This window comes from Bos indicus, chromosome 18, assembly GCF_029378745.1.
Source record: "Bos indicus isolate NIAB-ARS_2022 breed Sahiwal x Tharparkar chromosome 18, NIAB-ARS_B.indTharparkar_mat_pri_1.0, whole genome shotgun sequence".
Taxonomy (NCBI): Eukaryota; Metazoa; Chordata; class Mammalia; order Artiodactyla; family Bovidae; genus Bos; species Bos indicus.
The window spans coordinates 64513653-65074328 of record NC_091777.1 but is presented as its reverse complement, the minus strand read 5'-3'; the positions used below and the strand labels follow the sequence as shown (position 1 = coordinate 65074328).

General features: G+C 47.5%; 34 protein-coding genes, 3 long non-coding RNA genes and 8 pseudogenes across 66 annotated transcripts in view; 21 read left to right on the top strand and 24 right to left on the bottom strand.

The window, feature by feature from the left end:
* Positions 1–5651, top strand: part of LOC139177014 (collagen alpha-2(I) chain-like) — a 15037-nt gene extending 9386 nt beyond the window's left edge. The window contains exons 4-6 of the mRNA XM_070770273.1: positions 121–210; positions 1938–2029; positions 5340–5651. Coding sequence (XP_070626374.1) covers positions 121–210; positions 1938–2029; positions 5340–5522 — 365 coding nt within the window. The 3' untranslated portion in view covers positions 5523–5651. The remainder of the gene's footprint in view (positions 1–120; positions 211–1937; positions 2030–5339) is intronic.
* Positions 5652–10892: 5241 nt separating this feature from the next.
* LOC109571876 (uncharacterized) lies at positions 10893–23275 on the top strand. Its single transcript, XM_070771874.1, has 7 exons — positions 10893–11046; positions 13305–13394; positions 14143–14234; positions 16201–16306; positions 18566–18655; positions 20703–20794; positions 22969–23275. The coding sequence occupies exons 2-7, from the start codon at positions 13322–13324 to the stop codon at positions 23149–23151; spliced, it is 636 nt and encodes a 211-aa protein (XP_070627975.1). The 5' UTR covers positions 10893–11046; positions 13305–13321; the 3' UTR covers positions 23152–23275.
* Positions 23276–28680: 5405 nt separating this feature from the next.
* Positions 28681–37664, top strand: LOC109571996 (uncharacterized). 2 transcript variants are annotated; one of them, XM_070771873.1, is made up of 7 exons: positions 28681–28836; positions 31131–31220; positions 31804–31895; positions 33140–33290; positions 35533–35622; positions 36081–36172; positions 37328–37664. In XM_070771873.1, the coding sequence occupies exons 2-7, from the start codon at positions 31151–31153 to the stop codon at positions 37538–37540; spliced, it is 708 nt and encodes a 235-aa protein (XP_070627974.1). In that variant the 5' UTR covers positions 28681–28836; positions 31131–31150; the 3' UTR covers positions 37541–37664. The 2 variants fall into 2 exon arrangements, with proteins under 2 accessions (XP_070627974.1, XP_070627973.1); XM_070771872.1 differs by lacking the exon at positions 28681–28836 and adding an exon at positions 29013–29307.
* Positions 37665–49750: 12086 nt separating this feature from the next.
* On the top strand, positions 49751–66897 carry ZIM2 (zinc finger imprinted 2). Its single transcript, XM_070772356.1, has 7 exons — positions 49751–49817; positions 52113–52576; positions 54343–54446; positions 55049–55096; positions 58170–58296; positions 58498–58590; positions 60012–66897. Exons 2-7 carry the CDS (start codon positions 52195–52197, stop codon positions 60956–60958), a joined length of 1701 nt encoding a protein of 566 aa, XP_070628457.1. The 5' UTR covers positions 49751–49817; positions 52113–52194; the 3' UTR covers positions 60959–66897.
* Positions 66898–101392: 34495 nt separating this feature from the next.
* LOC109571875 (olfactory receptor 6Z7-like) lies at positions 101393–102702 on the top strand. The gene has a single exon (XM_019978391.2). The coding sequence runs from the start codon at positions 101393–101395 to the stop codon at positions 102329–102331; it is 939 nt and encodes a 312-aa protein (XP_019833950.2). The 3' UTR covers positions 102332–102702.
* Positions 102703–107202: 4500 nt separating this feature from the next.
* On the bottom strand, positions 107203–108177 carry LOC109571874 (olfactory receptor 6Z7-like). Its single transcript, XM_019978390.2, has one exon. The coding sequence runs from the start codon at positions 108175–108177 to the stop codon at positions 107203–107205; it is 975 nt and encodes a 324-aa protein (XP_019833949.2).
* An 11688-nt stretch (positions 108178–119865) lies between these two features.
* LOC109572441 (olfactory receptor 6Z7-like) lies at positions 119866–121683 on the bottom strand. The gene has a single exon (XM_019979220.2). It carries the CDS (start codon positions 121281–121283, stop codon positions 120318–120320), a length of 966 nt encoding a protein of 321 aa, XP_019834779.2. The 5' UTR covers positions 121284–121683; the 3' UTR covers positions 119866–120317.
* A 19140-nt stretch (positions 121684–140823) lies between these two features.
* Positions 140824–163507, top strand: ZNF835 (zinc finger protein 835). The gene is made up of 10 exons (XM_070770272.1): positions 140824–140838; positions 142005–142373; positions 143756–143904; positions 145842–146130; positions 146280–146687; positions 150345–150395; positions 156015–156215; positions 157785–158060; positions 159181–159275; positions 160444–163507. The coding sequence occupies exons 1-10, from the start codon at positions 140824–140826 to the stop codon at positions 162065–162067; spliced, it is 3477 nt and encodes a 1158-aa protein (XP_070626373.1). The 3' UTR covers positions 162068–163507.
* A 599-nt stretch (positions 163508–164106) lies between these two features.
* ZFP28 (ZFP28 zinc finger protein) lies at positions 164107–190321 on the top strand. 8 transcript variants are annotated; one of them, XM_070772346.1, is made up of 9 exons: positions 164310–164532; positions 164953–165044; positions 169693–169819; positions 169905–170000; positions 171938–172089; positions 172783–172894; positions 173233–173328; positions 186341–186577; positions 186689–190321. In XM_070772346.1, the coding sequence occupies exons 1-9, from the start codon at positions 164325–164327 to the stop codon at positions 188044–188046; spliced, it is 2478 nt and encodes an 825-aa protein (XP_070628447.1). In that variant the 5' UTR covers positions 164310–164324; the 3' UTR covers positions 188047–190321. The 8 variants fall into 8 exon arrangements, with proteins under 8 accessions (XP_070628448.1, XP_070628447.1, XP_070628446.1 ...); XM_070772350.1 differs by adding an exon at positions 165123–165446 and having other exon boundaries at positions 164477–164573; positions 186341–190321; XM_070772351.1 differs by adding an exon at positions 165123–165446 and having other exon boundaries at positions 164514–164532; positions 186341–190321.
* A 1339-nt stretch (positions 190322–191660) lies between these two features.
* On the top strand, positions 191661–223310 carry LOC139177336 (zinc finger protein 470-like). Its single transcript, XM_070772397.1, is given in 8 exon segments — positions 191661–192192; positions 192320–192561; positions 195892–195976; positions 197351–197439; positions 199756–199882; positions 200045–200140; positions 204230–205970; positions 222086–223310. Coding segments are annotated over 7 exon segments (3249 nt in total). The 5' UTR covers positions 191661–192192; positions 192320–192537; the 3' UTR covers positions 223173–223310.
* LOC139177338 (uncharacterized) lies at positions 211074–221765 on the top strand. The gene is made up of 3 exons (XR_011561806.1): positions 211074–211159; positions 213011–213082; positions 217124–221765. It is a non-coding gene; the product is annotated as an uncharacterized lncRNA (long non-coding RNA).
* Positions 223068–241845, top strand: SMIM17 (small integral membrane protein 17). 2 transcript variants are annotated; one of them, XM_070772388.1, is made up of 4 exons: positions 223068–223202; positions 234637–234897; positions 236544–236620; positions 239000–241845. In XM_070772388.1, the coding sequence occupies exons 2-4, from the start codon at positions 234735–234737 to the stop codon at positions 239108–239110; spliced, it is 351 nt and encodes a 116-aa protein (XP_070628489.1). In that variant the 5' UTR covers positions 223068–223202; positions 234637–234734; the 3' UTR covers positions 239111–241845. The 2 variants fall into 2 exon arrangements, with proteins under 2 accessions (XP_070628489.1, XP_070628490.1); XM_070772389.1 differs by lacking the exon at positions 223068–223202 and adding an exon at positions 229713–231229.
* A 5531-nt stretch (positions 241846–247376) lies between these two features.
* On the bottom strand, positions 247377–271271 carry LOC109571873 (zinc finger protein 420-like). The gene is given in 8 exon segments (XM_070772396.1): positions 247377–249671; positions 249673–250661; positions 250740–251173; positions 265096–266152; positions 268516–268611; positions 268908–269034; positions 270239–270340; positions 271028–271271. Coding segments are annotated over 8 exon segments (3174 nt in total). The 5' UTR covers positions 271196–271271; the 3' UTR covers positions 247377–249470.
* On the bottom strand, positions 251431–261573 carry LOC139177331 (zinc finger protein 471-like). The gene is made up of 5 exons (XM_070772387.1): positions 260716–261573; positions 259954–260045; positions 257136–257262; positions 255485–255580; positions 251431–253979 (listed from the first exon to the last, which is right to left on the bottom strand). The coding sequence occupies exons 1-5, from the start codon at positions 260780–260782 to the stop codon at positions 253963–253965; spliced, it is 399 nt and encodes a 132-aa protein (XP_070628488.1). The 5' UTR covers positions 260783–261573; the 3' UTR covers positions 251431–253962.
* Positions 271272–281447: 10176 nt separating the features above from the next.
* ZNF582 (zinc finger protein 582) lies at positions 281448–295946 on the bottom strand. 10 transcript variants are annotated; one of them, XM_070772364.1, is made up of 6 exons: positions 295618–295691; positions 294060–294208; positions 293609–293698; positions 292042–292168; positions 291710–291805; positions 281448–284788 (listed from the first exon to the last, which is right to left on the bottom strand). In XM_070772364.1, the coding sequence occupies exons 3-6, from the start codon at positions 293615–293617 to the stop codon at positions 283467–283469; spliced, it is 1554 nt and encodes a 517-aa protein (XP_070628465.1). In that variant the 5' UTR covers positions 293618–293698; positions 294060–294208; positions 295618–295691; the 3' UTR covers positions 281448–283466. The 10 variants fall into 10 exon arrangements, with proteins under 10 accessions (XP_070628465.1, XP_070628468.1, XP_070628463.1 ...); XM_070772367.1 differs by lacking the exon at positions 295618–295691 and adding an exon at positions 295329–295611 and having other exon boundaries at positions 293592–293698; XM_070772362.1 differs by lacking the exon at positions 295618–295691 and adding an exon at positions 295329–295611.
* Positions 295947–303943: 7997 nt separating this feature from the next.
* ZNF583 (zinc finger protein 583) lies at positions 303944–318347 on the top strand. 4 transcript variants are annotated; one of them, XM_070772358.1, is made up of 6 exons: positions 303944–304106; positions 305301–305480; positions 305644–305729; positions 310851–310977; positions 311245–311340; positions 316047–318347. In XM_070772358.1, exons 3-6 carry the CDS (start codon positions 305721–305723, stop codon positions 317504–317506), a joined length of 1692 nt encoding a protein of 563 aa, XP_070628459.1. In that variant the 5' UTR covers positions 303944–304106; positions 305301–305480; positions 305644–305720; the 3' UTR covers positions 317507–318347. The 4 variants fall into 4 exon arrangements, with proteins under 4 accessions (XP_070628459.1, XP_070628460.1, XP_070628458.1 ...); XM_070772359.1 differs by lacking the exon at positions 305301–305480 and having other exon boundaries at positions 310851–310967; XM_070772357.1 differs by lacking the exon at positions 305301–305480.
* On the bottom strand, positions 312756–325431 carry LOC139177337 (uncharacterized). Its single transcript, XR_011561805.1, has 2 exons — positions 318673–325431; positions 312756–313371 (listed from the first exon to the last, which is right to left on the bottom strand). It is a non-coding gene; the product is annotated as an uncharacterized lncRNA (long non-coding RNA).
* Positions 325432–327237: 1806 nt separating this feature from the next.
* On the bottom strand, positions 327238–350794 carry ZNF667 (zinc finger protein 667). 5 transcript variants are annotated; one of them, XM_019979211.2, is made up of 6 exons: positions 350558–350794; positions 342082–342245; positions 337862–337952; positions 336257–336383; positions 334521–334613; positions 327238–330042 (listed from the first exon to the last, which is right to left on the bottom strand). In XM_019979211.2, exons 3-6 carry the CDS (start codon positions 337892–337894, stop codon positions 328463–328465), a joined length of 1833 nt encoding a protein of 610 aa, XP_019834770.2. In that variant the 5' UTR covers positions 337895–337952; positions 342082–342245; positions 350558–350794; the 3' UTR covers positions 327238–328462. The 5 variants fall into 5 exon arrangements, with proteins under 5 accessions (XP_019834770.2, XP_019834772.2, XP_019834771.2 ...); XM_019979213.2 differs by lacking the exon at positions 350558–350794 and adding an exon at positions 350474–350541; XM_019979212.2 differs by lacking the exon at positions 350558–350794 and adding an exon at positions 350362–350501.
* Positions 350795–354975: 4181 nt separating this feature from the next.
* Positions 354976–373688, bottom strand: LOC139177012 (epididymal protein 13-like). Its single transcript, XM_070770271.1, has 7 exons — positions 373434–373688; positions 371503–371520; positions 360238–360306; positions 359435–359461; positions 357485–357609; positions 356684–356721; positions 354976–355279 (listed from the first exon to the last, which is right to left on the bottom strand). Exons 1-7 carry the CDS (start codon positions 373621–373623, stop codon positions 355255–355257), a joined length of 492 nt encoding a protein of 163 aa, XP_070626372.1. The 5' UTR covers positions 373624–373688; the 3' UTR covers positions 354976–355254.
* Positions 360238–370305, bottom strand: LOC139177334 (epididymal protein 13-like). Of its 2 annotated transcripts, XM_070772393.1 has the most exons (6): positions 369389–370305; positions 368302–368437; positions 367869–367895; positions 364389–364442; positions 364009–364026; positions 360238–362654 (listed from the first exon to the last, which is right to left on the bottom strand). In XM_070772393.1, exons 2-6 carry the CDS (start codon positions 368399–368401, stop codon positions 362599–362601), a joined length of 255 nt encoding a protein of 84 aa, XP_070628494.1. In that variant the 5' UTR covers positions 368402–368437; positions 369389–370305; the 3' UTR covers positions 360238–362598. The 2 variants fall into 2 exon arrangements, with proteins under 2 accessions (XP_070628494.1, XP_070628492.1); XM_070772391.1 differs by having other exon boundaries at positions 368302–370305.
* An 11007-nt stretch (positions 373689–384695) lies between the features above and the next one.
* Positions 384696–388925, bottom strand: LOC109572440 (zinc finger and SCAN domain-containing protein 5B-like). 2 transcript variants are annotated; one of them, XM_070772384.1, is made up of 5 exons: positions 388598–388925; positions 387655–388127; positions 387161–387367; positions 386091–386244; positions 384696–385719 (listed from the first exon to the last, which is right to left on the bottom strand). In XM_070772384.1, the coding sequence occupies exons 2-5, from the start codon at positions 388030–388032 to the stop codon at positions 385103–385105; spliced, it is 1356 nt and encodes a 451-aa protein (XP_070628485.1). In that variant the 5' UTR covers positions 388033–388127; positions 388598–388925; the 3' UTR covers positions 384696–385102. The 2 variants fall into 2 exon arrangements, with proteins under 2 accessions (XP_070628485.1, XP_019834778.2); XM_019979219.2 differs by having other exon boundaries at positions 387655–388925.
* Positions 388926–390390: 1465 nt separating this feature from the next.
* On the bottom strand, positions 390391–390727 carry LOC109572160 (protein FAM32A-like; annotated as a pseudogene).
* Positions 390728–397542: 6815 nt separating this feature from the next.
* LOC139177335 (zinc finger and SCAN domain-containing protein 5B-like) lies at positions 397543–401555 on the bottom strand. The gene is made up of 4 exons (XM_070772394.1): positions 400707–401555; positions 400221–400427; positions 398936–399086; positions 397543–398573 (listed from the first exon to the last, which is right to left on the bottom strand). Exons 1-4 carry the CDS (start codon positions 401088–401090, stop codon positions 397927–397929), a joined length of 1389 nt encoding a protein of 462 aa, XP_070628495.1. The 5' UTR covers positions 401091–401555; the 3' UTR covers positions 397543–397926.
* A 1227-nt stretch (positions 401556–402782) lies between these two features.
* On the bottom strand, positions 402783–407556 carry LOC139177330 (zinc finger and SCAN domain-containing protein 5B-like). The gene is made up of 4 exons (XM_070772386.1): positions 406338–407556; positions 405841–406047; positions 404751–404904; positions 402783–404381 (listed from the first exon to the last, which is right to left on the bottom strand). Exons 1-4 carry the CDS (start codon positions 406473–406475, stop codon positions 404347–404349), a joined length of 534 nt encoding a protein of 177 aa, XP_070628487.1. The 5' UTR covers positions 406476–407556; the 3' UTR covers positions 402783–404346.
* A 1464-nt stretch (positions 407557–409020) lies between these two features.
* On the bottom strand, positions 409021–409359 carry LOC109572443 (protein FAM32A-like). Its single transcript, XM_019979223.2, has one exon. It carries the CDS (start codon positions 409357–409359, stop codon positions 409021–409023), a length of 339 nt encoding a protein of 112 aa, XP_019834782.2.
* Positions 409360–413341: 3982 nt separating this feature from the next.
* Positions 413342–414242, top strand: LOC139177333 (protein FAM32A-like). The gene has a single exon (XM_070772390.1). The coding sequence runs from the start codon at positions 413596–413598 to the stop codon at positions 413941–413943; it is 348 nt and encodes a 115-aa protein (XP_070628491.1). The 5' UTR covers positions 413342–413595; the 3' UTR covers positions 413944–414242.
* A 1567-nt stretch (positions 414243–415809) lies between these two features.
* LOC109572275 (zinc finger and SCAN domain-containing protein 5B-like) lies at positions 415810–419749 on the top strand. The gene is made up of 4 exons (XM_070772395.1): positions 415810–416666; positions 416956–417162; positions 418098–418251; positions 418624–419749. The coding sequence occupies exons 1-4, from the start codon at positions 416082–416084 to the stop codon at positions 419268–419270; spliced, it is 1593 nt and encodes a 530-aa protein (XP_070628496.1). The 5' UTR covers positions 415810–416081; the 3' UTR covers positions 419271–419749.
* LOC139177011 (zinc finger and SCAN domain-containing protein 5B-like) lies at positions 419592–424596 on the top strand (annotated as a pseudogene).
* Positions 424597–429002: 4406 nt separating this feature from the next.
* On the bottom strand, positions 429003–433457 carry LOC139177382 (zinc finger and SCAN domain-containing protein 5B-like; annotated as a pseudogene).
* A 938-nt stretch (positions 433458–434395) lies between these two features.
* On the bottom strand, positions 434396–435070 carry LOC139177381 (protein FAM32A-like; annotated as a pseudogene).
* A 7255-nt stretch (positions 435071–442325) lies between these two features.
* On the top strand, positions 442326–442664 carry LOC139177380 (protein FAM32A-like). The gene has a single exon (XM_070772465.1). The coding sequence runs from the start codon at positions 442326–442328 to the stop codon at positions 442662–442664; it is 339 nt and encodes a 112-aa protein (XP_070628566.1).
* Positions 442665–444999: 2335 nt separating this feature from the next.
* On the top strand, positions 445000–447979 carry LOC109572439 (zinc finger and SCAN domain-containing protein 5B-like; annotated as a pseudogene).
* A 3891-nt stretch (positions 447980–451870) lies between these two features.
* On the top strand, positions 451871–455034 carry LOC109572442 (zinc finger and SCAN domain-containing protein 5B-like). The gene is made up of 4 exons (XM_019979221.2): positions 451871–452254; positions 452535–452741; positions 453865–454015; positions 454377–455034. Exons 1-4 carry the CDS (start codon positions 451871–451873, stop codon positions 455021–455023), a joined length of 1389 nt encoding a protein of 462 aa, XP_019834780.2. The 3' UTR covers positions 455024–455034.
* Positions 455035–459659: 4625 nt separating this feature from the next.
* LOC109572254 (zinc finger and SCAN domain-containing protein 5B-like) lies at positions 459660–463116 on the bottom strand (annotated as a pseudogene).
* A 1595-nt stretch (positions 463117–464711) lies between these two features.
* On the bottom strand, positions 464712–468762 carry LOC139177379 (zinc finger and SCAN domain-containing protein 5B-like). Its single transcript, XM_070772464.1, has 4 exons — positions 467694–468762; positions 467198–467404; positions 466109–466262; positions 464712–465736 (listed from the first exon to the last, which is right to left on the bottom strand). Exons 1-4 carry the CDS (start codon positions 467829–467831, stop codon positions 465090–465092), a joined length of 1146 nt encoding a protein of 381 aa, XP_070628565.1. The 5' UTR covers positions 467832–468762; the 3' UTR covers positions 464712–465089.
* Positions 468763–470415: 1653 nt separating this feature from the next.
* LOC109572444 (protein FAM32A-like) lies at positions 470416–470773 on the bottom strand. Its single transcript, XM_070772463.1, has one exon. It carries the CDS (start codon positions 470761–470763, stop codon positions 470416–470418), a length of 348 nt encoding a protein of 115 aa, XP_070628564.1. The 5' UTR covers positions 470764–470773.
* A 7238-nt stretch (positions 470774–478011) lies between these two features.
* Positions 478012–478771, top strand: LOC139177377 (protein FAM32A-like). Its single transcript, XM_070772462.1, has one exon. The coding sequence runs from the start codon at positions 478012–478014 to the stop codon at positions 478348–478350; it is 339 nt and encodes a 112-aa protein (XP_070628563.1). The 3' UTR covers positions 478351–478771.
* A 1548-nt stretch (positions 478772–480319) lies between these two features.
* Positions 480320–484400, top strand: LOC139177376 (zinc finger and SCAN domain-containing protein 5B-like). Its single transcript, XM_070772461.1, has 4 exons — positions 480320–481068; positions 481358–481564; positions 482497–482650; positions 483022–484400. The coding sequence occupies exons 1-4, from the start codon at positions 480691–480693 to the stop codon at positions 483666–483668; spliced, it is 1386 nt and encodes a 461-aa protein (XP_070628562.1). The 5' UTR covers positions 480320–480690; the 3' UTR covers positions 483669–484400.
* An 848-nt stretch (positions 484401–485248) lies between these two features.
* On the top strand, positions 485249–491047 carry LOC139177010 (zinc finger and SCAN domain-containing protein 5B-like). Its single transcript, XM_070770270.1, has 5 exons — positions 485249–485290; positions 487496–487921; positions 488202–488408; positions 489534–489684; positions 490047–491047. Exons 1-5 carry the CDS (start codon positions 485249–485251, stop codon positions 490691–490693), a joined length of 1473 nt encoding a protein of 490 aa, XP_070626371.1. The 3' UTR covers positions 490694–491047.
* Positions 491048–495226: 4179 nt separating this feature from the next.
* Positions 495227–498656, bottom strand: LOC139177375 (zinc finger and SCAN domain-containing protein 5B-like; annotated as a pseudogene).
* A 1594-nt stretch (positions 498657–500250) lies between these two features.
* On the bottom strand, positions 500251–504582 carry LOC139177374 (zinc finger and SCAN domain-containing protein 5B-like). The gene is made up of 4 exons (XM_070772460.1): positions 503797–504582; positions 503302–503508; positions 502211–502364; positions 500251–501836 (listed from the first exon to the last, which is right to left on the bottom strand). The coding sequence occupies exons 1-4, from the start codon at positions 504172–504174 to the stop codon at positions 501190–501192; spliced, it is 1386 nt and encodes a 461-aa protein (XP_070628561.1). The 5' UTR covers positions 504175–504582; the 3' UTR covers positions 500251–501189.
* A 1922-nt stretch (positions 504583–506504) lies between these two features.
* On the bottom strand, positions 506505–508321 carry LOC139177373 (protein FAM32A-like; annotated as a pseudogene).
* Positions 508322–510144: 1823 nt separating this feature from the next.
* LOC139177372 (zinc finger and SCAN domain-containing protein 5B-like) lies at positions 510145–514246 on the top strand. Its single transcript, XM_070772459.1, has 4 exons — positions 510145–511168; positions 511454–511660; positions 512596–512749; positions 513123–514246. Exons 1-4 carry the CDS (start codon positions 510791–510793, stop codon positions 513767–513769), a joined length of 1386 nt encoding a protein of 461 aa, XP_070628560.1. The 5' UTR covers positions 510145–510790; the 3' UTR covers positions 513770–514246.
* Positions 514247–519553: 5307 nt separating this feature from the next.
* On the bottom strand, positions 519554–525927 carry LOC139177371 (uncharacterized). The gene is made up of 7 exons (XR_011561828.1): positions 525812–525927; positions 525068–525242; positions 524860–524908; positions 523778–523858; positions 522040–522114; positions 520446–520530; positions 519554–519923 (listed from the first exon to the last, which is right to left on the bottom strand). It is a non-coding gene; the product is annotated as an uncharacterized lncRNA (long non-coding RNA).
* Positions 525928–538495: 12568 nt separating this feature from the next.
* ZNF444 (zinc finger protein 444) lies at positions 538496–547215 on the bottom strand. Of its 3 annotated transcripts, none has more exons than XM_070771871.1 (4): positions 547115–547215; positions 542262–542598; positions 540277–540361; positions 538496–539550 (listed from the first exon to the last, which is right to left on the bottom strand). In XM_070771871.1, the coding sequence occupies exons 2-4, from the start codon at positions 542571–542573 to the stop codon at positions 538979–538981; spliced, it is 969 nt and encodes a 322-aa protein (XP_070627972.1). In that variant the 5' UTR covers positions 542574–542598; positions 547115–547215; the 3' UTR covers positions 538496–538978. The 3 variants fall into 3 exon arrangements, with proteins under 3 accessions (XP_070627972.1, XP_070627970.1, XP_070627971.1); XM_070771869.1 differs by lacking the exon at positions 547115–547215 and adding an exon at positions 546939–547048; XM_070771870.1 differs by lacking the exon at positions 547115–547215 and adding an exon at positions 545364–546254.
* Between the last annotated feature and the right edge of the window lie 13461 nt (positions 547216–560676).

The window sequence follows — 560676 nt, the reverse complement described above, 5'->3', positions numbered from 1 at the left end:
GATGCTGGGGACCCGGAGACGTGGGAGGGGATGGAGCTGTCTGAGTCCACCCGAGCTCTGAGAGCCACACCCAGGCCCCCCGGCTCCACCGCCCAGGCACTAACTGTCTCCTGTCCGCAGGGAGCACCTGTGGTGCCATGATGCTGCCTCTGAGCACCATCGGGGGCCAGGGAAGGGAGGAGGTGCAGACCAGACCTCCGCAGAGAAGAGGTGAGACCCACGTGGGGCGGAATCTGTGGTCAGGCGGGAGTGGGGAGGTCTCCAGGGCACAGGCGATGGGGAAGCAATGACCCTGAAGACTGGCCCCAAGCCCGAGTGTCTGCCGCTGCTCTCTGAAGGAGGGGGCCCTGAGGGGCGCCCAGCTGTTGTAGCTGACGTGACGATGGTACAACAGATACTGGTCCAGTCCACCGTGTCTTCCCCCACGTATTTTATCAAATCTGTAGCAGCTTATAACCATCACACAAAACACAGACATGCCTCTCCGTCGCTCAGCTTTGTAGTTCCTTCCCCAGACAGCTACTTCCCAGCTCCTTGTCCAGTCTTCCAGAATGTTCTATGCTCACTCATGGAGACAAGGATGTGCATGTATCTGTTACTGTGTATTTATGTCTGATATACGGGTGTGTACTGCACATGCAACTTCCTTCAGTGTTTGGTTTCATTTATTTCTGCTCTGACACAGAATCTTCCAGTCACAGTCCCAAGGCTTTCCACACATCCAGTCACGCATGCTTCACAATGAGGGAGGGACAGGAATTACCTCGTTTTCCAGATGGGAAATCTGACGGGTGAAAGTGAATAAACAGCTCACGGTGGGATCTGAATCCCTCTGGCCTGGGGGTCTTTGACCTTAAGCACCGTGCCCCCTGTCCATCTCTAGGACCCTCCCCCACAAGACGCCCAGTTTGTGTTCCAGCTGCCTGGGATTCCACATCTCTCTGTGCTATATGTGTGCTAAGTTGCTTCGGTCGTGTCTGACTCTTTGCGACCCTACAGATTGTAACCCTGCCTGGCTCTTCTGTCCATGGAATTTTCCAGGCCAGAATACTGGAGTGGGTTGCCATTTCCTTCTCCAGGGGATCTTCCCGACTCAGGGATTGAACCCAGGTCTCCTGTGTCTCTTGCACTGGCAGGTGGATTCTTTACCACTGAGCCTTCAGGGAAGCTTGACCAGGTTCCTGCAGGTGGCCATTTGGGTTATTCCCAGTCTTTGACGATGACAATAAATGCAGATGGAAATAGGACTATACTTGGGTCACATTGCACCAGGGGAGTGGATCCAGGACTACATGTTTAAAAAGGGAGGTGGCAGCGTCCGAGGGGACGTTTGCACAGGTGGCCTGGATGGTCCTCCAGAGAGGCCGGCTTCCATTCTCAGGAGTGGAGGAGTCTGTAAGCAAATAGATGGATTTGTGGGCAGCTTTCAAATAGCAGGGACTTTCACTCCAAATCGACATGTCTGTCTTCTTCAGGGAATCCCAAGTGTTTTCTGGAGAGACGTGCCCACTGGCACCTGCGTATCAGCTGTGCCTTCCTCCTGGGCACGGGTGCCCCAGGGCGTCATATCTCCAGAGCCCCCGTTGTCTAACTCCAGCCTCTCCACTCACTGACATTCCCTGTCTGTTCCTGTGGACCTTCAGGATGCAACTCCATGCATCTCTGCAGGGACTGCTGTGCAACCTCCCGCAAGTGTCCTAACCTCTCCGTTTCCTTCTCTCTAAAGTTGGATGAATATAGTGCCCATCTCAGAGAGTTATCATGAACAACCAAACAAGCTAATACCTGCAAAATACTTAAAATTGTGCCTGACACACAGCAGGTCCTCCACATGTATTAGCCATCGTCACTGGTTTCATGATGAACATTTTATTATTATCGAGTTTCACAAGCCTCAGCAGGCGAGAGGGCCTCATGCCTCTTTCTTCCTCGCTCAGCCCTGCCTTTTGAGAGAACCACCGGTCAGCGAAGGGAGCCCGCCAGAAAGAATGCAAGAGTGTCAGCCAAACAGGTGCCGACATGTCCCATGGTGAGTCTGCTTGTTTTCTCCTTTGACCAGAGAACCCTGGGCCTGAGAGGTCAGGCTCATCGCCCACCCTCTCCGCCCAGCAGAGACCCTTGGGTGCCCGGGTGCCCCTTGCCCCTCCCTTGTCCCAGATGTGGCCCCATCCTGTGAAGGGGATGGTTTTCCTTGAGGGTCCTGCCCTCTTTCCTGCCTCCTTCTCTTTGCTAATTCCAACCTCTGCTCCAATGTCACCTCCTTCATGAAGCCTCCCTTGACACTGCATGCCCAACCCCTTGCCTTGCTGAATTTCTTCAGCTTTATTATTGCTGCTTGAGATTATACCATTTATCTATTTGTTCCTAATCTGTCCCCCTTAAGAGAGTAGTTCAGGGGGAGGATGGCAGCGGGAAGCCCCGTGTTGTTCAGTGACATGTCCCCTGTCTAGATCAGATGTTACCCGTGTCCGGCGCTGTATACACTCGGGCTGATTAAATGAAGGAATGAATTAGGGAACGGTCCCTCCTGCGGAGGCAGCTGTGGCCTTGTCCACCTGGGTACCAGTCCTCCTTCTCCTGCTAACCCCCTTGACTTTTCTGGGGGACCACCGGTCTCCACCCACTTTGGGTGGATCTGATCCCATCCTCTGACTAGCTCCAGGTACGCCCCTGACCAATCAGAGCCGGCAGTGCCAAGGTTCCCGGTGATTGGCCCTGGGCTGGCACGTGACTCGCCCTTGGCCAATGAGGCGTCGGCTCTATCTCTGGGCTTCTTAACAGGCACGAGGGGAGGCTGGAGGGACCCTGGTGAGAGGGGTCAGGGGAGGCCCTGGGTCAGATGCCTTCGAGAACGTCTTTCCTACTAGTGCCTGCAACAGTCGTGGGAGGACTCTTTAGAAATTATATTAGAAAAGAAAATGAGTCACAGACGGTATAAAGATCATCCAAATTCGCCAGTTGCTAACATTTTTTCTATTTACATATTTTCTTTAATAAAAGAAATAATATATATGTATTTATAATATATATGTATATATTATGCATATATGTGTATATTTGTTACAGTATATATACACATAACATACCTAAGTGTGCATCGCCTTAGATACAATATTCTATTATACAGGGTGGGGTTATTGTCACCTTCCTGCATTCAACCCTGATACACGCTGCATCTTATCCCTGTGCTGGTTTTGATATTAACAATATGCTACATACTGTCCATCTGGCATTCTCCCTCCAACACAAGGCCTAGTCTAGGGCAGAGATTGTACTTAGTAACGTATCTGTAGTTTTCTTTAAGCTAGACAGTCTCCTAAGCCTTGTTTGCTTTTTATGGCCCTGACCATTTTGAAGTCCAGAGTCACACCCATCCCATATGTGGTTTATTGGGTATATTTTTTACCATCTCCCTGTGAATGAGACTCAGGATAAGCTATGATCTCTGGAGCACCACCTGTGATGCCGTGTCCTTCTCAGAACATCACATTTCGATGCACATGAGGTCTGTGCGCTATCACTGGTGATGCGAATTTTGATCCATTGGGCCAAGATGCTTGTTCCATTTCTCCACTGAATAATATCTGACTTTCCCATTTCTAATAGGAACTCATTGGAGAGACACTTGAAGCACTAAATAACTTAGAAGCAGAGAGAATCTTATTGGTCCTTCCAGGTCCTTTGCTCACCACTGAACCAATCATCAGCTAACCTAGAAGCAGAGAGCCTTTTGATTGGTCCTTCCAGGTCCTGTGTCTCTCCACTGAACCAATCATCAGCTAATCCAGAAGCAGAGAGCATTCTGATTGGTCCTTACAGGTCCTTTGCTCACCACGGAACCAATCATCAGCTAACCTAGAAGCAGAGAGCATTCTGATTGGTCTTTCCAGGTCCTGTGTCCTCCACGGAACCAATCAGCTGAGGTGACGCAGGACCCTAATGGCCTCAGGCCGGGTCACCTGACCATAGTAATGCGAAGGAAATCAGATCCCTCCCTTTCCCCATACCTGGAGAACACAAGGAAGGGATGAGGCGGTGATTCTCAGCCAGAGGCAGTTTGTCCCTCAGGGGTCGCCTTCAATGTCTGGAAACATTTTTGTTTGTCACAATTGAAGGGGTCGTGCTAATGGCATCCGGTGGCCAGGAATGCTGCTTAGCATTTCTGCAATACTCAGGAGCCCCTGCCCCACCCACCGCAAGAAGGATCTGGACCCCAAATGTCACAAGTGGGAAGGGCTGGTAACCTGGGAATAGGAGAAGGACGGTTCTGCAGAGGTGAGGGCACCGTGTGGGGGGAACACCATCCTGCCCACCCCAAGCTTCCCAGCTGGCATCCCAGCCCTCTGAGGCTAAGGGCCCAAACTCCAGACTCTCAGCGCTGGGTTCAAACCCGGCGTCAGCCACTACCAGCTGTGGGACCCGGGACCAGTTCTTGAACTCCTCTGTGGCTCAGTTTCCCCATCTGTGAAACAGGGTGGTAGGAACCGCACATGGGGTTGGTTACTAGGAGGAAGAAGTGGGTTCACATCTGTGCTGCGCCTACCTGGGAAAATGGGCTTCCCAGGTGGTGCTGGTGGTAAAGAACTCACCTGTCAGTACAGGAGACACAGGTTTGATCCCTGGGTTGGGAAGATCCCCTGAAGGAGGAGGGCATGGCAACCCACTCCGGTATTCTTGCCTGGAGAATCAAGGTTATGTACTCACTTCTAATCCTGAGTGCTGCATGTTCCCCACCTATACGTCTGATCAAATGCCAGAGTGGGAAAGCTTACCAGTGCCTCCCTACCCCCATTTCCTCATCTGCAGGATGGAAAAATAAGATCAGAGGCCACCTCGTGAGGATTAAATGGGACCTGATATGTCATTCACGCTAAAGCGTCCTAAATGCTCAAAAACCATTGGATAGAAATAGTAGTCCTCTCAGAAATCACTACAGCTTCAATACTGCCAGCACCGTGGGTGATGCTTTCTATTGGGAAGAAGTGTTTAATTTTTTAGGAAAGCAGATGGTTTTAAGAAAACCAGCAAAGCAAACATTGTCACAGCTGACGGGTTTCCAGCTCTCACAAAGCGGCAAACATTGTTACATTTAATGATCCTTTTTTTGGATTACCTTGTTCAGTCCTTACACGCCTCTGTGAGGGAGCAGTTACTTATAGTCCATTATACAGAAATGTAAACTGAGGCCAGGGAAGGGCAGGTTATCTGCCTCAGGATCCCCAGCTGTACTGGGCGAAGAAGGAATTCAACCCTAGGTGGGTCGCCCCTGAAATCCTTGCTCAGCCCCTCCCCCCAGGGCACTAAAGTTCTCCTCTCTTCTCCCTGTTCTTTCCTTCCAGCCGGGTTTTTGCTTCGCTTTCTACATGGATTCGAAAGACTCCGAGTTTGATTCGCAACCTTCTCCTGGAAGTTCGAGAGGTGGCTCCAAGTATACCTCCCCTGCGAAGCCTCGTGCAAAGTATAAGGAGATCCAGGCCTGGGAGTGTCCCCTGTGCTGCCTCAGCGTCCTCTACATCTCCTGAATCCTGAGGACACCCCCGGCCTCCCGCTCCAGGCCACCCGCGCGCCCCCCAAACATGCATGCTGGGCTTCTGTGATGTGAAACCCCCAATATGGCGGCTTCAATAAACCCAACTTGCTGTCTCTCTCAAGGCTGTGGTCTGTGTGTGAAACTCCCAGGACCGGGGCAGTGCAGCTCCGTGCAGTTGGGCAGCCAGGGTCCTTTGACCTCGGAGCTCTGTGCCACGTGGCTGGAGAGGGCTCACCCCCCACACCCAATCCACATTCTGGTTCGGGGCAAGTTGGGGGATGAGAAGGGAAGACACGTTTCAGTCCTTCGAAGGGCGACTTCTACAAGAAGCCCAAATAACTTTTCCTCACAGCTCATTGGCCAGAGCAGGTCACATGGTGACATCTAGTTGCAAGGGATGCTGGGAAGTGTAGTCCCTAGCCGGGCAAGCCTGTGTCACGTAATAGCTGCCATCATTAGAGCAAAGTTGTGTAGTACTTAGTGCAACTCCGCGACCCCGTGGACTGTAGCCCGCCAGGCTCCTCTGTCCATGGGTTTTTCCAGGCAACACTAGTGGAGTGGGTTGCCATTCCCTTCTCCAGGGGATATTCCCGACCCAGGGATTGGACCTGCATCTCCTGTGTCTCCTGCATTAAAGGCAGATCCTTTACTCACTGAGCCATCAGGGAAGCCCTTTTATAGCAAAGGAGAGTGGCTATTGTTTCCATCACTGACGAGATCTTTTATGTTCATTTATCCCCAGCAGCAGGCTGTGGTGATTACACGAGTGAATAAACTTATTCTTCAGTTCTGTATCTCTCTCCCACTGACTAGGCTCTCCTCCCTTTTTACACAAATATTTAGAATGATGAACATTTTAGAGCACCGTCCATGTGGGAGGCACTGAGCTAATGTCTTTACACATTTTGATTCCCTTAATTGCGTTCTATTATTATCCCTCTTTCTGAGATAAGAGAACAGAGAGTCCACATCACTTGCTTCAGGTCACACAGATCAGAAGGAGCCAAGCCAGCATTCAAACCCAGGCAGGCTGGCTCCAGAGTCTACGCCCTTAGCCATCATGGTATCCACCTCACAGAGGTGGACACGGGGAGATTCCCAGACGGCCACACAATTGTGAGTCAAAGAGCCTCTTTCAACACTCAGACCTTCCAACATTCCCTTCACACAACTCTTCAGATGCTGCAGAAATACTTGGAATATGTGTGTAGCATGTATCTATAGCCACAATAGTGCCAGTTAACAACCACCACCACAAAATCCATAGAGGGTGTTCACTGAGGTGAAAACACACAACGTGAGAGCTGTGAGTTTTCATTTTATCTGGGGATTTAGTGGGGATTATAGCCCAGGAGACAGCCTCTTGGAGAGCTGTGAGTGACTGCTCCAAACAGGTAGGTGAGAGGTCAGTTTACATGGGATTTTTGGAAAAGGGGTCCACGCAATCACGTGCACCCCTCATTACAAGGTTCATGTTGGTTATGATGCATGGACATTTCCATTAAAGAATTAAAGACTGTAGTTCTTTTCTAAGTAAAAGGTGCAGGTTGGGCAGAAATGTGAACAGACATGCTTTTTTAAAAAAATAGTTTATGAAAATTTAAATCCTGTGAAGTAAAATATAAAAATAGTAATATATTCTTGACATATGTGCAAAATTTGAAACAACCACCTTTAAAAACAGCTTTCATGAGCCTAGGTATCTTTCCTATAAATTAGGGGTCATTTTCTTTCCTATTTTATAGGACTCTGGTGAAGGTTACTTGAGCTCATCTATGTAAAGTTCTCAGTACCACACCTGACAGATGGAAAGTGCCCAGGAAACCAGTCATGACACAGACCCTTCAGTGACCATGGAATTGCATTTGAGAGGGATCCGGGTTTAATTTTCTTGCCTCCAGCACAATCACTTCATGTGGATCCTTCAATGTAACGGAATCCAGGACATTTCAGGGGCCCAACATGGCCAGTAGCTACTGCACTGGACGCCACAGATACAGAACGTTTCCATGGTCACCGAAGGATCTGTGTCGGGACTGGCTTAGATTTCTTGTGCTGTGCTGAGTGCTCAGTCCTGTCCAACTCTTTGCCACCCCATAGACTGTAGCCCACCAGGCTCCTCTGTCCATGGAATTTTCCAGGCAAGAATACTGGAGTGGGTTGCCATTTCCTTCCCCAGAGGATCTTCCTGATCCAGGGATTGAACCCGCAACTCCTGCATCTCCTGCACTGCAGGCAGATTCTTCACCAACGAGCCACCAGGGAAACGCTTTAGATCTCTTAGATTATCAGAATGATCATACACTGCAGCCTTCAGAAGTGAGGCTGTGGGCTCGCTGCTGTGAGAGCCTGAAAGAGCACAGTCTCATGGAGCAATCTCATCAGTGGATCTTGGGGACTCTTGGCTCTGTGCAGCGTCCTCTGGGCACTTTGAATCTCAGGGTGCCCAGTGCCCTGTCCACAGGACACCTCCCCTGCCTGGGCCAGATTAACCGATCGGTTACTGCTGATGTTAGATAAATGGTGACATTTCCCAGTCGCCTCCGCCTGTCACTCATGGTGCTGAGCACTTTACGTAGATGAGCTCATGTAACTGTCACCAGAGCCCTAGGAAATAGGAGCTAATATGATCCCCAATTTATTGGAGAGAAAAGCATGGCTCAGAGGAGCTTTTTAAAAACACCACCATTTTAAATTTTCTGCCAAATTCCACACTATGCCTATTTGTATGCTCAGTTCAGTTCAGTCGCTCAGTCGTGTCCGACTCTTTGCGATCCCATGGACTGCAGCACACCAGGCCTCCCTGTCCATCACCAACTCCCAGAGTTCACTCAAACTCACATCCATCGAGTCTGTGATGCTGTCCAGCCATGTCATCCTCTGTCGTCCCCTTCTCCTCCTGCCCCCAGTCCCTCCCAGCATCAGAGTCTTTTCCAATGAGTCAACTCTTCACATCAGGTGGCCAAAGGATTAGAGTTTCAGCTTCATCAGTCATTCCAATGAACACCCAGGACTGATTTCCTTTAGGATGGACTGGTTGGATCTCCTTGCAGTCCAAGGGACTCTCAAGATTCTTCTCCAACACCACAGTTCAAAAGCAATAATTCTTCAGCACTCAGCCTTCTTCACAGTCCAACTCTCACATCCATACATGACCACAGGAAAAACCATAGCCTTGACTAGACATTCAAATTTTCATAAAATATTTCTTTCTTTAAAGCAGTTTATCTGTTCACTTTTCTTCGCAAACTGCCCTTTTGTGAGAGAGCAGCTTGACTTTATGTACTGCAGGAGCTGGTACAGAAAATTCTCCAGGTCAGAGGTGGGCAGACTATGGCCATCCAGCCCCGAGCCTGTTTGTGTAAATAAGGGTGTGCTGATACAGCCACAGTCATCCTTAGGTACCGTCTGGGATGCTTTCATGCAAAAGAGGAGCAGCTGCGACACAGACCTGATGGCCCAGGATTCTAAAATACCTGCCACACACCCTCTGGCCAAGAAAGGTGACTGACCCAGAACTGATGAGGCCAAACTGAAATCAGTACGGGTGAGGGTGTGAGAATGGTTAGAAAAGGAGGGAAACCCGGAACTACCGTGAATTCGATGCACACTGTAAGAGATATTCTGTGTTTGAGCCCAATACACATGCTATTAACACATACATGCGTTTCTACCTGTGTAGCATCTCTTCCTACTCTAAGCACAAGTTTAGAACCACTACTTACTCTTACTGAGCTGTTACAAATCCTAAAAGATGATGCTGTGAAAGTGCTGCACTCAATATGACAGCAAATTTGGGAAACTCAGCAGTGGCCACAGGACTGCAAAAGGTCAGTTTCCATTCTAATCCCAAAGGAAGCCAAAGTCAAAGAATGTTCAAACTACCACACAATTGCACTCAACTCACACACTAGCAAAGTAATGCTCAAAATTCCCCAAGCTAGGCTTCAACAGTACATGAACTGAGAACTTCCAGATATTCAAGCTGGATTCAGAAAAGGCCAAGGAACCAGAGACCAAATTGCTGACATCTGTTGGATCATAAAAAAAGCAAGAGAATTCCAGAAAAATATCAACTTCTGCTTCATTGACTAGGCTAAAGCCTTTGACTGTGTGGATCACAACAAACTGTGGAAAATTCTTCAAGAGATGGGAATACCAGACCACCTGACATGCCTCCTGAGAAATCTGTATGCAGGTCAAGAAGCAACAGAATCAGATATGGGAAAACGAACTGGTTCAAAACTGGGAAAGAAGTACGTCAAGGCTGTATATTGCCACTCTGCTTCATTAACTTATATGCAGAGTATATCATGTGAAATGCCAGGCTGGATGAAGCACAAGCTGAAATCAAGATTGCTGGGAGAAATATCAGTAACCTCAGATATGCGGATAACACCATCCTTATGGCAGAAAGCGAAGAGGAAGTACAGAGCCTCTTGATGAAAGTGGAAGAAGAGAGTGAAGAAGTTGGCTTAAAACTCAACATTCAGAAAACTAAGATCATGGCATCCAGTCCGATCACTTCATGCAAATAGATGGGGAAACAGTGGAAACAGTGACAGACTTTGCTTTCTTGGGCTCTAAAATCACTGCAGATGGTGACTGCAGCCATGAAATTAAAAGATGCTTACTCCTTGAATGAAAAGCTATGACCAACGTAGACAGCATACTAAAGCAGAGACATTACTTTGCCGACAAAGGTCCATTTAGTCAAAGTTATGGCTTTTCCAGTAGTCATGTATGGATGTGAGAGTTGGACTATAAAGAAAGCTGAGCACCGAAGAATTGATGCTTTTGAACTGCGGTGTTAGAGAAGACTCTTGAGAGTCCCTTGGACTGCAAGGAGATCCAACTAGTTCATCCTGAAGGAGATCAGCCCTGAATATTCATTGGAAGGACTGATGTTGAAGCTGAAGCTCCAATACTTTGGCCACCTGATGCAAAGAGCCGGCTCATTGGAAAGGTGCTGGGAAAGATTGAAGGCAGGAGGAGAAGGGAGCGACAGAGGATGAGATGACTGGATGGCATCACCGACTTGATGGACATGGGTTTGAGCAAGTTCCAGGAGTTGGTGATGGATAGGGAGGCCTGGCGTGCTGCAGTGCACGGGGTCTCAAAGCGTTGGAGACGACTGAGTGACTTAACTGACTTACTCTTATGACCTGCACAAGGTCATTCTCGTCCCCTTAAGACCTGCCCATCACGACCTCCTATGTCGGTTTCACTACCGAACTGAGACACAGAGGCCCCCGACCCTCCCCGCTAATAACCAAGTTGCCGCGAACCTCTGACGCCTGTGCTGGTCTCAGAGGCGGTTTGAACCACCTGACTCGGCCTTGGGGGCGGGCTTGGGGCTTGTGCGTGACGCCGAGCCGCTCAGCGCTGTTCGTTCGCGCGCGTTTGTCCACCGCGTCCCCGAGCGCCTCCGGAGCCGGCTCTGCTCAGGCGCCAAGGACGCGCGCGGAGCCAGCCCGCCTGCCCTGCCCAGCCGCCCAGACCGAAGCGGTCCCGAGGTCAGTCCCGCGGCCGCCGCTCCGCGGGGTCTGCGCCCGCAGGGCGGGGGCGCGGGCGGGGGGTCCCCGCGAGCAGGGCGGAGGCGCCCCGGGAGGAGGTGCGGGAGCGGGGGCTGCCGCCTGGGGGCCCCGAGACCCCGGGGCCCGCGTGGTGGGGGCCCTGGCGGAACCCGAGTCTCCCCTGAGGGCGATCGAGACCCTCGAATCCTCTGAGCCCCTGGGCAACTCCGGGCCCCAGGATTTCTGAGGCCACTGGGAGGAGCGAATCCTGGAGGGGACAGAGGAGTGCCCCCCTCCCGGAGTAGGGTGTCCGGAGGCGGGGATGGCGGGGACCCCCTGCAGGACAGGCCGGGCGGGGGGGCCGGGGCCGGGTCCCCAGGTTTTGGGGGCGGGAGAGGCGGACCCGGGGACTTTGCGGTTTGATGGGGGAGGCGGAGGTCCGGGGGCTGCTCCCAACCTGGGAAGCCAGCGGGGTGTCAGGGGTCAGCGAGCAAATGGGCGAAGCAGAACACGGGAAGTGATGCCATGGGGCTGTTCTGGGGAGTGCGGGGGTTACTTTGAGGGGTAGGGAGCAGGGGCGACCCTCTGGACGTGTTTGCAGGTGCGCTGAGACGCATCAGAGGCTCGCAGATGAGGAGTGCGCGTGGAAAACAGCTTTTGCGCCTCCAGTGGTTCTGTGCGCCTGCGTGGCTGCGGGTGGGGGCTGGGAGCACGTTTGGGGCGCGCGGTTTTGAGGGGCAGCCTCTGGGGGAGGGGCCGGGCGAGGCTGAGGGTGGGCCTGGGGGTCCCCCAGAGGGAAAGTGTGCTGGGGAGGGTGGGGGGGTCGCTCCAGCCTGGGGGTCTGCCTCTGTGCCTGTCTGGAGGGTGTGTGTGTGGGTATGTGTGTGTGAGTGTGTGAGCAGGACTGCCTGTGAGGAGTGTGCTCAGCACTGAGCAGCAGCGTGGTGGGGTCTCTGAATTTCCCTGGGCTCGTCTGCAGGTGTGTTTGTGTCCTTAGGCCCTGGTTCCCGCAGTCTGCATCTCAAAGTGTGCGTTACTAACGATCCTGTGTTTGTGTGAACTGGTCGAGTGTTCCCACTGTTTGACGCACCTTGTATTTGCACGATTAATGTGTGAGGGTCTGTGGTGGGTCAAAGGATTCTTAAAAAGGGTTAAAGGAAGAGGTTTGACTCTAAGTTACCAGAGTGTTCTGAGTATGTGTGTGTAGTTAATTGCATTTAATTTTCATGTTTAATCATTTATAGTCCTCATTTTCATGAGGGGAAAGCTGACAGCCCAAGAGGTTAAATAACCCCTGAATCAGGAGCTGCAGGTAGAATGCAGTGCACATGTTTAAACATGAATGTCAGATAAATAATGAATTATCTTTTGGTATAAGTACACTCCAAATATACCGTGGGACTTGCATATACTTAAACATGATTTAGCCAAATAAATAAAAACTTAGTTTTTAGTAGACATGCCCATATAGTGTTTGGATATGGCTTATACTAAAAAAAAAAAATGATCTGTGAGTCTAAAACGCAAATCTCAGGGTTCTGTGTTTTTCTTGCTGCTGTTGTTAAATCTTGAGATCCCCCAGCTAGTGACTGTAGGAGTGGAAGCCCCCAGTTCTCACCCCCAGACACACTGGCCCACGTCCTGCCCAGGGTGATGCTGGGGCTGGTGAGGAGCCCCCTCCCTGCAGGGCTGGCCCCGCCCCAGGGCTGTGCTGGCGGGTCTGGGGCCCAGCCCCATCCCCTCACCCCGCTCCTGAGGGCGGGACTAAAGCCTCCTGTACCTGGAGGGGCCCAGGACAGGAGGGGAGGGCCTGTCTGAACCCCTTGGGCAGGCTGCCTGGGAGCCCTGGGACGGAGCTGAAACATGGTGATGGTAATGCTGACCTTGAGATGCACTTACTGAGTGCCTGCTGTATGCCAGCCTCCAGAGGCCCTTTGGATACCCAGTTAGCCGAGCTGCAGCTTCCTGGTCCCAGCACTTCGTGCCACAGTTGTTCTAGTTTTAAAGGGGGTGAGCCCCAGGTACCACGAGCCCTGCCCTTGTCCTTGCCAGGCGCCATGACAACCGCTCTCCCCAGATCACACCCTGGGCCTTGGAGGAAACCAGCAGGAGCCGTTGCCAGCACGTCCCCTTGGATGCTGGGGACCCGGAGACGTGGGAGGGGATGGAGCGTCTGAGTCCACCCGAGCTCTGAGAGCCACACCCGGGCCCCCCGGCTCCACCGCCCAGGCACTAACTGCTGTGTGTCCTGTCCGCAGGGAGCACCTGTGGTGCCATGATGCTGCCTCTGAGCACCATCGAGGGCCAGGAGACTGAGGAGGTGCAGACCAGGCCTCCGGAGAAAGGAGGTGAGACCCGTGTGGGGCGGAAACTGTGGCAGGGGGGAGTGGGGAGGTGTCCAGGCGATGGGGAAGCATGGACCCTGAAGACTGGCCCCATCACCAAATGTCTCCACTGGCTCTTCTGGGCAGGGACACCCAGGATGCGGCCTCCCTGACATCACCTCCCGTCAGCGGGTCCCGTCACGGCCCCGCTCAGAGCCTGCAGGGAGCTCCTTGGAGCTGAGCCCGTTTGGGCCCCTTTTTGTGGCCTGGACACCCCTGTTTTCTTACCCCAGCCCTTCCCCTCCCTCACACTTCCTGTCTGTTCCCTGGGGGCCTTTGGGATACAATTGAATGCAGGTTTCACTCATTCCTGGGTGACCTCCAACAAGTGTCCCTACCTCTCTGTACCTCAGTTCGCTCATCTCTAAAGTGGGTTGATGATGATACCCATCTCAGAGAGTTATTGATTTCCCTGGTGGATCAGTCAGTAAAGAGTCCGCCCTCAACATGGCAGACCAGGGTTTGATCCCTGGGTCGGGAAGATCCCCTGGAGAAGGAAATGGCAACGCACTTCAGTATTCTTGAGAGTTATTATGAAGAGAGAGTTATTATGAAGAACCACATAAACGAATACGTGTATAATACTTAAAAGCATGTCTGGAACAGACTTCAACGTATTAGCTCCTGTTACCGGTTTTGTGATGAAGACTATTATTACCGAGTTTCTCAAGTCTCAGGGTCAGATGGTTTCATGACTCTCCTCTTCCCTCAGTCCTGCTTTCTGTGAAGGCTGATGTTCCACGAAAGAAGTCCAAGAGAATGAAGGGAACAGTGTCCTTCCGAGTCCTGCCGTTCTGCCCCGTGGTAAGCCTGCTTGCTCCCTCCCTTTTCACCGGAGGCCCCTGGGCTGAGTGATCACGTGGATTGGCCACCCTCTCTGCCCACCAGAGACCCTTGGGTGCCCGGGTGCCCCTTGCCGCTGCCTTGTCCCGGACGTGGCCCCATCCTGTGGGGGCTAGTCTTCCTTGAAGATTTTGCCCGCCTTTCTGCCTCCTTCTGTTTGCTAATTCCAACCTCTGTTCCTGTGTCACCTCCTCCATGAAGCCTCCCTTGCTCACATTCATTCCGTTTCTCGCCAATTCACTGCCTCACTGAACTTTTTTTCACAGTAGTTATTGCTACTTGACAGCATACCTTCTGTCTGTGTGTTCATCATCTATCTCCCCTACCAGAGTAGTTCTGTGAGGGCAGGGCCCTCCTCTGTTTTTCAATGACTCATTCCGTGCCTAGCACAGATGTAACCAGCGTCCGGCACTGTATACCCTCGGGCTGATTAAATGAAGGAATGAATTAGGGAACAGTCCCTCCTGCCAAGGCAGCTGTGGCCTTGTCCTGGGTACCTGGGTACCAGTCCTCCTTCTCCTACTAACCCCCTTGACTTTTCTGGGGGGACCACCTGTCTGCATGCACTTTGGATGGCTCTGATCCCATCCTCAGACCAGCTGAGGATTGGTCCCCTGACCAATCAGAGCCGGCAGTGCCAAGGTTCCCGGTGATTGATCCTGGTCTGGCACATGACTCGCACTTGGCCAGTGAGACGTCTGCTTTGTCTCTGGGCTTCTTAACAGGCAGGAGGGGAGGCTGGAGGGACCCTGGTGAGAACCAGGGGGGCCGTGGGGAGAGGTCAGGGGAGGCCCTGCGTCAGATGCCTGCGAGAAGGTCTTCCTGTTAGTGCCTGCAGCAATCCTGGGGAGGACGCATTAGAAAATCTTATTAGAAAAGAACACGAGAGTCACAGGTTTACAAAGTATTTCCTGGGCAGCTTCGACCTGTCAGGCGTGGTGTGAGCACTTTACATAGATGAGCTCATGTAACCACACCGAGTCCTATGAAACACGGATTAATATGATCCCTAATACAGGAGAGACACCTGTGTCATGAGTGCTGTTTTTAAAGGTTATTTCAAGTTTGTACATAGTGAAGACCCAATGGCTCCTTTCATATCAGACTCTCAATTCTCAGGATTCGTATCTTCATAAAGTATTTCTTATTTTTAAAGAAAATCCACAAAGTGTACCCTTTCACATTGCTGCCCTAACTGCCCGTTCACCAGAGAGCACCTTGGCATTGTGTACTCCAGGAACTGGCACAGAAGATTCTCTAGGTCAAGGGGGAGCCGATTAAGGCCACCCAGTCCATGGCCTGTTGAGTAAATAAGAGCTTGTTGACACACTACACCCACGTCTTAGGGAGAGTCTGCGATGCCTTCATGCCAAGTCCAGTGGTTCTGACACAGAGTGGATGCTTCAGGAAGACTAGGCAATTTGCCATGACACCTTTGACCGCCAAAGTGACCGATCTTGCTTGGAATAGATGCAAACTGAAATTAATGCCGGTGAAGGTGTGAAAATGGTTAGAAAAAGGAGGGAAATCTTGAACTACTGTGAGTGTGAAGCCGGGTGTAAAAGGTATTTTGTGTTTGGGTCCAGTGCATATGCTACACACACGTGTTTCTAGGTGTGTGGGGTGGGTGTTGCCTTATATTCGAGAAAGGCGTTTAAAACCACTCCTTTCCCTTGCTGCCTGCACTGCTGAGTCTCCTCCGCCTCAAAGCCGCCCAGGGCCACCTCTGTATCAGTTTCTCTAAGCAGTGAGGAGGACGAGGCCTGGGACCCTCCCCACAACCCTAGAAGTGAAGCGAACACGCCGTGCTGGCGGCAGGCACCCTGTTGACCTCCTGCTCGTGTTGGGGGGACCAAGGCTGGGGGTGCAGGATTGTGCCTGTCACGGAGCCGCTCGGCGCTCTTCATTCCTGCGAGTTCACCCGCAGGTCCCCTGGACTTCTTCGGAGCCAGCCCTGCCCGCGCCGCCAGGACACGCGGTGAGCAAGCCGGCGCGCTCCAGCCCGGACGCCCAGACCGAGCCCGGGGCCGGAGGTCAGTTCCGCGGCCGCAGCTCCGAGGGCTCTGCGCCAGCAGGGCGAGGGGCGCGGGAGGGCGCTGCGGGGTCCCGCGGGGAGCGCGGGAGCGCCCCGGGAGGAGGTGCGGGCGCGCTCTGGGCTGCTGCCTGGGGGCCCCGAGACCCCAGGGCGCGCGCGGTGCGGGCCCTGCAGGAACCCCGGCTCCCCTGAGGGCGGGGGGCGTCCTCAGACCCTCGTGAGCCGCGGGGCGGCTCGAGTCCGAGGGAGGAGGGGAGCCTGGAGGGGACACAGGAGGCTGGGGTGTCCGGAGGCGGGGGTCCCCTCCAGGGCAGGCAGGGGGGGAGCCCGGGTCCTGGTCCCCAGGTTTTGGGGCGCGGGAGGGGCGGACCCGGGACTTCGCAGTTTGCTGGAGGAGGCGGGAGGCGCAGGTTTGCTCTGCACACCAGAAAGGGCAGTCGGTATCCGGCTCAGGTAAGGAACTGGCCACACAGAAGATGGGAACATGACTCTGGGGAAGTCCAGAGGGCGGTGTGACGAGTGGGGAGCCGAGGAGACCCTCTGGGTGTGTCTGGGGTTCACTAAGGGCGCAGAGCAAGGTTCACAGATGAGAAGTGCGCGTGGAAAACAGCTTTTGCGCCTCCAGTGGTTCTGTGCGCCTGCGTGGCTGCGGGTGAGGGCTGGGAGCACGTTTGGGGCGCGCGGTTTTGAGGGGCAGCCTCTGGGGGAGGGGCCGGGGGAGGCTGAGGGTGGGCCTGGGGCTCCCCCAGAGGGAAAGTGTACTGGGGAGGGTGAGGTGTATTGATAATTTCAGCTGATGCGTCTGCAGTTGTGTGTGTGGGGGGGGGGGGGGCGCGGGGGTGTGCATGACCAGGACTGCCTGTGAGGCCCGTCCTTCAGTTCTGAGAAGCAGGCCTGCCCACCTGAGTCATGGGGGTCATGGGGGTCTCTGGGTTTCCTTGCAGTGTGTCTGCGGGTGTGTTTGTGTCGGTAAGCCCTGCTTTCCACAGTGATCAACAGTTGTGTGTGTTGTAACAATTGTGTGTGTTAGTATATCTGGCCACGTGTTCCCGCTATTTGACGCACTTGTATCTGCACGATTATGTGTCAGGATCTCTGATGGGTCTTAAGCATCTTACGAAGGCTTCGAAGAAGAGGTTTGACTCTAAGTTACCAGATAGTATGTTCTGAGTGTGTGTGTGTTTAATCATATTTAATCCTCATGTTTAATCATTTATCTTCCTCATTTTCATGGACGGGAAAGCTGACAGCACAAGAGGTTAAAAAACCCCTGAATCGGGGCTTGCCAGGTAAAATACAGGATGCTTACTTCAATTTGAATTTAAGACAAATAGTGAATTCCCTTTTAGTATAAGTATGTTCCAAATATTTCATGGGGCTTGCCTATACTTAAACATCATTTAGCAAAATAAATTTAAAAATGAGTTTTTATGTAGACCTGACCCGTATGGTGTTTCAATATGACTTACAGTAAAAACTGATTTCTGTGTCTGAAATTCAGGTCTCGGTTTGCTCTGAATTTGTTGTAATATCATTTTGGGAAATCTGGCAAACTTCATCCTTGAGATCTCCCTGCTAGTGACTGGCAGGCTGGAATCCATCTAATCCACAGTCCCCAGACACACTGACCAGGGCTCTGCCCAGGAAGGGCTAGGGTCAGCCTGTGCCCAGCCCCCTCCCTGCAGGGCTGGCCCCGCCCCAGGGCTGTGCTGGCGGGTCTGGGGCCCAGCCCCTCCCCTCACCCCGCTCTTGAGGGCGGGACTGATGCCTCCTGTACCTGGAGGGGCCCAGGACAGGAGGGGAGGGCCTGTCTGAACCCCTTGGGCAGGCTGCCTGGGAGCCCTGGGACGGAGCTGAAACATGGTGATGGTAATGCTGACCTTGAGATGCACTTACTGAGTGCCTGCTGTATGCCAGCCTCCAGAGGCCCTTCGGATACCCAGTTAGCCGAGCTGCAGCTTCCTGGTCCCAGCACTTCGTGCCACAGTTGTTCTAGTTTTAAAGGGGGGTGAGCCCCAGGTACCACGAGCCCTGCCCTTGTTCTTGCCAGGCGCCATGACAACCGCTCTCCCCAGATCACACCCTGGGCCTTGGAGGAAACCAGCAGGAGCCGTTGCCAGCACGTCCCCTTGGATGCTGGGGACCCGGAGACGTGGGAGGGGATGGAGCTGTCTGAGTCCACCCGAGCTCTGAGAGCCACACCCGGGCCCCCCGGCTCCACCGCCCAGGCACTAACTGCTGTGTGTCCTGTCCGCAGGGAGCACCTGTGGTGCCATGATGCTGCCTCTGAGCACCATCGAGGGCCAGGAGACCGAGGAGGTGCAGACCAGGCCTCCGGAGAAAGGAGGTGAGACCCACATGGGGCAGGGGGGAGTGGGGAGGTCTCCAGGCTGATGGGGAAGCATGGACCCTGAAGACTGGCCCCAACCTCGCATGTCTGCTGCTGGCTCCTCTTAAGGAGGGAGGGCCCTGAGGGGCGCCTGGAATGGAACCTCCCCAACATCACCCCGTGTCCGTGGGTACATTACTCCCCTGCTCAGAGCCCGCAGGGCTGCATCCTGGGAGCTGGAATCAGTCTGGGCTGCTTTGTATCATGTGGCCACCTGCATGGGCCAGCTGACCCTCCACTCAGTTGCCAGGTCAAGGGGCTGTAGGGTCATTCATCTGAGACGCGATGGAGGCCTGAACCAAGGACTTAGCAGTGGGAAGGAGTGCGGTGGGGGCTTCCCAGGTGGCGCTCGTGGTAAAGAACCCACCTGCCAATGCAGGAGTCACACGTTTCCCTGGGTGGGGAAGATCCCCTGCAGAAGGAAATGGCAACCCGCTCCAGTGTTCTTGCCCAGAGAATCCCATGGACAGAGGAGCCTGGCGGGCTACAGTCCATGGAGTCCCAAAGAGTCGGACACGATTTAGTGACTGAGCACAGAGCTCCTTGCTGGTCCTGTTGGTGGTCTGGCCTCATGAGGGAGGGCTCTTGGGTTTGCTGTGACACTCCCTTTTTTAAAAACTTTTACTTTGTAATAATTTTATATTCACAAGACATTGCCATCATAATTCATCGAAATTCCATGGACCCTTTATCCCATTTCCCCCAGCCATTTGATCTTATTGGATGATAGTCCAGCGTGAAAACTGGCCCGCTGATCCTGGCACAGTCCCATGCGTGTTTTTGCTTCTATTTCCACACATCTGTAGCTACATGTAGCCATCATACAAAATAAGATGCAAGCCCCTTCCTTAGCTACCTACTTTCTTGCCCGAGGTAGGTGCTTCCCAGCTTCTCATCCAGTCTTCCAGAATGTTCTGCGCTCACTCGGACAGACAAGGATGTGCGTGTATCTGCACTGTGCATTTATGTCTGATATGCAGTGTGTACTGTGTATCTCACTTCCGTTTCCTATTTCGTCTTATTTCACTTCATTCTCATCTGGCATGTCGTGCCAGGCCCGGTCCCAGTGCTTCCCCTGCGTCCAGTCACCCACACTCCACAACAGCCCTGTGAGATGGTGACACCAATGACCTCATGTTGCAGGTGGGAAATCTGAAGGGTGACAGGTGCGAATCATCAGCTCACGGTGGGATCTGAGCCCGTCTCGCCTGGGGGTCTTTGACCTTAAGCACTGTGTCCCCTGTCCGTCTCGAGGACCCACCCCCACAAGACGCCCGGTGTGTGTTCCAGCTGCCTGGCTGTGCGCGCTAAGGCGCTCAGTTGTGTCCGACTCTGCCACCCCGTGGACTGCAGCACGCCAAGCCTCCCTGTCCATCACCAACTCCCAGAGCTTGCTCAAACTCATGTCCATCGGGTTGGTGATGCCATCCAACCATCTCATCCTCTGTCGTCCCCTTCTCCTCCTGCCTTCAGCCTCCCCCAGCATCAGGGTCTTTTCCAATGAGGTAGCTCTTCTCATCAGGTGGCCAAAGTATTGTCTTCCTTGGGGAAACCTTCTTTGGGGAAACCTTTGGGGAAACCTAAGTATTTTCTGGAGAGATATGCCTCAGTGGTACCTGTGTATCAGCTGTGCCCCCCTCCTGCACACGGGCACCCCAGGGCGTCACATCTCCACAGCCCCCTGTTGTCTGACTCCAGCCCCTTCGGTCACTGACATTCTGTCTGTTCCCTGGATGCAATTTAATGTGTGATTGCAGGCATTGCTGTGCAACCTCCTGCAAGTGTCCTAACCTCTCTGGGCCTCAGTTTCTTCATCCGTAAAGTTGGATGAAGATAATAACCAAATCAGATATTACAGTATAATGTATGCAAGAGTGCCTGGCTCAGGGCACGCACTCAACACGTTAGTTTTTGTCACTGGTTTCCTGATGGAGATCTTATTATTACTGAGTTTCTCAAACCTCAGAGGGCACGATTGCCTCATGCCTCTTTCCTCCTTCCCCAGCCCTGCTTTCTGAGAACCCTGATGAGCCTCGAAAGAAGCCCAGAGGAATGAAGGGAAGACTGTCTTTCAATGTCCTGCCGTTCTGTCCCATGGTAAGCCTGCTTGTTTCCTCCCTTTGACCAGAGATCCCCTAGGTTATGAGAGGTCAGGCACCTCCACCATCCTCTCTGGCCAGGAGAGACCCTTGGGTGGCTGGGTGTCCCTTGTCCCCCACCCCAGGATGTGCCCCCATCCTCTTGGGGGTGCTGCCCTCTTTCCTGCCTCCTCTCTTTCCTAATTCCAACTTCCAGTATCACCTCCTCCATGAAGCCTCCCTTGCTCACTTTTGCCCCATTTCCCTCAGACCTCTTGCCTTCCTGAATTTTCTTCAGCGTTATTATTGCTACCTGAGAGCATATCTGGCAGCTATCTTTTTAATCATTTGTCTCCCCTACTAGAGTAGTTTTGTGAGAGCCTCCTCTTGTGCAATGACATATCCCCTGTCTAGATCAGATGTAACCTGTGTCCGACACTATATACCCTCGGGCTGATTAAATGAAGGAATGAATTAGGGAACGGTCCCTCCTGCCAAGGCAGCTGTGGCCTTGTCCACCTGGGTACCAGTCCTCCTTCTCCTACTAACCCCCTTGACTTTTCTGGGGACCACCTGTCTGCACGCACTTTGGATGGATCTGATCCATCCTCAGACCAGCTCCAGGTACGCCCCTGACCAATCAGAGCTGGCAGTGCCAACGTTCCTGGTGATTGGCCCTGGGCTGGCACGTGACTCACACTTTGCCAGTGAGGTGTCTGCTCTGTCTCTGGGCTTCTTGACCTGCAAAGCGGGAGGCTGGAGGGACCCTGGTGAGAAGCAGGGGGCCCGTGGGGAGGGGTCAGGGGAGGCAGAGGGTCAGACGCCTGTGAGAACGTCTTTCCTATTAGTGCCTGCAGCAGTCCCGGGGAGGATTCTTTAGAAAATCTTGTTAAGAAATAATGTAATCAAAGATTTTACAAAAACAGTACAAAGATCATCCGAGTTTGCCAGTTGTTACCATTTTTTTCTATTTGCATGTTTCTCATATATGGACTATGTATATATGCTCCTATTCCTCCGTGTGTTTCACTTTAGAAGAAGAATATTCTCTTATATAACTGTGGGCCTGTTGTGACCTTTGAGGTCTTAACCGTGATATGCACTTCCATCTCACCTGCTGTCCATATTCTTGGTTTCTTCACTCACTACATGCAGTCTGTTTGGTGTTCTTTTCCCTCCTACCTGGGGGAAAACTGGGGCCAGCTATTGCACTTGGTGCCACCTGGGAATCCCTGGTTGTAAAGAACCCGCCTGCCAGTGCAGGAGATGTAAGAGACATGGGTTCAGTTCCTGGGCTGGGAAGATCCCCTGGAGGAGGAAATGGCAACCCACTCCAGTCTTCTTGCCTGGAGAATCCCATGGACAGAGGCGCCTGCGGGGCTACAGCCCATGGGGTCGCAAAGGGGTGGACAGAACTGAAGCAACTGAGCATGCACACAATATATCTTTAGTTCTCTTTGAGCTAGACAATCTCCTCAGTATTCCTTTGCCTCTTATGACAGACGATTTTGAACATCCGAGTCACACCTCGCACAATATTGATTGCTTTTTCTGTTTTGTTTCATTTCTACACTTGTTTGATTTTTATGCTATCCCCCTAATGAGATTCAGGGTAAGCTATGATCTTTGGAGCACCACCTAAGTGATGCCGTGTCCTAAATGCACTTGAATTTAGATCCACTCAGTCAAGATGTTTATCACATTTCTCCACGGAATACTTACTGATTTTTCTTTTCTCTATGCAACTAACTAATAAGAAATCAGTGGGGAGATGCTTGGAGATGAGTCAAATAGTCTAGAAAGAGAGCTTTCTGACCAGTTCAGTTTGGGTCCTGTGCCCACCACGGAACCAACCGTCAGCTCATGAGATGAGAACCCTACATCTTGTATCCATGGGCGTGTATGGGGCAGACGGTCCCTGCCTTTCCCTAACCGCTGTAAGGATGGGACGAAGCAGTGATTCTCAACCAGAGGCAATTCACCCCCCAGGGGACACCTTCAGTGTTGGGACACGTTTCTTCTTTGTCACAAGTAAAGGGAGCAAGCTACTAGCGCCTGGTGGGTAGAGGGCAGTGATGGTGTTTAACATCCTGCAATGCACAAGAGGCCCCCCAAACACTCACACTGCACAGAAGGGCCTGAGAGTGCGACACCACCATTCTTGCCCTGCGTCTCTGTTCTCTTTCCTTCCAGCCGAGCGTCTGCTTCACCTATTACGTGGAGCCCGATGACCCTGAGCCCGAGCCCCAGGCGGCTCCTGACGGTTCGAAATCGGACCCGAATTGCACCTTCGTCCCCCTGCCTGTGCTGGAGTTCCGCGAGGTCAAGGTGTGCGAGTGCCCCCTGTGCTGCCTCAGCTTCGTCACTGCTTCCTAAACGCTGAGGGCCCTCCGCTTCCCGCTCCTGACCGCGCGCCCCCGAATCATGCATGCTGGGCTATCGTGATGTGAAATCCCCCAATACAGCGGCTTCAATAAACCCAACTTGCTGTCTCTCTCAAGGCTGTGGTCTGTGTGTGAAACTCCCAGGACCGGGGCGGTGCAGCTCCGTGGAGTTGGGCAGCCAGGGTCCTTTGACCTCGGTGCTCTGTGCCACGTGGCTGGAGAGGGCTCACCCCGACACCCAGTCCACATTCTGGTTCGGGGCAAGTGCGGGGATGAGAGGGGAAGACAAGCTTCAGTCCTTCAAAGGGCGACTCCTACAAGAAGCCCAGATCACTTTTCCTCACAGCTCATTGGCCAGAGACGGTCACATGGTGACATCTAGATGCAAGGGATGCTGGGAACTGTAGTCCTTAGCTGGACAATCCCGTGTCATCTAATATCTTCTGTTATTATAGCAAAGGAGAATGGATAATGTGTCCACCTCGGATCAAGTCTATTATGTTAATTTATCCCCAGCACATGTTGTGATGAACACATGAGTGAATAAATATATTCTTCAGTTTTGTATCTCTCTCCCATTGACTAGGATCCCCTCCGTTTTTAGCAGGATAAATGTTTTTGAGCACTGACCCTGTGTTAGGCACTGAGCTAATGTCTTTACATATTTTGAGCTGCTTAATTTTCACAACCTGTGGCTGGTTCTATTATCCCTCTTTCTGAGATAAGAGAACAAGACACAGAGAGTCCACATCACTTGCTTCAGGCCACACAGATCAGAAGGAGCCAAGCCAACATTCAAGCCCAGGCAGGCTGGCTCCAGAGTCTACGCCCTTAACCATCATGGTATCCGCCTCACAGAGGTGGAGACAGGGAGATTCCCAGATGGCCACACACCTGTGAGTCAAAGAGCCTCTTTCAACACTCAGACCTTCCAATTCCCTTCACATAACTCTTCAGATGCTGCAGAAATACTTGGAATATGTGTGTAGCACGTATCTGTAGCCACAATAGTGCCAGTTAACAACCACCACCACAAAATCCATAGAAGGTGTTCACTGAGGTGAAAATGCACAATGTGAGAGTTTCTGTTTTATCTGGGGGTTTAGTGGGGACTATAGCCCAGGAGACAGTCTCTCGGAGAGCTGTGAGGAGCTGCTCCAAACAGGTGAGAGGTCAGTTTGCATGTGATTTTGGAAAGGGGGGTCCATGCAATGAAGTACATAACTCAGTACACGGTTCATGTTGGTCATGATACATGGACATCTCAGTTAATGTGATTAGTGCTTTTCTAAGTAAGGAAGAATCTAAGGCTCTTGCGTCCTATTATTTTCTCCTGAACATATCTAGCATCTGAGGTGTAACTGAGCCCAAGTTTGGCCACCTGGGACTCACAAGTCAATCATTCAAGAGGCAGGTGTCAGCAGATAGGAAAGGTGCTTTTATCAGAAAAGATGACACCTGGGAAGATGGTGGGCTTGTGTCCAGGGACCAACTCAAGACATTCTTCTCAGCCTTTTGTTTTTTCAATTGCTAAATGGTGTCCAACTCTGTGACCCCATGGACTGCAGCACACCAGACTTCCTTATTCTTCACTGTCTCCCAGAGTTTGCTCAAACTCATGCCCATTGAGTTGGTGATGCCATCCAACCATCTCATCCTCTGTTGTCCCCTTCTCCTCCTGCCTTCAATCTTTCCCAGCATCAGGGGCTTTTCAAATGAGTCAGTTCTTCCCATCAGGTGCCCAAAGTATTGGAGCTTCAGCTTCAGCATCAGTCCTTCCAATGAATATTCAGGGTTTATTTCCTTTAAGCTTGACTGGTTTGATCTCCTTGCTGTCCAAGGGATTCTGAAGAGTCTTCTATAGCACTGCAGTTTGAAAGCATCACTTCTTCGGTGCTCAGCCTTCTTTATGGTCCAACTCTCACATTCGTACGTGACTACTGGAAAAACCATAGCTTTGATTATACAGACCTTTGGGAAAATGGAGGAATCTCTGTGAATCGTCAAGGCAGGAGGTTGGGTTCTACACCATTCTCCATTGTATGCAGAACTGGCTGAGGTCTCTTCAGATGTTAGCTTGCCCATTCAATCTGCCTTCTGGATGCTTAGGGGCACTTTGGAGGAAGAGAGCTAGTCACGTTTCTATTTATCCAGGAAAAGTATCAACAGGTTAGACAAGGCATTCAGGAGAGGATATTAGTTCAGTTCAGTCGCTCAGTCGTGTCCGACTCCATGCGACCCCATGGACTGCAGCACACCAAGCTTCCCTGTCCATCACCAACTCCCGGAGCTTACTCAAACTCATGTCCATCGAGTTGGTGATGCCATCCAACCATCTCATCCTCTGTCGTCCCCTTCTCCTCCTGCCTTCAATCTTTCCCAGCATCAGGGTCTTTTCCAATGAGTTTGTTCTCATCAGGTGGCCGAAGTGTTGGAGTTTCAGCTTCAGCATCAGTCCTTCCAATGAATATTCAGGATTGATTTCCTTTATGATGGACTGGTTTGATTTCCTTGCAGTCCAAGGGGCTCTCAAGATTCTTCTCCAACACCACAGTTCAAAAGTGTCAATTCTTCATAAGTCAGGAGTTAATTTCAATTACTTAGTGATCTCATTCCTATGATTAGTTTATTTTAGAGGTGGGACATAATTGAGCAGACAGGAAACGGACAAAGGACTTGCTTTCAGAGGATTCTTTCTGCCACTTCTCCCAGAACATAAGTGCCTCACCCAGATCTTCACTCTGAATTCCTTTCAGGGTGAACTGTAGGTGGTGGTGTGTGGTGGGGAACATCCTTTAGTTGGCAAACTTCAGGGACAAGACATATGAGGTCAGGGAGGAGGCTGTGGTGCCATTTCTGAGCTCCTCCGGCGCCTGGTGGACACTGGTCCTCAGCTCTCCTAGGCTGGCCTCTCCTGGGGGACTGGGGAGACCTGGCCCTGCTCTCAATGTCTTTTCTCCTCCAACAGGCTGGCTTGGGCAGGTTCATCCTCATGGCACTGGTAGAGGTGCAGGGGAGAAACAAATGTCATTTCACAAGCACTTTTCAACCTTCTGCTGGATCATATTTTGCCAGCCTCCTCTGCCGAGAGCACGTTCCATGGCCAAATGCAAATTCAGAACAAGGGGGCATTGCACACTTAAAGCACAAAGGGGATAGAAAGAAGGCAGGGTGGAAAACAGGCCATGTGTGCAGTCTACTTCAATGCAGAGTTGTGACTACATCCCCAACGTCCATGGGCTTCCACCTGTCACAACACAAGAGGGTTCCCCAGCCTGGCACCTGGGAGGGAAGCCAGGAATGGGGGAGAGCCTTCAGCAGCCAGGTGACCCTTCTCAAGCATCAGAAGAGCCTCTGGGAGGATGCAGGTATCAGTGTGAGAGATGAGGAGGAAAGACTTTCTGTGTAAGTCAAATGTCCAGAGACCTCAGAGCCTGCATGCCACAGAGAAGCCCACAGGAGTCCTGAGTGTGGGGAAGCTTTCACAGAGGGCTCACCCCTTACTCGTCACGGCAAAACCCACACCTCGGGGAAGTTGTGACGATGCACCGAGGATGGGGGGTGGGGGTGGGCTTCGGGCAGGTCTCCTCCCTGCTGCTCCACCAGAGAGTTCAAGCTGGAAAAGACAGTAAACTTTCTGAGTGTGGAAAAAACCTATAACTGAAACGCACATGAAAACCATGGAGAACCTCTGGGAATAGAGATTTCTTTCATTTCACCGCCAACATCTTTGGGTAGACCAGAAGTTCTCATGTGGGGTGATACTTCAGCGCCCCCTCCTGGAACTTGTCTGCAATGTTGGCACTATTTCAGGTTGTCCCAAATTGGTGCCCCTCTACTAGGCTCTGATGAAGAAGCAAATGGCAACCCACTCCAGGGTCCTAGCCTGGAGAATCCCATGGACAGAGGAGCCTGGTGGGCTACAGTCCACGGGGTCGCAAGAAGTCAGAGATGACTGAGCAACTAACACACTAGACTCTAGTGGATAGAGACCATTCTAAACACGGTGCGGTGGACCAGGAAGACCCCCTGAACAAAGAACGTTCAGGTCGCAAATGTCAGTGACACTCTGGGGGATGCATTTCAGAAGGAATTAGGTACAATTTTCTGGCTCTCCAACACAGTAATCACTAAGTAACCACATGAAGCTAATCGATGTAAACAAATCAATCTTAAGTAAAATTCAAAACAGAGTTTCTTGGCAGCTCAGGGTAGGATTCAGCCGCCGAATGTGGCCAGAGGCTACCGCCCTGGACGCTGCAGATACACAACATTTCCGTGGTCACTGAAGGGTCTGCGTCAGGACTGGTTTAGATCCCTTAGGTTATCACTTACCGTGGCCCCCAGAAAGCGAGGGTGTGGGCTTGCAGCTATGAGAACGTGAAGGAGCACAGTCTCCTGAAAAAACCTTATCAGTGCATCTTGGGGACTCTTGGCTCCTTGCACGGTCCTCTGGGCACTTTGAGTCTCAGAGTGGCCAGTGCCTGCCCCAAAGGGCACCCCCTCTCCTGGGAGAGATTAACCAAGTGGTTACTGATAGTGTTAGATAAACTCTAACACTTCGCCGGCACTTTCCATCTGTCAGGTCCGGTGCTGAGCACTTTCCACAGATGAGCTCATGTAACCTTCACCAGAATCCTATGAAATAGGAACTAAAATGATCCCCAACGTATAGGGAAGTCACCCAGGCTCACCAGAGCTGTTTTTAAAGGTGGTTGTTTCAAATTTTGCACATATACCAAGACTATATTACTATTTTTATAGTATACTTTACAGGATTTAAATTTCCATAAACTATATATATATATATATATTAAAAACACATATCTGTTCACCTTTCTGTTCAAACTGCACTTTTCACAGCAACTTTTTGGTTTATCTACTCCAGGAGCTGGCACAAAAAAATTCTTTAGGACAAGCATGGGCAGATGATGACCATCCAGCCCACAGACTGTAAATAAGGGCATGTTGACATAACTCCATCCATCCTTAGGACTGTCTAGGACGGGTTCATGCAAAGAGGAGCAGCTGCGACACAGACCTGATGGCTCAGGAGTCTAAAGTACCTGCCACACACCCTGGCCAAGAAAGGTGACTGACCCGGACTTGAATAGCCGCAAACTGCGATCCACACGGGTGAACGTGTGAGAATGATCAGCAAAAGGAGGGAAACTCTTGAACTTCCCGTGCCCGTGATGCCCAACGTTAAAAGATATTTTGTGTTTGAGTCCAGGACACATGCTATTAACACATACGTGTGTTTCGACCTGTGTGGCATCTCTTCTTACTGTAAGCACAAGTTTAGAACCACTGACTTACTCTTAGGACCTGCACAAGGTCATTCTCGTCCCCTTAAGACCTGCCCATCATGACCTCCTATATCGGTTTCTCGAAGCAACGAAAACAAGAGGCCCCCGACCCTCCCCCCTGATAACCAAGTTGCCGCGAACCTCTGACGCCTGCGCTGGTGTCAGAGGCGGTTTGAACCACCTGACTCGGCCTTGGGGGCGGGCTTGGGGGTTGCGCGAGTCGCCGAGCGGCTCAGCCTGTACATAAGCGCGCGTTTGTCCACCGCGTCCCCGAGCGCCTCCGGAGCCGGCTCTGCTCAGGCACCAAGGACGCTCGCGGAACCAGCCCGCCTGCCCTGCCCAGCCGCCCAGACCGAAGCGGTCCCGAGGTCAGTCCCGCGGCCGCCGCTCCGCGGGGTCTGCGCCCGCAGGGCGGGGGCGCGGGCCGGGGGTCCCCGCGAGCAGGGCGGGGGCGCCCCGGGAGGAGGTGCGGGAGCGGGGGCTGCCGCCTGGGGGCCCCGAGACCCCAGGGCGCGGGCGGTGGGGGCCCTGGAGAAATCCAAGTTTTCCCCTGGAGGCGATGGAGACCCTCGGATCCCTTCCACCTCGGGGAGACTCCAGGTCTAAAGATTTCACTGGTCACTGGGAGAAACGAAAACTGAAGGCGACAGAGGAGGCTGGGGTGTCCGGAGGCGGGGATGGCAGGGGTCCCCTCCAGGGCAGGCGGCGGGGAGCCCGGGTCCTGGTCCCCAGGTTTTGGGGGGCGGGAGGGCGGACCCGGGACTTCGCAGTTTGCTGGAGGAGGCGGGAGGCACAGGTTTGCTCTGCACACCAGAGAGGGCAGTCGGTATCGGGCTCAGGTAAGGAACTGGCCACACAGAAGATGGGAACATGATTCTGGGGGGATCCAGAGGGCGGTGTGATGGGTGGGGAGCCGGGGAGACCCTCTGGGTGAGTTTGGGGTTCACTAAGGGCGCAGAGCAAGGTTCACAGATGAGGAGTGCGCGTGGAAAACAGCTTTTGCGCCTCCAGTGGTTCTGTGCGCCTGCGTGGCTGCGGGTGGGGGCTGGGAGCACGTTTGGGGCGCGCGGTTTTGAGGGGCAGCCTCTGGGGGAGGGGCCGGGGGAGGCTGAGGGTGGGTCTGGGGTCCCCCAGAGGGAAAGTGTACTGGGGAGGGTGGGGGGTCACTCCAGCCTGTGGGTCTGCCTCTGTGCCTGTCTGGAGGGGGTGTGTGTGTGTGTGTGTGTGTGTGTGTGAGAGTGTGTGAGAGAGATCAGGACTGCCTGTGAGGAGGGTGCTCAGCACTGAGCGGCAGGCCTGCCCGCCTGCGTGGTGGGGTCTCTGAATTTCCCTGGGCTTGTCTGCAGGTGTGTTTGCGTCATTAGGCCCTGGTTCCCGCAGTCTGCATCTGAAAACGTGTGTTTCCACTGACTGTGTGTGTGTGAGCGTGTGCGTATCTGGCCTGCGGGTCCCGCGCTGTTTGACGCACCCTGTATTTGCAGGATTATGCGTGAGGGTCTGCGATGGGTCTCATGCCTCTTCGAAAAAGGCTTAGAGGAAGAGGTTTGACGCTAGGTTACCAGATAATGTGTGCTCAGTATGTTTTTAAGCATATTTGATCCTCATGTTTAATCATTTATAGTCTTAATTTTCATGGAGGGGAAAGCTGACAGCCCAAGAGGTTAAAAAACCCAGAATCCGGGCCTGCCAGGTTAAAATGCAGGCTGCTTTCTTAAATTCAAACTTCAGACAGATACTGAATTACATTTTAGTATAAATGTGTCACAAATATTTCCTGGGAGCCCATCTGTAAAGATAATCTAATACATTTTTAATAATTTTTTTTAAATGTAGATATGACCCACACAGTGTTTAAAGACTACTTAAACTAAAACTTGATTCGTGTATCTGAAATTCAAATCTCCATTTACTGTGTATTTATTATAACATTGCTGTTGTTAAAACGTGGCCAACTTGATCGTTGAGATCCCCAGCTAGTGACTGGCAGGCTGGAATCCCCCAGTTCTCACCCAAGACACACTGGCCACGTCCTGCCCAGGGTGATGCTGGGGCGGAGGTGAGGAGCCCACACTGAGCCTGTGCCGAGCCCCCTCCCTGTAGGCCTGGCCCCACCCCAGGGCTGTGCTGGGGGGTCTGCGGCCGGCCCCTCCCCTCACCGCCGACCTGAGGGTGAGACTGAAGCCTCGTGTACCTGGAGGGGCCGAGGACAGGAGAGGGGGGGCCTGTCTGAACCCCTTGGGCAGGCTGCCTGGGAGCCCTGGGACGGAGCTGAAAGACAGCCCTGGGACTGCTCCACGGGTGCGCTTACTGAGTGCCTGCTGTATGCCAGCCTCCAGAGGCCCTTTCTGTACTAGTTTGCTGAGCTGCACATCCAGGGTCCTGGCACTTCGTGTCATATTTCTTGTGTTTCTTAAAGGATCATAAACCCACGGACCCTGCCCTTTCCCTTGCCAGACACCATGCCACACACTCCCCAAATCACACACTGGACCTTGAAGCAACTCTATGCGGGTGGCATTGCCAACATGTCCGTTCAGCTGTTGGGGACCTGAGGACTTGGGGAGGGGATGGAGCTGTCTGAGTCCACCTGACCTCTGAGAGCCACACCCGGGCCCCCCGGCTCCACCGCCCAGGCACTAACTGCTCTGTCTCCGGTCCGTAGGGAGCACCTGTGGAGTCACCATGCTGCCTCTGAGCACCATCGAGAGCCAGGAGACCGAGCCGGTGAAGACCAAGCCGCCGAAGAAAGGAGGTGAGACCCGGAAAACTGTGGGCAGGCGGGAGTGGGGAGGTCTCCAGGGCAAAGCAATGATCCTGAAGATTGGCCCTGTCACCAAATGTCTCCACTGGCTCTTCCGGGCAGGGACACCCAGGATACAACCTCCCTGACATCACCTCCCGTCAGCGGGTCCCATCACGGCCCGCTGGGAGCTCCTGGGAGCTGAGCCCGTTTGGGCCCCTTTTTGTGGCCTGGACACCCCTGTTTTCTTACCCCAGACCCTTCCCTCCCTGACACTTCCTGTCTGTTCCCTGGGGGCCTTTGGGTTACAACTGAATGAAGGTCTCACTCACTCCTAGGTGACCTCCAACAAGTGTCCCTACCTCTCTGTACCTCAGTCCGCTCATCTCTAAAGTGGGTTGATGATAATACCCATCTCAGAGAGTTATTATGAAGAACCACATAAACGAATGCGTGTACAATACTTAAAAGCACGTTTGGAACACACTCCACACGTATTAGCTCCGTTACGGGTTTCATGATGAAGACTATTATCACCAAGTTTCTCAAGCCTCAGAGGGTCAGATGGTCTCATGACTCTTTCCTCCTCCCTCAGGCTTCTTTTCTAAGAAGCCTGATGTTCTGCCGAAGAAGTCCAAGAAAATGAAGGGAACGGTGTCCTTCAGAGTCCTGCCGTTCTGCCCGGCGGTAAGCCTGTTTGCTCCCTCCCTTTTCACCGGAGGCCCCTGGCTGAGCGATCACGCAGATTTGCCACCCTCTCTGCTCACCAGAGACCCTTGGGTGCCCAGGTGGCCCTTGCCCCTGCCTTGTCCTGGATGTGGCCCCAGCCTGTGGGGCGGGATGGTTTTCCTTGAGGGTGCTGCCCTCTTTCCTGCCTCCTCCTTGCTAATTCCAACTTCTGCTCCAATGTCACCTCCTCCATGAGGCCTCCCTTTCTCCCTTTCACCCCGTTCCTCTCCAGCCCCTTGCCTTCCTGAATTTTCTTCAGAGTAATTATTGACAGCATACCTTGTACCTATTTTTCAACCATCTCTCTCCCCTACTAGAGTAGTTTTGTGGGGTCAAGAGCCTCTTCTGTTGTTCAATGACATATCCCCTCTGCCTAGCACAGATGTAACCAGCGCCAGGCACGCAATCTCTCGGGCTGATTAAATGAGGGAATAAGTCAGGGAACGGTCCCTCCTGCGAAGGCAGCTGTGGTCTTGTCCACCTGGCTACCAGTCCTCCTTCTACAACACCCTTGTTTTTCCAGCAGGAGCTAGCACAAAAATTTCCCTAGGTCAACGGTGGGCAGACTACGGTCATTCAGCCCACAGCTTGTTTGTGTGAATAAGGGTTTCTTGGCACATCCACCCCCAACCTTAGGTAGAGTCAGGGCTGTTTTCATGTAAAATCCAGTAGCTGAGACGCAGACTGGATGATCCAGAAAGGCTATGCAATTTGCCATGACACTTTCCACGACAGTGGTGAATGACGGTGCTTCGAATAGATGCAGGCTGGCATCAGTTCAGGAGAAGGTGTGAGAATGCTTAGAAAAAGGAGGGAAACTCTTAAACTCTTGTGACTCTGATGCACGGGGTGGATACTTGCTGTTTGGGTCCAGCACATATGAGACATACATGTTTCTACGTGTGGGGCCTGTGTTTCTTCGTATCTGAGTAACAAGTTGAAGAGCCACTGCTTACCTTGCTACCTGCACAACTGAGTCTCCTCCACCTAAAGCCGCCCAAGGCCACCCTCTGTATCAGTTTCTCTAAGCGGTGAGGAGGAGGAGGCCCGGGACCCTCCCCCCAAAATAAAAGTGAAGCCAGCACGCCCGTGCTGGCGGCAGGCACGCTGTTAACCACCCGCTTGTGTTGGGGGTGGAGGTGGGGCGTCGTGAGTGATGCGGAGCCGCTCGGCGCTCTTCATTCCTGCGAGTTCGCCCGCAGGTGCCCTGGACTTCGGATCCAGCCCTGCCCGCGCCCCCAGGACAAGCGGTGAGCAAGCCGGCGCGCTCCAGCCCGGACATCGAGACCGAGCCCGAGGCCGGGGCCGCAGGTCGCTCCCGCGGCCGCAGCTCCGAAGGGTCCGGCCATCAAGGTTGGAGCAGTTCGGGGCGGGGGGCGGCGGGAGGGCGGAGGGGGATCTCCGCGGGGAGCGCGCGGTGGGGGCTCCCCGAGGGCGGCGGGAGGCCTCGGACCCTTCCGAGCCGCGCGGGGACTCCGGGCCCCAGGATTTCTGGGGCCACTGTGGGGAGCGAATCCTGGAGGGGACAGAGGAGTGGGTGCCCCGCGGAGTTGGGTGTCCGGAGGCGGGGATGGCGGGGACCCCCTCCAGGACAGGCGGAGGGGGGCCCGGGTCCTAGTTCCCAGCTTTTGGGGGCGGGAGGGGCGGACCCGGGGACTTTGCCGTTTGATGGGGGAGGCGGAGGTCCGGGGGCTGCTCCCAACCTGGGAGGCCCGCGGGGTGTCAGGGGTCAGCTAGCGAGTGCAGAATGAAACATAGGCTAACGACTTTATGGGGAGTCCAGAGGGCAGTTTGCAGGAGGCAGGAGGCCCTATGGATGTGTTTGGGGTTTCACGGAAGACGCATGAGAAGTTCGCTGATGAGAAGGGCGCGTGGAAAACAGCTTTTGCGCCTCCAGTGGTTCTGTGCGCCTGTGTGGCTGTGGGTGGGGGCTGGGAGCACGTTTGGGGCGCGAGATTTTGAGGGTCAGCCTCTGGGGGAGGGGCCCGGGCGAAGCTGAGGGTGGGCCTGGGAGTCCGCCAGAGAGAGTTCCCCGAAACTGATGCATCTTTTCTTTGCGGGATTATATGTGAGGGTCTCTGATTGCATCTTATGTTTCTTTAAAATGTTTAAAGAAGGTTTAAAGAAGGCAGAGGTGTTGATTTTGTTTCCAGATAATGTGTTCTGACTATGTGTCAATTTAACCATATTTAAGCTTCATGTTTAATAATTAATTTTACTCATTTTTTTCTGGAAGGGAGAATTGACATAACAAGAGTTAATAACCCCTGAATTAGAGCTTATCAGGTAAAACGCAGGATCAGTTTAGTTCAGCTGCTCAGTCCTGTCCGACTCTTTGCAACCCCAAGGACTGCAGCACGCCAGGCCTCCCTGTCCATCACCAACTCCTGGAGCTTGCTCAAAACTCATGTCCATCCAGTGGGTGATGCCATCCAACCATCTCATCCTCTGTCGTCCCCTTCCTTTCCTACTTTCAGTCTTTCCCAGCATCAGGGTCTTTTCTAATGAGTCAGTTCTTCTCATCAGGTGGCCAAATATTGGAGCTTCAGCTTCAGCATCAATCCTTCCAATGAATATTCAGGATTGATTTCCTTTAAGATTGATTGGTTTGATCTCCGTGCCATCCAAAATGTAGGAGGGTTACTTACATTTGAATTTCAGGCAAATAATGAATTACCTTTGGACATAAGTATGTCCCAAGTATTTCCAGGGATATATACGTAAACATAGGTTAGTATATTAAATAAATGATTTTTAGGTAGACACTTACCATGCAGTGTTTGGGACTTGTTATCGTGCAATATGACCCGTGTATATGAAATTCACATCTCAGTTTGCTGTGTATTTGTTGTGATGTAGTTGTTAAATCTGGCAAACTTGATCCTTGAGATCCCCAGTTAGTGACTAGCAGGCTGGAATTCCCCCAAGTCCACTCCCCAGACACACAGCCTAAGTCCTGCCCAGGGTGATGCTGGGGCAGAGGTGGGGTCCCCACACTGAGCCTGTGCCAAGCCCCCTTCCTGCAGGGCTGGCCCCGCCCCAGGGCTGTGCTGGGAGGTCTAGGGCCCGGCCCCTCCCCTCACCATGGTCCTGAGAGCAGGACTGATGCCTCCTGTACCTGGAGGGGCCCAGGACAGGAGGGGAGGGCCTGTTTGAACCCCTTGGGCAGGCTGCCTGGTAGCCCTGGGACGGAGCTGAAAGACAGCACTGAGACTGCTCCACGAGTGCACTTACTGAGTGCCTGCTGTATGCCAGCCTCCAGAGGCCCTTTGGATACCCAGTTAGCCGAGCTGCAGCTTCCCGGTCCCAGCACTTGGTGCCACAGTTGTTCTAGTTTTAAAGGGGGGTGAGCCCCAGGTACCACGAGCCCTGCCCTTGTCCTTGCCAGGCGCCATGACAACCGCTCTCCCCAGATCACACCCTGGGCCTTGGAGGAAACCAGCAGGAGCCGTTGCCAGCCCGTCCCCTTGGATGCTGGGGACCTGGAGACCTGGGAAGGGATGGAGCTGTCTGAGTCCACCCGAGCTCTGAGAGCCACACCCAGGCCCCCCGGCTCCACCGCCCAGGCGTTAACTGCTCTGTCTCCTGTCTCTAGGGAGGGCCTGCCGCGTCATGATGCTGCCTCTGAGCACCATCGAGGACAAGGAAGCCGAGGAGGTGCAGACCAAGCCTCCGGAGAAAGGAGGTGAGACCCACGTGGGGTGGAAAGTATAGGCAGGTAGGAATGGGAGGGTCTAGGGCAAGGTGATGAGGAGGGGTTGACTCTGGAGACTGGCTCAGTCCCACGCAGGCGTCTCCCCCTGTGGAGGGGGCCCTGAGGACACACAGGATGAAGTCACTGACATCACCTCGTGTCAGGCTGTCTGTCACTCCTCTGCTCAGAGTCTGCAGCCTGCAGCAGGGTCCTCACCTCTCTGCCTCAGTTTCCTCATCTCTAAAGCGGGACAATGATAGTGTCCGTCTCAGAGAGTCATTATGAGCAATCAGTTAAGCTAATACATGTAAAGTACATGAGCGCCTGGACATGGCAAGCACTCAGTACGTGTTAGCTTTTGTCACTGGTTTCATGATGATGAAGATACTGAGTTTCTCAAGCCCCAGCAGGCAAGATGGTCTCACACCTCTTTCCTCCCCCCCACACAGCTCTGCTTTCTGAGAACCCTGATGAGCCTAAGAAGAAGCCCAGAGGAATGAAGGGAAGACTGTCTTTCAAGGTCCTGCCGTTCTGTCCCATAGTAAGCCTGCTTGTTTCCTTTCTTTGACCTGAGATCCCCTAGGTTATGAGAGGTCAGGCACATCTACCACTTCCTCTGTGCAGCAGAGACCCTTGGGTGGCTGGGTGCCCCTTGTCCATGCCCCGCCCCCCCCCCCCCCCCCAGGATATGGCCACCATCCTCTGGGGGGTGTTGCCCTCTTTCCTGCCTTCCTTCTGTTTCCTAAATTCCAATCTCGGCTCCAATGCCACCTCCTCCACGAAGCCTCCCTTGCTCACTTTTGCACCATTTCTCTCTAACCCCCTGCCATGCTGAATTTTCATCAGATAATTATTGCTACCTAAGAACATACCTTGAATCTGTGTGTTCATCATCTGTCTCCCCTCCTAGAGAAGTTGTTCAGTGACATATCCCCTGTCTAGATCAGATGTAACCAGTGTCAGCCACTGTATACACTCGGGCTGATTAAATGAAGAAATGAATTAGGGAACGGTCCTTCCTGCGGAGGCAAGCATGGCCTTGTCTACCTGGGTACCAGTCCTCCTTCTCCTACTAACCCCCTTGACTTTTCTGGGGGGCGCTCCTGTCCCCACGCACTTTGGATGGATTTGATCCCATCCTCAGACCAGCTCCAGGTACGTCCCTAACCAATCAGAGCCTACGTCCCTGACCAATCAGAGCCGGCAGTGCCAAGATTCCCAGTGATTGGGCCTGGGCTGGGCACGTGACTCACCCTTGGCCAATGAGGCGTCTGCTCTGTCTCTGGGTCTTCTTAACAGGCAGGAGGGGAGGCTGGAGAGACCCTGGTGAGAACCAGGAGGCCCTTGGGGAGAGGTCAGGGGAGGCCCTGGGTCAGATTGCCTGCGAGAATGTCTTACCTACTAGTGCGACTAGTACTACTCTTAAAGAAGTTTTCGTATTAGGAATTAATGTGAGAATCCAAGATTTTTTAAAAAACAGTACAAAGATTATCAAAATTCACCGAGTGTTGCCACATATTCTATTTGCATGTTTTTTAAAATATATATTTAGATATAATATTGATGGTACTCAAGATTCTGCAAAGCACAGGATGCCCCCCCACACACACACTCTGCAAGGAATGACAAGACCCCAAAATGTCACTAGTGTGACACTGACATTCCCCTCTTGTTTCTTTGTTCTCTTTCCTTCCAGCCGAGTGTCTGCTTCAGCTACTACCTGGAACCGGATGACGCTGAGCCTGAGCCCGAGCCCGAGCCGGAGCCCGAGCCCGAGCCCCAGGCGGCTCCTGACGGTTCGAAATCGGACCCGAATTGCACCGTCGTTCCTATGCCTGTGCTGGAGTTCCGCGAGGTCAAGGTGTGCGAGTGCCCCCTGTGCTGCCTCAGCTTCGTCACTGCTTCCTAAACGCTGAGGGCCCTCCGCTTTCCGCTCCTGACCGCGCGCCCCCGAATCATGCATGCTGGGCTACCGTAGTGTAAAATCCCCCAATACAGCGGCTTCAATAAACCCAACTTGCTGTCTCTCTCAAGGCTGTGTGTGGTCTGTGTGTGAAACTCCCAGGACCGGGGCGGTGCAGCTCTGTGGAGTTGGGCAGCCAGGGTCCTTTGACCTCGGAGCTCTGTGCCACGTGGCTGGAGAGGGCTCACCCCGACACCCAGTCCACATTCTGGTTCGGGGCAAGTAGGGGGATGAGGAGAGAGGAAGACATGCTTCAGTCCTTCAAAGGGTGACTCCTACAAGAAGCCCAGATCACTTTTCCTCACAGCTCATTGGCCAGAGACGGTCACATGGTGACATCTAGTTGCAAGGGATGCCGGGAACTGTAGTCCTTAGCCGGGCAATCATGTGCCATCCAATAGCTTCTATCACTATAGCAAAGGAGAATGGATAATGTGTTCACCTCCGACTGGGTGTGTTATGTTAATTTATCCCCAGCACGTGTTGTGATGAACACCCAAGTGAATAAATGTATTCTTCAATTCTGTATCTCTCCTCCATTGACCAGAATCTCCTCCCTTTTTATGCAGATAATTAGAATGAGGAACTTTTCTTGGGCATTGACCATGCGGTAGGCCGCAAGCCAGTGTCTTTACACATTTTGATCCCCTTAATGCTCACGACCATGTGGCCAGTTCTGTTATTCTGTCTCTTTCTGAGATAAGAGAACAGAGGCACAGAGTGCCCGTCACTTGCTTCAGGTCACACAGATCATCCAAGCCAGGATTCAAATCCAGGGAGGCTGACTCCAGAGTCTGTGTCAACAGGACTCAGCAGCTAAACAACAACAACCATCCTTTGTATCAGACTCCTTCGGTGGCAAGCAACAAAAACCCTGACTCCGGGCCTTTGCCCTGGCTGTTTACTCCCCTGCAGTGCGCTTCTTCCAGGGCTTTTCTGTTGTTGACTCAATACGAATCTTTTCCAGTTCCTCATTCTATGCAGGTATTGGTGACTTTACGGCTTATGAGATATTTATGACAGTTCTTTGGTGCTGGCTCGTTTTAAGATTATCACCAGTTTCCAGCCCTCTGTTATATAGGAAAGTACCCACTCATTTCTGAGAAGTAAAATGATCACCCGTGAGCTTCAGCACCTCAACAATTTAGAAGACTATAGAGTGAGTTTTCTCTGTAAGATAATACATGCATTTCACAAGAATCCCAAGTCATAACAAGGTGGATTCATTAAAACAAAAAAAGTCTCTCTCTCTTTCTCTATCTTCTATTTTTTGCAGTTTTAATTTTGCTGATATTTATAATCTATTCAGCTTGAGAAATTTCTTTCAAAAGTTTTGCTTTCAAAAACCAGATTTCAGGGGTACAAGCACATATCCCTCAGACTGACTAAAGGAAAAACATGAGGGTTGGTGAGGCAGTGAAACTCCTAGAACTCTCACACATTGTTGCGGAAGTGTAGATTGGTGCTGCTCTTTAGAAGAGAAAACTGGTGGCCGGCATAACTGCACATATGCATGTCCGACCCCAACAACCCCGTTCTTGGGTATATTCCCAATAGAAATGCATATTAAGCTAACAGAGGGTGTGTACAAAAATGTTTCATGGCACCTCCTACACTATTGGTGGGAATATAAACTGGTGCAGCCACTCTAGAGAACAGTGTGGAGGTTCCTTACAAACTAAAAATAAAGCTATCATATGATCCAGCAATCTCACTCCCAGGCATATATCTGAAGAAAACACTACTTGGAAAAGATACATGCACCCCTATGTTCAGAGCAGCACTGTTTACAATAGCAAGACATAGAAGCAACTGAAGTGCCCATCAGCAGATGAATGGATGAAGAAGATGCGGTGCATACATACAACAGAATATTACTCAGCCATCAAAAAGAATGAAATTATGCCATTTGCAGCCACATGGATGGATCTAGAGATGATCATATTGAGTGAAGTCAGAGAAAGACAAATACCTTATGATATAACTTATAGATGGAATTTCATACAAATGAACTTAGGAAACAGAAACAGATGCACAGACATAGAAAACAAACTTATAATTACCAAAAGGGAAAGGGGTTGGGGAAGGGATAAATTAAGCATTCTGTATTAGGAGATACAAACTGCTATATACAAAAATACATAAGGTCCTGTGGCATAGCCCAGGGAGCTCTATCTAATATCCTGTAATGAAAAATCATATATATTTCTATCTGAATCACTTTGCTGTGCACCAGAAACTAATACATCATAAATCCACTATACTTCCATAAAACAAAAACAAAAATTAACTCATATATATGTGTGCTGCTGCTTCAGTAGTGTCTGCTCTTTGCGACCCTATGGACTGCAGCCTGCCAGTATATATAGGCTTCCCTTGTGTTTCAGACAGTAAAGAATTTGCCTGCAAAAATAGAGGTTAACTCATATATATATATCAGTTCAGTTCAGTTCAGTTCAGTCGCGTCTGACTCTTCGCGACCCTACGGACTGCAGCACACCGGGCTTCCCTGTCCACCACCAACTCCCAGAGTTTACTCAAACTCATGTCCATGGAGTCGGTCCATCCAACCATCTCATCCTCTGTCATCCCCTTCTCCTACCGCCTTCAATCTTTCCCGGCATCAGAGTCTTTTCAAATGAGTCAGTTCTTCATATCAGGGGGCCAAAGTATTGGACTTTCAGCTTCAGCATCAGTGTTTCCAATGAATCATATATATACATATATGTATGTATATATAAACTTTACATACATACATGCATGTGTATAAAGAATGTTCATAACAGGCCCATTCATAATAGTCCCAAAGTGCCAGCTACCCAAATGCTTACATTATTTCTCATCTTTTGTGCTGGGAGTCCATTTAATTAAGGTCTGACCAGAGACCATCCTTAAGGGTAAGGACCATGCTTAACAGACAGGCCAGGCGGGGTGTGTTTCGACAACTGTGTGCCCATCTCAAGAGCGTCTCAGTTGCCACCATCTTGGGGGTTTGAGAGTAGGCCATTGTGAGCAGCAGTGAGTGTGTGGGTATTTGGGAGAGGGGTCACCGCGTGCCTGGGGGGTCTCTGTGTATCTGAAGATTGTGCGGGGTGGGCCCCCAGACCCCAGTGCCACCCCCGCCCCGGGCATCCAGGCCCCTGGGTCTTCGTGGCTCTGAAATATAACTCGGTTCTTCCCTGTGAACCCCACTTGCCATCTCCTGGAAGACCTGGGCCCGGGGCGGGGCGGTGGGCCAGATGGGGAAAGGGCACTGGCGGGGCCCAGGTGGAACCCCCGCCAGGGAAACAGTGATGCCGGAAGGCTGGCTCACAAAGTGGGTGTGAGGCCAGAATTTCCAGTCCTCCAACCCTGAGAACAACAAATTTGTTTCAGCCACTGTTTTAACCGCTCGATCCGAGTACCCGTGTGGACCCGGGTTGGGTGCGGGGGTCGTGAGCCGCTCCTTCTGCGCTTTTGTCCTGGTGGTCCCCAGGCACGTTTTTAGGACCCCCGCCCCACGCGGGATGCCAGGGCCAGCACTGCGCCAACCGCCCCCCCTCCCCGACTCCGTGCCCCTGGGCACCAGCGCCGGGTTTCAGCCGGGTTGGGGGGGCGGGGTCAGTCCCCCGCTGCGGTTCTGAAGGGTGGGGGGCGGAGGGGGCCGGGGCTGCAGGGGGTGGCGCTGCAGGCGCAGAGGGAAGGCGAGGGGGCGCCCTGGGAGCGGGTGTGCGGGTGCGGGGTGGTCTCGAGGGGGCGCTGCCCGGGAGCCTGGGAGGGGCCGACCGGCTGGGCGGGCGCGCGGGGTGGTCTCCCGGGAAGGCCCGCGGTTCTCGGCCGGGCCGGGCGCACGGGCGGCCTGGGCTCCCGCGGAGGCCTGCTGCCACCTAGCGGGCCGGCGCCGAGGGGCCCTCGCGGCTGCGTCTTCCCGGCTGGCGGGCAGCGCGGGGCTCACGGCCGGGGCCACAGCAGGGGATCTGAGACCCCCTCCCGCCCCCGGAGAGCGGGTGGCGGGAGAGGTCTTCTGACCCTCACCGGCTAAGAACAATAAAATTGTCGTTTAGTCGCTCAGTCCTGTCCCACTCTGTGCGACCCCGTGGACAGTAGCCCGCCAGGCTCCTCTGTCCGTGGGATTCTCCAGGCACGAATACTGGAGCGGGTTGCCACGCCCGCCTCCAGGGGATCTCCCCCACCCGGGGATCGAACCCGCGTCTCCTGCAATAGCGAGCATATTTACCCCTGCGCCACAGGCGAAGCCCGAGTGACACGTACGCAGTAAGAATTTTTCACTTTTGCAAGTATGTATAAAAGAAGCAGAGGCTCCTCTGACATGCCCCCGGGGGCTTGCAGCGGGGGGTGGGGGAGAGGTGCAGGTGTGTGTGTGCAGCTCCCCGCTGTTTCTGTTCCCAAGCCGGGAAGGGGCAGGAAAGGGATTGAAGGGGAAGGAACTGAGGCTGGTTTCTAACTCCTGCTGGAGATTTTCCAGTTGCAGTCACCCAAAGCGAGACCCTGAATCCTTGAGCTGAACCCCCTGAGGGGCAGAGAACAGGATGGGGGAGGGGAAGGGGTGCAAACCCTCCATCAGGCATCGGCTGCCAAGTGTGTATTTTTAAAATAATAAACGTGGACTTCTGGTTTCAGAAATGCCATCCGGTACACAGTGGTACTCAGTCCAGGGTTTAAAGTCACCTAGAGGCACGGCCTCCTGAGATGAATGTAAAGTCACGACTGGGGAAATCCTCGAGGGCTTTTGGAAATGATGTCGCTCTGCTTTCGGGAGTAATGAGGCGAGAAGGGGAGATGAGCGCCGTGCTCGAAGGTCTCCATCCTGCCGGACCTGCCCGGCTCCTCTCCCCCGGGGGGCCGGGAAGTGACTCCTTTCACAGCCCCCTGGGAACCTGTGTTTGCTGTGTCCCCGTGAGGGAAAAATGAACTCATGTTTGCCACCTTTTTGCCAGGTATCAAAATGGCCTTTCTGAGAGCGGATTCGTATATCTGTCTGACTGAGTCCCTTCGCTGTACACCTGAAGCTGATACACAGCACAGACCTGTGCAACAGTCTCCAGCCTCCCCAGCCAGCGGGAGAGATTCTTTAATGTCTCAGCCAGCAGAAAGCCCACAAGTTAGGTACGTAGACTGCAAATTCTGACCCCTCTTTGAGTCACTCATCTCTGGGTGCTTCCGTGTGTCTCACACTCTACAAGACACATGCTAATAAGTCTTTGTGGGTTTCGCTCTCATTCACCTGCCTTGTCCCAGTTTCTGTCACAGAATTTGGGGTCTATATACCTAACTTGGTGGGGGGTACACAAGACTGCCCTCTCTTTAGACACCAGACAAGTGTTCTGCGGGTTCCCAGGCTGCCCACTCTTCTGATCATTTGGCCACAAATTTGGGATTCCTCAATTCCCTCGAGTTCTGTTATTCACTAGAGGGGCTCACAGAATTCAGGAAAGCGCCGTGCTCACAGTGTGATGTTATATATGTGGATATATACATTAATAGCTATTTTTATTCATTTAGCTGTGCCTGGCCTAAGTTGCAGCAGGCAAACTCTTAGTTGCAGCATGTGGGATCTAGTTCCTTGACCGGGGATGGAACCGGGGCCCCCTGCACTGGGAGCGGGGAGGCCCAGCCCTGGCACCACCAGGGAAGTCGCTGTGATGCTCAAATGCAGAGATGCACTGGGCTTTGGGGTCCTCGGGGCGCCTCCCCTTCCTGCACATCCAGGAGTGTCCCCAGGGAGGCTCATTCAAGCATTGAGGGTCCCAGGTCTTTGTTAGTGTTTCATCATGGGGGTCCCGGGTCTTTGTTAGCGTTCCATCATGCAGGCTGGGTTGATTTCATCATTTGCCACATGATTGAATTCCATCTCCTGTGCCTCCTCCTCCCTGGAGGTCAGGGTGATGTTTATCGTCCGCTCAACATTCTCCATCACTCGGCTCACGGCCCTTCAGATGTGGTGCATGTTTGCGTCTGTGCTCGGGCTCATAAATGTTCAAAGATATGCAGGAGATAGATCACACTGTACAAAAACACATTCTTCACATCACTCTGGCCACTGTTTCTCATCTGGGAGTGGTTGCCTGTCCCCAGAGGGTGCCTGGCAGCATTTTATCACAGTTTGAGGACAGGGGATTAGTGGGTAGAGGCGGAAGACGCTGCTTCCAACAGCCTGTGATGCACAGGATGGCCCCCCAGTCATCCAGGCTCTAGTGAGCAATGCTCTGAGGTTAAGGAGCCCTGAATGTTGTAGGCTGAATGTTATAAAATTCACTTGAACTTTCAGCTTTTTTATGGATGTGGGTATTTATTAGATCTTTAGTTCAGTTCAGTTGCTCAGCCGTGTCTGACTCTTTGTGACGTCATGAGCCACAGCACGCCAGGCCTCCCTGTCCATCACCAACTCCCAGAGTTTACCCAAACTCATGTCCATTGAGTCGGTGATGCCATCCAACCATCTCACCCTCTGTCGTCCCCTTCTCCTCCCGCCTTCAGTCTTTCCCAGCATCAGGGTCTTTTCAAATAAGTCAGCTCTTCACATCAGGTGGCCAAAGGATTGGAGTTTCAGCTTCATCAGTCCTTCCAATGAACACCCAGGAATGATTTCCTTTAGGATGGACTGGTTGGACCTCCTTGCAGTCCAGGGGACTCTCAAGAGTCTTCAAGACCACAATTCATAAGAATCAATTTTTCAGCACTCAGCCTTCTTTATAGTCCAACTCTCACATCCATACATGAGTACTGGAAAAACCATAGCCTTGACTAGACGGACCTTTGTTGGCAAAATAATGTCTCTGCTTTTTAATATGCTGTCTAGGTTGGGTGTAACTTTTCTTCCAAAGAGTAGGCATCTTTTAATTTCATGGCTGCAGTCACCATCTGCAGTGATTCTGGAGCCCCAAAAATAAAGTCAGCCACTGTTTCCACTGTTTCTCCATCTATTTGCCATGAAGTGATGGGACCGGATGCCATGATCTTTGTTTTCTGAACGTTGAGCTTTAAGCCAACTTTTTACTCTCCTCTTTCACTTTCATCAAGAGGCTCTTTAGTTCTTCTTCACTTTCTGCCATAAGGGTGGTGTCATCTGAGGTTATTGATATTTCTCCCAGCAATCTTGATTCCAGCTTGTGCTTCATCTGGCCCGGCATTTCTCATGATGTACTCTTATTAGATCTTAGGGATACTCATTTTAAAGAGACAACATAGTAAGTTATGTAAAGTGTAAAATATATACATACAATAAGAGTTGTACACAGCACAATGGAATGTTAGCCGTTAAAGAGAATGAAATACTGCAATTTGCAGCAACATGGATGGAGCTAGAGATCGTCATACTGAGCAAAGGAAATCAGACAGAGAAGGAGAAACGTCATATGGCATCCCTCACATGTGGAGCCTAAAATGAAATGATATAAATGAAGTTACGTCACAGACTCTCAGACTTAGAGAACAAACTTATGGTTTGTTCTTATGGTTAAACTTATGGATAACCAACAAAGTCCTACTGTATAGCACAGGAAGCTTTGCTCAATGTCACGTGGCAGCCTGGATGGGTGGGGTCTTTGAGGGAGAATGGGTAAATATATATATGGCTGAGTCCCTTCACTGTTTACCTGAAACTATCACAGCATTGTTAACTGGTTATACCTCAATACAAAACAAAAAGTTTTTTTTTTTTTTTAAGTTGTATAAAGATACGATGACTAAATAAAGTATTTGCATGGCAGCAAGAACCACGGGGGTAATATCATGTTCAGGGGGGATGATTTTTCCTTTTTGTCTTAATAATATTCTCTTTCAGCAAATAAAAATCAAGAGTAAAATGTGCATACATTGTTTTTAGGTGATTCCATATTGTGACATCTTAAATATGTATGAACACATATCCTTGTATCCACTCTTGCTGCTCTGATTTTAACATAAGGAGTTAGAAAACCATTAAGGACAGTGTAACCTCCTAGTTATGATCTTTTAAGAGGTGCTGCTAATATATTGAACACAAACTTTTTAACTTTTTATTTTATATTGGAGTATAGCCAATTAACAATGCTGAGATAGTTTCAGGTGGACAGCAAAGGGACTCAGCCATAGATACACATTTTTCCGTTCTCCCCGAAACTCCCCTCGCATCCAGGCTGCCACTTACCACTGGGCAGAATTCCTCATGCTTACAGTAGGTCCTTGTTCGTTCTCCATTTTAAATACAGCAGTGTGCACATGTCTGTCCCAAACTCCCTAACCATCCCTTTCCCCCATCCTTCCCCTCAGCAACCGTAAGTTGAACATACAGCTTTTTAACGCTGATTCTGTGTCGTGCCCCTGGCAGGCACCCTGGACAAGACCCCCATGCATAAGAAAATGTTCGTGAGTTACCTTCAGCCTAGAAAATAAGAAAAAGTGAGAAAAACAAGATCCAGAACAAGATACGAACTTCCAAGAAGTTGACGTGCACTTAAGACAAGTGTGTGACTTAGAAGTGGGAGTCTCCTGACCTCTGGATGTTTCATGTGGCTGCTGCTGCTGCTAAGTCGCTTCAGTCGTGTCCGACTCTGTGCGACCCCATAGACGGCAGCCCACCAGGCTCCCTCGTCCCTGGGATTCTCCAGGCAGGAACACTGGAGTGAGTTGCCATTTCCTTCTCCAGTGCATGAAAGTGAAAAGTGAAAGCGAAGTCACTCAGTCATGTCCAACTCTTAGCGACCCCATGGACTGCAGCCTACCAGGCTCCTCCGTCCATGGGATTTTCCAGGCGAGAGTACTGGAATGGGTTGCCATTGCCTTCTCTGGTTTCAAGTGGATTCTGAGAAAAATGTCTGCTTCTTTAATTAGATGGAAATGTACACAACAGAGAGCTTTGCATCAGGTCTGGCATTTAGTGCATGACTCCCGGGGACATTCCAAGCTGGGTTGTTGACCTATTTTTCCTCTGGACCCCAAGCTGTGTTAACTCTTTGATGACTTCTAATCAGGAATCAACGATCCCTGTTAGAAATGCCCATCTTGCTGCCCCCTTATCTCCCTTCCTTCCTCAACCACTGTTATTTCTTACTTTTTGTGTTGCTGTTATTGTTCCGTCACTAAGTCATGTCCGATTCTTTGAGACCCCATGGACCGCAGCACGCCGGGCTTCCCTCTCCTTCATCATCTCCCAAAGTTTGCTCAAACCCTTGTCCATTGAGTCAGTGATGCCATCCAACCGTCTCATCCTCTGTCATCCCCTTCTCCTGCCTTCAGTCTTTCCCAGCATCAGGGTCTTTCCCAAGGAGTCGACTCTTCGCGTCAGGTGGCCAAAGTATCGGAGCTTCAGCTTCAATGTCAGTCCCTCCGATGAAGGATTGACTGGTTTGATCTTGCAGTCTAAGGGACTCTCAAGAGTCTTCTAATAAAATTGTAGTCAACATATAAACTGCCTGTATAGATCTCAGACACCACTTTAATCATTTGACATATGATGGGGTTCAGAATACCTCACCCCAAAATATGACACCTGGCATATTGAAGGTGAAGCAGTTTGAGAAAACAGCAGAAGCAGGAAGTTCACTCTCACTTCCCCTTCCCCCTTCTTCCGTAAAGCAAGTCATAATTCCCTAATGGGAGAGGTACCCTCCCTATACCAGGAGCAAAGGAGCATTCTTATCTGTAAAGGCTGAGGAACACTTCCAAGAAGAAGACTAACACACGGGCCTTGCTAAGTTTCTGCCAGCTTATTACACTTAGCTCTTATTCCTTAATCTATCATATTCTTCCACAACTGTCCATGCCTCATCAAACCTAGTTTGAAATACTCAAGTCGGTTTCTTTAGGTCTTCATTTCCTTAGGAAGGCTCCTGTGTCAGTTAAAACATATCAAAATAAGTTGTAAGCTTTTTCCCTGTTAATCTGTCTTTGTTGGTTAATTTTCAGACCCACCCAGCGACCCTCAGCAGATGGAAGAAAAGATTTTCCACCTCTACGAATTTTAATCCTTACATTTACTTGCTGTCCTTTTATTTTAGAAGGACAAAATGAGGCTCAGAGAGCTTAAATGACCTCCAAATTGTAGGTTTTCAGATAAAATACATAGGAGAGCCCTTCTGGGGAATCCCCCACACCAGGGGTTTGTGAACTGCATGTGTATACCTAAAAAGTCATCACCAAATCTCAGGTTATAGGTTTTCTCTTATGTTCTCTTCCTGGAGTTTTCTAGTTTTGGTTTTACATTTGGGTGTGTGATCCATTTTGAGTTAATTTTTGTCACAGGTATAAGGTCAGTGATAAGAATATTAACCATTATGTCATCATCATCATAATCAACATCACAATGCATAAAATAATTATTGCACGTTTCACTGTACTTTCCCTACATATCTTGAGGCCCTGATAAATGTTCTTTAGTTAAATACAAATGGCTCCTCAACACAGAAAAATATTCTACCTTGCTCATGAAAAATTTCTCAACCCTAGTTTTGGAAAAACTGAAAAAGCATCCTATTATCCTGAGAATGCAGGTTTGCTCACACAGGCTGGTGGGGGTCTGAGATGCAAGTGTCTATGGAAGGCAGCTTAGAAATCTCTATCAAAATGACACACACATTTGCACCGTGGCTCAGCAATTCCACTCCAGGGAATTTAATCTTCCCAGAAGGTGTACACACCAGCAGAACTGCTGAAGCTCATAGTTTTCCATAAATACTGGTAGCAAAGGGATGAAAACAACTCAACCACCCAGTAGTCAGGAACGGGTTAAATAAATCAAGTCACAACAACAGGACAACAGAATTCAAACAGCTGTTCAAAAACAGTAGGCAAATTCTCTTTGTACTGATGTAAAAAGCTCTCCGAGATAAGAAAAGAATTAAGGCATAGAACAATGTGTACAGTCTGCCACCTTTTGTATAAAACAGGTAGGAAATGAGACTATGAGTATTTTTGCAAACATAAAAATATATGTATTATATTTGTACAAATATATAATTATATATAATATGAATCTGTGTGTCATCATGATATATTTATTATAGTCGGTCAGTCGTATCTGGCTCTTTGAGACCCCATGGACTCTACAGTCCATGACATTCTCCAGGCGAGAATACTGGGTAGCCATTAGCCAATGCTGAATAGTAAGTGGGTAGCCGTTCCCTTCTCCAGGGGATCTTCCCAACCCAGGGATTGAACCCAGGGCTCCTTCACTGCCGGCGGATTCTTTACCAGCTGAGCTACAAGGGAAGCCCAAGAATACTGGAGAGGGTAGCCTATCCCTTCTCCAGCGGATCTTCCTGACTCAGGAATCGAACCAGCGTTTCCTGCATTGCAGGAGGATTCTTTACCAACTGAGCTTCCAGGGAAGCCTTATATTACTGTCAAGGAAGTACTTATATGACTTAAGTATAAATTTTAAGCTACAGTATATAGCACATTGTGTCACATTATAGATTGTGTTATATCGTCACATTTCTTATTTAGAAAATATATTTTATATTTTAAAATATTTATATCTATTACAGATATATATGTGCCGAGTTTATAGTATATATATTTATATCAATAATAATCACATGTATGTGTGTATAATGCACATATGTATATACATATATCTCTATTTACATATAAACAAAGACACTGTGGAAGGACACTGAAAACATGTTCAAGCTTTCATAATTATTCAATATAATTATTCATAAATATTCAAATAATTACACCTGTCACCTGAGTGTTACGTTGTTTATAGCATGAAAATTTGGTCGGTGGCACACTTTCACTTTTCACTTTCATGCACTGGAGAAGGAAATGGCAACCCACTCCAGCGTTCTTGCCTGGAGAATCCCAGGGACGGGGGAGACTGGTGGGCTGCCGTCTATGAGACATGACTGAAGCCACTTAGCAGCAACAGCAGCAGCGGGGTTGCACAGAGTCGGACACGACTGAAGCGACTTAGCAGCAACAGCAGCAGCACACCCACAGTGAGAAGGCTTTTCACTGCATACTGTTTATTTAAAAAAATTTTTAAAGCACGTGCTAACTACTGAAAAAATTAGTAAAGCACCTAAAAGAAGTAGTTCCCCGGCCCCTCCCAGCGCTCTCTGTGCAGCGCGGTCCTCGTGGGCCCCCCGGCGGAGCTGGCCGGAAGCTGCCCGCGTTTTCCGAGCGGCGCTGCGGCCGTCCCGCCGTGCACACGCGCAGACCGCGCTGCGCATGCGTCGCGGGTTTGCGCGGCAAGTCTGAGGTGGCGAGGTTCGGTCAGGCGAGGGTGTCCGTGTGCGAGGTGAGCGCGCGGCGACCCGGGCCCGGACGCGACGGAGGGGACCTGGGGGCGAGCGGCCGGCTCGCGGGCAGGGAGGCGCGGGCGTCCCTGAGAGGACGCCGGGGCAGACGCGCCCCTTCGCGGGGAAGTCGATGGGGAGGGAGGCGCGAAGTCGCGGCCCTGCGGGGAAGGGGTGCGGGAGGCCGCGCGGGCGAAGTCGGCTCTGAGGAGGACGCGGCGGCCTCCCTGCCGCTCACGCCCTCTCTCCAATGCTGCCTCGGCCTGAAGGCCTTCCGGAAGGAGGGGTACGTCCGTCCTCGTCCTCCCACGTCGAGCACCTTGCTCCCCACAGCCAGGACCCCGCAGACCCCCCCTTTTCAGGGCCCCTCCGCTCTCCCCTCCAAGAACGCGCTCCTTGGTCCTTGAGGACCCTCCCCGAGGACCCCACGGGCCTTCCCCTTCAGAGACACCTGTTGGCCTCCTCAAGGACGCCTGCCCTAGAAAACCCTCCTTCCCCCTTGAGGACTCCGCCCTTCCCTTCCCCCCCGCCCCCGTTTCGAAGATCCCCCCAGTTTTCCCCCTCAGAGACCCCCTGCCTTCCCCTCAGGACACCCTCCTCCTTGAGGACCTCCGCCCTCCGTTTCGAGGGTGCCTCTCAGCCCTCTCTCTAGGACCCCACTCTCGCTCTCCCCGACCAGAAGCACCCGTGTTCCTCTCCAAACCCCCTGTCCCTTTCCCGCAGCCTCCCCCACATTCAGACCCCCCCCCCTTTTCCTTAGGCTCTCCCTTCAAGATGGTGCCCTCAGCCTTGGCCCGGCCTTCCTCCCTCCCCTCTGTCCTGCTCCTGCCTCTCTCCAGGCTCCCGTTTATCTACCTCAGAGGCTCTCCTTCATTCAGCTCCCGCTTTACCTCCTGTCCCACCCTCATCTGCGTTTTCCTCTGGCCCACCTCTGCTCTCCCAGCCCTTACCTCCTCTCAGCCTTCCTGCTGGCCCCTACTTCCGCCTGGGCCCTGGTCCGTCCTTCCCGCTCCTTCCTGTGCCTCTTCGCTCAGCCCTCCTCCTCCACCTCTCGCACCTCTCCTCTCTATATTCTTTCCCTCAGTCCTGACCCCCTTCCTCTCCTTAGTTCTGCCTCTCCTTTCTGCTCCTCCTCTACCTCAGCCCCACCCCTTCTCTCTGGGTGCCTACTCCCTGGACACCTCTCCTAGCCCAGATTGGTTCTTCCTATTTACCTTGCCCCCTCCTCCTCCTCTGCTCCAGCTCTGCATTCTGCCTGGCCTTGCTTTACTCCTTCCTCCATACCTCAGCACTTCTCTTTTGGTGGCTGCCTTCAGTCCCTGCTTCTTCCTGCCACAGCCTCTGCCCACCTGGAATCTCTTGGTCTTCATTCCCTTCTCCCAACTCTCGTCCCCTTTTCTCTGCAATTTCTTCCTTACTCTGAAATCAAGGAACCTACCACCACTCATATGTTTTTTAGGGACTCTCTGGCTTTTTTTTTTTTTTTTTTCCCCCCCAAGTATTTAACATTAGCTGCTTTTATCCCTACTTTTCCCTCTCTGGGTGAGGAGAAAGGATTGTGACTCTTGCTGTAGCTTGGGACCTGGCTAGCCTAGGGAGGCAGGCTGCCAAGATTTCACAGTCATTTCTGCTACTCCTTTCTCAGAATCTTATACTGCAGCCTGTAGAGATAGAAATTCAGTTCAGTGGGGGTATCATACATCCAAAAAAAGGAAGTAATAACAAATTTAAAATTGATGGTAGGCAGAAAAGTATTTAGAAAAAATTACAGTCCTGTCATATGTTATCCCACACTAACTTCTAGCTAAAGAATTAAAATGTGTAAAGAAAATATATTTCAATATTTAACTGATTGCTGCCTTTTTCTTACAGATTTGTATGATTTCTTTATATGTTTTGCATAGGAATCCAGTCCTTTGTAGGATGAATGTAACGATCTTTCCTCATTTTGTATTAACTCATTTTTAAAATGATATTCTTACGTGGTTCATCAGTTAGTTCAGTTCATTGTGGTTTGGAGTTCAAATCTGTTCTCTTCAGTGCCATTTCTGAGATTTTTCTAGCCCGTGTCTGTGGATCTTCTAGACCTGATATTGTGACTGAGGCAACAACCTGTCTGTAGATGTACAAATCTGTGAATATTCATTTAGGCATTTGTGTGAAACGAGGTAACTTCCTTTGATTCACATAACCTCTACTGTCCAGTTAAACTGTGCAAACCATTTGTGAGTCTCTCTGTGTAATTTCTGCAGATCCTAAGGTTTCTGACTCTTTTCTTCATCTTCCACATCTTCCAGCCCACCATCTTCCACAACAGTGTGCTTTGAAGCAGCCTGCCTTTTAGAGTATCTCCATCCTTTGAAGGGTCAAGCTGTAAAAATGCTCCACATGAAAGAGGTTTTGGATGACATCTTGAGGAATCCCCAGCTCATTCATCTACATGATCAAGAAGAAAATCCAGAAACCACCCCCATAAGAAACCCAGAGGTTCTGAGAGTTTCTCATCAGAACTTTAGGTATTTTCAATCCCTGTCGGTGACAGGGCCTCACCAAGCTGTGAGCCAAATCCAGGAGCTCTGCTGGCGGTGGCTGCAGCCAGAGATCCACACCAAGGAGCAGATTATGGAGCAGCTGGTGCTGGAGCAGTTTCTGAACATCTTGCCAGAGAAAGTTCAGATATGGGTGAGGTCAAAACAGCCCAAGAGCAGCAAGGAAGCAGGAGACCTGGTGGCAGACTTGATCCAAGTATGTGAGGAGGAAGGTGAGAGGAGGGACTTTCTGAACATTTGCTGTATGCCTGGCATGTAAGAGGGAGCTAAATAAAAACTTGTTAAATGAATGAATGAATGAATTTTATAATCTCCAGTCTAATCTGCCTAATCTTACGTGAAATGAAAGAAACTTGAAGTTTGGTTTTTGCTTTTAATGCTATTTTCTGAGAGTATGCCTTCTCTCTGCTTTGTTCCCTGCCCTTCCACATTTCATTTTGAGCCTAAACTTTAGTGTCAACACAAAACAATACACAGTGGAAAAAAAAAAAAAAAGAGGGCATGCAATGTGGGAGATATGAGGCCTGAAATTTAAATTCTGTCAAAATTTGACTGGTCTCTTAGAAACTCAGAGTTACTAGACTGGAACTAAGGGCATTTCAATGATGATAGAAGAAAGCCATTCACTCCTAATAGCCCTTTGAATGAGATTGATACTAAAAACAAAGCTTAATGAAATCGATACTAAAAACAAAGCATTGTTTATATATATATATATATATATATATATATATATATAGACAAGGAGAGAAAGGCAAGGGAAAAAGACTGGGATGTGCACCATTGGGATGGGTTGATTACATTGAAAAATATAAACAAGTAAATTTGAAATAAACATGAGGGTCATGTATGGCTGAATGTTGATGTATCAAGGATTATGATTAGTCCAATTGTGTGCACCTGCATTCATTAAAAGAATTGTGAAGATGCTAATAGTAAACATATTGGACACTTAAAATGTACTACATTCTAAATATTTTATAATAGTGCTTTACTTCTCTTAATAGTTCTTGAGATAGGTATTACCCTTCTTCCACAAATGAGAAGACAGGCACAGGGAGGTTGAACAACTTACCTGTGAAAGTGTTAGTCGTTCAGTTGTGTCTGACTTTTTGACCCCATAGCCTGCCAGGCTCCTCGCCAATGGAATTCTCCATGCAAAAAGACTGGAGTGGGTTGTCATTTCTTTTTCCAAGGGATTACGTCTGAGCCACCAGGGAAGCCCAACTTGCCTGTGGTCCACAATTATTAATAGTAATTGGCAGTCAGGATTCAGACCTGTGGCTGCCTCCAGTCTGTCCTCTTGTTAATCATGGCTGTTATACTGCCTCCAGTGGACATAGGGCATATTGTCCCACAGAATTTTTAAACTTGGTCAAAGGCACCACCTTTGATGGAGCTGGAATTCAAGGGAAGGGAAAGAGCTTGCTAGGGTATGAGAAAGAAACTATAGAATAGTGAAAGATACTCTTGGAAAGAGGCCACAAGCAAGAAAGGACTTCAGGTTTCGTAAGGGAAGGTGGTGGTCGTCTTCTAGATCCCTGAGTGAAAAAGATGTAATAAGAGTTGTTGTGGGTTTGTTTTTTTTTTTTAATGCCTGTTTTGTGCTTCACATATGTAATGTTTAATCCTTACAGGAGCCCATAGAATTAGAGATATTATCGTAATTTTCATGTTACAATTGAGAAACTGAGGTTCCCTGGTGACTAAATGGATGGTGAAGCTAGGACCGTTGATACGAATAAAGAGGGAACTTCTGTTTTATTTGGAAGGCGCTGAAAATCAATGGAAGCATTTAGGGGTGGGAGATAACCAAACCTCTTCTCTGGAATTGCCACACTGAGCTGAGAAATGTTTTTTCGGTCTTGTCATAGGAAGTGCTGCTTCCGCCCATGGCAGGTGAGGGATTGGCAGGCTACTCTCTCTGTGGGTGCTGCCAGACTGGACTCAATGCTATGGTCATTCCTTTCCCTTCTAGGTTTCTCTCTTCAGAACTTTGTTCTTGCCGAAAAGAGAAACACCAATGAACACCAAAAGGAGGACACAGAGATGTCTGACAGTAAACCATTTGTTACATCTCAGGTGAGTCAGGTTTTCTTCTGACTTAGTTCTCCAGTATGAGGAGCTCCCCCTTCTGATTTCCAGACCTCCCCTATCTAATTAAACTTCCTCATTTCCTTAAAGTCTTTATATAAACTTTACCTAACTGAGCCTTTCCCTGGTTTCTGTATCAGAATTTTCTTCTGACTCTTTGTATTTGCTTTCCTGCTTTATCTCACACTTACTGCCACCCCTACATACCATATCTTTAATGTTTTCTCTCTTTTCTTATCTCAGGAATAAATTTTTCATTGTTTATTATTCCATTTTATCTCCACTTTTGACTTAATCAAAGCAACCCTCGTGTGATTTGTACTATTATTATGCTCCTTTTTATATATGAAATAACTGTTGTGAATTTTTTAAAATTTGCTCCTTAATGTTCTTGTTAAATCATGTTTTGAAACCTAGAAGAAGCTAACATGTTGTGCTTCCTTTAGAAAAAAATTGATGTGTGGGGGAAGGCGTTTGACAATTAGGAAAACAAAGTGTTTAAATATGCTCCTTGAGGGAGAGATAAGGGGAAAAGGATTGAGAAATGTTCTAGATGATCTGTTCCTGAGAATAGCCCTCTGTCCCTACAGTGTTCATGTCAAGGATCCCAAGTGAAGATGCCCACAGAGACTGCTGAGGTAATATAAAAGAGCTTGTAAGTGGGTGGATTATGACAAACTGGGAGGCACCTGCCCCATCAAAGGGGCAGCTGTGACTCAGCTTCAGCTAATGGTGCCATGTGAGAATGTGAACCCAGATCTCTAGATCTTCTGATTTTTTAAAAAGAAGTAAAAATATCCAAATAATATGAATTACACCAATATTTTGGTGTTGGCAAATTTTGAAGAAAGAATAAAAAACACATGTGAGCCAAATAAACCCCTCTATAGAAGCTGGGCAGTCAGTACATGCTCTCTAGTTCATTGATCTGCATAATGTTTCCATGAAAACACAAAATATGTATATTAGTGAAATGGGTATCATAGTCTTATGTAGTCTTCCAATACCTGCTTTTTACATTCACCCTTCTGTTACCAAGAATGTTGCATGTAATTGTAATTAGTTTGTTATTACTGGATGATTATTATTATTCTGTGGTGTGATTATATGTGTGTTAGTCACTCAGTGATGATGGCATCTGGTCCCATCACTTCATGGCAAATAGATGGGGAAACAGTGGAAACAGTGGCTGACTTTATTTTTTTGGGCTCCAAAATCACTGCAGATGGTGACTACAGCCATGAAATTAAAAGACGCTTACTCCTTAGAAGAAAAGCCAAATAAATAAATTTTAAAAAAAAGAAAGAAATAGGGTTTTCACCAGCCCACCCTGTTTACCCGTTGTTCAACTGACTGCAAAAACAACCCTCACTATTGTTCCTTCTCTAAGAAAAATCTGGCCAAATCACCATCTGCTGGGTTTGGGTAAACTCCAGGAGCTGGTGATGGACAGGGAGGCCTGGCGTGCTGTGGTTCACGGGGTCGCAAAGAGTCAGACATGACTGAGTGTCTGAACTGAACGCTCAGTTGTGTCTGACTCTTTGCAACTGCAGGGACTGTAGCCTGCCAGTCTCCTCTGTCCATGGAATTCTCCAGGCAAGAATACTAGAGTGGGTTGCCATTCCTTTCTCCAGGGGATCTTCTCGGCTCAGGAATTGAACCCGGGTCTCCTGTGTTACAGGCAGATTCTTTACCATCTGAGCCACTGGGGAGCCCCAAAATCATAATACATTTATCTCTTCTACCGTAAATGAATGTTTGGGTCTGTCTTAGATTTTGGAGGTTATAAGGCAGTACACACGAGCAGATGTACCTAGGAATAGGTATATTTCTGGACCCAAAGTGGTTTACCAATTTATATTTCCCTGGTGGCTCAGACATAAAGCATCTGCCTGCAATGTGGGAGAACTGGGTTCAATCCCTGAATCGAGAAGATCCCCTGGAGAACGAAATGGCAACCCTCTCCGGTACTTTTGTCTGGAAAATTCCATGGATGGAGGAGCCTGGTAGGCTACAGTCCACAGGATCACAAAGAGTCACACACAACTGAGCAGCTTCACTTTTAGCATCTTTTAAGAGGTCTCAAAAGTCCACATTCTAAGATTTTCCTTGGTGGCTCAGTCAGTAAAGAATCTGCCTGCAATGCAGGAGTTGGAGGTTTAATCCTTGGTCAGAAAGATTCCCTGGAAAAGAAATGGGAACCCGCTCTCTAGTATTCTTGCCTTGGAAATCCCATGGACAAAAGAGCTTGCCTACAGTGGATGGGTCTCAAAGAGTCAGACATGACTGAGCAACTACACCACCACCACCAAGAGTCCACATTCTAGACAGTATTTGGTATTGTCGGACTTCTTAATTTTTGTCAGTTGAATGGGTATAAAGTCATACTTTGTCATTTTGAAATGCATTTTCTTGTTATAATAAGATTGGCTATCTCTTCATATTTATGAGCTGTTTGTGTTTTATGGATGAGTCACTGAGGCTTAACCTATCCACACTCACAGAACTTAAACCCAGAACTTAAACTCAATTGTCTCTTAGACAATTGTCTCTTAAACTTAGAGCCAGAACTTTAACCCAGTTGTCTCTTTTTCCTGAAATTGAGGTATACTGCTCAGCTTTTATTTGCATTTTCTCTCTTTATAAAGGAACTTAAAAGGATCTTTCTCCTCCAACACAAATCTCTAAAAATTAGCAGCAGGAGCTCTCTCAGAAATGCTCCTACTTCTCTCAGACTTCAAGACCAAATAAAGATATACTTCTTTTTTCTCTTTCTTTTTTTATGTTTTAAATTATGAAAGTATGATAACACATTTACAGGAGTCTTGGAGAGTCCAGAACAAAGTTACATATAGTTCCACTATGTGGTGGTTGGTGGTTTAGTCGCTAAGTCGTGTCCAATTCTTGTGACCGCATGGACACATGGCCTGCCAGGGTACTCTGTCCATGGGATTCTCCAGGCAAGAATACTGGAGTAGGTTGCCATTTCCTTCTCCAGGGGTCTTCCTGACCCAGGAATCAAACCCAAGTCGCCTGCATTGCAGGCAGATTCTTTACCAACTGAGCTATGAGGGAAGTTCCACTATAAATTACAATTATTTTTAAGTAGATAAATTAAGATTTTTAGTTGGACTTTCAATATCAAACTCAAAATTAATAGAATGAATAAAAGTAGGAGGATATAGTAGATCTGAAGAGCACTGTGAACCAGTTCAACAGAATTCAGATTTATGTAGTTTTCACACAACAAGAGAATTCAAATTCTATTCAAGTTCCCATAGACTATAAACTAGGAGACACTAGAACATATCCAGGGACATAAAACAAAGTGCAAAAATTTCATGGTCTGAAGGTATTGAAATCATAGACAGTCTGTTCTCTTATCACTGTGGAATTATGTTAGAAATTAATACCAAAAGATATTGGAAAAAGTGTGACATTTCCCAAGGGAGATCCTTGACTTAGCCATTGAAAGTCTCTATAAAGTTAGAAGACTGAAAAAAAAACAGAGGATGATTGCAGAGAAGAAAGCATTTTAATGAGAAAGACTTAAAGGAAAGATACACTTCTAAGTCCCTGAAACCTTTGGATTAGAGTCTTTCTGCTTGTCTGAATGTCTGCTTCATGGTCAGTCCCCTCTTATCAGGCACTTTTCCCCTCTTTGGGATAATTCCGGATTTCAATCATTTAGGAGTATGTCTGGCATTTCAGGAGTTGGTGACTTTCGAGGATGTGGCTGTGCACTTCAGTCCAGAGGAATTACCCTATCTCAGTGCTTCTCAGAGGAACCTCTACCGGGACGTGATGCTGGAAAATTACAGGAACCTGGTCTCCCTCGGTAAGCTGTGATGACCAGAATTGTTTCCAGACATTGGCATATGTCCCTAGTGGCCAAAATCTTTGGAAACAGGCTTTATTGTTCTTGTGTGTAAATTTGCACTTTCCCTATTATCTCAGAGTCTTTAGAAACCAGGCTGGGAGTGGAGTTCCTGGGGGTACAGGACAGAACCCCCAAGTTATAAGTCTCCTTCTTCAACAGGGTACCAGTTCCCTAAACCTGACATTATCTCACAGCTGGAAGAGGAGGAGTCACATGCTAGGGAGGAAGACGGGAGTACAGTGACATGTCAAGGTGAGCAGTGAGACCGGAATCTTGGGGAGACAACCCTGCTCAGTGAGCAGGGGCTGGGAGCTGGTCCTCAAAGCCCACTCAGCTTAGAGAGAAGGCTGGTAGGTGCTTTTATGTGAGGGGCACATGTGGCCTCACCGCATCATTCTCACTCAGTACTTCTTTTATCTCCTCTCCGCAGCTCATCTCTTCTCTCCTGCTCAGTTCCAGGGAGGCCAGTTTCCCTATCCTCTAGTGTTCAAGCCCCCACATTCATTTGTGCCTTTCCCCTGACAGCTAGAAATCAGAGGTCTTTCGTCTCTCACTGAGACAAGCAAAAACCTTGGTGTGATACCACTGCTCTTTCCAGCCCCACTCAGGGAGTTGACTTTATAAAGCACAAACTTTGGATCAGGTTCTTAACCACTCTCAAAAGAAAATCCAGACTTCTAGCAAAACATTTAAGTCCGTCCCAGTCTGGCCTAAAAGTCACATCCAGCTTCATCTCTCATAGATACTCCTAACAGAACCCTGTATTACTGCTCCCCAGGACTCAACTTTTCATAGTTCAGTGTCTGCTCAGAATAAGCTTGCCACCCACTTAACTGCTTGCTGAGCCCTAATGCCTTCCCCTCCCTGATCTATTTCTGTTCCCAAAAGAAATTAATTCCCCAAACTCTCCTTTTGTACATTTATAGCCTGATTAGAGTCTTTATACAGACTTAGGAACATCCATTTGGATAACACTTTGCTCAAAATCGACGTTTAATAAATGTTAAGTTGAATGGGTAAAACGAGAGATTGAGAGCCAAGAAAAGAGTTGGAATTCTCTTGCTTTATTCTGAGTGAGAGATTGTTGACCGGTGTACTCCACTGTTTCTTCAGTAGTCCTACAGAATTATGATAATAGGGGTTCTTTAAAAAAAAAAAAAGAAAAAAGTGTTCCCTAACAAGATTAATTAGAGAAATGCTACCTCTTATATCTCCCCTTTTGAGATCTGAGACGCTGGTTAAGGGATCTGAAGAGTCCTACAGGAGTGAAAGCTGACTTGCATCATACAGTATTGCCCAGATTGACCTGACAATAGAATCCCTTTATGGCCACAGTTATATTAGTTCCTCCAAAGAGTAGTGGTGTACCAAGCATGGTCTGGAAGTTTCAGCCAAGCCCCAGTCCCACCTCTTCTCTGGTTTCCTTCTCATTCTCCTGTCGGTGACTCTGGCATCTTCGTCAGTGTTCAGTCCTCCTAGGTGGTCTCTTCTGCCTCACCCTCACCTGTCCTTACTTACTCTCTTCTCCATCCTTCTCCCACTCTCTCCTTAGGTTCCCAGAAAACTCAAACCTCTGTACTCTTCTGTAATTTTTGGTCTTTTTCTTCTGTTTCTACTATAATGATGTTTCTCTCTGAGTAAAAATAGTAGAGGGCCTTTTACATTTCTTTTAGATTGGGAGGAGCAATCAGAAACCAAAGATCTAACTCCAGAGCAAAGCCTGCCTGTAGAAAAATCATCTTCGGGGGCAGGAATAGAGGATTTGGAGGCAGGTGATTCCTGGTATACCCACACAGGAGAGTCTTCTGATGATCCCCTGGAGTCGCAACAGGTCAAGCCAGCGGAAGTTTTGAGTCCCACAGAAATGAGTGACCCGAAGACCCTTAATCAGGAAGGAAGCCACGAGGGTGATCAACTAGAGAAAAGCTTGGAACTTAAACCATCGGAGAGTCTTCCTGGAAAGGATCCCCAGGAGCGCACTACTCCTGAAGTCTGCACCAGGTCCCAGCTGGCCCACAACTTATTTTTCCTCCAAGAGAACAAACACTACAGATGTGAATTTTTCGACAGAAATTTTAGTACCCGACCAGGCCGGGAGAAACACCAGCAGATCCATACGGGGAAGAAGCCGTTTGTATGTAAACAGTGTGGGGAAGCCTTCTACCTCATGCTACACCTCACCAGACATCAGAAGACTCACTCAGATGGGAAGTCCTTGACCCAGCGTGCAGATGTCTACGGCCGCGTGAGAATTCAGAGTCAGGACTACCACGAGTGTTTCCAGTGCGGCAAGGCTTTTATCCAGGCTGTGCATCTTTTCCAGCATCTCAAAGCCCACGAAGTAGCAGTGGCCCTGCCACTTGAGTTGCCCCGAAACAAGATGTATTTGATTCGATATAAGCGACAGCACGACTACATTGGAGAAAGAGCCTATCAGTGTTGCGACTGCGGCAGAAGGTTCCGTCAGAGTTCACACCTCATCCAGCACTACAGGATTCACGCTCAGGAGAGGCCTTACCAGTGCCAGCTGTGTGGGAAGTGTTTCAGCCAACCATCCTACCTCACTCAACATTACCAGCTCCATTCCCAAGAGAAGCCCCTTGAGTGCCGTCACTGTTGAAAACCCTCCCGTCAGAACATTTCTCAGCATCTTAGGCTTTCTCCTGGAGAGAGACCCCTCAAGTGCTCTGAATGTAAGAGGGTCTTCCACCAGCCCGCCCACCTTGTTAACAACTTGAAAATGTGTCACGGTGTAGTCAGAACACAGCAAGAGGTTGCAAGGGGATAGGACAATCTTTTTGCAGACGGACAGCACATGTGTCAGTCACTGAGGCAGAAAACCTTACAGAGTACTTTTGTTGCATGGGAAAGAAGCCGATAGGTTTTACCCTTCTCTGGTGGTGTCCACAGAATGGAGAACCTCGATTTTGACATCCTGGCAAAAAATTTGTGACTGGCAGGTGGGCTCCAGACAGGAACTCTGTTGCCTGAATTTTTACAGGAGTGCTCACATACAATATCTTTACCACATGGGATGTATCAGCAGAGGGCATCGTAAAAAGGTTTTTGAGGTGTACCTATAGTGATCAATCCACAAAGCTGAAGCAATCGGTAATGTGTTTACATAGTAGTTCATAATTTTGAAAACATTGTCATATGTATTATTTGATCTTTTAAGGAGTGCTGCACTGCACCTAGTTTGACGATACTTATTTCATATTTACAGATGGAGCAAACTTGAAACTCCAGGTTGTCATTTGATTTGACCTGGGTTTTAAGTGATGAGACAAGAACTGAACCCCAGCTTGGTTTGGTTCAATTATTTGGTTTTTGAGAGTCCATGAGATACTTATTTTAAATCTTGATGCTCAACCCAGGTTTGTTTTATTCCTGCCACATCCTCTCTGAGGAAAAGTAACAGCTGTACTGACTGAAGCCACCTTCCTTTTTAGTAATTTCAGTGTTATTTCATGTTAAATCAGATGGGAACACTTGTAGTATTAGGGGATCAAAAAGATTTTTAAAGTGAAGTTCTGATAGCCATTGCTTTTACAATTTAGGATTAGATGAATTTTGGGGACACTGATCAGTGAAGTATATTTTTGCTAAACACTTTCTTATAATTGGTCTTGTAGATCGTAAATCTGCTTCTGATCAAATAGAATTTTTTGTAATTTTATATTTGAGGGTTTGGGGTTTTGTATTTTTGAAAAAGGAAGGAGTACTTGAAAGCTGTTTCTGTTCTTGGACTCTGGCATCGTCAGCACAGCCAGCTTCACATAAAGTCCTATTTCTACGCTGGGCATACTTCACTCAAAAGTATGAGCCACGGATTGCACTAAAAATCCCTCTCATACCATACTGTTCTAATGTAAAGGTTTTGCATCACCGACTTGAATGATGGTCAGACGCAAAGACACGGGAACCAAGTGGACCTGGTGTCTCAGAATCTGACTCCTTGCCTGGCAGGGTGGGTTGTGTCTATCGTTATTCACTGCCTTACTTTTTCTCATCCTGACATTTCTGATCTATGATGTGTGGCTCCAGAGTCATGAAATTAAAAACAAACATGACTCATTAGGACCTGCACCAGCCAAATGAGCACTTGCTCCACATGGGCGCTCACTCACGGCCCCTCTTCCTTGTTTCCCAAGTCCCTGATGAGACAGCCCTCACTGACTGGCCCTGTTTCCTCCCAGGGACCACCCTCCCACCCACTGTATATTTGTTTCTGATCCTGCCACCACTACCTCAAAGGAACATAATGTCAGTGTGGCTTATTGTTGATGTTGTTAATTAACCTATATTTGTTTCTGTTTGTAATTTATAAATATCTCTCAGGAGAAACTTTGAGGAGAGCTTCCAATTTCTCCTGAAACTTTTACCTACTGAATTCTAGCATCTAGCAAGTGGATTTTACCTACAGCCATTTTTACTCTGTCATACTATAATGGTGATTTTTTAATTTTCCTCATCCCTTCTACATTTAGTAGTTAGAATTCTGTGAGGAAAAGTTGCTTCCCTATATTTTTATTCAGTAATTTATTTTATCAGGATGGATTTGTGGCATGGGCTATAATTCAACACGACCATTACTTATTTTAGAATTGTTCCAGCTCTGGCCACTGGGAGTCCTTTCATGTTGGTTCCTGTGCCTTTTCAACCAGACCCCATCCTTTTCTGAACAGTTGTAATTTTTCCTTAATCTCTCCTTTCAACTCCAGGAAAACCCTGTAATTTCTTCATGATAATTTCTACCTCACCACACTACCTTGTGAAATCTTCTTTCCCCGGGATCATAGCTTTACTCACGCCCTTGTCAGTCTGCGTTTCATTTCTTCCTTCACCATTTTTGCTAAATCTCCATACTACTTCAATTATTATTTAACACACTTTCTTTCAATTGTGTCATCTCTGTTTTTTTAAACTTCAGTATATCTACCTAAAAAGGAAAATTTTAGATCAACTCAAAGTGTCTTACCCACACCGTAATCAGATTTTCCTAGTCATTTCTGAGATGTCCTTTTATAGCTGACTTGTTTGAATCTGGATCCAAATGTGCTCCATTGATTGCATTTGGTTGTCTGATTTCAAGTTTCTCTTAATCTAAAGCAATCTCCTCTCAGTTTTTCTTAATGCCTTATGTGACCCCAAGAATAATGTAGAAATATATTTCCCCCCTCTCTCCACCCAATTCCTAATATAGCTAACAGTTTTTATATTCTTTATATTAAGGTTTAACTTTTTAAATTTAGAAGCACTCATTTTTTAATTTATTTTTAATTCTGATAAATCCATGACAAAATTAAGTGGAGTCACATTATTGTGCAGTGGATACTCAGGACTTTTTCATCTTGAAAAACTCAAATTCTGTATCCATTAAACAATAACTCCCCATTTCCCCCTCCCTCCAGCCATGGCAACCATCATTCTAGCTCTCTTTTTTTTTTTTTAAGCTTTGTGTGATTATGCAAGTAGTATTGGCAGAAACAAGGTCAGTTGTCCTGTGGAATGTCCCCCCTTCTAAATGTGTCCGTTTGCTTCCTGTGGTATCCTTAATTTGTCCCTCTCTCTGTATTTTCTCTAAGTGGAAGTTAACGCTAAACTCTGGAGAATTTAATTTGATTCATCTTCAGCTGCTTTGGCAAGTATACCTCGTAGGTGGTTTTGTGTACTTTATATCATATCCCATCAAGCTTTTTGCCCTTCCCAAAGGTCTAGGCTCTTGAAGTCATTCTCCAAGCCACTGCACCATTCACAGGCAGAAAGGTTTCAGAGTTTTCACCATCTGTGGACTCTTCATGATCCATCTGCATGTTCCTTCTTTATCACCTCTTCTAGACTTTTCTTTATGTGCCTCCCTCCATTACTCCATCCTGATCTTTAGATATTTGGATTAAGAGGTGATGGAGACTCCTTGAGGGGGTCTGCTGTGGGCCATTTGTCGAGGGCCCTGGCCAAGGCTTCTTAAGAGGCCTTAACTCCAGAAAGCCAGGGAACATCAGACTTGACTCTCTTCCGATGCTTCTTTCATACCACAGATGGCAGCGGCGACAGCATGGATAGTTAACTCTGCCGGTCATCCCTGGACTAGTGGGAATTTATGGAATAAGCACAAGCCACTGCCTCCATACTTTACAAGCTGAACTCGAGCTGCCTGTGGTGGCAGGTGCCTCAGCCTGTTCTCTCTCACCTTGCTGCTTTTCTTCCTGCCGTTCTAGTGGGCCCCCAAGACAATGCTATTCTTCCTGGCTTTTCCCAACCAGTTCCTAGTACATCAGGCAGTTTGGGCACTGCTCTTACACTCAGGTTAATATTTTTTAAATTTAGAAACACTCATGTTTTAAGCTTTCTTTGATTATGCAAGTAATACATATCTGTTCAAGACAATTAGAAAATACTATCATCTTTGAGGTTTTGGATTTTTGTTTTTTAATACTTGTATTTTCCTGTCTTAGATATACTTGCTGCTGAAAGAGGTATACACCGTTCAGACATTTTTTCCTGTGTGTAGGTTTATATAGATTTTTAAATAAAATACATACTATTTTAAAAGTTGAAATTTTTCTTCTAATATATCATGAACATCTTCTTACATATATTCCCCAGTTTCATCTTTCAGGACTGCCTGATACTTGATTGCATAGATGTGGCCTAGTTTATTTCACTAGACTTCTAGGGTTGGAAACTGGGGATACTGTTCTTTATCTCTCTTTTTTTTATTCCATCGTGAACCTTTTAAAAATTTGTTTTTATTTAGTTATAATTAACATACTGTATTATATGAGGATGGGGGGATAGACCAGAAAGTTGCAGGGGATTAAGAAGTACAAACTTGCAGCTATAAAAGAAGTCACAGGAATGTAATGTACAAATAGGGAATATAGTCAGTAATATTGTGACAGCTCTGTGGTGGCAGATGGTAACTGGGCTCATTGTGGCGATTGTTTGGTAATGTATGAGAATACTCACTCCCTGTGTTGTACACCTGACACTCACCTCTTACGTGTGCACTGCTTCCGCTTTACCTCCTGAGTCTTGGAATCTCACAGCAACTGGCTGTGATGTCTTTGCACGTGGTTGTGTTCCCCACGGAGAAGTTCCCAGCAAGGCTTTGGAAGCACTTGAAGGCTTTGGAAGCATTCCTGGCCTTCTCTGCTCAATGTCTAAAAGATTTTTAGATTTTTTTTTCTCTTGGGAGCAACTGAACTACTTAACTCTCCCCTATACTCACTTTCTCCAAGAAGAATTTGCACTCTTAACCCCCCTTAGGGAATAAGAGGCCTGATGTCAGGCCTAGAAAGATCCACAGATGAAGTAGTTTGTTCAGACCCTCGTTTAACCAGTTGTGTTAGGTTTACTTTCCTCATTAAATAGTATTAAGCATATTAAATAAAATTTGAGAAGCACAGCAGGCTAATAAACTACCCCAGGGTGCTCTCATCAGAGCACACAGCCAGGACCATGCCTGTGTTCACTGGCTGAGGACCCCTTGGCAGGGCAGGGAGAGCATGGGCTTTGGAACCAGGCAGACCTGAAGCCAGAGCCAGCCCCCTCCTCAGAAGCTGATTAACCTCGCTTTCTTAAGAATTGCGGTGATGGTGCCTCCCGCTGGGGCTCTTGAAAAGCCTGGAGCTCCTCTGTGCAACAGAGCCTAACAGTGCCTGGTACATAGTAGGCACTCAGGGGGTGCTTTTCTCTTAGTGATTGCTGATAAACCACAGCCATACATCAGACACAGCCACATCTTATCATAGTTTAGTATTCACTGTACTTAAAATTTTTTTTTCCTTTGAGTAAATATTTTTCATATAATTACAGATTTAAAGTTCTCTTTTTCTTACTAATTTGTAATGACAATTTAAAAATGACAGTGATGAAAAGGTTCGATTAACAGATCATAGAGCATTGTATTTGTAGTTGCTTGCTTAAGATAGATTTCCAAAAAGTGATATTACCAGATGAGACGTGAAGAGCATTTCTGTGGTTCTCAAAAGATAGCGCAGAATTTGTTTCCCGAGGGGCAGCACTCACAGCCGCCAGCTAAGGGCACGGTGGGAGGAGGGTGGGCAGGGATGTGCATAGCTAATCAGTCACACTGGCCCTGAACTTGAAGACTGGCCCACACCTTTCTCAGCATTTGCAAAGAAATGTCTTTGCCACGCCTGGTATAAATAAGGATGTGAACAACTTTGCCAGCACTGGATATTTATTACTTAAACCAACAAAATGTTTGCTTGTCTGATAAGCCAAAAAAGTGATTCTTGCTAATTCATGGATTCCTTCCCGCCTGTGTATGCTTTTAAACTTCTCTCTGTATAATCTCGGCCTTTGGCCCATTTTACTATTGTGTCTTTGTGCCTTTTTTTTTTTTTTTTTTTTTTACTGATTTGCAAGAACTGCTTTTTCCTTTTTTTCAAGTATGCATTTCTGAAGGATTCCTGCTGTTCATTTGAGAGCAGTACTTGACTCATTAAAAACAATTTCAATTTTATGAAAAGGTAGATCTCTCTCTCTGCCTTGCCGTCCCCGCCCCGCCCCCCCCCCCCCCCCCCCCCACTCCAATGCACCATAAACACCATTAACATTTTGGTCATTTTGGTTTGTTTTCTCATATTTTTTTTTTTTTGGCTGCATATACTGCATGCGGGATCTTAGTTTCCCAAACAGGGATTGAACTTGAGCCCCCCTGTGTTGGGAAGCACAGGGTCTTAACCACTGGACCGCCAGGGAAGTCCTCTGTTTTCTTATAATTTAAAAATAATTACCAGACTACGGAGGTGCTTGCCTCTAGGGAGTAGTGGGGAGGAACTCTGGTTTCCTTGGTACCTCTCTTCTATCTCACCTACTCACACATGTGGCCGTTTTACTATTTTAAGATGGTCATAGCTTTCATTGAGCTGTGCTCATCCCATGTGTGCATGGTGTGTTTTTTCCATGTAATTGTACACCTCACACACTGCCCTGTCACCCTGGTCAGCCATTTTCCCCTTGTTCACAGCTGCACAGTATGCCCAGAGATTTATCTGTGTGTGTCCCTCCCTCTGTTTGAATGTTTAACTTAGTTCTGTTTTTTCACAATTGTAAAGAATACTGTGATGAACATTTTGGTCCTTAAAATATTTTTCTAAACTTAGGATTCTTTAAGATTTTGCCAAAGGGGAATTCCTGTATCGGAAGGGGAATGATTGTATTGGAAGGGGAATACTTGTTTAAGGTTCCTAATACACATCTAAGTTTTCCTTCGAAAACATAGCAATTTGCACTGCCACCATTAACTCATGACTATGTTTTCCACACATTCTCGCTAGCATTATGTATTAAGAGTACTTTTCACCTTTGCTAATTTAACAAGGGAAAGGACGTTAATTTTAATTGTATTTATTTAGTTTTTAAGGACACTGAATATTTTCCTCTGAGCTTCTTAAGCAGTTAAATTTCTTCTCTTTGCATTCATTGTCTGTGTGGCTTTAATATCTTCCAATCAATTTGAGCAGTCTCTTTATTAAAGGATATTATCTGTCTTCATTTTGGCCATAAACATTTTCCTGTTTGTTTGGATAATTTTTTTGACAAGGTTTCAGTTTTTATATAGCTCAATTCTTCCGATATCTTTTCTAAACCTAAAAATCTAACCTTCTCTAAAGATTAATGTTTTATTCTGCAGTTTTTATTATATAAAATATACTTTAACTATTACTGAATTTACTTTGAATGTATAATGTGAAAATAAAAACGGTCTCCCGTTAACTGCCCCGACATCAATTTTAGTAAATGACACATCAAGTCATAATATGTTATTTTATAATACAGTTCTATATCTGTATCATCCAAATTGTTTTGTCACCCTTTACATATCCTAGATCTATATTTTTAACTTGCGTATAGCCTTATGAGTTTTCTGTCATTGCGCCTTTAAAAAGTACATTTATGTGTATGTGTATTTATATGAGAAAGATACGATTGTTACTCTTCTGAATAAAAAATTTGTTTACCAGTTAAAAACAGCTGTTTGATGATTATTGAAGTGAACTTACAAATCAGTTAGGAAGAATTGACCTTGTTACATTTATTGGCATCCAGGAATATGATGTTCTTTTATATATTCAGGCATTCTTATCAACTGGTAAAGCTTTGTGGGTTTTTGTTTTTCTCATAAGTTTTCCTTAGTTATTCCCACATACTGTTGCCATCCTAGGCTCCGTTGTGTAGGCTTTTTCTTGTTTATTATAATTCCTCCAAAAGCCAGCATCCTAGGAATGGGGTTACTATTCCTAGTGTTGCCCCACTGCATGCACTCAAGCTAGCCAAACCCTATGCTTCCAGAAGCAGGTGGGAAGCAGAGATTATCCGAAGGAAAATGCAGGAAAAGCATCGCATTAAGTATGTGAGCACACGTACACACACACATAACTTATAAATACCACCCCCATATCCCGCCCCCAGCCTCAGTTTTGAATCTCTCACTCTGGGTCCAGGGCTGGGGCCCAGGCCATCTGATTATCAGGTCTCCTCTAGGGGGGACCCTGAAAGAGCGAGGAAGTACAGGACCCATTGCCATGATACCTGGCCCACTTCAGCCTTTCAGATAAAAGCCTGGTTTGGATTAGCTGACCATAGGTTTCGTCGTTTGTTTTCTTGGGCTTTGGTTTTTCTTGTGGGGTGGGGCAGGATTGGCCATACCGCATGATTTACGGGATCTTAGTTCTCCCTACCAATTGTAGGAGCCAGCCAGAGCTCCAAAGGGTGGCACCTGAATGGGAAGCACTGTCTCCTGCTTTCTTTTAGTTTCGTTCTATTATAGAATGCAAATCAAAAATTAAGTTTCCAGTTTTAACCACATTTCCATCCTAAAGGAAATCAACCCTCAATATTCATTGGAAGGACTGATGCTGAAGCTACAATACTTTGGCCACCTGATGTGAAGAACAGACTGTCTGGAAAAGACCCTCATGCTGGGAAAGATTGCGGGCAGGAGGAGAAGGGGACAACAGACGATGAGATGGTTGGATGGCATCACCAACTCGATGGACATGAGTTTAGGCAAACTCAGGGAGATAGTGGACAGGGGAGCCTAGCGTGCTGCAGTCCATGATGTCACAATGAGCCAGACATACCTTAGCCGCTAAAAAACAACAGAACAAAAACATTAAGTTGGGGATTCTATTTCTTCAGTGTTAAAAGAGAGACCGGCACATACATATCAACTCAGTGTGGACTTGGCACCTGGGAAGGGGGTCTTACTATCAAAGAAGGACAAGCCCTGGCAACCCAGAAGGAGGGACTTTTAACCTTTATTTTTAACATGGACATTATTTCTGGTCAAGGTGCCCTTTTTCCTAAATAATTGAAGCAGATGTACAATGCATATATGTTAGGCCAAAAAGATGCTATTTTAGTTAGCATGGAATTCAGGTTAACCCATGTATGAGCCGGAATGGCTTTCCCTATGTCTCAATACGTGAAAACTTCTTTTTTTCAACGGCCACAAGGAAAATGTGGGGCCTGTGAGGCTGAGTTTCTGGATACCTCCCCTGTCCTGGGGCTTCCCATGTGGCCCAGTGGTAAACAATCTGCCTGCCAGTGCAGGAGATGCAGGTTTGATGCCTGGGTCGGGAAGAATCCTGGAGGAGGAAATGGCAACCCATTCCAGTCTTCTTGCCTGGAGAATCCCATGGACAGAGAAGCCTGGTTGCTACAGTCCAGGAGGTCTCAAAAAGTCGGAGGCCACTGAGCATGCCCTCACACACAGGAAGGAAACAGAAATCAACCATCCTCTGTAACGTAGACAGGACTGAATTACAGATTGCTATGGCTAGGCTCCTAAAAACCAAACGAAAACAGACAGACAAAGCCGCACATGCATGATTTGTTCTCCCTGGAGGTCTGAACGTCTAATATCTGCAGAGGCTGGGCAAACACACCCAGTGAATTATTTAGTGAATTAGTGAGTCCAGCCAATTGATAGAATAGGGGGTGACCGGGGCTCTGGAGAAATGGGATCTGTTGGAATGAGGCGGCCGCTCCAAGCTCTTGCCAGCTGGTGGTGGTGGACCAAGCATCGCCAGATTCCCTGATACTTTTCAGGCGAACCCGAATTCCAGGTGGTGGTGGTTTTAATTTCTTGACTTGGCAGTTAATTCAAATATAAAGGGCTTCTCAGCTGGTGCTAGCGGTAAAGAACCTGCCCGCCAGTGCAGGAAGACAAGAGAGACTTGGGTTCAATCCCTGGGTTGGGAAGGTCCTAACCAACCAGAGGGAGGAAGAAACGGAAATGGCACTGTGCATGTCAAATGCCCCCCTCCAAGGTTCAATCCTAGCCCAGCCATGCACCCATGCACCACCTGTGTGACGTTAGGCAAGTTGCTTGACCTCTCTGTGCTTTGGTTTCTTTATCTGAAACATGTAGGAATAACAATGTCCCCTCACCCACCATAGAATCATCGTGAGGATTAAGTAAAGTTAGTACAGGTGTGACTGTGGGTAGTGCCTGGTATGTGAAACACTGTGTCTCTATTGTTTTCTCCAAATGGGTGCGTCTGTGTTTCTCAGAACTGCTTGGTAAGGCCTCTGCATGGATATAAATAACAATACCACAAACATCATAATCGGGGACTTCCCTGGGGTCCAGTGGTTAAGAATCCGCCTGCCAATGCAGGGGACCCGGGTTCGATCCCTGGTCTGGGAAGATTCCACATGCTGCGGGGCAGCTGAGCCTGCGCGCTGTAAACTGAAGCCTGTGCGCCCTGGAGCCCGTGCTCTGCAACAAGAGTGAGTTGAGTGTGAGTGAAGTCACTCAGTCGTGTCCGACTCTTTATGACCCCATGGACTGTAGCCTACCATGCTCGTCCGTCCATGGGATTTTCCAGACGAGTACTGGAGTGGGTTGCCATTTCCTTCTCCACTGCCACAAGAGAAACTACCGCCATGAGAATGCTATGTATTGCAACCCTAGAGTAGCCCCCATTTGCTGCAACTGAAGAAGGCCTGTGTGCAGCAAGGAAGACCCAGTGCAGCCAAAAGTAAATAAATAACTTAAGAAACGTCATGATCTGAAGCAGTGGAGGGGAGCAGACACCCTGGATTTGAGCGATTGGCCAATGCGAGACATCAGCATGGCTGCTGAGTGGCACGAAAGCATCGCTTCAGGGGTAGGGTGAGATTTTTTTAGGAACTGCCTCTCCACGAGTGCCACCCACAGTATTTCCACCCCACCAGCTCATAGCTCTGGCTTACATGCCTCCACTCACGGTGGCCTCACTTAGAGCAGCGGTTCTCAGACAAGGATGACCATGCCCCCCACAAAAGGGATCTGTGGCACCATCTGGGGACATTTTTGAGTAGAGACGGGATGTTGGTCAGCATCCTGCAATGCACAGGACCACCACCACAGCAAAGACGGATCCGGCTCCCTAGCAACAGCGGCTTGACCAAGCCTTCCACTTTGACTACTCAGTCTTGAATCCCTGATACTACATCAGCAGAATGATAACCAGGATTTATATATCGTTTCCCAAGACTTCCCCTTCCAATGCAGGGGTTGCAGGTTCGATCCCTGGTTGGGGAGATAAAATCCCACATGCCTTGTGGCCAAAAAAACCCCCATAAAACAGAACCAATATTGTAAAAAAAAATTCAATAAAAACTTTTAAAATGGTCCATATTTTTTAAAGACTTTTTAAAAAGTTTTTTAAAATATAAATTTATTTATTTTAATTGGAGGCTAATTACTTTATTGTATTGGTTTTCCCATACATTGACTGCATCCGCGACGGGTGTACATGTGTCCCCCATCCTGAACCTCCCTCCCCATCCCATCCCTCTGGGTCATCCCAGTGCACCAGCCCCCTGTCTCATGCATCAAACCTGGACTGGTGATTTGTTTCACATAAGATAATAACATGTTTCAATGCCATTCTCCCAAACCATCCCACCCTCACCCTCTCTCACAGAGTCTAAAAGACTGTTTTATACATCTGTGTCTCTTTTGCTGTCTCACATACAGGGTTACCATTACCATCTTTCTAAATTCCATATATATGTGTTAGTATACTGTATTGGTATTTTTCTTTCTGGCTTCACTCTGTATAACAGGCTCCAGTTTCATCCACCTCATTAGAACAGATTCAAATGTATTCTTTTTAATAGCTGAGTAATATTCCATTGTGTATATGTACCACAGCTTTCTTATCCATTTGTCTGCTGACGGACATCTAGGTTGCTTCCATGTCCTGGCTATTATAAACAGTGCTGCGATGAACATTGGGGTACACGTGTCTCTTTCCCTTCTGGTTTCCTCAGTGTGTATGACCAGCAGTGGGATTGCTGGATCATAAGGCAGTTCTATTTCCAGTTTTTTAAGGAATCTCTCGCTGTTCTCCATAGTGGCTATACTAGTTTGCATTCCCACCAACAGTGTAAGAGGGTTCCCTTTTCTCCACACTCTCTCCAGCATTTATTGCTTGTAGACTTTTGGATCGCAGCCATTCTGACTGGCATGAAATGGTACCTCATTATGGTTTTGATTTGCATTTCTCTAATAGTGAGTGATGTTGAGCATCTTTTCATGTGTTTGTTAGCCATCTGTATGTCTTCTTTGGAGAAATGTCTGTTTAGTTCTTTGGCCCATTTTTTGACTGGGTCGTTTATTTTTCTGGAATTGAGCTGCATGAGCTGTTTGTATATTTTTGAGATTAATTCTTTGTCAGTTGCTTCATTTGCTATTATTTTCTCCCATTCTGAAGGCTGTCTTTTCACCTTGCTTATAGTTTCCTTTGTTGTGCAAAAGCTTTTAAGTTTAAGTAGGTCTCATTTGTTTATTTTTGCTTTTATTTCCAATATTCTGGGAGGTGGGTCATAGAGGATCCTGCTGTGATTTATGTTGGAGAGTGTTTTGCCTATGTTTTCCTCTAGGAGTTTTATAGTTTCTGATCTTACGTTTAGATCTTTAATCCATTTTTAGTTTATTTTTGTGTATGGTGTTAGGAAGAGTTCTAGTTTCATTCTTTCACAAGTGGTTTGACACTTTTCCCAGCACCACTTGTTAAAGAGATTGTCTTTTCTCCATTGTATATTCTCGCCTCCTTTGTCAAAGATAAGGTGTCCATATGTGCATGGATTTATCTCTGGGCTTTCTATTTTGTTCCATTGATCTATACTTCTGTCTTTGTGCCAGTACCATACTGTCTTGATGACTGTAGCTTTGTAGTAGAGTCTGAAGTCAGGCAGGTTGATTCCTCCATTTCCCGACTCGTTGGAAAAGCCCCAATCCTGGGAAGGATTGAGGGCAGGAGGAGAAAGGGATGACAGAGGATGAGATGGTTGGATGGCATCACTGACTCACTAGACATGAGTTTGAACAAGCTCAGGGAGTTGGTGATGGACAGGGAGGCCTGGTGTGCTGCAGTCCATGGGGTCACAAAGAATCGGACACGACTCAGCAACCGAACAACAGTGTAGATAGTAAGTGGCAGTGATGGGGTTCGAACCAGCTGACTATCCCTTATAACCACAGGTTCTACTCATTCTGCTGCCTCTAGTCACCCCAGGTATGAGATGCAACCCACTCAGAAACTTGGAGCAGCCTGACCTACCTAGCTGGGTGTCCTGACGGCTCCCTCCTGGGCATCAGGTGAGGCCAAGCCTCTTCTGGGTGCGGAGCTGGGCTGCTGGGAGGCCAGTTCTTCCAAGGGGATGAGGTGATAGAGAGGCAAGACGCATCCTGGCTCTGGGGTGGAGCCTGCGTTACGAGCTGCGGGCACGGAAGGCAGGGGGTGGGCCAGTGTTGCAGACGTCTGTCGGCGTGTGCCCTGGGACACAGCACCTCCTGTTGCCTATTTCCCATTCGTCTTGGGAATTCATCCAGCGCCACCTCTGGGGACTTTCTGCCCCACAGTGGATGAGAATGAGGCTCTTTGACAAGTAGGGCATCAGTCATGCCTCCTGGTTACAAACCTTTCTAGAATGTTCTGGTAATATCAAAACCCATGATAGTTAATGTTACTGAACATTATTAATACTGGTTATTATCAAGCATAATTTTTCTTCAATGTGCCTTTTTTTTTTTTTGCTTATCATGCTTTGGAGATATTCTCATTAAATAAACATGGATCACACAAAAATACATCTTTCTTTTTGACTGCTGCATAGTACCCCCTACTATGAATGAAAAGTCAATGTAGTCATCCCTATGTTGGTGGATTTTTAGGTTGTTTTCAACACTTTTTTTTTTTCCCCAAGATGAGCAACACTGCTGTTAGCATTCTTATACTTCTCTAAGACATCTTATGTTTTTCAGAAAATCTTTTTTTAAAATTTTTAAAACCTTTTCATTTTATATTGGCATATAGTCAAATGACAACGCTGTGACAGTTTTAGGTGAACAGCGAAGGGACTCAGTGATGAATATATATGTGTATCCGTTCTCCTCCAAAACCCTGCACCCATTCAGGCTGACACATAACACTGAGCAGAATTCCCTGTGCTATACCGTAGGTCCTTGTTGGTTATTCACTTTAAATATAACCGTGTGTACATGTCCATCCCAAATTCCCAATCTGTCCTTCCCCCCACACTCAGTAACCGTAAGTTCGTTCTCTACGTCTGTGAGTCTCTTTCTGTTTTGCAAGTAACTTCATTTGTATAATTTCTTTTTAGATTCCACATAGAAGGGATATCATATGAGATCTCTGTTTCTCTGTTTGACTTATTTCACTCAATATGATCATCTCTAGGTCCAACCATGTAGCTGCAAATGGCACTGTTTCATTCTTTTTAGTGGCTGAGTAATATTCCATTGTATGTATGTACCACATCTTTTTTATCCATTCCTCTGTCAGTGAGCATTCAGGTTGCTTCCATGTCTTGGCTGTTGTAAAAATTGCTGCAGTGAACATTGGGGTGCACGTGTCTTTTTGGACCATGTTTTTCTCCAGATATATACCCAGGAGTGGGATTGCAGGGTCATATTAAGTCTTTTAAAGTGATTTTCTTCATGAAGGTTTCTAAGTTCTCACCAAACACAGAAAAATATAATTGTGAGAGATGATGGAGGTGTTAACTGACCTTATTGTTATCACTTTGCAATACATGTGTATATACCTGATACACCTGTATCACGTATGCACATATATGTACCAAATTACTACATTGTATACCTTTACATAGTGTTATATGTCAATTATATTGCACTGTGTAGACATATATCTGGAGAAGGAAATGGCAACCCACTCCAGTGTTCTTGCCTGGAGAATCCCAGGGACGGGGGAGCCTGGTGGGCTGCCGTCTATGGGGTCGCACAGAGTAGGGCGTGACTGAAGCGACTTAGCAGCAGCAGCAGCAGACATGCATCTAAATCTCTCTCTATGGAAGTTTGTGGGAAGCTCCATTACAACAGAAAAACTTTGTCCCCTTTGTACAAGGCTCAGTGATGCAGTGTCATCCTAAAACGAATGTCTCTGATTTCAGCCTGCTTCCTGCATCAGAATCTTCGGTAACAAAGTACCTGTGAAGCACAACTGTTCACTCACACATTCTCATGGACAAGTGGAGAGTGGTATGTGTCTCTTTTGAAAACCAGCTTTCTTAGCTTTAAAAAACATAGTTAACTCCCCTATCAATGTATTAAATTCCTCAGCTATAAAAAGGAACACATTTGAATCAGTTATAATGAGGTGGATGAACCTAGAGCCTATTATACAGAGTGAAGTAAGTCAGAAAGAGAAAAACAAATATATATATATATGGGTCAGGCTTACCTGGTTCAGACGGTAAAGAGTCTGCCAGTAATGCAGGAGACCCGGGTTCGATCCTTGGGTGGGGAAGATCCCCTGGAGAAAGAGAATGGCAACCCACTCCAGTATTCTTGCCTGGAAAATCCCATGGACGGAGGAACCTGGCGGGCTACAGTCCATGGGGTCACAAAGAGTCAGACATGACTGACTAACACTGGCTCACCTGAGGCGGAGGCATGTTTGGTCATATATATATATAGAGAGAGAGAGAGAGAGCGAGCCCGTGCACGCGCGAGAGTCGAGAAAGATGGTACTGATGAACGTGTTTGCAGGGCAACAAAGGAGGCACAGACATGGTGAACAGACTCGTGGATGCAGTGGGGAAAGGAGAGGGTGGGACGGCTTGAGAGAGGAGCACTGAAACTTGTACACTACATAAGTAGATAGCCAGTGAGAATTAGCTGTATGAAGCAGGGAGCTCAACCCAGTGCTCTGTGATGACCTAGAGCGGTGGGATGTGCTGGGACGTGGGAGGGAGGTTCAAGGGGGAAGGGATATGTGTGTGTGTGTATGTGTGTTTGTGTGTACATATATTTGATTTGTGTTAACGTATGACAGAAACCAACACAACACTATAAAGCAATTATCCTCCAAGTAAAACTTTAAAAAATATTAAATTAGATAGAGGTGATCTTATGACATCCGTTAGACATGCAAGTGGACAGCCTGAGTCGGAGAGGGCTACGTGGCACTGGGAGTTAGAGGGGAGGCCCTGGCTTGAGGTATACATTCTAGGGAGCTGTCAACATCTGAATGTCAATTAAAGCCATGGGTCTGGGTGTTCTCACTCGGGAATCCATTTCTATTAGAGAGTGCACACTCTCTTCAGCATTGCTGTTTGAGCTGATATTAAGTTCAGTGTCTACAGAGAGGTGATGTCACTTGGTTAAGAACACACGATAGAGGCTGATTCCAATGGAACTCAACCAACCTCCCTCTGCACATCCTGGTGTCCAGTGAGACTGCACTCGCTCGCTAACATGAGTTGTAAATTCCATCCGCCCAAGTCAATTTAGCTCATCATAACCACCTATCATTTTACTGCTAAGAAAAGCCTCACATAGTTTAAACCAGTGGCTCCCCAAGGACGAGAACTCTGCTCACAAGCCCAGCGCTGGGAGAGATCCCTCCACCCAGCCATGCAGGGCTGTGTCTACAGCAGGAAGAGCCAGATGGGACTGGTGTAATTGGCCTCTGTTTCACCTCTGATGGCCGCTGAGGACCAGGGCCTCTGAGCTCGTTAGGAACAGGCGAGCAGAGAATGGCCTGGGAGTTGCGAAGAAACTTTTTGATTTGTTGAGCTTGTTAGCGGAGAAGCCAAGGACTTGGCAGGCACTTCTTCCCCAGGGGCAGCAGCTCTGTCTTTGTGTGAGAAAACACATCTCAGAGTTCATAGACAGGAAGAGATTTCCCCCCACATGGCCCAGTGCTGTGGCTTTTTAATCAGAGATATTTAGTCTTTACAAGAAGTAGTTTCCTTTGTAAAATGGACCCACGGGTGAAGATGGAGCCTTGACTGTCTGGTTCCCTATTTGCATCTTTCGCCACACACCTGATGAAAACTTGTTGAATGACAGTGCCTGAAATGCAGAACTTATTTCTTTTAACTTTTTTTATGGCACAAACTCATTTATTTCTATAATATCCTAGAAATATTTTGTAATATCTGCATAGATATAGTTTTCAGTATTTCATGACAAATTACATTATTACAATTGTCTATATGTTTTGGTTCGATGTAGAAGCTTTATGTATAGTTTTTTTAACTGTTTATTTTATATTGGAGTACAGCTGATGAACAGTGTTGTGACAGTTTCAGGTGAAGAGCGAAGGGACTCAGCTGTACATATACATGTGTCCATTCTTCCCCAAACTCCCCTCCCATTCAGGCTCCTGCATAACACTGAGCAGAGTTCCCTGTGCTCTACAGTGGGCCCTTGTTGGTTAGCATTCTGAATATAGCCATGTGTACATGTCCATCCCAAGCTCCCTAACTATCCTTCCCCCCATCCTTGTGCCCTGGAAACTGTAAGTTTGTCCTCTAAGTCTGTGAGTCTGCTTCTGTTTTGTAATTAAGTTTCTGGAATGGTCTTACTTGTTGCTTTGCTGCAGCAGTTCTCAGTGAGGGGTGCCTGTCTTCCCCAGAGAACTTGGCAATGTCTAGAGATGTTCTTTGTTGCCACAGCTGGAAAGAGGGGTTGCTCCTGACCTCTAACGGGCAGAGACCAGGGCGGCTGCTCAGCATCCTGCAATGCACAGGACAGCCCCACCACAACAAAAAATGACCCCACTGAGGATTTCACTAATGCTGCAGCTGAGAAACTCCTGTTTACGTGTCAACATGCACCTCCCTCCATCAGAGAGTAAGGTCCAGGAGTTTTGGCTGAGTTGTTCACTGATGCAGCTCCAGCAAGTAGAACCTTGTCTGAGATGGCAGCAGATGAGCCACTAACATGTACTGAATGGAATGAGTGATAATAACCTCTACCCACCCGCTTCATGGTTTCGCCCCTGCTTCTCCGCCTTTGAGACCTTCGCTGAGCGTTTACCCGAAGCAGGCCCTGGCAACACACTGGGCATCTCTGGTGAGCTCACCGTGGCCCCCGCCCCTAAGAAGTCCGCTTTCTGGCGGGAGAGACCTGACCCCACCCACCCCACACGAGCTCTTTATTTGTAACAAGTGGCATATCTCCTTTCAGAGAAGTGGAACTGGAGACACATCCTGTGTCTCCAGGCATGATGTACCAAACGTGCAGTATTGTTGTCAAAAATATATAACCCGAATCTGACAAAATTGATGAAATTCTTCAAAAAACAGACTAAATTCTTTAAAAACTAAATATTGCAATCATGTTGTTGTACAGCAGAAACCAACACAACATTATAAAGCAATTACCCTTCACTTAAAAATACATTTTAATGTTATGTGCCAGCCTGGACGGGGAGGGGAGTCTGGGGGAGAATGGGTACATGTATATGTACGGCTGAGTCCCTTCACTGTTCCCTAAACTATCACAACACTGTTAATCACCTACACCCCCACACAAAATAAAAAGTTTAAAGTTTGAAAATATATATATATATTAAAAAAACATTATTTCCGTATTCACTCAACCAACAATATGTAAAACTACCTCGTAACTTTAAAAAAAATTACAAAACAAAAGCCTTCCTGGATTAAAAGAAACCAAATTAACATGACAGTTGAATGTGACATGGATCCTTGATCCTATTCTGGGTATTTCATTTTAAAAAATAGGTACAAAAACGTGGGAACAACCAAAGAAATTTTAACATGGTATTAAAATAGTACCACATTAGATGGTTGAACTGTGTAAATGTCAAGAAAGACGAGTGTGGTTATGAAAGAGAACGCGCTTGTTCTTGGGAGATCCCGCTGAAGTGTTTAAGAGTGAAAAGTCATGACACCTGCCACACATTTTCAGTTGGCACCAAAAGGGGATTGTACATGAGAGTGGAGTTTCTCAATCACGGCCCCTCTGACGTTTGGACTGGGACGATTCTTGTCGCAGGGACTGTCTGTGCGTCGTAGGATGTCCGGCTGTATCCCTGGCCTCCACCCACTAGAAGCAGGTCACACACTCCCCAGCTTGTGAAGATAAAAACTGTTTCTTAAAGTTGTCAAATGCCCTCCTGCATGGTGGAGGGGACCCCATAGGGAGCAACCTCAGCCAATCAGAATCAGAGAGACGTCGCTTCAGGCCGGAGTCAACTGAGGACCAGTGCTGTGAAAGAAGATAAAGAAGACGCAGAAAAGTGTTAACAACGGCAAACCGGTGAGAGGCACACGGGTGTTTGCTGAACTATTGTTGCGATGTGTTTGCAAGTTCAAAATTTTTAAATAGCTAAAGCATTGGTTAAGAAGTCTTGGCTGAGGGTCAGTCCCTGATATTGGTTACCATCCTGAGGCAAATTTTTATTACAACACTCCCATTTGATCATGACACACTTCCACTCTCTTCTGCCTTAGGGATGATGTTTAAACTTGGACTCAGGCCTCCCAGGCCCACATTGCTGGGTCCTATTTATCACCCACTTCAGCCCTATCTTCCTTCCTGAAACTGTTCTGCTCCTCTCTGGCAAATTGTCATTTAAAACCCAATCCCTTATGACCCAGCAATCCCACTACTGGGCATACACACCAAGGAAACCAGAATTGAAACAGACACATGTACCCCAATGTTCATCGCAGCACTGTTTATAATAGCCAGGACATGGAAGCAACCTAGATGTCCATCAGCAGACAAATGGATAAGAAAGCTGTGGTACATATACACAATGGAGTATTACTCAGCCATTAAAAAGAATATATTTGAATCGGTTCTAATGAGGTGGATGAAACTGGAGCCTATTATACAGAGTGAAGTAAGCCAGAAACAAAAACACCAATACAGTATACTAACGCATATCTATGGAATTTAGAAAGATGGTAATGATAACCCTGTATGCGAGACAGCAAAAGAGACACAGATGTATAGAACAGTCTTTTACACTCTGTGGGAGAGGGCGAGGGTGGGATGACTTGGGAGAATGGCATTGAAACATGTAGAATATCATATATGAAACGAGTAGCCAGTCCAGGTTCGATGCAGGATACAGGATGCTTGGGGCTGGTGCACTGGGACGACCCAGAGGGATAGTATGGGGAGGGAGGTGGGAGGGGGGTTCAGGATGGGGAATATGTGTACACCCGTGGTGGATTCATGCTGATGTGTGGCAAAACCAATACAATATTGTAAAGTAATTAGCCTCCAATTAAAATAAATAAATTTATATTTTTAAAAAGAATAAATAAATAAAACCCAATCCAACTGAGATATCCTCTGGAGGACAATACGCAAGTTTCCCAAGATGAATCATTAATGAAACCTTCTCGAGGCCCCCACTCCACCCCTCCCTGTGCCGTTTGATTCATGTTGTACAGTAGATGGCTCATCTTACCCTCCTGGGGCTCTGCATACAAAGATTTCTCTTCTGCTGTTCACGGCTCTTCTGAAGGGGGCGACAGAGGATGAGGTGGTTGGATGGCCTCATTGACTCAGTGCATATGAGTTTGAGCGAACTCTGAGACAGTGAGGGACAGGGAAGCCTGGCGTGCTGCAATCCATGGGGTCGCAGAGTCAGACACAACTTAGCGACTACATAACAACAACAACACAAACTTCTGGCAAAAAAAACACCTGGGGTCCTCAGTTTGCCTGCCCACAAGGAACTGAATTTCTACCAACTGTTTCACCTTCCCCAAGGGCTGATCAGATCAGATCAGTCGCTCAGTCATGTCCTACTCTTTGTGACCCCATGAATCGCAGCACGCCAGGCCTCCCTGTCCATCACCAACCCCCGGAGTTCACTGAGACTCATGTCCATCGAGTCAGTGATGCCATCCAGCCATCTCATCCTCTGTCGTCCCCTTCTCCTCCTGCCCCCAATCCCTCCCAGCATCAGAGTCTTTTCCAATGAGTCAACTCTTCGCATGAACTGGCCAAAGTACTGGAGTTTCAGCTTTAGCATCATTCCTTCCAAAGAAATCCCAGGGTTGATCTCCTTCAGAATGGACTGGTTGGATTTCCTTGCAGTCCAAGGGACTCTCAAGAGTCTTCTCCAACACCACAGTTCAAAAGCATCAATTCTTTGGTGCTCAGCCTTCTTCACAGTCCAACTCTCACATCCATACATGACTACTGGAAAAACCATAGCCTTGACTAGATGGACCTTTGTTGGCAAAGTAATGTCTCTGCTTTTGAATATCCTATCTAGGTTGGTCATAACTTTCCTTCCAAGGAGTAAGCGTCTTTTAATTTCATGGCTACAGTCACCATCTGCAGTGATTTTGGAGCCCCCCAAAATAAAGTCTGACACTGTTTCCACTGTTTCCCCATCTATTTGCCATGAAGTGATGGGACCAGATGCCATGATCTTCGTTTTCTGAATGTTGAGCTTTAAGCCAACTTTTTCACTCTCCTCTTTCACTTTCATCAAGAGGCTTTTTAGTTCCTCTTCACTTTCTGCCATAAGGGTGGTGTCATCTGCATATCTGAGGTTATTGCTATTTCACCTGGCAATCTTGATTCCAGCTTGTGTTTCTTCCAGTCCAGCATTTCTCATGATGTACTCTGCATAGAAGTTAAATAAGCAGGGTGACAATATCCAGCCTTGACGTACTTCTTTTCCTATTTTGAACCAGTCTGTTGTTCCATGTCCAATTCTAACTGTTGCTTCCTGACCTGCATACAGATTTCTCAAGAGATAGGTCAGGTGGTCTGGTATTCCCATCTCTTTCAGAATTTTCCACAGTTTATGGTGATCCACACAGTCAAAGGCTTTGGCATAGTCAATAAAGCAGAAATAGATGTTTTTCTGGAACTCTTGCTTTTTCCATGATCCAGCAGATGTTGGCAATTTGATCTCTGGTTCCTCTGCCTTTTCTAAAACCAGCTTGAACATCAGGAAGTTCACGGTTCACATATTGCTGAAGCCTGGCTTGGAGAATTTTGAACATTACTTTACTAGCGTGTGAGATGAGTGCAATTGTGCGGTAGTTTGAGCATTCTTTGGCATTGCCTTTCTTTGGGATTGGAATGAAAACTGACCTTTTCCAGTCCTGTGGCCACTGCTGACTTTTCCAAATTTGCTGGCATATTGAGTGCAGCACTTTCACAGCATCATCTTTCAGGATTTGGAATAGCTCAACTGGAATTCCATCACCTCCACTAGCTTTGTTCGTAGTGATGCTCTCTAATGTCCACTTGACTTCACATTCCAGGATGTCTGGCTCTAAGTCAGTGATCACACCATCATGATTATCTGGGTCATGAAGATCTTTTTTGTACAGTTCTTCTGTGTATTCTTGCCATCTCTTTAATATCTTCTGCTTCTGTTAGGTCCATACCATTTCTGCCCTTTATCAAGCCCATCTTTGCATGAAATGTTCCTTTGGTATCTCTGACCACTTCAGTATTCTTGCCTTGAGAACCCCATGAACAGTATGAAAAGGCAAATGATAGGATACTGAAAGAGAAACTCCCCAGGTCAGTAGGTGCCCAAAATGCTACTGGAGATCAGTGGAGAAATAACTCCAGAAAGAATGAAGGGATGGAGCCAAAGCAAAAACAATACCCAGCTGTGGATGTGACTGCTGATAGAAGCAAGGTCCGATGCTGTAAAGAGCAATATTGCATAGGAACCTGGAATGTCAGGTCCATGAATCAAGGCAAATTGGAGGTGGTCAAACAAGAGATGGCCAGAGTGAATGTCGACATTCTAGGAATCAGCGAACCAAAGTGGACTGGAATGGGTGAATTTAACTCAGATGACCATTATATCTACTACTGTGGGCAGGAATCCCTCAGAAGAAATGGAGTAGGCATCATGGTCAAGAAAAGAGTCCAAAATGCAGTACTTGGATGCAATCTCAAAAATGACAGAATGATCTCTGTTCGTTTCCAAGGCAATCCATTCAATATCACAGTAATCCAAGTCTATGCCCCAACCAGTAATGCTGAAGAAGCTGAAGTTGAACGGTTCTATGAAGACCTAAAAGACCTTTTAGAACTAACACCCCAAAAAGATGTCCTTTTCATTATAGGGGACTGGAATGCAAAAGTAGGAAGTCAAGAAACACCTGGCTGCTTCTGCTGCTAAGTCGCTTCAGTCGTGTCCGACTCTGCGACCCCATAGACGGCAGCCCACCAGGCTCCGCCCTCCCTGGGATTCTCCAGGCAAGAACACTGGAGTGGGGTGCCATTGCCTTCTCCAAAGAAACACCTGGAGTAACAGGCAAATTTTGCCTTGAAACACGAAATGAAGCAGGGCAAAGACTAATAGAGTTTTGCCAAGAGAATGCACTGGTCATAACAAACACCCTCTTCCAACAACACAAGAGAAGACTCTATACACGGACATCACCAGGTGGTCAACACCGAAATCAGATTGATTATATTCTTTGCAGCCAAAGATGGAGAAGCTCTATACAGTCAGCAAAAACAAGACCAGGAGCTGACTGTGGCTCAGACCATGAACTCCTTATTGGCAAATTCAGACTTAAACTGAAGAAAGTAGGGAAAACCACTAGACCATTCAGGTATGACCTAAATCAAATCCCTTATGATTATACAGTAAAAGTGAGAAATAGATTTAAGGGCCTAGATCTGATAGATAGAGTGCCTGATGAACTATGGAATGAGGTTCATGACATTGTACAGGAGACAGGGATCAAGACCATCCCCATGAAAAAGAAATGCAAAAAAGCAAAATGGCTGTCTGGGGAGGCCTTACAAATAGCTGTGAAAAAAAGAGAAGTGAAAAGCAAAGGAGAAAAGGAAAGATATAAACATCTGAATGCAGAGTTCCAAAGAATAGCAAGAAGAGATAAGAAAGCCTTCCTCAGTGATCAATGCAAAGAAATAGAGGAAAACAACAGAATGGGAAAGACTAGAGATCTCTTCAAGAAAATCAGAGATACCAAGGGCTGATAGTTGTCTGTTGTCTTTTAGGTCTCAGGCTTGGGGAACAAAACCAGTGACCCTACATTTTCTGGCTTTCACAGGTGGTCATTACAAGAAGTACATTGGCATACTTATGGCATGTAAAGGGCTTCCCAGGTGGCACTAGCAGCAAAGAACCTGCCTGCCAATGCAGGAGACATAAGAGACGTGGTTCAATCCCTGGGTCAGGAAGATCCCCTGCAGGAGGGCATGGCAACCCACTCCAGTTTTTTTTTTTTTTTTCTTTTTTACTGAGAAGATATACCTCTTTTCTGGCTATTTTGAATCTTTGCTGCTGTGTAGGGAATTCTCTCCAGCTGCGGTGTGCAGGCCCCTCGTTGCAGCGGCCTCCTCAGCTGTGGGGCACAGAGTCCAGGCACATGGGTTCAGCAGGTGTGGCTCAAGGGCCCCAGAGGGCAGGCTCTGTGGCTATGGCACACGGGCACAGCCGCTTCGCAGCACGTGGGACCCTCCTGGACCGGGGATAGAGCCAGCGTCCCCTGCAGTGCAAGGCGGACTCCCAACCACTGGACCCCCAAGGAAATCCCCTACTCCGGTACTCCTGCCTGGAGAATCCCATGGACAGGGGTGCCTGGTGGGCTATGGCCCATAGGGTCACAAAGAATCAGACACGACTGAAGTGACATGGCAAGGACGCAGGCATGGCCTGTAAAGTGTGCCCACATACAAACCATTTAGGTTCTGATTATCAGTTTATCCATTCACCTACTGTTGCTGCTGTTCTGAATTTGTGTCATTCTAACAGATGTGTGTCTTGTTTTAATATGTATTTCCTTAAGACACAGGATGTGGAGGATATTTTCATATGCTTATTTGGCATCTGTATGCCTTTGGTGAGATGTCTATTAAGTTCTTTTGCCTAGTTTTAAAGTTGGGTGATTGTTTTCCTTATTGAGTATGAAGCATTCTTTGTGTATTTTGGATAGCAGTCCGGTATCAGTGGTGTCTTTTGAGGTATTCCCTTTCAGTCTGTGACTTTTCTTATTCTATGACTCAGGCCACTTTAAAAAAAAATTATTTATTTGGCTGTGATAGGTCTTAGTTGAAGCATTCGAGACCTTTAGTTCTCTGACCAGGAATCAAACCCGGGCGCCCTGCATTGCGAGTGAGTAGTCACAGCCACTGGACCACCAGGGAAGCCCCCAACTTACACTACTTTTAGAGACAGCTGACTTCTAGCTGAATGCATTCTTACAGAGACAAGGAAGTATTCTACGTAGGCAAGATATCCAACCGTGGCACCCTGTCCTCCTTTGGCCAAGGGGTGGCCAATTCCTTGTTCCTTCTTCTGCCTCAAGGATGCAAAATGTTTGAATCCAAGTCATTAGAAACATTCCTGAAGAGAGTCATTCAGTCTTGGGGTCCTTGGAGTTGCCGCCATTCTGTGTTGTCTGAGATATAATGATTTGGCTTCTCCATAGATTCGACCAGGCACCTCATAGACTTCCAATAGATTCAATACTTTTGCTGAAGTTAGATTAAGCAATTTACTAACTCGATCAACAACTCTTACTCTAGTGCCTACTATGTGCTAGCCACCATTCTAAGCATGTTGGTATGGACCTAACAGAAGCAGAAGATATTAAGAAGAGGTGGCAAGAATACACAGAACTGTACAAAAAAGATCTTCATGACCAAAATAATCACAATGTTGTGATCACTCATCTAGAGCCAGACATCCTGGAATGTGAAGTCAAGCGGGCCTTAGAAAGCATCACTATGAACAAAGCTAGTGGAGGTGATGGAATTCCAGTTGAGCTATTCCAAATCCTGAAAGATGATGCTGTGAAAGTGCTGCACTCAATATGCCAGCAAATTTGGAAAAGTCAGCAGTGGCCACAGGACTGGAAAAGGTCAGTTTTCATTCCAATCCCAAAGAAAGGCAATGCCAAAGAATGCTCAAACTACTGCACAATTGCACTCATCTCACACGCTAGTAAAGTAATGCTCAAAATTCTCCAAGCCAGGCTTCAGCAATACGTGAACTGTGAACTTCCAGATATTCAAGCTGGTTTTAGAAAAGGCAGAGGAACCAGAGATCAAATTGCCAACATCCGCTGGATCATGGAAAAAGCAAGAGAGTTCTAGAAAAACATCTATTTCTGCTTTATTGACTATGCCAAAGCCTTTGACTGTGTGGATCACAATAAACTGTGGAAAATTCTGAAAGAGATGGGAATACCAGACCACCTGACCTGTCTCTTGAGAAACCTGTATGCAGGTCAGGGAGCAACAGTTAGAACTGGACATGGAACAACAGACTGGTTCCAAATAGGAAAAGAAGTACGTCAAGGCTGGATATTGTCACCCTGCTTATTTAACTTCTATGCAGAGTACATCATGAGAAATGCTGGACTGGAAGAAGCACAAGCTGGAATCAAGATTGCTGGGTGAAATATCAATAACCTCAGATATGCAGATGACACCACCCTTATGGTAGAAAGTGAAGAGGAACTAAAAAGCCTCTTGATGAAAGTGAAAGAGGAGAGTGAAAAAGTTGGCTTAAAGCTCAACATTCAGAAAACGAAGATCATGGCATCTGGTCCCATCACTTCATGGCAAATAGATGGGGAAACAGTGGAAACAGTGTCAGACTTTATTTTTTGGGGGCTCCAAAATCACTGCAGACGGTGACTGTAGCCATGAAATTAAAAGACGCTTACTCCTTGGAAGGAAAGTTATGACCAACCTAGATAGCATATTCAAAAGCAGAGACATTACTTTGCCAACAAAGGTCCGTCTAGTCAAGGCTTTGGTTTTTCCAGTAGTCACGTATGGATGTGAGAGTTGGACTGTGAAGAAGGCTGAGCCCTGAAGAATTGATGCTTTTGAACTGTGGTGTTGGAGAAGACTCTTGAGAGTCCCTTGGACTGCAAGGAGATCCAACCAGTCCATTCTGAAGGAGATCAGTCTTGGGTGTCCTTTGGAAGGAATGATGCTGAAGCTGAAACTCCAGTACTTCGGCCACTTCATGTGAAGAGTTGACTCATTGGAAAAGTCTCTGATGCTGGGAGGGATTGGGGTCAGGAGGAGAAGGGGACAACAGAGGATGAGATGGCTGGATGGCATCACCGATTTGATGGACGTGAGTTTGAGTGAACTCCAGGAGTTGATGATGGACAGGGAGGCCTGGCGTGCTGCTATTCATGGGGTCGCAAAGAGCTGGACACAACTGAGTGACTGAACTGAACTATGTGCTAGGCACTGTTCTAAGCACTGGGGATACAATAATGAACTACATAAAACAAGGCCCTGTGGTCACAGAGCTTATTACGCTATGGTGGAAAAGTCAGACAATAAGGAAGTTGCATGAAGTACGTGGCATGTTCAGTGGTGTTCAGTGCAATAGAGGATGTGGTTGGCTTCAGGCATAGCTGGATCCAGCAGCTGCAACAATACTAGACTCTAAAACCTGTCAAGGGGATAGGGAATGCCTGGGTGTTTTGCCTGTTAGCCATGAAATTAAAAGATGCTTGCTCCTTGGAAGAAAATTTATGGCAAACCTAGACAGTGTATTCAAAAGCAAAGATATCACTTTGCCAACAAAGGTCCGATAGTCAAAGCAATGGTTTTTCTGGTAGTCTTATATAGATGTGAGAACAAGACCACAAAGAAAGCTGAGCGCCAAAGAATTGATGCTTTTGAACTATGGTGTTGGAGAAGACTCTTGAGAGTCCCTTGGACTGCAAGGACATCCAACCAGTCCATCCTAAAGGAGATCCGTCCCGGGTGTTCATTGGAAGAACTGATGCTGACGCTGAAGCTCCAATGTTTTGGCCACCTGATGCAAAGAGCCAACTCATTGGAAAAGACCCTGATGCTGGGAAAGATTGAGGGCAGGAGGAGAAGCGGCAGCAGAGGATGAGATGGCTGGATGGCATCACCGACTCAATGGACATGAGGTTGAGCAAGCTCCAGGAAACAGTGAAGGAGGGGAGCCTGGCATGCTGCTGTCCATGGGGTCACAAAGAGTCAGACACAACTGAGCGACTGAACAGCAACAACAAGAACCACAGGTTGGTGAAGGGTTTAGAGTCCAAAGAATGCAGGATGACCCAAGGGACCTGACTTTATATGCTGAGTGGCAAAGGACCCAAGGAGTTGAGTCCTGATAGTTTCCACACAGAAAGCAATGGTAAGGTTGAGAGTGTTGGGGTGAGAAGAAAAGGGGGAGGACTTGGAAGGAGTACGTAGAGTTCAGGGGCCCCTCCAGACTTCTGCCAATTGAGATGTGGCAGCCTGGGCTTCCTTTGCTCCTGATAGAGTCGATTTCTGTTTCTTACAATCAAAGACTTCTAACTCACAAACACACTCACACACCCCTGTGCTGTGCCAGGTTCTGCTAGACACTGAGAACACAGGGAAAAATTAGACACAGACCAGTTCCCAGAAAACTGCCGGCCTGTAGGGGCAGCTAGACAGTAAGAAGTCCCCTGCAGGTTACAGGGCACCCACTGGCATCCCAGGTGATGCAGTGGTAAGGGATCTGCCTGCATGCAGGAGACTCGGGTTCCATCCCTGGGTTGGGAAGATCCCCGGAGGAGGGCATGGCAACCCACTCCAGTCTTCTTCTTGCCTGCAGAATCCTACGGACAGAGGAGCCTAGCGGGCTACAGTCCATGGGGTCATGGAGAGTCGGACACAACTGAGGGACTAACACTTTCACTTCACTGTCAGGGAAGGTAAAGTTTTTATTTTTTCAGTTCAGTTCAGTCACTCAGTCGTGTCCGATTCTTTGCAACACCATTGCCTGCAGCACACCAGGCCTCCCTGTCCATCACCAACTCCCAGAGTTTACCCACACCCATGTCCGTTGAGTCGGTGATGCCATCCAACCACCTCATCCTGTCATCCCCTTCTCCTCTTGCCCTCAATCTTTCCCAGCATCAGGGTATTTTCAAATGAGTCAGCTCTTCGCATCAGGTGGCCAAAGTATTGGAGTTTCAGCTTCAACATCAGTCCTTCCAATGAATATTCAGGACTGATCTCCTTTAGGATGGACTGGTTGGATCTCCTTGCAGTCCAAGGAACTCTCAAGAGTCTTCTCCAGCACCATAGTTCAAAAGCATCAATTCTTCCACACTCAGCTTTCTTTATAGTCCAATTCTCACATCCATACAGTTCACTTCAGTTCAGTTGCTCAGTCATGTCCAACTCTTTGCGACCCCATGAATTGCAGCACGCCAGGCCTCCCTGTCCATCACCAACTCCCAGAGTTTACCCAAACCCATGTCTGTTGAGTCAGTGATGACATCCAACCACCTCATCCTGTCATCCCCTTCTCCTCCTGCCCCCAATCCCTCCCAGCATCAGAGACTTTTCCAATGAGTCAACTCTTCACATGAAGTGGCCAAAGTACTGGAGTTTGAGCTTTAAGCATCATTCCTTCCAAAGGACACCCAAGACTGATCTCCTTTACAATGGACTGGTTGGATCTCCTTGCAGTCCAAGGGACTCTCAAGAGTCTTCTCCAACACCACAGTTCAAAAGCATCAATTCTTCAGGGCTCAGCCTTCTTCACAGTCCAACTCTCACATCCATACATGACTACTGGAAAAACCATAGCCTTGACTAGACGAACCTTTGTTGGCAAAGTAATGTCTCTGCTTTTGAATATGCTATCTAGGTTGGTCATAACTTTCCTTCCAAGGAGTAAGCGTCTTTTAATTTCATGGCTACAGTCACCATCTGCAGTGATTTTGGAGCCCCCCCAAAAAAGTCTGACATGGTTTCCACTGTTTCCGCATCTATTTGCCATGAAATGATGGGACCAGATGCCATGATCTTCGTTTTCTGAATGTTGAGCTTTAAGCCAACTTTTTCACTCTCCTCTTTCACTTTCATCAAGATGCTTTTTAGTTCCTCTTCACTTTCTGCCATAAGGGTGGTGTCATCTGCATATCTGAGGTTATTGATATTTCACCCAGCAATCTTGATTCCAGCTTGTGCTTCTTCCAGTCCAGCATTTCTCATGATGTACTCTGCATAGAAGTTAAATAAGCAGGGTGACAATATCCAGCCTTGATGTACTCCTTTTCCTATTTGGAACCAGTCTGTTGTTCCATGTCCAGTTCTAACTGTTGCTCCCTGACCTGCATACAGGTTTCTCAAGAGACAGGTCAGGTGGTCTGGTATTCCCATCTCTTTCAGAATTTTCCACAGTTTATTGTCATCCACACAGTCAAAGGCTTTGGCATAGTCAATAAAGCAGAAATAGATGTTTTTCTATAACTCTCTTGCTTTTTCCATGATCCAGCGGATGTTGGCAATTTGATCTCTGGTTCCTCTGCCTTTTCTAAAACCAGCTTGAACATCAGGAAGTTCACGGTTCACATATTGCTGAAGCCTGGCTTGGAGAATTTTGAGCATTACTTTACTAGTGTGTGAGATGAGTGCGATTGTGCGGTAGTTTGAGCATTCTTTGGCATTGCCTTTCTTTGGGATTGGAATGAAAACTGACCTTTTCCAGTCCTGTGGCCACTGCTGACTTTTCCAAATTTGCTGGCATATTGAGTGCAGCACTTTCACAGCATCATCTTTCAGGATTTGGAATAGCTCAACTGGAATTCCATCACCTCCACTAGCTTTGTTTTTAATGATGCTTTCTAAAGCCCACTTGACTTCACATTCCAGGATGTCTGGCTGTAGGTCAGTGATCACACCATCGTGATTATCTTGGTCGTGAAGATCATTTTTGTAAAGTTCTTCTGTGTATTCTTGCCACCACTTCTTAATATCTTCTGCTTCTATTAGGTCCATACAATTTCTGTCCTTTATCGAGCCCATCTTTGCATGAAATGTTCCCTTAATAACTCTAATTTTCTTGAAGAGATCTCTAGTCTTTCCCATTCTGTTGTTTTCCTCTATTTCTTTGCATTGATCACTGAGGAAGGCTTTCTTATCTCTCCTTGCTATTCTTCGGAACTCTGCATTCAGATACTTATATCTTTCCTTTTCTCCTTTGCTTTTCACTTCTCTTCTTTTCACAGCTATTTGTAAGGCCTCCCCAGACAGCCATTTTGCTTTTTTGCATTTCTTTTCCATGGGAATGGTCTTGATCCCTGTCTCCTGTACAATGTCACAAACCTCCATCCATAGTTCATCAGGCACTCTATCTATCAGATCTAGTCCCTTAAATCTATTTCTCACTTTTACTGTATAATCATAAGGGATTTGATTTAGATCATACCTGAATGGTCTAGTGGTTTTCCCCACTTTCTCAATTTCAGTCTGAATTTGCCAATAAGGAGTTCATGGTCTGAGCCAGTTAGCTCCTGGTCTTGTTTTTGCTGACTATATAGAGCTTCTCCATCTTTGGCTGCAAAGAATATAATCAATCTGATTTCGGTGTTGACCATCTGGTGATGTCCATGTGTAGAGTCTTCTCTTGTGTTGTTGGAAGAGGGTGTTTGTTATGACCAGTGCATTCTCTTGGCAAAACTCTATTAGTCTTTGCCCTGCTTCATTCTGTATTCCAAGGCCAAATTTGCCTGTTACTCCAGGTGTTTCTTGACTTCCTACTTTTGCATTCCAGTCCCCTATAATGAAAAGGACATCTTTTTTGGGTGTTAGTTCTAAAAGGTCTTTTAGGTCTTCATAGAACCGTTCAACTTCAGCTTCTTCAGCTTTACTGGTTGGGGCATAGACTTGGATTACTGTGATATTGAATGGTTTGCCTTGGAAACGAACAGAGATCATTCTGTCGTTTTGAGATTGCATCCAAGTACTGCATTTTGGACTCTTTTGTTGACCATGATGGCTACTCCATTTCTTCTAAGGGATTCCTTCCCATAGTAGTATATATAATGGTCATCTGAGTTAAATTCACCCATTCCAGTCCATTTTAATTTGCTGATTCCTAGAATGTCGACATTCATTCTTGCCATCTGCTGTTTGACCACCTCCAATTTGCCTTGATTCATGAACCTGACTGCCGGGGTCCAGCCCTGGCTGATCCAGGGTATTCGAAGGAGAGACGGCGTCGGCGGCCTATTTATTTAAATATTCATCAAAGATATAAAGAGTAATAGCATGAGGATAGCTCAGTAGGACAATTCAGTGAAGAAAAGAGGCTGAATAAAATTCCAAAGCAGGGAATTTACATCACCTACAAAGGCCACAGGTGTCCTCCCGTTCTCCCAAAGGAGAGGAGACACTAAGGCCTCCCTGGTCAGATCTTAGAAGCCCAGGCAAAATTAGTAAGCTTGATGAGCTTCCCCGCCTCAGAGGAAAAATTCAGCCAGAAGGTGAAAGAAAGAATGACATGGGGAGACCAAGTTTCGGTGAACAAGGCCGGCACTTTATTTTCCAAAGTAGTTTTTATACCTTAAGTTATGCATAGAGGATAATGGGGGAAGAGGTAGAGTCATGCAGTAAGCCAGGCTTTCTTCCTGAAAACTTATCATATGCAAAAGTTTAGGTGATTTGCATCATCTTCTGGCCTGGAGGCCTGTTAACATTTTAAGACCCTTTCTTCAGAAAACTTATTTTTCTCTAAAGGTGATTAGTCAGGTGCCACCCTCCAAAAGCATTAAAGTTGCATTCCTATAGGGCAAAGGTGTGGTGGGCTGTAACAAGAAACAGAATTAACTCAAGGGTCCAAGGTTACAAACATTAAAGCTGCTACTTACACCAATTATATTAATCAATACACTGCCAAGGACACAGCAGGTAAGGGATATGGAAACTTAGCAGCAAACATTGGCCCAACAAGTGAAAAACCCTTCACCAATACAATTTCTAATCAATCTTTTAACTACTCAAAGGAATCTGTGTTTAGACAGTTTAGAACATCTCCTGCCTCTCACAGTTGGGGGGTTCTGAACAGTCACATGTGGCCGGAAAAACCTATTCAGGCAGGCTAGAGGACTTCCAAAGGAGTTTGTAGGTTGAAACACTGTCACACCCAGGAATTATTAACTGGAGCTGTAAGCTAACTCTTTTTTCAGAGAGAGGTAGTGGGGGACAGCCCCCCGTAAAGTCAGAGGTGTAGGTGAAAGCACAAAGCAGAAAGTAGGCAGATTCTGGTTTTGGGGGTAGATGCTCGAGAATTTCCAGGGGGACTCCTGAGGCTCGATCCCGCCTTTGTGTATGCCGGGCCTCCTTCCTCATGACCTTGGCCACGGGCGGAGCTCGCTCCCAGCACCTGACATTCCAGGTTCCTATGCAATATTGCTGTTTACAGCATCGGACCTTGCTTCTATCACCAGTCACATCCACAACTGGGTATTGTTTTTGCTTTGGCGCCATCCCTTCATTCTTTCTGGAGTTATTTCTCCACTGATCTCCAGTAGCATATTGGGCACCTACTGACCTGGGGAGTTTCTCTTTCAGTATCCTATCATTTTGCCTTTTCATACTGTTCATGGGATTCTCAAGGCAAGAATACTGAAGTGGTTTGCCATTCCCTTCTCCAGTGGACCACATTCTGTCAGATCTCTCCACCATGACCCGCCCGTCTTGGGTTGCCCCATGGGCATGGCTTAGTTTCATTGAGTTAGACAAGGCTGTGGTCCTAGTGTGATTAGATTGACTAGTTTTCTGTGAGTATGGTTTCAGTGTCTGCCGTCTGATGCCCTCTTGCAACACCTACCGTCTTACTTGGGTTTCTCTTACCTTGGGCGTGGGGTATCTCTTCACAGCTGCTCCAGCAAAGTGCAGCCATTGCTCCTTACCTTGGACGAGGGGTATCTCCTCACCACTGCCCCTCCTGACCTTGAACGTGGAGTAGCTCCTCTTGGCCCTCATGCACCCGTGCAGCCACCACTCCTTGGATGCTCCACCACATCCATGCATGACTACTGGAAAAACCATAGCCTTGATTAGATGGACCTTTGTTGAGCAAAGTAATGTCTCTGCTTTTGAATATGCTGTCTAGATTGGTCATAACTTTCCTTCCAAGGATTAAGCGTCTTTTAATTTCATGACTGCAATCACCATCTGCAGTGATTTTGGAGCCCAAAAACATAAAGTCAGCCACTGTTTCCCCATCTATTTGCCATGAAGTGACAGGACCAGATGCCATGATCTTAGTTTTCTGAATGTTGAGCTTGAAGCCAACTTTGTCACTTTCCTCTTTCACTTTCGTCAAGAGGCTCTTTAGTTCCTCTTCACTTTCTGCCATATGGTTTCATAAGATTCAAACTTCTTATAAAAAGAAAATATTGGAAACTCCCTGGCAGTCCAGTGGTTAGGACTTGGCACTCTCATTGCCTTGGGCCTGGGTTCAATCCCTGGTCAGAGAGCTAAGATTTTATAAGCTGTGGGCACAGCCCCCGCCCCCCCCCCCCCCCAAATTGCTTCGTAATTGCAAGAATTAAAAGTTTCCAGTGTTTTTTATACTTCTCCAACCTTTGTATACTGGTAGGAACTTCATACCAAGCCCTCAACTGTTAAAGCACCAGGCTATCTCCTAGGCCTTCCCAGGCGGTGCTAGTGGTAAAGAACCCACCTGCCAGTGCAGCAGATGTAAGAGACACGGGTGTGATCCCTGGGTCAGGAAGATCCCCTAGAGGAGGGAAACCCACTCCTGTATTGTCACCTGGAGAATCCCATGGACAGAGGAGCCTGGTGGGCTACAGTCCATGGGGTCTAAGAATCAGACGTGAGAGTCAGACATGACTTAGCGACTAAACCACTACCACCACCAATGTCACTGAACTGTATGCTTATAACCTGGCTCAAATGGTAAATGTTGTTAGGCATATTTTGCCAATTGAAATTCCATTAAGAAAAGAAAAGGGATGATTGGGGTCGGTGATAAAGGAGGCTAGTGGTAGCTTTCCCAAATAATTCAGCCTCAAAAGGTGACTCAGAGGACGTCCCTGGTTCTCCAGTGGTTGAGAACCCACGCTTTCATTGCAGAGGGTGCCGGTTCAACCCCTAGTTGGGAAGCTAAGCTCCTGCATGCCGCATAGTGTGGCCAGACCAAAGCAAAGTGAACAGACCAAAAAGAGAAGACTCGTATTTCTGCAGGAGGAAAGGAAACAGGGGAGAATATTCCAAGTAAATGGATCAGAATAAGCCAAGATAGCATTATGAAAGGAAACTAGGTGTTCCAGGCCTGGGAAGGCGTCCAAGACTGGGCAAAGAGGTGTATCTAGTTACGGGGACTTATGCAAGGTCATAGCTTGGGTACATATAATGTAAGCTAAAATATCATGCTGAGAAATTCTAAGTTCATACAGAAAACAAAGAGGAGAGTGCTTAAAAGAATCTTACATGTGACCTACTGTATGCCTGCCTTGCATACAAAGTGTCTCTTGACTTGTGCCGAGTGAAGGCAATCTTAGAAGTCTTTCTCAACCTTTAATTCAGTTACTACATTTTCTAAAAAATCTGCTATAGTTTTTTTTAAGTGTTAGTCTCTCAATCATGTCTGACTCTTTGTGACACCAAAGACTGTAGCCCACCAGGCTCATCTGTCCATGGACTTCTCCAGACAAAAATACAGGAGTGGGTTGCCATTTCCTTCTCCAGGGGATCCCCCTGACCTGGGAATTGAACCTGGTTCTCCTGCATTGGCAGGCAGATTCTTTACCTTCTGAGCCACCAAGGAAGCCAGAAGTCTCCTATAAGTCCCCATAACTAGCCGAGTCTCCTTCCTCTCCACTTTGCCGACTTCTGGTCCTCATCTAATCCATGTCCACCGCTACTACAGACTTTCAACAGAAGTGAAATCTGTTAGTTTTCATGTTCCCAGCATACAGACCACGTTCTAGCACACAGTAGGCTATCAACGAATGTTTACTGATATGGCCTAAAGACAGATTGCAAATTAGGGGTGCTTTTGCCTACTTATCTCAAGTCCAATTGAAATTTAGAGGAAAAAAAAAAACTTTCCCATCAGTTCTGTAATTCCACAGAGATCAGGGAAGGGAGGTGTCAGAGAGCCTCAGCTTTGGTTTAAGATGTTTTCCCTGCTGGTCGGCAGGGAGGACAAAGGCACCCTGGCGGTGTCCAGACACACGCAGTTTGGAGGATGTGGTGGGTTATGGTGTGCGGTGGGTCTGCTGGGAACTCCTGCTCAGGACCGAGGTCAGCTCCCTGCACGTTGGCATTAATTCAAGGAGATACCCTTGTCTTCCGATTGCTGAACCCTCTGGCCCCTTCCTGAAAATTCTTTCCCTGAGTGGATGCTCTGGCCGTCTCATCACTGAGGCAGAGACATCAAGGAAGGGAGGAGACTTAACTGTATCCATTCTGATAGACTCATCTTACTCGAGATTTTCAGGTAAGGATACCGGGTATTTCATTTGCTGGGGAACAAAGTGAAGGAAATGTAGAGAAGGTAAGACAGGAAATGGTACATACAGACAACTACTCTATGTCAGGTGCTTTGCTGAGTGGCTCCCCTGAATTATCTCCATAAATTCTCTAAATAATCTGATGATATACTTATAAAGAAGAATAAAGAGGCTCTTGATGAGGGTGAAAGAGGAGAGTGAAAAAGCTGGCTTAAAACTCAACATTCAAAAAACTAAGATCATGGCATCTGGTCCCATCACTTCATTGCAAGGATATGGGGGAAAAGTGGAAACGGTGACAGACTGTTTTCTTGGGCTCCAAAAATCACTGCAGATGGTGACTGCAGCCGTGAAATTAAAATATGCTAGCTCCTTTGAAGGAAAGCTATGACCAACCTAGATAGCATATTAAAAAGCAGAAACATTACTTTGCCAACAAAGGTCTGTCTAGTCAAAGCAATGGTGTTTCCAGTGGTCACGTATGGACGTGAGAGTTGGACCATAAAGAAGGTTGTGTGTGTTAGTCATTCAGTCATGTCCAACTCTTTGTGACCCAACGGGCTGTAGCCCACCAGGCTTCCCTGTCCATGGGATTTTCCAGGCAAGAATCCGAGAGTGGGTATCCCTTTCCTCCTCCAGAGGAGTCTTCCTGACCCAGGGATTGAAACTGGGTTTCCTGCATCGCAGGTGGAGCTTTATCACCTGAACTACTGAGCACCAAAAAATTGATGCTTTTGAACTGTGCTGTTGGAGAAGTCCCTTGAGAGTCCCTTGGACTGCAAGGAGGTCAAACCAGTTCATCCTAAAGGAGATCAGTCCTGAATGTTCATTGGAAGGACTGATGCTGAAGCTGAATCTCCAGTACTTCGGCCACCTATGTGAAGAGCCAGCTCATTTGAAAAGACCCTGATGCTGGGAAAGATTGAAGGCAAAAGGAGAAAGTGGGTGACAGAGGATGAGATGGTTGGATGGCATCACCGACTCAATGGACATGAGTTTGAGCAGCTCTGGGAGATAGTGAATGACAGAGGAGCCTGGAGCGCTGCAGTCCATGAGGTTGCAAGGAGGCAGACATAACTTAGCAACTGAACAACAACAAACTTATAATAAATATGGTTCCTGTTTTATGAACGGAGAAACTGAAGTTGCATAAGTAAAAATGCTTGATGTGATCCCAGTAAGTGTAGAGAATTTGGAGTTGGACCTCAGGTCCACGTGATTCTGAAGCCTGAAGTCTTTCTGTTGTACCAAGATGTCACTCAGGCATGCTGGAAAAGGAACAGCTGGGCCGGGAGCTGAGAATCAGGGCTGACGTCCCACAAAGCTGAGTGACTTGGGTCCACGTCTGGTCACAGCTTTATGTCTCTGCTGGAGCTGTTCCTTCTCCCTGGGTTGCCCATCACTGTATCTGTTTTCTAACTTTCAGAATTCTAACTTTCAGAACCCTTCAAGGCTCAGTTAAAATGTCAGAGGTTTCCCCCAGCCCTTGCTTGTGCAAATAGATACCCGTTCATCAAATTTCTGCCCTCTCTTGCTGTGTGCATGGGTGCTTCCTCTGTGAGAATGGGTTACGTGACTAAGCCAGGACTGAAATCCAGTTTGGAGGTCAGAGCATAGAACAACTTCATGGTTCAGGTTCAAGCACATGCGAGTCATTTCACACGGAGAAGCGGCAGAGTCTAGAGGAATGATCTCTGGCTTCAGGACTAGAGAGACCCAGGTGTGACCCTGAGCAAGTCTCTTCACCTCTCCAAGCTTTAGTTCCCGATCTGCAAAACACAGCACGTAACACTTCACTCACAGAATGGTCGCAGCCTGTGTTGGTGAAGTAACGTATATCTATTGAGATTGTTAATTAATAATTATCAATTATTATTTTAATTCATTTATTCACTCAATTATTATTCATTAGTAATAATTAATGAGAGATGATACCTATATTTGGATGGCATACTATTTATTTAGTTTTAATTTTTTGGGGGGGCCACACTGTATGCAGGATTTTAGTTCCCTGACCAGGGGTCAAAGCCATACCCCCTTGCAGTGGAAGCATGCATGAAGCCATAACCACTGGACCACCAAGAAAGCCCCTGGCATACTATTTAATATTAACAGATAGCATCGGTTGTGTGCCCTGTGTCAGAAACCTGATACACGGCAACCCTATGAGTACTCTGTAAGTACTAAAATTATCCCCAACTTGCTAATGAGGTTTTACAAGAACCTGTAGCTTGTCTAAATCTCACGGCTAGTCAGTCATTGTCATTCAGTTGCTAAGTCGTGTCCAACTCTTTGCGACCCCATGGACACAGCTATTTGGTGGAAGATTGAATGTTCAGATCCAGGTCTATCTGACTTTATTTAATGATGCAGATATTAGATCATCTGAGATGAAGCTAATTAAATGTATCTTCTTTTTTTCCCTTGAAAGTCTATTGAGGGTAGGACAGGTTAGGTAACTCGCCCAAGTTTAGCCAATAAGGGATACTTAGCTAGAAAGCCGGGCTTCCTTGGTGGCTTAGTGGGAAAGAATCTGCCTGCAGTGCAGGAGACCTGGGTTCGAACCCTGGGTCGGGAAGATCCCCTGCAGAAGGAAAAGGGCAATCCACTCCAGTATTCTGGGAAATCCTACAGACAGAGGGGCCTGGCGGGTATAGTCCGTGGGATCACAAAGAGCTGGACACGCTGAGTGACTAACACACGCACACACTCATAGCAGAGAGAAGTGCTATTGGACAGCCGCGTCTGTTTGTCTTCGTGCCCACTCTGTACTGGGCAGAGTATATGTCGACGCTCCCGAGATGTTTCTGGGATGACATGAGCAGACAAGACAGGAGTCCTGCCTCAAGGTGTGTATTCTTCCGCCCACACTGTGTCAGCTCCCTTCCATCAACAAACACCAGAACCCGAAGACACACCACCAAGGCCGAGATCAGGTGCGCTCGGCCAACACCCCCATCCTGGGGTTCTACACCTCCCAGAAGATGTGGTGCCCTTAAACCCACCCTTGATCCATCACACATTAAATAAACGTGTACTGAGTACCTGTAACGTACCGGGCAACGTGCTCTTTTGCCAGGCCTCCAGGGTAGAGTTCTGAGTGAGAGAGACCCAGCTCCTTCCCCCAGGCTTACAACCCAGTTGGAGACACACTGAATAACTGAACAAACACACAAGTAATTCAAAATGATAACAGTTGGTTTGTAATACATGGATAGAAAATAAAGGCACACGGTTTGATAGAGAATTTTTTAAGGAAGGCTTATCTGAAGACAAGACATTGAAAAATTATGCCAAAGATGTCTAGGATTCCCAGAAATGGGAAAAGCAGGAAGGGGGAGAAAGTGTTCCAGACAAAAGGGACTACATGTAGGAATTCTTTAAGGCTGGCGGGACCTTGCAACATTTGAGGAAATGGAAGCGTCCCTGTAGGGCTTTGATGGATGGAAGAAGAGGAACCATGACGTGAGTTAAAACTGATACAGCCACTGAGAAAACAGTATGGTGGTTCCTTAAAAAACTAAAAATAGAGCCACCGTATGACCCAGCAATCCCACTCCTGGGCATATACCCAGAGAAAAACAATTCAAAATACATGTGCACCCCCCATTGTTCACTGTAGCAACAGGCGCTACATGGAAGCTACAAGTGTCTGTCCACAGAGGAATGGATAAGGAAGATGTGGTGCACGCACACAGATGGACTGGTACTCGGTCATAAAAAGGAATGAAAGAGGGTCATTTGTAGAGATGGGGCTGAACCTAGAGACTGTTACACAGGGTAAAGCAAGCCAGAAAGAGAACAAATATCATATATTAACACAAGTACATGGAATACAGGGGAATGGGACAGATGATCTTATTTGCAAAGCAGAAGTAGAGACAGACATGGATAACAAATGTGGATACCAAAGGGGCGTGTGGAGTGGTGGGGTAGGAGGAGCTGGGAGACTGGGAATGACACATATCCACTATTGATACTGTGCGTAAAGAGATGAGTGACGAGAACCCACTGTATAGCGCGGGGAACTCTACTCAGTGCTCTGTGGAGACCTGACTGGGAAGCACGTCCAAGCGGCAGGGAGTGTCTGTACACGCATGGCTGATTCACTTTGTTGTACGGTAGAAAATAACACAGCACTGTAAGGCGAGTCTACTCCAAAACAAAATTAATTTTGAAAAAGCCCTCTCCACCGCCCCCCCCCCAAAAGACCTGAAGCAACTGGCAAAGTTTGATGCGGAACATGAGGTTTATTCTAAGAATAACTGGGGAGAGATTAAAAGCTTTAACCAGAGGAGTGACCCTAGAGGACGGTGCTTTTCAAAGGCTCCATTAGCTACTTCTTGGAGCATTGTAGCAGCAAGAATGGAATCAGGGAGGCCAGAGAAGAGGGTGTCTCATTTACCCAAGCGGCATGATGGCTTGCATCTGGGTGAGGCAAGGTGTACAGAGACAGCTTTGTGAACTACTTCGCAGTGTGTTTTGTGCTTAGATGGAGAGGTCCCTAGAGTCGGGCAACGTGACGAGGGTCCAGGAATTCGTCTTGCTGGGCTTGTCCACGAGCCCAGAAACAAGGGAAGTCCTGTTTGCCGTCTTCCTGCCCCTCTACCTGCTGACCCTCCTGGAGAACGCCCTCATCGTCTTCCTCGTCTGCAGCCACACCGAGCTCCACAAGCCCATGTACTTCTTCCTGGGCAACCTCAGCTGCCTGGAGATGTGCTACGTGTCGGTGACCATGCCCAGCCTGCTCGCGGGGCTGTGGATGGGACCCTACCACGTGCCCTTCCCAGCCTGCATGACCCAACTCTTCTTCTTCATCGCTCTCATCTGCACAGAGTGCACCCTCCTGGCCTCCATGGCCTATGACCGCTACGTGGCCATCTGCCGCCCACTGCACTACCCGCTGCTCATGCGGCCCCAGGTCTGCCTGGGCTTGGCCAGGACTTCGTGGCTTGGTGGGCTGCTGGTCTCGGTGGCCAAGACAGCGTGCATCGCCAGCCTGTCCTACTGCGGCCCCAACGTCCTCAACCACTTCTTCTGTGACGTCTCCCCGCTGCTCAACCTGTCCTGCACCCACGTGGCCCTGACCGAGCTGGTGGACTTCCTCTCGGCCATCATCATCCTCTGGGGCTCCCTCCTGGTGGCCATAGCCTCCTATGTGGCCATTGGCAGGGCCGTGCTCCACATGCCATCAGCAGCTGCCCGGTGCAAGGCCTTCTCCACCTGCGCCTCCCACCTGCTGGTGGTGGGCATCTTCTACTCGGCAGCCCTCTTCATCTACGCTCGCCCCAGCCGCATAGAGGCCATGGACCTCAACAAGATGCTGTCGGTCGTCTACACGGTGGCCACGCCCATGTGCAATCCAGTCATCTACTGCCTGCGGAACAGGGAGGTCCAGGCAGCTTTCCGTAGAGCTCTGCGTGGGTCCTGAGGCTGACCAGCTAAGGCATGGTGGAGAACTCAAGTTGTCGATACTTGATATTTACACAGCACGCACTTCTTCCTTTGAAAATGTATGATTCAGTGGCTATTTATCACATTCACAATGTTGTGCAACCCATACCATTATCTGACTCCAGGACATTTTCATCACCACCAAGATGAACGGATAAAGAAGATGTGGTACAGATGTGCAATGGAATATTACTCAGCCATGAAAAGGAATGAAATCAGGTCATTTGTCGTGATCTGGATAAACCGAGAGTCTGTCATACAGAGTGAAGTAAATCAGAAAAAGAAAAACAGATATTGTACCTTCATGCATACATATGGAATCTAGAAAAATGGTGCAGATGAGACTATTTCCAGAGGAGGAATAGAGATGCAGATGTAGAGGATGGACTTGTGGGCACAGAGGGGCAAAGGGGAGGGTGGGATGAATGGAGAGAGTAGCACTGACATATGAAAAGCATCCTGAGTAAGACGGGTGGCTGGTGGGAAGGTGCTGTGTGGCACAGGGAGCTCAGCTAAGTGCTCTGGGATGACCTGGTGGAGTGGGGTGCGAGGTGAGAGGTTCAAGAGGGAGCGGATATATGTATACATATGGCTGATCCACGCTGCTGGACAGCAGAAACTAACACAGCTTTGTAAAGCGATTATATTCCAACTTTTTAAACAAGGAATCTGTACACACCAGAAGTCACTCCCAATCCCCTATTCCACCCCCCAGCCCTAAGAAATCATTCATCTTTCTCTCTAATGTGTCTCTAAAATGTGTAATGCCTGATTAGACATTTTGCATAATTGAAATCAGATAATACGTGGACTTTTAATTGTGGCTTCTTTCATTTAGCATATTTTCAAGATGTGTGCGTATTGCAGCATGCTTCCGTACTTTATTCCTTTTTATGGTTTCATAATATTCCATTATATTTAGTTTGCTCATTCCTCAGTTGAAAGACACTTGAGTTGTTTTCACTTTTTAGCTGTTAGGGATGGTGCTGCTGTAAACATTTTTATACCACCCTTTCTGTGGAAACACATTTTCTTTTCTCTTGGGTATATGCCTAGGAGTGGAATTGCCAGGTTGTATACTAATGCTAGGGGCTTCCCAGCTGGTGCAAATGGCAAAGAACCTGCCTGCCAATGCAGGAAACATAAGAGATGTGGGTTCGATCCCTGGGGCAAGAAGATCTCCTAGAGAAGGAAATGGCAACCCACTCCAGTATTCTTGCCTGGGAAATCCCATGGACAGAGGAGCCTGGTGGGCTACAGTCTATAGGATCACAAAGATTCGAACACAAATGAAGTGACTTAGCACGCAGCACACACGCTAATGCTATATTTAACTTTTTAAAGAACTGTCAAGCTCTTTCAAAGTGACCGATGTTCTACTTTCAGAATACCTGTATGTCAGGGTAAGCAGGGCAATTATAAATGGCAATTTATAGATTAGATCATGCAAATGACCAATGAATCTAATAAATATCCTTAATACTCAGCAAACATGCTAGTTATGATGTTTACCATCACTGTATCAGATCAGGAAAGATTCAAGAGACTGTTAAGACCTAAAGCTGAGTTGAGGTTGGGGTGTCCCTGGTGGCTCAGACAGTAAAGGATCTGCCTGCAGTGCAAGGGTTCGATCTCTGGGTTGGAAAAATCCCCTGGAGAAGGGAATGACAACCCAATACAGTATTCTAACTTGGAGAATTCCATGGGATTCCAGAGGAGCCTGGGAGCCATGGGGGATCACAGAGTCAGACACGACTGAGCAACTAACAGCTGAGCTGGCTTTGAGACGCGCTAATTCCCTCTCATAGACTGCTGGTGGAGGCATAAATTGCTGAAACCCTCTTGGAGAACAAACTGGTATTTGAATTTTGCCTTTGACACTTTGACGCTGAATCTCCACTTCTGCAGATTTCTCACAGGAAGAGTAAAACACTGACCTATAAAAATACACGTATGAGAATGATTCTGGTAGCATTCCAGGTTAACGTGCCAGGGATTAAGTGATTTGGTCTAGGACTGGCCACTCACATCATCCCACCCAGGCAGAAAGAGCCTAGAGGACAGAGGGCTGGAAATTTTGGCAAACAGAATCCAAGGCTATTCAAAATCTAGAGCATGAAGATAAAAACGGTAACAGCCATGTCAAAGTGCATGTGCATTCAAAATTTGATAAATATTAGCAAATTGCTTTCCAGAAACAAGGCCTCAATCTACATGCCCACAGCTGTCTGGGAGGGTAACTTGCCCCCACGTCCAACCAACACTGCGTTTTCTCAGAGAATTTCCTTTTAAGGTGCTGTGAGCATATTAAAAGATGTTCCGCTACCAGCTTTCATTCCACTACATTGGGTTTCATTTCTTTAGTAGAGGCGGAGGTGGAACATTATTCCACAGTTTATTGGCCATTTCTGTTGCCTTTTGGGGGATGGACTATTGGGTAGTAGGCTGCAGTCCATGGGGTCGCTAAGAGTCAGACACAACTGAGCAACTTCACTTTCATGCACTAGAGAAGGAAATGGCAACCCACTCCAGTGTTCTTGCCTGGAGAATCCCAGGGACGGGGAGGCCTGGTGGGCTGCCGTCTATGGGGTTGCACAGGGTCGGACATGACTGAAGCGACTTAGCAGCAGCAGCATTGGGTTATTTGTGCACAAACAGTCTAGAATGGGTGACAGTGTAGGTCAACTTTTCAAACATGTTTTCTTTAATGGCTGCACCAGGTCTTGGCTGCAGCATGTGGGAGCTAGTTGCCTGACCAGGGTTTGAACCCACGCCGCCTACATCGGGAACATTGAGTCTTATCCACTGGAACACCAGAGAAGGCCCTGTAATAGGTCAATTTCACCCATATCTTTCCCTTTCTTCTCCAGGATAAATTCCCAAAGTAGAATTAATGAATGCAAGGCCATGCAGACTCTCAAGACTTTTTGTTATTTATTAGTAAACTGCCCTTCTAAAACTCACCGACATTAACTCTCACAAACCGCACAAGAACATGGTCAGTTCTCTTGAGGCTCTGTCAGCATGAATTTTTATTACTTAAAAATAAAAATATGCTAGTATGATGAGTAGGTCATTCTACAGAAGTTCATTCTTGGAATTTCTGTTTTCTCTCATAATATGCTTATTTTTTCAATTATAAAGGTAATCCTAGAAAATTGCAAAATATTCAAATGTATAAGATAGAAAATACAAGTCCTCTGAGGCCTCTCGCCTAAAAACACGGCTAATAACTGATATACACCTTTTCGGATCCCTTTCTAGATATCCTCTAAGACCCTGTGTGAGTATTCAGTTGTGTCTGACTCTTTTGCAACCCCATGGACTGTAGCCCACCAGGCTCCTCTGTCCATGGGATTTCCCAGGCAAGAAAACTGGAGTTGGTTTCCAGTTCCTTCTGCAAGGGATCTTCCCAATCCAGGGATTGAACTCCCATCTCCTGTGCCTTCTGCATTGGTCGTCAGGTTCTTTACCACTGAGGCACTTGGAAAGCCCTTTTTCTAGGCATTGTTGTTTTGTTCAGTTAAATCGTATCTGACTCTGTGACCCCAGGGACTGCAGCACACCAGGCTTCTCTGTCCTTCACCATGTCCCAGAGTTTGCTCAAACTCATGTCCACTGAGTCAGTGATGCCATTCAGCCATCTCACCCTCTGCCACCCCCTTCTCCTCCTGCCTTCACTCTTTCCCCACACCAGGGTCTTTTCCAGTGAGTCCACACTTCGCATCAGGTGGCCAAAGTATTGGAGTTTCAGCTTCAGCATCAGTCCTTCCAATGAATATTCAGGACTGATCTCCTTTAGGATGGACTAGTTGGATCTCCTTGCAGTCCAAGGGACTCTCAGAGTCTTCTCCAACACCACAGTTCAAAAGCATCAATTCTTTCGCACTCAGCCTTCTTTATGGTCCAACTTTCTAGGCAAATATTAACTTAAATAACTACTACAATTAGTCTATTTATTATTATTGTTTTACAAATCTTTGACATACTTTTATATTGCTTCTTTCATGTTTAACTCAACAACATATCATCTCCCCATGACAGTATCTGGTTTAATCTCTTTAATGAATGCATGTGATTTCACACTGTATATATAACATAATGGGCTTCCATGGTAGCTCAGCTGGTAAAGAATCTGCCTGCAATGCAGAAGACCCCGGTTCGATTCCTGGGTCAGGAAGATCCCCTGGAGAAGGGATAGGCTACCCACTCCAGTATTCATGGGCTTTCCTGGGGGCTCAAATGGTAAAGAATCTACCTACAATGTGGGAGACTTGGGTTCGATCCCTAGATTGGGAAGATCCCCTGGAGGCATGGCAACCTGCTCCAGTATTACTGTCTGAAGAAGTCCCATGGACAGAGGAGCCTGGCAGGCTACAGTCCATGCGATCACAAAGAGTTGGACATGAATGAGCGACTAAACACGGCACAGCACAGCATATAACGTAACATTTAAATAATTTCATGTTGGTGGGCATTTGCATTATTTGCAAAAATTTTCAATAAAATAATGTTTATTCCAAATTTCACAATGTAACAATAAAAACTTGTACTTAAGTTTAAATATTACATAATCTTTTTTCAGTGGCAAGGAATAAATTTCCATTTCTTGGATTACTGGAGAGGATGCACATTTGGGGGGTAGGTTATCAGCCACCTACGTGTTTCCTTCAAGAATCTGCTTGTTCATGACGATTTTCATTTTGTTTTTCTCTCGAGTCTTCATATGTTTCTCCTTTATTTAAAGAATCCTTTGTATGCTATATTGCAAATATTTCCCTCTGGGTTTCTATTTGGCTTTGGAAGTTGCATGTGTGTGTGTCTGTTTTGGCCGTGAAAGTTTTAAAGTCAGGAGCAGGAGATGTCAGTTCTCACTGAGGAGCCCTTTTGGGGGTGGAGGGTTCTCCGCAGGGCTGCGTGGACCTCCCTGTTCCTCAGGCAGTAGACCACTGGGCTGCAGGCAGGTGTGACCACCGTGTAGATGACCGACAGCAGCTTGTGGAGGTCAGTGGACTCGACGCGGCTGGGGCAGGAATACATGAAGAGGGCTACTGAGTAGAAGATGCCCACCACCACCAGGTGGGAGGCGCAGGTGGAGAAGGCCTTGCGCCGGGCGGTGGCCGAAGGCATGCGGAGCACCGCCACCCCGATGGCCGAGTAGGAGGCCAGGGCGACCAGCAGGGTCCCACAGAAGGTGACGATGGCCGAGAGGAAGTCCACCAGCTCGGTCAGGGCCACGTGGGTGCAGGACAGGTTGAGCAGCGGGGAGACGTCACAGAAGAAGTGGTTGAGGACGTTGGGGCCGCAGTAGGACAGGCTGGCGATGCATGCTGTCTTGGCCACCGAGACCAGCAGCCCACCAAGCCATGAAGTCCCGGCCAAGCCCAGGCAGACCTGGGGCTGCATGAGCAGCGGGTAGCGCAGTGGGCGACAGATGGCCACGTAGCGGTCACAGGCCATGGAGGCCAGGAGGGTACACTTGGTGCTAATGAGGGAGATGAATAAAAAAAGCTGAATCAGGCAGGCTGTGAAGGGCACGTGGTAGGGTCCTGTCCACAGCCCCGCGAGCAGGCTGGGCATGGTCACTGACACGTAGCACATCTCCAGGCAGCTCAGATTGCCCAGGAAGAAGTACATGGGCTTGTGGAGCTCGGTGTGGCTGCAGACGAGGAAGATGATGAGGGCGTTCTCCAGGAGGGTCAGCAGGTAGAGGGGCAGGAAGACGGCAAGCACCACAACCCTCACGCCTTGCCTGGCAGACAGACCCAGCAGGATAAACTCTTGCACTCCAGACATATTGCCCAAGTACAGAGCCCTCTCCATCTAAGTAAGGAAGAAACAGGCTTTTAGAGGCCATAATCCATCAGAAATAAATTGGCCAGCAAGGAAGAGCACATGCAGTTAGGGGCTGTTGAGACAAAGCTGCTTTGCTGTAGCCTGACCGTCGTCAGGAGCACAGCAAGGAGCAATTGGGAAATCACAAAACTGGAAACAGGAAGCTTAACACTGTACTTGCTACATCTGTAATCATAGAGAAGACACTCATCCTGAATGAGCCTGTATTATGGCATCTGTAAAGTGGAGGTCAAAGCTATGGGACCCACAAAATCTTTGGTCCTTACAGATATTAAACATGAAAATAGATGAGAAAGTGCTTTTTAAAGCAAGGCACAATTATTCCTTTACATTTGATGACCTTAAGTGGTGTTTTCTGGAATGGATTTCTTTCTTTTTGTTTTGAAAAATGTGCTGGGACCCCAGAAGTTGTCTGCGCTGTTTTCAGTAAAGGAAAACTCACAGTTCCTTAATGTGAGACACTTCCTTCTCTAAACTGGGTTGGATTTCTAGAGGAAATTTGCCACTGTTTATTAGAGAGAAGGCCCAGCAGTAATGGTTTCTTTTTTAAAAAAAGGACCCATGAGATCGACTTCCCTGGTGGGGGAGTGGTTAATACGCCTGCCGATGCAGGCGGGTTTGATCCCTGGTCTGGGAAGATTCCACACGCCCCCAGGCACCTAAGCCCACTGGCTGCAACCTGAAGCCTGCATGCCCTAGAGCGTGTGCGCTGCAACTCGAGAAACCACCGCAATGAGAAGCCCGTGCCCTGCAACTAGAGCGTGGCTCGCCACAACTAGAGAAAAGCCCGCGGAGCAACAGAGAAAGACTCAGAGCAGCCAAACATGAATTAAAAAAAAAAAAAACAATGATAAGTTTTTTCCCTGAATACTTCTAAAGATGATCCCTTCCAGAAAGAGAGTGTCTTTTTTTCTAAGGAAAGAAGCTAAATACGTATGCTGAGAATCTCTTAGGCACTCCTGCACTGTGTGGCATTTCTTTGAACACATGGAGCTCAATGGACTTTCATGACCCTTCAAACACAGGCATCATTCTACCAATTCATGTACGTAACTGAAAGTCATAGGCAGTAAGTAACTTGCGCAAGAGGATGGAGTTATAGAAATAAGGGATCTTTGCCTCTACCATTAATGTTAGGAATTCACTTGGAGTTTTAGGTGACTGAGATATAGAGACGGTGTTATTTGGACTCATTTCTGACTTATCACTTATCATACATTTGAAAAAAGTGTGAAAGTGTTAGTCACTCAGTTGTGTCTGACTCTTTGCTGCTGCATGGACTGCAGCCCGCCAGCCTCCTCTGTCAATGGAATTTTCCAGGCAAGAATACTGGAGGGGGTGCCATTCCCTCTGCCAGGGGATTTTCCTGACCCAGGAATCGAACCCAGGTCTCCTGCATTGCAGGCGGATTCTTTACCATCTGAGCCACCAGGGAAGCCCTAGTCTATGTATTCAGGAGCAAATATTTATTAAGTGTATACTACACATGAGGTGCATGAAATCAACCAGCGAGTGTGTTCAAATTCTCATCCTAGGCAGTGAGGAATAGAGGAGGCCGACAGAAGACAAATACAGAGTTTCAGCAGGTCAGTGCTAAGAAGAAAGCAAAGCAGGACGGTCCGCAAGCTCTGAAGGAGGTTATTTTAGGACAGGCAGTCGGAGAAAACTTCTTTGAGGTGGGTAGAGACGTTTGAGCTTGTTTTTGACTAATGGGAAAGGATGAGTGAGCACTGAGCTGGCAGAAGAGTATTCTAAGTGGAACGAGAAAAGGCAATTGCCAAAAACTTAAGTCAGGAAGGAGTTTAGTGTCTTCAAGGAAAAAAAGAAAAGCCAGTGTAGCTGAAAGATAAAGTAAGAGGAAGGGGAGGAAATCAGATTTCTTCCATCTATATGAGCAAAACCTACTTCTCTGTAGTTTCATCTCTCACCAACACTTTCTAAGCGACTCGTAGTGTTCCCATGTCTGTGTTAAACGCTCCCAGTGAGGGACTTCCCTGGTGGTCCAGTGGTTAAGGCGTCTCCTTCCAATGCAAGGGAAGTGGGTTCGATCACTGGTCGGGGAGGTAAGATTCCACACGCCTCACAGCCAAAAAAAAACAAAACCTGAAACAGAAGCAGTATTGTAACACATTCCATAAAGGCTTTAAAATGGTCCCCATCAAAAAAACAAAAAACAAAAAAAACCTTTAAAAAATTCCCAGTGAAAATTTTTTCCGAGGTAATCAGAATAGTAGACTGGAATAAAACCCCGAAACACACCAAACATACATATAAACTTGATTGATGACATAACTTTATTGAAGATAAGTGAGGAAAAGGATGTACGTGGCAAGAAATGGCTCTCAAACAATTAGTGTACCCATGGAAACTCAACTGGCTCTGTGTGACAGCCTGGGGGTGGGATGGGCTGGGAGGAAGGTTCGGGAGGAAGGGGGCAAATGTGTACGCATGGCTGATTGGTGCTGCTGAGCAGTAGAAACCAACGCAGCACTGTAAGCAATTCACCTTCAATTAAAATAAACACGTTTTTAAAAAAAGAAAAATAAAGAGATGGGAACCCTGCATCACACAATACGCGTAGATAATCAGTTTCAGGTGAGCTAAAAAGCACACATGTGAAGTGCAAGCCTCTGAGATCTTAGAAGACAATGCAGAAGCTTGCCTTTATGACATTGTGTGATAGTCACTCAGTCGTGTCCAACTCTTTGCGACCCCATGAACTGTAACCCACCAGGCTCCTCTGTCCATGGGATTCTCCAGGCAAGAATACTGGAGTGGGTTGCCATTCCCTTCTCCAGGGGATCTTCCCGACCCAGGGATCAAACCCTGGTCTCCTGCATCACAGGTAGAGTCTTTACCGTTTGAGCTACAAGGAGATCTCTTTTATGACACTGGGGGTTTAGACACAATAAGAAGACAGGAAAAAACCTCACACTTTAAAATTTTTAAAATTAGCAGCATTGAAAAATTCTGAACACCACAGATCATTAGAGGAAAATTCACATGCTGGAAAAAACATACTTGCAGTGTACGTAAGTGAGAAGGAAATGCCAGCTCACTCCAGTGTTCCTGCCTGGAGAATCCCACGGACAGAGAAGCCTGGTGGGCTACAGTCCATGGGTTGCAAAAAGTTGGACACGACTGAGTGACTGATACCTTCACCTTCATGTAAAAGTTAGGAGGGATTCTTGTGTAGAGTATACAGAGAAATTGGTCAGTTAATATGCAAAAAAGTTTTTTAGCAGAAAATTGGGCAAAAGTTCTGAATGTATACCTCACCAAAAAATATTAGTCACTCAAAACCTGATTAGGAACCAAAGACACAGAAATTAAAACCAAAATTATGTACCACTTCATACCTGTGGAATTGGGAAAACTATAAACTTCTGAAAATATTAACAATGAAAACTTTCATACACTGCCTCTGGGAGTCTGAATTGGTTTGATAACTTCAGAAAACAATTTGTCATTATCAAGTAGGTGTTAAGACATGACTATGCCCCAGAAATTGTTTCCAAGCATATATATATTTCCAGAGTAATGTTCATAGCAACACAATTTTACTAGCAAAAAAGAGAATGTAAGCATTCCAAGTATCCAATAATAGAACTGAAAAGTGAATTGTGATCTGTTTCTATAAAGGAGTGCATGCGTGCTAAGTCACTTCAGTCGTGTCTGACTCTTTGCGACCCCGTGGACTGTACCCTGCCAGGCTCCTCTGTCCATGGGATTTTCCAGGCAAGGTCAGTGGAGTGGGTTGCCCTCCTCCAGGGGATCTTCCCGGCCCAGGGCTTGAACCCGTATCTCTTTATGCCTCTTGCATTGGCAGGCAGGTTCTTTACCACTAGCGTCACCTGGGAAGCCCCTGTAAAGGAGCATGATGTTAGATGTGCTTCTGATTCACTGAGTACAAGGGACTCACTGCTTTGTTATTTTTATACTGTACTCCTGGGTTGCGTATTTTCTTTTGCATCTACTCACTATTTATACAAAAGTCATGCATAAAAAAGACCTTCTACATGTGTTAAAATTCATGTAACTATACACCAAAATATCAGTTTTATGTATGTTAATTTTTTATTGGAGCATAATGGCTTTACAATGTTGTGTTAGTTTCTGCTGTACCACAGTGTGAATCAGTGGTAAGTGTACACATATCCCTCCCTCCTGAGCCTCCCTCCCCACCCCCGTCCCACCCACCTCCCTGTCATACAGCGACTGCCCCCAGCTACCTATTTTACAGCGCCTTCAGTGCTCCTCTCAGTTCTTCCCACCCTCTCCTTGCCCGGCTATGTCCACAAATCTGCTCTCTATGTCTGTGTGTCCATTGCTGCCTACAGATAGGTTCATCAGCCTTCTTTCTAGATTCCATATATACGCCTTAATATACGATATTTGTCTTTCTAATTTTGACTAACTGTAAGGTTCTTAATCTCTCCAAGCCTCATTTACCTATTGCTACTGCTGTTCAGTTGCTCAGGCGTGTCCGACTCTTTTGACCCCATGGACTGTAGCCGGCCAGGCTCCTCTGTCCATGGATTTCTCAAACAAGAATACTGGAGTGGGTTGCCATTCCCTTCTCCAGGGGAGCCTCCCGACCCAGGAACTGAACCCAGGTCTCCTGCATGGCAGGTGGATTCTTTACCACTGAGCCACCTGGGAAGCCCCCAACTTATCTATTACTTAGGATAATAATACTTGCATCAGGAATAAAAAAGATAGTGTATGATGATAGCTTTCATTTATTACCTATCTTTGCATGAAGGAATTTAGGTGCAGCATAATCTAGTGTTTTTACCATGGCCCACAATAAGAAATACATTTCACATTGTGAAACTCAAGTCAAAATCACAAACACAGACAGAAAGAAAGGGAGGGAAATTTAACAACAAACACTTACCCTTACTCTGAGTCCTCTAAAGATTTTCTCTTGTGTTCTGTGCCGTGTGATTTTTATTGCTAATGTCAACCTAATACACTTACTTTATGAGCCTCAGTAAATATACTGTTGTTCAGGTTAACAGAAGGGCTTTGGAATTAGAATCCGGGTGTAGCCCGGGCTCTCTCTGACTTAAGCTCTCTCTGACAAAAGCTCTGAGCCTCACGTCTTTATCTTCAGTATGGGGTAATAACCCTGACTCCTTCAGGTTGCCGTGAGGATTAAGTCCAAAATAGTCTCTGAGGCACCCAGCCAGTGTCTTGCACCCCAAAGAAATCTTGTGAAGAGGAAAGACTTTTTTTTCTGGTAGCAGGTTACCCTCCATGGGACCTCAAAGAGTTGGACACAACTTGGCCGCTGCTGTTGCTGTTATTGTTGTTGAGTCACGAGGTCATGTCCCACTCTTTGTGACCCCCTGGACTGTAGCCCCCCAGGCTCCTTGGTCCATGGGACTTCCTAGGCAAGGATGCTGGAGTGGGTTGCCATTTCTTTCTCCAGGGGATCTTCCCAACCCTGGGATCCAACCACGTCTCCTGCACTGGCAGGCAGATTCTTTACCTCTGAGCCACCTGGGAAGCCTCTATGCCTTTGACTCCTTGCCAAGTAGGTCTACTATCCATCCTGGAATGAAGGGTGCATATTTGGAGGAAGTACTATCAATTTATTGGTTTTTTTATTATTTTTATTTTCCCCTTTTCTGCAATCAAATAAAATAGACTCAGAAGTAGTGTGTTCATAATTCTAGCAGAGCATTTTTTCATGAGTGGTAAGACCATCAGTCCACATTATGCTGCAGTCGATAAGCAAGAATTGCTTTTATTAGAGGATAATTGCTTTACAGTGTTGCAGTGGTCTTGCAGGACATCACCCAGAATCAGTCACAATTTTATATATATATATATATATATATATATATATATATATATATATATATCCTCTCCCTCTAAGCCTCTCTATTGCCCAAGAAATATTTTTGACAGGACTTCCCTGGTCCAGTGACTAAGACTCCAAGCTCCCAACAAAGGGGGCAGGGGTTTGTTCCCCAGTTTGGGAACTAACATGCATTGCAGCCAAGAAAACCCAAATCATAAAACAGAAGCAATATTGCATCAGATTCAATAAACACTTTAAAATGGTCCACATTAAAAAATCTTTAAATAAATATTTGTATAGTTTCCAGTTGCTGCGGGTACAAACCCTGTGGTCTGAAGAAGTCATATACAAACAAGTGTATACTCTGGACTCCATTTATTTTTTTACTTAAAAAATTACTTATTTTAATTGAAGGTTAATTACTTACCTCCAGTGGTTTTGCCATACATTGACATGAACCAGCCACAGGTGTACATGTGTCCCCCATCATGAACCCCCCTCCCACCTCCTTCCCTATCTCATCCCTCAGGGTCATCCCAGTGCACCAGCCCTGAGCACCCTGTCTCATGCATCGAACTTGGTGATCTATTTCAAATATGGTAATATACATGTTTCAATGCTATTCTCTCAAATCATCCCACCCTCGCCTTCTCCCAGAGTCCAAAAGTCTGTTCTTTACATCTATGTCTCTTTTGCTATCTCGCATATAGGGTCATCAATGCCATCTTTCTAAATTCTATATATATGCATTAGTATACTGTATTGGTGTTTTTCTTTCTGACTTACTTCACTCTGTATAATAGGCTCCAATTTCATCCACCTCATTAAAACTGATTCAAATGCATTCTTTTTAATAGCTGAGTAATATTCCATTGTGTATATGTACTACAGCTTTCTCATCCATTCGTCTGCCAGTGGACATCTAGGTTGCTTCCATGTCCTAGCTATTGTAAACAGCACTGCAATGAACACTGGGGTACACGTGTCTCTTTCAATTCTGCTTTGCTTGGTGTGTATGCCCAGCAGTGGGATTGCTGGGTCATAAGGCAGTTCTATTTCCAGTTTTTAAAGGAATCTCCACACTGTTCTCCATAGTGGCTATACTAGTTTGCATTCCCACCAACAGTGTAAGAGGGTTCCATTTTCTCCACTCCATCTTCAGCATTTATTGTTTGTAGACTCTTTGATAGCAGACATTCTGACCAGCATGACATGGTACCTCACTGTGGTTTTAATTTGCATTTCTCTGATAATGAATGATGTTGAGCATCTTTTCATGTGTTTGTTAGCCATCTGTATGTCTTCTTTGGAGAAATGTCTGTTTAGTTCTTTGGCCCATTTTTTGATTGGGTCATTTATTTTTCTGGAATTGAGCTGCATGAGCTGCTTGTATATTTTTGAGATTAATTCTTTGTCAGTTGCTTTGTTTGCTGTTATTTTCTCCCATTCTGAAGGCTGTCTTTTCACCTTGATTATAGTTTCCTTTGTTGTGCAAAAGCTTTTACGTTTAAGTAGGTCCCATGTATTTTTGCTTTTATTTCCATTACTCTGGGAGGTGGGCATAGAGGATCCTGCTGTGATTTATGTCGGAGAGGGTTTTGCCTGTGTTTTCCTCTAGGAGTTTTACAGTTTCTTGTCTTACATTTAGATCTTTAATCCATTTTGAGTTTACTTTTGTGTATGGTGTTAGAAAGAGTTCTAGTTTCATTCTTTCACAAGTGGTTGACCACTTTTCCCAGCACCACTTGTTAAAGAGATTGTCTTTTCTCCATTGTATATTCTCACCACCTTTGTCAAAGATAAGGTGTCCATAGGTGCATGGATTTATCTCTGGACTTTCTATTTTGTTCCATTGATCTATATTTTTGTCTTTGTGCCAGTACCATACTGTCTTGATGACTGTAGCTTTGTAGTATAGTCTGAAGTCAGGCAGGTTGATTCCTCCAGTTGCATTCTTCTTTCTCAAGATTACTTTGGCTATTCAAGGTTTTTTGTATTTCCACACAAATTGTGAAATTATTTGTTATAGTTCTCTGAAAAATACCATTGGTGGCTTGATAGGGAGTGCATTGAATCTATAGATTGCTTGGGGTAGTATACTCATTTTCACTATATTGAATCTTCTGATTCATGAACACAGTATATTTCTCCATTTATTTCTGTCATCTTTGATTTCTTTCACCAGTGTTTTATAATTTTCTATATATAGGTCTTTTGTTTTTTCAGGTAGATTTATTCCTAAGTATTTTATACTTTTTGTCACAATGGAGAATGAAATTGTTTCCTTAATTTCTCTGTTTTCTCGTTGTTAGCATATAGGAATGCAAGGGATTTCTGTGTGTTAGTTTTATATCCTGCAAGTTTACTATATTCATTGATTAGCTCCAGTAATTTTCTGGTGGAGTCTTTAGGGTTTTCTATGCAGAGGATCATGTCATCTGCAAACAGTGAGTTTTACTTCTTTTCCAATCTGGATTCCTTTTATTTCTTTTTCTTCTCTGATTGCTGTGGCTAAAACTTCCAAAGCTATGTTGAATAGTAGTGGTGAGAATGGGCACCCTTGTGTTGTTCCTGACTTTAGGGGAAATGCTTTCAGTTTTTCACCATTGAGGATAATGTTTGCTGTGGGTTTATCATATATGGCTTTTATTATGTTGAGGTATGTTCCTTCTATGCCTGCTTTCTGGAGGGTTTTTTTTTTTTATCATAAATGGATGTTGAATTTTGTCAAAGGCTTTCTCTGCATCTATTGAGATAATCATATGGTTTTTATCTTTCAATTTGTTAATGTGGTGTATCACATTGATTGATTTGTGAATACTGAAGAATCCTTGCATCCCTGGGATAAAGCCCACTTGGTCATGGTGTATGATCTTTTTAATATGTTGTTGGATTCTGTTTGCTAGAATTTTGTTAAGGATTTTTGCATCTATGTTCATCAGTGATATTGGCCTATAGTTTTCCCTTTTTGTGGCATCTTTGTCTGGTTTTGGTATTAAGGTGTTGGTGGCCTCATAGAATGAGTTTGGGAGTTTACCTTCCTCTGCAATTTTCTGGAAGAGTTTGAGTAGGATAGGTGTTAGCTCTTCTCTAAATTTTTGGTAGAATTCACCTGTGAAGCCATCTGGTCCTGGGCTTTTGTTTGTTGGAAGATTTTTGATTACAGTTTAAATTTCCATGCTCATGATGGGTCTGTTAAGATTTTCTATTTCTTCCTGGTTCAGTTTTGGAAGGTAATACTTTTGTAAGAATTCGTCCATTTCTTCCAAGTTGTCCATTTTATTGGCATATAGTTGCTGATAGTAGTCTCTTATGATCCTTTGTTATTTCTGTGTTGTCTGTTGTGATTTCTCCATTTTCATTTCTAATTTTGTTGATTTGATTCTTCTCCTTTTTTCTTGATGAGTCTGCCTAATGGTTTGTCTATTTTATTTATCTTCTCAAAGAACCAGCTTTTAGTTTTGTTGCTTTTTGCTATAGTTTCCTTTATTTCTTTTTCATTTATTTCTGCCCTAATTTTTATGACTTCTTTCCTTCTGCTAACCCTGGGGTTCTTCATTTCTTCTTTTTGTAGTTTCTTTAGGTGTAAAGTTAGGTTATGTATTTTATTTTTCTCTTATTTCTTGAGGTAAGCTTGTATTGCTATAAACCTTCCCCTTAGCACTGCTTTTACTGAATCCCATAGGTTTTGGGTTGTTGTGTTTTCATTTTAATTTGTTTCTATGCATATTTTTATTTCATTTTTTATTTCTTCTGTGATTTGTTGGTTATTCAGAAGCATGTTGTTTAGCCTCCATATGTTTGTATTTTTAATAATCTTTTTCCTGTAACTGATATCTAATCTTACCCATTGTGATCAGAAAAGATGCTTGAAGTGATTTCAACTTTTTTGAATTTACCAAGGTTTTAAAATTTTATTCATTTATTTTAATGGAGGCTAATTACTTTACAATATTGTAGTGGTTTTTGCCATACATTGACATGAATCAGCCATGGGTGTACATGTGTCCCCCATCCTGAACCCCCCTCCCACCTCCCTCCTCATCCCATCCCTCAGGGTCATCCCAGTGCACCAGCCCTGAGCACCCTGTCTCATGCATCAAACCTTCATATTTCACATATGGTAATATACATGTTTCAATGCTATTCTCTCAATAGCATTGAGAGAATCTATTTCACATATGGTAATATACATGTTTCAATGCTATTCTCTCCAATCATCCCACCCTCGCCTTCTTCCACAGAGTCCAAAAGTCTGTTCTTTACATCTGTGTCTTTTCTGCTGTCTCGTATATAGGGTCACCATTACCATCTTTCTAAATTCCATATATATGTGTTAATATACTGTATTGGTGTTTTTCTTTCTGACTTACTTCACTCTGTATAATAGGCTCCAGTTTCATCCACCTCATTAGAACTGATTCAAATGTATTCTTTTTAATAGCTGAGTAATATTCCATTGTGTATATGTACCACAGCTTTCTCATCCATTCATCTGCCAATGGACATCTAGGTTGCTTCCATGTCAAGACTCCATTTATACGAAATTCTAGCACAGGTAAAAACTGATTGATGATTAAAAAAAAAAAAAAGCCAAAGTGATTACCTCTGACAGAACTAACAGAAAAGGGGCACAAGGGAACTCTGGGGGCAAAAAATGCCCTTTATATTGATGGAGGTGGTGATATACACATTTGTCAAAAAAAATATTGACTTGAACATTTAATATTTGTGCATATCACTGTACATAAATTTTATATACAGACAGCTGAAAACAAATATTAAGCACTAGTTAGTAGAGTTGATTTTCAAAGAGGCATAGGTTAGAAGTCAGTTAATTCCTCTGCTCCAAACTGCAAAATAATATCCTTGTTCTTAGGAAATAAACACTAAAGCGTATATGAGTAAAAAGGCACAATGTCTCTAAACCACGTTCAAATCATTTTGAAAGAAATAAATGGAGGTGATGGGGAGAAAAAGGGGGTAAGCAAATGGAGGAATATACAATTTGTGACAGCACCACATCAAATATATTAGAGTGTTGAGCACCCTTGCAACTTTTCTGTAAGTCTGAAATTATATCAAAATAATGGTCAACAAAGAAAGAATGAAACTAACAAAACCCATAGTTGTTTGTCATGATTTTTATTTAGCATATGTATCTCAGCCATATTTGCACATCAAACATAAAAATCTACCTCCTGGGACTCCCTGGTAGTCCAGAGGTTAAGACTCTGTCTTCCAATGCAGTGGCCACAGGTTGGATCCCTGGTGAGGGGACTAAGGTCCCACCTACTGCAGAGTGTGGTCAAAAAAATTTTTTGAGAGAATATTAAAAATCTGTTTCTATTCATTTTATAGCCCAGTGTTCACTTCAGATGAATGTAGTATAATGTATTTTATCCATTCACTTTTGATGGACACTTAGGTTGTTTCTGTTTTTTTATTACAAAGATGTAAAGAATATCATTGTATGTATTATCTATTTCTACATGTTGGAACATACAGAAAGACTGGGGAGATATTTATCAGTTTTCTAGGAATAAACTGATGGGGTTGTTAAACCTGCATTTCTCCCTTTACTAGTAAATTTAAGCATCTAGTCATGTGAGTTGCCAGTCAATTACAGCTCATCTTTGATGACCTGCTTTCTTGTGGACATTGCTCACTTTTCAAAGGGTAATTCAGAGTTTGCTATTGATTGCTATAATAATCAATCAATAGCAATCAGTATATATTGATTGCTAATGTCTACTATGGGAAATCTATTTCTCCAGCATTTTACTTGCCTTTGATATTATGGCATTTGGAATCATGAAACATTTAAATTAAAACATGTTGTTGTTCAGTCCCTAGATTTGTTGGAGTCTCTGAGACCCCATGGACTATAGCCCCCCGGGTTCCTCTATCCTCCACTATCTTCCAGAGCTTGCTCAAATTCATGTACATTGAGTGGGTGATGCTAGCTATCCATCTCATCCTCTGGAGCCCCCTTCTCCTTTTGCCTGCAATCTTTCCCAGCATCAGGGTCTTTTCCAGTGAGTCCACACTTTGCATCAGATGGCCAAAGTATTGGCGCTTCAGCATCAGTCCTTCCAATGAATATTCAGGATTGATTTCCTTTAGGATGGACTGGTTGGATCTCCTTGCAGTCCAAGGGACTCTCAGATGATACCACTCTAAGGGCAGAAAGTGAGGAGGAACTAAAGAGCCTCTTGATGAGGGTGATAGAGGAGAGTGAAAAAGTTGCCTTCATTCGGGACGTGAGGAGGGGTCTAACTTCCCAAGGCCAGGATCAAGTCCAGCGGAGAGTTCTGAGCAGGGCCGCGTGGACCTCCCTGTTCCGCAGGCAGTAGATGACTGGATTGCACATGGGTGGGGCCACCGTGTAGATGACCGACAGCAGCTTGTTGAGGTCCATGGATCTGATGCGGCTGGGGCGGCAGTAGATGAAGAGGGCTGCCGAGTAGAAGATGCCCACCACCACCAGGTGGGAGGCGCAGGTGGAGAAGGCCTTGTGCCGGGCGGCGGCCGAAGGCATGCGGAGCACTGTCACCCCGATGGCCGAGTAGGAGGCCAGGGAGACAAGCAGCGTCCCGCAGAAGATGACGATGGCCGAGAGGAAGTCCACCAGCTCGGTTAGGGCCACGTGGGTGCAGGACAGGTTGAGCAGCGGGGAGACGTCACAGAAGAAGTGGTTGAGGACGTTGGGGCCGTAGTAGGACAGGCTGGCGATGCACGCTGTCTTGGCCACCGAGACCAGCAGCCCACCAAGCCACGAAGTCCCGGCCAAGCCCAGGCAGACCTGGGGCCGCATGAGCAGCGGGTAGTGCAGTGGGCGGCAGATGGCCACGTAGCGGTCACAGGCCATGGAGGCCAGGAGGGTGCACTCTGTGCAGATGAGGACGATGAAGAAGAAGAGTTGGGTCATGCAGGCTGTGAAGGGCACGTGGTAGGGTCCCGTCCACAGCCCCACGAGCAGGCTGGGCATGGTCACCGACACGTAGCACATCTCCAGGCAGCTGAGGTTGCCCAGGAAGAAGTACATGGGCTTGTGGAGCTCGGTGTGGCTGCAGACGAGGAAGACGATGAGGGCGTTCTCCAGGAGGGTCAGCAGGTAGAGGGTCAGGAAGACGGCAAACAGGACTTCCCTTGTTTCTGGGCTCGTGGACAAGCCCAGCAAGACGAATTCCTGGACCCTCGTCATGTTGCCCAACTCCAGGGACCTCTCCATCTGCAGAGAGACAAAGTTTATCGACATCCTGATTCCTGCAAAGACACATAGTATACAATATTGGGAATATGTTCACAGTGTATTGGGAACTCAGACACTGGCAAACCCAAATTCTCTTGGAAATGGGCTGTTATGAAGAGAGATGCTGTAGATTTGTGAGCCAGAAAGCAGGCATAGAAGGAACATACCTCAACATAATAAAAGCCATATATGATAAACCCACAGCAAACATTATCCTCAATGGTGAAAAACTGAAAGCATTTCCCCTAAAGTCAGGAACAACACAAGGGTGCCCATTCTCACCACTACTATTCAACATAGTTTTGGAAGTTTTAGCCACAGCAATCAGAGAAGAAAAAGAAATGAATCCAGATTGGAAAAGAAGAAGTAAAACTCACTGTTTGCAGATGACATGATCCTCTGCATAGAAAACCCTAAAGACTCCATCAGAAAATTACTGGAGCTAATCAATGAATATAGTAAACTTGCAGGATATAAAATTAATACACAGAAATCCCTTGCATTCCTATACACTAACAATGAGAAAACAGAAAGAGAAATTAAGGAAATAATTCCACTCACCATTGCTACAAAAAGAATAAAATACTTAGGAATAAATGTACATAAAGAAACGAAAGACCTATGTATAGAAAAGTATAAAACACTGGTGGAAGACTCAAAGAGGACACAAATGATGGAGGAATATGAAAATGAGTAAACTACCCAAAGCAATCTATAGATTCAGTGCAATCCCTATCAAGCTACCAATGGTATTTTTCACAGAACCAGAACAAATAATTTCACAATTTGTGTGGAAATACAAAAAAACCCTCAAATAGCCAAAGTAATCTTGAGAAAGAAGAATGGAACTGGAGGAATCAACCTGCCTGACTTCAGACTATACTACAAAGCTACAGTCATCAAGACAGTATGGTACTGGCACAAAGACAAAAATATAGATCAATGGAACAAAATAGAAAGCCCAGAGATAAATCCAGGCACCTATGGACACCTTATCTTTGACAAAGGAGGTGAGAATATACAATGGAGAAAAGACAATCTCTTTAACAAGTGGTGCTGGGAAAACTGGTCAACCACTGTAAAAGAATGAAACTAGAGCACCTTCTAACACCATACACAAAAATAAACTCAAAATGGATTAAAGATCTAAACCTAAGACCAGAAACTATAAAACTCCTAGAGGAGAATATAGGCAAAACCCTCTCTGACATAAATCTATGACCCACCTCCCAGAGTAATGGAAATAAAAGCAAAAATAAACAAATGGGACCTAATTAAACTTAAAAGCTTTTGCACAACAAAGGAAACCATAATCAAGGTGAAAAGACAGCCTTCAGAATGGGAGAAAATAATAGCAAATGAAGCAGCTGACAAAGAATTAATCTCAAAAATATACAAGCAGCTCACAGTTCAATACCAGAAAAATAAATGACCCAATCAAAAAATGGGCCAAAGAACTAAACAGACATTTCTCCAAAGAAGACATACAGATTGCTAACAAATACATGAAAAGATGTTCAACATCACTCACTATCAGAGAAATGCAAATCAAAACCACAAAGATGTAACATCTCACACTGGTCAGAATGGCTGCTATCAAAGAGTCTACAAACAATAAATACTGGAGAGGGTGTGGAGAAAAGGGAACCCTCTTACACTGTTGGTGGGAATGCAAACTAGTATAGCCACTATGTAGAACAGTGTGGAGATTCCTTAAAAAACTGGAACTAGAACTACCATACGACCCAGCAATCCCACTGCTGAGCATACACACCAAAGAAAACAGAATTGAAAGAGACACGTGTACCCCAATGTTCATTGCAGCACTGTTTATAATAGCCAGGACATGGAAGCAACCTAGATGTCCATTGGCAGACGAATGGATGAGAAAGCTGTAGTACATATACACAATGGAATATTACTCAGCTATTAAAAAGAACACATTTGAATCAGTTCTAATGAGGTGGATGGGACTGGAACCTATTATACAGAGTGAAGTAAGTCAGAAAGACAAATACCAATACAGTATACTAAAGCATATATATGGAATTTAGAAAGATGGTAACTATGACCCTATATGCAAGATAGCAAAAGAGATACAGATGTGAAGAACAGACTTTTGGACTCTGTGGGAGAAGGTGAGGGTGGGATTATCTGAGAGAGTAGCATTAAAACATGTATATTATCATATGTGAAATAGATTGCCAGTCCAGGTTCGATGCATGAGACAGGGTGCTCAGGGCTGGTGCACTGGGATGACCCTGGGGGATGGGATGGGGAGGGAGGTGGGAGGGGCGTTCAGGATGGGGAACACATGTACACCCATGGCTGATTCATGTCAAAATATGGCAAAAAACCACTACAATGTTGTAAAGTAATTAGCCTCCAATTAAAATAAATAAATCAATTTAGAAAATAAAATACTCTTTCCACCTTAAAAAAAAACTCTGCCAACAGTAAATGGTGGAGAGGTTTTGGGGGAAAATGAATTCTATATTGATGCTGGCAATGTAAATTAACAGCCAGAACAGAGGACAGCATGGAGATTTCTTAAACAAGGGGAAAGTGAATAAAATTACATCTCTCCCTAACCATATACGGAAAAGAAACTCCAAATATATTAAAGAGCTAAATGGAGGGATGGATACTCTAAACTTCTTGAGGAAAATATGGGCAGAACAGGTTTTAAAATCAATCACATCAACTTCTTGGTTTCACTCTTAGAAAAATGAAAAATAACAAAACTCAATAAAAGTAACCTCAAAAGCTTTTCCACAGCAAGGGAAACTCTAAATGAAAGAAAAAGACAACCCTCAAATGGGGGAAAATGGTTATGACAAAATTTAAGAACAATTTATTCATCTCGAAACAAACAAATAGTTCATTCAGCTTAGTATCATAAAACAGTCAACTCAATAGAAAAACAGGCCAGAGGTATAAATAGACCTTTGTCTTAAAAAGGCATCCAAATGGCCATAAAGCCCATGAGAGATGCTCAGTGTCACTGTTAGAGAAATGGCAATCAAAACCACAGCAATGTTTCAACTTACACTGTTCAGAATGGCCATCCTCCGAAAGATCTGCAAAGATTCAGTGCTGCCGAGGGTGAGGGGAACAGGGAGCCTGCCTACGGTGCGGGCACGGAGGGAAATGGGTGGGTGCAGCCAGGAAGGAAAACTGTGTGGAGATTCCTTAAAACAGTAAATATAGAACCACCACACGATCTGGCAAGCCCACCCCTTGCCTTAGATCCAGAGAAAATCATAATGTAAATGATACTTGCAACTCTATTTTCAAGGCAGCACTACTGACAATATTTAATAGACTGCTGCTAAGTCACTTCAGTCGTGTCCGACTCTGTGCGACCCCATAGACAGCAGCCCACCAGGCTCCTCTGTCCCTGGGATTCTCCAGGCAAGAACACTGGAGTGGGTTGCCATTTCCTTCTCCAATGCATGAAAGGGAAAAGTGAAAGTGAAGTCGCTCAGTCGTGCCCGACAGCGACCCCATGGACTGCAGCCTACCAAGCTCCTCCATCCATGGGATTTTCCAGGCAAGAGTACTGGAGTGGGGTGCCATTGCCTTTTCCAAATTAATAGACAGCATCAACCAAAATGTCTATCAATAGAAAAATGAAGAGTAACCGGTCTGTCTACAAATGGACTTAGAAAACCCATTTATGATAATTAAAATAAAAGGTAGAGGAAGGGAGACATTAAGAGGTTGGGATTAACACATACACACTATCTATTATCAAAGATAATCCAGAAGGACCTACTGACTAGCAGGAGGAAGTCTACTGAACACACTGAGAGAACCTATATGGGAAAAGACCCCAAAAAAGAACAGAGTAGATATACATCTGTGAGAACTGAATCAAGTTCCTGTAAACCCAAAACAAACAGAACAACAGAAATGAAATTTAGATACAATTATGTAAAGTTTAAAAAAAAAAAAAGAAATGAAATTTACTCCAAAGGGGGAAAAAAAACTAAATTACTAAAAAAAAACACACCAAAAAACCATGTGGCACAAGAATTTAAAACATCTCTTAACTGGGCTCTTCATATTCACCAGCCAGGAGGGCAAAGGGAGAAAACAGTTGTCCTCAAAAAAGATGGAGAAAGATTCAAAACAGGGCAGATGGTAAAAGGCCACTCTGGAGAGGTCAGTTTTACTCAACTGCTTAAAAAAAAAATTAGTGGAAAAATTTCACCTCCTGAAATCATATAGAAATGCAAACCAAAATTATAATGAGGTTTCACCTCTCTCCGACCACCGACCAGAAACGCTAAATACAGAGCCACTACCTGTCCAACCAGCCCACTCCTTGCCTTAGATCCCAGGAAAAATCATAATTTTAAATGATATTTGCACCCCTATTTTCAGGGCAGCACTACTGACAATGTCGAGTCTCAACCTATTTCAGCTGAAAATGACACCTAAAAGTTGAAGCATCAAAACCTCTGTCTCCAGACTGAGCACTCCCCATGGCTTGGTTTTCTAAATTTAACTGGTTCCTTAGTCTCCCTGCTGGCTCAGATGGTGAAGAATCTGCCTGCAATGCAGGAGACCCAGGTTCGATCCCTGGGTCAGGAAGATCCCCTGGAGGAGGAAATGGCAACCCACTCCAGGATTCTTGCCTGGAGAATTCCATGGACAGGGAAGCCTGGCAGACTACAGTCCATGGGGGTCATCAAAAGTCAAACATGACTGAGCAGCTAACACTTTCAAGAATACATGATGAAGAAGAAAGATACAGTCTGTATCTGCAGGGTGCTGACATGTGAGAAAAATAGATGAAGAAAAAAGCCAATAAAAGGCAAGGCCATTTTAAGGGATTAAGGTTGTGGTGAAGTGCATGAAGGGCCCTGAGATAAGGCATTGGGGATTACAAAAGCTAAAATGGCCGACGGTGTAACGCATGAGCTGAGAGAGCCCCACATGGGGAAAGGTAGGGATGGCATTCTGAGCAAAGGAATCACAATTGCAAATGTGAAGTGTCTCACGTCCTTCAACCACTTGCCGTGGACCCAGCCTTCCCAGCCCTTCTCCATGGCGACCACTGTTTTGCACAACACTAAGTGATCCTGTCAACAGAAGACGGTGTGCAGGGAGCCACTTGGCCATTCTCTCTCCGACCAACACCAGCCAGATGATGCTCAAAATTGCAGCTGCCATATTCGGTCCCAAGACATTATGTGGCCTGACAACCATCACTTCAGTGTTCTTACCTGTGATCAGAGGCAGTCTCTCTCCCTCCTTTCTCATTAGTGATAAGCATTGTGTTTTACCACTTACTCTTATAATACATCTCATGGTTAAAAAAAATCAAGTCACTCTAACTGCTGACACCTTGTCCTTAGACCTTCTTTAGAGGCAACCACCTGACCAGGCTCTTGGGGGATCCCCAAGAAATAGAGCTTGGTTCTGTTTTTGCTTTCTTTGTTTGGCTGTGCTAGGTCCTTGCTGTGGCATCCAGGCTTCTCTTGCTGTGGAGCTTGGGCTTCCTGGCCCCAAGTCATGTGAGCTCAGTTCCCCGACCAGGAATCGAACCCATGTCCCCTACATTGGAAAGCAGATTCTTTACCACTGGACCACAGGAGAGGTCCCAAGAAATAGATCTTGTCATCACCATCGTTTGTAGGTGTGTGGCCCCGATAAACATGAAGAGCAACATACTAGACATACATTCTGCATCCTGAATGTTCACTAATAGCATGTCTTGAAGCTGATTCTGTATCAGCCTGGAGCTGACCTCATCCCTTTAAAAGCTGCAGGATAGTTTCTGGTGTGGCGGCGTCGTAACCACCAATTCCACAGGAGGTATCTCCCAAGTTGTCCCAAGACATCGTGAAGATCCTGGTGTGAGCAGGTCTGATCTGTCTGTTCAGCCCTCAGATCCCAGCACAGCGTCTGGGGGTGACGACTGTGGTGTGATGAAGGTGAGTGAACCAACAGGGAGCGCTAACAGGTAGCTTGAGTGCAAAGACGACAGAGCACTTGGGCTTCACCCTCTAGGTGACGTGCATGCAGGGAGAAGAAACCTCTGGTGGAGGTTTTGGATTTATTTAACAAACACTGGGGCTTCCCTGGTGGCACGGCAGTAAAGACTCTGCCTGCCGATGAAGGAGACACGTGTTCAATCCCTGGTCTGGGAAGACCCCACCTGCCACAGAGTAACTAAGCCCCCGTGGCCCAGTAATGGAACCTGTGCTCTAGAGCCCAGGAACTGCAAACTACCAAAGCCCCAGCACCTGCGAGCCCATGCTCTGCAACAGGAGAAGCCCCTGCAGTGAGAAGCCGTGCACCACACCCGAGAGTAGCCCCTGCTCGTCGCAACTACAGAAAGTCCGAGCACAGCAACAAAGAGCCAGCACAGCCGAAAATAAAGGAAGAACTGTTCAAGAAACACCGATGCTGATGAACACGGTCCCACGGTTATTGAGTGCTTCCTGTACGCCAGCTCCAGCAGCAGGAACGTCCGTGTGTTAACTCGTGTATTCTTCACAAAACCCCATAGGATTGAGAACTTCTAACAGTAGCTGTTGGGAAAAGATTGCATCGGGCCCTTGAAGGGAATGTGTCCATTTCAGTGGGCTTCAGAGTTATAGGTGGAAACAGACTTTACTAAACAAAGTCTGAATTCCAAGATAACTTCCGAGAATTTGATGGGGGGTGGGTAATCTGGCTACGTTAGTTCTGACCATGAGGGACGTGACCCTAGAAGACGCTGTTTGAACAGAGACGTAGAGGGTGTGAGGGTCCATATGTGCACAGAGCTGAGGGGAGCAGCCCCGCGGGCAGAAAGGACAGCGAGTGCCAAGAGCCTAGGATGAGAGATGGCAGTTACCATGGGTCCTCAGGAGGTTTTGAAGCTGGGCTCAGTGGGCAAATATTCTACAGGGATGTAAGATACAGAGCCCAAAGTTTCACACGTATGCAGACCTAATTTAGACGTCGGGTACGTCTGGCAATTGTAGAGGCTGGACAAGGATTCAGTAGCCATCATGAAGATTACAATTAGCTGGGCTGCGGTGTTCTCGACTACAGATGTATCATGCCCATTTATTCACACTTCCCGGAGCTCTTATGTTTATGCTCAACAAATGTTTTTGTTTAGTTGCTCAGTCATATCCAACTGTTTTGGGACCCCATGGGCTGTAGCCCCCCAGGCTCCTCTGTCCATGGGATTCTCCAGGCAAGAATCCTGGAGTGGGTCGCCATTCTCTTCTCCAGGCGATCTTCCTGACCCAGGGATCAAACCCATGTCTCCTACACTGTAGGCAGATTCTTTACCACTGAGCCACCTGGGAAGCCCACGCTCAATGAATAGCACTGTTTATAATTGTTCATAGAGCCGTTAGGCTTTGTAAATTGTTCATGCATGTGCAAGCTGTTTGTCTAGGAAAAACACATTGAAATATGACTGGAAGCACGTTTGAGGCCGTTTGCATTAACTCTCTTTAAGAAGAGTTTAGAGTATATTGAGACACTGACATCTAGAATGCATGAACTTCCCTATAAGAAGCTTCATCTTTGTCTCCTGGGGCTTCTGTTTATCTCTGAAGAAAACAGAAATGTTCCATCTGCTAATCATATCTACTGAAGGAATATCACATCTTCAGGGTAACTCAGAAATTGTGGCAATTATTAACAAAATAAATGAATCCACTTTAGACCACAACAGAGAGGAGCAGAAGATGAGGATGGAGAGGTAGGGGAGGAGCAGTCAGCACGAGACCTTGGGAAATCAGGCTTTTACAGTCGTCTGTCGTGAGTAGCAATGCAGCAGTGGTCAGAGCCACCCTCCCTAACTTAGGACTTCAGGTTAACCAAAATGCCCACAGGTAATTTACAGAAAAACTAGAAACACGCCCAACAAAGCCTCACGTTAGTATCCTGAATCCCGGAACTAGTATTCAGAGAGTATTCCATCCCCCCAAATGTTTTTATTCATGGATTGTTTTTAACATCTATGCTAGTTTGGAAGGAAACATAATGTTTAATAAGAACTCACTCTCAGAAGAATTCAGGCCACAGTGTTTTCTGCCTCCGTTGCCTCCTTGCATATTCTACTTAACATCTTCAAGCCTGTTTTGTTCCTCAAATTAAAAGTAATTATTGACCCCTTGACCAATACAATGTCTATGCTGTAGAAAAAGGGGCAGTAGTGTGTGGCAGTTAAGCTTGGCCTCAGAGTTTAAACGCAGAACTGGTTTCAAATTCTATTGTCCCGAATGAAACTTGGACTTTCTGTCACTGGAAAGCTCTTTTTTCTTTTTCTACCTTTTTAGCCATGCCACATGGCACGTGGGATCTTAGTTCCCCCACCAGGGATCAGACCCACGCCCCCTGCAGTGGAAGCGCGTTGTCTTAACCACTGGGCCACCAAGGACGTCACAGAAAGCTGACTCCCGCCTGGTAGAAATCTTTGATAGTATTTTGTTTTGTTTTTTTTTGCTTTTTACCTTGTATTGGGGTATAGTCGATTAACAGTGCTGTTGTTTCAGGTGAACAGCAGAGACTCGACCATACATATATATGTATCGATTCTCCCCCCAGAAAGCCCCTTCCCTCTTGAACATTTATGAAGTAAGGGCTTTGTGCAAAGAAGCAGTGCAGCACGCATGGTAGATGTAAGGACACGGATGAACCTGGGTTTTAGCCTCAAAGCACTCGAGAAATTTCCATCGTGTAACTCTAGAAATGTTACTTAATCCATTAACACCGCCTCTGTACTTTGGGAGCTATGGTCTTTCCCTCATCACTAATAAATTATATATACTAGCAGACACCACATGCAAGACCTCTGGGGATGGCAGGACATGGTGGTCCGGAGCAAGGACTTTGAAGTCAGACCAACACGACTAACGAGATATCTCTTGGTCTCTCCTGGTGGCTCAGTGATAAAGAATCCACCTGTCAGTGCAGGAGACAGGGGTTCGATTCCCGGTCCAGGAGGCTCCCACGTGCTAAGCCCATGAGCCATAGCTACTGAGCCTGTGCTCAGCGCCCAGGATCCGCAAAGAGAGAAGCCCAGGCACCGTGACTAGAGGATGGCCCCCACTCACCACAGCCAGAGGAAAAGCCCTCGAAGCAGTGGAGACCCAGCATGGCCAAAAAGAGGGGGAGAAACCCAAGACATCTCTCTATACTAATGGTCTCGTCTTCAAGAAGCCAGTGGACCCATCTGTGCCTTGTGAATTAATATGCAATATGGAGCTAACCCCTGAGTGAGGGTTAGATCAGTTAACACATCTGAAGTATCTCAAGTCAGTACCTGGTACAGCTTGGGTGTTCTATAAGAGAAAGTTTCTTTCTGGGGTCTCTTCTCCTCACCCCCAAAGGATTGCGTAGGGTCTCTTCATTTGATGGCTGAAGGATAAAGAGGTCCAGATTCCTTCTTGCTGTTGGTGAACCTGGAGGAGGCTCTGGTTCCAGGTGGACCGGGCTCCTGCCCAGAGGAGGAGATGCCAAGGACTGGAGGAAGTGCCACTCAAGCCATAACAGGAGGACCTGGTCCTGAGCAAGGCGCCCACCGCTTCTGCCCTTGCTTGTGTTTGGAGGTCTGGCTGCTCTGAGTTGCTGGCACAGTGAGAAGGAGGCAGGCTTAACCTGGAGCTCCAGACCACAGAGACCTTCCACTGTCTCTGTGGATTTGGAGGACACACAGAGTGGAGAACGCTTTTTACAGACGCTCTGAGAGGCCTGAAGGGAGGAGGAGCAAAGGAGAGTCAGCCTCAGAGCGTCCCTTAGTCCAGGCTGTCGGGCGCAGGCTGACGTGTTCCCAGATCACAGGCTCTTCGCTTAGATCCTGGAGCACAGAGATGAATGAGAAACTCTTCCTTCTATAAAACTAGAGCCCATCAATGTTCGTCTGTGAGCTGAAAACTTCTCTGATACGTCTATTTATATTTTTAAAAATCCCTTTTTAACTGATACTTTAGTTTTCATTTATTTATTTTGGTCACACCGAAAAGCATGAGGGATCTTAGTTCCCAGACCAGGGATCAAATCCAGTCCCGGGACCACCAGTCCCGGGTGGTGGGAGCAAGGAGTCCTAACCACTGGACTTCCAGCAAGTTCCCCATATTTTAATAAAATTCTTAATGAGCTTGAGAGAAGAAATAAAGTAACTTACATGCCACATTAGTTATTGGAAATGAAATCAGTAAATAAGGTCACTAAAAGAGACCAAACATCAACCCAAAGTGGGTTCAGTGAAAAGAGAATTTATTGGTTCACGTAAGAGGAATTCCCAAGGGTGGAACAGCCTCTAGGCATGCCTGGACCCCGAAACTCAACAAAGTCATTAGCTCCACGTCTTTCTCCTCCCTGCCATGGATTCTGACTTTCTTTGCATTGAGTTCATCATCAAGCAGGGACTCGCCCATTAAAGAGTAGGTAGTTGCTGACACCTTCAAGCTTACATCTTTCTGAAAATGTTTTGTTGATGTATTTAATACTTTTTTAAAATTAATTTCTTTTAATTGGAGGATGATTACTTGGCAATATTCTGACAGTTTTCGCCACACATCCACGTGGCTTGGCCATAGGCATGCATGTGTCCCCTCCCTCCTGAGCCCCCTCCCACCGCCCTCCCCACCCCATCTCTCCAGCCTGTCACAGAGCGCTGGCTTTGGGTTCCCTGCATCATACCTCAAACTCCCCCTGGCTGTCTGTCTTCCCTATAGTCATGTATATGTGTCAGTGCTATCCTCTCGAATCATCCCACCCTCTCCTCCCGCTGTGTCCAAAAGCCTGATCTTTATGTCTGTGTCCCCTTTGCTGCCCTGCAGGTAGGATCATTGGTAATTCTTAAAAAAAGAAAAATTATAGGGGGGTGTGTGTGTGCACTTGGGCTTCCCACATGGTGCTGGTGATAAAGAACTCACCTGCCAATGCAGGAGACACAGGAGACTCGGATTCAATGCCTGGGTCCAGAAGATTCCCTGGAGGAGGGCATGGCAACCCAGTCCAGTGTTCTTGCCTGGAGAATCTTATGGAAAGAGACACCTGGCGGGATACAGTCCATAGGGTGGCAAAGAGCTGGACGCGACTAAAGCCACTTAGCACACACGCACGAGTGTGTGCTCAGTCATGTCCAACTCTGTCATAACTCGACCCCTTGGACTGTAGCCCACCAGGCTCCTGTATCCATGGGATTCTCCAGGCAAGAATACTGGGGTGGGTTGCCATTTCCTTCTCCAGGGGATCTTCCTGACCTAGGGAATGAATCCTCATCTCTTGCATTGGCAGGTGGATTCCTTACTGGGGTAGAGCTGATGTACTGTGTTGGTAATTCTGTGTTAGTTGCAGGTGTACAGCCAAGGGAATCAATTATACATATACATACATCCGCTCTTGCATAGATTCTTTTCCCATCTAGGCCATTAGAGTATTGAGTAGAGTTCCCTGTGCTCCACAGTGGGAAGGAACTTATTGGTTCTTATTAGTTATACAAACTTACATCTTCACCCTCCATGTCTCTGAGTAAAGAGAAGTTTCAGTAAAAGTCTCAGTGTCGGGCTCTCCTGTACAAAGTCACGAACCTCCATCCATAGTTCATCAGTCACTCTATCAGATCTAGTCCCTTAAATCTATTTCTCACTTCCACTGTGTAATCATAAGGGATTTGATTTAGGTCATACCTGAATGGTCTAGTGGTTTTCCCTACTTTCTTCAATTTAAATCTGAATTTGGCAATAAGGAGTTCATGATCTGAGCCACAGTCAGCTCCCAGTCTTGTTTTTGCTGACTGTATAGAGCTTCTCCACCTTTAGCTGCAAAGACTATAATCAAAGAATATAAGAAGTGAAGCAAAAAGCAAAGGAGAAAAGGAAAGATATACCCATCTGAATGCAAAGTTCCAAAGAATAGCAAGGAGAGATAAGAAAGCCTTCCTCAGTGATCAGTGAAAAGAAAGAGGAAAACAATAGAATGGGAAAGACTACAGATCTCTTCAAGCAATTAAGAGATACCAAGGGAACATTTCATGCAAAGATGGGCTCAATAAAGGACAGAAATGGGATGGACCTGACAGAAGCGGAAGATATTAAGAAGAGGTGGCAAGAATACATAGAAGAACCGTACAAAAAAAATCTTCACGACCCAGACAATCACGATAGTGTGATCATACACCTAGAGCCAGACATCCTGGAATGTGAAGTCAAGTGGGCCTTAAGAAGCATCACTATGAACAAAGCCAGTGGAGGTGATGGAATTCCAGTTGAGCTATTCCAAATCCTGAAAGATGATGCTGTGAAAGTGCTGCACTCAATATGCCAGCAAATTTGGAAAAGTCAGCAGTGGCCACAGGACTGGAAAAGGTCAGTTTTCATTCCAATCCCAAAGAAAGGCAATGCCAAAGAATGCTCAAACTACCGCATAATTGCACTCATCTCACACGCTAGTAAAGTAATGCTCAAAATTCTCCAAGCCAGGCTTCAGCAATACGTGAACCGTGAACTTCCTGATGTTCAAGCTGGTTTTAGAAAAGGCAGAGGAACCAGAGATCAAATTGCCAACATCCACTGGATCTTTGAAAAAGCAAGAGTTCCAGAAAAACATCGAATTCTGCTTTATTGACTATGCCAAAGACTGACTGTGTGGATCACCATAAACTGTGGAAAATTCTTCAAGAGATGGGAATACCAGACCATCTGACCTGCCTCTTGAGAAATCCGTATGCAGGTCAGGAAGCAACAGTTAGAACTGGACGTGGAACAACAGACTGGTTCCAAATCAGGAAAGGAGTACGTCAAGGCTGTATATTGTCACCCTGCTTATTTAACTTACATGCAGAGTACATCATGCAAAATGCTGGGCTGGATGAAGCACAAGCTGGAATCAAGATTGCCGGGTGAAATATCAATAACCTCAGATAATCTCAGATATCTGAGATATCTCAGATAACCTCAATAACCTCAAAAATATCAATAACCTCAGCCAAAGGTGGAGAAGCTCTATACAGATGACAGATGACACCACCCTTATGGCAGAAAGTGAAGAGGAACTAAAAAGCCTCGTGATGAAAGTGAAAGAGGAGAGTGAAAAAGTTGGCTTAAAGCTCAACATTCATAAAACTAAGATCATGGCATCCAGTCCCATCACTTCATGGTAAATAGATGGGGAAACAGTGGAAACAGTGACAGACTTTATTTTGGGGGCTCCAAAATTACTGCAGATGGTGACTGCAGCCATGAAATTAAAAGATGCTTACTCCTTGGAAGAAAAGTTATGACCAACCTAGACAGCATACTAAAAAGCAGAGACATTACTTTGCCAACAAAAGTCCATCTAGTTAAGGCTATGGTTTTTCCTGTGGTCATGTATGGATGTGAGAGTTGAACTGTGAAGAAGGCTGAGTGCTGAAGAATTGATGCTTTTGAACTGTGGTGTTGGAGAAGACTCTTGAGAGTCCCTTGGACTGCAAGGAGATCCAACCAGTCCATCCTAAAGGAGATCAGCCCTGGGTGTTCATTGGAAGGACTGATCCTGAAGCTGAAACTCCAGTACTTTGGCCACCTGATGCAAAGAGCTGACTCATTGGAAAAGACTGATGCTGGGAGGGATTGTGTGCAGGAGGAGAAGGAGACGACAGAGGATGAGATGGCTGGATGGCATCACCAACTCAATGGGCATGAGTTTGAGTGAACTCCAGGAGTTGGTGATGGACAGGGAGGCCTGGCGTGCTACAGTCCATGGGGCTGCAAAGAGTCGGACTTGACTGAACAACTGAACTGAACTGTAGGGCTCTCTGAAGTAGATTCTAATGCTCCCAGTTCCTCACTCGTCCCTATTTCGAGGTTATTTGTCAGGTAACTTCACTGTTACTCCCCCAGATAGTATGTACTTCCTTTCCCCATGAATCTGACTTTGGCCATGGGACCTGCAAGGAGATCACACAAGTCCATCCTAAAGGAAATCAACCCTGACTATTCATTAGAAGGAGTGATGCTGAAGCTGAAGCTCCAATACTTTGGCCACCTGATGCAAAGAACTGACTCACTGGAGAAGACCCTGATGCTGGGAAATATTGAAGGCAGGGGGAGAAGAGGCTGACAGAGGACGAGATGATTGGATGGCATCATCAACTCGCTGGACACGAATCTGAGCAAATCCTGGGAGACAGTGGAGGACAGAGGAGCCTGGCATGCTCCGGTCCATGGGATCACAGAGAGTAGGACGCAACTTAGCAACTGCACAACAATGTGACCTTACCAAAGCTTTGAAACTCCATCCCCCAGTTGGGACCTTCTCACTCAGCTACTGAAATGAGCAAACTCGTGCTTGAGCTAGTCCTCTGGTCCTAGAATATGGATGGAAAGTGTAAAGCAGAGTGTCTCTAACAAGCCACACCCATGTCAATCAGCACTCATTCGTTCGCACAAGCAAGCCTAACCAAGACCAGAAGAACCATTCAAATGACCCCACAAGACATTAGCTAACCCCCCAGCTGACTGAAGACACTTGAGGACAAATGACTGGTTTAAGACACTACATTTTTAGGGTGGTCTGTCACACAGCAGTTTTGTGCCAGTCACTGACTGATACACTCTAGTTGACCCAAGTTAGTTTCATTTGCCCACCACTACCAAATATCGTGAGCACTCGGTCATGTTCCTTTTCTTGGACCGAAAGGTGAAATCAGCACCGTTATGACTTTGAGGAAAAGTCACACTCCCCCCCACCAAAAAAAAATTAGTGTGCATCACATATCTGTACACAGATCGTCAGCAAAGTCAGAAATCGACAATTCCTGACTCTGAAATGTGGTCCTGAAAAGGTCATTCCTGGAATCCAGACCCCTGGTAAGGACAGCACACTCGCCCCAGGGCAGCCTTCACCTCCTTGTTCCGAAGGCTGTAGATGAGGAAATGAGGTCACCAGGGTGGAGGAACGGGACACCACTTGCTCTCTGGGGAGCAGCTGGCCCTGGGTCGTGGGTGGATGACCCCTGTTGTGCCATAAAACAGAACTACTGCAACGAGGTGGGAGGCACATGTGGACAGGGCCACTGGCCTTGGAGCACAGTGGCCAGAATCTTGGTGTAGGATGTGTCTGTCAGAAAGAGGGGAACTGTGATGACCAGCACTGTGGCCACCAGTGCATCGTCCTGGAAGACTCTGGCGTCTGCACACACGGGCTCAGCAGACGGGCAGTGTGGCAGCAGTAGTGCACATGGGGCCACTGAAGGGGAAGCGACAGCCAGATGGGGAGGACCAGTGATGCGGGGACTCCGGCCAGCCGGCAGGCAGAGCCATGGGCTGGCGATGGCCCAGAGTGCAGATGCCTGCAGACAGCCGCGCAGCACCTGCAGGCCACGGTCAGGGGTCAGGAGGTCCTCGCCAAGACAGGACAGCACTGGAGCGGCTGCAGGGCACTGGAGCGGCTGCAGGGCACCGCCATAGGGGACACGCCGCCCCGGGCTGCAGCAGGGCCGGCAGCAGCCGGGGAGTCACGTCCAGCAGAGGCAGGTCTCCAGCAGGGCCAGCTGGTGCAGCAAGAAGGACCAGGGTGCCCGCAGGGCAGGGAGCACAGGTGCCCAGCGGTGTGAGCAGGGATGCAGGTGGGGAGAGCGCAGCGAGCAGCGGGGCCAGCGTGGGCACACAAACAGAGCCCGGCAGGGTGATGTCGCTGGCACAGCCCTGGTTGGCACGGTGTTCGTGGGGTGGGGGTGGGGGGGGGAGCCCAGGCCACCGGCACGGACCCAGGGTAATGAAGGGGCCTGGGGGGAGCAGAAGAGGTGAGGAAAACTGTAGTCCCTTCAGTTGTGTCCAACTCTCTGCGACCCAGTGGACTGGAGCCCGCCAGGCTCCTCTGTCCATGGGATTCTCCAGGCAAGAATACTGCAGTGGGTTGCCATTTCCACCTCCAGGGGATCTTCCCCACCCAGGGATCGAACCTGCATCTCTTAGAGAGGGTGTTACTAAAGGGGAAATCTAATTAGACAGGTTAGTAGACAAAACAGGGTTGCTTTTTTTGTTGTTATTGTTTGAGATTTAATCCTTTTGTTTTAATAACAAGATTCCTACCTCTTTTATATTAGCTTTTTAAAGATAATATAATGGATCAAACTTCTAAACTTTTGGTACATTTGAACCAAACTGAAATTTTTATTTAAGGTGACAGTAAATTTTATTATTCTCTATGAGCTGACATTTTGGTTGTTGTTAGAATTTCAAAGCATTCTGCGACTTCAAAGAGGTCAGATTGGTAAATTGGATGCTTGCACTCCCACAGGCAGGACCCGCCTTGCAGGCTCGGTGAATGTGGGGTGAGACCCAAGGGCCTTACCGAGGCCAGGCGGCCCTGGCTGGCCTGGGTCCACACCTCTCAGACTCTGCAGCCCTGAGCTCCACCCTCAGTGCCTGGCTGGGCTTCAGGGCCTTTGCACTGCTGTCCTGACAATGAGACACCTTCCCCTGGTGTATGCACCGTGCGTGCATGCTAAGTCCTTTCAGTCGTGTCCAACTCTGCGACCCCACGGGCTGTAGCCCGCAGGCTCCTCTGTCCATGGGCGTCTCCAGGCAAGAATACTAGAGTGGGTTGCCATGCCCTCCTCCAGGGGATCTTTCCCACCCAGGGACAGAACCCGCCGCCTCTCTCCTCTCCTGCATTGGCAGAGGGGTTCTTTACCGCGAGCGCCCCCTGGTGTTTGCACCACTGCCTCCCTTTTACAGGGTCCTTGTGGACGGGTTCATGGCCACCTCTCCAGCACCACCTCCCTCTGGTCTTGCTCTCTAAGGCCAGCTTCAGCGTCTTCATGACCCAGGAACTTGCCTTTCCTGCTCACCTCAGGGCCTTTGCACTTGCTCTTCCCTCCGTTTGAGGCAGTGCTCCCCTTTTTTGTTATTTGTTTTTACTTTGTTTTGTTTTCCGCGCTGCACAGCCAGGCAAGATCTTAGTTCCCCAACCAGGGATCGAACCTGTGCAGAAGCTGGGAGTCCTAACCACTGGATGGCCGTGGAAGTCCCTGGGTCAGTCTTTTATCCTATGGATCAGCGAACTGTGGCCCTTTGCCCATTGTCTACAGTCCTCAAGCCAAAAAAAAAAAAAAAAAAAAAAAATCTTCACATTATTAAGTGATTGGAAACAAAATTAGAAGAGTAATAGTTTGTGAATGGTGAGCATTTATATAAAATTCATATAAAATTTATATAAAATTCAAATTTCGACATCGGCAATGGCACCCCACTCTAGTACTCTTGCCTGGAAAATCCCATGGACAGAGGGGCCTGGTAGGCTGCAGTCCATGGGGTTGCGAAGAGTCGGACACGACTGAGTGACTTCACTTTGACTTTTCACTTTCATGCATCGGAGGAGGAAATGGCAACCCACTCCAGTGTTCTTGCCTGGAGAGTCCCATGGACAGAGAAGCCTGGTGGGCTGCCGTCTATGGGGTCGCACAGAGTCGGACACGACTGAAGCGACTTAGCAGCAGCAGCAGCAAAGAGCTTTTAAGGGGGCAACAGAAGATGAGATGGTTGGATGGCATCACTGACTCGATGGACATGAGTTTGAGCAAACTCTGGGAGACGGTGAGGAACACGGAAGCCTGGTGCTGCAGTCCATGGGGTCGCAAAGAGTCGGACGACCTAGCGACTGAATAACAGCAGAAAGTTTTTGGCGAACACAGTCCTACTCATCCGTGGATCGTCTGTGGCTTCCAGGCAGTGATGGCAGAGTTGAGCAGTAGCAACAGAGAACAGATAGCTGGCAAGGCTGAAAATATTTCCTCTCTGGCCCTCTATAGAAATGTTGGTCGGCCTCTGACCTGTGCCCAGCGGGGTCCCTCGAGGCTGAACGCACCAAAATGCGCAGAGATTAGGAGGGACGGAGTGGGGACGCGCAAGATCACAGAGCCTCGCGTCGGAGCCAGGAGGGGCTCCCGGCTCAGTGTCCGCGTGTCCCCGGGGTCAGCCCCGCGCAGTGATTGACCCCCGGAGCCCGGCCAGGGCAGAGCGGGCCGCCGCGTGGACCTCGCGGCTCCGAAGGCTGTCGATGAGCTGGTTCAGGACGGGCGTCACGACGAGACAGAGAACAGCCACCCGCTCGGGGCGCTCGGCGGGGCGCGCGGGAGCCCTGGGGCGCGAGGCCACGGCGGTCCCTGCGCGCGACCAGGTGGGAACCGCAGGGGGACAACGCCTCGAGGCGGCTCTGGACGGAGGGCAGGAGGCGAGGACGGAGGCCAAAGGGCCCGCGAGGACGGGCGCGCGCAGGCCGGAGACCAGCGTGCGGTCGGCCGCGGTGTCGGCGCCTGCGGTCCTCGGCGCGGCGGGCAGCTGGCAGAAGAAGCGGCCAACCGGGGGCCGCCCGGGGCAGAAGCGCCATCCCGGCCGAGGAGGGCCTCGCAGCGGCCCGGGGAGAGGCCCACGCGGAGCTGCGGCCCGCGGCGCGCGGGGACAGGGCGGCCCGGCCGGCCCGCACGTGCGCCGGAGCCGGCGGGAGCGGGGCGCTCACCCAGGCCGCCGCCGGCGGCGCCAGGTGGGCGGGCGGGCGGTACACGGGCCGGTGCGGCCGCTGGTCCGGGGCGATGAGCCCCAGCAGGGCGCGGGCGCTCACCGCCGCGGCCAAACAGGCCGCCAGGAGTGCCGTCCGCAGCAAGCGCCGCGGCGGGGAGTCCGAGCCCCCGCCTGGTTCCCAGCAGCCGGGCGCGTCCCGGGGGAGACCCGGACCGTGAGGCTCCCCCGCGGCCCCGGGAGGGGCTGAGGGGCTGGGCGCCGGGCCTTTCCCTGGGCCTCTCTGCTCCGCACTCCTCTCCCGCCCCGTCCGCTCCCCTGCTCTTTCTGGTGCCGTCTCCCCACCGCATCTCCCGCTGCGGATCCTCTCCCGAATCGCTGACTTCCCCTCTCGCTCTCTCCTCTTCCTTCCCGCCTTGATTTCTCTCGTTTCTCTCCCCTCCCTTGTCTTCCGGTTCCCTGGCTTTATTCATCTCTCTGCCTCTCTCCTTCTGCGCAAGCCGTGTAAGAATGAGGGTGATGCGCACGTTTAAGAAGGTGACACACGCGTGTCGCCCCTCCTGCCCCCCTCTCTCTCCCGCACTCACAGTCGCCGCACTTCTCGACTTCCTTCTCTCCTTGTGGGCCTCTCCTCTCCTGGGCTCTTCCTGCACCCTGTTATCCCTTCCCCTCCGTCTCCCTGGGTTTCTCTCCTCTTCCTCGCTCTTCATCCTTCCAGACTTTTCCTCTGGCTCCGCCCTCCTCTGCAGGAGCAGCTGAGGTGCCGCCATGGTGGGGACAACCAAGCCCGGGACTCTGTTCCTCCTCCCCCAGCACCAGGGTAGGGAATGGTCGAGCAGATAGTGAGCAGAGGAGACACCTGGCCCGTCTCTCCTGCAGGACGTCTGCAACTCTTACGCCCTGCAGAGGAGGCGGATCCTTGTCCTAACTATCTGGGCACTGAGCGTTGGAGGCAGAGAACACAGCAAGTGCCAAGCTCCCGAGGCAGGAATGCACTTGGTGGCCTGCTTGGTGGGCGGAACAGACAGGATACCGGTGGCTGAGTGTTGTCAGTAGAGGGAAGGGCGACGTGAACCCAGATGAAGGTGGACCCGGTAAGGATGAGCAGACCATGCACAGAGGCGACCAGAGCACACAAGACCAATCTGCAAGACCTAAGGCAGCTGGAGAAGAGTTGCGGGTTCTAGTCTTGCAGTGAGTAGGGGTCTTATGCATGCACTACATACGTGCTTACAGCTGGGCCACTGTAATGAACCTGAAATTAAGAATGCTTGTCCTCCAGATGTTTGGACACAGTGGGGGAAGGAGAGGGTGGCACAAACTGAAAGAGTAGCATTGACATATGTGCAGTGTGTGTGTGTGCGCGCTCAGTCGTGTGTGGTCTTTGCAACCCCGTGGACTGCAGCCCGCCAGGCTCCTCTGTCCATGGGATTTCCCAGGCAAGAGTACGGAGTGGGCTGCCATCGACTACCATGTGTCAAATAGACAGCTAGTGGGATGTTGCTGTACAGCACAGGGGGCTCAGCTCGGTGCTCTGTGATGACTTAGAGGCGTGGGAGGAGGTTCAAGGGGGAGGGGACATATGTATACCTATGGCTGCTTTGAAACTAATGCAGCATTGTAAAGCAATTATGTGTGCTTAGTTGCTCAGTCCTGTCTGACTCTGTGCCACCTCATGGACTGCATCGCGCCAGGCTCCTCTGTCTGTGGGATTCTCCAGGCAAGAAGACTGAGTGGGTTGTCGTTTCCTCCTCCAGGGGATCTTTACCATCTGAGCCACCAGGGAAGCCCAAAGCCATTATGCTCCAATTCAAAAAAAAGAAAAACGAACCCTGTTCTCCAAGCAGTCCCAAATTTTGGAAGGGAACTTGATATTTTAGACTTACTGTGTTTTTAGGGGTCTGGGAGTCAAAAAAAAAAAAAGAGTGTCTCAAACAGACAGTTGTATACCTGATTCTGGAGTTTGGGAAAGTTATTAGTGGAGACGGAGGTTCGAGATGATCAGACACCCTCACATCTGAAGACCTGCTGAAGCCGTGGGTGCGGTGAGTCCTGGCAGGAGAGGTGCGAGCCGGCACGTGTGCCTTCGGTGTCATGAAAGTCTTCAAAGAGGGGACACTGTGCCCACCAACGCTGCCCTCCTGCACACACTCACACAGATTTGTGTATCGGGGTCTCTGGAGCACAAAACCCCATGCTGCCTACCTGTGAGTCCCCCCAGATTCCACAGCCTCCCACACACCACCTCCTTCCTCCTAAGGCAGCATCGAAGCTGCAAGTCCCCACCGCAGGGCAGGCCTCCGGTTCCCAGGACCAAGGATGGCCCGTGTGTCTGGGTTCCTGGTGCCCGAGCTCAGACGCTGAGGAAGGTGGCCAGACATCCAGACCGGACTCCTCGTGGGAAGAATTAAAGCGTGCTATCTGGCTCCTCGGGGAACCTGGTCGCCTGGGATGGGGGAAGCACAGACTCGCCTCGCCCAGCCGCCAGTCAGGGCTCCGGGCAGCGCCCTTGACCCCCACAGGCCCCCTCGGTTCTGGGCCCTCGCTCCCAACGCTTCCGGGGGAGACCTCGGCACAGGAGCACCGGCTCCCCTGGGCCCTGCGGGGACCCTGCCTGCCCTCCCTGGAGGTGAGAACGGAAGGCAAACGGGGGTGCGGAGGAGCTGTGCTGATTTCTTTGTCTTTTGTAATCCTGCCCCCTCGCTCAGCTCTCTCAGTATCTCTCAGGCCATTTCTGCGGATGTCCCCTCCCCCCTCCCCCTGGGCCCCGATCAGTTCAGTTTCTCACCCTCCTCTGTCTCTGTATCTGTGCCTTTTTCACTGCATCTTTCTCTCTTGCCATCTCTGCAAAGTCTCTACCGGTCTCCCCGCCACTTCCTTCCTGTCTTTAGCTCCCTTTCATCTCTTGTCGTCTCTCTGACGCACGTGGTCAATACCTGCATCCCAGTGGGTGTCTTCTACCCCGCGGCTCTCTCCAGCATCCTCCGTGTGCCTGTCCCTTTCTCTCCTAGAATCTCCTTCCTTCTGGACGTGCTGGCCTTCCGTTCTTTGACCTCCTCTCCCACCGTATCTTCTCTTTCTCCCGTGTCATCCTCTTTTTTCCTTTTCCCAGCCTTCAAAATAATATGATATTTTCTCAGGGTTGCCAAAGCCAATTTTGTAGGCATGCTTTGCATCCAGGAGCTGTTCTAAATTGGGGAGACAAGCACGTGAATGCTGTAAAAAGTCACCGACGTACCCACAGACACACCCTAAACACACCATAACAAATTGTGAATTCAGGAATCATAGATGTTGGGTTTGGGGAGGAAATGAGGAATTGTAGCTGCGTTATCTCTGCTCTGTTGCTCCAGAACCAGCTCGGGTCCTGTCACGTGGCCTGTGCTTAGTGACTGTTGAGGCTGGAATAAGGCCATAAGTGGACTTCACGAGTGGCTAAAGTCACAGCATGTCCCCAGTTGGGCTGTTATCTCTTCTTTATAAAAACAATGGGTCCTGACTTCACTTTATTCCATAAATATGTTTCAAGGTCACCTTGGCACAAGTTGGTTCGTATCGCCCGCCTCCCTTAGCTGTCATAGAATCCACAATCTCAATGTTGTTTCCGCACCAGGGACGGATTTTAGTCAATGGCGGGGCTGGGCAGATAACGGGAAGAGATTTGACCAGAGAAATATTTGCCTGCGTTACGGGTGTGATGTATTAATCTTTACTACAGAGTTTATAACTTACGGATAAAGAAACAAACCAGAGTAACTTGGAGACTTAGAGACACAACAGTAGTTAACTATGCCAGCTATGATTATGAACTTCACAGTCCTTTACAAAATGGGGGAAATGATGCCTCCGGCCTAGGGGACGAGTCGGACTAGCCAGGTCAGGATGGAAGGAGACCACAGCCAGCGGGCGACTGGCCGCCCCGCCTTTTCCTTGCATTGCGCAGCCGTGCTGTGGCTGCAGGGGGTCACATCAGGGGTGCTGCTCTCCATCTTGCTGGTACCCCGTACTTAGTGCTGGTCTCAGGTCTTGGGTCTCGGGGCTAGTCGCTGTCAAATTTCCACTTTTACTAAATGGGGCCACAAGAGCGAGGACGAGAGAGGAAAGGGCGATGCTGGGAAAACCTCTGCTGGGTCCTGGCTGTTGGTGCCCATTCTTACTGGGTAGGCCAGGACAGCGAGCTGACTTCTCCCTCCCCGGGTCACTTCTCAGGGATGTTTGTGCAAGGAGAAAGCTGGCAGAAGCAGAAGAACGTCTCCTACACACGGAGCAAACTTCTTCCGTTGACCAGAAAAGCAGCAGATGCTTGCAGCTCAATGTTCCCCTCCTGCTTTACAACCCACCGCACGCGCAGGTTTCCCTAATGAGCTCTTTGTGGCCGTCTCTCTGACACTCAGGGCGTGGATAACCGAGGCACACAAACACGAAGCGTTTGGGTCTGCTTCAGCCGTGAGTGACAAAGTCCTCTGTCCCTGACTCAGAACCTGATGTCTTTTGAGGGGGAGGCCCTGCCGCACCGCACGTGGGAGCTCTGTTCCGCAGACCAGGGACTGAACCGCTTCCCCCTGCATTGGAAGCATGGAGTCTCAACCACTCCTGGACACCTGAGAAGTCCCACCTTATGCTTGTTTTCCAGCATCCATTCAGTAGACTAGTTTGTAAGTAGGTAAAATCCAAATCTTTCACACTTCCTTTTTTTAAAAAAAAATTTATTGGCATATAGTTGATTTAAAATGTTGTGGTAGTTTCAGGTGTACAGCAAAGTGATTCAGTGTTTCATACACATATTTCCATTCGTTTTCAGGCTCTTTTCTCATATAGGTTATCACAGAATGTTGGTAGAGGGCCCTGTGCTCTGTGGTGGGTCCTTGCTGGTCATCTGTCTCATATATAGTGGTGTGTGTATGTGAACCCCACATTCCTGATTGATCCCTGCCCTTCCCACACTGTTCTTGACAGAGACAGTGTCCAGGCTGTACAAGCGGGCAGGGACCACGAGGGCGGCAGCCCCAGTGCCTCTGAAATACACACGTCACTTTCAGCTTCTGGAGGGAGGCGCTGAGGCGGCTGATGGGGCTGGGGTCAGTCTTGATGGGGGCGGGCCGCTGGGTCCTGAAACCAGCCGTGGGGGTAGGTCAGCACGGGACGAGACCACCCGTTCACCTCTCCTCCCTCCAGCCGCTCAGAATTTCTGGGACAGTCCCTTTCTCATCCACACCACACACACACACACACACTCGCACACACGGAACCTAGGCTCTAGCCTTTGTACTGCTTAACTGGGTCTTGAGTTCCCTGGTAACTCAGTGGGAAACAATCTTCCTGCCGGTGCAGGAGGCTTGGGTTCTACCCATGGGTGGGTGGGTCGGGAAGATCCCCTGGAGAAGGGCATGGCAACCCACTCCAGTGTTCCTGCCTGGAGAATCCCACAGACAGAGGAGCCTGGCAGGCTGCAGTCCATGGGGTCGCAGAGTCGGGCATGACTTAAGGATTAAACAGTTGCCTCCTGCTTCACTTCCTCAGAGGAGATAGTATGTGATTGCTTTTTAAAAATAAGTTTGGTGTGTTTGAGTTTGTGTGTATGTCTGTGTGTGTAACACATCATCCATAGAATTATTGCAAGACAGAGTGCACAGCCTAGATTAAGCAATCCACAGCCAGAGAGGCGACCCAGCCTTGTGAACAAACACAGTCCAGTTGTGCAGTAGTTACCCCCAGACCCTCAGTTTTGTACAAAAGCAGAGCAGTGGCGCCCCACTCCAGTGCTCTTGCCTGGAAAATCCCATGGACGGAGGACCCTGGTAGGCTGCAGTCCATGGGGTCGAGAAGAGTCGGACACGACTGAGCGACTTCACTTTCACTTTTCACTTTTATGCATTGGAGAAGGAAATGGCAACCCACTCCAGTGTTCTTGCCTGGAGAATCCCAGGGATGGTGGAGCCTGGTGGGCTGCTGTCTATGGGGTCGCACACAGTCGGACATGACTGAAGCGACTTAGCAGCAGTATTAATTTATTTCTTCTCCCTTCGACGCCGCATCTCAGAGGTCAGGCCTTTCCCCCAGACTGTCCTGAAGGCCCCTTCACGTCCTTGTTTCACAGGCTGCAGATGACGGGCCTCACCGTGGGGATGAGGACGCCATGGGCCACGGAGATGACCTGGTCTCAGTCGTGGATTGTCTTGGCTTGGGGCATCACGTCCATGGAGATGGCCGTGCCAGGGAGCAGAGCCACCACCGTGAGGTGTGATCCACCCGTGGGGAACACCTTGCCTCGGGCCTCCGTGGACCGCGTCTGCAGCACAGCCACGGGGATTGTCCCAGAGGAGGCCATGACAGGCAGAAGGAGCCCGCAGGGTCAGGCACTGGCGCCCGGCACAGGGGACTCGTTGGTCAGAGCAGGCAGGCTTGGGCAGGGCCAGAAGCTCACATGAGAAGCCACGCGATGACTCCAAGGGCGGGGTCATCATGGGGACCACGGTCCACAGGAAGGCTGCGGTCCACAAGGTCCCGGCCAACAGGGTGACACCCACGGCCACAGCGCAGTCACCGACCACGGCAGCCAGCAGGAGACACGCCACAAGCCCCAGGCACAACCCCGCAGCCACCTGGCCAAGCGCTGTCCTGGAGAGGTGATGGGGATGGCCACCCAGCGCCTGGCCAGACCCGGGGCACTCTGGACGTGGAGGCACACGTGTCCAGGAAGGACAGGTTGCTGAGGAAGAAGCACATGGGCGTGTGGATAAGAATGGTAGCCAACCAGCATAGGGCGAGGCTGTCCCCGAGGAGGGTGATCACGCAGGTCCAGAGGAGCGGGTGGTGGGAGACGGTCTGCATCCGTGGGCACCGGGACAGCCCAAGCAGGCCGAAGAGGACCTCGTCCGTGCTGTTCTGGATGTCCGTGCTCCTTCTGAAACCCCGGGTGGGTGGGAAAGTGTGGGTCATCTTGGTGAGTCATTCAGACACTGACAGCTTCCTATAAATATGGCTTGACTCTTTCAAGGCACCAGCTCTAGGGGTTCCTTGGCACCGCTGCTCAGATGACTATTCCTATACCCCTGGGTTGCTAAATGCTGCTTAATATAATAGATGAGGGGAAATGGAAACACAGACAGACTTTATTTTTGGGGGCTCCAAAATCACTGCAGGTGGTGATTGCAGCCACAAAATTAAAAGACATTTACTCCTTGAAAGGAAAGCTATGACCAACCTAGACAGCATGTTAAAAAGTAGAGACGTCACTAGACAAAGACCTGTCTAGTCAAAGCTATGATTTTTCCAGTAGTCATGTATGGATGTGGGAGTTGGACCATAAAGAAGGCTGAGTGCTGAAAAATTGATTCTTGTGAATTGTGGTCTTGAAGACTCTTGAGAGTCCCCGGGACTGCAAGGAGATCCAACCAGTCCATCCTAAAGGAAATCAGTCCTGAATAGTCATTGGAAGGGCAGATGCTGAAACTGAAACTTCAATACTTTGGCCACCTGATGCAAAAAGCTAACTCATTTGAAAAGACCCCAGTGCTGGGAAAGATTGAAGGTGGGAGGAAAAGGGGACGACAGAGGATGAGATGGTTGGATGGCATCCTTTACCCAAGGGACATGAGTTTGAGCAAGCTCCAGGAGTTGGTGATGGACAGGGAGGCCTGGCGTGCTGCAGTCCATGGGGTCCCAAAGAGTCGGACACGACCGAGTGACTGGAAAACAACAAGGTTTGTCATAGCTTTTCTTCCAAGGAGCAAGCGTCTGTTAATTTCACGGCTGCAGTCATATTCGTCTATACTTTGTGCCATCCCAGTGAAAATCCCAAGAGGGTGTGCGTGTGTGTGCAACTAGACAAGCCAAATCTAAAAGTTATGTCGGAAGATAAAGGACCTGCTTATCTCGAAGCTACAGAAATTAAATTAAAATTAAAGTGTCAATTAAACATTTTTAATTTCAATTAAATTAAAACTTAAAATTAAACTGTTAATTAAATGAAAACTTCAATTAAAATTAAAATGTCAATTAAACTAAAATTAAGGCAATCTGGCCGATGAGCTAGCAGAGATAGCAAAGAACTGAGCCAACACACAAATGTTTATTTAATTTATAGGAAAAAACAGCATCGCAGGGAAGTGAAGAAGTACAGGCATTTCAATAAATGGCCTTAGACTGATTCTCCACTATTCGGAGAGAATGTGAAATTTTCTCAAGCCCAAATAATTCTTAAAATTATGTTCCCTCTGTATATAAACAAAATCTAAACTAACACAACATAGTAAATCAACTATACGCCAAGAAAGTTTAAAAGGTAAAAGACAAAAAGAAGGAAAAGTAAATTCAAAATCAATAAAACTCATAGAAGATAGTAGGAGACACACTGCTTTGAGATCTGTTTAGACTGTTAAACCAGAGCAATTGTTTTGACTACATTAAAACTAAGCACTCTGTTAATCAAGCACACACACAGTGAAAGGAATGAAAAATCAAGCTATAATGTGGGAAATTACCTACAACACCTATCTTTGAACATATGTTCGTGTCTTAAACACGGAAATAACTTCTACAAAGCTGAAAGAAGAGGAAAAAACTTCAGAAGAAAACATTGGGGAAGAAACTTAAACTAGCCTATCAGAAAGAAGAATATTGATGAAAATGAGTCCACCAACTGGTTAGCAATCAGGAAAATGCAAAAGAGAAACATAGTGAGCTAGGACTGCAAACCCTCATACACGGCCGGCAGCAGACAGAGCTCACTGCCAAGCTTTACAATGGAAGACACATGAGAACACTCATCCACTGTTAGGCCCTCACAATAAACCGGGCAAAATCTACTAAAGTTGCACACACGCAAATTTATGACAAAGCAGCCCCACTCTTGCATGCGTATTTGATGGTGATGCATTGAGCACCCAGACATGTATAAGACTCTCTGGCAGTGTCAGACCAGAAACCACACGAATGCCCATTAACATCAAAATATAGGGAAAACTGAAGCCCCGCAAAAAAAAAGTGAAAAAAGAAAAATATAACATTCTGGAGATAAAATTTCACTGTAAACAAAATGGACCTAAATTACAAAAAAAAAAAAAAAAAAAAACTATTAAAATGACCAAATGAGAACTTCCCTGGTGATCCAGTGGCTAAGACTGAGCTCCCAATGCAGGGGGGGCGCCGGTTCGATCCCCAGTCAGGGACCTAGACCCCACATGCCACAACTTAAGGTCCTGCGTGTCACCACAACACTCCTGTGCAGCCAAATAAGTAAATAAATACTTTGTAAAATGACACCTACATGCAACAACATAGTTCAGGCTCACAAATGTGTTCATCAAGATGCATGCGTGTGTGCTAAATCCCTTCAGTCGCATCTGCCCCTTTGGGACCCCATGGACTGTAGCCCACCAGGCTCGTCCGTCCATGGGATTCTCCAGGCAAGAGCACTGGAGCGGGTTACTGTGGCCTCCTCCAGGGGATCTTCCTGACCCGGGGGTGGAACCCATGTCTCTTACGTCTCCGTATTGGCAGGTGGGTTCTTTACCACTGGGAAGCACCACACGGGAAGTCCCTTTGAACATGATTTCCAGGACCATTATAGCACATGAATTAACGTATGTGAAGTCCAACCACAGCCAAAAGAAAATGATACTGTCAGACACCAGTACTGTATCAACACGCCTGTCTGGAGGCAGGCCAGAGGGTAGTGAGGAAAGGAAACAAGGAAAAAAATCATCGGGAATAAGAAAAGTTACGGTTTTACTAAGAAAGGGGTATGGTTATCTGTGATTACTGTTGAATTTTACGGCATTGTAAAATCTTGGCCTGTGTACTGTTCTACATGCATTATGTTTCACAATAGGGGGAAAAAATTGTTTTTCCTGAAAAAAGACCTAACTTTTTCACGATACAAGGGCACCATCTAGTGGTCACAGAGGTACTTTATGAACTCAGTGAGTGGGTTGCTCAGTCATGTCCGCCTCTTTGGGACCCCACGGACTGTAGCCAGGCTCCTCTGTCCATGGAATTCTCCAGGCCAGGATACTGGAGTGGGCTGCCATTTCCTCCTCCAGGGGATCTTCCCAACCCAGGGGTTTCACCCGGGTCTCCTGCATGCAGGCAGATTCTTTACTGTCTGAGCCACCGTCCCAGCCTTCATGAACTCAGAGGCATTCCCTTAAATCGAAACAGAAAATAAGTGAGATACTTTTGTTCCTGAGTATTGTCCAGTTTAAAAAAAAATGCACAACATGAAAGTCTCAAATTAATTTTTATTTGGGTTAAAATGAGGACTGCAACCCAGGAGACAGCACCTCAGGTAGCCCTGAGAAACTGCTCAGAGGTGGGGGTAAGGTCAGTATAGATGTGGTTTTGGTGAAAGGGGAATACATGCAATCAAGCAGACATTTTCCCAGAAGGCTTCTGCTAGTCTGATGAGGCTTTCTGCTAGTTACGAGAAGCAGGCATCACCATGAAGGAGTTTAGTGCTTCTCTAGATATGAGGAGATACAAGAATTGGACTCATAAACTCAGCCCCTGAGTGTATCTAACTATCTGAAGGCCTGTCCGGCCAGTTTTTCCCAGGGCGCAGAGTGCCTCGTTTCTGCTCCTCACCCTGCACTCCTTTCAGGAGGTGCTGAAGGTCGGCAGCTCAGCAGCACCCGATTCAATCCTTGCGGAGGTGGGTGGCAAGCGCCCATGGCAAGTGCTGATCTGTATTGACAGCTGACATTGGAAAACCACAAGACGCCTGTGCGTGGAGATTACGTCTAACATAAATAAAGAGAGCTTGTTCTGTGCAGGCTCGGGCAGCAGTGGCCACCCCAGGAATCAGTGTGGAGGGGGCCCTGGGGAGATGCCTGTAGGGAATTTCACCTCGAAACTCACCCCAGCTACAGAGGAGGGTTAGGAATCCCTGACCTGAGGGCTTCCCAGGTGGTGCTCATGGTAAAGAACCTGCCTGGCAATGCAGGAGACGCAAGAGATGCAGGTTCGATCCCTTGGTCGGGAAGATCCCCTGGAGAAGGACATGGAAACCCTCTCCAGTATTCTTGTCTGGAGAATCCCATGGACAGAGGAGCCTGGTGGGCTACAGTCCGTAAGGTCGCAGAGAGTTGGACACGCCTGAAGCGACATAGCATGACGTGAGCTCCAGGAGAGGGGACTGATCTAACTACGCCCCCCCGCCCCCGCCATGACCACCACCAAAAAATAAATCACTGTGTACATCCTTTCTCTTGATTTCTGAATTCTTTTCTCTGATTGAGTGGCACTTCCTGCTGCAGGTTACTATGGCAACCAGGACATTCCATCCTCTTAAACATGTCTCTGATCCACTTGTCTGATAGCCTGGGCAAGGCAAAATTATAGAGACGGCAACCAGATTGGTTGTTGACAGGGGCTGGGGGACGAGGCAGGAGGTGATTATAAAAGCGGGAAACAGAGGAGGGTTTGAGGGTAGTGGAAACATTCTGCATCTTGATTGTGGTGGTGATGGTGGTATTGAATGAACCTATGTGGGTGTTAAATACAGTAACAGCAAACAAAGTCAACATTTTTAGAACGTGCTGGCCCCAAAACTGGCAGCCATTTAAATACATTGCAGGAAAAAAAAAAGTCTTAATGACAAGAAAAAATAGTTCTTGCTATGTGTTGTTAAAGGATAAAAAGCACGATTACCAAGTCTTATACACCATATAATAATCTCTTTGCATGCGTGCTAAGTCACTTCATTTGTGTCCGACTCTTCACAACACCACGGACTGTACCCGCCAGGCTGCTCTGTCCATGGGATTTCCCAGGCAAGATTACTGGAGTGGGTCGCCATTCCCTTCTCCATATAATCTCTTTACCTGCCAAGAACACACGTTTGGAGGGGAATATACCAACGGTTCCCAAACTGTGCACCGAGGCACCTGGCTTTTTCATTTTATTTTGTAATTAATTTTTATTGGAATATAGTTGCTTTATGGTGTTGTGGTCATTTCTGCGATACAACAAAGTGAACCAGCCATACACAGACACAGAGGCACCTCCTCTCCCTTTAGGACTTCCTTCCCATTTAGATCACCACAGCGCATTAAGCCGAGGGCTGGACAGTAGGTCCTCATTAGTTTCCGGTTTTATACACATGGTGCATGTACGTCAATTCCAATCTCCCAGTTCATCCCACCCCGCCTTCCCCGCTTGGTATCCATTCTCTATGCCTGTGTCTCTACTTCTGCTTTGCCAAAAGGATTATCTTTATCATTTTTCATCTGGATATTTTAAATCCGAGAGACATACAGCAATATTCAACATCTGTCTGACACCCCAGGAGCTACCAGTTCCAGCGGATCACATTTTCAACATTAGCTCTCTCTACATTCCCTTCTCTGACAGAAGATCTTTGTGAAGCTGTGTTGTCAGTAATTGCTGTAAAAAAGCAAGTGGCCTGTAAAAATCACCTTGGAGCAGGAAATTCGGGAGGTGGGGAGACGGTTCAGTCTGACTCCCAGGTCTGAGAACTTGTGCAGTGCCCAACATGCACACACAGCCCATTACTAAGTAACTGTCATGGTTGCAGGATGAAGGAAATCTCCTTGACCTTTGCAGGGTCTGATCTCCCCACAGCGATCTCGTCCTGCAAAGGACCTCAGCTGCTTGTGCTCAGGTCACCTCCTAGACCTTGACGAGCCCCTGTCGCCACAACTTGAGCCCCCAGACCTTTGCCCCCACCTGCGCCCCAGCTGCATTGGTCCTTCCACTGTTTAAAAGAGTTTTATTGAAGTACAGTTGCTTTACAATGCTGGGTTAATTTCTGCAGTACAACAGCATGTTCACCTGAAACGATCACAGCACAGTTTGTTAAGCAACTATACCCTGATACAAAACAAAAAGTTTTAAAATAAAAAAGCCTAGGAAAGGTTTGGGATGAAGAAAAACCCCAGTTTCTGTTCTGTATTTTTTTATAATTATAGTGTGTTTATAATGTGATATGAATATATATGGGCTTCCCAAGGGGCACAGTGGTAGAGAATATGCCTGCCAATGTGTGAGATGCAAGAGCGGCAGGTTCGACCCCTGGGTCGGGAAGATCCCCCGGAGGAGGAAGTGGCACCCCACCCCAGCATTCTTGCCTAGAGAATCCCATGGACAGAGGAACCTGGCGGGCTACAGCTCACGTATGGGTCACAAAGAGTCAGACTTCGGGAGTAAACAACAATAACCTGGTAAATTAAGATTGTCACTTCTCTGTTACACTAATATCTTAGGAGGAGTAAGTACTTAAGACATCCAGCCTTTTCTCCCCAAGTCAGAAATTTAATTCATTTGCTCCTTTCCACAAGCTAATTTGCCCATTCCACACACGAGGCACAGTTCAGCTCAGTTCAGTGGCTCAGTCGTGCCCGACTCCTTGCGACCCCAGGGACTGCAGCACGCCAGGCCTCCTTGTCCATCACCAACTCCCAGAGCTTGCTCAAACTCACGTCCTTCGAGTCGCTGATGCCATCCAGCCATCTCATCCTCTGTCGTCCCCTTCTCCTGCCTTCAGTCTCTCACAGCATCAGGTCCAATGAGCCAGTTCTTAGTTTCAGGTGGCCAAAGTATTGAAGTTTCAGCTTCAGCATCAGCCCTTCCAATGAATAGTCAGGACTGATTTCTTTTAGGATGGACTGGTTGATCTCCTTGCAGTCCAAGGGATGCTCAAGAGTCTTCTCTAACACCACAGTTCAAAAGCATCCATTCTTCAGCACTCAGCTTTCTTTATAGTCCAACTCTCACATCCATACATGACCACTGGAAAAACCATAACTTTGACTAGACGGACCTTTGTTGGCAAAGTAATGTCTATACTTTTTAATATGCTGTCTAGGTTGGTCATAGCTTTCCTTCCAAGGAGCAAGCGTCTTTTAATTTCATGGCTGCAGTCACCCTGTGTGATCCTAGGCACAAGGAGGTTAAATAACCTGCCCCAGGACGTTCAGCTAGGAGACAGTGGAATCAGGATTTGAACCCGGGTCCCACCCAAGGCAAGTGCGTGGATTCCTAACCACCAGGCGCCGCGGCAGCTTCACCATCACCTAGTCAGCCCTGCGCTGCGAGGGTTAGAGACAACATCGCGTCAGTACCCGTCCCACCGTCGTCATGACAACCTTTATCTCCTCTCCCACCCCACGCGCTTGGACCCAGGCCCTGGGGAGGAGGGGGGACAGCAACGTGGTGATTTTTGAAGATCGTATCCCTTTTCTTACAAGTTTGAGTTCGGGAAAACGTGCCCATTTCCAGTGTATTCCTTGCTCTTCCAGGAGCCCCCTTTGCAAGGATTATTCCTTTGCAAAGGGAATGTGCCTAGTATTCCCGGGGAGAGGGGGTTGCTAACATCGCATTTCTTGGCCTAAAGGGGCAGAGGACACCAGTCCAGCTTAAAGTGACTTCTTTGCCTCTCCTCCCCTAGCCCTTGACCTCAGAGCCTTCCACGGAAATCTCTTTTTATCCTTCGTAATTCTGGGGAAAAAAGAAAACAGTTTAGCTTGAGCGGATTTAGTTTTCTTTCTGTGGAGCCACAGCGCCCTCAAGTGTTCACTAAGGCTCGGCGCCACCTCGTTTGAGAAACGCATGTGGGTGTGTCTCAGTAGTGTCTGCAGGGCCTGGAGAACAAACTGTATTTACCCTGGCTTCAGTTCAGTTCAGTCGCTCAGTTGTGTCCGACTCTTTGCGACCCCATGAATCGCAGCATGCCAGGCCTCCCTGTTCATCACCAACTCCCGGAGTTCACTCAGACTCACGTCCATCGAGTCAGTGATGCCATCCAGCCATCTCATCCTCTGTCGTCCCCTTCTCCTCCTGCCCCCAATCCCTCCCAGCATCAGAGTCTTTTCCAATGAGTCAACTCTTCGCATGAGGTGGCCAAAGTACTGGAGTTTCAGCTTCAGCATCATTCCCTCCAAAGAAATCCCAGGGCTGATCTCTTTCAGAATGGACTGGTTGGATCTCCTTGCAGTCCAAGGGACTCTCGAGAGTCTTCTCCAACACCACAGTTCAAAAGCATCAATTCTTCGGTGCTCAGCCTTCTTCACAGTCCAACTCTCACATCCATACATGACCACAGGAAAAACCATAGCCTTGACTAGACGGACCTTTGTTGGTAAAGTAATGTCTCTGCTTTTGAATATGCTATCTAGGTTGGTCATAACTTTCCTTCCAAGAAGTAAGCGTCTTTTAATTTCATGGCTGCAGTCACCATCTACAGTGATTTTGGAGCCCAAAAAAATAAAGTCTGACACTGTTTCCACTGTTTCCCCATCTATTTCCCATGAAGTGATGGGACTGGATGCCATGATCTTCGTTTTCTGAATGTTGAGCTTTAAGCCAACTTTTTCACTCTCCTCTTTCACTTTCATCAAGAGGCTTTTTAGTTCCTCTTCACTTTCTGCCATAAGGGTGGTGTCATCTGCATATCTGAGGTTATTGATATTTCTCCCTAGCTTACGTTTGGCTAATTTCTTTCTTTCTTTTTTTTAAGGCTTATTGGTGACTTTTCTAACTATCCTGAGGGCTGACTTTGATCTCATCTCTCTTTCTCCGTCAGTTCTCTGCACACTCTCTCCCCACCCGCTTTCCCCAGGAGGATTCCTGTGATGGTTAGTTTCACGTGTCACCTTGGCCAGGCTCTGGTACCCAGCGACTGGATCAGACTCAGATGTTTCTGTGAAGTTATTCTGTAGATGTGGTCAACAGCTAACGTCAGTTTTTTCCCCCGCCATCCTACACAACTTGTGGGATCTTAGTTCCACCACCAGGGCTCGAATCTGTGCCCCCTTGCAGTGGAAGTGCTGAGCCTTAACCACTGGCCCTCCAGGGAAGCCCCTCAGGGAAAGCTCTTCAGGCCAGCAGCACCCTGAATTACCTGGCCTACCCCTTCGGCCTCGTCTCTGGGCCCTGCCTCTGTCTCCGTCAGCTTATTGCCAATAAACTGCTGTGTATAATAACGAGTCACTCCTCCACTGAGGGACTTTGTTGTTGTTCAATCACTCAGTCATGTCTGCCCCTTTGTGACCCCATGAACTGCAGCACGCCAGGTTTCTCTGCCCTTCACCATCTCCCAGATTTGCTCGGACTCATGTCCATCGAGTCAGTGATGCCATCCAACCATCTCATCCTCTGTCGTCCCCCTCTCCTCCTGCCTTCAGTCTTTCCCAGCATCAGGGTCTTTTCCAGTGAGTCAGTTCTTCACATCAGTGGCTTGCTCCTGGTTTATTCAATTCCTATTGAAGCCCTAAAGCACACCATATAAGAAACGCTACTGTTCTGGGTCCAGCATGCTGTGAGGAGGCCCAAGCGGGCCACATGGAGGTGTCGGACCAGTCCCAACAGTCACTACGTGGAGAAGAGCCAGGCTCCAGACGTCTGGGCCAACCGAGTCAGCCCCAGCCGCCCAGCCCTTCACACGTGCCCCCTCCATGCATCCACGGGGTCGGAGAGGCTGCCCTCCCTTCGTGGCCTGCCCCACTCTCTACTCGTAGGCTGATTTCTCTGACAAGCACGGAATAATGAGCATAAGAAAATGTTTTTTTCATGATACTTCCACACCATAGAATAGAAAGGTCTTTTCTTGTATTGGATTAATTCCCACTTTTTTTTTTTTAACAGGGAGTGGGGGGGAAGCTTTTTGGCAATTAGAAAAAAAAATGCTTGTCTTCTGAGCTCCCTCCCATAAATCTGTATGGTTTATGGAATGTGTAAGAGGTGTTTTTTAAATCTTCAAATGTAAAATTAAACCAGAAAAAAAAAAAAGACTTGGTGGCTTAAGAGAACAATCCTTTAATCTCATGCTCCTGGGTCTGTAGGCTGGAGGGAGGTTCTGCTCCTTGAGGCCCAGGCTGGGAGGGGCACTGGGCATATTCTTACCATACAGAGCTAGAAGCTTCCAGAAGGACAGGGGAAACCCACAATGCCTGTGGAGGTCTACATACGAAATAAAAAATTGAAGGGTAAAGAGAGCATGTCCAGCAGAGACAGGGACGGTGGAAGGCATAAAATAGGAGTATGGGCTTAAGAAACACAAATTACTGTGTATAAAACAAGCTACAAGCACATATTGTGCGAAATACAAAATATAGCTAATTTTTATATTAACTACAAATGGAGTGTAGCCTTTAACAATCGTAAACCGCTATGCTGTACACCTGAAACATATAATATTGTACAGCGACTATGCTGCTGCTGCTGCTGCTAAGTCGCTTCAGTCGTGTCCAACTCTGTGAGACCCCATAGACGGCAGCCCAACAGGCTCCCCCGTCCCTGGGATTCTCCAGGCAAGAACACTGGAGTGGGTTGCCATTTCCTTCTCCAATGCATGAAAGTGAAAAGTGAAAGGGAAGTCGCTCAGTCGTGTCCGACTCCCTGCGACCCCATGGACTGCAGCCTACGAGGCTCCTCCGTCCATGGGATTTTCCAGGCAAGAGTACTGGAGTGGGGTGCCATTGCCTTCTCCGACATACTTCACCTTAATAATAAAAGCAGGTGTTACGGTTTAATGGGCAGCCTTGGGAGAACATAAAGTAATATGGTGTCTCACAGGGCTTTGTGATTCTGGTGACATACATTTATCACGTCATACATGATTGTACATTCACACTGCCTTCCCAACTATCTAAAAATGAGCTTGTGCTCATTTCTCTAATAGCCAAGTGAATAACTTACAAAGGCTCACCCTATGAAGAGAATAATTTAGGAAGTCTAACTCTATGGAGAAGCACTTTACAGTAATGGCAGGCCAATAATTACTCCTATTTCAAGTTCTCTGCTATAATCATTTGCCAACGTCAATGAGTTTTTCACTTTCTCTGCTCTCAGGTGGAACTACAGCAATCGTCTGAGACAAATGACTTCCATTGCTTAATGGTGAACTGTGGCATGCAAACCTCAGTGCTGTGTGACCTGGGGTGACTAACTTAGCCTCTCTGATCCTCAGTCTTTTGAGGCTCTGCGGACTCCGCCCCCTCCTTGAGGACGCGGAGTCCCGCCCCCATTTGCCCGCCCCGCCCTCCTAGGGCTCTTGGAAAGGCTGAGAGTCTTCTTTCCACAGCGTGCCGACGCAGGGCCTTCTGGGAGTTGTAGTTTCGGTGACGCCGGCACGGCGGCGGGGGGGGGGCCTCAGTCGCTGTATGGGCGCAGCGCGGCGCCTTCTGGGAGTTGTAGTTCTTGGGAGCCCCAAACGGGCCGCAGCTCTCCCGGCGCGCGTGCACACAGCGGGTCGGCCCGGCGCTTGGACCCGACTGTGGAGGCTGCTGCCTTGCTTCGTGAGGCCTGCATGTCCGCGCCACCGCGGGACGAGGGGCCTCAGGGGGTCCGCGTGGACCAGGTAGGGCCAGAAACTGTGGAGAAACTGACTCGAACCCGCCACGCTTGGCGGGAGCCGCCCGAGGCCTTCGAAACTGGTCCCGAGGCGAGGGCGCCGGGTTGTGGTGTGCGCATGCGCGGGTGGTGTGCGCGGGTCCCTGTGTGTGTCCTTGTGTCCCCGGTACGCCCTCACCCGCCCCGCGTGCCATTCCAGAAGTTTTTCCTGGTGCAGACGTGTATCTGCATGTGTCACCGTGCGTGTGAGCCCGCCTGTCACACCAGAACTTTGTGCCCGTGCACCTGTGCGTGTGACTTCGTGAGTCTGTCCCCAAGGGTCACCATCGGTTGGCACGTGCCTGACCGTCGCGGCCTTTGCCCGAAAATTCGAGCACTTGGGGACGTCTGTCTTTGTGTGACTTGGAGCATGTGTGGAATGTGCTCTCCTGGCTAGGTGTGAGGTATATAATTCCACAGTTCCTGGGTGTGCACCTGCGTGGGGAGGCTCCGCAGGTGTGTCTGCCAGCCTGGAGCCCGATGGTCTGTGTGTGCCTGAGCGTGGCGGGCCGTGCCTGCGGTGTTTATGAGAGACCTCAGGAGCGTGGAGTTGTGTGTGTGTGTGTGTGTGTGTGTGCGCGCGTGGGGGAGACGTTGCACACCTGTGACTCTGGGCCTGTGTGGAGCTCTGCCCACCGCGTAACTGCATGTGACGGGTGTGCCACTGCGGGTGGTGTGCCTGTTGGGTGGCCACCACGTGTGACTTACCGTGTGTGTAGCCGCGTGTGTGCGTGGGCAAGCGTGACCGCAGGTGCACTTGGAGTTGTGCACATGTGTGAGATGGCTGGCCTCCTCGTCACCCACAGCACATGGGAGTGTAAGGGCATCCGAGTGCCAAGGGAGGGATGCTGTTAACCGCCTCCCTCCCCCAGTTAGGTCGCGTGCCACCCCAGTGTGTGTCTGGGTGATGTGACTGCCTCTGGGCATGTCTGTGTCTCCCCTTTGGTTGCCTGTTTGTGTACCTGTCCGGCCCAGGTCCACCCCGCCCTGACTCCACCTACCGTCCCCACACGCACACGGAGGGGACACCCGGTGTGCGGCGTCTGCCCAGGCATCTGCCTTCACATCCCTGCTGCTTTCTTGCACAGACGTCAGCTGGACCCACGCAGGAGGCACGTGCAGCCGGGACAGGCGCCACAGCCCGAGAGAGGTGGATGGGACCCGGTGCTCCCAAACCCACGAGGTGGGTACCACTGCCTGCTCTGGGGACCCAGCCAGGCCCTGCTCAAGCCTGGGGGCTGCCGGAGGGGTGACCCCACACTGGGCCCGGCCCAGCCTGGGTCCTGCCGGCAGAGCGCTCGCCCTGCACAAAGACCCCGCACCACCTGCCCTCACCGCATGGTCCGGGTCTCCCTGCGCTCTGCCGGGTCACACTTCAGCCCTCGCCCCGCGCCCAGCCCCTTTACTTGTCCTCTGACACCCTGGTTGTGGTCCCACCTTAGGCCCTTTGCACTTGGCGGTGCTCACAGGCCAGAATGCTGTCGCCATCACTTCCTCAGTGAGGCCTGCACTGGGGGACGAGCCTTCCAGGCAGCTGGAACGGCCGATGCAAAGGCCCTATGGCAGGAGCATGCCCGGAGTCATTTGTGGAACAGGGAGGAGGCCTTTGGCTGGAGAAGAGCAAGCTCAGAGCAGGCTGAAGTTGGGCGGCTGCTGTGCGGGCCATGGAGAGGAGTGAGGCTTTCATGGAGCCATTGGTGACTTTCAGTGGAGGGGAGAGAGGAAGGAGGAAAAGCTCCGGAGCCCTGGCATCGCAGCTTCCAGGAGCCTCACTGTGGAATAAAGAGCTAATACGTGGCAACGGCTTAAAGCAGCAGGCCCCAGCCGTTTTGGCACCAGGGACCAGTTTCATGGAAGACAGTTTCCAGGGAGGCTCAGGCCCAGGGGGCAGACACACGACCGTCTGGATCCACGGTCTTTCAGGGAAGGGTGTGCTCAGGGGGTTATGCCATCACCCCCAGGATGGCCCCTGACTCGTCCGCCCACCCCAGGGGTCTGCCCCCAGTGGCGGATACTGACCGCGGTACACACCAGGAGTGAGGGCTTCAGTATACATTTTGCGTGGACACAGTTGAATCCCTAGCAGCAGGGTTGAGAGACACTTGGTTGCTGCACCTGGCGGGTATTGGGGTGCTCTGAGTCCCAGGATCCTGTTCAACGTCCTGTTGAACACAACGCACAGGGTGGCCCCAGGACACCAGTCTGACCCAGGCAGCCGGTAGACAGGCCCCTCGCTGACCCTTTCCCAGCCTGAGACCGGTGACAGACCAGTTTGGTTCTCCATTGTTTTCTTTCTTTCCTTCCTTCTTTCTCTCTCCCGCTTCTCCTCCCCTACTTTTCCCATAACAAAGATGTGAAATCGAGGCAGCAGCTCGGAAAGCCGGGATGGAAGCACTCCTGGAGGGCGCCGCTCCCCAGAGCTCCAAGTTGGGAGAAACCCCCAAACCCGAGGGTGGGTTCAAGGACGGGCCAGAGAAGGCGGAAACCTGTTTGAAGCAGGAGGCCCGCAAGGAAAACCCCACCAGGGACGGGGTGCCCAAGCAGGATGAGCTCGCCGCCGGAACCCCCGAGACCAACTGCAGCCCCCTGACTCCCCAGGCCGACCACCGGCCCCAGAAGCGCGGCGCTCCAAGAAAGCGCAGGACCCTGAAGAAGGCAGCCGCCAGCGCGGAGCCGGAGCCAGAGGAGGTGGCGGAGCGAGGGGGCGGTGGCCCCAGCAAGCCGTGGAAGTGTGGGGACTGCGGCAAGGCCTTCAGCTACTGCTCGGCCTTCACGCTGCACCAGAGGACGCACACCGGGGAGAAGCCGTTCCCCTGCGCGGACTGTGGCCGCGCCTTCAGCCAGAGCGCGCACCTGGCGCAGCACCGGCGCGTGCACACTGGCGAGCGGCCCTACGCCTGCGCCGAGTGCGGCAAGGCCTTCAGCCAGGGCTCCTATCTGGCGGCGCACGGGCGCGTGCACACGGGCGAGCGGCCCCACCACTGCACCGACTGCGGCAAGGCCTTCGCGCGCCCCACGCACCTGGCGCAGCACCGGCGCGTGCACACGGGCGAGCGGCCCTTCGCCTGCGGCCAGTGCGCCAAGGCCTTCCGCAGCCGCTCGTCGCTGCGGGAGCACCAGCGCATCCACACAGGCGAGAAGCCCTTCGCCTGTGCGCGCTGCGACAAGGCCTTCCGCTTCTCCTCGGCGCTGCTCCGCCACCAGCGCACGCACACGGCCCAACGGCCCTACACGTGCGGCCAGTGCGCCAAGGCCTTCACGCAGGCCGCGCACCTGGCGCAACACCGCGGCGTGCACACGGGTGAGAAGCCCTTCGCCTGCACTGAGTGCGGCGCACGCTTCAGCCAGAGCGCCTCGCTCACCGAGCACCGGCGCATCCACACGGGCGAGAAGCCCTTCGCCTGCGCGCAGTGCGGCAAGGCCTTCACGCAGGTGTCGCACCTGAGCCGCCACCGGCGCACGCACACCGGCGAGCGGCCCTACGCGTGCGGGGCCTGCGGCCGCGCCTTCAGCAACCGCTCGCACCTGGTGCAGCACCACCTGGCGCACACGGGCGCGCGGCCCTACAAGTGCCCGGAGTGCGGCGCCGCCTTCGGCCACGTGTCCTCCCTGCTCGAACACCAGAAGGTGCACACGGGCGAGAAGCCCTTCCGCTGCGGCGACTGCGGCCGCGCCTTCAGCCACGGCTCGTCGCTGACGCTGCACCGGCGGACGCACACGGGCGAGCGGCCCTACGCCTGCCCCGAGTGCGGCAAGGCCTTCAGCAACCGCGCCTACCTGGTCCAGCACCACATCGTGCACACCGGCGAGAAGCCCTACGAGTGCGGCGGCTGCGGCAAGGCCTTCAGCTTCTCCTCCGCGCTCATCCGGCACCGGAAGACCCACGCCGCGGGCAAGAAGGCGGGGGCTCCGCTGGGCCCCACGGCCGCCGCCGCACCCACACCCGCGCTCCCGGCGGGAGGAGGAGCCTGCTGACGTGACAGCGGGGAGCCTGCAGAAACCTCGGTGCTGGTGGTGGCTGCTGTTCAGCCTTTCAGTCGCGTCCAACTCTTGGCGACCCCGTGGCCTGCAGCACGCCAGGCTTCCCTGTCCTTCAGTATCTCCCGGAGGTCGCAGACTCATGTCCATTGAGTCGGTGATGCTGTCTAACCATGTGATCCTCATCCTCTGTACATGGTACAGCACATAACCTTGGTGGCCCAGCCCAAGCATGAAGCCTGAGATCTACGGGGACCTCCTATAGGTGGGGGCTCACTGAACCTTCGCTACCTCGTGCTCAGGCTCTTGGTGCTGGCCAGGAGACACACCACCATCCCAGTGATGCCCCTGGGGAAACCGAGGCTCTGAGAGGCTCCGTGAGGTTCCCTCCTCACTCGAGGCTGATGTCACAGTGCCAGGATCAAGCCCACATCTGCCAGTCTCCCTGGTTCAAAATCATAAAGAGAGAAGTGTGTGTGTGTGTGTGTGTGTGTGTTGTGTGGCCACTCAGTTGTGTCCGACTCTTTGCGACCCCACGGACAGTGGCGCCTGCGAGGCTCCAGTGTCCATGGGAGTCTTCAGGCAGGAATACTGGAGTGGGTTGCCATTTCCTCCTCCAGGGGATCTTCCCGACGACCCAGGGATCAAACTCCCGACTCCTGCAGTGCGGGCGGATGCTTTACAACTGAGCCACCAGGGAAGCCCATAAAAAGGTCAGCTAACTCAGATAACGATGAATGTTATGGACAGGATTTTAAAAGATATGGGGAAGTGATTCTGCCTTATACGTGAGTTAATTTTAATTTTATGCTAACTAAAATCCTCCAATACTTTGGCCACCTGATGTGAAGAACTGACTCATTGGAAAAGACCCTGATGCTGGGAAAGATTGAAGGCTGGAGGAGAAGGGGATGACAGAGGATGAGATGGTTGGATGGCATCATGACTCAATGGACATGAGTTTGAGCAAGCCCTGGGAGTTGGTGTTGGACAGAGAAGTCTGGCCTGGTGAATGGGTTCGCAAAGAGTGACACGACTGAGCGACTGAACTGAACTAAAATAGCTTGTTTGTGGCCTATCAAACACGCATGGTACGTCTGCTTTAATTAGAAAAGAAAAGGGCATCTGGGCCAGAAGTAGAGCACGTGCTGCCTCCCTTCCTGGGACGCCAGTGCTGACACTCCATCAGTAATACTTCATTCCCAGGTGCCAAGGCCAACTGCCGAGGCATTGTGAATGCATGGCGGTCCGTTTGTTTTGAAAACTTGAAGAAACATATCTCTGACGTGTTTAACGTTTTGTTCTGACAACACGTAAAACTGTTGAAAACCATGCTTCTCTGGAGCAATTTTTCAGAATGATCTGGGAGGCTGTCTTCTGGGCTGTAGTCCTCAGTTTGACTCAAATAAAACTCTTTTCTATTTTTATTGTACAGTATTCATCGATTATTTTCATTGACTGGGAATTGGTGGTATTTATGAGGCTGGGCAGATCACTCCCAGGGGATGACAAGCGAATGAAAGAAAGGAGCCAACCCAGAGAGAAGTTTGGGGAAAGACTGCTTGGACCCGCCGGTCGCTGAGGTCTGGCATCTGGAGTGTAGGGCTGACAGATGAGGGAGGCTCCTTGTAACAGGAGAGGGGACCCGCCTGAGGTCAAGGGGGAATGCAGATCGGACACCGAAGGCACGCTGCTCCTCAGACACCCCATCACAATCACGTCTCGACCCTGCCCAGGCCCAGTATTGCCCGTCTGTTTGCGCGTCCCCCAATTCTGATGGGTGACACCCTGCAAGAACCACGCTACCTGCCCTGCCCATCATATCATTTTCCGATCCCCACGGCCCCGCCCCTCGCCGCAGGCTCCACCCCCTCTGCAACTGCGCCTGCGCGCTCCAAGGCCAGCACGACTCCCAGAAGCCCTCGGGGTATGCTTCTGTCTCGTGAGGCAGCCTGTACGCCCAGCCAGACCCGCTGCTTGTGGGGGCAGCCGCGGGCCGGAAGGGCCGGGAGCGGCTGACCTGGGGCGGGGCTGACGGGCCCTGGCCTCGCCGCCGCCTGAGCTACCCTTGGCGCCTCCGCGACGCCGGCCGGGACTCCGTTTCCCAGAGGGCGCCGCGGCGGTGGACACGCCCCCTTCCGGCGGCGGCGCGCGGCCCGGCTCCCTGCGGGCCCGGCGGGGTGGTGGGCTCGGCTGCCGGGCGCGCGCGGGCCGGGGTGGGGCGGGCCGGCGGCGGGGCGCGCTCGGCGCAGACATGCGGGGGGCGGTGAGCGCGGGCCCCCGCGGGCTGGGGTCGCAGCCGCGGCGAGGCGCCCCCCGCGCCAAGCCCAGGGCGGGCCGAGGTCGGAGCGCGGGGACCCCGGTCGCCTTCGCCCGTCCGGCCCGGGGAAGGCCGCGCTCAAGGAGTGGCCCCACGTCTAAGGGCCGGCGAGGAGCGGCGACCACGGGACCGGAGGACAGAGGTGGGGGTGGCGAGCGGACGGGACGAACCCCTCCTGTCAGGGTGAGGGGAGCGTGGTGTCTGGGGCAGAAGGCTTCCCGGGGCCCAGGTGCTGGTGAATGGCGTCCCTGGGCTGTGGGGGGTGGGGGGGCGGGAATCCAAAGCTTGGAAACTCAGCCTGAGAGCGTCGGTCAGGGTCACCCTCACCGGACACCCCTCTGTTTCAGTGCTCCCAGAAACCCGCCTCCGCACCGTGGTTGCCCCTCGTAGGCTAGTGACCTAATTCCGGCTGCCCCTTCAAAATTGGTCCCCGGCCGCTCATGCTGGAGCATTTGATTCTCCACCTGTTGAATCCGTTTCGTATTTGTAGCCGTCGTTTAAGACGCAGCAGGAAGGGACAGGTGGAGACCTGGCCTCTAGCTGCTTCTTTCTCTTCCCCCAGCTCTGCCTTCCAGGGACACGGCCGCCCTCCGGGAGAGGGGGCCCAAGCAGGAGGCGGCCGGGACAGGAGTTGAACGGCAAGCCACGTCCCAGGTGAGGGGGCGTTCCCTCTTCTCCTCTCTGAAAGGCAAGCTTGCTTTTCAGGGCTTAATGACGTTTATTTTCTTTTAGAAGTTTTCAGTGTAAGAGACCTGTCGGGGGAGCTGGTTCCCATTTGCCCACATTCTGGTGAGTGGTGGGCTACAGGGGCAGCCCAGGGCCTCCCTCCCTGCTTCCTCTCCATGTCTTTCTCTGTTTGTCGGTCACTGAAGGACTGAGTCAGCCCCTCCCTAGAGTAAGGTGCTCCTCAGCACAGACAGGACAGCCCCTTTGTTGAACCTGGTTTGTCTGATGTTCTCTTTGAGCTAGGCCCTGGAGAGACAGATGGCTGAGCCCTGGCCCCTGCTCCCTGGGAGCTGTTAGTGGAAAGTCGTGGAAGCATACAGGGTTCTGAATGTGAGTTCTAGCATGGTGATAGTGGGCTGGAGGAACTCTCGGCGTCTCGGCACCTGTCGGGGAAGGGGAGGGAGGTGATCTCTGAGCCCCATGTTTCCTTTTTCAGTATTTTTCTTTGGCTGTGCTTGGGTCTTCATTGCAGCGTACGGACTTCGTGTGGTTACACTGCCAGGGCTTCTCGTGGTGGCACGCGGGCTCTCTAGTTGCTTAGCTGCCCTGCGGCATGTGGGATCTTTGTTCCCCGACCAGGGATCGAACCTGCGTCTGCTGCATTGCTAGGCGGATTCTTAAGCACTGGATCACCAGGGAAGTCCCAGGCCTCATGTTTTGCAGGAAGAGAAAAGGTTTGGCAGACAGAAGAGGGAAGGGCAGCCCTGGTGTGGTGTGTAAGGCTATCTTTTCCCGCTTGGTTGTGTTGCTTCTTAGAATGTTGATAAACTGTCTCCGTCCGCTGTGTCTCCTACGTGTCATCGCCAGCTCCTCCATGTATGAGCCAGGTTCAGTCGCCCAGTGAGCTCCATCCACATTACCAAAGGCGGCGCTCAGGTCTTGGTCTTTCTTGACTGTTGCTGGCATCTGAGGTCGTTCAGGGTTGCCAGGCTGACACTGTGAAGGGCCAGGTAGTAAATATTTGGGGCTGCAAGGCTGTGAGGTCTCTGTTGCAGCTGCTCCCCTCTGCCTTCTAGAAGCAGCCACAGAGCATACATAAGTGATTGGGCGGGGCTGTGTTCCAGTGAAACTTGATTGACAGAAACGGGTAACGGTCACCCCTGAAAGAGCTCACCGGGCGGCCACCCTTCCTGACTTCTCCGCTGCCGCAGCTCTTCATCATCCTGAGCTGCAGGTGTCGCTGGGCCTCCGGGCCCTGTACTTCTCTCTGTTCTTGTCTGCCCGCCTTCCCCTGTTCTCGCCTGTACAGACTAGCCACGCGCCGGCTTCTCCCGGTCCACCTTTCCAGCCCAGTCCTCTCTCTGAGCTCCAGGCCTCCGTGTCCAGCCGTGTGTCCAGTAGGGAGCTCACAGCGGACACATCCAGCCCCAGGCTCCTGGGTTCCTCCCATAAACCAGCCCCTGCCGCAGCTTGCCTCTGCCGGTCTGCGGCAGCTTCATACCCCAGTTCGTCAGGCCAGAGCTGGCGTCACTCCTGTCTCCTCTGCTGGCCTCACCTCCCGTGTTCGGTCCGTCGGCAGATCCCGTCAGCGCTGTTTTTGCTTTGTGCCCACACTCTGACAGCCGTCACCGCCCCTGCACCCCCGCCGCGGTCCTCCTTATCTTACCGTCCGCCGCTTCAGCTCATGCCCCCCGTGATCCCCGCCCAGCGCCGCAGCCAGAGAAGTTTGTGCTGTCGAGGTCTGCTCAGACCATCCTGTGGCTTCCCCTGCTCGGGGCTGAGGGGCCCCCTGCCACCTGGTGCCGCCTCTGACCCGGACTGCACGCCCCCATCACTCACTTTGCCTTCTAGAAGTTGCCTTCTCCATTTCCTGATTGCGCTGTCTAAAGCTTCAGAGCCTCCCACCCAGATTCCTCACATCCCTCTTCCCTGCTTTACTTGTGAAAGACTCTTAGCACTTTCCAGCATTCCATATGCTTAATTTACGTGCTTTTCTGTTGTCTGATTCTCTTACCACAAAGTACGTTTGACACAGGCAGGAGTTTTCAGTAGTTTTGCCCCAGTGCCCGATGCAGCAAATACGCGGTGGATGAATGTGTGAACATAGTCTTTTAAAGTGCTCTTGGAAACCAATGTTTCACTATTTAGTATAGTGTCACAATAATAACTTTTATGCTTAGAATGTGCATTGTCTCTGATTATATCATGTGAGTATATTCCCAGAAGTTTTTCTTACCTTGTGGATTAAAGTTCACCAAACTTATAATGAAAGCAAAATTCTTTAAAAATTATATGTGGGTGGAATAGCAGTATGGCCTCAAAAACTAGAATTCTAGTTTTTACTTTTTTACTAAAAAAAGTAAATGTCACCAAAATAATTTATTACAAACTTTTCATTTGTGCACTTGAAAAATTACCTGAATTGAATTGAACAACAACAAAAACCCTCTTTAATATATTTTTTTCTATAAGATATTAATTTCTATTCATCTTTTCCTGTAAAAGCACAGTATTTTTCTGTGAGGATAAGCTTGCTCTGTAGTTTTTATTTCTTTGTTTTTGAAGTCCGTCTCATCTTTATTATGACAGTACTAAGGCACCGGATCACATTCTTGTATGAGGTACAGATTCTATAGCTGTGGCTTTTCTCAGGGTGTAGTGTGACTCTGTGAAACCCATTTGAAAATCTCCGCACCTATATGATGGCAAGAGGAATGAGAACAGGACCTGCACATTCTCGCTGTGTGCTCACGTGGAGGAGGGGGCTGGGGAGCCTCTTCTCTAAGGACACTCATCCCATTCATGGGCAGCGGGTGGGCGGTTTCCCACAGTCCCTGTCTCCAAATAATACCTTCACACGGGGTGTTGGGATCTCAGCATGTGACGGGTAGGGGGACAGAAACATTCAGACAGAACTAACCAAAGTCATTAGTTCTGTGCACGAGGAGCCATTTGTAGAAACTGGGAAAACAGCTTCAGAGGATGTGTACTCACTCTGACATGGGGCCCCTCTGGAATATGGGGTTAGAGAGGTGGGGAAGGGACGTTTCTTATCAAGGAAAAAAACGCAGCCAGAAAACCCAGTTGCCGAGTACAAGAAAATATTTGAACTTGCATTCTTCTCCTTACGGGCCGCACAAGTTCCAGTTTTACCAAAGACAAAGTAGTGACAGATGCTAGAAAAACAGGCAACATTTCCTCTGGCTCCAGCTTAAAAAGCTACTGTAAAGATGCTGTAGTATATGCATCTGTAGTGTATACGGCATATGCTATATACAGATACAGTAATTTGTATACAATTGATATGCTACGTACACTGTATATGTTTTGCTTCATTTAGTAAGGAATATCTGAAAGCTGTTTGAATATTGGGGAAAAAAAAAAAGCATAAGGGTTGCCAGCCAAGGAGCAGGAAGACTTAGAATGGAAGATTGGAATCTGCAAAAACCCGTCTTTTAGAACTGGGTCAGAAAAAGTAGCCCCATCTGAGCACCTGTGCCTTTGAACGCAGTTGAAAATATCTGCCAAAAAATATCTGCAGTGAAATGTTTTATTTGTTTCTAAACCACTTTATTGAGGCAAGATTGACACATAGCTGCACATTTTTAATATGTACAACTCAATGAATATGAGGATAAACATACACCCACAGAACCCTTGTGACCCGTCTTTACAGTTCGGTTAAAGATGTCTTCAAAGTTTGTGTGAGTTAAGGAACATGTGATTGTACATTGTTCAACAGATACCGAACCTCCAAGGGGTTTTTTGTTTCCAGTACAACGATATCAGTCTTTAAGTGGAAAGGTGGGGCCTTGGTCAGCATCGACACATTGTTTATGAAACACCACATTCTGAGTGCCACGCTCTTGACGTGGGTCACATGGGTTTATTTCCCCATTCCTTTTTCTCTCTTTTTTTTTTTTTCCTCGGAGAGGAAGAAGGACTCGTTATTACCTGCAGGAAGTCAGGAACACTGGGGATTTTTCCCAGAGCGTGTCTCTCTGTCCCCATTCTTGTGCTGATCCAGACCACTTGCCTGTCCTCGCGGCAGAAAAGGCTCTGGTACGGGTTGTGCATGGGACAGCTCGGCCTCCCTTGTTTGTTGTTTGAATCGACGTGCTCCTGTATTTTACTTGTGTGCCCCCGCCACCTGCACAGAATTGCCACTTCTCCAGGGGTAGGGGCACTCTCTCTCTCTCTGAAGTTTATGACTGAATGAGGCCCAATCATTGACTGGATTTCCACATTATCAGACAGTACTCTGTACACATAAAATCTCCTACCTAAAATGGAGAGGAAGTAATTCTTAGCCCCTGTGTTAGTCTGTGAGGGCTGCCATGACAGAACTCCACAGGGTGGGCAGCTTCAGCGACACAGTGATTTTTCACAGTTCTCGGGGCCAGAAGTCCGAGACCGAGGGGTCAGCAGAGGTGCTTTTCCGCAAGGTCTCCCTCCGCTCCCACCACCTGTGGTTTCTTCCTCTTACGAGACACGGGTCCGTGCGACTCCACGCAGCTCTCGATCACCTCTCTGAAGTCCAGCCACATTCGGGGTACAGGGGCTGGGGGGGCGTGTTCTGCGTGTGCACCGGGGGTGTGAGCTCTGGTCCAGCGCGCACGCGGTCGTGTCGCCCCAGAGCCCGCTGACGTTCGGTGACGTGGCAGTGGAGTTCTCCGGGGAGGAGTGGGCCTGGCTGGACTCGGCCCAGAGGAGCCTGCACCGGAGCGTGATGCTGGAGAACTACAGGAACCTGGCCTCGCTGGGTAAGGGCCGGCTGCTGCCCCCGCCCCGCCCGCCGCAAGGACCGACCTGTGCGTGACCGCCTGCCCTGTCTTCTTACGCATTTAGGGCTTTGCCTGTCTAAGCCCGAGATGATCTCGTCGTTGGAGCAGAGGAAGGAACCCTGGGCTGTGAAGAGGAAGTCGACCAGAGGCATGCGCCCAGGTGAGCATGGCGGGGGCGGGGACCCAGGGCACTGCGCCCTCGGACGCCTGGGACCACCACCAGACTGCTGAACCGCCCCGCCCCCGAGGGAAAATCCAGGAAGCGAGGCCTGGGCTTTGCACGTTTCCTCTTCCCTGCCTCTCCACCTGCGCTCCCCCCCCCCCCCCCACACACACCAGCCTGGTCCGCTCTCTGCACCTCCTCTGTCTGCAGCTCCTCTGACCTTCCATCACTCAGACTTATGCAGTCACCTCTGCTCCTCACAAGGCTGATGCTGCTGTGGTTCTGTCTCATTTCCCTTTGATGAAATGACTTGCACTCAGGGTCTTCCTCTGACTGATTTCCACTGTGTCAGCTTTGAGTGAGGCCGCAGGTGCTGGCTGGGAGGTCGAGGGCGAGCCCTTGGAGAAGTCCCAGGGGCGAGACGACATGTCTCTGTGCACAGAAGTGCAACAGAAAGGGCTGTCTCACGTGTGACAAGTGTAAATAGGGACTCGAGGAAGAAAAGGTTTCATCCTCAGTTTCACGCCAGGGGAACAAGGCAGGAGCATAGAGCCTCGAGGAGAAAGGCGAGAAGGAGGGGACAGGTCAGTAGGTCTGCAGGCGATCTGGGCTGGGCCATGATTGGTCTAGGATCTGGGGGAACGTGTGTGCAGACCGGCCGCACAGGCAGGCGACTGGCTCTCAGGAGAGGGCTCTGATCCTGATCCAACGGGACGTTCTTGCAGATGTTATGCTGGTGTTTAAACCACGGGGAGTATAGAGATTTCAGTCACAGCATTATTTCTGGGACATCAGGTTAATCACAAGGACTCAGAAGTACAGATTCCTCATGGTGGGTCCTGTAATAGGAAATGACTACCGTCCCTAAAGAGTGGAGAATCTCGTAAGACCCCTTTGTTCAAACCATACTTCGGAGGAAAGTTTATATCCATAGAACAGTTATCAACTGCATCAACTCCCATGGGTCATCATACTCCCAGGGTCATTGTACACCCAGGAGAACTGGAACGGTGTTTCAGGGGAAAGTTTTCCTCTTATCGTCAAACTCGGTGGCTTTCTCTGAGCTGGTTTCCTGAGACAGAACTGTTTTTTTCCCCTTCTGTTGATGCTTTCTTTCTCTCTTTCTCAGTTAGAATCTCTAGCTCAGATTCTACTTGATGTTGAAGACTTGGCACATACAGCCAGGATCTGAACATTGGTTAGTTAGCATCGTAATAATTTTTTTTAAAGTTTACATTATAAATGTAATGTAAACAAGAGGAGCAAGCGAAGAAACCTTTGCTAAATAAAACGGAGAAAGATTCAGAGAGACTTAGTAAGCGTTTCCTCCTGTGGCCTCTGCCCACTCTTTGTTCCGGCCGTGTTTCATCTTAGATTTAAATCTCTGAATTCTCTCATCTCCTGCACTTGGATCTCTTTCTCTGCTGCTAAGTCGCTTCAGTCATCTCCGACTCTGTGCAACCCCATGGATGGCAGCCCACCAGGCTCCCCCATCCCTGGGATTCTCCAGGCAAGAACACTGGAGTGGGTTGCCATTTCCTTCTCCAGTGCATGAAAGTGAAAAGTGAAAGTGAAGTCGCTCAGTCGTGTCCGACTCTAGGGACCCCATGGACTGCAGCCTACCAGGCTCCTCCGTCCATGGGATTTTCCAGGCAAAAGTACTGGAGTGGGGTGCCAAAGACTAGACTCTTTCTCTAGTCTCCTGCCAAAAGTATAACATGCATCACCCGCTCAACATCTAGGTGTGAAAACTCACATTGTGTGTGGTAGTATTAAAGCCACACACGTTTGGGATCAGAAGGCCAGCGGATTGTGTAGAAAGCTTTCAAACGATATGTATTTTCTGAGAATCTTTTTCCATCTGGTTCCATTTGGGAAAATGTCTTCATACTAACATGTAGTAAAAGAGATACCTTCTTAAAACTATCCTTCAGACTCGCAGACTCTGCTGAAGACCCAGGAGTTGCCTTCAGAGAACAACTTCAGTGAAGAGGCGTTGTCCCAGGAGGTGCGCACGGAGAGAGCCCCGGAGCGCTCCGTCCTCGGGGAAGGCTGGGCTTACGCCGCTGTGTGTGAGGGGCAGCCGGTGAGTCGGGCACAAGCAGAAAACTGGCAGGAGGCAGAGTTTGCGGGGTTCCAGAGGCTTCCCTGCTTCAGCAGGACAGGGCAGGTGGGAGACACAGTCTCCTTCACAAAGAAAGGCAGCTTTGGAGAGCGATCTCGTTTACAGCAAGTGTGGGCGGATTTCCATTTGAATCCAGGACTTCTTACACAGTGTTCCCCCGCGAGAGAGAGCAGCTGCAGTCAGACACACACGAGGGGGACACTGGGTCCCAGCGAGTCGTAGAGAAGTGTGTAAATCAGGATCGTTCCACATGTCGTGGGTGTGAGGGAGCTTTGAGCAGGATCTCAACCCTTCCTTGTCATCAGAGATTTCATACCAGAGGAAAACCCTCTACAGGATTAAGTGAACCCCGTGTGTCAGGTGTGAGGAAGCCTCCGGTGAGCTCTAGAAAGTCCACACGCTGTGGACATTCACTCTCCTCCACCATGTTGCAAGTTCTCCATGGAAGAAACAGTTTCCCCGATTTTTCAATCCTCCCCCCGCCACCTCCCTGCAAACTTAAACGACATAACCAGCTCCGTCGTTACATGACGGGGATCACTCAGAACTAGTGAGAATTCCTGGTACCCAGTGCCTCTCATGGCGTGTGGACATGGACACCCCAGAGCCAGGTCACGAACACGGCTCGATGGAAACGCATGTCTGCCATTGCAGGGCTTGGTGGCCGTCACGGACGTGGCCACAGACGTCTCGCAGCGGCCAGACCCTGCTGGGCAGAGTTTCTGTAGGAGTGTGGTGTGGGCGGACCGCCATCCGGGGACAGGAGGTAAGGCCCTTCCTCTCCCAGACCTGACTCTTCAGGAGCCCCCGTGCTTCTTCCTCAGTTGTGAATTGTGTGTGCTGGGGGGGCCGAGCAGGGGGAGCTGCCTTCTAAAGTGTGGGCTGAATTCTTACTCTTGCTTCGTAAGAGTGTGACGTTTGCAGAGTTGAAAGTTGAAAGTTTGTAGACAAGAAAGTAGAACAACTTTCTTTGTCATAGATACTCTTCACTTTTCTTCCTGGGCCTTGCTGTAGTAAAACACTCTTCCATCCAAGCCAGGGAGCTGGTTGTCCGTCCGAGAACGCCCAGGGTGTGACAGACCTCGTGTCTTTTCCTGTGTGCAGGACGCTGTGCGTCTGAGCCAGACCTGGTCTCTTTGCTGGAGCGCAGGAAGGCACCCTGGACGGTGGATGGAGAGCTGGTCAGAGCCCCTTCCTCAGGTGAGCCAGGCGGCCGGGCGGAGACGCCCCTGCAGGGCGGGCAGCCCGTGCTTCTGTGGCTTGTTTGATAGCCCTTGTTTTCCATCCATGAACTCTGTTAAGTCTTCTAAGAACACAGGATGTTTTTCCATTTATCTAGGTCTTCTTCATCTTACTCATCAACGTTGGTAGTTTTCACTTTACAGTCTAGCAGCTTTTTAGGTAATTTTATTCCTAAGTAATTTATTCTTTCAGTGCTATATTTCATGGAATTATTTTCATAGTTCCTTTTCAGACTGTTCATTCCTAGTGTATGGAAATACAGCTGATTTTTGTGTGTTGATCCTGTATTCTGCAGTTTTGGTGACGATACATTAGCCCTCATGCTCTTCTTGTGGATCGTGTAGGGTTTTCTGTACATGAGATCATATCGTCTGCGAATACAGTTTGCAGTCTTCCTTTCTAACTTGGATGCCTTTTATTTCTGTGTCTTCTCGCTCTGGCTGGAACTTCCCAGGCATCCTTGTCTTGTCACTGACCTAAGAAGGAAAGTCCTCAGTGTTTATGTGGCATTTTTTTTTTTTTTATATGTGGCATTTTTAAGAAGAGCTTTTATTTTCCCTTTTTTAAGATCATCTTTTCCCAGAAAGCTGACTCTCCGCATCATCTCTCTCCCCAACACAACTTTTATCTCCGTGTATTTATTGCAATATAACTGCTTGCACAATTTTTGGTTTTTGCTAAGTGATTTAGCAAAAGGATTTCAGGTATATTCACTCCTTCCTGCAAGTTTATAGTCTGAGATAAGATCTGTACTTGTTCTGAGGTATGTTAGAGGTAATTAGATATAGTGTCAGCACTCACTGTTTTTATAAAAGCAGTCTCTCCAGAATGACAAATTACATCGCAAGGCCCTCTCTGTTAGTAAAGGGCCAGAGAGGAATGGAGGGTTCTGTCTGGCTGGTGGCAGCAGACAGGTCGATGTAAAGTGGTTTCTACCTGAGTGCCGGGCTCCCGCCATCAGCAGACTCTGCTGCAGTTAATCAAATGAGACACAGTTGACGGAAACACCATTTCTGGTTGTGCAGGGGCTGCCAGGGTTTCAGGCCTCTAATGAATACTCAGTGGTAAAGAATCCGCCTGCAATGCAGGAGGCAGGGTTTGATTCCTGGGTTGGGAAGATCCCCTGGAGTAGGGAATGGCAGCCCACTCCAGTAATCGTGCCTGGAGAATCCCATGGAGAGAGGAGCCTGGCGAGCCCCAGTCCATGGGGTCGCAAAGAGCCTGACACAACTGGGTGACTGTAGCACAGCAACGAATGTTACAGAAAAGGCTGACCGTCTGTGCTTGGCCTGCTCCTGGACCAGCGTCTGTGACGCGATGACTGCCCTGGCGTCGATGCTGCACGGCCAGGGGTGAGGGAACGAGCGTCACAGCCTGCGTTTTAGGTGGTGTGACTGCAGAACAGTTTTCCAGCTCCTCATGCTTCTGACATGTAACTGGTTCCACAGATGCTGAATTTATTTAAACTTTTTCTCTTCACTTCTCCTGGGTTCCTGTATGAATCTGGTCTGGAGTCATCTTGCATATTCGAGACTGCACTTCCCGTGTGTCAGAGGTGCATGGCTTAATGGTTCCTTTACAGTTTTTTTCACCTGTGGGTGTCCTTTCCGTGTTCCAGAGGTACACCGTTTAGTACTTTCCTTAGGGTTTCATTCAGCAGTGAGTTCACTTTCCCGTGTGTCAGAGGTTCACGGCTTAATGGTTCCTTTACAGTTTTTTTCACCTGTGGGTGTCCTTTCCGTGTTCCAGAGGTACACCGTTTAGTACTTTCCTTAGGGTTTCATTCAGCAGTGAGTTCACTTTACCGTGTTTCAGAGGTGCATGGTTTACTGGTTTCTTTAGGGTTTCATCATCAGGGAATTCACTTTTCCATGTTTCAGAGGTGCGTGGTTTTGCGGCCTCATCATGGTTTCATTCACCAGTGAGTATACTTTCCTGTCTTTCAGAGGTGCACTGTTTTCTGGTTTCCTCATGGTTTCATCTCCAGTGAGTACGCTTTCCCATGTGTCAGAGGTGCATGGTTTAGTGGTTTCATCAGGGTTTCCTTCAGCAGTGAGTTCACTTCCCCGTGTTTCAGAGGTGCATGGTTCACTGGTTTCGTTAGGGTCTCATTCACCAGGGAATTCACTATTCTGTGTGTCAGAGATGCGTGCTTTGGCGGCTTCACTTCATCATGGTTTCATTCACCTGTGAGTGTACTTTCCCGTGTTCCAGACGTACACAGTTTAGTGATTTCATCAGGGTTTCATTCAGCAGTGAGTTCACTTTCCCGTGTGTCACAGGTACATGGCTTAATGGTTTCTTTAGTTTCTGTCACCAGTAAGATCACTTGGACGTGTTTCAGAGGTGCAGATTTTAGTGGTTTCATGAGGGTTTCATTCAGCAGTGAGTTTACTTTCCCGTGTTTCAGAGGTGCATGGTTTACTCGTTTCTTTAGGGTGTCCTTCATCTGTGAGTTCACTTTCCTATCTGTCAGAGGTGGATGGTTTACTGGTTTCTTTAGGGTTTTATTCACCACTAAGGTCACTTTTCCCTGTATCAGAGGTGCACGGCTTAGTGGTTTCCTCAGGGTTCATTTCCAGTGAGTACACTTTTCCATGTGTGGGAGGTACACGTGTTAGTAATTTCTTTAGGGTTTCATTCACCAGTGAGTTCGCTTTCCCGTCTGTCACAGGTGTGTGGTTTACTGGTGTCTTCAGGGTTTCATTCACCAGTGAGTGTACCTTCCCGTGTTTCAGAGGTGCATCGTTCACTGCTTTCTTTAGAGTTTCATTTACCAGTGAGTTCACTTTCCTGTGTGGAAGATGTGCACGGTTTAGTGGTTTTTCATGGTTTCATTCACCAGTGGTTTCTCTAGGGTTTCATTCATCAGTGAGTTCCCGTATCGTGTGACAGAGGGGTACGGTTTAGTGGTTTCTTTAGGGTTTCCTTCACCAGTGAGTTCACTTTCCCGTGTTCCAGATGTCCTTGGTTTACTGATTTCTCTAGGGTTTCATTCACCAGGGATTTCACTTTGTGTGTGTCAGAGGTGCGTGGTTTAGTGGTTTCATTCAGCAGTGAGTTCACTCTCCTGTGAGTTAGAGGTGCATTATTTAGTGGATTCATTAGGGTTTCATTCAGCAGTGAGTTCACTTTCCTGTGTGTCAGAGTTGCATGGCTTAATGGTTCCTTTATAGTTTTTTTCACCAGTGAGTTCACTTTCCCGTGTTCCAGATGTCCTTGCTTTACTGATTTCTCTAGGGTTTCATTCACCAGGGATTTCACTTTGCGTGTGTCAGAGGTGCATGGTTTAGTGGTTTCATTAGGGTTCATTCAGCAGTGAGTTCACTCTCCCGTGAGTTAGAGGTGCATTATTTAGTGGTTTCTTTAGGGTTCATTCACCAGTGAGTTCACTTTCGTGTGTTTCAGAGGTGCACCGTTTACTGGTTTCCTTAGGGTTTCATCTCCAGTGAGTACACTTTCCCATGTGTTGGAGGTACACGTTTTAGTAATTTCTTTAGGGTTTCATTCACCAGTGAGTGTACTTTCCCGTCTGTCAGAGGTGCATGGTATACAGGTTTCTTTAGGGTTTCATTCACCAGGGAATTCACTTTTCCGTGTTTCAGAGGTGCACATTTTAGTGGTTTCATCAGGGTTTCATCCACCAGTGAGTTCACTTTGCCGTCTGTCAGAAGTGCATGTCTTCCTGATTTCTTTAGGGATTTGTTCTCCAGAAGGTCACTTTTCCATGTATCAGAGGTGCATGGTTTAGTGATTTGATCAGGGTTTCATTCACCAGTGAGTGTGCTTTCCCATGCTTCAGAGGTGCACGGTTCACTGATTTCTTTAGGGTTTCATTCACGAGGGAATTCACTTTTCCACGTGTCAGAGATGCTTGGTTTTGTGGCCTCATCGTGGTCTCATTCACCAGTGAGTGTTCTTTCCGGTCTTTCAGAGGTGCATGGTTTACAGCTTTCTTTAGGTTTTCATTGACCCGTGAGTTCAGTTTCCCATCTGTCAGAGGTGCACAGTGTAGTGGTTTCTTTAGGGTTTCTTTCACCCGTGAGTTCACTTTCCCGTGTTCCAGACATACACAATTTAGTGGTTTCATCAGGGTTTCATTGACCAGTGAGTGTGCTTTCCTGTTTTTCAGAGGTGCACCATTGATTGCTTTCCTCAGGGTTTCATCTCCAGTGAGTACACTTCCTATGTGTCAGAGGTACACAATTTAGTAATTTCTTTAGGGTTTCATTCACCAGTGAGTTCACTTTCCTGTGTGTCAGAGTTGCATGGCTTAATGGTTCCTTTATAGTTTTTTTCACCAGTGGGTGTCCTTTCCGTGTTCCAGAGGTACACCGTTTAGTACTTTCCTTAGGGTTTCATTCAGCAGTGAGTTCACATTCCCGTGTTTCAGAGGCGCATGGTTTACTGGTTTCTTTAGGGTTTCATTCTCCAGGGAATTCACTTTTCCATGTTTCAGAGGTGCGTGGTTTTGCGGCCTCATCATGGTTTCATTCACCAGTGAGTATACTTTCCTGTCTTTCAGAGGTGCACCGTTTTCTGGTTTCCTCATGGTTTCATCTCCAGTGAGTACGCTTTCCCATGTGTCAGAGGTGCATGGTTTAGTGGTTTCATCAGGGTTTCATTCACCACTGAGTTCACTTTCTCATGTTTCAGAAGTGCACAGTTTACTGGTTTCATCAGGGTTTCATTCACCAGTGAGTTCACTTCCCCGTGTTTCAGAGGTACATGGTTCACTGGTTTCTTTAGGGTCTCATTCACCAGGGAATTCGCTATTCTGTGTGTCAGAGATGCGTGCTTTGGCGGCTTCACTTCATCATGGTTTCATTCACCTGTGAGTGTACTTTCCCGTGTTCCAGACATACACAGTTCAGTGATTTCATCAGGGTTTCCTTCAGCAGTGAGTTCACTTTCCCGTGTGTCAGAGTTGCATGGCTTAATGGTTCCCTTACAGTTTTTTCCCCAGTGAGTGTCTTTTCCGTGTTCCAGAGGTGCACCGTTTAGTGCTTTCCTTAGGGTTTCATACAGCAGTGAGTTCACTTTACCATGTTTCAGAGGTGCACGGTTTACTGTTTCCATCAGGGTTTCATTCACCAGGGAATTCACTCTTCCCATGTTTCAGAGGTGCGTGGTTTTGCGGCCCTTCATGGTTTCATTCACCAGTGAGTGTACTTTCCCGTCTTTCAGAAGTGCATGGTTTATGGTTTTCTTTAGGGTTTCATGCACCCGAGAGTTCACTTTCCCGTCTGTCAGAGGTTCATGGTTTACTGGTTTCTTTAGGGTTTACTTCACCCGTGAAGTCACTTTCCCGTGTTCCACATGTACACAGTTTAGTGGTTTCATCAGGGTTTCATTCACCAGTGAGTGTACTTCCCCGTCTTTCAGAGGTCCACCATTTACTGCTTTCCTCTGGGTTTCATCTCCAGTGAGTACACTTTCCCACGTGTCAGAGGTACACGTTTTAGTAATTTCTTTAGGGTTTCATTCACCTGTGAGTGCATTTTCATGATTCAGAGGTGCACGGTGTATACTTTTCATCAGGGTTTCCTTCAGCAGTGAGTTCACTTTCCCGTATGTCAGAGGTGTGTGGTTGAGTAGTTTCCTCAGGGTTTCATTCACCAGTGAGTGTGCTTTCCTGTCTTTCAGAGGTGCACCATTCACTGCTTTCCTCAGGGTTTCATCTGCAGTGAGTGCACTTTCCCATGTGTCAGAGGTACACGATTTAGTAATGTCTTTAGCGTTTCATTCACCAGTGAGTTCACTTCCCGTGTGTCAGAGGTGCATGGCTTAATGGTTCCTTTACAGTTTTTTTCACCTGTGGGTGTCCTTTCCGTGTTCCAGAGGTACACCGTTTAGTGCTTTCTTTAGGGTTTCATTCAGCAGTGAGTTCACTTTCCCGTGTTTCAGAGGTGCATGGTTTACTGGTTTCTTCAGGGTTTTATCATCAGGGAATTCACTTTTCCATGTTTCAGAGGCGCGTGGTTTTGCGGCCTCATCATGGTTTCATTCACCAGTGAGTATACTTTCCTGTCTTTCAGAGGTGCACCGTTTTCTGGTTTCCTCATGGTTTCATCTCCAGTGAGTACGCTTTCCCATGTGTCAGAGGTGCATGGTTTAGTGGTTTCATCAGGGTTTCCTTCAGCAGTGAGTTCACTTCCCCGTGTTTCAGAGGTGCATGGTTCACTGGTTTCTTTAGGGTCTCATTCACCAGGGAATTTGCTATTCTGTGTGTCAGAGATGCGTGCTTTGGCGGCTTCACTTCATCATGGTTTCATTCACCTGTGAGTGTACTTTCCCGTGTTCCAGACGTACACAGTTTAGTGATTTCATCAGGGTTTCATTCAGCAGTGAGTTCACTTTCCCGTGTGTCACAGGTACATGGCTTAATGGTTTCTTTAGTTTCTGTCACCAGTAAGATCACTTGGACGTGTTTCAGAGGTGCAGATTTTAGTGGTTTCATGAGGGTTTCATTCAGCAGTGAGTTTACTTTCCCGTGTTTCAGAGGTGCATGGTTTACTCGTTTCTTTAGGGTGTCCTTCATCTGTGAGTTCACTTTCCTATCTGTCAGAGGTGGATGGTTTACTGGTTTCTTTAGGGTTTCATTCACCACTGAGGTCACTTTTCCCTGTGTCAGAGGTGCACGGCTTAGTGGTTTCCTCAGGGTTCATCTCCAGTGAGTACACTTTTCCATGTGTGGGAGGTACACGTGTTAGTAATTTCTTTAGGGTTTCATTCACCAGTGAGTTCACTTTCCCGTCTGTCACAGGTGTGTGGTTTACTGGTGTCTTCAGGGTTTCATTCACCCGTGAGTTCACTTTCCCGTGTTCCAGACGTACATAATTTAGTGGTTTCATCAGGGTTTCATTCACCAGTGAGTGTGCTTTCCTGTCTTTCAGAGGTTCACCATTTACTGCTTTCCTCAGGGTTTCATCTCCAGTGAGTACACTTTTCCATGTGTAGGAGGTACACATGTTAGTAATTTCTTTAGGGTTTCATTCACCAGTGAGTTCACTTTCCCGTCTGTCACAGGTATGTGGTTTACTGGTGTCTTCAGGGTTTCATTCACCAGTGAGTGTACCTTCCCGTGTTTCAGAGGTGCATCGTTCACTGCTTTCTTTAGAGTTTCATTTACCAGTGAGTTCACTTTCCTGTGTGGAAGATGTGCACGGTTTAGTGGTTTTTCATGGTTTCATTCACCAGTGGTTTCTCTAGGGTTTCATTCATCAGTGAGTTCCCATATCGTGTGACAGAGGGGTACAGTTTAGTGGTTTCTTTAGGGTTTCCTTCACCAGTGAGTTCACTTTCCCGTGTTCCAGATGTCCTTGGTTTACTGATTTTCTAGGGTTTCATTCGCCAGGGATTTCACTTTGCGTGTGTCAGAGGTGCATGGTTTAGTGGTTTCATTAGGGTTTCATTCAGCAGTGAGTTCACTCTCCCGTGAGTTAGAGGTGCATTATTTAGCGGTTTCATTAGGGTTTCATTCAGCAGTGAGTTCACTTTCCTGTGTGTCAGAGTTGCATGGCTTAATGGTTCCTTTACAGTTTTTTTCACCAGTGAGTTCACTTTCACGTGTTTCAGACGTGCACAGTTTACTGGTTTCATGAGGGTTTCCTTCACCAGTGAGTTCCCTTTCCCGTGTGTCAGAGGTGCATGGCTTAATGGTCTCTTTACACTTTCTTTCACCAGGGAGTTCACTTTCCTGTGTTTCAGAGGAGCACAATATACTGGTTTCAGGAGGATTTCATTCACCAGTCATTTCACTTCCCCGTGTTTCAGAAGTGCATGGTTTACTGATTTCATCAGAGTTTCATTCAGCAGTGAGTTCACTTTCCCATCTGTCAGAGGTGCATGGTTCACTGATTTCTTTAGGGTTTCATTCACGAGGAAATTCACTTTTCCACGTGTCAGAGATGCTTGATTTTGCGGCCTCATCGTGGTCTCATTCACCAGTGAGTGTCCTTTCCCTTCTTTCAGAGGTGCACCGTTTACTGGTTTCCTCAGAGTTTCATCTCCAGTGAGTACACTTTCCCATGTGTCAGAGGTACAAGTTTTAGTTAATTTCTTTAGGGTTTCAATCACCTGTGAGTGTACTTCCCGTCTGTCAGAGGTACATGGTTCACTGGTCTTTAGGGTTTCATTTACCAGGGAATTCGCTATTCCGTGTGTCAGAGGTGTGTGCTTTTGCGGCCTCATCATGGTTTCATTCACCTGTGAGTGTACTTTCCTGTCTTTCAGAGGTGCATTGTTTACTGGTTTCCTAAGTGTTTCATCTCCAGTGAGTACACTTTCATATGTGTAAGAGGTACACATTTTTGTAATTTCTTTAGGGTTTCATTCACCTGTGAGTTCAGTTTCCCCTGTGTCAGAGGTGCACGGTTTAGTGGTTTCTTTAGGGTCTCATTCACCATTTAGTTCACTTTTCGTGTGTTTCTGGGGTGCTCCATACTGGTGTCCTCACGGTTCATCTCTAGTGAGTACACTTGCCCATGTGTCAGAGGTACACATTTTCGTGATTTTTTTAAGGGTTTCATTCACCAGTGAGTTCATTTCCCCGTGTTTCAGAGGCGCATGTCTTTCTGGTTTCATCAGGGTTTCATTCACCAGGGAATTCACTTTTCCGTGTGTCAGAGGTGTGTGGTTCACTGATTTAATCAGGTTAGTGGTTTCATCAGGGTTTCATTCACCAGTGAGTGTACTTTCTCGTCTGTCAGAGGTGCGTGGTTTACTGGTTTCTTTAGGGTTTCATTCACCAGGGAATCACTTTTCCATGTTTCAGAGGTGCGTGGTTTTGTGGCCTCCTCATGGTTTCATTCACCATTGAGTGTCCTTTTTCCTCTTTCAGAGGTGCATGGTTTACAGCTTTCTTTAAGGTTTCATTCACCAGTGAGTTCAGTTTCCCGTCTGTCAGAGGTGCATGGTTTACTGGTTTCTTTAGGGTTTCCTTCACCCGTGAGTTCACTTTCCCGTGTTCCAGACGTACACAATTTAGTGGTTTCATCAGGGTTTCATTCACCAGTGAGCGTACTTTCCCGTGTTTCAGAAGTGCATCGTTTACTGGTTTCTACGGGTTTCATTCACCAGGAATTAACTTTTTCGTGTGTCAGACGTGCGTGGTTCACTGATGTAATCAGGTTAGTGGTTTCATCGGGGTTTCATTCAGCAGTGACTGTACTTTCCCGTGTTTCACAGGTGTGTGGTTCACTGGTTTCTTTCGGGTTTCATTCACCAGGGAATTCAGTTTTCCGTGTGTCAGAGGTGCGTAGTTTTGCGGCTTCACCGTGGTTTCATTCTCCTGTGAGTGTACTTTCCCGTCTTTCAGAGGTGCACTGTTTACTGGTTTCCTTGGGGTTTGATCTCCAGTGAGTACATTTTCCCATGTGTCACAGGTACACGTTTTAGTAATTTCTTTAGGGTTTCATTCAGCAGTGAGTTCACTTTGGTGTGTCATAGGTGCATGGCTTAATGGTTACTTTACAGTTTTTTTCAACCGTGAGTGCACTTTCACGTTTCAGAGGTGCACAATTTACTGGTTTCATCAGGGTTTCATTCACCAGGGAATTCCTTTTCCGTGAGTCAGATGTGTATAGTTCACTGATTTAATCAGGTTAGTGGTTTCCTCAGGGTTTCATTCACGGTGAGTGTACGTTCACATGTTTCACAGGTGCATGGTTCACTGGTTTCTTTAGGGTTTCATTCACCAGGGAATTTGCTATTCCGTGTGTCAGAGGTACATGCTTTTGCGGCTTCATCATGGTTTCTTTCACCTGTGAGTGTACTTTCCTGTCTTTTAGAGGTGCCTGGTTTACTAGTTTCCTCAGGGTTTCATGTCCATTGAGTACACTTTCCTATGTGTCAGAGGTACACGTTTTAGTAATTTCTTCAGCGTTTCATTCAGCAGTGAGTTCACTTTCATGTTTCAGAGGTGCACGGTTTATACTTTTCATCAGGTTTCCTTCACCAGTGAGTTTACTTTCCCGTGTGTCAGAGGTGCATGGTTTAGTAGTTTCATCAGGGTTTCATTCACCAGTGAGTGTACTTTCCCTTCTGTCAGAGGTGCATAGTTTGCTGCTTTCTTTAGGGTTTCATTCACCAGGGAATTCACTTTTCCGTGTTTCAGAGATGCACATTTTAGTGGTTTCATAAGGGTTTCATTCACCAGTGAGTTCAGTTTCCCATGTGTCAGAGGTGCATGGCTTTGGTTTCATCAGGGTTTGATTCACCAGGAATTCACTCTTCTGTGTGTCAGATGTGACTGGTTCAATGATTTAATCACGTTAGTGGTTTCATCAGGGTTTCATTCACCAGTGAGTGTACTTTCCCATGTTTCACAGGTGCATGGATCACTCATTTCTTTAGAATTTCATTTACCAGGGAATTCGCTATTCCGTGTGTCAGAGGTGCGTGCTTTTGCGGCTTCATCACGGTTTCATTCTCCTGTGAGTGTACTTTCCTGTCTTTCAGAGGTGCATGGTTTACTGGTTCCTCAGGGTTTCATCTCCAGTGAGTACAGTTTCCCATGTGTCAGAGGTACACGTTTGAGTAATTTCTTTAGGGTTTCATTCAGCAGTGAGTTCACTTTCCTGTGTTTCAGAGGTGCACGGTTTACTGGTTTCTTTAGGGTTTCCTTCACCGATGAGTTCACTTTCTTATCTGTTAGAGGTGAATGGTTTACTGGTTTCTTTATGGTTTCATTCACCACTCAGGTCACTTTTCCTGTGTCAGAGGTGCACGGTTTAGTGGTTTCCTCAGGGTTTATCTCCAGTGAGTACACGTTCCCATGTGTCGGAAGTACACGTGTTGGTAATTTCTTTAGGTTTTCATTCACCAGTGAGTTCAGTTTCCCGTCTGTCAGAGGTGCATGGTTTACTGGTTTCTTTAGGGTTTCATTCACCCGTGAGTTCACTTCCCCGTGTTCCAGACGTACACAATTTAGTGGTTTCATCAGGGTTTCATTCACCAGTGAGTGTGCTTTCCTGTCTTTCAGAGGTGCACTATTTACTACTTTCCTCAGGGTTTCATCTCCAGTGAGTGCACTTTCCCATGTGTCAGAGATACACGATTTAGTAATTTCTTTAGGGTTTCCTTCAGCAGTGAGTTCACTTTGCCGTGTGTCAGAGGTGCGTGGCTTAATGGTCTCTTTACACTTTCTTTCACCAGTGAGTTCACTTTCCTGTGTGGAAGATGTGCACGGTTTAGTGGTTTTTCATGGTTTCATTCACCAGTGGTTTCTCTAGGGTTTCATTCATCAGTGAGTTCCCATATCGTGTGACAGAGGGGTACAGTTTAGTGGTTTCTTTAGGGTTTCCTTCACCAGTGAGTTCACTTTCCCGTGTTTCAGATGTCCTTGGTTTACTGATTTTCTAGGGTTTCATTCGCCAGGGATTTCACTTTGCGTGTGTCAGAGGTGCATGGTTTAGTGGTTTCATTAGGGTTTCATTCAGCACTGAGTTCACGTTCCCATCTGTCAGAGGTGGATGGTTTACTGGTTTCTTTAGGGTTTCATTCACCAGTGAGTTCACTTTCGTGTGTTTCAGAGGTGCACCGTTTACTGGTTTCCTCAGGGTTTCATCTCCAGTGAGTACACTTTCCCATGTGCTGGAGGTACACGTTTTAGTAATTTCTTTAGGGTTTTATTCACCGGTGAGTGTACTTTCCCGTCTTTCAGAGGTGCATGGTTTACAGGTTTCTTTAGGGTTTCATTCACCAGGGAATTCCTTTTCCGTGTTTCAGAGATTCACATTTTAGTGGTTTCCTCAGGGTTTCATCCACCAGTGAGTATACATTCACATGTTTCACAGGTGCATGGTTCACTGGTCTATTTAGGGTTTCATTAACCAGGGAATTCGCTATTCCGTGTGTCAGAGGTGCGTGCTTTTGCGGCTTCATCACGGTTTCATTCACCTGTGAGTTTACTTTCCTGTCTTTCAGAGGACATGCATGGTTTACTGGTTCCTCAGGGTTTCATCTCCAGTGAGTGTACTTTCCCATGTGTCAGAGGTACACGATTTAGTAATTTCTTTAGGGTTCATTAACAGTGAGTTCACTTTACTGTATTTTAGAGATGCATGGTTTACTGGTTTCTTTAGGGTTTCATTCACCAGGGAATGCACTTTTACACGTGTCAGAGGTGCGTGGTTTTGCGGCCTCATCGTGGTTTCATTCACCAGTGAGTGTCCTTTCCTGTCTTTCAGAGCTGCGTGGTTTACAGCTTTCTTTAGGGTTTCATACACCAGAGAGTTCACTTTCTTGTATTTCAGAGGTTCATGGTTTACTGGTTTCATTAGGGTTTCATTCACCGTTGAGTTCACATTCCCATGTTTCAGAGGTACATGGTTTAGTGGGTTTCATCAGGGTTTCACTCATCAGTGAGTTCACTTTCCCGTGTGTCAGAGGTGCACTGTTTAGTGGTTTCTTTAGGGTTTCAATCACCAGTGAGTTCACTTTCCCGTGTTTTAAAGTTGCACAGTTTACTGGTTTCGTCAGGGTTTCATCTCCAGTGAGTTCACTTTTCCCTTTGTCTGAGGTGTGGCGTTTAGTAATTTCATTCAGGTTCATTCCCCAGTGAGTTTCTCCACAGTCTCGGTTTTGGCAGATCCCTCTTTCTCCAGTGTAGGGTAACGGGATCAGGGTCATTCCCCAGTGCGTTTCTCCACAGTCTCGGTTTTGGCAGATTCCTCTTTCTCCAGTGTAGGGTAAAGGGATCAGGGTTCATTCCCCAGTGAGTTCCTCCACAGTCTCGGTTTTGGCAGATCCTCTTTCTCCAGTGTAGGGTAACGGGATCAGGGTTCCTTCCCCAGTGCGTTTCTCCACAGTCTCGGTTTTGGCAGATCCTCTTTCTCCAGTGTAGGGTAACGGGATCAGGCTTCCTTCCCCAGTGCGTTTCTCCACAGTCTCGGTTTTGGCAGATCCTCTTTCTCCAGTGTAGGGTAAAGGAGTGTTTGTTTCTTGTTTTCTCCCTTGTATCTCTCAGGCCAGCAGTGTACAGAGGAAACCCAGGAGTTCCTTTCAAAGCAGAGTTCCTTTGCTGAAGTGGTGACAGACAGAACTTCAGAGACTAATGTAGGTCGTTCCTCGCTCAGAGAAAGCTGGGACGCTGAACGTCTATTTGAAAGGGAGCTGGCAAGTCAGGAGACACGACTGGGGCAGGAGGCAGTCGCTCACCACAACACCCTCTCTGAAGAGAGAGTGTGTCCATATAACAGACCAGGTAGGTGGTTCCACCTGGACGTCTCAGAAGAGGGAGTCCACCGCCCTGACTCGGTTAAGAAAGCTTTGCCCCCAAACTCAGTGCTGATAAAACATGCGGGAATCTACACAGGGAAAAAACTCTTCAGATGTCACGAATGCAAGAAAACCTTCACCCAGAGCTCGTCCCTCACCGTCCACCAGAGGATCCACACGGGCGAGAAGCCCTACAAGTGTAAGGAGTGCGGCAAGGCCTTCAGCGACGGCTCTTCCTTCGCCCGCCACCAGCGGTGCCACACGGGCAAGAAGCCGTACGAGTGCCTGGACTGCGGGAAGGCCTTCATCCAGAATACATCGCTCGTCCGCCACTGGAGGTACTACCACACAGGGGAGAAGCCCTTCGACTGCCTGGACTGCGGGAAAGCCTTCAGCGACCACATCGGGCTGAACCAGCACCGGCGGATCCACACCGGGGAGAAGCCCTACAAGTGCGAGGCGTGCGGCAAGTCCTTCCGCTACGGCTCGTCGCTGACCGTGCACCAGCGCATCCACACCGGGGAGAAGCCCTACGCGTGCGAGGTGTGTCGCAAGGCCTTCAGCCACCACGCCTCCCTCACCCAGCACCAGCGCGTGCACTCGGGGGAGAAGCCCTTCCAGTGCAAGGAGTGCGGGAAGGCCTTCCGGCAGAACATCCACCTGGCCAGCCACCTGCGGATCCACACCGGGGAGAAGCCCTTCGAGTGCGCGGACTGCGGCAAGGCCTTCAGCATCAGCTCGCAGCTGGCCACGCACCAGCGGATCCACACCGGGGAGAAGCCCTACGCCTGCAAGGTGTGCAACAAGGCCTTCACGCAGAAGGCCCACCTGGCCCAGCATCAGAAGACGCACACTGGGGAGAAGCCCTACGAGTGCAAGGAGTGCGGGAAGGCCTTCAGCCAGACCACGCACCTGGTGCAGCACCAGCGCGTGCACACAGGGGAGAAGCCCTACAAGTGCCTGCAGTGTGGGAAGGCCTTCGGCGACAACTCGTCCTGCACCCAGCACCAGAGGCTGCACACGGGCCAGCGGCCCTACGGCTGCGCAGAGTGCGGGAAGGCCTTCAAGACCAAGTCGTCCCTCATCTGCCACCGCAGGAGCCACACCGGCGAGAAGCCGTACGAGTGCGGCGCCTGCGGCAAGGCCTTCAGCCACCGGCAGTCCCTGAGCGTCCACCAGAGGATCCACTCCGGGAAGAAGCCCTACGAGTGCAAGGAGTGCCGGAAGGCCTTCATCCAGATCGGCCACCTCAACCAGCACAAGAGGGTGCACTCGGGGGAGCGGCCGCACGGCCCCGGGAGGAGCCGCAGAGCCTTCCGGCAGGGCTCGCACTTCGCACACGCGCGGACGCACGCGGGAGACGCGCCCGCGCACGCGGCGCCCGCGGCACGCCCCGCGGACCTCTTGCCCGCGTTCCTCTGGAGCCCGCCCTCGCTGCCATCCCTGCCGTCCTGAGACGCCGTTCTGCAGGCCGCCGATGGCCGCGCTTCAAACCCCGTCTCCCTCTTCCTTGAGGACTGTCCCGTTCTTGTCCTGTTTCCTCTTCAGATTGCCAGTTAAACCAAACGCGGAATTTCTTTTACTGCTCACGTAAAAATCGGTGATGCGATCCTTCAGATCGGTGAATGTGTAAGATGTATGTAGCAGGACCAGTGGTCCATGCTAAGGGATGAGTGGTGTTAGCTCTTTATAGAACATTCGTTTTGGACACGGAAAAGTTACCATTGGCAACTGACCAAAAACGATGCACAGAAAGAAGCTAAGGATTTTAGATCAGGGATGGGCCATTCAAGATAGTCAGTGAGGCTTTTCCGGTTTTGGTTTAAAACTCAATTCCATAATACTGAGTTAGTATTGGGGCTTTTCATTTATCTGCCTGTGTGAGGTGCTGTCACCTTGTTGGTAAATTACTTAACATTCAGCAAGACTTGATCATTTAAAGTCACCAGGGCTTATGAGTAAATTCCATTAAACTTAAGGAACCACTAACCTTCAGGCAAATTGATCTGGACTGTGTGACTCACGGCCCAAGTTTCACTGACTGTGTTCAAACAGCCCATGGCCTAATTTTTAAAAATGATTTTAATGGAGAAACAAGTGAAAAGAATAATAGTTTATGACAACATGACAATTACATGAAATTTAAATTTCAGATTCCATAAGTAAAGCCTGATTGGCTCACAGACATGGCTCACAGTATGGTTACATGCTGCCTGGGGCAGCTGTCAGGCCACAACAGCAGAGCTGAGAAGCTGCAGCAGAGATACCGTCATCCGCAAAACCTCAAGCATTTACTTACTAGCTTGCCAACTTGCAGTCCCCTGCAGAGAGAAACAAAATATACAAAAGGTTCTAATTATTTGTCTGAGAATAATACAACTCTCCCATCAAAAATAAGAAAAACTAAAGCAATTTTTGAATAGAGGTGAAAGGATATTACTAAAGCATCAAACAATAGGAAATACAAAAGGAGAAATAATGATATTTTTCTAGATGAAGTACTACCATTAAAATGTTTATAAATTGCCGTTCACAACAGGGTCCCAGTAGGATATGTTTGCTCTGACAGTTTTAGTGGAAAACACGGAAGGATGATTTGTCAAACATAGCAGGACATTTAAAAAATGTTTTGGTTTATAATCAGATTGGCTTCCTTGGGTGTAAAGAATCCACCTGCCAGTGCAGGAGATTCAGGTTCAAACCCTGAGTGGGAAAGATCCCCAGGAGAAGGAAATGGCAACCCACTCCAGTATTCTTGCCTGGAGAATCCCACTGACAGAGGAGCTTGGCTGCTACAGTCCACGGGGTCACAAAGAGTCGGACACAACTTAGCGACTAAACCACCACCACCAAACACAGAAAGGAGAAAGGCTTTACTGAGTAGGGGGCATTGAGCCCTGGAAGACATGAAGACAGTAAGCCAGCCCATACAAAGATTTAAATCAACTTTGGCATGGCAGAAGGTGCCAAAAAGATGTAATAGAAAACTGGCAGAAGATAACAGTCCATATGAATCAATGTGTCATTTAAGAACAGAGTGCTGTGACACATACAAAGCAGGGAAGTAGGTGGTGCACGCCAACAGATGCGTCGTGCTCGGAGAACTCAAAGAAAGAACACGTGTTAGGTTCTTAAGCCCATTGGTCAGAAACTTACAAACTTAGTACAAATCTTGACTCTCAGATGGGTTAAAATCTAACCTGGTTAATATGCTGTACCTGTATCAGTGTGGGAGACAGGAGGCTGGTCATCGTTACCCTTGTCAATGTGCCTGCTCTGGTTTGGGGTGGCAACGTAGCATGACCTGTCCGCTTTATAAACATGCATTCCTTTTGAAACAGTAACTCTAGATCTAGGAGTTTCATCCCACTGGAATAAATATATAAGTATAAATAATGTTGATTGCAAAGTTTTAATTACAACACAAATTGATGACATTGTGATTATTCAATACAGTATTGTCCAGTTAGTATAAAGATGAAATTCTGTGTTTGCTCCTATGGAGTATTGTTGTACACAATATATTAAATATGTGATTTGCAGAACCTTATGTGTAAAATGATCTTGTGGTCATATAGAGTCAAAATATTTAATATATGTGTGTGTGTGCATGTGTGTCTATATATGAGTTGGCTAAAAAGTTGATTCAGGTTTTCTGTGTTAAAACCCAAATTAAGTTTTTGACCAACCCAATATGTGTGTTTTTTCAATATATATATATTGAAGTCTGTTTTTGTCTTTAGCACACATTGGCTCTTTGTTGGCTCTCTGTCTTTCTTCATTTTTTATTGTTCTGTTGGACAGTACAACAAGCCAGTAAGATTTTTCATTCTTTGTTTTTTGATTGGAAACTCAGGGCCAACATTAGGCTTCATATATGGGTTTCCTTATGGCTCAACTGGTAAAGAATCCGCCTGCAATGCAGGAGACTTGGGTTCAATCCCTGGGTTGGGAAGATCCCCTGGAGAAGGGAACAGCTGGCCACTCCAGTATTCTGGCCTGGAGAATTCCACGGACTGTATAGTCCATGGGGTCGCCAAGAGTCTGGACATGACTGAGCGACTTTCACAGGCCATAAGGGATGTTTGCTTTTAGTTCACTCTTCATTCTGGTTGGCTCTGCCCCCCCTTGTACTAGCTGTTAAGGATGTGGAATGTCACTCCTGGACTGCAAATAGGTGGAACTGAGTCAGCCTTTGGAAGCAACCTAAATACTTCTGCATCTCTACCTATCTGATGCATTAAAATGATTCCTGCTTCCCCAAATCCTAGTTTTGTTAAGTTCTCTAAATCTTCAGGGCCCCTGGTATCCTTCCAATACTGTAACTTCGAAGTTAAAGTCATCTTTTATTCTCATGTAGAAATTGGTCATTCTACAGGGTGATTCTCAGAACTACAGAGAAGCTGCGTATTAAGGACTCATTGAAAGAGATCAAAAGAGAAACGAAATCCCATGTTTTATTAGTAAGGAATTCTCATGATACAGCAGGATCACAAGCCCACTGCGCACAGGGGCTGGAGTTCAGTTCAGTTCAGTCGCTCAGTCATGTCTGACTCTGCGACCGCAAAAACTAACGGCGATGAGAAATGCTGGCTTCGAGGGTAAATGTGATGCTCTTTTACAAGTGAATTAGATAATTAAAGTGAAACGTCAGTTCTTCGACCTGTGCGGGCTAAGTCGCTTCCGTCGTGTCCGAATCTATGCGACCCTATGGACTGTGGCCTGCCAGGCTCCGTTCTTTGAATTCTCCAGGCAAGAATACTGGAGTGGGTTGCCCCAGGGTATCTTCCCATTCCAAGGATCCAACCGGTGTCTCTTAAGTCTCCTGCATTGGTAGGCGGGTTCTTTACCACTAGCGCCCCTTGGGAAGCCCTCTTCAATCTGCAGACTTTTGGAAATTCCCTGCCTCCCCTTGCCCCCGATCCCAGCCACCACATACGTACACACAGTCCTAAAGCATCAGGAGAAATCTGTAATCTCCAACCTCCGTCTATCCTGGAGGCTCCGCCCACTTCCTAGACCATCCTCGGGCTCCATGCGCCTGCGCGCTCCACGCACCCTGTGACCCCGCCCACTATCGGCCACAGCTACCCGGGGCTCAGCTCGCTGAGCCTGACAGCTGCGCCAGCGCACTGCGAGCCCGGAGACGGCTCCCAGAAGCCCCCGGGAGGTAGCCAGGACTTCTAGGACCCGGAGTCGGAGCTGTAAGGCTTCTAGACCGCCCCGTTCCCGGAAGACGAGGCACCAAGACGTTACAGAGGGCAGCGGTCACCAGGCAGGGGGGAGGACCCCTGCCCTAGCAGCCTAGTCGCCCGACTTCAAAAAGCCGGCGTCCCTGTTGGGACTAAGTTGCCCAGGGGCCCTTGCGCTGTGAGGACTCGCCCACTTCTGACAAGGACTTGAAGCCCGGACCGAGGTCTGGCCGGTTCTGAGGGGAGAGTCCGGTCCGGGTGGCGACCGCTGCTGAGCCGGGCCCAGGGGGCCGCCATAGGGTCGGCGATTCGGTCTGCGCGCGGGACGGCGGGAGTCGTGATCGTGCGCGCGTGACTTGGCGACCGTGACCGACAGTGCGTGCAGGGTGTGACCGGGAAGAGGAGGCGGGTACGTGTGTGAATGGAGGGTGTGTATGTGCAGGTGTGACATGTGACTAGCGGGCCGCGGAGGAGGCTGGTGTGTGACTGGGGCTCGTGTTTCTGCGCTTGTCTCTTGTGCACTTTGCCCGTCCCAGCTGCGTGTATTGGAACGAATGAAGGATTTTACGTGGCTGAGAGCTGGGAACACCCCCGGAGGAGACCACCTCACTCCAGTCGAGCACCCCGACTTCCCCACCGAAAGTTCGATGTGGCCCAAAGCCTTGGAATCTTGGGAAGGTGCCCGGTCGGGGTGGGGCGGCTGAAGCCTTTCTTGCCTGCCCGCCTGAAGGATGTGGAAGTCGGGACACCATACATGTCCACGGGCCTGAGTATGGAGGTAAGAGTGGAAATTGGGGTTGAGGGTACTGCTCGTGGGCCCAGGGACTGGAGGATGATGGCCCTGGCCTCAGACTCTGGTGGACACAGAAGTTCAAAGATTTAAACGGTCACCTAGGACCCGAGTATGGAGCTGAATTCAGGGACGGGACTTGACTTGCCGTCCCCTTACAGGTCTGTGTGGGTGTCTCCAAGGACCCAGGGGAGAGAGCATTCAGGATTAGAACATTACCTCTGAGTGCTCTGCTGCTCTTCAAGGAAGACCTCAGTATTTAATTTTTTTTTAAATCTGTTAGTGTTAGAATATTCAGTTCAGTGGCTCAGTCGTGTCAGACTCTCTGCGACCCCATGAACTGCAGCATGCCAGAATTTACCCAAACTCATGTCCATCTCGTCAGTGATGCCATCCAACCATCTCATCCTCTGTGGTCCCCCTCTCCTCCCACCTTCCATCTTTCCCAGCATCAGGGTCTTTTCCAATGAGTCAGTTCTTTGCATCAGGTGGCCAAAGTATTAGAGTTTCAGCTTCAGCATCAGTCCTTCCAATGAATATTCAGGGTTGATTTCCTTTAGGTTGATTTCCTTTCCTAGGATCCAACCTAGGACTGGTTGGATCTCCTTGCAGTCCAAGGGACTCTCAAGAGTCTTCTCCAACACCACAGTTCAAAAGCATCAATTCTTTCTCAATCAGCTTTCTTCATAGTCCAACTCTCACATCCATACGTGACTACTGGAAAAACCATAGCTTTGACTAGATGGACCTTTGTTGGTAAAGTAATGTCTCTGCTTTTTAATATGCTCTCTAGGTTGGTCATAGGTTTTCTTCCAAGGAGTAAGTGTCTTTTAATTTCATGGCTGCAATCACCATCTGCAGTGATTTTGGAGCCCCCCAAATTTCATTGTTTCCATTTTTTCCCCATATATTTGCCATGAAGTGATGAGACCGGATGCCATGATCTTAGTTTTCTGAATGTTGAGTTTTAAGCCAGCTTTTTCACTCTCCTCTTTCACTTTCATCAAGAGGCTCATTAGTTCTTCTTCACTTTCTGCCATAAGGGTGGTGTCATCTGCATATCTGAGGTTATTGATATTTCTCCCAGCAATCTTGATTCCAGCTTGTGCTTTATCCAGTCCAGCATTTCTCATGATGTACTCTGCATATAAGTTAAATAAGCAGGGTGACAATATGCAGCCTTGACGTACTCCTTTGCCGATTTGAAACCAGTCTGTTGTTCCATGTCCAGTTCTAACTGTTGCTTCTTGACCTGCATACAGATTTCTCAGGAGGCAGGGCAGGTGGTCTGATATTCCCATCTCTTGAAGAATTATCCACAGTTTGTTGTGATCCACACGTCAAAGACTTTGGCACAGTCAATAAAGCAGAATTCGATGTTTTTCTGGAACTCTCTTGCTTTTTCGATGATCCAACAGATGTTGGCAATTTGATCTCTGGTTCCTCTACCTTTTCTAAATCCAGCTTCAACATCTGAAAGTTCACGGTTCACGTATTGTTGAAGCTTGGCTTGGAGAATTTTGAGCATTACTTTGCTAGTGTGAGATGAGCACAGTTGTACAGAAGTTTGAGCATTCTTTGGCATTGCCTTTCTTTGAAATTGGGATGAAAACTGACCTTTTCCAGTCCTGTGGCCACTGCTGAGTTTTCCAGATTTGCTGGTATATTGAGTGCAGCACTTTGACAGCATCATCTTTTAGGATTTGAAATAGCTCAACTGGAATTCCATCCCCTCCACTAGCTTTGTTCATAGTGATGCTTCCTATGGCCCACTTGACTTCACACTCCAGGATGTCTGGCTCAAGGCAAGTGATCACATCATTGTGGTTATCTGGGTCATGAAGATCTTTTTTGTATAGTTCTGTGTATTCTTGCCACCTCTTCTTAATATCTTTTGTTTCTGTTAGGTCCATACCATTTCTGTCCTTTATTGTGCTCATCTTTGCATGAAATATTTCCTTGGTATCTCTAGTTTTCTTGAAGAGATCTCTAGTCTTTCCCATTTTATTGTTTTCCTCTATTTCTTTGCATTGATCGCTGAGGAAGGCTTTCCTGTCTCTCCTTGCTTTTCTTTGGAACTCTGCATTCAGATGGGAATATCTTTCCATTTCTCCTTTGCTTTTCGCTTCTCTTCTTTTCACAGCTATTTGTAAGGCCTTCTCAGACAGCCATTTTGCTTTTTTGCATTTCTTTTTCTTGGGGATGGTCTTGATCATTGCCTCCTGTACAAAGTCACAAACCTCCATCCATAGTTCTTCAGGCCCTCTGTCCATCAGATCCAATCCCCTGAATCTGCGTGTCACTTTCACTGCGTAATCGTAAGGGATTTGGTACTCAGCCATAAAAAAGAACAGAGAGGGAATGGCAACCCACTCCAATGTTCTTGCCTGCAGAATCCCAGGGACAGAGGAGCCTGGTGGGCTGCCGTCTATGGAGTCACACAGATTCGGACACAACTGAAGCTACTTAGCAGCAGCAGCATAAAAAGGAACTCATTTGAGTCAGTTCTAATGAGGTGGATGAACCTGGGCCCTGTTATACAGAGTGAAGTGAGTCAGAAAGAAAAACAAATCTCGTATATTAACACATACATATGGAATCTAGAAAAGTGATACTGATGATCCTGTTTGCCTGGTAGCAGTAGAGATGCAGACCTAGAGGATAGATTTGTGGACACGGCTGGGGAAGGAGAGGCTGGGGAATTGAGAGAGTACCATGGAAACATATATATTGCCATGTGTAAAACAGATATCCAGTGGGAATTTGCTGTATGATGCAGGGTGCTCAAACCTGGCGCTCTAATGACCTATAGAGGGGTAGGAGGGAGGTTCAAGATAGAGGGGACTTGTGTATACCTATGGCCGATTCATGTTGATATGTTAGAAATCAATACAACATTGTAAAGCAATAATCCTCCAATTAAAAGTTAACGAATTTAAAAATCTGTTAGAGTCCTGTCCCATTTATCACTGGGATGAGATGTGTGAGGAAGGTGAGATTCACAGCTTCATTTGGAAGTGCTGAGGGATTCCAGCCTTTCCATGGCTTAGTCACCTTTTAGTAGGTGAACAGAAATACTCCCCCATTCCTACCTCACACTTCTCTGTCTCCAGCCACACCCCTCCACAACCAGAGTGAGTAAAGAGAGGGGGGAGAAACACTGCTCATAGCTTTATTCTTCACTTGTTTTTCTGCATGCAGTAATGGTAGCTAATATTTACTGAGTGCTTTCTCTAGGCCAGACACGGTTCTAAGACCTTTGGGGGATATTAACACCAAACAGTATGAACTGGAAGCTATCTTATCTCCTTTTTACAGATGAGGATACTGAGGTATAGAACGGAGAAGGCAATGGCACCCACTCCAGTACTCTTGCCTGGAAATCCATGGATGGAGGAGACTGGTAGGCTATAGTCCATGGGGTCACTAAGAGTTGGACATGACTGAGCGAGTTCACTTTCACTTTTTACTTTCATGCATTGGAGAAGGAAATGGCAAGCCACTCCAGTATTCTTGCCTGGAGAATCCCAGGGATGGGGAAGCCTGGTGGGCTGCCGTCTGTGGGGTTGCACAGAGTCGGACACGACTGAAGCAACTTAGCAGCAGCAGCAGCAGAGCCATAGAAAGGACAAGTAATCACTAGTAAGTAAAGGAGCCAGGATTCACATCCAAGACAGGCTGAGTCTAGAGTGCCCCTCATACTGGGTCTCATGTAAGCCCTTCAACATCTGCTTGGGGTGATGTTCTTACCCACCTTTGACAGTTGAGAAACTGACCCTGAGAGGGTTAAGTAACTTCAAGAGTTCAGATCCCAAGACCTCCACTGCAGGAGTTTTTTTCTTTAAACTTTCAGACCCAGCTTTTGTTATGTAAAATGAGGATGATATTATATACATCATAAGACTGTTATAAGGATTAAGTGAGCTCATACCTGTGAAGTACATGGTGTAGTGCCTACTGCATAATAACCAGTGCTTAATAAGTGTTCATTCTTTTCATCATCATTATAATGCTTTGAAAAAGCACTGGAGTTTAGAAGAAAGAAACCAGAATCAAGTCAGTTTATCCTCTTCCTGATTGAAGAACCTTGGCTCAAGGGACAGGGGACTTCTTCAGAACTACATAGTTTGTCACAAAGCATAATGGGAACCTGAGTCTCCTGACAGGTTTTTGGTCCAGCTATCTGCAAGCCACGTGGACTCTGTTGTGACCAAGGTGATAATGCTTCTTTCTTGGGAAGATGGCTTTTTTCAAGTCTCATAGACTCTTTGCAAATCCTTAGTAGTTAGTTGCACATGGGGGATTTTTTCCTGTTACCTTCTGGTGTCTGCTTGAGTAAATAACTTGAGTGGAAGAGTCAGGCAAATCTACGTTGGTGACTAGGCTCCACTGTTTACAAGCTTGTGACTTGTGCAAAAGACTTTACTTCCCAGAGCTTTCATATGTGAAACTGTGACAAGATTCCCCATTTTTGTTGAAGATTCTGAAGGTCAAATCAGAGTTTTAATATATGCAGCATGCCTCATACATCTCTATTGTTAATGAAAGGCTGGATTTGGGCGAGAGAGAGATTGTGCTCAGCCTGAAAATCCAGAGCAGAGCAGAGCAGATCCCCCGCTGTAAACTAAAGGTTTCCCAGCGACTTCCTGGACTGTGAGAGGAGGGTGCAGTAGGAATAGGAGCGTGGCGTAGACGAGACGGAGCTGAAGGGATGTGTTTCTGGGCTGTGACTATCAGAGCTACTCAGTTTCGCATCGTTCCTTTCTCCTCCTCCCAGCTCTGCCCTCTCGGGGTAAAGCCCTTCTCCACATGAGGAGCCAGGAAGAAGAGGTGATGGGAATTGAACTTCTTAAAGCCATGTCCCTGGTTAGTATTCCCTTTTTTCTCCTAAAGTACTAGCTTGCTTTCAGGATTTTGGCAAGTTTGTTTCCTTCTGAAAATTGGAACGTTGGGATTTAAGGAAGTGCAGCGGAAATGGCAGATCAGTTCAGTTCAGTTGCTCAGTCATGTCCGACTCTTTGCAACCCCATGGACTGCAGCACGCCAGGCTTCCTTGTCCATCACCAACTCCCCGAGCTTGCTCAGACTCAACGTCCATCTAGTCAGTGATATTTCTATGTAATTCAATCGACTATTCTTTTGAATTTAAAATATCTTAAGTGGTTGAAAACAAAACTAATAGCTTAGGTTTGCTGAGCAGAACAGGACTTGAACATAGGTGTTCCGGCTTCAGAGACCATGTGTGGGAGAATGTACTTTCTAGTCTTCATATAAGCTCTGCTATCTTGTAGCTGTGCTCTTTCTCGTGTAAGCTTTCTCATGCCCATAAGACAGATATTTTGGCTAACGTATCAGCCCACAGCAGATATTGTTCTGTACACAGAACAACTCCTTAGGAATCCCATGTGATCCTTCGCTGACCTCAAAGAAGTAGTGTACACGCTCATTCCATTTCCCTCGTATGTTTGCCTTTGTGCTTGATTTCTGGTTTTTGTCATACTCCTCTGAGCTCTGTCAGATAAGCTTCTAATAAATATGCTCTCAGCAGTGTCCTCAGGGAGTTGCTCTTCCACGAGCTCTCCCTGTGCTGTCTCTCATAATCCTGTGTGTTTATGAGAATTATTTCTGTGTCACACCACCACAGCCATGTTCTTAACTACCATAACATACTGAAATTAGTAAAATATAAGTAAAGCTTTTATTGAAATATTAAACCAAATGTTTCCCCTCTTTCTGGGCTGCTCTTCTTTTATTCCCATCTTTCCTTCATCATTATCATAGATAACAATTCTTGAGCACTCAGCCTGTTCTGCGCCTGTTACTTCATTTAATTCTCACAGTGCTGCTCTAAGGCAGGTACTGAAATTATTCTCATTTTTTTTAGGAGGGAAATCCTGAAGCACAAAGGAGTTATTCCACTTGGCAAAGACCACCCAGCTAGCCAGTGCTAGAGTCTGAACTCTTTGGAATACTCTGACCTTTGTCTCTGGTCTTACTCAAGACTGCTGTGTATTCAAAACTCATTCTTAGATATTTATGGAAATGATTCTTAGATATTCATATAAATGAAATCACAGAAAGAGGAATGGAAAATCTCCCATCACCCGTACAACCAGCCTCACTTCATGGTTGGTTATAAATTCAGTTCATGTAGCAAGACACAGGTTGCTTGTCATGCACTTATCTCATATCATCTCTCCTGATGCTTCTCAGCAGATTATCAAAAACCAGTTTGCCAAGTGAGTTCTCTCCTGATCCAAATATATTTGTATTTCAAAAGAGAATAGTACTGCTAGGCAGTTTTTCTTTCATTTTTTAGGCATACCTCAGTATCTCAAGAACACTAAGATTTCTTAGAATATATTGTGGAGCTTGAAGTCATGCTCATCAGGTCAGCCTCATTCCTTGAAACTTGCTATTGCAGTCCCAGAGCTCTTTAGTTCTCCATGTAGAAAAGTGAGCTAACTCCTAACATATAAAATAACTTACTGCTTCGTAATATCCTAGGGGTTTTGTTTGTTTGTTTTGTTGTGTTGTGTTTTTGGCTGCACTGCAAGGCATGCAGGATCTTAGGGATTGAACCCATGTCCTCTGCAGTGGGAGGGAGCATGGAGTATTAACAGCTGGACTGCCAGGGAAATTCCCATGATTATTGTTGTTGTTTTTCACTCACTAAGTTGTGTCCTGCTCTTTGTGACCCCATGAACTGCAGCATACCAGGCTTCCTTGTCCTTCACTATCTCCCGGAGTTTGCTCAAATTCATGTGAATTAAGTCGGTGATGCTTTCTAACCATCTCATCCTCTGCCAGCCCCTTCTCCTTCTGCCGTCAATCTTTCCCAGCATTAAAGTATTTTCTAATGAGTTGGCTTTTTGCATCAGGTAGCCAAAATTCTGATGACACTCTGTTTTGAATGCAGTCAACATTTTTTCATGTGAGAGTATCTCCTCACACCATAAAATGCTTTAAGAGCAGAGAGCATCTCTGTATTTTTCTTTTTCCTAATATGTAAAGTGTAACTAGACAGAAAAGTTGTTCAGTTCAACTAACTACTTAATCTCTATCATTTAGACACCCCACTGCAATTACTCACCCAATTTTTTTTTCCCTAACTTATAACCCTAGAGCCAGCTAAATCGGGATGAACACTAATTGTGCAAGAGGACATTTGTGTCATTTCAGGATGCAGTGACCTTCACGGATGTAGCCGTTGACTTCTCCCAAGATGAGTGGGAATGGCTGACTCTTGCTCAGAGGACTTTGTACAAGAAAGTGATGTTAGAGAACTACAGCAGCCTGGCCTCACTGGGTGAGAGCATGTGCCGCCTTCTGTCTCCCCTTAGGGGTCTTTCCCCTCCGCAGTCTGTCCTGTCTCTATCAACACTTTCCTACAGTGTTTCTCTTTCTCAGTACCATTTGGCTCTGGAATATCCACAGCAGAGGTAATTTTCTTGTTTTCTTTTACATACAGGTCTTTGCATTTCTAAACCAGATGTGATCTCTTTACTGGAGCAAGATAAAGAGCCCTGGATGATGAAAGGAGAGTTGACAAGAGGCCTGTGCCCAGGTAAATGCAGGACGGCTACAGCTAGGAAAACAGTTCTAAAGGTGTTTCTTCCCTCTGATACTTGTTGGAAAATACCTCTCCAAGTCCTTCCCAAATTGAAACCTTTTGTTCTACAACTATTTTTTTTTTGTACCATTTTAGATTTTATGGACAGAGGAGCCTGTTGGGCTACAGCTGAGCAACTAAGCACACACATATACACACCCTTTTCTTTCTTTATTTTGGCTGTCCTGGTTCTTCGTTGCTGCGCCACAGACTTTCTCTAGTTGCGGTGAGCAGGGGCTACCCTTCACTGCGGTGCATGGGCCTCTCCCTGGGGTGGCTTCTCCTGTTGCAGAGCACGGGCTCTAGGTGAGCAGGCTTCAGTGGTCACGGGGCGTGGGCGTAGTAGTTGTGGTGTACAGGCTCAGTTGCCCTGCGGCATGTGGGACTTCCCAGACCAGGGACCAACCCACGTCCCCTGCATTGGCAGGCCAGCTGTAAGCCACTGGACTACCAGGGGAACCCTCTACCAGTATTTTTCAAGCGGGTCTTTTCTTCTCTTCCTCACTGGTACAACATACCGCCTTTACTGACTTCTACCAATACCAGTCTATTTCTGAACTCTGTTGTGTTGCATTGATGTTTACCTATGTTACTATATTGTTATAATTATTCCTGATTTTGAGCCATTTTTTAATTCTTTAGGCAGGTTTGTGTCTAATTTTTCAAACTTGTTGAAATGTTTCCTTTCTTTAAAATGTGACTTATCAAGTTAACCAGTATATAGCTATGTTTTTCTCTCTGCTTTTAATCATTTTTCTCTTTGTTGTTTCTTTTTTATTGTTGTTATTTCTTTTTGTTTTGTTGTCTATGCTTTTTATTTAATCCCCCTTCACACCATCCCACCCCTTGAATTGAAAAAGTTTAGTTCTAAAAGTTGTTAACTTTATGACTTCATGTATTTTTTCATTTACATTTTAAAACTCATCCACTTGAGATTCAAAATAACATCTTTTGATACCCATATGAAAGACGAAGAAATTAACTCACTAATATTACCTATTTCCTTCTTCTTTGTCTGTCTTCTCCCTTTTATTGTAATTACTAGGATTTTTTGGCTTAGGTTACTTTCTTCAGTTTATTAGTTTTTTTACCCTGTCCTGCTTAAAAGCTTTTTTTCTGGTTTAGAGCAATAGATGAGAGCCTGTGGACATATACTGCAGGGAAATCAGCTTCAGGTGAGGAGGTTAGTTTATTCTGAGGCTTGTTGTATGGCCTTTTCTTGCTTTCAGTTCTCAAAAGTTTCAAGAAGTGGATGTTGGTAGGTCACTAAAACTGTATGTTAATAAACAATAAATAATTTTTAAGTGAATTAAGCATTCAATTCAAGATTTTAGAAAAAACAATGAATCTCAGGAAAACTGCAATAATTACACACCAGATCAGATCAGATCAGTCACTCAGTCGTGTCCGACTCTTTGCAACCCCGTGAATCGCAGCACGCCAGGCCTCCCTGTCCATCACCAACTCCCGGAGTTCACAGAGACTCACGTCCATCGAGTCAGTGATGCTATCCAGCCATCTCATCCTCTGTCGTCCCCTTCTCCTCCTGCCCCCAATCCCTCCCAGCATCAGAGTCTTTTCCAATGAGTCAGCTCTTCACATGAGGTGGCCAAAGTACTGGAGTTTCAGCTTTAGCATCATTCCTTCCAAAGAAATCCCAGGGCTGATCTCCTTCAGAATGGACTAGTTGGATCTCCTTGCAGTCCAAGGGACTCTCAAGAGTCTTCTCCAACACCACAGTTCAAAAGCATCAATTCTTCGGCGCTCAGCCTTCTTCACAGTCCAACTCTCACATCCATACATGACCAAAGGAAAAACCATAGCCTTGACTAGACGGACCTTTGTTGGCAAAGTAATGTCTCTGCTTTTGAATATGCTATCTAGGTTAGTCATAACTTTCCATCCAAGGAGTAAGCGTCTTTTAATTTCATGGCTGCAGTCACCATCTGCAGTGATTTTGGAGCCCCCAAAAATAAAGTCTGACACTGTTTCCACTGTTTCCCCATCTATTTCCTATGAAGTGATGGGACCAGATGCCATAATCTTCGTTTTCTGAATGTTGAGCTTTAAGCCAGCTTTTTCACTCTCCTCTTTCACTTTCATCAAGAGGCTTTTTAGTTCCTCTTCACTTTCTGCCATAAGGGTGGTGTCATCTGCATATCTGAGGTTATTGATATTTCTCCTGGCAATCTTGATTCCAGCTTGTGTTTCTTCCAGTCCAGCGTTTCTCATGATGTACTCTGCATATAAGTTAAATAAGCAGGGTGACAATACACAGCCTTGACATACTCCTTTTCCTATTTGGAACCAGTCTGTTGTTCCATGTCCAGTTCTAACTGTTGCTTCCTGACCTGCATACAGATTTCTCAAGAGGAAGATCAGGTGGTCTGATATTCCCATCTCTTTCAGAATTTTCCACAGTTTATTGTGATCCACACTGTCAAAGGCTTTGGCATAGTCAATAAAGCAGAAATAGATGTTTTTCTGGAACTCTCTTGCTTTTTCCACGATCCAGTGGATGTTGGCAATTTGATCTCTGGTTCCTCTGCCTTTTCTAAAACCAGCTTGAACATCAGGAAGTTCACGGTTCACATATTGCTGAAGCCTGGCTTGGAGAATTTTGAGATTACTTTACTAGCGTGTGAGATGAGTGCGATTGTGTGGTAGTTTGAGCATTCTTTGGCATTGCCTTTCTTTGGGATTGGAATGAAAACTGACCTTTTCTAGTCCTGTGGCCACTGCTGAGTTTTCCAGATTTGCTGGCCTATTGAGTGCAGCACTTTCACAGCATCATCTTTCAGGATTTGGAATAGCTCAACTGGAACTCTATCACCTCCACTAGCTTTGTTCGTAGTTATGCTTTCTAAGGCCCACTTGACTTCACACTCCAGGATGTCTGGCTCTAGGTCAGTGATCACACCATCGTGATTATCTTGGTCGTGAAGATCTTTTTTGTACAGTTCTTCTGTGTATTCTTGCCATCTTTTCTTAATATCTTCTGCTTCTGTTAGCCAAGCCCATCTTTGCATGAAATGTTCCCTTGGTATCTCTAATTTTCTTGAAGAGATCTCTAGTCTTTCCCATTCTGTTGTTTTCCTCTATTTCTTTGCATTGATCAGAGAAGAAGGCTTTCTTATCTCTTCTTGCTATTCTTTGGAACTCTGCATTCAGATGTTTATATCTTTCCTTTTCTCCTTTGCTTTTTGCTTCTCTTCTTTTCACAGCTATTTGTAAGGCATCCCCAGACATTTTGCTTTTTTGCATTTTTTTTCCCATGGGGATGGTCTTGATCCCTGTCTCCTATACAATGTCACAAACCTTATTCCATAGTTCATCAGGCACAGTGATTTATATTGCTAGAGATAAAAGTATATAAACTGTCGGGACAAATGAGAGAAGACACAAGGAAAGAAATAATGGTAAATGATGCCTAAGTACTTAAAAAAATGATATGAATCCATTTTTGAAAGTCAACTATTTGTAAACAATTTGAAAATCTTAATGAAATGGATGATACTTTATGAGACTATAATTACCAGAACTGACACCAGAGAGAGAAAATTTGAACAGACCAGGTACCACTGAAAATATGTAGGAAGTCATTTAAGAACTACTTCCTCCCAAAAAAGAAGCAATTAACCCCAAATAGTTTCACACAGTAATTATATAAAGCTTGTAAAGAAAAAAATCATTGTTTGAAGTTTTCCTTGACAGAGAATAAAAAGAACTATTTTAAAATGTTATTGTGAAGATAGTATAACATTTGATACCAAAATAGCATCCCAAAAAAGGGAATTATTAATGCAATAATAAATATTGGTACAATATCTTAAATAAAAAGTCATGTTGAAATAATATACCATAGCCAAGGAGAGTTTATTCTAGAAATGCAAAGATGGTCACATCACCTAACTTGAAGAACTATCAAAAACATGTCCCTTTATAGGCTTCAGCAACTGTTGTGATTCACATGGTTTTATTTTGTAAGTGTCTGTTCTTCTAGCATTAAATAAAGGAGACATTTGCTTTCTTAATATCTTTCAGACTTGGAGTATGTGTGGATGAAAAAGGAATTATCTCTAAACCAGGACATCTATGAGGAAAAATTATCTCAGGCAATGAAAATGGAAGGACTTACAAGCTATGGCCTTGAATGTTCCACATTAGGGGAAAACTGGAAGTCTGAAGACCTGTTTGAGAGGGAGCTGGTAAGTCCAAAGACACATTTTAGGCAAGAGACAGTCAGTCACATAGATACCCTTATTGAGAAAGGCGACCACTTTAACAAATCTGGGACAATTTTTCATCTGAATACATTATGGTATATAAAACAGGTATTTCCCATCAAAGAGAGAATATATAATTTTGACACAGATAAGAAAAGCTTAAAGACACATTCCTTTGTGAAAAAAGACAAGCAGGCCTATGGAGAAAAGAATCTTTTGAAATGTAACGACTGTGAGAAAACTTTCAGCAAAATCTCAACTCTTACTCTTCATCAGAGAATTCATACTGGAGAGAAACCCTATGAATGTCTCGAATGCAGAAAAGCCTTTAGCCAGAGTGCACACCTTGCTCAACATCAGAGAATCCACACAGGAGAAAAACCCTTCAAATGTACTGAGTGTGGAAAAGCATTCAGCCAGAATGCTCATCTCATTCAACATCAGAAAGTTCATACTGGAGAAAAACCTTATCAGTGTAAGCAGTGTAACAAAGCCTTCAGCCAGCTTGCATATCTTGTCCAACACCAGAGAGTTCACACTGGAGAGAAACCCTATGAATGTATCGAATGTGGGAAGGCCTTTAGTTATTGTTCATCCCTGGCTCATCATCGAAGGATTCACACTGGAAAGAGACCCTACAAATGTATTGACTGTAGGAAAGCCTTCCAGCAGAACGCTTCTCTTATACGTCATCGAAGGTATTGTCACACTGGAGAAAAGCCCTTTGATTGTATTGACTGTGGGAAAGCCTTCACCGATCACATAGGACTTATTCAGCATAAGAGAATTCATACTGGAGAGAGACCCTATAAATGTAATGTGTGTGGAAAGGCTTTTAGCCATGGCTCCTCCCTGACCGTCCATCAGAGAATTCATACAGGAGAGAAACCCTATGAATGTAGTATCTGTGAGAAAGCCTTTAGCCATCGTGGCTCACTCACTCTTCATCAGAGAGTCCACACTGGAGAGAAACCCTATGAATGTAAGGAATGTGGGAAAGCTTTTCGGCAGAGCACGCACCTCGCCCATCATCAGAGAATTCATACTGGGGAGAAACCTTACTAATGTAAGGAATGCAGCAAAACCTTCAGCCAGAATGCTCATCTTGCACTACATCAGAAGATTCACACTGGAGAGAAACCATATGAATGTAAGGAATGTGGTAAGGCCTTCAGTCAGATTGCTCACCTTATTCAGCACCAGAGAGTTCACACTGGTGAGAAGCCTTATGAATGTTTTCAATGTGGGAAGGCCTTCAGTGATGGCTCCTATCTTGCTCAACATCAGAGACTTCACACTGGCAAAAGACCGTACGCGTGTCTCGAATGTGGGAAGGCGTTCAGACAGAGGGCATCCCTGATCTGTCACCAAAGGTGTCCCACGGGTGAGAAAACTTACAAATGCAACATCTGTGGAAAAGCCTTTAGTCATCGTAAATCCCTTACTCTGCATCAGAGAATCCACACAGGAGAGAAACCTTACCAGTGTAAGGAATGCAACAAGGCCTTCAGCCAGATTGCCCATCTGACACCGCACAGGAGAATTCATACTGGCGAAAGGCCGTATGAGTGTAAAGCACGTGGAAAAACGTTTAGGCAGACTGTACATCTTGCTCACCATCAGCGAACTCATACTGGAGAGTCATCCTCGGTGATACCCTCCTCCTCCTACCACCACGTCCTCTAGTTTCAATCTTCGAAGCATTTCTAGAATCTGTCACTTTTTTCTAGCTCAGTGTGTCATTATCCCAGTCCAAGATGCAGCCATCTCATTTGGATTTCTGCATAGGGTTACAACCATATTTCCTCTTGCTCCCCTCAAGTGTATTTTTAACACTGTAGCCAACTGAGTTTTTTAAAAATAAAGAGTTTATTCATGTTACTTTTCCATTTAAAACACTTATTTTGAAAAATGTTAGGTAATCCACTTAAAGCATTTAGCATACTGTCATAGACTTATAATTAGTGCCATTAAGGTAGAATTTTCCTTACAGTGATGTTAAGCTACAAGTATAATGAGCCAGTAGGTCAAGACTAAGAAGCCTAAAATTTTAGAGTAGACAGAGAACTCTTTACTCTCCTTGTAGGTTGGAAAGATGAACACATTCAGAATTGAAAGATTCTATGATATCCAGGGTAACATGGTGGCTTGCTCTTCCCTCTGTATGAATAAAAAGACATCTACTGGAGGAGGAAATGGCAACCCAATCCATATTCTTGCCTGGGAAATTCCATGGACAGAGGAGCCTGGTGGGATACAGTCCATGCGGTCGCAAAAGAGTCAGACACTACATAGTGACTGAACAACAGCAATGTTTAGCAGAATAAGGCTTTAAAAAAAGGAGAATGTAGCATCACTGATGAGGAAACCTCACCTCACCTGGCACTTAGAAATGAGACTAGGCCACTTAGAACAAAAGCATTTGGTAGAATGTGGGACTTGCCAGGGGAGAGTATTAAAAATAAACTAAAATGAACCAGCTAGAAAACTTGAGTAGGTTAATAGCCATGGAGTAAACTATAAAAGACAGTTCAACACTTTCAACTGTGGAAAAGTACCACAGACAATTCCTGTGATACTGAATTGTTCTAGCATATAAAATAAATACAGTAAAGCTTCCCATCTTGTTCTGTGAGACGGACAAGACAAATACCAAAACAGGAAAACATATATATTGCAGTTGGCTTTTGAATGTAGATGTTAAAACAAGTTTTTGTTTTTTTCTTTTTTTTAAAGCAGAGGAAATGAAAAGCTAGACATGTCTCTGTATAGACATACTCAGTCTGGCAAAGACATTTCTTCCCAAGTTAAATACGTGAATCCACTGGTACTCCAGTAGAAGTCCCGATATGTAAGTTGACAAGCTCATTTTGAGCATCTATATGGTATTGTGATATAACAAGGAGTATAGTGCTGTAACACTCATTAAATTAAGATTAGTGGAGCATTTACTAATGTTCCAGGCACTGTTTTAGGTACTGGGGATGCAGCAAGGTGTGAAATGTACCAAAAAGAGTTTGATCTTGCAGATCTAGTGGGAAAAGACAAACTAAAATTTGAAACGCAACACTACATAGTAAGTATATGACATGTACCATGATGTGAAACGATCTAAAGAGGGATCCAGGGGGATCCAGGGTGCTGGCAGGGGATGGCTTACACCCCCAGAACATATGGGCATTAGAGCCAAGGGGTGAGGGAAGAACTAGAAAAAACTGTCAGCCAAAAAGGACATAATGAGAATAATTGTGATAGTCTCAAAGTGGGTAGTTACGATGCTTTGAGTGTTTCGGGGAGAACTGATGGTTTAACAAGGTTCATGAGAGTTCTTTTCACCCTTTGTGAATCGTGATTTAGAGGCTGTTAGAGATTTTTGTTTTTATTTTTTTCCTTTATATATATTTGGCTGTGCTGGGTCTTAGTTACAGCATGCAGAATCCTTAGTTGCAGCATAAGGGATCTAGTTCCCTGACCAGGGATCAAATGTTTTCGTTTTGTTTTGGCAGCAGTCTTACTGAGCTATAACTCGCCCATTTAAAGTATATGATTCAAGGAGTTCCCTGGCAGTCCAGTGGTTAGGACTCAGCACTTTCACTGCTGAGAGGTGTGTTTGTGTGTGTGTGTGTGTGTGTGTGTGTGTGTGTGCTCAGTGGTGTCTGACTCTGTGATGCCCCAGACTGTAGCCTGTCAGGCTCCTCTTTGCATGGAATATTCCAGACAAGAATACTGGAGTGGGTTCCCATTTCCTCCTTCAGTGTTCCTTCCTGACCCAGGTATGGAAACTGAGTCTCTTGTTTCTCCTGTGTTAGCAGGAGGATTCTTTACTACTGAACCACTTAGGAAGCCATATATAAAATTCAGTGACTTTTCGTATGTTCAGGGTTGTGTAACCATCACCACAGTTAATTTTAGAATATTTTCATCACCTAAAAAGAGATCCCCTGCCCTTCAGTAGATACTCTTACTCCTGGTGGAGAACACTTATACCTGGAGCACTTCAGACACCTGGAGGTACCTGGAGCATCCAGAGCTCTCCGGTTTGCTCTTGGCTGCTGCCTAAGGCCGTGTGAGGGGAGTCCGTATCCAGAGGACACAAACACTGGCCAATGGCGTTTGGGGCTTCCTCTTTACTTTGGCACAGAGGCTCGGAGATAGGTGGTCTTGTCAAGAGCACGTGGAGAGTTTTGATTGCCCTTATATATGATAAAAGGGATTTTTCATTTCAGTGGGGCGAAGGCAGCTTGATCAGATGGCCTTGGGACAGTTAGCTGTCTGGAAAGGCGTAGATGTATGCTTTGCCTCTGATGAAGTTCTGACAGATTAGAGCGCTAAATGTACAATACTAAAGTACAAGAAAAACAGAACATTTCTGTAACTTTGGCTTGAGGCACACTTTCTTAAGCAGTACACATAACACAGGAGGTGACATTAAACTGAGTAACACTTCTGTGTGAAACCATCAGTTAAGAGATAAATGAAAGACTGAAGAAAAACGTTTGCAACAAATATGACAAAGGGCAATACTTGCTAATACTAAAAGTACCATTACAAATCAGTAATAGTAACGCCTGCAACTCAGGAAAATGGACAGTGCTAACGGCAACCCACACCAGTATTCTTGCCTGGGAAATCCCATGGACAAGAGCCTGGCAGGCTACAGACCATGGGGTAGCAGAGTCAGACGTGACTTAGCAACTAAACAATGACAATGGCCACTTAAAAGAAAAAATGAAATAAAAACAGCAAAAGAAGATTACCCACTATCATTAGTAATCAAGGCAATGCAAAATAAAGTGATAATATAATCTACTTTTTTCCCCCAATAGATTGATTTAAACCATAGAAGAGTGATCATAATCCAGTTTTGGTGAATGTGTGAAAAACAAGGCAAATCCATTTCCCATTATATAAATTGCTATATAGATATAGACCATTTGAATCAATATTCCTCAGAACTAAAGTGTACAAAGGTAGGTAAATGTATAATGGGAAAAATTTTTTATGATAAACTCTTAGCAATTTATGGTCATGGGCAAAGGGCTAAGTTAATTACACTGAATTCATTCAATAGAATTATATGCAACTGTTGGAAAAAATGTGTATATAGCCATAAAAGATAAATGTGCTATATTAAATGAAAAGCATTTTTCCAGACCTGTAATCTAGTGTGAACTCAATATCAAAAATAAACCCCTAAATACATGTTTTTCTGTTTTTCTCTGCCCAGTTTTCCTTGCCTTCTTTTGACTGTAATCTCCTTTTCCTTTGAGTAGCTGGCCATACCCTGTGTTACAGGTGAGTACATGAGGAAGCATGTAACTCAGACAGGCCTGCACAGAACACGGATTGTCTCACTTTCCCCCACCTCCAGCACCTTTCCCCATGCCTAAGACCATTCTGCTTCTTTAACCCAAAGTATCTCCAGCCACTCCCTGCGGGGAGGCAGATGAGATGTTCTACCACCTCCTTGCTTGGCTGCGTAGGAATAAACCTTTTCCTTGTTGCAAACCTTGTTTTGCTGTGCCTTGGGCAAATGAACCTGGTTAGGTAACAACAGATGTCATCCTTACAGGAACCAGATAAACGGTACACTGGATCTCTATGATTTGTTATTTTTTTTTTACAGCTGCCATGTGTATATCTACATTTGTCAAAATATTTAATGGAAGTCATTAATGACTACCCAAGACTAGCTGACTCTTCACATTTCTGTGGCCACCCAGACATTTCAGCAAATGCTTTTGTGCTTGGCTTTGTGATTTGTGGTGTAAGAGGCCCAGCCGGGAGGTCTGGTTCCCACCCCGGCCCCGCCACGGTCCTCCTGTGCCGCCTCTCTTGTCTGTACCACTGTCTCACCTGGAAGCTTGGTTGTGAGGATTAAACACGTTCTTAAGTCATAAAAACGCCAACAACAGGAGCTGGCATTTAAGTTAAGTTGCTCAGTCATATCTGACTCTCTGCAACTCCATGGAGTATACATATACAGTTCATGGACTTCTCCAGGCCAGAATACTCGAGTGGGTAGCCTTTCCCTTCTCCAGGGGATCTTCCCAACCAGGGATCTAACCCAGGTGTCCCGCATTGCAGATTCCTTTCCAGCTGAGCCATAAGGGAAGACCAAGAATACTGGAGTGGGTAGCCTATTCCCTTCTCCAGCAGATCTTCCTGACCCAGGAATCGAACCTGGGGGGTCTCCTGCATTTCAGGTGGATTCTTTACCAACTGAGCTCTAAGGGAAGCCATAATAAAAAGGGTGAACACTGTATTTTTCTTATGATCATTTGTTACTTTGCATCTCTGTATGTTTCCCAAATTTCCTATAATTCAGCTATTTTGTATAACATCACGCTGAAGTAAGCTGCCCAGAACCATCCCTCAGTCCAGCCCAGGAGATGGGTGGACCTGGCACCCTCCTTTTCTGGAATTTTCTCTCCTTCCCCCTTCTTCCTCTCTAAGCAAACCCTCTCCTCTCCACTCCTCTGCCCTCCCCTCCCCCATCTCTCTTCCTCCAGTCTCCGTTTTCCTTCTCTCTTCCCAGCCCTCGATTCCTCCCCTCTTCCTATCCAACTTCCTTTGGCCGCGACTCCAGTGCCGCGCGGGCCTCTGGGAGTGGAGAGGCGCGGTCGGGTCTCGGGTGGGTTCCGCTCCGCGCGCGGGCTTCTGGGAAGTGTGGTCGGGCCGACCGCGCAGGCGCAGCGCGGCCTGGCGCGCCTAGCGCGGAGATCCTTGTCCAGACCGAGCGGCGCGGGTGAGTCCGGCGGTGGCCGGGGCAGGGGCGGGAGAAGGGGAGTGGGCGGGGTCGGTCCCGAGAAGAGGAGTGCGGACTGAAGGGAGGGGCGTGAGGGGAGGGGCGCCAGGGTCCCAGTGGGAACTGAGGGCTGAGGGGAGGGTGTACCGGCGGAGAGGGCCGAGGGGAGGGCGTGAGGGTCCAGTTGGGAACTGGGGGCCGAGGGAGAGCGGGCGGGCTGGGCGAGGGCCGGTGGACTGAGGGGAAGGTGTGCGGGCTCAGGGGAGGGGCGTGCCGGCTCAGCGAGAGGCGGGGAAGAAGCCTGGTGTCAGGAAGCCGTTACCAACCTAATCTGATGGGATGCGGAAGGAGGCGAATCCCTGTCTGCGTGTGTGTGTGCCTGTCTTGGTCTGTGTGGGTGTCCCCTTTGTCTAGTCTTTGCCTGTCCCTGTTGGGGGACATCCCTGGGTGACCACCCGTGTCCACATCCTTAGTTGTGTGTCTGCCTTTATTTCTGTCCATGGTGGCTTTGTGAGAGTGTCATCCAGGTGTCCACCTGTCTCATCTGTCATTTTTCCAAGGGGTTCCAAAGAGTCAGACGTGACTTAGCGACTAAACAACAACAAGCTGGATGCCAGAATCACAATCCACATATGATCATTTCTGCATCCCTGGGGCTTTCATTCTTGGGGAGGGAAGACAGATGACAAGCTTGAAAATAACTTTTTAAAGAGACAGTTGTCAGCAAGGATGCGGGCTATAAGAAGATGGCAGAGGGTGAGGGGTGGTTGCTATTAATGCTTGAGCTTGGGGCCCTGGGAATGGGAAACTTCTCCACGAGGTGACATTTGAATTAACGGTGAGAAGGAGCCAGCCAAGGGAAGAGCATTTCTGACAGAGGGAACAGCAGCTGCGAAGGCCAGTGCACCTGAGGCCAAGTGTTTGCAGGGGAGTAGAGTGGGAGAGGGAAGGTCCTCAGGGCAGACCATAAGGGCCACGTGGGCAGTGGTGAAGACTCCTGATTTCTAATGCCTGTGGGAAGCCATGGAAGAATTTTAAGCTAGAGGACGTTTTTGCTGAGGGCTTGCTCAGGCATTTGTGTGTGCAAGGCATGGTGCGCTGAGGTTTGTGAAAGACACCAGCCTGTGTGTTTATGATCCTTTGTGATATACAGTGGGGCTTCTTTTTAAAAAATAATTATATTGCTTTTTTATTTGAAATTTCACTGTTTAAAATGTATGGGGACCAACATTTAAATTGATAACGTTCTCTTTTTTATTGAAGTACAGTGGATTTACAATGTTGTGTTAATTTCTGCTGTACAGCAAAGCGATTTAGTTATGCATTTATGTGCTTTTTCCTATCCTTTTCCATTATGGTTTGTCACAGGATATTGAATGTAATTCCCTGTGCTGTACAGTGGGACCTTGCTGTTTCTCCATTCTATATAATAGTTTGCATCTGCTAACCCCAGACTCCCAGTCCATCCTTCCCTGAAGCCCCTGCTCCCCCTTGCAACCGCAAGTCTGCTCCGTGAGTCTGTTTCATTGATATGTGCATTTCTGTCGTATTTTAGATTCCACATGTAGATATCATATGGTGAAATGGGGTGGGTGGAAATAGTGCCCACCTTTCAGGGGTATTAGGAGGATTAAGTGAGAGATGTTGGTTCAGTGCTTGGTGGGTGGCAAGCACCTGAGTATTTGCTATTAAGGTGTGTGTGTGTGTCCCTCCAAGTGTTTGCTGTTAACGTGTGTGTGTGTGTGTGTCCCTCCCTCCTGCCTCTCTGGGGACACGTGTGTGTTTGTCCTGTCTGCACCGTGAGACGGACCTAGGCCTGGCCTCTCACCGTGCCTCCCTTTCTCTCCCCAGACCACAGCCTGCCGTTCGGTCACTGTGGGCAGTGGAGGGGTGGCCACCCAGCTGCTGACTGATGAGGCCCTGGTGAGTCCTGCCGCCTGCCTCTCCTTTCCAGAGGCTCAGCCCACAGGTTGGGGCTTCTGCCCAGGGACGACCCTCTGACCCCCAGACCTGCCCAGGGCCTATGTCCCCACCTCCTGGGGGCTCTGCCCACCTGGTGCTCAGGGGTGATGCTTCTGTCCACTCTGCCCCCTTCAAACCCCGAAGCCTCTTGCCTGCCCCTGACACTGGCTTTGGTCAACCAAGGAGGTCAGGACAGCTGGGGAGTGACCAGTTCTGCCCTGCGGGCCCTCAGGAGATGCAGGAGGGCACCTGGAAAGGGAAGGTTTAAATGTGTACAAGGCTCGCTGGAACAAGACCCACACCTTTCAGCCAGCAGTCACCCCCCGGGAAGGGAGGACACTCTAGGTGCCGCACACAGGCGGGCGTCCCCACTCTCAGTATAAAGTTTCCTGATATTTTAAAGGTGGTACATATATGGCTGTATATTGAACTTTTCACTAAACTTGCTTTTATCCCAGAAATATCTCAATATAAAAATATGCAAATACTCTTTATAGAAAATAGGGAAAATCCAGTAACCTGTAGGTGAGACAGTATATTCACCATGGTGCCTATACCCAGAGATAACTATGTGGATTATTTGTGTATCATTTATTGTCTTCTCTGATGATTAGTTTTTAAAATTGACCCAGAATTGGCTCTGCTATTTTTATCTTGGAGCTTTGTTTTTTACATCCCACTTTAATCAGTAATGATTTCCCCAGCCTTTGAAAACTTTACAAATATCACTTGTTTGGGTGCATAAGCAGTGCCTCTCAGGTCCATCTGGTATTGGTGGATTTGACTTCTTAAAAATCATTTCTCAATGCTGTAAATAATGTATCATAAAAGAAAATTCCCCAAAGGTTAGGAAATAGATGATCATCATAAAAAGCTTAGACAATCCAGGACTTCCCTCGTGGTCCAGTGGTTAAAATTCTGTGCTCCCAGTGCAGGGCACATGAGTTCGATCCCTGGTTGGGGAAGATCCTGCATGCCATGTGGTGGAGCCAAAAAAAAAAAAAACTTAGAAAATCCAGAAGAGTAGAGCAGACAGGATCAGAATTACCCTGGATTTCATCCCAGGAGGTAACCACCCCTGAATGTCGTGTCTTTCTCTCTCTGGAAACATATTGTTTCGCAAAAATATGAATCACCCCAGCTGAGCAGTTTTTTTTTTTCCTGCTTTTTCATCTAAGATTTCTTCCTTAACGTTTCTCTACATTGTTAAAAACTCTTTGGGAAACTCTGTTTTAATGACTCCATAGAAATTTTATCTTGGGGCTGTACCTGGCTTACTTAATCGTTCCCCCACTGCTGGGTACTTATTTGTCTCCAGTTTTCAATGGCTGTTGGGTATTTATTGTGCATGTGTGTGCGTGCTCGGCCATGTCTGATTCTGCAACCCCATGGACTGCAGCCCACTGGGCTCATCTGTTCATGGAATTTTCCAGGCAAGAATACTGGAGTGTGTTGCCATTGCTTTCTCCAGGGGATCTGCCCAACCCAGGGATTGAACCCTCATTTTCTGCATTGGCAGGCACAGAGCCACTGCAAGTTGGATATAAGTGATAAATGGATGTGTGGATAAATGGATTTAAGTGACAAATGCTATAAGCTTTGAGCATGATAGATGAGAAATGGTGTCACAAGATCTTTTCTGAGTAACATTATCTGTATCTTAGTGAGGTTTGATTTTTTTAAAATGTTTATTAGCCATTTCTCTTGGGGGTTAAATGATCTATCCTGTGCTTTCCCAGTCTCCAGGAATCCTAGTATCCTTGAAGATTTTAAAGAAGTGTGTGTGAAAATATTTGTGGCAAATATACTTCCCAGCTTTGCTTTTCATTTCTTATTTTCTATTTTTTGTGCCCAAAAGCATTTCTTATTTTCAGAATTGAGTCTCTGTCCTCCTCTGGTGCCTTCCATTGTTTTTAAGCTGTGAAAGGGTTTCTCCATCCAATACAGGTCTCACACCACTTGTATTTTGTTTCTTTTTTTCCCGTTTATCATTTCGATGTTAACAGTGAACTTCTGAATCCACCTGGAATTTATTTTAATGTCTAAATGTGTCAGTTCACTTACCTAAGTTCTGATGTGTTGTGCCTTAATACACTTGTATCAATATACACCCCACGTACCACAAAAAGTACAACTTGTTGGTTTATTGTATATTCACAGAGCTGTGCAACCATCACCACAGTCAATTTGAGAACATTTTCATCATCCCAAATGCAAATGTGTCCGCATTGGCACCCTCTCCCATTCCCTCCATTGATCAGCCCCTGGCAACCCGTCATTTACTTTTCGTCTCTGGATTTGCTCTGAAGTTCATCCACATTTTAATATATGTCAGTGCTTCATTCCTTTTAATGGCTGGATAATATTCCACTGTGTGGTTAGACCACGTGTTATTTATCCATTCATTGGTTGATAGGCATTTGGGTTGTTTCCACTTTCTGGTTACTAGGAATTCTGCAGTTCACGTATTAGTTGGAACACAGGTTCTCAGTTGTCTTGGGTGTATATTCAGGAGTGGGATTGCTGGGTTGTAACGTAACTCTGTTTAACCGTCTAAGGAACTATCATTATTTTCCAAAACAACTGCACCATGGTGTCTTCACTTTCACGTGTCTGTGATTATTGTCTTGGCTTCTTCTTGTACCCACATAATTTAGAAGGACTTGTCAACTGTTTTTGTTTCAGTATAGCGGGGCTTTTTTCTTAAAGTGTTTTTTTTTTCCTTAATCACATCTAGTGTAATTCTGATTTTTTTAAAAATAGAGCCTATCTTCACCTCTGGAACTTGGGGAGGTTTTCCTTGTGGTGAATTGGTTTGTGCTGTTAGACAGGAAACCAAGACAGATGAAGCACTAGAATGAGTGGCCTTGGACGTGCACATGCAAAAAACTCAGGTTTGATGCTTTGGGGCTACACTTTACTTCCAGGGAAGTCTCCTCAGCCGTCCAGAGGAAAGTGGCCCCTGCTGTCTGCCCCGCAGCGTCCTGTGCTGTACGGTGTTGGCTCTGAGACTTCCAGGACTGTCCATCGTGTATTCAGTGGACACCTCCACCCCCGCACCACAGCCCAAACACAAAGCGTGGAGGCTGCTCAGTAAATACATTATGTAGTGAGCAAGTGCACTGAGATGGGGCATACTAAGAGAAGACTCTCTGAAGACATTAAAAAACAAAGGGGGCAGGAGGAAACTTTTGGAGGTGATGGATAAGCTTATGGCCTCAATTGCGGTGATGTTCCATGGGTGTACACTTTCCAAACTTATCAAGTTGTATTAACTAAATAAGTACAGATTTTCTATGTCATTCATACCTCATAAAGTGTTTTTTTTAAAAGAATTATTACCAGGACTGGCCAAAGGACATATGGGCAAAAGAACCAAATAATAATATCATATAATAATAATGACTACTAATACATATATAAAATATACAAATCAAATGTCAAAATTAATAAAATCTAATAGTTGACATTCACTGAGAACTTACTCCAGCCACACCAGATACTATGCTGGAACCATATATGCATTCCTCCTTTCCACTCCATGACAACTACAGAGGCAGATATGGTTATTATGAAGCCCATTGAGCAAATGAAGCTCGGAGATGTTAAGGCAGTTGCCCAAGGAAACACCGCCGTTGAGGCGTAGAGCCAGGATTTCATTGCAGGCTTTCAGGCTCCTGAGCCCATGCTCTCAGCCACTGCCTGGTACTGCTTCTTTATCCAGTAGGAGTGACCCACGAGGCAGAGGGGGCCCTTTATGAGCCCAGAGCCCCTGGGCGGGCACATGGATCCATGACAGGACTGGCCAGGAAGTGAGGCCTCCTCTCAGGAGGTTAAGTCAGCTCAGGGTCCACGGGGTGGGGGACTTAGAGCACTCGGGAGAGCCAAGGACCTGTGGAGTGGGTGGCAGTAACAGTAGCTGATGGTAATTCAGCACCTCCTATATGCTGGGCATCAAACATGGATTAACTCATTTAATCCTTATGGCCTCCTTACCCATAGATCCATTCAAGAACTATTCATCGAGGGACTTCCCTCGTGGCCCACTGGCTAAGACTCTGCATTCCCAAGGCAGGGGGCCTGGGTCCATTTCCTGGTCAGGGAACTAGCGCCTACATGCCTCAGCCAAGAGTCTGCATGCCACAACTACAGATCTCACACACCGCAATGAAGACTGAAGATCCAGCGTGCCTCAGCTAAGACCCCACGCAGCCAAGTAAATAAAGAAATAGATTCTTTTTTTAAAAAAGAACTATTAACTGAGTGCCTACTATATGCCAGGCATTGTACCAACCACTGGGGAATTAGTAATGAGCAGGGCAGATGTCTTGGTTTGCTACGGCTGCCATAGCAAAGTACCATGGAGAGGGAGGCTTAAACAACAAATGTTTTTTCACAGTTCTGGAGGCTGGAAGTCCAAAATCAAGGTGTTGGGGGACCAGTGGTTAAGAGTCCTGGTGGTCCAGTGGTTAAGAGTCCCTCTTCCACTGCAGGGGATGCGGGTGTGATCCCTGGCTGGGGAACTAAGATCCCACACGCCTTGGGTCTACTAAGCCCAGGCGCCACAACTAGAGACACTCGGGCAGCACGACGAAGAGCCCACGTGCTGCAGCGAAGACCCGGTGCAGCCAAATGGACAGACGAGAATAGAATAAAGTTAAGGTGGTGGGGCCACGCGCCTGCAGAAGGCTCCAGAGGAGGGTCGGTTTCAGGCCTTTCTCCCACCTTCCAGTAGTTCCCGGGCTGTGGCACCACAATTCCAGTTTTCACACCGTGTTCTCCACGTGGATATGTCCCTGTGTCCACATTTCCCCTTTTGGTAAGGGCACCAGTCAGATTAGGGCCCACCTACTCCAGTAGGACCTCATCTTAACCAATGGCTTTGTTTGCAAAGAGGGTCCCATTCTCAGGTGCTGGGGGGTAGACTTCAATACATGGATTTGGAGTGGAGGGAGCATAATTCACCCTGTAACAAACACTTAGAACAAGCACCTGGTGAGTACAGGGAGCGGGGTGGCACATAGCAACTGCCTGTGAAGTGATTCGTGTGATGTGGTGACCTGCAACTGGCGTCACATCGTCATCACTACCGTTGTTGTTACCACAGCCGTCATCGTCATCACCACCATTACCATTCTCACCACCGTCACCACCGTCACCAGCATCGTCGTCGTCATCTGCTCTGCTCAGCCACAGTCATTTCAGCTCCAGGGCTGTCAGCTCACTCATAAAGGCGCTTAGGTTTCCAGCTCATGAACTTCTCACCATTCCTCAATGGTCTAATCTGCCTTTTAAGCCTCAGGTCCCGGCCCAAGCTCTTCCTCCCTCCAGAATCTCCCCCAAGGCCCCGACCACTGAACCTCCCCCACAGACTACACTCAGTGCCACCTTTCCAAAGTCTTCCCAGATGCCCCCTAAAGCTGCCATTGCTCAGAAATCTGGAGAATTTTGTTTGTACCTTCATGACAGTATCGACCAGATTGCGGGTCACTTACCGGTGTTCTCACCTGCCGCTCCTGTGAGGAACTAGTTCTTAAACCTCCCATGTCTCTCTCCCAGCACCTCGCTCAGTGCCTACAGCTTGGTAGAGGCTCAGGCCTCCTCAGTGAATGACTGGATTCCATCTAGCTTTCTGCCTTTGCTGGGGCTTCCCTGGTGACTCAGATGGTAAAGACTCTGCCTGCAATGCTGGAGACCTGGGTTCGATCCGTGGGTTGGGAAGATCTCCGGGAGAAGGGAATGGCTACCCACTCCAGTATTCTTGCCTGGAGAATTCCATGGACAGAGGAGCCTTGCGGGCTATAGCCCTTGGGGTCACAAAGAGTCAGACACGACTGAGTGACTAACACACACACAGCAATGAATATGTTGATTCACTGGGTTATGATCATTTTACCTTTGATTCCTTCTCTGTCACTCAAGTCTGTGAGTTCCTGCTCTAAACAGCCTCACATTTGTTTTATTTCTCTGTCAGAGGGCCATCCCCAAATAATGAGGCATGGAGAAAACCGAGGGGCAGGTCCTTGTTGAAATGACTTCAGATACATCCCGTGTGCCTTTCCTAAACCCTCCCGGCTTTTCCATCCATTCCTCCAGACCTCTGTAAGGAGGGCCCTGTGGCTAGTGGTTGTGGGTTTCCTCTTGCATGAGTCAGTGACATTCAGGGATGTGACTGTGGACTTCACCCAGGAAGAGTGGCACCAGCTGGAGCCTGCCCAGAAGGGACATGATGCTGGGGAACCTCCAGAACCTGGTCTCGCTGGGTGAGGGGCCGCTTTGCTGAGTTACTTGCCATCAGCCTGTCACATGAGGACTACAAAGAGATAAAAGATGGGCAGATGTAATGACGTAGAAATCACTCTACTCAAAGCTAAAACTAAAGTTGACAGATGATGAAATGGGGAATAATATTTACCACATGGATAGCAGTCAAAGGATTGAAAGTGAAAGTGTTAGTCACTCAGTCGTGTCCGACTCTTTGTGACCCCATGGACTGTAGCCCACCAGGCTCCTCTGTCCATGGGATTCTCCAGGCAAGGATACTGGAGTGGGTTTCCATCCCCTTCTCCAGGGGTTCTTCTCGACCCAGGGACCAAACCCGGGTCTCACATATAGCTAGGAGATTCTTTACTGTCTGAGTCACCAGAGAAACCCTAACCTTCACAGGGGATTATAATTATATAAAGAGCTCCTAAGAATAAATAAGAAAAAGGCTGAATGCAATTCATAGATGTGGAAATACATGGGATCACACTTTATAATAGATTTTTAAACCTTGTGCTTAGTTGCTCAGTCATGTCTGACTCTGTGATTCCATGGACTGTAGCCCACCAGGCTCCTCTGTCCATGGAATTTTTCAGACAAGAATACTGGAGTGGGTTGCCATTTCCTTCTCCAGGGGATCTTCCCAACCCAGTTATCAAACCCATGTCTCCTGTGTCTTCTGCATTGCAGGTGGATTATTTACCTGCTGAGCCATCAGATAAGCCCCGACTTAGCAGCAGCAGCAGTAGTCAAAGAACTATTAATAAAACTGAGCCAAAGAAATAGTTTTTGCTCATGAGGTACACAGAGATGGTAAAGAACAATAGCCTGAATTATGAAGTTATCAGAAAGGGACTCTGTCCTTTTAGGGGTATAATGTTGGGACAACTCTTTGGGAGGACAGCTTGGCATTATCAGCCAAATTTTCAACTATTCCATTTTTAGAGATCTATCCTTTAAGAAATCTTTCTCTAAGTGTGCAGAGTTTTCCATGGGGGTGGGGGGGAAGAAACGACCTAAATGCCCACCTATACAAGACTGACTAACATATCAAGGTGTAGCCATATGATAGAAACCATGTTCTTCAAAGATGAGCACTCTTTGTAGGCACTGACATGGAACAGTGTCCCTTGCTGTTGTTTAGTTGCTATGTTGTATTTGACTCTTTGCAGCCCCATGGACCACAGGACACCAGGCTTCCCTGTCCTTCACTGTCTCTCGGAGTTTGCTCAAACTCATGTCCATCGAGTTGGTGATGCCATCCAACCATCTCATCCTCTGTCATTCCCTTCTCCTCCTGCCCCCAATCTTTACCAGCATCAGGGTCTTTTCCATTGATTTGGCTTTTCGCATCAGGTGGCCAAAGTATTAGAGCTTCAGTTTCACCATCAGTCCTTCCAATGAATATTCACGGTTGATTCCCATTAGGATTGACTGGTTTGATCTCCTTGAAGTCCAAGGGACTCTAAAGAGTTTGGGGGGGGGAAGGGTGGCACATAAGCTTGAGAGGCATCAGCATACAGAAGATACTGAACCAACACAATATTGTAAAGCAGTTATCCTCCAATTAAAAATAAGTACATTTTTTAAAAAAGAAGAAGCTACTTAAGTCCAGACTGTGAAGGTCTGGCATCACTTAGCGGAAGGGTTCTCAGATTCTAGTGCTGGTGAGGCCAGGTGGGGATTCATATGCTTTTTATTGCCTCATAGAAATAAGGGCTTTTAGTGACTGTATCCTCACACTTTTCATGACGTTGTGTAAGATCTCAGTTTTTAAATGTCAGGAATGGAGCCATTAGGTCTAGGATACAGAGTTCCCACTAACGGAACTCAGACTGGAAATAGAAATGAGCAGGATTCCTGTAGGAGGGGGTTGTAGACCCCTTGGCCATGATCGCAAGGAGGGATGGATGTGTGAAAAGAAGAGGTCTGGAGCCAGCCCACGGGGGTACCTGCGCCCCAGAACTGGGCATCTGAGGATGGGAGTGAGGCCCCCCGCCGGGCGGGGTGGGGAGGGATGGAGCTGGAAGACGGGGTAACCTTCACACGCCACCAACCGCAGCTGTACTGGTATCCTTTCTAATAAAAGCTGATACTCCCAGAAGCCTAACTGGTAGGGGATGTCCAGGATGGACCCTGCAGTAACCCCTTACACGGGTTTGCGAGCCTCCTGGCCCGCCCCCTGCCCTCCTCCGAGCTCCCAAAGGGACACCACTTGTCAGCTCCCCTCCTCGGTCGGTTCTGCCCGCTCGAGCCGCGTGTGCCGCCAGCGCATTGCTCGGCTTTTAGAGTCTCCGTCTGTGCCCCGCGGTTTATCTATCCCCGGGCTTGGGAAATCCCTTCCTTCCAGCACTAACCCCGCGCGTTTCCTCCTCTCTTCCTCCTCCCCCTCCAGACGTGGACACTCGGCCCGCAGTGAAAGAAGCGGGCCCGAAGGAGGAGATTTCGGAAGACGGACCATCCGCAGAAGGGCCCGCCAGGCACGGGGCCGGGGGTACCGCCCTGGGCGGAGCGCGCATGCAGGGTGACCTCGTGGACACGCCGCGGGGGAGCGCTCGGACCCGTCAGGGACGACGGGGAACCTCCCGGGAGTCGGCCCCCGAGTGCCCCCCCGGCGCCCCCCAGGTCGGCCATGCGGGGAAAGGGCCTCGCAGGTCACTCGGACCTCGGGAACCCCTCCAGGCCGGGCGCGGAGAAGAGCGCCTACGGCTGCAGCGAGTGCGGCAAGGCTTTCGGCCGCAGCTCGTCGCTGACGAAGCACCGGCGCATCCACACCGGCGAGAAGCCCTTCCGGTGCGACGCGTGCGGGAAGCAGTTCCTGGAGCGCTCGTCGCTGACCATCCACCGGCGTGTGCACACGGGCGAGAAGCCCTACGCCTGCGGGGACTGCGGCAAGGCCTTCAGCCAGCGCATGAACCTGACGGTGCACCGGCGCACGCACACCGGCGAGAAGCCCTACGCCTGCGGGGACTGCGGCAAGGCCTTCCGGAAGACCTCGTCCCTCGCCCAGCACGAGCGGGTCCACACGGGCGAGAAGCCGTTCGCGTGCGGGGACTGCGGCAAGGCCTTCAGCCAGAGCATGCACTTGGTGGTGCACCGGCGCACGCACACCGGCGAGAAGCCGTACGCGTGCGGGGAGTGCGGCCGCGCTTTCAGCCAGCGCATGCACCTGACGGAGCACCGGCGCACGCACACGGGCGAGAAGCCCTACGCCTGCGGGGACTGCGGCCGCGCCTTCAACAAGAGCTCGTCGCTGACGCTGCACCGGCGCAACCACACGGGCGAGAAGCCGTACGCATGCGGCGAGTGCGGCAAGGCCTTCAGCCAGAGCTCCTACCTGATCCAGCACCAGCGGCTGCACATCGGCGTGAAGCCCTTCGAGTGCGGCCGCTGCGGCAAGGCCTTCAGCAAGAACTCGGCCCTGACGCAGCACCAGCGCCTGCACACCGGCGAGAAGCCCTACTCCTGCCCCGTCTGCAAGAAGCACTTCACGGGCCGCTCGTCGCTGGTGGTGCACCAGGTGGGTCACACCGGAGAGAAGCCCTACGCCTGCGGCGAGTGCGGGAAGGCTTTCGGCCAGAGCGCCTACCTCATCGAGCACCAGCGCATCCACACGGGCGAGAAGCCCTACCGATGCGCGCAGTGCGGCAAGGCCTTCATCAAGAACTCCTCGCTCACCGTGCACCAGAGGATCCACACCGGGGAGAAGCCCTACGCGTGCGGCGAGTGCGGGAAGACCTTCAGTCGGAACACCAACCTCACGCGGCACCTGAGGGTCCACGTCTAGGGAGGCTGGCCGCCCCCCAGTCTGCACCAGGTGAACGGGGTCCTAGGCTCGGAGTCTCCCCCCGGATGGGCGGGGTCCTCTGCGCGGAGCCTCCACCAGGTGGGCGTGGACCTAACCTCGGAGTCTCCGCCAGGTGGGTGGGGTCCTTAGCTTGAACCTCCACCAGGTGGGCGGGTCCTTACTTCGGCTGTAAGAGGGGGCGCTATGACTTGGGGGCCCAGGGTGGCGCAGCTCCACACAGTCTTGGGATGCGGGGATCCAGGACCGGCTTCAGGTTTACGCGCGCTCCTTCTTGGCCCGGCGTCCTCACCCACGGACCAGAAGGCAAGCTCCTCCGTGCCCAGTGTACTGCGAACGCTGCGAAGTTGAATGTGGCTGGAAACCTAGGGGAGCACCAGGAACCCAGGGCGCCAGAGTTCCGACCCAAGCTCTCAGTAAATAAGCGCCGGGCTGGAGCGTTTCCAGCCTCCGGTCTCCGTTCCGATAGTACGGTGGGGAAGGGCGTGGAGGAGGTGTCTGGATAAGAGCGTGGGGACATTTCTCCTCTTGGCACACACACCCGCGGTCTAGTCCTAACAAGGTGGCCACTGTGAGCTCCCTAAGATCTAGAGGGGGACTCTTCATCCTTCCACATCCCAGCCCCGCTGCAGTCTCGCTAAACCGTTCTGGAAGACCGGACCCCACCCCAGGCTAATAAGCGGTAGAAGTTGGCAAGTTATTCGTGAGGGGGCGGGGGGGGGGGATTTTTTTTTCGAGGTAGCAATAACAGTAACTGCTTCAGATGCCAAAGTTTCTCATGGTGGTCTGTTCAAATTTTTTTTAATAAAACTTTTCACGAAGGAAGTCCAACGTCATTTTAAACAGTCATCAGACGAGAAAGAAACGGGGACCGTGTGTTCAGTCAAAGTCGGTTTCAGTGCTGGTGGGAGAAGGTGGGGGAGCGAGTAGCAGCAGCCTAATATTCAGGGTTAAATGCTTACTGGAGTCAATAAGCTTGCGCGCTGGAGTCTCTTTTCATAGTTGTTTTTGCAGTTAAACTTGAAGGAATGCCCTCAGCTTGACCTGAAGCTTTGTGTACACATAGAGTTCCCCGAGTCTCCTCTTTATGGGGCCTTTTTTGTTTGGTTGGTTGGTTTGGGGTTGTTTGTTTGTTTGGTTGGTTTTGCTGCAGGCTTGCAGGATCTCAGTTCCCCAAGCAAAGACCGAACCCAGGTTAGGGCAGTGAAAACCCAGAGCCGTAACCACTAGCCCTCCAGGGAATACCAGGGCCTTTTCCGCCACTTTTGTTATTTTAATGTTCAGTGCTACTGGTCACAAATGTTCTGGTGTGTCTGAATGTCGCACACTTCCTGACGCCAGTGTTCATGAAGAATAAATAATTCATTCTAAGCAACCACTTAGATCTGCTGGAGAAGGGATAGGCTACCCACTCCAGTATTCTTGGGCTTCCCTTGTGGCTCAGCTGTTAAAGAATCCGCCTGCAATGCGGGAGACCTGGGTTTGATCCCTGGGTTGGAAAGATCCCCTGGAGAGGGGAAAGGTACCCACTCCGGTATTCTAGCTTAGAGAATTCCATGGACTGTATGTCCATGGGGTCGCAAAGAGTTGGACACGACTGAGGAACTTTCACTTTCACTTTTTACATATCAGTAAGTGCACTTCGTGTTGCAGGTCAAAAGAGCAGCCGCTCAGCCATATATAAACATGAATAGTTTTTGAATGTCTGGCAGGGTGTGGGCATCAGGGTGGGCTTGATCCAGGCACCATGCATCAGAGCCATGGCTCTGACTCCCTTCACCCACTGGCCTCGTCCTCAGACTGGCTTCCCTCATGGCTTCATGTGGTTTCCAACAGCTCCTCTTGACACATTTCCTCAGAAACATCCAGTTGGAGACAGGCCTTTTCCAGTCATTGGCAAAACAACAACAACACTTAAGTTTCTTCCAGTTGTACTCACCAGGAACTGATTATTCTGAGGAGAGGAATGCCATGTGCTGCTTGGTTTAGATCTGGGTCTCGCCCTCATCCCCAAAATAGTAGCTGGGGAAGGGGAATGAGTAGGACTGACTGCCCAGATTGGGCTGAAGCCACCGGGGTCGGTTCACCCAGGTCCCAGTCAGGGAGAAGCGGGTGACTTGCGGAAGCCAGCCCCAAGGTCATCATGCTGCTGGAGGCTAACATTTAAAGTCGGATGGCCCCTCTGACTTTTGTCATGACCGTGGGGTTCTGCTGCACAACAAATGTCTGTTCTGACATTTTCTTTGGGAAGCCCTCTCACTGCTGTGATCACCGGGAGGGCCCTCAGTCCTGTCTGTCCTCTGGGCTCTCTTGACCCCGGGATGGGGGTGGAGCCCAAGAGGCTCCAGGTCACATGTCTTTGCTCTGACTTTGGTCTCCATCAGCAAGACCAGATGTTGCGTGACCAGTTTTCCTGCTCAGGGCTGGGGGGTGGTGTGTGGCCAGGAGAGTGACCTGACCCCCAGGGCAAGTGTGAGCCCTTGGTGGACACAGGTGGGTGAGCACCAGCTGTGACTCAGCAGACTCCTTGTAGCCCTCTGTGCCATGGTTCACTGTACTTTAAAATGGGGGTAATGGGTGTCTCTGGGCTTCCCACCTGGCTCAGCGGTAAAGAACCCTCCTGCCAATTTAGGAGACACAGGTTCGATCCCTGGGTCGGGAAGATCCCCTGGAGGAAGTAAAGGCAACCCACTCCAGTATTCTTGCCTGGAGAACCCCATGGACAGAGGAGCCTGGCGGGCTATAGTCTGTGGGGTCGCAGAGGAATAGGACATAACTGAGCAACTCAATGAGTGGGTATCTCCGGAGTCGATAATAGGGCAGTCAGGAGCAGCTAAGCAGCAGGTCCCAGCAACACAGAGCTGCAGACAGCAGAGCCCCTCCCCTCGCACTCTGTCTCTCTTCTGCTCCCTCACCTCTGTTTCAGACCAAAACACCCACGCAGTCCCACTTCTTGTGGTCATTTGGGACCTCCATCCTTGGGGACGCAGGGCTGGTCAGAGCCGGCTGCCAGCCCACAAGCATTCCAGCCTGGAGGAGGTGAGTCTGGTCCACATCTCAGCACCTGGAGGAGAAGCGGCCCAGTGTGTCCCCTCACGTGCCTCGCGGTTCACAGCTGGCTCCCCTCAGACCTACGTGGCGGCTGGGAGATGTTGTTCAGGGGCACGTCCAGGACAAAGTGGAGATGACCATCCCTCGAGCTGCATTTGATGGCCTGTCCAGGCAAATCGTGTAGTCAGTCCCCCCCCCACCACTCACCTCCAGCCCCCGGCTTCTGTAGACGCCCTGGGGGTCGGCATACAGGCAGTGGCTGAGGGAAGGGCAGCTGGCCGAGGCCCAGGCTTTCCTGGATACAGCAGTCTCAGCACCTCCCACTGGAGGGGTTTACGCCCCCTCCTGGTTGCAAGTGGGAAATGCGATCTCTGGCAGGACCGACTCAGCAGGAGGAAGGAAGGAAAGTGAAGTGGGGATGGGGGTAGGAGGGGTCGCTGTCTCCCCTGCACCCCAAAATGCAAAGCAAGTGCTCATGCTCGCCAGTACCAGGGAGACAGCAGCCACAGTTATAAAAGGCTCAGTTTCTAGCCGTTTGGGGATGTTGTAGATTGCACATGTTCCCCTGAAATTCGAATGCTGAGACCTTAACACCCAGTGACTTCAGAACGTGACTGCATTAAAGATAAATAGGACTCTATGAGGTCATATGACTGGGTGCTAAAACAAGGACTTGTGTCCTTCTGAAAGAGAAACATGAGGCCACACGTAGGCAGAGCGACAGTCACGTGAAGAGGCCACAAGAGGACCGCCATCTGCAAGCCAAGGAGAGAGACCTCTGGAGAAACCAGCCCTGCCCAGACCCTGCCACGGTATGCCATAGTCAGCAAGAAAAGTTAGTTGAACCCTTGCTCCTGATCCCAAATAAGAAAACGCTTCCTGTAAACCTGGAATTCAAGCAAAACCAACTTTATCTCTGAGTTTTGCCATGCTGAGATTTGAGGGTCTTGGGACTTCGGTGGTGGTCCAGTGGTTAAGATTCCATGCTTCCACTGCAGTTGGCAAAGATTCAATCCCTGGTTGGGGAACTGAGATATCGCAGTCAAAAAAGAAGAGAGAGAGATTTGATGATCTGTCATGAACTTTTTGACTTTGTTAATCGTTTTAACAAAATTAGTAGGTTTTCGGGTCTTCCCTAATGGTCCAGTGGTTAAGACTCCATGCTTCCAATGCAGGGGGCATGGTCAGGGAACTAAGATCCCACATGCCCTGTGGCATGGGCAAAAAAAATTTTTTTTAATTTTACCCAATTCAGATCCCACATAATTTGAGTCTAATCCTAATGAAAGATGGTTGGCACATTTATTCACCAACTAAAATGATACAAGAATAACACAGTTTACACAATCATTTGCAAGTATGGATTTTTGAGTTTTTTTTAATTGCAAAAGGCTTCTTGTCATTTCAAAAAGTGCCACTAAAAAGGTCCTGATTTCAAATGTTTATAATTCAAGGTAGCATAAAATATAGCCCTGATGTATTTATATAAATTACAATAATATCCTTCTCGCAGTTCCCACCTCACAAGGTCAAAACGAAGCCTCATCAGTAAGTGACATATATAGGGGCTCTCCTGATGGCTCAGTAGTAAAGAATCCACCTGCAGTGCAGAAGATATGGTTTCGATCCCTGGGTCTGGAAGATCCCCTGGAGAAGGAAATGGTAACCTACTCCAGTATTCTTGCCTGGGAAATCCCATGAACAGAGGAGCTTGACGGGCTACGGTCCACGGTGTCACAAAGAATCAGACACGACTTAGCAACTGAGTGCACGCGCATGCTCGTGCACACACACACACACGCACACACACATATACTCATCGAGTATTCCCCATCTCATATCCCTGCTGCCCCCAATCCAACATAACCAACAACCTGAGTCCTGGCACATCTTTCCCTTGTTTTCCTTTGTATACATTTGTACATTTCTCTCTCACAGATGCTTTGGAAACTTTGTGTTAGTAATTCCAGTAAGTAGTAGACAGGTCCTGCCGTCCTAAGAACCAAAATGACTCTGCAGTTTCTTCGTTTGTTTTTCGCTCTTTTGCATTCATCCCACACTCCCCAGAGCCCAGAGAGCTTTGTTTCCAGGCACCAGCAGGGTCACGAGGATGGGTACTTTGAAAAGTGACAGAGAAGGAGGGAGAGAGGGAGGGAGGAGGAGGAGAAAAGCTCCAGCTCGTTTGCCTAGAGGTTCAGTAGTACGGACAGCGCAGCGGGTTCAGCACCACGGACAGATCCACCTGAAAGTTTTCAGCACCACGGACAGAGCAGGAAACCTACTTTCCCCATTGGCCTCTGCGATGCAGAACTTCCTGGTGGTTTAGCCGTAAAGAATCCTCCTGCATTGCAAGAGACCAGGGTTCGATCCCTGGGTCGGGAAGATCCCCTGGAGAAGGAAATGGCAACCTACTCCAGTGTTCTTGCCCGGAGAATTCCATGGACAGAAGAGCCTGGTGGGCTGCAGTCTATGGGGTTCTAGAATCAGAGATGACTTAGCGACTGAATCAGCACCACCCTAACCCTGCTGGATCCTTTTTGAGCAGAGTTTTGAGCCCGCGCCCAACCCTCACCCGCAGGGTCCTTGAATGCTGATATCTGAGTAATCCAGTCTCTCCTGGTGCTGATCTCAGAAACTCAGGCATTGAACACTTAACATGCACCAAACGGAATTTTGGATTTTCTCCACACACACACACAAAAACATGAGCCTACTTAGTGCACCACAGGGCACTCAACTGGCCAGGTTCAAAGCTCAAAAGTCCTTCCTCTTCTCTCATCCCACCCATGCTCGAGGACTCTCAGCTTTAACTCTAAACTATTCATTGAATCTGTCCACTGTTTTCCACATACACTGTCACCACCTCACTCCATCGTTTCTCACCTGGTTTACCAGTGAGTGCTCAGTCTTGTCCAACTCTTCGTGCCCCCATGGACTGTAGCCTGCCAGGCTCCTCTGTCTATGGAATTCTCCAGGCAAGAATACTGGAGTGTGTTGTCATTTCCTCCTCCAGGGGATCTTCCCTACCCAGGGATGGAACCCACGTCTCTTACTGGCAGCTGGGTTCTTTACCACTGCGCCACCTTGGGAAGTCACCAAACCTATAGCCCCTTCTATATCATTTCTTGTATAATAGTTTTAGTGATCTTTGACATTTTAAATTATATTATATCACACCCTTCCATGGATTCTCAGCACACCTACAATAACATTCAAAGATGTTACTGTGGCTTTCAAAACCCTGGATGCCTCTCTGACATTATCCCCCATCACTCTCTTCCTTGCCTGACCACTCTGGTCCCACTGGCCTCCCTGTTGTCCCTCTGGACCTTTGTGCATGCTATCCTCCCTGCCACAAATTCTTGCATAACTGGCTCCTTTCCACCTTTCAGGATTAAGCTCAAAATGCCGCCTCTGCTTAAAAAAGATCACCTCCGGGGCTTCTCTCACTAGAGAAGTGAGAGAAGTGGTTACGATTCCACACATCCACTGCAGGGGGCGCAGGTTTGATCCCAGGTCAGAAAGCTAAGATCCCCATGCCTTGAAGTGTGGCCAAAAAAGCAACTCCCATCTAAAGTGGCCTCACCATTACTATCACATTGATTACATCGCATACTTCATAGAATTAGCACAAACTATATTTTGTATTTTTTTATTTACTTGCCTTTTGTCTAACATCATTACTAGCATGTAAACTTTATTAAGCCATATATCTTGACTGGCCTGGTCACCCAAACAAGCATGTAGCACATAGCAGCTGTTTATAATTATTTGTCGAATGAATGAATGAATGAATTTTCAGCTAGTCATGGAGCCCTGAAGAGATGTCAACAGCACTCGACTTCTGCCAGAACGGTGGTCATATGTGCTGGCCTAAGTTTTTTTTGGCTTTGTTTTTAATTGGTTTGGCTGTGCTGGGTCTTCACTCCTGCACGGGTTTTCTCTCGTTGTGGCAAGCAGGGGCTATTCCAAGAGTTTGTACGCCACAACTCAGACCTGGTGCAGCCAAATAAGCAAACAATTTTTAAAAAAAGAAAATAAGACTGTAAAGGAAGACTATTTCCACCCTTCCCCAACTATGACTTTGTCGAAAATTTTAAGTTTTGATATAGCCTCCAGGAGAGCAATTTGGCAGAGTTCATTGTATTGTATTATTGATAATAATAGCAGCTAACAGCTAATAGGGGCTTCCCTGGTGGCTCAGTGGTACAGAATCCGCTTGCCAATGCAGGAGACTAGGGTTCGATCCCTGAGTTGGGAAGATCCCCTGACGAAAGAAACGGTAACCCACTCCAGTATTCCTCCCTGGGAAACCCCATGGACAGAGAAGCCTGGTGGGCCACAGTCCATGGGCTCACAAGGAGTCAGACATGACTGAGCAACTTAGCAACCACAGCTAATAGCTGTTAAGTGGAGTATATACATTCTTTACTTTTTACCTTCAGAGCAGTGCTGGCAGGTGGTAAGCGAAATTCTTCCCACTTAACAGAATGGGAAACTGAGGCACAAAAGTGACAAGTGACACCCCGAGGACAAGCTAGTGGCAAAGCAGGCTCTGACGGGAGGCGGTCTGGCCTCAGGGTCCCCGCACCGTCACACCCCTGCCCCGTCTCCTCCCGCCTCCCCCTACCCCGGGTGCTGGTTGTAGACTAGGAACCACCAAGAGGCCTGGGAAGTTGCTGGTCTCCGTGGGCGTCCGCAGCCAGGGACGTGCCCATCCGGCCGGGGCTGGAAGGCTCGTTCCACTCTGGCCCCGGCTCACCGCGTGCGCAGCCCCACAGCCACACTGCTGACACGTGGTCACCGTCGCCCCTCTGCTCTCCTCCCCTGTCCCTGCAGGCGCTGGCTCCCCGGGAGGTGGGGGCCGGAGGGGAGAAGGCCGCTTGCTCTCCAACTTCCCCATCTCCCTCCCGCAGCCTCCGCGTCTGCGCAGCCGCGGTCCCTGCGGCGCCAGTTCTGCGGCCCTGGACGGGGTGTGTTTGGGGAGGGTGAGTCCTCCGAGGGACCCCGCGGGCAGGAGCGGGGCAGGGAAAAGGGGCTGGGGGCTCGGACGGCGGGCCGGGGACGCGCGCGTGTGAGCGTGGATGCGTGCACGTGGGAATGCGCACTGGGGGAGGAAGAAAAGGCGCCCCAGGGGGGTGTGGGTCTCGGGTGGGAGGAGTGTCCCCGTCCCTCGAGTGGCAATGGGCTGGGCTGGGGCTGCAGTTCGCCCGGTTTCTCCGTCCCGCCCTGTCTGCCCGCCTCCTGCGGGTCGCACGAGGTTTTTAGCCTCTGTGCGAGGAACCGGGAACCGCCCTGGCTGCCTGGCGCGTCAGCTGCGTGCGCGGGTGCTCCGGTCTGGCGGGGGTCAGGTGTCTGAGCTCGCGGGACCCGCGTGTTAACCGCGTCGCACCTGTGTGCCCGCGCGTGCGCCCTCGAGCATGTGTGTGGCGTGTGTCTGCCTGGGCACGTGTGTACCACCTGCACGGGCAAGGAGCACGCGCGCTGGAGTCGGTCGGGTTTAGGGTCCCTGCCTGGCTCCCGTTAGCTGCGTGCCTTTGTTCAAGGGCCTTCCCAGTCTGTAACACAACAGACTTGTGACAGTAGCTGCCGCGGAGAGTGGCCGGCGGCGAGGATTAGGTTACAGGAAGACGCGGAGTTCTCCGCAGTGCCTGACCCCGGCGTGCGCCGGGAAGCGGCGGTTGCAGTGTTACTTTACTGTGGTGGAGGTGGTGGTTACTGCGTCTCCGTCCTCCTCCTCCTTCTTTCAGACATCCATAGTTTATTGTTTAGTCCAAACACCTTCAAAATGGAAACCCAATACTTTCCACCTGAAACAAACTAGATACTACCTAGTATATAATGCTTAACACATTACAGCAATAAAGATGACACTATTGTCTTATACACCGACTACAGCCAATGGCAGAGCCAGTTTGGTTGCAATAGCGTCATGGTCCGTCCTCAGAGGATGACCCGTTACTATGATAAGATAATAGTTGAGGCTCTTAGGTGTGAACTCACACACACACACCCCTGTCACACCCGCACATTTCTCTCTGTCCTGTGCCCCTCCTCCCTCCTCCGTGAATCGGGTTCTGCATCTTCTGACATGGGTCGGGGGACTCTTGTCTCCTCCATCCCCCGCCCCCTCACCTGCATTCTCTCCACTTCCCACGCCTTCTTACCCCTCAGCTAAAACACACGGTTAACTACTTGATGGGTGATCATTTACCTCGAGAGGCTAAAGCCGGTTTTATGTTCTTGTTCTAGGACGTTGCATGTATTAACCACCTTGCATAATGTAACCCACTGAGTATACTCCTGGATAAGCATTTAGAAAAAGAGTACAGGGCCTTCCTGGTGGTTCAGTGGTTAAGACTGTTCTCAATACAGAGGGCACAGGTGCGACCCCTGATGGAGGAACTAAGATCCCGCATGCAGTTCAGCAGATAATACAAACAGGCTGAGTGTAAAAAAATAAATCGAGAGCCCCCTTCCTCCTTCTGTCTTTTACTTTGACTCTTCTGAAAGTGAAAATGAAATACAGGTCCAAGAAATTCTCTGTTGTAAGGAAAACATGAAGAGGTCTCAACGGAGGCGTGCGCAGCGAAAGGAAATGGAGTGGAGTTGCGGCAAAGGCGCGCTGCAGGGCTCTGTGTGGACAAGCCGCCCCTTCCTCCCAGCCACTGTTTACCCGTGAAGACGCGGGCCCAGTGGCCCCCATCTTTTGATTTCTTGAGGAAACACTGGAAATCTGTATTTTCAGTTGACATCGTCCGCATTTTAAAATGCCAATAATTATTTCAAACCCTTGAAAGGAAGACATTGTGTAAGCCAACCGCACAGGTGTTGGGGCTAGGTTAGACCCTGGGGCTGCCCGTTTGCAACTGTGTTGTGGGCTGGGGAGTGTGGAGCGGGTGCAGAGAGGAGGCTGTGAGCACAGACAACGTTTCCCAAGACAACAAAAGCAAAAACTGGCCTTGGCGGAAAAGTAGTGAGACAGCCCCAGTAGGGAGTAGCGTTTATTGCCTTGGGCCATTTAATTTTTATTTCACAATGGGGTGCGGCTGGTTCGCAGTATCGCGTTCGTTTCAGGTCTTCAGGGAAGTGAGTCGTCACACTTGCACTTGCAGCTACTCTTTTCCCACTGAGGTTGTTGCAGAGCACTGAGTTGAGTCCCCTGTGCTGTTCAGTAGGTCCTTGCTGACATTGTATTTTGGCTTTAATATGAGCTGTAGTTAACCTGTGTTTTAGCTGAAGGGTGACAAGGCATGGGAAGTCGAGAGAATGCAGGTGAGGGGGCGGGGGGTGGAGGAGACAAGAAAAAAAATCTGATTTAAAATGAAATAGTCTTTCACACTCTCATTTTATATCTTGCCAACTTGAAATTCAGGAGGCTGTCACTTGTCAAGTTGACAAGATATAAAATGAGAGTATTAAAGAACGTATCATTTTAAAGTATTTATTTCTTTTTGGCTATGCCGGGCCTTAGTTACAGCACTCAGGGTTTGCGGCATCCGGGATCTTTAGTTGTGGCGTGTGGGTCAGTTCCCTGACCAGGGATGGAACCCAGGTCCCCTGTGTTGGGTCCTTGGAATCTTAGCCACTGGACCACCACGGAAGTCTCTAAATTAGATTTTTTTAATCCTTGTCTGTCAGATACTCCTCCTCCTTCTTAATGATCACAGAGGAGAAAGTCAATGCTGCAGGGGGCTCGAGGGAAGACTGGGGTCCTTCTTTTTGCAGCCAGAGGGGTTACAGGGGGTGGGGTACTCTCTTTTCCTAAAAGCTTCTGGGTCTGTGCTTTGGTTGTGGAGTGTGTGTGTGGAGTGTTTGTGTGTGTGTGGAGTGTTTGTGTGTGTTTGTGTGCACACTTGCCTGAACCACCCTCTGGCCATCCTCTCTAAACTGCTTATTGCCCTTCTTGTTTTATTCATCTCTAGAGCATTTGTCATCATTTGACATATTGTCTGTCTGCCCCACTTCCCGCCACTAGAGAGCGAGTCCCAAGAGGGGAACTCTGTTCCGCTCAGCGCTGTGTCTCTGTGGTTGCTGTTTGGTCGCTCAGTCGTGTCTGACTCTTTGCGACCCCATGGACTGCAGCCCACCAGCCTCCCCTGTCCTTCACTATCTTCCGGAGTTTGCTGAGATTCATGTCCACTAGCTGCTGATGCTATCTAATCTTCTCAGCCTGTTTCTCTGGCGCCCAGGAGTTGTCCTGGCACAGGGCTGGCACTCTGTGAATATTTGATCTTCTCATCCTGTTTCTCTGGTGCCCAGGAGTTGTCCTGGCACAGGGCTGGCACTCTGTGAATATCTGATCTTCTCATCCTGTTTCTCTGGCGCCCAGGAGTTGTCCTGGCACAGGGCTGGCACTCTGTGAATATTTGTTGAGTGACTGAATGTCTCTCAGTCCTCAGGTCCCAACTCCTGCTCCCTGGGGAGCTCAGCAGGACCCTGGAACCGGGGGAGGACAAGTAGCCTGTCTTTCAAGTTCCACGTTCTGAAGAGATGCAGAGTCTCAGACCTGAGCAGGTCCGGGGGCTGCTGGAGCCTGAGAGGGCAAAGACCCTGCTGCCTCGGGAGAACAAGGCCTGGGAGAAGCGTGCCGCCTTCGCCAAGGACTGGGTGGCTGTGGAGGTTGGGGCCTCCGGCTGCGGCAGCGATGAGAAAGGTGAGGGCCGGGGTCCCGTGGGAGGTGGGGGTGGCAGAGGCCATGGCAGAGCCTGGGGAAAGGGGACTTCATCCTGCTGCTCCATTCGGCACATTTCTAAATGAAACCTTGTGTCAGTCGGCTTTCTGCTGTGTAACAAGTCAGCCCAAAACCGAGTGGCTTAAAGCCAGTCATTATCTGTCGACGATTCTGCGGGTTGGCAACGCATGCGGCCTCAGGGGATAGTCCTGCTGCCCTTGCCTGTGTTTGCTCCCACTGTGCAGCCGCAGTGGATCGAGAGGCAGCTGGTTCATGTGAGATGGCCTTACTGGGGTGTCTGGATGGTTGGATGGTGCTGACTTACGGCCATGTGTCTCCAGCAGGCTTGTTCAGGCTATTTCTCATCAGGGTGGTTGAAGGGTTCTTAGGACAAACAAGATATGGAAGACCCCAGGTCACAGGCACTTTTTCAGCCTCTCCTGGCAACCTAGCAGCTCTTGGGTGTGCAGAGAGTGGTGTCATTTGCTGAGATGGGGACAACCCGTACAGCACCCCCATAGCAGAATGACAGCTGAACCTTCTACCAGGAAAGGGTTCTTCCTTCTTCCCCAGGAGATAACCAGGCCCTCGACCAAGGTATGGGGAACAAACATCACTTCCAGCAGCGAGGAGGAGGTTTGGGGTTCCTGGCAGGACCTGGGTGCAAAAGAGTGGGAAATACCCATCTTTGGTTCCACCCCTGGTTCTCTCCAGTTTAGCGGTGACAAGAATGCTGAGATTCGAATATGGGGAGATTCCTTCACTGGTGGCTGGAAGCTGGGGAAGCCTCCATCCTCCTGGCTTAACTCTGTGGCTTTTTCTTCTACTCCCTCAGTTTTTGCCAGAGGGCTGTAGAAAAGGAACTATTGTAGCCATTTACCAGGTGGTAGAATAGAGGCTCAGGTGGTGAGTCATGTCACGCGACTCCGTTCAAGTCTCCTGGGTAGTTAGTGGCAGAAATGGGATCAGAGCTCAGGTCTCTTCTTCTCTCCACCCCATCTGAACCACGTACATGCACTGTGTATGTGTGTGTGTGTGTCTGTGTGTGTGTGTGTCTGTGTGTGTGTGTGTCTGTGTGTGGTATGTGTCTGTGTGTCTGTGTCTGTGTGTGTCTGTGTGTGTGTCTGTGTGTATGTGGTGCGTGTGTGTGTGTATGTATGTGTGTCTGTGTGTATGTCTGTGTCTGTCTATGTGTGCCTGTGTGTGACTGTGTGGGTCTGTGTGACTGTGTGTGACTGTGTGTGTCTGTGTGACTGTGGGTGTCTGTGTGTGTCTTTGTGTGTGTTAGGACATCAGCAGGACAGTGTGTGTCTGTGTGTGTCTGTGTGTCTGTGTGTGTCTGTGTGACTGTGTGTGTCTGTGTGTGTCTTTGTGTGTGTTAGGATATCAGCAGGACAGTGTGTGTCTGTGTGTCTGTGGGTGTCTGTGTGTGACTGTGTGTGTCTGTGTAACTGTGGGTGTCTGTGTGACTGTGTGTCTGTGTGACTGTGTCTGTGTCTGTGTGTGTCTTTGTGTGTGTTAGGACATCAGCAGGACAGGTGCGGTGGGTGGGAAGAAAGCAGCACCCACCCAGCTGGCCTGCTCGCTCACTCATGACTCCTTTCTCCTCCATTCCTGCCCTCGCCCAGATCTACCTTCTCCCAAGACTGTGGTTCCCCAGGAGTGGAGCTCGGTGGAGGAAGATGATGAGTCCGAGGACTCCCAGGTGAGCTGGGGATTCCTTCCTCTTTTGATGAGACCCCTCTCTGCAGTTCTTAGTGGACTGTCACACTCCCTTCCTCAGCCTGGAATTTCCAGGCCCCACGAAAGTCTGTCTGGGGATGTGAGCCCCACGAGGTCTCTGGTGGGAAACAGGACGTGTTCCATAGTCGTCAGATGTGGAGTGGAGGGTATCAGGTAGTGGGTGTAACTCCATCCATGTATACCCTCCAACCCTTCACTCATAAATGCTTCATGACTTAACCATTCATTCCTCTGTCCTCTCATTTATTCACCCAAGCTTTCATCTGCCTACTCATCCATATACCCATTCCACCCACCCATCCATCACCCATTCATCCATCCATCCATCCATTATCCATCCAGCCATCATCATCCATCCAGCCATCACCCGTTCATCCAGCCATCCATTATCCACCCATCCATCACCCATTCATCCATCCATCCATCCATTATCCATCCAGCCATCATCATCTATCCATCCATCACCTGTTCATCCAGCCATCCATCATCCATTCGTCCCTCCAGCCATCCATCCATTATCCATCTAGCCATCATCATCCATCCATCCATCCCCTGTTCATCCATCCATCCATTATCCACCCATTCATCACCCATTTGTCCATCATCCATCCATCCATCACCCATTCATCCAGCCATCCATTATCCATCCAGCTATCATCATCTATCCATCCATCACCCGTTCATCCAGCCATCCATTATTCAGCCATCCATCATCCATTCATCCCTCCAGCCATCCATCCATTATCCATCTAGCCATCATCATCCATCCATCCATCCCCTGTTCATCCATCCATCCATTATCCACCCATTCATCACCCATTTGTCCATCATCCATCCATCCATCACCCATTCATCCAGCCATCCATCCATCATCCACCCATGCATCCATCTGAGGTCATCCATCCACTTCTGTACCCATCCATCAACTCTCCCATCCACTCACCCTTCTACCAATCCATTCATCCATCTACCCATTGAACACTCCATTCATTTGTCCTCTGATTCATCCACCCATCCTGCTCATTCACACACATGTCCCATCAGTCCATATATGCAGTTATCTCTGTGCCCACTCATCCTCATCATCCATATGCAATCACTCCATCCATTCAACACACCGACTCACCCATCCTTCTATCCACACATCTATCTACTCACCCATTCATCCATCCACTACTTGTTGACTGTTGGAAGGATGTGCCTTTTTTCATCGACCCCTTTGCCTACTCATCCATCCCTCCCTCCATCCACTAATTACTTACTGCGTTTTAATCCAAGTACTCTGAGTAAAACCAAAAAGAATGATTGAGCACGTTCCTTTCATTGGAAGACCTAATGTTTTCTTTGTGGGGGCATAAGACATCAATATGTGAAATAGTAACAGTGGTTCTTTTATTTACATATTTATTTTATGTATTAGAAAGAAAGCGTATAATCACTCTTGGCAACATGTGAGGGTCCCATCTGCCAATCAGATGTCAGAAATCCAGCCTGGACTGGCTCAAGCCAGAAAAAGGCTTTGTCGACGCAAGGTGGGAGAAGGCAAGCTGGACAACCAACCTTGGTAGTGTAGAAATAAGAGCCGCTCCCAGTGGGATGGCTCAGGGGAAGAAGGAAGCAATTCTGTGGGCCAGGAGGGCTATCCTTGCTTAAAAATATTTATTTATTTAGTCATGCCAGGTCTTAGTTGCGGCATATGCGATCTAGTTTCTTGAGCAGGGATTGAACCGGGGCCCCCAGCACTGGGAGCTCAGAATCTTAGCCACTGACACCAGTGCAGTCCTAGAAGGTTTATTCTTCAATATCTGAGAGAGGAAGAGACACCACACCTATGATTTTATTTTATTTCTGTTTAGTTTTTTTTTTCTCAAGCTTTAAGCTTTTTATTTTGTACTAAAGTATAGCTGGTCAACAGCATTGTGGTGGTTTCAGGTGAACAGCAGAGGGACTCAACCGTACATGGACACGCATCCATTCTCCCCCCAGTGCCCCTCCCATCCAGGTGTGTGCAGAGTTTTTAATTAAAACAGCTCTACAGCGGACAGGCTATTTCTTTTTCTTTTCTAAATTTTTGTGTATTTATTTGGCTGCACTGGGTCTAAGTTGAGGCGTGTGGGATCTTTAGTTGCCTGTGTGAATTTTTGGTCGCTTCTTAGTCATGGCGTGTGGGATCCAGTTCCCTGAGCAGGGGTCAAACCTCAGCTGCCTTCATCAGGAGCACCACCAGGGAAATCCCTGATACACGTCTCATTCCCAGTTCCGTAATCCCGCTTTCTTACAGGTGACAATGGTGGCCCCCTCCCCCGCTGATATTTGTGCTTCTTCTTCGTTTCTGTTTCAGGGCTTCGTGGAGTGGTCGAAAGCTCCACAGCAAATGACCGTAGTCTTGGTGGTGTGTGTGATCTTTCTGTTCCTGGTTTTAACTGGGATGCCCATGATGTTTCACATTTAACTATAAAGGCGGCTCTTGTTTGTGTCATGCTCAGGAAGAGCCCTGGTTTAAAAAATCCGGAATAGGTCTTGAATATCATCAAAGGCCTTTTACACATCCATTGAGATGACTTCTGTGTTTCACCTTTTCATGTGCCGTTTCTGCATTACTATATTTCATTGAACTTAAGACATCTTCGATTGTAAGTGCGTGTTATTTTGTGTACTCCTGAGAAACAGAATGCTACTTAAATGTAAGATGTCACCAAGTGGAAGATGCAGCATGACTTCAGAGAAGGTGAACACGTGTGCAACATACGAGCAATGAAATGGAGTCGATTTCTCAGTTACAAATCACCTTTGCATTCTTCGGATGGTGGCACACCTGGCTTTTCAATACTGAATTCTGTTCCTGGATATCTTATGTAGGATCCTTGCCTCTATCTTCTTACATAAGATTGGTGCTATCTTTGTTTCGTTTCGGTGTTGTGCTAAGCTCGCATCATAGAAGGACTTGAGTAACGTTTGACCTTTTGCTGTGCTTTCGAGTACGTTCTGTAGTTTAGGCTGTGCTCAGTCGTGTCTGACTCTTTGTGACCCTCGTGGACTGTAGCCCACCAGGCTCCTCTGTCCATGGGATTTCCCAGGCAAGATTACTGGAGTGGGTTGCCATTTCCTTCTCCAGGGGATCTTCCCAACTCAGGGATCGAATCTGGGTCTCCTGTGTTGGCAGGCAGATTCTTTACCGTTGAGCCACCAGGGAAGCCCTTTCTCGTAGTGTAAGAAGTATCAATTCTTTGACGTGTGGAAACAACTCAGGAAAGGGATCAGGTCCTAGAGCTACGGAAAGGAGGTTTCCATGTGTTCTTAGATGGCTTTTCCATTTCTTCTCTTGTTTTCAGCTCGTTAATACTTTTTAACTCCATTAATTTTGATGATTTATAGTATTCTTTTGTCCCTTAGACTATTCTTCATTCCACTGAATATTTTCCTCCAGATGATTAGCTTAATTATGAACACTATTTTTTGGCTTGGCCAAAAAGTTCGTTTGGGTTCTTCTGTAAGATGGTAGAGAGAAACTTGAATGAAATTTCTGGTCAGCCCCAATATAATTAAACAAAATCTTCTCTTTATTCTGTCCCCATTCTGCCTTTGATTTGTCAAAGTTTTGTCTAGTTTATTATTTTTCTAAAGAACCAGCATTAGGATTTGTTTATGTCCATTATTTCTCTAGTTTATAATTTTTTTTCCTTTAACATGTATTGGGTTTATTTTTTTTGTTGTTTCTATTCCTTGTCTCGATTTTTAAGTTGACCTCTTAATTTATTTATATTCTTTTTATAAAGCTATTTGCTGTAATAGTGCATTTAATAATATAAATGTACTTCTGGTTATAGTCTTGGCCACATCTCAAAGTTGGATAATTCGTGTTCTTGTTTATCTTGTTGTTGCCTAAGTATTTTATTGCAGGGTTTCTAAAGAGTGATTTGAAACTCAGTGACAAGGTCTATTTAAAAAGAGGTTTCTTCCCGATTCACTGCACTGTGAGCGGAGAATGTGGGCCATCACATGTCTGCTTTCAGAACCTTTTAAGAAGCTTTTATCCTGGCCTAGAACATATCCAGTGTCTGTGTATGTTTCCTGGACATTTAAGATGAATATATATTTTCTGTCTGTAGAATTCAAAACTACATGTCGGTTAATTAACTTCATCTTATCAATTACGTTGTTCAGAATCACATGCTATTTAGTTTTGTCCAAACCTACAGGTCAAAAACCAATAAGGCTATGTAAAAATCTGTTAGTATTGATTACACTTGTCAATCTGTTTTTATTAATATATACTTTGTGCATTTAGCAGCCGTGTAACTTGCTGCATATAATATACACAGCACTGTTACGTCTTTGTCAACTAAGTAATACGTGTAAAACACCCAGCACAGGGCCAAGTATAGAGTAGGCACGCAGTAAATGTTGGTTAAAATCGGATTCTTAATCCTTTGCCCCATAGGAAATGATTGTCTTTAACTAATGTAATCCCTTGCCTTAAATTTTACCTTGTCTAATAGTGGTCAATATTACCATCCTGCTGTTTAAGCTTCCTGTGTATGTGTATTTAGACTCTTTGAGTCATTTTGTTTTAAAAGGACTTTGAGTGGTCTCATTTGAGTTTGTTAGAGACATTAGGGCAGATAAAGTGTTGGCTTCTCTCTCTCTCCATTCCTGTCTCTGGCTGATTGTGTCCAACAAGCCACAACTGGCCCGTAAAAGAAACACATGCCTCAGCTGTTCCATTCTTTAGGATTTTATTGGTTGCAGATGGGAGAGTCTCATTTCATATGAACTCAAGCCAAGAAGGGCTTCCCTCGTAGATCATTGGGTAAAGAATCTGCCTGCAATGCAGGGGACCCGGGTTTGATTCTTGGGTTGGGAAGATCCCTTGGAGAAGGAAATGGTCAACCCACTCCAGTATTCTAGCCTGGAGAATTCCATGGACAGAGGAGCCTGGCGGGCTACAGTCTACAGGTTACAAAGAGTCGGACATGACTGAAGCAAGTTAGCACATGTAGCAAGCTAAGAGATTCATTATAGATTCACTTTCACCAACGTTCAGGATGAAACTGGCTTCATTTAGAGTTGGAATGAACTGTCGTGACTGAAAATGTAAATGAGCATATACAAGCTGTATTAAACATGTTATTTGTAAAAGGTGTTGACCCATGCAGAAAATAAAATGAAATATCTCTTTTTCAACAATTATATCCTTGGAGATGTTGGGAAAAGATTCCTGGGTCTTGAAAGATAATTACGAGAAGTATGCAGGGAGGAAGTATGTATCACTATTTTTTATGTGTTAAAAATGTTTCCAGTATTCCTAGAAAAACAGGTCAAGTGTACAGTGGTAAGGAATCCACCTGCCAATACAGGAGACGCAGGTGTCATCCTTAGGTCAGGAAGACCCCCTGGAGAGGGAAATGGCAGCCCGATATAGTATTCTTGCCTGGAGAATCCCGTGGACAGAGGCGCCTGGCGGGCTACAGTCCCTGGGGTGGTCAAGAGTCAGATATGACTTAGCATGCACAAGCAAGTATTCCTGGAACAGAAGCAATGAGTTGAAAGGGGAGACTTGTCCAGGTAAAAAATGGATTTATAAAGAAAAAAATGTAGAGCTGGTTTGTCGTTGTTGTTTTAGTCACTAAGTCATGTCCAACTCTTTGCAACCCCATGGACTGTAGCCCACCAGGCTTCTCTGTCCATATTTCCCAGGTAAGAATACTGGAGTGGGTTGCCATTTCCTCCTCTAGGGGATCTTCCCGACCCAGGGATGGAACCGGCATCTCCTGCATTGTGGGCGGATTCTTTACCACGGAGCCATCTGGGATAAACCATAGACCAGTGGTTACTTATTTCAGCTCTGTCACGTGCCAGAACACTCCTTTCATGGATGATGGAGGTCCCCACCGGCACCCCGATGCTCTGTTCTTCACCCAAGAGCCAGGCGGATCCCATTAAATGTAATTAAGACCGTTCGTAATCCACCCACTTCAGGAAGTCAAAGGCAAAGTCCTCCCCCTGGCCATCCAGCCCCACGAGGACTCGCCTGTGCCCTCCCCCACCGCGCCATGCCTCCCTTTTGTTCCCGTCCCTGCTCCAGCCACACTGGCCCGCGGCTCTTCCGACAAGCCCGTCATGCCCGTCTCAGGACACTGGCACTGGCTCGGGAGCGGACCTCTGCCTGCAGTGTTCTTCCCCACGGACGCCCCCATGGCTCCCTTGGGCCTTCAGCTAAGCCCTTCATCAGGACCTACTGTGCTGTGGCCTGGGTGATGCCTTGAGTACAGGCAAGACTCAGACACTGCGGTTCCGGACCCTGCAGGACACCAGCCGGCAGAGGGCTGTTCTCTCTGTGTGTTTATTTTCCGTTTTGGCTGTGCTGGGTCTTTATGACTGTGTGGCTTTTTCTACCTGCAGTGAGTAGGGGCTCCTCTCCAGTTATGCTCACGCTTCTCATTGCAGGGGCTTCTTTCGTGGAGCACACCTCTAGGGGACTCGGCTTAAGTAGTCGCAGCTCGTGGGCTGAGTGGTTGCGGCTCATGGGCTCCAGCGCACAGGCTCAGTTGTGGCGCACGGGCTTAGTTGCTCCGTGGGCTCTTCCCAGACTAGGATCGAACCCGTGTCTCCTGCATTAGAAACGCAGATCCTTACCACTGGAGCAGCAGGGAAGGTTTTTCTCTTTTTCATTCATTCACCTGGCATTTCTTCACGACCTCTTGTGTGCCAAGGCCTGTGCAGAAAATGACGGGACAAAAAAAAAAAAAAAAATGCAGACAGATTCTCTCCTCCCAGGCCCTCCCTGGTTTCCTCTATAGGGCTGGGAACTGAGAGGGCAGGTGGGCAGGGAGGTAGATGTGTCTCCATGTGTTGATCATTTGCTCCTCTCCACAAGCTCATATGCCCAGTTCACAGACAAGGCACAGTTCAGTTCAGTTCAGTCGCTCAGTCGTGTCTGACTCTTTGCAACCCCGTGGACTGCAGCACGCCAGGCTTCCCTGTCCCTCACCAAGTTCCGGAGCTTGCTCAAACTCATGCCCATTGCATTGATGATGCCGTCCAACCATCTCATACTCTGTCGTTCCCTTCTCCCCCTGCTCGCAATCTTTCCCAGCATCAGGGTCTTTTCAAATGAGTCAGTTCTTTGCATCAGGTGGCCAAAGTGTTGGAGTTTCAGCTTCAACATCAGTCTTTCCAATGGAATATTCAGGACTGATCTTTAGGATGGACTGGTTGGATCTCCTTGCAGTCCAAGGGACTCTCCAGAGTCTTCTCCAACACCACAGGTCAAAAGCATCAATACTTTGGTGCTCAGCTTTCTCTATAGTCCAACTTTCACATCCATATGTGACTACTGGAAAAACCATAGCCTTGACTAGACAGACCTTTGTTGGCAAAGTAATGTCTCTGCTTTTTAATGTGCTGTCTAGGTTGGTCAATAGCTTTTCTTCCAAGGAGCAATCATCTTTTAATTTCATGGCTGCAGTCACCATCTGCAGTGATTTTGGCTTGACACATTAGTTTCTGATAAAATTAAATAACTTTTTCAACCTATCTTGGTGGGAGAAGCAAGGAAATCTGAATATGGACTGGTCAGTGATATTAAGAAATTATTCATTTCATTGTGTGAAAATGATATTGTGGTTGTATAGAAGACATTTTATTTTTCCTTCTGTTTAGTATATGTTCTGCTGAAGTGAGTACAAATTGTTTTTTCCTTAGAGGTGCAAGCTGAGGAAGTGAGAGCATGTCTGTAATTTACTTTAAAATTGACCTGGAAAATAGTCATATAGACAGATTTTCACAACCTATTTTTATTTTTTCACAACCTATTTTTAAAGCAAATATATATTATAAAATATGGTGCATTTCCTTATTTTAAAAGGACAGGTATTACATTTTCTTGTTACCAAAGTTATTTTTAAAAAATATTGAATACTTTATACCTTTCTATATGATTGAAAATGTCATAGCAATTTTTTTTTAATGTGGACGTTCTCTTATGTAGAGAGGTCCTAGTTGCCCTACAACACAGGTCAAGTTTGGAAGAAAGGCTTCAGTCACAACTGAGATGGACAGGGCAGTGGCACCCCACTCCAGCACTCTCGCCTGGACAATCCCATGGACGGAGGAGCCTGGTGGGCTGCAGTCCATGGGGTTGCTGCGAGTCGGACACGACTGAGCAGCTTCACTTTCACTTTTCACTTTCATGCATTGGAGAAGGAAATGGCAACCCACTCCAGTGTTCTTGCCTGGAGAATCCCAGGGACAGGGGAGCCTGGTGGGCTGCCGGCTATGGGGTTGCACAGAGTCAGACACAACTGAAGCGACTTAGCAGCAGCAGCAGCAGCACAACTGAGAAATATTTTTCAGCAATTTTTTTTTTTTCTGGAGCTAAACAAATCACAATGAGGTTTAAATAATCATAAGGGATTCTTTATAATAAATCTTATGACCCCTAAATAAATATTTAAAAAAACCAAAACGATTTAGAGAAAAAGAAGATAAAAAATAGCTTATGCCCAAACTGTGTGAAATGGAAACATCCACCTGCCTTGTCTAAGCACACAGAGGGTCTCAGATGACAAGGAATAAAGGCAAGCTGGAAAACCATTCCATGCGGTACCATGTGGGTAGAAAGGAGCATTATATAACTTTTTAGAATATTTATGCATATGAACAAATATCCACATAAAAATGTGCTTATACATGCATAGAATATTCTGGGAAGATACAAGGCAACTGCTCTGAGTGGTTGCCTCGGGGGAGAGGAGCTTGCTGACTGGTGGGAAGGAGAATATAGAGGTAAGATGATTACTTTTCTTCTTTATAAATTATGTGTGTGTGTGTGCACTCAGTTGCATCTGACTGTAACCCCATGGACTGTAGCCCTCCAGGCCCGTGTCCATGGGATTCTCCAAGCAAGGACATTGGACTGGGTTGCCATTTCATTCTCCAGGGGATCTTCCTGTCCGAGGAATGGAATCCGAGTCTCTTGCATCTCCTGCAGTGGCAGGTGGATTCTTTACCAGCTGAGCCACCAGGGAAGCCCTTATAAATTACAGACTGTATGAATTACTTAGAATAATCTTGCGGAGATCTTGCTGTCTGATTAGACCTTGTGTGTGTGTTCATCTCAGTTGTGTCCGACTCTTTGCGACCCCATAGGCTGTAGCCTGCCAGGATCCTCTGTCCATGGAATTCTCCAGGCAAGAATACTGGAGCGGTTTGCCATTCTCTTCTCCAGGGGATCTTCCCAACCCAGGAATCGAACCCTGGTCTCCTAAACTAGACCTTGTAGCCCTCCGTAATTCCTGGTAATGCAGGTGGTCTGCACTAGTGATTGGCATGTTTCATCCTTCCCTGTAGCCACACCATCGAGTCAGCCCTTCCCACACCACCCCGGGCTTGGCTGTGGAGCCTGCTTTGACCAGTGGAACCAGAAGCAAGCTTGGTGCTATGCCCATGTCTCCCTACTCTAAGTACCAGCTCCCGCCTTGAGGGCTCACCGAGCAAGACGTGAGTCAGCTGAGCCATTCTGGAGCACCAGCCCACAGCTGACCATGGGAGCAGAGCTGAGCCCTTCGCGTTACAGTGGGGTTTGAGTGGCACTGCCCCCGCCGAGTATGCCAAGAGTAAGTGTGCTGTGCCTCACCCCCCTTCTCCCTTCACGGGCCCTGAATGGCCCTCTGTCCCCACGGTGCTCGGGCTTCTCCCCACACAGCCGTGGTGGGCTCTGGGGCTGGGAAGTGCAGTGGCAGTGCTGACCTGTGCGGGCCTCGCCTCTCGGTTCTGCCTTCGGCTGTGCCCACCTCCCAGCTGCTGAAGCCCCCTCGCTCTCCCCCTGATCAGTGCCGGCGCTCCCCGAGGTGTGAGCACCTTCCTCTTCACACCTCCCTCCCAGGGGCACGCACATCCTGTCCTGCTTCCTGCTTTTTTTTTTTTCCTGGGCTGTTGCAGTCCATGGGGTCACAGAGTCAGACCCAACTTAGCGACTGAACAATAAAAGCTACACGAAGTCTTTCAATTATGTTACACGAATGATCTGTGTTCTACTCCATGCCTTAAAGCAAAAAAGTTTATTAAGAAATAAGTCCTTTTACCCTCTTGCTTTCTGTTACCCAGTTCTGCTCTGAACAGGCATCATACATACTCCATGGACTGGCACCTTCTGTCCTCTTAATGCGTCCAAGGAAAGAGCCATCCAGACCTCAGCTGATGAGCTGTCTTTCTGTTGCTGTGAAGGCCTGTTACTTTTATGGCACAAAATGGGATTAGGTGCCTTATACTGCTTTGCTCCATTTCACCCAATAACCACACTTTAATTATAATTCCATACTTTCTAAGAATCTTTGGCCTGAAACCCACTCAGTGCTAACCAATTTCTATACTGGTTAGTTTTCCCTGATAGACAGCAAAAGAACTTAATCTTATCTTAAAATGAGAACAAAATGCTGGTGGGGGGACAACCTGGAAAGAACACGAAACATTTTAGCTCTAGGAAGCAGAGCAGTGGGAACTCGGGAAGCATCTTAAAAGTTGTGGCCAAGAGATGATTCATATTCAGCTCCCGCCTGAATCCTGAGGAGAGAGTGTCTGATTGGACTAACGTGAACTGTGTACAAGCTGGTGATGCAAAGAAAACCTCAGGGAATGACATCAGAGCAGCCCAACCAACAGGGAAGGAGTCTGTGCGTGCATAGTTTCTATTTGCATTGCAGACAAAAACAACATAGTTCATGTTAAATTTAAAGAGTTTATGTACTTTTAACTATGCCATATTACAGTTATGAAAATTACATTCTCAATAAACTACAAGGCACAGTTTTGTGAGTACAGAGATCCTCCTCATTCTTTTCAGTTACTGCCTAATAATCTACTGAACTGATTTTCCAAAATTAACTAATCAATTTACTACTGCTGGATACTTAAGCTGTTCCAAGTGTTGAAAACTTCTGTGGTAAATGTACATCTATATTTTTGTGCCTGTGCTTTTTGAGAAGATCAATCCCTAGAACTGCAGCAGTGATTAGTTCATTACACTTTATATGTTTTACATACAATACTGTGTTCATGTGCTAGTCATCCAGTCATGTCTGCTTCCTGGTGACCCCACAGACTGTAGCCCACCAGGCTCCTCTGTCCATGGGATTCTCCAGACAAGACTACCGGAGTGGGCGGCCATTCCCATACTGCCTTCTAAAATGGCTTTCTACCTATTTACCCTCCCAACGTATGAAAATACGTCACATCTGTAGCAGTACTGGGGATACTATCCATAATGGGTGTGCTGGTTTGTGCTGGAGGTAAGAACTTTTAAAATTTCCATTTATCTGATCATTAGTGCAATTAAGATTTTCCTTGACTGTTTTCTTCATTTAGAGTTGCTGTCATACTGTGTATTTTATCTGACTTTGTCAGACTGTGTCTCTTACTTGCTGCTTTACAACAGCATTTCTTTTTTAACTTCTTGTTTTGCATTGGGGTGTAGCCAATGAACAATCTGATAGTTTCAGGTGGACAGCAAAGGGACTCAGCCATACATTCACATGTATCCATTCTCCCGAACTCCCCTCCCATCCAGGCTGCCACATAAAGCAACAGCACTTTTTATAAGGACTATATCCTTTGTAATATATGTATAAAATACCTGTCATGTGTCTTTTCACTTTGCATACAGTGTCTTATACCATGGAAAAGTTTAAATTTTTTACATGGTCCTACCTAACACTGTCCCCTTCATAACTTCTGGACTCTGTGTCCTGCTTACTAAAGCCTACCTCAAGGTAGATAGAACTCAAGGGGATAGAAATATTCTACATTCTCTTCTAAGAAATTTAATATTGTGTTTCCTATTATATCTTTAATCTATATGGAATGAACTTCTCTGTAAGGGGTGAAATGTGGATCTGACTTTATTTCCAGCTGGATAATTGTCAAGACCATTTAAGTAATCTATCTCCCCCACTGACACATGAAAAATAATTACTTTTGCAAGTAACTAAATTCATGGGGATACATTTTTCAAAAATTTCCTTGTGATGCTTTCCTATTTACCATTCTACATTGATTTTCAAAACAAAATTGTCAGTGGAAAATTATCCTAAAAGAATTGTGACTGGAATTGACTGAATGTACAGACACGTTTACAGTACTAAAAGTTCCTTCTAGAAAACATGGATCTCCATTTATTCATAACTTCTGTTCTCCTTAACAGAGGTTAGAAGTACTCCAAAATAATCCATTTCAATTATTTTTTTCTGTACTCTAGAACAGCTTAATTATGATTCCTTGAAGGTTCAGCATTAATCTGTGAAACCAGGTGTCTTAAAAAAGGGCTGGACTATTCAAGTTCTCTGCTTCTTCCATTTTAAATATTGGGAATTTTTACTTTTTGCCTTTACTAAATACAGACTTGCATTATTCCCAGTTATTTTCTAATTCTTTTGTTCCAGTCTTATCCAGAGTTCTAGATACTTCCTAAAACATACTCTATGTATTAGGTCATGTTGACTTTTCTCACCAACAAAGGAATACAGTCATATATGTGGTGGTATAAAGCTTTAAACGTGTTAATGTTTAAGCTTTAACACATGCTACTCCTCATCATTCACATTAAGTTTCAGTTTTAAAAACTGTTATGATCTCCAAGTACATATACTGTCTTCCAGAGTTCACTGCTTAAAAATAGCTTTCAAGCAGACTCTGAAGGACACTGAACTATCATTATAGAGCATTAGTCTGGGTCAGGCACTGTGCTAAGCACTTGGTATGCATCAAGTAGTTTAAATTTTCACACCAAGGGTTTTAAGAGAGTCATATAATTACATTTACATTTGAACAGACCACTGGGAGTAGTGTGAAGAATGAACTTGGAGGAGACAAAAGAGGATGCAGAGAGACCAGTGTTTAGACAATTGGAATAGTCCAGATGAGATGACTACGTTTTGGATTAGGGCAATGAGGATGGAAAGATGTGGATGAATTCCAGAAATACTCAGCAGACATATCCCTAGGACTTGGTGATGCAGGGGGTGGGGAAGAGCTGAGGGCTTGAGATGACTCTGTAGCATGAATTTTATGATGATGAGCAAGGTGTGCACTTTGTCTGAAGACTTCTCCGCATTCTTTACATTCGTAAGATCTCTCTCCAGTGTGGATTCTTCTATGTAGATTAAGGTGTCCAATCTGGCTGAAGGTTTTCCTACATTCCTTACACTGATATGGTTTTTCTCCAGAATGAATTCTCTGATGAACAGTAAGCGACTGTCGATGGCTAAAGGCTTTACCGCATGCACTACATTCGTAAGGTTTCTCCCCTGTATGACATCTTTGATGGCAAGTAAGTGATGATTTTGTTCTGAATGCCTTCTCACATTCAACACATGCATAGGGCTTCTGGCCTGTGTGAAGTCTCAGATGCTGAGCACGGGATGAGCTGTCACTAAAAGCCTTCCCACATTCAGTGCATTCATAGGGCTTCTCTCCTGTGTGAACTCTCTGATGTTGGATAAGGCGGGTAGCCTGGCTGAAGGCTTTACCACATTCAGTACAATCGTAAGGTTTCTCTCCAGTATGAATTTTATGGTGCTGTGCGAGATGTGCCCTCTGGTTGAAGGCTTTCCCGCATTCCTTACATTCATAAGGTTTCTCTCCAGTATGAATTCTCTGATGAGTAGCCAGCTGTGAACTGATGCTAAAAGCTTTTCCACATTCCTTACATTCATAGGGTTTTTCTCCAGTATGGATCCTCAGATGGCTAGCAAGGTGTATGCTCTGCCTGAAAGCTTTTCCACATTCCCTGCATTGGTAAGGCTTCTCTCCAGAATGCACTCTTTGGTGCTGGGTGAGTGAGGCATGATGGCTGAAGGCTTTCCCACAGATGTCACATTCATATGGTTTCTCTCCTGTGTGAATTCTCTGATGGACGGTCAGGGATGAGCCGTAGCTGAAGGTTTTCCCACACACATTACATTTGTAGGGTTTCTCTCCAGTATGAATCCTCCTGTGCTGAATAAGTCCTATGTGATCACTGAAGGCCTTGCCACAGTCGATGCAGTCAAAGGGTTTCTCCCCAGTGTGATAATATCTCCAGTGACGGATAAGCGATGTGTTCTGCCTGAAAGCTTTCCCACATTCAATACATTCGTACGGTCTTTTGCCGGTGTGACACCTCTGATGTCGGGCAAAGGACGAGCCATCACTGAAGGCCTTGCCACATTCCTTACATTTATAAGGCTTCTCCCCAGTATGAATTCTCTGATGCTGAGCAAGGTGTGCAGGCTGGCTGAAGGCTTTTCTACACTCCTTACATTTATATGGTTTTTCTCCAGTATGAATTCTTTGATGTTGAATAAGATGTACATTTTGGCTGAAGGCTTTCCTACATTCCTTACATTCAAATAGTTTTTCTCCGGTGTGTATTCTGTGGTGCTGGACAAGGTGTTGACTCTGGTTGAAGGCCTTCCCACAGTCCTTACACTCGTATGGTTTCTCTCCAGTATGAATTCTCTGATGAACAGTAAGAGATGAGCTCTGGGTGAAGGTTTTCTCACATTCATTACATTTAAAAAGTTTCTTTCCTGCATAGACTTTCTTGTGTTTTAATACCATGGAATTTCTGGAAAAGTTTTTTTCATCTGACTTGTGATTATCATAAATATTCTCTTCCAAACTGTGTAGAGGAACAAATTTCTCAGGTTTGTTATATCTGTGGTCTATTTCCACAGTGAGGTTTTCTTTAAGAGCGCTTCTTTCTTGCCTGATAAATGTCTCTTGGCTTAACAACTGCCTCTCAAAGAGATCTTCACATTTCCAATTTTCTCCAAAAATAGGACACTCCTGTTCATAGCTTGCAATTCTCTCCATTAACGTATCATCACATACACACTGCTTCAGAGCTAATTCTTGTGTCTCATGTATAGATTCCCAATCTGAAAGATTCAAAAAACCAAATGTTTCCTTTATCATGGGCTATAACAAAGGAAACATTTAACACAGAAGAGGTGATTTGAAAATAATACACTCCACAAAATATATTATGCACAGGCATTTCAACTGAAAAAAATATGTAAGCAGACCCCAGAGAATGAGAGCTCACAGAAGAACATAGAAATGGTAATTCAGAAAGTTAAATGTCGGATAACAGCGTCCTGAAGGTGTGGGTGGCAGTGGCAGTAATATTTTACGCCTGTATTAACCTAACAGGCTGTACATGAAACTCTCTTCCTCTATTCTCTCCCTCTTCATGCGTGTATTAACCTAACAGGCTATACATGAAACCCTGTTCCTCTGTCCTCTCCCTCTTCATGCCTGTATTAACCTAACAGGCTATACATGAAATCCTCTTCCTCTATTCTCTCCCTCTTCTAGGAGACTTGCGTACACAGCCAGGCTAGCTTTCTTAAAAGACCAATACTACCACATAACTCTGCCACTCAAAAATTTCTGTAGATTCCCTGAAACCACAAATACCTTATGTTTTGTGATTTCTCTTGGAGTTTAGGCAAAATCCTAGAGTCATCTCTTCATAATGAGAAAATAGCATTCCCATAAGCCATTCCCATGTATTTTAATAAAGTAAATGCTCTTCATTTCTCATAGATCCCTGAACTTCAGAGTGCATATTAAGGGATTTTCCCACTCATCATCTTTCTTTCACCAGCCTATGAAAACTATCACATCTTAATAGGGTTCTGCCACGTGTCTTTTTGTAGGAACTAGTCTACAGAGATATGTGGGTTGGTATCACTGTTATTAATTAAATGCTTATTTCCTACCACATCACTAACTTTCTTACCTTGTGAGATAGAATATAAGCTTTCAGGAAGAAATAAATGAGCCTTATATACTACCACCAAGTCACTTAACGTATATCACAGGAACTCAGGCATAAGTAAGAAATTCCTGATAAATCTATAAAGAAGAAATGTGTATAGAAGAGGTGACACTAAGAGAAAACTTTAGGGAAGAGGTGATATCAAGAAATACGATAACAAATTATTGACTAATCCAATGCTGCCTAGTTTTCTACTCCATGTCAAGCATGGGGAATACTAAAGTAATTAAAGACAGTGGTTCTAGAGAAGTACAGAAAGTTAAGAGCAAGACAAGACCAATAAAGCAAGCAATTTGAGAAGAAAATATATCAAAAATGAATCCATGTGGTAAAAAAGTAAAACCAGTATAAAAGTTCAGAGATGGGAGGGATCACATCTACCAAAGCAATTAAGAAACACTGAGATATTAACAAGCTTCCTGCCCAGGTCACACATGGTATCAGGAACACCCAAACTTCAATAATTCTAGAACTGGGTCCATGAGAACTCAAGAAACCACTTCCCCATGGTTTTTCTTACGTAGATGGACTGAGGGGAGCAATCCTAGAAAGAGAAAAGCAGAAAGATGACAGCGTCATCTGCTCCTCCCTCAAATTTACTTTTTGTCGTGTGAAGGTTGTCTTCATTTCCAGCCTCCCACAGAGAGCCGTGGTTGTCCCTTATCTTTTTGGCTTTTCTCAACATGGATGCTGAGCTATCTTAATCACTGAATAATACTTAAAGCCAGACTGTCACTCAATGTCCCATCAGACTTACAACAGGCTTCTTTATCCCCTTTCCTTCTTCCTGCATCTGTTCTAACATGGACAGTTATTACCTCTTATCAGGAAAGTTCCTCTTTCTGTTTTCCTCTTTAAGGCTGATAGTAGCTTCCTACATAACCAAACTATAAAGCGTGTCTAAACCGAGCTTATATCCCTCCTAATATTTGGAGGATCCTAGAAGTATAGGGTCCACATCATCCCCAAATGTAAAGATCAAACACTGTTACAGAAGTGAGAGGAGAATGTCATAAAGGCGTAATTATCATGTATGTTCCCAACATTGCCTTGTCTTTGTGAAATTTAGGTTCAGCGGGGGAGGCAAAAAATAAGACACACCATTACGGGCTCTCCCGAGTGTTACAAAGGAACAGTGGCTCCATAGACCGTACTCGGGTTGGAATAGGGAAATGTTCATTATACGAGGTGGTTAGGAAGGTCTCCAATGAGATGATTTTTAAGCTCTGGCCTGAGAGCCAGACATAGACAGAAAGCCAAGAGAAGCGCATTCTAGGCAGAGAAAACAGGAAAAACAAAAGCCTGAGTGGGAAAGAGCTTGCGAGTTCAGGAAGGTGCCCTGTGGGCTAGAGCAGTGCTGTTCAACTGTACATCAAGCACTTGCTGAAAATGACAATCCTAAGACACTGCCTGTGATCCAGAGGGGATCAGACTCGGAACTCGGACTGCCTCCAATCTCATCTGGTCGCTCACGGCGTAGAGACTCAGGATGCGGGAATACCTGTAACACATATGAACATACCTTGATACCTTGCATCGTGAAGAAAACTCTGGCCTAAAGTACAGTGAAAAAGCTAAAACATAATGGAAGATAAGGCTGGAAAATTAAGAAGGAGCTTGTAGGATTTGGATTTTTCCTATTTGCAACAGGAAAGCAAAAAATGATTTAAAGTAGCAGGGTATGTTATGATTTGCATGCAGCATCTAATTTTGGAGTTAAGATTTAAAAAACAGAGAAGTTTATGTTAAGTCAGTATATCAAAAGGAAAGAGGGGATGGGAAGGAGCTGGATAAAGATGTTTGCAAAATGAGTTTTTAGAAGAGTCAAGATTGCCGGGAGAAATAACAATCTCAGATATGCCAGTGATACCACTGTAATGGCAGAAAGTGAAAAGAAACTAAAGAGCCTCTTGATGACGGTGAAAGAGGAGAGTGAAAAAGCTGGCTTGAAACTCGACTTTCAAAAAACTTAAGATCATGCCATCCGGTCCCATCATTTCATGGCAAATAGAAGGGGAAAAAGTGCAAACAGTGACAGACTTCATTTTCCTGGACTCCAAAATCACTGCCGACTGTGACTGCAGCCATGAAATTAAAAGACACTTGCTACTGGGAAGGAAAGCTATGCTAAACCTAGACAGCATATTAAAAGGCGAGACATCACTTTGCTGATAAAGGTCTGTATAGTCCAAGCTATTGTTTTTCCAGTAGTCATGTTTGGATGTGAGAGCTGGACCATAAAGAAAGCTGAGTGCCAAAGAATTGATGCTTTTGAACTGTTCTAGAGAAGACCTGAGAGTCCCTTGGACTGCAAGGAGATCAAATCAGTCAATCCTAAATGAAATCAATCCTGAATATTCAATGGAAGGATTGATGCTGAAGCTGAAGCTCCAATCCTTTGGCCACCTGATGCAAAGAGCCAACTCACTGGAAAAGACCCTGATGCTGGGAAAGATTGAAGGCAAAAGGAGAAGGGGGCAGCAGAGGATGAGATGGTTAGATAACATCACCAACTCAATGGACATGAATGGAGCCAACTCTAGGAGACACTGAAGGACAGGGGAACCTGGCATGCTATAGTCCAGGGGTCAGAGTCAGAAAAGACCGAGCAACTGAAAAACAAGTAGAAGAGAAGATATTTGGGGAGCTCACGCTAAGAAATCAACTTTCAGTTTTCTTCCAGGTTTGGAAAGCTTGAGAAGAGTTTTTTTTTTTTTCCTTTTAATTAATTTAATTGGAGGATAATTACTTTACAATATTGTGATGGTTTTTTGCCATACATCAACATGAACTGGCCATAGGTATACATGTGTCCCCCTCATCCTGTACCCCCCTCCCACCTCCCTCCCCACCCGAGCCCTCTGGGTTGTCCCAGAGCACCAGCTTTGAGTGCCCTTCTTTGAGAAGAGTTTCTAAGAAGCATAAGAAAGGAGGGAAAGATCACCTGTGCAAATGGCTGAGCCATTGCCTAGAAAGGATTCCCCTCTCTGGTTATCCCACACTCACCTGGGAATGGGCTTCTCATCTCATTCTCCATCACCATCCAGGGCTCTTTCCCTTGCTCCAATAAGGAGATGACATATGGCTTAGAGATACAAAGTCCTGCATACAGAAAAAGATATGAAAGTTGGTCATGTTTTGGACATTTCAGCTGGTCCCTTAATTCTGATGGAATGACATGCTAGAAATGAATAGTTCAAGGGGTGACAGATTATATAAGGCTTCTGGCGTAGTTTAGCGGGGCTGCCACAGTCATCCTATCAAAGTGGAATCATTTTCTAAGAGACTGGAGGCAGAAGTTCAGCCCAGCATTTTTAGAAGATCATTGGACAGCAGTAAGTGAGGTGATATAAAGGACCCCTAGAGACAGTTTGGAGCTGGCTGGATGGCATCACCGACTTGATGGACATGGGTTTGGGTAGACTCCAGGAGTTGGTGATGGACAGCGAGGCCTGGCGTGCTGCGATTCATGGGGTCACAAAGAGTCGGACACGACTGAGCGACTGAACTGAACTGAGAGACAGTTTGGAGTTTGAGTTAACTGTCTGATTAAAAAACAAAATCAGTATTCTTCAGAGGAACGTAACAGAATCCTGAATTATTTATAATAATCCTGTATTATTTATAGTGTCCAGGAAAAAATCTAATTACTCCCTAAAAAGTGGAAAAAGTGAATCATACTCAGAAAAAAAGGCATTAATGGAGACCCAACCTGTGACAAGACAGATGCTGGAATCAGTAGACTAGGATTTTAAAACAGCTATTATATCTATATTCAAGAATATAAAGGAAAATATGCTTGTAATACTCTTGGCACCAAAACAGAAATTATAAAAAAGAACCAAGTAAAAAGTCTAGAATTGAAAAATACAGTATCTGAAATTTAAACTTCACTAGATGGTTTAACAAGACGTTGAAGAGGACAAAGCAAGTGGCAGTGAGCTTGAAAATGAATCAACAGAGATTATCTAAGCTGACAGAGAAAGATTTTTAAAAGGGAACACGTCCTTAGTTACCTAAGGCACAATATCCAAGGTTCTAACGTGTGTGCAACTGGACTCCCAGAAGGAGAAGAGAGTAGAAAAAAGTTAAATAATGATCAAAAATTTCTCAAATTTGGTGAAAGACATACATTCAGTTTCACAACATTTACTGAACCACAAGCAAGCAGGATAAAGGGGCCTCTAGACCAGGGAAAGCTAAACTAGCCAATGAGGCGGCCCTCGGGCTGAAAAGGGCGTTAGTTTCCCTAAGAACATCTAAAGCAATTTTCAGCTTGTGCCTCACGAGTTCACTTTCTGCAAGTTAATAAAAATACACAGGTTTTAAAGCAATATTCCAAATTCGTAACGATCCGGCTATATTCTTGGTGAACTCTGTTAGCTGGTAACACTACTATAGGACAGAGGAGAGAAGCCAGCACAGACCAGTGTGAGTCACAGCGTGCCCTGTGCTCCCACTAACTAAAGGGCACACTCACCAAGTAGCTGACACACACCAAAATCACTGACTCAACCTGAAACGGTCACCAATTCCTGAACATCCTCTTCATTTTCCAGATTCAATTCTGATCGACACACAATAAATTAAAAAAAAAAAAAAGTAAGGAGTCCCTAAGGGTCATTCTGAATTATACAGAGGGGATAAAAATCCTCACCCAGTGATACCAGGCTCTGATAGTTCTCCAACATCATACTCCTGTACAAACTTCTCTGAGCAGGGCTCAGCCATTCCCATTCCTCCTGGGAGAAGTCTATTGCCACATCCTTGAACGTCACCAGGTCCTGAAATAACACAAAGACCTTCTGGATCAAGCAAAGCTCATGTCCACACGTGACTTCAAGCTTAAGCATTAAGTTGGCCCTACGTTATGTGAGAAATAGCCCTTTGAGGAAAAAAACCTTAAACATATAATATTAAATAGTTCTTATTGAAGTTGCTAAATTGTATTGTATACAATGGTGCTAATCCATTTCTCTTGTGTGTGTGAGTGTGTGTGCTCAGCTGTGTCTGACTCTTTGCCACTCCATGGACTACAGCCCACCAGGCTCCTCTGTCCATGGGAGTTTTCAAGCCTGGGGAAATATGGACAGATGGCCACAGGGCAGTAAACAAGGGCTTCAAGGAAGGATGTGTATCTATGGTCGAACCTTCAAAAGCAACAAAAAAGAATATTTAAGTTGATATTATGGAAATGGTACCCTATGGGATCCTAGTGCCTTAAGGAGAAGAGGCATTGCACTGACATGGCTGGGTTTTTTTTGGTTGACACAATAAAAAATATATGTAGAGTGCAGTTATTTTTTTGGTGGTGGTGGGGGGGGGGGGGGGCGGGGCTTGCCGAGCTTCATGGCTTGTGGGATCTTAGTTTCCTAACCAGGGATTGAACCCAGTCCCAGTAGTGAAAGCACAGAGTCCTAACCACTGGAATGCCAGGCAACTGCCGTAGAATGCAACTGTTTTTTAATGCTGTACCATCAAGAATTAGCATGTCACGCCACACCTCAGTGACCTCAACAGCAACACGAGAAAGCACCCAGTGCGGGACTGCAACTCATCCAACTTGTGTACTAAATTTGAGTACAACAAGCCAGTATCTATTTAGACAATACCAAAATGAAACCAAAAATAGTTATTTTCAGTTTCTTAAAGACAATGCCAGTTATAATCACCAGTAGATTAAGACAATTTTCTTTTCTTTTTTTTTGGTCCATTTTGAGAGGTTTGCAGGTTTTTTTTTTTGAATTGAGATATAGTTGACAAACAATATTATATAAGTTTCAGATATACAATATAGTGTTTACAATTTTTAAAGGTTATACTCCATTTACAGTTATTATAAAATATTGGCTATATTTACCTGTGTTCTACAATATATCCTTGTAGCTTATTTTACACATAATAGTTTATAGCTCTAATTCCCTACCCTATCTTGTCTCCTCCTTCCCCCTAGTAACCACTACTTTGATTTCTATATCTGTGAGAGTTGTGAGAAAATTTTTAAAGTGTTATGGGCATTTTCATCTTCACATTTATTTCCAATGAAAATACTAAAAATCTTTGTAATGCTCAGTGTTGTCATTTACCACTACATGGATAGAACTAGAGGGCATTATTTAAGTGAAATAAGTCATACAAAGACAGACAAACACAGTATGATCTCACTTAACTGCAGAATCTAAAAAAACAAAACAGAAACTGCCTTTGGATAGATACGGAGCTAGAACTGGTAGGTGCCGATGGAGAGGGGAGTACAGCATGGAAAAGTGGAACAGAAAGGAGTGACTTACAGCGCAGAAACCTGGTAATACTACCCCAACTAGGCACTCAGAGTATAGTAATAAGTCACGTTGACAGTATGAACCCTTGATGTATGATACATGATGAAAATGGAACTCTGTGATCTTCCTTCTAAAAATACATTAGTCTAGTTGAATCAGAGGAAGAAACATCAGATTTCAGAGATGTTCTGCAAAATAATCTGAGAGCCTCTCAAAACTGACAAGGTTTTCAAAAAGAAGGAAACTATGGGAAACTGTTACGTACAAGGAGACAGAACTACTGAATGTAATATGGTGCCCTGGATAGGACCCTGGGACAGAAAAAGGACATTAAGTAAAACCAAGGAATGTGAACAAAGCATGGACTTAGTAATAGTCTATCAATGTTGGCTCATTAAGGGCTTCCCTGGTAGCTCTGCTGGTAAAGAATCCGCCTGCGATGCAGGAGATCCTGGTTCAATTCCTGGGTCAGGAAGTTCCACTGGAGAAGGGATAGGCTACCCACTCCAGTATTCTTGGGCTTCCCTGGTGGCTCAGCTGGTAAAGAATCTACCTGCAATGCGGGAGACGTGGGTTTGATCCCTGGGATGGGAAGATCCTCTGGAGGAGGGCTTGGCAACCCACTCCAGTATCCTTGCCTGGAGAATCCCCATGGACAGAGGAGCCTGGTGGGCTACAGTCCATGGGGTCAAAGAGAGTCAGACATGACTGAATGACTAAGCATAGCACACACCAAACTAATGTAAGATATTAGAAGCTGGCGAAGCGGAGTGTGATGCATATGCATAGTCCCTGCTATCTGCAAATTTTCTATTATAAAAAGGAAGATTATTTATAAAAAATAAGGGGTGTGCTCTCTGGCAGAGGTGGGAACCAGGCCCTTAGATAAGACTGTTGTTGTTCTTGTTCAGTCGCTGTCATGTCCAGCTCTTTGCCACTCCATGGACTGCAGCACACCAGGCTTCCCTGTCTTCACTCTCTCCTGGAGTTTTGCTCAAACTCATGTCCATTGAGTAGATGATGCTATTAACCATCTCATCCTCTGCTGCCCCCTTCTCCTTTTGCCTTCAATCTTTCCCAGCCTCAGGGTCTTTTCCAAAGACTGTTAATCAAGGGATTTTCATAAAGAAAACAGCTTTACCAAGTCCTAAGCAGTAAGACTGCCTTTGGAGGAAGAGATACGGAATAACTAACCTGGGGTATGGCTTTCACTAGTTCCACTGTCATTTTCACCTTCTTTTCCTGGCTTCTCTCTTGGAGAACAGCACTGTCCTGGGAGGGTAAGGCTGGAGGAAAAAGAGTGAGAAGATGAGAACCTCTGCACTCCCAGGATCACCAGCGTAAAACTTGTCTTCCCCTTCCTCCTCCCAGCCTTCTTTGGTTTCACTGCCCACGTAACCAAGAGATTACAGGCAACCAATGGTGATTGAGGGGTCTAATTTATAAGTCTTTCTCTTAAGCTCGAGGTCCTAAATTTGATCTTTTCTAAAAGTTGCATTCCCATTCTTTGGTCTTATTATGAATAAAACCAATGAGACGTGCTACATACTCTGCATACATTATGTTCTCTCACTTTATTTTAAAAAATAATCCCATGAAATTGTTGCTTTCTCTATTTTATAGATAAAGGTGGACTCTTTCCTTCCCACATCTCCGCTTCATGCTTTGATCCAGTCTACAGTTTGAAAATCTGACTCCTGAGTGCCATCAGAGGACAGGGTTATCCTCCTCCTCTTGCCAAACCTTTGCTTTCCTCCATGACAGTGGATCCTTTAGCACCCAATTCTACCACCTTCCCTCTCATCTCTGTCCTCAACCCCTTGGTTTCCCCTCCTTTCTGTCACCCAGAACTGAGGGTGTCCCCTGCTCCAATCAGGAGATCCAGGTGCCCCACCTCTTGCTTCTCAGTGGAACTCTTGGGACTGGGAGCAGGGAATTCTACCCCAGGATTCTTACCCTGGCAATACACAATTCCATAAATCAACATGCACAAGGTGGCCAAAGTTATCGACCTTCGAAGCATTCTCCCCCAAAACACCACAGTCACACAGGCGCTGTTACAGCCACACCAGGTGATACACAGACACTGATATAAGGTCTCACACCCCTGATCACAGGAAGGACACAGTCACAAGCATCCAGTGGAAGGCACATCACTGCAGTCACACCACCGCCTCAGAGAGGTCATGTACAAGCACACATGGTGATCACAAACGTCACACACACAACCCCAATCTCAGTCTCTCACACACCCACGGCCCCTCACCTCTGCCTCACTCAGACACGCACACTCCACGACCTCACAGAGGCTGCATTTCAAACCTCGGAGTGGCGAACCATGGTTCAGTCTCTCTCCTACTCACTTTGGTCTCAACACATTAGTTTTCCTCTCTCTCTCACACACACAGTCTCAAAGGTCTCTGTTTCTGAGACACATGGATTTCTCGCGCACATAGATACACAAACACTGCAATTGCTACCTCTAACACACGCACACACAATACACACTGGTCTCCCTCACACGAGGACAAACAGGCACTGTCACACAATCTCACACGCCGGACACACCAATATGCTCGCGGTCTCTCACACACACATCAGCCCCTCTCTCCACGATCTCTCAGCCTCTCCCGGGGCCCCCCGCGCTGGCTAACCTCTCACACACCCGTTTCGAACACTCACACCAGCACACCCCGGTCGCACGCTCTGGACGTTCACAGCCCAGTCCTGCCTCTCGCACTCACACACCCCGATTCAGCCGCCCCAGACACCGATCCCGGTCCGAGCCGCAGCCTCGGCGCACCCGCGCGGGCCTCTGGGAAATGTAGTCCGCCCGGCAGCGACCGAGCAGCGGCGTCCAGGCCGGGGCTCCACGGCCGGGCTCAGAGCCGCCCGCCTCGGCGGCCCTGCCTGGCTCTTGGGCTCAGACACTGGACCACCCTGACCAACCCACGAGCCTCCCCCCGGAAGCCAGCCGCCCTCACCCGAAGGACTTCGGCAGCCGACGCCCGGGAGACCAGCGCACAGGGGCCGAACCTCCCCAGGTGGGCGAGCAGTCAGGCGCGAGGGGCGGAGACAGGGCGTGGCTTAGCCGAGGGGGCGTGTTCTTAGGCTGTTGAGACGGAGAGGTGGAACCTTAGCGTCAGAGCGGGAGTGCCTGCGCACGTACGCGATTACGCCTGAGGGGCGGGGCCCAGGATATCGGAGCCGTGACTACGCCGGAGAGGCGGGGCCCGAGGGTTCAGGGGCGTGGCGTGGCTGGGCGCGAGTGTACGCAGGCGCGGAGAATGAGAACTCCCCCCTCCCCTCTCCTGGAAACCAGAAGCGTCCGTAGTTACGGGAACGGACAGTCCTCCGTGAGCTCTGGTGTGCACCTGTGATGTCCCGCTGTCTGTGTCTGTATGACCGCGGTGTCGCTCGAGTGCGGTCCTCTGAGCCTGCCCGTGGGAGCGTGATTTTCTTTCTGTGTTAAGTTTTGGGACCGTAAGATCAGTACGGGATGACTTATTACACCAAATTAGATTTCTCACTTGCAGAATGGGAATGTCGTTATTATCACTCTTCAGAAAGTATTTTCTTTGGAACCTGCACTGGTGTTGAACCCCATTATGCTCCTGATCACAGTGGAAATGGCCCGTGGTATGAGATACTAAGAAAATAGTAAAATTAGTAGCTGACTTGGAAATTGAAGCAAATAAGGAAAAGCTGCTGCTGCTGCTGCTGCTGCTGCTGCTAAGTCGCTTCAGTCGTGTCCGACTCTGTGTGACCCCATAAGCGGCAGCCCATCAGGCTCCGCCGTCCCTGGGATTCTCCAGGCAAGAACACTGGAGTGGGTTGCCATTGCCTTCTCTGAGAGGAAAAGCCTAAAGGAAATCAATTCTCAATATTCATTAGAAGGACTGATGCTAAAGCTCCAATATTGTGGCCACTTGATGCAAAGAGCCAACTCATTAGAAAGGGCCCTGATGCTGGGAAAGATTGACAGCAGGAGGAGAGGGGATGACAGAGGACGAGATGCTTGGATGTCATCACTGACTCAATGGATATGAGTTTGAGCAAGCTCCTGGAGATGGTGAAGGACAGGGAAGCCTGGTGTGCTGCAGTCCATTGGGTCAAAAGAGTTGGACACGACTAAGTGACTGAACAACAAATGAAAAGCCATTCAGGGGGATACAGCAGAGAAAAAACCCACAAAACTCCCCACCCTCTAAGATCTTACTTTCAAGTGAATGGAAACAAACCACGACAGAATGAGTAAAATAGTGTACTGAATGGTGAGAAAGGCTGTGAAGAAACAGAAAACAGGGAAGAGGAATAGATAGTAGAGAAAATGAGAATATTTACTGTTGAAAAATGAAGTCAGGGCACTGAAGTCTTTAATCTTCATGCAGCTTTTCATCCTGAATTTCAAGGTCGGCTCATTTAGGAGTAACTCCTTACATGGAATCTACTGTTATATTCTTAGTGGTAAAGAATCTGCCTGCCTGAGATGTGGGTTTGATCCCTGGGTTAGGAAGATCCCCTGGAGGAGGAAATGGCAACCCACTCCAGTATTCTTGCCTGGGAAGTCCCAGGGAAGGAGGAAGCTGGCGGGCTACAGTCCATGGGGTTGAAAAAGAATCGGACATGACTTAAGAGACTAAACAACAATGGGTATGTATTTTTCTTCTCTACACTGGTGCATGCATTTTATAAATGCTTTTATATATGCACTGAAAAGAAAAAAGAAGAAAAATCCTGTGTGCTCAGTTTAGGAATATCCCCTAACACCTATTAATATGATACCCCTTATATCTGTCCTAGTGCTGTTGCTTTGTGTCAGCCTCTGGATTCTTGTTCAAAGGTGACAGGTGCAGTGATGAGATCATTAAAATACAGCAGCTGTAGGAGAAAGTGTGGGAGAAAATTCAGGAAAGCCCACTGGTTGGGTAATTCGAAGCTAAATCTGTGACCAGATCTGGGCACCATTTTTCAGATGTAAAGTATTAAGTCATGGCTGTTTGTTTTTTCACACTTTGCAACATTCAAGCCCCACCCCGCCCCTTGCTAAAGATGTGAACGTGGTGGCATATGTGTCTCTCCCATCAGGACAGAAGCAAAAGCCAAGAGGTGATCTCTTGGCCTCATCTTTGGCTGTCAGGACACCTGCATTGTAAACCTGGTTTCAGGGCATTAAATGTGAGGGTACACAGGCTCAGGGCCAGTAACGTCATTTGTGCAGTGCTGCTGTTCATTAGTGATGGCAGCAGAGTAGGATTCAGGTAGGAGTAGGAGGCTAGAGTTCTCCAGATTGCAGGACAATGGTTTCATGTTCTGCTTTTAACTTGTTTTGCTTCCTCCCTGTCTTTAGTTATTCCATCCAAAGAGCTCTTTAAAAAATTGTTTTAATTATAGTTGATTTACAATATTGTGTTGGTTTCAGGTGTACAGCAAGGTGATTCAGTTTTACATACGCAAATATCCACTCTTTCAGATTCATTTCCCATTGTCGTTGTTCAGTCACTAAGTTGTGTTCCACTTTTTGAGACTCCGTGGACTACAGCACAGCAGGCTCCTCTATCCTTCACCATTTCCGGGAATTTGCTCAAATTCATGTCCATTGAGTCAGTGATAGTATTCAACCATCTCATCCTCTGCTGCCCCCTTCTCCTCCTGCCCTCAATCTTTCCAGGTATCAGGGTCTTTTCCAATGTATCAGCTTTTTGCATCAGGTGGCCAAAGTACTGGAGCTTCAGCATCAGTCCTTCCAGTGAATATTTGAGGTTGATTTCCTGTATGATTGACTGGTTTGATTTCTTTGCAGTCCAAGGGACACTCAAGAGTCTTCTCCAACACCAGAATCAGAAAGCATCAATTGGTCAATACTCAGGCTTCCCCAGTGGTTCAGACAATAAAGAATCTGTGTGCAAGGCAGGAAACCCAGGTTTGATCCCTGGGTTGGGAAGATCCCCTGGAGAAGGGAATAGCTACCCAATCCAGTATTCTTGCCTGGGGAAGACTATAGACCGAGGACAGAATTCCACGGGCAGCCTTCTTTATGGTCCAAGTCTCACATCCGTACACAACTACTGGAAAACCCGTAGCTGCATTTCCTTTGTAGCTTATTAAAGAACACTGAATATAGTTCCCTGTGCTATACAGTAGGTCCTGGTTCATTGTCTGTTTTTCAGTGAGCTCCTGAGACCTTGAGAATAAGCTGCTTTTCCAAGAGTCAGAGTCAACTGAGGCTGCTTGCTTTCAAGATCTTGACTGATGGTTAGGTAACTGGAAGAGTGTCTGGTTGGCTTTGGTCAGTGTTGTCCCGTATGCGTTTGCTGATGTCGACTAAGGTGTGACCGGCACCTGAAGGACTTGCCACATGTGTGGCAACCGTAGGGCTTTTCCCCAGTATGAATCCTCTTATGTTGACAGAGCGAGGAGGAAGTGCTGAAGGCCTTCCCACACGCATCGCATCTGAAGGGCTTCGCTCCACTGTGCGTCCTGTCATGCGTCACCAGGGAGGAGTGATTGTTGAAGGTTTTCCGGCACACCTGACATTCATAGGGTCTCTCTCCCGTATGACTCCGCCTGTGGACGATGAAATGGGACCTGCAGGTGAAGGCCCGGCCGCATTCCTGACACGTGTAGGGCTTCTCACCCGTGTGGGTCCTCTGGTGCTGAGTGAGCTGCACGAGGCGGCAGAAGGCCTTTGGGCAGTCCCCACACGTGTAGGGCTTCTCTCCGGTGTGAGTCCGCTGGTGCTCCGTCAGGGAGGAGAAGCGGATGAAGGACCTGGCGCACCTGCCGCACCTGTAGGGCTTGTCCTCAGAGTGGATCTTCTGGTGTCTCAGGAGCTGGGCGCTCTGTGTGAAGGCCCTGCCACAGGCCTTGCACTTGAAGGGCTTTTCTCCGCTGTGGATTCTCTGGTGGTCCGCGAGGGCGGAGGGGCGGCTAAAGGCCTTCCCACACTCGCTGCAGCCATGGAACCTCTCTCCGGTGTGGACGATCTGGTGCTGGGTGAGGTGCGTCACCTGGCTGAAGGCCCGTGTGCACTGCCCGCAGGTGTAGGGCTTCTCGCCCGTGTGGGTGCGCTGGTGTTGGGCGAGGTGGGCCTTCTGGTTGAAGGCTTTGCTGCACTTGCTGCACTGATAGGGTCTCTCTCCTGTGTGGATCCTCTGATGCTGGATGAGAGTTGATCGACGACGGAAGGATTTCCCGCACTCGAAGCACTGGCAGCGTTTCTCTTCCTTCTTCATCTTCTGATGGATGATGAGGTGTGCCCTGCTGCTGGAGGCTTTTCCATATTCTCTACCCGTGCTGCTCGTTTTCTTCATCACTCGTTCATGATGGTATGTTTCTCCGTTTATCCTCTTCCTTAAAGACAATTCCTTGCTCTTCTGTGTTGACTCACTCTCTGAAAACGAACATATAAACACATTAATATAAATAAATGTACGTATCCCCACATAAGAATCTATCCTTAGAAAAAGGTTCTAGTATTTAAGGATATATGTACAAGGACATTTATTGTCATACTCTACTAACAGAAAAAGCTAGAAACAAATACCTGTTTATTCTTATTTTTAAACATTTTTTTTTATTGTGGAAAAATACACAAAACATAAAACTTACCATTGTAACCAATTTTAAGGGTGCAATTCAGTGGCATTAAATACATGCCAATGTTGTGCGACCATTAGCACCATATATTATCCTTATTTTTTATTTGAAATGCATTTTAAGTCTTAAAAAAATTGAAGTGTAGTTGATTAATAAATATCCATTTAAATATTAAATTATTTAATTTAATCTCTCATGAATGGAATTAGTGCCCTTCTAAAAGGGACCCCTTCCACCACATGAGGGCACAGTGAGAAGATGGTCATCTGTGAACCAGGAAATGGCCCTGCCGGACACTGAACTGCAGGCACCTTCATCTCCAGAACTGTGAGACACAAAGATCTGTGGTTTAAGCCACCGGGTCTGTGGTGTTTCTGTTACAGCAGCTCAGACAGACGAAGACAGACATCAAGGGCTGACATGGCCCAGACCGCCCACAAGAGCTGGGTACTGTCCACCCACCAGTTCTCAGCTGGGGCATTCCCAGCGGCAGTCTCCCATGAGAGCAAGAGGCGCACCCAGGACTTGGCTTGAAAAGGTCTAGACGCTACAGGTGAGCCGCACACACAAGTGGCCAGACCCCTGCACCAACCCCACAGATGCGTTTATCTCTGGCCACTCTGGTGTGTGTGCAGTAACCACTGTGTTTGAAATGATCCAATCTTGGTTCCTACTTTGCCAAGGTATCTAAGAACATCTCTTTTTTAAAACTGGAGCATAGTTGATTTACAATATTGTGTTAGTTTCAGGGGCACAGCCAAGTGACTGGGTAGTACATGCATATTATACATCTGGGTTTTTTAAGTTTCGTTTTATATCCGTGATAGGCTATTATAAGATATTGAATACATATAGTTCCCTGTGCTATGCAGTAAATCCTTGCGTATCTATTTTACACATAGTCGTTTGTGTCCGTGATTTCCGTACTCCTCATCTATCCCCGCCCCCACCTTCCCCTTGGTAACCATATGTTTGTTTATTTCTGCTAGTCCATTTCTGTTTTGTAAATAAGTTCTTTGTATCATTTTTTTTTAGATTCCACATATAAGTGATATCATACAATACCTGTCTTTCTTTGTCTGATTTACTTCACTTAGCATGATCATCATCTTAGTGTGATACTCTCAGCCATCCATGCTGCTGCAAATGGCATTGTTTCATTCTTTTTATGCATGAGTAACATTCTACTGTATATGTGTACCACATCTTTATCCGTCTGGACATTAAGGTTGTTTCTACATCTTCAATATTGTAAACAGTGCTGCAGTGATTCAAATTAGAAATCTCTCCAGCTATATGCCCAAGAACAGGATCACTGGACGATACAGGAACTTTTAGTTTTTAAGGACTCTCCACACTGTTCCCATAGTGGCTGTATCAGTCTGCATTCCCACCAACAGTGTAGGCGGGTCCCTTTTCTCCACACCCTCTCCAGCATTTGTTTTGAGACTTTTTGATGATGGTCATTCTAACCAGTGTGAAGTAACACGTCATTGTAGTTTTGACGTATATTTCTCTAATAATTAGCAATGTTGAGCAGCTTTTCATGTGCCTGTTCTAAGAACATCTCTTGTTAAATAGTAAATTCCTTGATGGGTTCTAGTCTCTTACAAAATGCCCTTTCTTGGCCAGAACTAGCGATTGAATATGTTTGTTAATGGGACAGTTCTTGGATGGATATATTTATTCAATTTATGTTAAATAGTAAATTCCTCGATGGGTTCTAGTCTCTTACAAAATGCCCTTTCTTGGCCAGAACTAGCGATTGAATATGTTTGTTAATGGAACAGTTCTTGGATGCATATATTTATTCAATTTATCAGAGGTGAGAGAGAGAATTTTTTGGATACATAAAGAAAACACAAGCTTTGAAATATCTTTCTGAGGAAACAGTCTTATGAAATGAATGAAGGCTAAAGTGGTGAAAAACAATCCAGAGAGTAAAGGTGGAGAGCTGATCACAAACTTACATTTGGAGTCAATTATTTAAGAAGGCGGGTGAGTAGAATAGTGGATGAGGATGCGAGGTGGATCCACTGGGGCCTCAGACCAGAGGCCCTCTGAAGGAAGATGCCCAACCCCTTAAACTGTGGTCATCTCAGAAGGCAGCTGGCCTTTTGCACGTACATCTTTCCCTCAGCTTGGTCCCAGACTCACCTGCTCCTGGAGCTCCTGCATCCTCCTCCCTCATCACCCAGGGCTGTGGGCCTCGCTCCAGAAGGAAGGCTATGTTGGGCTCTGCAACAGATATGCCTTTGGAAAGAGAAAGAAATGGCAGTTGGTCATGCCGTTATTACCCAAGAATTCATCTCCTACCACAGAATCAGGATCAAAGCCCTTATAAGAATGGCCAGAAAAAAAAAAGAATGGCCAGATGAAATTTGAAGGTTTTTGGAAGGACAGTAAAGAGGAACTTGTCCATTTCTAACTATGCTCTTTATGGGACACGGAACAAAAAGTAAAGGCCACTGTAGGTCCCCAGAGGTTTCCAATAGGAGGAGGAAGATGTAGCGGCAGGCAGATGTGAACTAAGGGCTGGGTGCACTTACCCAGCCAGACCAGGTTCTGGTAAGTCTCCAACATCACAGCTGTGTACAGTTCTCTCTGAGCGGGGTCCAGGAATCCCCACTCTTCTTGGGAGAAGTCGATGGCCACATCTTGGAATGTCAGTGATTGCTGAAAGGGCAAACACTTTCTTACCCACAAGGCCCAAGGGAGAGGGAAGTCTTGGCTGAAACATAGCAGGTAGTGCACAGGCATTGTGGTGTGTACTGGAGGATCCAGGGTTTGTTGTTTTGTTTTGTTTTTGCCAAATACAGATACATATTATAGATAGTGAAAAACAACTCTTTGGGTAAGAAAAATTATCCTGTATTATCAACCAAAATGTTAAAACTGGTCGTGGACCCTGTTTGAGGAAAGCATTCCAGTAACTTATTTGGAAAACAAGGATTTTTGAGGAAAGCATGAACCACTGTGCCTCTACACTGAGTTTGTAGCCTGTGGTTCTAATCAACAGATCCTGGCCTCCAGCTGTAACATCCAACAGGATCTCCAGTCTCTAGCCAGCAGTGCTCATGTCAGACTGGCCCCCACATCCTTACTGGTAGGAAACAATTCTTGAATCTACTGTTTCTCCTGCCAAATAGGGATTTTGTACAAGTTGGTGGTGTTTGTGGACTGACAAACACTCCTGAGTCTGTCTAAAGTCTGAAGACAAGGGAGGACTGTCAGCAACCCAGGACCTCAGTTCAATCCTGAATGGGTTTTTCCTCCAACTGTAGCCCAAAGCTTTACATGTCTTCCTGTCTGTATAGAGTTCACTAAATGTGTAAATATATGTAGACGGAACTTTACCACCTTCTAGATTCTCTAATTATTTAATACATTCTATAATGTCTAATACATCACATCCTTAAAGTCATTTGTCCATTTTTTCCCATTTGTCCATTTATCTTAACATTTAAAAAAAAATCTGAATATAAGGTCAGCATATACTTATGCTCAGTATTTAATGGTGAAATTTACATGTAAGTACAATGAAATGTGAAAACTGTACACTTAAAAAAATGGATTATAGATTTCTCTTTTGATAAGTACATTTGAACTGAAGTACATTTCATAATTTACTAGAATCCTGGAAAACATATTTGTTTAAATATGTGTTTGTGTGAAATGGAAACTGTTCTCCAACTAGCAAGGAAAAGAAAATCTCACTTCTTTTAAAATTTGTCCTTGGATGTGGGGTTAAAGTTCAGGGCACTTGATACAGCAGTATTTATGAGGACTTCTGTTTTCCTAGATGACTTTGTTCTCTAGGGTTAGGGTTAATCTTTATTCTTTAGGGTCTCATTGTAAGAAAAAACAAACCATAACTCACCTGTGATGTGCCTTCCAGAGGCCCAGTGGCCGTGCTCCCCTTCATGAGGCCTCTCTTGAAGAACAGAGTCCTGTGAATGTGGAGCTGAGGAGATGGAAGGAACTATCAAAAAAAAAAAAAAAAAAAGCATCAAATTTGTGTCATTCTCTCCCCTCTCCCCCCCGTTAAATATCAAAGCAGAGCGGTGCCCAGTCACAACACCTTTTCGGAGATTTACTGGTTCTCCAAGTTGTGAGAGATTCTAGTGCGATGTCTCCACATCTGTTCCTCAAAATGGTCACTGATGAAAATGACTAACCACAGTTAGTGTGCTGAGGGCTTTACGTGTATCTCCTTCACTCTCCGTCATGGCTGAGGCAGCCATTCCCGTCTAAATGTCTCTCCCTGAAAGTGCGCGAGTGGGAAAACTGGTCAAATTAGAAAAAGGCCAATAGATGGGTTCCCAGTATCTTGCTTTCTTAAAATGAAAGTATACTTGACTTACAACATTGTGTTAATTTCAAGTGTACAACACTGACTCAGTTTTAGTTTCATATATTCGTTTTCTTCAGGTTTCCCCCCTTATTGTTGTTTAGTTGGTATAAAAATTTAAAGGAATAGTCACACAGCCTTTCTAGAGCTCAGAAGAGTCCTCAACAAACAGCCACAGAAACCGTGAGCCAAATCCCATAACCACGCGGAGAACAGCCGTGCAGGGGCCCAGGACGCCGGACAAACCGACGCGGACACGCAGGTACACACAGCCCCGCGACCACTCCCGCCCCCTCCGAGGACGCCCCACCGACTCACCCACGGCGCTTCCGCCCTCCAGAAATCGGCCGCGACTCTGCGCGCCTGCGCAGCCTTCCGCCTTCCGGCCCCCTTGGGCTCGAAACCACGACCCCACGGGCGACCGCGCACCAGCGTGTCCGTTCCTCTCGGGTACCCGGCCCCGCCTCCATGGGCGTCAGTACGCATGCGCGCTCCGTTTCCAAAGCGCCTCCCCGTCCCATCCCCGAGCCCAGCCTTGAGAAGGGGAGGGCACCCCCTGCCGGGTAAAAGCAGTCCAGCGCGTTGACGCACCCAGACACGCCCGGTCCTGCACGCGGCCGTCGCTACCAAAATCCCACCCGGTAGCGGGCCAGGAGCCCACTGCGTTCTCGTCGCCCGGACCACGTTGGTGAGACCGCGCACGCGCACACTGGGCTGCGCGAACTCCCGGGAGCCCCGCAGCGCGCGGGCGTTGTTTGGAGGCGGGCACTTCCGATCGCGCAGGCATCTGGGGGGCCTGGTTCGCGTCGCGGATGTTTCTGAGTTCCCGGGCCGTTTTCCTCTTGCCGCGCGGGCTAGTGGTGCGTTCTCAGGTTAGGCTTCCATGTTGGCAGGGGGGGCGGCGGCCGCTGTTCGCAACCGCTCGGGGGAGGGTGGCCCGGGCACTCGGCGCTGTGCGGGCCGGGCGTCTGGGTCTGGCTTGGGCTGCCGCCCGGATGGGCGAGTACGGTGTAGTGCGGGCGTTATCAATATATTGGTGTTTATGAAAGAAACTCGCGTGTGTGTGTGTACACACATGCGTACGGGCTTGTATTATTAAAGTTATATTACTTGTATTTTTGCTGTTCCGTCGCTAAGTCTTGTCCGACTCTTTGCGACCCCGTCGACTGCAAGCACTCCAGGCTCCCCTGTCCTAAACAATCTCCCAGAGTTTGCTCAGATTTATGTCCATTGAGTCGGCGATGCCATCCGACCATTTCATCCCCTGTTGCCCCCTTCTCCTCCTGCCTTCAATCTTTCCCAGCATCAGGATCTTGTTCAGTGAGTCAGCTGTAACTAATTCCATCCCTGAATAGGCGATTGAGGCATTGGAAAAAGCCCCGTTATATGCACTGCTAAACAAAGTTTAGCACTAAACTTTGTATTAAACAAAGTTGTATTTATTCATTTTGCCCACCCGGCACTGCTGCTTTGGGGATGGGATATTAGTTCTCCAACCAGGGATTGAACCCGTGCCTCCATAGTGAAAGCCAGGAGTCCTAACCACTGGACCGCCAGGAAATTCCCACAAAGTTGTGTTTTGACAGTGAGATCTTTCCTGGCGTTTCTTCTGGCACATAGGTTCAAGATTATGGTCTCTTTAAGTATACTTTCTCCTCAGCTCTGCATTCATGGTGTTATGGGACAGGGAAGTTTCCCATTCTCGGACCGTCAGGAATTCTTAGGCTTGAGTGCCAAGTGAGGGTCCTTGGCTTCCTGCAGGAAAGAATTCAGAGCGAGCCAAAGACAAGCGAAAGCTTATAAGGATAAGGACGTTTACTAGGGCACTAGCAGAAGATGAAGTGTAGGATTGTGGGATGCAGTTTTGAGTTTTAATAGCTTAAGCAAGAGACAGGCTTCATCTGTGGAAATACCTCATCAGTTTTCTTTAAATGAGGAGCAAAACACTAATCTCCAAAGAAGATTGGTGAGCAGGCTCTTTCCTGGAGGAGAGCCGTATGCAAGGTGGTTTCACGGGTCCAAATTTCTATGTGGTGCAAACAGATTTGATTCTTTCACCTCTGAATATTGATAGCAAGTCATTTTTATTTTGCATAACAGACTTTTTTCTTCTCAAAGAGAAAACTGTTTTCTTTTTTTTAAGGAAAGCAGCAGTATTTTCTCTACATGTGCTATTAAGATGACTCATATTATTCATGAAGTTGCTAAAGTATATATAAAAAGTATAAAATATTTCAAGTCTTATACAGATATATATACATACATGCATTCATACACACATACACCGTACATAAACATTTTTTTAACCATTTTATTGTTTCTTCTCTGTGTTTTATTTTAACCACATGAAATATTTATGCCTAAGGCTCTTTTGACCACAGCACTTTATTCCATTCATTCTATGCTACTCTTACTCTCTTGATATTCTTGTATGTTATCATTGTAATTGAAATACAACTTACAAATAATAAAATACAGATTATTAACTATGCAGTTTTGCTGTTGATTACAGCCCAATCAGTTCAGTCGCTCAGGCGTGTCTGACTCTTTGCGACCCCATGAATCGCAGCACGCCAGGCCTCCCTGTCCATCACCAACTCCCGGAGTTCACCCAAACTCACGTCCATCGAGTTAGTGATGCCATCCAGCCATCTCATCCTCTGTCATCCCCTTCTCCTCCTGCCCCCAATCCCTCCCAGCACCAGAGTCTTTTCCAATGAGTCAGCTCTTCGCATGAGGTGCCCAAAGTACTGGAGTTTCAGCTTCAGCATCAGTCCAATAAGCACTGCTGAAATCACGATGGACTCCTGCCCCTCCTGAAAGCCCCTTCAGCCGGGTTTCCTGCCCTCACTCTCAGAGGAAACCACCTTGTCTTTGCAACAGGAGATCTGTTTTGCCTGCTTTTTAAGTTTTTCTTTCATCTGACTTCATATAAATGCAACCAAGCAGTGCATAACTTTTTGTGTGTCCAGCTTCAGTCATTCAGCATGTTTTTTGAGACTCACCGATGATGTCTATTAGTAATTTATTTTCTACTGAGTAGTGTTCTGTTGTGTGAATATAGTACAGTCAGTTTATCCATGTTCTTCTTGATAACATTTGGGATATTTCTGGATTTGGGGGCTATTATGAATAAAACTATGAATACTTTTAAACATGTGTATTTGTAATACTTTAGAAGAGATAATCAGAGAAGGCAGTGGCACCCCACTCCAGTACTCTTGCCTGGAGAATCCCATGGATGGAGGAGCCTGGTGGGCTGCAGTCCGTGGGGTCGCTAGGAGTCGGACACGACTGAGCGACTTCACTTTCACTTTGCACTTTCATGCATTGGAGAAGGAAATGGCAACCCACTCCAGTATTCTTGCCTGGAGAATCCCAGGGGTGGAGGAGCCTAGTAGGCTGCCGTCTATGGGGTTGCACAGAGTCGGACAGGACTGAAGCGACTTAGCAGTAGCAGCAGCAAAAGAGATAATAGTTATGAAAAAAATACTGGGGTTTAAAGAGTATCATGAAAAGTCATTCACTGAAACAGTACAGTTTATCTAATCTATGGTGAGATGTTTTCTGCTAGACAACATTAAGACTCAGTGCCTCTGGATTTTATTGGAGGCTAGTTGCAAGATTCCTTCTGCCTAGTATATGTGGTGGTGGTGGCGGCGGCTTCGTCGCGAAGTCGTGTCCGACTCTTATGACCCCAGGGACTGTAGCCTGCCAGGCTCCTTTGTCTCTGAGATTTCCCAGACAGGAACACTGGAGTTGCCATGTCCTTCTCCAGCGGATCTTCCCGACCCAGGGATGGAACCCATGTCTCTTCCATCTCCCGCATTGTAGGGCAGATTCTTTACCACTGAGCCACCAGGGAAGCCCCAACGTAGTATATGCCATATACTATATGCTTTTTAAATTTAAACTCACAATTAGCATGTAGAAACATGCCTGGCTTTCATAGGAACTTCAGTGGTTAGGACTCTGAACTGTCACTGATGAGGGCCTTGGTTTAATCACTCATCAGGGAACTAAGATCCCAGAGGTGTGGTAAAACAAAATAAAAAAACTTACGCGAATACCCTGTAAAATCTGTCCTCTGCTAGCATTTGGTCAACTCTGGAAACTTTAGTTTTTCCTTTTTAGGAGTGAAGTTCATCTAAAATTTGAAATTTTTATCAAAAATGTGAAGCGTTGAACCTTATTTTGAATGCCTTTTATGTGTGTTAATACATCCTCATTTTTAGTACTGTAGAATGCTTTTACAGAATTTTTAAGTGCTTATATTCTCTTTGAAAGAAAAGGCTTCAAGGTTAATAAAACCTCTGTTTAAATTTCAGTGAACTGTTTCTTCTGTGTATTGATTGATAAGTTATGTTCATTTTCTAGCTTCTCAATAGGCCTCTGGTTCACTTGTAGTTTTCTTGTCTATGCTGCTGCTAAGTCACTTCAGTCGTGTCCGACTCTGTGCGACCCTGTAGACGGCAGCCCATCAGGCTCCCCCGTCCCTGAGATTCTCCAGGCAAGAACACTGGAGTGGGTTGCCATTTCCTCCTCCAATGCATGAAAGTGAAAAGTCAAAGTGAAGTCGCTCAGTCGTGTCTGACTCCTAGCGACCCCATGGACTGCAGCCCACCGGGCTCCTCTGCCCATGGGATTTTCCAGGCAAGAGTACTGGAGTGAGGTGCCATTGCCTTCTCCATTTCTTGTCTATAAATGCATTTAAAGTAGTAACTTTTTGAGTATGTTTATGGCCACACTCCACGGGTTTTGTTTTATACTGCTCTCATTCACTTCATTGTGCTCTGTTGTTTCACTGAAGGAGAAAATACTAGGTAGTAAGTAACATAAATATTATTTTGTGAATGTCTAATTTATTATATTCTTATCTGAGCCACAGCCCTGTATGATTTGTTTGAAACTTCTCCATACTTTCAACTTGATAAATGTTTAACTGTTGTTTAAAATGCCTGGTGTTTTATTTAATGTGCATTTTCTGATGCATAATAAATGACTAATGGGGATTTTAAATGTACAGTATGTTCTTCAAATATGAATTTTCTGATTAAAAGAGACTTATGACTGAAGAACTTCCCACACACCTAACATTCACAGGATTATTTTCTCTTATGCTTTCTTTTATTTAAGTTAGGATTAGCTTAGACTGACTTCCCTGGTGGCTCAGACAGTAAAGCGTCTGCCTACAATGTGGGAGACCTGGTTTCAATCCCTGGGTGGGGAAGATCCCCTGGAGAAGGAAATGGCAACCCACTCCAGTATTCTTGCCTGGAGAATCCCATAGACAGAGGAGCCTGGTAGTCCATGGGGTTGCAAAGAGTCGGACACAACTGAGCGACTTCACTTTCACTTTCAAAGGGTTTCCAAGATTTCTCCACTTCTTTGGTTGGTTGCTGCTGCTGCTGCTAAGTCACTTCAGTCGTGTCCAACTCTGTGTGACCCCATAGACGGCAGCCCACCAGGCTCCCTCGTCCCTGGGATTCTCCAGGCAAGAACACTGGAGTGGGTTGCCATTTCCTTCTCCAGTGCCTGAAAGTGAAAAGTGAAAGTGAAGTCACTCAGTCCTGTCTGACCCTTAGCAACCCCATGGACTGCAGCCTACCAGGCTCCTCGATCCATGGGATTTTCCAGGCAAGAGTACTGGAGTGGGGTGCCATTGCCTTCTCCGTCTTTGGTTGCTAACCAGCGTGAATTTTCCAGTTGCTAATGATTGATAGGTAGTGTCCAGAAGCTCTTCTACACCATCATATTAATAGGGTCTTTAATGATGAATGTGATGGTGATGAATCTGCTGATAAATCTAACATGAGTTGAACCAAAAAGCATTTCCACATTTGACAAGATTAAGAATGAGACAGAAGTCTTTTCTTCTCTTATTTATAGGGATTTTCTATGGCATAAGTTCTTTAAAGTTGGGAAGATGAGTGCCCGAAGTCCTTCCCACATTTCTTTCATTTACTGGGAATGAATTTTGTGTTGAGTAAGCTGTGAGCACTGACTAATGGCTTTCCCACATCCCTTGCATTCTATGCATGTGGCTTCTCACCAGTGTGAATTATCTGACGTAGTTTAAGCTGTGAGCCCTGCCTAAAGGCCTTCCCACATTCATTACATTTTTAGGGTTTCTCACCAGTTTGGATCCTCTGATGTTGAGGAAGATGTGAACGATGGCCAAAGGCCTTTCCATATTCATTACATTTATATGACTTCCCACCACTGTGGATTCTTTGGTGTTCATTAAGTTGTGTGGTACCACTAAAGGCCTTTCCACATTCCTTACAGATGTGGGGCTTTTTTCCAGTATGAATTCTGTGATGTTTAATAATCAACGATAAGTAACTAAAAGCTTTTCCATATTCAGTACATTGATAGTGTTTTTCACCAATGAGTTCTATGACGGACACCGAGTTGTGAGAGCCGAACAGAGGTTTTCCCACATCCTCAGATTCATAGCGTTTCTCACCAGTATGAATTCTCTGATGTCTTGTAAAGAGTGAAACAGAACCAAAGTCCTCTCCACATTTTTCACATTCATAGGATCTTTCCCCACTGAGTTCTCTGATGAGGAGTATTGGGACTGTGATGGAAAGCCTTCCCACACTGCTGACATTGATAAGATTTCTCACCAGTATTTATTTTCTGATGACTAAGAAGAGATTTCTTCTGCCCTGACCTGTTCTACATTCATTACACACGTAGGGTCTACTTCCAGGTGGAACTTTATGAAGCAGGTTACGGGATGTTTGCTGTCTCAAAGTGTGTGTTTCTTCATGGGTGGTTATGACTTGACTGGAACTTTCTGATTTGTGATAAATCTCAAATGTGCCTTTACATTCCCAGTCATCTTGGAAACTGGAATTCTTAGGATCTTTGTAAAATTTTCTGTTTTCTCCCACTTGGACACCTGATCTGAAAGATAATGAAAAAGCAGAGATGCTTGCTTTAGTCCAAGTCAGTTAGAGCCTCTTCAGTAGAAATAGTTTGAAACTGAAAATAATGCTTATGAAGAAAGCACGCTCCCAAACAGGAATCCAGGCATTCCTGTTCTCCAAAACCCCCAGAGTACCTGCTTCAGCAGGAAGGGTCCAGCCAATCAGCGATTCATATCTAATATGAATATGAATTTCATCAATATGAAATACTGACGGGGATAGCAGGTGGGCTACTCTCAAAAGGCGGTGGTGGTGACGGTGCGCCGGCCTCGTCTCTGGAATTCGGTATCCAAGCACTTCTGGCAGCAGCGGTGGTGGTTTCCTCGTCTTAGTCTCTGAGCCCGGATCACGGCCGAGGCAGTGTGTGCTTGGAGGCGCGTCTCTGCCTTAATGTGGCTGAGGAGGCACCACTTCTGGTGACTTGCTGTTGCCACATTAGAGGAGGCATTTCTGGAGACCTGCCTTAGAGCCAGCTCCCGTAACCCTTCTAACAGTTTTATAAGCACCCATTTCCCATATTTTGAATCTTTAAATATAATCTTAATACTGACCTTAAGATATTGGCAGTGGGGGGGGGGGGGGCAGGATTTCAGGAGAAGATAAACCAGGTTATTAGGAGCAACCCTTCCACTAAAAATGTGTTTTAAAAATAAAACTTACACCAAAAAAATCTTTGGCAAAGGTTTGGGGAAAAAAAAATAACTCAGAATTAACAGGCAAAAGTCTACAGAAACTTGAGCTCCAAGGCTCAAAGAGTACTGAAGCTGGTTTGCCCTGAGTACCAGCCCTAATTTTGTTCAGATGATCTCCTGTGTACATGTTGTGTGTCTCTTTTGCCCAAACACATCACCTGGTGTCTTGGTGCATTTGGGCTGCTAGAACAAAATATTAATGCCACAGACTGGGTTGCTTATAAACAACAAATTTCTCACAGTTCTAGAAGCTGGGAAGAATTCTGAGATCAAGGTGCTGACACTCAGCGACCAGGAAATAAATTCTTACATTGAGCCACCATATTTTGGAGTCTGATAAGAGCAGCTTAGCTTAAGCCCTGAGACAAAGTCAGTCTAAAATCATATGTGAAAGGAGCCTCATTTTGTCTGTAAACCTTTTGAGAAAAAAGTTTAGAAGGAAAAACTGGAAGCCAACCAGGTGAACTTCCCCCGTCCCCCACAATGGCTCACCTCTTAGGCCGCTGTCTCTTCACCACCAACAATTACTCCCTTTTTTGCAACAATTGATCACACTTGACTTAGAATTGCTAAACTTTCCATGTGAAAAATAAATGGAACCTAGTCGCGCAATTGCTATCCAAATGCCTAGGCCCTTGAGGGGACATTGACAGAGGAGGGTAACGAGCGTGGCTAGACAAATCGGGAAGGTGATGTTTCAGAAGTAACTCAGACCTGTTTCCAGCTTTACCAGGCTCAAACTGTTGCTTCCGAAATCCAGTCAAACTCTTTAGCGGTTCCCTGCAAAGTCAAGTTGGTGGAATCATGATGCTTAGATGATAGGTAATGAATTCTGAGAGTAAGGTCTTAACCAACAGCTGTCCTCCAATTTGTGCACATCCCTCCCGGTGGATACGTGTGGGAGGAGAAGGAGGGAATTAGCCACCGATACATACTCGGCTCCAGTGGACTTGACGGCTGCATCTTTGGGGCTGTCCTGGTATGGAAAAACTACCGTGTTTAGACTTTGAGAGCTGAGTGACCACATGACCATGAGGGGAAGGGTAAATCTGCTTCATAAAGGGAAAGGGCACTATAAAAAGTTGCTCAGGGTTAACTGAGTTACAAAGCGCTTATCATGTTACAGTACCATATATATAAAACATACCCTATTACGATACAGCGCTACACACACCCTCAACTTACTACGGGGTACAGCCTGATAAGCGCACTGTAAGTTAAAAATACTTAGTCGAGAAGCATTTAATAATACACTTAACCTACTGAACGTCACAGCTTAACTTCAGCTACCTTAAATGTGCGCAGACCACTTGCATTAGCCTACAGTTGAGCACAGCCATCTAACACAAAGCCTACTTTATACTAAAGAATATCTCATGTAATTTACTGACTCCTGTATTGAAAGTGAAAATCAGAATGATTCTAAGTGTATCTGTTGCTTACCTTTCTGATATCCTGGCTGTCTGAGATAACTTGCTGGAGCTGGAGCTTCTTGCTGTTGCCCAGCATCATGAGAGCCTCATACAGCATATTGCTAGCTCAGAAAAGGGTCAAAATTAAAAACTCAAAGTACAGTTACTACTGCATGAATATCACATTCAGTTCAGTCGCTCAGTCAAGTCTGACTCTTTACAACACCATGGACTGCAGCACACCAGGCCTCCCTGTCCATCACCAGCTCCCAGAGCTTGCTCAAACTCATGTCCATCGAGTTGGTGATGCCATCCAACCATCTCATCCTCCATTGTCCCCTTTTCTTCCTGCCTTCAACCTTTCCCAGCATCAGAGTCTTTGGGTTTGCATCAGGTGGCCAAAGTACTGGAGTTTCAGCTTCAGCATCAGTCCTGCCAATGAATATTCAGGACTCATTTCCTTTAGGATGGACTGGTTGGATCTCCTTGCAGTCCAAGGGACTCTCAAGAGTCTTCTCCAACACCACAGTTCAAAAGCGTCAATACTAAGGCGCTCAGCTTTCTTTATAGTCAAGCTCTCACATCTATACATAACTACTGGAAAAACCATAGCTTTGACTCGATGGACCTTTGTTGGCAAAGTAATGTCTGCTTTTTAATATGCTGTCTAGGTTGGAAAAAGTTGGCTTAAAGCTCAACATTCAGAAAACTAAGATCATGGCATCTGGTCCCATCACTTCATGGGAAATAGATGGGGAAACAGTGTCAGACTTTATTTTTTTGGGCTCCAGAATCACTGCAGATGGTGATTGCAGCCATGAAATTAAAAGACACTTGCTCCTTGGAAGGAAAGTTATGACCAACCTAGATAGCACATTGAAAAGCAGAGATATTACTTTGCCAACAAAGGTCCACCTAGTCAAGGCTATGGTTTTTCCTGTGGTCATGTATGGATGTGAGAGTTGGACGGTGAAGAAAGCTAAGTGCTGAAGAATTGATGCTTTTGAACTGTGCTGTTGGAGAAGACTCTGGAGAGTCCCTTGGACTGCAAGGAGATCCAACCAGTCCATCCTAAAGGAGATCAGCCCTGGGTGTTCATTGGAAGGACTGATGTTGAAGCTGAAACTCCAATACTTTGGCCACCTCATGTGAAGAGTTGACTCACTGGAAAAGATCTTAATGCTGGGAAGGATTGGGGGCAGGAGGAGAAGGGGACGACAGATGAGATGGCTGGATGGCATCACCGATTCGATGGACATGGGTTTGGGTAGACTCCAGGAGTTGGTGATGGACGGGGAGGCCTGGCGTGCTGCAATTCATGGGGTCGCAAAGTGTCGGACACGACTGAGCGACTGAACTGAAGTTGGGGGCTATCTATACATACAGAGATAGAGATATCTTTATCTGCATATAGCTCTATCAGGCTATTTATCTCCATGTCAATCAGTAACAGTCTTTCTCTAAACACACAGAGACTTTCTCCTTGAACTAACTAGATAGGCTTCTCCAAGCCCTCAAGGCTCCAATCTTGGGTTCTGTTCCTAACCCATTGAGTCCAGTTTTACAAGAATTCTGCTGGGTCAGTTTATCAAGACTCCCCACTCCTACCCCAATCCTTAACATCTTTTCACTCTCGACAGCCTTCAGCAAGAATCCTATTAAGTCCATTTAGCCAGATTCTCCCTCTTGTCTTCAATGATTTGTCTTTGTTAACTGCACATCTAGTGAGTCCCCACCTTGCTCCTTGACTATAAATCCCCACTTGTTATATTTGGAATGGAGCCCAGTTTGGGACAAAGGCCTCTGGCCCTGTGGCAATAATTCCTGGGTAAAATTTGCCTTGAGAAACTTTAGATTCTATCCAGTTCTGGTTTTCTTTGACAATATTTTGGGGAAGACTCAGAAATCGTGGATAATCCACACAATACAGTCTTCCTAGGGAAAATGCAAATTAAAAAAAAAAAAAAGACAAAATTGCCCACAGCCATAAGTGATTTCTGGGGTCTATGGATCCTACGTCAAGAATCTTCAAGAAGGCTGGGATCCTTTTGGGGCTGGACACAGGCCCCGCTGCCATGGTTGCTGAGAAAGGTAGTCCCGAGGAGAAGAGCTAAGACTTGCTCATCCCTCACCTCCCCCGAATGACCAAATACCCTCCCCACCACCCACAAAGAGCTCTGATCCAACCCTGGGCTGAGCAGAACGTCAACTCACACACGCATAAGTAATCACTCTGAGACAAAACCAAGCGAGGGTTCCTAGTAAGTTATTCAAAAAAGTAAATACTTGCAGGCCACCTTTACCAATGATAATAAAGTAAAATTTGAAGTTGATCATTTAGAATGCTTTCAGCTGCAAGTTTACAAAATATTCAACTAAAAGTTAAGCAATAAAGATTTATTTTTCTTATATAACAAAAGCATCAAACAGTTTCAAATTGGCCCTGTAACTCCGTGTTGTTAGGGTTCTGGGTCAGCCTCTTTGAGGTCCTCTCTTTTCTGCTCTTGGTTCCAAGATGACTGCAGCAGCTCCAGGCATCAGGTTCTCAGAGAAAAATGTTTAAAAGCAAGAAATGAAAGAAGAGGAGTCTTCCTAATATATCTGTCTCTTCTGAAAGAGGACGATCTTTCCCTGAAGACCTTGTAAGATCCCTAGAATATACTGGGCATACACTGGAATGGATGGGCCATCTTGAGCTGCAAAGGAGGCTGAAAATTGGCATCTGACATCTTCAGAGTCTAAGACAAGACACAGATGCTGCCAATAGAATGGGAATTGGGTACGGCTGCTAGGTAGGCAACCAACCTGTTCTGTGACAAGTTATAAAAGATAATCCAAACAACCTGAAAATTAAGAAACAGTCTCCTAATTTCCCTTGGATCAGAGAGAAACAAAAAATGAGATTATTGTAGGATGTGTGCGTAGTCAGCTCACATGACCGACTCTTTGTGACCCTATGGACTGTTAGCACATCAGGCTCCTCCATCTATTGGATTATCCCGACAAGAATACTGGAGCCAGTTGCTATTTCTTCTTCCAGGAGATCTTCCTGACTCGGGGATGGAATCTGAGTCTCCTTCGGCTTCTGCATTGGCAGGTGGATTCTTTTACCACTGAGCCACCTAGGAAGCCTTAGGAGAGAATGTAGGATAGCAAATTCCTGTTTCATCATTTTTCTGCCTTTGTTTCCTATTGTCTATCATCAGGGTGTTTGGTATTCTCTTTTCTGGCTTCTTAAGTAGTACATTTAATGTATTTGAGTACTATCTTTCAGGTTTTCATGTTTACATGCACTTAAAGGCATAAAAAGTTCCCAAGTAGCTTCAGCCACATCCCACATTTCTTGGCATGTAAAACTCTCCTCATTGTTTTCATTACCATCAATGGTAACTGCATGATTTAGTTTCTTGTTAACCCAGGAGTAATTTGGCATAAAGTTTTGTTTTCAAATTTCCAAGAAAACTCACTTTTGGCTATTGTTAAAATTATGACACTGTGGTGAGAAAATGTAACTTTGGAACGTGTTAGAGACAAAATTTTCTCCAACCTTTCTGTCTTTTGACAATCATGGTATAAAAAAGTTGCACCCATATAATTTTTCTTCAATATGAATTTTATTACTCAGGATAAAAGAAAGCTCTGAATAAAGGAATTCTCACTTGCATGACATCCTTCAAGTCTTCCTCCAAGATGTAAAGAGTAAGTTGTGATTAGCCTAAGCTAATGGACTCTTCCCGTTACTTCCGTTCATATGATTGCTTGCTAACATAAATTCTCTGATGATTAATAAGGGGTAAGTGCTGATGGAAGGCTTCTCTACATTCATTAAGTTCACTTGTGTTTCTACATTATGCATTCTCTGATGCTGAACAGCAGCTGGATCATGACTTAAAGTCCTCCCATGTTTCTTATATTCATAGGGCTTTTCCTCAGTATGAATTACCTGATGTTGAATCAGCTGTGAGCAGTGGCTGAAGGCTTTCCCACATTCCCTGCATTCATATGGCTTCTCACCTGTATGAATTCTGTAATGTACAGTAAGATGGGAGACCCGTTTGAAAGCCCTACCACATACCTTACATTGGTAGGGTTTCTCTCCTGTGTGAATTCTCTGATGTTGCTTAAGTTGTGAGCTCACCCTAAAGGCCTTCCCACATGCCTTACATTCATAGGGTTTCTCACCGGTGTGAATTCTCTGATGTCGAGTAAGAGTCGAGCCCTGATTAAAGGCCTTCCCACATTCTTTACATTCGTAGAGTTTCTTGCCGGTGTGAACAGTCTGGTGTTGGATCAGCTGAGAACGATGACTAAAGGTTTCCCCACACTCCCTGCACGCATAGGGTTTCTCACCAGTGTGAATTCTGTGATGCACTTTAAGATGTGAGATCCGATTGAACGCCTTGCTACACTCCTTACACTGATAGGGCTTCTCACCAGTGTGAATTCGTTGGTGTTCAATCAACTGTGAGCTTCGACTAAAGGCCTTTGCACAATCCTTACATTCATAAGGTTTCTCACCAGTATGAACTCGCTGATGTTGTATGAAATTTGAGCCAGAATTGAAGGCCTTTCCACATTCCTTACATTCATATGGTTTCTTGCCAGAATGAATATTCTCATGTTGAATTAGTCGTGAACCATATTTAAAGGCCTTCCCACACTCCTTGCATTTATAGGGCTTCTCATTAGTCTGAATCCCTTGATGATTAATAAGGAAGTCCTCTTGCCAGAAGTCTTTTGTACATTGATTATATCCATAGGGTTTTTCTCCTGTATGAATTTTCTGATAAAAAGTAAGGGGTGCTGGCTGGTCGAAAGTGGGTATTTCTTCATTCTCGATCATCATTTGACTCAGATGTCCATCTGGATTTCCCTCTTCCCTGTCAGCATGACTTCTGCATTCCCAGTCATCTTGGAAACTTGAGCACTCAAGACCGTAAGTGGTAAGGCTTTCCATTATCTCCCACGGGGGTGACTGTACTTCATAACTCTGCTGTTTTGGAGAGAATACCTTAGTATCATACCTGGACTGCAGCACTGAAAAAGAACAAAACAAGCATGTGTTTGTTTTTTCCTTTTCCAGAAAAAGGAACTTCTGTAGTAAACACTGGGAAGCTGAGACTCAAGATAATATCTGTATGCTCTTGAATGTGATTAAGAAATTAGAAAATGGACAAATAGAACAGAGAAAGAGGAAAACCATAAATTGACGTGAATGAGGTGATCAGAGAAATCATTAAGAATAGTTCTAAAATGTTAACGTGGAGCACAATCACTGCTGAACCATGGTTTTAAAAAATGAACGTTTCTGTGAAAGCCTAGAAAAGACAAACAGAAGAGTAACAGAAAACGACTCATTTGTTGCTTGTGGCTAGGGGGTTTGTGTGGGAAGGAGCACACAGGAACTTTTCAGGGTGATGAAAATTTATCTTGTCTGTGGTAGTGGTCACAGAAGTGTATACCTTTGTCTGTAGTCATTAAAATATGCTTAAAATGCAGGCATTTATTTTCCTATAAATTGTACCTCAATAAAGTGGATTTTTAAAAACGATAAAGAGGGTTGACTAGATATTTCTCTGGCCAGAGGAATGAGATGGTGCATCTGCTTGACAGGGGTGTGGTGGCGCAGCAGGGCTGTTCTCACATGTCCAGTGGAAGACACAGCTGTGGGCTTCTGCTGTGGTGCTTTCTGTCTCTGACATTTAGCTGAACACCCCAGCTACAGCTAATGTCAGCTGGACCAGGCTCTCCTGGACTCTCCTGTTGCCTAAAAGTGACCTGGGAAAAAGGAGAGCCTTGTTCCTTGTTTGGAAGATTAGGCCCAAATTGAATGGAGGTGGCATCTTCAAGAGCATGTTCTTTGCTGGTTATTCAAACTGCAAGGAGGGGCTGAATGGTGTTGCTGAACTTGATTCATGTACCTGGTACATGATTTCTACTGCAGTGGTCTGTTTTACTGCAATCATGGAAATCAGTCCCATTCAGATACTAAAGAATTGGTTGCTACTTCATGCACGGAACTATGGGGAACGTAAATGGGTGCTTTTGAATGTGTTCATAAGAGGACTTTATAGGGGGCATGTCTACTTCTTATGGTAGCATATGTTTTTTTGTGTGACATTATTAAGCAAAAACTACTGGAATAAAAAATTATTTTGACAATACAGATGAAAAGTCTGGAAAAGAAGTATCAATTTTGTGGGAATGATGCTGCTGTTGCCTCAGAAATTTGTACCACAACCATAATGTATGCATACACACGAAATTGTGATTATAAGACTATGTGAAAAGATCAGACACCATGTTTCACTGTTCAAGAGGGAAACTCTCTTTATGGGTCTCTGTACTGTGGTCTAAGAACTGTGGGAAGGCAGATTCTAAACAGTGCCATTGCAATGGCCACCTGTGCATCCGTGGTCCATCTACTCAGTGGTCAGCAGTATCTGGCTGCCATTGCATGAAGGCGGGCAACCAAAAGATTGCAGTGGGCCATGGAATATTAAAGCCAGCCTGGTGGACAGAAGAAAATGAGTTTGGGATCATGTAACTCTGCCCAAGTGGAAGTCTGGTTTTAGGAATTAAAGTGGTCACACATTATTGGTGTCTTGGGCAATGTGGGAAAAAAACCAGAAGAGCTGTCTCTAAGGACGTGCCATTAAAAGCACGCCTCTCTCCAAACTGCTGCATATTCTGTCAAGACGGCTGACACAGTTTAGTTCTGTTGAGTGATGGCAGTCAGAGTACAGTGTTTATTCCATGAGCACTTTTGCACTCATGTAAATTAAGCCATCTCGAATCATATATTTGAAATAACTTTACAAAGATAGTACTGATTTTCTAACTTTTAGCTTCTCTTCTCCTTGTAAAGTTGCAGAATAGCAAAAATAATAGTGAGGTCCTCTGTATTATTTTTACATTTTCCTGACAAGATCTGGCAGTTTTTTAATTTAGCATTAGTAGATGCTGTTTTTGACAACCAATGAGGTAATGTCTAAAAATCTTATGGATAGTCTTAGCAGGTTTTGTTTTGGTTGGTTTCCTCATATGGAACCTTCAAGGATCCCTAATGGCCAAAACAATCTTGAAAAGGAAGAACAAAGTTGGAAGAACAAAGAGGCCAAAGTTGGCCTCTTTCACTTCCAATTTCAAAACATGTTAAAAAAGCTACAGTAATCAAAAGTGTGGAACTGCTAAAGGAAGATATTTATCCAGTGGAACACAACAGGGACAGCAGAAATAAACTCTTACACATATGGTCAAATGATCTTTAACAAGGGTGCCGAGACCACACACTGAGGAAAAGACAAGCTCTTCAACAAATAGGGCTGAGGAAACTGGATATCCACGTGCAAAAGAAAGGAGGAGGACCCCAACCTTACATGAAATAAAACAGCTCAAAATGGATTAAAGACCTAAACCTAAGATATGAAGCTCCTAGGAGAAAACAAGGGAAAAGCTTCATGACACGGCATCTGACTGTGAGTTTTCAGATATGGTACCAAAAGTGCAGCCACCAGAAGTAAGACTGGACAGATGGGACTACATCAAACCAAAAACTTCTGTGCGTCAGAGGAAAGAATCAACAGGGTGAACAGGCAACCTACAGAATGGGACAAGACATCTACAAATCATGTATCTGGCAAAGGGTTAATATACAGACAATATAAAGAACTAAAACTCAACAAAAAAATAACCTGATTTTAAAATGGGCAAAGGATTTGAATAGACATTTCTCCAAAGAACACATACAGATGGCCAACAGGCATGAGATTCAGTATTCAGAGTTTGGTATTAGGAAATCTATTCATGTAATCCATATTTTATGGATTGAAAGAAAAAAACACTTAATAAAATATGAAAAAGTAGTTGCTTCTTTAAGCGAAGAAAAATCCCTATGTCATTCCTATGGCTGATATTATGCTTAATAAAAGTTACTAAAAATATTCCTGTTAAGGTCAAGAACAAGATTAGTATGTAAAACCCCTCTTAATACTGTTCTGGAGGTACTACATAATCAGCATCCTAGTCAGACAAGAGAAAAAAACCTGTAAAATAAAAAAATGTAAAAATATCACCATTTACATATATATATACACATATTATATATATATATAAAATCAAATGCTTGGAAAGCTCAAGAGAGTTACATTAAAAAACTGTCATAAACAATGAGAAAATTCAATAAATTGGGTCAGCTACAAAATTCATCTGAAGATGTGAATAGCTTTTGTCATATTAGAAAATAACCAGTTGGAGTATAATATGGATGAATGCTGTATTAATTCATATTATAGATTATGCCATTTTCAACGGCAATAAATATAAACTACCTAGGAATAAATGTAATAAGACACACAAAATCTTTATAAAAAAAAAGTGAAAATCTTCATCAGGTATAGTCATAAAGGAAGGGAAAAGCCTGTCATGTTCTTCAATAGGAGACTCCACATGATAAAATCAGTTTTCTCTTAAATTAATCTATATATTTACAGTGATTACAGTAGGGAAAAAATGCATGATTTTTTTTGAAAGCAAGTATTCTGATTCTAAGATTTAGATAGAAACGTAAATGAGAACAGCCAGGAAAATTCTGAAAAACAAGAATGAAGAGGGACTAATACCAGATACATAAAACATTTAAACCCTTAATAACCTAAAACAGTAATGGTATAGACACATGGTTAGAGATTGATGGGCTACAACAGAAAGTCCAAAAACAGATTCAGGCGTGCAGATGATACAGCAGATGACAAAGGTGGCTTTATACATGAGTGATGAAGAGACGAACTGATAAATAACGTCTGAATAACTGGATAATCTGTAAAGTAATATGAAATCACATCTTACACTAGGAAAAATTCAATATGAATCATAAATTTCATCGTAAATAAGCTAGGAAAAAATCATAGGAGACGCCTAACCATATGACACAACCCACAGGACAAAGGAGTCAACAAACTGAGCGCCTCAAACACACACTATCAGAACTCAGAGGACAAAAGCAAAAATCTGTGCTCTGACATCCTTGGTGTGGTAGGAACAACAGCCTCCCAGACGTCCGTGTCCTGATTCCCGGAACCTGAACGTGTTGGGTTACAGGGCAGCACACGGCCCCCTCTCCCCATGCTCATCCCATACCTGACCTCCCTCACGCCCAGGGGTCCTGCTTGCTTCTTAACTTCCCACTTAAAATTCTCTTCTAGTACACTGCATGTTGCAGAAACTCCTTATGGACGTGAATTTGCTCCCGTGTCACATGGTGGCTTTGAGTCTCATCAGGGAAGGTTTTGCGCACACACGCATGCGTACACACACACCCACACCCACACACACACCCCCTCGGGAACATCTGGTAATGTCTGGAGACTTTTTTGGCTTTACAACTGAGGGGAGGCCAGGGAGGCTGCTAAACATCCTGCCATGCATAGAATGACATCCCCTCTTCCCGCCTCAGCTAGCTCCCCGACAAAGAATTATCCCACCGCTGAGGGTGAGAAACCCCCCATCCAGAGCAGGAGCACCCCAGGCAAAAAAGGACAGCTGGGGACAAAGCCTCAAAACAGGAATGCACTTGATGCGTCGAAGCCGACGCGTGTGGACTCACATTGTCCGCTCTCGTGCCCCTACAGCAGAGCTGAGTAGCTGTGACACAGACCAGATAGCTGGCAAAACCTGAAATATGTCCTGTCTGGACCTTGAAAGAAGACATCTGCCAAACTCTATGTGAATCGAACAGCAAGAGAGGCTGGTGTGGCTGTAACCCAGCAAGCAACATGGGGTGGTGCGAGATGGACTCAGGGTGGAGGCAGGCGACAGATTAGAGAGCACCGCGGGCCGACAGAAGCTGCGGGATCACTGAAAGCGCCTGTTCTGCACTATCCACTGGGGCGGCCCCTAGCTGCTCACGGCTACTCAGCAGCTGAAGTGTGGCGTGGGCAGCTGTGACATGGAACTTTACTCTTCATTTTAGTTAAAAGTTTCAGTTAAAAGCCACACCACGTGTGGCTGATGGCTACAGTACAGACAGAGCCTTCTAGGCCATGGGATAGATTCAGGCTGGTCTCTTGAGTGAGACAGGAAGCCGTGGGCAAGCTGTGAGCAGAGATGTAATACACCCTCGCTGAAGATTGAGAAGGGCTTCCCAGGTGGCAAAGGGGTAAAGGATCCGCCTGCCAGTGCAGGAGACACAGGAGACGTGGGCCCGATCCTCGGGGCAGGAAATGGCAGCCCACTCCAGTATGCTTGCCTGGAGAATCTCAGAACAGAGGAGCCTGGCGGGCTCTAGTCCATGGGGCTGCAGAGTCGGACACGACTGAGCACGTACGAATACACACACACACACGCACACACACACACGCACACACACACACACGCACACACACACACACACACACACACACACACACACGCACAGAGGAGCCCCCCCGCCACACACGTATAACACAGTACTGTTTGACATCAGGAAATGTGCACACAGCACGCACTCACACTCTGGCTGCCGTGCGGAGACTGCCCTGCGGTGGACAAGAGTGGATGCAGCGTGGGGGAGGAGGCCACTGCACTTCCACGTGGTGGGGGAATGTGGGAGGTAGCAGTGTTGCTTGTTGGTGAGAAGTGGTTAAATTCTGGATATATTCTGAGGCAGAGCTAACAGGATCTGCTGACAGACTGAATATGTGTGTGAGATGGAAAGGCCAGGGATGCTTCAGCAGTTTTGACTTAAGCAAGTCGGGCAGAGTGCCCTAGTACTGATGTGCAGAAGAAACGGGGAGGGGTATACCTGTCGGGAACGACCACCAAGGACTCCCTTTGGGACGTCAGTTCAAGGTGTCTGCTGGACATCCAAGTGGGGCTGACAGGGTACAGGTACTGCGTTCAGGGAGAAGCTGAAGCTGAAGGTAGAGCTTTATCCGGTGATGGAAACATTCTGTATGTGCACTGTCCAGTAGAGTAGCCACAGGCCACAAAACAGCTACTGAACGCCTGGAATGCGTCAAGTGCAACTGAGGTACTGAATTTTGAAATGGATGTAATTGTAGGAAATCCCCTGGATTCCTGGACGCCCATAATCTCCTGGATTAGGACGCCCATGCTTTTACTGCCTAGGGCCTGGGTGCAGTATCTAGTCAGGGCACGAAGATTCCACAAACCTGGACGCATAGCCAAAAAAAAAAAATGTGAAAGCTGTGGTACATATACACAATGGAGTATTACTCAGCCATTAAAAAGAATACATTTGAATCAGTTCTAATGAGGTGGATGAAACTGGAGCCTATTATACAGAGTGAAGTAAGCCAGAAGGAAAAACACCAATACAGTATACTAACGCATATATATGGAATTTAGAAAGATGGTAACAATAACCCTGTATACGAGACAGCAAAAGAGACACTGATGTATAGAGAAGTCTTTTGGACTCTGTGTGAGAGGGAGAGGGTGGGATGATTTGGGAGAATGGCATTGAAATACGTATAATATCATATATGAAACAAGCTGCCAGTCCAGGTTCGAGGCACAATGCTGGATGCTTGGGGCTAGTGCACTGGGACGACCCAGGGGATGGTGGGGGAAGGGAGGAGGGAGGAGGGTTCAGGATGGGGAACATGTGTATACCTGTGGCGGATTCATTTCGATATTTGGCAAAACCAATACAATATCGTAAAGTTTAAAAATAAAATAAAATTTAAAAAAATGTATCTGCTTATAGTGAATTTAAATTTCCAGGGCCACGTGTGGCCAGTGGCTCCTCCTTAGCCAGCACAGGTGTGAACGGTGTGTATCGCACGGTCCTGGAGAAGGTCTTGGGGAACAGACATACGCAGCAGAGGCCCAGGTCTGAGCCCGGGGTGCTCCAGCTTGTACTGAAGTTGAGCTCCAGCTCAAAGTGCCTGTCTCCTCACCAGCCTGCTGGGCAGTCAACCACAGTGCGTTCTCTCTTCCCACACATGCCCCACTCACCTGGGCACAGGCCTTCTGTCACCACTTCCTCCACCGTCCAGGGCTCTTTGCCTTGCTCCAGGAAGGAGATCACATCAGGTTTGGAAATGGCAAGACCTGGATGTCAGAGAAAAACATGCCACCCGGTTATGCTGTGGGGCCTCGGAATTCAGACCAGGGCCTGGTTAACAAGCAAGACAGGCAAGAAGGGCCAAGGGAATAGGAGAGTCACATGACGGTTGGGGCAGATGCAGCTTCAGGCCAAGGAGCTGCCCTTTAACCTCTCAAAAGACCCTCAACGTTGACAAGGAACCCATGTGGCCTGGGGTAACCTCCAAAGTAACAGACCTTACCCAGGGAGACCAGGTTGCTATAGGTCTCCAACATCACGTCTCTGTACAAATCCCTCTGAGTGGGTGCCAGCTGTTCCCATTCTTCTTGGGAGAAGACTATGGCCACATCCCTGAATAAGTCTGACCCCTGGAACAACAGGCAGGTATGTATAAGCATATTTCAAGGCAACATCTTTCCATGGGATGAGAGGCGATGGAGGAGGTCTCTGCAGGAATGGTGTGTCCTGGTGAAAAAGAAGGCTGGGGCTGGGGGCACGTGACGTGACAGGTGACAGGGAAAGATGAGCACAGGTGAGACAGCTTCAAGTACTCTTGAACTTTCCTTTCTACTACAAACCAAAGCTTGTGTACTCGGGCCTAGGAGGAAAATTAAATCCAGCCAAATCGAGTCTTCCCGGTTAGGACGGCGTAGTCGAGCATATTGCCCACCCTGTGCTTGGCACATGATAAACTCTCGTGTGAGGCCTGCCATCTGTACTTCTACGGAGTAACAGCAACAAAACCCAACAATTTTGGGGTAGTCTTTCCTCAAAATATTTTATTAAAAGAAATACTTAATATCTTGTGCATGCTGAGTCATGTCTGACTCTTTGTGACCCCATGGACTGTAGCCCCCCAGGCTCCTCTGTCCATGGACTTTTTCAGGCAAGGAAAAAACTGTCCACGACTTTTTCAGGGTGGTTTGCCATTTCCTCCTCCAGGGGAATCTTCCTGGCCCAGGGATGGAACCTGCGTCTCCTGCATTGGCGGGTGGATTCTTTACCGCTGAGCCACCTGGGAAGCCCGGTGTTTTATCTTAGAAAACAGAATTTTCGTTTGTCAGGAACTGCTTGAAGACACAGGCTCATCATTATATGAAAACGTCACACAAATTTTTCCTTATGGGAAAAATCTTGAGTGATGACTACTTTTATTAGCTGCATAATTTACTATCAAGTGAAATAACTGATTCAACCATTCTTTTACTTTGGATGCAGAGGTCTCTAAGGTCTTTCTGTTCTTTCAAAACTATGACTATCCAGATTCGGAGCAATGCATCCATCTAACTAACTGTCTTACAGTCCCAGCTCTGCACTGCTCCTGCTCTTAAGCTGAAGAAGCTGGTGGAGAATGACCGAGATTCACATGCTCTGTTCAGCCTCAAACTGGACCTTAATGCGGGCATTTAATCTCATAGATGCCCAGATAAACTTCAGTTACACACCCAGCTGTCAGTATAGGAGATGGTGACCCCACAGTGAAACTGAGCCCAACCAATACCAACTCCCCTGATTTTGTGTGTGTGATCTCTCATCAGTATTCATCTCCATTTCATCAAATCTCAGTTCTTGTAAGGCATGTTCTCATTTTATATAAGGAAATAGATTTCTTCTCCCTTTGGCCTCCCAGCAGAATACCAAGCCATCAGAAGACATAAAATGCTATATAGGATGAATCCACGTGGGCACTGGTCAGCGTGGATGGGGCCAAGGGGGAGGGAGCCTCTGAGAAGCAGATTCTTGGGTGGAACCCAGGTGGGAAACTTCAGGATAAGGAAAACAAATATTTACATGATTTGAAAACTCACGAGGGACATGACTGTCAGGATTTCATGCCGCTGCTGCGGCCTCCTCTTGGTTTGTCTCTTGGGGAAGGGCAGAGTCCTGAGATGACAGACCTGGGGGGGAAAGAGCAATCATATGAGAGGCCAGGCTTGCCTCACGGCTCCCAGAAAGTGCACAGTGACACTGCCCACCTCTCCTCCCCACTCCCCAATTACAGGGAGCCTTTCCCAGCTCCACCTTGGTACTGATGCGATCTGAGGTGGGGATGCACAGACCTGGTCCAGCGACAGGACCGGGTCCCTGGGACCAGGAAGGCTGTCCTCGGGCTAGGGAGCACAGCCTCCCTGATCTGCTCAGTGAGACCTTCCCAGAACCACACCGTTTAATACTCTCATGCCCACACTGTAACACCTTTGGAGGTCTCCCTGGCTCTTAACCTAACGTTCTAATTAATAAAGAACCCTACAGCCCTACCTAAGGTCTGGCAGGCACCATTGTGCAGACCCTGCCTTGAGGCAACAGATGTTTGCAGTGGGCAAATAGATGGGGCAGGCCCAGTTCTCCACCATAAATAAGCCTCTGCACAGAGATGTAAGTGAGCGAAGCTTTGGGCATAGCATTTGCTGAAAAACAGAATCAAGATTAGTACATAACAGTTCACAAGTAGGTGAGTGGTTGAATCATATGATGGATGTCAAGCAACTATCAAAAGTCATGTGGGACAACATCAACCGACAAATATATTTGCAACTGGATCCCTTCTACAACAAGGTAACATTCAGCAACAGAAGTCAAACCCGCCCACCTACTGACAGGCAGGCTAACATCGCTCCCCTCCCCCCCCCAAACTAAACTGGAATGGAAAACATCCAAGTATTAAGAATGATGCCATTTAACCACTTTCTGAGTTCATCAGTAAAACAGTAGTATTTTATAAAAGAGCTTAGGACATTGCCCAACATGTAACCAATACTTAATGTGTAAACGGAATAATGATTTTGTTTAGTCGCTAAGTAGTGTAGGACTCTTGCGACCCATGGACTGTAGCCCACCAGGCCCCTCTGTCCATGGGATTCTCCAGGCAAGAATACTGGAGTGGGTTGTCATTTCCTTCTCCAGGGGAATCTTTCCCAACCAGGATCGAACCCGTGTCTCCCGCATTGCAGGTAGATTCTTTACCACTGAGCTATTGGGGAAGCCCACTGTTCCTTAATGTCATGTAGAAGGACGTTTTCCTTATGACAACTTTCTTTAAAGCATAATTTACATTCGCTGTAACTATTTCATTACAGGGGTGGCCAGTGATTTACTCAGCCATCTTCCCATGAATGTACCATGGAAGTGAAAGTCGCTCAGTTGTGTCCAACTCTTTGGGACCCCATGGACTATAGGGTCCATGGAATTCTCCAGGCCAGAATACTGGAGGGGGTTGCCTTTCCCTCCTCCGGGGATCTTCTCAACCCAGGGATCGAACCCAGGTCTCCCGCATTGCAGGCGGATTCTTTACCAGCTGAGCCACAAGGTAAGCCCCAATGGTTGGACAAATTTTGAACAAGATCCTCTAAAATGTTTCCAAGTCGCTGCTTGTAAACTAGAGGTTCCAAATTTTCAGGGGTCTTCCAGCTCTGAAAGTCTCATGAGACAAGACTTCACACCAAATTTTTAAAAGGATGCATAAGAAAAATGCAAAACATCCATAAGCAAGCACTTTCTGGTGGCCGGAACCCCAACAGGCACACCCACCTAAGGGGTCCCGGGCTATGAGCCCTGACGGCAACAGGGGGCGACAGCAGGGCGCGCCGCGGGGGCCGATGGGGAGTGTAGTCCGGAGCCCGGAAAGCCGCAGACCGACGGCGAAACGAGACGTTCCCGTTCTTTCCAGGCCCGTGACCCGCCCGGCCGCAGCGCCCACTTGGGCGCAGACCCCGGGGCTCCTGGTAAGCTCCGGAGCCCCTCACCTGCCAGCTCCTCTGGTCCAGGTGCCCCCTCGGCCGCGCCCCCCGCAGCCCCGGGTGCGCTTCCCCGTCCGTACCAGTGGCCTCAGGAGCCGGAAGATGGCGCAGACGCACAAAGCACTGCCGAGGCTGCGTCGCGGTTGGACAGGCGCCGCAGTGTGTTCTGGGAAACGTAGTCTCCGTCCTCAAGGCCGGACCCAAGGAGCGCGTCTCGCGATGCTTCGAGTGGGCGGGGCTCGTGCGTAGGTCGGTGCGTGGGAAATCGTCTGGGAAACGAAGGAGCCTTGTGGGTTTCGTGGGTCGCCGGGTGAGTACCTGGGCATCCGGCGCGCTCTCCTCGCGTGGGTGTCTCCCTGATGCAGGTGAGTGTGGGCGTGGCCGTACCCGCGTGAGCTGTGTTCGGTTCTGACCCGGTCGTTGAGTGTGTGACTGGGACCGTTAAACGCCGGGTACATGTTTGTGTGTGTAAAATTAGTATATGAAACAAATCCCACTATTAAATCACCGTCGCCGTGGAACAGCCATGTTACTGGAAGGCTTGGAGGGAGGAAAAAGCCCGAGAGTTCATTTGGTAACTAATTTTAAAACGTTGTTGTCGCTCAGTCGTGTCCGACTCTTTGCGACCCCAAACACTCCAGGTTCCCTGCCCTTCACTATCTCCCGGACTTATCTCAAATCCTGTCCATCGAGTCACTGATGCCATCCAACCATCCTGTCCTCTGTCGTCGCCTGTCCTGTCCTCCATCTTTCCCAGCATACGGGTCTTTTCCAGTGAATGGGCTCTTCACATCAGGTGGCCAAAGTATTGGCCAGGTGGCTCAGTGGTAAAGAATGGGCCTGCCGGACAGGAGACGCGGATTCGATCCGTGTGTCAAAGAGATCCCCTGGAGAAGGAAATGGCAACCCGCCCAAGTATTCTTGCCTGGAGAATCCCATGGATGGAGAAACTTGGTGGGCCATATACTCCATGTGGTCGCCGAGAGTCCGACACGACTTAGGGACTAAACAGTTTTAAAACATTGTAAAAAAAATGCTGAAATACTTGCAGATTATGAAGGAAAATACAGAATCAGCAAAAAGGTTTTGAAGGAGATGTCAAAGAGTTTTCTGTTATGAGATGATATTTCTCGGCTTAGATCTCTAGCTACAGGTAGTTCAACTTTGGTTTGTGAAAGCGTGAGAAGCCCTGAACTTTGCCCATCCCGGAACATAATGTTCTGATATGGTGGGAAGTCCAGTGGGTCTGCTCAGTTCGGTTCGGTTCAGTCGCTCAGTCATTTCCGACTCATTGCGACCCCATGAATTGCAGCACGCCAGGCCTCCCTGTCCATCACCAACTCCCGGAGTTCACTGAGATTCACGTCCATAGAGTCGGTGATGCCATCCAGCCATCTCATCCGCTGTCGTCCCCTTCTCCTCCTGCCCCCGGCTGAGACCCTGTTAAACCTGGCCTGTGAATGAGGAAAGCATTTCTGTGCAGGGTGATACACTCCTGAGCCAGACCCAGCCCAGCGCCCTGGCCTCTGAGTTGTCCTAGAATACGCCCTCTTGCATCTGCCTTCTTGAAACGTTTTTCTGAAGACGTTGTTGCACGTCTGAAGAATGCTTTTCTCTAAGTTAGTTTCAAAATGTAATTTAAACCCAATAAAAATACCAGTACTGTTTCTCCATTGGAAATAGGTTGATACTAAAGCTCAAAGTAAAAAGTAAACTTGCAAAAATGGCTAAGAACATTCTGAGAAAGGAAAGCTATAAAGTATGCTAACATGACCAGATATTAAACATATTAAAGAGGGTCTATAATTGTAACTACTGTGTGGTATCGGTTCATGAATTGTTAGGTGGGAGAGACTAGACTGTCCAGAAATATCAAGTGCAGAGGGAAATCTACTGTATATAAATGTAGCATATCATTGGGATAAAAATGGATTTTTTAATAAAAAAGCTTGTGGAATAACTGGATAGTCAGTTGGAAAAAAATAAAATTATATTAATACCTCACATAATGCAAAAGAATAAACTCCAAATTGGCTTGAGTTCTAATTTAAACAGCAGACATGTACAGAGGTGAATTCCCTTATGACTTGGATGTGTGGAAAGACTTTCTGACTTAAAAATCCAGATGTAATAAAAGACTGCTGCACTTGAGAACTTGAGAGTGGCATTGAAACATGTATAATATCGTGTGTGAGGCGAGTCGCCAGTCCAGGTTCGATGCACGAAACTGGATGCTTGGAGCTGGTGCACTGGGATGACCCAGAGGGATGGTAGGGAAGGGAGGAGGGTTCAGGATGGGGAACATGTGTATACCCGTGGCGGATTCATGTTGATATATGGCAAAACCAATACAATATTGTAAAGTTAAAAAATAAAATTAAAAACAAAAAAAAAACTAAAGCACCTACGTAAGGCAAGATACACCGTAAGCAAAGGCGAAACACAAATGACAAAATTTTTACAAGTTTATGAATCTCAGATGAGGAGCTAACATTCCTAATAAGTAAAAACCAAAAGCCAAAAAATGCAGCCTCTGAACTCAATTTAGCAGATTGTTTTTCATAATCGCTTTGGAATCGTGATTTGGAAACTATTTTATGTGCATTATTGTTATTGCTTAGTTGCCAAGTCATGCCTGACTCTGCGACCCCATGGACTGCAGCACGCCAGGCTTCCCTGTCCTTCACTGTCTCCCAGAGCTTGCTCAAACTCATGTTCATTGAGTCGGTGATGCCATCCAACCATCTCATCCTCTGTTGTCCCCTTCTCCTCCTGCCCTCAATTGTTCCCAGCATTGGCTTCTTTAGAATTGAGCAACTGAATAAATGCGTTGATTTGTTGGTGGCCAATGTTTTACTGTGGGAAAAGAGAGATATAAATAAAGGATAACAGAAGATAAAGAACCACCCCATGATGTTGAGTTGGTGCGCACTCATGATTAAAAATAGGTTTGTGCAGCTCACTGAGATCAGTGTTAACACCCATAGTAATGGCATGCTAAGATCAGGTACTCATGATAGATGCGGTGGAAGTGGCACTTGGCCTTTATGATCTTCCTCCCAAAACACAGAGCCTCCTTTTGATGACAGCATGGCAGACAAATGGCAGTCCGTGGACACCGGACAAAACGCCTGCCCTGAACGCCACGAAAGTGGAGGGCGGTCACTGTAAACAAGGAGAGTCTGAGAAACCATCACAACTAGAAGGGGCCTACTGAGACACAACTAAAAATAAGTATCCTGAGTGAGATCCTGGAAAAACCGGAGGACATCAGATAAAGTGGGAGAGAGAAAGTGTGGACTTTAATAATAATGCATCCGTGTTGGTTCATTAATTGTTAAAAAAAATTAACCAAAACTGGGTGCAGAGTATGTGGGAACCTTCTGTACTATCTTTGCAGTTTTTCTGTAAATCAAAAACTTCTAAAATAAAAGTTGATTTGAATTAATTAGTCTTACTCTTTTTTTTTAAGTGTGTGTTTGTATAATTTTCTACTTCTCTATTTGGTGAAGGAGCGTGGAAGCAATGATGCCTCAGTGCAATAAGCAGACCTTGGTCTCTAAATACTATTCTCTAATAAAAAGGAACCAAAGCTTATTGGGGTGATGTCTGATTCCAGGATGATGGCAGGGAAAGTACAAAATGAGAATGGAATATCTTCTTATGCCCAAAAGTGGGGAGATGCTAAAAACATATCACAGAGGATCCCCTGCCCACAAGTGCAGTGGTCTTATATAGTACAAAACTTGCCATACCACTTTATATACAAATAGAAAACTAGATAATATGTAGGAAACAAGTCTTTTCAGGTACTGGACACCTGGGAATGCGAGACTTTGGTCCCTGAGAGAGGGGAGAATAAATGACTTCTACAGCAGCAACGGCTTTCTCTCTGGACGCATATTGCAGACAATACAGGAAGGAGGAACGCAGGCAGAGCACACCAGATTTCCTAAAGTGAGACAAACAGCAGAGCTGGGGAAACTCAGGTAACTGAAATTTGCCAAGCGGAGTGTGGAAGAGGAAGGAAGGATGGGAGGGAGGTACTCGGAGAAAGAGCTCCAGAAATATGCACAGGAGTCTCCCTGAGTTCTTAAGCTGTGCATGTATCTATTTAAAGGGAAATTCTAGAATGTGCAAAACTGTAGGGACAGAAAGATCAGTGGTTGCTGTGGTCCACAGGTTCAGGGAAAGTTGGAAAAGGAATGGAAGGGGAATTTGGGGGATGATGGAAATCTTGCATATCTTGATTGAGTTGGTGATCACATGGATGTAGATATTTGTTGAAGCTCTTTGAAGCATATTCTCCAGGATTCCATTTGAGGAGGGCTTTTGTGGGCATAACTATGACAATCTGAGCGTCAGTATAATTAGAGTAACAGTGCGCTGCTGCTGCTAAGTCGCTTCAGTCGTGTCCGACTCGGTGTGACCCCATAGACGGCAGCCCACCAGGCTCCCCCGTCCCTGGGATTCTCCAGGCAAGAACACTGGAGTGGGTTGCCATTTCCTCCTCTGATGCATGAAAGTGAAAAGTCAAAGTGAAGTCGCTCAGTCGTGTCCGACTCTTAGTGACCGCATGGACTGCAGCCTACCAGGCTCCTCTGTCCATAGGATTTTCCAGGCAAGAGTACTGGAGTGGGGTGCCATGGCCTCCTCCAGAGTAACAGTATAAGTGAACATATTTCATATATTCATACTAAAATGATGACTGAATGAGAAGAGAAAGAACTTACAGAATTTCAACCAGTGAATGTAGAAGGAATGATAGATCTATAAGATATCTTCAGCCATCCTGATTCTAAAGCTGTTGCTGAAGATTGATAACAGGATATCTTTGTAGTCTCAAATTTAGCTCCTCACAGATAACTGGCTACAAAAACAAAAGTAGTCACTTTAGAGCGCTCGCCGATAATCAGATGCTTCGAATCTGCAACTGTCTTCTGGACTGTAGGTTCTCAAGGTTGTGAAGTTCAGCCTTGCTGTGCTCAGTCACTTCTTGGTTTAATAAAGTAGCCAGATCTTGTCTCTAAGATTTTGATGTTTTTTGTTCATAATGAACTTTTTACACTGATCTTTATTTTTCTGTTTGGGTTTTTGGTGCCCCCTTAAATGTTGTATGTGAAGGAGCGCTCCACTCCCTGAGCTGTAGTTCTGGGCGTTTAAATGAGGGGGAGGAGCAAAGGAGGAGTGCGAGAACAGAGGCGCTGCGGGAGCTGAGGACGTTCTGCCCTACTCTCAGGGTCCCCTCCCTTTCGTTCTTCAGTGGCTAACGTGTTAGTCTCGTCCGACCCTTGTGACCCCATGGACTGTAGCCCACCAGGCTCCTCTGTCCATGGAATTTACCAGGCAGGAATACTGGAGTGGGTCATCATTTCCTTTTCCAGGGGATCTTCCTGACCCAGGGATCGAACCCAAGTCTCCCACATTGCAGACAGGTTCGTTAGCGTCTGAGCCACCAGGGAAGCTCTTCTTTGGAGGTATTTCAGCATATTCACAGGGTTGTGTAACTATCAGCACGACCTAAACTTGAAACATTTTCATCACCAAAGAAGAAAGCCTGATGTTCCTGCTCATTCTTCATTTCCTCCCCTCAGCCCAAACAACCACGGATTTACTTTCTCTGACATTTTTGCCTATTCTGGATATTTCATATCAAATGGGCTCATACAATACGTAGTCTTTTGTGACTGGCTTTTCACATAGTGTAATGTTTTCAAGGTTCATCCTTGTAGCTTGGTGTCAGTACATCATTGCTTTTATTACAGTTGATGACTGAATAATAAGGGCATTTGGGTTGTTTGCACTCTGGCCATCATGAATAATGTTCCAACCATCATTATTATTAATGAGCTGTTATTAATGGCTGTTATGAACCATTTGTGTACTAGTTTCTGCATAGATGTGTGTTTTCATTTTTCTTAGGTATATATACATCTATGACTGCAATTGCTGGGTCATGTAGTAACTCTAGCTTTTTAAGGAATGTCTGGAATGTTTCCGCAAGGCAGCTACTTCGTTTTAAATTCCCACTGGCAATGTATGAGGTTCAGCGTCTCCACATCCTCACCAACAGTTTGTCTGACTTTTTGATTCCAGCCATTTTTGTGGGTGTGAAATGGCAAGTCATCATGGTTTTGATTTAAATTTCCCTAAGGACTGATGTGGAGAAGGCAATGGCACTCCACTCCAGTACTCTTGCCTGGAAACTCCCATGGACGGAGGAGCCTGGTGGGCTGCAGTCCTTGGGATCGCTGAGAGTCAGACACGACTGAGCGACTTCCCTTTCACTTTTCACTTTCATGCGCTGGAGAAGGAAATGGCAACCCACTCCAGTGTTCTTGCCTGGAGAATCCCAGGGACGGGGGAGCCTGGTGGGCTGCTGTCTATGGGGTCGCACAGAGTCGGACACAACTGAAGTGACTTAGCGGCAGCAGCAAGGACTGATGATTTGAGCATCTTTTCAAGTGCTTTGGACTTCGTTTATATTCTTTGGAGAGATGTCTGTCCATATCCTTTGCCCATTTTAAAATTGTGTTCGGGTGCTAAAGCAATTTATTGGAGGAAGAATAGCATTTTCAACAAATAATGCTGGCGCCATTGGACATCCACAGCAACAAAAGAACTTCGACCTCCGCCTGTTATAAAATTTAACTCAAAATAGAGTACAGACTTAAATTTGCTCCAGTATTAATCCATGAAAAAACAAATATATCTTCATTGTGACAATGAGAGCAAAGTAAATGGGTCCTTCTGTCTCGGATTCTATACTCTAGTACTCAAGATCATGTACTTAGACTACTCCATTAAATTTAATGTGCTAGGCAGACATCTGATTATTGATTTGAAAATGATAAATTTGTTTTTTATGCAAGTCACAGTAAATTTTGATGCAAGCTTTGTAGAGGGTTCTGCCAACAGAAGCTTAAAAGGTAATAGTTGAAAACAAAAAAAAAAATGTTATCACCTATCTTCTTCAAGGTAAAGATGCCCATACATCTTTATGGGCATTCAAGATTCTTCATACATCTGTGAAATGTGGGAAAGGCTGCAAAACCTGCATGTTTACTGATACGTCTTAACTTGCATGTTTGCACTGTTTCAGAAAGCCAGAGGTTAGGTACAGTCGGAATTTCAACGTTAAAACACAAAACCAACTAGTTTTTGTGGATTGTGTTCCTTTTACTTTATATATAGGAACAGCTTTCCAATAGTGCAATGTAGTTGTAACAGATTAATTCCCCCTTTAAGAAAAACAAAGCCCCAGAAATACAGGTTGCTTCAGTATCACACAATTAGTTTTATAATTTCAAACAAATGTATTTCTCTACTTTTAACCATGTTGTTTATATTCAACATGTTATTACTATATACAGTGTTTCAATATCTTTGTAAATATAACATTTGCATTTTGTACATTTCTTCCATATAAACATTTCCAGGTTTTTGTCATTGGTTCCTTTGATGAGAAGTTACTCTGAAGCTCCATATCCTATAACGCGATTTCAGAAAAGGTGAGGCATGACTGGACGAGAGCTAGTTTATTAAACATTTTCAGACACACGCTGAATAGGAACAAGAGGGTGTAAAAGAACCAAGTACTGAAAGAATGGCCTTGTGCTCTGCTTTTCTTTATAACGTGTATCAATTCCCAGTATTTATCAGTATCTGTTTTCCTATTAAATTTCTCCCACACTGGAACCTCAGCTCCGCGGATGGCGATTTTGGCACGTTCCTAGTTGTCCCCAGCGCCTGCAACAGTGCTCGGCGAACTGTGCTGTCGTTGGTGGCTCAGTCCTGTCAGACTCTAGCCCGCCAGGCTCCTCTGTCCATGGGATTCTCCAGGGAACAACACTGGAGTGGGTTGCCACGTCCTCCTCCAGGAGATCTTCCGGACCCAGGGAAGGAACCCAGGTCTTCCGCATTGGCAGGCGGATTCTTTACCACTGAGCCATGTGGGAAGCCCTGCTTGGCACACAGTAGCCCCTCAGTAAGTGGCAAATGAAAGGCTCGGGAGGACAGAGGGGCTACAGGAAGAGCCCCGAGCCCCGGCGCTCTCCGTGGCCCGCACACCCACCCCGCCGTCTGCGGTACCCCAGCGCCGGCTCGGAGCCCCACCTGCGGCGCCCGCACGGACGCGGCCACTGCGCGTGCGCCCCACAGCCCCGCCGCCACGCGCGCCCAGCGTTTCTGGACGCCTCGGCGATGCGAGCGAGGTGCGCCTGCGCAGTTCACGCCGGCCATCCAGGTCTAGGCGGACTCGGCGGCCGGGCCATGGGTCCGCCGGCCTGAGGGCTGGGCCGGGTCGGCTCTGGGTCGGAAGGCCGGGGCTGCGGGAGCGCGGCAGAGACGACCCGAGGGGACGAAGCCGGAAGCTGCCGGCGCCTGGGGCCGGCAGTCCCGGCATGCTCCGCGCCGCCCCGGGACCGGTACAGGACTCCAGCTCCCGGCGGCCCCCGCGGCCGGCGCCGGCTGCCCGCCCGGGCGCCGCGGCCCCTTTGTGAGCCCGCCGCTCGCGGCGAGATCGAGTCCCCGCCCCGGCCGCGGGCCGCTCGGCGCCGGGCGAGGAGAGGTGAGGCGTCCTGCGCGGCGCGTGGGCAGGCCGGCCGGCGGGCGGGTGGGCGGCTGAGGGCGTCGGGGCCGGTGGGAGCCGGCGGCAGGGTGTGCGTGACCGTGTGTGGGCAGAGCGAGCGTGTCACTGCGTGTGAACCGAGTCTGGCCGTGTGTGACAGCCCGTGACAGCGCCCCTGTGTGCGTGACCTTGCGCGTGGGAGTGCGCGCGGCCGTGTGTGAAGAGTTTAAGGACGCGAGAGACAGCATCGTGCCCGTGCGTCCCCGCAGGCTGCGCCCGGGGAGCCGCCAGCACGAGGGGCGGTGGGGCGTGTGTGTGAGTGTGTGTGCGCCGGGGCCCCGGGACTGGGGGCTCTGTGTAGTGGGGCAGACGCGAGATGGAGGAAGACAGATGGAGTTCACGGAAGAGAGAGAGCTGGGGAGGACACGGCCTCGGGCCCGGCGGGCAGAGCCCTGAGCGCCGGCCTTGACCTCCTCCGGCACCGAAGGTCCTTCCACTGCCGCTGTACTCGCCAAGGCGGGGGAGTTCGTGGACAGTAACTCGTAACTTAGGGAGTTGCGGTGACAGTTTCTGCATGTCCCTGCACCTGCACACCCTCCCCACCCCCCGAGGAAATTTCTTAGAAAAGTTGAGCGAATGGTTTTCCGGTGTGTTTTATAAGCCAGGACCAGAAGCAGGAAGTCCTCTTTGGTCCAGGGTCCTCCAGACCACACGACCCCTGTGCGGGCTACCCTGTGTAAAGATGCTTTCTCTGAGGCATTCACTTGGTAGCTTTTTAATCTCATCTTTGTAGAAAGGGTGGGGACACATTTCCCTTCAATGTCATCCTCTAGTGAAGAGACTAGGGAGGCAGATCTGGATCCCGGTTGGGCTCAGCTGCTTGAGCATGAAGCCTTGGATAATTTCACTGATGAATACCCTTACTTGTGAAGGGGGACATACCCCTTACTTGGCAGTGCCACTCTGAAGGGTGCTGTTATTCTTATAAACGAGGAGCTATCTTATGCACAGAGAGTTTATGTTGCATATTGAGATCTAAAGCACGTGGGAGATTTAAATGGAGTATGAGCGTGTTAAATTGCTTAAGTCATGTAGGACTCTTTGGGAGCCCATGGACTGTAGCCCACCAGGCTCCTCTGTCCTTGGGATTCTCCAGGCAAGAATACTGAAGTGGGTTGCCATTTCCTTCTCCAGGGATCTTCCTGACCCAGGGATCAAAGTGTCTCCTATGTCTCCTGCATTGTTAGGCGGGTTCTTTACCACTCGAACCACCTGGGAAGCCCTTAAGTGGAGTATGATCTCTAAAGATACTGAGTCACTATGTTGAACACTTGAAACTAATGTAACACTATAGATCAACTGTACTTAAAGCAGGTAGGTGGAAGGATTTAGATAGCAAAGACCAATTGAGTGACACCTCTTCTTTACTTCTGTGGTGGGGAGAAGGGCAGCCAGAAGGAAAGGAGACTTTCTCGGCTGACAATGCTGAGAGCTTTGGGCAGGCCTGGCATTTTATGTTTTCTTCCTCCCTCTCCAGCTGTGTTTTCTCTGAACACTGCTCAGAGAGGAGCCAGAAGGAGGAGGGCAGAAGAGCTGTCATAATTTCTTAAAGCCATGTCCGAGGTAAGGAAATATTTCTTCTCTTAATGCCTTGTTTTTTCAGATTTTACATGGACATTTTGCTTTTCTTCTGAAATTCCCCACTCTACTGAAGTTCCATTCATTCAGTGACCTGGTCCTCATGTTTTCCAATCTGGTGAAAGGAGATTTCCCCCCCCCCACCACCCGCAAAGCGCAGCGAGCTTTTTTCCCCCTCAGACACAATTTTCATCTTCTGTTCAAGAAACAGTTTAGCACTTGCTGTGGGTGAGGTGTTCAGTTGGGAGGTCTTAAAAGGCCAAAATACACTCCTTGGTGGAATATGAAAATCTTCGCTGGAGGGACTTGATTCATTGAGGTCAAAGTGGGTGTTAAGATGTGATCAACAGTTTTGAGCTTTTCCACGGACCTGAGTTTGAGAGTAGACAGGGACTGCTGGGGAAGTCTTAGCTGTGGTACAGGACAGGGTCTCTTGCTCAGGGTGGTTTTGAGGAGTGGGATTTGTTGTGTCTTGAGTATTAAAGAGTGGGTCAGCTAGGCAGGAGTTTTCTTCAGGCACTGGGTGAGCATTAATGAGTAGGACTCCATGGGAGTAATGAGATATCCTGAGTTAGCATCAGGCCACAGACCGAATATTCTGCATCATTCTGTGAAGGTTAGTAGAGTTAATATGGAAAACTGCAGGACATTTTTTGAAAAAGGAGACTGATAGGAGGGAATATTGGATATACATTAAAAACTGGCTGCTTACATCTGTAATAACAAAATCAGTAAATAATATAGAATGGGGGCCAGAGAAGCAAAAAGATGAGCACATAACGTCCAGAAACAACTACAGGTACAAAGGGAAAATACTTACTCACCCACTGAGCATATCGTTACTAAAGACTTACTGTACATTAAGTGCTGGCAACACTGTGCTTAAAAAAATAGATACTGTCTTCAGGGAATGTACTACTAGTTTATTATATGATAGTGTAATGATATTTTAAATCAGAGGAGAAGGGCTGGATGTTCACTTGAAATTTTTTTCTTCCTCATACTTTGAGGCTAAAAACATTCTCTAGATTAAATACAAAAAATAAAACCACAAACTGCTACATCTTTGTCTTGTTTTATATCACACAGAGCAGCACTGTGACGATTGGTGGCAGAGATGCTTTGTTTGCACGGCCCAGCACCGTGGCAGCTAGCCACGTGTACGGACTCATGTGACTGAAGGACTGAATTTTAAAACGTTAATTGATTTAAATAACCACATGTGGCTACGAGCTAGTCTATTTAGACACCAGAGTTCTAGGTTCATAAAATGATAAAGCCAGAAAGAAAATTATGAGTAACCTGGTTTTCTGAGACACAGTTTTCCAAATGAGGAAAGAGAGGCCAAGGAAGGAGTGAAGTGCAGACGTCACTGTTGGTGACTGTCAGAGGCAGCAGGCTGTACTCCGGAGGGTCAGCACCGGATGCCGTGAGAAGGGTGGCAGGACAGTGAAGGGCTCCTGGGGGCAGAGTGCTCGGGGTCCTGGAGCACGTCACTTCTCCACGGAATGAGGTCCTGTGTCCTTCCCTTGCCTCTCACGTCCCACACAGCCCAGCTCCCGGCGCTCAGACCTCATTTCCTCCCGTCTTCACTGCTGTCTGCTCCAGTCATGCTGGTCGGCTTGCTGTCCCTCAAACGTTCCAAGCTCCTCTCTATTTCTGAACGTTTGCATTTGCTCCTTCCTCATCTGTAACTCTCTTCCCCTAGAGGATGGCCTGGCTAGCTCTCCCACTTTATGTAGACTGTTGTTCAAATCTCAGCTCATTTTTAAGATTTTATCTTTATGTTACATGAAAGTGAAAGTTAGTCACTCAGTCGTGTCTGGCTCTTTGTGACCCCATGGACTGTAGCCCGGGAGAAGGGAATGGCAACCCACTCCAGTGTTCTTGCCTGGAGAATCCCGTGGACAGAGGAGCTGGTGGGCTGCCGTCTATGGGGTCACACAGAGTTGGACACGACTGAAGCGACTTAGCAGGAGTAGGAGCAGGACTGTAGCCTGCCAGGCTCCTCTGTCCACGGGATTCTCCAGGCAAGAACACTGGAGTGGGTTGCCTTTTCCTTCTCCAGGGGATCTTCCCGACCCAGGGATTGAACTCGTGTCTCCTATATTGGCCACCTGGGAAGCCTCTTATAAAACAGTATATGTTTTATTTTTTCTCTATTCTCACAGACAGGCTATTTATTACTCTTTTAGTGGCCACTTTAGGATAATATGTATCCGTTACTTCTTACTGTAATGATCATCTTTTTTCCCTCTGTAATCTTCCCTCTGTAGTTGGTACTTTTGCTACTTTCTCAACAAGGTAACTCCCCTATATCATCAGTAGCAGATGTTATATTTAGTTATTGTTTCGGGGCTCTGAGTTTCTTCCTGTGCTACAGTGCTTCCATTTTCCTTTTATTTTTCATTTCGTTCCATTTTCCTTCTACCTGAAAAACTTTTATTAGTATTTCTTTGACTACAGGTCAAAACTTCAGTCCCAACCTGATTTTTTTTTTTTTTTCATTACGTCCTTTTCTGACTAGGCCAGAATAGTGTAATTTAAACTTTTTTCTGATGTTAAGTTGGGAAATCCTAGTCTTAATGGAGAGAAGAACTTTTAGGAATATATTTTAAGACAATAACTAGAGACCTTTGTAACATCATAGTGAAAAATTAAGACTGACATAATTGAAAATAATCAAGGGGTTAGTAAATCAGATATGGCTGATTTACATTATGTATTGATAATAATATGCATCTAACAAGAGTGATGTTATCAGTAAATGAATACGTAATCATAGATATGTCTGTGTAAGGGAACGTGAACAAATACATACTGTGCATTTTGACTGCTTATAGGAGATAGGTAGATGTTGGGGGTTAGGACTTCTGAGTTTTTAACTTAGAAAGGGGAAAAAAACACTGGGTAGAAATACCAGGCACTATTTTCTTTCTTTCAAAAAAATTTTTTTATTCTAAATAATCTTGCCATAAGAGTAGCCTAGGCTGCAAGTTTTTCCCTTTCAAGTCTTTGAACATATCTTTCCAGTCCCTTCTGTCCTGCAGTGTTTCTGTAGAGAAGTCACCTGAGAGCCACATGGGGGTGTCCTTGTAACTAACTCTCTGTTCTTCTCTTGCTGCTGTGAGAATCCTGTCTTTCACTTTTGTATTTGTGGGAGAAGGTGGGCTTCATGTCTTGCTACTCTGCCATCTTGATGGCTCTCTCCAGACATTATTTCCTGGGCTTCTTTAATAAGGTGACAAAATGGTATAAGATTCCTGTTTTATAAAATCAAAATAAAGACATTTGAAAAGTATTCAGATCTCATTGGGTAAGAGGAAAACGATCGTCGGGTCATCAAAACCCAGAATCCATTTGTGTGTGTGTGCAAGTAAAAAAAACATAAGAACTTTACCTGGCAAAACCTGCCTGGCCTCTACTACAGAAAACATGGTGTGTGGAACACTTTTTTTTGCACACAGTTTTAAAGAGTGTATTGAAGTGGTTGAATTTTAATAGAATTTATGATTGATGGTGCCCAGTCCTATCTAGCACGTTTCATCTTTTAAACCCAACCCGTGTTGCCTTCCTTGAAGCCTTCACCCACTTCCCAGATTTCCCTTTGTTAAGAAGTGGTTTTTGAGGTTGAAGCACGTAAGATGGAAGCTGAGAACGTAACTGATGTCTCGTGGTGTCCTTTCACTTCACTTGTAGCTTCCTTAACGTTTTTGTCCATTACTCAGACAGTTACTCATATACTGACTCATTTTTTTCCTTCCCATTAAAAATGTTTCCGTGTAGCATCCCTGATAGGCTTAAATGCATCTTCAATAAGGGTATTACTACTCTGTCAGGAGGCACGTTAATAGGAGTGACATTCATATTTGACGACCCCTCCAGCCAGGACACATCCAGAACTTACCCCGATGGGGTCCTGGACGCTGATGCAGGGCGGGTGTCCCCTCCCTCCTGGACTGTGGGGAGGATGGCCACCCGCGGGGCTCCCTGCAGCCGCTGTTCACCAGCCAGCGTGGAAGGATTCCAGTATCTGACAGGTTGGCTCAGCTGTTTGGGCGTGTGCCGTTGAGGGCAGCTGCATGTTAGTTCAGCTTAAGGGTAGGTTTTGCTCTGAATGTGCCAAACCTGTAAAGCACGTGCCAGATCATACAGCCAAAAAAAATTAAGTCTGGAGCAGACTTACATTAGGAAGAATCTGTATTTTCTTAATTCTGGGGAAGCAGACTAGGTCTCATTTCATGTTACAAAGATCCTTAATTTAACCATGGTATTTGAGAGCTATGTGGGAACATTTCAGCAACTCTTGTTCACACAACCCAGGTGTGCACAACTGGGTGTGTTTCTCTAGTGAGAGCTGTAGGTGTTTTGTGATGCACTGCATTATCACATTTGAAATGCTCCCTATTTAACTTAATAGTGGTTAAAATTACTATTTGTCTTTTAGGGGGTATGGTAAGTTAACAACTGTCTTTAAAACTTAGTGATGTTATCAAGAGCTGTTATGTAATCTTTTGTTGTTCCTGATTGTTCTCTGTAATGGCATACATTTAAGTTGTACTTTTGCAAAATCACCATAAAACTTCTTTACTGCTTTTATTACATTTCTGTGTAATTTTAGAGTACCAATACAGTGAGCATCAAATATATTTTTATATATACCTAATTGATACAGCTGGAACACTGATCATTCAGTTGCATAATTTGGGAAAAAGCACATAAAAATTGAGCCTAACCCATGTTTCTGCCTCCTCCTCGAGGCCTTTTTTCACTGCTCCAGTCTGTCCTGATTTTCCACACTGAGAAATGCTCTAGCATGTAGTTTGAGTACTGAATTATTTCACATTTGATTGTTTACAGTGTTCTCTTCTTGCCAATTTTCACTTTATCTTTTCTCCATCAGTTCAGTCTCTGAAATTGTGTACTTTCCATGACAGAGTATCAAGACTAAGCACAGAGAAGTCATGTTGCACAGACCCCAAGATCCTGACAGGAAATTTCACTATATGCAGTATTTCTAAGAACACAGGCCATTTAACTTTTTAAACTATACTCATGTGAGGGTAAGAACACCAGTCGAGCAGGAACGTGTCTGTGTCATTTCAGGATCTGGTGACATTTAGGGACGTGGCTGTCAATTTCTCGCAAGAGGAGTGGGAATGGCTGAACCCTGCTCAGAGGAGTCTGTACAGGACGGTGATGCTGGACAACTACAGGAGCCTGGTATCGCTGGGTGAGGAAGTCTCCCTGTAAGGCGGAATCCGCACGGAGGCTGCTTTCCAGTGCCACGTTTGGGGAGCCTCTGCTGCACCTCACTACTGCTCCCCCAGATGAGTGTAGCTCTGTGGAGTTGGCAGCTTGGTTGGATGTTCATGCAGCTCCGTCTCCCCACCCCCAGAACTCGTCACCTTGCCCTCAGCTCCCTCCCCTTCCCAGTGACCAAGCAGCTTGATCTGACTGATGGGCCTGGCTAATGCCCCTTTTTATTTCTTGTGAGCAGGCGTTTCGGTTTCTAAGCCGGATGTGATCTCATTACTGGAGCAAGGAAAGGAGCCCTGGATGGTGAAGGAGGAGGGGCCGAGGGGAGCATGCCCTGGTGAGTGAGCAAGACCCAGGGCTGGAGAGACCCCTGCCAGGAAAAGCTCAGCTAGTCTGAAAAGTCCAGCTCCTAACTGATGCTTCCTGGGTAGCGTCAAAGGGCTCCAGGCCTGGGAAGAGACAGAGGTGTCTCTGGCCTGAGCTCCCCAACTAAACTCTCCTCGGATTCACTCTCTCACACAGTACTGTCCTCTCAGATGACCTCTTCCTGTTCTCTGGATCCAAATGTCACAGCGTCTCCTTGTCTTTGCTTTTCAGTTTTACACAAGTTGCTCCAATCCTGTGTTTAAACATCTAGATGCAGTAATGCATTTTTTTTTCCTTTTCACTCATTCATTCCTTTTAGACTGAAGGACTGATTCATTTATTTATTCACTTAATCTCTTACCAAGATTCAGGTTTCTACTTTGAGAAAATCATTCTATTAAATTTTTAGGATTATTCTGACGTTTATAAACCATAAAAGGAAAAATACTTCTGGTAGTATTTTCTTCAAGTCTGGGTAACTGGAAGGTGATAGCATTTAACAGAAACAAGTCAAAAGGAAGAACAGGTTTGTAGAAGAAAAGATGAATTTGACTTAGGACAGTAAGAGAATTATCTGATGGGAAGATTTCCTAGTGAAGAAGTGCAGCATACCACTGGAGGGAAGTGGAGGCTAGGAAAACAGTCTGATTAGATGTTAGTGTGAAGGAATGAGGTCAGCAGTCTTAAAGTTTCGAAGAAAAACTCTTTACCAGGGCCTCTGTAGGGAAGTAGACCTTTGGTAGCTTTCTCAGTGTCCTCTGGTAAGTGGCCTCCTGATAGCTTCCTCCTTGGGTTAAATTATATAAATTTAATTTTTCTAGATAGTTATCAGGTTTATTTCCATGAACCTGAGCATAATAATTGCTTACAATTCTGTTTGTTTTGTACTGTAGTATGAAATATCCTATTTTAATTTCTTATTTTATATAGCTAATTTTTTTAGTTGTTAGGTTGCTACTCATGAATCAGTTTTGCTTATTTATTTTTAAATTCCAGCTTTTGGCTATATCTGTTAATATAAAATATAGCTTCATCATTCTCCCTTTTTCTAATTCTCTATTTTCTGTTTTTCTTTTTACTAATTCCTTAGACTTACTTTGTTTCCATTTGTTGGAAAATGCGAAAAAACTGAAAAAAGCTTAAACTGTTATTTCATTGTCTCTTAATTCACTAATGAAATTATTAGAGGTTTTAATTTCTTAATATAGTTTCAGCTGTATTTGATATTTAGTGGTTTTATTTCCATTTCCTAGACAACTTTTCTTTTAATTCCCATTTACATAAGTTTGTTTAACAGAAAGTTTTCTGATTTTACTGTATTTTGATCAAATTGTTCTATCATATTTGATCAGGATAGCAGTTACTACTAATTCTATTTTCTAACGAGTTGAGGATTTTATATGACCTAATATATAGCTTTTTTTTTTTTTAACTATTCTATAGGTTCCAAGTGAGAGTATTTTCAGTGTAAATGCTTGTTACATGACTTTTACTTGATGTCACTAAAGTCTGTCTTTACTTAGTCTTTGTTTCCATCCATAATTTTTCTTAACTTTATAAGACAGTAAATTGCATTTATGTAAATTACAGTGTGATGAGTTCTGACAGCTGTCTACATCCATGAAACCATCACTGTAATGAAGACACAAAATGTTTCCATCACCCCAGAAGCTAGCTTGTGCCTTTTTGCAGTCCATTCTTCTCCACTCTGGCTCCAAACGAACCTTTGTTGTTTTAGATTAGTTTGCATTTAAACTAAATGGAATCATACTGTTCGGTTTACTTCACCATCAAAATTTATTTTGAAAATCACACTGTTGCACGTGTGAGTGACTTACCCTTTTTGTTGCTGAGTGTCAGTCTAGCGTGCAGACGGTCCACACCTCTGTTTTGCCACTCACCTACTGATGCACCTTTGGGTTGTTTGCAGTGTGGGCAATATGAAGTGGTCACGTACAGGACTTTGTGGGGACATACATTTTCATTTCTCTTAGGTAAATATCTAAAAGTGGAGAAACGGGTGGGGGTTGTGGGAGGAAGGCTCAAGAGGGAGGGGATACATGCACACATGTAGTCATACTTTGCTGTACAGCAGAAGCTAACACAACACAGGAAAGGGATTAAAAAATTTTTTTAATACCAGCTTAAAAAAAAAGTAGAAAAACTGAGTCATATGACAGGAATATGTATCACTTTAGTTCTCCAAGGAGATGGTATTTTCATTCCCTTCAGCATTTGTAGTAGAGTTCGTGTGCTCCATATCCTCACCATATCTTCTCAAGTTATTTTTTATTTAAAATGATTTTATTGAAGTACAGCTGATTACAGTGCTGTGTTGATTTCTGCTGTACAGCAGAGCGGCTCAGGGGTCCGCACGTGTCGCTCCCTGTGCTCCACAGGGGGCCCGGTTTGCCATCCTGTATGACAGTCTGCAGCCCTAGTCCCAAACTCCAGATCCTCCCCTCCCCAGCCCTCCTCCCCCTCGGCAACCACAGTGTGTTCTCTGTAGGAGTCTGTGGCTGTTTTTCAGATACACAGTTGCTCCAGTACCCTTTTTTAAAAGACTTTCCCTTCCCCATTATATTGTCTTTTTGGTATCTTTGTTGAAAATCAGTTGACCATGTATGTGTGGGTTAAGTTCTGAACTCTGTTCTTTTCCATTGATCTATGTATGTCTGTCCTTTCACCAGTACCAGACTGTCCTGATTACTAGAGCTTTATAGTAAATTCTGACACCAGTTGAATTTGTAAAATCACTTTGACTATTTTAATAGATCATCTGCATTTCCATATAAATTCTAGAATGAAGTTGAGCATTTCTACCTAAAAATCCTGCTGGGGTTTTGTTTGGGATTGTGTTGAATCTATGTATCAATTTAGAGGGAACTAATATCATTGTTTTATCATTGACATCCTAATATCATTGTTTTCCAATTCCTGAAATTTAGCCATTTTTTACAGTCTTAGTTCTATTAGCAGTATTTTGTCATATCCAGTGTAGTGGCTTCTTATAATTATTATATTTATATATCTATATAGAAAGAGATACAGTTTTATGGATATAAGATACGTAATTTTTTAGATATAAGTTTTTTCCAGTAATGTGTGCATGTGTGATCAGTCGTCTCTGACTCTTTGCAACCCTATGGACTATACAGTCCATGGAATTCTCCAGGCCAGAATACTGGAGTGGAGAGCTGTTCACTTCTCCAGGGGATCTTCCCAACCCAGGGATTGAATCCAGGTCTCCTGCATTGCAGGCAGATTCTTTACCAGCTGAGCAACCAGGGAAACCATGAAAAGTAATGTTATCTGCAGATACAACTTTATTTCTTATTGAAATAAATAGCTAGGATTTCTTGTACTGTTGAATAGCATTGGTTAAGAGCAAATTTACTTGCACTGTTCTCAATCTTAAGGGGAAATGTATTCACTCTTTCACCATTAAGTTGTTACAGATATTTCTTAGATGCCCTTTATCAGCTTGAGGAAGTTCCTTTCTATTCCTACTTTGCTGAGAATTTTTATAATAAACATGTTAAATTTAGTGAAATACTTCTATACTGATTGAAACAACCATATGATTTCTATCTTTAATCTGTTAATGTGGTGAATTATACTGATTTTCATATATGAAACCAACCTTGCATTTGTGGGATGAACTCCACTTGGTCAGGATTATGCTTTCATATTTTCCTGGATTTTATTTGCTATAATTTTGTATCATTTTACATTTATGTTTCTGTGCTACATTGCTTTTGTAAATCATAATAGGAAGTCTGGTTTTACTACAGATAAGGTGAGAAACCACTGGAAAGTCTTGAACAGAGTAATAGGTGATTTGATTTAGGAGTGGAAAAGATAAGGCAAATAAAGGCCTATGGCAGATTAATAAAACCAACAATTTGAAACAAACTTATTTCAATATGAAGGCATCTTGGCTTGAGTATCAGCTGAAAATTTACACTTGGGTGGAACATATCACACAGAAAATGATAACTCAGGAAGACTATTTTCAGACTGCTAAAGTTTAACCATAGAGTTTTATATATAGCCTGTGGCAATTAATAGGGTTCCCTGGTGGCTCAAGACAGTAAAGAACCCGCCTGCAACGTAGGAGACGCAGGTTCAGTCCCGGGGTCGGGAAGATCACCTGGAAAAGGAAATGGCAACCCACTCCAGTATTCTTGCCTGGAGAATCTCATGGACAGAGGAGCCTAGCGGCCTACAGTCCATGGGGTAGCAAAGAGTTAGACACAACTGAGTGACTAACACTTTCATGGCAATTAATGACACCTGGTGTGTTTTGGGATGTGGGGATCTAATAGATTTTTTTTTTTAGCTACATTGACATGAAGTTTTCTTTTTTAAAGCTAACAAACTTACCTTGAATGCAGGCTAACCTGAGGCAAGAGAGGAAGGGTGTTTGCAGACTTATATTAATATATATATATAATGATTGTGATTTTCTGATGGGTTACCTTAATAGTTATGCATGAGGTATTTTCTTAATAAATTTTCCTACATTTTCATTCTTTATAATCTCATTGTTAGACTGCATTTAACAGCTATTACATTCTTGAACTTATGTATGTAGTTCATTTACCAGTTTGTGTTTTAGAAGTTCTTTTCTAATGCATAAATACAAAAGATGTTTGTTTTCTTGATATCTTGTAGGTTGGGAGTATACATTTAAAAATAAGGAATTTCCATCAAAGCAAGTTATTTATGAAGAATCATCCAAAGTAATGATGATGGGAAGAAGCCATCTTAGTTATAACCTCAACTGCTCCAGTTGGAGAGGAGACTCTAAAAGTAAGGACTGGTTTAAGAACCAGTTGGGAACTCAGGAGGTACATGCTAGTCAGCTGATCGTCACTCATAGAGAAATCCTAAATGAGGATCACAGTAATGAATATACTAAGTCCTGGCAAACTTTCCATCAGGATACAATCTTTGATATAAAGCAGAAACGTAATAAGCATGAGCCACAAAAGAGAAGTTACCGGAAGAAACCTATCGAAATGAAACGTAAGAAAGTCTATGTAGAAAAGAAACTCTTGAAGTGTAATGAATGTGAGAAGGTGTTCAACCAGAGCTCATCTCTCACTCTTCATCAGAGAATTCATACTGGAGAGAAGCCCTATGCATGTGTCGAATGTGGGAAAACTTTCAGTCAGAGTGCAAACCTAGCTCAACATAAAAGAATCCACACTGGAGAGAAACCCTATGAGTGTAAGGAATGCAGGAAAGCCTTCAGCCAGAATGCCCACCTTGCTCAACACCAGAGAGTTCACACTGGAGAGAAACCTTATCAGTGTAAAGAGTGTAAAAAGGCCTTCAGCCAGATTGCACACCTGACTCAACACCAGAGAGTTCATACTGGAGAGAGACCTTTTGAATGTATCGAGTGTGGAAAGGCCTTTAGTAATGGTTCATTTCTTGCTCAGCATCAGAGAATTCACACCGGAGAGAAACCTTATGTATGTCACGTGTGTGCGAAAGCCTTTAGCCATCGTGGATACCTAATTGTACATCAGAGGATTCATACAGGAGAGAGACCCTATGAATGTAAGGAATGTAGGAAAACCTTCAGCCAGTATGCACACCTTGCTCAACACCAGAGGGTTCATACTGGAGAGAAACCTTATGAATGTAAAGTATGTAGGAAAGCCTTCAGCCAGATCGCATACCTTGATCAACATCAGAGGGTTCACACTGGAGAGAAACCCTATGAATGTATTGAATGTGGGAAGGCCTTTAGCAACAGTTCGTCACTTGCACAACATCAGAGAAGTCATACTGGAGAGAAACCTTACATGTGTAAGGAATGTAGGAAAACGTTTAGCCAGAATGCAGGCCTTGCTCAGCATCAGCGAATTCATACTGGAGAGAAACCTTATGAATGTAACATTTGTGGGAAAGCCTTTAGCTACAGTGGGTCTCTAACTCTACATCAGAGAATTCATACTGGAGAGAGACCCTATGAGTGTAAGGACTGCAGGAAATCTTTCAGGCAGCGAGCACACCTCGCTCATCATGAGAGAATCCACACTATGGAGTCATTCTTGACTCTTTCCTCCCCCTCAGCCTCTATGTCCAGTCAGCTGCCAAGACCTGTAGGTTTTATCTCCTAAATATGCCTTGAATCTGACTCCATTAATCCATTTCCATTCTATTAATGTTTGTCCAATACACAATAATCTATTTGACACAGACGATGGGAAGGGCTTTCTAACCCACCCCCCTGTATTTACCATTTCCTGTTAGTAATCCATATTGCAGTCAAACTTGTATTTCAAGAGTCTGACCATATCACTTCTTCATTAAAACCCTTCACTGGCATCCCATAGGGCTTAGGGCAAGGTGCACATTGCTCAAAATAGTCTAAAAGACCCCTGCCCCCAGTACCTTGTCCCACTTTACCTTTCAGAGTCCCATTTCATGTGACCATCTCATTCCTGGGCTACTTATCAAAATTCAGAATTCATATTGCAGCAACAACTAGATCAGGGTTCCAGTTCTTACTGTTCCATTTTCTAGCCCTCTAGTTGTGGAGAAACATTTTGTCCCTTGTAAGCATCTTGTCTTTTTATTTCTATTACAGAAATAATAATGGTACTACCTCAAAAGTTAATGGGAGGATTAAATGAGATAATGCATGTAAATTGCTCAGCACAGTGCCTAGCATAATCAATAAACATTAATGTAAAATAAAAAGATAACTGTATACAAAGAAGACCTGATCATCTTAGCAGTGATTATCGATGAAATAACAAAACAGCTCAAGACCCAGGAGACTAAAGACTTTTGAGTAGAAAGAGCAGCCCTTGTTCTGAAGCTGAGTGGAAAGGGCATCCAACACAGTAGAGTTAATGCTGGAGTTCATGATGATAGAGTTAAGATGGTTGCTTCTGTTTCAGTACAAACATGGAAATATGATTTTGTTGATTAAAATTAAAAATTAACTTCATTATATATTCAACACTTTTAAGAAACCAGGTGTTAAACATCAATAAGTAAAATTTACTGAGATGTATTCGTCATTTACATTTAGACAAAGGCAATATAGTCCTCAAAAGACAGAAAACTTTAGAAGATCAATAACCAAAGAAGATTAGAAAACAAAATTTTACTCACCGTTCCTAATTCCAGGTAGATGAATCATGTTAAATCCATGTCATTTAAATAGAAAAGGTGTTAGTTTCTAAGCTGTAATTCCAAGACCAGAGGGAAAAGAAATCAAAACTATAAGTCAAAACTCATAAACATGTTTGATTTGTGTGAAATTTAAAATAAGTACCTTTAGATGGGCATTTGTTTTCCACTTTTCCACAGTTCAAACTACTGCCTGTTGTCTTACATCTGACTTGTTTTACACTTTATTACTTCCTGACTCCTGAAGGCTTCATGCAATCAGTGCTGGAACCAATTCTCATGTGACTATAAGTACAAAGAAAATGAGTGAAGTTTAATGGAGGATGAGAAGAACAGACATTTTATCCTTCTGTAGGGGAAGATTCAGTATTATACAGATGTTAGTAAGCCCCAAATTAATCTATTGATTCTTTGTACCTAACAGAATCCTAAGAATTCAAGGCCTGAAACATCGTGTTTATCAACACAAACACACAACAGACATACACATAAAGGAAACATGTAATAATGGTGAGCTCACTGTAGTAGCTTAACAGTATTGGTACATGAGATTCTGCTCAAAGTTATTTCTGTACAAAACAACTGTCTCATTCTTTTATCCAAATGCAAAACAGAGTCATTAGAGGATACCATACATCATCATGGAAAACAATCTCCCTAAATACAACATGAGATCCAGAAACCACACACATGGATTCTTGACTATATAAAAACATTAATGAGCTTTTATATAGTCAAAGATAGTACAAAAGGTTTTTAAACATTAGAATTTGAAAACATTAGTAAAATATGTTTAACCTATGAGATTCATATCCTTAACATGTAAGTACTCCTCCAAATCATTTAGAAAATGACACCTCTTCCCTTATGGGTAAGGGGTATAAAGAGATAACTGATGAAAATGATAAGTACCGACTCTCAAAAGGATCAGAATACAAGCTAAACAAGTGAACTACCATCTTTCAATATCGGATTGATAAAATTTGCACTGCAGAAGCACAGGAGAGGAGGTACTTCTGTGTACTGATGTAAAGGTGACTTGTCAGTATCAGAATTTTCAAGGCTTTCTTTTGCAATTAAACACGAGTTTACCCTACCATATCCTATAACAGATAAAAGGTATCAGAAAAGAATCAAATTTTGTTAAAAACAAAAGGGAAAAAAGTGCTTATTCATGAAATGTAGCAGAAACAGCTGTGACTTGAAATGTCTGCCTGATGGATTTCACTAATGGCACGTCAAGTCTGTCCAAAGGTCCTAGAGAAGCTCATGCTCTAAGTTAGCTTGTGTAGAGGCTGGAGGTAACAATGACAAGACAGTTTATATGATTTTTTATGTGAAAGTTATGTTAGTATCCCTACCAAAGCTTTCCCATTGCACTCGTCTGTAAGTAAAGTAAATTGGATCCGTCTTTCACACCATTCAGAAAGATTAGTTCTAGGTGAATAAAATCCTAAATGTTAAAGTACTGGGAGAAAACAGAATAGGATATGCCTATGACTTTGCTGTTGGATACATCTTCCTAAACTAGACAAAAACGAAAGCCACAAAGTAAAGATTAATGAACAACTTGATTGTATCAAAAGTTGTTCGGTCACTAAGTCTTGTCCAACTCTTTGCAATCCCATGGACTGCAGCATGCTTTTAAAAAGACAAAAGAAACAGAATGGGGAAAAGCTGTAATAAAATACTAAAGGAAGGATGTAAGAATACCTATAAGTAGGTAAAGGACAACCAAGGGAGAATAAAAATGAACAAAGGATAATAATGGGTAAGTCAGAAGAAATGCAGACCGCTGACACTGAGTCCCCGCTTAGCCTTGCTAGTAGTAAGAGATGCAAATTTAAATAATCTAATCTTAAAAACCTGGCAGTTGTATAGAGAAATAACTACTCTTATCAGTACCACTTTGGAAGCAATGAAGTTGTTAAAACATTAACTAATCCCTTCAGAGGGCAGTATGGTTAGTACATGAAACTGAGAGCTATTTAAATTTCCAACAATACAGAAATACTGGCACTAGTTTAAAAGGATGGACTGGTAATATAAGGATTTGACTAAAAGGCACTGATTAAAAATTTGCAGATTAATAAGAGACTATATATTTAAAATACATTTCTAATACATTTCTATAACTGCAAATACACAGAAATAAGTCCTGAACAGACATATCCAATTTGTGTTTTGTGGAGGGACCTGGAATTGGACATTCTGGTCAAGAGGGTAGATTTATCATTATCTGTAATGTTTTAAATAAGAATGTTGTCATTAAAACTATGAAAAAATTCAGTGAACTTGCGGAGAACTACAGCAACTAGAATGAGAGTTGGTATCTTAAGTTGAAACCTTTCCTGGAATTTGGAGACTCTCATCATCTCTCCAGCCCTTCCCAGGCACACTGAAATCCCAGTAAATCACTTCATTCAGCGGAACAGATCTATAGTGAGAATAACCAAAGTCCTACTGTCTACCTAGATAGTGAGAATAACCAAAGTCCTACTGTCTACCTAGGAGAATCAAACAGTATCATTCTCAAATGTGAACAGACAGCTGAGGATCATCACAGATGATGGAAGAGTATCAGCATGATGAAGACTAAGAGACAGACTAAACCTGGAGCAGGTGAAGTTACAGAATGAGAATAAAAATGTACATTTGAGACTGGAATAGATGTTACACTTTTAAAGCAAATATGAGAAGCTACCAAAAAGAAGACAACTCCTAAAAAAAAAAAATTACTGTTAGAAAGTTTCAAAGAAAGTTGGGGAAATTCTTCCATTTCATAAATTTGGAAGAAAAAGGGACTTTGAAGTCTAGTAGAAGGCCCATCTAGTTAATATGAGTTCCACCACACATACACACACACACAAATAATTATAATAGAGAAAATAAGAATGTGTCAAATGATTAAGAATCTAAACTGAAGAAAGTTATGAATTCTCAGCTAGGAATAGCTCACTTGAATGTTGGGCAGGCTGAACTGGCAAAAACCATATTATAATAGAAAAAAATTTTAAAAAACACCCAGAAATATGCTTGTGGAATTCTGTAACACTAAAGAGGACACTATCCTAAAAGCTTTAAAAAAATGTGAATTTCTCCTAATAAAGAATAATGATCGAGATAGCATTAGCCTTCCCTCAGGTGAGCAATATTAGATTGTAGAATACAGAACAGCAGCTTCCAACTTAGGACTTGAAACTGCTTTGAATCTAGAGGTTTATACTGGAACAGTAGCGAAACATGAGGCCCAATACTGATATTCTGTATATACAGTTTGCTTCAGTTTACTTCCACTTGTCTTTCAATAGGGCAGTGAATGATTAGCTTTAGCAAAATCTGGATGGAAAAGGGAAAAAACAGAATCTAACCTAGTAAAGTGGTGTTGAGGGTGACTAGGATGATCACTGTAAAAATCAGACCAAATTTCTGGTAGGCTAGATATCCAGGGAGTCAGTGAAGAGAAACTTCAGGGAGAAAGGAAGGGATGGGTTACATTAAATAGAAAACACAGAGTTTGAGGATTTCTGTAATATGGTGAAAACAAACATTCATCAGAAGGACAGACAGACAATTATTGGCTTGGGGAAAAAACAAAGGAGAAGCCATACCAGATACCATGGTCCTAATATAAAGCAAGCCCCATAAAATGTGACATGACTTTGGAAACAGAATACGGGAAAAAAAAATTTAAGTGAGTACTGGGATCGTAACACTGGACTTGTAGAGGAGGAAATGTAATCTTCAACAATGCTTGGCTCTGACTCTTACGAGAATATTTATACAGTGATAATGATCTAATGCTATTTTATTTCCAGCTTTAAAATAGACAAATCCCTTAAGTCTCTGTATATGTGTGCATGTATGTGTATAACAGACCCCATGGACTGGACTGTATCATCCATGGAATTCTCCAGGCCAGAATACTGGGGTGGGTAGCCTTTCCATTCTCCAGGGTATCTTCCCAACCCAGGGATCAAACCCAGGTCTCCTGCATTGCGGTGGATTCTTTACCAGCTGAGCCACAGGGAAGCCCCTTATTTCCAGCTTTAAAATAGACAAATCACTGAAGTCTATGTGTGTGTATGTATGTGTATATATTATATATATATATACACACACAGTGTAATATCTATTTAATAACATAAAGGCAAAATACAGCTGATAGACTGGATGGTGGGAGGCTGACAGGGAAGTAAGTGCTTGAAGCAAGGATAAGGGGCAGTATGCTCATGGTATATGGAGAGGATTCAGGAGATCTGTCTAAAGTCGATAGAAGAAATGTAGGTTAGTTGTATTTGAAGTTAAAACACATCAGAGGAGCTATTATAAGCCACTTGGTGGGATGAATTAAATCCTTACCTTTCATGAAGACTTGGGGAGTATATAAAGTTAGCAAATTTACAAATAAAAGCAACTGTAATCAGGACTCTGATAGAAACCCAATTCAAATCAGGAAAAAGCTGATTTATTAGCTCCTATAAATGAAAGATGCAGAGCAGGTATGTCGCAGCCTCAGGTACGCCGGACTTGGTGCTCAGGCTCATCAGATTCGTAGCTCACAGCTGTGCTTTCACTCGTTTCATCTCTGGCAGGCGAAATCAGTAAGATAGTTGGAAAACTCCTAAATATTTGAATATAACTAGCTGCTGTCTATGGGGTCGCACAGAGTCGGACACAACTGACACGACTTAGCAGCAGCAGCACAAGTTTTAGTAACCCACAGGTTAAAAGAAAAGGCAAAATAGAAAGCATTTTGGATTGAAACTTGTAACAGCATATCAAAATACATGGAAAGCAGCTGACACATTACTTAGAAGGAAACATCACTAAATTGTGAAATAAAGCTCTCAATGGCTTCAATCTCACCTTTATCAGATTAGAAGATGAAGAGCAATGAAATCCAAAGGTAGCATAATAATGGAAATAAAGAATAGAAATCAATAGGAAACAAATATAAAAGGTCAATAAACCCAATATATCTTCACTCAGACAACATGAAAGAAAATATTCCAGTTACAAATACCTGGAATGACAGAGATGACATCACTACAGTTATTAAGCAGATGATAAGGGAATACTGTGAACCTTACGCTAAAAAATCTGACCACTTAGATAAAATGGAAAAACTTTCCCGAAAGATTCAAACTGCCAATCTTACTCAACCTCTTTAAACTTATTGTTTCATCCTTTGTCAGGTGCTTTTTATAAAGGAATAAATGTTTGATTTCTTGATATATCTGCCACAGCAATAGATCCAGTTTCCTATAGCAAATTTTATAACTTTCATGAAATAAATCCAAGGTTAACCTCACCTTTTAGGATCTTATTATAAATAATGAAGCATGCAAGGTAGATGAGCTTTTGTCTATTAGCAAAGATCATTAAAATCACAGTCAAAAAGTGTCAACAGAAGAATTAACTATCTTGCAAAATTAACTTGTATTCCTGCTATCTTGCAAACACATTTGAAGAAATATAGGACTGGGGGCTTCCCTGGTGGCTCAGTAGTAAAGAATCCACCTGCAAATGCAGGAGACACAGGTTTGGTCCCTGATCCAGGAAGATCCCACATGAAGTCTAACAACTAAACCCGTGCGCCACAACTCCTGAGCCTGTGCTCTAAAGCCCGGGAGTCTCAACTCTGAACTCATGCCCTAGAGCCCTTGCTCCACAGCAAGAGAAGCCGCCCCAGTGAGAAACCCCACGCACCACAACTAGACTAGGCCCCGCTCGCCACAGTCAGAGGAAAGTCCTGCAGCAACAAAGACTCAGCACAATCATAAATAAAATTATATAAAAATATATTTATTTTTAAAGTATAGGACTCATCTTATTTGAGAATCCCTTAGATTGAAAGGAGATCAAACTAGTCAATTCTAAAAGAAATCAGTCCTGAAATTCATTGAAAGGACTGATGCTGAAGCTGAAGCTCCACTACTTTGGTCACCTGATGGGAAGAGCTGACTCACTGGAAAAGACCCTGATGCTGGGAAAGACTGAAGGCAGGAGGAGAAGGGGACGACAGAGGATGAGATGGTTGGATGGCATCACCGACTCGATGGACAGGAGTTTGAGCAAGCTCTGGGAATTGGTGATGGACAGCGAGGCCTGGCGTGCTGCAGTCCATGGGGTGACAAAGAGTCAGACACGATTCAGTGACTGAACTGAACTGATAGGAAACAATTAAAAATAAGTGCACAATCTGCCTTGACTTTTCGCAAAGAGCTCCTCATTCTCTTCTAAATGATTTAAAATTCATTCCATTTTTTGGCAATGTGGCAGAAGTACTGGGAATCAAACATAATGGGGCAGCAAGAGGTCAACTTGGCACAAGATCGTCAAGCCAATGTCAAAGGAAGTAGGTTCTGCTTCGTGTGGAGTCGGCGGCTGAGGGGCAGGTGGGCTTGGTCCTCAAGGTGGGGTGGCCTGAGGTTGGGGGAGACTGAGATGCAGGAGCAGTGGAGGCGTCTGCACTTTAAGTTAAATAACACAAGTTCTTGAATTTAAAATCAGTTGGTAAATTCGGGGACTTTCTCATTTCTGATCTGTTACCTCTTGCCCAGATTGCCTGAATTTTTTTACATATGAGTCTGAGGAAAAACTGCCTGTTCTTTGTTCTTTTTCTGCCTTCTATTGGGTTAACTAAGGATTTATTATTCCATTTTATTTGATTAATTGCTTACATCTCTTTAAAAAATGTTTTAGTGGCTACTCTTAAGGTTATAATCTACATCTCTAATTAACCAGAATGTATCTTCAAGTAGCATTAACAAGGTATTACACGATGTTTCCTAATCTCTCCCATCCTTTGTTTCTGTATCTACACTTACACTGCTATAGCATACTGCTGTTGATGGCTGTCTTCCAGATGTTTAGATAAGCCTAAAGTTAAGAAAAATTATCTTACCTTCATTTATTCCACTTCTAGATCTTTGTGCATATCCGAGTATATGCTATGTTTCACATCCCTTCTGCTTAAAGAACCTCATTTAACATTTCTTTTAGAGTAGGGTCTTCTGGCAATGTATTTTCTGTTTTTCTTTCTTTGAGAGTCATTTCTCTATCAATTCTGAAAAATATTTTTATGAAAAATTTCAGAGAGACAGTCCCCCCCTCCCCATTTTGTTCCTGTGTAATGTCTTAACAAAATCTTTCCTGGTATTAAGCTTTATAGATTTATGTTCTGTTGTCATTATCCATTATTTATTCAGATATTTCTTATCAGTCATTTTCTCTGCTTCTTCTGGGATTCCACTATGTTATGTGTGGGGACAACAGATCTTTCCCCACAGCTCTTGGGCGATCTATTCTTTGCTGTCACTCCTACCCTCCTTAGTGTTCCAGTTTGGCTACTTTTTATTGACTTACCTTCAAGTTCAGTTATTCTTTCCTTGGCTGTGTCAAGTATACCTATGAGCCTGTTGAAGGTTTTGTTCATCTCTGTTCATTTTTTATTATTTCCATTTGATTCTCACAGTTCCATCTCTCTGACCAAATGACTCATCTAATTTGCCTGTTAAACACATTTTTCATTAGAGCCTTTAATGTATTACTCACAGTTATTTAAAATTCTGTGTCAGGGAGTCTGGTTCCATTTCTTGATTGCTTTTGTCTCTTGGTGGTGGGTGTTGATTTTTCTTGTAGCTTTGTAAAAATTACTTTTGACTAAACTCCATGTATCTTGCATTGGACAGTAGAAACAGAAGTAAATAGATTTTAATCCTTAGAAATGGCCATGCCATTTTTTCTGTGAAGCCTTTCATGTTGTCATTAATATAAAAACTGGAGGTTTAAGGTTGCTTGTTGCTATGACCACCCTAAGTTCATCACAGCCTTCAAAATTCACTAGCGATTCCTTAAAGTGAGGGCTTGTTTTTCACAGATTTATCTCAATGTCTGGGTGACCTTCGAATTTAGGTGTTCCCTTTTGACTATGCCTTAAAAAAAATCCAGCTAAACTAAGGTTATTTTCATTCATTCAGTATTACTGTTTACTACTTACTTTGCGCCACTGTACTAAATGCTAGAACTTGTAACTCTCCTAATACCTCACAACCCTCTGCCATTAGTTTGTACATCTGTACTTTCTCTGTTGCCTTCAACAGCCTCCCAACATTTGTGTGCCTAGTAAAAACCTATTCTGCCGTTAATATGATCAGTCACCAAAAGTGATCGATCACCATGGAGTTCACCATCCTTGACATTACTTGCGTACCTTATATGCTTCCATATTTAAATAGTCTGAATTCCCTAAACTGCAAGTGCCTGCAGGCAAGAACAGTGTCTTATTAGTACACATAACATGTTTTAGGTTTGTGACCATTGATTTGGAACCAACATCTAGGGCAGATTGGCAGAGGACTTAACAAAGTAGAGGGGTGTGTGTACAGAACGGTAGGGAGAAAAGACATGGCCCTCCATGAGCCTTCTCTGTGTCGTCTGCTCATCCGTTTGCTTGAAGTGCTGGTTTTTATGCTGAGTTTGCACACTGATATGACAAGTTTAAATGGAAAATTAATTGTTCTATTATACTGCATGCATGCTCCCTTCATAAATCCAGTTGTTATTTTCTCAGCTGTGTTCAAAGTTAGAGTGACCTCATGTGATCAAACAATCCACATAGTTGTCTTAACAACATATGGGTATTTTCAAAAATAGCTTTTGCAATAGGAAAACACACAGAAGAGTCCAACTGTATATAAGCCAGTTCCAAAAAAGAACTCTGATTTTATTTCTTATATATTTTGCACAAACTGGAAAGAAGGACTGAACACTATTGTATATATGGTGAACAGCTGACAAGAATTAAGAGCCTGGCACATAAATGCAGGGTTTTTCTCATGTATTAGTTTAGTTTGCCATAACAAAACACCATAAACTGAATAATGTAGAATTCATCTCTCACAGTTTTGGAGGCTGCAGGTCCGAGGTCAGGATGACACACAGCTGGGTGCTGGTGAGGGCTAGTTTGACTTCTTGTGTCCTCGCACAGCAGAGATCTCTGGTGTCTCTTCTTGTAAAAACACCATTCCTATTATGAGGACCACATCCTCAAGACCTCATCTAACCCTTACTATATCCCCAAAGGCCTCAATTCAAATACAGTCACATTGGGGGTTACGTTTTTAACATGAATTCAGTCCACGACATCCCATTCTCCACCAATCACTTGTGGCACACCAGTCTTCTTACATAAAAATACCAATGTTTATTCATATAAATATAAATTCATATACAAACAAAACAATAATTTCTCCCCATTCTGAAGTTCCTCATTCTTCAGTACATCCTGTTTTTTCCCCATTAGCTTGTCCCAGGCTTGTTAGATTTTTCACACCATGAAGATCATATATCTTCATATCGACAGAGACAGTATGGTAATGATTCTATCGCTCCACACAATTGTGAGTGCTATTATCTCTTTACTCAGTCTTCTTTATTCTCACCCACAAGTTACTGTTAGCTAAAAATGGCACCCTGGTTTGTGAGAAAATTCCTTCTGTGATACTTCTAAAGGACAAACTCAAACTCTTTCTTCACATGACCTTAAGTCAGGCTCACAGATCCATCCAGAAAAATGGATTTACAATTTACTTTGTTGTACATGACCAATGAAATGGCTTTAAAGTTACGATGGAAATAAAGTATCAGTTATTTTTATCAAATGAAGAATGCTCTTCATTAAAAATGACTGACCCAATCATCTGAGCTTGTTATTTTGAAACTAACATACATGATAAAGTCACTGCTTCAGTTGATTTCAGATCCTCCAGTCAAATCACCAATGACTTTTGTTCTTTGGCTTTCAAAGTGGGACACAAAATCAAACTGCCCCATTTTTACAGTTTGTGTTACAGACATGCATTTTCCCACGCCTCTGTCTCTGCTACTTGGCTGGCCTCCCTCTCTGCTTTTACATATTTAAAACGATCTTAAGCCTTTTCCTCAGAATGTGTATTCTGATGTCGAATCAAGGATGAGCTCCGACTGTATGCCTTCCCACATTTACTACATTCATAGGGTTTCTCCGAGGAATGACTTCTCTGATGCCGAATAAGATCAGAGCCGCTGCTAAATGCCTTCCCACATTCATTACATTCATAGGGTTTCTCTCCAGTATGACTTCTTTCATGGAGGATGAGGGATGTCCGCTGGCTAAAGGCCTTCCCACATGTTTTGCATGTGTATGGTTTCTCTCCAGTGTGAATTCTTTCATGTTGGGCGAGGTGTGCACTCTGACTGAAGGCCTTCCCACACTGATCGCATTCATAGGGTCTGTCTTCACTATGAATTCTCTTATGTCTCGTAAGAGAGATGCGGTGACTGAAGGCTTTTCCACACTCCTCACACTGATAGGGTTTTTCTCCAGTATGAATTCTCTGATGTTCAATAAGAAATGACTGGCGGCCAAAAACTTTACTACACTTATTGCATTTGAAGGGTTTCTCTTCAGAATGAATGTTCTGATGTATTTTAAGGTTGGCAGTTCCAGAAAACATCTTCCCACACTCTTTACATTCAAACAGTTTCTTTTTCTTCATATGGACTTTCTGGTGTTGGATAAGGGATGAATGCCGATTGCAGACCTTCGCACATTTATTACACTGGTATAGTTTCTCTTTATTATGAATTCTTAGATGTAGAATAAGGGTTGAAAGCCGCCTGAATATCTTCTCACATTTATTGCATTTGTGGGGTTTCTCTGAATTATGAATTCTCTGATGAAGCATAATGGATGAAATTCTACTAAAGAATTTCCCACATTTTCTGCATTTATAAGGATTCTCTAAATGGTGACTTCTCTGCTGTAGACTGTGACTTAAGGCCTTCTCACTTTCACAAGTTTTCTCTCCAGTATGAATTCTTTTATGTATAACAAGGACTGATTTCTTACTGAAGACTCTCCTACATTTATTGCATTTGTGTATTTTCTTTCCACTGTGAATTTTCTTATGAAGTAAAAAAGATGACATGCGAATGAAAGCTTTCTTACATTTTCTGCACTGGTAGACATTTTCAACAAAGTGGATTTTCTGATGTATACTGAGAGATGAGCACTGACTCAAGGCCTTCCCACAGTCAAAGACTTCCTTTTCACCATGAATCTTCCCATGTAGGAGCAGGGATGTTCTCTGAATGAAGCTTTCCCCACATTTATTACATTCAAAGCTTTTCCTTCCATTGTGGATTTTCTGATGAAGAATGAGGGATGAGATCTGTCTGAAAGCTTTTCTACAACTACTGCATTCATAAGGCTTCTCCCCAGCATGAGAGTTCTGATGGAATTTAAGAGATAAACTTTGACTAAAGAACTTCCCACAGTCGTTACATTTTAAAGATTTCTTCTCTGAGTGTACTTTCTTGCGTTTTATTAGGACTGAATTTTTCCTGCAGCCTCTCTTTCCTGTGGGAACTTTTTGTGGCGTGGAAACTGGTTTCTGATAGATGCTTTGCCCAGATTTGTTGCACTGATTTGGAGGTAACTTCTTGGTCTCACATTTAGACCCTAAGTCTGAAAGACATCAAGAAATTCAGTTTGTTTTCCTGTGCTAAAAAAATGAAGCTGTTTGCAATAATTATCAGTCAAAATAATAACAATGATGATAATTAGAGTAACAACTCTTTGAGTGTTTTATTATAGTTTTAACATAGTAAGGACTTCATAGAAATACTTAATAACAAATTCACAGAAGTGCAATTTGAAATGAATAAAGGTTTTATTATTGAATAAATATATACCATATACTTTGGAAGAAAAGCTATGACAATCCTAAACAGTCTATTAAAAAGCAGAGACATCACTTTGCTGACAAAGGTTCATATAGTCAAAGCTATGGTTTTTCCAGTAGTCATGTATGGATATGAGAGTTGGACCATGAATAAGGCTGAATGCTGAAGAATTGATGTTTTTGGACTGTGGTGTTGGAGAAGACTCTTGAGAGTCCCTTGGACCGCAAGATCAAACTAGTCAACCCCTAAAGAAAATGCTGAAGCTGAAGCTCCAGTACTTTGGCTATCTGGTGCGAAGAGCTGACTCATTGGAAAATACCCTGATGCTGGAAAAGACTGAAGGCAGGAGGAGAAGGGAGTGACAGAGGATAAGACAGTTGGACGGCATCACTGACTCAATACAATGGACATGAGCCTGAGCAAACTCCAGCAAACAGTGAAGGACAGAGAAGCCTGGCATGCTGCAGTCCACGGGGTCACAGAGTTGGGCAAGACTTAGCAACTGAACAACAACAACATATACCACATTAAACTCCACAAACTGTTCAATAGATACATGTGGTTTTATTGTAGGAAATGTCCGGGAAAGGCAGAAGGTAAACTATAGACAGACACAATTTGCCAAAACTCAAAACATAAGAAAAAGATGATCTGAATAGGCACACATCTGTTTAAACACTGACTCAGTAATTAATAACCTTCCCAAACAGAAAGTACCAGGCCCATGTGTGTTTGCTAGTGAAATATACAAAACATTTAAGGAAGACATCATTCCAATTCTCCATGATCTCTTTCAGAGGACAAAAGCAGAGGGAATACTTACTACCTCATTGTATGAGGTCATCATTACCTTAACACCGAAACAAGACACACCATAAGAAAATCAAAGTACAGACCAATATCCCTGTTAAATACTTATGCAAAAATCCTAAACAAAATACTAGCAAGCCAAATTCAACAGTACGTTAAAAGGATCATACACATGAGCAAGTTGGATTTATACCTGGAATACAAGGATAGTTCAACGTAGGAAAATAAATGTAATATATCACAATCACCAAATTAAAGGACAAAACCACATGATCATCTCAACTGATGCAGAAAAAGCTTTTGACAAAATTCATCACTCTTTCATGATAAAAAACACTCAGTGAGCTAGGAACAGAAGGAACTACCTCAATTTCACACCAAAAACAGTTTGAACATTTATTAATTAATTTGAATTAATAAGTGAATTAATTCAGTAAAGTGGCAGGATATAAAATCAACACTCAAAAATCAGTTTTGTTTCTATATACTACCAATGACCACTCCATAAAGGAGATTGAGAAAACAATCCCATTTACTATAACATCAAAAAGGATAAAATATTTAGGAGTAAGTTTAACCAAAGAGATGAAAGACACTGAAAACTACAAACATTGCTAAAAGAAATCAAAGCTATAAATAAATGGAAAGACATCCTATGCTTGTGGATTGAAAGACTTAATATTGTAAAACTGCCCATACCACTCAAAGTTATCTACACATTCATTGCAATCCCTATCAAAATCCCAGTAAAATTTTTTGAAGTAGAAAAAAGTCCTAAAATTCATATAGAATCTCAAGGGACCCTGAATAACCAACACACTCTTGAAAGAGAGAAATGAAGAAGGATGCTTAGACTTCCTAATAATTAAGATGCTGTGGCAGTGACATATACAGACCAATGGAAGAGAACAGACAGCCCAGAAATAAAGTCTCATATATCTGGTCAAATGATTTTCAACAAGGGTGCCAAGACTGTCACAAAGGGGAAAGAACAGTTTCTTCCACAAATGGTGTTGGGAAAACTGGGTACCTACTTGCAAAAGAATGCACATGGACCCCTTAGTTACACTATATACAAAAACTAAGTCAAAAACAGACTAAAGACCTAAAACGTAAGACCAAAAATTATTACACTCCTAGGCAGAAAACACAGGGGAAAAGCTTCAGGACATTGGATTTGGCACCAAAAGCACAGGCAACAGATGAAAGAAGAGAACGAGACCACATCAAACTTAACTTTTGTGTTTCAGAGAAAACAACAGGGAAAACGCAACCTACAGATACTGCAGATCACATATACGATAAAGGGCTAACGTGCAGAATACATACAGAACTTCTACAACTTAAAGACAAATTACCCTATTAAAAAAATGGGCAAAGGACTTGAATAGGTATTTCTCCAAGGAAGACAGACAAGTGGCCAATAAACATATTAAAAGATGTTCAACATCATTAATCATTAGAGAAATGTAAATTAAATCCACAATATCATCTTACAACATAAAAACAGCCTATATATATATTAAAAAACAGAAAACATGTGCTGTAAGGATTAGCAGAACCCGGAACCCTTGTGTGCTACTGGTGGAAATGAAAAATGGTGTAGCCACTGTGGAAAATGGTATGGTGGTTCCTTAGAAACTTAAAAACAGAACTACCATATGATTCAACAATACTAACACTGGGTATATATCCAAAGGAATTGAAATCAGGATCGTGAAGAGATTTATCTGTACACCCGTATTCACTGCAGCATGAATCACAGTAGCTAAGATGTGGAAGCAACCCATATGTCCACTAACAGATGAATAAAGAAAGAAAATGTGGTATATACACACAGTGGAATATGATGTAACCTTAAAAAAGAAAATCCTGTCATGTACTACAACACGGATGAACCGTGATGACATTATGCTAAGTGGAAAAAAGCTAGCAACAGAAGGTCAAATACTGCATGATTCCATTCATATGAAGTATCCATAGTAGTCAAAATCATACCAAGGGCTGAGTGGTGAGGTGCAAAGAATTAGTATTTAGTGGGTATGGAGTTTCAGTATTGCAATACTTAAAAAGTTCTGGATACCTCTTGTTCAACAATGCAAATATACTTAATTGTACATTTAAAAACGGTTAACATGGGAATTCCCTGGCAATCCAGTGGTTAGGACTCTATGCTCTCACTCCCAAGGGCACAGGTTCAATTCCTGCTCAGAAAACTAAGATCCCACAAGCCAAGCAGCACAGTCAAAAAATAAATAAATAAAAACTAGATTTAAATGGTTAAGATGGTAAATTTAATGTTATGTGCTTTTTACAATTAAAAAATTAAACTCATAGCTGTAAAAATGAACTAAAAACAAAACAAAATTTAAAAACCCATAATTTAACCAATCAAAGAAGAATCTATTAATACTAGAGAAGGAAATGAGTTCTTGAAAAGCAGTCAAAATAAACGCTTATGGGAAAGATTTTTAATTTTTTTTTAAGGAATGAAGACAATGATGCAAGTCAGGTCATTATAAATACAATCACTAGAGAAGTCAGAATACACACACTTTCTCTGAAGGGAAATATGAAAACCAAAGCAGGATGGGGATGAGGCTATTAAAACCTGAGCTTCTGAGACCAGAAGCTGGGGTTCAAATCCCAACTCTGGTGCTACTTCCCAGCTAGGTGAACTTGGGCAAGTCACTAAACTTCTTTGGCCCTCAGTTTCTTCATCTATAAAATCGGAATAAGAAGAGGATCGACCTTATAGAGCTGTTGGGAGGAACCTGAGTATCAAGGACTTCCCTGGTGGTCCAGTGGTTATGAATTCACTTTGTTATGCAGGATACGCAGGTTCAACCCACAGTCAGGGAACTAAGATTCCACATGCCACGGGGCAACGAAGCCTGTGAGCTCTGGAGCCCGTGTGTCATAACTAGGGAGTCTGTTTGGCAATCCAGCATGATACAACCAAGACCAGACACAGCCAAATAGGGAGAAGGCAATGGCACCCCACTCCAGTGCTCTTGCCTGGAAAATCCCATGGACAGAGGAGCCTGGTAGGCTGCAGTCCATGAGGTCGCTAATAGTCGGACACGACTGAGCGACTTCACTTTGACTTTTCCCTTTCATGCATTGGAGAAGGAAATGGCAACCCACTCCAGTGTTCTTGCCTGGAGAATCCCAGGGACAAGGGAGCCTGCTGGGCTGCCGTCTATGGGGTCACACAGAGTTGGACACGACTGAAGCGACTTAGCAGCAGCAGCCAAATAAATAATTTATTTTTTTAAAGAATATCAGATACCTAGTGAGAGGCTTGTTGAATATTAATTATTCTCCCTCTGGGGACACATACTGAAGAGACTTGAGTTTTCTGCACAACCTTGGGGTCTTTGAGGTGGAGAAAGTGGCTCTCAACTATTATCTTAAAGATGTTGCCCTTTTATGATGGAAGGCACTCACCCAAGCCCCGGCGTCTTTTCACTGGGTCCACCATCCAGGGCGCTTTCCCTTTCTCCAATAAGGTGATCACGTTTGGTCTCCGAAAGGAAAGTCCTACAACACAGGAAAAACACTGGAACTGAGCATGATGTGGGCACCACAGCTATTAGAATCAGGCTTTGTCTCAAGAGAAATGGGGTTTATTCATGCAAAAGGAGCACAGAGGATGTGAAGGGTAGGTGGAGAAAAGGATGAAAGGTCAGTCATAGACAGCATAGCTATTCACCTCTAACTCTACAAAACCAACTACTCTGGGGAGGAGCTGGAGCAGAACTCCCGAGGCTGGTCATTTGGTGACAGTCTTCCCACAGGCGAGCCCGCATCCTCTGGTCTGCTGTAACCCACACTCCCATGCCAGCTGCTCCCTGTCAGCATCCGCCAATAGCAGTACTGGCGGTTTCCATTTCTGCTTTGCTTTTTTCCGCTGTGACTCCCAGAACGAGCCTCATGTTGCCCCCTCAGCAGGATAAACAAAACAGGCAGTGCTCCCCTCTCCTTTTGAAGTCTGAGTCCTATTCCCAAAGTCCTTAAAACTCCAAACTCTTCCCTCTGTCCTCCCAGCCCTAGGATGATGTGTCCTGCAGTTACCATCTGTTACCTCAGCGTCCAATATTCACCTTTTAATAGTACCTGTTAAAAGTCAATTCTTTAAATTATTTCTCTCAAAAACAAGTCCTCAAAAGGTTATATATATAGTTACTATTGATATATGACCAGTACCTACCACTCCTAGACATACACCCAAGAGAGATGAAAATATGCACCCACACAAAAATTTGTCCATGAACATTCACAGCAGCAGATTCATAACAGCCATACAGTGGAAACAACCCAGATGCCTATCAACTGGGGAATGGAAAAAGAAAAGGTGGAATATTATTTGGCCATGAAGAGGAAATGAGGTACTGATACATGCTACAATGCAGATGAACCTCAAAAATATTACCTTAAATGAAAGAAGTCAGACACAAAGGACAACATATTTAATTTCATTTTTATGGAACACCAAGAATAGGGAAATTCATAGACAGAAAGTAGATAATGGTTTAGTGTTGGCCTAATCTGGGGGCGTTAGTTGGCACAGGTAAATAAAAAAGTGATTGATGATAGTTACAGGCTTTCTTTGGGGGGTAATGAAGATGCTGGAGAAGACTCTTGAGAGTCTTGGACTGCAAGGAGATCCAACCAGTCCATCCTAATGGAGATCAGTCCTGGGTGTTCATTGGTAGGATTGATGTTGAAGCTGAAACTCCAATACTTTGGCCACCTGATGCAAAGAGCTGACTCATTCGAAAAGACCCTGATGCTGGGAAAGATTGAGAGCAGGAGGAGAAGGGGACGACAGAGGATGAGATGGTTGGATGGCATCACCGACTCAATGGACATAGGTTTGGGTGAACTCCGGGAATTGGTGATGGACAGGGAGGCCTGGCGTGTTGTGGTTCATGCAGTCGCAAAGAGTTGGACACGACTAACTGACTGAACTGAAGATGTTCTAAAATTGACTATGGTGACGGGTGCTCAAGTCTGTAAATACACTTAAAAAACCAACTGAACTGTATACTTCACATGGGTGAATTATACCTCAATAAAGCTGTTAAAAAAAAGCCAAACTGGAGTGGCCTCTATTTCCCTGACTAATCGATTCATCTCCCTCAACAGTCCAGTTGTGGATCATGGGAGCAGGAGAGCCTTACCGAGAGAAACCAGGTTCTGGTAGTTTTCCAACATGACATCTTCATACAGATCCTTCTGAATGGGGCTCAGCCATTCCCACTCCTCCTGGGAGAAGTAGATGGCCAAATCCCCAAATGTCACTGGTGCCTGAAATGGAAAAGCAGATGTCCTTTCACTGCGGGCTTGTGCTGCCACACGGCTGGAGAAAACAGGGGACTTCCAAACATGGAAGACACATGATGCCAGGGTTCTATTAAGGAAACACTGAGGTTCTGAGATCAAAAGGGGCAGTTGTAATAAATAAAACACAATGCAATATGATACAGCTGGTGTTAAAGGTTTTGTTCCATCAACTTGCACATCAACTTGGATTTACACGGCACTGACAAAGACAAGGCATTCTTCTAGGTACCCTGCATGCACTAGCCCATATTAGGCAGTGACTGGGGCACTGCCCAGAGGACCACAGCAATGGTACAGATACGGGAACTGAGGCCGAGAGAGGTGAGGTAACTTACTAGAGGTCTAACAGCTTGTAAATGGAGAAGCTGGGGTTCAGTCTGGGCAGTCCTGCTTGTGATTCATGTCCCTAACCAGATGTGAGTGCATTATACGTGGCAAAATTTTTGCAGATGTTATCAAGGTTAAATCAGTTGACCTTGAAATAGAAGGAAGTAGCCTGGATTATCTAGGTCGGCTCAGTGTCATCACAGGAGCCCCCAGGAGCAAAGGATTTTCTCCAGCTGGCGGAAGAGGAAAGCGGAAAGGGAAGTCGGGGAGATCTGCAGCATGAGTGGCACTGGACCTGTTGATGCTGGTTTGAAGATGGGACAAAGGGAGCCACTCGGGAAGCAGAGGAGAAGGAATGAAATTTTGCCAGTAACCAGTGAGTTCAGAAGAGGACCCTGAGCATCAGATGGGACCACAGCTGGCGGCAGCTTGATTTCACTCTTGTGAGACCCAAAACAGAGGACCCAGCTAACCCAAGCTGGGTCTGAACCCCAACCCACAAACTTGTGAAAATAACTGTATGCTGTCTTGAATGGCCAAGTTTGCAGCAATGGGGAACGAATACACACAACTTAAAGGGCAAAAGTGTCCATTATGAGAAACTGCATTCAGGAGGCTTACTGTAGAAAATTGCTTGACTGCTAAAATCTTGAAACATGCCTATCATAGGCGGCTGCCTCACTGGCCTGGGTCCAACTAACTCTACCTGAATACCAACAGGGTCAGAAGTCTCGCAAAGTTAGAGAAGTTTCCTCCTCGTAAATACGGGCTGTATAAGTAGAAACAACGGCAACATTAGAGATTAACTCTGGAGGACAACATCTAGCCCTCTGCCCCAGCAGGTCCCACCTGGGCACTCATGTCCACCTTGAGAAATCACGGTGTCTCTGGCCTTCTCTCTGGGGAGGGAAGACAGGCAGAGCCCCTGGAGATGCTGAATGCATAGGTGAAAGGTCATGCACACACTGAGAAAAAAGGAGAGGGGGCCCCTACTCACGCTCCCACCCTCTGAGGTGATGGAAGGAAACCAGGGACCACGTCTTCATGGGGCTGGAAGGAAAGAAATGGTTTCCTACAAGGCAGAAGAACTTTCCCGAAGGAAGAGCAGTGCTTACCTTGGACTTGGACTTCCCCCGAGCCGCAGGCATCCTCTCCTCTGTCTTAGGGCTCACAGCTGGAGGAGGGAAGAGCACTGAGAAGGTGAACCTGGGGGAGAAGAGAAGCCGTGAGACTGCCTGCGCCATCGGGAGGGCCCACAGCCTCCAGGCCCACACCTTGGTCACACACACACACCGGGTAAGTCAGAGCATTGTCTGAAACATTGCTGCCCTTTCTCAGCACCAGGGAGAAGCTGCAGCCAACACCGTCTACTCCTGAGATCACAGGAGGCGCCAGGTCAGGAGACAGTGAAAGGGGCAGACACCTGCTCTTCAGCTGACAAGTAGCTGTGGCGTGCCTGCCACGTGCCAGGAGCTGTCCCAGGGCCTGGCGGGGGAGCAGAGTCAGAGCAGAGACGCACCTGCTCTCGGTCCCTTACGTTTCAGCAGGGAGGACAGGCCCACACAGAGTCCAGCGTGAGCCGCGATCCCTGCTGTGAAGGAAAATTGACCTGAGCAGGGAAGGAGGGGCAGGCTGGAGGGAGGCCTCTCAGAAGAGGCCACCCGGAGCTGAGGTGTGACTGCAGCACACGCATGAGTCACCTGGGCACGGGGAGAAAGACATTCTGGGTAGAGGTACAGCAGGTGCAAGAGCCCTGCAGCAGGCACACGCTGGGCGTGTGGAGGGCAGAGAGAACGCAGGTGAGCAGAAGCACTATGAGAGAGCGGGGAGATGGTGGGCCTGCGGCGGGCACACGCCAGCGTATGGAGGGCAGAGGATGGTAAGTGGAAGCAGCATGAGAGAGCGGGGAAATGGTGAGCCTGAGGTGACTGGGGTCAGGAGGGGCCGGGTCATGAAGGGGGTGACAAGCAGTATGGAACTGATCTAAGTGTGATAAGGTGTGAGGAGGGATGGTAGTTGAGTAAAGGAATGATGTGACTGACTTAACATTTAACAAAAATTTTTCTTGGTGGCTATGTGGCCAATACTATGAACGTGTGTTGGTGGGGTATGAAGGAGGAAGCAAGAGCTGCAGCAGGGGCTCATTAGACAGGTGCGCAGAAATCTGGAAGAGAAACCTCAATGGTGTGCACCAGGGTGAGAGAGTAAGAGCTGAGATGTCAAGAATCACCTCCAAGGGAGGCTCTCTATCACCCCGTCACTCTGTACCTGTCTCGTCCAACATGAATACCAGCGGACACTGAGTTCTGGAAATAAGAAACTGTTTCATTTTATTTTATTTTATTTCAATTCATTTATTATTAAAACTATAAAAATGATAACTACTAGAATCATCAAATTACAATTTATCACTAATCTAAGATTAAAAACTGATCCTTAGTTCAGTTACTGTAAAGCTTTTAAGTATGTCTGGAACAGTTTGGGTTTGTTTCTTTGGGCCATGCCATGTGGCTTGTGGAGTATCTCAGCCCCCCAACCAGGAATGGAACCCAGGCCACAGCAGTGAAAGCCCAGAATCCTAACCACTAGGCCAACAGGGACCACCCTCCAATAATAAATTTTACAAAATTTAAATATAGATCAAATATCTCCAATAAAAATTAAGTGTCTGGATTGAGGTGCACTCTAACCATAAAATACATAACCATAAAATACATGATTTTAAAGACCTAGTATGAAAAAAAATAGAATGTAAAAAATCCCATGGGTAATTGTTTATATTGATTATAAGTTGAAAAGGTAATATGTCAGATGTACTGTGTTGAGTTTTAAAATGTATTATTAATAAGACTACACAATGTTGGAAAGACAGTCTCTTCAACAAATGGTGCTTGGAAAACTAGACAGTCATATGTAAAAAAAAAAAAAAGAAACTAGATCATTCTTTAACTCCATACACAAAAATAAGCTCAAAAAAGACCTAAACGTGAGACTGAATACTATAAACCTCCTATAGGAAAACATAGGCAGAACACACTCACATAACCACAGCAATATCTTTTCAATTCATCTCACAAAAAAATGGAAATAAAAACAAACAAAAACAAATGGAATGGGACCTGCTGCTGCTAAGTCGTTTCAGTCGTGTCCGACTCTGTGCGACCCCATAGACGGCAGCCCACCAGGCTCCCCCGTCCCTGGGATTCTCCAGGCAAGAACACTGGAGTGGCTGCCATTTCCTTCTCCAACGCATGAAAGTGAAAAGTCAAAGTGAAGTTACTCAGTTGTGTCCAACTCTTAGCAACCCCATGGACTGCAGCCTACCAGGCTCCTCTGTCCATGGGATTTTCCAGGCAAGAATACTGCAGTGGGTTGCCACTGCCTTCTCCAGGAATGGGACCTACTCAAACTCAAAAGCTTTTGCACAGCAAAGGAAACAAAAAACAAAAAGACAGCCCACAGATTGGGAGAAAATATCTGTATCAATGTGACTGGTAAGGGATTAGTCTCCAAAATTTACAAACAGCTATGATACTTAACATTCAGAAAACTAAGATCATGGCATCTGGTCCCATCACTTCATGTCAAATAGATGGGGAAACAGTGGAAACAGTGACAGACTTTATTTTGGGGTCTCAAAAATCACTGCAGATGGTGACTGCAGCCATGAAATTAAAAGACACTTGCTCCTTGGAAGCAAAATTATGACCAACCTAGACACCATAATAAAAAGCAGAGACATTACTTTTTCAACAAAGTTCTGTCTAGTGAAAGCTATGGTTTTTCCAGTGGTCATGTATGGATGTGAGAGTTGGACTATAAAGAAAGCTGAGTGCCGAAGAATTGATGCTTTTGAACTGTGGTGTTGGACAAGTCTCTTGAGAGTCCCTTGGACTGCAAGGAGATCCAACCAGTCCATCCTAAAGGAGATCAGTCCTGAGTGTTCATTGGAAGGACTGATGTTGAAGCTGAAACTCCAATCCTTTGGCCACCTGACACGAAGAGCTGACTCACTGGAAAAGACCCTAATGCTGGGAAAGATTGAGGGCAGGAGGAGAAGGGGATGACAGAGGATGAGATGGTTGGATGGCATCACCGACTCAATGGACATGGCTTTGGGTGGACTCTGGGAGTTGGTGATGGACAAGGAGGCCTGGCGTGCTGCGATTCATGGGGTTGCAAAGAGTCAAGACACGACTGAGGGAGTGAACTGAACGGAACTATGATACTTAACAGCATCAAAACAAACAACCCACTCAAAAAGTGGGCAGAAGACCTAAGCAGACATTTCTCCAAAGACGACACACAGATGGCCAATTGGCACATGAAAGATGTTCAACATAGCTAATTATTAGAGAAATGCAAATCATAACTACAGTGAGGTATCACTTCACACCACTCAGAATGGCCATCATCAAAAATCCACAAACAATAAATGCTAAAGAGAGGGTGGAGAGAAGAGAACCCTCCTACATTATGGGTGGGAATGTAAACTGGTGCAGCCGCTATGGAGAACAGTATGGAGGTTCCTTAAAAAACTAAAAGTACAGCTACCATGTGGCCCTGCAACCCCAGGCCTGGGCATGGATCTGGAGAAGAACATGACCTGAAAGGAGGCATGCACCCAACGTTCACTGCAGCAGTGCTCACAACAGCCAAGACATGGAGGCAACCTACATGTGCACCGACAGAGCAACGGACAAAGATGTGGACACACATACAGTAGAGTACACTCGGCCATCAGAAAAACGAGACAATGCCATCCGCAGCAACACGGACGGACCTAGAGAGTGTTCTACTCAGTGAAGTCAGACAGAGAAGGAGGAATACCGTTTGACATCCCTTACACGTGGAATCTAAAAAGAAATGACACAAAAGAAGTTACTTACAAAACAGAAAGAGACTCACAGAGAACGAACTTATGGTTGCTGCAGGAAGGTCACGTACACGCTGCTGTAGTCTGCAATGTCTGCCGATTTCTATGGTGTAGAGACTGCCATCAGAGTGTGCTATAAGATATCGAACTGATGCCACTGAACCTGAGGCTGGGGAGACGTGTGCCCCATGGGCTTGCGTGAGCCGGGGTGGGCCAGCTCCAGCACTCCACTGCCATGCGGCCTCTAAGCGCTTCTGACTAACATCCCTGCACAGCAAAGGAGGGCTAATGTCTAACTCAGCAGCCTGAGAACACCCCAAAGCAGCTGCCCAACACATAAAACTCCTGAAGTCTTCTGTTTTTTTGTTTTTTTTTTTCCTGCAACAACCATATGACTTTTGCATTCCACATCATGATAAATCTGTGTTAATATAAAAACTGTATTTAAAAGTCACTTACCAGATTCTTCCTTTCTGGTTCCTCAAGTCAAGTGGACTGCTCCAGGAAGTGGCATGGCGTCCATCCTGTGGTTTCTCATAGCTGCTTGTGCTCGTCACACACCGTGAATTGAAGGTGTGTGATTCTTGTCCACGAAGTAATTTCCTCCAAGGAACTCGGCACAGCTGGGAGGAAAGAACAGCAGTTTGTCGTTAGATAATTCTGGATTCGAAGTTTGCCTCTGCCGATTACTGGCTGTGGGAGAGCTACATAGAGCCTCAGTCTGCTCATCTGTACAATGGGGTAAACACAAATCTGCCTCGCCCTAAGCTGGCAGAAGTTGACCTGAGTTACCCTCAACTACAGGCACACAGCTATCTCTCGCCTTCCTTTTCCTTTTTAATTTGGTATACACCAAGCATCACCAAGGACGCCTGACACCCACCAAGAGGGCTGCGGCAAGAATTCTCACACAGGGCTGCTTAGAGAGACCGGTGACTTGGCAATACCGCCTAAGACTGAGGGTGCACATACTGTTTGACCCAGGTATTTCTGATACGTCTTTGGACATTCCTGCGTGTGTGTAAAATGACAGGGTTTGCAGGAGGAGCCAGGGCAGTGCTTCAGTGGAGGGCATGCATCTGGAGCCAGGTGGTCTGGGTTTAGCTTCCAACTTCGCCACCCACTTCCTGAGTGACTCAAATGCCCTCCCTGACCTCTCTGGGCCTTAGCTTCCTCAACAGCCAAACGAGGAAAATAACCAGGACAACTCCACAGGGCTGCTGTGAAAATTAAATGAAGGAAAACACTCAATGAATTCAGGGGAGCACCAATGCTAAACAAGTGTTAGTGTTTACATTATCATTACCTTACTAAGTCCGAGCTCCAGTGCTCAGCATATGACAGACCAAAGAACCAAGAGACGAGCTGCTGGAACAAGGAACAGTGACTTTATCTGGAAAGCCAGGAGATAAGAAGGTGGCACACTCATGTCGCAAAGAACCACCTTGCCTGAGTTAGAATTCAGGCTTCTTTTATGCGAAAAGGGGAGGGAGTAGAGGCAAACATTTCCTGGTTCCAGTCAGCCTCTGAAAGGGATGCGTTAATTTCTTCCTGCCTGCAGTCATTCACAGGTGGCCCTGGTCAGGATGATTCCAGAGACCTAAACAAAGGTATTTTACCTCCATGCTCATTACCTGGCAAATAGAGTTCCCGGAGATGGGCCACTGTGTGTAACTTAAGCTTACAAGCAATGGCCCTTTAGTGATTAACCTGTAATAGAATACTAAGGTTCTCCCCATTATGATTAACTACCTGTCAAGAGCCTGGAAACAACTTCGTATCAGTAAGAAAAGGAGTGAACGCTACATGCACATATGGGGCACCAAGCAGCCTGACAAGGAATAAGGCAGCACTACACCAGTGGGTCTTTACTGTGGGTAATTTTGCTCCCAGGAGATGCAATGTCTGGGACATTTGTAGTTGTCCCAGCTTGAGGGGTGAGGTGCTCTAGGCATCTAATGGGCAGAGACAAGAGACGCTGCTAAACATCCTATAAGTTTCAGGACAGTGCCCGGAGCACAGAACGAACAATCAGGCCCACGATGTCAGCTCTAAGGAGGCCAAGAGATCTGCTGTGCCTGTCGTGTGTGAAATGATTTCCAAGACATGGTATAATGATGGAGAATAGGTGTAGAGGAAAATGCTTAGGAGAAAAAAAAAACAGGATATGAACACTTGAGTGAAAAGGCACAGACAAGTTCTGGAAATGGAATAAAGAAGTTGGTAGCAATGACTGTCCCTGAAGAATGGAATTGGGTCACTAGGTTTCAAAATTCCCTTTTCCCTATCTACAATTTGCCAAGTGCACAGACAATCACCTCTTCGAAACAATAACACAAAATAAAGTGCTGGATCCCACTATACATCAGGGGAGAGGTCTAAACTGGGCCTGTATTCTGAGTCCCAGACCACAGGGTGGGAAAGGGCTGTGCAATTTAATTTAGTACCACACTAAAGCCTTGCTCCTAAGATGAGGATGGCTAGAACCTGGATGAGTACAAGCTTCAAAACTTACTGGTAAGCTCTACCCCACACTGCTGCCAGTGTTGCTGGCTCCTGGCTCTGGATACCGTGGGGCCGGAGCCTCAGCCCTGACTGCCACCCCCGGCCTAGGCAGGAAGGAGCCAAAGGTCGTGGCGGTGGGCGACAGGGGCCATGGCGAGACGTCGCTGCTGGTGGTGCACGGCCAGGGCTCCTTCCCTGAGCACTACGCCCCGTCCATTCAGCAAGGACATGGCCAGCATGACTACGGGCAGCAGGGAGGCGGCCAGGAACCCCCATGACACTGCTGGGCACGAAGACTACGACGGCTGCGGCCCCTGTCCCACCAGAACACCCGCCTTGTGCCCACCTGCCAGGATGTCACGAACCCCACCAGCTATGGCAACGTTCTCACGGAGGGCTTCCCTGAGGTCACACGTCTCTGCGTGGGGTCCCCATGCTGCTCACTGGAGCTGGGGAAGGACTCGGAGTGGCTGCACAAGCTTCAGCAGGCCCTGCACTCCCGGGCTCCCTGGAGTCCGGCACCTGCACGCAGGGCCAGCGTGCCCTCTACCTGGAACGTTCTGCCGTTTCGGGAGAATGAGGAGGACATCTAAGAGGCCGCCGAGGCTGCCCTGAGCACTCTGCATAAGGCACAGTGGCACAAACAAAGCGGCTGCACCTGTGGCTTGGACACCTCCCGGCGGGCACATGGCCCCCATGGCAGGACGGACAGTGCCCAGGTCCGCACGCACAGACTGCCCTCCGGATCCGGCCCCTCCTCGGCTCTCAAAAGGTGCTTGGAGCCGGGCGTCTCCAGGACCTCGTGTCTGGGGCCTGTGGTCAGGCTCTTGGCACATTCTGGAACTCTCTCCTTTCCCAGCTGGGGCTCTGACCACAAGCTCCCCTCCAGCCTGGTGACAATGGTGGGGAGGGCGGATTCTGTCCCTCTGGACCCCGAAGCTGGCATCTGTCCTCAGGACTCAAGAGTGCCCTCATCACAGCCAGCCCCCAGCTGTGTCAGGCCCCGCACAACAGGTCCTCAAGGCCTATGCCTGAAACACGAAACGACGTCCGGCATGTGGACAAACGTGGACCTGGTGGCCTTCCACAGCTCCCAGGCCTGCTCTCCCAGGCCACCCCTCCCTGGGCTCCTGAGAAGGCACGGCTGCATCCTCCAGCTTCCAGCTTTCTCCCCTCAGGAACTCGGGCAGCACAGTGGGGCCGGGGCCCATGAGAGGACATGGGCCCCAGCCCTGGGCGTGTGGGCTGCACCAGCCCCCTCCCACCTCCTCATGCAGAGGACTTCAGTCTCAGCCCTCAGCCCAGCCACCATCTTTCCAGGGCTGGACGCACAGGAGGCAGAGAAGAACTTCTCTCAAAAAGCATTCCCTGGACCATCTATCTGACTCCTGCTCAGCGACCTGCAACCCTCCCCCAACTAGTACTTGCCAGAAACCCGAGATGAAAAGTGACATCAGCTCCAAGTGCCCTTGGGCAAGTCGGGTCTCTCTACAGACTGTTGCCCCACCTGCAGAAGGACAGCACTGGCCTATTAAACTGTCATCACGCTCCCCTCTGTCCCTCACCAGCCCCACTTCTGCTGAGAGGTGGAACCACATGTGGAAGCCAGGCCATCCTGGCCACCCGAGAGAACAGACTCGATGAACCCCCAGCACAGATTCACCGAACCTCCTGAAAGGTCTGAGGTCAGGGGCCCCAAGTTTTTAAACAAGTGCCCTGGGTGACTCTGATGTCCCACAGACTGGGAGCTGGTGGCTCCTGAGTAAACCTGGGAATCAGCATTACCTAAGATGAGCTCATGGTAGCCCGTGGTTCCTGCCCGCCCTGGTTCTCTCCCACCTCCCTGGCCCAGTGCTTCGGCCTCCAGCGGGCCTAAGAAAGAGAATTCTGAAGTCCTCCCTACCCCACTTAGGTTCCCCAAGGCCCAGCCATGGCCTGGGGAATCAACAGAGCATTGTGTCCAAGACCTCGTGGAAAAATCATAGTCTAAGGCAGAGGTCCATAAAATACAGTGTGTGGGCCAAATCTGGCCACTATTTTTGTAAAGTTTTGCTGAAACACACACACACACACACACACACAAGTTACTGGACAGTGGGACTTCCCTGATGGCACAGGGGATAAGAATCTGCCCACCAGTGCAGGGGACACAGGTTCGATCCCTGGTACAGGAGGATTCCACATGACATGAAGCAACTAAGCCTGTGCACCACAATTAATGAGCCCTTGAGCCACAACCACTGGGCCCACATGCTGCAACTACCAAAGCCCGCATGCTTAGAGCCTTGCTTCGCAACAAGAGCAGCCACGGCAATGAGAAGCCGGCTGCTCACCGCAGCTAGAGACAGCCTGCGCAAAGCAACGAAAACCGAGCACAGCCAAAAATAAGAAATAATTTTTTTTTTAAGTTACTGGACAGTGGCATGCCTCCCTTCTGGGCACAGCACCCCCGTGATCCGGGGGGCTCTGCTGGGTGTCGAGTTGGGGACGGGTCCTAACACACCTGAAAGGCACAGTCTCACTGCCTCTGTTTAGCCAGCCCGTTCCTGCTGTACCACCTGTCTAGTATTTTAAGCTCACTCTCACCCTGAACCTGAAAGCCCCAGATACCAGGGATACAGGAAGGTACTTTTTCCAAAGACGCAAACACAGCTGAACAGAAAACACAGGCTTTGCACCTGAATGCCAGCCCCGCCATTTTCTCTGCTGGGCGTGGGAATAGATTTGACTTCCTCACTTAAAATGGGATGGGGCTAGGAATGTCCCTACTGCAGCCAAGTGCAGCGGTCAGGACTGCCTTTGACAAGATACTGGAAGCACCGGTCACTGGTATCTCCTCTTCCCTCCCCGCCATCAATTAATTTCTCTTATACTGAGAAGCCCCAGAAGAGCCCACAAACTCTCACAGCCGTAGCTCTCAACCCTGTTTGTACACAGTCATCTCTCGGGAGTCTTTTTAATTAAAAACTGATGGCGGGGCCCGATGCCGGAATAATCAAGTCAATCTCTGGGACCTGAGTCCAAGCATGTCTTATTCGTATCTTCTAAGATTTCTACTCTATGCAAAGCCACAGGTTAGAACTACTGCCCCAGTCTTGGAGCCCCAGAGATCTCCCTGTTGAAGCCCAGACCTGAGCACTGGAGAGAAGAAAGTCTTTGATAAGCTCAAACTCTTATATTCCCTGATCAAAGAATTTCAAGGACGGACTTCTCTGGTGGTCCAGTGGTTAAGAATGTGCCTGCCAATGCACAAGACATGGGTTCAATCCCTGGTCCGGGAAGATCCCACATGCCTCAAGGCAACTAAGCCCACGTGTGCCACAACTACTGAGCCCGTGCTCTAGAGCCTGGGATGCTCTGCCACAAGAGAAGCCACCACAGTGAGAAGCCGGCGCACTGCAACTAGAGGAGCCCCTGCTCCCCACCACCAGAGAAAGCCCGAGAGCAGCAATGGAAACCAGTGCAGCCAAAGATAAGTAAATAAATCAATAATCTTTAAAAAAAAGAATTCCAAGGAGTCATTCCTGGCTTTGGAGTTAACTGAGACGTCCACAGGAAGCCTTGGTGTGAAAACTGAAAATGCACCTGCTGTCACCGTATTATCCCTTCACCCTGCTTTACTTTTTAAGACACTTATTGCCACCTGCTATAAATTTAACTTCCTCTCTCTACTAAATGCAAACACCAGATGAGTAGAAACCGAGTCTGTCTTGTCAGCCTGGCCCACAGCAGGCATCTGAATGCTGAGTGAGGGATGCCTCTCAGAGCCTCCCCAGGCTGCAGGCCACAGATACCCTTTCCTTCTTTCTCATCTCCACAACAATATCCCTCTACCCCCTCTCTCTTCGAGCCCCCTCCCTCTCCCGCCCACCCTCAGGCCCTGAGAACGTTCATGGTGTGCCCTCATCATGCTCCTGTACACTAGTAGTTCTTGACTAGGAGGACTGTATCCGCCACAGGACGCCAGGCTGTGTCCAGAGACATGTCTGCTTGTCAAAATTGGTGAAGCAGGGCGTGCTACTGGCTTCTAGCGGGTAGAAGGCAGAGATAATGCTAAATATCCTACAATATATAGGATAGCCCTCCCCGGTACCCCATTCCAACAAAAAACTATCTGCCCTAACCATCCAAAGTGCCAAAGCTGAGAAGCTCTGGACAGGCTGACAGATGTCTCCAGATCTCTGTGTTACTTCTCCCCAGTTCCTGCCACTTCCCATCTTGGATGGCAACCGCAAGCGCTCCCTCGGGACAGCTCCATCTGGGAAGACCCTCTGCTCCTGCCCTCCCAGGACCCTCACCAAAAAATTTTCAATGTAAGCTTGACCTAGACTTTAAGGTTATTTTACCTCCCGACCTGAAACCCTTTCCCTGGGGCTCCACTTTTTGCTTTTCTTCCTGTGTGGATTTTATTCTCTGTGAAATCTCTGCAATTATTGCACTAATAATAAAGCAATTATCATTTATATATTGCTTACTTGTGTCAGGCACTTTTCGATTGGGTTGATCAAAAGGTTCACTCGAGTTTTTCCATAACATTTTACAGAAAAACCCAAACAAACTTTTTGGCCAACCCAGTACTTAACATTCACCACAAGCATAAGATCAGTCCTACTATCTCCATTTGCCAGGGGCAATATACGTGACCTCTCCGCAAATCACACAACAACTGAGGGATGGAACCAGAAGTCCCAGAGTCCCCCAAGCTACACTGTTAGGAAGCAAACACACAACCATATGCAGTCACAGGTCCCAGAGACCAAGGAAGACCGCATGCGTGTGTGTCGCGCGCACACATGCTCAGTGTTGTCCAACTCTTTTCTGACTCTACGAACTGCAGCCCACCAGGCTCCTCTGTCCATGGGATTTTCCAGGCAAGAACACTGGAGTGGGTTGACGTTTCCTCCTCCAGGGGATCCTCCTGACCCAGGGATGGAACCTGCATCTACAGCATGTGCCACCTGGGAAACCACGGCTGACTCCGCCCTCCCTTCAGATGCTTTACTGCAGTAACAGACCCAAAGGAGCAACTGGGCCAGAAGGGTTCAGCTCCTCAGCTTCCAGGATGGCCGCCCAATCTCAAGTTCAGAGACGAAGATTCCGCTAGCATTCCCCACTGTGCCCCCACCTCAGGGCGGGGACAAGGGCACACGGCCACCAGGACGACAGCAAACACCCAGCGCCCGCGCCGGGCTGAGCCGCGCTCCGTCCTGGGTATTCGGGTTTCACGGCGTTACCCCAGGTAACCGTCCCAGCGCCGACGCGGGTGCTGTCATCACCCGATTGTACCCAGAAGCCTGCACGCCTGCGAAGCCGCGCAGCGTCCTCCCCACGGGGACCCTCCTCCCGCGGCCGCAGGGACAGCACGACGGCGCCGTGACACCGCCACCCATGCACAACCGCAGGGCCGCTGACGCCGGACAGCCACCGGGTCAAACCACGCAGCCACGCCAGACAGCGCCACACGGCCACTTACATGGTCACGCACGCGAACGCGCTCCAGCGGCACAGCCACACTCACGCGCCGCCCCCGGCGCCCTCCCACAGGCGCAGTCGCTTCTTCCTCGCACGACCACCACAGACCTCGCGGGGACACACGAACGCGGGCCCGACGCACGTCCCCGTCCCCACACGGCCGGCTCCGTCACAGACCCGCAGAGACGCCACCATACGCCCTCCTCCCCTCACAGCACGGCGCCGCCACCACACGCTTCACACAGAGTCCTTCATCTCACACTCCGTCACCACACGACCAGACAAGGCCCCGCGGGCGGTCGCGGGCGCCCAGACACACAAGCTCAGCCAGACACACACCCACACTCACCCCGTCCTCCCGGGTCGCGTCCGGGCGGCGACCACAGCAGCTGCGCCGGCACCTCGCGCGCCCCTGGCTCCCCGTTCGCTCCCCACGCCTGCGCAGTCCCCTGCGAGACCCCCGGGCCCTCGCTGCCGGGCCCCGCCCCGTCACGCGCGGGACACGTCGACGGGCCGCGGCCCCGCCCCCAGGGCGTCCCCGAGCGCGCGAGGCCCCGCCCCTAAACAAAGCCACGCGGCGCGCAGGCGTTCATTCAGCGCTCCCACCGGCTCCGGCCTGAGGCCCCGCCCCTCACACGCCGGCCGCGGCAGGCACGCTCGCGCAATCCGAGCCGCTCTTGGGGGCGTGGCCCCGCCCGAGGCCCCGCCCCTGCACCAAAGCGCGCAGGTGCAGGGTGCGCTTTGCGCTCCCAGGGGCCCCACCTGTAGCAGTCCTTAGGCGATCACGCAGACGGATTCAGGTGCTGAGGTCCTGCCTTGGTCCCTTCAGCCAGACCCAGTCTCCCCAGTTCGCTGCCCTCCTGGGCATCCATACCTACACGCTCCTGTCCGGGGGCTTTCCGTCCTAACACCCTTCCCTCTGCCCCCAGGGCTTAAAGGGCCGTAGAGCCGGGCTCACCCGGGGCCTGGAACGCGCTCGCTGGCGCCTGCGCACCGCGAGCTCAGGCTGCTCCTCCCAGAAGCCTCGTGACTTGAGGTTGCGGGATCCCGGCTCACGGTGGCTCCGATCTGTCTGACCCAGAGTCGAGTGGACCCGGGAGAGGGGCGAAGGGATGGGTCTCCAGGACAAGGGTGGAATCTCGTTTGCGACTTGGCAGAACGAACTGCCCCAGAGTCCTTTGCGCGGCGCCTTTCGAGACTCGGACCACACTTCCCAGGAGCCTCTGCGGCCTGTTTCCACGATTTGTGATGACGCGGTTGCGTGTGGGCCCCGTGGGGACGCGGGCGCCCTCTTGTGGCGGCGCGTAAGGGGACCGCGAGACTGAGACGATGGGAGGTGTGAGCTCGGCCCTGTGATGTGGGCGTGCGGGTGCCGGGTTGCGATTGTGCGTTGTGTGTACGTAACCCACTATTTGTGGTTGTGTACTGCTTCCCTGGTGGCTCAGTGGTGAAGAATCCGCCTGCCGATGCAGGGTACTGTGGTTGGATCCCTGGGTCGGGAAGATCCCCTGGAGGCGGGTATGGCAATCCACTCCAGTATTCTTGCTGGAGAATCCCATGGACAGAGGAGCCTGCAGGCTACAGTCCATGGAGTCGCAGAAGTCGAACACGACTGAGCGACTAAACAACAACCTGTGTGGAAACTTTTTTATGTACTTATTTTTGAAAACTAATTTTGAGTGTGTGTGCCTGTGCACCTCCACCCGTCATGTGTGGCTGCTTTTGGACGATGCAGAGCTGAGTAGCGGCCACAGACATTGGTCCACAGAGGTTAAAATACTGACTCTGTACATCCCAGTTTTTGTGGTTGTGAGTTTGTGTGTCAGGGAGAACCCACAGATAGTGTGTGCCGTTTCTGGAAGTGTAACCAAGCAGGACCCCATGATGGAGGGGCAGGCCTTCCCCCACGGCCTCTGCTGCAGCTCCCGTCGGGAGTCCCCACGTAGTAGTTGATGCACATTTGCTGAGTTGTTTTGCAGCTGTGAACCCCCTTCCCCACCAAATGGACAGACTATTAATACTTGATGAGGATGAACGTGTAGCCCCAGGGCTCCTGCAACCTAAGACCAAGACCAAGTGACCAAGTGAAGTCACTCAGTCGTGTCCGACTCTTTTCGACCCCATGGACTGTAGCCTACCACGCTCCTTCATCCCTGGGATTTTCCAGGCAAGAGTACTGGAGTGGATTGCCATTTCCTTCTCCAGAGGACCTTCCTGATCCAGGGATCGAACCCGGGTCTCCTGCATTGTAGGCGGACACTTTACCATCTGAGCCACAAGGGAAGTCTGCAACCTAAGGCCTGATAATGTTAACCCATGTGACATGACCCTGCTGTGTCACCATCAGCCAGAGAACTGTGCACAAGCTGATCATCAGGATCCCCCCACACTAGTGCTTTAGAAGTGTTTCAATGAGCTCCAGAGTGTGGGCTCAGTACTTCTGTGTGGCTCACCGGCTTTGTTGCCCCAGGGCATGTGGAATCTTCCCCCATCAAGGATCCAGCCTGTGTTCCAGGCCCATTCTTATCCACTAGACCACCTGGAAGCCTTTTACTTTTATTTCTTAACAAATCAGAATTCACATGGATTTTTAAATACTGGGTTTTTTCCCCCTTATTCTGTGTGTTTGAAATTTCATGTAACTTTTTGAAGCAGCAGTAGCTTACAGTTAATAAGGAACATGGTTTTCTTTTTTGTGTATGCATGTGTGGTGGGTGTGTGTATGTATTACATTAAAACTTCATTTCTGGCACTGAACTTTTAATTTTATATGACTTCCACCTAGTATGAAATAGTATTCTTGGAACAGTGTTATTTTCAATGAAGTGTGTAACTGAACCGTAGGATAAAAGTTTGCTTCCTATGAGCATGCTTGAACACAAGAACATCAGGATATTCAGCATTTACATCCAATCCAGGAATATGAGGCCATCATTCCCATGGGAATAGGGCTTGAGGAAGCCCAGCCACCATCTCTTGGTAAATTTTATCAAAGGCTTCACTCTGGGCCACTGTGAACAGACTTTTCCAGTCCCCAGTGATTGCTGACAAATACAAAACAGTAAGTCCAGATCTACCGCATGATTGCACTCATCTCACACGCTAGTAAAGTCACGCTCAAAATTCTCCAAGCCAGGCTTCAGCAATACATGAACTGTGAACTTCCAGATGTTCAAGCTGGTTTTAGAAAAGGCAGAGGAACCAGAGATCAAATTGCCAACATCCATCGGATCATAGAAAAAGCAGGAGAGTTCCAGAAAAACATCTATTTCTGCTTTACTGACTATGCCAAAGCCTTTGACTGTGTGGATCACAACAAACTGTGGAAAATTCTTTAAGAGATGGGAATACCAGACCACGTGACCTGCTTCTTGAGAAATCTGTATGCAGGTCAAAAAGCAACAGTTAGAACTCGACGTGGAACAACAGACTGGTTCCAAACAGGAAAAGGAGTACGTCAAAGCTGTATATTGTCATCCTACTTATTTAACTTATATGCAGAGTACATTATGAGAAACGCCAGACTGGATGAAGCACAAGCTGAAATCAAGATTGCCGGGAGAAATATCAATAACCTCAGATATGCAGATGACACCACCCTTATGGCAGAAAGTGAAGAGGAACTAAAAAGCCTCTTGATGAAAGTGAGAGTGGAGAGTGAAAAAGTTGGCTTAAAGCTCAACATTCAGAAAACTAACATCATGGCATCCGGTCCCATCACTTCATGGCAAATAGATGGGGAAACAGTAGAAACGGTGGCAGACTTTATTTTGCTGGCCTCTAAAATCACTGCAGATGGTGACTGCAGCCATGAAATTAAAAGATGCTTACTCTTTGGAAGGAAAGTTATGACCAATCTAGACAGCATATTAAAAAGCAGAGATGTTACTTTACCAACAAAGGTCCGACTAGTCAAGGCTATGGTTTTTCCAGTCGTCATGTGAGACTTGGACTACAAAGAAAGCTGAGCGCTGAAGAATTGATGCTTTTGAACTGTGGTGTTGGAGAAGACTCTAGAGAGTCCTTTGGACTGCAAGGGGATCCAGCCACTTAAATGCCCATTGTTAAGTGCCCTTTGCCATGGAGACAGCAGGGATTGAACAGGGGGAATGGATGTTTTGAGCAAGGGGTCTCAGAAAGGACCCGTGTTTCTCAGCCTCAACGTCCTCGGCGTTTGTGTCTGGAGGCCGTCCTGTACGGTGTAGTGGGTAGAGCATCTTCCCTTGCCTCCACCTCCCTCAAATTGCTGTGTAAGAGTGTTTGCTCCCCGTTTAAAGAACAGACTGGAAAATATAGGTCCTTGACCCAAACTAAAGGAAAAAAGTGTTAGTTTCTCAGTCGAGTCTGCCTCTGCAACCCCGTGGACTGTAGCCCACCAGGCTCCTCTGCCCATGGGATTCTCCAGGCCAGAATACTGGAGTGTGTAGCCATTCCCTTCTCCACAGGCTCAAACTAAAAACAAAACAAAACCTCTGGTGCTATAGGACAACGTTGGCAAATGTGTGTACAATTACAGGTTTTAAAGTATTTTTCATTGCCCTTTTTATTTTTTTAAATAAAAAGTTTTCTGGTTGCGCCGGGTCTTCTTTGCTTCATGAGGGCTTTCTCTAGTTGTGATACGCAGGGGCTCTTCTTCGCAGTCCACGGGCTTCTCATTGCGATGGCTTTTCTTGTTCAAGGCGAGCGGGCCTTAGTAGTTGCAGGACGCTGGCTCTAGAGCTTGGGCTCAGTAGCTGTGGCGCACCAGCTTAGTTACGCCACAGAGTGTGGGATTTCCCCGGACCAGGGATGGAACCCATGTCCCTAGCATTGGCAGGCAGATTCTCATCCACTGCGCCACCAGGGAAGCCCTTCATTGCCCGTTTTAACCAACTTCTTGATGAACGAAACAACTGGTCCTCATCCAGGTGGTTAGATGTCTTACGCACTGTTAATATCCCAATTGTATAGAGAGTAAAAGGCGGCAGTGAAAACCAATCACCTCCGCAGAGCTTCAGTCCAGTAAAAGGTGGAGCTGGGATATGGAAAGGAGCCGACTTCTGTATCCTCCACTTAGAAAGCAAGCAGCACGGTAGAACCTCCTTCAAGGGTTGCCGCTAGAATTACGTGATAGATAGGGTTCTTAGCTTCTCTGGTGGCTCAGATGGTAAAGAATCAGCCTGCAATGCAGAAACCTGGGTTCGATCCCTGGGTCAGGAAGATCTCCTGGAGCAAGGAAATGGCAACCCACTCCAGTATCCTTGCCTGGAAATCCCATGGACAAAGGAGCCTGGGGGGCTACAATCCACGGGGTCACAAAGACTCAGACACGACTGAACGACTTCCACTGCCACCCCACACAGCTAAGTCTCGATGGAAGAACCAGGCATTCAGTCATTCAGCACATGTACCTTTTATTACAGAAACATTGCGGAAGGGTTGAAAAAGGCTAAAGAGGCGTTGTGGAGGAAACCACTGCAGATGCTCACTCAGCTTCTCTCAGTGCTTCTGCTCAGAGACCTTCTGGCCATGCCTCTGGGCAGACAGGTGCTATCCCTCAAAGGACTCGACTCATTACCCTCCAAATCGGCAGTCTAGGAACACGGAGGTTTCCCCAGAGGCCAGACTGACTAGCTGGGAGATGGAGGAGGGTTGAGCTGAGATGGAGAAGGGCGGTTAGAAGGCACAGCAGGGATTGTTTCTAAGGAAGGGAAGAAAGAAGAGGGAAATGTATTTAAGCATCAGTTTACATCCTGGACAGCTCTCTGCTCTGTGGACTCTGCTCACCTTGCGCCTCCAACCCACCAGACACGCTTCCCTAAACCTCGGCCGGCTGCTCCTCACCATCTCACTGTGCAAATATCTTCTCTTCAAAGAGAGGTTCTTCTGAACACTCAGTGGAAAAAGCTACGCCCTCCAGTTCCTGTCTGTCACAGCACCTTCAAGGAAGCTCAGGTGATTTATTCCCTGCCCTCCCACTAGGGGGCGTGCCTCACGAGCACAAGGACCTCCCCTGCTGCACCCCCAGCCTGGCACACTGGGGTGGCCTAGGGTTGCTGCAGGGGGTGAATATAAAAGGCTTGCTCTGGGCTCTGGGGGACAGGTCGAGCATCTCATTGCTCCCAGAGGGGCTCACGGTCTGCTGCAGAGGGTCTGAAAACTACCGCCCCAGGGGGTGACTCCAGCTCCCACCTGTTTTTACTTTTTATAGTTTTTAAAAATCGAGGGAAAACTCACATGACGTAAAATTCACCATTTAACCGTTTTTTAGCGAATCCAGAATTCATCATAGTGCAGTTACTCGATAAAAATGTACTGACTGCATTTCTCAATAAGTGAATCATAGAATTATCACATGACCCAGACTTTCTACGCCTAGGTGTGTACCCCCAAGGAACGGGAAACAGGTGTTCAAGGAAAAATTTTGTGTGTCAGTGTTCTTAGCAGCATATCAATAGCCAAAAGGTGGAGACAGCTCAAATGTCCTTCAACTGAAGAGTGAATAAATAGGCACATATCCGTGCAAAGGAATACTATTTGGTCATGAAAAATAAGTCCTGATACATGCTATAGCCTGGATAGCCTTAGAAAACATTATGCTAAGTGAATGAAGCCAGACACAAAAAGCCGCATAGTATGAGTCCATGTATATGAAATGTCCAGAGTAGTAAACCCAGAGAAGGAGAGAGAGAGATATGCTTAGTGGTTGCCAGGGCCTGGGAGGAGACACTGCTTATGGTTGCAGAGGTTCCTTTAGGGATGATGAAAAGTTTTCATCATCCCTAAAGCTAAATTGCCATGAGGATTGCACAGCATTGTGAGTGTACGAAACATCACTCACGGTAAATTTTATATTATCTGTATTCTGCCACAACTTAGAAAAAAAATCCCACATAACCTTTGAGGGAATTCATAAATGAATTCTTTCTGCTCTCCACATCCTTATCATTGGTAAGCTGTGGCTTGAGATTAGGGAGATGAACTTGAAACTTTCCATTCAACTCTGTGACTCTTCAGTTGACATTTCCAAACCCACCTGGGGAATTCGAACCAAGCCCCCACCCCCGCCCAGCAGTGGACAAGCCCTCTTCCCCGTGGGACATACCTGTTGTCCACCTGCGGGTCACAGTAATGGCAGTAACACTTGGGAGGTCGAAGAAGGGGGGGAGCGGAAGCAGAAAGAGATGGCGTTGGTGAGACGACTCTAACTCTCCCTCTATCCCGCCCCACGCCTCCTTTCTTTTTTCCTGCCTGCCTCCCTTTCCGCCCCCCACTCGGGGCAGGGGGTGACATCCGTGATCTGGTTGATCTCTTCAGCCTCCCCTCTTACTGCCCGATCCTCCAGCCAGTTCACTCCATCCCAGTAAACGACACGATGCTCTAACCTGGGGGTTTCTCAACCTCAGTACTCCTGGCACTTTGACCCAGGTCAGCCTTAGTTGTGGGTGTCGTCCTGTGGAAGCCACGCACCTCGTCTCTACCCACCGGATGCCAGTGGCACCTCCTCCCCGAGACGTGACAACCAGAAATGTCTCCAGGCGCTGCTGAGTGTCCCCTGGGTGGCAAAGTCACCCCCATTAAAGAATCACTGATCTAAGCAAGGGTGCAAGGCTGGGGCTCATCTCCTTGCCCCTTCCAGATTCCTCGTCTCTCACCCCAAATCCTGTAGCACTGCTCCTACAAGTGCGGCAGGGCGCTCCCCATCTTCACTGCCGTCCCCGACATCCTGCCCACACCTTGGATACCCGGCTCCTCCTCCCCTTCCTCTGCGCTCCCCCCACCCCCTCCTCCCTCCATCTGTTCACCCCCCTCCTCCCCCACGAGGTACGCAGCTCCTCCCTCCCTTCCTCTGTGCTCCCACTCTCTCCTCCTCCCTCTCCACCTTTAGGAACCCGGCTCTTCCTACCCAGTCTCCTTTATTGTAGGACACAAACAAGAAGGTGACCATCATATAGGCGCATCTCAGCCCATTCCATCCGGTTTTCTTCTTCAGCGGCTTCTTGGGGGTGGTGGCCGTTGGGAGGAACTTCACTGGGGAGATCCAAGTAGACATGACCAACGTGAAAGCCTGCCACCCCTCTGTGCGGACATCCTGCCTTTCCCACAACTCTGTCCACACAGATCTCCCTCTGAACCCCACACCCTCAATCTACCTGCTCCTCGGATTGAAATGTGGTCTATTGCTACCGGGTGCCCCCATCTCCCCTGTCCATCTGCAAGGCACCAGTCTCACATCTCCTCCTGATTGCCATTGCACCAGCCTTCTACTCCACAGTCCTCTCTCCCAGAGCAGCTCCCACTGGGGCCCACAGGGATCTAACACCAGATCTGACCCTGTCACCTCCTCATTCCAGACCCCATCTGGGGCACAAGCCCAGTTTTACTTGCTCAATATTCTTTCCCTCTTCTTTTCACAGTTTAAATTTTAAAGAAAGTGTTACATTACATTTTAATATTACATACAAAAAACCCTAATACTAATAAGATTTTTTTTAAAAAGGAGATGGCCCTTGAAAATTCCCGGAGTGGAGGAACCCAGGTGAGTCCTGGATGTTAAATTAAATCTAGCTTCTTTCAGGAACATAAGCAAAATTTAAGTCGTTTCTTTTAAATGTCTCTGATAATCATGAGAGGAACTTAAATCATCTCCCCCAAAATGGTTGAAGATAGTCCCCTTTTAACCAACCATTGTGCCCTCAGGAGACCCCATTGCAATAACCATCATTTTAAAACATAAACAATTTCCTCAATTTCACGTTATAAGCCACCCTGGGAAGAACACCCTGCCCCTGCATCTCATATCAGTTTTGAATTTGAAAGCTCCCAGTTTAAGAACTATTCTTCCTTGCACAATAAACTCTCCCTCAGTACTATTTTACTGATCTTGTGGTTTTAGCTCTGCTATTTCTGCATTTTTGACATGTATAACTCACCTCATTGAACAGGCCCTCTGGTCAAAAACCAGAACATTACCAGTGTAAAGGGAAAAATGAAATAAAAAAAAAAAAAGCTCTTAATTGAACTTTCAGGAAGGCACACCCCCTCCCCTTTTCTTGGAGAATTTGCTTCGTAGTTGTAATTCCTTTCTCTGTCCCTTCATCGTTGTTGTTCCGTTGCTAAGTCGTGTCCGACTCTTTGTGACCCCATGGTCTGCAGCACGCCAGGCTTCCTTGTTCTTCACCATCTCCCAGAGTTTGCGCAGACTCTTGTCCATTGAGTCAGTGATGCCATCCAACCACCTCATCCTCTGCCGCCCCCTCCTCCTGCCCTCAATCTTTCCCAGCATCAAGGTCTTTTCCAATGAGTCTTCACACCAGGTGGCCAAAGTATTGGAGCTTCAGCTTCAGCATCAGTCCTTCCGATGAATATTCAGGGTTGATCTCCTGAATAGAGATGGACTCGTTTGATCTCCCTGCTGTCCGAGGGACTCTCAAGAATCTTCTCCAGCATGATTTGAAAGCATCAACTATTCAGCGTCTTTAGCTGAATGTATGGAAATCTTTTTTTTTTTTTTTAATTTACTTATTTATTTGGCAGTGCTGGGATCAATTTCAACGTCCTTCTTCACCTCTAGGAACCGTTTTAGACCTCAGCGATCAACAGAAGAAGCGACTGAGAAAAACCAAGACGTTTCCCAGTCACGGCTCAGTGTGCTCGGTCTCCTTGGTACCAGGGGGCAGTACGAGGGGGCCGGGTGGTCTGAAGGCTTTGGCTGCCCCTCAGAAAGGCATCCTCTCTGGTTCTGAAGCCCAGACCTTGGCCACCTGAAACTGTGTCTCCTTAAGGCTTTGTCTTCACGCAGACCGAGGGGACTCACAGGCGTGTCGATGGAACAGGCGTGACGCCGTGCACCTACCTTCTTCCTTGCAGCCGCTTGATTCTTCTGAAAAGAGGAAGAGAAAGAGGCAAAGAAGGAAGGGAAGGAAGGAAGAGGAGGGGGGAAAAGGAAGAAAAGAAATCATCAACAAATTCTGAAATGAATGGAGACCGAACCATAAAGAGCAGTTCTGGGCGCCCAGGTAAGGAGAAGCGAGAATGCGCCCGGCCCCTGGCAGTCACTGGTCTCAGGCACTACATGGCCTCGTGGCCTGTCCACCTGCTATTCCCTCTACCACCAACACCCTTCACCCACATGTGCTGGTGACTGCCTCCCTCACCTCCTCCAAGTCTTTGCTCAAAGTCACTTTCCCTGATCACCTTTTGAAAACGTATCCCTCTGTCCTGCCCTGCCTTCCCATCTCCCTTCCTCTGCGATCTTCACAGGGCTTAGCGTCCAACAGACTTCTAACCCACTATTTCTCTATTTATTCGTGTTCTTTCTCTTCTCATCAGTTCTATCTGGACGCAGATTTCTGACCTGTTCCTTACTGTGTCTCTAACACCAAGAACAGGCTGAGCACAGAGTGGCTAATATTAATTAGCATTTGTTGTTGGATGAATGAAAAAAAAAGACACTTATCATGTTCAGATGATGATGATAAAGAGTGTAAGATTTCAACTAAAAATTGAGAAAGAAATTTAAAAAAACCCCAAGAGTGTAAGGTTTGATGCTATTTAAAGACTCTTCCAACATTAAAAAAAGAAAAGCTGAGAAGTCTATATTTTTGTGTCCAGGAGCAAAACCAAATGGTGGGGCCAATTAGCATGGTCACTACTTACCATTCAGCACCTGGAGGCTCAGCAAACCTGCGGAGACAATGTAGACATGGAATTGCCAAAGGCAGTGTGCTAAATGCCCTTAGACCAACAAGTGCAGCTGACGCACCCCGAGCTTCCTCTCACGTCTTCTCATCGGTTCCCCCTCAGGACGTTCATACTGCCTTAAAACTATCTGCCTGTCCCCTCATCAGTCTGTGTGGGGTTTATCTAGAGGTACAAGCATGTGAGGTTCATCTTTGGCTTTCCACCGCCCTGCGTGGTCCTATCCCATACGGAGAGTTAAAAAGAATATTCTTCCCAGGCTTCTTTGGTGGCTCAGTGGTAAAGAATCCGCCTACCAATGCGGGAGAGACAGAGGCTTGATCCTCGGTCCAGGAAGATCCCACATGCCTAGGAGTATCTAAGCACCACCACTGTTGAGCCTGTGTTCTGGAGCCCAGGAACCATAGCTACTGAGCCATGCCCTGGAGTTCCTGCTCCACAACACAGGAAGACCACTGCAAGGAGAAGCCCGAGACCACCTCTAGAGAGTAGCCTGCACTCCCCTCGACTAGAGAAAACCACACACAGCCACGAAGACCCAGCACAGCTAAAAATAAATCTTTTTAAAGAAAAGAATTTTCTTTTCCCAAACAAACTTTCCATGCCAAAATCTCGGGGCATGCATGGAGTGAGATTATTTACCTAGGATCTCTGATGTCATCCATCCAGAAGAAAATGTGGTCCGGGAGGCAGGGTGGTGTTCAGGGTTGCAGACAAAGTCCAGAGTGTAGAGTCCAAGGGGCCGCGAGAGATGAGACCATAGAAGGAAAAAAAAAGTCATAAGATCAGAAGGTGGGGAGACTGGGAGCAGACGAGAACAGAGCCCAGGGAGGCGGTGCTGAGCCGTGAAGGGGAGAGTGTTGGAAGCCCCACCATGTGGGTTAGAGCGGAAATCTAGTGGCTGAAGGGGCTTCCCTGGTGGCTCAGTCGTCAGGAGTCCGCCTGCCGATGCAGGAGACGAGGGTTCTGTCCCTGGGTCAGGAAGATCCCCTGGGGAAGTGAATGGCAACCCACTCCAGTGTTCTTGCCTGGAGGATCCCATGGACAGAGGGGCCTGGCGGACTACAGTCCATGGGCTCGCAAAGAGTTGGACACGACTGAGCGACTGAACAACAGCACGTAGTGGCTTGAAGAATTGGTGCTGGATCAGAGTCAGGCTGGAAGGGCAGCCGCCACGCCTGCTCCACATATTTGCCATCACCATGTTGTAGGCCCCTGACACACATCAGGTGAATAATGCCTACCTGGTGCGGAAATGCAACAAAATGTATTAAACGTGCCCAGCGCCCAGGAAATCCTGAACTAATTTTCCTTACTGTCATCACTATAGTCATAAGAACCTTGCCCATGTCCCTGATTTGACCAGGGGCTTGGTTCTCATAAGACACCCCGCCTTTGAGAAAGTGAAAGTCATACAGCCATTTTTTTCCAGTTCCCGGATTAATAAAAAAACAGAAAGATTCTCTGATCAGTGAGGCCATGGCTGGGAAGGGATCCCATTGCAGAGACAAGAAAGGGAACAAGACAGAGGTGAGGACAATATGAAAAAAGAAACTCACGTTTCAGGACTGTCGAGGTGCGCGCGGTGGGGAGGAGAAGTTCCAGCGGGAGCCATTGGGCATCAACAGAAAAGGAAGAGGCTGAGAAGGCGTGACTGGCTTCTTCCCGGCTCATCCCACCCTGCTGGCCCTCCGGAGAGACCCTCCCATCACGGTGGGATGAGGGTGCCCCCAGATCTCATGGGCGGCCAGGGGCCAGGGTGGGGACTCTGCCTGCTTCTGCTACACTTGCGTCCTTTGGAGTCCTGATTATCCAGGTGGACAGACTCCCCAGACACCCATATTCCTTGAGCGTTGGTCCCCCAGAGATGAGGAAGGTCCTCAGAAGATGCCCTGCCCCACTCTTATCTCCTTTCTCTCCTGAGAGGTCAGGAGGGAGGAAGCTTGGGCAAAGAGGAAGCCGTGGCTTTGAGCTCCTCCTCATTCAACTGTCCTCTCCACAAATACACACAGCTCAGAACGTTCTTGCGTTCTGGGGCTGTGGTCCTCGGCTTCTGCTAAAATCTGGAGGCCTTGATGGCCGTGCTCTCACACACCCAGTCACACATACAGCCTCAGACCCACCCCTGCCTCCCACAAACTCTGGGGATCATCCGTGCTGTCTCAGGGGGCCTGTGGACCCCGGTGGGTCAGTCTGAGCCCCCTTCAGAGTCAAGAGTGATAGATGGACACCCTGTTAGCAGAGGGCCTCTCTCAACCCAGGTCCCCAGGTGAGAACAATCCAAAGATTCCCTTTTCTTTTTTGTTTACTTTTTTTGTCTCAGTGGCTGAAAACACCCGAATTACCACAGAAAAGGAAGAATAACTCACTTTTTACTGGAAGGTGCAGCAGGACCAGAAATCAGAGGGTCAACATGGAAAAAAAAGTGAGCAAGAGAATAGAATCAAATACACACACACCCCCAGCACATTCCTTTATTCACTCATTAAACACTCTTCAAGTTATTTGTAAGCTTTTATTGTGCACTAATTATAGACGCGCAAAAACACTGCAAAAATAGTACCAGAGAGGGTTGCCCTTTCCTCCTCCAGGGGATCTTCCCAAACCAGGGATTGAACCCACATCTCCTGCATTGGCAGGCAGGTTCTTTACCACTGAGCCACCAGGGAAGCCCCAGTCGGGGGAGCCATGCCTTAAAACTAGGGTTCCGTCTGGCACAGAGTGCCATGGTGAGGATTCAGTAGTATCATAGAGGTAGATGCTCCAATGTTGGTTCTCCTCCACCCCTTCCCATTAGCAAAAATTACATCCATCAGCCATAGAAGGGAGCTCTCTTTTGCTTCAAGAATAGTAGTAGAGCCCGTGTGTGTTAGACAGGTTTCTAGGTCATGGGTGTGAGCGGTGGACAAGACCCTGCCCTGGAGGCACAATAGAGATCGGAGAGAGGGGTGCTTCGCCAGCTCACCTGACCTGGGGGGCATACGTCTGTCTTCCTTAGAATGTGGCCCCCACTCTCCAACGAGCATGGCCCCCTTTCTCTCCCAAGAACCACCAAACTTTTCCTTCTGGAAGGTAGGCCCTTTTTCATGGGAGCAATTTACACACCAAACGAGAGCAACATCGCTGAGACCCAGGGCTGTGCCAGAGCTGGCTTGCAAGAGATGGTTGTTAAATTTGCAAAATGTTCGCAAGCCACTGCCAAGCCTAATTAGTGGCTTCAGATCAGCCCAGAGCTAAAGCATTTACACCACAGAAATTGGCAATGGTTGCAAACCAGGGCTCCCCTCCCCACCCTCTCCCCACAGAAATGGTTGTTAAATGTTACAAGCACAGCCTGACTGCAGCCCATTTGCAACAGTTTTGCTTTTGACCCCAAAACAGTATCTAAATGCCAGCCCGGCACCAACACTTCCCCCCACTGTTTTTTTCCACTTCAGCTTGTTTTGTTTTGTTTTTGGCTGCACTGTGGGACATGCAGGATCTTAGTTCTCCAATTAAGGCTGAAACCCAATAGAGTCCTAAGCCCTGGACCACCAGGGAATTTCCCCTCCCCTGAATTTTTAATGAGGAAATCCCACAGGCAGAGGAGCCTGGTGGGCGGCAGTCCACAGGGGGTCACAAAAGAGTCAGATACGACTGAGCAACTGAACAACAACAAGTTGTAATCCCAGAGAGGGTTACAGGAATGTCATCTCAAGGACACAGACTTGGGATTGAAAAAGCACTTACTTTCTTCCTCTGTTCTGTCTGGAGGCGAGGGTGCAGGCAGCCAGGTTCCAACAGAGGTGCAGAGGGAAGACAGAGATCAGCGTTAAGACACCATGAAATAAGGACACTGCAAAATGAGACTCCCTGACCGGTCAGAGGAGACAGAGGCAGAGGCGCTACTGGACACGAGGCGGGTGGGGCTCGGGCATTGCCTCTCTCTCTAACAAGTATCGGTGGGGCCTCTAGTGTGTGCAGGGTGCGTGGGCTGCACGGAAAGCGAGAGGAGAAGGGTCTTACTCTCGGGGAGCACGAGCGAGCGGAGGCCAGAGAGGTGGCCTCAAGAGTCAGAAACCCATCCGGGGCAGGGCTAGGGTTTCGGGGTGCGGCCGGAACCTGCTGACCTTGTGGGGGTGCCAGGGAAGGCGTCTTGGAGGAACTGTCACGGAGTCTGACACCTGAAAGATGAGGAGGGGTTAGCCGGGTGAAGACCTGTGGAGGGGAGAGACAGAGACGCGTTCCCGGCGGTGGGACAGTCCTGGGTGGGAAGGAGTCTGGAGCTTCGGAAGGATGGAGAGAGACCTGCTGAGGGGACACGGCAGGCAAAGATGACCGGCAGACAAGAACGTCCAGAGTTAGATGACGCCCGGCTCTGTGGGTCACTTTAAAGACCTCGGGCTTCATCCTAAGAATGACGGGCGATCAGGGAAAGATGTGGACCCAGCACTTGGGCAACTTACCCCATCTCTCTAGGGCTTGCTTTTCTCATAAAAGTGCAATTATAACGGGACAACAGATTGTCCTGCTTGGAGGACTTGAAAGGGGTTCACTGGGTGAGAGTGTTTTAATGCTGAAACTAGGCATGTCCTGGGCGCACAGAGTCACTCTGGATTACAATGGGATCCACCCGTCTCACAGGGGTGATGAGGCTTAAAATAACTGATCCAAGCAGAGCCCTGAAATGTACTGGCTTTTCCAAGATGCTCCATGAAAGGTTTTTAAAGAATTTTGTTTTGATGTGGATCATTTTTTAAATCTATGGAATGTGTTACAATATTGTTTTCTGTTTTGGCTTTTGGGCCTCGAGGCATTTGAGACCTTGGGTCCCTGACCAGGGATGGAACCCACGGCCCTGGCATTGGAAGGCAAAGTCTTGCTAACCACTGGACCACGAGGGAAGTCCCACATGACATTTTTGTTAGTTACCACTTAGCCTCGGAAGCTCTGCCTCTTTCTGGCTGTCAGTTTTCATGTCTCTACAGATGGTTTCCAGTCTGTGAGCCATGACTATGGCCTCTGTAGTTGCTGTTTAGTTGCTCAGTCGTGTCTGACTCTTTGCGACCCCATGGACTGCAACCTGCTAGGCTCCTCTGTCCGTGGGATTCTCCAGGCAAGAATCCTGGAGCAGGTTGCCTTGCCCTCCTCCAAGGGATCTTCCCGACCCAGGGATTGAAGCTGGGTGTCCTGCATTGGCAGACGGATTCTTTACCACTGAGCCACCAGGGAAGTCCTGACTATATGGCTTTATCCACACTCAACTCTGGATCTGAGGTTATTTTAGGTTATTTTACCTAATAATGTCTATCTGACGTTGATCTTTGCCTTATAGCCATGTCGTATGTTGACCAAGAAGTGTGTTTCGCTATTTGTGAAGTCTGGCTGTTTTCCAAGGAGGGAGGTCTTGGCCCATAAAGCTCTGATATTTCTGAAAGGAGAGGATTCTTCGAGGGTAGGAGTTAGGGAGTCCTGTGTTATTCAGCTTGTGAGAAGGAAAAGGTCTTGGAATTCCACAGGCAGTGTGGGAAGAAGGAAAATGGGAGATGAGAAGAGAGAGAGAGTGAGCAGAGATGGGAGAAGACCATCTATCTGCTCAGGGCTCTGGCTCTTCTGCATGCTCTCGTTTCATCGAGGCTCGTTACTCATAGGTCTCAGCCGATTTCTCATGGGAACCGGTGAAGGAGGGTTCTGCTTCCACGGTGATGGGAACGCAGAGAAAGCACAGAGCTCTTCAGCAGCCCAAGGGGAGAGAAGTGAGAAACTGTTATCTTTGCAAGAGCAGAAGCAGTGAGGAGGGCTATGGACTCCAGGAGCCCTGGACAAACGGGATGCAGGGAGCTGAGCCCACTTCAACCAGCTCCCTAGTACCTGAGTTTTTCCTAGATTTAATTATAACATCATATATTTTTTATAACATATAAAATGTTATAGTTTATTATAACATTAGGAAGCATCCCTTATAGTGTGGATTACTAGCCCTACTCTATGGGAGAAGAGAACACACTTGCCCCAGGGTCCCATATGCTGGTAAAGAACAGAGCTGGCTTGAAACGCCAGGCATATCTACCCTTGGAAGTCCAGTTCCCGTCTCCGTCTCCCTGGAGCTCCAGATCCAAGCGTGCCCTGTGCACTGGGACAGGAGCCCCTGGGGATGGCGGGAAAGGTCTCAGGTGGACACAGATTCACTATCACTCCTTTGGAGTCACGTGGGAATATGGAATCTAATATCGAATTCACTTTACAATTCTCTTTCTTCTCAAAAGTCTCAAAATGATGCTAACTTGTCCAGAACCTCTCTCTAATGTTCTCTGGTCTTCCTTTCCACTGAAGAGAGAACCATCTTCAGACTAAGACCCTCAGCAGTCATCAGTATCGCTATAATTAATACTTTATTTCCATTGTTTCATTATGTCTACTTTTGCAGTTATCTTCTTAGAATATTCTTTGACATTGCCCTTCTTTGGGATTGGAATGAAAACTGACCTTTTCCAGTCCTATGGCCACTGCTGAATTTTTCAAATTTTCTGGCACATTGAGTGCAACACTTTAACAGCATCATCTTTTATTAGTTTAAATAGCTAAGCTGGAATTCCAGCACCTCCACTAGCTTTTTTCATAGCAATGCTTCCTAAGGCCCACTTGACTTCACAATCCAGGGTGTCTGGCTCTAGGTGAGTGACCACACCATTGTGGTTACCGGGTCATTAAGACTTTTTTTTGTATGGTTCTGTGTATTCTTCCCACCTCTTCTTAATCTCATCTCCTTCTGTTAGGTCCTTGACACTTCTGTCCTTTATTGTGCCCATCCTTGCATGAAATGTTCCCTTGGTATCTTCAATTTTCTTGAAGAGATCTCTGTGGCTTAGTCACTAAGTCCTTTTAAAGTGCAGTCCTTTACTGGAAAACATGAATGATGGCATTGGACTGGATAGTAGTAGATACAGCAGGAACTTCTGCTGGGGTTCAGCCTCTCTACCTGTGAACACGGGGGCCAGTTTTTTCATCCATCCCATTGTGAAAAATCAGAAAGCTAGATGCTATCCCATGTTGCTGAAGGTGTGGGAAAATTAGCATGCTTGTAGGCGGCTTATGGAACTGTAAATTTGTTAAACCTCTGTCCAGATTTAAAAGACCTCTGCTCTTTGGCCCAGTCATTTGAGTCATGACCTCAGAACGTTGAAGATATACGTATCTAAGCGTATTTCCTGTAAGAACACACAGGAGACGAGTAGTGGCGGCTGTTTCAAGACAGTAGAACTGGGAATAGGACAGACAGGAAGATTTTGGCTCTCATTTTATGTCCCTACAACTTTTCTCATGAGCATATATCTTTTACAACTTAAAACAATCTACCGCATGATATTTCTCATGCAAAATTCTAGTGCTCTCATTCTACACTAATAAAAATTTCCATTACCTTAAAACTCTAAGAGACAAAACGTGATCATATACAGTCTGAATGGTTCTTCCGAAATACATAAAGAAAACATGAATAAACGAAACACTGAATTTAAATAAATAACTAAAAACACAAAAGACTCCATAAATCTGCATTACCTTTTAGACAAGAGAAGAGAAACACCAGAGAAGACAAAATTCTCACTTACCATCCACTGACAGCCTGCTCATCATACCTGGGGAAGAAGACATAACGAAAGATGTGCAAATGCAACAGAAGGAAATACACCTAATTAGTGAATTTCCCCCATGCAGTGGATTTAAGAAGCTCTCTCCTTTGGAAAGTATGGCTATGAGAGCTCGGGCATGACTTAGGGTCTCCTCATTATTCCCATCATCCCTTTTTCCAGCTCCATCACTGCTAGCAGACATCAATGTCTCTAATCTAATTTCTGGGTTTTGTGTGTGTCTGTTTTCCATCAGTCTCTGAGTTCCTAAAGAGTGAGCATATGTGATCCATCTTTGGGTTTCCATCACCCAAGCATGGCTCCAGACATATGTCAAATGCCCAGAAAATCTTGCTCAGAGTTTCCCCCCAAAGTTCACAGTCTGAGGGCATCTTGAATGTGGTGAGGTATTTACCTACGATTCCTGAGAGCGGTCGATCCAGAGTTGGCACGGTGGTGGAGGATACAGACGTGATACAGAATGGTGGGACCAGGGACCACGGAGAGGAAGCCATGAGTAGAAAACCAAAAGTAAGATCAGATGCCGGGAGCTGGGACAGACGTGGAAATAGAGTCCACTGTGGGCGCGGGGAGCGGTTAGGTGAGATTATTGAGAGTGGCTTTGTGTTTGATTTCAGGGAGGTTTAAGTGAGCGGGGGGCGGGGGTGGTGGACACAGTCATGGGCCATTCTTCAGCCAGGTAGGAGAGAGAGAAAGACACTATTCTTCACTGACTCTAGAAAAAAGCCCAACACTCCTTCCTTATACTGATTTTACACCAACCCTCCCAGGTTAGCGAATTGTCCTCATGTTGTCAATGAGAATAGCTGAAGCTCTGAGATATTGTATTAATTTTTGAAGCCCCACACAGTGGATGAGTGAAAGCGAAAAAATTCAAACGTAGATCTCTCCAGCTTCCTCTATAAACTTCTATTTCCTCACCCACAAGATGAGTATGTTAATATCCATCTCAGGGTTGGGGTTAAGTTGTCTATATACTGATAACAATAACAAGCTTACATGGAGATGATTGCATGTATGTCCATGGTGAGGGGCATGGAGACAGAAGAAGGACGAATTATGTGTGCTAAGTCACTTCAGTCGTGTCCAACTCTTTGTGACTCCATGGACTGTAGCCCGCCAGGCTCCTCTGTCCATGGGATTCTCCAGGCAAGAATACTGGAGTGGGTTGCCATTTCCTCCTCCACAGATCTCAGATAGACCTGAATTGAGCTCTACAACCAAATGGCTTCCCTTTAGTCACAAGTGGACCACAGAAATGTGCTCAATTTCTGATCAACTAGTTTTTACAGGGGAAGGAGAGAGGGATGCAGTATTTTCTTTTCATCAAGATATCCAGTCTCAACCTTTTATGTCTCTAGATTAGAAGCTGGGCTGTGGACAGTCACAAGAAGAAAGGTCCTTGAAAGGCAGGCAAAAATTACCCCGTCAGCTAAGGGCAATCAGAGCCCAAAGGGAGAGAGAGTGAACAAAAATGTCACCTTTCAGCACTGTTGACTCGGTGCAAACAGCAGGAAGGAGAGGTTCAAAGGTGGCCGGTGGGGATCAGAGAGAAGGTGAAATGCATTAATTCATCCTTTATACCCCGTTGCATCCCCCAGGTTCCAGGACAGGATGGGGACCCAGAATGAGAAGCTGTGCCTTGTTCTAAGAGCCATAGACCTCTTTGTGCGTCGTGCTCAGTCACTCAGTCATGTCTGCGACCCCATGGACTCTGCGACCCCATGGACTGTAGCCTGCCAGGCCCCTCTGTCCACGAGATTCCCCAGGCAAGAAGGCTGGAGTGGGTTGCCATTTCCTTCTCCAGGGGATCTTCCCGACCCAGGGATGGAACCAAAGTGTTTCTTTACCCCTGAGCCCTCAGGGAAGCCCATAGGCCTCTTTAGAGACACATTTACCCCAGAGGTCAAGAAACCCTGAGCTACCATGGTCTGGGGCATCCAACCACCCACCCCCCTTACACCTGAGTCTCCGGAGGGTGGCAGACAAGGGTCTCCATGACAACCGATAGTCAGAGACCAGGATGGTTAATACTTGGCAAGGAGGGAGCCTTGGCCAGCCTGCACCCTATTTCTCTCATCTACAACCCACCAATGAATCTGCACAATGCAGTCCAGGCGGGTTGTACGTGTTAGAGCACAGAGTCTTACTGAAAATCTGACTGAAGCTATGAAGTCCATATTCCCAGAAAACCACCGAGATTCTGTCTCTCACACCCAGTTTTGCACAAGATTACAGAGGCTGGTCGACCTCCCCGAAGTCCATCTGGTTGGCCCCAGGGATCTGCAGGCTCTGGGTTTGGAGCCACGCTGAGATTGAGAGCATCCTGTGAGCTGCCCAGGTCGAAAAGCCATCCCCCTGTCCCCTGTCCCCCTTCCTCCTCCGGTTGAAGGGCTCCCTAGTTACATAGGGAGAAGGAGATAAGACTTACATTTGACTGGAAAAGGGCAACAAGACCAGGAGTCAGGGGATCAACATGGAAGAAAAAAGCAAGAGAGAAGTTTGAATTAACAGTCATTTATCCACCTCAGATGATTTCTGCATGCGTTCCTTTCTTCCTTCATCTGAAAGTGAAAGTCACTCAGTCGTGTCGGACTCTTTGTGGCCCCATGGACTATACAGTTCATGGGATTTTCCAGGCCAGAATACTGGAGTGGGTATTTCCCTTCTCCAGGGGATCTTGCCAACCCAGGGATCCAACCCAGGTCTCCCGCATTGCAGGCGGATTCTCTACCAGCTGAGCCACCAGGGAAGCCCGAGATAGGATGGGGCCCCAGAATGAGAAGCTGTGTCTTGTTCTAAGAGCCACTCTGTGTGTGCACTCAGTCTTCCTTCATTTAGCCTAGCCTATCCTTAGAGGTGGAGGGATTTCATGAGAGACTGTTTTTTTGTAGTTTGTCATGTACAGTTAGACAAAGATCAAACAGCTCGGTTACACTATTGGCAAGGATGTTGAGAACTCTACTTCTTTTTTTAAAACTTTTAATTTTGTATTGGGGTATAGCCAACCCACAATGTTGTGATAGCTTCAGGTAAACAGCGAAGGGACTCAGGCATACATATACATGTGTCCATTCTCCCCCAAACCCCGCTCCCATCCAGGCTGCCACGCGACACTGAGCAGAGTTTTCTGTGCTGTACAGTAGGTCCTTGTTGGTTCTCCATTTTAAATACATCAGTGTGTCCATGTCCATCCAAACCCCCTAACTATCCCTTCCCCTCATTCTTCTTCCAGCAACCGTAAATTCGGAGAACACTTCTTTAGCATTACAGTTTTGTAAATGAATCTTAGAGATAGATTTTATTTATATATGTGTGTGTGTCAGAATATAACTCTAGTAAAAATATTCCAACTATTCTTTCTTTCTGATAAGAGCTCTCCATTCACCTACTGGGCCTGTCTTCTCCAGACAAAAGGATGAATGAACAGCCCTTTGGGCAGCAGGCATCACCAGAAGACAGAGATGTCAATGGCTTGCTTCCCCCAAGATGAAGCCCACTTTTCCCCAGAATCCCCAGAGGGGTCCTAAAATCTACATGAGTCTGAGAGGAACTGGCTATGGGAATACAGACTTGGGATGTCCACAGTTCTTACTTTTTTCTTCAGTTGCAACTGGAGGTGAAAGTGTTAGGCCATCCGGATCCCAGCAGGAACAGGAAGAAGGGAGCAGGGAGAGAATTCAGCATTAGACTCAGATCACTGCAGTGCCCAATGAGCCCAGAGCTGAAAGTGTCACTGGAGATGCACTAACCCATCCAGTCTATCAGTAAAGCTACTTAAGTCCACACATCCTTCTTGCCACCCATTATCCATCTATCCATCCATTTACTTGTTCACCATCCATTGATTTATCCATCTAACCATCATCCATTCATCATCTGTCCATCCTGCCATCCATTCATTATCCATCCATCCTTCCATCCACCCATTCACCATCCATCCTTCCTTCCATCCACCTGTTCACCATCCATCCATCCTTCTATCCACCCATTCACCATCCATCCTTCCATCCTTCCACCCATCATCCATCTATCCTTCCATCCATCCATCCACCCATTCACCATCCATCCATCCTTCCATCCACCCATCCACCCATTTACCATCCTTCAATTTACCATTTAACCGTCATCCATTTGTCATCCATCCATCCTTCCATCCACCCATTCACCATCCATCCATCCTTCCATCCACCCGTTCACCATCCTTCAATTTACCATTTAACCATAATCCATTTGTCATCCATCCATCCTTCCATTCATTCATCATCCATCTATCCTTCCATCCATCCATCCAACCATTCACCATCCATCAATTTATCCATCTAGCCATCATCCACCCGTCATCCATCCATTCTCCTGCATCATCCATCCATCCAACATTCACTAGCCACATATACTGGCCACTGGTCTGTGCTCGATGATGGGGGTGCAGGTGAATTAGACTCAATTCCTGCTATGTAGGCATTTGTGACACTGGTGGGGAGCGAGATGCTGGTACAAGAGAAAATAAGACATCACAAACCCTGCTCTCATGGGACCTGTGACCCATGGAGGTCTTGCACAACTTACAGGCTCTTCACACTTAGCATGTCCAAAAGAGAACTTGTGGCCATCCCCCTTCCACCCATCAAAAGATAAGCTGTTACTTTTTGTTGTTAAAATAAATATCTGTGCATTTGTATTGATATAATTACTTGAATAAATAAAAAGAACAGACGCATTGAGTCTTCCTCACAGAAGCATTCCAACGGATACATGTAGCAGAAATAAGAGAAATAGAAAATCACCATTGTGCAAATACTACAGCAATCATTTTGGCAGACAAGATCCACAGATGGATGCTGCAATTCGTGGGGGGAAAGTTTGAGGAGGAATAGAATATCTGCGAAGTTCCCAGTGATATCAGCCAGATTATCTACCAATTATAAAGGCGAAAATAGTAGCTGGTTGGTGATCAAACTTAACATCACGGGTAGTAAGACACCTCGCCAACACGCCATCTCTGATAAAGCGTGTTGAGGACAGGTTAGCACCACTTCTGCGGGGCAGTCACTCCCACCCCCGGTGCCACAGACTGTTGGGAGTGCTCAGTTATGTCCCATTCGTTGCGACCCCATGGACTGTAGCCCGCCAGGCTCCTCTGTCCACGTGATTTCCCAGGCAAGAATACTGGAGTGGGTTGCCATTTCCTCCTCCAGGGGAGTCTTCTCGACCCAGGGTTTGAACCTGAGTTTCTGGCATCTCCAGCCTTGGCAGGTGGATTCTTTTTACTACCACACCACCTAAGAAGTCAGTGATTTAACCAGGGTTCAGACACAAGTCTGTGTGTCTCCAAGGGCAGGAGCCATGATACCTCGCCCACCCCTCCATCTTCACCAAGGAAAGGGGAATTGAGAATTTCTAAACAGGGAGTGGGAAGGAGCCTGGACTTGGACCCGAGGAGGCTCTCTGAGGCCAGCCACCAGGCCCCCGCCCGTGGTAAGAAGAAACAGAGGAGGGGGAGAGGGCAGGAGGAGCTGGGCTTACCTTCTCGGGGGATGCAGGCATCTGCCAGTCCCAGGAAAAGCAGAATCAGCAAGAACATCTTCAGAGAGGGCCCTGACTTGTGGACAGTGGGCTTGTGGGTTGGGGTGGATGAGCTCCTTTCAGGACCAATGAGACTCTGGTCACTCACTGTTCTCTCAGATTCCAAGGGTGAAGCTAACTGCCCACACATGCCCTCCAGCTGCCTGGAGGCTGACAGGTGTCTGCTCTGTGCCCCCGACACCAGGGGCTGGCACACAGACTGCTTCTTCCCACTGGTGTCTGCTTATTTATCTTTTTTTTTAAATAGGTGCCTAGATAAGAGTTAAGTGCATCGGGTACTTTTCAAAAATTTTTATTTATTTAGCAAGCTCCGGGAGTTGGTGATGGACAGGGAAGCCTGGCGTTCTGCAGTCCATGGGGGTCGCAAAGAGTCGGACACGACTGAGCGACTGAACTGAACTGTCAGTCTGGGGGTCTTACTTGTGGTGTGTGGGATCTAGTTCCCCAAGCAAGGATCGAACTTGAGTCCCCGACAGTGGGAGCTCGGAGTCTTAGCCACTGGACCACCAACGAAGTCCCTGCTTATCTATCCTAAAACCACATTTTAGAATAATGTTATGCTGAGCCTGATATTTGTCATCCTATGACTCCCATCTCCTGTTTGTGTAGGACCCGTGACCTATAAGTGGGTTTTAAAAATATTCTGAGGGCTTCCCTGGTGGCTCAGTGGTGAAGAATATGCCTGCCAATGCAGGAGATGCAGGTTTGATCCCTGGGTCAGGAAGATCCCCTGGAGAAGGAAATGGCGACCCCCTCCAGTATTCTTGCCTGGAGAATCCCATGGACAGAGGAGCCTGGCGGGCTACAGTCCATGGGGTCGCAAAGAGTCAGATACAACTTAGTGACTAAACAGCAACAACAATGATATGTTACCCGTACATCTCTTAAGAAGTGATTTTTGGAGTTTTATAGTTTCTGGTCTTACGTTGAGATCTTTAATCCATTTTGAGTTTATTTTTGTGTATGGTGTTAGAAAGTGTTCTAGTTTCATTCTTTTACAAGTGGTTGACCAGATTTCCCAGCACCGCTTGTTAAAGAGATTGTCTTTAATCCATTGTATATTCTTGCCTCCTTTGTCAAAGATAAGGTGTCCATATGTGCGTGGATTTATCTCTGGGCTTTCTATTTTGTTCCATTGGTCAATATTTCTGTCTTTGTGCCAGTACCATACTGTCTTGATAACTGTGGCTTTGTAATAGAGCCTGAAGTCAGGTAGGTTGATTCCTCCAGTTCCATTCTTCTTTCTCAAGATAGCTTTGGCTATTCGAGGTTTTTTGTATTTCCATACAAATTGTGACATTATTTGTTCTAGCTCTGTGAAGAATACCATTGGTAGCTTGATAGGGATTGCATTGAATCTATAAATTGCTTTGGGTTAGTATACTCATTTTCACTATATTGATTCTTCCAATCCATGAACATGGTATATTTCTCCATCTATTAGTGTCCTCTTTGATATCGTTCACCAGTGTTTTATAGTTTTCTATATATAGGTCTTTAGTTTCTTTAGGTAGATATATTCCTAAGTATTTTATTCTTTCCATTGCAATGGTGAATGGAATTGTTTCCTTAATTTCTCTTTCAGTTTTCTCATTATTAGTGTATAGGAATGCAAGGGATTTCTGTGTGTTGATTTTATATCCTGCAACTTTACTATAATCATTGATTAGTTCTAGTAATTTTCTGGTGGAGTCTTTAGGGTTTTCTATGTCTCCGACATACATCACAGCAAGATCCTCTATGACCTACCTCCCAGAATATTGGAAATAAAAGCAAAAATAAACAAATGGGACCTAATTAAACTTAAAAGCTTCTGCACAACAAAGGAAACTATTAGCAAGGTGAAAAGGCAGCCTTCAGAATGGGAGAAAATAATAGCAAATGAAGCAACTGACAAACAACTAATCTCAAAAATATACAAGCAACTCCTACAGCTCAACTCCAGAAAAATAAATGACCCAATCAAAAAATGGACCAAAGAACTAAATAGACATTTCTCCAAAGAAGACATACAGATGGCTAACAAACACATGAAAAGATGCTCAACGTCACTCATTATCAGAGAAATGCAAATCAAAACCACTATGAGGTACCATTTCACGCCAGTCAGAATGGCTGCCATCCAAAAGTCTACAAGCAATAAATGCTGGAGAGGGTGTGGAGAAAAGGGAACCCTCTTACACTGTTGGTGGGAATGCAAACTAGTACAGCCACTATGGAGAACAGTGTGGAGATTCCTTAAAAAACTGGAAATAGAACTGCCTTATGATCCAGCAATCCCACTGCTGGTCATACACACTGAGGAAACCAGAAGGGAAAGAGACACGTGTACCCCAATGTTCATCGCAGCACTGTTTATAATAGCCAGGACATGGAAGCAACCTAGATGTCCATCAGCAGATGAATGGATAAGAAAGCTGTGGTACATATACACAATGGACTATTACTCAGCCATTAAAAAGAATACATTTGAATCTGTTCTAATGAGGTGGATGAAACTGGAACCTATTATACAGAGTGAAGTAAGCCAGAAAGAAAAACACCAATACAGTATACTAATGCATATATATGGAATTTAGAAAGATGGTAACAATAACCCTGTGTACGAGACAGCAAAAGAGACACTGATGTATAGATCAGTCTTATGGACTCTGTGGGAGAGGGAGAGGGTGGGGAGATTTGGGAGAATGGCATTGAAGCATGTATAATATCATGTATGAAACAAGTCGCCAGTCCGGGTTCGATGCACGATACTGGATGCTTGGGGCTGGTGCAATGGGACGATCCAGAGGGAGGGTATGGGGAGGGAGGAGGGAGGAGGGTTCAGGATGGGGAACACAGGTATACCTGTGGCGGATTCATTTCGATATTTGGCAAAACTAATACAATATTGTAAAGTTTAAAAATAAAATTAAAAAAAATAACAATAGTTAAAAAAAAAAAAAAAGAAAAGAAATGATTTTTGGGAATTCCCTGGCGGTCCAGTGGTTAGGACTCCACACTTTCACTGCCGAGACCAGGGGTTGGATCCCTGGTCAGGAACTAAGATCTCACAGGCCGCACGGCAGGAAAAAAAGTCAAAAAAAGAAAAAAAATATTATTTCATGCATGAAGTATTCAAAGTCCTTTACTTTCACGCACAGTATACTGATCATTTCTCCAAGCCTTCAACTATTTAACAACCACTGATTTGTAAGCATAAGTTTTAAAAAAATTGTGTTTTGGCCACAGGGCTTTCAAGATGGAGCTGGAGATTGTCATCGTGAGTGAAGTAATTCAGACAGAGAAAGACAAATATCATACAATATCACTTACATATGGAATCTTAAAAAAATGATACAAATGAATTTATCTACAAAATAGAAATGGAATCACAGTTGTAAAAAACAAACTTGTGGTTACCAGACAGTAAGGGAGGAAGAATAAATTCAGAGGTTGGGACTGACATATACACACTGAAGTGTCAGTCACTAAGTTGTGTCCAGCTCTGCGACCCCATGGACTTTAGCCCACCAGGCTCCTCTGTCCATGGGATTCTCTGGGCACGAATACTGGAGTGGGTTGCCTTGCCCTTCTCCAGGGGATCTTCCCGACCCAGGGATCGAACCTGCATCTCTTGCATTGGCAGGCATATTCTTTACCACTGAGCCACCAGGGAAACCCTGTCTTCTGCATTGCAGGCAGATTCTTTACCATCGGCACCACCAGGGAAGACCCAAGAGTCCTTATGAAAGTGAAAGTTGCTCAGTTGTGTCCAGCTCTTTTCAACCCCATGGACTGTAGCCTGCCAGGCTCCTGTGTCCATAGGATTCTCCAGGCAAGAATACTGGAGTGGGTAGCTGTTCCCTTCTCCAGGGGGTCTTCCCAACCCAGGTCTCCCACATTGCAGGCGAATTCTTTACCCTCTGAGCCACCAGGGAAGAGTCCTCATAGTATTTCTTATTTCTGCAAAACACAAATCAAGTACAAAAAAACTAGGAAAAGGTATTCTGAATATTTATTTTTGTCTACTTATATTTGCTTACTTAACTTCTAGTAGAAATGACTTTTAATACAAAAGGAGGGGTTGACTGCCCCAAACTCCACCCCCGTGACTCCCTAAGGGTGGCAGAGTTCTCCAAATGTGCCAGAGGCTCACGGAGTCCCCCACACTTAGGAAGATGTGGCCATGGTGGGCGGGAAGATCCAGGGTGGAAGACGGCCAGGTCTCCAGGTGTCTGAGGCCAGTGGGCGTCTGGTTTCTGCACATCTTTGATCAGGAGGCACTGGAGGGACTCTGAAGCTCACGTCCCAGGAGCAAGTGTTCCGTAACCTCCCCATAAATTTTCTTGAGGACGTGGGGGTCAGCCCTGGCGGTCATTCCCAGCTGACCCACTGGCCCTGATGAATCACCCCTTGCTAGAAGTCTACCATCTCACTGCCCCTGAATGTCTCCATTGCTTCCCCCTTCCTTCACCCCTGTCCTGATTGCCGTGGCTTCTGACAGTATCCTGAGTCCCCTCCCCTGCTTAGTCCTTCCTGTGGACCTCACTCAGATACGGGGCTCTCTCCCCACCTACCCTCTCCACTACCTGGGGCTCGTGAACCCCCTGCAGACAGTGGTCAAGCCCGCTGTCTACTCCAGACCCCAAAACCAAGCTACCCATGGGGTCCACGGGTATCTCCCTGGACGTCCGTCCCACCGACCTGCTCACTGATCACTGAAAATGGGCAGTCTTCACTTTTCTTTTTTCAGTTATGAAAATAAGATAACATGTTTACAGGAGACTTGGGAAATACAAAACAAAGTCACATATTGCCCCATTATATAAATTTTTTTTTGCTTTTTGTCTTTATTTTTTCTTTTTAAAATTATGAAAATATGATAATACATTTACACAAGATTTGGAAAATACAGAACAAAATTACATATAGTTCCACTATTTGTTACAATTGTTTAGATAAATTAAGTTTTTTTTTTAAGTCAGAGTTTCAATATCAAACTCTCAGAAATTAATAGAATGAATGTACAGAGAGGTAGACTATGGTAGACTTGAAAAGCATTATGAACCAATTTGACATATTTAAGATTTATACAATTTTCACACAGCAGGAGGATAGAAATTCTATTCAAGTTCCCATAGACTGTAAACTAGGAGACACTGGGCCACACCCAGGGACATAAGGGCAGGTGCAGAAATTTCATGGTCTAAAGATATTGCAGTCACACATGGCGTTTTCTCTTATTACTGTGGAATTATGTTAGAAATCAATATCAAGATGTTTGAAAAAACCCACTTATTTCAAGCAAATTGTGACATTTACCAAGAGACATCTTTGACTTCCCCATCAGAAGCCTGGATAAAGTTAGGAGACTGGAAAACCACAGAGGGCAATTGCAGAGGAGAAAGCATTGAAATGAGAAATTAATATCGAAATGAGAAGTTAATATCAAAGGTACTTTAAAAACCCCATATATTTGGAAATTAAATGCCCGGTTTTAAATGAGGGCTATGTCTAAGAAACCGTAACAAGGAAAATTAGAAAATAGAATAATAATAAATAGATAATAATAAATAAATAAATAATAGAATAAAAATAAAAAGAGAATAAAAATGGGCACTTATATTCCTCCTTCGGACCTGCCCTTCAACTCCAGTTTGCCTTCAGGGGGAGCCCCTTGGGCCCCTGGCTTGCTTTTCTTTTTTAAAAATTATTCTAAAAATAAATAAATAAATAAAAATTATTCTTCTTTTCTTTTTCTTTTCTAGACTTGCTTTTCTTTATCACCATCTGCTGCAGAGGCCCTCGAGACACCTTTTTGAATGCTGCTCAGACTCTTGTCTCCACCCCTGCCTAACTCAGGGCATGCTCATCACAAGGAGGGGCAGCCTCGGCCGTGGCAGGGGGCTCCCCACGGGTCCAGGCCTCCAGGGCCATCTGTCCCCAGAAACTGCTATGTGGATTTTTTAAAGGAAATCATGATCACGTCACTCTTGTGTTTCAGTCTCTTTGCTGCTCCTCCTAATTGTCCTGCATTTAAAAAAGACATGTGTGTAATGTGTGTGTCTGTGTATATACGTATTTGTGGAGAGATATATATATATAACGTATATGTTATGCATATAAGCATGTTTATGTTATATATATATGCATACATAGGAAACACAAAGACACACTAAGTATTAAGACTGCTTGTCTCAATGAATGGATAGAGAAGATGTGAGATACACACACACACACACACACACACACACACACACACACAGTGGAATACTACTCAGCCATGCAAAGGACAAAACAATGCCATCTGCAGCAGCATGGATGGATCCAGAGGTGATCACACGAAGTGAAGCAAGCCAGACCAAGAAGGACAAATACCATACGCTATCACTCGATGTGTAGAACCTAAAATACGATATATTGTTGTTGTTGTTCAGGGACTAAGTTGTGTCTGACTCTTGGACTTTGACACTCATGTAACCCCATGGACTGCAGCATGTCAGGCTCCTCTGTCCTCCACTGTGTCCTGGAGTTTGCTGAAACTCACGTCCATTGAGTCAGTGTTGCGATTTTACAATCTCATCCTCTGTCGTCCCCTTCTCGTGTCGTCAATCTTTCCCAGCACCAGGGTCTTTTCCAATGAGTCTGGTTCTTCCAATCAGGTGGCCAAAGTATTGGAGCTTCAGCATCAGTCCTTCCAATGAATACTCGGGGTTGATTTCCTTTAGGAGTGATGCTTCAAGATCAGAAACAGGCAATGATTGTAGTTGGTTTTTTTTTTTTTTAAATAAGCATTGAACCAAGCAGCCCAGCCTGGCAGCTCACAATTGGCGAGTCATGTTTTCCAGATCTTCAGAGTGAACTTTTTGATGCCAGTTTAGCATCTCAACAGGCAGAAGTTGAGCATCACACTCTGGGACTCATTAAAATTGCCTTAACAACCCTCGGAGGGACCCTGGAAGTAGGTGAGGCTGTTTTCTTCATCTTTCCTGCCAGGCTGCGTAATTATGATCAATTATTCAACCCATCTCCAGGAGGATTAAGAAAAACAGCTTCATTTTTGAGGCCACGGGGACAGAGAGAACACCGAAGGGAAAAAGAAACTTTACCCTCCGAGCAAGAGAGGGAGGGAAACAAACAAATTTGAACGTATTAGAGGGAATTAAAACTTTGAAATTGTGAGAGGAGAGTGATGTCTGGGCTGTAATTAGGCAGCACCCACCTGTGGGCGCTGACGCTGTTTCTTTCTTTTCCTTTTTTGTTTTGTTTAACACTCATTTGCCTTGCATCGGGAGTTCCTGGTTGAATGACTCTCTGTGGGCAGAGTTTTCCTCCGGCTGTCCAATCAGCCATTCCTCTTCCATGCTCACCACCCCAGGTCCTCAGCTGGCGTCTGACCCCACTTAGGCTCAACTTTGACACTCTTGGAATCATAGGTTAGATACGACTCTGTGCGGTGCTTTTCACTACTAAATAGTCAACAAAAGCTTTTTAACCTAAAGTGAAGAGTCTTTACTGCTGCTAACAATAGCAGCTTGAAGAATGCAGAGAAATGTGCACTTCATTTCTTTATTCTTTTCGTGGTAACCCTGTTTAGTGTGGTGTGGGTTTCACACGCACGCCCAGGTGCGCACACCTGCACACACACACCTGCCTGCACCCGTACCAAATATGCAAACAGAGCCCCGTCCTGCCTACGGCTAGGTAACCTGCTTTTTCTTCCGGCTATCAGTTTGTCGCAGTTTGCCAGCGCAGTAGATAAAGCTCTGTGTACCACACACTCTTCTATCCCGCGGATGCACCATAACTTTATACAGTCCCTCTTTCGGTGAATATGTATGAGGCTTATGACATGGGCTGTGTACTGGGCTGACAGTGTGGTTGTAAACAAAAAGTAAATAGAAGCAAAGGAAACTAGGCAAACTAAAGAAAGACATGTCCCAACGGGGTTTTTAAAAAATAGAATTTACTAAGTAGGTTCTGAAGTTCACCTTGAAAGAGAAAGTGCACATGCACACAAGAAACTACAGCGGGGACTTCCTTGGCAGCCCAGTGGTTAAGACTTCACCTTCCAGTGCAAGGGGTCCGGGTTCAACCCCTGGTCAGGGGGCGAAGACCCCACACGCGTCATGGGGTGGCCCCTCAAAAAAGATTGTCATTATAGTAATCAGAATTTTACCCCTATATAATACTTTGGGGTTAATAATGATTTATAGAATAATAAAATATTTCATGATAAAATTCAAACATAGCATTCTAGTAAAAGAAAAGAATGGCAGATCATGTGCCATATTATACGAAGGATCAAATTCCTGCCTGCACTAACAGCAGGAAGTTTTATGTATTTTAAACAGATACTCATTCCTTGGGGCATCGGTTAGCAAAACATTTCCCCACTTGAAGCACTGGTGATTTTTATTTTTTCATTTTATGTTTTACTGAAGGATAGTTGGCTTACAATATAATATTAGTTTCAGATGTACAAAGTAGTAATTTGATATTTGTCTCAAGGGCACTGCTCAGGATGTCCACACTCCGTGCTCACTTGTCCACTGGGTCACTGGTCCACTGGGTCACTTGTCCATTGGGTCAGGTCTTGGTACTGCATCCAGAGTCCTCAGTCTCTGGTCTCTCTCTGTCTTTACAATAATTATTTAATTAATTAACTTTTTGTTTATTTTTGGCTGTGGCTTCTCTTGTTGCGAGCATGGGCTCTAGGCACACAGGCTCAGTAGCTGTGGCACCCAGGCTTGTGGGATCTTCCTGGACCAGGGCTCGAACCGTGTCCCCTGTGCTCACAGGCGGATTCCTATCCACTGTACCACCAGGGAAGTCCAACAAATAGAGATCGCCCATGTGCAGCAACGAAGACCCACCACAACCAAAATAAATAAATCCTTAAAAAAAATGGCCTTACATTTGTGCCTCTGGAGGCAAAAAGTACAATATCCAGTTTGGCAAGAATGTACAGAAATGATACCCCTGCCCTCTGCTGGCTGGCTGATTTCAAGAGAAATGTTCCAAGCTTGCAAAGAAGAGTTAATTGTCACTTATTGATAGCTCAGTTGGTAAAGAATCCACTTGCAATGTAGGAGACCCCAGTTTGATTCCTGGGTTGGGAAGATCGTGCTGGAGAAGGGATAGGCTACCCACTCCAGGATTCTTGGGCTTCCCTGCTGGCTCAGCTGGTAAAGAATCTGCCTGCAATGTGGGAGACGTGGGTTTGATCTCTGAGTTGGGAAGATCCCCTGGAGAAGGAAAAGGCTACCCACTCCAGCATTCTGACCTAGAGAATTCCATGGACTATTCCCATGGGATTGCAAAGAGTCGGACACGACTGAGTGACTTTCACTTTCACTTTTCACCTCATTTACTGTTACATTAAATGAATGACAATGGCTAGATATTCGATATCTAATACATACGGGCTCTATTCCCCATGTTGTACACAACATCCTTGTATCCCGACACTCAGTAGTCTCTGCCTTCCACTCCCCCAGCTTTCCTCTCATCACCAGTCACCCACTAGTTAGTTCTCTGTATCTGTGAGCCTGCTTTCTGTTATATTCACTAGCTTTTGTATCTTTTAATTACTTAATTTAAAAAATATTTATTTATTCAGCTGCTCTGAGTCTTAGTTTTGGCAGGCAGGATCTAGTTCCCTGACCAGGAATCTAACCATGCGCCCCTGCATTGGGAGCTCTGAGTCTTAGCCACCGGGAAGTCTCTGTTGTATTAGCCACTATTTTTTAAGATTACACATAGAAGTATCAATAATATTGTGCAACATTTGCTTTTCTCTGACTTACTTCACTAAGCATAATGCCCCCCAGGTACATCGATGTTGCTGCCAGTGGCAGAATTTCATCCTTTGTATGACTGAGTAATATTCCATTGTATACACATTCCACATCTTCATTCCTCTGCTGATGCACACTTGCATTGCATGCATGTCTTGGTTACTGTAAATACTGCTGCTATGAAGATTGGGGTGCATGTATATTTTACAATTAGTGTCTTGGGTTTTCAGGTTCAACTGGGTGACAAGTTCTTCTCATGTCATGGAACAGTTTGACAATCAACCACAGTTAATATGGGGATCTGGGGAGATCAGTTGTTTTCACAAGGTCTCGAACTAATGAACGTAGCATAGAAAACCAAACCCTTCTGAAACCCACGTCCATCTGTCCTGACCTCCAAGCAGTCTCTTCACATGTCCCCACTTGACATTTTCTCCATTGTGCCCTCTTGCCCTAAGTATTCCCAAGTCAGGGACTGACTCTCAAACTGTGCCAGGAGATGAAATATCTCTATTTATATGGTGCTGGGGGAAATTTCAGGGGTCCCTGCCTGTTACCCCACAAGTGGAGTGATTGGGTGAATATTGGAGAATGAACTGTTTTAGGTAAACCAGGGGGATTCATTTTCCATGGAAACTACACCAGAAGAACCAGGACTTATTAAAGAGGCCTCCATATTGGTTTTGTGGAGGACTTCATTTATTGTACTTTAGTCTTTTATGGATTGCATTTGGGGGGGGAAATGGATTGGTATTCCTGGTTTAGTGAATTTTTTTTTTTTTCATTTGCCTGAAGAGTTCACAGGAGTAAGAGAATAGAGATATGATAGTTGTTGGGTTACATAGCTATTTTTTCTTATGTAAATACAGCTCAAAAGAATTTTCTAAAATCAGCTTAAAAGCTACAGTATGAAAAGAACCTACTTTGGAGTAAGCATTTAGAAAATCAGAGGTTGTACTGCCGTAGGGCCAAAGAATGACACCTATCAGTTTTGGAAGTCTTCCTTTTTCTATATAACTAGGGAAGAAATATCCAAACAAGTACAGAGTGAAGACGTGGGTGCTCAGTTGCTTCAGTCATGTCCGACTCTATGTGACCCCATGGACTGTAGCCCACCAGGCTCCTCTGTCCATGGGATTCTCCAGGCAAGAGTACTGGAGTGGGTTGCCATTCCCTTCTCCAGGGGATCTTCCTGATGAAGGGATCGAACCTGGGTCTTCTGTGTTCCAGGTGGATTCTTTACCACTGAGCCACTGGGGAAGCCTTACAGAGGGAAGGTATCTCCACATAATTATGGCCATGTAACAAACTGCAGCTATCATCTACTCCATATAAAGAAATCTTGGAAGAGGAAATACACAGGACACTAACTTGACAAAAATGTCTTTGTTTATTTGAAATTTAAACTTCACTGGTGATCCTCTTTTTCATCTGGACACTCTGCTAGGAGCGTCCCCCCATTGTCCATAATGGGGGGACTATCAGCAGTGACATCAGTCATTTTCATGAAGAAGTACTGAAAACTAATGAGACCTGCATTCACTGAAAGAACAACACAAAGCCAAAACTTATCACAAAACACAGGCTACACTAAAGTAGAGAACAAATTCTGCAGGGAAAGATAAGTCATCACTCAAATATTCACCTAATTCATGTGAATGGAATCCCATCGGGTTCCAGTACGATCATAAGTTCTTCACATGTTACATTTTAATTGTATCAAATAAACGACAAATAATTCAGAATTTCCTTCTAGGAGCAGACAGCTCTTGGACCTGACGGTGGGGTCCTGGGGGAATCATTTGGAATGGATTTTCTGGTGGCGTTTCAAAGTCCCCAGCTGACAGAAGGCAATTGGGACTCGGGGCACACGTAGGGCTTGATCCTATAGTGGGTGCGTCGGTGAACTTTGAGGTTCCCTCGGTGGCCGAAAGCTCTGTCACAGTGCTCACAGCGGAAAGCCTTCTCCTGGGTGTGGGTCCTCTTGTGAGCGCGCAGCGTGAAGTCATGAGTGAACTTCTTGAGGCAGATGTCACAGCTGTAGGGCTTCTTGCCAGTGTGGATCTGCTGGTGAACCTGCAGATCTAAGAGCTGCATGAACCCTCTGGCACAGATGTCGCATTGAAAGGGCCTCTCTCCTGTGTGTGTCCTCTGGTGTAAGGTAAGCTGAGATTGATAAGGAAAGCTCTTTTTGCACACCTTGCATTCAGAGGGTGCCCGTCCTGGGGTTTCTGCTCCCTCAGGAAGACTGGTGGGTCCCACGCTGCCAGATGAACCAACGGAACGGGATCCAAGCTGTTCTGAGAACTCTCCTTGGTCCAAACACGTGGCTGCTTCTTGACCCATGTCTTGGCAAGAGGGACTGCTGTCCCGTTTCCTTTTGACATGTCTGCGATTCTTCAGAGGACCTCGTCTGGATCCACTCAGAGTGGAAACGTCTCCCTCTGGAACACAAGAGGAAAGGCTTCAGGAGCCACATTTGAAGTATCACTTCCTTCCTGGGGACTCTCCCCTCTCTCTGCCCTCCCAGAATCTGCTGAAAGAAGAGATTCAGCACCATATTTATCAAGGAGCATTTTCCATGGTGCCGACCTCATTGGAACCATCCCTAATTTGGCTACAGACTTCCCAGCATACAAACTACCTAAGAGTCTAGCTGATGCAACAGTCTGGAACGTTGACAATGCAGATGGTTGGCATTGGAGAAGCAACTCACACCCCCCAACACCAAGGGATGGAAATGCTGGGTACCCCTTCCTGGACATCAGTGGAGGCAGTCAGTACCTCCTGCGGTCTCCAAGTTTTTAATACTCACCACGATCCTGCAGAAGTTCAGGCTCTTGAGACGGAAGGGTTCTTGTCACTCCTGTGTCTTTCAGCAGGTCCTTCTCCAAGTTCTCCTTGGAGGGCGTCTGACCCTCCAGTTCACCTGTTTCAGGAATGGTCTCTGGCGGGAGAGCTTTCTGGCCCTGACAAGGGGCAACCAAGCAGAGTCAATCCCACTGCCTTAACCCACGGCAAGCTCTGTCTCCTCTTTCCCCATCCCCCTCGTACCCTGATCTCACACTCCAGCTTTCTGAATATCCGTTTGGGGGATATGCCCTGACTGCTTCCCATCACCCTGACTGGCAATCCTCTCCTGATTCCCATGTCTGTCCTTGATCTATACCGACCACCTCTGGCAAAAGTCCAGACTTCACAGCTGGCACTGTCAATTGTCTTTGCACAAATCACTCCACCTCATCTCAAATTCTCCCTGCCCCTGACTCTGAAAGCACAGGACCCTGACTCTAGGGCTTCTGACTTCACCACTTGCTGATACCTTGCTGGATTTGTCTTCGTCATGGAGGGTGCCCTGGGGCATAATAAGATGATAAGCAGTATAGCTAGTCTCTATTCATGAGAAATCAGTAGCATCTCCTCCCCCGATTCACATTTCAAAAAAATCCACTCTCTCCAGGCATACTCCAATATCTTCTGGGGGAGAAAACGACTCCAATTGGGTATTTTTTATTCAATTCAATATTCAATTAAAAGTACAATATTCCCCAATATTAGTGCCTCTGACGAAATCCATCATGGGTGAAACAGCTGTGAGTGCATTTACCCCTGATGAACCGACCCAGCACCATCTCGTGGAAACAGGACTCCTCTGCCCTCATGCTTAGGGCCACAGGCTTTCATGGTGAAGGACTATGAAAGAGGGATTGTCTTCATTCTCACACTGGCTATAAAATGGCTGGAACGGAATGCATCCATGGGAATTCCTGGAGGTAATGGGTCCATTCCTGTCCTTTGCCAAGTTCTCCCAATTACTTCCGCAGCCACGCCCACCCGACCCTCTTCTACCTGCTCCCAGACTGGAGGTCAGGACATCACACTCACCTGCCCCCTCGACAGGTCCTTGGCTCCTGGCAGATGCTGCCTGTCTTGGCTTTCCTGCTGGCCCTCGTCTGGAGGGACCACACTGACTGTAGACTGGGGCTTCCTGGCTCGGTCTCCCTCACTGTGCCCCTCATTGATCTCAGATCCTAACATTTGAACACCCGAGACTGGCATCAAAAAATCCTCGCCTTGGACACGGACAACAGCCTGTGAGGAAAAATTCAAATAGGATCAGTCTCCCTTCCAAGATCCAAAAAGGTATTCATTGTGTATCCCACCCTAGGAGCCCACCTCCTGGGAATGACATTTGAAAGACCAACACCCTCAAAGTGAGGACCAAAGAAACATCTCCAGTGATGCCACAGGCCAAGTGCTCACCCCTGTGGGAATCACCGATTTAGAGCCAAGCCCTCTGGTCCTTCTGCTTCATTTCCTGGCTTGGAGCCACCATCCCACCGTTCCCTGTCTCACAGGGTCACTAGGGTCCTACTCACCCGTTTCTTCAGCTTCTGCTTCTTTCTCAGCACCTCTTCCAGATCCTTACAAGTCTTGGCACCACTACTTTTGACTAAGACCTGGATGTCCGGCGGCATGCACTTCACGAACTGCTCCAGCACCAGCCTGTCCACCATGTCCTCCTTGGTGTGAAGATCCGGCCTCAGCCACAGACCGCAGAGTTCATGGAGCCTCCTCAGAGCCTTGATCGGGTCGGATACGTCCGAGCTGCTAAACGTTCTGAAGCGGACGCGCAACACTTCAAGGTCGGAGTCGGGGTTTTCCCTTCGGGTGTCTTGGCGTGGCGCAGATGCTGGCGACTCTGCTCCAGGACTGTCCGTGACGGGGCCACGACCCCTTGTCTGGTTCTCAGCCATACCGACTGTAGAGCTTTTCAGTAGGACTCTGGGCAAATGGTCTAGAAGTGGGTGCCCAACTGACCCCGATGGAAAGGAATTTCCTCTTGCTTTTCCTCAGTAATAGATTCAGTATTCAGAAATATGGCGGCAAAAAAAAAAAAAAAAAAAAAAAAATGCAGCCAATTAGTTTTATTTTCATCCACCCTACCATCCCTCATCCCAATACTGGGCATTTTTCCCCCCTCAGAATTTCACACCAGGGACAAGAATCCATTCTCTTATTCCTCCGACATCCATCTTATAGTACAAGAATCTGTGTGGTAAAAATCTCCACAGGGCAGTGCTTTACAGCCCTTGTTAAAAAAATGAAGCACACCAGACGACACCATGGAGTGTGGAAACAATCTCATCTCACAGAAGATTCCACAAATGAACCACAGTTCCCGTGTGCCCGGAGGGAGATCGGTGGATTTCACACGGTCTCTGAGCGAATGCAAGGTGAACAGAAAGCCAGGACTTACTGAAACCCACTTCCACGTGCCCTGACTTCGAGCGTTCTCTTTAGACATTTCCCATCAATTACCTCTTTGAAGCCTTCTCGCCTCGGTCCTCCTCAGTTGGGGACTTGCTCTCAAACTCGGCCGGCGGAGAAGCGTCTCTCTATGGAGCTGGAAGAAATGCCGGACCTCTCGGCCTGTTACGCAATCGGCGCATGGATTCGTTGGGGGCGGGGCAAACCATTCTAGATAATCCCACTTTACTTAATCACAGGGATTCGATTGCCCATGGAAACTCGCTCAGGACAAACCACGATTTATTAAAGAGGCCTCCATAGTGATTTAGCCACAGATTCTGTGTATTTTTTTTTTTTTTTTGTTCTGTTTTTGGCCAAGTAGGGAGGCAGGTGCGGTCTCAGTTCCCAGACCGCGGAAGGAAACCACGCCACCTGCAGTGGGAGCGCTAAGTCTCACCCGCTGGACCGCTAGGGAAATCCCTCGGTTTCCTTTTGGATTTGATTGATTTTGGACTTTGGGGACTGCATTTTGGGGTGAACGGACTGGTTTGAATGATCTCTTGAATTTTGGTCTCACTGCCTGGAGGGTTTGACGGAGTCAGAGACATGATGGTGGGAGCCAGATCGGTTTGACTCCTCTCATCTTTTCTGTTCTTGTGAGATAAGTCTTAAGAGGCTTTTCTAAAATCAGGTGATGAGCTAAGGTGTGAGAAGACCCGATTTCTAAGTAGCCTTTTTGAAGACTAGAAGTTGTACACCAATAGGAAAAAAGAAGGACACCTATCACTTTCTAAAGCCTTCCTTTTTCGAAACACCTTGGAAACAAATCCCCGAACAAGTATGGAGTGAGTGAATCTATCTCAGCATAATAACAGCCATGTAGGCAAAACCACGGCTATCACCTATTCCCTGTAGATAAGTCTTAGAAACTACGCAGACACTCTTTGACAGAAATGTGTTTATTTGAAGTTTAAATTCCACGGCAGAGCCTGTCCTCTGTGCCAGGAACATGCAATTTTACAGTGAAGTCCTGCCTAACAGGAAGCCAGTCAACAGTAGGCTCAGTTTCATGATGAAGTACTGATAACTAATGAGACATGCTTTCAGTAGAAGAATAACAAAGGAAGCAAAAACTTATTGAAACAGGCTACACTAAAGTAGAAAACAAAATCTAAAGGGAACGATAAACCATCACTCAAATGTCCTCCTCATTCATGTAAATGGAAGCTCCTGGACCCAATATCCTCCGAAGCTCTTCCCATGTCATCCACCCTTTGTGTTACAGAAGTGACAAATCATTGTGAATTTCCTTCTTGGAGCAGAAGGACTTGGACCCGACAAGCAGGGTTAGGGCCACTGGTTTGGAATGGGTTTCCTGGTGGGATTTGAGAGACCCCAGGGAGCAGAACGCAGGTCACACTCGGGGCACATGTAGAGCTCGAGCCCAGTGTGTGACCACTGAGGTTCCCACTGTGGTTGAAAGCTTTTTCACAGTGCTCACAGTAGAAAGGCTTCTCTTGGGTTGGGTCCTCTGCAGCATGCAGCGTGGATCGTGAGGAAACTTCTTGGTGCAGAGATGGAAGCTGTAGGGCTTCTCCCCCACCTGGGTCTCCTGGTGAACACACACGTCCGGAGACTGCATGAACCATTGGACGTGGATGTTGCTTTTTTCTTTTTTGAATTTAAAGGGCCGTCTCTCTTTAATGCGGTTCCAGAATAAGAGCCCATTACTTTGATAAGCACGGGCTCAGCAGAAGCCTCAACAGAATATGTGTAAAAGAATGTTTCCAAAGGCTCCAGAGATGACCCCAACTCTGCTTCCTGCTTCCCCTGGACAATACTCCATCTCCTGGGTGGGGCGGCTACTTGGTCCAGCTGACTTTAGGAATGTCATAGTGCTCCGTGAGTGTGTCCAGGTGTCTGTTGAAGTCCTCCACTCTCTGCTTGTGGGTTTTGGATGCTTTCTTCAGGATCCTCTCCATTTGTCGCTTCTCCCGCACCTTCTCAAAGGCCACCTGGGCTGGGGTCAGCTTCGAGGTGGCGCCTCAGCTCCTCCTCCTGGTTCTTCTGGATTTTCCCCATCGTTTCCAGGAGTTTTGCCTTGTCTCTGTCCTTTTTCTTCTTCCGCTTGGTCTCACCAAGCTCTGTGACTCCTTTGAGCTTCAGGGGTCCCTTTTGGACCTGCTCGTAGGCGTCCATGCTGCCCATCTTTGGATTCGGATTTCTAAATGGACAAAAGTTGGGGGGGGTCAGGTTTCTGAAATGGAAGTTGGGACAATATCGTTCTCTACTGTAGATCCGAGAGGGTCTCTCTGTGTGGGTTAACACAAATGAACACAGACGAACATCTCTGCCTAGTCCAGGGGGCCAGGATTCAGAAAGCCTTGAGGAATAAATGCACCACACCACACCACAGCGTGGAGGGTGGCAACACCCTATAAATCAGGGTGATTTATAAACATATACATCGATGGAGGCAGGACGGGGGAACCTGAAAGACCTCTTATTTAAAATGTCTTTTCTGCAAGAGAAGGATCTGTGTTCCATTATAGTTCCCAAGTTCCATTTACATGTTTCAAGTCAGTTCTTCCCCCCTCACAGAGAGCTCAGCAGTCAACCGTAGTTTATATGGAGTTTAAGGGAGATCCACTGCTTTCACAAGGCCTTTGAGCTGATGCAAGGTGAGTAGAAAACCCAGCCTTCTGAAACCCACCACCTCCTTCTGTACTGATTCCCAAACCTTCTCCTTAGACGTTCTCACTCATCACTTACCTCCTTTGAGCCCTCTTGCCCTCAGCCTCCTCAAGTCGGTGACTGCCTATCAGAGTGTGTCTGGGGCTGAAACATCTCTATTTATAGAGAGCCGGGGGAAATGGCAAGGGTCCCTGCTTGTTACCCCATCAGCACAGTGATTGTGTAAGGGCGGGTGAAGCCATTTATATGACCTCATTTTAGATAATCCAGTTTATCCATGGATCCAGTTTCACACGGACACTGCACCAGAAAAAAACACAGTTTATCAAAGAGGCCTCCATGTTGGTTTTGTGGTAGACTTCTCTGATAGCTCAGGTGGTAACGAATCCTCCTCAAATGCAGGAGACGCTAGAGAAATTCCTGGGTCAGGAAGATCTGCTGGAGAAGGGATAGGCTACCCACTCCAGCGTTCTTGGGCTTCCCTTGTGGCTCAGCTGGGAAAGAAGTAAAGTGAAAGTCTTTCAGTCATGTCCAGCCCTTTGTGACCCCGTGGATATACTGTCCATGGAATTCTCCAAGCCAGAAGACTGGAGTGGGTAGCCGTTCCCTTCTCCAAGGGATCTTCCCAACCCAGGGAGCGAAGCCAGGTCTCCTGCATTACAGGCAGATTCTTTACCACCAGGGAAGCCCGTGCACTTTTTGGCAGTAAGATTGATTTTTCTGGTCTAGCAAATACTTTTCTCATTTACCTGGAGAGTTGGAAGGAGTCAAAGCATAGGTATCTGAAAGTTTCAACCAGTTTGGTCGCCTATGCTTTTCTGGTGGCTCAGTGGTAAAGAATCTACCTGCCAATGCAGGAGACGTGGGTTCACTCCCTGGGTTGGGAAGATCTCTCACAGAAGGAAATGGCCAACCCGCTACAGTATTCTTGCCTGGAAAATTCGATGGACAGGAGAACCTGGTGGGCCATGGAATAGCAGAGTTGGACACAACTCAGCGACTAAACAACCCTTTTTAAAATTCCACATGCAAAGCTCTCGGACGAGGTCAGAGTCCTGTATGTTCTCAGGGAACGTGCCACCTTTGGGGTCGCAGTCTGGCTTTTCAGTAAGTACACTTTGGTGTGGCACAGACACTGGTGGTTTGAATTATGGACTGTCTGGTACTATTCCATGACCCCACAAAAAATGTACATTCTTTAGCCATAGTGACTGAGGAATTTACTAGAAAAATGTTGAGCACATGCTTCTAGAAGCCCATGACAATTCACCCCTACGTAAAGGGATTTCCTCTACCTTTCGTCAGCAACGTATTCACTGTTCAGAAGAATGGGGGTAAAAGAGAAATGAACAGAACTAGTTTCATTTTATTCCACCCTTCCATCTCCTCTACATTCCTCACCCCATACCCAATACCATTCCCTCACTGGTACAATCTTTCATATTGAATGGACATTAGTCCATCCATCATTCTTCTGACATCTACCTTTTCAGGAAAAAAAAGGTTGAAATGTCTGAATGGCTCCCTAGATTTTGACTTCTGTAGTCTGGAACTATGTTGATCTTTGCTGTACTTTCAAGAAATTTACAGTGTTGAGACTCCTCAAATGGATATTCACAGCAATGCCAGGTTTTATATTATTCGGTCAAGACAAGCCACCAGGCAAGGCTCTCAGTCATGATTCTTCTGGGGAAAAAATAGGAGGAAGACTATTTAAACACTGAATTCCATGTAGTATAGTGACGTTGGAAATGTTAAGCAAAGATTGTCCACCCAAAACATTTCCTTGTTCTCACCAGGGTATTTATTAGCTCCAAGGAAGGGACGCACAAAAGGATCCAAAGAGAATCAAGTTCCTGATCACATACTTGTTATGTTTATGAAACACACAACATACAGTTTTGACTCTTTTATAAAATGTACAATCTCGTTCCACCAAGTTCATTCACAATGTTGTGCACTGTCAGTGTTGTCTATTTCCAACCTTTCTCATCACCCGAAGAACAAAATGTGGTTCATGAAAAGTCCCTCCCCATTCTCTGCCCCCCTCCCCCCTTACCCTTGGCAATCCATTCATCTACTTCTTGCATCTATGGGTTCAGTTCAGGTCAGTTCAGTTCAGTCGCTCAGTCGTGTCCAACTCTTTGAGACCCCATGAAATGCAGCACGTCAGGCCATCCTGTCCATCAACAGCCCCCGTAGTTTACTGAAACTCATCCATTGAGTCGGAGATGCCATCCAACCATCTCATCCTCTGTCATCCCCTTCCCCTCCTGCCTTCAATCTTTCCCAGCATCAGGGTCTTTTCAAATGAGTCAGTTCTTTGCATCAGGTGGCCAAAGTATTGGAGTTTCAGCTTCAGCTCAAATATTTTCCAATGATATTCAGGACTGATTTCCTTTAAGATGGACTGGTTGGATCCCCTTGCAGTCCAAAGGACTCTCAAGAGTCTTCCCCAACACCAAGGTTCAAAAGCATCAGTTTCTTGCCTCTCAGCTTTCTTTAAGTCTAACTCTCACATCCATACATGACTACTGGAAAAACCATAGCTTTGACTACCTGGACCTTTGTTGGCCAAGTAATGTTTCTGTTGTTTACTATGCTGTCTAGGTTGGTCATAACTTTTCTTCCAGGGAGCAACAGTCTTTTAATTTCATGGCTGCCGTCACCATCTGCAGTGAGTTTGGAGCTCCCCCGCCCCGAAAATAAATTATCTCACTGTTTCTACTGTTTCCCCATCTATTTGCCATGAAAGGATGGGACTGGATGCTGTGATCTTAGTTTCTGAACGTTGAATTTTAAGCTAACTTTTTCACTCTCCTCTTTCACTTTCATCAAGGGACTCTGGTTCTTCTTCGCTTTCTGCCATAAGGGTGGTGTCATCTGTGTACCTGAGGTTATTGATATTTCTCCTGCAAATCTTGATTCCAGCTTGTGTTTCATCCAGCCTAGCTTGTCTCATGATGTACTCTGCATATAAGTTACATAAGCAGGGTGACAGTATACATCCTTGATGTACTCCTTTCCCGATTTGGAATCAGTCCGTTGTTCTAAGTCCAGTTCTAACTGTTGCTTCCTGACCTGCACACAGATTGCTCAGGAGGCAGCTCAGGAAGTCTGGTATTCCTGTCTAACAATTTTCCAGTTTCTTGTGATCCACACAGTCAAAGGCTTTGGCATAGTCAATAAAGCTGAAGTAGATGTTTCTCTGGAACGCTCTTGCTTTTTCAATGATCCAATTGACGTTGGCAATTTGATCTCTGGTTCCTCTGCCTTTTCTAAATCCAGCTTGAACATCTGAAAGGTCATGGTTCATGTACTATTTAAGACTGTATATGAAGGCTTGGAGAATTTGAGCATTACTTTGCTAGCATGTGAGATGAGTGCAGTTATGCAGTAGTTTGAACATTCTTTGGCATTGCCTTTCTTTGGGATTGGAATGAAAACTGACCTTTTCCAGTCCTGTGGCCACTGCTGAGTTTTCCAAATTTGCTGACTTATTGACTGCAACACTTTCACAGCATCATGTCTGAGGATTTGAAATAGCTCAACGGGAATTCCATCACGTCCACTAGCTTTGTTCATAGTGACTCTTCCTAAGGCCCACTTGACTTCACATTCCAGGATGTCTGGCTCTAGGTGAGTGATCACACCTTCGGGATTATCTGGGTCATGAAGAACTTGTTTGTGTAGTTCTGTGTATTCTTGCCACCTCTTCTTAATATCTTCTGCTTCTCTTGGGTCCATCCATTTCTGTCCTTTATTGTGCCTATCCTTGCATGAAATCTTCCCTTGGCAAATCCAAATCCTTTCTCACACCCTCAGAGGGCACTGCTCTTCACACTCTCTACCTTCTCCTCCACTCCCCAGCCACCTGGCACACCTGACCACACCAAGCCCAACTGGCTTTGCGGTCTGGTTTCTAGGGTTTTCCTCCGCTGTCTGGAAAGTCCTTCCCCTGACACCCTCAGGCTGTCTTCAGATCTCCACACAATCAGTGGTTCTTTGGAGACGGACAGGACTGGCTAAGGCTTTATCGCCCGGCATCTCACTCCATCACTACATTTCCTCAATAGCAGTTTCTCAGCCTCGGTATGTATTTTATTTTTAACTCCATTTATTTTCAGCTGTGCTGGGTCTTTGTTTCTGCCCGGGGCGCAGGGCTCCTCTCCAGTCGCGGGGCACAGGCTTCTCGCTGCACTGACCTCTCTTGTGCGGAGCCTGGGCTCTCGGGGCTCTGGGCTTCAGTAGTGGCGGCTCCCAGGCTCGGTGGTTGTGTCGCACAGCCTTAGTTGCTCCTGAGCCCTGGGATCTTCTCGGGTCAGGGATGGAACTCATGTGCTCTCATTGGCAGGCACAGCGTTTACCTCCGAGCCTCCGGGGAAGACCTATTATTCACTTTTCTTAACTAGTACTTAACTGCGTCTGTGTTTTGAAGTCTTATTCATATTTCATTGTATTAACTCCTTGTGTTGATTCTTCGATAATGATTCTAATACCCCTGTTTCTGAAGAGACCCAGTCTTTGTATTCTATATTGCTTCTTTGAATAAGTTGCCTCCATCTTGGGCCTGTAAGTTAACATCCTTTAACATAGAAGGAGGCGACAGAGGATGAGATGGTTGGATGGAATCACTGACTCAATGGACTCGAGTTTGAGGAAACTCCTGGGAGATAGTGAAGGACAGGGAAGCCTGGCATGCTACATTCCATGGAGTTGCAAAGTGAAGTGGCTCTTTGTGACCCCATGGACTGTAGCCAACCAGGTTCCTCCATCCATGGGTATCTCCAGGCAAGAATACTGCAGTGGGTTGCCATTCTCTTCTCTCGGGGATCTTCCCCACCGAGGGAGCAAATCACGTCTCCTGCATTGGCAGGCAGATTCTTTACCACTGAGCCTCCTGGGAAACCATGAGAGAAGCTGCCACAATTCTGAGTATTGACCCAAGAAATGAAAACAAATGGACCCTGGAACTGAAGGTTAACTGTATTTACAACAATCAAGATGACACTGATCAGACCAGTGATGACCAGTTTCAGGATGATTGTCAGAGCTGACTGCGCTGTTTCTGCCTGTAGCCGCCTCCCTCCATCTACAAAAGCTGTTGCTCATTAATTGTCCAGGGTAGGAGGTGGGGGGAGTCAGCCATTGGACAGACGTCTGCCGCACCTCCACAGTTGCTGGAAAAGGAAATGGCAACCCAGTCCAGTACTCTTGCCTGGAAAATACCATGGACGGAGGAGACTGGTAGGCTACAGTCCATGGGGTCACAAAGAGCTGGACATGACTGAGTGACTTCACTTTCACTTTCAACAGTTGCTGGCATCCAGAGTAAAGCTAACTTTCCTTTCCCCCAACCTGGCCTCTGTATTGGCTTTTAAGTGCGAGGAGCCAGACACCAATATCTATTACAATATCATCCTTGAGTTTGCTGCCCCCAACAAATTCCAAAGCTAATTAATAGAAGAAAATGCTGATTCTTTGAAAAGAAATACTTATCTCCATTCTGCTCCAAATGACCTCTCTTCATTTCTGCTGGAGGAGAGCCAGGTGGGATGAAAGAGTGCTACCTTGAAGAATCTTTTCAAGCAGAGACACCCTAGAATCTCAGTGTTCAAAAGGGCATTAATATTACATTACCTAACAGTTCATAATTCCAAAAGAATACAGTTACTTTAAATGCTCGAGAGGGTGCTCGGTCGCTTCAGTCGTGTCCAACTTGTTGCAACCCAACAGACCATAGCCTGCCAAGGTTCTCTGTCCATGGCATTCTCCATGCAAAATACTGGAGTGGGTTCCATTCCCTTCTACAGGGGATCTTCCTGATGAAGGGATCAAACCTGGGTCTTCTGTGCTGCAGGCAGATTCTTTACGACTGAGTCACTGGGGAAGCCTTACAGAGGGATGATATCTCCACATAATAATGGCCATGTAACAAACCGCAGCTATCATCTACTCCATATAAAAAAATCTTGGGGATAGGGTGGGATGATTTGGGGGAATGGCATTGAAACATATATAATATATGGGAAACAAGTCGCCAGTCCAGGTTTGATGCACGATAGTGGATGCTTTGGGCTGGTGCACTGGGACGGCCCAGAGGGATGGTACAGGGAAGGAGGATGGAGGCGGGTTCAGGATGGGGCACATAAGTATACCTGTGGTGGATTCATGTTGATATATGGCAAAACCAATACAAGATTGTAAAGTTAAATAAAAAATAATAAAAAAAAATCTTGGAAGGGGAAATACACAGGACACTTATTTGACAGAAATGTCTTTGTTTATTTGAAATTTAAATTTCACTGGTGATGCTCTTTTTCATCTGGCCACTCTGCTAGGAGCATCCTATTGTACAATTAAATCTTGCCTAATGGGGGGACAATCAGCAGTGAGCTCAGTCAGTTTCACGAAGAAGTACTGAAAACTAATGAGACCTGCATTCACTGAAGAAGAACAACACGAAGCCAAAACTTATCACAAAAACACAGGCTACACTAAAGTAGAGAACAAAATCTGCAGGGAAAGATAAGTCACCACTCAATATTCACCTAATTCATGTGAATGGAATCCTATCCGGTTCCAGTATGATCGTAAGGTCTTCACATGTTACCCTTTCTTTGTATCACATTAGTGACAAATAATCCCAAATTTCCTTCTCGGAGTAGAAGGCACTTAGATCTGAGGGCAGTGTCCTGAGCCAGTCATCTGGAATGGATTTTCTGGTGGCGTCTGAAAGTCCCCAGCTGACGGAAGGCACTGTGACACTCGGGGCACACGTAGGGCTTGAGGCCAGAGTGGATGCGTCGGTGAACATTGAGGTTCCCTCGGTGGCTGAAAGCTCTGTCACAGTGCTCACAGCGGAAAGGCTTCTCCTGGGTGTGGGTCCTCTTGTGAGCGCGCAGTGTGGAGTCGTGGGTGAACTTCTTGAGGCAGAGATCACAGCTGTAGGGCTTTTCGCCAGTGTGGATCCGCTCGTGAACCCGCAGATCTGAAGGCTGTATGAACCCTTTGGCACAGATGTCGCATTGAAAGGGCCTCTCTCCTGTGTGTGTCCTCTGGTGCAAGATAAGCTGAGATTGATAAGGAAAGCTCTTTTTGCACATCCTGCATTCAGAGGGTGCCCGTCCCGGGGTTTCTGCTCCCTCAGGAAGACTGGTGGGTCCCACGGTGCCAGATACATCAATGGAATGGGACCCAAGCTGTCCTGAGAACTCTCCTTGGTCCAAACATGTGGCTGCTTCTTGACGCACGTCTTGGCAAGTCGGACTGCTGTCCCGTTTCCTTTTCATATGTCTGCGATTTTTTAGAGGACCTCGTCTGGATCCCCTCGTAGTGGAAACGTCTGCCTCTGGAACACAGGAAAAAAGGGTTCAGGAGCCACATTTTAAATACCACTTTCTTCTTGAGGATTCTTCTGTCTCTCTCTGTTTCCAGAATCCCCTGAAAGAGATGCAGCACCACATTTAACAAGGAGCATTTTCTGTGCTGCCGGCCTCACTGGAAACCTGATGTTAGCTGAGAAGTTCCCATCAAGCAACCAAGCTAAGAGCTTGGACTGTGGGACACTGGAACGTTGATGATGGAGAAGGTTGGCACTGGACAATGATCTCCACCCACCCATCCAAGGATGGTGATGCTGGCTACCCAGCCTCATGCCACCATAGGAGGGAGTCACTAACTCTGCTGGATTCCACGGTTTTTAGTACTCACCAGGACCCTTCAGAAGTTGAGATGCTTCAGATTGAAGGGTTTTTGTGTCTCCCCTGTCTTCCAGCAGGTCCTTCTCCAAGTTCTCCCTGGGCGTCAGACCCTCCAGCTCACCTGTTTCAGGAACAGTCTCTGGCGGGAGAGCTCTCTCATCCTGACAAGGGACAAACAAGCAGAGTCAAAGCCATTTACCTTAGTCCATGGAAAACTGTTTCCTATTTCCCCATCTGCCTCGTATCTTGACCTTATACTCCAAGTTTCTTCATGAAATTTTAGGGGATATGCCCTGACTTCGTCTGGTCCACCCCATCACCCTGATTGATAATCATCTCCTGATACTCAAGGCTGTCCTGGATCTATACAGACTGTATCTTGCAATCAAATCAGGACATCACAGTTGGCACTCTGACTTCTCTATGCATAGGTCTCTCCAAATCATACCCACTCCTTCCTGCTCCTGACTCTGGAAGTAAAGAACTCTAGGTCCAGCTCTCTTGACTCCATCACTGTTGGAGACTTTGCCTGGATTCATCTTCGTGATAGTGGTTAACCAGTACATAGGAAGAATGATGACCAGTATTCTTGGTCTCTACTCCATGCAAGTCAATAGCATCCCCTGCCTATACCCAACCTTATTTGAACAAATCCACTGTCTTCCATTCATTCTTCAATGTCTGAAAGGGAAAGTGTTAGTCGCTCAGTCGTGTGTGACGCTTGCAAACCCATGGACTATAGCTGCCAGGTTCTTTTGTTGATGGGATTCTCCAGGCGAGAACATTAGAGTGTGAACACTAGAAGCCCTTCCCTTCTCCAGGGGATCTTCCTGACCCAGGGATCCAACCCAGGTCTCCTGCATTGTCGGTAGATTCTTCACCATCTGAGCCACCAGGGAAGCCCAATGTCTACTGGGGGGCAAAATGAGTCCACTTTGGAGTCACTCCTTCAGTTGCAAGGAATGATCATATTCTGAAATATGACGTTCCCTTGGGCAAAGTGGCCTTGGGTAAATCAGCTGTCAGTGCACTTACCTGCAGAAAATTGAACCTAGCATCATGTGAGGAAGACAGGATTCCCTTCTCCCCACTCCTAAGACTAGAAGCTTTCATAGCAGAGGGACAGAGATGGATTATCTTCATTCTCACACTGATTAGAAAAAATGCCTAGGAACTGAATGCATCCACGGGAATTCCTGGAAGCAATGGATCCATTCCTGTCCTTTGCCAAATCTCCCCATTACTCCAGCAGCCACACCCACCTCACTCTCTTCTATCTGCTTCCACGATCTCACCTGCTCCCTAGATAGGTTCGTGGCTCCAGGCAGATTCTGCAGCTCTTGGCTTCCCTCCTGGCCATCCTCTGGAGGTATGACCCTTGAAGAGGGTTGGGGCCCCCCGCACAGGTGTCTCTCATCGTCCATGTGACCGGCCTTGGCTTCAACCATCTCAATGTTGGGATCACGCACAAGATATTTCTGCCCTTGTATGCAGACTATGGTCTGTGAGGGGAGAAATCAATCAAGATCAGTCTGTATAAGACCTGGGATGTAGTTTTCAGGCATCCAATGGCATTGACAATAGAAGCTCCCGTTTGCTGTAAAAGATCTACATCCTTCGAGTTGAGACAGCAAAAGTATCTCCCAAATTGCCCAACTGTGAACTTCTCTCACCTGTTTGGGAACCACTGATACAGAGCCAAACCCGCAGGTCCTATCTTGTGATCCCTGCAGCTTGCACGTGTCTCCTTGTCCCACACCCATCATTAAGGTCCTACTCACCCAGGTCTTGTGTTTCTGCTTATTTCTCAGCACGTCCTCCAGGTCTTTGCAACTCTGCACCCCACTTTCTTTGAGCAGGACCTGGCACTCCAGGGGCATGCAGATCATGAACTGCTCGAGCACCAGCCTGTCCATCATCTGCTCCTTGGTGTGAAGATCTGGCCTCAGCCACAGATGGCAGAGTTCACGGAGTCTCTTCAGATCCTTGATGGGGTCTGACTCCTCCGAGCTGCTAAATGTTCTGAACTGGACGTGCCAGTTTTCCTGGTCACACTCTGAGTTTTCCATGAGTGTGTCTTGGGGTGGCACGGACGCCAGTGACTCTGCCCCAGGGCTGTCTGTGATGTTTTCACAACCCTGAAAAAATGTCTGGTCCTCAGCCATATTGATGGAGCAAATTTCCAGTAGGACTCTGAGCAAATGCTTCTAGAAGTGGGTGCCCAGTTGACGCCTATGGAAATGGATTTCCTCTGCTTTTCCTCAGCATTAAAGTCACTGGTTAGAAGTCTAGGGAGACAAAAAAAAGAAACAAATGGGTTTCATTTTTTTCCACCCTTCTGTCTCCCCTACATCCCAATATTGGACACCATTGCCCGACTCATTCAATATTTCATGAAACTGTCTGGTCAGAAATGACCATAGGGCTTCCTTGGTGGTCCAGTGGCTAAGAATCTGCTGCCAATGCAGTTTGCCAGGCAATCAAACCTGACATGGGTTTGATTCCTCATATGTGAAGACCCCGCCTGCCTCTAAGCCTGTGCACCAGAACTCTTGAGCCTGAGAGAGGCAACTACTGAACCCGAGCTGTAGACTCCCAGCTCTGCCATGGGAGAAGCCACCACAATGAGAAGCCCATACCCCTCAGCTAGACAGTAGTCCCCAGTAGCTACGACTAGAGAAAGCCCTCACAGTAAAGAAGACTCAGCCCAGCCAAAATGAATGAATTAAAAAACTTAAAATTAATAATAATCATATATGTAGTTTTTAAATGGCCATAGGGTGCTGCTCAAAAACCCTTGAAGAAAACGAGCCACCTCACAGCAACATGTGTGGAAACATTCTTATCCCCTTGCAGAAGAGCTCGATTAAACATGGGGTTAGAGGAAGATCTCCTGTCACAAGGTCTCCCAGCTAATGGAGGATGAACAGAAAGCAAGACCTTTCTGAAACCCACCAGTGTGTCCTGATTACTAGGCATCCTCCTTGGACGTGCCCACTCATCGCTTACCCCTTCCAGTTCTCTTGCCTTCAGCCTCCTCAGGTCAGGCACTGGTTCTCAAAGTGTGACTAGAGCTGAAATGTCTGTATTTATAGAGAGTTGGGTGAAACTCCAGGGGTTTCCAGCCATAACCTCATCATCCCAGTGATTGGATAAAGGGCATGGAAGGAACCACTTGGGATAATCTGGGTAGATTCCACTTCCTGTGGAGACTCCAACAGGAAGAACCATTAAAGAGGCCACCATATTGGTTTGGCAGTAAACTTTCTCTAATGTATTTTATTTACTTTAGACTTTGTGGATGGCATTTCTTGGGGAAACAGATTGATTTTCCTGATCTAATGAAGTTTTTTCTCTCTGCTTGGAGACTGTGAGGCAGTCCAATAATTGTAATCTGACGGTGGTAATCAAATTGGGTTACTTAATCTTGTTTCTTTTCTCATGAAATAAGTCATGAAAGACTCTTGTCTAAAATCACCTGATGAGATCTACTGTAAGAAACCATTTCAGAGAGGCATCACAGAAAGCAGAGGTTGTACACCAGTAGGGAAAAAGAGGAGAAGGCAATGGCACCCCAGTCCACTGCTCTTGCCTGGAAAATCCCATGGATGGAGGAGCCTGGTGGGCTACAGTCCATGGGGTCACTAAGAGTCGGACACGACTGAGCGACTTCAATTTCACATTTCCCTTTCCTGCATTGGAGAAGGAAATGGCAACCCACTCCAGTGTTCTTGCCTGGAGAATCCCAGGGACAGGGGAGCCTGGTGGGCTGCCATCTATGGGGTCCCACAGTGTCGGACATGACTGGAATGACTTAGCGGCAGTTAGCAGCAGCAGGGGAAAAGATTGATACTTATCAATTTAACAAGCCTTCTTTTTCTAAATACCTAAGGAAGCAGTATCCAAACTAGTACAAAGGGAACATATCTCAACATAATAATGGCCACATACACAAAACCATGGCTATCACCCACCTGTAGCAAAGTCTTAGAAGAGAAAACACACAGCTCTTTCATAGAAATGTGTTTGTTTATTTGAAATTTAAATTACACTGGTGATCCTGTATTTAAACTAGCCATCCTGCTGCTGCTGCTAAGTGGCTTCAGTCGTGTCCGACTCTGTGTAGCCCCATAGATGGCAGCCCACCAGGCTCCCCCATCCCTGGGACTCTCCAGGCAAAAACACTGGAGTGGGTTGTCATTTCCTTCTCTAATGCATGAAAGTGAAAAGTGAAAGTGAAGTTGCTCAGTCGTGTCCGACTCTTGGCGACGCCATGGACTGTAGCCCACCAGGCCCCTCCATCCATGGGATTTTCCAGGCAAGAGTACTGGAGTGGAGTGCCATTGCCTTCTCTAGCCGTCCTGCTAGGAGTATCCTATTTTACAAGGAAATCACACCTGACAAGAAGGCAATCAGCAAAAGCCTCACTCTGATGATGAGGTACTGATAAGCGGTGAGACACAGCTTCACTGGAAGAACAAGAACAACACAAAGCGAAAATATGTAAGAAAACCAGAGTCTAACATCGTAAGGCAATTCTCCTCCAACTGAAAATACACAAATGAAAAAGAAAACTATAGTCTATAGCAAAGTAGAAAACAAAATCCAAAGGGAAAAATAAGTCATCACTCAAGTATCCTAATTCACTTAAATATCCGAATTCACGTGAGATGCAACCCCACTGGGTTCCACGATCCTCCTAAGCCCCTCCCCTGTCATCCACACTTTGTATCACACAGGTGAAAATCATTCTAAATTTTCTCATTAAAACAGAAAAGACCTGGACCTGAGGGCAGGGTCCTGAGCCAGTCATCTGGAATGGATTTTCCGGTGGCGTTTGAAAGTCCCCAGCTGACTGAAGGCACTGTGACACTCGGGGCACACGTAGGGCTTGAGGCCAGAGTGGGTGCACCGGTGAACACTGAGGTTCCCTCAGTGGCCGAAAGCTCTGTCACAGTGCTCACAGAGGAAAGGCTTCTCCTGGGTGTGGGTCCTCTTGTGAGCGCGCAGTGTGGAGTCGTGGGTGAACTTCTTGATGCAGATGTCACAGCTGTAGTGCTTCTCGCCAGTGTGGATCCGCTGGTGAACCCCCAGGTCTGAAGGCTGTATGAACCCTCTGGCACAGATGTCACATTGAAAGGGACTCTCTCCTGTGTGTGTCCTCTGGTGCAAGGTAAGCTGAGATTGATAAGGAAAGCTCTTTTTGCACACCTTGCATTCAGAGGGTGCCCGTCCTGGGGTTCCTGCTCCCTCAGGAAGACTGGTGGGTCCCCCAGTGCCAGATGAACCAAGGGAATGGAACCCAAGTCGTCCTGAGAACTCTCCTTGATCCAAACACGTGGCTGCCTCTTGAAGCACGTCTTGGCAAGAGGGACTGCTGTCCCGTTTCCTTTTGACGTGTCTGCGATTCTTCAGAGGACCTCATCTGGATAAATTCGGGGTGGAAACATCTCCCTCTGGAACTCAAGAGGAAAGGGTTCAGGAGCCACATTTGAAGTATCACTTCCTTCCTGGGGACTCTCCCCTCTCTCTGCCCTCCCAAAATCTGCTGAAAGAAGAGATTCAGCACCATATTTATCAAGGAGCATTTTCCATGGTGCCGACCTCATTGGAACCATCCCTAATTTGGCTACAGACTTCCCCGCATACAAACTACCTAAGAGTCTAGCTAATGAAACACTCTGAAACATTGACGATGGAGAAGGTTGGCATTGGAGAAGCAACTCCTACCCCAACACCAAGGGATGGAAATGCTGGGTACCCCTTCCTGGACATCAGTGGAGGCAGTCATTACCTCCTGTGGTCTCCAAGTTTTTAATACTCACCATGATCCTGCAGAAGTTCAGGCTCTTGAGCCGAAAGGGTTCTTGTCACTCCTGTGTCTTTCACCAGGTCCTTCTCCAAGTTCTCCTTGGAGGGCGTCTGACCCTTCAGTTCAACTGTTTCAAGAATGGTCTCTAGCAGGAGAGCTTTCTGGCCCTGACAAGGGGCAACCAAGCAGAGTCAATCCCACTGCCTTAGCCCACGGCAAGCTCTGTCTCCTCTTTCCCCACCCGCCTCGTACCCTGATCTCACACTCCAGCTTTCTGGATATCAGTTTGGGGGATATGCCCTGACTGCTTCCCATCACCCTGATTGGCAATCCTCTTCTGATTCTCATGTCTGTCCTTGATCTACACCGACCACCTCTGGCAAACAGATCCAGACTTGAAAGCTGGCTCTGCCAATTATCTTTGCACATATCTCTCCACCTCATCTCACATTCTCCAGGCCCTGAATCTGAAAGCAGAGGATTCTGGCTCTAGGGCTCCTGACTTCACCACTTGTTGATACCTTGCCTGGATTTTTGTTCGTCATGGAAGGTGGCCTGGGGCATAATAAGATGATAAGCAGTATAGGTGTTATACTATATAGCTCTATTCTATACTATATAGCTCGATTCATGAGAAATCAGTAGCATGTCCTCCCCTGATTCACATTTCAAAAAATCCACTCTCTCCAGACATACTCCAAAATCTGAGGGGGAAAATGACTCCAACGGGGAACTTGTTATTCAATTCAAGGTGTTTACAATATCCCCCAATATTAGTGCCTCTGATGAAATCCATCATGGGGGAAACAGCTGTGAGTGCATTTACCCCTGATAAAGTGACCGAGCACCATCCCGTGGAAACAGGACTCCTCTCTCTCATGCTTAAGGCCACAAGCTCTCATGGTGAAGGACTATGAAAGAGGGACTGTCTTCATTCTCACACTGGCTGGAAAACGACCGGGAACAGAATGCATCCATGGGAATTCCTGGAGGCAATGGGTCCATTCCTGTCCTTTGCCCAGTTCTCCAAATACTTGCGCAGTCACACTCACTCGACCCACTTCTACCTGCTCCCAGACTGGAGGTCAGGACATCATACTCACCTGCCCCCTCAACAGGTCCTTGGCTCCTGGCAGATGCTGCCCGTCTCGGCTTTCCTGCTGGCCCTCGTCTGGAGGGATGACACTGACTGTAGACTGGGGCTCCCTGGCTTGGTCTTCCTCACTGTGCCTCTCACTGACCTCAGATCCTAACATCTCAACACCCGAGACTGGCATCAAAAAATCCTTGCCTTGGACACGGACTACAGCCTGTGACAAAAAATTCAAATAGGATTAGTCTCCCTTCACAAGACCCAAAAAGGTATTCATTGCATATACTACCTTAGAAGCCCATCTCCTGGGAATGACATTTGAAAGACCAACACCCTCAAAGTGAGGATCTACAGAAACATCTCCAGTGATGCCACAGGCCAAGTGCTCGCCCTTCTGGGAATCACTGATTCAGAGCCAAGCCCTCTGATCCTTCTCCTTCATCTCCCAGCTCCCAGCTGCTCATGCCACCGTTCCCTGTCTCACAGGGTCACTAGGGTCCTACTCACCCATTTCGTCAGTTTCTGCTTCTTTCTCAGCACCTCTTCCAGATCCTTACAAGTCTCGGCACCACTACTTTTGACTAAGATGTGGATGTCCTGCAGCATGCACATCACGAACTGCTCCAGCACCAGCCTGTCCACCATCTGCTCCTTGGTGTAAAGATCCGGCCTCAGCCACAGACTGCAGAGTTCACGGAGCCTCCTCAGAGCCTTGATCGGGTCGGATTCGTCCGAGCTGCTAAACGTTCTGAAGCGAACTCGCAAGTCTTCACGGTTGGAGTCGGGGTTTTCCCTTCGGGGCTGTCCACGACAGGGCCACGACCCCTTGTCTGGTTCTCAGCCATACCGACTTTGGAGCTTTTCAGTAGGACTCTGGGCAAATGGTCTAGAAGTGGGTGCCCAACTGACCCCGATGGAAGGAATTTCCTTTTGCTTTTCCTCAGTAATAGATTCAGTATTCAGAAATATGGGGGAAAAAAGATAAACGAATGCAGCCAAATACTTTTATTTTCATCCACCCTACCATCCCTCATCCCAATACTGGGCATTATTTCCCCCTCAGAATTTCACACCAGGGACAAGAATCCATTCTCTTATTCCTCCGACATCCATCTTATAGTACAAGAAACTGTGTGGTCAAAACTGTCCACAGGGCACTGCTTAAAAGCCCTTGTTGAGAAAATGAACCACACCCCACGACACCATGGAGTGTGGAAACAATCTCATCTCACAGAAGATTCCACAAATGAACCACAGTTCACGTGTGGCCGGAGGGAGATCGGTGGATTTCACACGGTCTCTGAGCGAAATGCAAGGTGAACAGAAAGCCAGGACTTACTGAAACCCACTTCCACGTGCCCTGACTTTCGAGCGTTCTCTTTAGACATTGCCCATCAATTACCTCTTTGAAGCCTTCTCGCCTCGGTCCTCCTCAGTTGGGGACTTGCTCTCAAACTCGGCCGGCGGAGAAGCGTCTCTCTATGGAGCTGGAAGAAATGCCGGACCTCTCGGCCTGTTACGCAATCGGCGCATGGATTCGTTGAGGGCGCGGCAAACCATTCTAGATAATCCCTCTTTACTTAATCACAGGGATTCGATTGCCCATGGAAATTCGCTCAGGACAAACCACGATTTATTAAAGAGGCCTCCATAGTGATTTAGCCACAGATTCTGTGTATTTTTTTGTTGTTGTTGTTCTGTTTTTGGCCAAGCAGGGAGGCACGTGCGGTCTCAGTTCCCAGACCGCGGAAGGAAACCACGCCACCTGCAGCGGGAGCGCTAAGTCTCACCCGCTGGACCGCTAGGGAAATCCCTCGGTTTCCTTTTGGATTTGATTGATTTTGGACTTTGGGGACTGCATTTTGGGGTGAACGGACTGGTTTTAATGTTCTCGAGAATTTTTGGTCTCACTGCCTGGAGGGTTTGACGGAGTCAGAGACATGACTGGAATCTGGCTGGGAGCCAGATCGGTTGGACTCCTCTCGTCTTTTCTGTTCTTGTGAGATAAGTCTTAAAAGGCTTTCCTAAAATCAGCTGATGAGCTAAGGTGTGAGAAGACCCGATTTCTAAGTAGCCTTTTTGAAGACTAGAAGTTGTACACCAATAGGAACAAGAATGACACCTATCACTTTCGGAAGCCTTCCTTTTTCAAAACACCTCGGGAAGAAATACCTGAACAAGTATGGAGTGACTGAATCTATCTCAGCATAATAACAGCCATGTAGGCAAAACCACGGCCATCACCTATTCCCTGTAGAAAAGTCTTAGAAACTACACAGACACATTTGACAGAAATGTGTTTATTTGAAATTTAAATTCCACTGGAGAGCTTGGCCTCTGTGCCAGGACCATGCAGGTTTACAGAGAAGTCCTGCCTAACAGGAAGGCAGTCAACAGTAGGCTCAGTTTCAGGATGAAGTACTGATAACTAATGAGACATGCTTTCAGTAGAAGAATAACAAAAGAAAGCAAAAACTTATTGAAACAGGCTACACTAAAGTAGAAAACAAAATCCAAAGGGAACGATAAGCCATCACTCAAATATTCTCCTCATTCATGTAAATGGAAGCCCCTGGACCCAATATCCTCCGAAGCTCTTCCCATGTCATCCACCCTTTGTGTTACAGAAGTGACAAATCTTTGTGAATTTCCTACTTGGACCTGAGGGCAGGGTCCTGGACCAGTGGTTCGGAATGGGTTTCCTGGTGGGATGTGAGAGACCCCAGGGAGCGGAAGGCACGTGACACTCGGGGCACATGTAGGGCTTGAGCCCAGAGTGTGAACATGAGGTTCCCTCTGTGGTTGAAAGCTTTTTCACAGTGCTCACAGCAGAAAGGCTTCTATGGGTGTGGGTCCTCTGGTGACCATGCAGCGTGGAGTCGTGAGGGAAGCTCTTGGGGTAGAGATCACAGCCGTAGGGCTTCTCGCCCAGTGGGTCTCCTGGTGAACGCATAGGTCCGGAGGCTGCATGAACCACTGGACGTGGATGTCGCTTTTTTCTTTTTGTAATTTAAAGGGCCGTCTCTCTTTTATGCGGTTCCAGAATAAGGGCCCATTACTTTGATAAGCACGGGCTCAGCAGAAGCCTCAACAAAATATGTGTAAAAGAATGTTTCCAAAGGCTCCAGAGATGACCCCAACTCTGCTTCCTGCTTCCCCTGGACAATACTCCATCTCCTGGGTGGGGCGGCTACTTGGTCCAGCTGACTTTAGGAATGTCACAGCGCTCCGTGAGCGTGTCCAGGTGTCTGTTGAAGTCCTCCACTTTCTGCTTGTGGGTTTTGGATGCTTTCTTCAGGATCCTCTCCATATGTCGCTTCTCCCGCACCTTCTCAAAGGCCACCTGGGCTGGGGTCAGCTTGTCGAGGTGGCGCCTCAGCTCCTCCTCCTGGTTCTTCTGGATTTTCCCCATCGTTTCCAGGAGTTTTGCCTTGTCTCTGTCCTTTTTCTTCTTCCGCTTGGTCACACCAAGCTCTGTGACTCCTTTGAGCTTCAGGGGTCCCTTTTGGACCTGCTCGTAGGCGTCCATGCTGCCCATTTTTGGATTCATATTTCTAAATGGACAAAAGTCGGGGGTGGGTCAGGTTTCTGAAATGGAAATTGGGAAAATATCGTTCTCTACTGTAGATCCGAGAGGTTTTCTCTTTGTGGGAGCAGGAGTCTTTTAATTTCATGGCTACAGTCACCATCTGCAGTGAGTTTGGAGCTCCCCCGCCTTGTAAATAAATTATCTCACTTTTTCCACTGTTTCCCCATCTGTTTGCCATGAAGGGATGGGACCAGATGCCATGATCTTAGTTTTCTGAATATTGAGTTTTAAGACAAGATTTTCACTCTCCTCTTTGACTTTCATCAAGGGACTCTGGTTATTCTTCGCTTTCTGCCAGAAGGGTCGTGTCATCTGTGTATCTGAGGTTATTGATATTTCTCCTGCAAATCTTGATTCCAGCTTGTGTTTCATCCAGCCCAGCTTGTCTCATGATGTACTCTGCATATAAATTACATAAGCAGGGTAACAATATACATCCTTGATGTACTCCTTTCCCGATTTGGAATCAGTCCGTTGTTCCAAGTCCAGTTCTAACTGTTGCTTCCTGAACTGCATACAGATTTCTCAGGAGGCAGCTCATGAAGTCTGGCATTCCTGTCTAACAATTTTCCACAGTTTCTTGTGATCCACACAGTCAAAGGCTGTGGCATAGTCAATAAAGCAGAAGTAGATGTTTCTCTGGAATGCTCGTGCTTATTCAATGATCCAATTGATGTTGGCAATTTGATCTCTGGTTCCTCTGCCTTTTCTAAATCCACCTTGAGCATCTGAAAGTTCATGGTTCACTTACTGATGAAGAGTGGCTTGGAGAATTTTGAGCATTACTATGCTAGCATGTGCGATGAGTGCAATTGTGCAGTAGTTTGAACATTCTTTGGCATTGCCTTTCTTTGGGATTGGAATGAAAACTGACCTTTTCCCATCCTGTGGCCACTGCTGACTTTTCCAAATTTGCTGACTTATTGAGCGCAACACTTTCACAACATCATGCCTGAGGATTTGAAATAGCTCAAGTGGAATTCCATCACGTCCACTAGCTTTGTTCATAGTGATTCTTCCTAAGGCCCACTTGACTTCACATTCAGGATGTCTGGCTCTAGGTGAGTGATCACACCTTCGGGATTATTTGGGTCGTGAAGATCTTTTTTGTATAGTTCTGTATATTAATATCTTCTGCTTCTCTTGGGTCCATACCATTTCTGTCCTTTATTGTGCCCATCCTTGCATGAAATCTTCCCTTGGCAAATCCAAATACTTTCTCACACCCTCGGAGGGCACCGCTCCTCACACACTCTACCTTCTCCTCCACTCCCCAGCCACCTTGCACACCTGACCACACCAAGCCCAACTGGCTTTGCGGTCTGGTTTCTAGGGTTTTCCTCCACTGTCTGGAAAGTCCTTCTCCCGACACCCTCAGGCTGTCCTCCGATCTCCACACAATCAGTGGTTCTCTGAGACGGACAGGCCTGGCTGTTGCTTTATCACGTGGCATCTCACTCCATCACCACATTTCCTCAATAGCAGTTTCTCAGCCTCGGTATGTATTTTATTTTTAACTCCATTTGTTTTTGGCTGTGCTGGGTCTTTGTTGCTGCTCGGGGTGCAGGGCTCCTCTCCAGTCGCGGGGCACAGGCTTCTCGCTGTAGTGACCTGTCTTGTGGGGACCCCCGACTCTCGGGGCTCTGGGCTTCAGTAGTGGCGGCTCCCAGGCTCGGTGGTTGTGTCGCACGGCCTTAGTTGCTCCTGAGCCCTGGCATCTTCTCGGGTCAGGGATGGAACCTGTGTCCTCTCATTGGCAGGCACAGCCTTTACCTCCGAGCCCCCCAGGGAAGCCCTATTATCCACTTTCTTAACTACTACTTAACTGTGTCTGTGTTTTGAAGTCTTATTCATATTTCATTGTATTAACTTCTTGTGTTGATTCTTTGATAATGGTTCTAATACCCCTGTTTCTGAAGAGACCCAGTCTTTATATTCTATATTGCTTCTTTGAATTAGTTGCCTCCATCTTGGGCCTGTAAGTTAACATCCTTTGAGATAGTAGGAGGCGACAGAGGATGAGATGGTTTGATGGCATCACCAAATTAATGGACACGAGGTTGAGCAAACTCCTGGGGGATAGTGAAGGACAGGGAAGCCTGGCGTGCTGCAGTCCATGGAGTTGCAAAGTGAAGAGGCTGTTTGTGACCCCATGGACTGTAGCCAACCAGGTTCCTCTGTCCATGGGATTCTCCAGGCAAGAATACTTCACTGGGTTGCCATTCCCTTCTCTTGGGGAACTTCCCAACCGAGGGAGCAAACCCATGTCTCTTGCATTGGCAGGCGGATTCTTTACCACTGAGCCTCCTGGGAAACCATGAGAGATTCTGAGAATGACCCAAGAAATGAAAACAAATGCACCCTGGAACTGAAGGTTAACTGTATTTACAACAATCAAGATGACACACATCAGACCAGTGATGACCACTTTTAAGATGGTTGTCAGAGCTGACTACACTGTTTCTGCCTGTAGCCCCCTCCCTCCATCTATAAAAGCTGTCACTCATTAATTGTCCGGGGTGGGAGGTGGGGGGAGTCAGCCATTGGACAAACGTCTGCCCCACCTCCACAGTTGTTGGAGAAGGAAATGGCAACCCAGTCCAGTACTCTTGCCTGGAATGCCATGGACGGAGGACCCTGGTAGGCTACAGTCCACGGGGCTGCAAAGAGTTGGACATGACTGAGTGACTCTCTGATGCTTTCTGATGCTTTCTTCAGGATCCTCTCCATTTGTTGCTTCTCCTGCACCTTCTCAAAGGCCTCCTGGGCTGGGGTCCGCTTATCGAGGTGGCACCTCAGCTCCTCCTCCTGGTTCTTCCGGATTTTCCCATCGTTTCCAGGAGTTTTGCCTTGTCTATGTCCTTTTTCTTCTTCCGCCACTAACCAAACTAGGTAAAACTTTCAGATACCTATGCTTTGACTCCTTCCAACTCTCCAGGTAAATGAGAAAAGTATTTGATAGACCAGGAAAATCAATCTTACTACCAAAAAGTGCACGGGCTTCCCTGGTGGTAAAGAATCTGCCTGCAATATGGGAGACCTGGCTTTGATACCTGGGTTGGGAAGATCCCTTGGAGAAGGGAACAGCTACCGACTCGTCTTCTGGCGTGGAGAATTCCATGGACTGTATATCCACGGGGTCACAAAGTGTTGGACATGACTGAAAGACTTTCACTTTACTTCTTTCCCAGCTGAGCCACAAGGGAAGCCCAAGAATACTGGAGTGAGTAGCGTATCTCTTCTCCAGCAGATCTTCCTGACCCAGGAATTACTACAGCATCTCCTGCATTGTAGGTGGATTCTTTACCACCTGAGCTATCAGAGAAGTCTACCAGAAAACCAATATGGAGGCCTCTTTAATAAATTGTGGGTTTTTTTCCAGTGGAGTGTCTGTGTGAAACTGGATCTGTGGATAAATTGGATTCTCTAAAATGAGGTCATATAAATGGCTTGAACCACCCTTGCACAATCGCTGTGCTGATGGGGTAACAAGCAGGGACCCTTGCCATTCCCCCCGGCCGTCTATAAATAAGATGTTTCAGCCCCAGACACATTCTGATAGCCAGTCACCGACATGAGGAGCCTGACGGCAAGAGGGCTCCTAGGAGGTAAGTGATGAGTGAGAACGTCTAAGGAGAAGGTATGGGAATCAATACAGAAGGAGGTGGTGGGTTTCAGAAGGCTGGGTTTTCTACTCACCTTGCATCAGCTCAAAGATCTTGTGAAAGCGGTGGATCTCCCTTAAACTCCATATTAACTACGGTTGACTGCTGAGCTCTCTGTGAGGAAGAGAACTTCCTCACAGACTTTAAACATGTAAATGGAACTTGGGAACTATAATGGAACACAGATCCTTCTCTTGCAGAAAAGACATTTTAAATAAGAGGTCTTTCAGGTTCCCCCTGCCTGCCTCCATCTGATGTATAGGTTTATAAATCACCCTGATTTATAGGGTGTTGCCACCCTCCATGCTGTGGTGTGGTGTGCTGCATTTATTCCTCAAGGCTTTCTGATCCCTGGCCCCCTGGGCTAAGCAGAGATGTTCGTCTGTGTTCATTGCTGTTAACCCACACAGAGGGAACCTCTCGGATTTACACAGGAGAACGATATTGTCCCAATTTCCATTTGAGAAAACTGACCCCGCACTCTTGTCCATTTAGAAATCCGAATCCACAGATGGGCAGCATGGACGCCTACGAGCAGGTCCAAAAGGGACCCCTGAAGCTGAAAGGAGTCACAGAGCTTGGCGTGACCAAGTGGAAGAAGAAAAAGGACACAGACAAGGCAAAACTCCTGGAAACGATGGGGAAAATCCAGAAGAACCAGGAGGAGGAGCTGAGGCGCCACCTCGACAAGCTGACCCCAGCCCAGGAGGCCTTTGAGAAGGTGCAGGAGATGCGACAAATGGAGAGGATCCTGAAGAAAGCATCCAAAACCCACAAGCAGAGAGTGGAGGACTTCAACAGGCACCTGGACACACTCACGGAGCACTATGACATTCCTAAAGTCAGCTGGACCAAGTAGCCGCCCCACCCAGGAGATGGAGTATTGTCCAGGGGAAGCAGGAAGCAGAGTTGGGGTCATCTCTGGAGCCTTTGGAAACAGCCTTTTATACACATCCTTTTGAGCCTTCTGCTGAGCCCGTGGTTATCAAAGTAATGGGCTCTTATTCTGGAACCGCATTAAAGAGAGACGGCCCTTTAAATTACAAAAAGAAAAAAGCAACATCCATGTCCAATAGTTCATTCAGCCTCCGGACCTGTGCGTTCACCAGGAGACCCACGTGGGCGAGAAGCCCTACAGCTGCGATCTCTGCCCCAAGAAGTTCCCCCACGACTCCACGCTGCACGCTCACCAGAGGACCCACACCCAAGAGAAGCCTTTCTGCTGTGAGCACTGTGAAAAAGCTTTCAACCACAGTGGGAAGCTCAGTGGTCCCACTCTGGGCTCGAGCTCAACATGTGCCCTGAGTGTCACCTGCCTTCTGCTCCCTGGGGTCTCTCACATCCCACCAGGAAACCCATTCCGAACCACTGGCCTAGGACCCTGCCCTCAGGTCCAAGTTGTTTCTGCTCGAAGAAGGAAATTCCCAATGATTTGTCACTTCTGTAACACAAAGGGTGGCTGACATGGGAAGAGCTTCGGAGGATACTGGGTCCAGGGGCTTCCATTTACATGAATGAGGAGGATATTTGAGTGATGGCTTATCGTTCCCTTTGGATTTTGTTTTCTACTTTAGTGTAGCCTGTTTCAATCAGTTTTTGCTTTCTTTTGTTATTCTTCTACTGAAAGCATGTCTGATTAGTTATCAGAACTTCATCATGAAACTGAGCCTACTGTTGACTGCTTTCCTGTTAGGTGGGACTTCATGTAAAACTACATGTTCCTGGCACAGAGGCCAGGCTCTGGCGTGGAATTTAAATTTAAATAAACACATTTTTGTCAAAGAGTGTCTGGTATCTTCTAAGACTTTTCTACAGGGAATAGGTGATAGCCGTGGTTTTGCCTACATGGCTATTACTATGCTGAGGTAGATTGACTCACGCCATACTTGTTCGGGGATTTCTTCCCAAGGTGTTTTGAAAAAGGAAGGATTCCGAAAGTGATAGGTGTCATTGTTTTTTCCTATTGGTGTACAACTTCTACTCTTCAAAAAGCCTACTAGAAATCGGGTCTTCTCACACCTTAGCCCATCGGATGATTTTAGAAAAGCCTTTGAAGACTTATCTCACAAGAACAGAAAGAAGACAGGAGTCAAACCGATCTGGCTTCCACCATCATGTCTATGACTCCGTCAAACTCTCCAGGCAGTGAGACCAAAAATTCAAGAGATCATTAAAACCGGTCCGTTCACCCCAAAATGCAGTCCCCAAAGTCCAAAATCAATGAAATCCAAAAGGAAACCGAGGGATTTCCCTAGCGGCCCAGCGGGTGAGCCTCAGCGCTCCTCTGCAGGTGGCGTGGTTTCCTTCCGCAGCCTGGGAACTGAGCCCGCACCTGCCTCCCTGCTTGGCCAAAGATAGAACAAAACAAATACACAGAATCTGTGGCTAAATCACTATGGAGGCCTCTTTAATAAATCGTGGTTTGTTCTGAGAGAATTTTCATGGGCAATCGAATCCCTGTGATTAAGTAAAGTGGGATTATCTAGAATGGTTTGCTCCGCCCTCAACGAATCCATGCGCCGACTGCGTAACAGGCCGAGAGGTCCGGCATTTCTTCCAGCTCCATAGAGAGACGCTTCTCCGCCGGCCGAGTTTGAGAGCAAGTCCCCAACTGAGGAGGACCGAGGGGAGAAGGCTTCAAAGAGGTAATTGGTGGGAAATGTCTAAAGAGAACTCTAGAAAGTCAGGGCACGTGGAAGTGGGTTTCAGTAAGTCCTGGCTTTCTGTTCACCTTGCATTCGCTCAGAGACCGTGTGAAATCCACCGATCTCCCTCCGGCCACACGGGAACTGTGGTTCATTTGTGGAATCTTCTGTGAGATGAGATTGTTTCCACACTCCATGGTGTCCTGTGGTGTGGTTCATTTTTCCAACAAGGGCTTTTAAGCATTGACCTGTGGACAGGTTTGACCACACAGATTCTTGTACTATAAGATGGATGTCGGAGGAATAAGAGAATGGATTCTTGTCCCTGGTGTGAAATTCTGAGGGGAGAATAATGCCCAGTATTGGGACGAGGGATGGTAAGGTGGATGAAAATAAAACTAATTGGCTGCATTCGTTTTTCTTTTTTGCCCCCATATTTCTGAATACTGAATCTATTACTGAGGAAAAGCAAGAGGAAATTCCTTTCCTTCGGGGTCAGTTGTGCACCCACTTCCAGAAGCATTTGCCCAGAGTCCTACTGAAAAGCTCTACAATCGGTATGGCTGAGAACCAGACAAGGGGTCGTGGCCGCTTCGCGGACATCCCCAGAGCAGGGTCTCCAGCGTCTGCGCCATGCCAAGACACCCGAAGGGAAAACCCCGACTCCGACCTTGAAAAGTTGCGCGTTTGCTTCCGAACATTTAGCAGCTCGGACGAATCTGACCCGATCAAGGCTCTGAGGAGGCTCCATGAACTCTGCAGTCTGTGGCTGAGGCCGGATCTTCACACCAAGGAGGAGATGGTGGACAGGCTGGTGCTGGAGCAGTTCGTGATGTGCATGCCACCGGACATCCAGGTCTTAGTCAAAAGTAGTGGTGCCGAGACTTGTAAGGATCTGGAGGAGTTGCTGAGAAAGAAGCAGAAACTGCAGAAATGGGTGAGTGGGACCCTAGTGACCCTGTGAGACAGGGAACGGTGGCATGAGGGGCTGCGAGCTGCGAGATAAAGCAGAAGGATCAGAGGGCTTGGCTCTAAATCAGTGATTCCCACAGGCGTGAGACCTTGGCCTGTGGCATCACTGGAGATGTTTCTTTGGTCCTCACTTTGAGCGTGTTGGTCTTTCAAATGTCATTCCCAAGAGGTGGGCTCCTAGAGTGGGATACACAATGAATACCTTTTTGGATTTTGTGAAGGGAGACTGATTCTATCTGAATTTTTCCTCACAGGCTGGTGTCCGTGTCCAAGGCGAGGATTTTTTGATGCCAGTCTCGGGTGTTGAGATGTTAGGATCTGAGGTCAGTGAGGGGCACGGTGAAGGAGACCGAGCCAGGGAGCCTCAGTCTACAGTCAGTGTGGTCCCTCCAGACGATGGCCAGCAGGAAAGCCGAGACGGGCAGCATCTGCCAGGAGCCAAGGACCTGTTGAGGGGGCAGGTGAGTGTGATGTCCTGACCTCCAGTCTGGGAACAGGTAGAAGAGGGTCGGATGGGCGTGGCTGCAGAAGTAATTGGGAGAACTTGGCAAAGGACAGGAATGGACCCACTGCCTCCAGGAATTCCCATGGATGCATTCAATTCCCGGCCGTTTTCCGTCCAGTGTGAGAATGAAGACAGTCCATCTTTCACAGTCCTTCACCATGAAAGCTTGTGGCCTAAGGATGAGGGCAGAGGAGTCCTGTTTCCACGGGATGCTGCTGGGTCGGTTCATCAGGGGTAAATGAACTCACAGCTGTTTCACCCATGATGGATTTCGTCAGACGCACTAATATTGGGGGATATTGTAAACACCTTGAATTTATAACAAGTTCCCCGTTGGAGTCATTTTCCTCCTCAGATTTTGGAGTATGCCTGGAGACAGTGGATATTTTGGAAATGTGAATCGGGGGAGGAGATGCTACTGATTTCTCACGAATAGAGCTACATAGTGTAGAATAGAGCTATACAGTATAACAGCTATACTGCTTGTCATCTTATTATGCCCCAGGCCACCTTCCATGATGAAGAGAAATCCAGGCAAGGTATCAAAAAGTGGTGAAGTCAGGAGCCCTAGAGCCAGAATCCTCTGCTTTCAGATTCAGGGCCTGGAGAATGTGAGATGAGGTGGAGAGATATGTGCAAAGATAATTGGCAGAGCCAGCTTTGAAGTCTGGACTTTCGCCAGAGGTGGTCGGTATAGATCAAGGACAGACATGGGAATCAGAAGAGGACTGCCAATCAGGGTGATGGGAAGCAGTCAGGGCATATCCCCCAAACTGATATCCAGAAAGCTGGAGTGTGAGATCAGGGTATGAGGCGGGTGGGCAAAGAGGAGACAGAGCTTGCCGTGGGCTAAGGCAGTGGAATTGACTCTGCTTGGTTGCCCCTTGTCAGGGCCAGAAAGCTCTCCCGCCGGAGACCATTCCTGAAACAGGTGAACTGGAGTGTCAGACGCCCTCCAAAGAGAACTTGGAGAAGGACCTGCTGGAAGACACAGGAGTGACAAGAACCCTTTTGTCTCAAGAGCCTGAACTTCTGCAGAATCATGGTGAGTATTAAAAACTTGGAGACCACAGGAGGTAATGACTGCCTCCACTGATGTCCAGGAAGGGGTACCCAGCATTCCCTTCCCTGGTGTTGTGGGGTAGGAGTTGGTTCTCCAATGCCAACCTTCTCCATCGTCAACATTCCAGAGTGTTTCATCAGCTAGACTCTTAGGTAGTTTGGTTGCTGGGAAGTCTGTAGCCAAGATTAGGGATGGTTCCAATGAGGCCGGCACCATGGAAAATGCTCCTTGATAAATATGGTGCTGAATGTCTTCTTTCAGCAGATTCTGGGAGGGCAGAGAGAGAGGGGAGAGTCCCCAGGAAGGAAGTGATACTTCAAATGTGGCTCTGAACCCTTTCCTCTTGTGTTCCAGAGGGAGATGTTTCCACTCCGAGTGGATCCAGACGAGGTCCTCTGAAGAATCACAGACATGTCAAAAGGAAGCAGGACAGCACTCCCACTTGCCAAGATGTGGGGCAAGAATCAGCCATGTGTTTGGACCAAGGCGAGTTCTCAGGACAGCTTGGGTCCCGTTCCGTTGGTGCATTTGGCAGCATGGGACCCACCAGTCATTCTGAGGGAGCAGGAACCCCGGGACGGGCACGCTCTGAATGCAAGGTGTGCAGAAAGAGCTTTCCTTATCAATATCAGCTTACTGTGCACCAGAGGACACACACAGGAGAGAGGCCCTTTCAATGCGACATCTGTGCCAAAGGGTTCATACAGCCTTCAGACCTGCGGGTTCACCAGCGGATCCACACTGGTGAGAAGCCCTACAGCTGTGATATCTGCCTCAAGAAGTTCACCCACAACTCCACGATGCATGCTCACAAAGTGACCCATTCCCAGGAGAAGCCTTTCCGCTGTGAGCACTGTGACAGAGCCTTCGCCTACCGAGCGAACCTCACTGTTCACCGACGCACCCACTCTGGCCTCAAGCCCTACGTGTGCCCCGAGTGTCACAGGGCCTTCAGTCAGCTGGGGTCTTTCAAACGCCACCGGAAAATCCATTCCAGATGACTGGCTCAGGACCCTGCTCTCAGGTCCAGGTCTTTTGTGTTCTAATGAGAAAATTGAGAATGATTTGTCACCTGTGTGATACAAAGTGTGGATGACAGGGGAGGGGCTTAGGAGGACTGTGGAACCCAGTGGGATTCCATTCGCGTGAATTAGGATACTTGAGTGATGACTTACTTTTCCCGTTGGATTTTGTTTTCTACTTTGCTATAGACTATAGTTTTCTTTTTCATTTGTTTATTTTCAATTGGAGGATAATTGCCTTATGGTGTTAGACTCTGGTTTTCTTACATGTTTTCGCTTTGTGTTGTTCTTGTTCTTCCAATGAAGCTGTGTCTCACTGGTTCTCAGTACCTCATCATCAGAGTGAGGCTACTGCTGATTGCCTTCTTGTCAGGAGTGATACCTTGTAAAATAGGATGCTCCTAGCAGGACAGCTAGATTAAATACAGGATCACGAGTGAAATTTAAGTTTCAAATAAACAAACACGTTTCTATCAAAGACCTGTGTGTTTTCTCTTCTAAGACTTTGCTAACTGCCGCTAAGTCATTCCAGTCGTGTCTGACATTGTGGGACCCCATAGATGGCAGCCCACCAGGCTCCCCTGTCCCTGGGGTTCTCCAGGCAAGAACACTGGAGTGGGTTGCCATTTCCTTCTCCAATGCATGAAAGGGAAATGTGAAAGTGAAGTCGCTCAGTCGTGTCCGACTCATAGCGACCGCATGGACTGTAACCCACCAGGCTCCTCCATCCATGGGATTTTCCTGGCAAGAGCGCTGGAGTGGGGCAGCATTGCTTTCTCCTCTTTTTCCCTACTGGTGTACAACTTCTGGTTTCTGTGATGCCTCTCCTAAATGGTTTCTTACAGTAGATCTCATCAGCTGATTTTAGACAAAAGTCTTTGATATCTTATTTCATGAGAAAGAAACAAGATTAGGAAACCCAATTTGATTACAACCATTGGATTACAATTATTGGACTGCCTCACAGTCTCCAAGCAGAGAGAAAAAATTCATTAGATCAGGAAAATCAATCTGTTTCACCAGGAAATGACATCCACGAAGTATAAAGTAAATAAAATACATTAGAGAAAGTTTACTGCCAAACCAATATGGTGGCCTCTTTAATAGTTCTTCCTGTTGGAGTCTCCACAGGATATGGAATCTACCCAGATTATCCAAAGTGGTTCCTTCCATGCCCTTTATCCAATCACTGGGATGATGAGGTCATGGCCGGAAACCCCTGGAGTTTCACCCAAGTCTCTATAAATACAGACATTTCAGCTCCAGACACACTTTGAGAGCCAGTGCCTGACCTGAGGAGGCTGAAGGCAAGAAACCTGGAAGGGGTAAGCGATGAGTGGGCACCTCCAAGGAGGATGCCTAGAAATCAGGACACACGGGTGGGTTTCACCAAGGTCTCGCTTTCTGTTCATCCTACATTAGCTGGGAGACCTTGTGACAGGAGATCTTCCTCTAACCCCACGTTAACAACTGTTAATCCAGCTCTTCTGCAAGGGGAGAAGACTGTTTCCACACATGTTGCTGTGAGGTGGCTGGTTTTCTTCAAGGGTTTCTGAGCGGCATCCTATGGCCATTTAAAAACTACATATATATTTATTATTAGTTTTAAGTTTTTTAATTCATTCATTTTGGCTGGGCTGGGTCTTCTTTGCTGTGACGGCTTTCTCTAGTTGTAGCTAGAGGGGACTACTGTCTAGCTGAGGGGTATGGGCTTTCATTGCGGTGGCTTCTCCCATGGCAGAGCTGGGAGTCTAGAGCTCAGGTTCAGTAGTTGCCGCTCTCAAGCTCAAGAGTTCTGGTGCACAGGCGTAGAGGCAGGCAGGGTCTTCCCATATGAGGAATCAAACCCACGTCCCCTGCATTGGCAGCAGATTCTTAGCCACTGGACCACCAAGGAAGCCCTATGGTCATTTCTGACCAGACAGTTTTATGAAATATTGAATGAGTCGAGCAATGGTGTCCAATATTGGGATGTAGGGGAGACAGAAGGGTGGAAAAAAATGAAACCCATTTGTTTCTTTTTTTTGTCTCCCTAGACTTCTAAGAAGTGACTTTAATGCTGAGGAAAAGCAGAGGAAATCCATTTCCATAGGTGTCAACTGGGCACCCACTTCTAGAAGCATTTGCTCAGAGTCCTACTGGAAATTTCCTCCATCAATAGGGCTGAGGACCAGACATTTTTTCAGGCTTGTGGACACATCACAGACAGCCCTGGGGCAGAGTCACCGGCATCCGTGCCACCGCACGACACACTCATGGAAAACTCAGACTGTGACCAGGAAACCTGGCACGTCCGGTTCAGAACATTTAGCAGCTCGGAGGAGTCAGACCCCATCGAGGATCTGAGGAGACTCCGTGAACTCTGCCATCTGTGGCTGAGGCCAGATCTTCACACCAAGGAGCAGATGATGGACAGGCTGGTGCTGGAGCAGTTCATGATCTGCGTACCCCTGGAGTGCCAGGTCCTGCTCAAAGAAAGTGGGGTGCAGAGTTGCAAAGCCCTGGAGGACGTGCTGAGAAATAAGCAGAAACCCAAGAACTGGGTGAGTAGGACCTTAGTGATGGGTGTGGGATGAGGAGACACGTGCAAGCTGCAGGGATCACAAGATAGGACCTGCGGGTTTGGCTATTCCCAAACAGGTGAGAGAAGTTCACAGTTGGGCAATTTGGGAGATACTTTTGGCTATCTCAACTCGAAGGATGTAGATCTTCTACAGCAAACGGGAGCTTCTATTGTCAATGCCATTGGATGCCTGAAAGCTACATTCCAGGTCTTATAGAGACTGATCTTGATTGATTTCTCCCCTCACCGACCATAGTCTGCATACAAGGGAAGAAATATCTTGTGTGTGATCCCAACATTGAGATGGTTGAAGCCAAGGCCTGTCACACGGACGATGAGAGAGACCCATGCGGGGAGCCCCAACCCCCCTCAAGGGTCATACCTCCATAGGATGGCGAGTAGGGAAGCCAAGAGCTGCAGAATCTGCCAGGAGCCACAGACCTGTCTAGGGAGCAGGTGAGAGAGTGGAAGCAGGTAGAAGAGAGTCAGGTGGGTGTGGCTGCTGGAGCAATGGGGAGATTTGGCAAAGGACAGGAATGGACTCATTGCTTCCAGAAATTCCCATGGATACATTCAGTTCCGAGGCATTTTTTCTAGTAACTGTGAGAATGAAGCTAATCCATCTTTGTCCCTCTGCCATGAAAGCATCTATTCTTAGGAGTGGGGAGAAGGGAATCCTGTCTTCCTGACATGATGCTAGGTTCAATTTGCTGCAGGTAAATGCACTGACAGCGGATTTACCCACGGCCACTTTGCCCAAGGGAACTTCATATTTCAGAATATGATCATTCCTTGCAACTGAAGGAGTGACTCCAAAGTGGACTCAAAATGCCCCCCAGTAGACATTGGGCTTCCCTGGTGGCTCAGATGGTGAAGAATCTGCTGACAATGCAGGAGACCTGGGTTGGATCCCTGGGTCAGGAAGATCCCTGTAGATGGAATGGCTACACACTCTAATGTTCTTGCCTGGAGAATCCCATGAACAGAGGAACCTGGCAGCTATAGTCCATGGGGTTGCAGAAAGTCAGACAAAACTGAGCGACTAACACTTTCCCTTTCAGACATTGAAAAATGAATGGAAAACAGTTGATTTTTTCAAATAAGGTTGGGTATGGGCAGGGGATGCTATTGACTTGCATGGAGTAGAGACCGAGAATACTGGTTGTCATCTTCCTATGTACTGGGTAACCACCATCACAAAGATACATCCAGGCAAAGTCTCCAACAATGATGGAGTCAAGAGAGCTGGACCTAGAGTTCTTTACTTCCAGAGTCAGGGGCAGGCAGGAGTGGGTATGATTTGGAGAGACCTATGCATGGAGAAGTCAGAGTGCCAACTGTGATGTCCTGATTTGATTGCAAGATACAGTCTGTATAGATCCAGGACAGCCTTGAGTATCAGGAGATGATTATCAATCAGGGTGATGGGGTGGACCAGAAGAAGTCAGGGCATATCCCCTAAAATGACATAAGTTGAAGTCTTAGATTAAGATATGAAGTAGATGGGGAAACAGGAAAAAGTTTTCCACAGACTAAGGTAGATGGGTTATTGACTCTGCTTGTTTGTCCCTTGTCAGGAGCAGAGAGCTCTCCCACCAGGGACTGTTCCTGACATAGGTGAGCTGGAGGGTCAGACGCCCAGGGAGAAGTTGGAGAAGGAAGACACGGGAGAGCGAAAAACCCTTCCATCTCAAGCACCTGAACTTCTGAAGGGTCCTGGTGAGTATTCAAAACTGTGAAATTCAGCAGTTAGTGACTCCCTCATATGGTGGCATGGGGCTGGGTAGCCAGCATCATCATGCTTGGATGGGTCGGATGGAGATCATTGTCCAGTGCCAACCTTCTCCATCATCAACGTTCCAGAGTCCCACAGTCCAAACTCTGAGCCTCGTTGCTTGATGGGAACTTCTCAGCCAACATCAGGGTTCCAGTGAGGCCAGCAGCACAGAAAATGCTCCTTGTTAAATGTGGTGCTGAATGTCTTTCAGCAGATTCTGGGAGCATAGAGAGACAGAAGAATCCTCAAAAAGGAATTGGTATTTAAAATGTGGCTCCTGAACCCTTTCCTTCTATGTTTCAGAGGGAGACGTTTCCACTACGAGTGGATCCAGATGAGGGCCTCTGAAGAATCGAAGACGTGTCAAAAGGAAACGGGACAGCAGTCCCACTTGCCAAGACGTGCGTCAAGAAGCAGCCACGTGTTTGGACCAAGAAGAGTTCTCAGGACAGCTTGGGTCCCGTTCCGTTGGTGCATCTGGCACCGTGGGACCCACCAGTCTTCCTGAGAGAGCAGAAACCCTGGGATGGGCACCCTCTGAATGCAAGGTGTGCAAAAAGAGCTTTCCTTATCAATCTCAGCTTACCGTGCACCAGAGGACACACACAGGAGAGAGGCCCTTCCAATGCGACATCTGTGCCAAAGGGTTCATACAGCTTTCAGATCTGCGGGTTCACGAGCAGATCCACACTGGTGTGAAGCCCTACAGCTGTGATCTCTGCCTCAAGAAGTTCACCCACGACTCCACGCTGCACACTCACAAGAGGACCCACACCCAGGAGAAGCCTTTCCGCTGTGAGCACTGTGACAGAGCTTTCAGCCACCGAGGGAACCTCAACGTTCACCGACGCACCCACTCTGGCCTCAAGCCCTACGTGTGCCCCGAGTGTCACAGTGCCTTCCGTCAGCTGGGCACATTCACACACCACCAGAAAATCCATTCCAGGTGACTGGCTCAGGACCCTGCCCTCAGGTCCGAGTGCCTTCTGCTCCGAGAAGGAAATCGGGATTATTCATCACTTATGTGATACAAAGAAAGGGTGACATGTGAAGAACTTACGATCACACTGGAACCCGATGGGGTTAGGGTTACCCGATGGGGTTCCAGTCACATGAATGTGGTGAATATTGAGTGATGACTTATCTTTCCCTGCAGATTTTGTTTTCTACTTTAGTGTAGCCTGTGTTTTTGTCATAACTTTTGGCTCTGTGTTGTTCTTCTTCAGAGAATGCAGGTCTCATTAGTTTTCAGTACTTCTTTATGAAACTGAGGTGACTGCTGATTGTCTCCCCATTAGGGAAGATTTAATTGTACAATAGGATGCTCTTAGCAGAGTGGCCAGATGAAAAAGAGGATCACCAGTGAAATTTAAATTTCAAATAAACAAAGACATTTCTGTCAAACAAGTGTCCTGTGTATTTCCCCTTCCAAGATTTTTTTTCTTATTATTTTTATTTTTTAACTTTACAATCTTGTACTGTTTTTGCCATATATCAACATGAATCCACAACAGGTATACTCATGTTCCCCATCCTGAACCCTCCTCCCTCCTCCTTCCCCGTACCATCCCTGTGGGTCGTCCGAGTGCAGTAGCCCAAAGCATCTACTATCGTGCATCAAAACTGGACTGGTGACTTGTTTCATATATGATATTATACATGTTTCAATGCCATTCTCCCAAGTCATCCCACCCTATCCCCAAGTTTTTTTATATGGAGTAGATGATAGCTGCGGTTTGTTACATGGCCATTATTATGTGGAGATATCATCCTTCTGTAAGACTTCCCCAGTGACTCAGCGGTAAAGAATACGCCTGCAGCACAGAAGACCCAGGTTCGATCCCTTCATCAGGAAGATCCCCTGGAGAAGGGAATGGCAACCCACTCCAATATTCTTGCCTGGAGAATCCCATGGACAGAGGAGCCTGGCAGGCTATGGTCTGTTGGGTTGCAAAGAGTCGGACATGACTGAAGCGACTGAGCACCCACGTGAGCATTTAAAGCAACTGTATTCTTTTGGAATTATGAACTGTTAGGTAATGTAATATTAATGCCCTTTTGAACACTGAGATTCTAGGGTGTCTCTGCTTGAAAAGATTCTTCAAGGTAGCACTCTTTCATCCCACCTGGCTCTCCTCCAGCAGAAATGAAGACAGGTCATTTGGAGCAGAATGGAGATAATAAAGTATTTTTTTTCAAAGAATCAGCATTTTCTTCTATGAATGAGCCTGGGAATTTGTTGGGGGCGGCAAACTCAAGGATGACATTTTAATAGATATTGGTGTCTGGCTGCTCGCACTTAAAAGCCAATACAGAGGCCAGGTAGGGGAAAGGAAAGTTAGCTTTATTCTGGATGCCAGCCACTGTTGAAAGTGAAAGTGAAGTCGCTCAGTTATGTCCAGCTTTTTGTGACCCCGTGGACTGTAGCCTAACATGGTCCTCTGTCCATGGCATTTTCCAGGCAAGAGTACTGGACTGGGTTGCCATTTCCTTCTCCAACAACTGTGGAGGCGGGCCAGACGTCTGTCTAATGGCTGACTCCCCCCACCTCCCACCCCGGACAATTAATGAGCAACAGCTTTTATAGATGGAGGGAGGGGGCTACAGGCAGAAACAGTGCAGTCAGCTCTGACAATCATCCTGAAACTGGTCATCACTGGTCTGATCAGTGTCATCTTGATTGTTGTCAATACAGTTAACCTTCAGTTCCAAAGTCCATTTGTTTTCATTTCTGGGGTCAATTCTCAGAATTGTGTCAGCTTCTCTCATGGTTTCCCAGGAGGCTCAGTGGTAAAGAATCCGCCTGCCAATGCAGGAGACGTGAGTTTGCTACCTCAGTGGGAAAGATCCCCGAGAGAATGGAATGGCAACCCACTGCAGTATTCTTGCCTGGAGAATCCCATGGACGGAGGAATCTGGTTGGCTACAGTCCATGGGGTCAGAAAGAGCCACTTCACTTTCTTTTACTTTGCAACTCCATGCACTGCAGCATGTCAGGCTTCCCTGTCTTTCATTATCTCCCAGGAGTTTGCTCAAACTCGTGTCCATTGAGTCGGTGACGCCATCCAACCATCTCATACTCTGTCACCGCCTTCTACCTCAAAGGATGTTAACTTACAGGCCCAAGATGGAGGCAACTAATTCAAAGAAGCAATATAGAATATAAAGACTAGGTGTCTTCAGAAACAGGGGTATTAGAACCATTATCGAGGAATCAACACAAGAAATTAATACGATGAAATATGAATAAGACTTCAAAAAACAGACACAGTTAAATACTAGTTAAGAAAAGTGAGTAACAGGGCTTCCCCGGGGGCTCGGAGGTAAAGGCTGTGCCTGCCAGCGAGAGCACACGAGTTCCATCCCTGACCCGAGAAGGTGCCAGGGCTCAGGAGCAACTAAGGCCACGCGACACAACCACCAAGCCTGGGAGCCGCGACTACTGAAGCCCAGAGCCCCGAGAGCCTGGGCTCCGCACAAGAGAGGTCACTGCAGTGAGAGGCCTGTGCCCCGTGACTGGAGAGGAGCCCTGCATCGCGAGCAGCAACAAAGACCCAGCACAGCCGAAAATAAATGGATTTAAAAATAAAATACATACCGAGGCTGAGAAACTGCTATTGTAGAAACGTGGTGATGGAGTGAGATGCCGGGTGATAAAGCAACAGCCAGGCCTGTCCGTCTCAAAGAACCACTTATTGTGTGGAGATCGGAAGACAGCCTGAGGGTGTCGGGGGAAGGACTTTCCAGACTAAAACCCTACGCACCAGTCTGCAAAGACAGTTGGGCTTGGTGTGGTCACGTGTGCAAGGTGGCTGGGGAGTGGAGGAGAAGGTAGAGAGTGTGAGGAGCGGTTCCCTCCACGGCTGTGAGAAAGGATTTGGATATGCCAAGGGAACATTTCATGCAAGGATGGGCACAATAAAGGACAGAAATTGTATGGACACAAGAGAAGCAGAAGATATTAAGAAGAGGTGTCAAGAATATACAGAACTATACAAAAAAGATCTTCATGACCCAGATAATCCCAAAGGTGTGATCACTCATCTAGAGCCAGACATTCTGGAATGTGAAGTCAAGTGGGCTTTAGGAAGAATCACTATGAACAAAGCTAGTGGAGGTGATGGAATTCCAGTTGAGCTATTTCAAATCCTCAGACATGATGCTGTGAAAGTGTTGCACTCAAGAAGTCAGCAAATTTGAAAAACTCAGCAGTGGCCAGAGTGCCCCACCCTCCACAGTTGTTGGAGAAGGAAATGGCAACCCAGTCCAGTACTCTTGCCCGGAAAATGCCATGGATGGTGGAGCCTGGTAGGCTACAGTCCATGGGGTTGCAAAGAGTTGGACTTGACTAAGCAACTACACTTTCACTTTCAACAGTTTCTGGCATCCAAAATAAAGCTAACTTTCCTTTCCCCCAACCTGGCCTCTGTATTGGCTTTTAAGTGTGAGCAGCCAGACACCAATATCTATTACAATATCATCCTTGAGTTTGCCGCCCCCAACTAATTCCCAGGCTAATTAATAGAAGAAAACGCTGATTCTTTGAAAAGAAATACTTTATTACCTCCATTCTGCTCCAAATGAGCTCTCTTCCTTTCTGCTGGAGGAGAGCCAGGTGGGATGAAAGAGTGCTACCTTGAAGAATCTTTTCAAGCAGAGACACCCTAGAATCTCAGTGTTCAAAAGGGCATTAATATTACATTACCTAACAGTTCATAATTCCAAAAGAATACAGTAACTTTAAATGCTCGAGTGGGTGCTCAGTCACTTCAGTCATGTCCGACTCTTTGCAACCCAACAGACCATAGCCTGCCAGGCTCCTCTGTCCATGGGATTCTCCAGGCAAGAATACTGGAGTTGGTTGCCATTCCCTTCTCCAGGGGATCTTCCTGATGAAGGGATCGAACCTGGGTCTTCTATGGTGCAGGTGGCTTGTTTATCGCTGAGTCACTGGGGAAGCCTTACAGAGGGATGATATTTCCACATAATAATGGCCATGTAACAAACCACAGCTATCATCTACTCCACATAAAAAATCTTGGGGATAGGGTGGGATGATTTGGGAGAATGGCAGTGACACATGTATAATATCATATATGAAACGAGTCGCCAGTCCAGGTTCGACGCAGAATAGTGGATGCTTTGCGCTGGTGCACTGAGACGACCCAGAGGGATGGGACAGGGAAGGAGGAAGGAGGAGGGTTCAGGATGGGGAACATGTGTATACCTGTGGCAGATTCATGTTGATACATGGCAAAAACAATACAAGATAGTAAAGATAAAAAATAAAATAAAGAAAAAAAAAATCCTGGAAGCCGAAATACACAGGACACTTATTTGACAGAAATGTCTTTGTTTATTTGAAATTTAAATTTCAGTGGTGATCCTCTTTTTCATCTGGACACTCTGCTAGGAGCATCCTATTTTACGATGAAATGTTCTCTAATGGGGGGACAATCAGCAGTCACCTCAGTTTCACGAAGAAGAAAACAAATGAGACCTGCATTCAATGAAAGAAGAACACGAAGCCAAAACTCATCACAAAAACACAGGCTACACTAAAGTAGAAAACGAATTCTGCAGGGAAAGATAAGTCACCACTCAAATATTCACCTAATTCATGTGAATGGAACCCCATGGGTTCCAGTATGATCGTAAGTTCTTCACATGTCACCCTTTCATTGTATCACCTAAGTGACAAATAATCCAGAATTTCCTTCTAGGAGCAGATGGCACTTGGACCTGATGGTGGGGTCCTGGGTGACTCATTTGGAATGGATTTTCTGGTGGCGTTTGAAAGTCCCCAGGTGACGAAAGGCACCGTGACACTCGGGGCACACGTAGGGCTTGAGCCCAGAGTGGATGCGTCGGTGAACGTTGAGGTTCCCTCGGTGGCTGAAAGCTCTGTCACAGTGCTCACAGCGGAAAGGCTTCTCCTGGGTGTGGGTCCTCTTGTGAGCATGCAGTGTGGAGTCCTGGGTGAACTTCTTGAGGCAGAGATCACAGTGTAGGGCTTCTCGCCAGTGTGGATCCGCTCATGAACCCGCAATTCTGAAAGCTGTATGAACCCTTTGGCACAGATGTCGCATTGAAAGGGCCTCTCTCCTGTGTGTGTCCTCTGGTGCAGGGTAAGCTGAGATTGATAAGGAAAGCTCTTTTTGCACACCTTGCATTCAGAGGGTGCCCGTCCCGGGGGTTTCTGCTCCCTCAGGAAGACTGGTGGGTCCCCCGGTGCCAGATGAACCAACGGAATGGGACCCAAGCTGTCCTGAGAACTCTCCTTGGTCAAAACACGTGGCTGCTTCTTGACCCATGTCTTGGCAAGTGGGAGTGCTCTCCCGCTTCCTTTTGACATGTCTGCGATTCTTCAGAGGACCTTCTCTGGATCCACTTGGAGTGGAAACGTCTCCCTCTGGAACATAAGAGGAAAGGGTTCAGGAGCCACATTTAAAATATCACTTCCTTCCTGGGGACTCTCCCCTGTCTCTCTGCCCTCCCAGAATCTGCTCAAAGAAGAGATTCAGCACCATATTTATCAAGGAGCATTTTCCATGGTGCCAGTCTCATTGGAAACATCACTAATCTTGGCTACAGACTTCCCAGAAACCAAACTACCTAAGAGTCTAGCTGATGAAACACTCTGGAACGTTGACAATGGAGAAGGTTGGCATTGGAGAACCAACTCCTACCCCAGAACACCAAGGAATGGAAATGCTGGGTACCCCTTCCTGGACATCAGTGGAGGCAGTCAGTACCTCCTGTGGTCTCAAGTTTCTAATACTCACCATGATCCTGCAGAAGTTCAGGCTCTTGAGCCGAAAGGGTTCTTGTCACTCCTGTGTCTTTCACCAGGTCCTTCTCCAAGTTCTCCTTGGAGGGCGTCTGACCCTCCGGTTCAACTGTTTCAAGAATGGTCTCTAGCAGGAGAGCTTTCTGGCCCTGACAAGGGGCAACCAAGCAGAGTCAATCCCACTGCCTTAGCCCACGGCAAGCTCTGTCTCCTCTTTCCCCACCCGCCTCGTACCCTGATCTCACACTCCAGCTTTCTGGATATCAGTTTGGGGGATATGCCCTGACTGCTTCCCATCACCCTGATTGGCAATCCTCTTCTGATTCCCATGTCTGTCCTTGATCTATATCGACCACCTCTGGCCAAAGTCCAGACTTCACTGCTGGCTCTGCCAATTATCTTTGCACATATCTCTCCACCTCATCTCACATTCTCCAGGCCCTGAATCTGAAAGCAGAGGATTCTGGCTCTAGGGCTCCTGACTTCACCACTTGTTGATACCTTGCCTGGATTTCTCTTCGACATGGAAGGTGGCCTGGGGCATAATAAGATGATAGGCAGTATAGCTGTTATACTGTATAGCTCTATTCTACACTATGTAGCTCTATTCACGAGAAATCAGTAGCATCTCCTCCCCCGATTCACATTTCAAAACAATCCACTGTCTCCAGACATACTCCAAAATCTGAGGGGGAAAATGACTCCAACAGGGAACTTGTTATTCAATTCAAGGTATTTACAATATCCCCCAATATTAGTGCCTCTGACGAAATCCATCATGTGTGAAACAGCTGTGAGTGCATTTACCCCTGATAAAGTGACCCAGCACCATCCCGTGCAAACAGGACTCCTCTGCCCTCATGCTTAGGGCCACAAGCTTTCATGGTGAAGGACTATGAAAGATGGACTGTCTTCATTCTCACACTGGATGGAAAATGGCCGGGAACGCAATGCATCCATGGGAATTCCTGGAGGCAGTGGGTCCATTACTGTCCTTAGCCAAACTCTCCCAATTACTTCCACAACCACGCCCACCCGATCCTCTTCTACCTGCTCCCAGACTGGAGGTCAGGACATCACACTCACCTGCCCCCTCGACAGGTCCTTGGCTCCTGGCAGATGCTGCCCATCTTGGCTTTCCTGCTGGCCCTCGTCTGGAGGGATGACACTGACTGTAGACAGGGGCTCCCTGGCTTGCCCTCTCTCACTGTGCCCTTCATTGACCTCAGATCCTAACATCTCAACACCCGAGACTGGCATCAAAAAATCCTCGCCTTGGACACGGACTACAGCCTGTGACAAAAAATTCAAATAGGATTAGCCTCCCTTCACAAGACCCAAAAAGGTATTCATTGCATATACTACCTTAGAAGCCCACCTCCTGGGAATGACATTTGAAAGACCAACACCCTCAAAGTGAGGATCTACAGAAACATCTCCAGTGATGCCACAGGCCAAGTGCTCGCCCTTCTGGGAATCACTGATTCAGAGCCAAGCCCTCTGATCCTTCTCCTTCATCTCCTAGCTCCCAGCCCCTCATGCCACCGTTCCCTGAATCAGCGGGTCACTAGGGTCCTACTCACCCATTTCTTCAGTTTCTGCTTCTTTCTCAGCACCTCCTCCAGATCCTTACAAGTCTCGGCACCACTACTTTTGACTAAGACCTGGATGTCCTGCGGCATGCACTTCACGAACTGCTCCAGCACCAGCCTGTCCACCATCTGCTCCTTGGTGTGAAGATCCGGCCTCAGCCACAGACTGCAGAGTTCACGGAGCCTCCTCAGAGCCTTGATCGGGTCGGATTCGTCCGAGCTGCTAAACGTTCGGAAGCGGAGGCGCAATTCTTCAAGGTCGGAGTCGGGATTTTCCCTTCGGGTGTCTTGGCGTGGTGCAGACGCTGGCGACTCTGCTCCGGGCCTGTCCGCGTCAGGGCCACGACGCCTTGTCTGGTTCTCAGCCATACTGACTGTAGACTTCTTCAGTAGGCCTCTGGGCAAATGCTTCTAGAGTCGGTGCCCAACTGACCCCGATGGAAAGGAATTTCCTCTTGCTTTTCCTCAGTAATAGATTCAGTATTCAGAAATAGGGGGCAAAAAAGAAAAACGAATGCAGCCAATTAGTTTTATTTTCATCCACCCTACCATCCCTCATCCCAATACTGGGCATTATTCCCCCCTCAGAATTTCACACCAGGGACAAGAATCCATTCTCTTATTCCTCTGACATCCATCTTATAGTACAAGAAACTGAGTGGGCAAAAATCTCCACAGGGCAGTGCTTTAAAGCCCTTGTGAGAAAATGAACCACACCAGACGACACCATGGAGTGTGGAAACAATCTCATCTCACAGAAGATTCCACAAATGAACCACAGGTTATGTGTGGCCGTAGGGAGATCGGTGGATTTCACACGGTCTCTGAGCGAATGCAAGGTGAACAGAAAGCCAGGACTTACTGAAACCCACTTCCACGTGCCCTGACTTCGAGCGTTCTCTTTAGACATTTCCCATCAATTACCTCCTTGAAGCCTTCTCGCCTCGGTCCTCCTCAGTTGGGGACTTGCTCTCAAACTCGGCCGGCGGAGAAGCGTCTCTCTATGGAGCTGGAAGAAATGCCGGACCTCTCGGCCTGTTACCCAATCGGCGCATGGATTCGTTGAGGGCGGGGCAAACCATTCTAGATAATCCCACTTTACTTAATCACAGGGATTCGATTGCCCATGGAAACTCGCTCAGGACAAACCACGATTTATTAAAGAGGCCTCCATAGTGATTTAGCCACAGATTCTGTGTATTTTTTTTGTTTGTTTGTTCTGTTTTTGGCCAAGCAGGGAGGCAGGTGCGGTCTCAGTTCCCAGACCGCGGAAGGAAACCACGCCACCTGCAGCGGGAGCGCTAAGTCTCACCCGCTGGACCGCTAGGGAAATCCCTCGGTTTCCTTTTGGATTTGATTGATTTTGGACTTTGGGGACTGCATTTTGGGGTGAACGGACTGGTTTTAATGATCTCGTGAATTTTTGGTCTCATTGCCTGGAGAGTTTGACGGAGTCAGAGATATGGTGGTGGGAACCAGATGGGTTTGACTCCTGTCTTCTTTCTGTTCTTGTGAGATAAGTCTTCAAAGGCTTTTCTAAAATCAGCTGATGAGGTAAGGTGTTTGAAGACCCGATTTCTAAGTAGCCTTTTTGAAGACTAGAAGTTGTACACCAATAGGAAAAAAGAAGGACACCTATCACTTTTGTAAGCCTTCCTTTTTCGAAACACCTGGGGAGGAAATCCCTGAAAACGTATGGCGTGAGTCAATCTATCTCAGCATAACAGCCATGTAGGCAAAACCACGGCTATCACCTATTGCCTGTAGAAAAGTCTTACAAAATACGCAGACACTCTTTGACAGAAATGTGTTTATTTAAATTTAAATTCAACGGCAGAGCCTGGCCTCTGTGCCAGGAACATGCAGTTTTACAGTGAAGTCCCACCTAACAGAAAGGCAATCAACAGTAGGCTCAGTTTCATGATGAAGATTTGAGAATTAATGAGACATGCTTTCAGTAGAAGAATAACAAAGGAAAGCAAAAACTGATTGAAACAGGTACACTAAAGTAGAAAACAAAATCCAAAGGGAACGATAAGCCATCACTCAAATATCCTCCTCATTCATGTAAATGGAAGCCCCTGGACCCAATATCCTCCGAAGCTCTTCCCATGTCATCCACCCTTTGTGTTACAGAAGTGACAAATCATTGTGAATTTCCTTCTTGGAGCAGAAACGACTTGGACCTGAGGGCAGGGTCCTGGGCCACTGGTTCGGAATGGGTTTCCTGGTGGGACGTGAGAGACCCCAGGGAGCAGAAGGCAGGTCACACTGGGGGCACATGTAGAGCTCGGGCCTAGTGTGTGACCACTGAGGTTCCCACTGTGGTTGAAATCTTTTTCACAGTGCTTACAGCAGAAAGGCTTCTCTTGGGTGTGGGTCCTCTGGTGAGCATGCAGCGTGGAGTCGTGGGGGAACTTCTTGGGGCAGAGATCACAGCTGTAGGGCTTCTCGCCCACGTGGGTCTCCTGGTGAACGCACAGGTCCGGAGGCTGAATGAACCATTGGACATGGATGTTGCTTTTTTCTTTTTGTAATTTCAAGGGCCGTCTCTCTTTAATGTGGTTCCAGAATAAGAGCCCATTACTTTGATAAGCACAGGCTCAGCAGAAGGCTCAAAAGGATGTGTGTAAAAGAATGTTTCCAAAGGCTCCAGAGATGACCCCAACTCTGCTTCCTGCTTTCCCTGGACAATACTCCATCTCCTGGGTGGGGTGGCTACTTGGTCCAGCTGACTTTAGGAATGTCATAGTGCTCCGTGAGCGTGTCCAGGTGTCTGTTGAAGTCCTCCACTCTCTGCTTGTGGGTTTTGGATGCTTTCTTCAGGATCCTCTCCATTTGTCGCTTCTCCTGCACCTTCTCAAAGGCCACCTAGGCTGGGGTCAGCTTGTCGAGGTGGCGCCTCAGCTCCTCCTCCTGGTTCTTCTGGATTTTTCCCATCGTTTCCAGGAGTTTTGCCTTGTCTCTGTCCGTTTTCTTCTTCCGCTTGGTCACGCCAAGCTCTGTGACTCCTTTCAGCTTCAGGGGTCCCTTTTGGACCTGCTCGTAGGCGTCCATGCTGCCCATCTTTGGATTCGGATTTCTAAATGGACAAGAGTGCGGGGTCAGTTTTCTCAAATGGAAATTGGGACAATATCGTTCTCCTGTGTAGATCCGAGAGGTTCCTTCTGTATGGGTTAACACCAATGAACATAGACGAACATCTCTGCTTCGCCCAGGGGGCCAGGGTTCAGAAAGCCTTGAGGAATAAATGCAGCACACCACACCACAGCATGGAGGGTGGCAACACCCTATAAATCAAGGTGATTTATAAACCTATAAATCAGATGGAGGCAGGCGGGGGGAACCTGAAAGACCTCTTCTTTAAAATGTCTTTTCTGCAAGAGAAGGATCTGTGTTCCATTATATTTCCCAAGTTCCATTTACATGTTTAAAGTCTGTGAGGAAGTTCTTTTCCTCACAGAGAGCTCAGCAGTCAACCATAGTTAATATGGAGTTTAAGAGAGATCCACCACTTTCAGAAGATCTTTGAGCTGATGCAAGGTGAGTAGAAAACCCAGCCTTCCGAAACCCACCACCTCCTTCTGTATTGATTCCCAAACCTTCTCCTTAGACGTTCTCACTCATCACTTACCTCCTTGGAGCCCTCTTGCCCTCAGCCTCCTCAAATCGGTGACTGGCTATCAGTGTGTGTCTGGGGCTGAAACATCTCTATTTATAGAGAGCTGGGGGGAATGGCAAGGGTCCCTGCTTGTTACACCATCAGCACAGCGATTGTGCAAGGGCGCTTCAAGCCATTTATATGACCTCATTTTAGATAATCCAATTTATCCAAATATCCAGTTTCACACGGGCACTTCACTGGAAAAAAAAACACAATTTATCAAAGAGGCCTCCATGTTGGTGTTCTGGTAGACGTCTCTGATAGCTCAGGTGGTAAAGAATCCACCTACAATGCAGGAGATGCTGTAGTAATTCCTGGGTCAGGAAGATCTGCTGGAGAAGAGATACGCTACTCACTCCAGTATTCTTGGGCTTCCCTTGTGGCTCAGCTGGGAAAGAAGTAAAGTGAAAGTCTTTCAGTCATGTCCAACACTTTGTGACCCCGTGGATATACAGTCCATGGAATTCTCCACGCCAGAAGACGAGTCGGTAGCTGTTCCCTTCTCCAAGGGATCTTCCCAACCCAGGTATCAAAGCCAGGTCTCCCGTATTGCAGGCAGATTCTTTACCACCAGGGAAGCCCGTGCACTTTTTGGTAGTAAGATTGATTTTCCTGGTCTATCAAATACTTTTCTCATTTACCTGGAGCGTTGGAAGGAGTCAAAGCATAGGTATCTGAAAGTTTTAACTAGTTTGGTTAGTGGCGGAAGAAGAAAAAGGACATAGACAAGGCAAAACTCCTGGAAACGATGGGAAAATCCGGAAGAACCAGGAGGAGGAGCTGAGGTGCCACCTCGATAAGCGGACCCCAGCCCAGGAGGCCTTTGAGAAGGTGCAGGAGAAGCAACAAATGGAGAGGATCCTGAAGAAAGCATCAGAAAGCATCAGAGAGTCACTCAGTCATGTCCAACTCTTTGCAGCCCCGTGGACTGTAGCCTACCAGGGTCCTCCATCCATGGCATTCCAGGCAAGAGTACTGGACTGGGTTGCCATTTCCTTCTCCAACAACTGTGGAGGTGGGGCAGACGTTTGTCCAATGGCTGACTCCCCCCACCTCCCACCCCGGACAATTAATGAGTGACAGCTTTTATAGATGGAGGGAGGGGGCTACAGGCAGAAACAGTGTAGTCAGCTCTGACAACCATCTTAAAAGTGGTCATCACTGGTCTGATGTGTGTCATCTTGATTGTTGTAAATACAGTTAACCTTCAGTTCCAGGGTGCATTTCTTTTCATTTCTTGGGTCATTCTCAGAATCTCTCATGGTTTCCCAGGAGGCTCAGTGGTAAAGAATCCGCCTGCCAATGCAAGAGACATGGGTTTGCTCCCTCGGTAGGGAAGTTCCCCAAGAGAAGGGAATGGCAACCCAGTGAAGTATTCTTGCCTGGAGAATCCCATGGACGGAGGAACCTGGTTGGCTACAGTCCATGGGGTCACAAAGAGCCACTTCACTTTGCAACTCCATGGACTGCAGCACGCCAGGCTTCCCTGTCCTTCACTATCCCCCAGGAGTTTGCTCAACCTCGTGTCCATTAATTTGGTGATGCCATCAAACCATCTCATCCTCTGTCACCTCTTTCTATCTCAAAGGATGTTAACTTACAGGCCCAAGATGGAGGCAACTAATTCAAAGAAGCAATATAGAATATAAAGACTGGGTCTCTTCAGAAACAGGGGTATTAGAACCATTATCGAAGAATCAACACAAGAAGTTAATACAATGAAATATGAATAAGACTTCAAAACACAGACGCAGTTAAGTAGTAGTTAAGAAAGTGGATAATAGGGCTTCCCCGGGGGCTCGGAGGTAAAGGCTGTGCCTGCCAATGAGAGGACACGAGTTCCATCCCTGACCCAAGAAGGTCACAGGGCTCCAGAGCATAGGCCATGCGACACAACCACCGAGCCTGGGAGCCGCCACTACTGAAGCCCAGAGCCCCGAGAGCCTGGGGTCCGCACAAGAGAGGTCACTGCAGCGAGAAGCCTGTGCCCCGCGACTGGAGAGGAGCCCTGTGCCCTGAGCAGCAACAAAGACCCAGCACAGCCGAAAACAAATGGAGTTAAAAATAAAATACATACCGAGGCTGGAAAACTGCTATTGAGGAAACGTAGTGATGGAGTGAGATGCCGGGTGATAAAGCAACAGCCAGGCCTGTCCGTCTCCAAAGAACCACTGATTGTGTGGAGATCGGAGGACAGCCTGAGGGTGTCGGGGGAAGGACTTTCCACACAGTGGAGGAAAACCCTAGAAACCAGACCGCAAAGCCCGTTGGGCTTGGTGTGGTCAGATGTGCCAAGTGGCTGGGGAGTGCAGGAGAAGGTAGAGTGTGTGAGGAGTGGTGCCCTCCGAGGGTGTGAGAAAGGATTTGGATTTGCCAAGGGAAGATTTCATGCAAGGATGGGCACAATAAAGGACAGAAATGGTATGGACCCAAGAGAAGCAGAAGATATTAAGAAGAGGTGGAAGAATATACAGAACTATACAAAAAAGATCTTCACGACCCAGATAATCCCGAAGGTGTGATCACTCACCTAGAGCCAGACATCCTGAATGTGAAGTCAAGTGGGCCTTAGGAAGAATCACTATGAACAAAGCTAGTGGACGTGATGGAATTCCAGTTGAGCTATTTCAAATCCTCAGGCATGATGTTGTGAAACTGTTGCGCTCAATAAGTCAGCAAATTTGGAAAAGTCAGCAATGGCCGCAGGACTGGAAAAGGTCAGTTTTCATTCCAATCCCAAAGAAAGGCAATGCCAAAGAATGTTCAAACTACTGCACAATTGCACTCATCGCACATGCTAGCATAGTAATGCTCAAAATTCTCCAAGCCACTCTTCAACAGTACGTGAACCATGAACTCAGAGGCTCAAGCTGGATTTAGAAAAGGCAGAGGAACCAGAGATCAAATTGCCAACATCAATTGGATCATTGAATAAGCAAAAGCGTTCCAGAGAAACATCTACTTCTGCTTTATTGACTATGCCACAGCCTTAGACTGTGTGGATCACAAGAAACTGTGGAAAATTGTTAGACAGGAATACCAGACTTCCTGAGCTGCCTCCTGAGAAATCTGTATGCAGGTCAGGAAGCAACAGTTAGAACTGGACTTGGAACAACGGACTGATTCCAAATCGGGAAAGGAGTACGTCAAGGATGTATATTGTCACCCTGCTTATGTAATTTATATGCAGAATACATCATGAGACAAGCTGGGCTGGATGAAACACAAGCTGGAATCAGGATTTGCAGGAGAAATATCAATAACCTCAGATACACAGATGACACCACCCTTCTGGCAGAAAGCGAAAAAGAACCAGAGTCCCTTGATGAAAGTCAAAGAGGAGAGTGAAAATCTTGGCTTAAAACTCAATATTCAGAAACTAAGATCATGGCATCCAGTCCCATCCCTTCATGGCAAACAGATGGGGAAACAGTGGAAAAAGTGAGATAATTTATTTTCGAGGCGGGGGAGCTCCAAACTCACTGCAGATGGTGACTGCAGCCATGAAATTAAAAGACTCTTGCTCCCTGGAAGAAAAGTTATGACCAAGCTAGACAGCATAGTAAACAACAGAGACATTACTTGGCCAACAAAGGTCCAGCTAGTCAAAGCTATGGTTTTTCCAGTAGTCATGTATGGATGTGAGAGTTGGACTTAAAGAAAGCTGAGGGGCAAGAAATTGATGCTTTTGAACCTTGGTGTTGGGGAAGACTCTTGAGTGTCCTTTGGACTGCAAGGAGATCCAACCAGTGCATCTTAAAGGAAATCAGTCCTGAATATTCATTGGAAAATATTTGAGCTGAAGGAGAAACTCCAATACTTTGGCCACCTGATGCAAAGAACTGACTCATTTGAAAAGACCCTGATGCTGGGAAAGATTGAAGGCAGGAGGGGAAGGGGATGACGAGGATGAGACAGTTGGATGTCATCTCTGAGTCAATGGATGTGAGTTTGAGTAAACTCCGGGAGCTGTTGGACAGGGTGGCCTGACGTGCTGCATTTCATGGGGTCTCAAAGAGTTGGACACGACTGAGCGACTGAACTGAACTGACCTGAACTGAACCCATAGATGCAAGAAGTAGATGAATGGATTGACCAGGGTAAAGGGGGAGGGGGGCAGAGAATGGGGAGGGACTTTTCATGATTCACATTTTGTTCTTGGGGTGTTGAGCAAAGTTGGAAATAGACAACATTGACAGTGCACAACATTGTGAATGAACTTGGTGGAACGAGATTGTACACTTTATAAAAGAGTCAAAACTGTATGTTGTGTGTTTCATAACCATAACAAGTATGTGATCAGGAACTTGATTCTCTTTGGATCCTTTTGTGCGTCCCTTCCTTGGAGCTAATAAATACCCTGGTGAGAACAAGGAAATGTTTTGGGTGGACAATCTTTGCTTAACATTTCCAACGGCACTATACTACATGGAATTCAGTGTTTAAATAGTCTTCCTCCTATTTTCTTTCCCCAGAAGAATCATGACTGAGAGCCTCGCCTGGTGGCTTGTCTTGACCGAATCATATAAAAACTGGCACTGCTGTTCATATCCATTTGAGGAGTCTCACACACTGCAAATTTCTTGAAAGTACAGCAAGGAACACCATAGTCCCAGACTACAGAAGTCAGAATCTAGGGAGCCATTCAGACATTTCAACCATTTTTTCCCATAAAGCTGGATGTCAGAATGATGGATGGACTAATGACCATTCAATATGAAATATTGTACCAATGAGAGAATGGTATTGGGTATTGGGGTGAGGAATGTAGAGGAGATCGAAGGGTGGAATAAAATGAAATTAGTCTTGTTCATTTATCTTTTGCCCCCATTCTTCTGAACAGTGAATACATTGCTGAGTAAAGGTAGAGGAAATCCCTTTACGTAGGGGTGAATTTGTCATGGGCTTCTAGAAGCATGTGCTCAACATTTTGCTAGTAAATTCCTCAGTCACTATGGCTAAAGAATGTACATTTTTTGTGGGGTCATGGAATAGTCCCAAACAGGCCATAATCTGAACCACAAGTGTCTGTGCCACACCAAAGTGTACTTACTGAAAAGCCAGGCTGCGACCCCAAAAGTGGCACATGCCCTGCAGAACATACAGGACTCTGATCTCATCCAAGATCTTTACATGCGGAATTTTAAAAAGGGTTGTTTAGTCACTGAGTTGTGTCCAACTCTCCTATTCCATGGCCCACCAGGTTCTTCTGTCCATTGAATTTTCCAGGCAAGAATACTGGAGTGGGTTGTCCATTTCCTTCTGCGAGAGATCTTCCCAACCCAGGGAGTGAACCCACATCTCCTGCATTGGCAGGTAGACTTTTTACCACTGAGCCACCAGGGACGCATAGGCGAACCAAACTGGTTAAAACTCAAATACCTATGCTTTGACTCCTTCCAACTCTTCAGGTAAATGAAAAAAGTATTTGCTAGACCAGAAAAAATCAATCTTAATGCCAAAGTGCACGGGCTTCCCTGGTGGTAAAGAATCTGCCTGCAATGCGGGAGACCTGGCTTTGCTCCCAGGGTTGGGAAGATCCCTTGGAGATCGGCTACCCACTCCAGTCTTCTGGCTTGGAGAATTCCATGGACTGTATATCCACGCGGTCACAAAGGGTCGGACATGACTGAAAGACTTTCACTTTACTTCTTTCCCAGCTGAGCCACAAGGGAAACCCAAGAACACTGGAGTGGGTAGCCTATCCCTTCTCCAGCAGATCTTCCTGACCCAGGAATTACTCTAGCGTCTCCTGCATTCCAAGACGATTCTTTACGAACTGAGCTATCAGAGAAGTCTACCAGAAAACCAATATGGAGGCCTCTTTGATAAACTGTGTTTTTTTCTGGTGCAGTGTCCATGTGAAACTGGATCCATGGATAAATTGGATTATCTAAAATGACGTCATATAAATGGTTCAACCCGCCCTTACACAATCACTGTGCTGATGGGGTAACAAGCAGGACCCTTGCCATTTCCTCTGCCTCTCTATAAATAGAGATGTTTCAGCCCCAGACACACTCTGATAGCCAGTCATCGACTTGAGGGGGCTGAGGGCAAGAGGGCTCAAAGGAGGTAAGTGATGAGTGAGAACATCTAAGGAGAAGGTTTTGGAATCAGTACAGAAGGAGGTGGTGGGTTTCGGAAGGCTGGGTTTTCTACTCACCTTGCATCAGCTCAGAGGCCTTGTGAAAGCAGTGGATCTCCCTTAAACCCCATATTAACTACGGTTGACTGCTGAGCTCTCTGTGAGGGGGGAAGAACTGACTTGAAACATGTAAATGGAACTTGGGAAATATAATGGAACACAGATCCTTCCCTTGCATAAAAGACATTTTAAATAAGAGGTCTTTCAGTTTCCCCCGCCTGCCTCCATCTGATGTATAGGTTTATAAATCACCCTGATTTATAGGGTGTTGCCACCCTCCATGCTGCGGTGGGGTGTGGCGCATTTATTCCACAAGGCTTTCTGAACCTTGACCCCTGGGCTAAGCAGACATGTTCGTCTGTGTTCATTTGTGTTAACCCGCAAAGAGAGAACCTCTCGGATCTACAGTAGAGAACGATATTGTCCCAATTTCCATTTCAGAAAACTGACCCACCCATGACTTTTGTCCATTTAGAAATCCAAATCCAAAAATGGGCAGCATGGACGCCTACGAGCAGGTCCAAAAGGGACCCCTGAAGTTCAAAGGAGTCACAGAGCTTGGTGTGACCAAGCGGAAGAAGAAAAAGGACAGAGACAAGGCAAAACTCCTGGAAACGATGGGGAAAATCCAGAAGAACCAGGAGGAGGAGCTGAGGCGCCACCTCGGCAAGCTGACCCCAGCCCAGGTGGCCTTTGAGAAGGTGCAGGAGAAGCGACAAATGGAGAGGATCCTGAAGAAAGCATCCAAAACCCACAAGCAGAGAGTGGAGGACTTCAACAGACACCTGGACACACTCACGGAGCACTATGACATTCCTAAAGTCAGCTGGACCAAGTAGCCGCCCCACCCAGGAGATGGAGTATTGTCCAGGGGAAGCAGGAAGCAGAGTTGGGGTCATCTCTGGAGCCTTTGGAAGCATTCTTTTACACATATTCTGTTGAGTCTTCTGCTGAGCCCGTGGTTATCAAAGTAATGGGCCCTTATTCTGGAACCGCATAAAAGAGAGACGGCCCTTGAAATTACAAAAAGAAAAAGCGACATCCACGTCCAGTGGTTCATGCAGCCTCCGGACCTGTGTGTTCACCAGGAGACCCACAGGGCGAGAAGCCCTACGGCTGTGATCTCTACCCCAAGAGGTTCCCTCACGACTCCACGCTGCACGCTCACCAGAGGACCCACACCCAAGAGAAGCCTTTCTGCTGTGAGCACTGTGAAAAAGCTTTCGACCACAGTGGGAACCTCATGGTCACACTCTGGGCTCGAGCCCTACATGTGCCCTGAGTGTCACGTGCCTTCTGCTCCCTGGGGTCTCTCAAATCCCACCAGGAAACCCATTCCGAACCACTGGCCCAGGACCCTGCCCTCGGGTCCAAGAAGGAAATTCACAATGATTTGTCACTTCTGTAACACAAAGGGTGGATGACATGGGAAGAGCTTCGGAGGATATTGGGTCCAGGGGCTTCCATTTACATGAATGAGGAGGACATTTGAGTGATGGCTTATCGTTCCCTTTGGATTTTGTTTTCTACTTTAGTGTAGCCTGTTTGAAAAAGTTTTTCTTTCTTTTGTTATTCTTTTACTGAAAGCATGTCTCATTAGTTATCAGTACTTCATCATGAAACTGAGCCTACTGTTGACTGCCTTCCTGTTAGGCAGGACTTCTCTGTAAACCTGCATGGTCCTGGCACAGAGGCCAAGCTCTCCAGTGGAATTTAAATTTCAAATAAACACATTTCTGTCAAATGTGTCTGTGTAGTTTCTAAGACTTTTCTACAGGGAATAGGTGATGGCCGTGGTTTTGCCTACATGGCTGTTATTATGCTGAGATAGATTCACTCACTCCATACTTGTTCAGGTATTTCTTCCCGAGGTGTTTTGAAAAAGGAAGGCTTCCGAAAGTGATGTGTCATTCTTCTTTCCTATTGGTGTACAACTTCTACCCTTCAAAAAGGCTACTTAGAAATCGGGTCTTCTCACACCTTAGCTCATCAGCTGCTTTTAGGAAAGCCTTTTAAGACTTATCTCACAAGAACAGAAAAGACGAGAGGAGTCTAACCGATCTGGCTCCCAGCCAGATTCCAGTCATGTCTCTGACTCCGTCAAACCCTCCAGGCAGTGAGACCAAAAATTCAAGAGATCATTAAAACCAGTCCGTTCACCCCAAAATGCAGTCCCCAAAGTCCAAAATCAATGAAATCCAAAAGGAAACCGAGGGATTTCCCTAGCGGTCCAGCGGGTGAGACTTAGCGCTCCCGCTGCAAGTGGCGTGGTTTCCTTCTGCGGTCTGGGAACTGAGACCGCACCTGCCCCCCTGATTGGTCAAAAACAGAAGAAGAAAAAAAAAATACACAGAATCTGTGGCTAAATCACTATGGAGACCTCTTTAGTAAATCGTGATTTCTCCTGAGCGAGTTTCCATGGGCAATCAAATCCCTGTGATTAAGTGGGATTATCTAGAATGGTTTGCTCCGCCCTCAACGAATCCATGCGTGGATTTCGTAACAGGCCCAGAGGTCCAGCATTTCTTCCAGCTCCATAGAGACACGTTTCTCTGCCGGCAGAGTTTGAGAGCAAGTCCCCAACTGAGGAGGACCGAGGCGAGAAGGCTTCAAAGAGGTAATTGATGGGAAATGTCTAAAGAGAACGCTCGAAAGTCAGGGCACCTGGAAGTGGGTTTCAGTAAGTCTTGGCTTTCTGTTCACCTTGCATTCGCTCAGAGACCGTGTGAAATCCACCGATCTCCCTCCGGCCACACGTGAACTGTGGTTCATTTGTGGAATCTTCTGTGAGATGAGATTGTTTCCACACTCCATGGTATCGTGTGGTGTGCTTCATTTTTTTAACAAGGGCTTTTAAACACTGCTCTGTGGACAGTTTTGACCACACAGTTTCTTGTACTATAAGATGGATGTAGGAAGAATAAGAGAATGGATTCTTGTCCCTGGTGTGAAATTCTGAGGGGGGAATAATGTCCAGTATTGGGATGAGGGATGGTAGGGTGGATGAAAATAAAACTATTTGGCTGCATTCGTTTATCTTTTTTCCCCCATATTTCTGAATACTGAATCTATTACTGAGGAAAAGCAAAAGGAAATTCCTTTCCATCTGGGTCAGTTGGGCACCCACTTCTAGACCATTTGCCCAGAGTCCTACTGAAAAGCTCTACAGTCGGTATGGCTGAGAACCAGACAAGGGGTCGTGGCCGCTTCACGGACAGCCCCCGAGCAGAGTCGCCACCGTCTGCGCCACGCCAAGGCACCCGAAGGGAAAACCCCGACTCCGACCGTGAAGAGTTGCGAGTTCGCTTCAGAACATTTAGGAGCTCGGATGAATCCGACCTGATCAAAGCTCTGAGGAGGCTCCGTGAACTCTGCAGTCTGTGGCTGAGGCCGGATCTTCACACCAAGGAGCAGATGGTGGACAGGCTGGTGCTGGAGCAGTTCGTGATGTGCATGCCGCAGGACATCCAGGTCTTAGTCAAAAGTAGTGGTGCCGAGACTTGTAAGGATCTGGAAGAGGTGCTGAGAAAGAAGCAGAAACTGAAGAAATGGGTGAGTAGGACCCTAGTGTCCCGCTGATTCAGGGAACGGTGGCATGAGGGGCTGGGAGCTAGGAGATGAAGGAGAAGGATCAGAGGGCTTGGCTCTGAATCAGTGATTCCCAGAAGGGCGAGCACTTGGCCTGTGGCATCACTGGAGATGTTTCTGTAGATCCTCACTTTGAGGGTGTTGGTGTTTCAAATGTCATTCCCAGGAGGTGGGCTTCTAAGGTAGTATATGCAATGAATACCTTTTTGGGTCTTGTGAAGGGAGACTAATCCTATTTGAATTTTTTGTCACAGGCTGTAGTCCGTGTCCAAGGCGAGGATTTTTTGATGCCAGTCTCGGGTGTTGAGATGTTAGGATCTGAGGTCAGTGAGAGGCACGGTGAGGAAGACCAAGCCAGGGAGCCCCAGTCTACAGTCAGTGTCGTCCCTCCAGACGAGGGCCAGCAGGAAAGCCGAGACGGGCAGCATCTGCCAGGAGCCAAGGACCTGTTGAGGGGGCAGGTGAGTATGATGTCCTGACCTCCAGTCTGGGAGCAGGTAGAAGTGGGTCGAGTGAGTGTGACTGCGGAAGTATTTGGAGAACTGGGCAAAGGACAGGAATGGACCCACTGCCTCCAGGAATTCCCATGGATGCATTCCGTTCCCGGCCGTTTTCCAGCCAGTGTGAGAATGAAGACAGTCCATCTTTCATAGTCCTTCACCATGAAAGCTTGTGGCCCTAAGCATGAGGGAGAGGAGTCCTGTTTCCACGGGATGGTGCTGGGTCGGTTCATCAGGGGTAAATGCACTCACACCTGTTTCACCCATGATGGATTTCCTCAGACGCACTAATATTGGGGAATATTGTAAACACCTTGAATTGAATAACAAGTTCCCCGTTGGAGTCATTTTCCCCCTCAGATTTTGGAGTATGTCTGGAGAGAGTGGATTTTTGAAATGTGAATCAGGGGAGGAGATGCCACTGATTTCTCGTGAATAGAGCTACATAGTATAGAATAGAGCTATACAGTATAACAGCTATACTGCCTATCATCTTATTATGCCCCAGGCCACCTTCCATGACGAAGACAAATCCAGGCAAGGTATCAACAAGTGGTGAAGTCAGGAGCCCTAGAGCCAGAATCCTCTGCTTTCAGATTCAGGGCCTGGAGAATGTGAGATGAGGTGGAGAGATATGTGCAAAGATAATTGGCAGTGCCAGCTATGAAGTCTGGACTTTTGCCAGAGGTGGTCGGTATAGATCAAGGACAGACATGGGAATCAGAAGAGGTTTGCCAATCAGGGTGATGGGAAGCAGTCAGGGCATATCTCCCAAACTGATATCCAGAAAGCTGGAGTGTGAGATCAGGGTACGAGGCGGGTGCGGAAAAAGGAGACAGAGCTTGCCGTGGGCTAAGGCAGTGGGATTGACTCTGCTTGGTTGCCCCTTGTCAGCACCAGAAAGCTCTCCTGCCGGAGACCATTCCTGAAACAGGTCAACTGGAGGGTCAGACGCCCTCCAAGGAGTACTTGGTGAAGGACCTGCTGGAAGACACAGGAGTGACAAGAACCCTTTCGTCTCAAGAGCCTGAACTTCTGCAGGATCATGGTGAGTATTAAAAACTTGGAGACCACAGGAGGTACTGACTGCCTCCACTGATGTCCAGGAAGGGGTACCCAGCATTTCCATCCCTTGGTGTTGTGGGGTAGGAGTTGCTTCTCCAATGCCAACCTTCTCCATCGTCAATGTTTCAGAGTGTTTCATTAGCTAGACTCTTAGTAGTTTGTATGCTGGGAAGTCTGTAGCCAAATTAGGGATGGTTCCAATGAGGTCGGCACCATGGAAAAAGCTCCTTGATAAATATGGTGCTGAATCTCTTCTTTGAGCAGATTCTGGGAGGGCAGAGAGAGAGGGGAGAGTCCCCAGGAAGGAAGTGATACTTCAAATGTGGCTCCTGAAGCCTTTCCTCTTGAGTTCCAGAGGGAGATGTTTCCACCCCGAGTGGATCCAGACGAGGTCCTCTGAAGAATCGCAGACATGTCAAAAGGAAACGGGACAGCAGTCCCTTTTGCCAAGAGGTGCTTCAAGAGGCAGCCATGTGTTTGGATCAAGGAGAGTTCTCAGGACAGCTTGGGTCCCATTCCGTTGGTTCATCTGGCACCGGGGGACCCACCAGTCTTCCTGAGGGAGCAGGAACCCCAGGTTGGGCACCTCTGAATGCAGGGTTTGCAAAAAGAGCTTTCCTTATTAATCTCAGCTTACCTTGCACCAGAGGACACACACAGGAGAGAGGCCCTTTCAGTGGGACATCTGGGCCAGAGGGTTCATACATCCTTCAGACCTGCGGGTTCACCAGCAGATCCACACAGGCCAGAAGCCCTACAGCTGTGACATCTGCCTCAAAAGTTCACCCACGACTCCACGCTGCACGCTAACAAGAGGACCCACACCCAGGAGAAGCCTTTCCGCTGTGAGCACTGTGACAGAGCTTTCGGCCACCGAGGGAACCTCAGTGTTCACCGATGCACCCACCCTGGGCTCAGGCCCTACGTGTGCCCCGAGTGTCACAGAGCCTTCCATCAGCTGGGGAGTTTCAAACGCCACTGGAAAATCCATTCCAGATGACTGCCTTAGGACCCTGCCCTCAGGTCCAAGTCTTTCTGTTTTAATGAGAAAATTTAGAATGATTTGTCACCTGTGTGATACAAAGTGTGGATGACAGGGGAGGGGCTTAGGAGGATCGTGGAACCCAGGGTTCCACTGACGTGAATTAGGATATTTTAGTGAATTAGGATACTTGAGTGATGACTTATTTTTCCCTTTGGATTTTGTTTTCTACTTTGCTATAGACTATAGTTTTCTTTTTCATTTGTGAATTTTCAATTGGAGAAGAATTGCCTTACGATGTTAGACTCTGGTTTTCTTTTTTTTTTTTTTTTTAATTTTATTTTATTTTTAAACTTTACATAATTGTATTAGTTTTGCCAAATATCAAAATGAATCCATCACAGGTATACATGTGCTCCCCATCCTGAACCCTCCTCCCTCCTCCCTCCCCATACCATCCCTCTGGGTCATCCCAGTGCACTAGCCCCAAGCATCCAGAATCGTGCATTGAACCTGGACTGGCATCTCATTTCATACATGATATTTCACATGTTTCAATGCCATTCTCCCAAATCTTCCCACCCTCTCCCTCTCCCACAGAGTCCATAAGACTGTTCCATACATCAGCGTCACTTTTGCTGTCTCATACACAGGGTTATTGTTATCATCTTTCTAAATTCCATATATATGCGTTAGTATACTGTATTGGTGTTTTTCCTTCTGGCTTACTTCACTCTGTATAATAGGCTCCAGTTTCATCCACCTCATTAGAACTGATTCAAATGTATTCTTTTTAATGGCTGAGTAATACTCCATTGTGTATATGTACCACAGCTTTCTTAGCCATTCATCTGCTGATGGACATCTAGGTTGCTTCCATGTCCTGGCTATTATAAACAGTGCTGCGATGAACATTGGGGTACACGTGTCTCTTTCCCTTCTGGTTTCCTCAGTGTGTATGCCCAGCAGTGGGATTGCTGGATCATAAGGCAGTTCTATTTCCAGAGTTTTAAGGAATCTCCACACTGTTCTCCATAGTGGCTGTACTAGTTTGCATTCCCACCAACAGTGTAAGAGGGTTCCCTGTCTTCCACACCCTCTCCAACATTTATTATCTGTAGACTTTTGGATCACATCCATTCTGACTGGTGTGAAATGGTACCTCATAGTGGTCTTGATTTGCATTTCTCTGATAATGAGTGATGTTGAGCATCTTTTCATGTGTTTGTTAGCCATCTGTATGTCTTCTTTGGAGAAATGTCTATTTAGTTCTTTGGCCCATTTTTTGATTGGGTCATTTATTTTTCTGGAGTTGAGCTGGAGGAGTTGCTTGTATATTTTTGAGATTAGTTGTTTGTCAGTTGCTTCATTTGCTATTATTTTCTCCCATTCTGAAGGCTGCCTTTTCACCTTGCTAATAGTTTCCTTTGATGTGCAGAAGCTTTTAAGGTTAATTAGGTCCCATTTGTTTATTTTTGCTTTTATTTCCAATATTCTGGGAGGTGGGTCATAGAGGATCCTGCTGTGATGTATTTCAGAGAGTGTTTTGCCTAGACTCTGGTTTTCTTACATTTTTTCGCTTTGTGTTGTTCTTGTTCTTCCAATGAAGCTGTGTCTCACCGCTTATCAGTACCTCATCATCAGAGTGAGGCTACTGCTGATTGCCTTCTTGTCAGGTGTGATTTCCTTGTAAAATAGGATACTCCTAGCAGGACGGCCAGAGAAGGCAATGGCACTCCACTCCAGTACTCTTGCCTGGAAAATCCCATGGATGGAGGGGCCTGGTGGGCTACAGTCCATGGCGTCACCAAGAGTCAGACACGACTGAGCGACTTCACTTTCACTTTTTACTTTCATGCATTGGAGAAGAAAATGACAACCCACTCCAGTGTTTTTGCCTGGAGAGTCCCAGGGATGGGGGAGCCTGGTGGGCTGCCATCTATGGGGCTACACAGAGTCGGACACGACTGAAGCCACTTAGCAGCAGCAGCAGGATGGCTAGTTTAAATACAGGATCACCAGTGTAATTTAAATTTCAAATAAACAAACACATTTCTATGAAAGACCTGTGTGTTTTCTCTTCTAAGACTTTGCTACAGGTGGGTGATAGCCATGGTTTTGTCTATGTGGCCATTATTATGTTGAGATATGTTCCCTTTGTACTAGTTTGGATACTGCTTCCTTAGGTATTTAGAAAAAGAAGGCTTGTTAAATTGATAAGTGTCATTCTTTTCCCCTGCTGCTGCTAACTGCTGCTAAGTCATTCCAGTCGTGTCCGACATTGTGGGACCCCATAGATGGCAGCCCACCAGGCTCCCCTGTCCCTGGGATTCTCCAGGCAAGAACACCTGACTGGGTTGCCATTTCCTTCTCCAATGCATGAAAGGGAAATGTGAAAGTGAAGTCGCTCAGTCGTGTCCGACTCTTAGTGACCCCATGGACTGTAGCCCACCAGGCTCCTCCATCCATGGGATTTTCCTGGCAAGAGCACTGGAGTGGGGCGCCATTGCCTTCTCCTCTTTTTCCCTACTGGTGTACAACCTCTGGTTTCTGTGATGCCTCTCTGAAATGGTTTCTGACAGTAGATCTCATCAGCTGATTTTAGACAAGAGTCTTTCATGACTTATTTCAGAAGAAAAGAAACAAGATTAAGTAACGCAATTTGATTACCACTGTCGGATTACAATTATTGGACTGCCTCACAGTCTCCAAGCAGAGAGAAAAAACTTCATTAGATCAGGAAAATCAATCTGTTTCCCCAAGAAATGCCATCCATGAAGTCTAAAGTAAATAAAATACATTAGAGAAAGTTTACTGCCAAACCAATATGTTGGCCTTTTTAATGGTTCTTCCTGTTGCAATCTCCACAGGATGTGGAATCTACCCAGATTATCCAAAGTGGTTCCTTCCATGCCCTTTATCCAATCACTGGGATGATGAGGTTATGGCCGGAAACCCCTGGAGTTTCACCCAACTCTCTATAAATACAGACATTTCAGCTCTAGTCACACTTTGAGAACCAGTGCCTGACCGGAGGAGGCTGAAGGCAAGAGACCTGGAAGGGGTAAGCGATGAGTGGGCACGTCCAAGGAGGATGCCTAGTAATCAGGACACACTGGTGGGTTTCAGAAAGGTCTTGCTTTCTGTTCATCCTCCATTAGCTGGGAGACCTTGTGACAGGAGACCTTACTCTAACCCCATGTTTAATCAAGCTCTTCTGCAAGGGGATAAGAATGTTTCCACACATGTTGCTGTGAGGTGGCTCGTTTTCTTCAAGGGTTTTTGAGCAGCACCCTATGGCCATTTAAAAACTACATATATGATTATTATTAGTTTTAAGTTTTTTAATTCATTCATTTTGGCTGGGCTGGGTCTTCTTTACTGTGAGGGCTTTCTCTAGTCGTAGCTAGTGGGGACTACTGTCTAGCTGAGTGGTATGGGCTCATTGTGGTGGCTTCTCCCATGGCAGAGCTGGGAGTCTACAGCTCGGGTTCAGTAGTTGCCCCTCTCAGGCTCAAGAGTTCTGATGCACAGGCTTAGAGGCAGGCGGGGTCTTCGCATATGAGGAATCAAACCCATGTCAGGTATGATTGCCTGGCAAACTGCATTGGCAGCAGATTCTTAGCCACTGGACCACCAAGGAAGCCCTATGGTCATTTCTGACCAGACAGTTTCATGAAATATTGAATGAGTCGGGCAATGGTGTCCAATATTGGGATGTAGGGGAGACAGAAGTGTGGAACAAAATGAAACCCATTTGTTTCTTTTTTTTTTTTTGTCTCCCTAGACTGTTACCCAGTGACTTTATTACTGAGGAAAAGCAGAAGACATCCATTTCCATAGGCGTCAACTGGGCACCCACTTCTAGAAACATTTACTCAGAGTCCTACTGGAAATTTGCTCCATCAATATGGCTGAGGACCAGACATTTTTTCAGGGTTGTGAAAACATCAAAGACAGCCCTGGGGCAGAGTCACTGGCGTCCGTGCCACCCCAAAACACACTCATGGAAAACTCAGATTGTGACCAGGAAACCTGGCACGTCCGGTTCAGAACATTTAGCAGCTCAGAGGAGTCAGACCCCGTCAAGGATCTGAGGAGACTCCGTAAACTCTGCCATCTGTGGCTGAGGCCGGATCTTCACACCAAGGAGCAGATGATGGACAGGCTGGTGCTGGAACAGTTCATGATCTGCATGCCCCTGGAGTGCCAGGTCCTGCTCAAAGAAAGTGGGGTGCAGAGTTGCAAAGACCTGGAGGACATGCTGAAAAATAAGCAGAAACCCAAGAACTGGGTAAGTAGGACCTTCATGATGGGTGTGGGACAAGGAGACACGTGCAAGCTGCAGGGATCACAAGATAGGACCTGCGGGTTTGGCTTTGTATCAGTGGTTCCCAAACAGGTGAGAGAAGTTCACAGTTGGGCAATTTGGGAGATCCTTTTTGCTGTCTCAACTCGAAGGATGTAGATCTTTTACAGCAAACGGGAGCTTCTATTGTCAATGCCATTGGATGCCTGAAAACTACATTCCAGGTCTTATAGAGACTGATCTTGATTGATTTCTCCCCTCACAGACTATAGTCTGCATACAAGGGCAGAAATATCTTGTGCGTGATCCAGACATTGAGATGTTTGAAGCCAAGGCCAGTGACATGGACGATGAGAGAGACCTGTGCCGGGGGCCCCAACCCTCCTCAAGGGTCATACCTCCAGAGGATGGCCAGGAGGGAAGCCAAGACCTGCAGAATCTGCCAGGAGCCACGAACCTATCTAGGGAGCAGGTGAGAGCGTGGAAGCAGATAGAAGAGAGTGAGGTGGGTGTGGCTGCTGGAGTAATGGGGAGATTTGGCAAAGGACAGGAATGGATCCATTGCTTCCAGGAATCCCCGTGGATGCATTCAGTTCCTAGGCATTTTTTCTAATCAGTGTGAAAATGAAGATAATCCATCTCTGTCCCTCTGCTATGAAAGCTTCTAGTCTTAGGAGTGGGGAGAAGGGAATCCTGTCTTCCTGATATGATGCTAGGTTCAATTTTCTGCAGGTAAGTGCACTGACAGCTGATTTACCCAAGGCCACTTTGCCCAAGGGAACGTCATATTTCAGAATATGATCATTCCTTGCAACTGAAGGAGTGACTCCAAAGTGGACTCATTTTGCCCCCCAGTAGACATTGGGCTTCCCTGGTGGCTCAGATGGTGAAGAATCTGCCGACAATGCAGGAGACCTGGGTTCGATCCCTGGGTCAGGAAGATCCCCTGGAGAAGGGAATGGCTACACACTCTAATGTTCTTGCCTGGAGAATCCCATCAACAAAAGAACCTGGCAGCTATAGGCCATGGGTTTGCAAGAGTCACACACGACTGAGCGACTAACACTTTCCCTTTCAGACACTGAAGAATGCATGGAAGACAGTTGATTTGTTCAAATAAGGTTGGGTATAGGCAGGGGATGCTATTGACTTGCATGGAGTAGAGACCAAGAATACTGGTCATCATTCTTCCTATGTACTGGTTAACCACTATCACGAAGGTGAATCCAGGCAAAGTCTCCCACAGTGATGGAGTCAAGAGAGCTGGACCTAGAGTTCTTTACTTCCAGAGTCAGGAGCAGGAAGGAGTGGGTATGATTTGGAGAGACCTATGCATAGAGAAGTCAGAGTGCCAACTGTGATGTCCTGATTTGATTGCAAGATACAGTCTGTATAGATCCAGGACAGCCTTGAGTATCAGGAGATGATTATCAATCAGGGTGATGGGGTGGACCAGAAGTCAGGGCATAGCCCCTAAAATGACATGAAGAAAGTTGGAGTATAAGGTCAAGATACGAGGCAGATGGGGAAATAGGAAAGAGTTTTCCATGGACTAAGGTAAATGGCTTTGACTCTGCTTGTTTGTCCCTTGTCAGGATGAGAGAGCTCTCCCGCCAGAGACTGTTCCTGAAACAGGTGAGCTGGAGGGTCTGACGCCCAGGGAGAACTTGGAGAAGGACCTGCTGGAAGACAGGGGAGAGACAAAAACCCTTCAATCTGAAGCACCTCAACTTCTGAAGGGTCCTGGTGAGTACTCAAAACCGTGGAATCCAGCAGAGTTAGTGACTCCCTCCTGTGGTGGCATGAGGCTGGGTAGCCAGCATCACCATCCTTGGATGGGTGGGTGGAGATCATTGTCCAGTGCCAACCTTCTCCATCATCAATGTTCCAGTGTCCCACAGTCCAAGCTCTTAGCTTGGTTGCTTGATGGGAACTTCTCAGCCAACATCAGGGTTCCAGTGAGGCCGGCAGCACAGAAAATGCTCCATGTTAAATGTGGTGCTGAATTTCATTCAGCGAATTCTGGGAGCATAGAGAGACAGAAGAATCCTCAAGAAGAAAGTGGTATTTAAAATGTGGCTCTGAACCCTCTCCTTCTGTGTTCCAGAGGGAGACGTTTCCACTATGAGGGGATCCAGACGAGGTCCTCTAAAAAATCACAGACATATGAAAAAGAAGCGGGACAGCAGTCCGACTTGCCAAGACATGGGTCAAGAAGCAGCCACATGTTTGGACCAAGGAGAGTTCTCAGGACAGCTTGGGTCCCATTCCGTTGGTTCATCTGGCACCGTGGGACCCACCAGTCTTCCTGAGGGAGCAGAAACCCCGGGACGGGCACCCTCTGAATGCAGGATGTGCAAAAAAAGCTTTCCTTATCAATCTCAGCTTATCTTGCACCAGAGGACACACACAGGAGAGAGGCCCTTTCAATGCGACATCTGTGCCAAAGGGTTCATACAGCCTTCAGATCTGCAGGTTCACGAGCAGATCCACACTGGCGAAAAGCCCTACAGCTGTGATCTCTGCCTCAAGAAGTTCACCCACGACTCCACACTGCGCGCTCACAAGAGGACCCACACCCAGGAGAAGCCTTTCTGCTGTGAGCACTGTTACAGAGCTTTCAGCCACCGAGGGAACCTCAAGGTTCACCGACGCATCCACTCTGGCCTCAAGCCCTACGTGTGCCCCGAGTGTCACGGTGCCTTTCGTCACCTGGGGACTTTCAAACGCCACCGGAAAATCCATTCCAAATGAGTCACCCAGGACCCCACCATCAGGTCCAAGTGCCGTCTGCTCCGAGAAGGAAATTCTGGATTATTTGTCACTTATGTGATACAATGAAAGGGTGACATGTGAAGAACTTACAATCATACTGGCACCAATGGGGTTCCATTCACATGAATTAGGTGAATATTGAGTGATGACTTATCTTTCCCTTCAGAATTCGTTTTCTACTTTAGTGTAGCCTGTGTTTTCTTCTTTCAGTGAATGCAGGTCTCATTAGTTTTCTTCTTCGTGAAACTGAGGTGACTGCTGATTGTCCCCCCATTAGAGAACATTTCGTCGTAAAATAGGATGCTCCTAGCAGAGTGTCCAGATGAAAAAGAGGATCACCAGTGAAATTTAAATTTCAAATAAACAAAGACATTTCTGTCAAATAAGTGTCCTGTGTATTTCGGCTTCCATGATTTTTTTTTTCTTTATTTTATTTTTTCCCTTTACTATCTTGTGTTGTTTTTGCCATGTATCAACATGAATCTGCCACAGGTATACACATGTTCCCCAACGTGAACCCTCCTCCCTCCTCCCTCCCTGTACCATCCCTCTGGGTCGTCCCAGTGCACCAGCGCAAAACATCGACTATGGTGTATCGAACCTGGACTGGCAACTCGTTTCATATATGATATTATATATGTTTCAATGCCATTCTCGCAAATCATCCCACCCTATTCCCAAGATTTTTTATATGGAGTAGATGATAGCTTCGGTTTGTTACATGGCAATTATTATGTGGAAATATCGTGCCTCTGTAAGGCTTCCCCAGTGACTCAGCGATAAACAATCCACCTGCACCATAGAAGACCCAGGTTCCATCCCTTCATCAGGAAGATCCCCTGGAGTAGGGAATGGCAACCCACTCCAGTATTCTTGCCTGGAGAATCCCATGGACAGAGGAGCCTGGCAGGCTATGGTCTGTTGGGTTGCAAAGAATCGGACATGACTGAACCGACTGAGCACCCACGAGAGCATTTAAAGTAACTGTATTCTTTTGGAATTATGAACTGTTAGGTAATGTAGTATTAATGCCCTTTTGAACACTGGGATTCTAGGGTGTCTCAGCTTGAAAAGATTCTTCAAGGTAGCACTCTTTCATCCCACCTGGCTCTCCTCCAGCAGAAATTAAGAGAGCTCATTTGGAGCAGAATGGAGATAATGAAGTATTTCTTTTCAAAGAATCAGCATTTTCTTCTATTAATTAGCCTGGGAATTTGTTGGGGGCAGCAAACTCAAGGATGATGTTTTAATAGATATTGGTGTCTGGCTGCTCGCACTTAAAAGCCAATACAGAGGCCAGGTTGGGGGAAAGGAAAGTTAGCTTTATTCTGGATGCCAGAAACTGTTGAAAGTGAAAGTGAAGTCGCTCAGTCATGTCCAACTCTTTGCGACCCCGTGGACTGTAGCCTACCATGTTCCTCAGTTGATGGTATTTTCTAGGCAAGAGTACTGGACTGGGTTGCTTTTTCCTTCTCCAACAACTGTGGAGGCAGGGCAGACATCTGGCCAATGGCTGACTCCCCCCACCTCCCACCCCGGACAATTAATGAGCAACAGCTTTTATAGATGGAGGGAAGGGGCTACAGGCAGAAACAGCACAGTCAGGTCTGACAATCATCTTGAAACTGGTTATCACTGGTCTAATCAGTGTCATCTTTATTGTTGTAAATACAGTTAACCTTCAGTTCCAGGGTCCATTTGTTTTCATTTCTTGGGTCAATTCTCAGAATTGTGGCAGCTTCTCTCATGGTTTCCCAGGAGGCTCAGTGGTAAAGAATCCACCTGCCAATGCAGGAGACGTGGGTTTGCTCCCTCAGTGGGAAGATCCCTGAAAGAATGGAATGGCAACCCACTGCAGTATTCTTGCCTGGAGAATCCCATGGACGGAGGAATCTGGTAGGCTACAGTCCATGGGGTCACAAAGAGCCACTTCACTTTCTTTTACTTTGCAACTCTATGCACTGCAGCACTCCAGGCTTCCCTGTCCTTCACTATCTCCCAGGAGTTTGCTCAAACTCGTGCCCATTGAGTCGGTGATGCCATCCAACCATCTCATCCTCTGTCACCTCCTTCTGTCTTAAAGGATTTTACCTTACAGGCCCAAGATGGAGGCAACTAATTCAAAGAAGCAATATAGAATATAAAGATTGGGTCCCTTCAGAAACAGGGGTATTAGAACCATTATCGAGGAATCAACACAAGAAATTAATACGATGAAATATGAATAAGACTTCAAAACATAGACGCAGTTAAGTACTAGTTAAGAAAAGTGAATAATAGGGCTTCCCCTGAGGCTCGGAGATAAAGGCTGTGCCTGCCAATGAAAGGACACAAGTGCCATCCCTGGCCCGAGAAGGTCCCAGGGCTCAGGAGCAACTAACGCCGTGCGACACAACCACCGAGCCTGGGAGCCGCCACTACTGAAGCCCAGAGCCCCGAGAGCCCGGGCTCCGCACAAGAGAGGTCACTGCAGTGAGAGGCCTGTGCCCGGTGACTGGAGAGGAGCCCTGTGCCCCGAGCAGCACCAAAGACCCAGCACAGCCGAAAATAAATGGAGTTAAAAATAAAATACATACCGAGGCTGAGAAACTGCTATTGAGGAAACGTGGTGAGGGAGTGAGATGGCGGGTGATAAAGCAACAGCCAGGCCTGTCCGTCTCATAGAACCACTGATTGTGTGGAGATGGGAAGACAGCCTGAGGGTATCAGGGGAAGGACTTTCCAGACAGCGGAGGAAAACCCTACAAGCCAGACTGCAAAGACAGTTGGGCTTGGGGTGGTCACATGTGCAAGGTGGCTGGGAAGTGGAGGAGAAGGTAGAGAGTGTGAGGAGCGGTGCACTCCACGGGTGTGAGAAAGGATTTGGATTTGCCAAGGGAAGATTTCATGCGAGGATGGGCACAATAAAGGACAGAAATAGTATGGACCCAAGAGAAGCAGAAGATATTAAGAAGAGGTGGCAAGAATATACAGAACTATACAGAAAAGATCCTCACGACCCAGATAATCCCGAAGGTGTGATCACTCACCTAGAGCCAGACATCCTGGAATGTGAAGTCAAGTGGGCCCTAGGAAGAATCACTATGAACAAAGCTAGTGGAGGTGATGGAATTCCAGTTGAGCTATTTCAAATCCTCAGACATGATGCTGTGAAAGTGTTGCACTCAATAAGTCAGCAAGTTTGGAAAACAGCAGTGGCCACAGTGCCCTGCCCTCCACAGTTGTTGCAGAAATAAATGGCAACCCAGTCCAGTACTCTTGCCCAGAAAATGCCATGGACGGGGGAGCCTGATAGGCTACAGTCCATGGGGTTGCAAAGACTTGGACTTGACTAAGCAAATACACTTTCACTTTCAACAGTTTCTGGCATCCAAAATAAAGCTAACTTTCCTTTCCCCCAACCTGGCCTCTGTATTGGCTTTTAAGTGCGAGCAGCCAGACACCAATATCTATTACAATATCATCCTTGAGTTTGCCGCCCCCAACTAATTCCCAGGCTAATTAATAGAAGAAAACGCTGATTCTTTGAAAAGAAATACTTTATTATCTCCATTCTGCTCCAAAAGACCTCTCTTCATTTCTGCTGGAGGAGAGCCAGGTGGGATGAAAGAGTGCTACCTTGAAGAATCTTTTCAAGCAGAGACACCCTAGAATCCCAGTGTTCAAAAGGGCATTAATATCACATTACCTAACAGTTCATAATTCCAGAGGAATACAGTTACTTTTAATGCTCGCGTGGGTGCTCAGTCACTTCAGTCATGTCCGATTCTTTGCAACCCAACAGACCATAGCCTGCCAGGCTCCTCTGTCCATGGGATTCTCCAGGCAGAATACTGGAGTAGGTTACCATTCCCTTCTCCAGGGGATCTTCCTGATGATGGGATGGAACCTGGGTCTTGTATGGTGCAGGTGGATTGTTTACTACTGAGTCACTGGGGAAGCCTTACAGAGGGATGATATGTCCACATAATAATGGCCATGTAACAAACCACAGCTATCATCTACTCCATATAAAAAATCTTGGGGATAGGGTGGGATGATTTGCGAGAATGGCATTGAAACATGTCTAATATCATATATGAAACGAGTCTCCAGTCCAAGTTCGACGCACGATAGTGGATGCTTTTGGCTGGTACACTGGGACGACCCAGAGGGATGATACAGGGAGGGAGGAGGGAGGAGGGTTCACGTTGGGGAACATGTGTATACCTGGGCAGATTCATGTTGATACATGGCAAAAACAATACAAGATAGTAAAGATAAAAAATAAAATAAAGAAAAAAAATCTTGTAAGGGGAAATACACAGGACACTTATTTGACAGAAATGTCTTTGTTTATTTGAAATTTAAATTTCACTGGTGATCCTCTTTTTCATCTGGATACTCTGCTATGAGCATCCTACTTTATGATGAAATCTTCCCTAATGGGGGGACAATCAGCAGTCACCTCAGTTTCACGAAGAAGAAAACTAATGAGACCTGCATTCACTGAAAGAAGAAAACACAGGCTACACTAAAGTAGAAAACGAATTCTGAAGGGAAAGATAAGTCACCACTCAATATTCACCTAATTCATGTGAATGGAACCCCATCGGGTTCCAGTACGATCATAAGTTCTTCACATGTCACCCTTTCTTTGTATCACCTAAGTGACAAATAATCCAGAATTTCCTTCTAGGAGCAGACGCCACTTGGACCTGATGGTGGGGTCCTGGGTGACTCATTTGGAATGGATTTTCCAGTCGCCTTTGAAAGTCTCAAGCTGACGGAAGGCACTGTGACACTCGGGGCACACGTAGGGCTTGAGCCTAGAGTGGGTGCGTCGGTGAACACTGAGGTTCCCTCGGTGGCTGAAAGCTCTGTCACAGTGCTCACAGCGGAAAGGCTTCTCCTGGGTGTGGGTCCTCTTGTGAGCGCGCAGTGTGGAGTCGTGGGTGAACTTCTTGAGGCAGACATCACAGCTGTAGGGCTTCTTGCCAGTGTGGATCTGCTCGTGAACCCGCAGATGTGAAAGCTGTATGAACCCGTTGGCACATATGTTGCATTGAAAGGGCCTCTCTCCTGTGTGTGTCCTCTGGTGCAAGGTAAGCTGAGATTGATAAGGAAAGCTCTTTTTGCAGACGCTGCATTCAGAGGGTGCCCGTCCCGGGGTTTCTGCTCCCTCAGGAAGACTGCTGGGTCCCACGGTGCCAGATGCACCAACGGAATGGGACCCAAGCTATCCTGAGAACTCTCCTTGGTCTATACACGTGGCTGCCTCTTGACACACGTCTTGGCACATTGGACCGCTGTCCCGCTTCCTTTTGACATGTCTGCGATACTTCAGAGGCCCTCCTCTGGATCCACTCGTGGTGGAAACGTCTCCCTCTGGAACACAGGAAGAAAGGGTTCAGAGCCACATTTTAAATATCAGTTTCTTCTTGAGGATTCTTCTCTCTAAGCTCCCAGAATTCGCTGAAAGAAATTCAGCACCACATTTAACAAGGAGCATTTTCTGTGCTGCTGGCCTCACTGGAAACCTGATGTTGGCTGAGAAGTTCCCATCAAGCAACCAAGCTAAGAGCCTGGACTGTGGGACACTGGAATGTTGATGATGGAGAAGGTTGGCACTGGACAATGATCTCCACCCACCCATCAAGGATGGTGATGCTGGCTACCCAGCCCCATGCCACCATGGGAGGGAGTTACTAACTCTGCTGAATTCCACGGTTTTGAATACTCACCAGGACACTTCAGAAGTTCAGGTTCTTGAGATTGAAGGGTTTTTGTCTCTCCCCTGTCTTCCAGCAGGTCCTTCTCCAACTTCCCCCTGGGCGTCTGACGCTCCAGCTCACCTGTTTCAGGAACAGTCACTGGCTGGAGAGCTCTCTGGTCCTGACAAGAGACAAACAAGGAGAGTCAAAGCCATTTACCTTAGTCCATGGAAAACTGTTTCCTGTTTCCCCATCTGCCTCGTATCTTGATCTAAGACTCCAACTTATGTCATTTTAGGGGATATGCCCTGACTTCGTCTGGTCCACCCCATCACCCTGATTGATAATCATCTCCTGATACTCAAGGCTGTCCTGGATCTATACAGACTGTATCTTGCAATCAAATCAGGACATCACAGTTGGCACTCTGACTTCTCTATGCATAGGTCTCTCCAAATCATACCCACTCCTGCCTGCCCTTGACTCTGGAAGTAAAGAACTCTAGGTCCAGCTCTCTTGACTCCATCATTGTTGGAGATTTGCCTGGATGCATCTTTGCGACGGTGGTTACCCGGTACATAGGAAGATGATGTCCAGTATTCTTGGTCTCTACTCCATGCAAGTCAATAGCATCCCCTGCCTATACCCAACCTTATTTGAACAAATCAACTGTCTTCCATTCGTTCTTCAGTGTATGAAAGGGAAAGTGTTAGTCTGACTCTCTGCAAACCCATGTACTATAGCTGCCAGGTTCCTCTGTTCATGGGATTCTCCAGGCAAGAACATTAGAGTGTAGCCATTCCCTTCTATAGGGGATCTTCCTGACCCAGGGATCCAACCCAGGTCTCCTGCATTGTCAGCAGATTCTTCACCATCTGAGCCACCAGGGAAGCCCAATGTCTACTGGTGGGCATTTTGAGTCCACTTTAGAGTCACTCCTTCAGTTGCAAGGAATGATCATATTCTGAAATATGACGTGCCCTTGGGCAAAGTGGCTTGGGTAAATCACCTGTCAGTGCATTTACTTGCAGCAAATAGAACCTAGCATCATTTCAGGAAGACAGGATTCCCTTCTCCCCACTCCTAAGACTAGAAGCTTGCATAGCAGAGGGACAGAGATGGATTATCTTCATTCTCACAGTGATTAGAAAAAATGCCTAGGAACTGAATGTATCCACGGGAATTCCTGGAAGCAATGGGTCCATTCTTGTCCTTTGCCAAATCTCCCCATTACTCCAGCAGCCACACCCACCTGACTCTCTTCTACCTGCTTACACGCTCTCTCCTGCTCCCCAGATAGGTTTGTGGCTCCTGGCAGATTCTGCAGCTCTTGACTTCCTTCCTGGCCATTCTCTGGAGGTATGACCCTCACAGGGGGTTGGGGCTCCCCACACGTGTGTCTCTCATCATCCATGTCACCAGCCTTGGATTCAACCATCTCAATATTGGGATCATGCACAAGATATTTCTGCCCTTGTATGCAGACTATGGTCTGTGAGGGGAGAAATCAATCAAGATCAGTCCGTATAAGACCTGGAATGTAGCTTTCAGGCATCCAATGGCATTGACAATAGAAGCTCCCGTTTGGTGTAAAAGATCTACGTCCTTCGAGTGAGACAGCCAAAAGTATCTCCCAAATTGCCCAACTGTGAACTTCTCTAACCTGTTTGGGAACCACTGATACAAGGCCAAGGACCCGCAGGTCCTATCTTGTGATCCCTGCAGCTTGCACGTGTCTCCTTGTCCCACACCCATCACTAAGGTCCTACTCATCCAGGTCCTGGGTTTCTGCTTATTTCTCAGCACGTCCTCCAGGGCTTTGCAACTCCACACCCCACTTTCTTTGAGGAAAACCTGGCACTCCAGGGGCATGCAGATCATGAACTGCTCCAGCACCAGCCTGTCCATCATCTGCTCCTTGGTGTGAAGATCCGGCCTCAGCCACAGATGGCAGAGTTCACGGAGTCTCCTCAGATCCTCGACAGGGTCCCATTCCTCTGAGCTGCTAAATGTTCTGAACCGGACGTGCCAGGTTTCCTGGTCACAGTCTGAGTTTTCCATGAGTGTGTCTTGGGGTGGCACGGATGCCCGTGACTCTGCCCCAGGGCTGTCTGTGATGTGTCCACAACCCTGAAAAAATGTCTGGTACTCAGCCCTATTGATGGAGGAAATTTCCAGTAGGATTCTGAGCAAATGCTTCTAGAAGTGGGTGCCTAGTTGACACCTATGGAAATGGATTTCTTCTGCTTTTCCTCATCATTAAAGTCACTGGTTAGAAGTCTAGGGAGACAAAAAAAAAAAAAAAAGAAAGAAAGAAACAAATGGGTTTCATTTTTTTCCACCCTTCTGTCTCCCCTACATCCCAATATTGGACACCATTGCCCGACTCATTCAATATTTCATGAAACTGTCTGGTCAGAAATGACCATAGGGCTTCTTTGGTGGTCCAGTGGCTAAGAATCTGCTGCCAATGCAGGGGACATGGTTTGATTCCTCATATGGGAAGACCCCGCCTGCCTCTAAGCCTGTGCACCAGAACTCTTGAGCTTGAGAGGGGCAACTACTGAACCTGAGCTCTAGACTCCCAGCTCTGCCATGGGAGAAGCCACCGCAATGAAAGCCCATACCCCTCAGCTAGACAGTAGTCCCCTCTAGCTACGACTAGAGAAAGCCCTCACAGCAAAGAAGACCCAGCCGAGACAAAATGAATGAATTAAAAAACTTAAAACTAATAATAAATATATATGTAGTTTTTAAATGGCCATAGGATGCCGCTCAGAAACCCTTGAAGAAAACCAGCCACCTCACAGCAACATGTGTGGAAACATTCTTATCCCCTTGCAGAAGAGCTGGATTAACAGTTGTTAACGTGGGGTTAGAGGAAGATCTCCTGTCACAAGGTCTCCCAGCTAATGTAGGATGAACAGAAAGTGAGACCTTTCTGAAACCCACCCGTGTGTCCTGATTTCTAGGCATCCTCCTTGGAGGTGCCCACTCATCGCTTACCCCTTCCAGGTTTCTTGCCTTCAGCCTCCTCAGGTCAGGCACTGGCTCTCAAAGTGTGTCTGGAGCTGAAATGTCTGTATTTATAGAGACTTGGGTGAAACTCCAGGGGTTTCCGGCCATAACCTTATCATCCCAGTGATTGGATAAAGGGCATGGAAGGAACCACTTTGGATAATCTGGGTAGATTCCATATCCTGTGGAGACTCCAACAGGAAGAACTATTAAAGAGGCCACCATATTGGTTTGGCAGTAAACTTTCTCTAATGTATTTTATTTACTTTATACTTCGTGGATGTCATTTCCTGGTGAAACAGATTGATTTTCCTGATCTAATGAATTTTTTCTCTCTGCTTGGAGACTGTGAGGCAGTCCAATAATTGTAATCCAATGGTTGTAATCAAATTGGGTTTCCTAATCTTGTTTCTTTCTCATGAAATAAGATATCAAAGACTTTTGTCTAAAATCAGCTGATGAGATCTACTGTAAGAAACCATTTAGGAGAGGCATCACAGAAACCAGAAGTTGTACACCAGTAGGGAAAAAGAGGAGAAAGCAAGGCTGCCCCACTCCAGCGCTCTTGCCAGGAAAATCCCATGGATGGAGGAGCCTGGTGGGTTACAGTCCATGCGGTCGCTATGAGTCGGACACGACTGAGCGACTTCACTTTCACATTTCCCTTTCCTGCATTGGAGAAGGAAATGGCAACCCACTCCAGTGTTCTTGCCTGGAGAACCCCAGGGACAGGGGAGCCTGGTGGGCTGCCATCTATGGGGTCCCACAATGTCAGACACGACTGGAATGACTTAGCGGCAGTTAGCAAAGTCTTAGAAGAGAAAACACACAGGTCTTTGATAGAAACGTGTTTGTTTATTTGAAACTTAAATTTCACTCGTGATCCTGTATTTAATCTAGCTGTCCTGCTAGGAGCATCCTATGTTACAAGGTATCACTCCTGACAAGAAGGCAATCAGCAGTAGCCTCACTCTGATGATGAGGTACTGAGAACCAGTGAGACACAGCTTCATTGGAAGAACAAGAACAACACAAAGCGAAAACATGTAAGAAAACCAGAGTCTAACACCATAAGGCAATTATCCTCCAATTGAAAATAAACAAATGAAAAATAAAATTATAGTCTATAGCAAAGTAGAAAACAAAATCCAACGGGAAAAGTAAGTCAACACTCAAGTATCCTAATTCACGCGAACGGAATCCCACTGGGTTCCACGATCCTCCTAAGCCCCTCCCCTGTCATCCACACTTTGTATCACACAGGTGACAAATCATTCTCAATTTTCTCATTAGAACAGAAAAGACCTGGACCTGAGAGCAGGGTCCTGAGCCAGTCATCTGGAATGGATTTTCCGGTGGCGTTTGAAAGACCCCAGCTGACTGAAGGCCCTGTGACACTCGGGGCACACGTAGGGCTTGAGGCCAGAGTGGGTGCGTCGGTGAACAGTGAGGTTCGCTCGGTAGGCGAAGGCTCTGTCACAGTGCTCACAGCGGAAAGGCTTCTCCTGGGAATGGGTCACTTTGTGAGCATGCATCGTGGAGTTGTGGGTGAACTTCTTGAGGCAGATATCACAGCTGTAGGGCTTCTCACCAGTGTGGATCCGCTGGTGAACCCGCAGGTCTGAAGGCTGTATGAACCCTTTGGCACAGATGTCGCATTGAAAGGGCCTCTCTCCTGTGTGTGTCCTCTGGTGCACAGTAAGCTGATATTGATAAGGAAAGCTCTTTTTGCACACCTTGCATTCAGAGCGTGCCCGTCCCGGGGTTCCTGCTCCCTCAGAATGACTGGTGGGTCCCATGCTGCGAAATGCACCAACGGAATGGGACCCAAGCTGTCCTGAGAACTCGCCTTGGTCCAAACACGTGGCTGCTTCTTGCCCCACATCTTGGCAAGTGGGAGTGCTGTCCTGCTTCCTTTTGACATGTCTGTGATTCTTCAGAGGACCTCGTCTGGATCCACTCGGAGTCGAAACATCTCCCTCTGGAACACAAGAGGAAAGGGTTCAGAGCCACATTTGAAGTATCACTTCCTTCCTGGGGACTCTCCCCTCTCTCTCTGCCCTCCCAGAATCTGCTGAAAGAAGACATTCAGCACCATATTTATCAAGGAGCATTTTCCATGGTGCCGGCCTCATTGGAACCATCCCTAATCTTGGCTACAGACTTCCCAGCAACCAAACTACCTAAGAGTCTAGCTGATGAAACACTCTGGAATGTTGACGATGGAGAAGGTTGGCATTGGAGAACCAACTCCTACCCCACAACACCAGGGAAGGGAATGCTGGGTACCCCTTCCTGGACATCAGTGGAGGCAGTCAGTACCTCCTGTGGTCTCCAAGTTTTTAATACTCACCATGATTCTGCAGAAGTTCAGGCTCTTGAGACAAAAGGGTTCTTGTCACTCCTGTGTCTTCCAGCAGGTCCTTCTCCAAGTTCTCCTTGGAGGGTGTCTGACACTCCAGTTCACCTGTTTCAGGAATGGTCTCCGGCGGGAGAGCTTTCTGGCCCTGACAAGGGGCAACCAAGCAGAGTCAATCCCACTGCCTTAGCCCACGGCAAGCTCTGTCTCCTCTTTGCCCACCCGCCTCGTACCCTGATCTCACACTCCAGCTTTCTGGATATCAGTTTGGGGGATATGCCCTGACTGCTTCCCATCACCCTGATTGGCAGTCCTCTTCTGATTCCCATGTCTGTCCTTGATCTATACCAACCACCTCTGGCGAAAGTCCAGACTTCACAGCTGGCTCTGCCAATTATCTTTGCACATATCTCTCCACCTCATCTCACATTCTCCAGGCCCTGAATCTGAAAGCAGAGGATTCTGGCTCTAGGGCTCCTGACTTCACCACTTTTTGATACCTTGCCTGGATTTGTCTTCATCATGGAAGGTGGCCTGGGGCATAATAACATGATAAGCAGTACAGCTGTTATACTGTATAGCTCTATTTTATACTATGTAGCTCTATTCATGAGAAATCAGTAGCATCTCCTCCCCCCATTCACATTTCCAAAATATCCACTGTCTCCAGGCATACTCCAAAATCTGAGGAGGAAAATGACTCCAACGGGGAACTTGTTATAAATTCAAGGTGTTTACAATATCCCCCAATATTAGTGCGTCTGACGAAATCCATCATGGGTGAAACAGCTGTGAGTTCATTTACCCCTGATGAACCGACCCAGCACCATCCCGTGGAAACAGGACTCCTCTCCCTCATGCTTAGGGCCACAAGCTTTCATGGTGAAGGACTGTGAAAGATGGACTGTCTTCATTCTCACACTGGACGGAAAACGGCCGGGAATTGAATGCATCCATGGGAATTCCTGGAGGCAGTGGGTCCATTCCTGTCCTTTGCCCAGTTCTCCCAATTACTTCTGCAGCCACGCCCATCCGACCCTCTTCTACCTGTGCCCAGACTGGAGGTCAGGACATCACACTCACCTGCCCCGTCGAAAGGTCCTTGGCTCCTGGCAGATGCTGCCCGTCTTGCCATTCCGGCTGGCCCTCGTCTGGAGGGACCACACTGACTGTAGACTGAGGCTCCCTGGCTCGGTCTCCTTCACCGTGCCCCTCACTGACCTCAGATCCTAACATCTCAACACCCGAGACTGGCATCAAAAAATCCTCGCCTTGGACACGGACACCAGCCTGTGAGGAAAAATTCAGATAGAATCAGTCTCCCTTCACAAAATCCAAAAAGGTATTCATTGTGTATCCCACTCTAGGAGCCCACCTCTTGGGAATGACATTTGAAAGACCAAAACGCTCAAAGTGAGGACCAAAGAAACATCTCCAGTGATGCCACAGGCCAAGGGCTCACGCCTGTGGGAATCACTGATTTAGAGCCAAGCCCTCTGATCCTTCTGCTTCATCTCCCAGCTCGCAGCCCCTCATGGCACCGTTCCCTGTCTCACAGGGTCACTAGGATCCCACTCACCCATTTCTGCAGTTTCTGCTTCTTTCTCAGCAGCTCCTCCAGATCCTTACAAGTCTCGGCACCACTACTTTTGACTAAGACCTGGATGTCCGGCGGCATGCACATCACGAACTGCTCCAGCACCAGCCTGTCCACCATCTGCTCCTTGGTGTGAAGATCCGGCCTCAGCCACAGACTGCAGAGTTCATGGAGCCTCCTCAGAGCCTTGATCGGGTCAGATTCGTCCGAGCTGCTAAATGTTCGGAAGCAAACGCGCAACTTTTCAAGGTCGGAGTCGGGGTTTTCCCTTCAGGTGTCTTGGCATGGCGCAGACGCTGGAGACCCTGCTCCGGGGATGTCCGCGAAGCGGCCACGACCCCTTGTCTGGTTCTCAGCCATACCGACTGTAGAGCTTTTCAGTAGGACTCTGGGCAAATGCTTCTGGAAGTGGGTGCACAACTGACCCCGAAGGAAAGGAATTTCCTCTTGCTTTTCCTCAGTAACAGATTCAGTATTCAGAAATATGGGGGCAAAAAAGAAAAACGAATGCAGCCAATTAGTTTTATTTTCATCCACCTTACCATCCCTCGTCCCAATACTGGGCATTATTCTCCCCTCAGAATTTCACACCAGGGACAAGAATCCATTCTCTTATTCCTCCGACATCCATCTTATAGTACAAGAATCTGTGTGGTCAAACCTGTCCACAGGTCAATGCTTAAAAGCCCTTGTTGGAAAAATGAACCACACCACACGACACCATGGAGTGTGGAAACAATCTCATCTCACAGAAGATTCCACAAATGAACCACAGTTCACGTGTGGCCGGAGGGAGATCGGTGGATTTCACACGGTCTCTGAGCGAATGCAAGGTGAACAGAAAGCCAGGACTTACTGAAACCCACTTCCACGTGCCCTGACTTTCTAGAGTTCTCTTTAGACATTTCCCATCAATTACCTCCTTGAAGCCTTCTCGCCTCGGTCCTCCTCAGTTGGGGACTTGCTCTCAAACTCGGCCGGCGGAGAAGCGTCTCTCTATGGAGCTGGAAGAAATGCCGGACCTCTCGGCCTGTTACGCAATCGGCGCATGGATTCGTTGAGGGCGGGGCAAGCCATTCTAGATATTTCCACGTTACTTAATCACAGGGATTCGATTGCCCATGGAAACTCACTCAGGAGAAACCACGATTTACTAAAGACGCCTCCATAGTGATTTAGCGACAGGTTCTGTGTATTCGTTTTGTTCTGTTTTTGGCCAAGCAGGGAGGCAAGTGCGGGCTCAGTTCCCAGGCCGCGGAAGGAAACCACGCCACCTGCAGAGGAGCGCTGAGGCTCACCGGCTGGGCCGCTAGGGAAATCCCTCGGTTTCCTTCTGGATTTGATTGATTTTGGACTTTGGGGACTGCATTTTGGGGTGAACGGACCGGTTTTAATGATCTCTTGAATTTTTGGTGTCACTGCCTGGCGAGTTTGACGGAGTCATAGACATGATGGTGGAAGCCACATCGGTTTGACTCCTGTCTTCTTTCTGTTCTTGTGAGATAAGTCTTCAAAGGCTTTTCTAAAATCATCCGATGGGCTAAGGTGTGAGAAGACCCGATTTCTAGTAGGCTTTTTGAAGAGTAGAAGTTGTACATCAATAGGAAAAAACAATGACACCTATCACTTTCGGAATCCTTCCTTTTTCAATACACCTTGGGAAGAAATCCCCGAACAAGTATGGCGTGAGTCAATCTACCTCAGCATAGTAATAGCCATGTAGGCAAAACCACGGCTATCACCTATCCCTGTAGAAAAGTCTTAGAAGATACCAGACACTCTTTGACAAAAATGTGTTTATTTAAATGTAAATTCCACGCCAGAGCCTGGCCTCTGTGCCAGGAACATGCAGTTTTACATGAAGTCCCACCTAACAGGAAGGCAGTCAACAGTAGGCTCAGTTTCATGATGAAGTTCTGATAACTAATGAGACATGCTTTCAGTAGAAGAATAACAAAAGAAAGCAAAAACTGATTGAAACAGGCTACACTAAAGTAGAAAACAAATTCCAAAGGGAACGATAAGCCATCACTCAAATGTCCTCCTCATTCATGTAAATGGAAGCCCCTGGACCCAGTATCCTCCGAAGCTCTTCCCATGTCATCCACCCTTTGTGTTACAGAAGTGACAAATCATTGTGAATTTCCTTCTTCGAGCAGAAACAACTTGGACCTGAGGGCAGGGTCCTAGGCCAGTGGTTCAGAATGGGTTTCCTGGTGGGATGTGAGAGACCCCAGGGAGCAGAAGGCAGGTGACACTCAGGGCACATGTAGAGCTCGAGCCCAGAGTGGGACCACTGAGCTTCCCACTGTGGTTGAAAGCTTTTTCACAGTGCTCACAGCAGAAAGGCTTCTCTTGGGTGTGGGTCCTCTGGTGAGCGTGCAGCGTGGAGTCGTGGGGGAACTTCTTGGGGCAGAGATCACAGCTGTAGGGCTTCTCGCCCACGTGGGTCTCCTGGTGAACCCACAGGTCCGGAGGCTGAATGAACCATTGGACATGGATGTTGCTTTTTTCTTTTTGTAATTTCAAGGGCCGTCTCTCTTTAATGCGGTTCCAGAATAAGAGCCCATTACTTTGATAACCACGGGCTCAGCAGAAGGCTCAAAAGGATGTGTGTAAAAGGCTGTTTCCAAACGCTCCAGAGATGACCCCAACTCTGCTTCCTGCTTCCCCTGGACAATACTCCATCTCCTGGGTGGGGCGGCTACTTGCTCCAGCTGACTTTAGGAATGTCATAGTGCTCCGTGAGTGTGTCCAGGTGCCTGTTGAAGTCCTCCACTCTCTGCTTGTGGGTTTTGGATGCTTTCTTCAGGATCCTCTCCATTTGTCGCATCTCCTGCACCTTCTCAAAGGCCTCCTGGGCTGGGGTCAGCTTGTCGAGGTGGCGCCTCAGCTCCTCCTCCTGGTTCTTCTGGATTTTCCCCATCGTTTCCAGGAGTTTTGCCTTGTCTGTGTCCTTTTTCTTCTTCCACTTGGTCACGCCAAGCTCTGTGACTCCTTTCAGCTTCAGGGGTCCCTTTTGGACCTGCTCGTAGGCGTCCATGCTGCCCATCTGTGGATTCGGATTTCTAAATGGACAAAAGTGGGGGGTCAGTTTTCTCAAATGGAAATTGGGACAATATCGTGCTCCTGTGTAAATCCGAGAGGTTCCCTCTGTGTGGGTTAACAGCAATGAACACAGACGAATATCTCTGCTTAGCCCAGGGGGCCAGGGATCAGAAAGCCTTGAGGAATAAATGCAGCACACCACACCACAGCATGGAGGGTGGCAACACCCTATAAATCAGGGTGATTTATAAACCTATAAATCAGATGGAGGCAGGCAGGGGGAACCTGAAAGACCTCTTGTTTAAAATGTCTTTTCTGCAAGAGAAGGATCTGTGTTCCATTATAGTTCCCAAGTTCCATTTACATGTTTAAAGTCTGTGAGGAAGTTCTCTTCCTCACAGAGAGCTCAGCAGTCAACCGTAGTTAATATGGAGTTTAAGGGAGATCCACTGCTTTCACAAGATCTTTGAGCTGATGCAAGGTGAGTAGAAAACCCAGCCTTCTGAAACCCACCACCTCCTTCTGTATTGATTCCCATACTTTCTCCTTAGACGTTCTCACTCATCACTTACCTCCTAGGAGCCCTCTTGCCGTCAGGCTCCTCATGTCGGTGACTGGCTATCAGAATGTGTCTGGGGCTGAAACATCTTATTTATAGAGAGCCGAGGGAAATGGCAAGGGTCCCTGCTTGTTACCCCATCAGCACAGCGATTGTGCAAGGGTGGTTCAAGCCATTTATATGACCTCATTTTAGATAATCCAATTTATCCATGGATCCAGTTTCACACAGACACTCCACTGGAAAAAAAACCACAATTTATTAAAGAGGCCTCCATGTTGGTTTTCTGGTAGACGTCTCTGATAGCTCAGGTGGTAAAGAATCCACCTACAATGCAGGAGATGCTGTAGTAATTCCTGGGTCAGGAAGATCTGCTGGAGAAGAGATACGCTACTCACTCTAGTATTCTTGGGCTTCCCTTGTGGCTCAGCTGGGAAAGAAGTAAAGTGAAAGTCTTTCAGTCATGTCCGACACTTTGTGACCCCGTGGATATACAGTCCATGGAATTCTCCACGCCAGAAGATGAGTCGGTAGCTGTTCCCTTCTCCAAGGGATCTTCCCAACCCAGGTATCAAAGCCAGGTCTCCCGCATTGCAGGCAGATTCTTTACCACCAGGGAAGCCCGTGCACTTTTTGGTAGTAAGATTGATTTTCCTGGTCTATCAAATACTTTTCTCATTTACCTGGAGAGTTGGAAGGAGTCAAAGTATAGGTATCTGAAAGTTTTAACTAGTTTGGTTAGTGGTGGAAGAAGAAAAAGGACATAGACAAGGCAAAACTCCTAGAAGCGATGGGAAAAATCCGGAAGAACCAGGAGGAGGAGCTGGGCCCCACCTCAATAAGCGGACCCCAGCCCAGGTGGCCTTTGAGAAGGTGCAGGAGAAGCAATAAATGGAGAGGATCCTGAAGAAAGCATCAGAAAGCATCAGAGAGTCGCTCAGTCATGTCCAACTCTTTGCAGCCCCGTGGACTGTAGCCTACCAGGGTCCTCCGTCCATGGCATTCCAGGCAAGAGTACTGGACTGGGTTGCCATTTCCTTCTCCAACAACTGTGGACGTGGGGCAGACGACTGTCCAATGGCTGACTCCCCCCACCTCCCACCCTGGACAATTAATGAGTGACAGCTTTTATAGATGGAAGGAGGGGGCTACAGGCAGAAACAGTGTAGTCAGCTCTGACAACCATCTTAAAAGTGGTCATCACTGGTCTGATGAGTGTCATCTTGATTGTTGTAAATACAGTTAACTTTCAGTTCCAGGGTCCATTTCTTTTCATTTCTTGGGTCATTCTCAGAATCTCTCATGGTTTCCCAGGAGGCTCAGTGGTAAAGCATCCGCCTGCCAATGCAGGAGACATGTGTTTGCTCCCTCGGTGGGGAAGTTCCCCAAGAGAAGGGAATGGCAACCCAGTGAAGTATTCTTGCCTAGAGAATCCCATGGACAGAGGAATCTGGTTGGCTACAGTCCATGGGGTCACAAACAGCCACTTCACTTGCTTTCACTTTGCAACTCCATGGACTGCAGCACGCCAGGCTTCCCTGTCCTTCACTATCCCCCAGGAGTTTGCTCAACCTCGTGTCCATTAATTTGGTGATGCCATCAAACCATCTCATCCTCTGTCGCCTCCTTCTATCTCAAAGGATGTTAACTTACAGGCCCAAGATGGAGGCAACTAATTCAAAGAAGCAATATAGAATATAAAGACTGGGTCTCTTCAGAAACAGGGGTATTAGAACCATTATCGAAGAATCAACACAAGAAGTTAATATGATGAAATATGAATAAGACTTCAAAACACAGACGCAGTTAAGTAGTAGTTAAGAAAGTGGATAATAGGGCTTCCCCGGGGGCTCGGAGGTAAAGGCTGTGCCTGCCAATGAGAGGACACGAGTTCCATCCCTGACCCAAGAAGGTCACAGGGCTCCAGAGCATAGGCCATGCGACACAACCACCGAGCCTGGGTGCCGCCACTACTGAAGCCCAGAACCCCAAGAGCCTGGGGTCCGCACAAGAGAGGGAAGCCTGTGCCCCGCGACTGGAGAGGAGCCCTGTGCCCCGAGCAGCAACAAAGACCCAGCACAGCCGAAAACAAATGGAGTTAAAAATAAAATACATACCGAGGCTGGAAAACTGCTATTGAGGAAACGTAGTGATGGAGTGAGATGCCGGGTGATAAAGCAACAGCCAGGCCTGTCCGTCTCCAAAGAACCACTGATTGTGTGGAGATCGGAGGACAGCCTGAGGGTGTCGGGGGAAGGACTTTCCACACAGTGGAGGAAAACCCTAGAAACCAGACCGCAAAGCCCGTTGGGCTTGGTGTGGTCAGATGTGCCAAGTGGCTGGGGAGTGCAGGAGAAGGTAGAGTGTGTGAGGAGTGGTGCCCTCCGAGGGTGTGAGAAAGGATTTGGATTTGCCAAGGGAAGATTTCATGCAAGGATGGGCACAATAAAGGACAGAAATGGTATGGACCCAAGAGAAGCAGAAGATATTAAGAAGAGGTGGCAAGAATATACAGAACTATACAAAAAAGATCTTCACGACCCAGATAATCCCGAAGGTGTGATCACTCACCTAGAGCCAGACATCCTGGAATGTGAAGTCAAGTGGGCCTTAGGAAGAATCACTATGAACAAAGCTAGTGGAGGTGATGGAATTTCACTTGAGCTATTTCAAATCCTCAGGCATGATGTTGTGAAACTGTTGCGCTCAATCAGTCAGCAAATTTGGAAAAGTCAGCAATGGCCGAAGGACTGGAAAAGGTCAGTTTTCATTCCAATCCCAAAGAAAGGCAATGCCAAAGAATGTTCAAACTACTGCACAATTGCACTCATCGCACATGCTAGCATAGTAATACTCAAAATTCTCCAAGCCACTCTTCAACAGTACGTGAACCATGAACTCAGAGGCTCAAGCTGGATTTAGAAAAGGCAGAGGAACCAGAGATCAAATTGCCAACATCAATTGGATCATTGAATAAGCAAAAGCGTTCCAGAGAAACATCTACTTCTGCTTTATTGACTATGCCACAGCCTTAGACTGTGTGGATCACAAGAAACTGTGGAAAATTGTTAGACAGGAATACCAGACTTCCTGAGCTGCCTCCTGAGAAATCTGTATGCAGGTCAGGAAGCAACAGTTAGAACTGGACTTGGAACAACGGACTGATTCCAAATTGGGAAAGGAGTACGTCAAGGATGTATATTGTCACCCTGCTTATGTAATTTATATGCAGAATACATCATGAGACAAGCTGGGCTGGATGAAACACAAGCTGGAATCAAGATTTGCAGGAGAAATATCAATAACCTCAGATACACAGATGACACCACCCTTCTGGCAGAAAGCGAAAAAGAACCAGAGTCCCTTGATGAAAGTCAAAGAGGAGAGTGAAAATCTTGGCTTAAAACTCAATATTCAGAAAACTAAGATCATGGCATCTGGTCCCATCCCTTCATAGCAAACAGATGGGGAAACAGTGGAAAAAGTGAGATAATTTATTTTCGAGGTGGGGGAGCTCCAAATTCACTGCAGATGGTGACTCCAGCCATGAAATTAAAAGACTCTTGCTCCCTGGAAGAAAAGTTATGACCAAGCTAGACAGCGTAGTAAACAACAGAGACATTACTTGGCCAACAAAGGTCCAGCTAGTCAAAGCTATGGTTTTTCCAGTAGTCATGTATGGATGTGAGAGTTGGACTTAAAGAAAGCTGAGAGGCAAGAAATTGATGCTTTTGAACCTTGGTGTTGGGGAAGACTCCTGAGTGTCCTTTGGACTGCAAGGAGATCCAACCAGTCCATCTTAAAGGAAATCAGTCCTGAATATTCGTTGGAAAATATTTGAGCTGAAGGAGAAACTCCAATACTTTGGCCACCTGATGCAAAGAACTGACTCATTTGAAAAGACCCTGATGCTGGGAAAGATTGAAGGCAGGAGGGGAAGGGGATGACTGAGGATGAGATGGTTGGATGGCATCTCTGACTCAATGGATGTGAGTTTGAGTAAACTCCGGGAGCTGTTGGACAGGGTAGCCTGACGTGCTGCATTTCATGGGGTCTCAAAGAGTTGGACACGACTGAGCGACTGAACTGAACTGACCTGAACTGAACCCATAGATGCAAGAAGTACATGAATGGATTGACCAGGGTAAAGGGGGAGGGGGGCAGAGAATGGGGAGGGACTTTTCATGATTCACATTTTGTTCTTGGGGTGTTGAGCAAAGTTGGAAATAGACAACATTGACAGTTGCACAACATTTTGAACAAACTTGGTGGAACCAGATTGTACACTTTATAAAAGAGTCAAAACTGTATGTTGTGTGTTTCATAACCATAACAAGTATGTGATCAGGAACTTGATTCTCTTTGGATCCTTTTGTGCATCCCTTCCTTGGAGCTAATAAATACCCTGGTGAGAACAAGGAAATGTTTTGGGTGGACAATCTTTGCTTAACGTTTCCAACGTCACTATACTACATGGAATTCAGTGTTTAAATAGTCTTCCTCCTATTTTTTTTCCCCAGAAGAATCATGACTGAGAGCCTCGCCTGGTGGCTTGTCTTGACCGAATCATATAAAAACTGGCACTGCTGTTCATATCCATTTGAGGAGTCTCACACACTGCAAATTTCTTGAAAGTACAGCAAGGAACACCATAGTCCCAGACTACAGAAGTCAAAATCTAGGGAGCCATTCAGACATTTCAACCATTTTTTCCCATAAAGGTGGATGTCAGAATGATGGATGGACTAATGACCATTCAATATGAAATATTGTACCAATGAGAGAATGGTATTGGGTATTGGGGTGAGGAATGTAGAGGAGATCGAAGGGTGGAATAAAATGAAACTAGTCTTGTTCATTTATCTTTTGCCCCCATTCTTCTGAACAGTGAATACATTGCTGAGGAAAGGTAGAGGAAATCCCTTTACGTAGGGGTGAATTTGTCATGGGCTTCTAGAAGCATGTGCTCAACATTTTGCTAGTAAATTCCTCAGTCACTATGGCTAAAGAATGTACATTTTTTGTGGGGTCATGGAATAGTCCCAGACAGGCCATAATCTGAACCACAAGTGTCTGTGCCACACCAAAGTGTACTTACTGAAAAGCCAGGCTGCGACCCCAAAAGTGGCACATGCCCTGCAGAACATACAGGACTCTGATCTCATCCAAGATCTTTACATGCGGAATTTTAAAAAGGGTTGTTTAGTCACTGAGTTGTGTCCAACTCTCCTATTCCATGGCCCACCAGGTTCTTCTGTCCATTGAATTTTCCAGGCAAGAATACTGGAGTGGGTTGTCCATTTCCTTCTGCGAGAGATCTTCCCAACCCAGGGAGTGAACCCACGTCTCCTGCATTGGCAGGTAGACTTTTTACCACTGAGCCACCAGGGACGCATAGGCGAACCAAACTGGTTAAAACTCAAATACCTATGCTTTGACTCCTTCCAACTCTTCAGGTAAATGAAAAAAGTATTTGCTAGACCAGAAAAAATCAATCTTAATGCCAAAGTGCACGGGCTTCCCTGGTGTTAAAGAATCTGCCTGCAATGCGGGAGACCTGGCTTTGCTCCCAGGGTTGGGAAGATCCCTTGGAGATCGGCTACCCACTCCAGTCTTCTGGCTTGGAGAATTCCATGGACTGTATATCCACGTGGTCACAAAGGGTCGGACATGACTGAAAGACTTTCACTTTACTTCTTTCCCAGCTGAGCCACAAGGGAAGCCCAAGAACACTGGAGTGGGTAGCCTATCCCTTCTCCAGCAGATCTTCCTGACCCAGGAATTACTCTAGCGTCTCCTGCATTCCAAGAGGATTCTTTACGAACTGAGCTATCAGAGAAGTCTACCAGAAAACCAATATGGAGGCCTCTTTGATAAACTGTGTTTTTTTCTGGTGCAGTGTCCATGTGAAACTGGATCCATGGATAAATTGGATTATCTAAAATGACGTCATATAAATGGTTCAACCCGCCCTTACACAATCCCTGTGCTGATGGGGTAACAAGCAGGACCCTTGCCATTTCCTCTGCCTCTCTATAAATAGAGATGTTTCAGCCCCAGACACACTCTGATAGCCAGTCATCGACTTGAGGGGGCTGAGGGCAAGAGGGCTCAAAGGAGGTAAGTGATGAGTGAGAACATCTAAGGAGAAGGTTTTGGAATCAGTACAGAAGGAGGTGGTGGGTTTCGGAAGGCTGGGTTTTCTACTCACCTTGCATCAGCTCAGAGGCCTTGTGAAAGCAGTGGATCTCCCTTAAACTCCATATTACCTACGGTTGACTGCTGAGCTCTCTGTGAGTGGGGAAGAACTGACTTGAAACATGTAAATGGAACTTGGGAAATATAATGGAACACAGATCCTTCCCTTGCATAAAAGACATTTTAAATAAGAGGTCTTTCAGTTTCCCCCGCCTGCCTCCATCTGATGTATAGGTTTATAAATCACCCTGATTTATAGGGTGTTGCCACCCTCCATGCTGCGGTGGGGTGTGGCGCATTTATTCCACAAGGCTTTCTGAACCTTGACCCCTGGGCTAAGCAGACATGTTCGTCTGTGTTCATTTGTGTTAACCCGCAAAGAGAGAACCTCTCGCATCTACAGTAGAGAACGATATTGTCCCAATTTCCATTTCAGAAAACTGACCCACCCCTGACTTTTGTCCATTTAGAAATCCGAATCCAAAAATGGGCAGCATGGACGCCTATGAGCAGGTCCAAAAGGGACCCCTGAAGCTGAAAGGAGTCACAGAGCTTGGTGTGACCAAGCGGAAGAAGAAAAAGGACACAGACAAGGCAAAACTCCTGGAAACGATGGGGAAAATCCAGAAGAACCAGGAGGAGGAGCTGAGGCGCCACCTCGACAAGCTGACCCCAGCCCAGGTGGCCTTTGAGAAGGTGCAGGAGAAGCGACAAATGGAGAGGATCCTGAAGAAAGCATCCAAAACCCACAAGCAGAGAGTGGAGGACTTCAACAGACACCTGGACATGCTCACGGAGCACTATGACATTCCTAAAGTCAGCTGGACCAAGTAGCCGCCCCACCCAGGAGATGGAGTATTGTCCAGGGGAAGCAGGAAGCAGAGTTGGGGTCATCTCTGGAGCCTTTGGAAACATTCTTTTACACATATTCTGTTGAGCCTTCTGCTGAGCCCGTGGTTATCAAAGTAATGGGCCCTTATTCTGGAACCGCATAAAAGAGAGACGGCCCTTGAAATTACAAAAAGAAAAAAGCGACATCCACGTCCAGTGGTTCATGCAGCCTCCGGACCTGTGTGTTCACCAGGAGACCCACAGGGCAAGAAGCCCTACGGCTGTGATCTCTACCCCAAGAGGTTCCCTCACGACTCCATGCTGCACACTCACCAGAGGACCCACACCCAAGAGAAGCCTTTCTGCTGTGAGCACTGTGAAAAAGCTTTCGACCACAGTGGGAACCTCATGGTCACACTCTGGGCTCGAGCCCTACATGTGCCCTGAGTGTCACGTGCCTTCTGCTCCCTGGGGTCTCTCAAATCCCACCAGGAAACCCATTCCGAACCACTGGCCCAGGACCCTGCCCTCGGGTCCAAGAAGGAAATTCACAATGATTTGTCACTTCTGTAACACAAAGGGTGGATGACATGGGAAGAGCTTCGGAGGATATTGGGTCCAGGGGCTTCCATTTACATGAATGAGGAGGATATTTGAGTGATGGCTTATCGTTCCCTTTGGATTTTGTTTTCTACTTTAGTGTAGCCTGTTTGAAAAAGTTTTTCTTTCTTTTGTTATTCTTCTACTGAAAGCATGTCTCATTAGTTATCAGAACTTCATCCTGAAACTGAGCCTACTGTTGACTGCCTTCCTGTTAGGCAGGACTTCTCTGTAAACCTGCATGGTCCTGGCACAGAGGCCAAGCTCTCCAGTGGAGTTTAAATTTCAAATAAACACATTTCTGTCAAATGTGTCTGTGTAGTTTCTAAGACTTTTCTACAGGGAATAGGTGATGGCCGTGGTTTTGCCTACATGGCTGCTTTTATGCTGAGATAGATTCACTCACTCCATACTTGTTCAGGTATTTCTTCCCGAGGTGTTTTGAAAAAGGAAGGCTTCCGAAAGTGATAGGTGTCATTCTTCTTTCCTATTGGTGTACAACTTCTAGTCTTCAAAAAGGCTACTTAGAAATCGGGTCTTCTCACACCTTAGCTCATCAGCTGATTTTAGGAAAGCCTTTTAAGACTTATCTCACAAGAACAGAACAGACGAGAGGAGTCAAACCGATCTGGTTCCCAGCCAGATTCCAGTCATGTCTCTGACTCCGTCAAACCCTCCAGGCAGTGAGACCAAAAATTCTCGAGATCATTAAAACCAGTCCGTTCACCCCAAAATGCAGTCCCCAAAGTCCAAAATCAATCAAATCCAAAAGGAAACCGAGGGATTTCCCTAGCGGTCCAGCGGGTGAGACTTAGCGCTCCCGCTTCAGGTGGCGTGGTTTCCTTCCGCGGTCTGGGAACTGAGACCGAACCTGCCCCCCTGATTGGCCAAAAACAGAAAAAAAAAAAAAAACACAGAATCTGTCGCTAAATCACTATGGAGACCTCTTTAGTAAATCGTGGTTTGTCCTGAGCGAGTTTCCATGGGCAATCGAATCCCTGTGATTAAGTAAAGTGGGATTATCTAGAAAGGTTTGCCCCGCCCCCAACGAATCCATGCGCCGATTGCGTAACAGGCCGAGAGGTCCGGCATTTCTTCCAGCTCCATAGAGAGACGCTTCTCCGCCGGCCGAGTTTGAGAGCAAGTCCCCAACTGAGGAGGACCGAGGCGAGAAGGCTTCAAAGAGGTAATTGATGGGAAATGTGTAAAGAGAACGCTCGAAAGTCAGGGCACGTGGAAGTGGGTTTCAGTAAGTCCTGGCTTTCTGTTCACCTTGCATTCGCTCAGAGACCGCGTGAAATCCACCGATCTCCCTCCGGCCACACGTGAACTGTGGTTCATTTGTGGAATCTTCTGTGAGATGAGATTGTTTCCACACTCCATGGTATCTTGGGGTGTGGTTCATTTTCTCAACAAGGGCTTTTAAACACTGCCCTGTGGACAGTTTTGACCACACAGTTTCTTGTACTATAAGATGGATGTCAGAGGAATAAGAGAATGGATTCTTGTCCCTGGTGTGAAATTCTGAGGGGGGAATAATGCCCAGTATTGGGATGAGGGATGGTAGGGTGGATGAAAATAAAACTAATTGGCTGCATTCGTTTATTTTTTTTCCCTTATATTTCTGAATACTGAATCTATTACTGAGGAAAAGCAAAAGGAAATTCCTTTCCATCGGGGTCAGTTGGGCACCCACTTCTAGACCATTTGCCCAGAGTCCTACTGAAAAGCTCTAAAGTCGGTATGGCTGAGAACCAGACAAGGGGTCATGGCCCTGTCGTGGACAGCCCCGGAGCAGAGTCGCCAGCATCTGCGCCACGCCAAGACACCCGAAGGGAAAACCCCGACTCCGACCGTGAAGAGTTGCGAGTTCGCTTCAGAACGTTTAGGAGCTCGGATGAATCCGACCCGATCAAGGCTCTGAGGAGGCTCCGTGAACTCTGTGGTCTGTGGCTGAGGCCGGATCTTCACACCAAGGAGGACATGGTGGACAGGCTGGTGCTGGAGCAGTTCGTGATGTGCATGCCGCCGGACATCCAGGTCTTGGTCAAAAGTAGTGGTGCCAAGACTTGTAAGGATCTGGAAGAGGTGCTGAGAAAGAAGCAGAAACTGAAGAAATGGGTGAGTAGGACCCTAGTGACCCGCTGAGACAGGGAACGGTGGCATGAGCGGCTGGGAGCTAGGAGATGAAGGAGAAGGATCAGAGGGCTTGGCTCTGAATCAGTGATTCCCAGAAGGGCGAGCACTTGGCCTGTGGCATCACTGGAGATGTTTCTGTAGATCCTCACTTGAGGGTGTTGGTCTTTCAAATGTCATTCCCAGGAGGTGCGCTTCTAAGGTAGTATATGCAATGAATACCTTTTTGGGTCTTGTGAAGGGAGACTAATCCTATTTGAATTTTTTGTCACAGGCTGTAGTCCGTGTCCAAGGTGAGGATTTTTTGATGCCAGTCTCTGGTGTTGAGATGTTAGGATCTGAGGTCAGTGAGAGGCACGGTGAGGAAGACCAAGCCAGGGAGCCCCAGTCTACAGTCAGTGTCGTCCCTCCAGACGATGGCCAGCAGGAAAGCCGAGACGGGCAGCATCTGCCAGGAGCCGAGGACCTGTTGAGGGGGCAGGTGAGTATGATGTCCTGACCTCCAGTCTGGGAGCAGGTAGAAGAGGGTCGAGTGAGTGTGACTGTGGAAGTATTTGGAGAACTGGGCAAACACAGGAATGGACCCACTGCCTCTAGGAATTCTCATGGATGCATTCCGTTCCCGGCCGTTTTCCAGCCAGTGTGAGAATGAAGACAGTCCCTCTGTCATAGTCCTTCACCATGAAAGCTTGTGGCCTAAGCACGAGGGCAAAGGAGTCCTGTTTCCACGGGATGGTGCCGGCTCAGTTCATCAGTTGTAAATGCACTCACACGTGTTTAACCCATGATGGATTTATTCAGAGGCAATAATATTGGGGGATATTGTAAACACCTAGAATTGATAACAAGTTCCCCGTTGGAGTCATTTTCCCCCTCAGATTTTGGAGTATGTCTGGAGAGAGTGGATTTTTTGAAATGTGAATCAGGAGAGGAGATGCTACTGATTTCTCACGAATAGAGCTACATAGTATAGAATAGAGCTATACAGTATAACAGCTATACTGCTTATCATCTTATTATGCCCCAGGCCACCTTCCATGACGAAGAGAAATCCAGGCAAGGTATCAACAAGTGGTGAAGTCAGGAGCCCTAGAGCCAGAATCCTCTGCTTTCAGATTCAGGGCCTGGAGAATGTGAGATGAGGTGGAGAGATATGTGCAAAGATAATTGGCAGTGCCAGCTATGAAGTCTGGACTTTTGCCAGAGGTGGTCGGTATAGATCAAGGACAGAAATGGGAATCAGAAGAGGTTTGCCAATCAGGGTGATGGGAAGCAGTCAGGGCATATCCCCCAAACTGATATCCAGAAAGCTGGAGTGTGGGATCAGGGTACGAGGCGGGTGGGGAAAGAGGAGACAGAGCTTGCCGTGGGCTAAGGCAGTGGGATTGACTCTGCTTGGTTGCCCCTTGTCAGGGCCAGAAAGCTCTCCTGCTAGAGACCATTCTTGAAACAGTTGAACTGGAGGGTCAGACGCCCTCCAAGGAGAACTTGGAGAAGGACCTGGTGAAAGACACAGGAGTGACAAGAACTCTTTCGGCTCAAGAGCCTAAACTTCTGCAGGATCATGGTGAATATTAAAAATTTGGAGACCACAGGAGGTACTGACTGCCTCCACTGATGTCCAGGAAGGGGTACTGAGCATTTCCATCCCTTGGTGTTGTGGGGTAGGAGTTGCTTCTCCAATGCCAACCTTCTCCATCGTCAATGTTTCAGAGTGTTTCATTAGCTAGACTCTTAGGTAGTTTGTATGCTGGGAAGTCTGTAGCCAAATTAGGGATGGTTCCAATGAGGCCGGCACCATGGAAAATGCTCCTTGATAAATATGGTGCTGAATCTCTTCTTTCAGCAGTTTCTGGGAGGGCAGAGAGAGGGGAGAGTCCCCAGGAAGGAAGTGATACTTCAAATGTGGCTCCTGAAGCCTTTCCTCTTGTGTTCCAGAGGGAGATGTTTCCACTCCGAGTGGATCCAGACTCGGTCCTCTGAAGAATCGCAGACACGTCAAAAGGAAACGGGACAGCAGTCCCTCTTGCCAAGAGGTGCTTCAAGAGGCAGCCACGTGTTTGGATCAAGGAGAGTTCTCAGGACGACTTGGGTTCCATTCCGTTGGTTCATCTGGCACCGGGGGACCCACCAGTCTTCCTGAGGGAGCAGGAACCCCAGGATGGGCACCCTCTGAATGCAGGGTGTGCAAAAAGAGCTTTCCTTATCAATCTCAGCTTACCTTGCACCAGAGGACACACACAGGAGAGAGGCCCTTTCAATGCGACATCTGTGCCAGAGGGTTCATACAGCCTTCAGACCTGGGGGTTCACCAGCGAATCCACACTGGCGAGAAGCCCTACAGCTGTGACATCTGCATCAAGAAGTTCACCCACGACTCCACACTGCGCGCTCACAAGAGAACCGACACCCAGGAGAAGCCTTTCCGCTGTGAGCACTGTGACAGAGCTTTCGGCCACCGAGGGAACCTCAATGTTCACCGATGCACCCACTCTGGGCTCAGGCCCTACATGTGCCCCGAGTGTCACAGAGCCTTCCGTCAGCTGGGGACTTTCAAACGCCACTGGAAAATGCATTCCAGATGACTGGCTTAGGACCCTGCCCTCAGGTCCAAGTCTTTCTGTTTTAATGAGAAAATTTAGAATGATTTGTCACCTGTGTGATACAAAGTGTGGATGACAGGGGAAGGGCTTAGGAGGATCGTGGAACCCAGGGTTCCACTGACGTGAATTAGGATATTTTAGTGAATTAGGATACTTGAGTGATGACTTATTTTTCCCTTTGGATTTTGTTTTCTACTTTGCTATAGACTATAGTTTTCTTTTTCATTTGTGAATTTTCAATTAGAGAAGAATTGCCTTACGATGTTAGACTCTGGTTTTCTTTTTTTTTTTTAATTTTATTTTATTTTTAAACTTTACATAATTGTATTAGTTTTGCCAAATATCAAAATGGATCCATCACAGGTATACATGTGCTCCCCATCCTGAACCCTCCTCCCTCCTCCCTCCCCATACCATCCCTCTGGGTCATCCCAGTGCACTAGCCCCAAGCATCCAGAATCGTGCATTGAACCTGGACTGGCATCTCGTTTCATACATGATATTTCACATGTTTCAATGCCATTCTCCCAAATCTTCCCACCCTCTCCCTCTCCCACAGAGTCCATAAGACTGTTCCATACATCAGCGTCACTTTTGCTGTCTCGTACACAGGGTTATTGTTATCATCTTTCTAAATTCCATATATATGCGTTAGTATACTGTATTGGTGTTTTTCCTTCTGGCTTACTTCACTCCGTATAATAGGCTCCAGTTTCATCCACCTCATTAGAACTGATTCAAATGTATTCTTTTTAATGGCTGAGCAATACTCCATTGTGTATATGTACCACTGCTTTCTTATCCATTCATCTGCTGATGGACATCTAGGTTGCTTCCATGTCCTGGCTATTATAAACAGTGCTGCGATGAACATTGGGGTACACGTGTCTCTTTCCCTTCTGGTTTCCTCAGTGTGTATGCCCAGCAGTGGGATTGCTGGATCATAAGGCAGTTCTATTTCCAGAGTTTTAAGGAATCTCCACACTGTTCTCCATAGTGGCTGTACTAGTTTGCATTCCCACCAACATTGTAAGAGGGTTCCCTGTCTTCCACACCCTCTCCAACATTTATTATCTGTAGACTTTTGGATCACATCCATTCTGACTGGTGTGAAATTGTACCTCATAGTGGTCTTGATTTGCATTTCTCTGATAATGAGTGATGTTGAGCATCTTTTCATGTGTTTGTTAGCCATCCTCATGTCTTCTTTGGAGAAATGTCTATTTAGTTCTTTGGCCCATTTTTTGATTGGGTCATTTATTTTTCTGGAGTTGAGCTGGAGGAGTTGCTTGTCTATTTTTGAGACTAGTTGTTTGTCAGTTGCTTCATTTGCTATTATTTTCTCCCATTCTGAAGGCTGCCTTTTCACCTTGCTAATAGTTTCCTTTGATGTGCAGAAGCTTTTAAGGTTAATTAGGTCCCATTTGTTTATTTTTGCTTTTATTTCTGATATTTTGGGAGGTGGGTCATAGAGGATCCTGCTGTGATGTATTTCAGAGAGTGTTTTGCCTAGACTCTGGTTTTCTTACATTTTTTCGCTTTGTGTTGTTCTTGTTCTTCCAATGAAGCTGTGTCTCACCGCTTATCAGTACCTCATCATCAGAGTGAGGCTACTGCTGATTGCCTTCTTGTCAGGTGTGATTTCCTTGTAAAATAGGATACTCCTAGCAGGACGGCCAGAGAAGGCAATGGCACTCCACTCCAGTACTCTTGCCTGGAAAATCCCATGGATGGAGGGGCCTGGTGGGCTACAGTCCATGGCGTCACCAAGAGTCAGACACGACTGAGCGACTTCCCTTTCACTTTTTACTTTCATGCATTGGAGAAGAAAATGACAACCCACTCCAGTGTTTTTGCCTGGAGAGTCCCAGGGATGGGGGAGCCTGGTGGGCTGCCATCTATGGGGCTACACAGAGTCGGACACGACTGAAGCAACTTAGCAGCAGCAGCAGCAGCAGGATGGCTAGTTTAAATACAGGATCACCAGTGTAATTTAAATTTCAAATAAACAAACACATTTCTATGAAAGACCTGTGTGTTTTCTCTTCTAAGACTTTGCTACAGGTAGGTGATAGCCATGGTTTTGTCTATGTGGCCATTATTATGTTGAGATATGTTCCCTTTGTACTAGTTTGGATACTGCTTCCTTAGGTATTTAGAAAAAGAAGACTTGTTAAATTGATAAGTGTCATTCTTTTCCCCTGTTGCTGCTAACTGCTGCTAAGTCATTCCAGTCATGTCCGACATTGTGGGACCCCATAGATGGCAGCTCACCAGGCTCCCCTGTCCCTGGGATTCTCCAGGCAAGAACAGTGGAGTGGGTTGCCATTTCCTTCTCCAATGCATGAAAGGGAAATGTGAAAGTGAAGTCGCTCAGTCGTGTCCGGCTCTTAGTGACCCCATGGACTGTAGCCCATCAGGCTTCTCCATCCATGGGATTTTCCTGGCAAGAGCACTGGACTGGGGTGCCATTGCCTTCTCCTCTTTTTCCCTACTGGTGTACAACCTCTGGTTTCTGTGATGCCTCTCTGAAATGGTTTCTGACAGTAGATCTCATCATGACTCATCAAAGAGTCTTTCATGACTTATTTCAGAAGAAAAGAAACAAGATTAAGTAACGCAATTTGATTACCACTGTCGGATTACAATTATTGGACTGCCTCACAGTCTCCAAGCAGAGAGAAAAAACTTCATTAGATCAGGAAAATCAATCTGTTTCCCCAAGACATGCCATCCATGAAGTCTAAAGTAAATAAAATACATTAGAGAAAGTTTACTGCCAAACCAATATGTTGGCCTTTTTAATGGTTCTTCCTGTTGCAATCTCCACAGGATGTGGAATCTACCCAGATTATCCAAAGTGGTTCCTTCCATGCCCTTTATCCAATCACTGGGATGATGAGGTTATGGCCGGAAACCCCTGGAGTTTCACCCAACTCTCTATAAATACAGACATTTCAGCTCTAGTCACACTTTGAGAACCAGTGCCTGACCTGAGGAGGCTGAAGGCAAGAGACCTGGAAGGGGTAAGCGATGAGTGGGCACGTCCAAGGAGGATGCCTAGTAATCAGGACACACTGGTGGGTTTCAGAAAGGTCTCGCTTTCTGTTCATCCTACATTAGCTGGGAGACCTTGTGACAGGAGATCTTACTCTAACCCCATGTTTAATTGAGCTTTTCTGCAAGGGGAGAAGAATGATTCCACACATGTTGCTGTGAGGTGGCTCGTTTTCAAGCATTTTTGAGCAGCACCCTATGGCCATTTAAAAACTACATATATGATTATTATTAGTTTTAAGTTTTTTAATTCATTCATTTTGGCTGGGCTGAGTCTTCTTTACTGTGAGGGCTTTCTCTAGTCGTAGCTAGTGGGGACTACTGTCTAGGTGAGGGGTATGGGCTTCTCATTGTGGTGGCTTCTCCCATGGCAGAGCTGAGAGTCTACAGCTCGGGTTCAGTAGTTGCCCCTCTCAGGCTCAAGAGTTCTGATGCACAGGCTTAGAGGCAGGCGGGGTCTTCCCATATGAGGGATCAAACCCATGTCCCCTGCATTGGCAGCAGATTCTTAGCCACTGGACCACCAAGGAAGCCCTATGGTCATTTCTGACCAGACAGTTTCATGAAATATTGAATGAGTCAGGCAATGGTGTCCAATATTGGGATGTAGGGGAGATGGAAGGGTGGAAAAAAATGAAACCCATTTGTTTCTCTTTTTTTTGTCTCCCTAGACTGCTAACCAGTGACTTTATTACTGAGGAAAAGCAGAAGACATCCATTTCCATAGGCGTCAACTGGGCACCCACTTCTAGAAGCATTTGCTCAGAGTCCTACTGGAAATTTCCTCCATCAATAGGGCTGAGGACCAGACATTTTTTCAGGGTTGTGAAAACATCACAGACAGCCCTGGGGCAGAGTCACTGGCGTCTGTGCCACCCCAAGACACACTCATGGAAAACTCAGATTGTGACCAGGAAACCTGGCACGTCCGGTTCAGAACATTTAGCAGCTCAGAGGAGTCAGACCCCGTCAAGGATCTGAGGAGACTCCGTAAACTCTGCCATCTGTGGCTGAGGCCGGATCTTCACACCAAGGAGCAGATGATGGACAGGCTGGTGCTGGAACAGTTCATGATCTGCATGCCCCTGGAGTGCCAGGTCCTGCTCAAAGAAAGTGGGGTGCAGAGTTGCAAAGACCTGGAGGACATGCTGAAAAATAAGCAGAAACCCAAGAACTGGGTAAGTAGGACCTTAATGATGGGTGTGGGACAAGGAGACACGTGCAAGCTGCAGGGATCACAAGATAGGACCTGCAGGTTTGGCTTTGTATCAGTGGTTCCCAAACAGGTGAGAGAAGTTCACAGTTGGGCAATTTGGGAGATCCTTTTTGCTGTCTCAACTCGAAGGATGTAGATCTTTTACAGCAAACGGGAGCTTCTATTGTCAATGCCATTGGATGCCTGAAAACTACATTCCAGGTCTTATACAGACTGATCTTGATTGATTTCTCCCCTCACAGACCATAGTCTGCATACAAGGGCAGAAATATCTTGTGCGTGATCCAGACATTGAGATGTTTGAAGCCAAGGCCAGTGACATGGACGATGAGAGAGACCTGTGCCGGGGGCCCCAACCCTCCTCAAGGGTCATACCTCCAGAGGATGGCCAGGAGGGAAGCCAAGACCTGCAGAATCTGCCAGGAGCCACGAACCTATCTAGGGAGCAGGTGAGATCGTGGAAGCAGATAGAAGAGAGTGAGGTGGGTGTGGCTGCTGGAGTAATGGGGAGATTTGGCAAAGGACAGGAATGGATCCATTGCTTCCAGGAATTCCCGTGGATGCATTCAGTTCCTAGGCATTTTTTCTAATCAGTGTGAGAATGAAGATAATCCATCTCTGTCCCTCTGCTATGAAAGCTTCTAGTCTTAGGAGTGGGGAGAAGGGAATCCTGTCTTCCTGATATGATGCTAGGTTCAATTTTCTGCAGGGAAGTGCACTGACAGCTGATGTACCCAAGGCCACTTTGCCCAAGGGAACGTCATATTTCAGAATATGATCATTCCTTGCAACTGAAGGAGTGACTCCAAAGTGGACTCATTTTGCCCCCCAGTAGACATTGGGCTTCCCTGGTGGCTCAGATAGTGAAGAATCTACTGACGATGCAGGAGACCTGGGTTCGATCCCTGGGTCAGGAAGATCCCCTTGAGAAGGGAATGGCTACACACTCTAATGTTCTTGCCTGGAGAATCCCATCAACAAAAGAACCTGGCAGCTATAGTCCATGGGTTTGCAAGAGTCACACACGACTGAGTGACCAACACTTTCCCTTTCAGACATTGAAGAATGAATGGAAGACAGTTGATTTGTTCAAATAAGGTTGGGTATAGGCAGGGGATGCTATTTACTTGCATGGAGTAGAGACCAAGAATACTGGACGTCATCTTCCTATGTACTGGGTAACCACTATCACAAAGATGAATCCAGGCAAAGTCTCCAACAGTGATGGAGTCAAGAGAGCTGGACCTAGAGTTCTTTACTTCCAGAGTCAGGGGCAGGAAGGAGTGCATATGATTTGGAGAGACCTATGCATAGAGAAGTCAGAGTGCCAACTGTGATGTCCTGATTTGATTGCAAGATACAGTCTGTATAGATCCAGGACAGCCTTGAGTATCAGGAGATGATTATCAATCAGGGTGATGGGGTGGACCAGAAGAAGTCAGGGCATAGCCCCTAAAATTTCATGAAGAAACTTGGAGTATAAGGTCAAGATACGAGGCAGATGGGGAAATAGGAAACAGTTTTCCATGGACTAAGGTAAATGGCTTTGACTCTGCTTGTTTGTCCCTTGTCAGGATGAGAGAGCTCTCCCGCCAGAGACTGTTCCTGAAGCAGGTGAGCTGGAGGGTCAGACGCCCAGGGAGAACTTGGAGAAGGACCTGTTGGAAGTCAGGGGAGAGACAAAAACCCTTCAATCTGAAGCACCTCAACTTCTGAAGGGTCCTGGTGAGTACTCAAAACCGTGGAATCCAGCAGAGTTAGTGACTCCCTCCTGTGGTGGCATGAGGCTGGGAAGCCAGCATCACCATCCTTGGATGGGTGGGTGGAGATCATTGTCCAGTGCCAACCTTCTCCATCATCAATGTTCCAGTGTCCCACAGTCCAAGCTCTTAGCTTGGTTGCTTGATGGGAACTTCTCAGCCAACATCAGGGTTCCAGTGAGGCCGGCAGCACAGAAAATGCTCCATGTTAAATGTGGTGCTGAATTTCTTTCAGCGAATTCTGGGAGCATAGAGAGACAGAAGAATCCTCAAGAAGAAAGTGGTATTTAAAATGTGGCTCCTGAACCCTTTCTTCCTGTGTTCCAGAGGGAGACGTTTCCACTACGAGGGGATCCAGACGAGGTCCTCTAAAAAATCGCAGACATATGAAAAGGAAGCGGGACAGCAGTCCGACTTGCCAAGACGTGCGTCAAGAAGCAGCCACGTGTTTGGACCAAGGAGAGTTCTCAGGACAGCTTGGGTCCCATTCCGTTGGTTCATCTGGCACCGTGGGACCCACCAGTCTTCCTGAGGGAGCAGAAACCCCAGGACGGGCACCCTCTGAATTCAGGATGTGCAAAAAAAGCTTTCCTTATCAATCTCAGCTTATCTTGCACCAGAGGACACACACAGGAGAGAGGCCCTTTCAATGCGACATCTGTGCCAAAGGGTTCATACAGCCTTCAGATCTGCAGGTTCACGAGCAGATCCACACTGGCGAAAAGCCCTACAGCTGTGATCTCTGCCTCAAGAAGCTCACCCACAACTCCACACTGCGCGCTCACAAGAGGACCCACACCCAGGAGAAGCCTTTCCACTGTGAGCACTGTGACAGAGCTTTCAGCCACCGAGGGAACCTCAAGGTTCACCGACGCATCCACTCTGGGCTCAAGCCCTACGTGTGCCCCGAGTGTCACGGTGCCTTCCGTCACCTGGGGACTTTCAAACGCCACCGGAAAATCCATTCTAAATGAGTCACCCAGTACCCACCATCAGGTCCAAGTGCCGTCTGCTCCGAGAAGGAAATTCTGGATTATTTGTCACTTATGTGATACAATGAAAGGGTGACATGTGAAGAACTTACGATCATACTGGAACCCATGGGGTTCCATTCACATGAATTAGGTGAATATTTGAGTGATGACTTATCTTTCCCTTCAGAATTCGTTTTCTACTTTAGTGTAGCCTGTGTTTTCTTCTTTCAGTGAATGCAGGTCTCATTAGTTTTCTTCTTCATGAAACTGAGGTGACTGCTGATTGTCCCCCCATTAGAGAACATTTCGTCGTAAAATAGGATGCTCCTAGCAGAGTGTCCAGATGAAAAAGAGGATCACCAGTGAAATTTAAATTTCAAATAAAGAAAGACATTTCTGTCAAATAAGTGTCCTGTGTATTTCGGCTTCCATGATTTTTTTTTTTCTTTATTTTATTTTTTACCTTTACTATCTTGTGTTGTTTTTGCCATGTATCAACATGAATCTGCCGCAGGTATACACATGTTCCCCAACGTGAACCCTCCTCCCTCCTCCCTCCCTGTACCATCCCTCTGGGTCGTCCCAGTGCACCAGCGCAAAACATCGACTATGGTGCATCGAACCTGGACTGGCAACTCGTTTCATATATGATATTATATATGTTTCAATGCCATTCTCGCAAATCATCCCACCCTATTCCCAAGATTTTTTATATGGAGTAGATGATAGCTTCGGTTTGTTACATGGCAATTATTATGTGGAAATATCGTCCCTCTGTAAGGCTTCCCCAGTGACTCAGCGATAAACAATTCACCTGCACCATAGAAGACCCAGGTTCCATCCCTTCATCAGGAAGATCCCCTGGAGTAGGGAATGGCAACCCACTCCAGTATTCTTGCCTGGAGAATCCCATGGACAGAGGAGCCTGGCAGGCTATGGTCTGTTGGGTTGCAAAGAGTCGGACATGACTGAAGCGACTGAGCACCCTCTCGAGCATTTAAAGTAACTATTCTTTTGGAATTATGAACTGTTAGGTAATGTAATATTAATGCCCTTTTGAACACTGAGATTCTAGGGTGTCTCAGCTTGAAAAGATTCTTCAAGGTAGCACTCTTTCATCCCACCTGGCTCTCCTCCAGCAGAAATTAAGAGAGCTCATTTGGAGCAGAATGGAGATAATGAAGTATTTCTTTTCAAAGAATCAGCATTTTCTTCTATTAATTAGCCTGGGAATTAGTTGGGGGCAGCAAACTCAAGGATGACGTTTTAATAGATATTGGTGTCTGGCTGCTCGCACTTAAAAGCCAATACAGAGGCCAGGTTGGGGGAAAGGAAAGTTAGCTTTATTCTGGATGCCAGAAACTGTTGAAAGTGAAAGTGAAGTCGCTCAGTCATGTCCAACTCTTTGCGACCCCGTGGACTGTAGCCTACCATGTTCCTCAGTTGATGGTATTTTCTAGGCAAGAGTACTGGACTGGGTTGCTTTTTCCTTCTCCAACAACTGTGGAGGCAGGGCAGATATCTGGCCAATGGCTGACTCCCCCCACCTCCCACCCCGGACAATTAATGAGCAACAGCTTTTATAGATGGAGGGAAGGGGCTACAGGCAGGAACAGCACAGTCAGCTCTGACAATCATCTTGAAACTGGTTATCACTGGTCTAATCAGTGTCATCTTTATTGTTGTAAATACAGTTAACCTTCAGTTCCAGGGTCCATTTGTTTTCATTTCTTGGGTCAATTCTCAGAATTGTGGCAGCTTCTCTCATGGTTTCCCAGGAGGCTCAGTGGTAAAGAATCCACCTGCCAATGCAGGAGACGTGGGTTTGCTCCCTCAGTGGGAAGATCCCTGAAAGAATGGAATGGCAACCCACTGCAGTATTCTTGCCTGGAGAATCCCATGGACGGAGGAATCTGGTAGGCTACAGTCCATGGGGTCACAAAGAGCCACTTCACTTTCTTTTACTTTGCAACTCTATGCACTGCAGCACTCCAGGCTTCCCTGTTCTTCACTATCTCCCAGGAGTTTGCTCAAACTCGTGCCCATTGAGTCGGTGATGCCATCCAACCATCTCATCCTCTGTCGCCTCCTTCTGTCTTAAAGGATTTTACCTTACAGGCCCAAGATGGAGGCAACTAATTCAAAGAAGCAATATAGAATATAAAGATTAGGTCCCTTCAGAAACAGGGGTATTAGAACCATTATCGAGGAATCAACACAAGAAATTAATACGATGAAATATGAATAAGACTTCAAAACATAGACGCAGTTAAGTACTAGTTAAGAAAAGTGAATAATAGGGCTTCCCCTGAGGCTCGGAGATAAAGGCTGTGCCTGCCAATGAAAGGACACAAGTGCCATCCCTGACCCGAGAAGGTCCCAGGGCTCAGGAGCAACTAAGGCCGTGCGACACAACCACCGAGCCTGGGAGCCGCCACTACTGAAGCCCAGAGCCCCGAGAGCCCGGGCTCCGCACAAGAGAGGTCACTGCAGTGAGAGGCCTGTGCCCTGCGACTGGAGAGGAGCCCTCTGCCCCGAGCAGCACCAAAGACCCAGCACAGCCGAAAATAAATGGAGTTAAAAATAAAATACATACCGAGGCTGAGAAACTGCTATTGAGGAAACGTGGTGAGGGAGTGAGATGGCGGGTGATAAAGCAACAGCCAGGCCTGTCCGTCTCATAGAACCACTGATTGTGTGGAGATGGGAAGACAGCCTGAGGGTATCAGGGGAAGGACTTTCCAGACAGCGGAGGAAAACCCTACAAGCCAGACTGCAAAGACAGTTGGGCTTGGGGTGGTCACATGTGCAAGGTGGCTGGGAAGTGGAGGAGAAGGTAGAGAGTGTGAGGAGCGGTGCACTCCACGGGTGTGAGAAAGGATTTGGATTTGCCAAGGGAAGATTTCATGCGAGGATGGGCACAATAAAGGACAGAAATAGTATGGACCCAAGAGAAGCAGAAGATATTAAGAAGAGGTGGCAAGAATATACAGAACTATACAAAAAAGATCTTCACGACCCAGATAATCCCAAAGGGGTGATCACTCACCTAGAGCCAGACATCCTGGAATGTGAAGTCAAGTGGGCCCTAGGAAGAATCACTATGAACAAAGCTAGTGGAGGTGATGGAATTCCAGTTGAGCTATTTCAAATCCTCAGACATGATGCTGTGAAAGTGTTGCACTCAATAAGTCAGCAAGTTTGGAAAACAGCAGTGGCCACAGTGCCCCGCCCTCCACAGTTGTTGCAGAAGGAAATGGCAACCCAGTCCAGTACTCTTGCCCAGAAAATGCCATGGACGGGGGAGCCTGATAGGCTACAGTCCATGGGGTTGCAAAGCGTTGGACTTGACTAAGCAAATACACTTTCACTTTCAACAGTTTCTGGCATCCAAAATAAAGCTAACTTTCCTTTCCCCCAACCTGGCCTCTGTATTGGCTTTTAAGTGCGAGCAGCCAGACACCAATATCTATTACAATATCATCCTTGAGTTTGCCGCCCCCAACTAATTCCCAGGCTAATTAATAGAAGAAAACGCTGATTCTTTGAAAATAAATACTTTATTATCTCCATTCTGCTCCAAAAGACCTCTCTTCATTTCTGCTGGAGGAGAGCCAGGTGGGATGAAAGAGTGCTACCTTGAAGAATCTTTTCAAGCAGAGACACCCTAGAATCCCAGTGTTCAAAAGGGCATTAATATCACATTACCTAACAGTTCATAATTCCAGAGGAATACAGTTACTTTTAATGCTCGCGTGGGTGCTCAGTCACTTCAGTCATGTCCGATTCTTTGCAACCCAACAGACCATAGCCTGCCAGGCTCCTCTGTCCATGGGATTCTCCAGGCAGAATACTGGAGTAGGTTACCATTCCCTTCTCCAGGGGATCTTCCTGATGACGGGATGGAACCTGGGTCTTGTATGGTGCAGGTGGATTGTTTACTACTGAGTCACTGGGGAAGCCTTACAGAGGGATGATATGTCCACATAATAATGGCCATGTAACAAACCACAGCTATCATCTACTCCATATAAAAAATCTTGGGGATAGGGTGGGATGATTTGGGAGAATGGCATTGAAACATGTCTAATATCATATATGAAACGAGTCTCCAGTCCAAGTTCGACGCACGATAGTGGATGCTTTCGGCTGGTACACTGGGACGACCCAGAGGGATGATACAGGGAGGGAGGAGGGAGGAGGGTTCACGTTGGGGAACATGTGTATACCTGGGCAGATTCATGTTGATACATGGCAAAAACAATACAAGATAGTAAAGATAAAAAATAAAATAAAGAAAAAAAAATCCTGGAAGCCGAAATACACAGGACACTTATTTGACAGAAATGTCTTTGTTTATTTGAAATTTAAATTTCAGTGGTGATCCTCTTTTTCATCTGGACACTCTGCTAGGAGCATCCTATTTTACGATGAAATCTTCCCTAATGGGGGGACAATCAGCAGTCACCTCAGTTTCACGAAGAAGAAAACTAATGAGACCTGCATTCACTGAAAGAAGAAAACACAGGCTACACTAAAGTAGAAAACGAATTCTGAAGGGAAAGATAAGTCATCACTCAATATTCACCTAATTCATGTGAATGGAACCCCATCGGGTTCCAGTATGATCGTAAATTCTTCACATGTCACCCTTTCATTGTATCACCTAAGTGACAAATAATCCAGAATTTCCTTCTCGGAGCAGACGGCACTTGGACCTGATGGTGGGGTCCTGGGTGACTCATTTGGAATGGATTTTCCAGTCGCCTTTGAAAGTCTCAAGCTGACGGAAGGCACTGTGACACTCGGGGCACACATAGGGCTTGAGGCCAGAGTGGATGCGTCGGTGAACACTGAGGTTCCCTCGGTGGCTGAAAGCTCTGTCACAGTGCTCACAGCGGAAAGGCTTCTCCTGGGTGTGGGTCCTCTTGTGAGCATGCAGTGTGGAGTCGTGGGTGAACTTCTTGAGGCAGACATCACAGCTGTAGGGCTTCTTGCCAGTGTGGATCTGCTCGTGAACCCACAGATGTGAAAGCTGTATGAACCCTTTGGCACATATGTCGCATTGAAAGGGCCTCTCCTGTGTGTGTCCTCTGGTGCAAGATAAGCTGAGATTGATAAGGAAAGCTCTTTTTGCAGACGCTGCATTCAGAGGGTGCCCGTCCCGGGGTTTCTGCTCCCTCAGGAAGACTGCTGGGTCCCACGGTGCCAGATGCACCAACGGAATGGGACCCAAGCTGTCCTGAGAACTCTCCTTGGTCCAAACACGTGGCTGCCTCTTGACACACGTCTTGGCATATTGGACCGCTGTCCCGCTTCCTTTTGACATGTCTGCGATACTTCAGAGGCCCTCCTCTGGATCCACTCGTGGTGGAAACGTCTCCCTCTGGAACACAGGAAGAAAGGGTTCAGAGCCACAATTTAAATATCAGTTTCTTCTTGAGGATTCTTCTGTCTCTCTAAGCTCCCAGAATTCGCTGAAAGAAATTCAGCACCACATTTAACAAGGAGCATTTTCTGTGCTGCTGGCCTCACTGGAAACCTGATGTTGGCTGAGAAGTTCCCATCAAGCAACCAAGCTAAGAGCCTGGACTGTGGGACACTGGAATGTTGATGATGGAGAAGGTTGGCACTGGACAATGATCTCCACCCACCCATCAAGGATGGTGATGCTGGCTACCCAGCCCCATGCCACCATGGGAGGGAGTCACTAACTCTGCTGAATTCCACGGTTTTGAATACTCACCAGGACACTTCAGAAGTTCAGGTTCTTGAGATTGAAGGGTTTTTGTCTCTCCCCTGTCTTCCAGCAGGTCCTTCTCCAACTTCCCCCTGGGTGTCTGACGCTCCAGCTCACCTGTTTCAGGAACAGTCACTGGCTGGAGAGCTCTCTGGTCCTGACAAGAGACAAACAAGCAGAGTCAAAGCCATTTACCTTAGTCCATGGAAAACTGTTTCCTGTTTCCCCATCTGCCTCGTATCTTGATCTAAGACTCCAACTTATCTCATTTTAGGTGATATGCCCTGACTTCGTCTGGTCCACCCCATCACCCTGATTGATAATCATCTCCTGATACTCAAGGCTGTCCTGGATCTATACAGACTGTATCTTGCAATCAAATCAGGACATCACAGTTGGCACTCTGACTTCTCTATGCATAGGTCTCTCCAAATCATACCCACTCCTGCCTGCCCTTGACTCTGGAAGTAAAGAACTCTAGGTCCAGCTCTCTTGACTCCATCATTGTTGGAGATTTGCCTGGATGCATCTTTGCGATGGTGGTTACCCGGTACATAGGAAGATGATGTCCAGTATTCTTGGTCTCTACTCCATGCAAGTCAATAGCATCCCCTGCCTATACCCAACCTTATTTGAACAAATCAACTGTCTTCCATTCGTTCTTCAGTGTATGAAAGGGAAAGTGTTAGTCTGACTCTCTGCAAACCCATGGACTATAGCTGCCAGGTTCCTCTGTTCATGGGATTCTCCAGGCAAGAACATTAGAGTGTAGCCATTCCCTTCTATAGGGGATCTTCCTGACCCAGGGATCCAACCCAGGTCTCCTGCATTGTCAGCAGATTCTTCACCATCTGAGCCACCAGGGAAGCCCAATGTCTACTGGGGGGCATTTTGAGTCCACTTTAGAGTCACTCCTTCAGTTGCAAGGAATGATCATATTCTGAAATATGACGTGCCCTTGGGCAAAGTGGCTTGGGTAAATCACCTGTCAGTGCATTTACTTGCAGCAAATAGAACCTAGCATCATTTCAGGAAGACAGGATTCCCTTCTCCCCACTCCTAAGACTAGAAGCTTGCATAGCAGAGGGACAGAGATGGATTATCTTCATTCTCACAGTGATTAGAAAAAATGCCTAGGAACTGAATGTATCCACGGGAATTCCTGGAAGCAATGGGTCCATTCTTGTCCTTTGCCAAATCTCCCCATTACTCCAGCAGCCACACCCACCTGACTCTCTTCTACCTGCTTACACGCTCTCTCCTGCTCCCCAGATAGGTTTGTGGCTCCTGGCAGATTCTGCAGCTCTTGACTTCCTTCCTGGCCATTCTCTGGAGGTATGACCCTCACAGGGGGTTGGGGCTCCCCACACGTGTCTCTCTCATCATCCATGTCACCAGCCTTGGATTCAACCATCTCAATGTCGGGATCATGCACAAGATATTTCTGCCCTTGTATGCAGACTATGGTCTGTGAGGGGAGAAATCAATCAAGATCAGTCCGTATAAGACCTGGAATGTAGCTTTCAGGCATCCAATGGCATTGACAATAGAAGCTCCCGTTTGGTGTAAAAGATCTACGTCCTTCGAGTGAGACAGCCAAAAGGATCTCCCAAATTGCCCAACTGTGAACTTCTCTCACCTGTTTGGGAACCGCTGATACAAAGCCAAGGACCCGCAGGTCCTATCTTGTGATCCCTGCAGCTTGCACGTGTCTCCTTGTCCCACACCCATCACTAAGGTCCTATTCATCCAGGTCCTGGGTTTCTGCTTATTTTTCAGCATGTCCTCCAGGTCTTTGCAACTCTGCACCCCACTTTCTTTGAGCAGGACCTGGCACTCCAGGGGCATGCAGATCATGAACTGCTCCAGCACCAGCCTGTCCATCATCTGCTCCTTGGTGTGAAGATCCAGCCTCAGCCACAGCTGGCAGAGTTCACGGAGTCTCCTCAGATCCTCAACAGGGTCCCATTCCTCTGAGCTGCTAAATGTTCTGATCCGGACGTGCCAGATTTCCTGGTCACAGTCTGAGTTTTCCATGAGTGTGTCGTGCGGTGGCACGGATGCCGGTGACTCAGCCCCAGGGCTGTCTGTGATGTGTCCACAAGCCTGAAAAAATGTCTGGTCCTCAGCCCTATTGATGGAGGAAATTTCCAGTAGAATTCTGAGCAAATGCTTCTAGAAGTGGGTGCCTAGTTGACACCTATGGAAATGGATTTCCTCTGCTTTTCCTCATCATTAAAGTCACTGGTTAGAAGTCTAGGGAGACAAAAAAAAGAAAGAAACAAATGGGTTTCATTTTTTTCCACCCTTCTGTCTCCCCTACATCCCAGTATTGGACACCATTGCTCGACTCATTCAATATTTCAGGAAACTGTCTGGTCAGAAATGACCATAGGGCTTCCTTGGTGGTCCAGTGGCTAAGAATCTGCTGCCAATGCAGGGGACATGGGTTTGATCCCTCATATGGGAAGACTCCGCCTGGCTCTACGCCTGTGCACCAGAACTCTTGAGCCTGAGAGGGGCAACTACTGAACCCGAGCTGTAGACTCCCAGCTCTGCCATGGGAGAAGCCACCGCAATGAAAGCCCATACCCCTCAGCTAGACAGTAGTCCCCACTAGCTATGACTAGAGAAAGCCCTCACAGCAAAGAAGACCCAGCCCAGCCAAAATGAATGAATTAAAAAACTTAAAACTAATAATAATCATATATGTAGTTTTTAAATGGCCATAGGGTGCCGCTCAGAAACTCTTGAAGAAAACGAGCCACCTCACAGCAACATGTGTGGAAACAGTCTTCTCCCCTTGCAGAAGAGCTGGATTAACCGTTGTTAACGTGGGGTTAGAGGAAGATCTCCTGTCACAAGGTCTCCCAACTAATGTAGGATGAACAGAAAGTGAGACCTTGGTGAAACCCACCCATGTGTCCTGATTTCTAGGCATCCTCCTTGGAGGTGCCCACTCATCGCTTACCCCTTCCAGGTCTCTTGCCTTCAGCCTCCTCAGGTCAGGCCCTGGCTCTCAAAGTGTGTCTGGAGCTGAAATGTCTGTATTTATAGAGAGTTGGGTGAAACTCCAGGGGTTTCCGGCCATAACCTCATCATCCCAGTGATTGGATAAAGGGCATGGAAGGAACCACTTTGGATAATCTGGGTAGATTCCATTTCCTGTGGAGACTCCAACAGGAAGAACCATTAAAGAGGCCACCATATTGGTTTGGCAGTAAACTTTGTCTAATGTATTTTATTTACTTTATACTTCGTGGATGGCATTTCTTGGGGAAACAGATTGATTTTCCTGATCTAATGAATTTTTTCTCTGCTTGGCAACTGTGAAGAAGTGCAATAATTGTAATACAACGGTGGTAATCAAATTGGGTTACCCAATCTTGTTTCTTTTCTCATGAATTAAGTCATCAAAGACTTTTGTCTAAAATCAGCTGACGAGATCAACTGTAAGAAGCCATTTCAGAGAGGCATCACAGAAACCAGAGGTTGTACACCAGTAGAGAAAAAGAGGAGAAGGCAATGGCGCCCAACTCCAGTGCTCTGGCCAGGAAAATCCCATGGATGGAGAAGCCTGGTGGGCTACAGTCCATGGGGTCACTAAGAGTCGGACACGACTGAGCGACTTCACTTTCACATTTCCCTTTCCTGCATTGGAGAAGGAAATGGCAACCCAGTCAGGTGTTCTTGCCTGGAGAATCCCAGGGACAGGGGAGCCTGGTGAGCTGCCATCTATGGGGTCCCACAATGTCGGACACGACTGGAACGACTTAGCAGCAGTTAGCAGCAGCAGGGGAAAAGAATGACACTTATCAATTTAACAAGCCTTCTTTTTCTAAATACCTAAGGAAGCAGTATCCAAACTAGTACAAAGGGAACATATCTCAACATAATAATGGCCACATACACAAAACCATGGCTATCACCCACCTGTAGCAAAGTCTTAGAAGAGAAAACACACAGGTCTTTCATAGAAATGTGTTTGTTTATTTGAAATTTAAATTACACAGGTGAACCTGTATTTAATCTAGCCATCTTGCTGCTGCTGCTGCTGCTGCTAAGTGGCTTCAGTCATGTCCGACTCTGTGCAGCACCATAGATGGCAGCCCCCCAGGCTCCCCCATCCCTGGGATTCTCCAGGCAAGAACACTGGAGTGGGTTGCCATTTCCTTCTCCAATGCATGAAAGTGAAAAGTGAAAGTGAAATCGCTCAGTCATGTCTGATTCTTAGCGACCCCATGGACTGTAGCCCACCAGGCCCCTCCATCCATGGGATTTTCCAGGCAAGAGTACTGGAGTGGAGTGCCATTGCCTTCGCCAGCCATTCTGCTAGGAGCATCCTATTTTACAAGGAAATCACACCTGGCAGGAAGGCAATCAACCGTAGTTTCTCTGATGATGAGGTACTGATAACTGGTGAGACACATCTTCATTGGAAGAACAAGAACAACACAAAGCGAAAACATGTAAGAAAACCAGAGTCTATAATCGTAAGGCAATTCTCCTCCAATTGAAAATACACAAAAGAAAAAGAAAACTACAGTCTATAGCAAAGTAGAAAACAAAATCCAAGGGAAAAACAAGTCATCACGCAAATATCCTAATTCACTCAAATATCCTAATTCACGTGAGTGGAACCCTCCTAAGCCCCTCCTCTGTCATCCACACTTTGTATCACACAGGTGACAAATCATTCTAAATTTTCTCATTAAAACAGAAAAGACCTGGACCTGAGGGCAGGGTCCTGAGCCAGTCATCTGGAATGGATTTTCCGGTGGCGTTTGAAAGTCCCCAGCTGACGGAAGGCCCTTTGACACTCGGGGCACACGTACGGCTTGAGCCCAGAGTGGGTGCGTTGGTGAACACTGAGGTTCCCTCGGTGGCCGAAAGCTCTGTCACAGTGCTCACAGCGGAAAGGCTTCTCCTGGGTGTGGGTCCTCTTGTGAGCACGCAGTGTGGAGTTGTGGGCGAAGTTCTTGAGGCAGACATCACAGCTGTAGGGTTTCTCGCCAGTGTGGATCCGCTGGTGAACCCGCAGGTCTGAAGGCTGTATGAACCCTTTGGCACATATGTCGCATTGAAAGGGCCTCTCTCCTGTGTGTGTCCTCTGGTGCAAGGTAAGCTGAGATTGATAAGGAAAGCTCTTTTTGCAGACGCTGCATTCAGAGGGTGCCCGTCCCGGGGTTTCTGCTCCCTCAGGAAGACTGGTGGGTCCCCCGGTGCCAGATGCACCAACGGAATGGGACCGAAGCTGTCCTGAGAACTCTCCTTTGTCCAAACACGTGGCTGCTTCTTGACACACGTCTTGGCAAGTTGGACTGCTGTCCCGCTTCCTTTTGACATGTCTGCGATTCTTCAGAGGACCTCGTCTGGATCCACTCGGAGTGGAAACGTCTCCCTCTGGAATACAAGAGGAAAGGCTTCAGGAGCCACATTTGAAGTATCACTTCCTTCCTGGGGACTCTCCCCTCTCACTCTGACCTCCCAGGATCTGCTGAAAGAAGAGATTCAGCACCATATTTATCAAGGAGCGTTCACCATGGTGCCGGCCTCATTGGAACCATCCCTAATCTTGGCTACAGACTTCCCAGCAACCAAACGACCTAAGAGTCTAGCTGATGAAACACTCTGGAACGTTGACGATGGAGAAGGTTGGCATTGGAGAACCAACTCCTACCGCACAACACCGAGGGAAGGGAATGCTGGGTACCCCTTCCTGGACATCAGTGGAGACAGTCATTACATCCTGTGGTCTCCAAGTTTTTAATACTCACCACGATCCTGTAGAAGTTCAGGCTCTTGAGACGAAAGGGTTCTTGTCACTCCTGTGTCTTCCAGCAGGTCCTTCACCAAGTACTCCCTGGAGGGCGTCTGACCCTCCAGTTCATCTGTTTCAGGAATGGTCTCTGGTGGGAGAGCTTTCTGGAGCTGACAAGGGGCAACCAAGCAGAGTCAATCCCACTGCCTTAGCCCACGGCAAGCTCTGTCTCCTCTTTCCCCACCTGCCTCGTACCCTGATCTCACACTCCAGCTTTCTGAGTATCAGTTTGGGGGATATGCCCTGACTGCTTCCCATCACCCTGATTGGCAATCCTCTTCTGATTCCAATGTCTGTCCTTGATCTGTACCGACCACCTCTGGCAAAAGTCCAGACTTCACAGCTGGCACTGCCAATTCTCTTTGCAAATATTTCTCCACCTCATCTCACATTCTCCAGGCCCTGAATCTGAAAGCAGAGGATTCTGGCTCTAGGGCTCCTGACTTCACCACTTGTTGATACCTTGCCTGGATTTCCCTTCGTCATGGAAGGTGGCCTGGGGCATAATAAGATGATAAGCAGTATAGGTGTTATACTGTATAGCTCTATTCTATACTATGTAGCTCTATTCACGAGAAATCAGTAGCATCTCCTCCCCCGATTCACATTTCAAAAAAATCCACTCTCTCCAGACATACTCCAAATTCTGAGGGGGAAAATGACTCCAATGGGGAACTTGTTATTCAATTCAAGGTGTTTACAATATCCCCCAATATTAGTGCCTCTGACGAAATCCATCATGTGTGAAACAGCTGTGAGTGCATTTACCCCTGATGAACCCACCCAGCACCATCCCGTGGAAACGGGACTCCTCTGCCCTCATGCTTAGGGCCACAAGCTTTCATGGTGAAGGACTATGAAAGATGGATTGTCTTCATTCTCACACTGGATGGAAAACGGCCGGGAACAGAATGCATCCATGGGAATTCCTGGAGGCAGTGGGTCCATTCCTGTCCTTTGCCAAACTCTCCCAATTACTTCCACAACCACGCCCACCCGATCCTCTTCTACCTGCTCCCAGACTGGAGGTCAGGACATCACACTCACCTGCCCCCTCGACAGGTCCTTGCCTCCTGGCAGATGCTGCACGTCTTGGCTTTCCTGCTGGCCCTCATCTGGAGGGACGACATTGATTGTAGACTGGGGCTCCCTGGCTTGGTCTCTCTCACTGTGCCCTTCATTGACCTCAGATCCTAACATCTCAACACCCGAGACTGGCATCAAAAAATCCTCGCCTTGGACACGGACTACAGCCTGTGACAAAAAATTCAAATAGGATTAGTCTCCCTTCACAAGATCCAAAAAGGTATTCATTGCATATACTACCTTAGAAGGCCACCTCCTGGGAATGACATTTGAAAGACCAACACCCTCAAAGTGAGGATGTACAGAAACATCTCCAGTGATGCCACAGGCCAAGTGCTCGCCCCTCTGGCAATCACTGATTGAGAGCCAAGCCCTCTGATCCTTCTCCTTCATCTCCCAGCTCCCAGCCCCTGATGCCACCATTCCGTCTCACAGGGTCACTAGGGTCCTACTCACCCATTTCGTCAGTTTCTGCTTCTTTCTCAGCACCTCTTCCAGATCCTTACAAGTCTCGGCACCACTACTTTTGACTAAGACCTGGATGTCCGGTGGCATGCACATCACGAATTGCTCCAGCACCAGCCTGTCCACCATCTGCTCCTTGGTGTGAAGATCCGGCCTCAGCCACAGACCGCAGAGTTCACGGAGCCTCCTCAGAGCGTTGATCGGGTCGGATTCGTCCGAGCTGCTAAATGTTCTGAAGCGGACCCGCAACACTTCAAGGTCGGAGTCGGGGTTTTCCCTTCGGGTGCCTTGGCGTGGCGCAGACGCTGGCGACTCTGCTCCGGGGCTGTCGGCGACGGGGCCACGACCCTTTCTCTGGTTATTAGCCATACCGACTGTAGACTTTTTCAGTAGGACTCTGGGCAAATGCTTCTAGAGTCGGTGCCCAACTGACCCCGATGGAAAGGAATTTCCTCTTGCTTTTCCTCAGTAATAGATTCCGTATTCAGAAATAGGGGGCAAAAAAGAAAAACGAATGCAGCCAATTAGTTTTATTTTCATCCACCCTACCATCCCTCATCCCAATACTGGGCATTATTCCCCCCCTCAGAATTTCACACCAGGGACAAGAATCCATTCTCTTATTCCTCCGACATCCATCTTATAGTACAAGAAACTGAGTGGGCAAAAATCTCCACAGGGCAGTGCTTTAAAGCCCTTGTTGGAAAAATGAAGCACACCACACGACACCATGGAGTGTGGAAACAATCTCATCTCACAGAAGATTCCACAAATGAACCACAGGTTATTGCATATACTACAGGAGGGAGTGGCCGGAGGGAGATCGGTGGATTTCACACGGTCTCTGAGCGAATGCAAGGTGAACAGAAAGCCAGGACTTACTGAAACCCACTTCCACGTGCCCTGACTTTCGAGCGTTCTCTTTAGACATTGCCCATCAATTACCTCTTTGAAGCCTTCTCGCCTCGGTCCTCCTCAGTTGGGGACTTGCTCTCAAACTCGGCCGGCGGAGAAACGTCTCTCTATGGAGCTGGAAGAAATGCCGGACCTCTCGGCCTGTTACCCAATCGGCGCATGGATTCGTTGAGGGCGCGGCAAACCATTCTAGATAATCCCACTTTACTTAATCACAGGGATTCGATTGCCCATGGAAACTCGCTCAGGACAAACCACGATTTACTAAAGAGGCCTCCATAGTCATTTAGCAACAGGTTCTGTGTATTCGTTTTGTTCTGTTTTTGGCCAAGCAGGGAGGCAAGTGCGGTCTCAGTTCCCAGACCGCGGAAGGAAACCACGGCGCATGCAGCGGGAGCGCTAAGTCTCACCCGCTGGACCGCTAGGGAAACCCCTCGGTTTCCTTTTGGATTTGATTGATTTTGGACTTTGGGGACTGCATTTTGGGGTGAACGGACTGGTTTAAATGATCTCGTGAATTTTTGGTCTCATTCCCTGGAGAGTTTTACGGAGTCATAGACATGATGGTGGGAGCCAGATCCGTTTGACTCCTGTCTTCTTTCTGTTCTTGTGAGATAAGTCTTCAAAGGCTTTTCTAAAATCAGCTAATGAGCTAAGGTGTGAGAAAACCCGATTCAAAACCTTTTTGAAGACTAGAAGTTGTACACCAATAGGAAAAAAGAATGACACCTATCACTTTTGGAAGCCTTCCTTTTTTCCAAACACCTCGTGAAGAAATCCCTGAACAAGTATGGCGTGCGTCAATCTATCTCAGCCTAATAACAGCCATGTAGGCAAAACCACGGCTATCACCTATTCCCTGTAGAAAAGTCTTAGAAAATACACAGACACTCTTTGACAAAAATGTGTTTATTTAAATTTAAATTCCACGGCAGAGCCTGGCCTCTGTGCCAGGAACATGCAGTTTTACAGTGAAGTCCCACCTAACAGGAAGGCAGTCAGCAGTAGGCTCAGTTTCATGATGAAGTTCTGAGAACTAATGAGACATGCTGTCAGTAGAAGAATAACAAAAGAAAACAAAAACTGATTGAAACAGGCTACACTAAAGTATAAAACAAAATCCAAAGGGAACGATAAGCCATCACTCAAATATCCTCCTCATTCATGTAAATGGAAGCCCCTGGACCCAATATCCTCCGAAGCTCTTCCCATGTCATCCACCCTTTGTGTTACAGAAGTGACAAATCATTCTGAATTTCCTTCTTGGAGCAGAAGGACTTGGACCCGACAGGCAGGGTCCAGGGCCAGTGGTTCAGAATGGGTTTCCTGGTGGGATTTGAGACACCCCAGGGAGCAGAAGGCAGGTGACACTCGGGGCACATGTAGAGCTCGAGCCCCGTGTGTGACCACTGGGGTTCCCACTGTGGTTGAAAGCTTTTTCACAGTGCTCACAGAAGAAAGGCTTCTCTTGGATGTGGGTCCTCTGGTGAGCATGCAGCGTGGAGTCGTGGGGCACCTTCTTGGGGCAGAAATCGCAGCTGTAGGGCTTCTCGCCCACGTGGGTCTCCAGGTGATCACATGGGTCCGGAGGCTGCATGAACCATTGCACATTGATGTTGCTTTTTTCTTTGTTTAATTTAAAGGGCCGTCTCTCTTTAATGCTGTTCCAGAATAAGAGCCCATTACTTTGATAAGCACAGGCTCAGCAGAAGGCTCAAAGGATGCGTGTAAAAGAATGTTTCCAAAGGCTCCAGAGATGACCCCAACTCTGCTTCCTGCTTCCCCTGGACAATACTCCATCTCCTGGGTGGGGCGGCTACTTGGTCCAGCTGACTTTAGGAATGTCATAGTGCTCCGTGAGCGTGTCCAGGTGTCTGTTGAAGTCCTCCACTCTCTGCTTGTGGGATTTGGATGCTTTCTTCAGGATCCTCTCCATTTGTCGCTTCTCCTGCACCTTCTCAAAGGCCACCTGGGCTGGGTCGAGGTGGCGCCTCAGATCCTCATCCTGGTTCTTCTGGATTTTTCCCATCGTTTACAGGAGTTTTGCCTTGTCTCTGTCCTTTTTCTTCTTCCACTTGGTCACGCCAAGCTCTGTGACTCCTTTCAGCTTCAGGGGTCCCTTTTGGACCTGCTCGTAGGCGTCCATGCTGCCCATCTGTGGATTCAGATTTCTAAATGGACAAGAGTGTGGGGTCAGTTTTTCAAATGGAAATTGGGACAATATCGTTCTCCTGTGTAGATCCAAGAGGTTCCCTCTGTATGGGTTAACAGCAATGAACATAGACGAACATCTCTGCTTTGCCCAGGGGGCCAGGGTTCAGAAAGCCTTGAGGAATTAATGCAGCACACCACACCACAGCATGGAGGGTGGCAACACCCTATAAATCAAGGTGATTTATAAACCTATAAATCAGATGGAGGCAGGCGGGGGGAACCTGAAAGACCTCTTATTTAAAATGTCTTTTCACCAAGAGAAGGATCTGTGTTCCACTATAGTTCCCAAGTTCCATTTACATGTTTCAAGTCCATTCTTCCCCCCTCACAGAGAGCTCAGGAGGCAACCATAGTTCATATGGAGTTTAAGGGAGATCTACTGCTTTCACAAGATCTTTGAGCTGATGCAAGGTGAGTAGAAAACCCAGCCTTCCGAAACCCACCACCTCCTTCTGTATTGATTCCCAAACCTTCTCCTTAGATGTTCTCACTCATCACTTACCTCCTTTGAGCCCTCTTGCTGTCAGACTCCTCAAGTCGGTGACTGGCTATCAGAATGTGTCTGGGGCTGAAACATCTCTATTTATAGAGAGCCGGGGGGAATGGCAAGGGTCCCTGCTTGTTACCCCATCAGCACAGCGATTGTGCAAGGGTGCTTCAAGCCATTTATATGACCTCATTTTAGATAATCCAATTATCCATGGATCCAGTTTCACACGGACACTCCACCGGAAAAAAAAAAAAAAAACAACACAATTTATCAAAGAGGCCTCCATGTTGGTTTTCTGGTATACTTCTCTGATAGCTCAGGTGGTAAAGGATCCACCTGCAATGCAGGAGACGCTGTAGTAATTCCTGGGTCAGGAAGATCTACTGGAAAAAGGCTAGGCTACTCACTCAGTATTCTTGGGCTTCCCTTATGGCTCAGCTGGGAAAGAAGTAAAGTGAAAGTCTTTCACTCATGTCTGACACTTTGTGACCCCGTGGATATACAGTCCATGGAATTCTCCACACCAGAAAACGAGTTGGTAGCTGTTCCCCTCTCCAAGGGATCTTACCAACCCAGGGAGCAAAGCCAGGTCTCCCGCATTGCAGGCAGATTCTTTACCACCAGGGAAGTCCATGCACTTTTTGGTAGTAAGATTGATTTTCCTGGTCTATCAAATACTTTTCTCATTTACCTGGAGAGTTGGAAGGAGTCAAAGCATAGGTATCTGAAAGTTTTACCTAGTTTGGTTAGTGGCGGAAGAAGAAAAAGGATATAGACAAGGCCAAACTCCTGGAAACGATGGGAAAAATCCAGAAGAACCAGGATGAGGATCTGAAGCGCCACCTCGATAAGCGGACCCCAGCCCAGGAGGCCTTTGAGAAGGTGCAGGAGAAGCAACAAATGGAGAGGATCCTGAAGAAAGCCTCCAAAACCCACAAGCAGAGAGTGGAGGACTTCAACAGACACCTGGACACGCTCACGGAGCACTATGACATTCCTACAGTCAGCTGGACCAAGTAGCCGCCCCACCCAGGACATGGAGTATTTTCCAGGGGAAGCAGGAAGCAGAGTTGGGGTCATCTCTGGAGCCTTTGGAAACATTTTTTTACACACATCCTTTAGAATCTTCTGCTGAGCCCGTGCTTATCAAAGGAATGGGCTCTTATTCTAGAACTGCATTAAAGAGAGAGGGCCCTTTAAATTACAAAGAGAAAAAAGCAACATCCATGTCCAATGGTTCATGCAGCCTCTGGACCTATGTCGTCACCAGGAGACCCACGCAGGCGAGAAGCCCTACAACTGTGATCTCTACCCCAAGAAGTTCCCCCACGACTCCACGCTGCAGGCTCACCAGAGGAACCACACCCAAGAGAAGCCTTTATGCTGTGAGCACTGTGAAAAAGCTTTCAATCACAGTGGGAACCTCAGTGGTCACACTCTGGGCTGGAGCCCTACATGTGCCCTGAGTGTTACCAGCCTTCTGCTCCCTGGGGTGTCTCAAATCCCACCAGGAAACCCATTCCGAACCACTGGTCCAGGACCCTGCCCTCGGGTCCAAGTCCTTTCTGCTCCAAGAAGGAAATTCACAATGATTTGTCACTTCTGTAACACAAAGGGTGGATGACATGGGAAGAGCTTCGGAGGATATTGGGTCCAGGGGGTTCCATTTACATGAATGAGGAGGATATTTGAGTGATGGCTTATCGTTCCCTTTGGATTTTGTTTTCTACTTTAGTGTAGCCTGTTTCAAAAAGTTTTTGCTTTCTTTTGTTATTCTTTTACTGAAAGCATGTCTCATTAGTTATCAGTACTTCATCATGAAACTGAGCCTACCGTTGACTGCCTTCCTGTTAGGCAGGACTTCTCTGTAAACCTGCATGGTCCTGGCACAGAGGCCAAGCTCTCCAGTGGAATTTAAATTTCAAATAAACACATTTCTGTCAAATGTGTCAGTGTAGTTTCTAAGACTTTTCTACAGGGAATAGGTGATGGCCGTGGTTTTGCCTACATGGCTGTTATTATGCTGAGATAGATTCACTCACTCCATACTTGTTCAGGGATTTCTTCCTGAGGTGTTTCGAAAAAGGAAAGCTTCCGAAAGTAATAGGTATCATTCTTTTTTCCTATTGGTGTACAACTTCCAGTCTTCAAAAAGGCTACTTAGAAATCGGGTCTTCTCACACCTTAGCTCATCAGCTGATTTTAGAAAACCGTTTGAAGACTTATCTCACAAGAACAGAAAGACGAGAGGAGTCAAACCCATCTGGTTCCCACCACCATATCTCTGACTCCGTCAAACCCTCCAGGCAGTGAGACCAAAAATTCTCGAGATCATTAAAACCAGTCCGTTCACCCCAAACTGCAGTCGGTAAAGTCCAAAATCAATCAAATCCAAAAGGAAACCGAGGGATTTCCCTAGCGGTCCAGCGGGTGAGCCTCAGCGCTCCCGCTGCAGGCCGAGTGGTTTCCTTCCGCGGTCTGGGAAGTGAGACCGCACTTGCCTCCCTGCTTGGCCAAAAACAGAACAAAACGAATACACAGAACCTGTCGCTAAATCACTATGGAGGCGTCTTTAGTAAATCGTGGTTTCTCCTGAGTGAGTTTCCATGGGCAATCAAATCCCTGTGATTAAGTAACGTGGAATTATCTAGAATGGCTTGCCCCGCCCTCAACGAATCCATGCGCCGATTGCGTAACAGGCCGAGAGGTCCGGCATTTCTTCCAGCTCCATAGAGAGACGCTTCTCCGCCGGCCGAGTTTGAGAGCAAGTCCCCAACTGAGGAGGACCGAGGCGAGAAGGCTTCAAAGAGGTAATTGATGGGCAATGTCTAAAGAGAACGCTCGAAGTCAGGGCACGTGGAAGTGGGTTTCAGTAAGTCCTGGCTTTCTGTTCACCTTGCATTCGCTCAGAGACCGTGTGAAATCCACCGATCTCCCTCCGGCCACACGTGAACTGTGGTTCATTTGTGGAATCTTCTGTGAGATGAGATTGTTTCCACACTCCATGGTGTCCTGTGGTGTGCTTCATTTTTCCAACAAGGGCTTTTAAGCAGTGCCCTGTGGACAGTTTTGACCACACAGTTTCTTGTACTGTAAGATGGATGTCGGAGGAATAAGAGAATGGATTCTTGTCCCTGGTGTGAAATTCTGAGGGGGGAATAATGCCCAGTATTGGGATGAGGGATGGTAGGGTGGATGAAAATAAAACTAATTGGCTGCATTCGTTTATCTTTTTTGCGGCCATATTTCTGAATACTGAATCTGTTACTGAGGAAAGCAAGAGGAAATTCCTTTCCATTGGGGTCAGTTGGGCACCCACTTCTAGACCATTTGCCCAGAGTCCTACTGAAAAGCTCTAGAGTCGGTATGGCTGAGAACCAGACAAGGGGTCGTGGCCCCTTCGTGGACAGCCCCGGAGCAGGGTCGCCAGCGTCTGCGCCACACAAAGACACCCGAAGGGAAAACCCCGACTCTGACCTGGAAAAGTTGCGCGTCCACTTCAGAACGTTTAGCAGCTCGGACGAATCCGACCCGATCAAGGCTCTGAGGAGGCTCCATGAACTCTGCAGTCTGTGGCTGAGGCCGGATCTTCACACCAAGGAGGAGATGGTGGACAGGCTGGTGCTGGAGCAGTTCGTGATGTGCATGCCACCGGACATCCAGGTCTTAGTCAAAAGTAGTGGTGCCGAGACTTGTAAGGATCTGGAAGAGGTGCTGAGAAAGAAGCAAAAACTGACGAAATGGGTGAGTAGGACCCTAGTGACCCTGTGAGACGGAACGGTGGCATGAGGGGCTGTGAGCTGGGAGATAAAGCAGAAGGATCAGAGGGCTTGGCTCTAAATCACTGATTACCACAGGGGTGAGCACTTGGCCTGTGGCATCACTGGAGGTTTCTTTGGTCCTCACTTTGAGGGTGTTGGTCTTTCAAATGTCATTCCCAGGAGGTGGGCTTCTAGGGTGGGATACACAATGAATACCTTTTTGGATCTTGTGAAGGGAGACTGATCCTATCTGAATTTTTTGTCACAGGCTGTAGTCCGTGTCCAAGGCGAGGATTTTTTGATGCCAGTCTCAGGTGTTGAGATGTTAGAATCTGAGGTCAGTGAGAGGCACGGTGAGGGAGACGGAGACATGGAGCCTCAGTCTACAGTCAGTGTCGTCCCTTCAGACGAGGGCCAGCAGGAAAGCCAAGACGGGCAGCATCTGTCAGGAGCCAAGGACCTGTTGAGGGTGCAGGTGAGTGTGATGTCCTGACCTCCAGTCTGCGAGCAGGTAGAAGAGGGTCTGATTGGTGTGGCTGCAGAAGTAATTGGGAGAACTGGGCAAAGGACAGGAATGGACCCATTGCCTCCAGGAATTCCCATGGATGCATTCTGTTCCCGGTCGTTTTTCAGCCAGTGTGAGAATGAAGACAGTCCCTCTTTCATAGTCCTTCACCATGAAAGCTTGTGGCCCTGAGCATGAGGGAGAGGAGTCCTGTTTCTACGGGACGGTGCTGGGTCGGTTCATCAGGGGTAAATGCACTCACAGCTGTTTCACACATGATGGATTTCGGCAGAGGCACTAATATTGGGGGATATTGTAAATACCTTGAATTGAATAACAAGTTCCCTGTTGGAGTCATTTTCCCCCTCAGATTTTGGAGTATGTCTGGAGAGAGTGGATTTTTTGAAATGTGAATCGGGGGAGGAGATGCTACTGATTTCTCGTGAATAGAGCTACATAGTATAGAATAGAGCTATATAGTATAACACCTATACTGCTTATCATCTTATTATGCCCCAGGCCACCTTCCATGTCGAAGGCAAATCCAGGCAAGGTATCAACAAGTGGTGAAGTCAGGAGCCCTAGAGCCAGAATCCTCTGCTTTCAGATTCAGGGCCTGGAGAATGTGAGATGAGGTGGAGAAATATTTGCAAAGATAATTGGCAGTGGCAGCTGTGAAGTCTGGACTTTCGCCAGAGGTGGTCGGTATAGATCAAGGACAGACACGGGAATCAGAAGAGGTTTGCCAATCAGGGTGATGGGAAGCAGTCAGGGCATATCCCCCAAACTGATATTCAGAAAGCTGGAGTGTGAGATCAGGGTACGAGGTGGGTGGGGAAAAAGGAGACAGAGCTTGCCGTGGGCTAAGGCAGTGGGATTGACTCTGCTTGGTTGCCCCTTGTCAGGGCCAGAAAGCTCTCCCGCCGGAGACCATTCCTGAAACAGGTGAACTGGAGGGTCAGACGCCCTCCAAGGAGAACTTGCAGAAGGACGTGCTGGAAGACACAGGAGTGACAAGAACCCTTTCGTCTCAAGAGCCTGAACTTCTGCAGGATCGTGGTGAGTATTAAAAACTTGGAGACCACAGGAGGTACTGACTACCTCCACTGATGTCCAGGATGGGGTACCCAGCATTTCCATCCCTTGTTGTTGTGGGGTAGGAGTTGGTTTTCCAATGCCAATCTTCTCCATCGTCAACGTTCCAGAGTGTTTCATCAGCTAGACTCTTAGGTAGTTTGGTTTCTGGGAAGTCTGTAGCCAAGATTAGGGATGGTTCCAATGAGGCCGGCACTATGGAAAATGCTCCTTGATAAATATGGTGCTGAATGTCTTCTTTCAGCAGATTCTGGGAGGGCAGAGAGAGAGGGGAGAGTCCCCAGGAAGGAAGTGATACTTCAAATGTGGCTCTGAACCCTTTCCTTTTGTGTTCCAGAAGGAGATGTTTCCACTCCGAGTGGATCCAGACGAGGTCCTCTGAAGAATCGCAGACATGTCAAAAGGAAGCGGGACAGCACTCCCACTTGCAAAGACGTGGGTAAAGAAGCAGCCACGTGTTTGGACCAAGGAGAGTTCTCAGGACAGCTTGGGTCCCATTCCGTTGGTGCATTTGGCAACGTGGGACCCACCATTCTTCCTGAGGGAGCAGAAACCCCGGGACGGGCACGCTCTGAATGCAAGGTGTGCAAAAAGAGCTTTCCTTATCAATCTCAGCTTACCTTGCACCAGAGGAGACACACAGGAGAGAGGCCCTTTAAATGTGACATCTGTGCCAAAGGGTTCATACAGCCTTCAGATCTGCGGGTTCACCAGCGGATCCACACTGGTGAAAAGCCCTATAGCTGTGATATCTGCCTCAAGAAGTTCACCCACAACTCCACGATGCATGCTCACAAAGTGACCCATACCCAGGAGAAGCCTTTCCGCTGTGAGCACTGTGACAGAGCTTTCGGCTACCGAGCGAACCTCAGTGTTCACCAACGCACCCACTCTGGCCTCAAGCCCTACGTGTGCCCCGAGTGTCACAGGGCCTTCAGTCAGCTGGGGTCTTTCAAACGCCACCGGAAAATCCATTCCAGATGACTGGCTCAGGACCCTGCTCTCAGGTCCAGGTCTTTCTGTTTTAATGAGAAAATGAGAATGATTTGTCACCTGTGTGATACAAAGTGTGGCTGACAGGGGAGGGGCTTAGGAGGACTGTGGAACCCAGTGGGATTCCATTCGCGTGAATTAGGATACTTGAGTGTTGACTTACTTTTCCCTTTGGATTTTGTTTTCTACTTTGCTATAGACTATAGTTTTCTTTTTCATTTGTGTATTTTCAATTGGAGGATAATTGCCTTACGATGTTAGACTCTGGTTTTCTTACATGTTTTCTCTTCGTGTTGTTCTTGTTCTTCCAATGAAGCTGTGTCTCACTGGTTCTCAGTACCTCATCATCAGAGTGAGGCTACTGCTGATTGCCTTCCTGCCAGGTGTGATTTCCTTGTAAAATAGGATGCTTCTACCAGGACAGCTAGATAAATACAGGATCACCAGTGAAATTTAAATTTCAAATAAACAAACAAATTTCTATCAAAGAGCTGTGTGTTTTCTCTTCTAAGACTTTGCTACAGGTAGGTGATAGCCACGGTTTTTTCAATGTGGCCATTATTATGTTGAGATAGGTTCCCTTTGTACTAGTTTGCATACTGCTTCCTTAGGTATTTAGAAAAAGAAGGCTTCTTAAATTGATAAGCGTCATTCTTTTCCCCTCCTGCTACTGCTGCTGCTAAGTTGCTTCAGTCGTGTCCGACTTTGTGCGACCTCATAGACGGAAGCCCACCAGGCTTCCCCATCCCTGGGATTCTCCAGGCAAGAACGCTGGAGTGGGTTGCCATTTCCTTCTCCAATGCTTGAAAGGGAAATGTGAAAGTGAAGTCACTCAGTCATGTCTGACTCTAGCCCACCAGGCTCCTCCATCCATGGGATTTTCCAGGCAAGAGTACTGCAGTGGGGTGCCATTGCCTTCTCCTCTTTTTCCCTACTGGTGTACAACCTTGGGTTTCCTTGATGCCTCTCTGAAATGGCTTCTTACAGTTGATCTCGTCAGCTGATTTTAGACAAAAGTCTTTGATGACTTAATTCATGAGAAAAGAAACAAGATTGGGTAACCCAATTTGATTACAACCATTGGATTACAATTACTGGACTGCTTCACAGTCTCCAAGCAGAGAAAAAATTCATCAGATCAGGAAAATCAATCTGTTTCCCCAAGAAATGCCATCCACAATTCTAAAGTAAATAAAATACATTAGAGAAAGGTTACTGCCAAACCAATATGGTGGCCTCTTTAATGGTTCTTCCTGTTGGAGTCTCCATAGGAAATGGAATCTACCCAGATTATCCAGAGTGGTTCCTTCCATGCCCTTTAGCCTATCAGTGGGATGGTGAGGTTATGGCCAGAAATCCCTGGAGTTTCACCCAAATCTCTATAAATACAGACATTTCAGCTCCAGACACACTTTGAGAGCCAGTGCCTGACCTGAGGAGGCTGAAGGCAAGAGACCTGGAAGGGGTAAGCAGTGAGTGGGCACGTCCAAGGAGGATGCCTAGAAATCAGGACACACGGCTGGGTTTCCAAAAGATCTTGCTTTCTGTTCATCTTACATTAGCTGGGAGACCTTGTGACAGGAGATCTTCCTCTAACCCCACGTGTAATCCAGCTCTTCTGCAAGGGGAGAAGAATGTTTCCACACATGTTGCTGTGAGGTGGCTGGTTTTCTTCAAGGGTTTCTGAGCGGCACCCTATGGCCATTTAAAAACTACATATATATTTATTATTAGTTTTAAGTTTTTTAATTCATTCATTTTGGCTGGGCTGGGTCTTCTTTGCTGTGAGGGCTTTCTCTAGTCGTAGCTAGAGGGGACTACTGTCTAGCTGAGGGGTATGGGCTTCTCTTTGTGGTGACTTCTCCCATGGCAGAGCTGGGAGTCTACAGCTCGGGTTCAGTAGTTGCCCCTCTCAGGCTCAAGAGTTCTGGTGCACAGGCGTAGAGGCAGGCGGAGTCTTCCCATATGAGGAATCAAACCCATGTCCCCTGCATTGGCAGCAGATTCTTAGCCACTGGACCACCAAGGAAGCCCTATGGTCATTTCTGACCAGAGAGTTTCATGAAATATTGAATGAGTCGAGCAATGGTGTCCAATATTGGGATGTAGGGGAGACAGAAGGGTGGAAAAAAATGAAACCCATTTGTTTCTTTTTTTTGTCTCCCTAGACTTCTAAGAAGTGACTTTAATGCTGAGGAAAAGCAGAGGAAATCCATTTCCATAGGCGTCAACTGGGCACCCACTTCTAGAAGCATTTGCTCAGAGTCCTACTGGAAATTTGCTCCATCAATACGGCTGAGGACCAGACATTTTTTCAGGCTTGTGGACACATCACAGACAGCCCTGGGGCAGAGTCACTGGCGTCCGTGCCACCCCAAAACACACTCATGGAAAACTCACCTGCACCATACAAGACCCAGGTTCGATCCCTTCATCAGAAAGATCCCCTGGAGAAGGGAATGGTAACCCACTCCAGTATTCTTGCCTGGAGAATCCCATGGACAGAGGAGCCTGGCAGGCTATGGCCTGTTGGGTTGCAAAGAGTCGGACATGACTGAAGCGACTGAGCACCCACTCGAGCATTTAAAGTAACTGTATTCTTTTGGAATTATGAACTGTTAGGTAATGTAATATTAATGCCCTTTTGAACACTGAGATTCTAGGGTGTCTCTGCTTGAAAAGATTCTTCAAGTTAGCACTCTTTCATCCCACCTGGCTCTCCTCCAGCAGAAATGAAGAGAGGTCATTTGGAGCAGAATGGAGATAATGAAGTATTTCTTTTCAAAGAATCAGCATTTTCTTCTATTAATTAGCCTGGGAATTTGTTGGGGGCGGCAAACTCAAGGATGATATTGTAATAGATATTGCTGTCTGGATGCTCGCACTTAAAAGCCAATACAGAGGCCAGGTTGGGGGAAAGAAAAGTTAGCTTTATTTTCGATGCCAGAAACTGTTGAAAGTGAAAGTGAAGTTGCTCAGTCATGTCCAACTCTTTGCGTCCCCGTGGACTGTAGCCTACCAGGTTCCCCCGTCCATGGCATTTTCTGGGCAAGAGTACTGGACTGGGTTGCCATTTCCTTCTCCAACAACTGTGGAGGGCGGGGCACTGTGGCCACTGCTGAGTTTTCCAAACTTGCTGACTTATTGAGTGCAACACTTTCACAGCATCATGTCTGAGGATTTGAAATAGCTCAACTGGAATTCCATCACCTCCACTAGCTTTGTTCATAGTGATTCTTCCTAAGGCCCACTTGACTTCACATTCCAGGCTGTCCGGCTCTAGGTGAGTGATCACACCTTCGGGATTATCTGGGTCGTGAAGATCTTTTTTGTATAGTTCTGTATATTCTTGCCTGGAGAAGGAAATGGCAACCCACTCCAGTGTTCTTTCCTGGAGAATCCCATGGACAGAGTAGCCTGGTAGGCTGCAGTCCATGGGGTCGCACAGAGTCGGACACAACTGAAGTGACTTGGCAGGCAGCAGGCAGTATATTCTTGCCAGCTCTTATTCATATCTTCTGCTTCTCTTGGGTCCATACCATTTCTGTCCTTTATTGTGCCCATCCTTGCATGAAATCTTCCCTTGGCAAATCCAAATCCTTTCTCACACCCTCAGAGGGCACCACTCCTCACACTCTCTACCTTCTCCTCCACTCCCCAGCCACCTTGCACACCTGACCACACCAAGCCCAGCTGGCTTTGCGGTCTGGTTTCTAGGGTTTTCCTCCGCTGTCTGGAAAGTCCTTCCCCCGACACCCTCAGGTTGTCTTCCGATCTCCACACAATCAGTGGTTCTTTGGAGACGGACAGGCCTGGCTGTTGCTTTATCACCCGGCATCTCACTCCATCACCACGTTTCCTCAATAGCAGTTTCTCAGCCTCGGTATGTATTTTATTTTTAAATCCATTTATTTTCGGCTGTGCTGGGTCTTCGTTGCTGCTCGGGGCGCAGGGCTCCTCTCCAGTCCCGGGGCACAGGCTTCTCACTGCAGTGACCTCTCTTGTGCGGAGCCCGACTCTCGGGGCTCTGGGCTTCAGTAGTGGCGGCTCCCAGGCTCGGTGGTTGTGTCGCATGGCCTTAGTTGCTCTGGAGCCCTGTGACCTTCTTGGGTCAGGGATGGAACTCGTGTGCTCTCATTGGCAGGCACAGCCTTTACCTCCGAGCCCCCGGGGAAGCCCTGTTATTCACTTTTCTTAAGTAGTACTTAACTGCGTCTGTGTTTTGAAGTCTTATTCATATTTCATGGTATTAATTTCTTGTGTTGATTCTTCAATAATGGTTCTAATACCCCTGTTTCTGAAGAGACCCAGTCTTTATATTCTATATTGCTCCTTTGAATTAGTTGCCTCCATCTTGGGCCTGTAAGTTAACATCCTTTGAGATAGAAGGAGGTGACAGAGGATGAGATGGTTTGATGCCATCACCGACTCAATGGACACGAGTTTGAGCAAAGTCCCGGGAGATAGTGAAGGACAGGGAAGCCTGGCGTGCTGCAGTCCATGGAGTTGCAAAGTGAAAGAAAGTGAAGTGGCTCTTTGTGACCCCATGGACTGTAGCCCACCAGGTTCCTCCCTCCATGGCATTTTCCAGTTAAGATTACTGCAGTGGGTTGCCATTCCCTTCTCCAGGGGATCTTCCCGACCCAGGGAACAAACCCACATCTCTTGCCTTGGCAGGCGGACTCTTTACCACTGAGCCTCCTGGGAAACCATGAGAGAAGCTGACACAATTCTGAGAATTAACCTAAGAAATGAAAACAAATGGACCCTGGAACTGAAGGTTAACTGTATCGACAACAATCAAGATGACACTGATCAGACCAGTGATGACCAGTTTCAGGATGATTGTCAGAGCTGACTGCGCTGTTTCTGCCTGTAGCCCCCTCCCTCCATCTATAAAAGCTGTTGCTCATTAATTGTCCGGGGTGGGAGGTGGAGGGAGTCAGTCCTTCCTCTTCCTTGTTGGAGAAGGAAATGGCAAACCAGTCCAGTACTCTTGCCTGGAAAATGCCATGGATGGAGGAGCCTAGTAGGCTACAGTCCACAGGGTCGCAAAGAGTTAGACATGACTGAGCGATTTCACTTTCAACAGTTGCTGGCATCCAGAATAATGCTAGCTTTCCTTTCCCCCAACCTGGCCTCTGTATTGGCTTTTAAGTGCGAGCAGCCAGACACCAGTATCTATTACAATATCATCCTTGAGTTTGCCGCCCCCAACAAATTCCCAAGCTAATTAATAGAAGAAAACGCTGATTCTTTGAAAAGAAATACTTCATTATCTCCATTCTGCTCCAAATGAGCTCTCTTAATTTCTGCTGGAGGAGAGCCAGGTGGGATGAAAGAGTGCTACCTTGAAGAATCTTTTCAAGCAGAGACACCCTAGAATCTCAGTGTTCAAATGGGCATTAATATTACATTACCTAACAGTTCATAATTCCAAAAGAATACAGTTACTTTAAATGCTCAAGTGGGTACTCGGTCGCTTCAGTGGTGTCCAACTTGTTGCAACCCAACAGACCATAGCCTGCCAGGCTCCTCTGTTCATGGGATTCTCCAGGCAAGAATACTAGAGTGGGTTGCCATTCCCTTCTCCAAGGGATCTTCCCAACCCAGGGATCGAACATGGTTCTCCTGCATTGCAGGCAGATTCTTTACCATCTGAGCCACCAGAAAAGCCCCAAAATAAATAAATAAAATAAAATATAATTTATATTTCAACTGTATTTCAATCGAAAAAGAGAGAGAGAAGACAAAGAAATACAGCCTATCCTCTGATTAGTAAGTTCTATATCTGTGGATTCAACCAATGTAGATTGGAAAAAAAAAAAAACCCACTCCAGTACTTTTGCCTGGAAAATCCGATGGATGGAGGAGCCTGGTAGGCTGCAGTGCATGGGGTCACTAAGAGTCAGACACAACTGAAGCGACTTAGCAGCAGCAGATTGAAAAAAAAAAAAAACAATTCTTCCAGTGCTTCAGATTTTCTTCCTGAGATTTTAATTTCACGATCTCAGTCTCAGTAGAGGGTGACGACACAGGGTTTCAGAAGAGCCAGAGGGGCAAAGGTTTGGAGCAGAAGTCTGGGAACATCTAGGAACCCAGGCATCTTCCTCCTTGAGGACTTTCTGGCCGAGCACGCCTGGATCTGTGCAAGAGAAAGACGTCAGTTTGAATGGTTCCATTCCCCACCGCTACCCCAGCCAGGTTCTGAGTGTTGTGGTGACCCAAGAGAGGAACCTCTCTTCGGTTCACCTCAGTTTTGACAACTCTCTCAAGGACAGAGAGCTCCTCCTCTCTGCCCTTGCTTCTTCTGCCGTCTCCTATTCGCCTACCCGCCTACTTTCCTCTTGCACTCCCATTTGGAGATGGTACATGGTGACGCTGGGGAGTGTTTTCAAGAGCCAGAGTGTAGCCGAGTTTGCAGTGGGAAGCAGTGAATCAGAAGGTGTCCCCTGTCTGGGCTTAGTAGTCCTCCACCAGATACTTGTCAAAGCATGTCCCAAAATAAGGTTGGGATCGAAGGAGGTGGAATTGAGGTTAAAAATCTAACTTGAGAACGGCAGGCAAAGCTGGGGGTTGATCGTTGGCTTTGTCTGTGGTCGGCTGGGTCAGTGGTATGTGAGCCTGCACTTGGTTAATTTAGTTCATTCATTTCACAGATATTTACCGAGCACCCACCATGCACCATCCATCGCACTAGGCAGTAAGCAAGATGGAGAAGGTCTCTCCACTCTCACGAAGCTTAGATTTTCCTGGAAGGAGACAGAGTATAAGTAGGTAAAACTATGAAGGAGGGAGAATCATATCGTGGTAAATGCTGCTAGTAAGTGGGTTCCCCTGGTGGCTCAGATGGTAAAGAATCTGCCTGCAATGTGGGACAGAGAGAAATAGATTAATGTCAGATCAAACGGGCAGGTGACCATTATATGGAAGAGGTGATGACTAAGCTGGTTTCTGAATGACACGAAGGATCTAGCCACGCAAAACTCTAGAAACAGAACTTTCTAGAGAATTCCCTGGACGCCCAGTCGTTAGGACTTGGTTCCTTCACTGCTGTGGTTCCATCCCTGCTCGGGGAACTAAGATCCCGCCCGCAAGGGGCAAAGCACAGTCAAAAATTTAAAAAAGGAACAGAGCTTTCTAGATTGAAGCAAGACTGGGTGCCAAGATCCTAGAGTGAACAGACCCAGTGTTTCAAGAAACTCAGAAACCAAAGCTGGGACAGATCATGTTTGAGTATGAGTGTGCGTGTGCCTACTCAGTCGCGTCTGACTCTGCGACCCCATGGACTGTAGCCCACCAGGCTCCTCTGTCCATGGGATTCTCCTGGCGAGAACACTGGAGTGGGTTGCCACGCCCTCCTCCGGGGGATCTTCCCCACCCAGGGATCGAACCCGAGTCTCTTACATCTCCTGCACCAGCAGGTGGATTCTTTACAACTCATACCACCTGGGAAGCCTTTGAGGATGAGTACAGAGTTCAGAGTGTAAAAGTTGGAAACAAAGATCTTATTTATTTTACTTAAAAAAAGATATTTATCTATCTGGCTGTGCTGGGTCTTAGTTGCAGCATGTGGGATCTTCACTGCTGTGTGAAATGGAAAGTCACTCAGCCCGACTCTTTGTGACCCCATGGACTATTCTCCAGGCCAGAGCACTGGAGTGGGTAGCCTTTCCCTTCTCCAGGGGATCTTCCCAACCCAGCGATCGAACCCAGGTCTCCCCCATTGCCGGTGGATTCTTTACCAACTGAGCTATCAGGGAAGCCCTCACTGCTGTGGACAGGATTTTTTTTTTTTTTGGTTGCCGCATGCAAACTCTCAGTTGCAGCACGTGGGATGCAGTTCCCTGAATAAGGATTGAACCAGGGGCCACTGCATTAGGAGCTTGGAGTCTCAGCGACTGGGCCACCAGGGAAGTCCCCAGATCTTATTTAGGAAAGAGGTCAAGCTGGAGTGAACCTCGAGGTCAGAGGGAGGGATTGAGGTTCACATCTCAGCTAGAGCTAAACTGGAGGGTGATACTGGGGGAGGGGGCCAAGGTCCGGGCGTGGGGTCATAGCTGGAAACGGGCCAGAGTGTCAGGAAACGCCAGGGACTGTTTGAAATTAGAGGGGGACAGGAAGCTGAGCACGTGAGGTTGGGGCTAGGGCCTGTGGCTATAGGTGCGGGTCCCGTGGGTGAGCCCAGGGTCCTTCCCGCCTCCCCGAGCCTCCCAGCCCCGCTCCCCCCGCCCCACCTCTCATAGTTCCCCAGTCTTTACCTCCGGTCTCTGCTTTGGCAGCAGTCTCCCCCAGACTCCCGGAGGCCAGCAGAGACTGGGAGTAGGGGAGGCCGTCTAGGAAGAGAGACACACGTCAGTAAGCCTTTGGGGTTTTCGGTTTGGGACTGTGCGCTGTGCGGGTTTTTTTTTTTTTTTTTAATTCTGTCTTTATTTTTTGGGCTGTGCTGGGTCTTCGTTGCTGCGAGGGTTTTTTCTGGTTGTGCCGGATGGGGGCCGCTTTTCCTTGCGGTGCGGGGGCTCCTCTTATTGCGGAGCTTGGGCTTCGTGGCTCCGTGGCACGTGGGGTCTCCCCGGATAGAGGACAGAACGTGTGTCCTCTGCGTTGGAGGGCGGATTCTTAACCAGGGCAGCGTTGGTTTTACTTCCCTGATTTCCTTGGAATCATACACTACTTAGCAGTTCTCATCTAGGGGCCAACGCCCCCTACTTCCTCCCCAGCCCCTCACCCCCTTCACCCGGGGATATTTGGCAATTTCCAGACACATTGTTGGTTGTCACAACTTGGAGGAACTACCACCATCTAATGAATGGAGACCCGTTGTTGCTGTTCACTCAGTCGTGTCCGACTCTTTGCGACCCCATGGACTGCAGCATGCCAGGATTCCCTCTCCATCACCAACTCCCAGAGCTTGCTCAGACTCGTGTCCATCATGTTGGCAATGCCATCCAACCCTCTCATCCTCTGTCGTCCCCTTCTCCCGCCTTCAATCCTTCCCAGCATCAGGGTCTTTTTAAATGAGTCAGGTCTTCGCATCAGGCGGCCAAAGTATTGGAGCTTCAGCTTCAGCATCAGTCCTTCCAATGAATATTCAGGACTGATCTCCTTTAGGATGGAATGGTTGGATCTCCCTGCAGCCCAAGGGACTCTCAAGAGTCTTTTCCAACACCACAGTTGAAAAGCATCCGTTATTAAACATCCCCTGACACACAGCGGTTCAGCCTCAAATGTAAACAGCGCTAAGGTTGAGCAACTCTGCCCGAGATACAGTTAAGTGCCCGCATCTGGTAGGTGGTGATGAAGAGCAGGTTCCCTTCAGGTCGCCCTGAGCCTTCTTGTGTCTACCCACATGTCCCGAGGCCACATGCCCCCAGGGTTCTCTCCCTTGAGAGGCCAAAGGGGGAGAGGGGAGTCTCAGAGATGGTACCCAGCCAGGCACGACGAGGAGGTAAACAGGATCAGGGCTGAGCAAAGAGGAAGTGGATGGGGGGCCCTGCAAAGAGATACTTAGAACCACCGACACTCACCTGGCTCCCACCATCTGCCAGACCCTCTGCTAGGAATTTTCCATGCAGTCTCACTGACCACACTACAGAATTGTGAGGAGGCTTCATAACACCGTTTTAGGCGTTTGAAACAAACAGCATCACTCTCTCGTGTTCAGTCGCTCAGTCGTGTCCAACTCTGTGCGACTCCATGGACCGCAGCCCGCCAGGCTCCTCTGTCCATGGGATTCTCCAGGCAAGAACACTGGAGTGGGTTGCCATATCCTCTTCCAGGGGATCTTCCCGACCCAGGGATTGAACCCTTGTCTCTTATGTCTCCTGCGTGGGCAGGTGGGTTCCCAGGGAAGCCCCAATCAGTCTCCCAGGCTCCCTCAACGCGTGAGTGTCAGAGCAAAAGAGGGAGCCCACACACAGCGGGTTTCTGAAACCAGAGCCGGCAGGTGGGGCAGAGTGGGGGGATGGGGTGGGCCCTCCTTTTCCTGCCTTTACTCACCAATGGTTCTCCACAGGTCTAGGATCCCCAGGGTCGTCTTCTCCTTCCGGCCTCTGTCCGCCCTCGGGGGAGGGGGGAGCACTGCAAGGGGCGGGGAAGCAAGACCAAGAGGTCGTTAGAGGCAGAGAGGACACACAGCCGGTGGTCCCAGAGCACCGCTCAGCGGGCGAGGGACGGAGCATGGGCTGACCAGGCGGGGGCGCAGCTCTGAGAGACAGACACCTGCCCGGTTACCCACCCCCCACCCCAGCCGGGGGAGACTCCTGAGAGCCCCTTGGCCTGCAAGGTCAAACCAGTCCACCCTAAAGGAGATCAACCCCGAATATTCACTGGAAGGACTGATACTGAAGCTGAAGTTCTGATACTTTGGCCACCTGATGCGAAGAACTGACTCATTTGAAAAGACCCTGATGCTGGGAAAGACTGAAGGCAGGAGAAGGGGACACAGAGGATGGGATGGTTGGATGGCATCACCGACGCGATGGACATGAGTTGAGTAAACTCCGGGAGTTGGTGATGGACAGGGAGGCCTGGCGTGCTGCAGTCCTTGGGGTCTAAAGAGTCAGACACGACTGAGTGACTGAACAACAAACAACCCGTAGGTGGCAGAACTGGGGCTTGAGCCCACCTGCGTCTGCAGCAAACCTCACATCGTTTCTGCCACACTTCCTGGTGCCTGACCGACTGCACTGTCCCGAGAGCACGTCTCCAGTGGTACAGCAAGCGCCCAGTGAAGATGGGGAGGAGGGTCAGGCAGAGGGGACGGGGGATCGTGGCAGGAAGTGCTCCGGTCTGTCTGACCCTCACGCAGTGTGGGGACAGCGTTGCACCCGCTGTCACGGGCCGGGGAGCCGAGGCGTGGAGGCTGCACACCCGCCCCCGGGGGCAGAGCTGGGACTTGAAGCCAGAGCTCTGGCTCCGGGATCCCGGCGCACATCACTTCCCTAGACTAACCCCCAAGACCGGTCTGGAAATCAAGCCCATGGGCTTTGGGGGCGGGGGGCCATAGGGCTGGGAGTTTCGAGTTGCGAGTTTCGAACACACGGCTCACAGGCGCCAGGCAGGGATGGAGAGTCACTCACCGGGACCCAGGAGGTAGCCAGCACTGTTGAGGGTCCAGCCTCCTCGCCCCTAGATAGAGATGAGAGAGACAAGGCTCAGAGAGATGGGAAGCGCAGTCTGCAAGGCTGGGAGGACCTGGGTCAGCACACCGCCCAGCTCAGTCACCACTCTGTGAAGTTGTTTGGCTTAATCTGTGTTTCCCCAGTGGCTCAGCAGTAAAGAACCCACCTGCAGTGCAGGAGACCTAAGAGTCGCAGGTTCAATCTCTGTGTCTCTGTGTCGGGAAGATCACAGGTTCAATCCCTGGGTCAGGAAGATCCTCTGGAGGGCACTGGAGGAGGGCATGGCAACCCACTCCAGGATTCTTGTCTGGAGAATCCCACGGACAGAGGAGCCTGGCAGGCTACAGTCCATGGGGTCGCAAAGAGTCAGACACAACTGAGTGACTAAAATTATTGTGGGCTTACTCTATGCCAGCGTGGGTTCTGAGGACTGATGTAGGGAGTCCAGTGCAAAATGAAGATACAGGGCCCCTCCAGGTGACTCTCCTGCTTGCTACAGCACTGAAAGTTTACATTGTTGGGAAGCTCTGCCTTAGAAGGCAGCTTTGGGCATCTCTGGGCCAACGCTAATCATTAGGGTGTTTTTGCTTTGGATAAGCTGAGCCCTGACCCCCTCGTATTCCACCTGTGATCTGTTCTAACCCGCCCCCCACCCCCGCCCTGGACCAGGGTGATGAATTCAGTCTTTCTTATTTAAGAAAAAAAAAATGTTTTTTTAAATTTTTGACTGCACCGTGTGGCCTGTGGGATCTTAGTTCCCAGACCAGGGATCAAACCAGCACCCCCTGCATTGGAAACACAGAGTCTTAACCACTGGACCGCTAGGGACGTCCCTCTTGCCCAGCCAGGAAAGCTAGAGCTCCTTTCCCGGGAGGGCGGTGACAGGTGTGCAGTGACAGGTGGGTCTCACCCCGTGCACGGGGGCAGAGGCTGGAGTCTCGGCCAGGCTGAGGAGGACCGCAAGAAGGAGCAGGCGAACAGACAGAGGCATCTCAGGGCCGGAGGGCTGGGTGCTTCGGAATGCTGCAGAGAAAGGGCAGGGGGGTTATTTGCTAATTTTGCAGCTTGATTGGGGTATAACTGATACGAAAAAAAAAAAAGAAAAACATGAAACATGTTTAAAGAATGCCTCTTGGTGAGTGTGGACATGACCTTTCACCGATAACACCATCATTGCAATAGATGTATCCACCACCTTCAGAAATTTCTGTGGGTTTTTTTTTCCCCCTCAAAATTTATATTTTTTCCCCAAAGATCCCTCATGGTCAATGTCACATTGCGCTTGAAAATATGTGGTTTATTTTCAAATATCTTTTGATACTGATCTCTAGCATAATTCCACAGTGATAGAAGCACAGACTGTGTGACTTCAATACTTTTACACCATGAAATTTCTGCACCTTGTTTTATGTCCCTGGATGTGTTCCAGTGTCTCCTGGTTTATACTCTATGGGAACTTGAATACCATTTGTATCCTGCTGTTATGCGAAAATTGTATAAATCTTAATTATGTTGAAATGGTTCATAGTGCTTTTCAAGTCTACTATATCCTTCTACTTCTCTGTCTATTCATCCTATTAATTTTTGACAATTTGATATTGAAACTCCAACTAAAAATCTTAATTTGTCTATTTTTTAAAAAACTGTAATTACAGTGAAACTATACGTAACCTAGTTCTGTATTTTCCAAGTGTCCTGTAAAATGTGTGATCATACTTTCATAATTTAAAAAAATAAAAATTAAAAAAACTTTTATTTTTAAATTTTTAATTGGAGGATAATTGCTTTACAATGTTGCATTGGCTTCTGTCATATAGCTACATGAATCAGCCATAGGTACACACATGTCCCCTCCCTCTCGACCCTCCCTCCCATCCCACCCCTCGAGGTTGTCACAGAGCACTGGGTTGAGCTTCTGTGGGGTTTTGTTTTTTTTTTAAGATGCCACACGTAAGTGGGTCTGAGGCTCTGATGGCTCAGACGTAAAGTGTCTGCCTGCAATGTGGGAGACCCAGGTTCGATCCCTGGGTCAGACAGATCCCCTGGACAAGGAAATGGCAACCCATTCCATACTCTTGCCTGGAAAAATCTCATAGACAGGGGGGTCCATGGGGTCGTGAAGAGTCGGACACAACTGAGCGACTTCACTTTCACTTTTCATTTAAGTGGGCTTCCCTGGTAGCTCAGATGGTAGAGAATCTGCCTGAAATTTGAGAGACCAGGGTTCGATCCTTAGGTTGGAAAGATCCCTTGGAGAAGGGAATGGGTACTCACTCCAGTATTCTTGCCTGGAGAATCCCACGGATGGAGGAGCCTGGCACGCTACAGTCCTTGGGGTTGCAAAGAGTCGGACACAACTAAGCAACTAACACACACTTCACTTCACATGTAAGTGAAATCATACAGTACTTATTTTTCTCTGTCTCTTAATATACTGTAAAGTGCAGGATATCCTGTTGTTAACTGAAGGTTCATCTCTACATTTTGGGTCATAAATATATAATCAAGAATTAAAACGAACACTTCTGAATTTTTTAACTTTATGTGGAGCACATTTCTTTAAGTAAAATGAGAGTTGGTGGAGGGAGAATCCCAAAGTAAGTAAGTAACAGGATATTCAGTACATAGAATGTAAGTGTGTGTGCAAGTGTGAAAGTTGCTCAGTCATGTCTGAGTCTCGGACTACACAGTCCGTGGAATTCTCCAGGCCAGAATACTGGAGTGGGTAGTCTCTCCCTTCTCCAGGGGATCTTCCCAACCCAGGGATCAAACCCAGGTCTCCCGCATTGCAGGCGGATTGTTTACCAGCTGAGCCACAAGGGAAGCCCAAGAATACTGGAGTGGGTAGCCTATCCCCTTCTCCAGCATATCTTCCCGACCCAGGAATCGAACCAGGGTCTCCTGCATTGCAGGGGGACTCTTTACCAACTTAGCTATCAGGGAAGCCCTGATACATAGTACATAGTACATAGAATATGCCCCTCCAAACCCCGCAGTGCATGAGTGACCCGTTTCAGAGCCAGAGAGGCCTGAATTGAGAGAGTAAGACTGACATAGATACACACCACCACGTGTAAAATAGCTAGCTAGTGGGGAGCTCAAGCCAGGGCTCTGTGATGTCCTAGAGGGGAAGAATAGGGGGGAGGCGGTGGGAGGAAGGCTCAAGACTCTTTGCGACCCCAAGGACTGCAGCCCACCAGGCTCCACTCTCCATGGGGTTTTCCGGCAAGAATGCCAAAGTGGGTAGCCACTCCATTCTCCAGGGGGTCTTCCCGACCCAGGGATCGAAACCAGGTCTCCTGCATTGCAGGCGGATTCTTTACCGTCTGAGCCACCAGGGAAGCCCCAGATAGCCAGTGGGAAGCTCAGCTTGGTGGTCTATGATGACCTTCTTCTTGGAGGGGTGGGATGGGGGTGGGATGGGAGGAAGGCTCAAGAGGGAGGCGGTCTATGTTCACATATAGCTGACTCCCGTCACCGCACAGCAGAAACCAACACAACCTTGGAAAGCACTCACTCATCCTCCAAATAAAAACCAGGGCCACGGACCACCACCGTGCCTCCCCTATCCAGCCCTGGAACGCCGCCTCCTCACTGGCCCCAGCCCCTGTCCCGGACCTCCCAGCCCCCTCCCTGCCTCACCTGTGTCCCTCTCCACCTCCCCCTCCCCTTCTCCGCATCCCCTCCCGCCTGCATCTCCATCGTCCCAGGACCCCAGCCTCCCCGCCTCGGTCTCACCTCGCTGGAGTGGGCAGACCCCGCCACCTTTCTCCTGTCGGCCGGTCTGGGTCCCAGCTCCCGAGAGACTCCAGCTTTTATGCCCGAGGAGGAGAGGCGGGCGGAGGGAAGCCGGAGGAGACTAGACGGGGAGAGGGCGTGGGGGGAGAAAGGCGGAGCGGAGCGCCCGCCCACAGGAGGGGTTTCTCAGGTCAGGACAAGGATGCTTCCCGGAAGGAAGATTTCTCTGCCCGTTTCCCCCGCAGACCCCGCAACCCGAGGTGTTTGCTCCACATTTATCCAAGGACCCCCAGCCCACCTCCGCCTGGTGTCGGCGTTAGTGGGAAGGGGGCGGTGGACGGGGCTTGGGGAGGCGGGGTATTCTGGGTTCTCTGCACGCCCTTGACTTCTCTCCACCTGCCGGGGCACTCGGGCCACCTGTTTCCGTGTTTGTGGAGCGTCTCTCGTCGCCACACACCGGGAAATAAGCTCGTTGCAGGCCGGGGGCGGCGGGGCCCGGGGATGGGGGCGGTCACGTCCTGGGAGTCGCCAGCACGCGGCGCTAGCCAGGCGGCCCCTTCGGCCGCGCTCGGAGGCTCTTCCGCGCGTCCTGACCCGGGAGGGCGCTTCCGCATCCACTGGGTGGAGGCCAAGGATGCTGCATCCTCCGGGGCAGAGGACAGCCCCCACCCCCAGCAAAGAACCACTGGACCTCCAGTGTCCGTAGTACAAGGATGGGAAACCCTGTGGCAACCCCTAAAACGGTCCCCAGAACCGAACAAATGTTGCTGGATGAACAAATGAAGAGTATGTGTGTGTGTGGGTGTGCGCTTGGTCTCTCTCCCGCTCCGTTTCGCTTCCTCCGTTCATCTGTCTGTTCCTTTCTCTGCCTCTGGGCCCCGGGACAGCAGCAGTTTTCCAGAGGAAAGACCCCGGAATCAAAGGGAAGGGGGCCCGGCCCGCTGGCTCTGCTCCCGGGCTTTCGACCGTCCTGGGGTCCTTGCGGGACTCGATGTCCTGGCTCTGAGATGAAGAGCCCGGGTTCAGCCCGGACTCGGGGGTCCTTGCTCCAGGTCCTCATCTCTACCCCAGCCCTACCACCCCCACTGCAGACCTTTCTGGACTGCCATGCCCGTCTGCCTCGCTTTTAAGAGGCTCAGGCTTTACCGACTGAGCTAGCCGGGAGACCACTCCCGCCTGCCTCAACCTTAAAAGCAAGACCCCCAGCGGGGAGGAGGGTGAGAAACAGCATCCCGGAAACCTAGTGCGCGCCTCCCCCGGGTGGCTCCCTCTCCCCTCTTCCCGGCTTCCTTCCCTTCTCATCTGGGGGGAGGGGGTGGTGTTCCGATTGCGAGAAGGTGACAAGGAGGTGTAAATGGCTCTGCTGGAAAAGAGCGGGAGCGGGGGAGGCTGTCGAGGATAAACCGGCTGATCTGAACCTGGCGGACCCGCCTCTCTGCGTGACCAGTGCCGTGAAAAGTGAAGCCATGGGGTCTGCATCTTACGCAAACAAACACACACACACAACCCGGATGATGTGGGGGACATGTCACTTTACATTTCTGTGACACAGCTGGACGTCTGTGGATGTGTGTATATGTGTGGACATCCATGCATCTGTGCAGATACCTAGCTAGGTAGCTACCTAGCGTATCTCCTATAAGAGCTATATCTCCTTTGAGTATTCCCTAAGTAGCAGTTGTTGTTCAGTCGCTAAGCTGTGTCTGGACTGTTTGCGACCCGACCCCATCGACTGTAGCCTGCCAGGCTCCTCTGTCCATGGGATTCTCCAGGCAAGAAGACTGGAGTGGGTTGCCATGCCCTCCTCCAGGGGATCTTCCCGACCCAGGGAGCGAACCCATGTCTCTTGGGTCTCCTGCATTGGCGGGCGAATTCTTTACCACCGAGCCACCTGGGAAGCCTTTTCTCATATAGGTTAACACAGAATTCCTTGCTTTTTTTGCGACAGTTTTCAGAAGCATGTCTCTGTACAGATAAGGTCTGAATATGGATTTGCATACATACATATATCTCTCCAAGTGAAAGTCGCTCAGTTGTGTCTGACTCGGACTGGGGTCCGTGCAATTCTCCAGGCCAGAATACTGGAGTGGGCAGCCATTCCCTTCTCCAGGGGATCTTCCAAACCCAGGGATGGAACCCAGGTCTCCTGCATTGCAGGCGGATTCTTTACTGGCTGAGCCACCAGGGAAGCCCGTGTCTCTCCATCTCTTCCTTTAAACAGCCCCCAAGCCCTAAGGTGAAGTGGCTCAGTCGTGTCCGACTCTTTGCGACCCCACGGACTGTAGCCTACCAGGCTCTTCTATCCATGGGATTTTCCAGGCAAGAGTACTGGAGTGGGCTGCCATTTCCTTCTCCAAGCCCTAGGAGTTGTTATATCCCCCTGCCACCACGAGGGGGAGCCAAGCCCAGGACGATCCGGCACCTCCCAGAGTTTCCTGCGTCCCTTTGTTATTGTTTGGTGGGTGTGTTCAGAATACCTCCCGTTATGAGATTCGAAATCTAAAAAAAGAAAAAAAAAATGTTACAAATAGACCTACTTACAAAAGTATATATCGCAGTGCGATATATAACATAGGTAACTAGTAAGGACCCGCTGTACAGCACGGGAAACTCTGCTCAGTACTCTGCAACGGCCTATATAAGAGTCCTAAAAAACAGTGGCTATGTGTATATGCGTGGGCTTCCAGGGGGGCTCAGAGGTAAAGAACACGCCTGCCAACGCAGGAGACACAGGTTCGATCCCTGGGCCGGAAGATCCCCTGGAGGAGGGAATGGCAACCCACTCCAGTCTTCTGGTCTGGAGACTTCCCTGGGCAGAGGAGCCTGGCGGGCTACAGTCCACGGGGTCGCAGAGAGTCGGACACGACTGAGCGACTCAACAACACAAATGTGTATATATATAACTGGCGCACTTTGCTGCACACCTGACACCAACACAACGCTGTAAATCAACTCTACTCCAGTGAAAATTAATTTTAACAAAAATAAAGAACTCTTTGCATGAGATCTCTCCTCTTGAAAAATCTTGAGGACTCCAGTCAGGGGTTCAGCAGACCTCTAGAACATACTCATCTAGCGTAACTGAGTGCCTTCTCCCCCTGTGTGCGCGCGCGCACACACACACACACACACACACACACACACACACGGCATGCATGAGAAATCAGCCAAGGGGGGAAACCAGGACGTTCACAAACACGTGGCGATTAGCCAGCCCACCGTGAACCACCACGGGGTCAAGGAAGAGATGGTGTGTGAAGTCAGGAAACACCCTGAGTTAGGCTGGCTGACTCAGACCTCCGCCAAGGCTTCCTCAGAGATTACAGCTCCCGCCCCCACGGTTACAGTTAAATTTTCATGAGTCGGGGGGAGGGGGCTTACAAGGCCAAGGTTAACGACAGCGACTGGCCCTCAGTGCTTTCATCCGGGGGGTGGCAGAGTATGCCAACCCCCTAAGGATGCCATGTTGGTATATTGATCACTCTGAGCCTAAGCACATGGGAAAAAACACAAAAACATCAGGGAGAGACTTCCTCCCCGCCCCCCACCCTCCACACACACACACACACACACACACACACACACACACGCACTTTTACTTCTGCTGGGAACACTTATGAACATCCAAAGGAACTGTTCATCTACTCCATTGGCTTTCTATCAAGTACTTGAAGAAGTGATATAGGAGGATTTAGTCTGCTCCCAACAAATAATATATTTAAGTGTCTACATTAGGATGAAGGTGTAAATTGAAAGACCGAGGAAAGAAAATTGCAGCAGGGAGCAGGAGGAACAGCTGGATTTTCTGTCTGCCATCTCCTACTTTAGCATACTGAGAGAACACAGGGAGGTGAAGACGGGTTGGACAGGGGTGGGTAGGTTGGTAGATGGATGGCTGATAGATGAGAGGTAATTGATAGATGATATATAGCTGAAAGAGATGACAGATAATTGACAGATAATAGACGAGGCTTCCCTGATGGCTCAGATGGTTAAGGACCCACCTCAATGCACGAGACTCAGGAGACGTGGGTTTGATCCTTAGGTTGGAAAGATCCCCTGGAGGAGGGCATGGCAACCCACTCCAGTCTTCTTGCCTGGAGAATCCCATGGACAGAGGAGCCTGGTGGGCTACAGTCCATGGGGTCGGATTGCAAAGAGTCAGACATGACTTAGCGACTGAACAATAACAACTGCTACTTAGGGAGTACTCAAAGGAGATAGAGCTCTTATATCTCATAGGAGATACGGCTAGGTAGCTACATAGCTAGATATCTGCACAGATGCATGGACGGAAGGAAAAAACACATAGAAAGAGATAAAGACAGCAAGGGTCAGAGAGAATGTGTGTGTGAACGTGTGCTTAGCCATTCAATCCTGCTGGACTCTTTGCAACCCTGTGGACTGTAGCCCGGCAGGCCCCTCTGTCCGTGGCGTTTTCCAGGCAAGAATACTGGAGCTGGTTGCCATCCCTTTCTGCAGGGGATCTTCCTGCCTGACCTAGGGATCGAACTTGGGTCTCCTGCATTGCAGGCAGATTCTTTGCCCACTGAGCCACCTGGGAAGACTGTATTTGCTAATAACAGTTAAAGAAGAAGCAAGATTGTTTAACTCTTGCAGGCCTCTTGTGTGCAAATTCTGTTCACTCATTTCTGTTTTTGCTGCAGCTCGTTTCCCCGTTAAGTTATTCCCTCCGTATCAGTGGAGGAAGGGAAACAGGCATGGTTCTTGTCTGGCTGAAGACATAAACTTCAGTTTTGCCCCATTTGGCAAATATCAGCTGTCTGGACCAGGGGCCCTTCTATCCCCTACTTCAACCTCGTTCCCAGACCAGGGATCAAACCTGAGCCCTCTGTGTTGGAAGCTTGAAGTCTTAACCACTGGACCACCAGGGAAGTCTCCGTTCTGAGGTTCTTCGTATATATTTCCAAATTACCTTCAACAATAGGGGACCAGTCTGCCATACCGCTAGCACTATGGGAAGGTCCCCACTCCACCTGGGAGAGTCACCTATTTTGAGAGAAGTTTAGTGAGAAAGACGTGAGCATTGCCGGTGCCAAAGAAATCGGTGGATTTTTAAAACAAGGATGGGTGGCTGAGGCTGACAATCGTGTTATCAGAAGGGGCAAGATGTCTGAGAGACAGCGGGAGAGGAACCCGTGGTCAGGAAGCGTCATTTCCTAGCTGACCCCCAGAGCACATTTCTGTGAGAAGCTGGTGAGTCAGAATGCGGTGGAGTCCAGGAGGGGTCAGGATGTTGAGGGCAGCCTGTGAAAAGCTTCGCTGGTGTTGATCGTGCCTTCACGCCGGGGCCTCAAGTGGAGTGACGTCAGGCGGGGGGCGGAGGGGGGTCGTGCTGATCCATCCTGGAGCCTGCAAAGGTGGGCGCGTCCCGGGGTCCCGAAGCCGACAGCAGCCAGGACGCAGAGTTCAAGAGACAGCATGGCCTAGCCTTTAACGGGTGAGTGGGCCAGAAGCTGTGGACATTTTTTTCAACCTTTTTTTACTGAACTATAGTTGACTTACAATGCTGTGTTCATTTTGGCTGTACAGCAAAACGACTCAGTTATACCCCACTGTCATCACTGTTGCTGTTCAGTCGCCGAGTCGTGTCCGACTCTTTGCAGCCCCACGAACTGCAGCACGCCAGGCCTCCCTGCCCATCATCAACTCCTGGAACTTGCTCAAACTCATGTCCGTTGAGTTGGTGATGCCATCCAACCATCTCATCCTCTGTCGCCGCCTTCTCCTCCTGCCCTCAGTCTTACCCAGCATCAGGGTCTCTTCCAGTGAGTCAGTTCTTTGTGTGTATATATGCACAATACTCTAAAAGCTCTCGTCCATTATGGTTTATCTTAGGTTTATCATAGTTCCCTGCGCTATACAGTAGGGCCTTGCTGTGTATCCATCCTATATATAAAAGCTTACGTCTGCTAATCCCAACCTCCCACTTTAGCCCTCCCCCAGCCCCCTCTCCCCCGCAACCACCAGTTTGTTCTCTATGTCCATGAGTCTCTTTCTCTTTCAAAGATGGATTCCTTTGTGTCATATTTTAGATTTCACATATAAGTTATTCCATATGGATTTGGTATTTCTCTTCACCTGACTTAATCCACTCAGTTCTCTAGTCGCACCCACGTTGCTGCAAATGGCATGATTGCGTTCTTTTTTTCATGGCTGAGTAGTATTCCATCGTATATACGGACCACATCTTCTTTACCCACTCCTCTGCTGGTGGACATTTAGGTTGCTTGCGTGTCTTGACTATTGTGAATACTGCTGCTATGAACATAGGGGGCCTGTAACTTTTCAAATTACACTGTTTACGTTTTCACTCTTTTGAGTTGGGCAGTTTCTAAAATCCCATGTTCGTGTGATGTGTGGTCCAGTGACTTCGCATTCGTCAAAGTCTGCTAAGATTTAAAATTTTAGAGCCATATTTGTCTTTTCAGTCTTATCAGAGAATTCTCTGCACATACACACAATAAAGGGCTTCCCAGGTGGCCCTAGTGGTAAGGAACCCACCTGCTAACGTAGGAGCCGTAGGGATGTGGGTTCGATCCCTGGTTTGATCCCTGGGTCAGGAAGATCCCCTGGAGAAGGAAATGGCCACCCACTCCAGTCTTCTTGCTTAGAGAATCCCATGGACAGAGGAGCCTGGTGGGCTACAGTCCTGGAACTGCAAAGAGTCGGACACGACGGAGTGCCTGCACAGCAGCAACACGTACAGTAGAGCAGCGAATAGGAGGTCCTCACACGCTACACAGTCTCCCTGAAGCTTCCCTTCTCTTTCTGCCTGAGAAGGGAGGCGAGGAGAGACTTCCGGGGTGTGCGGCGGCAGGCAGCCTTCTTCCCTGGGGCTCAGCTTCGAGCAAACACCTCTGTCCACTGTGCTGAACGCTCCAGTGTCTCCCTCGATCCCTCCTTCCTCATCCCGGACCAAGATCCAGGGATCACAATAAAGCCTCTAAAGGACACAGGTGTGTGATTGTTGGGGTTGGGGATCTGGGTTGATTAACACGCCCTCTCCCTTTCCTGCCCAGAAATCGCCCAGTGTGGGTCCAACACTCCCCGCTTTCCCTCTCTCGCTTTCACCATCTCACACCGAGAAAAGAGGGGACTTGGGGGTCAGCATTCTGTTGTTGCCCTAACTCAGGGAGAGGCAGTTGGAGACATCCTCGTGTCTCACTGGCCAACTGTGCGATTGTGGGAAATTCTGCAGGTCTGCGGACTTTGTCTCCTCTCTGATGACCTGGTTGTACCTGGGTTTTGTTTGCTTGTTTTAGTTCTTTTATGGACTCTTTCAAAATCTGCTGTGTCATTTTGTGAGTGGAGTGGGGTCATACTATAGATCTGGTTACATTTCTATCTTTCTCCCAGCTGCTGGCTCCCCCCACCCACTCCTCATAGTGTTTTAAAGAAAAAGTCGTGATTCTGTGAGTACCTCTAGTTCATTGCCTCTGGCTTCAGGTAGTATTCAGTATAAAGCTGTAACTATTGATTTTTAAAAACCTCATCCATCTCATATTTAAATGCTTTCTTCTCTGTAATCAGCCTCTATGTGTTTTCATTTCAGTCTTCTAGCTTCACTGAGGCTTTCAACGGCTAAGTCAAAGATCCCTCTTGGTAAATGTTACATTGCACTTGAAAATACATGGGTTATTCTTGAACATCTTTTGATATTGACTTCTAACGTAATTCCACAGTGATGAGAACGGACTCTATGATTTCAATACCTTTAGATCATAAAATTTTTGCAACTTGATTTATATCCCTGGATATGTTCCAGTGTTTCCTAGTTTACACTCTATGGGAATTTGAATAGAATTTGTATCCTACTGTTGTGTGAAAACTATTTAAATCTTGATTATGTTGAATTGGTTCATAGTGCTTTTCAGGTATACTATATCCTTCTACTTCTTTGTCTATTCATTCCATTAATTTTTGAGAGTTTGATATTGAAGCTCCATATGAAAATATTAATTTACCTAGTTAAAAATAACAGTAATACACAGTGGAATTTTTTATTGAAAAAGACCCTGATGCTGGGAAATATTGAAAGCAAAAGAAGAGGGCAACAGAGGATGAGATAGTTGGACGGCATCGCCATCTCAAAGGACATGAATTTGAGCAAACTCCGAGGAGGTGGTGAAGAACAGAGGAGCCTGGCGTGCTGCAGTCCATGGGGTCACAGAGTTGGACATGACTGAGTGACTGAACAAGTGGAACTCCAAGTAACCTTGTTCTGTATTTTCCAAGTCTCCTGTAAATGTGTTATCATACTTTAATAACTTAAAAAAATGTAAAAGAACACACACACAAAGCAAACAAAAAATCTCATACCAATAGATCTCAATGCTGGGTTGAGGATTTTCTGGGCTCCTTTACCACAGACCCCCAGGATGCAGAGCTTGTTGTAAGGATTGGAAGGACCAAGGCCATGCGGCTGGCAGAGCAGGGTGCTGAAGAAACGTGGCTGCTCACACCTGGTCCATGCCCCGCCCAGAGGGTGGGCCTCCACACCCGGGTGCCCTCCTCCACCAGACAGAGTAAACGTGGCCCCACACCTAACTAGCTGTGCTCAGGTTAACCTCTGACTTGGCAGGAGTGGTGAACCAACCCCTCTCCGTAACAACTGTTGGCCCGACTCAGTTTCACTTGCAAGGAGTTAGAGGAGCCCGGGGTTGGATGTCTTGTTTTTCAACACTGCGGCATGATATTATCAGGCTGCCCAGCGGAATCACTTTCCGGGGTTTGGACAACTTTTCCTGGACAGTGTGCAGGCGCCTCCCCCTCCCATCTGAGCCGTCCGTTGTGGACACCGCGCTACACAGGTCCCGCTGCGCGGGGCCGACACCGCAGTCCACGTGGGTCCCCTAGAGGGCAGGATGCGAGCCCCCGGATGCTGCTGCCACACCGCGAACCTGGGGTCCTCCACCCGCCTGCGCCCCCGGCCACCAGCTTCAGACCCCAACCGCAGCGTGGCCACACACCCCTCCGATGCCTCGGTTCCCCCATCTGTGCGGCGGGGTGACCACAGCGCTTGTCTCCTTGGGTTCTGACGATTAAAGCACTTGGTAGCTTTGAGTGCTTGAAAGGGGTCCCTGGGGGCTGGCACTCGGCACGCTATTGGCAGAGCCCCGTCCTCGGACCCCAGCTCCGGGGGAGACACCCCTATCTCCCCTCCTCTGGTCCCCTCGCCGGGTCTGGCTGCAGACATGGCCTCTCCAAGCCAACCTCCTCTGCCAGGCGTGGCCACACGGACCCCGGGCGTGGAAGGAGGCCCTGCCAGAGACCTTCCGCGAGGGTCACAGTTCTGCGGGCCGGAAGGGCAGGCCTCTGCCTTCAATTCCAGGGCCGGCCCCTTCCGGAGCGTTATTAGCCCCGTCCCACAAGGTGGACGCTGAGGCCTGAGCGCTTGCCCGAGGCACCCTGGAGACCACCTGGAGCCCCTGCCTCCACCAGCTGTTAACGGTTTCAGAGGTGGGGCCCGACTCCGGCTGTAAATGCCTGGGGGGTCCAGCTAGTCGCTTTCCCAGACTCCCTCGCAGCCAGATGGCAGGGCCCCGTGGCCTGGGTCTTGCTGGTCCAGGGGCTGGCAGAGCGAAGCGAGGGCCGTGACCGAGGGGGGTTCCGCCAGCAGCAGCCGGGCCAGGCTCCTGCACTCGATGCGCAGGAGCCCAGGGCAACTCACTCCGCCACCTCTCAAGGGCTCATGGAGTCTCTAGACTCAAGGGCAAGGAACCGAGCCCTGGTCTGCGCCGACTCCCAGGGCCCTGCCAGCCGGGAGGGTCCCCGGTGGGGCCCACCATGCCCCTCCCCGGACGACAGCTTGGACAGAATGCAGGCGCCGGGGTCTGCACAACTCATCAGCGGCTTTATTAACAACTCTCCAGACGCTAGCCAGCGGGGGTCTCCGGCGCGCGTCCCGGGAGCCGGCGTCTGTCCACCTCGGGCCTGCCTGACAGGCCGCTCGCAGCGCGAGGACCCCAGAGCTCGATCCCCCTGCCGGAACCCGGGCCGTCCTGTCGGAGCTGTGCCGTGATCCACCCGTCCTGGGAGGGGCAAGGGGCGGTCTCCCCGGGCAGGACAAGACCCAGTCCCCTCCCTGCAGGCTCCTCCGGCCCAGGGCCCTGCCCCTGTCCAGGTCTTCGTCTAGGCTCCGGGCCCGGGAGGGTCGGGGTGGGGAGGACCGCAAAGGCACCCTCGCACCGCAGAAGCTGCGAGGACGAGGGCGGGGCGGGGGCTGACCCGCAGAGTGAGGTTCAGGGCATCACGCGACAGGGCTCGGGCACTGGGGTGCGGAACCGGGGCAGAGGCGCCGGGCGCGCGGCCGGAGCTACCCCAGGGGCCAGGGCGGGAAGGGCGCGGCGCCCTCGGGGCCCGGGGCCGCCCCGCCCGCGCGCCCGTGGGTGCGCTGGTGGCGGAGCACGTGCTCGCGGCGCCCGAAGCCCTTGCCGCACTGCCAGCACGCGAAGGGCCGGGCGCCCGAATGCGTCTTGCGGTGGCGCACCAAGTGCTCGCGCCAGTAGAAGGTCTTGCCGCACTCGCAGCAGGCGTGCGGCTTCTCGCGCGCGGGCAGCGGGCGCAGGGCCGGGCCCGGGCCGCCAGGGTGTGTGCCGCGGTGGCGTCGCAGGTGCTCCTTGCGCCGGAAGGCCTTGCCGCACTCGGGGCAGGCGTGCGGCTTCTCGCCCGAGTGGCTCTGCCGGTGGCGCAGCAGGTGCGCAGGCTTCAGAGAGGCCTTGCCGCAGTCGGGGCAGGACGCGGTGGCCGGGGCCGCCAGGAAGGCGGGCAGGCCGGGCGCCGGCGGGTCTGGCGGCGCCGGCAGGGGGCTGCCCGGCTCCTGCTTGTAGGGGCGCGCGGCCTGGGCGTCCGCCGTCGCCGGTTCCTCAGGTCTGGGGGCCGCATCTCCTGCAGGCAAAGGCACAGAATCAGGACGGCCATGGACTGGCTCATGGATGCCGGCGACAGGGTGGTTCATGGATGGGGGGTGAACAGGTGCAGGGACTGGGGGCAGGGTGGTTCATGGGCACAGCCAGGATGGATGGGCGGGGGGATGAGTGGGCACTGGGGGTGCATAAGCTGGGTGGGTGGACGGACTGGTTGATGGAGGGTGACCAGCTGGCTCAGGGATGGGGGGTGGACAGACCGGTTCACGGATGGGGAGGTGGAGAGACTGGTTCATGGGTGGATGGGGGGTGGGTGGACGGACTGGTTGATGGATGGGGGTGGGCTGGTTGATGGATGGGGGCGGGCTGGGGGAAGGATGGATGGGCCGACAGGTGGGGAAAGACAAGCTGTGGGGGGGTGGACAGAGGCTGCCAAGGAGGCGCCTGGTGAGAACCAGGGTGCAGAGCTGGGGTCAGGCTGCCAGGATGCAACCCTGGTTCAGCAGGCGCCCATCCCGAGTGGGTTAGTCTCTTCTGTGCCGGGGCTCTTGCTGCAGGGAAAGGCTGGAGACGCCGGGCTCTCGAGGCAGCCACGGGATGTCCGCACTGCGGGCGCTCCCATCCTGTCTGACCCCCACCCCCGTGTGCCGGGCCCTCCGGAGTGGGGGCCGGCGCGTGGGTGTCTGTCCATTGAACGCATGAGTGATGGACAAGCGGGGAGTGTGGTGCGGAAGGAGGGGCTGCTCACCTGAGGGCGTCGCCCCACCGGCTTCCTCTTCCACGCCGACCCCAGAGCCTCCGGTCGCATCCTGAGGCGCCCTCGTCGCTGGTCCCTGGAACCAGAGACCCCACGTGGCCAGCTGAGAAGCCGGAGCCCCACCGCTCACCCTCCGGGTCCTGCTGCGGGTTTTTGAGGGCAGCGGCCGCCAGGCTAGGGTCCTCCGTGGACAGGCCCATGGAGAGACCCACATGGCGAGGCCCGAGACCTCCCTCTGAGCACCTCGGCAGCGGGTCCTCCAGCCCCCTGCAGCCTCCTGAGGGGCCCGGGCGGGCGCCCCTCACTCCCGACTCATGGGGCCGGCGGAGACCATCACCGTTTACTGCTCTGAGCCACTGCGCTTCAGGCGGTTTTGTTACCCGACAGACAGACCACTGATGGAGCCGCTTTAACCCTGCTTTTAGCCTCGATGCCCTGTGCCAGCTCCAAGACAAAACGCAGAAGGAAAACACAGACGCTACTTTCAACTCAGGACCAAATTAAGGAGCTTTTCCCAGCTGTCCCGTGGACGGCTCTGAGCAGCGTTGCCCGGCCAGAAGTCCATGTCCAGAGAGACTTCAGACCCACAACTTCTGGCTCCTTTACGCTCTTGTCGCGGCTCCTCGAGGAGTCTGTGTGGAGACATTTCTCCTGGAAAGGCCTCATGGACCTCCTGGTGGAGTCACTGGACTGCCTTTACCAGGTGGCTCAGTGGTCAAGAATCTGCCCACCAATGCAGGATACGTGGGTTCGATCACTGGGTCTGGAAGATCCTCGAGAGTAGGAAATGGCAACCCACTGCAGTATTTTTGCCTGGAGAATCCCACGGACAGCTCTGCCGCAGGGAGAAACTGGCCCCAGGCCAACTCTCAAGTGCTCGGGAGGCCAGTCACACTACAGCCCGGAGGCCCCGGGGCTGACCCTCCGGGCGCAGCAGGACCTGGGCTGCCCCAGAGAGGCCTGCCCTCTGCCCCTGCCTCCTGGGCGGGGAACCCTGGGCCGGCTGGTCCCGCCAGACTGGGTCCTGGGGCCATGCTGGGCGATATCAGGACCTAACTCACGGCAGCGGAGGCTCCGGGCAATGCGGGCATGCAGCTGAAGCCCCACCGCACCTCCGGGCGGGAAGCTCAGAAGCTCCGGCTGGGGCTCCTCCGTGTGCCCTGCCACATGCTGTCGCCCGGGGCTGGCGCTGCCCCCTGGGTCCCAGGAGGACTCTCCTGCCCTCTCCCCGCCGTCTTTCCTCAGCAGTTAACCAGTGTCCTTCCGCCGGGACCAACCACAGCTGTGGGCAGGGCAGGGTCAGCCCTCAGGGTGGTCCACGGACCCTGAACTTGCATCAGTCGTCAGAAGGGTGGGTCTGGGGCGGTGTTAGTCGTGTCTGGCTCTCTTCGACCCCTTGGCCTGCAGCCTGGTAGGCTCCTCTGTCCTTGCCTGTCTCCCGAAGTTTGCTCAAGATTGCCTGTGCACCCACAGTCCCTTACCGCCAAGGCAGGCCTCACCCTTTCCCCCGCCGCCACACCACGGACCTCAGGGTGGTGTTGGGGGTGTCTCCATGGGGAGCTGGGGGGGCTGGGGGTGGGGGGGGGGCGAGCATAGGGGAGGGGGAGGGGGGACCCAGGGGCAGGGGGTGAGCATGGGGGAGGGGGAGGACGGAGGGCGGAGGGATGGGGGTAAGGAGGGAAGGGACAGGGGTGAGCGTGGGGGGAGGGGTGAGCATGGGGTAGGGGGAGGAGGGACGCGGGGTGGGGGAGAGATGGGAGTAAGGAGGGAAGGGACAAGGGTGAGCATGGGGGGAGGGGAAGGAGGAGCGGGGGAGGAGGGACCCAGGGCGGAGGGGGGGGGGGCCGAGAGGAGGGACCCAGGGCGGAGGAATGGGAGTAAGGAGGGAAGGGACAGGGGAGGGGACAGGGGTGAGCGTGGGGGAGGAGGGGGACCAGGGGACCCGTGGGCAGGCGGAGGGCAGACCCCAGGCTCACCCACAGCTCCTCCAGCAGCGCCACGGCCTCCTCGCCGCTCTGTGGCCGGCGGCTGCACACCCAGGCCTGCACCTCGGTGGGCAGTGCGCTCAGAAACTGCTCGAGCACCAGCAGCTCCAGCATCTGCTCCTTGGTGCGCACCTCGGGCCGCAGCCAGGCCCGGCAGAGCGCACGCAGCAACCCCAGCGCCTCGCGGGGCCCCGGGGCGTCGCCCAGGTGGAAGTGGCGGAAGCGGTGCCACGGCGAGTCGGCGGTCAGGCCCTCAGCGGCGCCTCGCTCCTGCTTCACGGGGCCCAGGCCCAGCGCCTCCATGGGGCCGGCGGCGGGGTCACGGAGCCTGCAGGGAGCAGCCGCAGTCAGGGTGCGCTCCGGCAGGGCCCCCACGTGGGAGGGCTGGCCGCCCCATCCCGTGCCTCAGTTTCCCCCCCGCCCCGAGATGAAGGGCTCACCCGCTGCGTGTGGGCCCCTGTCCCTACTCTCCCCCACTCCTGCGTCCTCCCCGCGAGGACCCAGCGAGGCCGCGCGCACAGAGGCCGCCGGTGCCGGGTACCCGGGCCTTGTCATCAGCACCTCCGATGCGGGTGGTTGCACCCCGATGCCGCCGCACCCCGGAGACAGAGGCTGCTGGCTCCCAAGTGCTCCCCGCCCTGCCTCTCCCTCACTAACCAGGGTGGACACAAGCGTGTCCCCCTCCACCCCTGGGGCTCATGTGGACTCTCTGGCCCCAACGTGACTGTACGCGGGGCCGGGGCTTTGAGGAGGACGTGGAGGTGCAGTGAGGTCGTCGCGGTGGGGCCCAGGGTGTGGCTGTCTTCATAGGACAGGGCAGGTCTGGCCCCGACCTGGGGGGACACAGCAGGAAGGGAAGGCAGGGTTCGCAGGCGGGGGAGAGGCCCTCGCCAAACCCCCATCCACCTGCACTGATCCCGGCCGGATCCCCGCCTCCCCAGCCACAAGGAGCAAGTGTCTGTGGTTGAAGCTGCCTGTTCTGCGGCGGTCAGGCCTCGACACTCACAGGGCTCCCCAGTCACAGTCTGGGAAATGCTGGGGAGTGACTGTAAGACCCTCCACCCTCTCAGTGGAGTCACTGGACTGTCTTCCCAGGCAGCTCAGTGGTCAAGAATCTGCGAGCCAATGCAGGAGACACAGGAGACCCGGGTACGATCCCTGGGTCAGGAAGAGCCCCTGGAGTAGGAAATGGCAACCCACTCCAGTGTTCCCATCCAGGGAGCCCTCTGCCCCCCACTTCCTTGTCCCCTTCCCAAAGTGGGGGACACAGACGGGCAGTGGCCTCAGTCCTGAGGACTGAAGACACGGAGCAGGGCTCCAGGGCGGGGTGATCTGGAATGGTCTGGGGACATTTCTGACATGGCACAGCTGGCATCTACCCAGCGGAGGCGGGGACGCTGCTGGGGACCCTGCAGGGCCCAGAACGGCCCCACCCCGACAGAGAAGGACGCAGCCCCCAAATAAACCCCGCCTGGAACCCCGGTCCTCAAACGGCCCAGGGACCCTGGCGTTCCTCTGGGGCTACCTTGAGGTGAGAACACGCTTCCTGACCCAGAGAAGTTACCAGCCCCTTTCCCTGCCTTCTCTCCCGAGCATGCGGTAGGCCTTCCAGGGGCCTCGCCGGGAGCAGTGGCGGCCATGGAAACCCAGCTGTTCAGGTCACACTGAGATGTGCAAAGACAAGTGATACCATGCTTCCAACTTTTCGTTTGGAAAACACGGTTATTCTTCATTTAAATACCATTATGGGGCGTGGGAAAAACTGGGAGATCGGGATTAACACATACACACCACCACATACAAAACAGAGAACTGATACAAAGCTAGTAAATAGCACGGGGAACCCTACTGGATACTCTGGAAGGACCTATATACGACTAGAATCTATAAGAGTGGATATGTGCATGTGTAACTAATTCACTTTGCTCTACAGCAGAAACACACTATTGTAAATCAACTATCCGTGGGTGCATGTTACGTTGCTTCAGTCGTGTCTGAGTCTTCGGGACCCCATGGACTGTAGCCCACCAGGCTCCTCTGTCCGTGAATTTTCCAGCAAGAAGACTGGAGTGGGTTGCTAGTTCCTCCTCCTGGGGATCACCCCCAACCCAGGGACTGAAGCCGCATCTCTTAGATCTCCTGTGTTGGCAGAGGGGCTCTTTACCACTAGTGCCACCTGGAAAGCTCCTTAAATCAACTACGAAAGTGAGTCATTCAGTCGTGTCCGACTCTTTGCCACCACATGGCCTATACAGTCCATGGAATTCTCCAGGCCAAATACTGGAGTGGGCAGCTGTTCCCTTCTCCAGGGGATATTCCCAACCCAGGGATTGAACCCAGGGCTCCCTTATTGCAGGCAGATTCTTTACCAGCTGGGCCACCAGGGAAGCCCTAAATCAACTGCACTCCAATAAAAAAAGAAAAGAAAAAAAAAATTAAGAGAAAAAAGTGCTATTTATGTTAACGTGGAAAAGTCAACTACTGCTATTTCTAAATGCATTAATTACTATTATGAGATTTTCTCAGCCTTACTTTCTGAGATGACTCAGAGATGTAAACAAAAGTGCTTTGGGGAGCATCTTCAAAAATTGTTTAAGATATAAAGGGGTCCTGAATTTCAAACCTTTGAGACCACTGGCCCACAGCCTGTTTTTAAACAAAAGTTTTACTGGTGCACAGCTGTGCACATCTGCTGTGTAGGGAGGATCATCTCAGACTTAAGCTGGTTTGATCAGCCAGCTAGTAAGTGGCAGGGACTGAACTCACACTGGCCTTAAAGCGTGGCTGCAAGGGGAGGAGCAGAGGGACAGAGTGGGAGATTGGGATTAGCAGACACAAACTGTTATACACAGGCCAGATAAACAAGGTTCTACTGCACAGCTCAGGATCCCAGTCCATCATGATATGGTTCATGATCAATCCTGCGATGAACCATCATGGAAAAGAGTAAGAAACAAGACCGCAGCAGTGTATAACTGAATCACTTTGCTGGACAGCAGAAATGTGAATCAACTCAACTTCCATAAATTAAGTTAAAAAAAAAAATGCAAAAAAGGGGGAGGGAGGTTCCAGAGGCAGGGGACAAATACATACCTACGGCTGATGCACGGTGATGAATGGCAGAAACCAACACACTATTATAAAGCAATTATGCTTCAACTTTAAAAAATCATAAAAAAATAAAGACAATAACCTAAATGTTAAAAAAAAAAAAAAAGACGGAAAAAATAAATGAGAAGGCTCTGGGTGGAGCGTGCCTGCCTGGCTACCACTTTTAACCTGGCCAATGTTTTGCAGCCTCTTTCACCCAGATGCCAGCAGTGTCTCCCCAATTGTGACAACCAAAAATGTGTCCCGGAAACTTCCACGAGTCCCGGCGGCGGGGGCAAGGGCACAGTGGGCCCTGCTGGGGAGCCACCGGCCCACTGGACTAATATTTACTCAGACCAAAGGGCCACCTTCCCAGCGAGTCGTCCTAGGACAAGGCACACCACCTTTTACGCTCTGAATCTTCCGTCCCCGGCACTACAAAACGGGGAAAGTCGGACCAACCTAGACGTCTCAGGAAGTCAAGACGTACGGAAAACAAAGATGCTGCGGGGCGCGCGCGGGGGCGCCAAGCCAGCCTTCCACCAGCGTCCGCCCTGCCCACTCCCGTCTCTGTGCGGTGCCGGGGACACCGCTTCCAACAGAAGCGCCGGCGCTGCACCCAAGCACCCGCGGGAGCAGGGGCTGAACCCGCGGGAGCAGGGGCTGAACGGGGAAATAGAAGGCGGGCGGCGGAGCCGCCGCGGACCGCCAGGAGAACAAACACAGCCCTGCAGCGCGGCGCGCCCACCAGTCAGGCTGTCGGGGGGAGGGTGGGGGGCACGCGTCCCCAAGCAGGAGAAAAAGGAGGAGAGCAGCTGACCCCGGCCGGGGAAGGCGCAGCTCGGCCGAAGTGCCGCCGAGCTTGCAGAGGCCCGCGCGCCGGAGGGCCGCCCGCACCCCGCCCACCCCCTCCCCGGAGCCCCTTTTCGCAAACCTCTCCGACCCGGTCAGTCCCCGCCGGCGCCCCCAGACTCCCAGGCAGGGCCCAGCCCCCGCCCCAGCCAGTCCCCCCCCTCCCCCTCCGACCCTCCCCCACCCAGCCCCTCTCCGTCTCCAACTCTCCCTACCGCCCCCGGCGTTCTCCGACCCCGGGACCGCAACCCCCTCCCCTTTCCGACCCACCCCACCCTTCCCCCCTTCCGACCCTCCCCCTCCCCGCCGCGCCCCCTCGGTCTTCAACTCTCCCCGCCCCCCGCCGGCGTTCTCCGCCCCCCTCCCCCCCCCCTCCCCCTCGCCGCCCCCCTCCGTCTCCAACTCTCCTCACCCCCGGGACCTGCACCCCCGCCCCCTTCCCTCCCCTCCCCCTCTCCAACTCTCCCCGCCCCGCCGTTCTCCGCCCCCCCTCCCTCTTACTTCCCCTCCCCCTCCCCGCACCCCCGCCGTTCTCTGCCCCCGGGACCCACACCCCTCCTCCTTCCCGACGCCCCCACCCCCGTTCGCGCTCCCAGCCCCCGGCTCCCTTTTCATCCCCTCCTCCACCTCCGCCATTCCTCCCTCCCCGGGCCCCCGCCGGCCCCCTCCCCGAAGCTCATCCCGCCGGGCCCCTCCGACGCCTCCCTCCTTGCCCCCCTTGCTCACCTCACTCTCCCAGGCGAGGCCCCCCAAGCCCCCTCGGCACCTCGCGCATGCGCACAGCGCTCACCAGGACTCCATGCCCCGGCAGGCTTTGCGCCAAACGCACCTATCCCCCTCCCCCCAACCCTCCCAGACGCCCCGCGGCCGCTTCCCCCCTGCAACTACCCCGCCGCCCTCACCTAGAACAACATCTCCCAGGGAGCACCGCGGCAAAGGCGGCCTCTCATTGGCCCTCGCCTAGGCGACCCCCCCCTTGCCTCACGCCCGTCCCCGGAAGGCGCCGCAGGCGCCAGAACTACATTTCCCAAGATGCACCAAGGCGCCGCCAGGTTTTGGACTACATTTCCCACAACGCACACATACGGGTCTTCGCCCGGGCCCGCGCGCGGGCACCCCACCACCCGACCCCGGGAAGGCGCAGGCGCGCCGAAGGGGCCGAAGGAGGAGGAGCCAGGGCGGCGTTGCCGTGGAAACCGGAGCGGCCCGTCAGGAAACAAGGCCCCTGCAGCCCAGAAGTCGGTCGGCGGGGAGGAGGGGCCCGAGCTGAGCTCCGCGCCAATCAGAGCTGCGCGCTGCGTCTCCTTGACAACGGGCCGCGCGTCATCCTCCCTCCCCGCCCCACGCGTACGCAGCGGGGTTCGAGTTGGCCACGCGGCCGCGGTGGCGGGCCTCCGGGGGGGGGGCTCCCTCCGGGGGCTGGCCAGGGCGCCGTGCTCTGCCGTGTGAGCCTGGTGCGCGGGTCCTAGACTCCGTTTGCCTCCCCGCCTTTGAATCGGGGAGGGGGCTGTCTGCAAGGTCTCGACTGGCCTCCGGGGACCGGGCCGCAGTCTCCCCATCTCAGACCCGGGAAAGAGATGCACAGACGGGAACAAGACCGAGGCCGGCCCGGGAGCCGCACGGACCCCGGGCTCAGTCATCGCCCGGGGCCACACCTCGTGTCCTTGGGAAGGGTGAGGCAGACACGCCCCTCGCCCCCACCTCCGCCTCCGGGGCTGGTGCGCAGACCGGGTGAGACAGTGACTGGCGCGGAACCAGCGTTGACCAGACGGACACTTTCCCCCTGGTTTCACAAGTGGTCAGTGGCTGAGTCAGAACCTCCTGTCCGAGAGCGGGTGAAAACCATCCTCCTCACTGTGGCCTCACGGACCTTGGCCCACGCTCCCCTCTTGCCCATTGGTTTCCAGCCACATCGGAGTCTTTCCTGCTGACCTTTGTTCCCACTCACTTCCGATTGCCCACTCGACGTCTCCACTTGGATTTTTTTAAGAGGTATTTCAGACCTTGAGGTGGACAGAGGAGAATGTTTTGCCCCTCCCCCCTAGCAAAGAAACTTGCTTTCGTCCCAGTTTTCTACGGTCTTAGGAAATGAGTCTAAAGGACCTCCCTAGTGGTCCAGTGGTTAAGACTCCAGGCTTCCACTTCAGGGGCCTGGTTTCGATCCCCGATGGGGGAACTAAGATCCCACAAGCCACGCGGTACAGCAAAAAAAAAAAAAAAAAAAACAGTTGGATGGCGTTTAGGACATTCACATTGTGCAAACCATCACCACCGTCCATCTCTAAAACACTCCTTATCTTGCCAAACTGAGACCGCCACACTCGACTCCCTCGTTCCCATGCCCCAGCCCCTGGCAGCCCCCATTCTACTTTCTGCCTATGAATGTGAATATTCTAGGCACTTCACGGAAATGAACTCATACAGTACTTGTCTCTTGTGACTGGTATATTTCACTTAGCATAATGTTTACCCCTGTTGTGGCAGGTGTCACATTTTCCTTCCTTTTTTCTTTTAAGGCTGAGTATATTCCATGGTATGAATAGACCACATTTTGTGTATCCATTCCTCAGAAGGCTCTTCCTAAAACTTAAACTTTTGGACTTCCGTGGTGGTCCTGTGGTTAAGACTCTGAGGTTCCACTGTAGGGGGCGTGAGTCCAATCCCTGCCTGGGGAACTAAGATCCTGCATGCTGCATGGCAAGGCAAACAACAACAATAGCTTAAACCCTTGACTTTGGCCTGCAAGTTCCCACAAAATAGGACCCCTTCATAGACCCAGGATTCCTCCAGCTTTGGGGCAAATCAGGAGTGCCAGGGCTTGCCTAGCAGAGTAGGGAGTCAGTAGATAAACATTCATTCCCTAGTGGGCTTCCCTGGTGGCTCAGACGGTAAAGAATCTGCCCATGATGTGGGAGATCTGGGTTTGATCTCTGGGTTGGGAAGATCCCCTGGAGAAGGACATGGCAACCCGCTCCAGTATTCTTGCCTGGAGACTCCCCAAGGACAGAGGAGCCTTGCTGGCTACAGTCCATGGGGTTGCAAAGAGTCTGACACGACCAAGCGACTAAGCACAGCACAAATAAACATTAGCTAATTTTTCACTTTACCTATGGTTGAGTCAGTAATGAAAGCATGCCCAACCCAGACGCAAAGTTCACCCCACCCCACCCCCAGCCTGCTGCCATGTAATGAAATACCCTGTTTCACCACAGAATCTCCTCTGCTTATCCCTTGTCTGATTCCTGCTGGGCTAACTTGTATATTGTTATTAATATAAAGACAGATGCTCAGCAGGCTCAGGACACGGGCAGGGTTGAGGAGGAAGGACAAGGCAAACAGATTCCACGTCCATCTGGAGCTTCAGCGTTGCACAATGGGTGTGTCAAGGTTCAGAATCCCCTCCAGCACCGTCACACACACACACACACACACACACAGACACACACACACACCCTGTGCCGTCCTCCCTAGCTACAACACGTGAGCGTTTTCATCTGAATTGTAGGTGACCTAGCACGCAGATATATTCCCAGGTGTTACTAGTGGTAAAGAATCTACTTGCAATGCAGGAGACACGAAAGACATGGGTTCGATCCTCAGGTTGGGAAGATGCCCTGGAGGAGGAAATGGCAACCCACCCCAGTATTCTTGCCTGGAGAATACCATGGACAGAGGAGCCTGGTGGGCTGCAGTCCATGGGGTGGTAAAGAGTCTGTCAGGACCGAGGGACTGAGCACACAGACCACCTTCAAATTCTTTATATGTATGCATATATATCATTATTATTTGGCTGCTTTGGGTCTTAGTTGTGGCATGCAGGGTCTTTGGTTGCGGTGCGCAGGCTCTCTAGCTGTTGCATGCGGGCTCTAGAGCATACCATTCTGTAGTTGCCATGCAGGGCTTAGCTTTCCATGGCATGTGGGATCTTAGTTCCCCAACCAGGGATCAAACCCATGTCCCCTACATTGCAAGGTGGATTCTTAACCAATGGACCACAGGGAAAATCCCATCTTCAAATTATCTTTTTGTGTGTGTGGCGGGGTGTAAATTGAGGTGTTTTAATGTTAAAAAATGAACACCAGTGATATTAAAGAATATCACTTCAAGTATATTTCAGGTGCCCTTTCAGATAAGAAAATATTGTGAAAATTTGCATTTGAAGTTGACTTTGGTAGATGCTAGACCCACCTTCAAATTCTTAATGCTTTTTTTTTTTAACATGGGGCTCTGCATTGTCACTGTTCACTGGGCCCAGAAATTCAGTAGCTATACACATAACATCGCCTTGATGAGTTATGCAATACCCGCACAAGGCAGCCCTTTCTCCAGTGCTCACGTGTACCGTCGTTATGGGTGAGGAATAGCATAAAAGGACTCTCTGGATGTCTTCCCTCTATTTCTTCACCCAGTACTATCGTACCTACTGATCAGTGATCAAGTCACATGTCACCTCCTCCAAGAAGCCCTCCCAGACCATGCCCACTGCAATAAACCTGGACGAAGGGCTTCATCTGAGCCTCCACAGTGTCCCTTCTCTCTCCATCTCTGTGGGTGTGTGGCTGCCCCGCCCACCCTCTGGTAAGGAACTCATCAACACAGATCCAGTGGTTGCCAGCTCCTCACTTGGGGCCTGCTCTGGAAAAGAGTAAATAAGCAGGGGAGGAAAGAAATTCTTACCCTACTTCCCAGGCCTGAGGGCGAGAATTCCTTTGGCAGCAAACCTAGCCGTACCCCACCAAAGCTCCCCGGCTTCTTTGTAGCACAATATAATTATTACTCAAAATAATAATTAACGCTTTCTTTCTGTCGGGTCTTTAAGGAGATCCAGCAGGGTGGTGAGGGCGTTGAGCTCTCCCCTGGGTCTCTGGCCCTGCCCTGAGCGGCCGGGAGGCTCAGGTAATGTTCCTGGATAAACAGGTGATAGACAAGCCCCTGCACAAGAGAGGGGACAAGTCCTGGGATGAACGGGGCAGTCTGCACCCCACCGCGAAGCGAGGGCTCCAGGGCAGGGAGTGGGGGCTGAATTCGAGAGTGAGTCATCTTCCCCTTAGGAAACACTCAGGATAAATAAGGAAATTAGGAATGAATTGCTTAATGATGGGATCACGCTGCCCCCATTACGTTATTTCACCGGCACACTCACCCAGGGTAGAAGGCAGAGCAGATCAAAGCATGAGCCCATTTTACAGTCAGGAGAAGTGAGGCCCTGCGAGGTGAGTAGGCTTGGCCCAAGTGACACAGTGGGAGAGAGGCAGGAGTGGGGCTGGACCCAGGCTTTAGGACCTGCAGAGGAGGGTGGGGTGCAGGCTCTTCGCTGGCTGGAATACATGCCACCCCCCAGCCCTCCTTCCGTGGGTGTAGGGACAGTGAGCAGGGCCTACAGCAGGAGGGAGACAAAGAGAGGTTTAATTTTTCACCATTCTGAAGGCTGGAAGTCCAAGATCACAGTGTTGTGGAGCCCTGTACCAAGGTCACAGGACTGAAATCTCTGGAACTGACCAAGCCCCATAGCAACTGTTGCCACGAGTCTATAGGTCTAAACCGGCCAATTCCCTGACCCCCGGGTGTTCAGTCGCTAAGTCATTTCCATCTGTTTGCGACACCGTGGACTGCAGCTTGCCAGGCTCTTCTGTCCTCCACTATCTCCTGGAGTTTGATCAAACTCATGTCCATTGAGTTGGTGATGCCATCCAACCGTCTCATCCTCTGTCATCCCCTTCTTCTCCTGCCCTCAATCTTTCCCAGCATCAGGGTCTTTCCAGTGAGGCAGGTCTTTGTATAAGGTGGCCAAAGTATTGGAGCTTCAACTTCAGCATCAGTCCTTTCAATGAATATTCAGGGTTGATTTCCTTTAGGATTGACTGGTTTGATGTCCTTGCTGTCCAAGGGCCTCTGAACAGTCTTCTCTAGCACCACAGTTTAAAAACATCAATTCTTTGGGGGTCAGCCTTACTGGAAAAACCATAGCTTTGACTAGACAGACCTTTGTTGGCAAAGTGACGTCTCTGCTCTTTAATACGTTGTCTGGGTTTGTCATGGCTTTTCTTCCAATCTTCCTGATCCCATATCAGGTAAAATACCCACCCTATGACTCACCCTGTAGCGTCCTAGATCAGATCAGATCGGTCGCTCAGTCGTGTCTGATTCTTTGCAACCCCATGAATCACAGCACGCCAGGCCTCCCTGTCCATCACCAACTCCCGGAGTTCACTGAGACTCACATCTGTCGAGTCAGTGATGCCATCCAGCCATCTCATCCTCTGTCGTCCCCTTCTCCTCCTGCCCCCAATCCCTCCCAGCATCAGAGTCTTTTCCAATGAGTCAACTGTTCGCATGAGGTGGCCAAAGTACTGGAGTTTCAGCTTTACCATCATTCCTTCCAAAGAAATCCCAGGGCTAATCTTCAGAATGGACTGTTTGGATCTCCTTGCAGTCCAAGGGACTCCTAAGAGTCTTCTCCAACACCACAGTTCAAAAGCATCAATTCTTCGGTGCTCAGCCTTCTTCACAGTCCAACTCTCACATCCATACATGACCACAGGAAAAACCATAGCCTTGACTAGATGAACCTTTGTTGGCAAAGTAATGTCTCTGCTTTTGAATATGCTATCTAGGTTGGTCATAACTTTCCTTCCAAGGAGTAAGCGTCTTTTAATTTCATGGCTGCAGTCACCATCTGCAGTGATTTTGGAGCCCAGAAAAATAAAGTCTGACCCTGTTTCCACTGTTTCCCCATCTATTTTCCATGAAGTGATGGGACCGGATGCCATGATCTTCGTTGAGCTTTAAGCCAACTTTTTCACTCTCCACTTTCACTTTCATCAAGAGGCTTTTTAATTAAAAAAAATTTTTTTTTAATTTTTTTTAGTTCCTCTTCACTTTCTGCCATAAGGGTGGTGTCATCTGCATATCTGAGGTTCTTGATATTTCTCCCAGCAATCTTGATTCCAGCTTGTGCTTCTTCCAGCCCAGCGTTTCTCATGATGTACTCTGCATATAAGTTAAATAAACAGGGTGACAATATACAGCCTTGACGTACTCCTTTTCCTATTTGGAACCAGTCTGTTGTTCCATGTCCAGTTCTAACTGTTGCTTCCTGACCTGCATACAAATTTCTCAAGAGGCAGATCAGGTGGTCTGGTATTCCCATCTCTTGAAGAATTTTCCACAGTTTATTGTGATCCACACAGTCAAAGGCTTTGGCATAGCCAATAAAGCAGAAATAGATGTTTTTCTGAAACTCTCTTGCTTTTTCCATGATCCAGCGGATGTTGGCAATTTGATCTCTGGTTCCCCTGCCCTTTCTAAAACCAGCTTGAACATCACGAAGTTCACAGTTCGCATATTGCTGAAGCCTGGCTTGGAGAATTTTGAGCATTACTTTACTAGCGTGTGAGATGAGTGCAATTGTGCGGTAGTTTGAGCATTCTTTGGCATTGCCTTTCTTTGGGATTGGAATGAAAACTGACCTTTTCCAGTCCTGTGGCCACTGCTGAGTTTTCCAAATTTGCTGGCATATTGAGTGCAGCACTTTCACAGCATCATCTTTCAGGATTTGGAATAGCATCCTAACCGATCACCTAATGCCACCCTTCCAGTCTACAAACATCGACTACTAGCTCATGAGAGAGGTTAGCTCTCCCTTGAGCCGGCCTGCTGTTCTAACAGTGTCGCCCGCTCTCATAAACTTTATCCTTCTCTCATTCTGCCTCATGTCTGGAAATTCTTTTCCAACCCGCGCACAGACCAGGACAGGTGTCGTCAGAGTTGGTTTCTTGCAAGTCTTGATTTTGAGTAATTGTTGGGCATAAACCCATTTACTTAGTAGGAGCGTTCGAAGGTATGGAATTCACATACAAGGAGGATCGACTACTTTTTTTGGTTTTTAACTGGAGTAGTTGCTTTACAATGTTGTGTTAGTTTCTGGTAACAGCAAAGTGAATCGGCTCTATGTATACATATGTGCCCGCCCTCTTGAGCCTCCCCCCACCCTTCTAGGTCATCAGAGCAGAAGCTCTGTGCTACAGAGCATGTTCCTGCTGACTATCTATTTGACACACGGTCGTGTGTGCCTCAGTGTTGCTATCTCATTCTCCCCCTCCCCCTTCCCGAGTCCACAGGATGCACTACTTTCTAAGAAAATAATAATAGTTTTTAGTTTCATTGGTCAAGAGAGAATCCCAGCCAAACCCAGAAATAACACTCTTGTAAATACGAGATACGGGTCCCTGTGGGAAGTGGCTGTTCCCCAGAACCACTTATTCTGGGATGCTGAGGCCCTCGTGTGCTGTTCATTGTCATTCCACAGAGTCCCCGACACACACACACACACACACACACACACACACACACGCACAGTGCAGCCTGGAGAGAGGCGCTGAGAATGACCACCTGGGAGATCTTAGTTCCCTGCCTAGGAATTGAAGCTGGGTAACCCGGCATCCCTGGTGCCTCAGTGATAAAGGACCTGCCTGCTGACACAGGAGATGCAGGTTGGATCCCTAGGTCCAGAAGATCCCCTGCAGAAGGAAATGGCAACCCACTCCAGTATTCTTGCCTGGAGAATCCCATGGGCAGAGGAACCTGGTGGGCTACAGTCTTCGGGGTGGCAAAAGGAATCGGACATGACTGAGCGGCAGAACCAAAACAAGTCTGAGTCCAGAGTCCCTCACCTTCACAAAGGCAGCCCCTGCCTGTTCAGTGGTCCCTCTGGGGAGTCAGGGAGACAGTAGTGGGATCAGATGCAGAGCCAGCAGCCCCAAATTTATCTTCTGTCCTGTGATAATGTCGGGAAAAACTGCCAGACATAAATAAACGTTTATTTTTAAACGAACTCCTCCGGCAACAAGAGAGCGTTCCCTTTTAAACCTCACAACCATTCGGAATTTACGCTGAACTTTTTATAGCTCTGGGAACAACCCGCCAGCCTAAGAGGAAAGTTTAATGGGTTTTATAGTTTGTTTACACCAACCAACGCCTGCCCCTGCCCCCACCTCTCGTTAACTTTCTCCTGACGTTTCTGTAATTGCCAAACCACGTCTGGCTGGAAATGAACTGAGATCTAGAGGATCTTAATGTACTTTGCTTCTTCAGTAATAAGGATCCTACTTTATTTTGTAATGAAATGTATTAAAAGCTGGTTGGATTAATAGTTAAGGAGGTCTTTGGGGGTTTTGCTGTGTCTTATTTCTCTGGTCCATCTTTTCCCCCCTTGGGTGTCAAGAGTGTTAGGAAGAGCAGAGAATAACCAATTCAGTCTCACTCGGGGATTCTTACTCTTTTACAGATGGAGTTAGAAAAGCCTCTTAAGGAGACACACATTTCATTCTTTTTTTGAGAATCGATTTATTTATTCGCCTGTGCTGGGTCGTCTTTGCCGCGTGAGGGCTTTTCTTTATTGTGGTGTGTGGGCTTCTTATTCCGGTGGTTTCTCTCGTTGGGGAGCACAGGTTCTAGGGCGCACGGGCTTCTGTGGTCGTGACATGTGCCCTCGGTAGTTGGGGCACACGGGCTTAGTTGCCCTGAGACCTGTGGGATCTTCATTCCCAGACCAGGGATTGACCACATGTCCCCTGCTCTGGAAGGCAGATTCTTAACCACTGAAGCATCAGGGAAGTCCCCATGTTTCCTTTAGAAAGGGAGTTGCCATGATCTGGATATTCACGTCTCCCCAGCATTTCTGTTGAAATCCTAATGTGGCCGGATGCCTTGGTGTGTGTGTGTGGGGGGAGGTCTCTGAGAGGTGATTAGGTCATGAGGGAGGTGCCCTCAGGTACCAGAATTAGCGCTTGTATAAAAGGGACCCCAGAGAGCTTGCTAGACCCTTACACCATGTGAGGCCACATGGAGAAGGTGCTGGCTGTGAGCCAGGAAGGTGGTGGTGGGGGTGGGCCTCACCAGAAGGCAACCGTGCTGCAGCCTCGACCTTGGACGTCTAGCTTCCAGAGCTGTGAACAATGAATCTCCATTGTGGAGAAGTCACCCAGTCTGCGATGTTCTGTGATAGCAGCCTGAGTGTGCTAGAACAAGATACATTTATGTGCACGTGTGTGCATCCGTATTGTCCTCTGTCTTCCACATCTGTGTGTTCTCAGTTGCTCAGTTGTGTCTGACTCTTTGTGACCCCAGGGACTATAACCTGCCAGGCTCCTCTGTCCATGGAATTCTCCAGGCAAGAATACTGGAGTGGGTTGCCGTTCCCGTCTCCAGGGGATCTTCGCAACCCAGAGATCAAACCTAGGTCTCCTGCATTGCAAGCGGATTATTTATTATCTGAGCCACCAGGGAAGCCAAAGAATACTGGAGTGGGTAGCCTATCCCTTCTCCAGGGGGACGACCGAGGGATCAATCCCAGGTCTCTTGTGTTGGCAGGCAGATTCTTTACTATCTGAGCCACCAGGGGAGCAGGGGACTTGTTTCATGGGATTGTTGTGAGGAGTAGTTGAGATCAGGTAAGTGACGAGCCCAGCAGTGTCCCCATGGACACACTTTAGCTGATGTTGTTAATTCCTTGCACAATGATGAAGATAAGGTGAGGAAACGCCTGTGAAGCACCCAGCACGCCCACCTGTCACCAGCCTGGACCCTTCCTTGAAACCTTCACTATCCTCCCAGTATCCATTCCCTTGTCTCCGGTAACTGCACCCAGTTTTCCTGGGGAGCCGAATGGGTCACCTTTTCCCGACTCCTCTTCTACCTGGTTTTGGGGAAGCTGGCTCCATAGGTGACTCAGGACTGGCCAATCAGAACAGCACCCCCCTCCCAGGCCACTGTGATTGGTTCAGGCCACCCAATCAGATTTAACCAAATAGAACTGGGCCGTTTGCCAGGACAGGGGAGAGAAAGGCACGCACCAACTTTTCCACCTAATTTTTACAGAGGTAAGCATAGTTTGGAAACTGCTGGAGGCCATCTTGCCACCATATGCATGCCTAGAATGAAACAAAACGGAGGCTAGCAGAGCCCAAAGATACGTGGCAAGAGACCAGTACTGGGTGACATTCTTTGAGCTCCTGGATCAAATCACACCTGATGGTGTTTATATGTGTGGAATTTTTTGGATGTTATATAAGCCAACACAATGTTATTGCCCTCCCCCCTTTTTGTTTTTGGCCTTAAACCTATTTGAACTGTGTTTCTGTTTCATGCAAGCTGAGCCCTAACTGTTAAAGTCCTAGTTTGTGATCGGATTTCTGGGGATTGGAATCTTTGAAACCTGCATGCAGCAGCCACACACTTGGATCATAGAGCTCCAAAGCGTTAGGGCCGCAAGGGGCTTTTGAGGAAACCCCAAGCAGTAACCAGAGTTTCGGAGCCCGATAGGTGTGGGATCGAATCTCTGCCCTGTCCTTGCTCACTGTGGGTTCTGGACAAAAAGGGGTTGTCATTATAATGGGAATGCTACAGGGAGGTGGAGGACGGGGGAGGTACTCAACCTGGTTGAGTCAGGAAGGATGAGTAGGAATTACTGAGGCAAAATGAGAGAGAGCAACAGAGCTTAAGGGAACAGTGAAAGAAAATGCCCAGAAGTGGGGAGATGGCAGCACAGCTGGGAAAATTTCCAGTCGCTTCTGTGGCCGTGGTCTAGCATCACTCTGGGGGCCGGGGCGGCTCTGAGAGTCTAGACCCGTGGGCCAGAGCCACACACTGACAGGTCTCGGAGCTCAGTCAGCTGTGGCTTCCTCCTGAGGGTGATGGGGAGCCACTGGAGGGCTTCAGACAGTCATATCAGGGTGATGGTGACAGACAGTCGTGTCAGGGTATTAGACACAGTCATATAAGAGCGACAGACACAACCGTATCAGGGTGACAGACACAGCTGTATCAGGGTGACAGACACAGCCATATCAGGGTGTTAGATACAGTTGTATCAGGGTGACGGACAGCCATATCAGGGTGACAGACAAGTCATATCAGGGTGTTAGACATAGTCATATCAGGGTGACAGACAGTCATATCAGGTGACAGACACAGTCGTATGAGAATGACAGACTCAGCCGTATCAGGGTGTTAGATACAGTCATATCAGGGTGACAGACAAGTCATATCAGGGTGACAGTCATGTCAGAGTGTTAGACACAGTTATATCAGGGTGACAGACAAGTCATATCAGGGTGACAGCCAGCCATGTCACGGTGTTAGACATAGTCATATCAGGGTGGTAGACACAGTCATGTCAGGGTGTTAGACACAGTGATATCAGGGTGACAGACCGTCATGTCAGGGTGATAGACAATCATGTCAGGGTGTTAGACAGTCAGATCAGGGTGACAGACAGGCATATCTGGGTGTGTATGAAAGCTCTTTCTGAGCCTGAAATGAGGCGAGACTGGAGCAGAGGGGACAAGACAGTTGGGAGTGAACCGTCCCCTCCGTCCCCTGCGGCCCTCAGCGCCTGGGACCCACAGAGGAGGTGTGGCAATCTGGGGACATCAGTGATGCAGAGGGTGGACAGATGTTATAGGAGTACCCGCAGTGTCCCCTCGGGAAGGACGGATGCTGAAGCTGAAGCTGCAGTATTTTGGTCACCTGATGCAAAGAGATGACTCACTGGAAGAGACCCTGATGCTGGGAAAGATTGAGGGCAAGAGGACGACAGAGGATGAGGTGGTTGGATGGCATCACAGACTCAATGGACATAGGTTTGGGTGAACTCTGGGAGTTGGTGATGGACAGGGAAGCCTGGCGTGCTGCAGTCCGTGGGGTCACAAAGAGTCGGACACGACTCAGCAGCTGAACATGGAAGTCCAAGTTCCATGGAATGGAAGTCCAAGAGTAAGTTACTGGCAAGGTCGTGTCCTGGTGAAAGCCTTCTTCAGGGCAGCAGATGGCCGGTTTCTTGCTGTGTCCTCACATGGTGTAAGGGAGGTCTCTGGGTCTCCTTTTTAAATTTTGTTTATTTATTTATATATATTTTTTGGTCGCACTGCACGGCATGTGGTATCTTAGTTCCCTGACCGGGGACTGGAAACTCGGGAGTCTCTTTTTTTGATACCAAATTCATTCAAATTTATTAACAGACATTTAAAATATGAAACTATCAAAATAATAGACAAAAACATAGAAAATCTACATGATCTTGGGTTTGGCCTGTGGATCATGGACTTTGAGTTTTAACACACAACACAAAAAGCCAGTCCACAAAAGAAAAAGGTAGTATTGTGGACTTTATAGGGTTAAAGATTTCTACTCTGAAACACCGTATTCAGAAAATCAAAAGACAAGCCACAAACCTAGAGGAAAATATTTGTAAAACTTGTACCTGATAAAGGATTTGGACTCAAAATACAGAAAGACCTCTAAAACAACTCCATCAAAAATGGAAAACGATCTGAACAGACACCCAGCCAAAAAACATTTACAGATAGTAAAAATCATACAAAAATACGCCCAGCATCATAAGCCACTATTGTCTCTGCTATGTTGTGCCCAACTCTTTGTGACCCCATGGACTGTAGCCTGCCAGGCTCCTCTGTCCGTGGGATTATCCAGGCAAGAATACTGGAGTGGGGCGCCATGCCCTCCTCTAGGAAGCTCAGAGCATCACCTCATGGACTAGGTTTCAACATAGGGATTTTGTGGGTACACATGCAGACCATAACACCATACATTACAATAGTAAACCACAAGTTTGTTTCTCTTTAAACTTTTAATTATTGTAAGTACACATAACATACAACTTACCATCTAAACCATTCTAAAGCGCACAGTTCAATGTCACTAAGTACATTCACATTGTTGTATAACCATCACCACGGTCCATCTCCAAAGCTGCTTTCATCTTGCAAATAAACTCTGTCCCCATTAAACTCCCCATTCCTCCTCCCCACCAGGCTCCTCTGTCCATCCAGGCTCCTCGGTCCATGGGATTTCCCAGGCAAGACCAGTGGGTTGGTTGCCATTTCTCTCTCCAGGCATCTTCCTGACCCAGGGATCAAACCTTCCTCTGTTACACCACCTGTTACGCTCAGGTGACAGGCAGCCAACTGGAGACCCAGAAAGGGATCAGAGGGACTCAGCCTGCGAGGACACTGTGGTGTAAGTTATTTAAAAAGCATGTATTTATTAACAGAAACAGGTAAGCTCACAAAGCGCCCTCCTCTCCAGAGAGGAGGAAATGAATCCCTGGACGTTATGATCAACCTTCAGTGACAGGAGGCAGTTTGCAAAGGCACTGCTCAATGCAGGAATTGGGAGCCCGATTCCACGAGTTCGAGCCCAGGACCCGCATCCTCGGTGTGTGGCTTTGGCCAGGTGCCTTGACCTTTCTATTCCTCGTTATCTGCAAAACGGTACTGGATTATCCACAAACTACTTAATGTACCTAAAGCCCCTGGAGGCAGGCGCACAATGTGTTACTGTCGCTCTAGAAGGGAGGACCCCGGCTCAAGCGGGCGCTGGGAGGAGCCTGAAGCGATCAGTCCAGTAAAGAAGGGACCAGGGTGGCAGACGAGAGAGCCCTCCG

What these genes read in the sequence shown, in the direction of transcription:
- LOC109571876 (XM_070771874.1), top strand. Translation starts at nt 13,322, where the DNA reads ATGATGCTGCCTCTGAGCACCATCGAGGGCCAGGAGACTGAGGAGGTG. An exon ending in TCCTGCCGTTCTGCCCCGTG is followed by an intron (nt 14,235 to 16,200) that starts GTAAGCCTGCTT and finishes GTTCACCCGCAG; the next exon opens with GTCCCCTGGACTTCTTCGGA. An exon ending in CAGGCCTCCGGAGAAAGGAG is followed by an intron (nt 18,656 to 20,702) that starts GTGAGACCCACA and finishes CTCCTTCCCCAG; the next exon opens with CCCTGCTTTCTGAGAACCCT.
- LOC109571996 (XM_070771872.1), top strand. Translation starts at nt 29,028, where the DNA reads ATGGAGACCCTCGGATCCCTTCCACCTCGGGGAGACTCCAGGTCTAAA. An exon ending in GCAGTCGGTATCGGGCTCAG is followed by an intron (nt 29,308 to 31,130) that starts GTAAGGAACTGG and finishes TCCGGTCCGTAG; the next exon opens with GGAGCACCTGTGGAGTCACC. An exon ending in CGAAGGGTCCGGCCATCAAG is followed by an intron (nt 33,291 to 35,532) that starts GTTGGAGCAGTT and finishes TCCTGTCTCTAG; the next exon opens with GGAGGGCCTGCCGCGTCATG.
- ZIM2 (XM_070772356.1), top strand. Translation starts at nt 52,195, where the DNA reads ATGCTCCACATGAAAGAGGTTTTGGATGACATCTTGAGGAATCCCCAG. An exon ending in CCAAGTATGTGAGGAGGAAG is followed by an intron (nt 52,577 to 54,342) that starts GTGAGAGGAGGG and finishes TTTCCCTTCTAG; the next exon opens with GTTTCTCTCTTCAGAACTTT. An exon ending in GAGTACAGTGACATGTCAAG is followed by an intron (nt 58,591 to 60,011) that starts GTGAGCAGTGAG and finishes CATTTCTTTTAG; the next exon opens with ATTGGGAGGAGCAATCAGAA.
- LOC109571875 (XM_019978391.2), top strand. Translation starts at nt 101,393, where the DNA reads ATGGAGAGGTCCCTAGAGTCGGGCAACGTGACGAGGGTCCAGGAATTC.
- LOC109571874 (XM_019978390.2), bottom strand. Translation starts at nt 108,177, where the DNA reads ATGGAGAGGGCTCTGTACTTGGGCAATATGTCTGGAGTGCAAGAGTTT.
- LOC109572441 (XM_019979220.2), bottom strand. Translation starts at nt 121,283, where the DNA reads ATGTCGATAAACTTTGTCTCTCTGCAGATGGAGAGGTCCCTGGAGTTG.
- ZNF835 (XM_070770272.1), top strand. An exon ending in CCTGCCTGCCCTCCCTGGAG is followed by an intron (nt 142,374 to 143,755) that starts GTGAGAACGGAA and finishes CCCCGTACTTAG; the next exon opens with TGCTGGTCTCAGGTCTTGGG. An exon ending in GGAAAGTGTGGGTCATCTTG is followed by an intron (nt 146,688 to 150,344) that starts GTGAGTCATTCA and finishes CACTCCTTTCAG; the next exon opens with GAGGTGCTGAAGGTCGGCAG.
- ZFP28 (XM_070772347.1), top strand. Translation starts at nt 164,325, where the DNA reads ATGCGGGGGGCGGTGAGCGCGGGCCCCCGCGGGCTGGGGTCGCAGCCG. An exon ending in AACGGCAAGCCACGTCCCAG is followed by an intron (nt 165,045 to 169,692) that starts GTGAGGGGGCGT and finishes GTGTCGCCCCAG; the next exon opens with AGCCCGCTGACGTTCGGTGA. An exon ending in CAGGAACCTGGCCTCGCTGG is followed by an intron (nt 169,820 to 169,904) that starts GTAAGGGCCGGC and finishes TTACGCATTTAG; the next exon opens with GGCTTTGCCTGTCTAAGCCC.
- SMIM17 (XM_070772388.1), top strand. Translation starts at nt 234,735, where the DNA reads ATGCAGAGTCTCAGACCTGAGCAGGTCCGGGGGCTGCTGGAGCCTGAG. An exon ending in CTGCGGCAGCGATGAGAAAG is followed by an intron (nt 234,898 to 236,543) that starts GTGAGGGCCGGG and finishes GCCCTCGCCCAG; the next exon opens with ATCTACCTTCTCCCAAGACT. An exon ending in ATGAGTCCGAGGACTCCCAG is followed by an intron (nt 236,621 to 238,999) that starts GTGAGCTGGGGA and finishes TTTCTGTTTCAG; the next exon opens with GGCTTCGTGGAGTGGTCGAA.
- LOC139177331 (XM_070772387.1), bottom strand. Translation starts at nt 260,782, where the DNA reads ATGCTTCGAAGGTCGATAACTTTGGCCACCTTGTGCATGTTGATTTAT. An exon ending in TGGAATTGTGTATTGCCAGG is followed by an intron (nt 260,046 to 260,715) that starts GTAAGAATCCTG and finishes TTTTTCCTCCAG; the next exon opens with CCTTACCCTCCCAGGACAGT. An exon ending in TCAGAGCCTGGTATCACTGG is followed by an intron (nt 255,581 to 257,135) that starts GTGAGGATTTTT and finishes TTCTGTATGCAG; the next exon opens with GACTTTGTATCTCTAAGCCA.
- ZNF582 (XM_070772370.1), bottom strand. An exon ending in TAGCAACCTGGTCTCCCTGG is followed by an intron (nt 291,806 to 292,041) that starts GTAAGGTCTGTT and finishes TCTGACATCCAG; the next exon opens with GTCTTGCCATTTCCAAACCT. An exon ending in GACAGAAGGCCTGTGCCCAG is followed by an intron (nt 284,789 to 291,709) that starts GTGAGTGGGGCA and finishes GTTCTTTTTCAG; the next exon opens with TGCTGCAGTCCAGGTATGAT.
- ZNF583 (XM_070772357.1), top strand. An exon ending in CAGGAGCCTGGTATCGCTGG is followed by an intron (nt 310,978 to 311,244) that starts GTGAGGAAGTCT and finishes TCTTGTGAGCAG; the next exon opens with GCGTTTCGGTTTCTAAGCCG. An exon ending in GCCGAGGGGAGCATGCCCTG is followed by an intron (nt 311,341 to 316,046) that starts GTGAGTGAGCAA and finishes GATATCTTGTAG; the next exon opens with GTTGGGAGTATACATTTAAA.
- ZNF667 (XM_019979211.2), bottom strand. Translation starts at nt 337,894, where the DNA reads ATGCCTGCGGCTCGGGGGAAGTCCAAGTCCAAG. An exon ending in GGGGGAAGTCCAAGTCCAAG is followed by an intron (nt 336,384 to 337,861) that starts GTAAGCACTGCT and finishes TTTCCATTTCAG; the next exon opens with GCACCAGTGACATTTGGGGA. An exon ending in GAAAAGACGCCGGGGCTTGG is followed by an intron (nt 330,043 to 334,520) that starts GTGAGTGCCTTC and finishes GATGTCTTTCAG; the next exon opens with ACTTAGGGTCTAAATGTGAG.
- LOC139177334 (XM_070772391.1), bottom strand. Translation starts at nt 368,401, where the DNA reads ATGGCTTCCTCTCCGTGGTCCCTGGTCCCACCATTCTGTATCACGTCT. An exon ending in ACCGCTCTCAGGAATCGTAG is followed by an intron (nt 367,896 to 368,301) that starts GTAAATACCTCA and finishes CTTCTTCCCCAG; the next exon opens with GTATGATGAGCAGGCTGTCA. An exon ending in GAGCAGGCTGTCAGTGGATG is followed by an intron (nt 364,443 to 367,868) that starts GTAAGTGAGAAT and finishes CTCATCTTTCAG; the next exon opens with GTGTCAGACTCCGTGACAGT.
- LOC139177012 (XM_070770271.1), bottom strand. Translation starts at nt 373,623, where the DNA reads ATGTGTGGGCAGTTAGCTTCACCCTTGGAATCTGAGAGAACAGTGAGT. An exon ending in GAGCCTCCAGGTGCTGAATG is followed by an intron (nt 359,462 to 360,237) that starts GTAAGTAGTGAC and finishes TCCTCTTTTCAG; the next exon opens with AAGAATCAAGCGGCTGCAAG. An exon ending in CCTACAATAAAGGAGACTGG is followed by an intron (nt 356,722 to 357,484) that starts GTAGGAAGAGCC and finishes CGACCTCCCAAG; the next exon opens with TGTTACTGCCATTACTGTGA.
- LOC109572440 (XM_019979219.2), bottom strand. Translation starts at nt 388,032, where the DNA reads ATGGCTGAGAACCAGACAAGGGGTCGTGGCCCCGTCACGGACAGTCCT. An exon ending in AGCAGAAGCTGAAGAAACGG is followed by an intron (nt 387,368 to 387,654) that starts GTGAGTAGGACC and finishes TTTTCCTCACAG; the next exon opens with GCTGTTGTCCGTGTCCAAGG. An exon ending in TGAACTTCTGCAGGATCGTG is followed by an intron (nt 385,720 to 386,090) that starts GTGAGTATTAAA and finishes CTTGTGTTCCAG; the next exon opens with AGGGAGACGTTTCCACTCTG.
- LOC139177335 (XM_070772394.1), bottom strand. Translation starts at nt 401,090, where the DNA reads ATGGCTGAGGACCAGACATTTTTTCAGGGTTGTGAAAACATCACAGAC. An exon ending in AGCAGAAACACAAGACCTGG is followed by an intron (nt 400,428 to 400,706) that starts GTGAGTAGGACC and finishes CTCCCCTCACAG; the next exon opens with ACCATAGTCTGCATACAAGG. An exon ending in TCAACTTCTGAAGGGTCCTG is followed by an intron (nt 398,574 to 398,935) that starts GTGAGTACTAAA and finishes CCTGTGTTCCAG; the next exon opens with AGGCAGACGTTTCCACTACG.
- LOC139177330 (XM_070772386.1), bottom strand. Translation starts at nt 406,475, where the DNA reads ATGGTGGACAGGCTGGTGCTGGAGCAGTTCGTGATGTGCATGCTGCAG. An exon ending in AGGACCTGTTGAGGGGGCAG is followed by an intron (nt 404,905 to 405,840) that starts GTGAGTATGATG and finishes GCCCCTTGTCAG; the next exon opens with GGCCAGAAAGCTCTCCTGCT. An exon ending in TGAACTTCTGCAGGATCATG is followed by an intron (nt 404,382 to 404,750) that starts GTGAGTATTAAA and finishes CTTGAGTTCCAG; the next exon opens with AGGGAGATGTTTCCACCCCG.
- LOC109572443 (XM_019979223.2), bottom strand. Translation starts at nt 409,359, where the DNA reads ATGGACGCCTACGAGCAGGTCCAAAAGGGACCCCTGAAGCTCAAAGGA.
- LOC139177333 (XM_070772390.1), top strand. Translation starts at nt 413,596, where the DNA reads ATGGGCAGCATGGACGCCTACGAGCAGGTCCAAAAGGGACCCCTGAAG.
- LOC109572275 (XM_070772395.1), top strand. Translation starts at nt 416,082, where the DNA reads ATGCCCAGTATTGGGACGAGGGATGGTAAGGTGGATGAAAATAAAACT. An exon ending in AGGACCTGTTGAGGGGGCAG is followed by an intron (nt 417,163 to 418,097) that starts GTGAGTGTGATG and finishes GCCCCTTGTCAG; the next exon opens with GGCCAGAAAGCTCTCCCGCC. An exon ending in TGAACTTCTGCAGAATCATG is followed by an intron (nt 418,252 to 418,623) that starts GTGAGTATTAAA and finishes CTTGTGTTCCAG; the next exon opens with AGGGAGATGTTTCCACTCCG.
- LOC139177380 (XM_070772465.1), top strand. Translation starts at nt 442,326, where the DNA reads ATGGACGCCTACGAGCAGGTCCAAAAGGGACCCCTGAAGTTCAAAGGA.
- LOC109572442 (XM_019979221.2), top strand. Translation starts at nt 451,871, where the DNA reads ATGGCTGAGGACCAGACATTTTTTCAGGGTTGTGAAAACATCAAAGAC. An exon ending in AGCAGAAACCCAAGAACTGG is followed by an intron (nt 452,255 to 452,534) that starts GTAAGTAGGACC and finishes CTCCCCTCACAG; the next exon opens with ACTATAGTCTGCATACAAGG. An exon ending in TCAACTTCTGAAGGGTCCTG is followed by an intron (nt 454,016 to 454,376) that starts GTGAGTACTCAA and finishes TCTGTGTTCCAG; the next exon opens with AGGGAGACGTTTCCACTATG.
- LOC139177379 (XM_070772464.1), bottom strand. Translation starts at nt 467,831, where the DNA reads ATGGTGGACAGGCTGGTGCTGGAGCAGTTCGTGATGTGCATGCCGCCG. An exon ending in AGCAGAAACTGCAGAAATGG is followed by an intron (nt 467,405 to 467,693) that starts GTGAGTGGGATC and finishes TTTTCCTCACAG; the next exon opens with GCTGGTGTCCGTGTCCAAGG. An exon ending in TGAACTTCTGCAGAATCATG is followed by an intron (nt 465,737 to 466,108) that starts GTGAGTATTAAA and finishes CTTGTGTTCCAG; the next exon opens with AGGGAGATGTTTCGACTCCG.
- LOC109572444 (XM_070772463.1), bottom strand. Translation starts at nt 470,763, where the DNA reads ATGGGCAGCATGGACGCCTACGAGCAGGTCCAAAAGGGACCCCTGAAG.
- LOC139177377 (XM_070772462.1), top strand. Translation starts at nt 478,012, where the DNA reads ATGGACGCCTATGAGCAGGTCCAAAAGGGACCCCTGAAGCTGAAAGGA.
- LOC139177376 (XM_070772461.1), top strand. Translation starts at nt 480,691, where the DNA reads ATGGCTGAGAACCAGACAAGGGGTCATGGCCCTGTCGTGGACAGCCCC. An exon ending in AGGACCTGTTGAGGGGGCAG is followed by an intron (nt 481,565 to 482,496) that starts GTGAGTATGATG and finishes GCCCCTTGTCAG; the next exon opens with GGCCAGAAAGCTCTCCTGCT. An exon ending in TAAACTTCTGCAGGATCATG is followed by an intron (nt 482,651 to 483,021) that starts GTGAATATTAAA and finishes CTTGTGTTCCAG; the next exon opens with AGGGAGATGTTTCCACTCCG.
- LOC139177010 (XM_070770270.1), top strand. Translation starts at nt 485,249, where the DNA reads ATGAAGCTGTGTCTCACCGCTTATCAGTACCTCATCATCAGA. An exon ending in AGCAGAAACCCAAGAACTGG is followed by an intron (nt 487,922 to 488,201) that starts GTAAGTAGGACC and finishes CTCCCCTCACAG; the next exon opens with ACCATAGTCTGCATACAAGG. An exon ending in CGAACCTATCTAGGGAGCAG is followed by an intron (nt 488,409 to 489,533) that starts GTGAGATCGTGG and finishes GTCCCTTGTCAG; the next exon opens with GATGAGAGAGCTCTCCCGCC.
- LOC139177374 (XM_070772460.1), bottom strand. Translation starts at nt 504,174, where the DNA reads ATGGCTAATAACCAGAGAAAGGGTCGTGGCCCCGTCGCCGACAGCCCC. An exon ending in AGGACCTGTCGAGGGGGCAG is followed by an intron (nt 502,365 to 503,301) that starts GTGAGTGTGATG and finishes GCCCCTTGTCAG; the next exon opens with CTCCAGAAAGCTCTCCCACC. An exon ending in TGAACTTCTACAGGATCGTG is followed by an intron (nt 501,837 to 502,210) that starts GTGAGTATTAAA and finishes CTTGTATTCCAG; the next exon opens with AGGGAGACGTTTCCACTCCG.
- LOC139177372 (XM_070772459.1), top strand. Translation starts at nt 510,791, where the DNA reads ATGGCTGAGAACCAGACAAGGGGTCGTGGCCCCTTCGTGGACAGCCCC. An exon ending in AGGACCTGTTGAGGGTGCAG is followed by an intron (nt 511,661 to 512,595) that starts GTGAGTGTGATG and finishes GCCCCTTGTCAG; the next exon opens with GGCCAGAAAGCTCTCCCGCC. An exon ending in TGAACTTCTGCAGGATCGTG is followed by an intron (nt 512,750 to 513,122) that starts GTGAGTATTAAA and finishes TTTGTGTTCCAG; the next exon opens with AAGGAGATGTTTCCACTCCG.
- ZNF444 (XM_070771871.1), bottom strand. Translation starts at nt 542,573, where the DNA reads ATGGAGGCGCTGGGCCTGGGCCCCGTGAAGCAGGAGCGAGGCGCCGCT. An exon ending in CGCTGCTGGAGGAGCTGTGG is followed by an intron (nt 540,362 to 542,261) that starts GTGAGCCTGGGG and finishes CTCTGGTTCCAG; the next exon opens with GGACCAGCGACGAGGGCGCC. An exon ending in CGGTGGGGCGACGCCCTCAG is followed by an intron (nt 539,551 to 540,276) that starts GTGAGCAGCCCC and finishes CTTTGCCTGCAG; the next exon opens with GAGATGCGGCCCCCAGACCT.